The sequence below is a fragment of the Narcine bancroftii genome, chromosome 10 (genome assembly GCF_036971445.1).
Source record: "Narcine bancroftii isolate sNarBan1 chromosome 10, sNarBan1.hap1, whole genome shotgun sequence".
In the NCBI taxonomy this organism is placed as follows: Eukaryota; Metazoa; Chordata; class Chondrichthyes; order Torpediniformes; family Narcinidae; genus Narcine; species Narcine bancroftii.
In genome coordinates this window covers 91,127,992-91,677,310 of record NC_091478.1, presented here as the reverse complement: position 1 = coordinate 91,677,310, position 549,319 = coordinate 91,127,992, and the positions used below count along the sequence as shown (strand labels likewise).

The following is a 549,319-nucleotide window of genomic DNA, read 5'->3' as shown; positions in this document are numbered from 1 at the left end:
GTGCACTCCAAGGAACTTGATACTCTTTTAACAACCTCAAAAGTCAATGGTGAATCTCTTATTAGAAGATCATTGCTAATATTGTTGCCCAATATCTACTCTTTTGTCACTTGATTTGACACAGATCTTCAAGTAGCAAAATGGTGGGGGCTAGAGAAAAGAGGGGCACAACCTGGGCATCAACAACCTGCTGCTTGTCACACTACCTTTTTGTTGCCTCTTTAAATCAGTCCTTCCTGCTGGTTGTACTGAGCCTACTGCTGCTGAGTAACTTGCACGCTGCTGGATTACTCTATGAATTTGTTAAAGATAAATAATTCAAATAGAATTATTTGCAGATTGTATTAATATAAGTATATCATTGGTATACAATTCACATAAAGAATGTACAGATGGGTTTTACCTGGAACTAGGAAGTCAAAGGTGCAGGAAGACCAATGGAGGCAAGCAAAAAAGGACGTGAATATGAATACCACAGAAGACCCAAATCTGCCTTTGCTTAAGGACGGAGATAAGTGAGGATAAAGCGCATATAACACTGATGTGTCAGGAATCATGGATAATGCCAGTCAGAAGAAGTTGGATTTACTGTGCTGGCTGAATCCCCAGGAAACAGGAGGTGTTACAACTCCACTCATTCTTTCCCCAACACAGTACATTATTTTTTTAAAATTTAGACAGAGCACAGTAAAAGGCCCTTTCAGCCTTCAAGCCAGTGCTGCCCAAATACACCCAATTGACCTACAACCCTGGTACATTTGGAAAGGTTGGAGGAAACGGGGGCACCAAAGAAACCCACACAGACACAGGGAGAACATACAAACTCCCTATAGACAGTGCAGGATTTGAACCCCGGTCCCTATTGCTGGCACTGTAATAGCTTTGCACTAACTACTACCGCTAAGTGTGCCATATATTGTTTTCATAAATGGGAAAGAATTGCATTTGAATGCAGCTAGTCTGCAAATATAGATATGACACAATAATCAAGTATCTTCAGTTTTTATGCTTCCTTCATCCTGCAAAAAAAACCTCAAATCTACTTAATTCCCTAAGCAGACAGGATTTCTTGTTTGGGAGTAAAGGCTATCTGATGAGCGTACCACATGACTCCATTGTGGATTTCTGTCAATACATCGTAGTTCAATGGTGTTTATAAACTGTTATAAAGCAAATCACTGCAATGTCAGAAGCACATCTTGAATACCTTGGCCAATCCAGAGCTATATTTAATTATGTACTATATGCTCTTGAGAAGGTTCGATGATATGCAGCTTTCCTGCTCAAAAGATTCCATAATGCTCTCAGAATTATGAACTGGTGATATATTTCCAAATTTGGATAGAATTCACATATAAAGGGAACCATTAGATGGAGAAATTCCCATATAACTTCTCTTGATGATGAAGATTGCAGAGTGCCTTGGACAGATAACCATGTACTTTTTTTTTAAGATCGCCCATCTGACAGTCACTGGACCAGTTGCGGATGAGGTGCTAATCAACCAAGCTGCTTTATCCTGACTGGTATGGACTTCTGAAATTTGTTAGAACACCACACATTCAGGCAAGTGAATGACAGGTATTCCAACATGGTTAATGTAGGCTTTGAGGGATATGTGCCAAATGCAGACAAATGGGAAAAGCTTGATTGACCTGGACATGTTGGGTGAGGTGACATGTTGGGCGAGGTGGCCTGTTTCCCTGCTGTTGAACTCCAAGTTGCTAATTTGTACCTTATTGATGTTGAAGTGGCTTTGGGTGTTGGGAGTTGAGTAACCTGTCATAAAATGTCCAGCTTCTAATCTGCTTTTGTAGCCAGTTTCTGGCCACTAATGGCCTCAAGAATAGTCATGGTGGAGAATCAGTGATAGTAAATGTTGAATATTTAGGATTGGGGGCTAGAGTCACTGTGGTGAGTGATGATCATTAGCTGGTGTTTTTGTGGAATGAATGCTGCCTTGCATACATAGACTGATTAATTTGTTGAGAGAGTGAATGGAACAGCAGTCATCAAGAATTTCCCCTTTTAAGACTTAGAAGGAATGACATTGATGAAGTAGTTGAAAATGGGCCAAGAAACTGCTCTGAAGAACTGGAGTGAAACCCAAGGATGGGATGATTGAACTCCAGTAACTGCAACCATCATGTGTGAAAAATGCTCCAACTATTAGAGTGCTTTCCACTTAATGCCTATTGATTAAGTTTTTATCAGGGCTCCTTAATGCCATACTTGTTCAATTGCTTTCTTAATGTTAAAGACAGTCCACGCATCTCATTTCTGGAAAAATGATCTGTTGAGAAAAAGTTGTGGAAGGTGCGGTTGACCCAGAAAGCTATTTTCAACTGGCACAGACACAAACGCTCATGTGTCATATGTTTCTCATAATTGAAGGAATGTACTGCCACATGGATTTCTATTTTAATGACAAAGTTCAACAACAATAAAGCTGGCTGGGAGGAACTCTGAAATTGGTAAATCCAAAAAATCACGAGTTTCATAGCAAGCAATAAAAATTGTCATTAGCTATATTTAGTAATGCCATCCAGCAGATTGTATTAATAAAAGTATATCATAAAGAATGTACAGATGGATTTTACCTGGATCTAGGAAGTCCAATAGAGGCAACCAAAAAATGACATGAATATGAATACCACAGAAGACCCAAATCTGTCTTTGCTAAAGGATGGAGATAAGTGAAGATAAAGCACATATAACACTGATGTCATACACAACAGAAATCACTGGTGACACCACACACTACACCTCAGGCTGCACAAAAGACTCCCATATTGTTGGAACAGATCTGAGTGGGAAGTATGTCAAACCAAGTTTTTGGAAGACTGCAAAAAAAAATAGAGGGTGGACAGTTTATTTGGCTATTTGTATTTTACCTCTTTTGTTTTTCATCATTATGTAAGAGATATAAAGGGGTCCACATCCATTACATCGTTACTAAGCATAATGTAGCCAGCTCCACATTATTGCAAATGTTTCACGTAGGAATGAGCAAAACTGCTCTGCCAATACAAGGAAAAGTACAATAAAAATGCTATATGTATTCCTCTGTTTATTTAACAAAGTAATATGTTACTGAATTACTAGCTACAATTCAGTTTGTTTAGTCAACGAATAGAGATGATTCAGAAATTAATTGGGGACTAATTATCAGTTAAAATGGAATCTTTAAGTAAGTACACTTTACAATGCTGATTAGTTAGCCATGGTATGAAGTCAAAAACAGCAAAGAAATAGGCCCTTCAGCCTTCCATGTTCAAGCCAGCCATCAATCACCCAACCACACCAATCCTACTCTATCAGCTCTGTAGGTTCTACCATTTGCCCACAAACTAGGGATATTTTGAAGTGGCCAAATAACTATTATCTGTATGTTTAGAAATCACAGTGGCCAGAGGAAGCCCACACAGTCACAAAAGTAAGATAAAAATCCTTGGTACAGTTCTGTAATATTTGCAGGTCATAGAATTACTAGTTGTGGAGACCTTTTATGGGGAGTTTCTAATGTCTTTCAAATGGAAGTGAAGTTCTTGGTGTGTTTTTGTAGGAAAGTCAACAATTCCTAAAAAGGAGTAATATTACTATTTATGTGTGGTCACTTCATCAATTTGTCTTTAGAAATACTCTCATTATAAATGAAAGATTAATTGAATTTCTGAGATTAGACAAACAGCTACTCCATTTTCTGAATAATTGTGATGTGTGTGTATGCTTTGTGAAACAGTGGTGAATATGTTTGCTTTCTATTGGTCTGTGTGACCATCCTTTTGAGGAAAGAACATGGATTTGTGCTATTAGAGCAATTTCCATTTATCATGAAGCAATATTTGTGACTATAGAAATTCATGTTAATGTTACCTCATTTGTAACAGTCAAACGAGAAGAGACTGATAATAAAATACATTGAGTGAAAGACAAAAATTTGCAAGTGCTGTTCTAAGAAGCCATCCTGAAGGCATTTCATAAGTTTCTTCTCCTGGCTGACCTGCAAATTGAAATCCCTCATGACTATTGTAACATTTCCCTTTTTACCTCCCTCTGAAATTTTCACACCACCTCCTGGCTATTGTTTAGAGGCCTATATGCAGCTTTCAACAGGGTATTTTTACTTTATAGTTTCTTAATTCTACCCACAAGGATTTTCTATTTTCTGATCCAATAATTCCTCTCTCTAAAGATTTAATTTCATTTATAACTAACAGATCCACACTACCCTTTCTGTTCATCTTTCTGTCCTTCCGATACACCATGTATCCACGGATATTTAGTTCCTAGCTGAGGTCTTTCAGCCACGAATCAGTAATGGCCAAAATTTCATACCTGCCATTTTCTAGCTGCACTACTAGGTCATCAACCTTGCTTCTGACACTGCAGGCATTTAAATACAAGACCTCCAGTGCTGTATTCATCACCTTTTTCAATTTTGTTTCCAAAGAACCCCAAGGTAAATCTTATGCTTGCAATTTTGCCCCATTGTCTTACTATCCTTCCTGACAATCTTGTTACACAGTGTATATTCTGTCTTCACTGTCCTCTCATTCTGGTTTCCCATCCATGGGTGCCAAACTAGGGGTAGAAAGAGACTGAACAGTTCCTTTTTGCAAATAATTTATTCTGAACAAATTTTACTTTTGGTAAAAGAAAATGTTGGTTATATATCTTTAGCTCCGATGGATGTGTTTCTCCAGCACTTTTGTGGTTTTAGTAAGCCGCATTGAAATCTTGAGGGCTCGCTGTCAGCTACTCATTGTGGTTCTAATGGAGGGCACGCCATGATGATGGATGAATCATCTGGGCTACAACTGATGAGAGGTTCTAACCCAAAACATCGGCCATGATTTTTCTCCACTGGTGCTGTTTGATCAGATGAGTTACTCCATCCGATTCTTTTTGTTCCAGATTCTAATATCTCTAGCTTCTTGTGTGTCTCCAGGCTGCAATTGAGATTCCATTCATAGTGTTTTGCACACGTTAAAGATAATATATTTGTGATTATTGGTATCTGCTCTAATTCCTTGTTGTTTTTTCACAAGAATTGTTTTTGCCTAATTCCTTTGCTTCCTGTTGTATTATTTGATCAAGCAAAGTTTTATTATAACAAATGAACAATTTTTTTGTTATTTTTTTCTCTCCGACTCTCCAGGCACATTTTCTTTGAGACCTCTACCTCTTGCTGTATTTCTTGTTTTTAGCCATTTAAGTAATCCAACACCTTCTGTCCTCTTTTTCTCTTCCATTCTTGGTGTGCTTTTTTTTTGCCTAATGTCTTCCAGATATTTGGATTAACATACTGTCTTCACCCTTTCCTCAGAAAACCAATCCCCTGTGACCACAGGAAATGCTCTCAAAGCTCCTCCCTTACCATCATTTAAATAAAAAATTTAAATTTAGACATGCAGCACTGTACAGGTCATTTTGACCCACGAGCCCGTGTCTCCCAATTTACACCCAATTAACCTACACCCCAGTACATTTTGAACAGTGGGAGGAAACCGGAGCCCCCAGGGAAAACCCAGGCAGACACAAGGAGAATGTACCAGCTCATTACAGACAGCACGGAGTTCGAACCCTGGTCCTGATCACTGGCGCTGCGAAGGCGTGGTGCTAACCGCTATGCCAACCGTGTTTCCCCAAACAATCCTTCCAACTGAAGCACTTGATTTGTCAATCTGCAGGAGTCATCTACTATATCCACTGCTCCCATTGTGGCCTCTGCATTGGAGAGACTGAATGCAGACTGGAAAATCGTTTTGTTGAGCACCTTCACAATCATTTCAGTTCTGCGCCCCATTGTCCTACCACCATCTCTGTCCATGGCTTATCCACTGCCAAACCAAGGCCACCCATAAAATAAAGGAACAACAGATTATATTCTGTATGGGTGCTCTCCAACCGGATGGTATTAACATTGACTTCTGGTTTGTTAGGCCCTTCCCCTGCCTCTCTCTCTTTTTCCCCCATCCCTCTGACTCCACCAGATCCCAACCCTCTTCACCCTTCATTCAGAGTTATTCTCTCCCCATCACTTCCCCGCTTTCTGCCCTCCAACCTATATCAACCTATGACCACTTGCCTGTGGGTGTTCCTTCCCCCTACCATATTTTTTAAAGTGCCTGCCTACTTTTAGCTTGACAAAGGGCTCAGGTCCAAAACGTTGTCATGTATCTTTGCGGCATAAAGAACGCTGTGTAACCTGCTGGTTTATTTTCCCAGCACTTCTTTTGTATTGAACTATCACAGCATCTACGGACTTTATTTAACTCCTTTAAAACACTCTCATTGTCACTGTATAATGTGCTTATCCTTCCCTTATTTAATGTTTAACTCCTTCCAAGTTTCTATCCTTGTTCTGCACTGAAATAAACCTCATCAAGAATTATAGCATCTGTGAGTGTCACCATGATGCAATAAACCTTTCTTTCTTCACCTCCCTGCAGCTTATCCTTCTTTCTTCATGTCTTTTCTTTATAAAATAATGTATTCGCTGTTATGTTGGAGTAAATCATTGATTCTTCGATAATGTTAAATATTTTTGGTTTTTTCTGCTGATGAGGAAATTAATGGTCTAGGTATTAATTAATTACACCATAGGATTCCATTTTAAAGTTGTGAACAGAAATATGCATTCAATTTCAGGTCTTCATCTCTGGAGAACAGACTGAACTACTTTGATCTATTTAATTTATTGGAAGCCAATAGCATAAAGACACAAAATAATTTATAATCAGATAAAGACTTAATTTAAATAATATAAGGGGAATTCTGCGATAAAAGCAGAAAGTACCTAAAATACAAAGCAGGATGATTAATATCTAAAATGAAAAAAGGCAAATATTAATGGTATAAATAATACCTTATATACTTTATATTTTGACATTTTTTATCATTTTATTTTATTAGTCCAGAATAGAATAAATGATTTCCCCACATATATACAGTAGTTCTTTCTACCTTGTGTTCATTCAGCTCCACATATTGGATTCCTACTGTAAGAATTAATTTATAGTGTATTAAGTAACTGATTCTCGGTTTTATTGTATAGCACACAAGCTGAGTCCCTGCTAATTTATTATTTCTCCTCTGTGAGAGTTTATAATGATGCAGACATGTTTGGTTCTTTATCTCTGGGGAAAGCCAGAAGTGAAAATACCAAATGGGTTAGGATTCAAATGAAAGCCACTTCATTTCTTTCCATCACCCACTGCTATGCTTTTATAATATTAAAATTACGTTGCAGTTGCATATATTTTAATAATTTTCTCTATCTCAAGCCAAGTCGCTAATGATCTCAAAACATTAAATATAAAAAGATTTATGTTTTCTGTGTCATCAGTTTTGAATATTTAGAATTATTATAAAAGTTGAAATGTTCAAATGCATTCCTTGATATATTGCCTTCTGGTTCAATTGGTGTGGCTTGCTAATGAACTGGAACATTCTGCTAAGAATAAAATGTAAGCAGTGTAGTCAACATGCTTGGGAGATTTAACAGTATAATCCTATGGGATGAGCAAACTAATAAGGTAGAGATTATGGCCAAGGGTTAGAACTTTCAGAGGAGCTTCATATTTCCCCAGGTCAAGGTTAAATTGCAGGAGAAAAGAACAAGGATTGTGGGAATTCCTGGCATTCAGGAATAACATTTGAAAATCTAAACATAACATAGCCTTCATTATTTCCCATTTAAAAATTAAAGTCCCCTGGTCCTGAGGGAAAGAAATGGTGGAAGTTATGGTCGAGATGTTTGTGATAATTTACCAAACTTCTCTGGACTCTGGGCGGGTACCAGCGGCACCGCTGTTTATAAAGGATGTAGGCAAAAGTCAGATAACTAAATTAGAAGAAAAGATAGGTCTGGTTATTTTCAATTTTGTTCACTTCTTATTTATGACATTTGAAAAAAGTAAAACGAATCAAATCTGTGTGTTACATTTAATGAAATGTATAAAAATTGTGAATTGTGCATCCATGTAGCTAAATTGTTTATTGTCTTCATTCTTCGCATAAAGATAATGTAGACTAAATTGGATAGCACTGAAGAAATATGTCGGGACCACAATTTCTTTAGTTCCAATTCAAAATCGTTACTGAACTTATTATATGCCTCCTCATTTCATGATAGTCTAACAAGATGGCAATTTTAGAAAGGAACTGCATAGGTTCCATTTTGCCCATATTTCTTGAAGCAGGGTGCTTTTAGCAATGTTGCCAGATACTTTGCACCCATCTGTTATCTGTATGACGTTCAAGGATGGTACTTCATATTTTTAATACTGCAGAGAAAACCTTGGTGAAAAATATTGGAAGCAGGAGACTATTCAGATATATTCAGAATACCATTGAGGAGATAGTTGTGGATATTAATGACCCATAGCTGGAGAGATTGAATACAGGGTTGCAAGAAGTTCCACAACTTTGAAGAAGTTCAATAACTATGATTACTAAATGGATCTTCAAATACCATATACAGCAACGATAAAGATACGTAATCTTGAGCCCTTCATCAAGGTGTGGGAAAATGTCGGCAGGTGCCTAAAAAAAAATGGTAGGGTGAGGGGTGGGGAAAGGAGCATGGTCCCAAAGGCAGGAGGCAATTGGTGGATAAGGGAGGGAGGGCACAACAGCAAGCAGAAGGAGGTGGGACATCAGAATTCTGAACCTCAGATGTTGCTCAATGCACCAATACCCAGAACTCAAACTGGAGACTGGCTAGTGAAACATCATTAACTTTCAGTGGAGGAGAGTGTGGATGGCCTGGAGGAAAATAAAATGTGGTAGTTAGTCTGGGTGGTCTAGTGACAGGCTGCACATCCAAATGTGAACTTGTCACTGAAAGGCAACTGGAGAGGACTGGCTAGTGAAACATCCACTCCACTCCACTTAGCATTATGCACTCAACGCACCAGCACAATTAGTATTGGTCTGCGAAAGAAACAGCCATTTTTCACAGCTTTCAGGATATTACTCCAACACAAGTAATGCACCCATTAACACTTTTCTCTCTCCCTTACAATTTAAGGATGAAGTATCACTGGAGGCATCTATAACTTATCCAAGGGTGACAGACATGACTACATCACTTTTGCAATGAGGAGATGATGTTTGTTATCAATGATGTGAACATTTCTGAGTTAATGGCTAGTGGCAGATGTGTCCTGCTGCAGTGGAATTTTTGCCAGTCCTCTCCAGTTGCCTTTCAGTGACTAGTTCACATTTGGATGTGCAGCCTGTCACTCGACCACCCTGACTAACTACCGCATTTTATTTTCCTCCAGGCAATCAAAGGTGCGCATATGGCAGAAACCAAGGGAATGAACACAGACCGTAAGTTGATGTTAGGATAGAATTTAACACTTTTCTGAGTCAAAATTAGATGGTAAAATCAATCTTTTTTTTTTGGTTTTAATTTTGCCACAAACTGGAACTCTGTCACAGAGAAGCTTCACAGAAAAGCTATGTGCTTACTTCACATGCTGTGCTCTGAGAAAAGAGAATAAATGATAGTCAGCTGTCTTCCCATTTTCAACCAATAGTGAAATGTTGTGCATGTCTCCAGATCAAGCCTTACAAGTTCTAGCCTTCATCAATTTTAAAAGCCCGGGCAGTTTGGCACTTGCTCAATAACTATGGCCAGAGCATACATTATTATTTTTCAGTGAGATCATGTTTGGAAAAATTCTAACTTGTTTCCCAGTGATTATTTTCCTCAGAGGTTCAATTCAAAGAAGCACACCTGAAAACTCTGGTTAGATATGGCACCCATTCTCCAGCACTGTTCATCCCTTTTCTAACAGCGAGTCATTCACTCACTGATGTCATCAAGGGGAACTCCTCCAAATGTCAGGCACCAACAGGTTTGTGCAGAAGTTTGAAGTCAAGGCAATGTCTTTAAACACCCTGCACATCATGTCCAGTGGACAGCAATATTAATGAAGTCTAAAAAATATCAAATGATTGTTCAATTGAACTAATAGCCAGGGGAAGATATGAGCAGTATTGGCATCAACTTAATATTCCACACTGCTTGTCAAAATGGCATGCATGTTGAGCACAATTTTTATTCACTTTTTGGGATCTGGTCATCACTGAAAAGGGACACATTTACTGATCATTCTTAATTGCCCTTGAAAAGGTGGTGGGGAACCGCCACTTAAATTTCAGGTGCAATTGGAGTTCAAGGATCAAACCCAGTATTATAATCTAGTTCCAAGTCACAATGGTGTGCAAGGTGGTGGTGGTGTTCCCATGCACCAGAAACCCTTGTTCTTAGTATTACAAATTGGGGGCTTGTTGCCAGAACCATCTGTGTAAATGACTGAGTTTGTAGATTGTACACACTACGGTCATTATTTGTAGATTGTACACACTACGGTCATTATTTGTAGATTGTACACACTACAGTCATTATTTGTAGATTGTACACACTACGGTCATTATTTGTAGATTGTACACACTACGGTCATTATTTGTAGATTGTACACACTACGGTCATTATTTGTAGATTGTACACACTACGGTCATTATTTGTAGATTGTACACACTACGGTCATTATTTGTAGATTGTACACACTACGGTCATTATTTGTAGATTGTACACACTACGGTCATTATTTGTAGATTGTACACACTACGGTCATTATTTGTAGATTGTACACACTACGGTCATTATTTGTAGATTGTACACACTACGGTCATTATTTGTAGATTGTACACACTACGGTCATTATTTGTAGATTGTACACACTACGGTCATTATTTGTAGATTGTACACACTACGGTCATTATTTGTAGATTGTACACACTACGGTCATTATTTGTAGATTGTACACACTACGGTCATTATTTGTAGATTGTACACACTACGGTCATTATTTGTAGATTGTACACACTACGGTCATTATTTGTAGATTGTACACACTACGGTCATTATTTGTAGATTGTACACACTACGGTCATTATGCACCACTATTGGAGGGAATGTTAAATGTCAGATGTAACAGACAAAAAGATTCTAATGTCCTGAACAGTGTCATGTTCTTGACTATTGTTGGATCTGTGCTCAACCAGGCAAGTTAGCATGGCAGTTAGTGCAATAAGCTTGTACATTCTCTCCATGGCATGCAAGGATTTTCCCCGGGTGTTCCAGTTTCCTCCCACCCTCCAAAATGTACAAGGTTGTAGGTTAATTAGATGTAATTGGGCAGCATGGGTTTCAATGGCCAGAATTGGTTTCTACCATGTTATAAATAATCTTTTTTAAAAATTGAGAATATTCCATTACATTCCTAACTTGAGTCTTGTAGATAGTGGAAAGGCTTTGGATGTCATGAACACTGCTACTGTTCACAAATACACAGTCTCTGGCCTGCCTTATTCAAGTGCCTGGTCCATTTGAGCTTTGTGTCAATATCACTGGAGGGGTTACAGCAAAATTAATGTAATGGGTAGATGTAAGACTCAGTGTCAGACACTTACGTGCCACAAATGCTACCTTCCACCTATCAGCTCATGTAAATGCTGCATGCAGACGAGCACTGCTTCATTTACTGGTTTGCCATAAATGGAATAGAATCTTGTACAATCATCAACATATATACCACATCTGATGGCCCCACTGGAGATGGTTGTGCTGTGGACACTGCCTTGAGCAATTCCTGCATGATATCTTGAGACGATTGAACAACTGCAGCTATCGGAATGTTTTCCCTTTGATGTCCAATCTCTTTGTTTTACCATAATCTTTAATAGAGAAATTGGTAAGGCAATCATTCCTCACCTTTCCTCAAGAATTCATTGCCTTAGTCCATGGTTAGGATAAGGCTGTGATGAGATCTGGGCTGAGTGGTCCTGTTGAGTAGATTATTGGTAAAGGTGGTTTGAAAGAATTGTTGCTAATTCCTTTCACTCTGGTGATGCTAATTATCTGAATGTTCTGCTTTCTGTTAACAGATTGCATCAAGGCAATTTTCCACACCTTAAGGAAATATTACCTGTATTCCAACTGCTCTGGAACAGTTTGTCTAGAGCTCTGGCTAGTTCTAGAAACACAAGTCTTCAGTACTGTAGCTGGGATGCTGACTGATCAAATAGACTTTGCTCTAACCTTTGTTCTCACCTAAAGTTGGGATCTCAGGAAGAAATTGAGATGAATCACCCACTTGTGGGTGAATATGGTTGCAAATTTTTCAGCCTTGTTTTTAGCACTCATGTTTTGCATCCCTCCATCACTGAGAAGAGGATGTTGTTGAAGACAGACAGACAGAGAATGGAGGTTATAGGCAAGTATTTTTCACATCTTCTCAAGCTTAATCAAATTTCCAGTTGTGTAGTAACCATTACTGCACACATGAGTCTGTACACCCTAATCACATTTTGTACAACTGTAACTTGATGTGTATGATCATTATTTTGTTTCACGATGCTAAATACAGTTGAAGTTTCTTTTCACAAATTGTATATTTTTGCTTAATTGAATTATGAATCCAAACAAAAATTACATTTATGTCTGTCTCAAGAAATTAGTTAAACTAAGTGTCATCAGTACTCTGGGGTGAATAAAGGAATTTTGATATGATTGCAGGTTTCAAAATATGTGATTCCAAGAGATTATAAAACGTATTGAACAAGAGAATTCAGAAAGCATATTCATTGAAATCAAATAATATAAATATAAGAACAATATTTGCATTATTGCAACAGGTTACTGAAGGGATTTAATTGAGTCACGATGTTTTGGATTCAACGATATGCAACATTTGTAAAGCAAGACAGTCTTAATTATTTTTGAGGGAAAACTGATTGAGGAATAAATATGAAAGCATAGACAAAACTGGTGTGATTTTGAACTATCTCTTTTAAATTAAATAATTAAGAATATAACTTGTAAGTCAACATTCCCTTTTAAAGCATAAAATCTTCACATATTATCAGAGAGTAAACATTTGCTTACATGCAAAAAAACATCTTTTTGAAAAAATCGACAAATTCATACCATTGAACTCTGAGTCACAAAAAGGCAACAACTTTTTTTTATCTTAATAGGCATTTTTGTGCTGTCTGAGGCAACTTGTATATTTGAACACAATTTTAGATTACACGTTATCAACTGCAGGAATTTGTCATGCAATGTTCAACAAAGTTTAAAATAATACAGAAACTGTAGTTGTACATTGGATCTTATTTCCCATTGGAAAGCATACAGAAACAGAATTGTATATTTGGAATTGATAATGTCTTGAAGTCATGATTTTATAACTGAAATATCCAGTGTTTTTCACAGCAAAATTCATAATTTACAAACCTTAGATCTGAATAGGGCTGAATTAGAAATCAGTGATAAAATAATTCTGACAATCAAATTCAAAATATATAAAGGAAGTTTGGAAATAAATATTACTTTAGCTTTTCTAAAAAAAAATACACCCAGCAAAGAAATCTGATATAAGAGTTTTCAATATTTAGGGAACTATTTTATTAGTTATTAAACTTGGGAAAACCTGAACTGTTTTGGACAGGGATGAGAGTTACTGAACCAAATGATTTTGTTCTTTACATTCTTTTGCATATTGATAACAAACCATCACTGCTCTCTGATTGCCAATACAACTCATCAGACAAATAACATTTCTGTACTGTTCAATGATTTACTACAGTTAGCAGTTGAATTCTAACCAAACCAGATGAAAGCAATACCTTCTCATAGGCTGATGTGTACAATGTTTGCTGCATTAGCTTTCCATGCTCTGTGCAGAGCTACAACATGCAGACTGTACATTAATTGACTACATTACAGTCTATGTACTTCATCAAAGCCCCCAGCACAATATTTGTGAAGTAGATCAATGGTGTTTTTCTAGCAGTTTTAAAGCTTGTTGCATTTTAATTTTTGTAGATGACTCATGCAAAAAAATGCACAGGGTCATAACAAGTCAATACTTTTACTAAAAATGAAACATGTTTGTATTATCTATTTTCCAAGTTTTCAAATTTTTTTCTGACACAGTCTTGTTATATTCTTCATTCAAAAAGATCAGGGCCTCCATTATTTCTGGACGTCTATATGACTGCAGTTTGGTCAGTTGAAGGCACACTTGTAGTTGGAATAATTGTATAGATTTAATAAATTGCTTACTTTGCATCAGTGGCTACCATTTCTGGGTCTGAAACAATAACATTGAAAAAGGAGTGCTCGTACTTGGGTAATGCTCTTTACTAACCCACAAATTCAGTTTGTTGCTCCCTGGCTATATGCTTTACCAGGTTGTCATCTGCCAAGTGAAAACACCTACAAAATGCATAGAAGAGTGCAAAGTTGATGGTACAGTCTTCAGGTGGCTCCTGGTTTAAAAGAACAAGTCTGTGGATTGTACATGTACCTGTTAAAAGTTCAGTTTTCAATAAGAAGTTAATTATGCTCCTATGAAGCACCATATTTACTTTTCTATCTTAAAGATGCTATAGAAATGCAAATTATTGTTGTTGAACTGTTTCTGGCCTCAACAACGTCTTTATTCATGATAGTATATTTACAAACAAAATATCTCACTGCCAATTACAACAGAAGTGTTAGGCCTCATCATTATATTGTACTTCTTCAAATCTTTCCATGTAGACTAGATGAAATATCTTTGAATGTCTAGTATCTCTGTCAGAGCAAACTTGATAGCTCCTATATCTTACTGTCTCCAAGAATAAGAATCATCTACTGTATTAAAGAGAAGACACTTCAATATTCATTGGCTTCTCTCGAGCTTTATATGTGATTTATAGGAAGAACAAGATCTTCATTTAGTACCTTTGGAATTCTGAATCTCCGTGTTCAGATATAATTTCTATTGGAATAAAAATGTTACACATTGTGTCCACCCATAGCCCTTTTACTGATAGACTGTGTCTCTGTGCCTGTAATTCCCATTTCATATTTTTCTTAACTTAAATGAAACAGTAATTTGAAGCTGAGGAAGAAAGATGGGAATCATTTCAAGAGCCATTTTCCTGGCACACATCCATCTCCAAAAGCCAGGTAACTATTTATATGTGTCATATTCAGTGGGCTGACAAGGGACAAAAGAAGGAGTAACTAATTCTGAAAACACAACTTTTAAAATAAATTGTAAAATTATATTTTGTGGTGATAATTTTCCAGGCTTTCTCAATTAGTCTTGCAAAGGGATTCTGAATTTTTTTTCAAGTGAGGAAAACTTTTGTATGTTATCACTATGCTCAAATCAGTCTGAGAATCTCCCTTCAAAATTGAGGCACTTATTATAAAGACCAGGGAAGAGGCCTGTTGGCTTTTCTTTCTTTGCTGAGTAAAGACCAGGGAAGAGGCCTGTTAGCTTTTCTTTCTTTGCTGAGTAAAGACCAGGGAAGAGGCCTGTTAGCTTTTCTTTCTTTGCTGAGTAAAGACCAGGGAAGAGGCCTGTTGGCTTTTCTTTCTTTGCTGAGCTTGCAGGAAATAAACTTTCAAATTCCCACAGTAATCTCAGAAAATTTTAACATGTCCAAACACATTTATGACTTTATTTGGTGAAGATTGCTATTACAAGGGAATATAATAATCCAAGAATAACATTACTATCCCAATTAAACAAAGTTCAGAGTTCCTCTTGACTATGATTGACATTGGTTTCAATGAGATTGTCTTGTTTGGATGTAAGTAAAATGTATTGGCTTGTTTACATCCTAATCAAAGTAAATAATCATCTCGGGAGGTTCAAAAATGAACATATTTGGTCTTATGCTTGTTTAAATCTTTTGGGGAAATAGCATCAATGCGCAAGGCATTATTACAATCAGTCACTGAGATATATTTTTCAGAAACACTAACGATATTGTTTTCAAGGAACTTGATTAACACAGAACTTCCTCATCTCAAGTTTTAATATGCTTTGTCCAATAGATCACTACATACCCAACATTATGATCATTAACATTACATGAGAATCCTTCCCTTTATTGAACATACTCTATGTCTTCGATCACTACTGTTGGAAATTAATTGGAAATATATTAATGGGAAGTTACAAGAAATAACTTTTGGTGGATGATGACTTTAGTCTTGGTTACAGGACCAAGGATGCTCACTTCAAAACAGTGCTGGAGGATCCTAGTGATTTTAAGTCTATGTACTTCTCTTTGAACTGTCAAAAGTGGTGTAGAAAATAGGTTTAAATGCAAATAAAAATATTTACATTTGCATTTTTGACTGTGTCCTCAGTGTATGGAGTCTTAAAATGCAGTAATTACTTAAGATGTGTTTTCTAGAGGCATATGTTTTTTGAATAATTTAGCCAAGTTGCACATTTCTCAATGTTTTGTATGCATTCCATCGTCCAGCCTGTAGACTTTTGCTATTTAGTTTGACAGAAATCTCATGGAAAATTGGATGCTTTCAAGTTAATTGGAGTCTTTGCAATAAATTATTTTTTTAAGTTTAAATCTCCAAGCAATGAAATAATAGTGAATTGACCTGAAAAAAATATTTTCTACTATGTAAAAGACAAAGTAGAGAACATTATGAAATATTTTCTCTGTGGCTCACTGAACAAACCCCTGATTTTTGGTTAAAAGATCAATAGGTCGATCAAAAGGGTATTAATAAAGCCTTTATACAGCAGACCTGAGTGCTTTGGGTATATTTCAAATGAATTATGTTATTTAATCACATGTAATCCTTTTGAATTTCCAGGAAACTTAAAATTACACATTCAGTTTAACATTGTTATAATGTAAAGAAAATGTTCAACAGATGCACTTAATAGTTCCTTTTATAGTGACTACTACTGGAAAATACAATTCCTAATTCTAGTCCTTCCTTGAATCAGTTTAGCTGACAGAAAAGGAGGTCAATTGGCAAACTAAAACAAATAGAGGATGAATGTAGATAACAACATGAGGAGGAAGACATAGGACATATTTAAAGGGTTAATAGTTCATGTGGAACATGAATATTGGTATGGATCAATTGATTATTTCTGAACTGTATATTCTATGTAACATGAGAAATTGTCCAATAAAAATCATTTAAAAAAGAAAGAAAGACAAATACTGGGGATCTAAACTCTATGGAGTGAGAAACAGAATTAATGTTTAAGGTCAAAGGATATCCATCAGAAGATAATTATCAAATACGTTTTAAGCAGCAAGACAAAGAAATGTCTATAATTTGGTGATCAAAAAAATACAGGTGGTGAACATTTCCTTTGTTCTGTCCATCCCTCCCCTTGAAATAGGTTTGATCACTTTTCAGTTCTGATGAAGGGTCATCAGCTGAAATATTAAGTCTATTTCTCTCCTCACAGATGTTGCCAGGCCTGCTGTGCATTTACATCCTCCTTGTTTTTTTTTAATTGTAGTTGTTTGTTTTGTTACATACTTGCACGTGCTCGCCAAAGAAATAAATAACTTAAACGAGTTAACATAGAATCTGGAAAAAGATGGTGTTGCTAATTTTAATATATATGAAAATCATAATGCAATGTAAAATATAAAATGTTTGTTTTCTGAGAATCATGGAATCAAATTTTAAAATTAGGGCCCAGGAGGCCGACTGTCCTATTAAATTTCTTTCAAACAGCAATTGAGCTAGTTCTGTTCACACTTTTGTGATTTTTTTTTTCTTGGGATACATATCCAATTTCCTTTGAAGGGCACAAATATATTCACTACTCTATCAAACAGTCTATTCCAACTGGTAATGATTCTGTGTCCATTACGTTTTTCCTCCTGTTATCTCAAGTTCTAGTGCTAACCAACAGCTTTTCTTTATTTACTTTATCTACTTTATCCCAAACCCTTTCAATTTTAAGCACATCCAAGAGATCTCTGGTCTAAGAACAAGCAAGTTTCTCCAGTCCATCCAATTAAACTATAAAAATCAATACAACTGATTCCACAAGGATCAACTTTGGAATGATATATTTTAGGCACAGCAACAAAGAAGATGCAATAAACTTTTCCTGTGCTTCAGTGTCCAAGCTACATTGATTATAAAGGTGTATAAAATTATGAGAGACATGGATAAGTGAATGTCCATCAGTCTTTACCACAGGGTATTTGATTCGAGAACTAGAGGGCATAGGTTTAAGGTGAAGAGAGAGAGAGAGATTAAAGGGGAACCTGATGAGCAAATCAAGAATGAGCAGACAGAAGAAACAATGAAACCTGGTGCATTATCATGTTCAAAAGACTCTTGGATAGATGTCTGGATAGGAAGGGCTTAGCAGGATGTGGACCAAGTGCAGGCAAATGGAACAAACTTGGCTACCACGGATGAATTAGGTCAAAGGGTCTGTTCTGTGACTCATTGTGATGGCCATGTTCAGTGAATTTCATGCTAGATCTCATTGTGTTATACTGTCATAAATTTGTTTTGCCAGAATAAAGTTTAAAGCTTATCAAAGTTAAAGGAAATGTAGGTTACTGGATAAGCAGGTAGAATTCTCATTTTCTGCATTTGTCCACAGCAAAATAAGTAATATTTCCATTGACATTTTGCTTTGGGTGCATCACCTGAAAGTGTTCCATATAATGATGGGGTTTGGGATCACATACCGAAGATTCTTCTCCTTGTTCTATTCCTATCAATTACTCTCTTTCCTCTCTCCCCCATGGTTCAATGTTCTTTTCTCTTGATTATTCAATTTTATTTTCAAAATTCGATACTCCCTTATCTTTCTGGGTCCAGATCACATCATCTTATTATTAATTACTTTAAATCTGCATCCTCTCATTATCTATTCTCCTATTACCTCGATCTTATACTAAAATTTTGAACACCTTTGTCCAATATCTTCATAATTTTCAAACCTGTAGTCTGTATATTTCACATACATTTGGCACACATAGCTTATAATGACCTTTTCAAATCCATCTATTTTGTCCTTCCCTCGACAATAGTGTGATTCACAGAACAATTACTGATTTATATGTGAGATGTGGTGCACTGCTTATAAAATTATATCCGCACAAATTACCCTGTCGCCTCTGTGAACTGGAACCTTATCTAAACTCTAATCCTGGATCATATCCTATTCATTAACTGTTCCATTATTGTTACAGTATGACTTTCTGCCACATAACATTTGTTTCAAAATATTCTTCCTTGTCTTCACGTTCCTCCATGGTCTCACCCACTCCAAATCTCTGGAATCTCCTCCATCTACACCTCTCACCCCACCCCCATCCTTCTTCATTTCCATCTCTAGATCATCCCTGAACTTAATTGCACCACCACTGGATATGTTCTGATGTCGAGACACTGAAATTTAAAATTTAGTCTCTGGAACTCACCAATTCTATTCTTGAAGCCTGCCTTTTTATTTCAAGCTATTGGTCATCCACCCTAATATTTATATATTATAAAATTTGGTTCAATATTCATTATTCTTGGGAGTATTTGAAAATATAAGATACAGAATTCTAGAAATGCCCTACCTCAAAAGAATATGCACCAGTTCTTGTCAAAGGAATCCAGTCAGTCCCTCTCTCCCTTCTTATAGTTCTGTAATTTAATTCTTCAGGTATTTATTGAATTCTCTACTAAAAGACACAATGGAATCTGATCTACTACACATTCAGGCACAGCATGCCAGATCATAACTATTTGCTGTGTAAAAAAGGTTTTCCTTGCCTCACCCTGGATTTTTTTGACAGTAATTTTAGACCTTTATCCTCTTGGCACAGAGATCACCAAAATGTACATTGTGATTTTTGTTATGATATGAAATAACTGATTCCTATTCCTATATTTCCCCCACTTTGCCAATAACATATAGAAAGCACAGCTGAACACTTAAAGATAGGGACAGCAGAATTAGGTCTTTGATATCCATCTTATCATTCAATGGCTTGTCTCTTACCTATGTAAATCTTTCTTTTTCCCATATGCCTGGATACTTCTTGTGCAAATCAATCAAATTCAAATGTAAAATTAAGAATTATCCAGACATCAATTGCCATTTACCCAGCACATGTAGAAATGTATTCTATAAGGAAAGGTTCTAATTCTTAGACTCTGCTCCCTGTCCTCATTTCCCGAACTATCAAAATAGTTTCTATTTATCAAATCTGTTCCCTTTAAATAACTTGAAAACATAAATCACACCAACCAACTTTCACAGAATGCTTTTCTGGTTAGTGTACGCTCTAATTGCTAACCCCTGGAGTCGAAACAAAAAAATTTTGGTAAATAATGATTGTACTTGTTCCAAGGCCAATAGAATTTGCCAGAAATGCTGTTACATAAGATTTTTAAAAATAGCCGTAACATGTCCATCCATGCATGCATAAGGCCTCCAGATAGAAAAGACAGCATTCCATTAGACTTCATAATTATTTCTTGCCATACCATTTTGACAATTTAGGAAAAACGTTTGCTCTATCCTTTTTATATGGTTATTCCACAGTGTAGGAGCTGAAGGTTTCTTCCACTGAAACTATTTGTCATGGTTTTTCCTATTAGCTCAATTTATTAATACCACTCTGGAATGTTATCATCTACTCTGCTTGCACATAATATTTGCATTATTTGGAAACATGGAGATGTGGCATTTTATCAGCTTGATATTTAAAATGAAATGAACACTTGGTCAATACATTCTAAATTACATTAATTGATATTTAATCACATCAATACATTTTGTGTTTTATTTATTGGGGACATCAAGTTTATTTATTTAATGGACATTATACAACTACTGGTGAACAAATGAAAAATTGAAGAAGGGAGCTCACAAGCTGAATTTTCCAAAAAGTGGAGCTATTTATGTTTTGCCAAAATGGTACTTATCAGATAACTTCATAGTGTATCAAAAGGCTTGGTATTTTAAAACAAATTGGCAATCTACATCTATTATTCTTCAAATGAAATAAGTGACTTACTTCATTTTTAAACATTTGTATCTTATTGACAGCAGCTACTCTAGAATTACATGGCATTTCACCAGGATAAATGACTGGGATTTATCTGCACACACAACACTCCCAACAGTATTGTGTATGTAATTGATGAGGTAATTCATAGTTCTTTCTCCTCAACACTTAAGCAACTATAAACAGTTGTAGTTTCCTGATTTAAAAAAAACATTAGAGTGACAATTCCTCCTCAACTGAAGGTGTTTCCTTTGCCAGTGCAATCTACGTCAGTCACCATTGATAACTTTAACTTTTAATTGCAAATTTTATGATACCTAAATTCAATATAAATACTTTAAAAGTCTAATTCTTCCTCAAAACATAGGAACAAAAAACAATCTGCTAAAGGAAATGAGCAGCATCAGTGGGAGAAAAAGAATGGTCGACGTTTTGGGTCAAACTTCTTATCAAGATCTTTCATGAAAGGTTCTGATCCAAAACATTTTATTCTCCAGATTCTAACACCTGCAGTCTCTCAAGTGTCTCCAGTTCTAACAAAGGAATATCTTTTGCTCTCAGATGATAAAAATCATATCGAACTACCAAGCAGCTATCACATGTTTGATTACTTTCATTGAAAACCAGTGTGCTCCAATGAATTTCAAACTGGCAGGGCAAGGTAAGATAAAGCAGTTTTTGTGGGCTACAGAGAAAGTCTATGATGAGACAGTTCTTTGTGATAAATGGGCGAAAATTATTATAGAAATTCTTTATGCCAAGAATAGACTTCAGGGTGAGTTACACGGGAAAGATATAGAAACAAATAATGCAGATTGCTCAATGAAGCATTTCTGGAGGGATTGAAGATTGAGTGAAAAAGAGGGATGAGATTAACAAAAAAGCAGTGAGTTCCAAAAAGGCAAATGATGTTTCCATGTCTCCAAACGTTTGAAGTGTCCAAAATGCCCTGATGTTGTTTGGCTCCAGTAAAATGTATTTCTCAGAAGTGTGAAACATTATAAAGATGTATTTGCAAGATTAAAATTTAACACTTAAACATTAATCCTGCAAGTTGTACCTCCATCCTGATGAATATTGAGGTACAGAAATTTAAAGCTAATTAACAAAGTTAAAATTTTTGAACTGTCATCAGGAATTGGAAAATACAGTAACCTAGAAATTGGAAACAGAAAAAAGCAATTCGTACCTCAAATTTTCATGCACTACTTGGCCATATAAAGCATGCTGTGCGTGGTGTGAAGTATTTGCTGGTAGATATCCAGCCACTGCAAAATTGGATTAGACCATTCATGCAATGAATAAATCGAATGCTCATATCATTTTCCAATCATATTTCTTGTGCACGATGATGTAGTCAATGCAAATAACATGCATTACAACAATAGAAATTGCATTTGCATCAGAAGGTCAAGACCTATGAACTTCTAAGTTCCCTCAAATAGAGCGAGGAAATAGAATGCATCCTGTAGAAAGACAAAAAAATGACTGTTGGTGCACTAGATGCTGCAATCTATGGCAATGATAGGACTCAAGTTTCCTCCATTCCTCCAGGGTCTAACATGGTTTCATTGCCCAACACTGCCATTTAACCCTGTCCCAATTTCTTCTCTTGCCCACCTCTGATTCATTGAGAACCAGTGTGCTCCATTGAATTTCAAACTGGCAGGGCAAGGTAAGATAAAGCAGTTTTTGTGGGCTACAGAGAAAGTCTATGATGAGACTCCTCCTACCTCATTTTGTCCCTTCTCATTCCCACCATTCTCCCCAAGCACCTTATCACTCCATTCCTCTGGAGAGAGGGCTGTAACAATGCTCGCCCACTTTCTACCCGGCTGAGCACAAATGAAATGGCAACTACAGATTTTGGAAACAGCTGCCAATGATGAATGTGCAAATCATTTTGGTACACTTTTAAAGAGAAGTTAGTATATTTCTCGAGGAAGGATGCCCCAATTTCACTTTCTTTTTTACTAACACGCAATTTGACATTAGGGCAAAACGGAGCACCCTTTAAGCACATCATAAATGGGTGAAATCTGTTTTTGAGGCTAATTTTTTGGGGAAATGGGCGATTATACAACAGCACACTCTTCACTCAAAATGATTATTAGCAAGAGAAAGTCAACATGCACTCAAGACTGGATTTACTCAAAAAGCCTAAAAATAATTGCATTTTACAAGTGAGAATCATTTACGTGGCTCAAACAGTTTTACAACTAACTTGTAGGTGGGTCAAAATATTATAAAACATTTACAATAAAAAGGATTTCATCTCAAAGTGGCCACATCATTAATATTTCTCTATCAATTTATGGAGGTAATATGATAGCGTTTTGTTCTGTGTACTGATGTTGATTTGCATTTAGAATCATTTTATTTTGAAAGAAGAAACATTTGTGTGTATGACTGGTGCATAGGCATTTTGCAGATTGAACTACAGATCATTTCTAATGATTTTTGTAGGGATAACAGAAAACGAAATCAAAGAAGGTGCTGAACACAAAGTTGGACTCTCAAAGTAAGGAATAATTACCATGCAAAATAGTTATTTATCACAAAATGATTTTGTGATAAATTTCTAGTTCTGTTATTATTTCATCTCCAAAAGTTGGTTGACTTATGTGCATTACACAGAATTAAAAACAGAATCAATCGCACAATAAAATGTAAGTAGCACGACCACCATATATGACTGCAAAAGATGGGCTCATTTTTAAAAAAAAACTTTTTACCCTTGCAGTCATAGGTTAGTAAACTTTCAGACTCAATTTTGCCATAATATTAAATGCCCACTTCTCCATTTTTTAAAAGCAAAGTAATTTTGTGCTCAGCCTGTTTTCCTGTTAGCCAGTTTGGAGCGTAGGTTCCTTGGACATGGACAACTTGAAATGGCTTTGCCTTTAGTAAGAATACAATTTCAATTAATTGAGCATATTTGGATCAGAAGGTGGACTTAGAAAATATTGTCAAGATGTGTAGGCTTGGCAGAATGTGATTTTTATTAAGATTTATATTAAAAGATTTAATATAAAGTATTTATGCATTTTTATTACATTTTGTGACATAGATAAAGCTTCTTAATGATATACTTTCATTGATAAAATAATTTTCCACATCAGTTTCTCAATATTCTGAAATTTTACATTAATGAACATCAAAATAAATGCCTTAAAGTAAACATTTATTTTATCTCTAAAATATTTTTAAAAAGTCAAATTCTGCCATGCCTAGTTATGTGTCAATAAATGACACTTAATAAAGATAATATTTCCATAAAAATAAAATTCCATTTTTGAAAATGAGTTTAACTGACTTCATTGGCTTATTAGTAATGTCAAAACAGATGGAAAACAGATATGAAATGAGAGCCATACAAAGGCATTTATCTTAAATGAAGTGGCAGTGAAAAATTACATTTTATTTAGTTCCTTGTGAGTATTGGCACTACAAGGAATTCTGAACATGGGTATCTATGTTGTGCCAGCAGTTCAGTGAAGAAGTGCTGTACTATTGGAGATGGTGCTTTTGGATGCCACATTAAGCAGTCATTTGTTGCACTGGTGGGCCTAAGAGATTCCATGAGACCATTTGGAAAAGAGCATAGAATACCTTTGATTTATCTGCCAAATAAATTAAACTAATTTGTCATTTTGCTATTTGCATATAAATCATGTGTTGTGTTTGCTTATTTTACACCAGTCAACACACTTTAAAAGCATCTCAGGATGTCCTGAGGACTTTAAAAGTGGTCTTTAAAGGAAATTCCTTTCTTGCTATGAATGCTTTTTCCCTCGGTGTATTCACAGCTGACATATGAAACCTTGTATAGTAGTCATTTGTGAAAACCTTTGATTTTGATGTTAAATTTCAGGTCATAAAATTTGTTGCAACTGGACAGGCAATTAAGATTGAGTGAAGATGAAGGCATTGAGGTGCAGTTGTATTTCTTTTGAAAAGATAGTTTCATCATCTCTGATGCCTTATCTTATGCTCTTGACGTGATTTAGGGACAATGTTTTAAATGAAATATAAAGATCAGATCTTGCTGAATTATCATGAGGGATCAAGATAATAACTATTTATTAATCATTTATAAATATCTAATATGGGCTGATATCAACATCTGACAACCAGCTGAGAGAACAAGTATGGAGAACTATGTATTAGAATTAGGTAAAGCTCAATTTCAATTAGATTGATATCTGATAAAGACACATATTAATAGCAATTTCCTTTTAGTTGGACTACCAAGATTAAATTTCCTAATTATCAAATCACTATCCCAAAGGCAAAGTCAAATCTTCTCAATCCCATAGCTTGCCTTACATTTACAAGTGTTATTTTTTAAAAAATCATTATTTTAAGATTTCATGTTTGAAAGCAATCTTACATCGAAGGACCATGAAAAACAATTGAGAAAATATATCTGTTATAAATCAGATGCAAAAGGCACAAATTCTTAAACTCAGAATTAACTCCTTAAGTGCTAAATTGTTTTGTGACTTTTAAGATGTGTACATTTTCATGTCAGGATAATTATTTTCATTAAAATTTAAAATATTGATTATTACAAAATAGAATTATAGAAAAGGTTTCATTTGAACCAAGGAACATTTCTTCTTTCGCATCCTTGGAAAGAATTAAACAGCCATTTGCAGGTTCTAATTTTTGTTTTGGTGCAGTTATACTACTGTTAATCAAAAGATTAATATATCCTCTCTCACCTTTCAAGCTACAGCAGTCTTCAGAAGAATATCTTTTCTAAAAAAAATCTGATTAAAATTATTAAATAATTGTATAGGCTTGTAATTGAACCTAATGAGTTGATTTTTATGGTATAATTACTGTCTTCTTCAGCTCATTTTAATTAAAATATTATGAATTTATCAACAACAATAAACAATAGAACATTATCGTTTTGAAAATTGACTTGAGTAGACCAACAAAAAAAATACAATAAACTACAGCATCTTGAGTACATTCAGAGTCATGGATAACCAAAAGGTCTTTTCCTTTCTCGATGCCAGAACTAAGATAATGTTACCTTCTCACTAGTTTGTCTACAGTTCTTTTCTTCAAACAATGCATATTAAATCATTGAAGTGTACTGTAATGGGGAAGCATATTTTACCATTCTGTCATGCCACAGAGCTATTTTATTTAAGCCATTAACTTTGACTAAAATCCAGTATTGTTATCTAGGAAAGGCAAAATGTGAAGAACTTGACCATGTTCTCAGACTTTTTCATATTGAAGTACATCAGTTTTCTTTTACACAGTTCATCTTTTCTCTTATTTAACTTGACAAATAGGCATTCAAATAAAAAAGTGAATAAACAAAATGGCGACACCAATGTTTAGCAAAATCACCATAGCAACCAGAATGGGATTGGAGCCCTATAAGAGAAAAGAAAAAAAGATTTACCATACATTAAAATTAGATGCCCACAGAAAATGTCACCAATAAATTTAACTGACATATTTTCTCTCTTTTCTAAAAGGAAAAGTACATTTTACAGTCATTTAAAACAGCAAATTATTATGTGATTACCTGTTTTCCCACATTAACATTTCCAAAGAGTTGGATTTTTCCTGAATATAATCACAAGAGCTCAAATTTCGGTTCATAAGTCACGATTTAAACAAAAGTATGTGCTTGAAAATAAATCAGAGTTGAAATTGCACAATGCATATCATGTTAATATTCATAATTAATAATCCATTAAGAACACTTCATGTTTCAAGCCTCCTGGCCATGTAATTTGATCCCTGAACCATTCATTGTTTAATACATGTGGCGTACATCTGTCCACTTGCTGGGCGGAACTTTACCTTCCTTCCTTATCCAGAAGCTATCTTGGAAAGCTGGTTGGGTTTTGTCAGTGCCTATCAACATTATTTCACAGAAGGTATTAGGTGTCCATGATATAGGGATTGAAGTCATGGTGTTACCTTTTTTATGAAAAATATTAAGTTCCAATCAATCTCTTAGCCAAAGGCAATGGCCACAATGATTCTGAATTTTATTTAAAACACAAACTAGAATCTAATTTTGGAGCATGGATTATTACAATTTGTCACTTAGTGATTTGTCATTCTAAAATTACAACAGTGAATAATCTTTAACTTTATTAAGATTTCATCTGTGCTCACATACAAGAAGTCAATTTTCAGCTATTAAGGGGTAAGTCATATTTGTGGCTCACAAGTGCTAGGCAATAGGCATCTCAAACAATAGAAGGCTAAACCACATCTTGATATTCAATGATGGCAGGTGAGGAGGCAGCATGGTTGACATAGCAGTTAGTGCCACGCTGTTAAGCACCATAGATCAGGACTGGGGTTTGAATCCTGTGCTGTCTGTCAGTAGTTTGTATGCTCTTCCTGTGTCTGCATGTGTTTTCACTAGGAGCTCTGATTTCCTCCCACCATTCAAAATGGACCGGGGATGTAAGTTAATTGCATGTAAATTGGATGGCACGGATTCATGGACCAAACTGGCCTGTATGCCTAAAATTTAAAATTAACATTTCAAATGTGAATATCTTATGAGTGTCTCCAAGGACTAGAAACATAACTGCATCAGCCTTGCTAAGTCTACAAAATGGGCAGAGATGGATACATTATCCTTCAAGTGCTTCTGATGACAGGATGAGCACAGCTCCTGCAACAATCAAATATCCTGGCACCATCCAGGACAATTGACTGGCCCTTGATAAACACTCCATCCACCACCATAGTCATCACTCCCAGTACCACCAGGACAAGGTATCTTGCAGCAACTCTCCAACGTTTCTTCAACAGCATCTCCTGATCTTGTCCTCTAGCACCTGGTGAAGGCCAACAGCTGTTAGGCACATTGTCAATTGCAAGTTCGACTCCAGTTACCTCATAGTGACTTGAAAATATCACCAATTCACCATCACACCTGAATAAAATTCATGGAAATCCCTACTTCATTGTTTAGAGGGAATAATTCCCACAAACTAATTACGGTGCTTCCAGGTGGTGGCACTCACCACTTTCTCAAGTGCAATTATGATGGACGTAGACATGCATACAGCACAGTAACAGGCCATTTTGACTTATGAGTCCATGCTGCCCAATTTGCACCCAATTAACCTACACCTCCGGTACATTTAGAATGGTGGGAGGAAACCAGAGACCCCGGGGAAAAACCACACCAATGCAGCGATAACATACAAACTATGTAAAGACAGTGTAGGATTCAAACCCCAGTCCCAATCACTGGGGCTGTAAATGCATTGTGCTAACCGCTATGCCAACAGTGGATTTGAGAAAGAAAAAAAAACCCATCACATCTTGGATAATTTCAGACGTACTGAGCTTCTGGGAGCTGTTCTTGAGTACAGAACTTTTTAGCATGAAGCAGATGACACTGAGTATCAAGCACCCATTTAGATTGCAATTCAATTTATTCTCCACAGAATCTCTGTAACTTCTCCAAGATTCTATCACTCACTTCTACACTGGGGCAGTTTACAATGGCTAATGAAACTACCAATCAGCATGTCTTTGGGATATGGGAAAAATACTCAAGGAAAACCATGTGGTCACAGGAAGAAACTGTAAATGGAGTCCAGATATCACTGTAAATTGGGATTAAATGGAGTTATTGGAGCTGTAAATTAATAGCTTGACTAGCTGTGCTACTACATTCTACAATTTCATTGGTAACTACTGTCAGTCATTTCACCTCTCAAACACAAATTATGTTTTACAAATGTATCTTTGATCATTATTAAAGAATAGAAAACTCAGTTTCCATTAGTTTTTGTGTGGATACCCATGTAGGTTCATATACTATGATGTGCAGTTGTATATATCTGGTATGTAAACACATTTGTTTTAAGTTGCCAGCTGAAAATCTCCCTTCTGAAGTAAAAAAAAAGAAATGTTTATTTCTGCAGTTTTTTTCACTATTTAGTGAGGTTTCAAGAACAGTACATGTGAAGGCCTCTAAACATATCACATTTAAAGCTTGCAGTTTGGGAATGGTTGATGGGACAGAAAACATTTAACACTGAAATGATTATGAATATTTCAATGTTCAATTTTTTGGGTGAGGGAATTTTCAATTACATGTTTTACTCCAAGAACTTTTGTTTCTATCCACTGACATGAGAAAGGAGGTCTCAAACCCAAAATGTTGTATCTTTATCTTTGCTACATAAAGTACACATTAGGACCTGCTGAGTTTCTCCTTTATTGTATTTTTACTTCAACCACTGTGTCTGCAGATTTTTGTGTTATACTTGAGAAGGATATGAATTCTTATCTCATTAAATGTGAATTCTGTTCTTATTCATTCCTTGCATTCTACAGTGAGAACATAATACTTGTGCTTTATGCCAAATACTACATCAGGCTGTTTTTCATCAATTATAGCTCAACTTTCCACACCATCATCCCTTCAGTATTGGTTAGCAAGGTTCAAAACCTGCGCATCTGCACCTCCCTCTGCTACAGGATCAGAAGACCATAATCAATGCTGATCTGTAACAACATCTCCTTCTCACTGACAATCCACACAGGCTCACCTCAAGGATGTGTGCATAGCTCACTGCTCTACTCTCTCTACACCCATGACTGTGTAGTCATGGCATCTACAATTTAGCAGTAACACCATTGTTGTTGGCAGAATCCTAGATGGCAATGAGATAGATCAGCGAGTTGAGTAGTGTCACAAATAACCTTGAACTCAACATTAGCAAAATTGATTGTGGAACGTATCTTTATTAAGAGGTCAGCAGTGTAAAGGTTAAGGAACTTCATATTCCTGGGTGTCAACATCTCTGAAAATCAATCCTGGGGCCTTCATGTCGATGCAATCATGAAGAAGGCATGAAGTGGCTATATTTTGTTAGGAGTTTGACGCCAATTAATAAGTCATCGAAAATTCTTGGCAATTTCTACATGTGTACCACGGAGAGCATTCTGAATGGTTGCATCAATGTCTGGTATGGAGGGGCCAATGTACTAGACATGGCCTGCGCCAACATGAACACTAGTTTTCCTCCATTAATGACATTTAAGAGGCAGTGTCTCAAAATAGCAGCCTTTATCATCAAGGACCCTCACCACCCAGACCATGCCCTTTTCTCACTGCTAACATCAGGAAGGAGATACAGGAGCCTGAAGATGCACACTGAATGTTACCAAAAGAGCTTCTTCCCCCTCCTCCATCAGATTTCTGAACGGATAGAACCTCACTATTTCTCTTTTCCGCACTTTAAAAAATTTTACTTTTGCGTAATCATAATTGATAATAATTTTTTCACTTTGTTCTGGAGAATACTACTGCCACAAAATAACAAATTTTGTAACATTCATGATAATAAGCCTGATTCTAATGTTCCATTGTTTTAAAGGGGTTAAAATCTATTTGTCAATCAAAAGATTATTTATTATGTCCTCCAAAACTTAGATTAAGCAGCTAATGCCAAGTATTGAATTTGAGCCTGGATTAATTGGGCCATTTTAGTCAGCCTTTGAGTAGATAATGAAAAAGACATTCGCTTTGTCAAAAAAAAATTATATATATTCCTGAAAGAATTTTATGATGAAAATTTTCTATACAAAGTATCTTATTTAGTTGCAGGGTACCACTGTTAATTTCTAATACTTCCACTTAAATATAGAGAGCCTTTAAAGGTATAAGCTGTTGCTAGGTAACTACCCAGAAAGCTAATGACGTGACAGTATTTAATGGCTCAGCAGAATGCAGGCACTGCAGTTGTCATACTTCCTAAAATCAACTGTGTTGGGGGAAGACAAACAAATCAGTCATATACTAGGGCTGTTGCATGAATTTATTAAAAATTAGACATGTGTCTTTGTTTCTTAGTGCTCAACATATATAAATGATTTACCCATTAATGGATGTGAGCAGTTGATTTCTAGAAATTGATTAGACCTATCAATTTCATTCAACTATTTTCCCAGCAAGTGTTTTATTATGTTTCTCATCAGACACAGTTCATTACTTATCTCTGCACAATATTAGTAGCAGAACATCCTAAGAATTATATTTAGTTCACTGATGCAACTGTGTTATACTTTCTGCATTTTACTTTCATTTTTCTCCCTCACTGCTTCAAGAAAATTAGCAACTTTCTCTGCAGGCGAACATCTGCAAATCTTCTTGCATGGATAAGGAACACCAAACCAACCATTTGTGTTAGCGACAAAGGTACTGTGTTCATTTGTCTGTAATATGGTGGATGATAGAAAATTAAAGACCTTTTTTAAATCCTTCCATTGGCAATGATTTGGGCTTCAGAGTCCCACCAGCCAAAATGTTTAATCTCCTCATGGGAATTACAATCCTTTACTACTGAAAAAAAAAATCTTTAAATGTGATGAAATATATTGGATGTATGCCAAATACAAAGGGTTTTGGCCTGACTCAGTCTTTGCTTGTTTTTCTACTGGAATTAGTAAATTAAATAGCACCATGAAAAATAGTTGTTTTGTAGATAAAGCAAGCAACTTGAACAAAATGTTGTGGTAGCTTAATGAGACAAAATTTGGCAACATAATAAAGTAAGCATGAAGGACTTAAAATGTACTGGACAGCTTGCTGCCAGTCATTTTAATACAAGAAAGTGTTAAGTGATGTGTTTTGAAAGAAGCCTACAGGCATTATAATCAAACTGCTTTTACTTTGAGGGACATCCAGGGTTTAGGGAAGCATATTCCTAAATTTTGGAAACTGCCACGGCAAGTTGATAATGCAACTAAGAATGCAGACTTGGCCTTTGTTAATCGGATCATTGAATAGAGAGATGGGATAATGATGGTAAACCTCTACAAACCACTGGATATGTTTCAGAAGGATTAATTGTGCAAAACCTTTGAGTAGGTTATCAAGAGAGGTCAAAGGAGGTCTTATTGGAAATAAGGAAGTTGAATTTTGAGAAGGGGTGGGAAAATTTTGGAATGTTCTTCTAAAGAGAAAATTTAAAAGAACCCAAGTGAAGGTATTCAAAATCATGAAGGACTTTGATTAAGATTGTTAGGGAATATATTTCATCTGCCGTTGGCTGGTAATGCAAAATCATAGATTTAAATAAATTATTTGGAATATTTCATGAAATAAAAATTATTACTAAATATTAGAGAAGTTAAACAACTGTTATGTATTCAGAAGTTTGTTATAAATCTGGAACTTAATCCCAGACAAGATGACAGAATTGGACGACAAGGGATTTTTCAAAATGCCATTCGGCCAATTTTCACAGAAATAAGAGGCAAGGTGAGAGAGAGAGAGAGAGAGAGAGCAAGAGAAGTTTGGACAGCTGATTAAAAGAGCCAGTATAGGCATGACAGACCCAATGTCCTCATTCGTCATCCTTGTAGTTCTGGGACAGTGATTCTCAACCTTTTTTATCCACTCACATGGCACCTGAAGTAATCCCTAACTAACTACAGAGCACCCATGGCACAGGCTATCATAGGTGCTCTGTGGTTAATAAGGGATTACTTCAGGTCCCATGTGAGTGGATCTTTGGCTTGGCTTCGCGGACGAAGATTTATGGAGGGGGTAAAAAGTCCACGTCAACCACTGATCTAGGACTATGTCTATCTCAAAATTATTTCTTATCTCTGCCCATGGTGCTTTCAAAAAAGCAGAGTAAGATTCAGAGCAAGGGAAAAGTCTTCTTCTCTTCTTTGGCTTGGCTTCACGGACGAAGATTTAGGGAGGGGTAAGGTCCACGTCAGCTGCAGGCTCATTTGTGGCTGACAAGTCCGATGCGGGACAGGCAGACACGGTTGCAGCGGTTGCAAGGGAAAATTGGTTGGTTGGGGTTGGGTGTTGGGTTTTTCCTCCTTTGTCTTTTATCAGTGAGGTGGGCTCTGCGGTCTTCTTCAAAGGAGGTTGCTGCCCGCCTAACTTGTACATAAAACACTTTGGAAATATTAAAATGTAAAATGCCTTTGCAGCAACTTGTCAGGTATGATACAAACTGTGCTACTACTCATTTTCCCACTGTAAAACCTTGTCACTTGTCTACAGGCCCTGCAATGGTCATTTAATTTTTAAAAAAATCTGAGTTACTTGAAAATACTACCTTTGGAGGATTTCACAAAAAATGAAATAGACATTAGTAAACACAGATGAATCGTGATCCAATAACAGCAGAATTGACCAGAGGAGCTGTTTTGCCTATAGCTGTTCCCTTATTTCTCTCTGAAATTAATTGTTTATTTTAAAAGTCCATCCAAACAAATTTTACTTAAGAATTTAAAATGTTTTCCGTTATTACTATCCGGAAAATGTGTGACATTTATTTAGCTGTAATACATTTTCCCTTTAGGTTTCATAAATTAAGAAATAGTGAAATAGTAACAGGAGTGGCCAAACAACCTGTTGAATCCTCTCTGGCCTTCAATCAGATCATGGCTGATCTTGTATCTCAAGTGAGCTTTGCTGGCTGAAACCTCATGTTCCCGGGTTGTTCTTAAATTAGCAAAAAAAATGAAAATTACAAACTTAATATATGGATTAATTGGATGTATTCCCTTATTTTTATCCAGTGTATCACTTTACAACAACTTTGGTGTGAATGTGTGTCAAAACAAAATTCAAAGGTATAATGCATCATTTTATTCAGTCTGTGACTGAATTTTTTTTTTGCAGACTGTGGTTTAGATATTTATTTTTATAATTATTGTGCCTGAAGTAAGTAAGGTAAATGCATTTTCCTATTTACAGTTATCCTGGTATTAAAAGATTACTGTACATGACACAAAGGGATCACTGAACACTTGATGCATACACAAGGCATTTCTCCCAATGTGGGCTATTCTGTTTTCTGGGCACTATTGGTTTTTGTTGTTGATCATGTGCAGTGCGGTGTAAGTAATTTTAAAAATTGACCTCAAAAGAAATCTAAATATGCAGTTTGGACATACCCACTGAATCCTATTCTATGAAAATGACTTGGAGAATTTTATTTTTCATAACTTGGCATAGTTCTGAAGAACTATGAATTGGAGAAAAAGTGCAGTGTGAATTGTAATACTATCTACCTTTTTCTGAGTTTTTTTTAAAGAAAGTGAGGAGGGAAGTGCTGTGAAAACAATAGATAATGAGGCAGACACACTTTGAGATTCAGAGATAAAGTTACACCTTTGGTAGTTACTGAAATAGACAGTAGATGCTCTTGTGCTCTGAGCAGAAAGGTTCAGTGGTAGAAAATAGTTGTTTCAATTTACATTGGTAATTTGGCAAATTACTTACTGAATTAGATTTATTTTGAACCATTGTTTCTTCTTCAGACTGTGATATATTTACTGACTTTGAATTTGGTGACGTACTAATGGCATGCCTTGATCGAGGCTCCGGCTTTACATTCATTCTCAGGTTCTCCAGCCTCTGTACATTGGGCTCAGAGGGTGACAGATGTATGAAGTTCTCTTTATTTTGCATTGTGGGCTTTAGCCTTTGCACTCCATAGCTAAGGAAATCTGGATGATAATCTTCCATCATGTTTCTGGGGCTGAGGTTACTGTAGCGCTGTTCTGAAAATGTGTCTTGCACATAGGAATCCATGCGTTGTAGGGGTTTCATTTCCATTTCATAATTACTAAGCTTTTCTTCATCCTGTTCATGCAGCTGGTTACTTGAATCATGATTATGCAACTGATAAGATGTCCATGAGAATGTTGGAGAGTCTGTCCCTTTTCTGTCAGTGGATCTGTGGTTGTATTTGCATTCATTACTGCATCCCATCATCTCCTCAGCTACCGAAGTTGTATTTGAGCTGCTACTTCCTTTGCTTCCTCCTCTGCGTTTTCCTGATCGCTGCTTATCATTCCGGCTAGTAGATCTCGGATATTCACCCCTTCCTCCTTCCAGCAACATCTGAATGTCTTGCACTTTGTCACATTCCATGTTCATCTGTCTAACAAGCCTTGTATTCTTTTTCCTGTACTTTGGTGGTGAGGTGGATGGTGAGGCAGATGACCGGCTTGGCACAGGGCTATGTTCTGGAGTAAGATCGGGGGGTGTTGTTCCCTTTCTGTAGAGCTCCGGACTCTCTTCTAGTGGGGGACTTTCTGAGGAAATTTGGTCTATCTCATTCTCAGCTGAATTCTGGAGTGTTGGCCTTTGATATTCAATTACTGATGGGAAAACAAAAAAGATAAGTTCTCAATAAATATTTAATACATAATTGCCACACCTCTTAATAACATCTCACTCACTGAATACCTAAGGCCACAGTTCCCTCCTGATCTTATTGTGAAAGATGATCTTTAACACCCTCAAGATGTCATGAGATTTCTCTTAAAACCCATTATTATATACAAGGCTCAATAAACACTATTGATATCAAAGAGGATTACCATCGGCTCTGGTTGAGAATTATCACTGCATTTTGCTGGTAGTTTTACTGCAACTAATTCTCAATGTAATGTTCACTGTTGTGCAACAACATTTCATATGTTAGGAACTCACTTAGCACTGCCAAACTTGCACACTATTATTTTATGACATCTTTCCCTTTCTAAAACAAGTTTATGAAGTTTGCGAAAATAAATTAAAACCTATATCGTTGATCACCTTCATGTGTGGTTAAATGAATACTCAAATTGACATTTATTTTCTGGATGTAGGTATTTCTTTCTTAAAATGAAAAGTTATTAATTGTTGCAATTCACCAGGGTCAATCAAAATGCAGTAGATTTTATATGAAACACGCAGCAATGATTATAGATACTGTTTGAGGCCATCTACCTGACATGCTGCACATGGGAATTTCAGTATTTGCCGTGTCTTCTGAGTCCCAGAATAAAACCATTGTTTTGCTGCTCTGGATACCTTAATTATAGACAATTGATGGCCACTGAAAAAGACCAAGGTTTCATTTTACTTACCTTGTATGAAGCACTCCTTTGGGCTCCATGTCAATATTGCAGGCCATTGCTTTTCCCCCTGCCTTGCCAGCTTGCCCCTGCTTTTCCTTTCCCAGGTTTTAACTGTGCACTGTAGAGCTGCGAGGGTGAATCTGCATTGAAGTTGGTTGCTGTTTTCTAAAGCTAATCAGGCCACTTGCCAATATGTTCAAGAGAGCCAAGGCTCACTATTCATTTTATTTTGAGACACCTGCAATATTTACTTTAGAGTAAAGATTGTAGGTGCCTCAACATTTATTGCAGATTCTTGGCCTGTCAGTTTCCAGTCACTGATTGCACCCATGCCACATTCAGAGTTAATATTAAAGTTTGGGTAGACAACAGAGTAAAATGCTGTAATTGTAATCTCTTTAGAGCATTAAAATGACTTGAAAGGATTGTATAAACAAATCCTCATGCTTCAGAAATGTAACTATGTGAGAGCTTGGTATGCACAAATTTCAGCACTAATTTGTTTGGTTGTGAATCAAGCTGGGGAAAACTAAACATTTAATGTGTTATGAGATTTTTTAAAATTCTCTCTCTTTCCTGATATAAACATTTCTTTCCACTTTCTGTTTGTAGACTGAATTTACTCAAATACATTTACTCAAACATTACAAGAACACACCAGTAATTATGTATGTTATTTTGGGGTAAACAGAGGAGACATTTTTACTTCACATTTCATTAACTTGTGCCCCCCCCCCCCCCCCCAGCCTCTACTGCTTCAAAAGAACACACCAGTAATTATGTATGTTATTTTGGGGTAAACAGAGGAGACATTTTTACTTCACATTTCATTAACTTGTGCCCCCCCCCCCCCCAGCCTCTACTGCTTCAAAAGAACACACCAGTAATTATGTAGGTTATTTTGGGGTAAACAGAGGAGACATTTTTACTTCACATTTCATTAACTTGTGCCCCCCCCCCCCCCCCCCCCCAGCCTCTACTGCTTCAAAAGAACACACTAGTAATTATGTATGTTATTTTGGGGTAAACAGAGGAGACATTTTTACTTCACATTTCATTAACTTGTGCCCCCCCCCCCAGCCTCTACTGCTTCAATAAAATCCCACAGATCGACGAGTTGAAACCATTTCAGTACAATGTGAAGGATCAACTTCATGTCCTGATTGCTCAGCACATCTGATATCTGACACTATTCTTCATAAATAGAAATGGAAAATAGAAGGCATACAGCATGGAAACAGTCCCTGCTGGCCCATGAGGCTGTGCTGCCCAAATTCTCCCAATTTACCTACAGGCCACGTACGTTTTGAAATGTGGGAGGAAACCAGAGCACCCAGAGGAAACCCACGCGGACCCGGGAAGAAGGCACAAACCACTTATACATAGCGCTGGATTACAACCTGGGTCCTTGTTGCTGTTCCTGAGGATTTAGGTAGATTATTATGGCAGGTTTTCCATCTGCTGTTTTACGTTATTCAACCATGTTACTCATGGAAGCCCTTTTAGTTGACAGCCAGTTTTTCTTTTTACTATTTTGTCCACTTTACAATTATATTGGTTATCAGAACAGAAGGACCTGCCTGCTCCCCACAGCAATCAAACAGGTTTCTCCTTCATTGTCAATCCTCAGGAGATCCTTGCTCCATTTATTGTATTTATTCAAAGCCCTCACTTGAACCTGCAAGTTGTAAGTACAGTTGCAGTGAGAACTTCATGCTTGAATACATTCTGCCTTCCAAGAAACTTATTTTTCATGGTGATAAAAGAAGATTTATTTAAATTTATTTAAATTTCTTTAAAATCTTACTTAATGGTTTTTTTTTAATTAATGTGACCTCTGATCCTGAGTGCCCAAAGCCTTTTAAAATCTGATATTTGATCAAAGTTTGACTTTCCTTTTTCTTAGTAAATCAGGAGTCAAGATTTTGCAGTTAGAGGCAAAGCAAATGTTGAAGAAAGATCAAAGATCTAGTGATCTCTGCTGTGTGTTTCACCTTTCTCAATGACCTATTGCTTATCAGTCCTAGATATTGTCTGAAATCCAGCAATAGCATTATCATCAGGAAGGCTGAGCAGTCAATCATTTTGAAGAATTCTCACACACAGCAAACCAAGGAATATAAAGCCTAATTTATTATTCAACCATGTTACAACCTGGGTCCTTGTTGCTGTTCCTGAGAATTTAGGTAGATTATTATGGCAGGTTTTCCATCTGCTGTTTTTCATTATTCAACCATGTTACTCATGGAAGCCTTTTTAGCTGACAGCCAGTTTTTCTTTTTACTATTTTGTCCACTTTACAATTATATTGGTTATCAGAACTTAGTACTCTGTAAAATATGGACATATGATTAAAGAAAGAAGGTAAATTGTCATAAAATACTGTTTATTAATTGTACAATATTTTTAAACCATAATTGGAGCAGTATTAATTAATCCAAGTCACATGCCGAACATATCCCTTCCCTAGAAATTACTAGGCTTACTCCTAGCTCTCTATTTTTCCGAAAGTACCTATCCGAAAGTCTCTTAAAAGTCTCTATTGTATTCGCCTCCACTACTGATGCTGGCAGCCCATTCCATGCACCCACCATTCTCTGCATTTATATATATATAAAAAAACTTACCCCTGACATCTCCTCTGTACCTACACCCCAGCACCTTAAACGTGTGTCCTCTTGTGGCCACCATTTCAGCTCTGGGAAAAAGCCTCTGACAATCCACCCAATCAATGCCTCTCATCATCTTAAACATCTCTATCAGGTTACCCCTCATCCTCCGTCATTCCAAGAAGAAAAAGCTGAATTCACTCAACCTATTTTCATAAGGCATGCTCCCACAATTCTGGGTATTGAGTGAAAATATCACCCTGTCCAAATGGGGTGGCACTAGCAAGGAAATGTCAACAGTTCAGTCCCAAGCTGCCTGCATTTCTCACTTAAAGTCAGAAAACTGCAGATGCAGGAAATCGGAAGCAAAACAGAAACTGTTGGAAGCACAGGCCACACCCATGGAAAGCTAAAACAAGTTAACCTTTCAGGTTGAAGATCCTTTGGTGAAACAAGGAAAGAGAGGAGAATATTCTCCATCTTCAGGTCACCCAGACTTTCTGCCTATATCAGAGCTGACCATTTCTTCTCTCATCCATCGATGATATTGGCTCCATTTTTCCTTACCACTAATACAGTCCAATCTGCTGGGCATGCTCTACTATTTGCAACATGTTATGTTTCATTTTTTTTTAATATTGTATTTAAGTTTTCCATACAGATATTTATGTCAAAATACAAAATATAATAGTCGTATAACCATTTCAAATCCATTATACCTGATGGTTTATATACTCCCACAAAACCCATCCCCCCAAATAATAACCCCATGAAAAGCAGAAAAAGATGAAAGAAGAGGAAAGAAAGAAAAAGGGAAGAAAGAAAAGTAATTAGTAAGGAAAGAAAAGTATCACTACCATACACCCAATTCTAGCCTTTTCAGTTTTATTTATTTATTCCAAGGAATTAATGAGGTTTCACGAGGTTTAGGCAAAACCATTTATAAATTTATACCTACAATATGTAAATATGGGCACCAAAGTTTCAGAAAAGTGTCATATTTATTCCTTAAATTATATGTAATCCTCTCAAGAGGTATACAACCATGTTAATTCTGCATGCCATCTTTCTAAACTTAAATACGAATCCAATTTCCACATCCCTGCTATACATTCTCTCAAGAGGTATACAACCATGTTAATTCTGCATGCCATCTTTCTAAACTTAAATATGAATCCAATTTCCACATCCCTGCTATACATTTTCTTGCAACTGCTAATGCAAGTTTCACAAATTCTTTTTGATATAAATTCAATTTCAGTTTTGGTCTTATGGGTGAAAATACAGGTATTACCTAATTAAAAACAACATCAGGTCTCGTGGAAATTTAACTCCCATTCACTTCAATGGAGAAGAATGGGCTACAGCGATAAAGTTAGATATATGATTATTTTGAATTAAGTTTACTTAAATATTTTAATTGTTTAAATGCATTTTAAGAATTTTAATTTTTGAAATGTCTTAATTTTTTTAAAAATTGGAATGTTTCAGAAATATTCAGAAACATCAACTGGTTTCTCAGCCAGCTGAGTCTGGTGCATGGTTTACCAGGAGTCAATGTTTGTGGTCTATTATTCTTCTGGCTCATCCCTTGAATAGCTATAAGCAAGGCCTGAGAAGGGCCTTGATATTCAGAACCAAGTCAATATCAGGCAAAGAGGATCTGGAGAAATGTTAGTCCACATTTGTCATGTAGAGGTGAGCTTGCTGGTGGAAGACATGTTGCACCATACTAAAAATCAAGAGGTCTATTCAGAATTTTTGGGAGACACCCCATTCAAGGCAGCCAGAAATTATTTTTAACTATAATTCCATAACTCTCCACTTGCTACCTAATTTAAATTTTACTGCTGCTGAATTTGGAGCTTTTAAAAGGATAAATTGCTTTACCAAACTGCAATAGCTTGCCATAATAACAGACTTGAAGGCCAATTCTTAATGATCCATGATCAGGAGCACGTTAACACTTTTAATTTATGATATTTGACTGTCACTCTTCGGATGAAAAGCCCGCTGATGTCGGTTTAGTCAGCACATTTCTTAAGTCTGCAGTCTCCATTTTGAAAGGCTTTCCAAACGAATTAATGCTTGTTCTGGCATATGGTCACGAGGGCGAGGGAACACCCTCGCTTTGGTTTTATAAGATTGGTATTGTGAACTATTAAGAATAATTTTAATATTCAGACTGGAAAAATACATGACAACAACCTCCTAGTTGAACAAATTTGCACACAGTTTGATGGAATCTAGGACATCTATTTTGGGTCAAATTATTTCAGGTGATTTTACTACAGGTCGAGTACCCGGTATCTGAAGTTCTGAAAACTGAAAAAGGTCCAAAAAGCAATTTTTAAAAAATATTTTTTTTTTTTTAGTGCCAACATGATGTCACAAGTTGAAAGAAAATTGACCACCTGTCTTGCCCATGTGGAGGTCTGATGCTCTGTGGCGCCAATTTGGTAACAACTGAACTCTGTGATAGATAATGAAATCCTTGTTTCTGACTGGAATGATGCCAAACTGAGCTGGGTCCAAGTCTTCAGTATCGGCTGCAGCCAGAGTCGGCGATGACGACTCCATACTCAACGTTGGGCTCCTGGGCAGGAGTGGGGACTGTAGTTGGGGATGAGTGGTGGCAGTGGGGAGGTGTCGGAGACCAGCAGTGGCAGCGGGGAGGTGAGAGAGACCAATGGCGGCAAAAGACAAAAACTATTGTTCATGAGTCAGATGACACTGGAGGAAACATTTGAAAAAGTCATTGAGGAAAATGTCTAGTGTTTGGTGCTGCATTTATCTTCTTTTGTAAGTTTTTTTTGGTAAGTACTCAACATTATTTCATGTGAATTTTCCACTTGTGGCATCATGTTGGCACTCAAAAAGCCTGCCGTTGTTTGTTGTGATTGTTTAACCACTGATACAGGAATTTTGCTGATGCTACTGACCTGCTTCGTTCCATTGTTCCAAAATCTGAAAAAGTCCAAAAACCAAAAAAAAACTGGTCCCAAGCATTTTGAATACGGAGTACTGTACCTGTATTAGTAATGAAATATTTTAATATTTGAGTTTAGTATTTGGATGATTCAAATTAAAATTGTTCAGTATTTTCTTCAATTCTTGTTGTATCTTTTTTTATCTTTTGTATTTTTTTTTTAATTGTGCAGAGCAATGCAAATGGCATGATTGTAGATGAAAGGGTTAATCTCAAGAAAAGGATTTTGTAAAGTTGTAACTATATTTTTCAAAGATGGGAAAGGCAGTAGGACAACCTCAGAAGGGCTACTTGATAAGCAGGGATAATGTGGACTGAAGGGCCTGTTTCCCTTCTGTACAGCTGCATGACAATAAAGATGGGTAATTACTTGGAAAAAGGAGGCTATGAATAATTGGAATTCTGAGCTTAAGCATAAGTTGTAATGAAAGTTGAATATGCACCCTCTTCAAAAACTGAAGTTTTTAATTTATGAAATAAACTTTGAGGATTTCTGGCATTTAGAAATATCATTATTTAAATTCCATATGACTCTCCAGGTTGGTTTCAGAGCAGAAAAATAGGTGTTTTATCTTTCTGCTTGGCTCACAAACTGAAAATATTTTTGGCATATTAAGATACATTATATACTTAAATAGTGTTTTACTCTGTAATTCTACCTTTTGGATTTTTAATTTTGCATTAAGAACATGATTAAAATGTATTATTTTATTTTGGGGGGGGGTGGCTTTCATTTAATTCGCAAGAAGACATCCAGAAAAGTTGTGAATAATTTTTGTTGTAATATTCTCTGTGATGCCACAATGAAGTTTATGACATTAGTCTTGAAAATAATGCTGGGGAATTTTGAGAAGACATTTCCCCTTTGAGGGTATCAACGTTATTTTTTATAGGAGCGACAACAAATGGGTAAAAAAAATGGTAGTTGGACATAATTTGTTCCATTTAAATATCAGTGATGTTTTGAGAGTGATCACTTGCTGACAGAGTTGCCAGCAGACCCAGACTTCATCTCGTTAAGATCAATGGTGCTAATATTTAATATGTACATCTAGAAAAAACCTGTAGTAAACCCAGCAGGCCATGACTAATGTTCACTTTAAATATTTGGATGATGCCATTAATAATGAAGGTTAAAGTAAAATGATAATCATCACTCAATTTGATCTATGGATCAATAATAACAGGTTCATCCCAAGCTCTGGGAGATTAATGCCAATACACAAGTGGTATGTTTCAATATTAGGAATAAAAATTAGGATTCTGTTTGTTTGTCCTGGTAGCCTGTAGCGTTAAAGTGGAAACTCCATTTTGATTTAAAAAGTGGTTTATGGATTAGATTATTGAACTTTTGCTTGTAATGATGAAATAAAATACAGAGAGGAATTTACAGCTTTTAGAATTTCTGCTCTGAGGGGAAATGTGTACATAGATGTTGATCTATTGGCATGGATCTTCAAACATCAACTTCTTGAAAGGTGATAGAAAGAGAATGGCATACAATCTCATTGAAACACACAAGGTCCCACGAGAACTTTACAGGACCGATGCTGAGTGGGGACTGGGGATTTCTCTGTCAGCTTGAATCTAGAATTAGGGACATAGCTGTTGCAAAGACATTGCTCATTGAAGATTGGGGTGAGGAATTTCTTCATTTGAAGGGTTGTGAACCTTTGGAATATTCTACCCCTGAGAAATGCAATACTGTGTCATTAAATATATTCAAGATAGTAATCAGTATATTTTAGTATGAGCTGTGATCTTAATTGAATGCTGTGGCAAACTCCAGTAGCCTTATGGTCTATAACTGTTTGTTGCATTTTTATAAAGTTGGTTTGAACCTGACAGCTCATATATAGAAATGCAAGCATTTCTCAAGAAAGTTCAGTTTATCGGTTTGTACATGAGATAATATTTTAAGAATGTGTTTATGTTCAAGAACGTCAAAAATAATATGGTGAAACTTTTAATTGTTTACAGAATGCATAAATATGTGGCTCATCTTAATAAGACCAGAAAAACAGGATGTGAAATATGTGGCACAATAAAAAGTGCCTCAGGGGCAGTAACTCTTGCTCTGAACAGAATGAAGGGGCTTTTCTATATAGTAATTAAAGAGTTCATATTATCAAAATATGCCATTTGCTTTGCTAAATAAAATGAAAGAGGGTAACTGTTTTTGGATATGGATTCTAAATTCTGAAATCAATTATCATGTATTAATTTAGATAATGCCAAAATGTATTATGATTTGGAAGTTGTATGTTATATTTTCAGTTACGTCAATGGTTTTATTCTAACTTCACTGGTAATTAAATAAAAAATAGTAATATTTCAAATCATGACCTGATAAATGCATCTGCAATGGCTCAAAATTCAAACATTGTCTAAACAGCTTCTATCATGGTGTAAAATATGAAAGTCTGCAAACAAAAACATAATGCTGGAGGTATGGGTGGGGGGGGGGGGGGTTTGTTGATGAAGGGCTCATGCCCAAAATGTTGGTTATGTTTCTTTATCTTTGCTATGTAAAGAACACTGTTTGACTGAGTTTCTCTAGCATTGTGTTTTTACAGTTTTACAGCTACTAACATGATTCCTGTTTATAACTGTGATGTAGATGAATATTTCTAGTTCTTTCAGTTTACGCAGGATGCCTCAAGAACCAAACTGGATATCGCATAATGAAAGATACAAAGACCAAGATTTCATCCCAAGCCAACCTGTCCATTCCAGATATTAGCGGAGCCAATCTTCTCTGCAATGTTTCCATATATCTTGCCTTAAATAAAGAGACTAAGACTGTATACAAAAGTCTGTGTGATCTCATCAGTGCTCCATGTAACCTTTATACCTGTATTTTTTATTTGACTCCCCCACCAATAAATGATAAGATTCGAGCAATAACCTATCACTTCTCCAAAGGCTGACTTCATTGCAAACATGTGACAGCAATGTAAAGCATACAAAAAGTAATAACAGACCTAACATCAAATTGCACTTAATTAACATCTTTCACATCCCAAATTTTTTTTTACAGGAAAAAGAAGTGTGTTAAACAGTATAATACAGGAAGTGTACAACCAATGTATCTACTATAAAGTCCTATGAAAAGCAAAGTGATAATGGTCAAATAATTTGGTTTTATGATACTGATTAAGAGATAAATATTGAATAGGACACTGAGGATAACTTTAGTAGTGCTATGGCAACATCTTTGTCCATGTGAGAGTGGGTGAGGCCTTATTTTGGCATTTCATCTGAAAGATGGCATTACTGACAAGGTAGTAGTCCCTCAGTACTGAATTCTTAACTCAACTTTTGGAACTTGAATCTCTGAACGTCCTGACATAGGAAAGAGATTACTATTAAAGAGGCACACTGACACTTTTTTTAAGAGTGTTAAGATTTTATATCATTTTTATTAAAGACATGCAATTTTCAATTTAAGATGAACAAATTAATTCAAATCTTTCAGAGTATAAAGTAGCTTAATTGAAAAGCAAATGCTGCCTCTTCTGGGAAGTGTAATGTTATTACAAAATTTATCTGTCCTTTTGATAAAGTGCTAAACCAGGCCTCTTATTTACTGGAGCAGCAGGCAATGTAATTACTTTGACGCTGTTCATCAAAACCTATCTAAGCACCAAAATTTACTTTGTTTGAAACAGATTGTGACAACCTTCTCATCCACTCTGATTACCCAGGCCAACAGCTACATACTGTTCATAAAACTAAGCATCATTAATATACTGACCATTGCCTGGTTGTTGGGTGGATGGTGAAAACTCTTTGGCAGTGATCCTGGCAAGCTGTGCCTCATCCTGAGCTTTCTGAGCAGCCGTATCAGCCACCTGTGATTTTGACTTGGCATGAGATGTCCTGTAAGCAACATGAAGAATTATAGATTTTTATAGGAATGACAAATACACCCATCAGATGGTAAAATTTACAACATCATTGTTACCATATTCATGTCCTTATTAAACATGAGATCACACTGCTGATAAATTACATTTCTAGTGGTCATTCCCATATTATCTACATTTAACACAAAGGGATCTGGGCTACTCTCCTACCCTTGTAAGAATAAACTCCCTGCAAGTTTGCTTGACGTGATCATTAATGGTTAAATGACAATGTTCTCATCCTTTATTGATAGAACGCCAATAGTGGATCAAATTCCAATGTTCCCGTTTATCTTGATTAACAGAATAAGTTAGTTCTGTGATGTAATTACACATGCAATTGTTGATGAAAGGTTTGATTTTGCTTAATTTTCCTCTCTGTGTATTTTTTTCATTGAAAATTTTTATTTGACAATTACAAGCTTTTTACCATTTAAGTGAAACCATCAAATCATGTTATAAATATAAACTATTAAAAGAAAACACATGCACCCCTGTAGATTCCAAACTCATATCTTACATCAGAACAAATTAACGGCCTGTGCCTCAGTCGGAGAGCAGGGAAAAGAGCCTTTTGGCACTAATTATGAAATGCTCATCAACACGAATCCCGATTTCCCACTTGCATCCCCATCAACTCCTCTCCTGCCACCAATTTAGATATGGAGCAATTAACCCATGTTTTGTACGTGGGTGAAAACCAGAGCACCGAGGAAAGCCCACAAGAATGATGTGAAATCTCACAGTCACAGTCAGTCAAGATGAAATCTGGACTTGGAGCTCAGATGCAACAGCATTATCCACTGCACTACTATATTACCCTTTAAAGATGCTGACTGAACCACTGTGTATTGCAGTGTTGTCTACTTTTATTTCCACATGAGTAGAATAGCTTAACAAAATTCTGTAAAACTCCTTAGTTACTTGTTTTAACCAGTTGAAGAGGAAAGTGACACTTAGCTGTTTGATATCAATCTACTTCAATGAAGGACAGTTCATTTCTTTCTGCTATTGGATTCTTGAATTGACTTCCTGTTAGCATAAGACATTGGAGCAGAAATAGGCTATTCAGCCCATCGAGTCTACTCCACCATTCAATCATCATTTTCCCACTCAGCCCCACATTACCTTTGATGCCCTGGCTAATCAAGGACCTATCAATCTCTGCCTTAAGTACACCCAATGATTTGGCCTCCACAACCACCTGTGGTAACTAATTCCACAGATTCACCACCATTTGGGTAAATAAATTTCTCCGTGTCTCTGTTCAAAGTGGACAACCTTCAATCCTGATGTTGTGCACTCTTGTCCTAGACTCTCCCACCACAGGATGCAACCTTTCTAAATTTACTCTGCATGCCTTTTATCATTCAAAATGTTTCAATCAGATCTCCCTCATTCTCCTAAATTCCAAAAAGTACAGACCAAGAGCCAGCAAACATTCCGCATATGATAACCTTTTTATTCCTGGTATCATCCTTGTTAACCACTTCTGAGCCCTAACGCCAGCACATCCTTTCTAAAATGAGGAGCCCAATACTGTAGTGAGGTCTCTCCAGTGATCTATAAAGCCTCAATATCACAATATTCTATTCCTCTTGAAATGAATGCCAGAATTGCATTTGCTTTCTTTACTACCGACTCAATAAGCAAGTTTACCTTCAAGGTATCCTGCACGAGAACTCCCAGGTCACTTTGCATCTGGGTATTTTCAATTTTTTCCTCATTTAAAAATAGTCTGCCCATTTATTTCTTCTGCCAAAATGCATGACCGTACGCTTTCCAACATTCTATTTCATTTGCCACTTCTCTGTCCATTCTCCTAATCTGTCTAAGACCTACTGCAGCCTCCGTGTTTCCTCAACATTAACTGCTCTTCCGCCCACCTTCGTATCATCTGAAAACTTGGCCACAAAAGCCATTCATTCCATAATCTAATAATTGATATACAACATAAAAAGAAGCGGCCCCAACACTGACCCCTATAGAACAGCACTAGCAACTCAAATATTGTGACTGTCCCTTGTATTGTGACTGTCTGCTTCCTGCCAATCTTAGCAAGTAGCCTTTTGTGTGATACCTTGTCCAAGGCCACCTGAAAATTCAAATGCACAACATCCACTTCATCTCCTTTATCTAGCCTGCTTGTCACTTCTTCAAAGAATTCCAATGGGTTTGTTAAGCAAGATTTTACCCTGAGGAAACCATGTACCTTCAAGTACCATACAGCTCTGATTAACCAAAATCGGATTCTCTGAAATCATCATTTATCAATTTTTTAAAAAATTCCAGATAAATGAGGATATCCAAACAAATCAGAAATCCTCATTTTTTTCGAAGCTGAACTGACCTCACAGGTTGAAAAAAAATTCACTAGATATGTAATTAGAATGATGATTGTCCTTGTTTCAGGTAACTCCCTCCCCTCTCTCTTCCCATTTCTTGTTTACCATCCCCTATTGACATTTCTCACCAACTTTCCCTCTCAAACTGCATGCCACTGTCTCCCAGCTGCAAGTAGTCAGAAGAATCTCTTGCTCCGATGCCATCAAGGAGAGTGGCCTCCTGGGCAGGAGGGGCACCACGGGCTCAGTGCCATTCACTCCTCTCACCTCCATTACCTCTTCCCTCCCTCCTCTCCCCTTCCTTCCCTCTCTCTCTTCCCGTTCCATCCCTCCTTGGCACAGTGGAACTTCCAATGCCGACTCTGAACCGTCCCCTTGGCCTACTACTGCACGCACATACCAGACTCCCCGATGTGTGTATGCGGTAGGCCTAGGGGAGAATTTGTGGAGTTGGGACTCTGGTGTCGGGGTCAGGAGCTCTGGTGACTGGAGAGACAAGGGCCTGGCAAATGAGTGTTGCACCAGCCCAGGATGCCTCCTCAGGGATCAGCGTCAGTGGTGGGTCATGTCGGTGATTAGAAGTTGGGATGTGTCGGGAATCGGCCAAGGCCATAATTTTTTTGGTGAGAATTAAACATGATTTTAATGCTTAAAAGGCCTCACATGTTGTTTGTTGTTGTTTAAACATTGATTCAAGTGATTTGCTGTTGCTACTGGGCTGTTTTTAAAAAATGACCAGTTCTCTGAAAAAAAATCTCTATTTGACCATTTCGGATAATCACAGTTGTACTTACTCCGAAACCACGTCCTTTACAATCGACTCCATCTTCCACACCACTGACATCGGGCTAACCAGTCTATAATTTCCTTTCTCCAGTCCTCCAGGACCATGCCAGAATCTATCGATTCCTGAAAGACGATTACCAATACCTCTGCAATCTCTATAGCTACTTCTTTCAGAATCTGAGAGTGCAATTTACTGGTCCCAGGTGACTTATCTACCCTTAGACCAACCAGCTTTCTGAGCACCTTCTTCCTTGAAATAGTAAATGCCTTTCCCTGATACAGGAAAGCACACTGACAATATCTTCCATAGTGAAGGCTGATTCAAAATACTCATTTACCAGCCTCATTTTCTAGTGGTCATATATCTACTCTCACATCTCTTTTACTCTTTATATACTTGAAGAAATTTTTTGTATCCTCTTTGTTATTGTTTGCTAGCCTACCTTCATACTTCATATTTTTCCTCCTCCTTTTGCTAGTTTTTTAAAACTGCCCAATCCTCCATCTTCCCACTAATTTTTGCTTCCTTGTATGCACTCTCTTTTGAGTTGACGTTGACTTTGACTTCCCTTTTCAGCCACAGTCTGACATTTTTCCATTCTAATATTGTATATCAATGATTTAGATTATGTATTTATCCTGTACCTTCTTAATCACTCACAAAAATTCCATCCATTGGTGCTCTGATGTCCTCCCCACTAGTGCCCCCTTGTAATCTATGTTAGCCAGTTCCTCTCTTATACCACTGTAATTCCTTTCACTCCACCGAAATACTGACGCATCTGATTTTAGTTTCTCCTTGTTAAATCTCAAATTGAAAACAATCATATTGTGATCACTGCCGCCTAAGGGTTCCTTTGCCCTCAGTTCTCTTATCACCTCTGGTACCTTAAACCACACCCAAAACAGTACAGCTAATCCCCTAGAGGGCTCATCAACATGCTGGTCTGAAAGTCATCTCATAGGCATTCTGCAAATTCTCTTTCCTGAGATCCAGACCCAATCTTGTTTTCCCAATCTACTTGCATGTAAAATCCCCCATGACTACTTTAAGACTGCCCTTCTGACTTGACTTTCTGATTTGTTGTTGTAATTTGCTGTTCACATCCTGGCTACTGTTTGGAGGTCTGTATATAACTGCCATTTCTTAACCCAAACCACAATGATTCTCTATCTTCTAATCTCTTTTTCTAATCATTTAATGTTATTCCTTACCAACAGAGCCAGGCCACCCTCTCTGTTTACCTGAATATTCCTTTCGATACTCTGTGTATCCTTGGGCATTCAGCTTCCAATGACATCCATCTTTTAGCCACAACTCCGTAATGGCCACGACATCACATCTGCCAATCTCTAGCTATACTACAAGGTCATTTGCTGCATGCATTTAAATATAACATCTTCAGTCCTGTTTTTGTATCCCTGATGCATTGTATATGTATAAGATAATACATTGCCTGTTTAACTGCACTTTTCTCTTTAACACTATACCTTGCACTTCTATTTTATTGTAACACTATATTTTTATATTTTCGCTAACAACTGTACTATGAGAGTTATACATAGACTATCCAGGATAGCACCCAAAACAAAGCTTTTTCACTTCTTTGTTTGTGTGACAATTAACAATTAAATTCAAGAAAAGCAAGATAGTCTTAGATATAACATCTAACGGGTGTATGCCTGAGATGAAAATCGAACTTTATCTTAACATATACTTGATAAAGTTATCCACGATTAGTGCAGAAAATTTATTCCCTCGTGCTTTAAAGCTAATGAAAACTTCAGCTGCTCTAACTTACAGTATAAATAATGGGTGAGACATATTACTGATCTCCACATTTATTGCTCAAAAGGAAGACAACCAACATTACAAAAGCCTTTCTTAATGAGGAAAGTATTTAGTCTGGCAAGAATCCCTCTCTTTTCCCACACAGAGCAATCTCATTGACTGGTGTCACATTTGTATAATTTGACACCATGCACTTTCTAAAGAAGTCATTGTATTTCCTCCTATTAGGTTGCCCATTTGTCATCAACACAGCTTTCTTTAACTGAAAATCAGATGGTCAGAAGCCATTGCCAGTGTGCAAAACCTGCCCGAAGCCCGTCCTAATGGCCCTGGTTGAAGCAGGATATGAAATCTTGGCAAATTCTTTGGCATCCAACTGACCTTCAAACATCTTCACACCATTGATCTCCAAGACTGCCTGGATATGTTTCCACAATACACATCCTTAACTCGCTGCTACTGAAACCTCTGTTCACAGTTCAAATTTTAGATTTTTTTTTTAAAGAGTACATACATGACGTCACATACAATCCTAAGATTATTTTCCCTATTGGTAGTGCAAAAACTGTACTCAAGAAGATACATACACAAGTAAACAAATAAAGAAATCTAAAATCAAATTGTGGAATACTGAGAGAAAAAACTGTTCCTCCTTGTCAACTCTTTTTATTGTTAAATAAATGCTTTCTATAGGCAGTCCATTTCCAGACACCTATCAGCCCTGTGCTCCATTAATCTATGTTAGCTCATCCTCCACCAACAGACTCAATTAAGTTCCTCAATTACACTTAAAAATGTTCTCATTCCAACCTCTCATGCCAATTTCTCGAGCCTTAAATCTCTCTGTAGTTCTCTGCCTCTATCCTCATAAAACACTGCCTTTTTTCTTTTTGTCCAATTAATGTTGTTGTTGTTTACTTCACCTTATTTTGAAGGATGCTCTCCCATCTCTTCTTCTCAACCTTACCTTCCACCTTTTCGAAATCTACAAGTCCATCTTTCAAAAGGCATTCCTTCCCAAGCTCGGCCTTTTACTTCCTTCATAAAGTACTTCCTTCATAAAGCCTATTAATCTTTGCTACTTTAACAATGAGAGAAACACAGGTTGTTTATATCCCAAATGAAATAAATTGGAATTAAGTTCCTCTGTTTTTAATTAGATCTTTACCTGAAATTATTATTAACTTGTTTATGTTACACATTGTCTTTTAAATGCTACTTACATAAAAGATTGTAGAAAGGAAGAATCTAAATATTTTTCTATACGGTTTGAATTTTCAAATTTATCTATTCCTTTATTTTAAACTGATTAAAGGAGGTGGTGATAGCATCACAAGGTTGTTTTTTTTTAACTTAATGACCAACTTTAATGAAATAGCTAATAAATGCCAGTCTAAGCTTCAGCGCTAATTATTTCACCATAAATCACTGATGCTGCTTTGTAATCAAGAAGAAGCTAAGAGGAAAATAGTGAATCATCGCCTTCGAATTATGACAACTTGCAGAATATTTTGTCCGCTTTACTCCAGTCAGGCAGTAAAACTTGTCTGACTGTTTAAAGCAGAGATTAATAGGTCTCTGAATAGTCAGGATATCAAAGGTTATGAGCAGAAGGCAGGGTAGTGGGGCTGAGTGGGAATATAGATCAGCTCATGATGAACTAGTGGATCAGGATGGGCCAAATAGCCTACTTCTGCTCCTATATCTTACAGCCTTGTATCTTTTAATCACTTTTTTTTAAATTGTACTTTATGAAGGGTAAATGATCAAAATCATTCCCAGCCATGGAATAAAACAAATTCTTTTTGGAGGCTCACTGACAGTGAAAAACTGAAGGATAATTGCAATCATGTTCATTGTTTTTCTGAAACATTAACAGACCTGATTAATCATAAATTATGATTTGAAAGGAAATGAAAAAAACTGCAGATTCAGCAAATCTGAAACAAAGTCAAAAAGTGCTGGAAACATTCAAACAGGTTATGTGAAGATGAAATGGTTTGCAAATCCTTTGTCAGTACTGGGCTATACCTATGATTGGATAAGACAGATAGATAGAGAGTTTATTGCCATACACGTAAGTACAATATACAATTGCAATGAAATTCTTCATTTGCTGCAGTTACAAATATATGTAAAATATGAGAACAAAATAAATTTAAATTTAAATTTAGACATACAGCACGGTTACAGGCCATTTCAGCCCAGAGTCCGTACCGCCCAATTTACACCCAAATAACCTACACCCCAGGTATCTTTCAAATGGTGGGAGGAAACCGGAGAACATATAAACTCCTTATAGATAGTGCTGGATTTGAACCAAAGTCCCAATCACTGGCGCTTTAAAGGCGTTGCACTAACCGCTATGCCAACTGTGCCGCTCAAGTAAATGTTTTATTTACCACACAAAGGGGAAAAGAACAATAATAGATATAAAAGCATAGATAAATAGTCACAGTTGCAGTTAGAGCAAAAAAATGTGTTATTAGAGTAGTGGAGACAAATCTTTGTTCCTGGAGCAGTGTTCTTGTTCTGGTAGCACAAGAAGGTTCAAGAATCTGATAGCAGTTGGAGTAAAAACTATGTTTAAACCTGGAAGTGCTGGGCTGCAGACTTCTGCCTGAAGGATGTGGCGAGAAGAGAATGTGACCTGGGTGATGGGGATCCTTTATGATGTTGGCTGTCTTCTTTTGGGAGCTTCTCACATAGATGTCTTCAATGGACTGGAGGTCAGTGCCCTTAATGGGCCTTGCTTGGCTTGCCACTTTCTGCAGCTTTTTACATTCCTGGATTTTGAGTTTCCAAACCAGACCATGAGGCTACTAGTTAGTATATTTCCCACAGTACACCTGTAGAAGTTCAATAGAGTATTGAATGTCATGCCAAATTTCTTTAGACTCCTTAGAAAGTAGAGACATTGATGTGCCTTCTTCATTGTTGCCTCTGTGCTGGCCCCAGGAAAGATCCTTCAATAAACAATCCTATTCACCCACTCCATCACCACATCAGAGTGGTGCAAGGTCTCTCAGCCTCCCTCTCCCTAAAGTCCACAATAAGTTCCTTGATCTTGCTGATCTTGAGACCAAGATTATTGTTGTGGCACCATACAATCAGATTCCTATGGTTTGATTCATAGTTACCCATTGCTTCATTCAAACATGTTCCAGATTTCATTGTAAAGAAGGGGCGAGACATTCCATAGTAAATGTAGGTGAAGTTGGTGAGTTGGATGAAAACATCTTACTATGGGACTTTGGCAAATGAATACAAAACTTGGGCAATATAAGGGCAGCCTGCATTTTCTCCATTAATACTTGCCAACAGGCACTTACATCATGGATCGGGATCCTCAAGGAAACTGCTGGGCAATGAAATTGACCCTGACAACATTTCCAGAGAGGGCCTCCTATATATCAGTTTTTCCCTCTCCCTTTTATCCATCCTGTTTCCTCCCCTATCTTCCCCTTTCTCTTTCCATCAATCCCCAATTTCCACTTTGACCTCGATTACATCCCCTACACTCCCACCTCTCCAGAGCCACCTTCCCCCCTGCCATCACCATTCCTTCCTTCTACTTGCCACTCCTTCCTCTTCTCTTATCTAAGCATCTTGACCCTCCCACCTCAGGAGCTAAAACTGGATATCGAAGCACATAATCACATCATATTCAGTTTCTATCAAATGATCTTTCTTGAAATCAAAAACTGTATACCTGGAGGAAAATGTCAGATTCAAACAAAAATTGGATGCATGTATAGCTTTAAACTGGAAGATATAGATGGTCTTGTCAGGAAAAGTAGCAGATGAAATTTAATTTGGAAAAGTACAAGGTAACTGATTTGTGGATGTGCAATAAGGCAAGAGAATATGCATTAATTGGGAGCAAGTTAGTGGTGTAGAGGACAAAGGTTCTTGGAGCATGTGTTGACAGATCCTTAAAGAAAATATGACAAGTTAATAAAGGCATGCAGGACATTATCTTTCTTAGCAAAGGTGTAAAATTAAGATGATATCAATTATGCTTGAAACTATATCCAATGTTATTTGCACTACAGCCTGAGTACTGCAGTCTGATAACCACTTTATAGGAAAGATGTGAATACACTGGAGAAAGGGTGTGGGATGGAGATGGTTACAAAGATGTTGTTAGGACTATAGAATTGTAGCCATGAGAAAATAAATTAATATGCTTGAATTTATTTCTATGGAATAGATGAGGCTGGATGCAGTTTTTCAGGGTCAATTTCATTGCCCAGCAGTTCCCTTGAGGACCCCGATCCATGTTGCAAGTGCCAGGTGGAAATTATTAATGGAGGAAAGATCTTGTTCCAAGACTTAAATTCTTTAGTAGCATGATGATGGTAGGTATTAAAGGTAGAAACCCTCGTCACAAATGAGACAAATCTGCATGAAACTGTAGAGAGGATGCAATGGCATCAGATGTACTGTACATGGAGTGATAGAACAGGACTGAACCCAGACATAAGCTGCACTCTTAATATATTAACAAATGGCCAACACACAGTCGCCCGGAGAAAGTGGCAGAAAGCAAAGTTTGAAAAATATTAAACTGGAGACTGCAGATGCAAACACAATCTATCTGAGTAAAACACATTTAAATCAATGTAACCTACTGCTCGATGTGATTACAGTTTCATGTGACATCACATGATTGCAGAATTAGTTGAATCCAGGACAAGGGACTAAAGTACTACTGGTTACTTTCAGTAATCACCTTTTGTAGCTTTTGAATATGCTTCTGGTAATATACAAGTGTTTTATTAGATATTTTTCTGCAAGAAGGTGTAACAAAACAAGGCAGCTGAGTTAAAAGTTTCAATACTATGAAGTACTACATGATAAGAATTAGGAAATGCTAATACAAAGTAATTTCACATCATAAGCACGGATAATAAGTTGAAAAACTTTACAGCATGTGCTCAATTCATGTTGTACAGTCCAACCACAGGATAAATTATTGATTGCACCAATATCTAGATCTTGCTCCAAAAGCGACATACCCTGTGTACAAATTTTGTTTCTTAATCGCATTATCAATATACTTCTACTGAAATACTAATCTGTTTCTATAAGTATGTGGATTAATCCTTCTGTGTATTCTGAAAGGCTGGTGTTCAAGTGAGAGAAATTCTTGATTTTTATTGTATTTTCATCAATATAGGTACAATATAGTATTTCTGAAGTTTAGTATAACTGAAGTCACTGTTGTAACACATAGAGTAGGTTTCCACAAAGGGATATCAACTTGAGATCATCTATGTCTTATTGGGATTAGTTGAGGTAAAAAGACAGGTCAAAACAATAATAATCCATCATTGAGATTTGTTAGTGACAACCATTTAATGTTTTGAGATATCTGATTGGAATGCTCAACATTTAATTGGAAATCCTCAATAATGTATGAGAGTTACATGGGTTCCAGAATGATAAACGAGGGTTGTTGTACCTATCCAAGTGTCGGTTAGAGCCTCCTGTTGTGCCTCAGCGTTAACTAAACATCAAAAGGTTCCAGGTCTGATACTTCCCTCTTCAATGTGAAATGTCGTCCATTGATTGACTAATTTAAGGAACATTCAGACGACAGTTTAATATTGCCACAATACTGATCTGTACTTCAGCATAAGGCACAAAACAAAAAAAATCCTCTCTGCCTACTGTACATCTGCCAACTAGTCATACCCTATCTGGAATCTGTGGTGATACAACCACTGGACTGTCTGTGACTGCCTGCACCTCTCTGCATTCCTACCTGCCTACTGCAGGAGGCAACCCACTATACCTGCAGGGAGGTAACCTGGGAGGCTGGCTCCACCTACTCCCTACCAATCACCGGCCCCATATAAAGGCTCATGCCAGCCCTTGAGTAGGCAATAGAGCAATGGAACCAGAAGGGATACTGAACCTTGTGAACAAGTTTTAAGCTAATTAAAGCCTGTAGTACAGCCTTCATAGTTTGAGCTAGTTTGTTCGCACTGCAGTGCATCACAGTACCACTACTCACTTTCCTTTTTTTCAATCAAATTCCATTATCTACAGCGCTTTGTTGTCTCCAATTCTCACCTCCCAGCCTCTGTTACTTTCTCCACCTTTCCCACCTGGCTCCATCTACCCATCAACCTGAATCCACCTGTCACCTTCCTCTCTCCCCCCTCATCTCTTTGTGCTGGCTAAATCCCCTATACGCTCTTATTTCTGATGCAGGATCTCGACCTGAAACATAAGCTATTTATTTCCGTCCACAGATGTTGCCTGACCTACTGAGTTCCTTCAGCAGTTTGGGTTTTTTTTGGTATCAGATTTGAGCATCTGGCAGTCTTTTGTGTCTGCACTTTCTGTATTAAGTCACGCCCAAAACTGGATTCCAGCTACTGCAAAGCAAAGCTGCTTCACATTGAGGTTACTTTTGTAATTTAAATACATCCTTAGACCAAACAATAAGCCAGGGGGAAAAAAAACGGTAAAATATCAAAGGGAAACAAGCACTGTCTGGTTTTATGCAACTGTTGCTGAAGAGGACACTGCAGTAATATTTCCAGAGCAAAGCTTATTACATGCAAGCTCTGCAGTTTTATAACCACTGCATTAATCAATTGTAAAAAAAAATGATTCTCGGGATTTAAAGGCACAAACAGATGGAGAGATCTCTCCTGGGGATCAGATGGTACCTTATCTCTGCTATCATGTTACTTTGCTCTCCGCACCACTATTATTTAGTGTTGAGTGGAAGACCTAGGCTGCCACACATTGTAGGCCAGACAGGATTGTTGCTTGCAGACATCCAACATCCACTTAACATCTAAATATTGGTGAAATTGTTTTTCATCTTGGACAAGGAATGTTAAAATAATTTGAATAAATGCATAGTCAGTGAGTGTCAGAAGGCCAAGTAATGTTTAATGACTGCTCATATAACAAATAAGGATTCAGTATCAAGATATATTTGCTTTTAATTGATCATTCTGTTGACAGTTAATGTGAGAAACTAACTTAGCAAATGAAAATTTTAAAAACTGCAGATACAGTAAATCTAAAATAAAAACAGAAAATGTAGGAAATACTCAACATCTCATGTTGCATCTGAGGGAAAATAAACAGTTAATATTTAAGAGTCTGAACTGACTCTTCATTGGTTTAGACAAACCATACTCAGGACCACAAATTAGATCATTTTAACTTCCTGATCCAATTTTTGAAAACAAATGTTACTTGATTCCTCAATTCTATTGTCACATTAAGCTACCATTAAAAATTTAAATAATTATTTTGGAACAACAGGAAATCAGAAAAGTCTGATACATATTGAGGTGATTGTCCATAAATGTACAAATCAGCTTTATTTCTCACTTTATAATGTCACCATTTCTAACAATGTCACCACTCGGGCCTTACCAGATAAAGGTCATGCAATTGCCATGGATTTTGTCTCTTAAATCTATTTCTAGTTTCTCATTTTTTTAAAGATGTATATAATCATTTTGGGTGTGGTAGAGCCAATGGGTTATGTGTACTAATGTAATTTGGATCAGATGGTAATTAAATCTTGTATCTATTCCTTTCTTGAATATCCTGTGTTTCACCTCCTGAATCTATATTTGCGATTGATGATTTTAGTCGTGCCATATTGAAATAACTACAGAAAATTCTGATCAAATATGTGATATTTGTTTCTCTTCCTTTGTTTTATACTTTATTATATATTACGGGAGATTTTAAATACTGTAAAAATCCCCATTATCCGGCATTCAATCATCCAGAAACTCAAACAACTGGCAAAAAATTTTTAGGAAATAAATATATAAATAACTTGACTGGATGAGACTGGGCAGATGGATCCTATGAGGAGTGCTGAGACTTCGATGGACATATGCAGGTTTGCCTCGCTGAGTGGGCAATGTCCCTCAATGTCCATGCATTCGTTTCACTGTCACCACTTGTGTGGAGGTGAGTTGAGTCATCAGCACAAGGAAGGTGTGTCGAGGGCCTAACCAGAACACTAGTGTGGAGTTGAGTCAGGTTGCGCTGAGAGCCTGACTGGGACATTAGGATGAAGAGCCAGTCGATGCTGCTTGCCACTGGGGCAACTCTCCCAAAGTGTCTCCCTAATCCCTGCCTAATAAGAGTCTTTATTCTTATTAGTATTATGTATATTAGTAAGGCTTTTTTTGTAAACATGGGTAGGGGGTGGAGGTTAATTATGATGGCAGCATGGTTAGTGTAGCAGCTAGCGCCACACTGTTACAGAGCCAGCGACTGATGTTTGAATTTAAATTTTGTAAGTTATGGGAATTACTTGATTAAAATGAACCTTACAAAATTAAAGGCTACAATACTGATTTTTTTTCTCCAAATTACAATTTTCAATGTCTTTTGTCTTTTAAACAGTGTATTCTTAATGCAGGTGTATTTGTTAGGTATTGTCAGAGGGCGTCTCAGTCAATTGGAAAATTTGCATTTCCAACATCCGCAATCCATGTAGATGCCAGATAATGGGGATTCTACAGTATCAGGTTCAAAGTACTAACTTAATCCCAAATGGGAAAATATCATTATATTTGGTCTATGATCTTTAAATATTTGTACAATATAATCTGATAAAAGTAAGATGAATTATAAGGAGGGCAATCCTGAATGTATATTCAACATTGGAAAAAGTGCCATGAATTTCTTGCTCAGTTTTACTTAGTCTCTCTCTTCCCTGAAGATTGATTCAATTGATAATTTTCTACTTACGCTATCTGAAAATGCTCACTCATAATCTTTCCAGAATAAAAAATACAGCATTTGCTACTAACACTTAGTTACTTATATGAAAATAAAAATGTTCCAATGAGTATTAAGTGTGTTAACTTTTAAATAAAGCTAACACATTTCTTCCCACCTGCAGATTTCCTTAATTTAGTTTCCAAATAATATTCTTTCTCTTGCTATGCTCCAGAGGTTTTTGTTTTCTGAATCTTTAATCTTGGTCTGTAATTACCTGCCTTCATCGTTTCAGCAATTTAACTTGCAAAGTGATTCCTTCACGATGAACCCTGCATTTCCTTTTTAGTCATTATATAAAGCAGTAGTGAGGAATAATCTTGATTCAGAAGATAAAATCATTATTATTTTAACTATAACGGCTTAAAAGATGTGTGTAGATTGAGAAAAGTGAAAATAAGGAGTAAGGAGGGAGCACTTCACAGCCCTGCCAACAAGTAAACCAAAGAGCCTGCATCATAGCAATATTCATAACGGATATTTACCTTCTTGAAAGACTGAACAAATCACTTTGATAAATGTAGTTTGGTGGACAGCCCATGTTAGATTTTTTTTGTATGTCGAGACAAAGTAAATTGCTAAAATTATAGATTCTCTCAGGTAGAGTTATCGAAATATGGAAGAACAGTGAATTTGAAATGTGAACACAGTATTGTTCACATTCTCTTCAACCTTTTTTTGACATTTCCAACCGAAAATTATCCTCTCTTCCAAAGATAGCAAAATGATGGCCTCTCCTTGTGGATAGTCACAATAGAACAGATTTTCCACGAATAATAACCATACATTTCCTTCCACCAAGTTGCCAGACACAGCAAAGCAGCCTTGCGGCTGATCGGAGAAGCCCAGCACACATATGCAGTGGAGATCTTCCCTGATTGTAAGTGGCTGGCTGCTTTCCCAGACTAGATTTGACAGCTGCTAAGGCCCCCACCTCCAGGCTCACCAGCTGTCAAAGCTATTACTGAAATCTAATGTGGGTGAATAATTTTTGACATCTATAAGCATTCTTAAAGATTTAAGAGTTATTAAAAATCAAAATATTTTTAAAAATGAAATGAACTGAAAGCATAGTTAGTGTAGTGGTTAACACACTATTACAGTACCAGAGCTGTCTGTAAGGGGTTTATATGTTCTCCCTCTGTCTGCATGAGTTTCTTTCAGGCGTTCCAGTTTCCTCCCACATTCCAAAGACGTATGGGGTTAGTAGGTTAATTGGTCACATGGGTGTATTTGGGCAGTGCGGTCTCATGGGCCGAAATGACAAGTTATCATGCTGTTTTTCTAAATTAAAAATTAACATTAAACCAATAAAAAGTTAAAATAATGAAATACTTCTAAACATTTTGATGAAATCAAATGCAAAGGTCTGTTCACCCTTCTGTCTGCAGTGGCTTGTCCCACTCCCAGTGGGACCACTCTACTTATGCCAGGTCCAACCTGGCAACCTGGTAGAACTCCCAGCCAAAGAACTGAGGAATTTACACAGGTCTCCTCTCTCCCACTGAACAACAAAAGTCTGATAGCACATCACAGGTATCCCATGGCCATATGCGGATGATCATAAGGCTGCACTTCTCCTACTCTCAGAAATCCCAGGCATCTGCTCATTTGAGTGCTTAAAATGCTGCCGGATTCAAGCTTTTCATCAGGTAGATTAATAATTGGTTTAACAAAAGTACTCTTCAAATGTGTCCCAGTTTAGAGATAACTGATATGGCACCAGTTGGCATTGCTGCAGAGCCTGCTGTCCCCCAACTAGAGAGGTTGTGATGTCACTACTGAGTCACCCATTAAAGATGCCTGCATCCAAGTGCTGGCACAACATTTATCTGTTAATTTTCTGTTAACTATGGGAGATGTCTGAGCAACCTTCAATGTGCCTTGAAGGTGCCCAGTCAGTCCCTCCCATATCAACACAATGTTCTTTGAAGTAATAGTTAAAGCTTCCATTTGGCTTCCAATGTTCAAACAGCACCTGGTAGAATAAAATATCATCTGCTTTCCCCCAGTTTACTGAACATGTGGAGTTCTGAAAGTACTGTGTTTGTGCTGACTGCAAGCTGCCCCAAGAAGTAAAACAAACAGCAGTAACTCAAATTAGGTCATTGTTCTGCACCATCTTATTCTATTGGAAACACGTGTAAGAAGTGGTAAGCCACAGAATGTACTTCTGGAAGAATATGTTACTAGTGCAATGAATAGTCCAGAAAAATTGTAATTACTTCATTGTGGAAAATTATAGCTATGAGAGGATTGAGTACTACAGAATGAAGTTTGACAGAGCTTAAAGCTATTTTCTGACAAGTGTACACAGCATTACTGATATTCAGTAGGACTCCACATGGCCCCAAAAGAAAATGACCACCTGAGGCATTTATCTAGATTTGCCTGTCTGCTTAGTTTCTGCACCCAAAAAATGCACAAAGTTCTTGACCTAGTCCTAATTGGTGAAATAAAATCCTGTTATATGTGCTCGTAAATGGATGTTTCATACATGCCCAGAGCTGATTCATTATGGATATAATCTTCCATTTTCTGGATTCCCATTGCATTGTTACATACATTAATGTGAACCCACTGAACATGTAAAGAATAGTGAACACAATGGAGAGCTCAGTAGGATTTCTTTGAAATCTGGTATTTTCCTGGCATGGTGATTTATGAATGACTGCCAGACAAGTTAGCTGGCTGTTCATGTACCTTAAGAAATAAGGTGTTTGTTATTATAATTACAGATAGCTCACAATGAACTCTCAAATTCACCCTTTGAATGCTTCATTGTTTTTGGTTAAGGATGCAATGAGATGATTAAATAAATCTGCTTTGTTTTCTGAATTACCCTATAGAAAGCAGGCTAAATTATTTTTTTTTGTCTAGAATTGCCTGAAACCTTATAGGGTTATTCAATAATTACAAACATCCAACACAGGAAATATCTTAGAAGTAAAATACAAAGACAGCAGATTGAATTAATTGAAGGAAAAACACAAAGCTAGAGAAACTTGGCAGGTCAAACAGCAAAGATAAAGATACATAACCAACTTTCTGGCCCTGAGCCCTTTGTCAAGGCAAGAAATATCTGGACTTCTTGAAGGCCAATAATAGTCCAGAAACTCAACTGAAGTATCATATAAATGTTGTGATTGCAAGAGCAGGATTAAAGCCTAGTATCTTTCAATGAATAACTCAACTCATGACTCCCCAAAGTCTCCATCAAGCACCATTCCTCCATTTATGTACGCAGTTTGTTGATTATGTTCAAAAGAGAGTTAGATAAGACTCTAGTGGACAAAGGAGTTAAGGGTTATGGGGATAAGGCTGGAAAGGGGTACTGATAGTAGTGATCAGCCATGATCTGTAAAATGGCAGTGCTGGCTTGACGGGCCGAAGGGCCTACTCCAGCTCCTATTGTCTATTGTCTATTGTCTATTCCAGCTGACAAGGTGAACATTTCCTTATCAAGTGGAAATCAACTGGAATTTCTGCCTTTGAGTACTGGTGAGTAATTCGTGCTGGAACATTACTTGATTGGATTTATCAAAATGAATTATGCTCTTCCACCTTGGCTTGAGAGAAAATATTACGAATATTCACAAAGAAGAAGCAAAGGTGAATGATGATCATTTAAAATACTAGCACTCCTGGAGCAGTAACCAAATACGAAGATAATGCCTTTGAATGGGGAAAATACTGTAAATGTGTAGTTAATCATTATGAGATTAGCATAATTTTTTTAAGATACATCTATAAATGTGGTGATGAAGGCACATCCTCCACATCAACCAGGGCAGTAGATTAGGAGGGAGATGTGGAGGAATGGCTTTCCCCAGAGGGTGGTGAACCTATGGAATTCACTGCTCATTGAAGTAGTGGCAGCTAACTCAATAAATATATTTAAGACAAGGTTGGATAGATTTTTACATCGTAGGGAAATTAAGGGATATGGGCAAGGCAGGTAGATGGAGATGAGCCTATCATCAGATCAGCCACAGTCTCATTGAATAATGGAACAGGCTTGATGGGCCACATGGCCTGCTCCTGCTCCTATTTCTTATCTTCTTATGTAACCACACATGCATTTAGCCAAGCTGCCCCTGAAGATTCAGTGTAAACATCCATTGAACAATGGAGAAAATGCCAAGTGCATCTTGTTCACAAAAGGAGGGACAAATCTCATCCAGCCCGTTACTGCCCCATTACCCAACTCTTAGATCATCAGCGAAGTGATGAATTGTGCCATTGACAGCTAAGGTGCACTCTATCATCAATCTCTTGTCTTTAAAGCTCTCTTTGGATTTTGTCAGTGACCATTCAGCTCCAAATCTCAACAAAAGCTTGATCAAAATGTTGGCTAAAATGATGCTGGATTCCAGAGGTGAAGTTAAAAGTAAATGCTCTTGCCATCAAGGCAGCACTGACTGAAGTGACATTAAGAAGCCAATGGAAATGGGAGAGAAATTTACTGAAGATGCATTTAACTCCAAGACACCAACTTTTGTTGGGTGTCTGTCATCTCAACCATTGGATACCATTGGAGCTCTTTTCCCCAAGGTAGTAATCTAAATATAACCATGTTCAAATATTTTACCAGTAAGTTCAGGGATGATAATGTTCATTGATGTTATTTCCATTTCCATCCTAATAGAGAGATACAGCCTGGAAACAAGCCCTTCAGACTACTGATTCCGTACCAACCAAAAGCATCCATTTTAATACTGATCCTACATCAAACTAGTTTATTCTCCCCATATCCCCATCAATGGCCCCTCAACTCCCTTCTACCATTCATATACAAGGGGAAATTTACACTGTCAATTAACCTACCAGCCTGTCATGGTTGGGAAATGAGAGGAAACCAGAGTGCCCAGAGAAAACCCAAACAATCAGATGGAGAATGGACAAACTCTTCACAGACAGCATGAGAAATCTGATCTGAACTCTGGTCACTGGGGCTACTAGTTGTGTCATTATGCTGTTCAAATCGGTTCTAATTTGCTGATTCTGAGATGTTCCCAGTACTCAAGCTTCCTGCTATTTTTGGTACTGTTACAAGCTTTTACTTTGATCCAATTCCAGCTTAATTTTTCTTGAGAGACATGACTGGGCCTTTTTTATATGAAAAGTTAAACTATCTCATTTTTATTCTGATATTGATCCATTAAATGATAAATGTAATGTGGGCCCCGTTCATGGAGTATTACCATAATTTAACAAATTAGGGAGCTTGGATGCTCCTGAGCAATGCTGTCTGGTTTCCGAATGTTGTCTTTAATTTCCTATGTATATTAGATATGCAAGCTAACCTTGTTTAGAGGGAGGGGTTTATTAATAAGAGGGGGGTTCTTCTTTGTTTTCTTTTGAGATATTTTGATAAAATGGGTTTGATCAAGAAGGGCACACATAATTTATACTATGTTTAAGGTATTATTTGAGAAGTACAAATTATCTGTCTTTTCTTATATTTCAGTCCAAGTATTGGATTAGTATGTTTTTTTTTTCTTAAACACAATAAAGATATTTTTAAAAGGACGAATATATAATATTCACCACAGGGCAATGTCCTCAGTCTGATCCTGTTCATGCTACTGACACACAACTGCATCGCCAGATCCAGATCCAACAGAGTCATCAGGTTTGCAGATGACACAACAGTAGTTGGCCTCAGCAGCAACATCGGTAGTCGCACTACCGAGAAGAGGTAGAAAATCTCATGATATGGTGTGAGAATAACAACTTGAGTCTCAATGTGGACAAGACAAAGGAAATTATCATGGGCTTCAGGAGGACCAGGAACAACCACCCTCCACTACACATCAACAACTGTAGCAGAGAGAGTGGAGAACACCAAGTTCTTTGGAGTTCACTTAACTAGTCACTGTGTGGACATTCAACATCAGAAAGGCACCACAGAAACTGTACTACCTGAGAAGTCAGAACCGGGCAAGGCTAATGGCCACCATTATGTCAACCTTCTATAGGAGCTCTATCGAGAGCATCCTGGCTGGCTGCATCATAGTGTGGTGTGTTGCTGCAAAGAAATGAATCAGAGGTCAATCCACAGGACCATAAGAAGGGCAGAAAGGATCACTGAAGCCTCCCTCCCCCCATTGACGTGATCTATTGGGATCGTTATCTGAAGCTGGCACACATTTGTCTGAAGATGGCACACATTTCACCCTGCACACAGCATCTTTCAGCTGCTCCCGTCAGGGAAGAGATTCAGGAGTATTAGAGCTAGTACCACCAGGCTGAGGAACAGCTTCTTCCCTTGGGCAGTGACAATGCTAAACAACCAAAGGAACTGCTCACACTAACCATCCAAGATGCTCATATTAATCAAGCAATATTTATTTATTTATTTGTATTGATGAAATACTTGTTCTGTGCATCTATTGTTTGTCTGTATGTGTGTTAGGTCAGGTTGTATGTCTGCATGTTTTGCACTGAGGACCAGAGAACACTGTTTCGTTGGGTTGTACATACAATAGGATGGCAATAAACTTGACTTGATTGATAATATTTATAAATGAGATATTAACTTTATAAAGAATAACCATTGCTCAGCTTCTGTCAAATAATATGATTGAATGAAGTGAAAGTTTTTTTAAAAGGTGCATTAAGCAAAAAGAACATCAAAATTAAAACCACAAATTATTTATTTTTCAATTTAATAATTCATCAGAATCTTTCCGAAGAGTCATCAATGATACGTTGAGTAGATATTGGAGCTGAATATGAATCTGAGGAAGCTAAACAAATGGAAGACTGCTTTTTTGAGATGGTAAACACGACATGCAAGATCTAATTATGAGTCTGAAACTGAATGATCTTCCATTAGATTCCGGTTAAAATCCCATCGCATCATCTCTATCTATTCCTCATCCATATTTTTGGGTGGTTAAAAAAAAATCAAGATTTGAACAACTCCCACCTATTAAATTTAACTATCAAGACTTCCTTTGAATAAACACACAAAATCTGTGAATCAAAGGGGTATTTCATTACTATTGATAAAATATATTACTTGTTAAAGTTTAAAAAATTATTTTCACTAAAACCGACAATTTAAGAAATTGTAAACGGATAACCGACAGATAATGAAAATCAATACAACATGGCAAATCAAACCCATGCTATTAAAAATATTTTTTTTTAAATATGCAGTTTGTTATGACGTTCTTCAGATTGGATGTAGATAGTTCAAAGTTGCTGTTCAGCTCAGACTCCCGATGAAAACAGTTTGGAATATTTCACTCAAGAAACCATCTGCTGACATTTGGAAAGCTTTTATTTCAATATAACTACTGATATGAGAGCTGTATGAAGGTTTTCACTCACGGTTGGGGTGGGAGGCATTCATGGCCATGGCCCCTCCTTGCAAGGGGCTGTGCCCCCATACGCTCACTGCCCTGTCTCGCTGTCAAACGGCATCACTAGTGACTCCATGCAATAAAAGCCGTGCTCTCAGCTGCTACGTCAGTGGGAGGGAAGTTGTTCATGTCCGCTCGGCAGGTAGGCTATCACCAGCACCCTGGCCCCCACGCTGAGCAAGTTTACGATTGTCGGAGTACGCCACACCCGGGCAGGTAGGCCACTACCAGCACCCCGCCCCGCCTCAACTGAGTGAGTTTATGACTGTCGGACTGTGCCCCACCCAGTTACCCTAATGCCCTCCTCTATCACTCGTTCTGGCATTGATGCTTATTTCACTTGTAATCTGATGACATGATTTACATTTTTGGAGAAATTGGAGGTCAGATGGCTTTAAAGGAAAGCAAAAACTAGAAAAGATTCAGCACTGCCCAGCCAAATATTAGTTGGCAATGGAATTAATATGAGATATTGAATAAAATGCTATCCTGTTATTGTAACTTCAACTGTCCAAAAATTTTCCAACCTCTTACACTAACTTCATTACTTTTATCTCGCCATTGGTGACATTGCTGTTATCAGTAGGCTCAAACATCTGCATTTTCCACCATGACCTCTCCACCATTCTCTCTGAAAATCTATTTTGTTGTTCAAGGCTTTTTGTCATTGCCTCTCATTTTTATCCATTTTCCAGGTTAAATGTATGACATAAAAATATTTGCAGGCTGTGCAAACCATGGATGCACGTATCCTGTAACAATGAGTCACATTTGATGCTCTTTCTCTGATATTCGAACCATTACCCTCATCCTCTCTCTAATTTAGGCCAGCAGCACTTTCCCACACAAACTTGAAGCTTGCCATCTTCCCTGTCTTTTTTGCAGCCAGTACAATGTCTGTTCTGAGAATCTCTCATTTAATTGCATGGAGACATTTAAATACATATGTTATATCTTTGCTCTCCTCCCTTTCCTGAATTTTCTGTCATGTGGGTGTGTTGGTGTTGGGATTCCTTCCATTGTCCCAAGAACTAAATTTTCATTTGCTGATCTGAGCATTTTTTTGAACAAGATGATTTTTAAAAATGAATACAGTAAAATCCCTGTTGTCTGGAATTCAAGCTATTGGCAACCTCAAGCAATTGGCAAAAATAATTGTGGAAAATCAACGGGTAAAAAATATGTAAGTTTAAAATTGACATGCCTCGCCATTAGTTCTCCAATCACACAACATTCAATCTCAAGCAATGGGAAATTCACTTATCTGGCATCAACCATTCCTGTAGGTGACAGACACCAGAGGTTTTATGAATTTCTCATCTGTATTTACTTTGGAAAGACTCATGAAAGCTAAAGAATTAGGGTGAATGATTGGAGATGTCTTGGAACATATCCACATTACAAAAGAGAGGGCGCTTGTGGTCTTAAGCACATTAAGATAGATAAATCTCCAGAGCCTGACCAAATGTATCCTTGCACATTTTGGGAAGCTAGGGAAGAAATCACTTGCTTCAACTTCAGCTGCAGGTGAGGAATCCGAAGACTGGAGGGTGGCCAAATGTTGTGCCTTTAGGAAGGGCTGCATGTAAAGCCAGGGAGCTACAGGTCCCTGAGCCTGATATCAATGGTGGAGAAATTACTGGAGAAGATTCTAATGGATAGGATCTATCAGCATTTAGATAGACAAGGACAGATTAGGAAGAGTTGGCATGGCCTCGTTGGTGGGAAATTGTGTCTTACAAATTTGATTGAGCTTTTTGAAGAGGTGACAAAGAAAATTGCCAAGGGCATGGTTTATTGCAAGGTCCCACGTGGTAGGCAGGATTGAAAGGTGAGATCTCATTGGATCCAGGGTGAACTAGCCAATTAGATTCCAAATTGGATTGGTGGGAAAAGTGAGAGCATAGTGAGAAGAAATAAAGAAAAATAGAGGGTTGTGAAGTTGGGAGTGTTTCATTTTGTAGCAATATATAGGTTGGCACAATGCTGAGGGCTGAAGGGCCTGTACTGTGCTGCAGTGTTCTATGGCAGTGGGGGATATTTTTTCAGACAGGAAGTCTGGTATCAGCAGAGTGTTACAGCGACCGTTACTGGACCTGCTGTTGTTTGTCATCAATATTAACCATATGCATGACAATGAAGTTATCATGCTTTCGAATTTGAGGATGATTACTAAAATTGGTGGAATAGTGAACACTGAAGAAGGTTATTTAGGATTACAGCAAGATCTAGGTTCGAGGTCACGTGTGGAAGCAGGCCGTAAAATGGCAGATGAAATTTAACTTAGACAAGTATGAGGTGTTGCATTTGAATAATTTAAATTGGGGCAAGACATACACGGCAAGTGGCAAAGCCTTGGAGAGAAACCTATGCATATAGTACATAATTTTCTGTAAATGACAACATAAGGTTGATATGACGGTGAAGGCATTTGGCAAGTTTATCTTCATTAGGACACTGAGTGCAGGAGTTGGTACATCATGTTACCTCCAAAGTTTAGTGAGGCCATATTTGGAGTATTGCGGCCAGCTCCAGTCACTCCACAATAAGAAGAATATCATTAAGCTGGAAGGGTGCAGAAAAGATTTCACAAACATGTTATTGCAACTAGAGGACTTTGGTTCTAAGAAACGCCAGAACAGACTGCAGCATTTTCTCCTGAAGCGTTGGAGGCTGAGGGATATAAAATCATGAGGGGCATATACAAGGTGAATGGCTAGTCTTTTTTCCCAGATTGAGGAGTCCAATACTAAGGGTATATGCCCAAAGTGAGAGGGACAAGATTCAAAACATGATCTGAGGAGTAACTTTTCCACAGAGAGGATGGTGACTATACAGAACAAACTGCCAGATAAAGTTGCAGAAGCAGGTACTATGTGGCATTAAAACACATTTAGGCCAGGTATTTGTATAGGGAGGTTTGGGTGATATGGGACCAGTTTGAATAGTCAAGCAGGTTGGCATAGAAAAGTGGGTCTGGTGGGTTTGTTCCAAGCTGTATGACCATGTGAGCATTTCAAATATCAATGAATGTAAACCTCATTCATTCATCTGCCACTATGCTACGGTGCTTTGAGCTTCCAAGTTAGAGCTTTTACATTTTACCATAAGAAACACCTTAATATTAGTGAGGTAGAAATATTTTATTTTCCCAGTAAGAGGTAAAATAGCAAGCTGAATTCTGCATTCTTGATGTGATACGTCTCATGGGCACTACACGTATTTGGACTACAGGTAGAAGTGGATCGAAATAGATGCCATTTCATCACTTGTCAATTTAACATTTAATATCACCTGCAATGGAACTGAATATTACACATGATAGTGGGCAGAGATCTGTACCACCTATCTTGCACCACGAGGTGAAGTTCCACCCTTCAATTTTAGAAATATTACTTGCTTTGTTCTGATGAAAACATAGCAAATATTTACTCAAACACTTCATTGCTAATCTATATTACGGCTGACTAAATAATAATTTAACATTAACAGAATATTTCTTCTGCTACTTACTGATAACTGAGAATTACTTAAAACTTATTTTGTATTGTGAAATATTATACAATCTCCAATCCAAAATTAATCTTTATAACTGAATAAAGTAAAACTGTCTTTGCATGTACGCTCTTTAATTGTGCTTCATTTCAAGCAGCTGGGTGTAGCTTGATTCTGACTCTACAGTCACTTGTCCCATGAGTCCTTTGAATCTAGCACTTCCTGATCTTATCTTGAGCAAAGATTTGCATCACTGATCATTGCAAACTCAGGGAGGTATTATTGAAACAGGTATCATAACTAGCTTTCAGTACATTCTGTTTGGCTGGCAGGAGGTGAAGAAGTTAACCAGTAATTACCTATGATTAACTATCCAATCAGGGTGTTGTCTCAAAACCTTTAATTACATAAACTTGTTCCCACCACCAATCATTTAAATTTAATCTGTCGCTATCTCCAACCACCCATTTGATCCAATCAATAACACTTCAGCCAAGGTTTGGCTGATATTCAAAGCCAATGAATTCAAATTTAATATCTAATTGGAGAATCTCGGTGTGTGAGTGATGAGTATTGATACCTGAATTCAGAACAGAGGTAAATATTAGAGTGCTCTTTACTATGCACTGTTCTCATGAGTTGCAGATTCAACACCAGATAGACGCAATGGATCTCTGCAACGGCAGCAATGCAGTGGCATTTCATGCCTTGGAACTATTTGGTGGACAGCAATGAGACATATGTAAAGGCATGCAGTGCCAGGTAGGGAAAAGAATCTCTATACCACACTGATATTTTCAACCCAGTAAATATTTTGAATGTTGTATATACTTGGTTAATCGTCGATCCTGTGTAATAGTCGATCCTCTTTTCCCCCCACTTTGGCCCCTCAAAAATTGGGTGTTTTTTTTGTATGACCCGTGTAAAAGCTGACCCCTCCCTTCCCCTATTTTTGGTCATGACCGCCACCCCACTGGAGTTCCTGATACCCCGGCTGTCCGCCCACATGAACTCAACGCCTCGGACATGGACTTACCGCCCATCTGAGCTCTTGACGCCTTGAACGACGCAAGCGCTTATGAACTCAAAAGGTTGACCCGCCCCCCCCCCCCCCATGTTTTGGCCTGAAAAAAGTGGTCTAAAAAATTCAACAGTATACGAGTATATATGGTATGTGAGCAAGATTTTGTCCAAATGATTTCACTTCCTGTTTATCTCATTATCACTGATTTTTTTTTAAGTTACTTGGTGTAACATTAATTGTCTGATTAAAAGCTATTCCCATGTATTCAATTTCTGGTGAGATCAAAATTTTCTTCTCGTATCTGCTTTAAAGTTTTCAGAATTTTGTTTTTCCATCTTCTAAGTTTGTGCTTTATAATGCAAGGTGAAATCTTTTGTTCAACAATTTGAGGTTGATACTTGGTTTGGGTTTATTCAATTTTCCCCATATGTAAACAAGTTTATTCTCAGATGACATATCCAAATGGGAACAAATTTCTGCTGTAGTACAGCACAAAATGTTTTAATAATTTCTTTAGAAAGAAATTGAGTTAAAGAGAGCAATTAAAACAAAAAAGTCAAATACTAGAAGTGTAGAACATGAAGTAAATAGAAAATACATCCATCAGAAACAGTAAAGAAATATTGTATCAGGTTATGTTTTAAATGGTAACACTTTATCAGAAAATGAGAGATAGTTCAATAAAGTCATACAAGTAAATTCTCATGGCACATAGACCTGAATTTTCATATGATCAACAGGACTAAAATTTTTAGCAAATTTTCAAGTCCCCCAAGTCTTAAAGATATCGGTCAAGCTTCATCAACCTTTCCCAAAAATATTCCAGTGTTGGACTTTCCACATATTGTGCCCCAAGATAGTCCTAACAGAGGATCCACAAGCCCCATTCAGTTGAATGAGGTTTGTAGAATTTCAAAGAAAGGTGCAGAGCTCTTTGCTAGGTTGACCTCTATGGTTCCACATCTGTAAAGTCCCATTGTCAGTGGGATTGCCTTGAACACAGAATAAAAAGGAGATGAAAAAGCAATAAAATCATGACTTACCTGTCTAAATTTCATTTCCCCCTTTTTACTCCTATCCCCTATTTCCTCCATAGCCTAAAAATCTATCTTGGCTTTGTGAAAACTCAATTATTCCACCTCTACAGTTCTCAGGAGTAAATAATTGTAAATATTCATCACCTGGTGATAGAAGAAATCCCTCCTCATCGCTGAAATTATGTTGCCTGGCACCAAATTCCCCAATGTGGAAAATGTCCTCCCAGCAGCCACCTGCAGAATTTTATGTGCTTTCATACAATCAGAATATGAAAGAATGAGAAGCAACATGCCTAATCTGCTCATTCTTTCCTCAGAGGATAACCCTTTTGTCCTAGCAATAACCCAGTAAGCCTCTAAACTCCAATAATAAAAAATACAGAAAATACTGGTCAGATCGTATCTGTGGGAAGAGAATTTCTGATAAAAGATTGTAAACAGTAACTCTGTTTCTCTTCACACAAAAGGAGCCTGATTTGCTGAATATTTTCAGTATTTTTTTTTTGTTTTTATTTTAGATTTCTTGCATCTTCGAGTTCTTTTTTGTCTCTGAACTGGCTCCCGAGCAAATATATCTCTCCTTAAGGAAGAAGACAAAATTTGTTGGCAATAGTCTAAATGTTTGTTGGACCCTTCTACACTAATGAGAAATTCATAAAAAGCTAAGCTCCCCCAAGCCATCGTTCAAGTTCCACAGCTTCTTTCACACCGGCCAATTTAGTGGGTCCATAGCGAGTAATCTGGTGATGTGAAAGGACCCAACTGGACAGGGCAAGTAAAAATCAACCAGGCTCTGACTCTTGAGGTGGGTAATTGTCAAAGCCTGGCCAAGTTAACTCATTAATCATTCTGTGGTAGTGTGAATGGTCTACTTGACTTGGTACCATTAGTGATGTTAGTGTCAGTCTGGCAGTTACACTTCACAACACGGCGGGCTGTGCAGTGAAATATAACTGTGCAGTCGGTGGCGCTGTCAGAGCACCGTATGTAATACATCACTAACGATGTCACCGCTGTATGTGGATCACCCCCCCCCCCTTTAAAATTCTGGGTTCCCGATGGTGGAGTGCGAAAGACTCCCTAGGTACAGCATGGCCGGTAAGTTTACCAGCTTCCTAGGAGGGTTGGTGGTGACTGATGCATGCAACAGGATGGGCATTGCACTCAATATATGCAAGACAAAGGTCTTCCTTCAAATTGTCCACACTGTATGACTTGAGAAGAATCTATTAACTGTTGACCACTTCCTAAATTTCACAGTTGTACTTACCGGATCAAATCAAATCAGGTCTTGCTGAAATTTCTGACCCGAAGGATCAACAATACTTCTCCCACTAATGCTGCTCAATTCACCCTGTTCCTCTAGTAGATAATTATTTTGCTCCAGACTTCTGGAGTTGTCTGAGCCTCAAATCTTCCCACTTTTACACTGTGAAGTGTGTGTACTAATTTGAGGACAAGGATCAACTCTGACCTAATTTACAACATGGCTTAAATTGGTTCAGAAATTATCATATTACAAAACAGCTAAAAACATTTAAAGGAAAGATGAGTCATTGACTTTTCCTACAATAAAACAGATAAATATCTAATGTATTCATTATGATGTTTTATATTTTCAACAATATAAATAAAATCCTGATAGGTATTTTTTGTCTGTATATTTCAAGGAATATTTAGCTGTAATGTATCTTCTAGAAAATTTACCATCAGACATATCACAAGATTTGTTAACACCAGACATTTATTTTACAATGTGGAATTAGCCTCCTCTTGTAAGTTGTGATACTAATGAATTATTAAGTCATAGGCTAAGCTATTTTGCTGATTCACTTTTTGGCATCATTGCAATCCACATTAGCTTCACTTTGTAAGCAATATAATTCCTATTGTATGCCAAGATCTGCCATCAATTCATATATAAAATCTATGATCCCGGACATCAGATTTACTTCAATTCAGATTGAGTGTTGGAAATAAGATAAACTTTATAATTGTTAATGATAATTTCTTTATGACATTGCATCATTTCAAAATTAATATTCTGTGCATTGGAGCTATTCATTCATACTCTCCAGCTTTTCTCAAGACACTGACTTATTATGCAGCTTAGTAGCAGTGCCCAAGGGCCAAACCTTTATTTTAAGGCTGATAACGCCTCAAACCGTGCATCTTGGCGCCTCACAGTTTGGCGGGCAGCAACCTCCTTTGAAGAAGACCGCAGAGCCCACCTCACTGACAAAAGGCAAAGGAGGAAAAACCTAACACCCAACCCCAACCAACCAATTTTCCCTTGCAACCGCTGCAATCGTGTCTGCCTGTCCCGCATCGGACTTGTCAGCCACAAACGAGCCTGCAGCTGACGTGGACTTTTTACCCCCTCCATAAATCTTCGTCCGCGAAGCCAAGCCAAAGTAGCAGTGCCCAAGGGCCAAACCTTTATTTTTAAGCCATTGAAGTAAACTTTTTTTCAGGATCTTTAACTGCAAGGGGTAAAATAGTCATAACTATTAACACAATGAATTCATGGACACTCACTTTCTCAAGAATCACATCCCAGCAATAAGGCTTTCTCTTCTCTCAAATCCTACAATGCCGACCCTGTCTGCATTACCTTTAAACTAACCCTTGCACGTAATTAGAGATTGCACCCAGCTATTGGATGTTTTGAGAGGGATACACTGCCTATCTCAAAACTCGTAATCTTTAAGGAAGGATTGTTTCTGTTGTATGAAAAATTAGCAACTTTTCACACTGTTGGAAAAAGTTGTGACATTTTTCTTGAAAACAATTTAAAGAACATTTTAGCCAGAATGGTTTCTTAGTATTTCATCAGTATTTACTAATACAGATCATTAACTAAAACTAATCAGAACTAAGGAATTTTAAATGCAAACTTTGCTTACAAAGAACTTCTTAACATCAGTTATTAAAATATATTGTGATAAAGTTAACATATTATTCATTTGACTATCTATCAATCTTTGTTTTTGTTGTTGACATGTACCATCTGCTCATGAAATAAATGCTCAGGCAACTAAAAATAAGGATTTATTAACTTTATAAAAGATTCTCCCAGACACCAGTCTAACTTGAAACAAGATCTCCAAAAGCCTGGATAAAGAGTATAAATGGTATTTGCTCATTTGTTCTATAGATTCCATTTTTAACCAAAATTATAGCAAACAAGTGATCACTGCAGAATTCATCCTTACAAAACACCTATAATTAAGGATGCAACTTCTGTGGAAATTCTCCAAACATAAGTTCAAGTAATAATGGCAAAAACCCCAGAAAATTAGCATGAACATTCATTCTGATTTAAGTTTTACATGGGAACTCAAATTACTGATAGTTTCTTGAAGTTCATGAGATTATTATTTTGACAGGTTCTTTCACTTTTGTTTTATAATTTAGGATTACTGCATTGAGGTAATCAAAAAATTTAATCTTATTCTACTGTTGAAAAGAAGGAACTGAAATAGATGATGCTTTCGTGTCTAGCTCCAAATTTTCACTAGTATGAGCAAAAAAATGAAGAGCAATGAGAGGATAGTTATCAGCTGTAAGTTATTTATGAACTTTTTCATGTAACGACAAGTTCCAGGGAAATGCAGAGTCGTTCCAGATGCGGGGGGATTATGGGTAAGGAAGACAAAGATGGCCATTTTGCCCATTCATCCTGCATTGAATATGCGGCCCCGAAATGGCCCTATGAGATGTAGCCCAGAGCAGCACTCTGGGGCACTCAAGAGAGCCCTGGCAGTGCAGCACTGCATCCCTGGGATGGTCATTTATTATTTGGCTAGGGACTCAGATATTGGGCAGGTAAGGCAAGGACAGTGGTGCCTCAGTTCTGTGTCCCATTCCCTAGATACACCTAGGATTTTCTAATTGATGGACAAAATCAACTTTTTGATGTCTGCAAAAAAAAAAAAAATTCATTTGTTACCCAGGGACAGCTTTTGAAATTTCAATCCAGAGAAATGAAGACAATTGGTCCCATTAGCACTTGTACAACTTGTGAATCAAATGGTTATATTTTTTAAAATAATTTTCAAATTTTCCTCACAGAAATGAAAAAAGGTTAAATTGTTTATTTTTTGTTAATGGCCAAAAGCAAAATCAAATTGGGAGTATTTTGGTTAAGTGTCCTGGAGAAAATTTAAAATGGAAGTAGAGGATTGAAAATTTCAAGCAGAATACTTCCAATTTTTAGTGAAATGAGTCTTAGAGTTGGAATGGTCTTATAATTTAGTTGCTTAACTTCAATGAATCTCAATTAAGAAATGAGTGAGTGCTCAGCATTTGTTCGCATTGCTGAGTGGAGAAAGTTTGGTCCTTTTTTCACCATTAGTGTAACAACTGGTTTTTGAGAAGAGTTTGAAGTTCACGGTTCGAGCCTCGTCAGGTTAATATGTTGTGGTCCTGTTGAATCTCCACTCGTGACCTGCACCAGACACACTGATTTCTCTTTGTTCATGGTTAGTGTGTGGTGGGTTTTTTTGGGGGCAGTTTTTTTTTAACCAGAGGGGCCACCAATGTCAGTGGCAGCTTTATCTGCTTTATCTAGATACACCACTGCAGAAAATAAACAAAAATCATTCTCTATGGTAACCATACTTCCACATTATGAAGAATGTTATATGAATGATAAGAAAGAACAATTGAAGTGAGAGAGAGAGAGAGAGAGAGAGAGAGAGAGAGAGAGAGAGAGAGAGAGAGAGAGAGAGAGAGAGAGAGAGAGAGAGAGAGAGAGAGAGAGAGAGAGAGAGAGAGAGAGAGAGAGAGAGAGAGAGAGAGAGAGAGAGAGAGAGAGAGAGAGAGAGAGAGAGAGAGAGAGAGAGAGAGAGAGAGAGAGAGAGAGAGAGAGAGAGAGAGAGAGAGAGAGAGAGAGAGAGAGAGAGAGAGAGAGAGAGAGAGAGAGAGAGAGAGAGAGATGGCCTGCTAACCATCCCGCATTCCAGCTTTTAATAATTTAATCAAGTGAGAGATGGAATGAAGAAGACGCTCTTTATCGACTACAGCTCCACATTAATCAGCAAACTCTAAGGCCTGGGACTCGACACTCCACTATGTAATTGGATCCTAGATTTGCTCACCTCCAGACTACAATCAGTGAGGATTGATAAGAACATCTTCTCCACAACCTCCATTAGTACCAGGGCACCACAGGGCTGCATTCTTGATCCCTCTCTACTTGCAACACACCTCTGTCTGTGTGGTTTGGTATGACAACAAAACCTTTACTCCCCGATTCCTATTCATAATCTTGGCTAGAAATGCTTATTCATTGGATTCAGATGAAGATTGTTCCTTCAAATGAGGTCATCAGGCTGTGTTCTGCAGAAGGTTGAATGATTTTCCATTTACTTCAAACACACCTAAACTCCAAACCTGGGATTTTATTCCACCACATGAAAGTTCAATTATGGCATGAGACAGAGATCCCAGTCACAGTATTTCTCCACTCAGAAATGTGCCACCTCATTCCCACTCTCCAAAAGCTAGACTTAAGAGGCTGAACCATATAACCGTTTACAGCATGGAAACAGGCCATGTTGGCCCTTCAAGTCCGTACCGGTTCACTTGATCAACTCCACTAGCTCCTCCGCAAACTCCTGAGGAAGTAGAGGCTTTCTTCATGATGCCATTGGTGTGTTGGTTCCAGGAAAGATCTTCCGAGATAGTGATTCCCAAGAACCTACATTTGCTCATCCTCTCAGACAATTAAATTTTGACTTTAACAGTGGACGTTGAATGACCTCTTGACTCAAATCAGGATAAAAAAAAAGACTCTGCTATTCTGAATCAATAATCGGGTTTGTTGTTGTCTCGCATTTTGTACTTAATGGATCAATGGCCAGATTGGGCCTGTGCTAGTGTAGGTGAGGCTTTTTTCAATGAATTACCAATGTTAATGGCAGTTTAGCAGTTGGTAGTTTCCTGTGTGACTGGGTGAGAGGTTTGGTGGGGGGGGGGGGGGGGAGGGAGGTGGGGGCAGGTAGAGGAACTCAACACAATACTTGTGAAGGGGCAATAGGTGCGGTGCAAAAGAGAAATGTTCTTTGAAAGGGATGTCATGCTCAGGGTCAACAGTGGAAAGGATTAGGGGGTTTGTGACTTTACCGATATTTGATTCTTTATATTTGTTTGTATAATATTTTCTTTGTTGTATTAGGGTATGGGAGGGAGGGTAAGGGGAAAATAGACTATGTTATATACTATGATTGAAAAAGATTGTGTTGTTTGTTTGGATTTGTATGGAGTCTTTGAAAATCAAATATAAAATTATTTTAAAAAACTGTGAAGGAGATCAGAGACAGTTTTTAATGTAAAGGTATTGTTGAGAACTAGGTGTAAAATGGATCCAAACAAATCATGATTTTGTGGGAATAAACCATGAGGACATCTCCAGGACTACATGTTTTGAGGCCCTCTATGGTATTCTTAAATGAGTAGGGCACGGTAATACATCCTGACATGAAAACTGCCTTGCAAAAGGATACTCATGGCAGGAAGCACCCAATTGATTTTTCAAAATGAAATGACCTGGACGTAATTGTTGTCATGCTTCAGAGATGAGAAAAAAAAATCAATTTTCAATTTTACAATGCTGAATATAACAGTGTAATATTAAACCAGTGATTTTCAGCCAGGTTTTTTTTTTCTATTTCACACATTCAATTGTTATTTTAGTTTATGGTGGATGAACCTGCTGTGATTTACAAGGATTTCCCATTATGACAACTCGGCACTATCTTTCAGTGAGGAGTGTAAATATTTCAATCCATTCCTCCAAGTAAAATCGTGTTTCACTTTTGATACTGCATTATTATTGAAGATGTACTTTTTTAATTTTCTCCACCATAACATTAAAAAAAACAGTTGTGTTATAAACAAGATGCTGGAAAACTTGAGTAACACACAAAACGCTGGAGGAACTCAGTGGCAGGCAGCCATCCATGATTGCCTTCCACTCTCTCTGTACCAATCTCGACCTCCCCTTATTAGCCCGCATACAAGGGTGATGCTGTTGCAGTCTGGCACACTGGCCTCCATTTTGCTCTGGCCAGATGTCAGTTCTTGGACACCTCCTCTCACTCATCCCTTGAGCAGAATCCCACCAAAAAGCATCAGGCCACCATCTCCCACACTATCACTGACCTCATCACCTTCAGAGATCTCCCTTCCACAGCCTCCAATCTCACTGTTTCCTAACCCCATAATTCCCATTTCTACCTCTTATTCAAGATCCCCAACTGCCCCATGTACTCCTGCCCCACCAAACTCGTTTCATCATAACAGAACTCTATTTTGTTTCTATTAGTTCAGTCCCTTCCCACCTACATCCCCATCACCTCGCTTGCTCTCCACCACTTTAACAACTTTCACTTTCCTGGCTTTGACTCCCTTACTTTCACCATGGACATTCAATTCCTGTACACTTCTATTCCCCATAATGAAATGTCAAAGCTCTTCATTTTTTCCTGGCTAATACAGTCGACCAGTTCCCCTCCATTGTCACCCTCCTCCTGACAGAACTGCTACTCACCCCCATTAACGTTTTCTTCAACTTCTCCATATCAAGGGTGTAGCTATGGGCAGTGATGGGTCCCAGCTATGCCTGACACTTCATTGACGACATGGAACAATCCTTGTTGCAGATCTACACAGGCAATGCTCCTCAACTCTTTTTTTTTCCACTACATTGGTGCTGCATCCTGCGTCCATAATGAGTTTGTTAATTTTACTAACTTTGCCACCAACTCCCCTGCCCTCAGATTCACTTGGTCCATTTCAAGTGCCTCTCTTCTCTTTCTTGATTATATTAATTTTTTAAAGTTTAGACATACAGCACTGTAACAGGCCAATTCGGCCTGACGAGTCCATGCCGCCCAATTTACACCCCATTAACCTACACGCCAGTGTGTTTTTGAAGGATGGGAGTAAACTAGAGTCCCCGGAGAAAACCCACGCAGATACGAAGAGAACATACAGACAGCGCGGGGATTCGGAACCCAGCCAGTCCACGACTGCTGGTGCGGTAAAAGATGTGGCGCTAACTCGATCTTAGCCAGTACATTTTATTTTAACTCAAAACACAAATAAAAACATTAAACATACTGGATAAATTGGCCCAGGAATTGGCTCAGACTCAATGGAGAAAAGAATAAGCTCTGCACCTAATAACCATTTTCTTGTCAATAGAATTAGAACGACACAGAAGTCCAGACAATCAGGCCAGTGATTTGAAATGCACGTCCATTTACTCCCACCTTACTATCTCATTCATTTTGCCCATTTTTTTTTTCCAAAATATATCACAATTTTACATTTATAAGATACTAATGAATCTTGCTTCCACTTCCCTCTTCATACAGCACATACCAAATCATAATAATTTGCTTTTTTACAAATAAATCCTCATCTCCACTCTGGTACATCACGTCCTCTAGTTGATTTTTGTGTACATTATCAAAAACCTTTTTATCGTTTTTTAATCCTCTCTAACCCACACTGCTTATAGAAAAATACTAGGTCCTCTATAATCTTATTTCATTATGTGGGCAAAGAAATAAACCTCTTCGTATCTCTTCCACTTGTGTTCCCTTAAAATTTACTCTCATTGAAAAAATCTGCCTGAAGCTTCCTCACTCAGCTCTAATGGCATATTAAATAATGATTGTATGTGCTGCCAAATTGAATGTTGTTTGATTGCAGACAGGCTACTTGGAATTCAATTGTGCCAAAACTCGAGGTGTTAGACACTGCTAAACTAGGCTTCGTGAGCCTTTCCTTCAAGCACTGTGTAAGTGCAAAGTGCAAAGAAAATTACACAAATCCAGAGCATGCTTAAGGTTAGGGATATGAGTCCAGGACAGGAAATTATCATAGGTTGGAAAGTTGGGGATAGTTGGCAACAGGCGTTCTCTGGTGGTGTCATCTGTAATGGCTGTTCATGTGTTGAAGGGCTGCAATTGGTGATCAGGGATGGGGGTGACATTGAAAGTGGTTGGTGAGTTTCATGCCTTGGGAGCAAGTACTTGTGGAGTAATAGAAGTTGTGGGAATTTTAAAAAAAAGATGAATAGGTACGCTGGCTGAATATAAGCTCCCATCTTCACCAGGAGGTTATGTGTAGCTTCAGAGAACATTTATTTTTTGCAATTTTAATTTTTATTTAAACCTTTTATTCAAAATTGTATTTATTTTAAATTGTATCTATTTATTTATGTATCTGTCCTATTCATTGTTTTGCCATTATTTTTGTGTTTCTGATTGATTGAATTCTGGGAAAAAAATGGATTTTACTGTATTTAAAATCTCCCAGCAATGCATGAGAAATAATCGGGTTCCATACGTATCCAACTTTGAAAACAGATGCTTGACAGGATGTACCCAATAAAATGTCTGAAGTACATTTCGTTTCCAATTAAATGAAAACCAATCAACTGAAATTCTGAATATCCAAAAGTTTTATCAGGTGAGACATGATGTCACAATTTAAAAAATTTTGAAAAAGATTTACTCACCGTGCTCAAGTGGGGCTACAGGAATCAGTTTTACAAAGGAGATATTTGTCCACAGGTTACACATTGAAGGAAAGAATAGTACCAATTACTTATTTATAAATTGTCACTTTTTTACCATGAGTTGCTGCAACTTTGTGATAAATTGCATTGTAGCATTCTCAGAATTTGAAATGAATACCATGCTCTCTCCTTCCTCACCCGCCTGAGCCGCACTCTGTCCCCGCTCACCTGCTCAAGCCTCACTCTCTCCCTGCTTCCCCACCTGAGTCACACTCTCTCTCTGCTCACCTGCCCAAGCTGCACTCTCTCCTCACTCTCTCCCTGCTCATCCGCCTGAGCTGCGCTCTCTCCCCGCTTGCCTGTCTGAACCGCAGTGGCACTCTCTCCCCATCGCTCACCCGAACCGTGCACTCTATCAAAAACCCTTTCAGCATTGTTGCTGAAATTCTGCTGGAGGACAATCCCTGTGTAATCTCCTACCACTTACAGGTGAAGTGAGACTCCGGGTTCCCAGGCAGGATTGCCAGTGGGTGATGGTTAGGAGTCGGTGATCGGCAACAGCCAATAGAAGTAATCTCCTGATGCTACTGGGCTGCTTTAGACAAAATTTCCAAGTGTCCGAAAATCCACTTAACTGACATAGGTCTGATCTCAAGCATTTTGGATAATGGGAAATGTACTGTATCACAATTCCATCTGAAAAACCATGTGCCTTGGGAATCATTAATTTTCAGATACATTGTGCAGGAAAAGGCAATGTCACCCTGTCATATTCCCAGGCAATTGCATTTCTACTTATCTAAAGAACTCCAAACCTTTTTGGCTGTTTTAGATTTAAAAAAAACTTTTTAAAAAAATTGTGGCTTTGCCCTATGCTGTATTTATTGCGTAATAAAGGCCCAGATGTTTATCTAGCCTAGGCACTATTTAGTTATGCTAAATAATTGATAAAAGTTGTTAAATATCAATGAGGATATACCTCTGGGAGACTGTTAAAAGAAGCTGGAAAAACATAAAGATAGGTAAAGATAAAGGATCTTATATACCTTATTTACTTTGTAACTTCCACTGATAATAAACGTAATTTCATCTTAAGGAAGCTGGTTTACAGATTGAGAAAGCTGGTTAGCCAGCAAAGAGAGTTGGAGGCCCAGAACAATTTTAGGCCAGAGCCTCATTAACATTCTACTTGTGAGATGCATACTCCAAAAAGACCTCCCTGGTTCAGAGCTGCACGAAAGAACCAAAGAGTAGAATGATAGTTCCGAAATGAAAGGAGAATTGTGCAACGGACATTGCTTGGGGAGGTGTTCCACTGATCTGGAATTGGCAGAAATGGAACTAAACAGAATATATAAAATTGAGGCATGTTTGTCATTCAGTCCCTCATGCCTGTCCGAGAAGTCATAGAGTTTTGCAGCATGAAAACAACCCCTTTGGTCCAACTTATCCAGGCTGATCAGGTTGCCAGCATTTGGTCCAAACGCCTCCCACTTACATACCCATTCAAATGTCTTTCAAATGTTACAACTGTACTCATCTTTACCACCACTTCTGGCAGCCTGCTCTGCAAGCCTACCATAATGATTGCTGTTTCCATGAGGATCCCTGACTATGAGATTATTAATTTTACCTGCCTGCTCCATCATTCAATTAGATTATGGCTGATCTTTTGGCTTAGCAGCTCCTTCTGGTACTAATCCAATATCCCATTATCTCTGTGACTCCTTCTCCCTCCTCATATTCATTGATTCCTCTAATTTCTGAAAAAAATACAGTCTACATTGAATATTCTTGGTGTCTGAATCTTAACAATCCACTTGGGGACTGAACTCAAAATATTCAGCACCTCTGGGTAAATAACTTTCTTCTCATCTCAGTCCTGAATAGTTGACTTTTTTAGGTTGAGACTCTGATCCCAGCTCTAGAAATCCAACATTGTTTCAATGAAATCACACCTCTTTCTTCCAAAGGCAAGAGAGTATAGGACCACTCTGCTTAATCTTAACCTAGCAAGCCATGTTGTATTCTGGAAGTCAGAGGTAGTACTAGAGAAAAATTGTGAATAGTAGAACCAGAGGTGTGAGTTCCTGGCAGTTGGAGAAATTCAACCTACATTTATTAAAGGAATCTAAAAATATTTACATTAGCTATGAAACTACTATAAAATCCCATCTGATTCACAAATCTCCTTCAGGAAAGGAAATTTGTTTCTCTAACCTGGTCCGGCCTATTTGTGACTCCAGATTCACCCATGTGACTGAGACATAGCTGCCTCCTCAGTTCAGAGGCAATGAGAGATCAATAATACATTTTGCTGTTACTGATGAGTGAGTGAATAAATTAAATTGGATATTGTTGGTGACTTTGCTTGGGGTGGATTTAATGAAATGTAATGATGGATGATAAAACAATGACATATTAAAGGAAATGGGAATTAAATGGAGGGAACAAAGAGGTGACATTTTGAGAAAGTAGTTGATCTCAAATGTTTTAAAAACTGGATGAAATCTGTTTATGTTTAATAGATTTGAACAATTCCACATTTCTGATCATTTGCTTCTGTCTCCTGTCAATTTCCCTCCCCCCTTCCCTCTACTATCTCCTTTAAATCTGAAGAAATTTAACCTTGTTGGAGTCAGGAGAGAGTAATATCTGAAATTAAAATCCTTTGTGGATGAGAGTGAGGCCAGTTCATGTGATTCTGAAGCATGGTTTTGAAAATGCAACTTCCATCTGTTTCTGCCATTCTATCCTGTGTGGCAGTTATTAAAATTCTTTCACATTAGAATTTAGCAGTAGAAGAAAATGTGATCAGCTGACAAAAACCTAATTCAAATTCAGCAGCATGGACATGAAAGTCAAGGTGGACCAAGTAGTTTCTATATCAGGATACACAGAGTGGTTTGAGAATCAACAGGTGATCCAGGAACTAAATAGACTCAAATAAAAGGATGGAAATCACTGCCATGCCTCGAGCAACTAATATTGCAGCTGAAAATTGAGATCCAACAGACCTAAAGAACAGAGGAAAATGGTTAGCAGGTCCAGAAACTCACTGTAGAGCTCGTCGAAAGAATCAAAGACTTGTTGATCCAAGGCTTTTATTAGCAAAAGAGAGGAGCTCTTCACAGGTGGTCGACCAGTCCGGAATGATCCGACCTGGCTAGGGACACAACTCTTTAAGGCCCAGACAGTAGGCGTGGCTTGGCTCTCAGCCAATCGCTGTAAGCACAGTCTAGACATTGGTGATAGATCTGTACTATCACACTCACTGATAATGATGACATGCATGGATCTGAGAGCACAGCCACAGCTATCTGTAGCCCAAAATCCAAGGAACCATCCTACCCAAGAACAGAGATGACCATGTCAAAGACAGAGTCAGCACCTGCTGAGATGAGTACTTTGCAGAATTTCTCAACCACAACTCTATCCGTGATGCCTGTGCCTTTGATTCCACCCCGAGCAATCTATCCAGTCCAATCTTAGTACTGCCCTGTCTGACATGGTTTAAAAGCCCAAATGCCAACTGAAGCACAGCAAAATAGATTATATCTTTGCTAAGGTTCTAAAACTTGGCAGAAAGGAACCACATTCATATTTTCTCACTGCATCTTCCACGTATAGGAAGAGAAGGACTTTAGTGGGGGAGGGGGTGGAGATGGGGAGTTTAGATATTCCATAATTGTATCATTCTCATGGATGGAGACAAATATGATTATAGTAACCACCTTCTGCCACAAGAAAAATTGTTGTCATGTCCACTTGAACTACTTCCTTCTATAACTGAGATGTTTCTCTCCTTTACTCCACGACCTTACAGAGGCACAATGGATATGACCATCATTACACAACAAACCCAAGAAAAATATAGGGAGACACAAAGACCACTATACGTGGCCTTCAATGACCCTGCAAAGAGATTACATTATGTCAATCAAGGAAGACAGTGGACTCCTACAACTGGATCTTTCCCATCCAAGCCTTTCACCACTGTAAATGTCTCTATCTATTTCCTTAATTAAAATTATTCCTGTATTTTCTTCACTCTTCAAAATTGAATGCTGCTCTCCCACCTCCACCACTATCCCCACATCCACATACCCATTCTCCCTGTAATTTCTGTATATCATCTGCTCAGGCAATAAGATTTTTGTATCTGTTGGAGAAGTTCAAGAATCCTCCCAAAGATTCACTCGTAGTCACAATCACTTGCCTAACTAATTGTGATATGTGTTTTCTTCATGTATTATCAAAACGTTGGACTCCAGTTCATCAACTAAGTTGTAATTCCTTGAAATGCAGATTGTTTAATTACCATGGTCCTTATTAGTTAGAAAAAACAGTTTCAAATGAATGAGACAATCTTACCTGCATTATTCTGTGCTAAGCCTACAATAAACATGTTCTTCTGTGGCAAAGAACAGAGATTCAGTGCACATGAAGTAAACCTTCAAATGTTCTAATATGGAGCCTGATTAGATACCGAATATTTCCTGTTCCCCCCCCCCCCCCCCACCCAGTAGAATTTTATCAGTCTTATTGAGATGTGAATTTAATCATTTAACTTTGATATTGTTTTAGGATCTTTTCACCAGTTGTTAAAACCTAATGCTCGCTTTGGCAAAAATTAGTGACTGAGGTAAAAAAAATTAATGCTTGAGACGTATACTTAAGACATCGTGTCAAAAAAATATCATATTCAAGCTGAATACAAATCTCATTAAGTGCAATTTAGTGTTACTTTCAAAATAGATCAGGTGCTCAAGTTAAAGGCATGAAGATAACTTGTTTTTGATTTTTGTCCCCCGATTTGGTTAATTACAACTGAATGAAAATCATACTAAATTTATTTAAGTCAGAGAGGTAGCATTAACCTCTAAAAATCTGAGTCCAAACTTTCATAGGAGAGGTAATGTTAACCTCCCTTTCACTTTAATCCTCCTGTTAGTTTATGTCCCTCTTTGTTTAAATACCAGAATTCTCTTTCCTGTTCACTCAACACCTTGCACATTTTGTACAAAAATTAGAAAGGGTAATTCCATTCTAAAGTTTTACTGTTGCCTTCTTGCATTTTCCAAATTGGTCAGTCTTCTCCATTCCAAATCTCAAAGTCTCTGACAAAATCCTTTGGCATTTTTCCTCCTGAACCCATCCAGGGGTAACAAAGTGCCCCGATGCCCGATGTGATCAATTTCACATTAACTGTAGGTTCAAGAGCCATCTTGCCCTTCACCCATCTCCACCCCCACTGCTTCTGCCAGTGTTTAGAATCCATAATCTTCAAATCTATAATTTATGCTTGGGTCTTCTTCAGTCTTGGTACATTTATTGTGTGCATAATGCCATCAACTTTATTATTGTTTGCTTAAAAGTTTATTTATTATAGATTATTATAAATCACATCATTTGAAATGAATGAACAGCCATCTTCCTACCTGGATGCAGAAATTTCAGCTTTCTGTTTAGCAATAGCTGCAGCCCGCTCAGCTGCTTCCACTGCCCGATCCACTTTGTCTCGAATCTTACTTGTCCGCAGAGGAATCAGGTTCTTCCTCTTCCCACTCACCAACACATTCTGTTTATATTTGCCTTCTTCTTTTGTTCCATCTGGAAATGTTGTACATCCATAACCATGCCTTTTGTTGCTGAGCCACTCTCCTTCGAATTTCAGGCCATCAGATCGATGGCTTAATCCAAAACCAGAGCGTTTGTCATTCTTCCATTCTCCTACATACATTTCTGTTGTCGTTGCATCTATGTCATCTTCAATGACCGACAAATCTGTTTCACCCTCACCAAAACTAATTGTGGAGTTTATATCACTGGCTGTAGAACTGACGGTACTCATTCCAGCTTCACTTCGAAATGAGCTCTGCTTGCTTCTTTGGCTAGCCAATGAACTTTTTGATTCGGACTTCCGGAGTTTCAGCCCACTCAAAAGAGACCTGCGAAAGATTCCTTTTTTTTTATTTTTGGCTGAAAGAAGATCATTCTCACTATGCATAGTGAGAACAAAGCCCCCTCTTGATCCTGCAGGACTTCCAGCTGGAGTGTCTGGGTACATGGCTGTTCCATTACTGTGTTCACTTCTTAAAGAGTTAATCGAAGTTCTAAGAGGAGACCTGATAACAGCAGCCATCCCATAGGGAACACTTTGACGTACACCATACCCATGTCGCATTCCTCCAACCCATTGACCTTGGTAGGTACCTTTAACAGAGAAAACAAAGTATAACTGTTCAATGAATAACTTTTAAAGTTGAACACATCCAGGTGGATAGTTATAACCTGATTATGCTTAGACCAGTATTTCTCAACCTTTCCCATAGGTACTTTGTGGTTAGCAAGGAATTACTTAAAGTGAGTGGAAAAAAAAAGTTGAGATCTACTGTATCATCTGAAGTTTGAAGGGAATATTTTTTCCTTTCCAAGGTAATGACTGTGTTATCAACTCCATACTTACACAAGTAATTGGAAGCAATTCAAAGGTGACGAAAGTGGATAACTGTCCTATTCGGAAAGAGGATGGGTTACACATTGTTCAGAAGAGCAGGTGGGCAATTGGTTGGAAAGTGTAAACTTCTGAGAGGACATGACATGGTGAATATGACAAAGATGTTGCCATTAGTGGAAGGATCTAAAACAGCTACTTTTTAAAAATAAAGAGCCACCCATTTAAGCCAGAGTACAGATTTTTTTTTTCTCACAGACAGTTATGGTCTATGCCATAGAATATTTTAAGTAGAGATGGATGCAATCTTGATAAGAATGGGAGTAAAAGTTAATTGGTAGGTGAAATGCAAAATTGAGGTTACAAACATTAAATCATAACATTATTGAGAGACCTACACCTACTGCTATGTTAATATATTTGCATGCAAAAGAGTGAATGCGAAATAATAGAGATCTTAAACAAAACAGAGAATTGTGAAATAAGAAATAATGCTGCAATTACTGAGCAAGTCAAAAGTATCTGTAAAGGTAAAATAGTTAATGTTTCATTTCAATTATATTCATCAAAATTTCCATAAAATAATTCTAAAACTTGCTGCAGGTTAATCAGGGAACAATTAAGTCAACAATTTATTTATTTTAACTTCATATATATTTCTTGTAATTTTACAATAAGATTTAAAAATGGCCAAGTTGAACGTGAGATTTTTTTTGCTGGAATCATTCAACCAATCAGTACAGAAGAAAAAAGGCTGAGTTTTAGGTGAATGATCTTTAGAAATACTTTAAGAACTTTATGACAACTTGGTTAATCGATGGGAAAAATTCTATACTGTCCAACCTATTGGAGACACACAGATGACTGTAGATAGTGAAATCTGAAGGTAAACACAATTTGCTGGAGAAACTTCCACAATGCAGTGGAAGAAAAAGATTGATTGATGTTTCGACCTGGAACTTTCTCTTTCTCTGGTTAAATGTAGTAGAGAGGCCAGTGTAAAGAGGATGGGAAGGATGGGTCAGGGGCCCCATATGGATTGGTGAACAAGCTCGAGGTGAATCATGACAGAGGCAGAGGACTGCAGATGCCAGACAAAAGGGGAGAGAGACAAGAAAAATAAAAGAGTCAGGTGGTGAAAGATGAGTTGTACAGGGTGGAATGGCCGAGTAGGCTGCCAGTGCTGGACTCTCACAAGGTGAGAACTGTGGTATGAAGAGAGATCAGATAGAACTTGAGGGGAGAGGAGAGAGCAGACAGGTCCAGTGGGGAGATGGGGATGGAGAGAAATGGAAAGGAAATGAGAATGGGTGGGAGTCTATGTGGGGATGGATGGGAAAGGGGACAGAAAAGAAGAGGAAGAGTCAAAAGGGTACAGAAGAAGAGAGAGAGAGAGAGAAAGTACGTGATCTGAAGTTAGAAAATTCTATTTTCATAGGGTGGCATGTTTAGTGTTGCGGATAGCACCAGAAACCTGGGTTCGAATCTGATGTTATCTATAAGGAGTTCATACATTCTCCCCATGTCTTTGTGGGTTTCTTCCGAGTGCTCCGGTTTCCTCACACCCTTCAAAATGTACCAGTGTCCTAGGTTAATTGGGGTATTTAAGTGGCATGGGTTCGTGGGCCGGAAAGGCCTGTTATCGTGCTGTTTACATAAAATTTTAAAAATACCATTGAGCTATCCCATCCCTCCCATCCTGTCCTCTTCACACTGGCTTTTCTAATACTTTTAACCAGTCTCAATCAAGGGTTTTGGCTCAAAACGTCAACTATTCCTTTTCTCCTAGTGATGTTGCTCCAGCAGATTGTGTTCAGCTGTCCGTCTTATTATATTTTTTCAGGCATCTTTGTTCCCGTATTTGTGACAAATTTCACTGCCCCATTTCCCAGAAGAATGTTCAGAATGTTGCACACATTTTAAAGCCCTTCATTGGTTACTGTTGATCAGTAATCCAACCGTGGTAAATTTTCACAATGCAGTAGTAAGTTTTGTAAATGAGCCAACTCCAGATTACAACACAGAGTCTGTTTTTCTGCTTTGAAGGAATGTAGCTCTAAATTTCTGACTGCAACATGCAAAAGGCAGGTTGGGCACTAAGCAGGTTGTTTTCAAGGTCAACTTGGAAGTCAGAGAAGAATATTTCTGATTAGTTTTGACTTGTATTGAACAAGGATGTTCTGTTGGCTTTTAGCTGTCCAAGGAAGCCCAAGTAAGTGCTACAAATTAGGGACAATAGATGTTGTGATGCTTACTCTTTCCACAATGCCTTCGAAAAGACTTGATGGACCAGATAAAGTGTTCAATAACAATTTTATGGACCAGTTGACTTTTCATGCTTTCAATACTTCCCATTTACTCTGGGTTTTTTTTTTACATCATTGTATCTTTTCTCCTGTTACTTCCATAAATTATTTGCATAAGTTATTATGATGTGAAATGTTCCTCACTTGAATGTTATAAAAAAAAAAAGCTACGAGAACGGGGGTGCAAGCTGGAAACATTCAATAGGCCAGGCAGCATCCGTCGGAAGAGAAGAGTTGATGGTTCAAGTCTGTGATATTTCAACAGAACTGGGAAAGAGAAATCTTTAGTTTCTAGTAGCTCCAATGGATGGAAGATATGGAGAGAACAAGGGGAATATCTCTGATGAACCAAATGAGTAAAGATGGCAAATTATGTCTATGAAAAGATTATATTTCTGGTGGTATGTGTTACTAACCTTACTGGTAAGACTGTAAGACTGTATGAATGGAAAGAGAAGTGGGCAGCACGTTGGCGTAGCAGTTAGCGCAATGCATTTACAGCGCCAGCAATTGGGACCAGGGTTCGAATCCCGCACTCTCTGTAGTGAGTTTGTACATTTTCCCGGTGACTGCATGGATTTTCCACAGGGGCTCTGGTTTCCTCCCACCATTCAAAATGTACCAGGAATGTAGGTTTATTGGATGTAAATTAGACAGCACGGACTCTTGGGCTGAAATGGCCTGTTACCATGCTGTATGTCAAAATTTAAATTTTAAATCACATATGTTTGCTAGGTCAAAATCCCTAGATCTGATACATACAGATGGAAAGAGTTAGCTATTTAATGTTGCAGAATTCAATATTGAGTCCTGCAGGCTATAACGTGTTCAGGTTCAATATGAGACATTATCCCTCAAGATTGTATTGTAACAAAACAACAGGGTATAGACATAAACTCAAAAGTGGGGGATGGGTATGAGATTAAAATACTCCACAGCCTAGCTATTACTGACACATAACACAGACAAAGAAGCATAATCTGATTTTTAAATGCAACATTAGCTCATTTGGTCTCACCTTATGAAAATATTCCTATCCCTTTCCTACTTTTCTTTCTTTCCCAGCTTTGAATCCGAAATATTAACTCTGTTCCTATTTATACAGACGCTGCCCGATTGTACTGAATATTTCCAGCAAATTTTGTTTTTACTTCTTCCTCACCTTTTGAGTATTGTTGACTTTTAAAAATTTATGGTGCTAGGGCAGAATTTGTTGTTCATTACAAACTGCTCTTCAGAAAGTGGTGGTGAATTGCTGCTTTTGACTTACAGCAATTTTCTGGTGAAGGTACTCCGTCGGTGCTGTTTGGTAATCAAGTTCAGGAATTGGACACAATGACCTTGGACCAGAAATTTATTTTCAAGTCAGAATAGTGTAACTTGATGACAGAAGTCCCAGGTTTGAGAAATTCTGTTCATGTTGCCCTGGCGCATTTTAGAGATGGCAGTGGCAGAGGCTGGTGGATATGGTGTCAATAAAGCAGGATGCTTTTACCTGCATGATATCAAACGTCTTAATGGAGCTGCACTCATTCAGGGAAGTGCAGAACAATCTATCAATTGTCATGTTGTAATGCTGACCGACTGACTTAATGTAAGTCACAGAGATTATAAACTCTCTAAGCCTTGCTCTATCACTGCTCCAAAAATCCTCAGCCAGACTCCACCAAGAGATTGAAATCTCCACTCTGACCCCTCTGAATGTTTAATGTTAATATTGAACCATAGAACATGACAGCACAGAAATCAGGCCCTTCTGTGCTGAACTATTATTCTGCCCAGTCCCACTGACTTGCACCCAGTTCACATCCCTCAATACCCCTCCCATCCATGTACTTGCCCAAATTTTTCTTAAATGTTAAAATTAAGCCCCCATTCTCCACTTCAGATGGCAGCTCATTCCATACTCCCTCCTTCTGTGTTTGAAGAAATCCTCCCTAATGTTCTCCCTTAAACTTCTCCCCTTTCTCCCTTAACCCATGTCCTCTGGTTTTTTATCTTACCTAATCTCAGTGGAAAAAGCCTACTTCCATTAATTTTCAGAACAAGGAAATGTTACCCAATTATTTCAACTTCGTCTTCTCCGGCAGCAGCGCAGTGATGTGGCTCTTTTTCTACTTTGATTATACTTCTTTGATTATATTTGTGTTCTTCAATTAAATTTATGAGGGATTATGTGGGTACATATCACACTCCAGCAATCATCCATAAGGACATAATTAAATAAGGCATACCGGCACATATTTATAAAGGGAAAATCAGGCTTAACCAATTTGACAGAAAATTTGACGAAGTAACATCGAGTTGATGAGAGAAATGTTGTGTACGTAGTCTTCCAAGGGGATTTTGATAAGTTTATTAGGAAATTTGAAGCTTGTGGCATTGAAGAAACATTGATTGCATGAACATAAAGTTGTCTAAGTAACAGAGAATGGTTGTTTTTCATATAACCATATAACAATTTACAGTACAAAAACAGGTCATATCGGCCCTTCTAGTCCGCACCGACTTACGTGAAACTCCACTAGTTCTACCTACCCACTCCCATGTCCATAACTCTCCAACCCCCTATCATCCATGTTCTCATCCAGCCTCCTCTTAAATGACAGAATTGACCCTGCCACAACTACTACTTCTGGTAGATCATTCCACTCAGCCACCTCTTATATTACTCCTAATGTATTGCCCCCTAACCCTTAACTTATGACCTCTTGTACCAATCTCCCCTACCCTCAGGAGAAAGAGCCTATTCACATTTACTTTATCTATTCCCTTCATAATTTTAAATACCTCTATCAAATCCCCTTTCAACCTTCATCGCTCCAACGAATAAAGTCCCAGTCTACTCAATCTTTCTCTCTATTCAAGATACTGCAATCCAGGCAACATTTTTGTAAGCCTGCTTTGTACCCTCTCTACCTTATTTATATCCTTCCTATAATTTGGAGACCAGAACTGCACACAATACTCCAAACTTGGCCTCACCAAAGCCTTAAACAGTCTCCACATCACCTCCCAGCTCCTATATTTATAAAGGCCAGCATACCAAGAGCCTTCTTCACCACCCTATCTACATGGGTATCTGCCTTTAAGGAATGCTGAACCATTATTCCAAGATCCCTCTGTTCCTCAGCATTCCTCAATGCCCTCCCCTTCAATACTCCTAATACATCCTATTTTGGTTATTTTTCCCAAAATGAAGCAGCTCACACTTGTCTACATTAAACTCTATCTGCCACCTTTCAGCCCACTCTTCCAAACAGTCCAAATCCTTCTGTAGTCCATGAAAACCCTCTTCACTATCCACAACTCCCCCTATTTTTGTATTGTCCACATATTTATTCACCTAATTTACCACCCCATCATCCAAATCATTAATATAAATGATGAACAACAAAGGACCCAACACCGATCCCTGAGGCACACCACTCGTCACCAGCCTCCATCCTGACAGACAGTTGTCCACCATGACTCTCTGATGCCTATCTTCCAACCACTACTGAACCCATCTGACTATCTCTATATTAATCCCTAGAGATCGAACCTTCTTCACTAACCTTCCATACGGAACCTTATCAAAAGCCTTACTAAAATCCAAATAGACCACATCAACTGCTCTTCCTTCATCAACCTTTCTGGTCACCTCTTCAAAAAATTCAACAAGATTTGTCAAGCACGACTTTCCCCTCACAAACCTATGTTGGGTGTCCCTGATCAACCCCTGCCTCTCCAGATATTTATACATATTATCCCTTAAGAATTCCTTCCATTAGTTTCCCCACCACTGATGTCAAACTTACTGGCCTATAGTTGCTCGGCCTACACCTTGTGCCCTTTTTAAACAGCAGAACCACGTTTGCAACCCTCCAATCCTGTGGCATCACACCCTCCTCCAGTGACTATTGAAAAATCACTGTCAGAGCCTCCGCTATTTCCTCCTTGACCTCCCTAAAGATCCTGGAAAAAATCCCATCAGGGCCAGGAGATTTATCTACCTTTATACCCCCCCAGAAGTTCTAAAATCCCCTGTTTACTAATCCCCATAACTAACCCTTTTCCCTCACACAATTCAATATCTCTTTCCTTCATGAACACCGACGAGAAGAATGTATTCAATATCTCCCCCATCTCATATGGTTCCTCACACATACCTCCGCTCTGACTTTCCAGTGGACCTATTCTATCCTTAACTTTCCTTTTACTATTCACATATTTGTAAAAACCCTTCGGATTTGCCTTCGCCCTATTTGCTATAGCCCCTTCATACCTTCTTTTTGCCTTTCTAATTTCTCTCTTAAGGAGGGAGGTGGATAGTAATGTGTCCCAGGGATCAGTGGTAGGGCCATTGTTTCTTCTGATCTTGTTAATGACCTAGATTTGAGGGCACAAACCATAATTTCTAAATTTGTGGATGACACAAAACTTCTATGTATTTTGATAGAAAGCTGTTCGAACTAAATAGATTGGTGAAATGGACAGACATGTGGCAGATGAAGTTTAATGCAAAGAAATGTTAAGTAATGTATTTTAGTGTGAAGAATGATGTGAGGCGATGTAAAATAAAGCATACTGATTGAAAAAGTGTGTAGGAACAGAGGGGCCTGGAAGTATGTGTGCAATCATTGGTAATGACAAGGCAGGGTGAGAAAGTGGTTACTAAGGCCACTTCAATTCAAGGAGTATAGAAGCAGGGATTTCATGTTGAACCTTTATAAAGCATTGGTCCAGCCTCAGCTTGTATTCAAATCTGGTCATCACATTATCAGAAGTTTGTTATGCTAATAGAAGATCCAGAAAAAAATTATGAATAAGGAACAGACTATAGTTACAAGAAAACATTAGAGAGGTTAGAACTGTTATATTTCGAGAAGAGGAGGGGAGTATTGATAGAAGTGGGTATGGATGTCTTAGATAGTTGGAGGCCATACCTTTTGCTTGAGAGGTCATAGATAAAATATAAAGGCATAGAGAATTAAAAGTAGCATAAGGAAAACCTTTTACGTGTATTGTGTGATTGAAATGTAGAATGCAGACATGATGGAGACAGACTACATTGTGGTATTCTAGAGAGGTTTAGATAAATATATGGTGACAAAAAAATGTTCAGAGCTGTAATGAAAGGACGAGCTGCTGATTTGATAGGTCTTATGGTCTCATGTGTTGCAATCGTTCATGATTCTGCATTACCAAATAGGAACAGGAGTAGGCCACATAGCCACTTGAGTCTAATGTTGTGGCTGTGCTGACCTCGGCATTTGCTTCACTTTCCTGTCTATTCAAATAAAAAGGAACCTTTGATACCCATGTAGATTAGAAATATCTCTCAGTCTTGAATATATTCAATGACTCAGCACCCACAGCTCTCTGAAGTTTTCCCATGATTTTTGATCTTCTAAGAGAAGAAATTCTTCCTCTTCTGCTTTATGTGAGTACCATTTTCTTCTGTAATTGTGCCCCTTCGTCTGACTTTCCCCACTGGGGAAACATTCTCTCTGCATTTATCTCATCAAGTTGCCTCCGAATTTTACATGTTTCGAATAGATCACATCTCAGTGAGGTTAGGACCAACCTGCTCAAAGTTTCCATCTAAGACAACATTTTCATTACAGTAATTAATCTTTATGAATGCTCTCTGAATGGTCTCAAGCGCAAGTATATCTTTCCTTGAACAAGGAAAAAATGTACACACTATTCCAGATGTGGTCTCGCCAATGCCTAGACATAAATGCTGCACTTTTATATTTCTGGCCTTAAGCATTGGAGAATAAAAATGTCATGATAATTGCCTGAGAATCTTATAGAAACTTACACTACCTGAATTCTGCAGCAGGGGATTAAATGAAGATGAACTGAACTGCAGCATTTCCTGTACACAAAAGCTGGTGATTGTTCCTTTGGCACTGTGAGGGCTGCAAGTATGTGTTCAATCATGGCTTGAATGCAACGGAAGTCAGCCACTGCTGCAAATCCCAGTGGTTTCTCCTCTTGGTGTCAGCAGGCAAGTTCAGCACTAATTGGCTTTGGCAAACAGGGCATTAATAACCCGCTTAATATAACTGTACACTTCATCCTTCATTCATTTACCATGTAGCAGCCTGGAATAAGCAAAGACATTAAGGAATTTTACAGGCTCTGGCAATGAAACACCCTCTCATCAACAGGTTGCAGGAGATTGGAATTCTGCTCCAGCCATCTTAGGGAAACATGGCTTCCTGATGCACTATTCTGCTATAGATTCATCTATGCGAGTATTGGCTTTAGCTTCTATGGGCAGGGTATAATCTCTGACAAAAGGCTACACCCAGAGATTTATCTGTAGATTACTGAGGCTTTTATTTAAATTGAAGTCACTGCTACTTTTTTCCACCTTCTCTCCCTTCAAATCTCATCTATGACAAGAGATGAAAGTTGAATCATGATCCACAGCGTTAAAAAAAATCTCAAAAAATCAATCTTGAAACAGGACTCTCTTGTAACAAGTCCAAACATCACATGCAATAAGCTTTATTTTAATAAAAGTAGGGAGATCCGTTGAAACTACCTTGGCCGTTTAAAAACTTCAGAGTTAAAATATATGATAAAATAAAATATGCAGATGCTGAAAATCTCAACTGATCATTCACTTTCTGTGAAAAGAGAAATGGAGTTAACATTTCAGATTCGAGACACTTCCTTAGAACTGTGTTGCTAATAGCAGGACTGTGAGACATCCCCAGTAGTCCAGATTATACCAATAGAAATGTAAAACAGCCAAAATCATAATGAAATGGCTAGTCTTAATACAGACAGAAAGAAAGAGAAAGTTGCCTAAAGCTCGAGAATTCAATATTGAATCTGGAAGGCTGCAATGTACCCAAACTGAGGATGAGACACTGATCTTCAAGCTTGTATTGTAACAGGCAGAAAAGTTGGAAAGGTGAACTAAAATGAGAGGCAGTCAGGAGCTCAGGTTGAATCTTGCAAACTGAACAGATCTGCTCTGCAAAATGATCATCCAATCTGAATTTGGTTTCCACAATGTAGGGGACGCCACGTTGTGAACACTTGATGCAGTTAATGAGATTGGAAGAAATGCAAGTGGGTCAAAGGAATTGCTGTTGAGGTGAACACTGTTTCGGCCTCTGGATTGTGGGAAGAAGTGAAAGAATTGGTCTTGTATCTCCTGCAGTTGTATTTGAAAGCACCATGGTTGGTGAGGATGAACAAGAAGAGCAGGGAGTCACAAAAGGAATGTTCAAATATATATCTAATGATGGAATTTTGCTGGAAGAAAAATTAGAGAAACCAAGTGCAAATTAGTTGATTGCTTTGTGGACCCATCTAAAGGCATTTCAAGAAGCAATTTTTCACTTAGAGGAGATTGAAATCTGGAATTCACTGCCTGGAAAAGGCAAAAGGCTGAGTGCTAGAAAAATAAATTCAGTATAGATTTGAAGTACAGCACAGTACAGACTAGAATTGTAAACATGGAGATGGAAGGGCCTGTTTTTATGCTCTATAATTTAATGACACCATAAACATAAATTATTGACAAAAGATATTAGATTAGTTCCTGAAGGAAAAGATTGGCTGAAATCATTCTCACAAAATTACTGGTTATGTGTTGGAACCAACTATCACTAAGATGTCAAATAAAAAATTTTGTGTTGGGCTGAAATACATCTTACTATTTCGGTAAATATAATAAAAGTTGTGTTATTAATTTGCTGTTATTATTAATTTATGATTTGGCAAAGAAATATGACTTGTGAAACCTACAGGACGACTCATACAGTTATAGAGTATTTAGTTTCTCAGCCAGATGACTATCAAACTACATCATATTTACACTCGCAATTTCTGTTCAATTGTTAAGAATATGATTTGTCCCAGGGTCTAGTTGAGTGACTCTTGTGAGTAGAAAAGAGCAACCATTGTGGACTTAATTCTGTGGGAACATGTATTGGTGTTCCCTTACCAGACCGTGATGCAACCTAAAAAGAGAGGTACTGGAGAGGTCAGGATGGCTAGAAGGCGGTCACAGGAGGCTGAAGAACAGTTACAGGACTTCCTTGAGTCAGTGGATTGGGCAGTATTCAAGGACTCTGTTGAGAATCTGAACAAGTACACCGAGGCTATACACACTTTACCAAAACAGCTGTAGATGACCGTATCCCTACCAAATCATTCAGAATTTTCCCTAACCAGAAGTCCTGGATGAACAATGAAATCCAAAACCTGCTGAGAGCCAGACCGGAGGCATTTAAGTCCGGAGATCCAGATCAATACGGCTGGACCAGGTATGACCTGCGAAAGCTATCTCCCAGGTGAGGTGGAGATTCCAGATGAAAATGGAAACAATAAGGGACACCTGACTGCTGTGGTAGGGCCTAAATAGCATAACCTGTTACAAAACCAAATCTGGTAAAGTAGCAGACAGCAAAGCTTCTCTCCCCGAGAAACTCAATGCCTTCTATGCCAAATTTGATGACAGTAACAGTGAAGTACTACCCCTCCACTCTCCACATCCCCTGATGATCCCATCCTGTCCGAATCTGAGGATAACGTGTGTGTTGCCCTCAAGAGATTGAATCTGAGAAAAGCATACAGCCTGGATGGAGTACCTGGCTGAGTATTAAAAATCTGTGCTGACCAACTTACCAAGGTATTCATGGATATCTTCAATATCTCACTCCAGCAGGGCGTGTACCCACCTGTTTCAAACAGGTGTCAATCATACCAGTCCCCAAGAGGAGTGCAGTAACTTGATTCAATGGCTATCGACCAGTAGCACTTACGTCAACAGATATGAAGTGTTTTGAAAGGCTGGTGATGAGGCATACCAGCTCCTGTCTGAGTGGTGTCATGGATCCGTTCCAGTCTATGGCAGATGACATCTAACTGGCTCTACACAAAGCCCTTGAACACCTGGACGGCGAAGATGCGCTCATCAGGATGCTCTTTATCGACATTCGCATTTAACACCATCATCCCCTCAAAACTGATCACCAAACTCCAAGACCTGGGAATTAACACCCCATTATGTAATTGGATGATGGATTTACTCACCTCCAGACTGCAAACAGTGAAGATTGGTAAGAACTTCTCCTCTGCAATTTTCATCAGTACTGTAGCATGTACGACTGTGTAGCTCTGTGCAACAAATTTGCCAACGATAACGCGGTAGTTGGTTATATAAAGGAAGACATGAGTCAGCACACAGGGTGGAGATTGAAACTTGACTGAATGGTGCACCAACAACAACCTTGCATTCAATGTCATTAAAACTAAGGAGCTGATTGTTGACTTTAGGAAAGGAAAGCCAGAGGCATACAATCCAGTGATCATTGGGGAAATCAGAGGTAGAGAAGGTGAGCAAATTTAAGTTCTTGGGAGTTACTATCTTGGAGGCTCTTTTCTGGACCCAACACACAAAAGGCATCATGAAGAAAGCACATCAGTACCTCTACTTCCTTAGGAGTTTGCAGAGGTTTGATATGACACCAGAAACCCTAGAAAATTTCTACAGAGGTGTGGTGGAAAGTGTGCTGACCAGTTTCAACACGGTCTGGTAAGGGAACACCAATACCCCTGAGCATAAAGCCCTCCAAAAGGTAGTGGACACAATCCAGAACATCACAAGCAAAACCCTTCACACTATTGAGTAGATCTACAGGGAATGCTGCTGTAGGAGGGCAACAGCAATCATCAAAGACCCACATCACCCTGCACATGCTCATTTCACACTGGTGCCATCAGGAAAGAGGTAGAGGTGCCACAAGATTCACACCACCAGATTCTGGAACAGCTGCTACCCCTCCACACTCCACCATCAGACTCCACAATGGCAAACTCAATCAGAGACTCATTGAAGGACTCTTAGTTGTGCACTTTATTGATTTTCTTTTGTTCTCTGTATTGCACAGTCAATTTGTTTACATTTGTTGTCTGTTTACAGTTCTTTTATTTATTTGCATGTATTCTCAGTGTACAGTTTATTTTTTGCACAACCAATTAGTGGTAATTCTGCTGGTCCCGCAGGAAAAGAAATCTCAGGGTTGTATGTGCTGTCGTGTTTATACTCTGACAATAAATCTGAAATCTGAATCTGAACCAGCCATACAGCCATGAAAAATCTTCAGCTTTGAGTGGTCTGGCATTACTGAATTATCAAAATGAGCCAGACAAGGCTATTTAGCTTTACCAAAGTACAGCTAATTTGGTTACGATCTCTGTCATAAGGTTTGGTTCTTTAATTATTCATCCAGGTATTCTTTAAATATGATGATGGCCTCTGCATCCACCATGCTTTTTTTTGGAGATTTCCAAACTTTGTTTCTTCAATTCCCCTCCAATCCTTCCACTAATTATATTCCCCACTTCTCAATGTCTCTACTAGGGAAATTAGATCCTTCCTAAACACTGTCTGGGCCCCTCATAATTTCATACACCTCAATTAAGTGGTTAAAAAGGGTGGAGTTTCTCTAATGGTATGAAATAAGAGCCAAGACTAATTCCCTCCATTTGTTCTAATTGATTCGGATCCAGCAGCATTCTTCCACCATTATGCTTGTATGATGCTAACCACTTTTTAATCTAAATTAATCTAAGGCTAATGTTTTAGACTCTAATTCTCAGTAATAAGATTTGACAATTAACGTGGATGGTGAAGATTCAATAACAAATGGATCTGTCATTGAAGTGATGACTAATTGTTGGAATAGACCCTAAAAAGCCCAAAGCCTCCTGAATAGTGTAATATGTTATATTTTATAGACAACTTGGGGAATTTTTGGTTGAGCAGTCCGAAGAAATTGAGTGACATTTTTAATTATTTAGATGCAATTGGTCTTTCTGAATAAACAAGAATGCAATTGCTCAGCCGTTTAATTTAGACTTTTTTTCTCTAGATGTGGTTTAATTTAAATAACAATATATGTCGTTAAACCTGCCTTTGAGGATCGGTTCACAATTTTTGTTCCCCCGTTCCCCAAGTGCATAAAAAATAGTTTTGTACCATTTGAAAAAGAAAATCACTGAGGTCCAACTGAAAGATTAATTTGTCCAAAAAGATGGATTATTTTCCTTATATTCGTCATAATCTCATTGTGTCACAGGGAAAAATTGGCTTATACGTTGCAGTAAGATTAGGGAATTGCAATGCAGCGTTTGGGAAAGGAAAATTGATTATAAATGTTCTTTTTGACTTACGTTGAAATTGTTTTGGAATTATTTTACATGTTTATGTTGCATATAATTTTTCAAACAAATTATGGGTTTCACAAAATATGGTCAATACAATATTCATGTACTTTAAAAATTCAATACAGAGAGATGGCTACATATTTAGATTACAGCCTGCCATATGATGGTCTTAAATTATAATGTTAAAGCAACATGTTTTGAGGCAATTCAGGAGTATTCAAAAATCGGACAACTTCAGATAATCTTTATTAAATTACTCCTCAATGGGTCTCTGAAGAATATCATCAACCATGCATAACAAAAAAAATGTAAATAGGCCTTAGATTTGATTTCTAGCAGTAGGTTTCTGCCTTTACTGCCAAACAGTAAACATCATTTCAATTGTCCAATTGAGTACAGAGAAGAAACTTTGGCTTAAAATATTATATGCTTCAATGGAACCAAGGTAATTGTTGTACTGGTTGTTCTAATTGAAAGAATATTAGTCAGTTCTTAGAAATGTGTTACCAGTTACATTATATATTATATTATACATAAATATGTTTTTAAAAGGGATAGATTGTGGGGGTTTAGTGTAGGTCATTTCACAAACAGATACTTACACTTCACATCTCATTTTAAATGAAAGAGCTTTGGCTGAAGCAAGACATTCAGGCACCAGCGGCATTGTAAGAGACAATGGAACTGCTTTGGAAGGAACTTCAAAAACAGGAGCAAATCGAGAAATTCGGGCTCAAGTGCTGATGAAGATCTTCAAGGATTGGATTTGGAGCCTTGGGAAGGGTTGTGGTTTTTACAAGTAGAGAGAGAGGGGAAAGAAAACAGGATTTCTCTTAGAGGGAGAGAGAACTGAGTTCTAAAGTGGCTTTTGAGACTGCAACATGGCAAGTTGGCAGGCTTGTTGAAAACCCCATTTTGAAGATGGGTCACAAGTTCTGAATTCAGCCTGGTGAAAAACCTTGTAGTCCTTGCAAGAGGAAATGGGTGGCTAGAGTGTTTCTCCTGAAATAAGGGAAACAAGAGGAACTCTGTGGTGCCCTGGAAGAAGAGGTTATCATTTGGAAAACCCACGATGGGGCAAGTTTCTTCAGCAAGATATTGTTTGTGTTCAATGAGCAACAAATATCTCTCTGAAACCAACAAGAACCTTCCTGAGTGGTAACCATTTACCTGTAAGCATCGCAGCCTGGGCAAAATTCCATAAATGTTAAATTCTGTGCACTGTATAAGAATTGCCTGATACCGGTGAACTTGGAGAAGTGTGAAGTGAATGACTGGATCATTAAAGCAAAGGACTTTACTGAACATATACACATTTCATACACGTGAGCTTAGAATTAGAAGGGGGTTAAATTAGGTTAAGGTAATAGTAATAAATTAAAGTTTGATCCTGTTTTTATGTTAAAAGAAAATTAAAAGCAACTTTTGTTTAAGTAACCATTTGTCTTGATGAATTTCTATTGCTGCTGGGTTTTGGGGTCCTCTGGGTTCGTAACAAAAGCCTTTAGAAAATCTTCCAATTTAGTTCTGCCTGTGTTCTTTGGACAATGCTGAGTGGTCAGACAGTAAGTACAAAGATCGTGCTCATCTCTTGGACAGTTAGAGTGTTACAATGTGCTTCAACATCTTTAGTTTTGGAAAAGTCAACCAGAGTTGCAGATTGCTTTTCCTGCAATTTGGCTTTTTGGATGAGAATAACTTTGAGCTGCTCTCCAAAACCCTTTACTTCAAATATCCTCTGAAAATCATTGTTTAACTACAGACTTTCAAAAATACTTTAATGAAACAATATTAAATTTAAGAAGATTTTCATACTGAAGGAGTTTTAAAATGAAGGCTGATGGGGATTGAAATGATATTGAATAAACCAAAGGGTAGTTTTTGTAAGTTAATTGATCATATGGGTGTAATTGGGTGTTGGGGACTCATGGGCCGGTTAATGTGCTGTACCCCTAAATTTTATAAACTATGTTACATAAAAACAATATCTTGTTTGTAATGAGATCTGCTCAGATATTATGATTTTGAAAAAGTTGGTGCCATAACCCTATCCTTAAATTATATGAAGGTAGGTTATATAAAAATAATATCTTGATTGCAATGAGATTTGCCCAGATATTGTGATTTTTGAAAATGCTTGTGTTTTACCTGAATTACTACTTAATGAATAAATGGCTATTAATTATCACTCTAATTACATGTTTCATGTTCATATTATTGAAGACTTTGGAGGTTACTGCTAAATGTTTATAATTTTAAACTTCTAGACTCTTTGTTTTATATTTCTTATTTATAGTTTTATCTCAGTCCAGTTGCTACATAATTGTTATCCTCCAGTGAAACAACAAAGAAAAAAATGTTTCAAGTAATTGCTAAGTAGCAGATTTGAAAAAAAAATCCAGTATTATGATTGTTTAGTTGCTTCAAGCCAAGGTATTTCAGTTTTACATAAGGCATTTGTTCCACTTCATTGTACGGAATGCTTAAAACATAATAGCAGTTTCTTGATGAAATGAAGAAAGTGCTAAATTTTTATAATCAATAGCAAAACAATTTTAATATTCCTGCCATTTTTTTCAGCATGGTTTAATTCTTCTCATGGTTTACTGTCGTGATCAGCATATTTCCTTCACTGCTCCATATAAGGGGGCAGTTAGTGCTCTGATTCACATTGAAAGGGTTGTTCCATCCTGTGAAATACATTTTTTTTTTCTATTCCCAGTTATGTAAACTTTTGATCATTGAGGTTTAAAATCTTAAGTGGAGTAGCACAAACCTTGAGATCACTTGCAAGTTCACTTTTGTGGTTATGAGAGATTTCTATCTTTGTAAATGCTTCTAAATGAAATTCCCATTCAGCGGAAACGGACATCGTATGATTGCATGCTCTTATTAACAACTTTTGATAATCAGTGAAGAATATAAGACATTTTTGTAATATATAATATTTTCCTAATCTTCATCTCCCTTTAAGGATTTTTTTAAGTTTAGACATACAGCACAGTAACAGGCCTTTAGGCCCACAGCTGGCGCCACCCAAATCCCTAATTGACTTCCAGCCCCTGTATGTTTTGAAGGGTGGGAGGAAACTGGAACACAGGAAGAACATACAAACTCCTTACAGACAACGCCAGATTCGAACTGTGGTTGCGGAAACTCTAACAGCCTTGTACCGGGTCGCCAGTGATGAACAAGGGTAGCATGATTGCCGCTGCAAACTCTCTGAATTCAGAGTTTGCAGTGGATGTATGGTCTGAATCCTCTCTCTGTGAATTCAGATTTCCCATGTGAGGGGTTTTCTCCCACATCCTGAAGACATGTCAGTAGGCTAAATGACTACTGTAAATTTCCACCAGTGTAGGTTGAATGCCAGGAAATTCAGAGGAGTTGAGAGCAATATAAAAGAGAACAGGTTACAGGGAAATAAGACTGAAGATGGGTCGGATGGAGTTGCCCTGCTGGGAGCAGCATTGAATCGATGGGCCGAATGGCTTTTTAAGTCACTCAGATCACACAATAAAAATATAAACCTCACTTATACTCCGCTTCTACAATTCACAATAACGTGGCAAGTCGATGAAGAGTTCCAGAGATGGTGGAAAACAACTGCATTAACGTGTTGACAGGGTTCGCGAGCAGAACGTCAAAAAACATGAGTGTGTGAAAACATGCACAGCCTTTTCATTTGGGATGAAGCCTTTTCGCAGTTCCTTTAAAGGTGACATGATTTAAATGCTGACTTTCTTATTCATAGTGTGTTGCAAGAATGCATGAAATCGACATCCTTCTAGTTTTGGTCCGATTCAACTTCCACTTCCATCCGACTTCAGGCAATTAAAAAAAATATAAGGTCACGTAATCGGAGTAATGTTAAGAGATTGTTTCCGGGAGATTTTATAAATTAATCATAGACTATGTCTGAAGAAACTGCTGCTATTAGCGCCCTGACATCATTTTCTTGCTCCTACCCAAAGACCCTTGATCTCTGCAATTCCGCGCTTTGTTACTCGGTATTATTTGTCGCGACCACTTTTAATCTCGTCGTTTCCTACCTCTTCCCGTTATTCACAGAAATATTTGGTTGTATTGTGACCACCACTGAAGTCACGAATTAGTTCCAGGCAGAGCTGAAACAGACGCGATTGCTTCGCTCTAACATTTGGTGCATGGTGTTCTTCGATTGCAGTTGAACACAAGCTCTACAATATTTAAAAACCGCATTTTATTCCATAATGCGGAAAAGTTTTGTACGATGGCCAAGACCACACAAGCGAGTTTATCTGAACAACATGAACCTTTCCATGTCACAATTGCCTGATTTCTGCTAAGTCGGCAGACTTGGGTATTAACTTGCAAACATTGCCTTGTCATCTCTGTCAAATCATAATATCTTCGCAGTTACCTTCGGCCTCCCTGATTTCTTCCTATGGACTGGTTGCTAGATTCATGATTGATTTGCATTTCAAGGGTTTTTGGCCTATCTCTGTGCACATTTTTCTTTCGAATAGGGAGTATTCTGCTTCGTCGAAAATCAATCACTCATTCAAACCTGGCATTGCAGTTAAATATATTTTTTTAAAATATATCCGTGCGGGATTCCTTGTTGCTGGCAATTTATTCTGTTGACAAGAAACTATTCTTTATTTCATATAATGACACGGAAGTTTTACCTAGTTATCGCCAAGATTTTCTTTTTACAATAAACTTTGAAAAGGATCAATTCGTCAGTGTATCTTTGGCTGCACTTTTTAAAAATCTGTAATGTCCTATTTGATCTTCGCTTTTAATTGTCCTTGCACTGATTTTTGTTCCCGCCATGGTATATTTGTGGCTTTCCTTTTGGATTAGAAATTGAATCAAGTTCTTCAGTTCCACAAGTTATTGACGCTCACTGGTCTAGAAACCTCTCGTGTTCTCATTTTGCAATTTAGGATATAGAAGGAGAGATGAATAGCAATTTATTATTAATTTACAGATTCTAGCCAACATTTTTGTCCTTGAATTTCCTCCAGATAGCTGACTTCAATGATTAACTTTGTGACAGTTTTACTATTAACATGCCTCTCCCGAACCCTTTGTTTCGCGAAATAAGTCATCGTTTGAATAAGCAGTTTTATGTTTTCTTGTCCTACCTCCATCTCTATAGGTCTCTGTTCCGTATCCATCTTGCAGCCCATTGTTCCAGGTCCCCTCGTACTTGGCTCCGCTGCCAATGCTCTCCCGGACCCCATATCGTCCTTTGAATCCATGGCACCATTCTCCTTTGTAGACCCACTTTCCCTTGCTTTCCACTCCAATGCCATGTCTCTTTCCTTGTGCCCATGTCCCCTGGTAAGTATTACCACTTGGCCAGGTGTATACACCCACCACCTCGAAACCATGGCTCCAAGAGCCGGCGTACTGTCCTTGCCCCTTTGGGCCGGTGCAGATGCCATGTCCGTGAGCCTTGCCATCTTCCCAACCTCCACAATACGACCCTCCATCATCAAAATCGAACCTGCCACCCCTGGACATGCATGAAATGAAGATCACAATTCAGAGCAAGAAGGCGTTTGGACTATTAAATCGGACAAAACAAAAACAAACAGGAAGGGGGGGGGGGTGGTGGAGAGCAAGCAACGCCTTCAACAAACGTGATGGGTCCACTAAAAATTAACCAACGGTTGGTTACTAGCAAGATCCAGTCATCTGGGATTCGATCGTCTTCGATAATTATTCAGAAATGTCGGCATATTTATCAGGAAATCTTCTAAAGCAACGACGAGATTCGGTTGATTACGATTCCGCCTTTTGGCACAGCAATGCGTCTCTACACCTCAAGAGAAAAACAACAGACCTGGTGTTTTTTTCCAACCTTGCACCATTGCTCTAATGCTGGAGGGAGGATGCTTGTGTTTTCGGAGCAGCCTGGCTGGAGTGGATGTTGCTGAATCAAGGGATCTGCGGAGATGCTCTCTCTCTCTCTCTCTCTCTCTCTCGGTTCTGAGTCCTGTTGGCTCTGTTTATAAAAACCTGTTAAAGGGAACAGGTTCCTCTCAACCCTTCTCGGTAAAATGAAGACGCAGGAACTTGCGTAACGTTCATTCACATTTAGAGAATCCCATTGCTCGGATCGGTTACTGCTGTAGAGATCAGGCTAATCTCTCAACGCTTGGGTATTTCAAAGCCTGCTTCTGTGCATTCAGAACATGATCAGCGGGCAGCCCAGCTCTGTTGGAAATGGGGCACTGTGATCCATTTACATCGGAAAATGGGTATTATGCTTGCATGTTATATGAGTGATTTCGTTGTACTATTTTAACGTGAAACCGTAATCCTAATAAGACATTCAATCTTTATGTTTAATATTTTGCTACCGAATTGATTCCCGTCTTGTGATTCTGGAATTGAATACTCACGGTTCAACTGGAAGGAGGGTCCAATAAACGCCAAGGTGTTATTGATTGAAATACTGCAATCACCAGGTGTTGAAAACGGCAGGTTGCATTGTTGGTCATAGTTCTGAGCTTAGTTCCTTGAATGATTGATCCATTCGTCGGTTGCACAAACAAGTTCTAAATGCATTGGATGGAGCTAAAAAAGATGCATGAATCGATAAGGACAAAACAGCCTTGAGGCAGAATGAGATTATTCTAGCTGGCCAGCTGTTGGTGGTTACATTGCCTACAAAATAATTATATTTTGTCTGCTGGTGCAATGCCTTCTTTTGGAAACTGGGGGGGAATTATGTGAGTGTAACGGCGTTAGTCATCAGAACGTGTCCGAGGTGTGTCGCCTGAAACTCACTGTCTCATGAGCTTCACATTTTCCCTTCCAGCCTATTGTCAACCATTGGTACTGGCTAAAAATAACAACTTTTCACTAGAAATATTCCTCGGACTCGGGTGTCGGTCTCTTTTGTATTTTTAGTGATGTACATTTTCAAAACGTGTTGCATTGGATGTGATCTGTGCTGGCAATCGTCCGAACTGATAAATAGTTTGTTTTGAACAGAGATATAAGGGTGAGAGAGACGTCTCGATTACGACTGTCAAAACAGTGGGAGAACTCCGCAAAAGGTTTAAAACAAAACAGAATGTTGTAAATACTCCACAGGTCGGGCAGCAGCTGTGGAAAGAGAAACAAACCAAAGCCACGTATCATTAGCCAGAACTGAAATGAAGAGCTGCAGGAAGGATGGGTGACCATGTGAATAAGCTGGAAAAGGGTTATCTGATCAATGAGTAAAGGACAACGAGAACATCTGCAAAAGACCAGACACAAAAAGAAATAAAACCGGACAATCTGCAGACTCCATGATTGAAGTAAAAACACAATAGTGGAGAAACTCAGCAGGTCAAACTTTATATTGCAAAGATGAAGATACACAAGAAATGTTCAAGCCCGAAACGTTGGTTCTGTATCTTTATCATAGTCTGGTTTGGGGACACCAAATCCCCTGAGCATAAAGCTCTGAAAAAGGTTGTGGACAAACCCAAAATGTCACAGGCAAAACTCTCCCCACCATCTACCAGGAACGCTGCCGTCAGTGAGCAGCGAGCATCCACATCACCCAGCACATGCTCTGTTCTCGCTGCTGTCATCGGGAAAGAGGCCTAGGTGCCACAAGACTCGAACAGCTGCTCTCCCTCCAGCGTCAGACTCCTCAACAATAAATTCAAACAGGGGCTCATTGAAAGGCTCTTACTTTTGCACTTTATTGATTTTTTTCCCCTCTCTGTATTGCAGTTTGTGTACATTTATTTGTTTACATGAGTACTATTACAAATCTTCCAGCTTGATCAGTTAAAGTCTCTTCTATTGTTATTGGTATATTTTTATTAATTAAAATCTCTATACCTCATGCTTTTGATCCAAATTAAGATGATAGGACTTTCCCCACCCATCCTCCTTTTAATTTTGCATGTTCCAATTTGGTAAGATGTGTTTCTTGTAAAAAGACTTTATCTGCCTTTAATTTTTTTTAAGGTATGCCAAGACCCATTTTCTCTTCAGCGTCCTGTTAATTTCAACAACATTATTGCTAATAAATGTTAATGTTCTATCCATATTCTTCTTTAAAACAATATTTTTAACAGTAAAATCTGACTCTTTAAATAATAGCAGTCCTTCCCCTTTAAGAAAAACACACAATGTCCCTGCCCTGATGGTGACATATATGTAGAGCCCCAAAGCCTGCAGAATCTTGATGAAACAACCCCTTCCTTTGGCGCCACCTTTTATTGCTACTCCTTTCCACACGCCATTCTCCCGCTTGGGCCGAGTTTCCACCCTGCTGCTAATTTTTGCAGATTTTTTTCCCTTTTTCTGAGCTCTCTGTGAGGATTTCTATACATTTTGCTTTTAATGTTTTGTTAATTTTTTCCTGTAATGATACAAACAATTAAATAATTTTTAAAAAACTAATCTCAATACTCGTTTAATAATGATATTTTTGTCAATGTGGGTTTTTTTTAAACAGATTTCCATTTTATGTTTACTCAATAGGTAATTCTTTACCCAAATCATTTTCAAACTTGTAATAATTATCACATTCTACCGATGTAACATACATTTAATTGTATATACTTTCTAGCCAGATTAGTACTTGTGCAATATTTTGATTTTGTATCGGGAGTGGAATACAGTTTTTTTTTAAAATGGTGTTCCAATAATGTAGGAAACATGTATATTAATATTTTGAGGTTCCAAATTTGGTAAAACATTTTAGCTAAGGTACAAATTTTCAAAATCAAATAGATGACTCAAAGGATGTTGATGCTGACTTACGAAGGTACTTATTAGTGTATGGATCAGTGCTAAAGTCACTGAATATACATGTACAACAGAGACCTACTCTATTTCATTGAACATAAAATCCACAGGATTATCTTTTAAGTTTCATTTACTTTGTATTTATAGACATAATCAATGATTGATTAGTGCTGTCATCATATTATCTAAAGAAAATAGCTCATTTCTTTTGAAATAGAATCAGATTGAATAACATTCACACGAATGTTATTATCTGGGGCTTTGCTTAACAAAACTTACTTCTGTACTATTGGTCAAGTCCGCAAAATATGTCCAAACTTGCAAAAGAATTTTAAACAATTTTTAGTAAAGGAAAAACAAATCAATGCAATGTAGTAACTAGTGATTTTTGTGTAGACATTCAAGATCTTATCTACACGGTTTTGACAATAATTTGCATGTTTTCCAGATACCAAGTGATTAAATCATTTTTTTATTACAATGGGAAGAGAATAACTGGACAGGAAGACCTGCCTAATTTTCTATCCATTAAAATTAATAATGTTTTCTTCCCAATTTTTCTGTCTTTGCTGCAGACCTTAAATTTATAGCAAGACTTCTGGTAACTGTGTAGCACAAATTAAGTGAGTAGTAATCAATTTTAAAGAGTCATGGATTTACCTTTTTCCATGTATCATGGCTTACTATCTTGAAGTTAAATCTTTTATAATTGCACAGGTCTTGCTTTCTTATTTCTTTGTTTGCCTCATAAAGATCTTTCACTACAGGTGGTAAAGGATCAGTTTTGGCTAAATAGGTTAACTCATCATTATAATTCCACTGAAGACTATCCAATTTATGAAAATGTCGGTGAGAAATTCCATTTTCCAAACAGAACTGATAATCATGTTCTGTGGCTGCATCCATGTTAACTTTCGATGGCAGTTTATATGTACCATCTAGAGTTGCTAAAGCAAACAAAACCTGACAATGGAACAAAGGAAAAGGGCAGACCGTTTTGCATAGACCAATAAAAAAGAGAGTTGGAAAGGTGGTGTGTACAATGTGCTTGTAAAGTGGGGTAACTCTATGATCTTGGACATTTAAGCCCACCTCATTTGCAAGAAAAGGAAAAGAGTAGTTATAACCAGTGCAAAAGATGAATACATCAGCAGGGTGCTCCGTTCCATCGTTACAAATCACACCGGTCTGTGAAAATCTGTTTATACCTTTGACAAACTGGCAATTTGGAGGCAAGGCTGAGGAGATAAATGAATTTTTATATATCAAGACAACTTGATTTGCAACCAAGCATAATTCCAGTGCAATGTCAATCCCAGATGGACCAGCACCAAGCAGCACCATGTTCTTCCCTCGGAAAGGCTCAGCAACCCTGTACTCGTGACTGTGCATTGTCTGTCCTTTGAAATTTTCAATTTCAGGAATGTGCGGGATAAAAGGATCAGAGTAGTGGCTAAAAATACAAAATGAAAACACACCAAGTTTACAAGCTATTAATTTCAAACAAATAGATTTTAAAGTTCATTTACAAAATCTTGTTAACTAGAACTTTGATATTTGTCTTTAGATATTTGGGTTGCTTTCCATTAGCAAATGTTGTCGCAAATGGATTGGAATTTTCAGTTACCAGTGATAAATAAAGGTACATACTTACAAATGAAATTTTGTACAGATATGAATGACATTTTAAATTGGTAAATCTTCCCAGCAAAACACCCTCTAAAGAGGACAAATAGCATGCATAGCCCAGATCAGCAACTTCATGTATTTTTTTATATTTTTCAACCTCTAATAATTAAATTCTGGAAGAATAAAACTCTACAGTTGTAAAATTAAATATTACATGTCAGAGATATTGTTTGACATTAATCAAGTCCTGATGACATTTTTTTTTAAATCACTTACTGGTGAGTCCATCATTATCTGCCATATTTGGTGTTGATTATTGGTTCAGACCATACATTTGGTCCATTTATAGATTTTAAAGATCAAGGTTCCACTATTGTCATGTAATAGCACATTTAGAATGTAACATACGTGAAATTCTTTGACTTTTGTCTACCATAAAGCAGACAGAGGGTCGCCACTTTGTCCAGCGCCCCAGATGGAGATTTTAATGCTAAATCTCCAACAAAACTTATGGATAGCAACGTGCAGGCATTATGTTCTATTGCATTTGAGAATGGTGTGAAAAATACATATCAAAAGTTATGGAACAGGAAAATCAAGGTCATTATGGATGATATTACCAAATAGCTGTTTTACTAATACTCAAGCTTCACATTTACTCAGTGATAGCAATCAATGATTTTCAGCTATGCTTCTTTCAACTACGGTAAATTATTCAATATTATTAATAGGCCGCAGCCACAATGCAGCATATCAAAGCTTTTCAGTTCATCCCTTTCGAACAGTGGCTATGAAGATGTGGGCCTTCAAAATTTTGCAAACAAAAATGGGTGAGGGAAATGTTAAAAGTTAACTGAGAAATCAGTAAATTTGTCTTTAGGCATGCAAGTCCAATGTACAACCTTGAACTGGTTAAGAGTATGTCAAGCACAAAGTGAAGAAATGTTAACTAATTTAAGAATCAAATCCCAATTTTTGTCTGAGTTTGAAAACTGTAAATCATGCTCCCATGTTCTTTTAATCTTATGGAGGGAAACCTGACTCAAGTGTGAAAGCATATCATATATAAAGGTTATTAAATCCTTTCTTGGAAGGTTGTAATTTAAAAATTACATCCAGCATGTTAGATTCACAAGCCATGGGAAAATTTGGAAATTGAACCTGTAAAATATTTCTGATCTGTAGCTAAAAAAAATGTGAATTTGTTAAATTAAACTTCGCTGATAGCTGTTCCAAAGTCATGAGACAACAAACAAGTCTCGAAAACACTGAATATCTTTATCATACCAAATGGCAAACATTGATCATGAAAAGGAGGAAATACATAATTAGATGATATAAAACTTGATAAGGAAAAACCTTTTTAATCAAAAAAATTTCTGAATTGAAACTAGATACGAAAGGAATGTTTTACTACAGGGCAGTTTATCATTCTGTTAACTTTAGCTAAAGAAAAAGGAAGTGCTACTCCAAAAAAAAAGATAAAATGGAAAACTTTTCAGCTGACCTCAATCCAAAGAGATCCAAACTGGGCCGTCCAATCTATTAAAGTATTGAATCCAAAACAAGATAAAATATATATTAATTGCCCAGTAATAGAATCTAAAATTTGGCAATGCCAAGCCTCAGTTCCTTTTAGATCTCTGCAAATGAAACTTATTCAACCGAGGTCACTTGTTTTGCAAAATGTTGGAAGATATAATAAAGATGAGGGAATCAAAAAATGACTTGGGATGAAGACTGGAATTGCATAAAAAGTTATAAAATTTTGGGTAAAATAATCATTTTACTAGAATTAATAAGAGGTTGTACGTTGGACTCGCATGCCTAAAGACAAATTATCCCTTATATTTCTTGATCTAAATCCCTGATGTGACAGATGTAACGACAGGGAAGCATCCTTGATACATATATTCTGCTCTTGAACCTCATTGAAGGGAAGTTTTTCGTGTTTTGCCAATAATATTGCGTGTTAATTTTGAATGTAATACTTTATTGGCTTTGTTTGGAGTGTTAGACAATATTAACGAGCTATCTTCTTCATCTCATCATCAAGTCATACTACTTGCAACTCATGGCACTAAGCTATCCTACTTAGATGGAAAGATCCTGTTCCACCCACTAATACTCAGTGGTTATGTTATGTCACGTCTTGCTTTAATTTAGAAAAAGATCAGGTGTTCTGCGTTGAAAGCTAACACTCATTTTTATCAAATTTGGAGTCCTTTTATGGACTATTTTCGTGTGCATTAAATCTGTTTGTCTTGATCATTTAATGTATTTATTTATGTAAATGATTTTTCCTTCAGTTATATGTTTTATAGATTCAGCAGAACTACACGACCTTTAATTTTATGTCAAAACATCCCAGGTTTTTTCGGTAGTGGGTAAAAGTTCTTTGTTTTTTTTTTCTTTTTTGTCATTCTGATAACATTGTATTTTATGGGGAAGGGGTATACTATTGTTTATTTTGGAAATGTACTTATATTCTTCAAATTGGTAAACTTATATTCTCCATACAATGTGTGCTTGTTCTATAAAACAATAAAAATATTGAAAGAAGAGAGAAATTATTAAATTTTAAAAATAACTTAAAACTGCTAAAAGTTACCATGGACTCACCCATTGCAAACAATAATAGAATCAAACCTATCCAGGTTACGGCTATGACTCTTCAGATTCAAAGATGTTACTTCCCATGAAACTGGAGCATCTCCAGTAGGTCCAGATACAGGTCTCAGTAGTTCAACATGTGTGAGAAACTGAAAAGATTTACCATATTAATTCACGTATCTTTTGTAAATACTAATACTGTGTTTTTATTTTTTTTAAAATAACTGCCCAGTAGATTTTATCTCTTCAAACCTTTTAATTAGAACAAAAGTGAGAGTTGGCCATTTGGCATTGCATGCCACAAATCTGTTGAATTTGATCAGGCATCACTAGAGCAACAAGTTCTCTTTACTCCTGGTGCGAGACCAACACATGGATTGTTACTCAGACAGGCTTCCTGTGTAATAAACTTTGCACAAGGAATATGGAAAAAATTATAGCAGAATTGGTAATGACTGCCAAAAATGAAAGAGATGGCATCATTTTCTAGTTGTGTGTGTTGTCTTTGCTAAAGAAAAGTTCTGTTGGTCATTTTCAGGAATTTTTTGGGTCACTCCTCAGCAATTTGCAGTATTTTGTAACAATATAGAGACATCGAATAATACAGCATTATTTAATGAAGCAAGCGCTGTTTATGTTGTCCAGTGACTAGTTCCGTAGCTAGAAAAATCTTGCATATGAAATGGGTACAGTATAAGCATTTTAGCTCCAAAGCAGAAAGGTTCCAAAGTGAAAACCAAAGATAAATTACAATCAGAAATTACTTTCTGCCTGGGCCAGTTGAATACTTAATCCCAGGTGGTAGAAGAAATCAAAGTAACCTTTTCTTAAGTGGTTCGAGATCATTGGAAACAAATACATGGAATAGGTTCCTTGCTATGAAAACAATGGAAAAAAAAAAGATAAGGAAAAGCACAAGGGATAAGAACAGGCTATCCAGTCCCATGACTCAAGGCTGATTTGTAAGTCAACGCTACTCTCTGGGCTTCAGAATCCGGAATATCCCTGTCAAACAAAATTTAGCTATGGTTATATTGACTTCAAAACTAATTGGGCCATCATTGTTAAGATGACAGTTACCACTGAACTCTGGAGTTAAAATAATCCAATCTTTTGTCTTCCTTCCTGTGGGAACTTGATACAAATGCTAGGATAATTCTTCCTAGTCAACCCTTTAGAATCATAAGGACCTGTCAGCATACAAGGATAATGTGGGCTGCCAAAATTATTCCTATCCAAGAAAACAAGAATAAAATAAAGGTCAGGTATGCCATACCCTTATACTTGACAAAAACCAAGTCAGACAATTAAATTTTATTAAAAACATACTGTGTCTGAAATTCAAAACATTAAACTTTTTGAAGTGTAAAAAAAATATGGAAACCAGAAACTTAACTGTTTAAATTTTTTAAAAACAATTTAATTTTTTTGAGATACAACACAGAAACAGGCCCTTTTGGCCATGATCCCATGCCGTCCAAATTCAGCCAATTAACCTACCAACCCTGTACATTGTTACAAGATGGGAGGAAACTAAAATACCCGGGGAAAACCTACACAGACACAGGGAGAAGGTACAAACTCCTTACAGACAGCGCTGGATTCCAACTGGTGTTGTAACAGCTTTGTGCTAACTGCTAATGCTAACCATATTTCTATTTTTGTAAATATTCAAAACATAAAATCTAAAACTCTGAATTAGAAAGTCATTATAAATGCTAAATGTTTGGAAAATGTAAGAATATTTTTAAGATAATAGCCAGTGAGAAGGTTTTTGTGAGTACCTGTATTGAATTCTCAAACCAAAGCTGAATTTTAAAAAATCAGCAGGTGCATGCCCTCTCAACGTCCTCAGACTTTATTTTCTGCTTGGGCATTTAAGTCATCTTTCTGCCCCCCTAACAAATGATGTATTGGGCTGTAGTGCAAGAGCTCAAATTGCTAGCTAGCTTTCAACAAATTGTTGACCAAATTTCCATGTTAGTGCATGGAAGCATAAAAATCCAGAAGTTGCTGTAAATTTGCAGAACAATGAATCAGAATCTCCACGATACACCTGTAGAAATTTTCAAGAGTCTTTGGTGACCTACAGAATCTCCTCAAGCACGTCACAAAGTATAATTGCTGACGAGCCTTCTTTGTGATTGCATCAACATGGAGGCTCCAGAACAGATACTTGGAGATGTTGACACCTAGGAATTTGAAGTTCTTAATCTTCTCCATAAATGAGCCCTCTATGAGGACTGGGTCACGTTCCCCTGACTTTATTCTGAAGTCCACAAAACATCTCCTTGGTTTTGCTAACGTTGAGCATGAGGTTGTTGTCATTACACCATTCAACGAGCTGATCTACCTCCCTCCTGGACGCTTCCTCAGTGCTGTTTGTGATTCTGCCAACAACTATGGTGTCATCGGCAAACTTGTAGATAGTATTGGAATTGTGCCTGGCCATGCAGTCATGGGTATATACTGAGTAGAGCAGTGGGGCTAAGCATGTATCCTTTGGGTGTGCTTGTGTTGATAATCAGTGAGGAGGAGACGCTGTTTCCAATTCATACTGACTGTGGTCTTCTGATGAAAAAGTCAAGGATCCAGTTGCATGGGGGGTTCAGAGGCCAAGAGTTTGTAGCTTATTGACCAGCACTGAGGGAATAGTGGTATTGAAGGCCAAACTATAGTCATTGAAGAGCAGCTGTATGTATGAATTGCTTTTTTCAAGGTGATCGAGAGCGGAGTGAAAAGCCAGCGATATTGCATCTGCTGTGGAGCGATTGTTATAATAGACGAATTGCAGTGGTTCCAGATCTTTGCTAAGGTACGGGTTAATTCTGGCCATGACTATCCTCTCAAAGCATTTCATCACAGTAGAAGTTAGTGCTACTGGACGGTAGTTGTTGCAGTTCACAGTACTCTTCTTGGGTACCAGGATGATTGATACCCTTTTGAAGCAGGTGGGAACCTCTGACTGCAGCAATGAGAGGTTGAAAATGTCTGAACACTCCGGCTAGTTGGTTGGCACAGATTTTTAGTACCCTGCCAGGAACACCGTCAGGGCCTGACTCCTGGCGAGGGTTCACCCTCTTGGTTGATGTTCTGACGTCACCCTCTGTAGAGCTTGTCGAAAGAACCAAAGACTTGTTGATCCAAACCAAGGCTTTTATTAGCAAAAGACAGGAGCTCTTCACAGGTGGCCGACCAGTCCGGAATGATCCGACCTGGCTAGGGACATAACCCTTTAAGGCCCAGACAGTAGGCGTAGCTTAGCTCTTAGCCAATCGCTGTAAGCACAGTCTAGATACAATAACTATATACACTATGTACATTGGTGATAGATCTGTACTATCACACCCTCAGAGACAGATGTCATAGGGTCTTCAGCAATTTGAACAATTTTACAATCATTGCAGTATTCTGCAAAATCCAGTTAATTTAATCTACTCAATTATAGGCTCTCCTTGGCTTCATGAACAATGCTACATATGGAACCGTTCCATTGATGATGCTATAGCTTGTCCCTCCACTGCACCCTGACCCACCTAGAAAATGATGCTTCATATGCCAGGTGGTTGTTCATTGACCAGCTTGGTATTTAATAAAATCATTTCCCAGAGGCTTGTGGAAAAGCTATCCTTATTGGGACTAAACACCCCTCTCTGCAACTGGATTCTGGACTTACTAATGAAAAGACCACAGCCTATCCGGGTCGGCAGCAGAATGTTGAGCATTATCAAGCTGACCGGCGTTGCACCTTAGGGCTATGTACTCAGTCTGCTCCTGCTCAAGCTACTGACCCACGACTGTAACGTCAGATCCAGCACCAACAGTCATCACGTTTGCAGATGACACAAACTCTTGATATGGTGCAAGAATAACAAACTGTATCTCAATGTAGACAAAACAAAAGAAATGATTGTGGATTTCAGAAGGAATCAAGAACAACCAACCCTCCATTTTACACATTAATAGCTCGGTAGAGGAGAAAGTGGAATAAATCAAGTTCCTAAGAATTCACCCAAGAAGTGACCTATCCTGGTCACACAACATCTCTTCACTGGTCATGGAGGTGTAACAGCAACTGCACTTCCTGAGAAGACTGAGGTGGGCAAAGCCACCATCTTGTCATTTTTCTAAATGAGCTTTATCGAGAGTGTCCCGGCCAACTGCAGAGAAATGGATTGGAGACCAATCCACAGGACCAGAAGAGCAACAGAGGGGATCAATGGGGTCTCCCTCTGTGCCCCGCACCACCCCCCCCCCCCCACCTTTGATGTGATCTACCAGGATCAGTGTTTGAAGAGGGCTGTCAAAATCAATGAGGACCACTACCACCCCAGATATGAACATCTTCAGTTACTCCTGTTGGGAAAGGGATACAGGAGTATCAGTGCCAGAACCACCAGGCTGAGAAACAACTTTTTCCCACAGGCAGTGAAACTGCTGAATGAATTAAATGAACTGCTCATACAAGCCCTCCAAGACTCTTATTTATTCAATAATTTTTTTGTATATGTACTGCATTTATATCATTTGTCTGTATGTTATTTATGTCTGAATGTGTGTTTGTTCATTTTTGTACCAATGACCAGAGAACATTGTTTAGTCAGGTTGTACTTGTACAATCATGTGATAAATTTGAACTATTATCTCTGTTGAAAGTGAACTTCCAATTCAAAATAGAAAATTAATAACAGTGCAATTTTTTTTACACCTCACATTTACCTTTATGTGTGGCTGAATTTCAAAGTGATCAGTGTATTTTTCCAAATATGATCTGACATCAGTGTGATGAATGAAAGAGGGGAGGTGAGCTTCAAATGGAAAATCTGGGAAGCCCATGACCTCTTTTGGAATATTTGTCCTAAAGGAGAGAGAAAGAGAGAAAAAAAACTAATTTGGAAATCAAACATATTGAGTCAACTAATGAAATTTGGCAATGAAACAAGCTGGTATCATGGGGGTTGATTTCAAACTTTATGCATCTGGTGTAAACAATACAGATTAAATTTGTCAATAATTTGGCTACATACTGCATATGATTTTCCAATTTTTTAATTGCCAGTAAATTAAAAAATCATAATTAAATCTTGACGAATCTCTGATTATAAAATACTACAATAATAAACTGATTCCAGTAGTAGACAATTGAACCTATTGGTTGGTAAAGAAACATAAATAAGTGGTGGGGGAAGTAATAATGAAGACTACCTGTAAAAGATTCTCACTTCTCTTATGTTTGACTCTCGTCTTCTATAAAAGATCAGAACTGAAAGCAGGTTACAGGTAAGCAGGGCTCCAGAAACGGGGATAACATCTCCCATTGAGAATAAGCATGAGAGAAGACCGTACAGGAAAGGTCACCACAGCAGTGGACCAGCAAAGACCTCAGTGGCTGAACGATCCAACAGGTTGTGGATTGCGGTTGAAGAACTCACGCAGACTGCGGGCGACTGGTGGTTGAAGGTTACACACAGGCTTTGGGCTTCTGGAGACTGGTTCATGTGAACCAGGAACTGAAATTCAAGAGGGTGCTGAGGATAAGAATGGCGCTGAAGGCTTCCTGATCGTATTGGCGGTTTGGACATGGAGCTTGGGCTGCCAATGGTTTGGTCTGTAAGGCTGCAGGTGCGCTTGAGGCAAATCCATGGACTTTTGTCTCTGAACATACTCTCTTTTGATTCTCCTCTTATTGTTGGGGGCACCAGGCAATGCTCATGGTGACTCTATGTTTGCTTTACAGCAGAGAAAAAATGAAGTCAATCAAATATATTACATTTTTATGTATTATTAAGTGAAAATAAAAGGAACCTTGAAGTTGTTGAATGCTCATTCCCTTAATAATCCATATCTTTAGAAAGGAGGGATTCACTAAGAAAACCAGGTTTCCAGCTCTTCTTGCAGGTGATGGTTTTTAATTTAAACTCGACTTCCTATTTATAACTAGGTATTGTTATCCTATCAATTACTTTGCTTTGATTTAGCTCTTGATTTCAGGATCTACAATGCTGCTTACATTTTTAATATAATTTTACAAATTCTGAATTTGTCCCCATATTTTAGATGTTGAAGTGTGATGTTAAGGGGACAATGTGAGATAAGGACCTAGATATAATTGCTATCACTAAGTCATGAGTGTAGTTTTGAGGTGCCTGTGGAAGCACTCCACCAACCCATTGGATTATGGGTGGTAAGCTGTTGTGTGATGCAGCTAGGCACCCCACAGGCTGGCAAGGTTGGACCACAGAATGGAGGTGAACTGGGCCACTCTGACAGATGTGATGTGGGATGGTAACCTGAACCATGCCACCCAAGATGAGGGCCCTGGCGCACGAGGTTGTGGACGTGTCTGCCAGTGGGACTGCTTCTGGCCACCTGGTGAAGCGGTCGAATATCATGAACAGATAGTGGAAACCCTGGGATATCGGCAAGGGTCCTGCTATGTCCACGTGGATATGGTCAAACCTTCATTCTGCAGGCTTGAAGCGCTGAGGTGGTGTTTGATATGCTGCTGTACCTTGGTTGTTTGGCACTGCGTGCATGCCTTCACCCTCCCGCTGACCTGTTTCCACAATTCATGCCACACTTATTTGCTGGCTACCAGCCGGACTGTGGTCCTGATAGTTGAGTGAGCCAGTCCATGGATAGAGTCTCCAAGCCACCAGGATGATGGGTCTGACTTGACCAGTGGCCACGTTGCAAAGGAGGGTGGTGTTTCCTGTGCTGACTGGATGTCCAGGAGCTGCAGTCCCGATATGGCATCCTGTATTGGGGCATCTCCTCATCTTTCTGCTGCGCCTCTGCCAGTGCCACGAAGTCCACTCTTCTTGATAGCGCGTGGATATTTTGCCAGGACATTGCAGCGGGCACCACGTTGTCCTTGCCAGAGATATGCCTCACATCTGTGGTATACTCCAAGATGCAAGACAGTTGTCATTGCTGGTGGGCCGACCAGAGATTGGAGATCTTAGGCAAGGTGAAAGTCAGGGGCTTGTGATCTGTGAAAGCCGTGAAGGACCTGCCATCTAGGAAGTACCTGAAGTGGCGGATGGCTAAGTACAACACCAGTAGCTCTCAGTCGAAAGCACTGTACTTCAGTTTCGCAGATGTTTGCTGAAGAAAGCCAATGATCACCAACTTACTTTGATCTCCTGCTCCAGATCTCTGCCGATCGCCATTCCTGAGGCATCCACCATCAGGGCCATTGGAGCATCTGACTGGGATGAGCCAGGAGAGTGATGACCACCAGGGTTTCCTTGGCCTTCACGACGGCTTCCGCCGACTCCTCATCCCAGGTGATGACCTTCGCCTTGCCTGCCGTCCGGGTGAACAAGGGCCGTATGATCCAGGCAGCTGAGGGGATGAACCGGTGATAGAAATTAATCATCCTCACGAATTCCTGTAGTCCCTTGGTTGTGTTGGATCTGGGGAACTTCCAGATGTTCTCCACTTTACTGGGTAGCAGTGTGGCTGGTTATCCTGTGGCCCAGGAAACGATGCCCTCCACTCTGAAATGGCATTTGGCTGGGTTGATCTTCAGGCTGAATTCGCTCAGTCAGGTGAAGAGGTTGTGGATGTGCGCCATATGCTCCTGTTGGTTCCTGCTCACCACCAGGATGTCGTCCAGGTACATGAAGGTGCCGTCCAGGTCTCGGCCCACAGTGTCCATTAGTCGCTGGAAGGTCTGTGTGGCATTCAAAGGAATTAAAAGAGGCTGAACAGGGTGATGATGGCAGTCTTGGGGATATTATAATGATATCGCTGCATAGGTCCACCTTGGAGAAGATCCTTGCCCTGCGAAGCCCTGGATGTGCGATCCAGTGTGGTAGCTTAGTTGAGCCGGCGGTAGTCACCGCATGGTCTCCAGCCCCCAGTTGCTTCGGGTACCAATGTGCTGGGGAGAAGCCCATGGGTTATCCAACCGCCGTATGATGCCGAGCTCCTCCAGCTTCCTGAATTCCTCCTTCATCAGCTGGAGATTCTCGGGAGGAAGGCGTCTTGCCCTTGCGTGCAGTGGCAGGCCCTGGATCAGGATGTGGTGCTGTACTCCATGTCGGGACCCTGGCATACTCATTGTCCAATCTCTGTTTGGAGTCCAGGAGGAGCGCTGGGAGCCTGGTGTCTTTGAGGGGGAAGGTTTGAAAAGTCCTTCCCTTGAGATCCACTAGCAGGCTGGGGGGTGCACAGAAGTCTGCCCCAAGAAGCAGCTGTTCCACTGCAGCCAGCGTGAACACCCATGAGAAGATGCTGCCTCCCAACTGCAGTTGGGCTTGCGGGTGTCATAGGTCCGAATCGTGCTGTTGTTAACAGCCCTCAGGAATTGCCTGTTCCTGGTGTCCTGTCCCGATGGGGGCAGGATGCTGACCTCTCCTCCTGAGTCCATGAGAAAGTGTTGTCCAGACTGGCAGTCCCAAATGTACAGGAAGCTGCCATTGCGGCCATTAGCAAGGGTTGGCCCTGGCATTTCCCTGAAATGTGCACAGCGGTCCGTACTGGTGGGCTCCAGTGCCCCATCTCTGGTAGTAGAAACACTACTGGTCGTCTGGATATGGGGTGCTGCTGTTCTCTCAACAGGTCTGGCTGTGGGGTTCAGTGACGAGCCTCACAGATGCTGAGCACTCTCTCTTCTGTTTCCACAGAACGTCCGCTCATGTTGCGACTTTCCGGGATCGCTGAAATCCACGTCAGCCAGGAGAAGTTGGATGTCCTCGGGCAGTTTTTCCAGGAATGCCTGCTCAAATATGATCCAGGGCTCATGTTTGCCCAGGAGGGCCAGCATCTTGTTTATGAGGGCTGACAGGGGCCTGTTCCCTTGCCCGTCCAGATGGAGCACACATGCCCTTCTCTCATGCCGTGAGAGCCCGAAGGTCTCAATCAGCAAGTCCTTGAAGGTGGTGTACGCGCCTTCTGATGGGGGCTCCTGGATGAAGTTGGCCACCCGGCCTGCTGTGTTCTGGTCTAGAGTGCTCACCACGTGGTAATACCAGGTGGATTCTGCTGTAATCTGCCAGATCTGGAACTGTGGCTCAGCATGGTCAAACCACATGTGTGGTTGATTCGTCCAGAAAGTTAGCAGCTTGAGAATGACTGCATTGACTTCTTCCTGTTCGCTCATCACTGGGTTTAGATGCCATCTAAACCATCTGGGTCACCAAATGTACCAGCGCACTATTCGAAAGACACACATACGTAGCGTAGTCAGGTTAAGCTCAGAGTTTTGTTAGGGCTCAGGCCTGACTTTTATACTTGCACTGTTCCCACCGTGGTCCCCCCTTGGCTGGCGTCACAATAAGATAACAAAAGAGGGGTTCCTGCGTGCTGTCCCTGTCTATTGGCTGCACAGCAAGGTCAGCGCCATTTTGGGGTTGCTGGCCTTTAAGCTGCCCTTGCCGTTCACTTGCCGGTTTGCTTTTGGAGCCATTGCTGCTGTGCGGGCTGCTGGTCTTTGGTTGCACTCACCGCCCAGAGTACCGGCTCGATCACCACTGCGGCAGGCCGCGTCAAGTGCACAAAAAGTAGTGTCTTTGATTAGTTTAGGGATGATTGGCTGATGAAGAGATAGTGAGACTCTGGTAAAGAAAAATAAGAAAGACTATATTTAAGAGTGAAATCAGAAGGTCAAAAAGAAGATGTGAGATGGATCTGGCAGGCAGAGTATAAAAAATCCCAAGAGATTTGACAGGTATTTTACATTTAGAATAAAAGGGTGGCTAGAGAGGAAATTGGTCCAGTTAAAGATCAGCATGGCTCTCTTTGTGTGGAACCATAGGAAATGGGTGAGTTTTAAATGAATATTTCTCATCAGTCTTTATCACGGAGAAGCTGAATTGAACCAAACGAGCTGTGATATTCTGAACCTTATAAAAAGTACCACACAGGAGTTATTGATGGATTTGTAGCACGTTTAAGTGTTCAAATTCTCAGGCCCTGACCAAGCGTATCCTCAGACCTTGAGGGAAGCCCTCGCAGAGACATTTACATAATTGGCTTTGGGTGAAGGACCAGAAAACTGGAGGGTGGCTATCTTAAGGTAATTTAAAAAGTGCAGCAAGGATATGCCAGGGGATCACAAGCCAGTGAGTCTCATTTGGTCAGTGTGAAAGTTGCTGGAGGGGATTCTGAGGGACCACGGTAGAACTTTCACAGTAAATGGTACCACGCAGGAGTTATTGATGGATTTGTAGCACGTTTAAGTGTTCAAATTCCCAGGCCCTGACCAAGCGTATCCTCAGACCACGGTAGAACTTTCACAGTAAATGGTAGAGCCTTGGAGAGTGTTGTAGAAGAGAGACCCAAGAATACAGTTCTCTAAACAAGGTGACATCATGTGAACAGGATGGTGAAACCCACATAGGACATGCTTGCCTTTCATTGGACAGAGTTCAGAGCATAAAAGTTGGGACCTCATGATACAGATCTGCAAAACATTGGTCAGACTACCCTTAGTGAATTATGCGTAGTTCTCATTGCCCAGCAATACTAAGGATATCTAGGAGTTGGAAGGGGAGATTGGAGAGGAGATTCACCATATTGCTGAAACTAGAGGACATTAGTTCTAGGGAGATGCTGAATTCATTGGTTCTCAACTTTTTTTTTCCCACTCACATACCACCTTAAATACTCTATGCTACGCCATAGGAGTTCTGTGGTTAGTCAGAGATTACTTAAGATGGTATAGGATTGGAAAAAAAATATAGATTAAGAACCATTGGTATAGTATGATGAGGGTGACCTTGTAGAGCTAATTAAATTCATGAGGTGCACCAATAAAGTCTTTTATGCCAGGGTCAACATTTCGAGGGGTGAGGTTTAAGGCAAGAGGTTTAAAAAGGTACCCGAGAAACCATTTTTTCACCCAGTCTGTATCTGGAAAGAGCTGCAAGATGAAGCTTTAGAGGAGGGAACAAATATGACATTTAAAACACATTTGAACAGGTTAAGAGGGATATGGACCAAATCCAGTAAAATGGGACCAGTCCAGCCCAGAAAGCCAACTTGGACGTGTTGGGCCGAAGGAACTGTTTCAAACTGCAGGACGCTCTATCCAGGCAAGTGTTAGGCAATAGAAAACAAATGATGACTTATTGAATTGGAGTTAGAGATTCCAGAATAGTACTGCGTATTATGTGCATCTAGAAAGCATGAGTACCTGAGGTCTCTGTACATACTGGAATGTATCGGCAGACCATGGTCATCGTTTCCCGTTCTCTCCGTATAAACCCAAGTGCCTCCAACGCGATCAGACTGCTCATACACCACTGGCGGGGCGAAGACGTGCGGCTTCGCCAGAAGGTGACGAGCAGCGCAGAGTCCGCCCGCCCCTGCGCCGATTATACCGACTTGCAACAAATGGCTCGTCATTTTACACAAAACGAACGAGTCTCGGCCGTTCTTTCCTCATCGCGTGGACGTGTTTGTCCGGAGACGCTGCCTGCTCTTCAATTCCCTGGGACGGAACGCTCTTCCGCCTCCACTCAGTATTAGGGCTCACGCTGCAGAAATAATGTCACAGACTGAGAACACTCTCTCTCTCTTGATCGTCGCGCCAATCGGCTGCTACTTAATTGTAACCTTTTCCCCGTCAATCATTATCGACAATGGTCGGAATTCAGCCGGAAACGACAAACATTCTCTTCGTCCTTGACGAATTCTATTTATTTGATTTGAGCGTTTTCTGGAGTTCGTTTTGAAGTTCTAGGCGCTCTTTAATGGGTTGGTTCCTGTTTGCAATCGTAACTTGACACGATAGTCTCGTCGGCAGATCACTGACTCGACTGGGTATGATTTCAATCGCGAGATGTGGCCCTTTTAACCAGGATCGCAGGTTGGCAACAAGGGTAGAAATAATGGTTCCTTCCGAGTTAGTTGAGGCTCTATAATTAACTCATTACCTATTGAGTGGAGATGAAGCTTAGTCTGGGAAGATAATACATGCAATATATGGCACGATTATTCAGTCATTATTAAAAAGAGGTCTCCCTGTATAGTTTCATTAAAGCTGGAGAATGCTGAACATACATCTGCTTTAACTGTCTTTTGGCTCTGCAACACTCCACGCTGCCATCTTGTTGGTGACTCCATATCCTTTAATAAACCAAAAGTGTGGTCAGTAGCATGCAGGCCATCAGCCGGACCTTTGGCATTTTACCCAAGGCCAAATAGTTCAGCAAGGCCCTCCAGTGGCGTCACTAGGGTTGGGTCAGTCACTCCCCACCCCTCTCCATGAACCTCCTCCTGTAAGAGACCACACAGAATCCTTAGTCATTTTTTTTATACTCCTGTTACGTGTAAATCATGATTCCTGTATATCACTCTATTTGTAAATTGCTTAAATGTAATATTGATTGGATTATATGAATTCTAAACAAAATAGTTTCGTAAAATCTTTCTACATTGAATTACAACATTATTAGTTGCAACATTTTTAGGAACTGAGTGGAAGCCTTTTTTTTTATTTTTCTCTTTTTCCTTTAATTACTACTTCATTCTCAAAAAAGTTATCGATATAGGTTCACATATACTTATTACCGCAATATTGTAGCTAAGACACTAGAAAATTGGACAAAAGCAGCGATTATAAAAACACCAGCAGCAACAAAAACAACAGCGTATGCTTGTAGCGCGTGCAGACAAAACCACGTGATTCAAAGCACCATTGTCATTGGGAAATAATGGCAGCTCTGACTGGAGCGCATTAGAAGGTTCAAAAAGTAAATTAGCATCGAATTTTAGCCTTGTAGGTATATTGATACATGTAAACTGGCCTTACACAAATGCTTTTGTTATATCTAACGACAGGGCTATTTTTTTAAAACAATAATAAATTTCTGCTGAAACACTGAACAAAAAAATTTTATAGACAAGTCATTTTGGTGTCACCCCAGTGCTGTCTGTATCCCCACCCAAACCCCCTTAGTGACGCCAGTGTGGCCTTACACAATTTCATAGCTTTAATTTTTTTTTAATCCAGATTTTATTTAATTACTTTTCTTGAACTTAAATGCTAAAGTGTTATTTGGGATTGAATCTTGTGTCTTTGGATTTAACAGTTCAGGCTTCTGGCAGCTGGTCCAATGATTTAACCATTCTGTTACGACACCCTTTTGTCTGCTGGTTTCTCACTACTTTCTTTGCTAAGTACATGTTCAAAACTGCCATTACATTTGTCAGTCAATATTTTATCTTCATTATACAATTCTAACTTTCTATTCATATTCACAGACTGAACATCTATGCACAGTTTGATAAGAAGAACAGGATGATGCCAAAGTTCCGTGTGCCCCTGCATCGCCATGGCCAAGGTGAGGAGAAACCTATTTAAGGTGAACCCACACAAGGCGGCGGAGCCAGACAACGTACTTGGTTGGGAACTGAAGGACTGCGTGGACCAATTGAAGGGGAGTCTACATGGACATCTTTAACACCTCACTGCAGCAGTTCATCGTTCTTGCAGGATTCAAGTCAGGCACCATCATCCCAGTAACCAAGAGGGTGACAACAACAGGCCTCAATGACTGTGGCACTGACCTCCACCATTATGAAATGCTTCAAGCATCTGGTGATGGAATGCACAAAGCTTGTCTCAATTAGCCTATAGAAAAACCATTCCACAGATGATGCTATAGCCTTGTCGCTTCATTCCATCCTAGTCCACCAGGAGAATGGTGCCAGTTCATTGATTTCAGCTCGACGTTTAATATGATCATACCCCAGAGGCTGGTGGAGAAGCTGTCTTTGCTGAGACTCAACACCTTGCTCTGTAATTGGATCCTGGACTTGGTAATGGAAAGACCACAGTCTGTCTGGGTTGGTAGTAGAATACCGAGCACTGTCATGCTGAGCTCTAGCACACCTCAGGGCTGTGTGCTCAGCCCACTCCTGTTCACACTGACCTATGACTGCATCAGCAGATCTAGCTCCAACAGTGTCATCAAGTTTGCAGATGACACAACGGTAGTTGGCCCCATCAGCAACAATGATGAGTCGCACCACAGAGAAGAGGTATAAAATATCAGGAAATGGTGTGAGAATAACCTGAGCTTCAATGTGGACAAGACGAAGGAGATGATCGAGGACTTCAGGAGGACCAAGAATGACCACCCTCCACTACACATCAACAATTCTGTAGTAGAGAGAGTGGAGACCACCAAGTTCCTCGGAGTTCACTCAACTAGTGACCTATTGTGGACACTCAACATCTCACTTATCAGGAAGGGGCAACAGTGACTGTACTTCCTGAGAAGACTGAAGTGCAGTCACTGGTGCGGCTACTGGCCACCATTATGTCAACCTTCCATAGGTGCTCTATCGAGCATCCTGGCCGCCTGTATCACAGTGTGGTATGGTTGCTGGAGAAAAATGGTTTGGAGGTCAATCCACAGGACCATAAGAGTGGCAGAGAGGATTACTGGAGTCTCCCTTCTCCCTCCCCCCACCCCCATTCAACATGATCTACCAGGATCATTGTCTGAAGAAGCAGTGTAAAATCATTGAGGACCCCTTCCACCCTACATGCAACATTTTTCAGCCGTTTCTGTCAGTGAAGAGATACAGGAGTATCAGAGCCAACACCACCTGGCTGAGGAACAGCTTTTTCCCACAAGCAGTGAGAATACCAAACCAAAGAACTACTCACACTAACCGTCCATGTCTCTCATTTGTATAAAACTACATTTATTTATTTTTATAGATAAAATAGTTGTCCTGCATCTGCATTACTTGTCTGTATGTGTGTTATGTCTGGTTGCGTGTCTGCATGTTTTGCACCGAGGACCAGAGAATGGTGTTTCGTCGGGTTGTATTTGTACATTGTAAACTTGACATTTCTCTCATGTCTGCCTGCTTTTGTTTCCAAGGAACTCATTATTATTTTTGCCACTCTTTTCTCTTTTTACATAGCTTTGGAAACTCCTACAATTATTTTTTAAATTTCTAGTAATTTATTTGTTATTGTATCTTCTTTTCTTTTTTTTAAATTTTTTTTAACTTTTCACACTGTAAACCATATCAACCAAAATATATACAAACGTTTCTCATTAAATATACACAGTGGCATTTTCTCCCTCCCCCCCCACCCTCCAAAACTAATAAATATTCAACATATACAATACAATAAAACCATTAAACAATGTCTTCACACAATGAAAAATAAACAAGAAAAATGTGTCATCTACTTTTACACACTGGATCACATCGTTATGTCTTCTTATCATTTTAGGGGGTGGAGGTCCGAGGCAAGCCCTCTCTGTTAGGTTCCATGTATGGTTCCCAAATTTGTTCAAATAATGTGACTTTATTTTTTTAATTAAATGTTATTTTTTCCAATGGAATACATTTATTCATTTGCATGTACCATTGCTATATTCTCAGGCTCTCCTCCATTTTCAAAGTTGACATTTTTTTGCAACTGCTAAGGCTATCATAATAATTTTTTTTTGCGCTTTATCCAATTTGAGGCCTAATTCCTTACTTCTTATATTACTTAGAAGAAAGATCTCTGGATCTTTTGGTATGTTATTTTTTGTGATTTTATTTAATATCTGATTTAGATCTTCCCAAAACATTTCACTTTCTGACATGCCCTAATTGCATGTATTGTTGTTCCCATTTCCTTACACCGAAAACATCTCTCTGATAATGTTGGATCCCATTCTTTTAACTTTTGAGGCATGATATATAACCTGTGTAACCAATTATACTGTATCATGTGTAACCTTGTATTTATTATATTCTTCATAGTTCCAGAACATAACTTTTTTCATGCTTCATTTTTTATCTTTATGTTTAAATCCTTTTCCCACTTTTGTTTAGGTTTATAGCTTATTTCATCCTTTTCCTTATCTTGCAGCTGAATGTACATGTTCGTTATAAATCTTTTAATTAGCATTGTGTCTGTAATCACATATTCAAAGCTGCTTCCTTCTGGTAATCTCAGTCTGTTTCCCAATTTATCCTTTAAATAACCTTTCAGTTGATGATATGCAAACATTGTACCATGAGTTATTCCATATTTGTGCTTCAACTGTTCAAATGTTAATAAATTATTTCCCAAAAAACAATTTTCTATTTTTTTAATTCCTTTTCTCTCCCATTCTCTAAAGGAAAGGTTATCTATTGTAAAAGGGATTAGTGGGTTTTGTGTCAATAAAAATTTTGGTGTTTGATAATTCGTTTTTTTCCTTTCTAAGTGGATCTTCTTCCATATATTAAGTAAATGATGCAATACTGGTGAGCTTTTATATTGCACCAGCTTTTCATCCCATTTATAAAGTATATGTTCCGGTACCTTCTCCCCTATTTTATCTAGTTTTATCTTAGTCCAGTCTGGTTTTTCCTTTGTCTGGTAAAAATATGATAAATACCTTAATTGTGTGGCTCTATGTATCTTCTTCTTTTCCATGTTTTGATCATTGCTCCTTCTTTTAATGTTGAAAGTATATAGGCTATTACTCTTTTGTAAAATTATCTTTTTTAAGGGAGATAATTAGAATGTGGAATTTTCTGCCTGAAACAATTATTGTATCAGCATTTATATATATGAGCAGGGAACTACAGTTGATTTTATAGAGTTTGTAATGGAATATATATTTGGGAGATAACTGGTAAAATTAGAGTAGGTTACATACATACACACATTTTAAAATAGATCTTATTTGAAATACTGAAGAATTCATATTCAATGGACTTTATAGAAACTATGGAGAATGCTATGCACATTTCACAAGTAGCTGCTAAATGAAATGATGTCATCAAATGAATCGACTGAAGACAGGTTGTCTGTGTTGAACATTTTTACAAGGCTTCTGACCTTTTTGCAAAGTGCACAGAAAGGTCAATACTGAGGAGTTTTGTTTACCTAAGACAACAGATGGGAGCAAAAGACTAACTTCTATTGTTTGCTGGATAAGGTGGAAGGGTTTTGCAAGTGAGAGAGTCACATGGACTTTCTAGCAGTTGGAAGATGAAGAGAGAGAGAGAGAGAGAGAGAGAGAGAGAGTCACAGCTGAAGCAAGCAGGAAGCTTGTTGGAATTGAAACAGAAAGCTCCAGAGCTTTCTCTTGGAATACGAGGAATAGAAAGGAACTCTGTTAAAGCCTGAAAGAAAGAAGTTATCATCTGGAGAACCCTGATGGGACAAGTTTCATCAGCAAGACATTGAGATGACTAATGGTGGTACCTCAGTTGGGAAATCCTGGAACAACAAATCTCTCTCTCTGCAAACCTCCAAAGAACCTTCCTGAGCAGTAAACATTTACCTTTCAAGCACGCTAGCCTGGTGAACTTTAAACATGTTAAATTCTGTGCACAGTATAAGAATTGCTTGCAACCAGTGAACTTGTAAGAATGAGAAGTGAGATTGAAATGTGAACAAAAGAACTTTTCTTAAATTAACACACACATCATACATGTGCGCTTAGAATTAGAAGGGGGTTAATTTGGATTAGTTAAGTAATAGAGATAAGTTAAAGTTTGATTCTATTTCATGTTTAAAGATAATTAAAAACAACTTTTGTTTAAGTAACCATTTGTCGTGGTGAATATCTATTGCTGCTGGGTTTTGGGGTCCTTTGGGCTCGTATCAAGTTAAATTGCCTGGAAACAGGTCCTTCAATTCAATTCATTCATACCAAGATGGGGTGAAACAAGAAAATCTTAAGACATTGTGATTATATTTACACAGAAATGCTGGAGAAATCAAAGTCACCCAGCATCGTGTAGCAAAGACAACCAATGTTTCGGGTCAACCCTTCATCAAGGTGTGAGCAAACTCTTGGGGGAGGGGCAGGTGAGAAGTATAGGGTCACTGGCAATAGGACATAGGTGGATATGGGTGGAAGGGCACGTGAAAAAAAGCTGAGAAGTGATAGAGGAGGGGATTGGTCTTTGAATGGAATGGGAAGAAGATGGAGAGTAGGAGGAATAGACTGAGAGATGGGAAAAAAATGGAGACAGGGAGTGCCCCAATGGATACTGGAGAACTCAATGTCACTGCCATCCATTTGAGAATGCCCAGATGAGGTGTTGCAACTCCAAATTACGGGTGGCCTTGGTTTGGCAGTGCATGAGGCCATGGACAGACATATCCATGTGGGAGTGTGGAGCAGAATTGAAATGGTTGACCACTTGGATATCCCTGTCATTGTTGTGGACAGAGCAAGATATTTAGCGAAATGATCTCCCAGACTGTGTCCAGTCTCCGATGCAGTGAAGGCCACAAGGGAGCACCAGATGCAGCAAATGACCCCTGCAGATTCACAAATGAAGTGTTGCTTAAAAGGAAAATTTTGAACCTCAAATGGTGGCGCGGAAGGTGTGGGCAAATGCTGCCCTTCCTGTGGTCACAGGGGTAAGTACCAAGGGGGCGATATGTGGGAAGGGATGAATGGACGAGGGAGTCACAGAGGGAGCCATTCGTAAGGAAGGTGGAGAGTGGAGGAAAAGGGAAGATGTGCCTGATGGTGGAATCATCTTGTTAAGTGATGGAAATTGTGAAGGATAATATGTTGGATGCAGAGGCTAGTTGGGTCAAGGGGAATCGTGTCTTTGTTGCCTATCTGTTGATCCCATTTCGCTACATTTTTCCCATATCCCTGTATTCATTTTCCATCCATATACCTATCAAAATGCTTTTTTTGGTTAAGCTGCCTCTATCTTGTTCAATATTTTCATGAGCCTCTGAAAATCCTTGCCCCAAAGATCTCCTTTAAATATTTCCCCTTAAACCTGTGCCCTCTGGTTTTGGACACACTACCTTTTGATAGAAACTGAATATCCATTCTGTGTTTTGTAATTTTATGACCCTAACCCCTTAGTTTCCTCACTGCCAGTGACAGCAATCCCAGACTTTCCAATGTTGCCTTTTAACGAAAGCTCCATCCTATCACAAGGGTAATTGTAGTTTGCAAAATACTTTGAACCTCAACGATTTGGACAGCCTGCCACGCAGGACCTTATCAAACACCTTGCTAAAATTCATGCCTACTGCTTTGCCTTCATCAAATGGATCAGTAACCCACTCGAAAAGCTCAAATCAAATTTGTGAAGCAGAATTTTCCATGCACAGAACCATATTCACTCCTCTTTATAAGTCCCTGCATATCCAAGTGATCCCAAATCCCAACCTCATTTTATAGTTTCACTATAACTGTTGAAAGGCTCACCAGTATGCAGTTTCCTGGCTTAACCCTACCACAATTCTTTAGTCTAGGAACAACATTAGTGACTCTCCAGTCTTTGGTACCTCGCCCATGGGTAATGTTGAGCCCATTCATCTCCTTTGCTTACCATAACCTCTGGAATAGATTTTTATTAGGCCTTGGGGATTTGTCATGTCTGCCTGTCCCGCATCGGACTTGTCAGCCACAAACGAGCCTGCAGCTGACGTGGACATTTACCCCTCCATAAATCTTTGTCCGCGAAGCCAAGCCAAAGAATATCTCTGATACTTTCTTTTTCCTGATACACATGTTCCAAATTATCAGCATACACCTCCCCTAATTCATCCTTCTCCCCCATGAGGACTAATACAAAATATTTACTCAGGTCACCACTCTGGCTTTAACCAAAGACTTTTGGTCTTTCTCTCACCTATTGCTTCTCATAGAAGATTTTGTCATTAAAAAAAAATTCTGCGGCCAGTGTCATTTCCTATTCCCTTTCTGGCTTTCTAATTGCTTTCTTAAGATCTCTCTTATACCATCTATAAACCTTGACCGACCCACTTGATAACTTCCCACAACTGGCATATATTTCCTTTTTTTCTGATCAACTTTCAATTTCTTTTGTTAACCAAGGTTCCCTAATCCTATTATCTTTGCTTCTTACATGGAAATGTTGACTCTGAACTCTTACTCTTCTCTTTGGCTTGGCTTCGCAGACGAAGATTTATGGAGGGGTAAATGTCCACGTCAGCGGCAGGCTCGTTTGTGGCTGACAAGTCCGATGCGGGACAGGCAGACACGGTTGCAGGGGAAAATTGGTTGGTTGGGGTTGTCACTGACAAGTATCATCTCTCACAGATGGAAGGTATTTTCCCTTCAGGCAACAGCTCTCAATCTACTTTCAATAGGTCCTGTCTCATGCTAATAAAGTCAGCCCTCCCTCAATTTAAGATCTTAACTCGAGATCGAACCTTACCATTTTCCACGAGTTCCTTGAAACTTTCCAAAATATGGTCACTGTTTGCAAAAGGTTCCTCTGTAAATACTTCCACCACTTGCCCATCCTCAATCCTTGAAATAAGGTTGAGTACAACTCCTGCTATAACTTGAAGAAAAATTGCCGTCATGTAACATCTTTCAGCACCTCACAACCTGTTCGGAACTCGTGAAACAACCTGCATTTATGATTCATTTTCATGAAGATTGCACAAATGTTAGAGTCTAAGCTATTAGTGTTTTTGAGAAACTTAGATAATTCAAAATGCGCTGGAGTCAAAATACTTTTGAAGTACTTTCATTATTGTATTGCAGGAAACAAAGCAAATAATTGGCGTATCGTGGGGTTTCATGCACACAGCAATGAAATAAATGGCCTGGTGCTGGCTTGAAAATAAAAATTGGCTACTATACTGATGGGTTTCTTCAAACTGCAATGCAATATTTTATTCTCAATTGAGAATCCAGTGGAGAATGTTTCATTCAAAGAGCAGCATGTCCAAAAGAAAAAACAAGCCCTTTCTCATTATTCCAAGCCTCAGGGCATGGGTGGGCAGAATTCAAAACGCCACCATCAGCCAAAGCTGATGCAAGTCGATGTAATGTAGCCGAAGATAAACGAGCCGTGTTGCAGTATTCTATTTTTCTTCCGATCGTTGAGAGAAACCCCTACAAAACTGCATATGGCGTATTTTCTGTCCACTCCCGAGAGAATAAAGAGGCACTTTTTGAACCCGCACCCAGCGAAGAGGGATGTGACATAAGAAACCACCAACGTCCTGTCGATTTCCAAGTGAAAGAGCACATCTGTTGGAATAAACTTTGAGGAAGTTCTGAAAGAGCGTATCTGTTGGAATAAACTTTGAGCAAGTTCTGAAAGAACGTATCTGTTGGAATAAACTTTGAGGAAGTTCTGAAAGAGCATATTTGCTGGAATAAACTTTGAGGAAGTTCTGGAATCGTCTGGTTTTTTTTTGTTCAGCGACCACCAATATTGACAATAAATGATTTCCCATGTAATTTCAATGCTGGTGTTGTTTATTCCCCCCCCCCCCCCCCCCCCCACACACACACAGTGAATATGGCACAGGGTCCTGGAATCGGGTTGGTAAAGTCCCAACGCCCTTCGCCAAAACAGGAGTATTATTTCAAAGACGAGAAGAATCGGGTTATTTCACTTTTCCCTACTTTTTAAATATCAAGATCATATTTCAGTTTGTGATAGACTTGGCCAGCCTGCCGACATTCTTCATGAGTTAGCCTCTATTTGCGAAGCATTACGTAAAGAGCTTCCCCGAATGTAAATGGAGCCGCACAAACTTCAAGGAACTTCGGCCTGGTCAATGCGTTCTCCGGCGGCCGATCCCAGCCCAAAGTCTTTGCAAAGTTTTTTTTTGGGGGGGGGGGGAGGGGGTGTCATTGACAGCGCTGTTCAGCAATAAAGCGACCGGAGAGGCTGAAGGCAGGACTTCTGTCGGCCGGGCTTGGTGGAAGAACTCGAGGGCGAAAAGCCGCACGGACTTGGCGTTGACTTTTTAAATCGGGAAGGAGCGAAAAAAAAGATTTAAAAGAAAACACAAAAGTCGCCGCTGGGAAGCGAGGGCTGGATGACGTCGCTGAGCCGCGGATGATGGACAGTTCGAGCCGGGCCAATGGGTGGGCGCGTTTGGAGGGAGGGCGGGGACGACGTCAGAGGAGGAGGGAGGGGCGGGGCGAGGCGGAGACGACGTCAGAGGAGGAGGGGGGGGGGGATGAATTTTTTTTTAACGGCCGGAGCCGAGCCAACAGCCAGCCAGCCAGCGCGCGTGACCGCCAGGCGGGCCGCCGGAGCGCGCGGGTGGCGCGAGCCGCTCCCGGCCAGGAGACAAGAAGCCCGCTGTCAGAAACCGTGCGCGTCACGGCTGGAGGTCGCCAGCGATTCATCTCAGCGAAGGGAGGCAGAGGAAAGGGGAGGGAGGGGGGGAAGGAAAGGAGAGCACGAATGGTCTTCAGCGGAACCGGGTGGCCGTGAACCGAGCCAATAAACGGCTCCTCAGCTGAAGGAAAAGTACATCTTCCTCCTCTCCCAAATCCAAGCGGAAACCCCCCCCCCGAACAAGATCGACAAAGAAACAAAATGCGGCGGAGCTGAAAGTTGGCCTCGTCCTTTAATATTCCTGAGGGAGAGGAGGGGGGGGGGTGTGGGGGAGAGACCCGGCCCGGCCCTGCCCGGCCCGGTGAGTGAAGATGATGCAGAAGCAGCTCCAGCGGGATGAGGTCTACCGTTGGTTCGGCGAGCTGAATTCCTCGCAGAGAGTGGACTTCATCTGCGGACTGCTCGACCTCTGTATCCCCCTGGAGCTCCGCTTTCTGGGCTCCTGCCTGGAGGACTTGGCCAAGAAGGACTACCATTCTCTCAGGGACTCCGAGATCAAGGCCAACAACGTGGCTGACCTCGCCAGTTTGACCAACATGACGGACGAAGTCGTCCGCAGCAAACTCATCGTCTCCCTGGCCTTGCTCTGCTCCGACAACAGGGAGGCATCTGGGGTCTTGTACCGCACCCTGACCCACATCGATTCCCTCATCAACAACTACGGCCTTCAGCTCCACGACAGCACTGGGGACGAATTCCTGCTCTTGTTCACCATGGCTTCCAACCACCCTTCCTTCACCTTCCACCAGAAGCAGGTCCTGAGGCAGGAATTGCTCGAGATCCAGAGAATCATGGACAGGAGTTCGAACGCAGCCACCGGCTCGGTCGCGGCCGCCTCGACGACGATGGCAGCCAACTGGGACAGGAGTTCAGCAGTCTGCAAGGTGGGATGCTAACTCACTCACACAGACACACGCCCTCCATCATTTATGGGCCAAATTATTATTTCTCTCCATAAAACCCTTCTTTCAATTGACTAATTTGTTCTGCAAATTGCACAGTTGGGGTAATATTGACTGTTCCTACAATGTGAAGAATTGAGAGGCTAGCTTCTGATTCTTTACTGCTATTTTTCTTTTCAAGCTTGCATCTGAAAATTGGATATTTGTTTTTCAGGCTATTGTTTTTTTGCTCAGTCATTTGAAGTGTGACTTCCCAATAACAGTTTATGGCATGGAAACAGGCCATTTCGGCCTTTCAAGTCCACGCCGGTTGAGGTGACTGATTCTTAAAACTATGATACGCAGGTGATGCACCAAGATCTAGTTGGTGCCTTCGTTTCTTTTCATGTACTCCGCTTCAAGGACCTCGTGTATCCATTTCTGCCTCATCACCTTAGTGTTTCTGATCTTGTTTGACTGCTTGGAGAAACCTGTACTTCTCTAAATCAAAATTTCCCCAAGTTAAGCCAGGTCATTGTCTTTGATTCCCTGATCACTGTGTCTGCAATTTGTGCTTCTAATTTGACTGTGATCTGAGATCCTGACAATAACTGCCTCCATAGTATCATCTCTTTCTACCTCCTACCTTTGCTCTTCAATGTGGTCAATGCTCATTCACAACAGTGTTATGTTCTAACTTGACTATTCCAAAGCTCTCTTCTGGCCTACATGAATTTCAATCATCCAAAACATTGGTGCCTGCAGCTGAATTCAAGCCGAATCTTGTTCACCTTATATTTGACTCCTGATGCTTCATTTTTAAGATTCTCATTTTCATATTTAGATAACTGACGTCACCCTTTTGCAATTCTGTGACTTTCTCCAGAAGAACGCAAAAAATAGGAACATGAGTCGGTCATCCACACCATCAAGCCTGTTCTGCCATTCAATATGGTTGAATGAGCTGGGGACTCGGCTTCACTTTCCTCCCTTTACCTTGTATCCTTTAATTCCCCTACTATGCAGAGATCAATCTGTCTTAATATGTTTAACAAGAGAAGACTCTTCTGCTTCCTTAGATAGAGAATTGCACAGATTCACAACATTTTGAGGAAGCAATTCCTCCTCCATTCTCTCCCAAAACTGGTGGCACAGCCTGGTGGTCATTCTTAGTGGTCAAGCGCCAGCATTTGGGGCTGGAGTTCAAATCCCCCGGTGTCTGAAAGGAGTTTGTTCGTTCTCCCCATGTCTGCATGGGTTTCTTCCAGGTGCTGTGGTTTCCTCCCACTGTCAAAGCATATTGGGGGTGTAGGTTAATTGGGTGTAAAGGACCTGATACTGTGCTGTATTTAAAAAAAAATTAATTCAAGGCTGTATCTTCTCGACTCAGCCAGCCCATGGAATCCACTTTCCTCCCACTATGTTATCTGCTTTTTTTCATGATTTTGTATGTTTCTGAAAGATCCCCTCTCATTCTTCTAAACTGTAGACTGAAACTCCTTCATCTCTAGAATTAACATTGTGAACTTCCTCTGCACCACCTCAAAAGGCCAGTTATATCCTTTCTCAAGTGAGACCAGAACTGCAGATAGAACTGTACAGTTGCAGCAGAACCTCCTTACTTTTAAATTCAATTCCTCTAGCAATGAAGGCTCAACATCCCATTTGCTTTTTTGATGACCCTTTGCACAGCAGATTGCACCCTTTCAAATTTAAACAATAATCTAATTTATTTTTTCCAATGTATTTGACCTCACATTTACCAACATTGTATTACTTGCTTAGCCCATCTCTCTGCAGAATTTCTGTGTCCTTTGACACATTTGCTATTCCACTCAATTTTGTGACAACTCATTCTTCCAACTTGGGGTTCTCTTCCTTCTCCCCATAATTAATGATTATGCCCCTTCATGGTCTTAGCCCAATGTACTGAATTTTTCTTCCCAAATTTCTTTTTTTAAAATTTTTGAACATTCATTTTCCTTTCACTCTTTAATCTTAATACCTAATATAACATGTCCCTCTTTCCTTTGCTATCAGTTTATGACTAATTATATTACTACAACAAGCCTTGCGATGTTTTGCTGTGTTAAAAGTACTGTTAAATTATTGTTTACTTTCTTTCAGAATCCTGTAGATAATTTTATTTCAGGTGTGAGTTTTTGTCATCTGGTGGATATAAAAGAATCTTGATTTTTTTTTTTCCTATGCTCTTCATGGTTATACCATTTCATGATGAGAGAGAGATCTTTAATGTGCATTCATGTAAAATTTAAGTTAACATAAAGACTAATGTAAATCCATAACTGGCATATGTTTAGCATGCTTAAAAATGTTTTTGTATGGGCTACGTGTTTGGGTATTGTAATACTAAAATATTAGCATTGCACTTTCAGAAAAGGTTTTGAATATTGTTTGGTAAGTAGAATAATGGGCAAAATTGCATTGTTTGTAGAATTTTTGTAGCCTAATTTAAATTTTAGCTGACTTAAAATACTTTTATATTTATTTTAAAATCTTCATTTTAAGAAAGAAAATGTCTAATTTTGTAAATGAATGTATTCAAATATCATACAAATATAGTATTAATTGTTTTAACTTAGATTTTGTAATTAATTTGTGATTGTGGATTTGGCATTGGCGGATTGGAAAAAAAATTATTTCCTTGATCTGTTGGGTAATTATTTCCAACAGGCTGTCACTTAAAATTAATGTTCTGTTTCTTACTAACAGATCTGGAAAAAATTAGAAAAAAGGGAATTTTCAAGATAACAGGTTAAATGAACTGCTATAGCTTGACACGTGCTTACATGTTGAATCTGAATGATGTCCCTATTTTTTTCATTGCTTTTACCTTTAAATTGGCGACATGAATACTGAATTTCAAATGCAAATTGCAATCTGTGGAAGTTGGAATTCTTACCTTTTGTAGCAATTTAAACAGATTCACAATATAATCAGCCACTCAAAGTAATCACCATAGTGAGTTTTTGTTAATTATTTACATAAGTTGGCACAGAAAGGCCATTTGGACCTCTCCAGATTTTTCCTGTTGCCCTGCAACTCGTTCTGTCTTGCATGCCATCAGTTTCCACCTCTCCACTTTGTACTGTTTATGTCTTTCAGGAGACTAAAATGTGGAGGAAGGATATCAAAAGGTTCATTTGAAAAGCTTTGAAAGAAATTTAAAAAAATAAAAATGCTAAGAAATCCGTTACTCTGCACAATGCGATGAATAAATACTATCACATATTAATTTTAAAATGATATGTTTAATTATTTAAAATTAGATGATTCACAGATATTGCATGAGATGATCTTGCATTTTGTCAAGAACAAATCGATTTATAATTTAAATTACAATATGGCAGAATTTAAACAATTAATAATGTTGGAATACTTGGCAAATTTGTGTTACTTGATAGCAAATTTTATGTTTGGTGTTAGGCAGAAGAGTTTGGGCAGAAACTTAGGATCAGGGTAATAAAATATATTTCAAAACTATTGTGAATTTATTTGCAACCAGCAGTCCAGGCATTATGCTCAAAGGTGTGAGGTAAGGTTGTCACTAAATTAAGTGGAAAAGTGGAAACTCACTCCTTTGTCAAAATTTTATCTATCTGAATCAACAGCCTTAAAAATTGGCTTGGATATTTTGGATTAAAAAAAAATTAAACATTAATACAAATGCTAAATGATTTTCACTAAGAGCTATGATAACATGAAGCTATTTTTTAATGGAAAATTAGGTACCTGGATTTGCAAATTTATATTAACATTTAAGATGTCAATATGTAGCAATTATTGAGATATTAAGAAAATGGAGTATTTTTCCATCATTACTTTTTTTTTAAAACAAGAGGATTTGTTTTAATCACATCCTAAATCCTAATTTTTGAAGAGTGCTAGGTGGATTACATTTAGCAGTTCCTAAAATCTGGAAAATTGGAGCACCATAAGATATTTAAAACAATCTGCAACCAAATATGGAGGATTATGAAAGTATGTGGGCTATTTGCAATAAATTACTGTTGTATTTTGTTATAACCAATAATTTTGTTTCCATTCCAATTGAAGTTTGCAATGATAACTCATTACAGTTGTCTTATAATTAAAAAAAAATAGGTTGCTTCTTTACAATTTTACTCAATGTACAGGATAAATCTGGAGCTGAAGCCCTGCATTGCTCTGGGAAAATAGTATGAGGTGTTCTAAAGTACAAAAAAAGCCTACTTAAACCACCTGCAGTTGATGTTCCAAGATACTACTATCAACATCTCTTGCTCTCTCTAAAAGACAATTGGGCAGGTATATTCATAGGAAATGCTGAGAAGGATATTGGCCAAGCACAAGAAAACTCCACTAGTTGAGGAGAGAACCATGGACAAATTGAACTGAAGAACACATTTCTGTGTTATTTCCAAAAATACCTATCAAATTTGTGAGACACTGTTTCTCATGGACAAGGTCATAATGCCTAATCCTAATCAGAAGTAAAGTAAAACGTAAATCTGTGGTTGAAGTAAAAACACACAATGCTGAAGAAATTCAGCAGGTGAAACAGTGTCCTTTATCTTTGGCTTGGCTTCGCGGACGAAGATTTATGGAGGGGGTAAAAGTCCACGTCAGCTGCAGGCTCGTTTGTGGCTGACAAGTCCGATGCGGGACAGGCAGACACGGTTGCAGCGGCTGATGGGGAAAATTGGTGGGTTGGGTTTGGGTGTTGGATTTTTCCTCCTTTGCCTTTTGTCAGTGAGGTGGGCTCTGCGGTCTTCTTCAAAGGAGGTTGCTGCACGCCGAACTGTGAGGTGCCAAGATGCACGGTTTGAGGCGATATCAGCCCACTGGCGGTGGTCAATGTGGCAGGCACCAAGAGATTTCTTTAGGCAGTCCTTGTACCTTTTCTTTGGTGCACCTCTGTCACGGTGGCCAGTGGAGAGCTCGCCATATAACACGATCTTGGGAAGGCGATGGTCCTCCATTCTGGAGACGTGACCCACCCAGCGCAGCTGGATCTTCAGAAGCGTGGACTCGATGCTGTCGACCTCTGCCATCTCGAGTACTTCGACGTTAGGGATGAAAGCGCTCCAATGGATGTTGAGGATGGAGCGGAGACAATGCTGGTGGAAATATAGCAAAGGTAAAAATACATAACCAACGGCCCTTCATCAGCGAATAGAAAAATGTAAGCAGGTGTGTGAGCAAAAGAATAAGGGGGGGGAGTAGGTGTGGTTGCAAAGGCAGGAGATGATGGGTGGAGAAGAGAGGGAGGGGACAACTGCGATCAAGGGGAGGAGGGATGGCTAAGGGAAGGGAGAGAGGAGAACTTGAAGGGGGAAGGAGAGAAAGGGAAGAGGAGAAACCATAAAAGTCAAAATGTTAATGCCATCTGATTGGAGAATGCCTTGACAGAAAATCAAATGTTCCTCCAATTTGCAGGTGGTCTTGGTGGGATAGTACATAAGGCCATGGATGGACATGTGAGTATGGGAGTGTGATGCAGAACTGAAATGGCTGGCTACTGGGAGGTCTCTGTAACTGTAGTGGACGGAGTGGAGGAGGTCACGTGATGGAGTAGTGGCTGGTCGGGGAAACCGGCCCTTCACAGAGAAAGGCAGAGAGGAAAAGTGTAAAAAATTTTCAAGATTTTAAAAAGTACAAGAAGAACTTGAAGATGGCTCCAAAGAAGGAAAAGTCGACAATGTCAAGCAAAGAAGAGATAAATCGCAGGAGAAAAAAGGAGGAAGACCTTACTGGTGTCCGGGAGCAGGGAGCCCCCCCCCCCCAGAGGATGGCCCGATCAATGAAGCCGGTGAGCGGGCAGCTGGGTGGTGACATCCTCCAGAACGGTCTCGAACTTCGGCTTACAGAGCCCAAAAAGGAAATGCCAGCACGCATTATAGCAAAGACCCTGATGGGACCCTGACAGTGGGATACTGAATCAGCAATTGGAGAGGCCATAGAGGAGACATTGGTAGAAGAAGGAGCAACATGGAGCCAAGAAATGGAGCAAGAGAAAGATGAAGGGGAAGATAAAGGCATACAAGAAAAAATACAAGGCAAAAAACAGAAGCAGATGATTGATGAAGGGATATTTTGACAGTCAAATAAAGATACTAATGGACATAATGACTGAGCTCAGTAATATAAAAAATACTATGTAAGAGACAGATTTAAAAATGCAAAGAATGGAGAAGGCTATGACAGACATGAGAAAATGAACTGATGAAGTGGAAGACAGAGGGATAGTTGTGGGAATGGAGGTGAATGAGTTAAGAAAAAAACTGGAAGATAGAGATAAGAAGATTAAGAAGACACAAGATTTATTAGCCCAAAAAATTGACATTTGAGAGAATTTCAGCATACATAATAATATAAAAATAATGGGCATGAAAGAAGGTGAAGAAGGAGCAGATAAAAAGGGATTTATACAAAGATGATCCCACGGATCTTGGGAGTGGAACAACTCCAAGAAGAAATAGAAATTGAAAGAGCCCACAAAGCACTGGTGCCAAAGCTGCAGCCACATCAGAAATTGCGCTCCATACTAATAAAACTAATAAATTACTGGAAAAATTATTAATTGGATTAGAGCACTGTTTAATGGTCCTTTGGCAAAAGTAGTAACAAATGGGTATGTTTCAGACCACTTTAAATTGAGTAGGTCAACTAGGCAGAGATGTCCATTATCACCTTCCCTGTTTGCTTTGGCTATAGAACCATTTGCAGAGCTGATAAGAATGGAACCCATGATAAAGGGAATAAAAGTAAAAGAGGAAGAATATAAAATTATTTTATTTGCGGACAATATTATAATATATTTAACAGATCCAGATAAATCAATAAAAAAAGGTTATATATAAAATTGAAAGAATATGGGGAGATATCAAGGTACAAGGTTAATATTGATAAAAATGAAGTGATGCCAATGAACAAAGTCAATTATACAAAATGTTAAAAGGAATCCCCTTTTAAATGGCTATCACAGGCTATAAGTTACGTTGGTATCAGGATAGATAATAATTTAAATCATTTGTATAAATTAAACTACCAACTGTTAAAAAATACAGGAAGATTTGGAGAAATGGAAAGATTTACCATTAACTTTAATAGGGAGAGTAAACGGCAACAAGATGAATATATTTCCACAGATACAATATTCATTCCAAACACTACCGATTCCCTTGACGGGAATTTTTTATGAAACAAAATAAATTAAATTTTTATGGAAGGATAGAAAATCAAGAGTGGCTTTTGAAAAATTAACATAGAGGATTGCAGTTACCAAATTTCAAAAACTATTACAGGGCAGCACAGTTAAGATATCTGTCAGAATTTTATCAGACATGAGAAAAACTGGATTGGCTCAAGATAGAATTATATAAATTAGGAGAAAAAGTCCATGAACATTTACTCTATAAATGCAATGAGAAACTGGTGCAACACAACAATTTACCAATTCTACATCATATTACTAAAAAAATGGAAGAGAATACACCTGGAGTGAAAGATGATAAATTATCAAATTCCAAAAATGCTACTAAGGGAAAACCCATTAATACCTTTTACAATGGACAATTTATTTTTTAAGGAATGAGCTAGAAAAGGAATTAAAAGAATTAAAGATTGCTTTTTGGGAATTTATTAACATTTGAACAGTTAAATACGGATTATCACATGGTGCAATATATTCATACTATTAGTTGAAAACTTATTTAAAAGAAAAATTGGGAACTAGCCTAAGATTACCTGAGGGTATCTGCTATGAATACTTAATCACAGATACTGCGATAGTAAAATAAATTTATCACAAACATGTACAGCAAATTGCAATACAAGAAAAATGATGAAGCAATGTACAAACCCAAGAAAGTTGGGAAAAAGATTTAAATATACGAATAAAGAACGAAACATGGGAGGAACTATTCACAGGGACCATGAGTAATACAATAAATACTCTGTTTCATATGATACAATACAATTAGCTACATAGACTATATGTTACACCTCAAAAGTTATAAGAGTGGAACCCAACAATATTGGACAGATGCTTCTGTTGTAAACAAGAAATTGGAACAACATTACACGCAATTTGGACAAGTACAAAAGTGAAGACTTTTTGGGAGGATTTAAACTTAATATTAAATAGAATTACAAAAAATAAGAATCCAAAAGATCCAGAAATCTTCCTGTTAAACAACCTAAAAGTCAAAGAATTAGGCCTAAAATTAGGCTCAAGAAAGATTTACTCTGATTGTGCTTGCAGCAGCAAAAAAAAGTGCATCATGATAACGTGGAAAACAGAGGCAATAATGGTCCATAGAAATGAACAAGTGTATTCCATTCGGAAAAATACCAACAATCTAACAGACAAACATACTTTATTTCAACAAATTTGGGAACCATCCATAGAGTATTACAAACTGCCGATTTCAGACCTCTATCTCTTAAAGATACAAGTATGACAATACTTAAATATCGAATTTTGGATGACACAATTTCTTTTCTTTCTTTTGTATTCTTTTATTGTTTATTCATTTTTCTTTCTTTTTATTTCTTGCTATACATTATAGGGGTGGGGAGGCTGGAAGGAAGGGGGGAAAATGAAAATGTCACTGCATATTTTAATGATGAATATCTGTATATATTATTAACATGGTTCACGGTGAAGTATTAAATAAAAAATTATAAATAAACAAAAACTCTAGTGGATGGAGCGAAGGTGCTCAGTCTAAGTGATCTCCCAATCTGTGCCTAAGTCTCTCCGATGTAGAGAAGGCCACAAAGGGAGCATCAGATGTAGTAAACAAGTTCTGTGGATACACAATTGAAGTATTGCTTCATTTGAAAGACCTTTTTGGGGCCCCGGACTGTGATGATGAGGGAGGTGTGGGTGCAAATTTTGCACTTCCTGCAGCCACGGGAAGATGCTGGGGATTGGTGGGGGAGGGATGAGTGCACAAGGGAGTCACGGAGGGAGCAGTCCCTAAGGAAGGCGGAGAGTGGAAGATGTGTCTGGTAGAGGGATCCTGTTGCGTCACAAATTCCAGAGGGTAATGTGTTGAATGCAAAGGCTGGTGGGGTGGTAGATGAGGATAAGGGAGAATTTATGTTTGTGGCATCTGGGGATGGGGGCAGGGCAGATGGTGGGAAATGGAGGAGATGTGGGCAAGGGCTGAGTTGGTGGTGGTGGAAGAAGCCAGACATTTCGGAAGATTTGGACTGGAAGACCTCATCTTGGGTACAGATGTGGTGGAGATAGAGAAATTGAGAGAAGGGGATAGAATTCTTGCAGGGGCAGGGTGTGAAGAAGTGTAGTTAAGGTAGTTGTGGGAGTTGATAGGTTTGTAATGTATGTCAGTGGAAAGCTTGTCTCCTGAGATGGAGACAGAGATCTCGGAAGTGTAAAGTGTTGTCGGGGATGGACCAGGTGAGTTTGACATCAGGATAGAAGTTGGCTGCAAAGTGGATGAAGTTGGCAAGCTCATCACTGGTGCATGAGGCAGCTCCGATGTTGTCATCGATATACTGGAGGAAGAGTTCAGGGTCTTACCTTTGTGGATTGCTTCAGAAAGCCCACAAACACGCAGGTCTAGCTGGGTCCCATGGCTACTCCTTTGATTTGGAGGAAGTGAAACAAATCAAATTCCAAATCAAAGGAGTGGCCATGGGTCCCAGTTATGCCTGGCAGTTTGTGGACTTTGTGGAGCAATCCATGCTGCAAGCCTAAACAAGATGTAAGTATTCATTTCTCTTGAACACAAATGTAAAATATTCATTGAAGCCCTCTGCCATCTCCTGTGTCTACATATGTTTATGAGCAAAATAATCCTTATAAAGACTTGTTCTCTCCCTAGTTGGCTTTTGTTTTTAATATCTTTGCAGAATCACTTGGGATTCCTCTGTACTTTTATCTGCCAAAGCCATCTCGTGTCCTATTTTTGCCCTACTGATTTTCCAGTGAGGAAAATTCCTGCATCTCTTTCCTCCTTGAGGGATTCTCTTTGAGCCCAGCTGCCTATTGTATGCTGGCATATTCTTTTTCCTAATTAGATCCTCTCATCCACCAGGATTCCCCAATCATGCCAAGCTTGCTGTTCATTCTAACAGGAACATGCTGAGCCTGAGCTCTTTCTATTTTGTGTTTTATAGACCCCCCCCCCCCACTTGCTAGATTTCTCTTTATCTACAAATTTCCTCTCCCAATCAAATTTTGAGTGTTCATGTCTGATTCTATCAAAATTAATCTTGCCCCAATTTAGGATGTTAACTTGAAGGCCAGTCTCTTTACCTGTAACTATTTTAAAACTAATAGAATTATTGTTTTCTTTGAACCAAAGGATGACCAATATAATAGAATTGTGGTCACTTGTCCCAAAGTGTTCTTCCTCTGACACTTCAGTCAGTTATCCTTATCCGCCAATAAGAGACTAAAATTGCTACAGTTTAAAATCTTGTTTTAAACTCTCAACATTGGAGTAGAATTAAGCCATTCTGCCCAGTCCAATCTGCTCTATCATTTAAATCATAGTTGATGTATTTTTCCTCTCAATCCCAGTCTTCTTCCCAAAACCAAAAATGCCCTTGCCAATCAAGAGCCTATCAACCTTTGCTTTATATATACCTAATGACTCGACCTCCAAAGGCATCTGTGGCAATGAATTCCTCTGTCTGAAGAAATGTATCCTAAGATAGCTGAGATTTTAGAAAGTGCTTGCAAATTCAATTGACATTAAATAAATCTGTTATTTCAAATGTTTTGGATAATGCCCTAATTATTTAATTTTATATTAGCCAACAAATAACTCCCTCCGAATGTAACCAAAACTTACTCTTGGCAGGAGAAATAATTCTGGTAAAGCATTGCAAGTCCTGTGCTGCCTGGATGACACCACTTGTCTGAAGTTTCAACTTTGCATTTACAGGAATTGACAGAGGTACAGCAAATCTATCCCGATATACTGCACAATAAAACTGTACAGAGAAGAGTAAGGGCAGCATTATTTTATGTGAGTTTATTCAGTTTTCTGAGAGTAACAGGAGAAATTGTCCTTGAATCTGGTGGTGCATGATTTCACACTCTTGAATGTGCCTTCTACTTGGAGAAGGAGGAAGAGAGTGGTCAGGTTGGGATAAGTCCTTCAGAATGTTGGCTGTTTTTCTGAGGCATAAGGAGGTGTACATGGACTCAATGGATGAAATGATGGTCCTGCATTCACAGTTCTTCGCAGTTTCTGTGTGTGGAGGTGTTCTCACATCATGGAGTAATGATCCTGCCAGAATACTCTTGGTGGTGCATCTTCAGAAGTTGTTGAGGGACACTGGGACTGTGCCATATTTCCTCAGGTTCCTGAGGAAGGAGAAGCTTTGCTCCACCCTCTTGGCCATCTCATCAGCGTGGTTGGTCTAAGGCAGGTCACTGGAGATATTTACTCCAAGGAACTTAAGGCTGTCCATGATCTCCACCTGAGCGTCATTGATGTGGACTGGGAAGTGAGCTGTACTCCTCTAGTTGAAGTCTATGACTAGCTCCTTTGTCTTACTGACATTGAGGAAGAGGATAATACTAAGCACTAGATTTGTTAACTCCTTTCAATATTCCCTCATTAATGTTTGAAGTGCTTGCTGCAACAGTGCGATATTACATGATGAAATAATCACTCGTGCATTCCTCAAATTCCTTTTTCCAAAGTATCCTTGCCAGTTTGATTTGTCCAATCAATATGTAGATGATCAAGTTAATTATTATCATCACTATTAATTATATGCTATTAAAGAAGGGAACTGTAATGATCTTAATTATTTATGCCTTTGATATTTCACTTTATGCTTTGCCCTTCCGGGAGACAATACTTTGGAAGAGATAGACTATTCCCACCCATGGCTTCTATCCCCTGCTATCATTTGAACAAATTCCATATCACTACCCACTCTGTCCATATCTGAGTACTGCATTGATACCTTGCTTTATCAACAACATAACTCTGCTTCTTTTCTTATTTTTGCCTGATCTTTTGGAACAATGAATAACCTGGAATATGAGTTCACAGTCATAGTTTATCGGCAATAATTTCTCTGTATTAAATCAAACTTGTTTGTCTCTATTAATGCAGTCAACTCGTTTATTTTGTTACAAATACTGCGTGCTTTCATATAAAGAGTTATAAGATTTGGCTTACTTGCTCCAAATTCAATTTCTGCTGCACATTTTTGCTAATATTTTCTTCCTCTTTGTCATACTGCTGCTCACAATCTTGTACCACTGCTGTCTCCTTTTGATTTAGTAAACTTCTCATCCCTTGAATTTCCCCACCTCTGCCCCTTCCTGTTTATAATTCTATTTATGCCATTTACAGGACACTGTTCCCAGTATGATTCAAATAAAACTCATCCCAGTGAAACTTACTCTCTTTCCCCTGTATTGGTGCCATTGCCCCATGCATCAGAACCCCTTTCTTCTGCACAACCTTTGAATTGCAGTCATGCCTACTGTATGTCATCATTGCTTACTGAGATCGCAATAAATGAATCCTCGCCCTCCTGATCCAAGTTCTTTATTAGGCCAGAAGAAACACCTTTCATCCTGCCACTGGCCAGGCAACACGGCCTTAGGCATTCAGGACTTGAGTGACTTGGGAGCCTGGAATTAATGGGATTGCTCAGGAAATTGGCTTAGATTCAATGGTCTGTATGTCTCTTTCTATGTTGTGAGAATATCATTTTTTTACATCCTTATAAATCTACTACAGTATTTTCAATAAACTGCTATTAATTCAAACTTAGCTGCTCATTTCCCAGCCTATTTGAAGTGTCATTGCGGATTCACTCAACTATAACCTTTCCCAACAAATTTAGTTCTCCTGGCCTTTGGGAATACAGGAAATAAATAGGGTTGTTAGTTTCTCAGCCTATGGCAATACTGTGTCGGAAAGAAATAGAGCTGTGGTTCATGTCTCCTTGGGATGATGGACTGGTTCACAAGATAAAGGAACAGAAGTAGACCTTTTGACCCTTTGTGCCTGCTCCGCAACTCCACCATGAGCTAAAATGTTCTCACATCTGGTTCCAAATTCCAGCCTTTTCCCCCATATCCCTTGATACTTTGACTAATTAGATACGTATTAATTTCCTCCTTAAAATCCCCCAGTGAGTGGGCCTCCACAGCTGTGTGTGGCAACAAATTCCACAAATCTACGACCCTCTGGCTAAAGAAATTTCTCCTCATCTTGGTTTTAAATGGGTGCCTTCTAATTCTAAGACTGTGCCCTCTTGTCCTGGATTCACCCACCAATGGAAACATCTTATTCGCATCTACGCTGTCCAATCCTTTCAGCATTTGAAAATTTTCGATGAGATCCCCTCTCATTCTTCTATACACCAATGAATTCAGTCCAAGAGCTGGTAATGTACCTCATATGTTAGCCCTTGCATTCCAGGAATCATCCTGGTAAATCTTCTCTGTGCTCTCTCCAAAATTATTACATCCCTTCTCAGGGGCCAAAAACTGCACACAGTACTCCAAATGAGGTTGGATAGCTTTGAAGATGAAATAGCAAAAGTAAAACTGAGGCAGAATTTTGTTACAATATTTGAATAGGGGATCTACCATCTTGGAATGTTGTGGATCACATTTCTCTCTCAATCTTGTCTCTTAAATCAAAACTAAGTGAGGCAGTTTATCATATGTAACTTTTTTCTCTCATTCCTAACCTACCTGTTTTTAGAGGTTAAATTGTTATCCCACCTTGCTACCCCGTCCATTCATAACCCTCCCCTTTTCTCTGTCTAGAATTTAAAGCAGTACAAGAGGAGACCATTTCTAGTGTTTCTTGAAATCAGTGCCAATTTTATTCTTGATTTACTACTTGCAGGCAAAGTTATACTGATTTATTCTGGCATATCATTTTGGTATTTCAGTTTGCAGAATGGGTATAAATGCTACCTCAGTTGTTTTCTTTTACACTTGTGTAGTATGGTTTTCTGTATCAGTCGCTATAACTATTTAAATATAATTTATAAAGGATTTTGGTTAGAATTACCCTCTACTATATTTGACCCAGTGCAGTTTGCTAAATGTATAAATTAAGGTATAATTATCTATGTTTAGCACTGTTTTTTAATAGCTATAGCTGTGATGTTCCTGATTCTAGGCATTGTTTTTACTAACACAATCTATTACATTGGTTTACATATTTAGGTGGGGGGGGGGGGGGGAGGAGAGGTGCAGGGAGGGAACGAAATTCATGAAACATTGCCAGAATCACTACTGAAAAATGATTATAACTAAAGTAGAAAGATTCTTTAGAAACGAGTATAGAAAAATTGAGTTTAAAAAAAAAATATTTATATATATTTTACAAAAGAATGCAGTTCTGGGGTTCATTATTAATCTCTGATAATGTTGGATTACTCTCTGGCCATGAAGGTGTCTGCATGCAAGAATGCATACACCTTACAAAGGGTATTGAGCTGCTAAGATCAACAAACTCTGCATTAAACCTGTAAATACCTTTTTTAAACATGACAACATATTTCACGTTCATTGACACAGTGACAGTTTGTTTTGTGAGCAATTCAGGTTGACATCTCACTGACAGTACAAGTAAGACACAATTTCAAAGTGCAGTTACAGAGAGAGATCAGTTGGTACAGAGCAACGGCGACATTATTTTTGCAATAAATCAATGAGGGAATTTTAACTGTGGAAGATGGCAACATCTAAATAATATTAGATAAGTAAATGCATGTCTCAAAGCTTAGTGTGAGAGAAATAGTTTCTGATTCATGGTATGCTGGCAACAGCACTGGAGGAGAGATCTGATCTATTGGGATGGGTTTTCCTGAACTATACTGACACCAGTATCATGACGAATTGTATATCTAGATTTGTAGATTGGGCTTTAAACAAATTAGATGGGGAAGGGCTCCAAGAATGTAGGTTTTAATAAATTGGGAGAAAATGAAAGAACAGTGCCACAGGATAGTAAGCTGACATTCATGAAAATATGCAAAACATCCAAAGTTGTAAATAACTGCAAAAAAAAGCAATGTTTTTAAAGTTTAGAAGCATATAGCATTTGCCACAAGATGGTCAATAACAAAGGTAGCAACTTGTGAATCTGATAGAATAGCCAGTACAAAAATCTGGTTGTAGAGTGACCAGGACTGAGTATTTAATATTCCAGGTTATACACTGTTCAAAAAAAAGCCCAAAGAGGAAAGGCGATGGGGTGACATTGTGAATCAAGGAAGGTACAAGAATAGTGATAGATAATGATATGGGCTTGGCTTGAGTTAAAATCGTGAATAGCAGGGGAAGAAAAATATGTGACCTGTCAATAAATTGGACCATAAATGAGGAGATATAAAGAGCATGTTTGAAGGGAACTACAATTAGTACAGGAAATATTAATATAAATGTTAATTGGATGAACTAAACCAGCAAGGGCATCATAGAAGATGAATTTGTGGAATGCATCAGTGGTTGATTTTCAGAGCAAGACATTGCTGAGCATACTCGGGAATGAGGTGCTTTAGATTTGGTTTTCTGCAATAAGGAAGGATTAATAAGAAAGCTTGAGGTTAAAGATAAAAGATAAAATAGTAACCACTGTATGATTGAACAAAAATACAGTTTGAGGATGAAAAACATGGATCCATAACCATGTCTTCAACTTAAGGGCAATTATAATAGTATGAAGGAGGAGTTGACTAAGGTGGACTGGGTAAATAAGTTAAGAGACAGTAGCATATATATTCAATCATTATAATGCTCAGGAAGTGTTACTCCTAATTAAAAAGAGGGAAAAAGTCAGAATCTATGGCTAATGTTAAGGATAATGTTAAATTGAAAATTTGGATATACAAAGTGGCAAGGGCTGGTAGTAAATCAGTGGTCTGGGAATTTTTTTTTAAGGATTCAACAACAGAAGAAAAAATCTCATAAGAAAAGAGAAAATGATTTTTGGGAGAAAACTTGCATGTAGTGTATAAAAACAAACTAATTGTTTCCACGAATATACAAATAGGAAACTGGCAGTCAAATTAAATATGGGTCCTCTAAAGAAAGAAGCAAATTAATAAATAACTGCAAATAAAGAAATGGCAGATATATTGAACACATTTGCACCAATCTTCACTGTGGAAGAGATTGATAATATCTCTAAGGTAACCTGGTTGAATGTAAGAAAATTCCAAATGGAAGGGATAAATTAATGAAGAAACTTGGGGGTGGTGGAGGCAGAATGGTAGACAAGCCATTAGGACCTGTTAGATTGGACACTAGGGTCTTAATGGAAGTGACTGTAGAGATAGTGGATGCATTGTTTAAAATTTGTCCTAACTCACTGAATTTCAGGTAGTTATGAGAAGGTTGAAGAAAGTGATTCCTTTGTTCAAAAAAGGAACAAAGGAACTACAGGCTAACATTATTGGCAAGATTCTACAATCAAAGAGGAAATAACTTTTAGGAAACATGCATGTAATTAAAACTCTTCGACATGATTTTATTGAAGGTAAATCATGTTTGACAAACTTACTCAAATCCTTTGAAGATGTAAGCAAGTGAGTTGATCTTGTGCAACCATATCACCATCTAGTTTGGAAGCTGTACCACCTCGGATTGCAAGTGAGGATAGTGAAATCAGCGGAAAAGACCATTGAGGAACCTCTTCCTAGTATGAAAGACATCTACTGTACTAGATGCAGGTGGAAAGCAATGACATTATGAAAGACTCCAAACATCCTGCATTTGAACTGTACTCCCTTTTGCCATCTGGCACTCAGGCCCTTGCATCCAGAGTGGGAAACAGCTTTTTCCCTCAAGCCATCAGGCTCCTGAACTCCTAGTACAGATGTGGATAGTGTACTGTGGACTTTCAATGTATACATCTTAGTACCTTAATATTTTAATGTGTTAACTGCTTTCCTAACTTGCATATATGTAAGTATGCTCTGTGGACCTGGAAAAACGCTATCTTGTCCTTCTGTGCAAGCATGGTATGAACAATAAATAAAATTGACTTGACTTGATACAGAAGGTGGGAAACCTGTAGTTATAGTGTATTTAGATTTCAAAATGTCATTTGACAAGTTGCTGATGGAAGTGAGTTGGAATGGATTAAAAATTGAGTCCCTCATAGGAGACAGTTGGAATAAATGGGTGCTTTTCGGACTGAATGAAGTTGAGTACTGCAGGGATCAGCTCTTGGCTAGCAAATGTTCACTCTTTATATTAATGACTTGGAGGAAGGGGCAGTGTGCAAGTTTTTCCATTTTTCTGGTGATGCGAGAATAGGTGGAAGGACATTTTTTGATAAAGACACTAATTTTACAAAGGGATAGAGATAGATTAAGTGAGTCGGCAAAAGACTGGCAAACGGAGTTCAATGTGGGGAAGTATGTGGTCATGTACTTTGGTTAGAGGAATTTAAAGGTAGATTGCAAACTAAATGGTGAGCGACTTCAAGTGAGTGAATTACAGAGAGGTCCATATTCCCATGAATCATAAAAAGCTAGCAAGCAGGTTCAACTCGTATTGAAGAAGAAGAGAGTAGAGAGCACAAAGCTCCTTAGTGTGCATATAATGTATGATCTATCCTGGACCTGCAACCCACAATAAATTTTAAACAAATACAGCAGTGCCCACACTTCCTAAGGAGGTTGAGAGGGGCAAGTCTAGTGGTCCCCATTTTGACAACATTTGACAGAAGCACAACTAAGAGCGTTCTGCCTGGCTGCATCATTGAGTGGTATGGTTGCTCCAAAGCACAACATCATAAGTCAATACAGAGGATCATTAAAATGGCCGAGAAGATCACTGTGTTCTCCCTTTCCTCTATTGACTACTTAAATAGGGCTCAAAGAATTAGCGAGGATCTCTACCATTCATCAAACAAGATCTTTGACTTCCTACCATCTGAAGGGAAGTACAGGAGCATCAAAATCAGGACTGCCAGACTGGGAAATAGCTTTTCCCACAGATTGTTGAATGGTGTCCTTGGGTCTCTTCTAAATTAAATTAGTAAATTATTCTGAAATGTGTATGCTTTATATTTTATGTACATGCAGTATGTGATTATTATGTGCTGCACTGTGTGTGCACTGTGGTCCAGAGAAACATTGCTGCATCTGGTTGCATATGTACAGTCAGATGATAGTAAACCTGAATGTACATTCTGAACTTCATTGCCAAGAGAGTCAAACTTTAAAAATAGATAAATGGTTTTTTTTTGCAATTGTATAGAATGTGAGTGAGGCCTCACCTAGAATACTACATCCAGTTTTGGAGGGGTATGGAGAAATAATAGATGAGCAGTTGATGCCAGCATAGATCAGCTGTGATCATATGGTGGTACGGGCTTGAAGATCTGATGGCCTATTCCTATTTTCTTGTGTTCTTATAAAATCTTAATTATGTAGTTTTATTGACCTATTTATGTTAAGCATCATGACGTGATGTTGATTTTTGTGGCGAAGATTGAATTTGCTTTATGAACTGTAATTGTGATTGGATGGGTGATCATAAAATGTTTCTTCCACATTGAAGGAAACATAATTTTCTTTCTTTTTAAAGATAGTACACAGAGCTGAAAGTGGTGTGCATTGTTTGCAAAATGCATTACAGACATCAGCACATTCCTGTGACGATTCGTCCCAAAAACGGTCTTCAGGCAAACATTCAAAATGTAAGTTTCAACATGCTTAAATCTTACCTGTGTCTATTGGAGTCCCAGATTAATCTTGTTTGATAATATATTGCAATTATGTGAATTAAACATATTTGACAGGTTATCAGAATTAAGAAATCAAAGAAAGAAAATAATAAAATGCATTCTCTTAATCTCCTCAGTGGATTGTGATGTAACTGTTGAATTTTGAATTGTTCGAAGTGGATGTTACGAGTTGAGAGGAATTCATTTACTCATCTTCAACATCCAAATAGTAAATTTATTATCCATACAATTAGCAATATATGATGTGAAGGAAAAGGAAATATGAGAATCAAATTGCTTCATTAGTTTGGTGCCACAAAAATCATGATTCGCAATCGGGTGGCATATTCATGAATCTAGGATGTTCTTATTGTCCCATCATTGCCAAGAGTTTCAGGAACATTTTTATTCCTCTCATTGTCAGAAGTTTCAGGAACATATTTTTAATGGTATGTTGAAGGCACGTTTGCATTTTTAAATTATCTTTCTAAATTATTTTTGGGAGAAAATGTCTTTGTTCAATGAAATCCAATCTTTCAAAATATTTGCCTTTCTCATCAGCCTGTACATGAATCCTATGCCAATGCAATTATAAGAATTGGTTTTAACCAAAGTTTATTGGTCTCTTTGCAGAAATTCTGAGTTTAGTAAAAATAATAACTGAAAAGTTGGAGTTACTTGTGAAGCTCTTTCGTCATTTGAATTTTTATGAAATATATTAGAATAGGAGGAGTCACGTGATGGAGTAGTGGCCGGTAGGGGAACCCCAGCCCGCTCCAGAAAAGTTTAAAAAAAAGATAGAGAAAAAGCAAAGGCACAAACTTAAAAACTAAAACAAAGTGAAAGTAAATATATTAGAATAAAGCCCTATCCAGCGAAACGCCAGATGATTATGTAATTGTGAGAAAGTCTGAAAACGATAGGATCAGACAGTTACTCCTTTCCAAAGCACATTGATCTTTTGTTTACTGGAAAACTAAACAAAGAAGCCTTTATACATGGGCTCAGTTGACTTTGTTTCTCCTTAACCCTTTCTTGAAATAGTGCAAAGCTGCTGTGGTACTGAAATTGAGCAGCTTTAGTCTTGCTGCTTTTCGTGACTTGTTTATACTGGCTGTTTATTGTTACGTGTGGGAGTGGTTGTGAGGGTCCTTCGAAAGTAAACTCTGCTTCATATTATAAATACTCTTTGAGAATTGGAAATAATTGATTTCTTTGCGTATAAGTTGCCATTTTAATATGTAAAAGTATGAGAACTTTCCTTTTATTAGTTTTGAAAAAAGTATCAAAAAAGCCAAAGGTAAAACAAGTAACTATCTCTTTTTATAATCTCTGAATTTGCCTTGAGCTTTCCAAGTGCCTTACCACGGGCAGGCTTTCTAAAGGAAGAGTTACAAAATATGTAGAATTTAGTGTAATGGGAAATAATGGGCAAGTGGCCTGAACAGGATAAAAAGAAATCTGCTGGGGGAACTCTGAGGTTAGAGCTCTATCAGTGTGCGAAAAAGAACTGTCAATGTTTTCATGATGGTCAGCATGGATATGGTCGGCCAAAGAACCTATTTCTCTGCTATTTGTATGTAGGGTAATCTACTTAGTGCTGTGATGAAGGTACCAAATCATTAAATTTATTCAAGATAGTTCTGACCAAAGTGATTAATAGAAGTTTTTGAATTTCTAAGCCTGCAGTTCAGTACAGTCTACATATAGCCCATATATGGTACTCAATAAAAAAAATCGATTCATGTTCAATTCTCTTCTGTCTTCTGAAGGTAGAATGTAGTTAATTGGATGAAATCAAACATTAGTAACTAATTATAGTTTGAAAAGGTTAGCTTCAGGATTTCTAAAATGATTCTCTCTAAGAAATTCAAATATCATGATACTATTTATTTTAGAATTATACAATTGAAAGAAGTTTTTTATGGAATCATTGATAATTTATTGTCGTTTCGCATCACTCTGGAAATTTGCCTGGTCACTTTCATGTGTGTTATGCTTATTGTGCCTGAGCCAATCAAGGGCAGACAAGATTTAATGCCCTGTGCAATTTTCCTTCTGGAGTATTACCAGGGAAATTAGTCCACTGTATCCTGAGAGCATGTGATAATTGGTACACCCAGAACAACTTATTTTTATTTTCCTTGCTTTCGACTGGATTGCCACCAAGTCCCAGACCCAATACACATTTTCTATCATTTGAACACATTCCCATATCCCACCACTGCATTGATTACATATCACGATCTCAACTTCCATGTCCCTTCCCCCACCTTGCTCTGTACTTTCCTTCATAACGCACTATGCAACTTGAAAGAAAATATGTAACACTGATGGTGTGGCATTTAAGTTCTGGGATTTCATTGATTTCTGAGCCTTTGTTCTTTGCTTTCGTCAAATGGAATTCTTTTCTCATGTTTGATGCATGGTAGTCAATGCAGTTTTTTTACTGCACTGTAGTTTTGTACAGAAAGTGATACACAGATAGATAGGATGGTCAAAAGGGCTTGTGGCACTCCCCCATTGGCCTCATCAGTCAGAATACTGAGCACAGAAGTTGGGAGGTCATTTTACTGTTGCGTAAGACCCCATTTGGAGCATTGTGTTCAGTTTTGTTCACCGCACTACAGGAAAGATATTGTCAAGCTGGAGTGACATTTTCCAAACTTGGCCAACAATTGTTACTCACTAGCAAGCCATGTTTTTTCACTGTTGTTTGCAGACTGCTGCAAAGTACACCAGAGGCAATTAGGTTATTGGGACATAGTGCATATAGGAACAGGCCCTTTAGCCATGATGTTTGTGCCAAATTAAATTAGTTCTGTGCAGCTTGCAAATGATAAAGATCCCTCTATTCCCTGCACTTTCATGTCCATCTAGAAACCTCTTTAATTGCTTCCATCACGACTCTTGCGAGCCTCTACCATGCACCCACCACAAAAAACAAAAAAAACCTATCTCCCTTGTAGTTTCTCTCTTTCATCTTAAATGCATTTTCACTTTGGAGGAAAAAAGCTTTTGTCTACCCTATCTCTGTCTATTAGGTTTTCCTTTCGCATCTGATGATCCAGAGAAAACAACCCATGTTTGTCCAACCTCTCTTATCACTCATTTCCTTTAAACCAGGCCACAACCTGACAAATCTCTTCTGTACCCTTTCCAAAGCTTCCAAGTTCTTCCTGTAATGGGGCAAACAAAATTGCACACAATATTCCAACTGTGGTTAAATCAAAGTTATTCTGCAGCATGTTCCTCATCATTAATGAGGCCACTGTTATTTTCGGACAGAAACTCTTTGCGCAGATTATATACCTGATGCTCCCACTGGTTTTCACTGGAAATGGAAGGTTAGGGATGGGTTTTTAGAAGGAATGTGGATCCTGAGGCAAATGGATATTTGTATATCCAGTTCTCACATAGAAATGCTTAGAATTTCTGCAGGGATTGTTTAACATGATATTGGTTGAATTCATTACACGTATAGTAAAAACAAATCCTGGTTCTCAATAAAATTATCTTTGGAAACTGAGTACTTTTGTTTTTGTGGGATATATTTTGTTATTTAACCTCTAATTTCTTGCTTCTCCTTCCATGCCTTGCGGTTTTAACCATCTCTGTAACGGGGGGACAAAAGTTTCACATTGTCTGCCCAATCACTATTTTGTGCCTTTCTATTGGCTTCTCCCTTTCTAAGGAAAATAAACCCAACCTATCCAATTTCTCCTTATAATTGAGGTGATCCAGCCCTGGAAACATCCGGGCAATTTTTCTATCCACCTCCTCCAATGCAGTCTTGCACTTCTATGGCACGCTGAGCAGAATGGTACACAATAGTTCAGCGATGGTCCAACCAAAATTTTATAAAATCATGCTATGACCTCTCTGTCCTTGTATTCTAAGCCATAGTTAATGAACACTCATATATTATATACCTTTTTCACCACCTTATTTATTTGTGCTGTTACTTTGAGTGATCTGTGGACTTGTACACCAAGTCCTCAATATTCCCAAGAGCCCTACCATTTATGGTTATGACCTACCTTCCAAACTTACATTGCACAATAATGTAATAATACTGTTATATGCAACAAAAAATATTTCTGAAGTATATTTTTCTTTTTCAGTGAACATTGAGAGGATAGATCTGAAAGGATTACAGCATAAAAAGAATGAGAAAACTACTGAATATTCCTTTGAGGTAAAAATTTCTTTCTTTCATGATGAAGATCTGTTCAGTTCCATTCTACCAACACCTTTCTCCACCTGACGAAACTTGTTCTTTCCCTCAACAGAGTGAAACACGAAAGTCTTCAGAGGCTAAGGTTGTGATTAAAAACACAAAAGTGCTGGAGGAACTCAGCAGGAACCTTGAAGGGCTCAAGCCCAAAACGTTGGTTATATATCTCTATCTCCTATGGATGCTGCATGACCTGCTGAGTTCCTCCAGCATTTTTGTGTTTATTTTCCCACAATATCATCTCATGACTCTTTAATTTGCTCCAAATCCATTGGGTAGCCATGATCATAGGGTTTAGTTATACCTACTTTTTTTTAGCAGTTATGCAGAACAGTCCTCATTTCAACTTTACCCTGGATATCTCTCCCCAACTCTTCCTTCATGACATCAACAATTGGATTTCTGCTGCCTCTTGTGCCTGCATAGAACTTAACAGTATCATCAACTTCTACCCCACCCCCCACCCTCAAATTTACTTGAACCATTTCCAACATCTCTCCTCTTTGTGGACTTCCATGACTACATCTCAGGAGATAAATTATTCACAGACATTTATTACAAAACCATGGACTCCCATAACTACCTGGACTACATCCCTGTAAGGATGCTTTTTCTTTCTCTTAGTTTCTCTACCCATCTACCCAGGATGAGGCTTCCCACTCCAGAATGTCTTCTTTGAGAAACGTGGCTTTCCACCTGTTGTCATTTATCTGAGTACCCTCAGCTCCTCCATTTCACACACTTACACACTAACCCTGCCTGCTTACGCCCTTCCCCCCCACCACAGAAAAAGGATAATCCCTTTAGTCCATACTATTTTTCACCCCCCCCCCCCCCCAAACTTCCACATGTACCTTCTGCCAATTTCAATGAGATCCCACTCTTCCCCTCCCCTATCTACCTTTTGGAGGGATTGTCCTATTTGTGACTCCTTGGTCTTCTCTTGTGTTCCTGCAGCACTTCCTGCTGCAACCTCAGAACACACACACACACACACACACACACACACACACACACACACACACACACACACTTGTAAATTGGAGTGTGAATCAAAGAACTTTTCTGAACTTGCACACACATTACATACATGTGCGCTTAGAATTAGAAGGGGTTAAGTTAGGTTCATTAAGTCAATAGTGATAAATTAAAGTTTGATTCTATTTTCTTGCTTAAAGATAATTAAAAGGAACTTTTGTTTAAGTAACCATTTGTCTTGGTGAATATCTATTGTTGCTGGGTTTTGGGTCCTCTGGGCACTTAACAATATCAGTAAGGCTGTATCTGTAAACTTGGGGAAGGGTGAGGGTGTTAATTATGATGATGACACAGTTCGCGCAATGCTGTTACAGTGCCAGCAACCGGGGTTCGAATTTAAATTTTGTACGTTACCGGAATTGCCTGATTAAAGTGAACTTTCCATAATTGTGGACTACAATACAGATTTCCTTCAAATAACTTTAGATTTTGCACTGTAGTTTGTCTTTTAAATTGTTTATTCTAAATGGTGGTGTACTAGTTAGGCATTGTAAGAATGTGTTTCAGGCAACCAGAAAATTTGCATATCCAGCATCTTCAATCTCTGCAGGTGCCAGGTGCTGAGGATTTTACTGTATATTTTTTTACCTATTTTATTCTTATTCATTTTATTTTCCTCTTTTGCCAGTTGCTTTTCGCTGCTGGTTGTTTAATTCCGGATATCAGGGGTATTACTGTATTATATTTCTCCTGGGTAGCCTTGAACTGAATGCCATGAATGTTTGGTTTTCTAAGATTAGGGAAGTCCCAATCCAGGACATTTGTTTCCATCTGTCCTCTATCTCCTCCCATTCTACTTCACTTAAATTCCACCTGCTTCCCCAACCCCCACAGTGTTTCTTCTCCTACCTGTCTCTCAATCTCTCCTACCTTTATTTGTCCAATGTCCTATCCCTTCTTTGGACCTGAGAATTTGAAATGATTGGGGGCAACACAGGTGTCATGTTGTAAAGTGAGACTAGACGAGACAAAACTTTTAGCCTCACCATGACAATGTATGAAGCTATGTAGGAATGGTGCTGTGAAGGAAAATGGCTAGCAAACTGGAGTTCTAGCTCAGATCTCCATATACAGCACAAGTGTTCAGCAAACCAATCGCCCAATCTACATTCGATTTAATTGATATATATGAGCTACACTGACTGCACTGAATACAATAGATTAGGTTGGAGGAGGTGCATGCAGAATTCTGCCTCATCTGGAGTGTCTGTTAATGGCCTTGGATGCTTTTGAAGGGGAAGATGTAGATATATTATACTTCCTGCAATTACAGTGGGTCGTGGAAGAATGAGTTGGGAGGGAAGAGCAGATCAGGGTGTCCTGGAGAGACTGATCATTGTGAAAAATTGATGGGGTGGGGTAGGGGAAAATTTAGATGGTGATGGCAACTGATAGAAGTTGGCAGAAGTGTTGGAGGGTGATGTGGCAGCTGTTCGGATGGAAATGAGGACTAAGAGATCCTGTCCTTGTTCTATCTGGGAGAGATGGGGTGAGAATGGAAGTGCAAGAAATGAAGGAGCAGGGGAGAGCTACTTTTTAGTTTAGTCTTGAGCAGCACCTATCAAAAAGATCAGATAATACAGCAATAGCCTCCAGATCTCTCTCCATGTGTCCCACCTTGGACTAACCAGAGATCTAGTTGTTAGCCAAAAAAAGTTCTCAAAAGGTAGTAATAACTTTATCCAATTCCAAACTTGTACATTTTTTATGAATGTTAATTAAATTTCTATGATAAGTAGATTCCTGATGGGACAGCCATCATTAGGAGGAAATTAGCCATTGATTTCTGATTTCCAAATTATTATCAAAGTACATCATTGACATCACATACAACCTTGAGATTCATTTTCAATTTTCAGTTACCACTATTGATAGTGCAAAAAAATCTACTCAACATACACATGTAAACAAATAAGAAATTTAAATAAACTGTATGCAATACAAAGATGAAAAAATCAATAAAGCATAAAAGTAAGATTTCTTAAATGAGTCCCAGATTGAGTTTGTTGTGGAGGCGTCTGATGATGGATGGGTAGTAGCTTTTTCTGAACTTGGTGGTGTGCTTCTTGTGGCTTTCCTAATGGTAGCAGTGTGAACAATGTGTGTGCTGGGCGATGAGGATCCTTGATGATGGATGCTGCTCTCTGATGGCAGCATTCCCTGTAGGTGTTCTCAATGGTGGGGAGGGTTTTGCCTGTGATGTCCTGGACTGTGTCCACTACCTTTTGCAGGGCTCTGCACTCTGGAATACTGCTGTTCCCCATACCAGACCATGATACAGCTGGTCAACAAACTTTCCAACAATCTGAACATTTTCTAGGGTTTCCAATGTCATTTCAAACCTCCGCAAACTCCTGAGAAAGTAGAGGCGCTGATGTGTTCTCCTCGTGATGCCATTGGTGTGCTGGGTTCAGGATAGGTCTTCTGAGATGGTGACTCCCAAGAATTTAAATTTTCTCATGCAATGATCACTGGATTGCACACCTCTGCTTTTCACATCCTGAAGTTAACAATCAGCTCCGGAGTTTTGGTGACATTGAGTGTGAGGTTGTTGTTAGTGCACCATTCATTCTCCCTCATGTTTGCTGACTCATTGCATCTTTTTATACAACCCACTACTGAGGTATTGTCAGTGAATTTGTAGATGATGCTGTTGTCGTACTGAGCCACACAGTCATAGGTGTATAGCGAGTAGAGAGGGGGTATGAATGCCCCTCTGTGGTACTCTGGTGTTGATGGAGGATGTAGAGAAGATTTCTTGCAGTTAGATTTTACCTGTTTATACAATAACAATGGAATATAAGCAATATAACTTTAAGGAGTCTTGAAGGCACAAAGAAGCCATGAAGAAGCAGAACTTTGACAAAATTTACTCAACAAAACCAAGTAATTTGAAGCTCATTTGGAGGAAGAGAACTGATGGAGAGGTGCAGTAGGAGTTGGAGAGGAAATTTAAACTCAAACAAGATATGGACAATCTCTGCCTGACTTTCTACCCATTCATTTCACACTTCTTAGCATGAAGTTCAGATTTTGTTTTTTTTAATCTTTTTGTTTCAAATTCTGGCTATTTCAAAGTAGTTTCTTATAGTTGGTTAAATATTGTTTCTAATAATATAACAACCATGCTAATGTTATTGTCTTCTTTATTTAATCAAGTACATAATTTTCAATTTTGAAAGTGTCAATCTGATCTAAAAATTCACATTAGCTTTATGCATCTTGTGTTAATCTAGATGCATGCTATTGAAATTATTGTAATTTGATGGGTTGCTAAAATAGTAACATGGAAGACTAATAATGATAAAATAAAATTTGATGTACTTCCTTGCTGTGGCATTCTGGTGAAATAGAATTCCATGAATCTTTTATAATTGTCTTTGTTAAACATGTTCCAGTGTTTTTTTTTAAATATTTTTTATTGAGTTTAACAGATAAGCATACATACATACAAATAAGCACACACAACAAAGTAGATATAACTACATCAATAATTGCCTTTATCTCAAAAATATTTAATTGAAATGATCTATGCAACCATGTTAAACCCATTTATTGAAATAACAAATAAAATAAAATTTAAAAAAACTAAAAACTGAAACTACATCTAATCAAGGTTACCTTATATAATTAATTTTTTTAAAAACCATTGTTGTTCCACAAAAAAATGTGGAACCATTGATGACCCCGAAGAACAGGCAATGAGTCATAGAAACGTGCAGTAATTGTTAATTCTGCCAATTGTAAAAATTTTTAAGAATGGGCCCCACAATTTCATAAATTGGAACTTTCTTTTATATTCTATCTAATTTTCTCTAAACTTAAATAGGGCATTAATGTATGATTAGAGGATAAATCATCTTTCCAGTTCACTAAAATTTCTCGTCTTGCTATCAATGTGATTAAAAAGCCAAAACTTTTTCCTGAGATGCCGATATAGGATTATCTGGCTCACGAGAAAAACCAAACAAAGCAATTAAGGGACAAGGTTCAAAATTTATCTTAAAATGATTTTTCACTGGGAAGCCTTATTATAGATAATCACCTTTTTCAACCGTCCTTGTTGGATGTAGGTTTAAAGCAATGGCATAGAATAGGTATTCAAAGTTTGAATAATCTCTTTTTGCCTTTTGAACAATTATCAGCTATATTTGATCTTTCGAACAGACACGTTTTTAGATATTTACAAATTAGACATTTTGTTCAGTTTAAGCTTTTGGATCTTTTTTTAATTTACAGTTTTATTTTCATTGTGGATTAAAATCATGTATTTCTAATAATTTACTGGATTTTAAATCAGTGTTTATGGCTGAGATTAAGAATGATTGTGAACGAGATTTGAATGTAACATTTACAGAAAAAGATTGGTCCTCCACCCTCAGCTTGATTAATGACTCTTTGTTTTGTGCAAGGCATTGTTTATGATAATTTAAGGTAGTGCACAGAACACACATGTCCAAACTTAAATTGTATTGCTTTTATGCTGACGTTGATCCACGATGTGTGAAATGTAAAATTTTTAAAATTTGGGAATGCCCAAATTTAGAGAGATTCTAGAAAGACATTTTCCAAACGTTATCAACAATTCGGTGTTCTTTCAAATTAGTGCAACTGATAACTTAAATACTTTGAGGTTTGTCAATATAAAATGTACCATTTTTATTTTTATATCCAGGTTCTATGGTCAGATTCATCAGTGACTGTTGTAACCAAGTCTTATCGGGAATTGAAAGAATTTCTTGCAAAGGTAAAATGGTAGATAAATTAAGGTGATTAGAACACTAACTTTTGATGATTGAAAGGTGAAAAATTATTTTATATTTATCCTGTATTGCAAGATTGTTACTGCCAATTTCTATTATCAAAATATCTTTCACTTTTTATCAAAGCCAATAACTTACCAACAAAAGAAGAGGAAATACAAGTGTTGTGTAAAGAAAAAATAACTTCATCAGATTAAATTCTGTCTGAAGATACAAGTTGGGATAAAATTCTGATGGAAGATGTGAACTAGTTTTTGATTTTGTATGCTTCACATTGAAAAAGTGTATTTTAATTTTATCATGATATTGAAGGAAGAAAAAATTTGTTCCCAACTTGCAAAAATTTAAAATTTCTAATAATCAGCTATTAGTGCAAAAAAAACCCCTTTTCCCTGAATACTTCAGCTGATATGAATCCATATAATGGTTCACCATCTTGAGATTCCAATAAATGCAGTAAAAAAACAAAATTGTTTAAAACTGATTAAGCACAGAGGCAGGTAACATGAACTTGTAACTCCAGTTTGCAAATTTGGCCTGATCTTCAAAGAAACTCCAAAAAATAACTTTTGTGTGATTAATTTTAGCATATAGATTCTGTAAGTAGTAACTGAAGCAATCTAATAGTGCCAAAATAACTGTTGGAATGGATCTCAGTTTCTTAAAAATGTCCTGTTTAATCTTTTATTGAAATATAAACAATTTTACTTCTTGGTCACACTACTAATCTTTTGGACTGGTTACATAAGAACATGGGATACAGAGGTAGGCCATTTGGCCTATTGAGCCTGCTTCATCATTTACTATCATGACTGATCAGGTTGCAGACTCAGCTCCACCTACCTACCTTTGCCACAAAATCATTAACTCCCCAGTATGCAACAACCTATTGATCTTCATTTCAATAAGCTTGCCACCTCTGATCTTGGGCAAAGAATTCCATAGATTCACCATTCTGTAAAAAGCAGTTTTTCCTTGTCTCCATCCTAAACCTACTCTCTCAAATCTTGAGGGGTTGTTCCCTATTTCTAGTCTCACCTCCTAGTGGATACCACTTTACTGCCTCCATCTTATCCACCCTTTTCATATGTTTCTATAAAATACCCTCTTATTCTCTGAATTCCAGCAAGGACAGTCCCAAGTGACTCAATCTTTCACCCTCATCTCTGGAATCCACCTGGTCTGCACCACCTCCAAAACCAACATTTTCTCAAATAAAGAGAGAAGATAGGAATCAGTACTCCAGGTGCAGCACCATTTGCAGCAGAAATTCAATCTCTTTCACAATAAAGGCTAACATCCTATTTGCCTTTTTGATAACCTGCGGCATCTGGAAACCAATGTTTTGTGATTCATGCACAAGCACTCTCACATCCCTCCACACAACAGCATGCTGTGATCTTTCACCATTCAATTAATAACCTCATCTTCTATTTTTCATACCAAAGTAGATAACCTCGCATTTACCAAAGTTGTACTGCGTCTGCCAGACCCGCACCCACTCTCTATCTATATATCTCTGTAGACTCTCCACACACTCACTTTAGTGTCAACAACCAACTTAGATATGCTACATTCTATGACCTCTTCTAAATCATCAATGTATATCATGAACAGATTTGTCCAAAATGCTTCATTGATTCTTTATTTTAGGAGTGGATATTAACCAAAATTGTAGTACTTGTATTCAACTAAAACCTGTAAGTATAATGCAATCCTATTAACTGAATAGTTAAAGACCATCTGAAAGAAAATACTTAATATTTGTGATGGGAACGAAGTGCAGTGAGAGCTTTGTAATTTGATTTGGTTAAATTTAAAGTATGTTGCTATTGAAACATTTCTATCTCTATATAAATATATGCACAAAACCATGTTTTCTTTTAAATTTTGGAGTTGGCATCACCTTTACAGCACCAGCATCAGGACCGGGGTTCAAATCCTGCCCTGTCTAAGGAGTTTGAATGTTCTCCCTATGTCTGCCTTGGTTTACCCCAGGGGTTCCAGTTTCCTTCCATCATTCAAAACATAACAGGGTGCCAGTCAATTGGGTGGCACGGACTCATGGACCTATATGGTCTGTTACCATGCTGTATGTCTAAATTTAACTTTTTAAAAAAACATCGGAGATACCTGAAAAGAAATATAATTAAAAATGGGGAAACCGATGGAAAGATCTACTTCTAAGGCCAAATGGTAGAAAATCTATCAAATGGAGTAAAATGGTGTATAAGACTGCCCTTGAAGCACACAAAAAACACGGGGTCATCTTCTAGGCCAGCTACAAAAATGTGACCTTAAAATTCTACTCAAAATACCACTTGATTGGTTCCATAACCCACTAAGACCCCACCTTGCCACACATTTTTAAGATGCCAGTATATTAGGAAGAAATTTTTATTGTTTAAAAAAAAACCATCTAAAATACTTCAAAATCACTATCATCGTCTGAGGCAAAGAACTTGGCAAGCACATTCAGAGTCTCACTGCTTACACTGTCATCAAAAGAAATCATTCCTCTTTTCATTGAACATTGTTTCTTTGGTTTCTTTCTTGAAACATTTTCATTCTTTCTCTGCTCTTAACATCTCTGTTATGTCAAATGTCCTTGCAGCAGCATAGTTGGTAGATTCCTTGACTATTTCAATTACTTTTAACTTAAAACTTGCTTCATACTTCCTTCGTTTTGCTGGAGGCTTCATGATAACACCCACCTTCCAGCCATGCCCAACAGCTCAGTCAATGTGGCACCAGCTCAGTTAATATGTATTTTTGGGGGTGATATTATGCATTTGATATATGATAAAACTATGAAATTCATGCTAAAATTGGGGACCCATCTTATCTGAAGGTCGTCTTGTATGCCAAAATATCTAGTAATTATATTCTATAGTACATTAAACAAACTGACAAAGTGTGCCCGTATGTTGAGACTTGCACGGGAATGTTACAAGGTCTGTACTTTACAAAATTAGTCAGTATCCATAAAGCGATGAGATCAGTTGATATTTTAGGAGAAACTTGTTAAAATAAATGTAATTTATTATAATTTTGAGTTTTACAAAATGGACAATGATTGTCTCAAAGATAACTCCTTTCTCCCTGGTGAATTATAATAGTGTAATATAATACAAAAATATAATTGGCATTCAGCTGTAATTTATTTAGAAATATCATTGCAGCTTTGGACAATAGTTGGAATTAAACTCTTAACAGTAGACCTAAATTTGCAATGCATTGTTAGTCGCACGACAATATGCTTGAAACAGTAAGCTGAGTAGGAGCAATATAAAAAGCTTTGACTATATAGAATGACTCTTGATTTTATTTTGAAATTTTGACCAACAACATGGTCAAATTACTTATGTTTTCAATTACTATTTTCTTCTTTCAATTATGCCAAAAAAGTATAATTGCTTAATATAAATATATATTCTACAACCTAAACAAAAATGGAAGGAGTAGAGGTGGCGAAAGAATGGTGAATCAGACAAGAAAGGGAATTCATTAATTGGAAATGGAAAATTTAATGTTCATACCTGCCCATTTTTGTCCTCTTTTCCCACCAGTCTCATCTCCCTCTTTCTGACTCCATCCTCCTCTACCCATATCTCACTAACAGGAGGATCTTCTCCCCTTTTGTTTCTACATGATCCAATCTGTCTTTTTCTTTACCTGAGATACCAGATCTGGAGGCCCTCATTTTCCCCACCTCCACCCCCCCCCCCCCCCCGCCCCCCATAGCTTTCATTCTATCACTATTATAACTTTTTTTGAGATTGTAGTTCTGATAGCCATTATTTCTACCTATCACCCTCCATCAACTATTTTCAGCTTCACCCTGTTTGACTCAACTTCCTCCAACTGACCCCCTTTTTTTCTACTTCTCTCTCCCTTCTAATCAACTGCTTATGTCTATATTATATAAAGGACAGCATGGTTGATGTAGTGATTAGCGGAATGCCTTTATAGCACCAGCGATGGGGGATGGGGTTCAAATCCTATGCTGTCTGTAAGTTTGTACCTTCTCCCTGTGTCTTTCTGGGTTTACCCCGGGGATTCCGGTTTCCTCCCACTGTTAGAAACGTTCCAGAGGTGTAGGTTAATTGGGTGGCACAGACTCGTGGGTTGAAATGGGCTGTTGTAAAAGATAAAAATCTGTAGACACTGTGGTTGAAGTAAAAACACAAAACTGGAGGAACTCAGCAAGTCAAACAGTGTCTTTTGTATAGCAACGGTTAAAGTATATACCTGATGTTTCGGGCTTGTGCCCTTCTTCAAGAAATGACCTGTTTCCTTTGTCGCCATCTTCATATAGACCGATATCCTTATTAAATATTGATTACAAACTAATTGCAAAATTATTAGCAAACGAATTGTCTACTGCAGTTGGTGAAGCTAGACCAGGTGGGATTTGTTAAAAATAGGTCAGTAGATAATGTGTGTAAATTTATTAATCTAATTCATGACACAAACAAGGAAAGAACCAACAGCTGCAGTAGCTCTAGTTGTGGAGAAACCCTTTGATGGGCTTGAATGGAGTTCCCTCTTGAAACTATTACAGAAATTTAAATGACCGGAAAAATTTATCAACTGGATCAAGGCTCTAATATCATGGTCCAAAGGCAAAAGTATTAACTAATGGATATATTGCAGATTCTTTTGTATTAAATAGGTCAACTTGACAGAGATGTCCACTTTCACCTTCCCGTTTTGCTTTAGCTACAGAACCATTGGCAGAATTGATAAGATCAGATAAAATGATAAAAGGAATAAAAATAAATGATGAAGAATTTAAAATTAGTTTATTTGGGTACAATATCATTGTATATTTAATGCAACCTGAAAAATCAATAAAGATGTTGCATACCAAATTGAAAGAATATGGGACAATATCAGGATATAAAGTCAATACTGATAAAAGTTAAGTGATGCCAATGAACACTGTTGAGTATACACAATGTAAAAAGGAATCTCCTTTTAAATGGCAGTTACAGACAATACGTTATTTAGGTATCAGAATAGATATTAACTTAAATAATTTGTTTAACTTAAACTATCAACCATTATTGAAAAAGAAACAAGATGATTTAGAGAAATGGAATGGTTTACCTCTAACTTTAATAGGGAGGGTAAACTGTATTAAAATGAACATATTTCTGCGATTACAATATTTATTTCAAACGTTACCTATTCCCTTACTGGGGAAATTTTTCAAAAATTGAATAAATTAATAAGAAAGTTCATGTGGAAAGGTAAAGAAACCAAGAGTGGCTTTGGATAAGCTAACATGGACATAAAACAAGGTGGATTGCAGTTACCAAATTTTAAAAAATTATTTCAGTGCATCCCAATTAAGATTTTTGTCAAATTTTTATCAGGTAGGCTTAAGATAGAACTTTATAAACTGGAGGAAAGTGTTTCAGAACATTTACTCAATATGTGGAATTAAAAATTAGTAAAGAATAAGAATTTACCAATATTACATATATTAAAAATAAGAAGTAATATACACTTAGAATGAAAGATGATAAATGACCAATTGCCAAAAATGTTGCTAAAACATAAACAATTAATGCACTTTACAATGAACCATAATTTTTTAAGGAATGGACAAGAAAAGGAATTAAAAGAGTAAAAGACTGTTTTCTGGGCAATAATTTATTGACATTTGAATAATTAAAAGATAAATATGGACCAGCGAGTCAGAGGAGGCGGTCACCAGAGCTTGGGCAGTGTTTCGGAGGAGGAGGAGCGAGGTGAGAGTGAGGGGGGAGGCAAGGTCATAAATTCGGTTCCTTACCGGGGCTCGGGCCCAGTCAGTTCGAGCAGCGAGTCAGAGGAGGCGGCGACCAGAGCTTGGGCAGTTTTTTTGATGGAGGAGGAGCGAGGTGAAAGTGAGGAGGAAGGTAAGGTCATAAATTCAGTTCCTTATCGGGGCTCGGGCCTAGTCAGTTTGAGCAGCGAGTCGGAGGAGGCAGCGACCAGAGTTCGAGCAGTATTTCAGAGGAGGAGGAGTGAGATGAGAGCAACGGGGTTAATTGGTCAAGGGTCAATAAAAGGAGGGTAATGCAAAGGAGCGGCCAGTGAGTGAGTGGACTAGTGAAGGAGTGGCCAGTGAGTGAGTGGACTAGTGAAGGAGTGGCCAGTGAGTGAGTGGACTAGTGAAGGAGTGGGGCTTTGAGCCTTTGGCTCGAGAGGCTTCGGCGAGCTGAGGTTAACCATATCTGGATTAAGGCAAGACTGTATATTTGTCACATGTATTTTTTCTTGTAAGGTGAGGGGGAGAGAGAAGGGATGTGTATGAGAGCAGTTTGCTGTTCTCAGTGTCAGATGTGGAAGGTCCTGGAGTCTTCTAGTCTCCCGGACATCCATGTCTGCATAAGGTGTGCTGAACTGCAGCGTCTCAGATACTGTGGTAGGGAACTGGAGCGGCAGCTCAATGACCTCTCTCTGGTCAGGGAAAGTGAGGCTGTCATAGATAGGAGTTATAGCCAGGTGGTCGTCTCACCAGGGCCTTGGGAGGAGGATCAGTGGGTTTCATTTAGGAGAGGGAAAAGGAAGAGACAGGTACAAGAGAGGGCCCCTATGTCTGTAGCCCTCAACAATCGGTACTCCTCCTTGAGTACTGGTGGGGGGGACAGTCAGGCTGGGGAAGGCATAAGTGGCTGTATCTCTTGCTCTACCTCAGCTTCTGTAGTCCAGAAAGATAGGGAAAGGAAGAGGAGGGCAATAGTTATAGGGGATTCAATGGTCAGGAGGACAGATAGGGGATTCTGTGGATACGATAAGAAAACTGGATTGTGGTTTGCCTCCCTGGTGCCAGGGACTGGGATGTAACCTCATGTCCATGACATCCTAAGGGGAGAGGGTAATGAGTCAGAGGTCATGGGACATGTTGGTACCAATAACATAGGGAGGAAGAGTGAAGTGGTCCTAAAAAATGAATATAGGGAGTTAGGTAGTGGGCTAAAAAGAAGGACCGTAAAGGGGGTAATGTCTCGATTACTTCCTGTGCAATGCGATAGTGAGGGCAATAATAGTATCAGGTGAAAGATAAATATGTGGCTAAAGGGGTGGAGTAAGAGGCAGGGATTCGTTCTTTTTTGGGGGAGGTGGGACCTATACCAAATGGACGGCTTGCATCTGAATCCCAGGGGGACCAGGATTCTGGCGGGGGCATTTGCTAAAGCTACTAAGGGGGCTTTAAACTAGCATGGTTGGGGGAAGGGGTCCATATAAAGGAGAACAGCAAAAAGAAGGTTTGTTCACAAATAGAGAAGACAAAGTTTGGGGGTGGAAAGACAGGTGATGGAGAAGGAAAAGGATCCGTGCCATGATGGGGGGGGTGATGGTAATAAATAATAGTTGTCTGTAAAAGTGGGGGCAAGCAGATGTGGGAAATCTCTGAAATGCATTTACTTTAATTCTAGGAGAATTGTAAGGAAGTTGAACGAGCTGAAGGTGTGGATAGACACTTGGCAGTATATGATTAGTGAGTTGTGGTTGCAGGAGGGATGTGACTGGCAGCTAAATATTCTCGGATTTCACTTCTTTAGGTGATAGAATTTGGAGGGGTAAGAATGTGGCATTGCTTGTCAGGGAAAATATCACAGCAGTGCTGATGCGAGATAGATTGGAGGGCTTGTCAAAGGAGGAGGTATGGGTGGAATTAAAAAATGGAAAAGGAGAGGTTACAATTATAAGGGTGTATTATAGACCACCTAGTGGGGAGCAAGAAATAGAGGAACAAATGTGTAAGGAAATAGCTGAGATTTGTAATAACCACAGGGTTGTAGCAATACGTTGAGGTACTCACTAGAGAAAGGGCAGAGTTGGATCTACTGTTGGGGAATTAGATAGGGCAGGTGACTGAGGAGTGTGTCGGGGAGCACTTTGGATCTAGTGATCATGGTACCATTAGTTTCAACATAATTAAGGAAAGGGATATGTCTGGTCCAAAGATTAAGGTTTTTGAGTGGGGGAAAGCCATATTTGATGAAATGAGAAGGGATTTGCAAGGAGTGGTTTGGACTGATTTGTTTTTTATGGGAAGGGGTTAGAGGAGAATTGGAGGTAATTTAAAGGTAAGATTTTGAGGGTGCAGAATCTTTATGTTCCTGTTAGGATAAAAGGCAGGGCCAAATGTTTGAGAGCCGAGGTTTTCAAGGGAGATTAGAAAGTTGGTTCAAAATTAAAGGGAGGCCTACGTTAAATACAAGAAGAAAGGTATGAATGAGATGCAAAATACATGGATTGTAAAAAGAAGCTTAAAAAATAAATTAGGATAGTGAAAAGAAGGTACGAGGTAGCTATAGTGAACAGGATGAAAGTAAATTCCAAAGGGTTTTAACAAATATGTGAATAGCAAAAGGAGAGTGAAGGATAAAATTAGTCCATTAGAGAATTAGAGGGGACAAATGTGCACAGAGCCGAATGAGATGGGGGAGATATTGAATAAGTTCTTCTCTTCGGTATTCACTAGGGAAAAGGATATGGAATCGTGTAGCATAAGAGAAGCAAAAGGGGTGATTATGGAAAATAAAGGGATTAGAAAAGAGGATTGGAACTTCTGAAGCATATAAAGGTGGATAAGTCTCCAGGTCCCAACGTGATTTTCACCAGGACCTTGAGGGAAGTCAGGAAGGAAATAGCAAAGGCTCCGACAGTGATTTTTTTCAATAGTCACTGGGTGGGGGGGGGGAGAGAGAGAGAAACGGTGCCGCTGGATTGGCATGTTGCAAACGTAGTTCCTCTGTTTAAAACGGGCTCCAGATGTAGGCCCAGCAATTATAGACCAGTAAGTTTGACGTCAGTGGTTGGTAAACTAATGGAAAGTATTCTTAGAGATATTATGTATAAGTATCTGGAGGGGATGGGACTGATCAGGGACACCCAACATGGATTTGTGCAGGGAAGGTCATGTTTGACAAATCTTGTTGAATTTTTTGGGGAGGTGACTGGGAAGGTTGATGAGGCAAGAGCAGTTGATGGAGTCTATATGGATTTCAGTAAGACCTTCCACATGGAAGGTTGGTAAGTAAGGTTCAGGCACTAGGTATTAATGTTGAGATAGTCAGATAGTGGCTAGAAGGTAGATGCCAGAGAGTCATGGTGGATAACTGTCAGGATGGATGCCAGTGATGAGCGGTGTGCCTCAGGGATCAGTGTTGGGTCCCTTGTTGTTTGTCATTTACATTAATGATTTGGATGATGGAGTGGTAAATTAGGTTAATAAATATGCAGGTGATACAAATATAGGGGGAGCTGTAGATAGTGAAGGTGGTTTTCAGGGACTGCAGAAGGATTTGGACGGCTTAGAAGAGTGGGCTGAAAGATGGCAGATGGTGTTTAATATCGATAAGTGTGAAGTGTTTCATTTTGGGATGAATAATCAAAACGACATATGCAGTGAAGGAGAAGGCATTAAGGAATGCAGAGGAACAGGGAGATCTTGGAATAACGGTTCATCGTTTTTTGAAAGTGGATTCTCATGTAGATAGAGTGGTAAAGAAGGCTTTTGGTATGCTAGCCTTTATAAATTAAAGCATAGAATATAGGAGCTGGGAGACTGTTCAAGGCATTGGTGAGGCCAAATTTGGAATACTGTGTGCAGTTCTGGTTCCCAAATTATAGGAAGGATATCAATGAGGTAGAGAAGATTTACTAAAATGTTGCCTAGATTAGAATATCTTGAATGCAAAGAAAGATTGAGTAGACTGGGCCTTTATTCATTGGAGCGTAGAAGGTTGAGGGGGGTATTTAAATTGATAGAGATATTTAAAATTACGAGGGGGATAAATAGTAGATGTGAATAGGCTCTTCCCCTCAAGGGTAGGTGAGATTGGAATGAGGGGCCATAAGTTAAGGGTTAGGGGGCAAAAGTTTAGAAGTAATATGAGAGGGGTCTTCGGTCAGAGTGGTGGCTGAGTGGAATGATCTTCTGGAAGAGGTGGTTGCCGCTGGGTCAATTTTGTCATTTAAGAGAAGGTTGGATAGGTGCATGGATGTGAGGGGATTGGAGGGTTATGGACAGGGAGCAGGTAGGTAGGACTAGAGGAGATCACTTAAATCGGTATGGACTAGAGGGGCTGATATGGGCTGTTTCCATTCTGTAATTGTTATCTTTGGCTTGGCTTCGCGGACGAAGATTTATGGAGGGGGTAAAAAGTCCACGTCAGCTGCAGGCTCGTTTGTGGCTGACCAGTCCGATGCGGGACAGGCAGACACGATTGCAGCGGTTGCAAGGGAAAATTGGTTGGTTGGGGTTGGGTGTTGGGTTTTTCCTCCTTTGCCTTTTGTCAGTGAGGTGGGCTCTGCGGTCTTCTTCAAAGGAGGCTGCTGCCCGCCAAACTGTGAGGCGCCAAGATGCACGGTTTGAGGCGTTATCAGCCCACTGGCGGTGGTCAATGTGGCAGGCACCAAGAGATTTCTTTAGGCAGTCCTTGTACCTTTTCTTTGGTGCACCTCTGTCACGGTGGCCAGTGGAGAGCTCGCCATATAATACGATCTTGGGAAGGCGATGGTCCTCCATTCTGGAGACGTGACCCATCCAGCGCAGCTGGATCTTCAGCAGCGTGGACTCGATGCTGTCGACCTCTGCCATCTCGAGTACCTCGACGTTAGGGGTGTGAGCGCTCCAATGGATGTTGAGGATGGAGCGGAGACAACGCTGGTGGAAGCGTTCTAGGAGCCGTAGGTGGTGCCGGTAGTTATATGTTATATTGTTATATCAAAGGACTTGATATTTTCTTATCAATTAAAAGTTGGGAACTAATTTGCCTGAAGTTAGTTGTGTTACAAGCCCAGAGGACCCCAAAACCCAGTAGCAATAGATATTCACCAAGACAAAAGTTGCTTTTAATTATCTTTAAACATGAAAACAGGATCAAACTTTAACTTATTACTAGTAACTTAACTAACCTAACAACCCCCTTCTAATTCTAAGCGCATATGTATGTAATGTGTGTGTAAGTTTAGAAAAGTTCTTTAATTTTAAAAAAAAACTCTATGAAAAGTTCTTTAATTCACAGTCCAATCTCACTTCTCCACTCATCCAAGTTCACTGGTTGCAGGGAATTCTTATACTGTGCACAGAATTTAACATTTATAAAGTTCACCAGGCTTTGGTTCTTGAAAGGTTATCACTCAGGAAGGTTCTTGTCAGTTTTCAGAGAGAGATTTGTTGTTCACTGGACACCCACAAAACTGATCCCTTTTAATCAGCCACATTAGTGTCTTGCAGAAGAAACTTGCCCCATCAGGGGCAACCTCTTTCTTTCAGGTCACCACAGAGTTCCTTTTTGTTTTCTTTATTTCATGTGAAACATTAGGGAGCTAGTCCTCTCCTCTTGTATGGACCACAAGGGCTTTGACCAGGCTGAACTAAGCACTCACAATCTGTCTTCAAAATGTTTTTTTCCCCACAAGCTTGCCAGCTTATCCTGTTCCAGTCTCAGCTGCTGTCGCTGAAATATAAAATTGCAGAACTGAATTCTCTCTCTCTCACAGAAAAAAACCCTGTTTTACTCTCTCTGCTTGCAAAACCACATGACCCTCTTAGAACAGCAACCTCCACTCGGACATACTGCGGCTCTGAACCTAATCCTCATGAGTTCTTCCATCTGTTGCTTTTCAAAACAACAATCCATTAGTGAAGTCCCTTGGACACTCCCCAAAGCTTTTGCAAAGGAATTTGGAACCAGTCTGTCTAGCTTGGGCAGAGCTCCAGTATTTTAAATGAGATCTGTTTTGAAGTGTTTGTATGTGACCTATACTAAAAAAAAAAGCTTGCCACATTTTATCTCCCAAAATTGTATCTAGATACAATATACAACACATGTCCTGTCACAGTTGCTTTGAATATTTAATTACAGATACTTTGATAGTTAAAAAATTTATTTCAAATATGTATATTAAATTACAAAACAATGGAAAAGATGTGGCAATGTACACATACAAACAACATTGGGGGAAAAAGACTTAAATATACAAATAAAAAATGAAACATGGATGGAAATATGTGCGGGGACTATGACAAATACAATAAATGCTCGGTATCATATGATACAATATAATTGGCTACATAGACTGTATATTACACTTCAAAAATTAAAAGAATGGAATCCCACATTATCTGATGAGTGTTTCTGCTGTAAACAAGTAGTTGGTACAATATTAGATTCAATTTGGACATGTGCAAAAGTAAAACTGTTTGGGGAGGAATTAAATTCAATACTAAATCGAATTACTAAAAACAAAATACCAAAAGACCCAAAAATATTTGTTAAGCAATATAAAGGATAAAGATTTACATTTAAAATTATTTATCATGATTGCCTGAGCAGCAGCAAAAAAATGTATAATGACAACTTAGAAAATGGAAACTCCTTTGAAAATACAGAGTTAGTACATAGAAATGAATAATTGTATTCTATTGGAGAAAATTACCTATAATTTAAGAGACAATTATGGTCAATTTAAACAAAACTGGGACCCACATAAAATTTATTAGTGACTGCTAGATTTAAACCACCAACTCTTAATGAGATGTGTTATACTTACTGAAATAGTAAAATTAAAGAATATCTAGATGACACTTCTTTTTCCTTCTTCCTGTTCTTTCTCCTTTCTTTTTATAGTTATTTGAGGGGTGGAGAGGAGGGGAGTGGAAAATGTCACTATATTTATCTTATATAAAACACCTTACTGGGTTGGTATGTATTAAATAAAAAATTTAAAAAAACAAAATGTGCAAAAAGAAATGGCCTGTTACCGTGCAGTATGTCTAAATTTTTTTTTAAAAAGCATTCACCTGTCAAGTAAACTTGATATTGATGTGCCACTAAAGGTATTTGAATCTCATTGCACCTTTCCCATTGGTGGGGGGCGGGGGGGGAAAAAGCATGTGGGAAAATATTATTTCCTTGCATACACTGCTGTACCAGATTTTGGAAACCTTGAAATCCCATAACTATAGCAGCACTGATCTCTGTGCCTTTTTCATCTTGTTTATTATTTGGGGAACAATATTTTTTAGGATACTAATATCAGAAAGATCTATCCTATTATTTTTGAACATGACTATATATAGTAAAAAAAAATGTTAATTTTACAGCTTCCTCAAATGTTCCCAGAAGAGAATTTGGAAAGTCCAATTCCAGAAATCAGCAACCATGACTTTTGCACAGCAGATCTGGAACCCTATCTCAGGTAAAGATCTTAATTACATGTTCAATTCGGTATTTAAAACAACACACGATATCTTCCTCCAAAGTTCTATAGATTCAGAAATTTAAAAAAAAATGTTTAAAACAGACAACTCGTCAGGCAGAATCTGGAAAGAAAAGCAAAGTTCTTATAAAGGGCCTTCAAATTGAAATATGAACTCTGTTTCTCTTTGCACTGATCTTGCCTGACCTGATGAATGTTTCCAAAATTGTCTAACTCAATTTTGGATTTCCAACATCTGTTATTTTTATTCTCTATGGCTTCTGAAATTGTTCCTGGGGATTGGAAAGTATCAAATGTGACCTTGTACGAAGCAAGGAGAAAGTTAACAGGGAACTACTGACCTAATTCCATATGGAAGGGAAAATGAGTTATGGAATAACAGAATGTGAAAAGAAAAATACGATTTACATGCATTTATGTAAGAAAAATTATGTTTTACTAAACTGCTGGATTTTTTTGAGGATGTGATCAGTATAATAGATGTGACCAACAGAATCAGTTCACCTAATGTACTTGAATTTACAGGAGTCTTTTGATTAGGTCCTGCACAGCAGGTTAGTGCAATGACATAAACTAAGAATTAGTAACTGAAGGAAAATGTAGTGATAAACCATCCTCTTGTTGACAATGCTATGGGACTTGACAAGAATCAGTACTCGGTCCCCAGCTTTTTTCACCATCTGTATCAATTTAGCTGAGGACAAAATGTTATTTCCAAATTTCCTCACTATGCTAAACGTTGAGATTATAGGTTCAAACAAAAATGTAATGAGCCATCATTGGAATATGAACAAGCTCTGTGAGTGGTCTCGAGCAGTGGTTTACAAACTTTTTCTTTCCACTCACATACTACCTTAAGTAATCCCTATGCCATTGGTGCTCTATGATGAGTGTGATAGTACAGATTCTATCACCAATGTGTATATGTACAGATTGTAGTGTAGGATGATTGTGATTGGCTGAGAACATAGCCACACCTACTGGCAGGTCTTAAAGGATTGCTCCTAGCCAGACCAGGTCATTCTGGACTGGTCGACTTACATCTGATACGCTCCAGTCTATAGTTAATAAAATTGTGGAGCGCGTCGAAAGAATCAAAAGCCTTGGTTTGGATCAACAAGCCTTTGATTCTTTTGACGCGTTCTACAATGAGTAAGGGATTACTTAAAGTGGTATGTGAATGGAAAGAAAAAGTTTGAAAACTACTGTTTTAATCGTACCTAATTGACTCGTTATGTGCATGGTTTCATAACTCCAAAGGAATTGGGCCAATGATAATATTTCTCAAGCAAAATATTTCAGTAACAATTGGGCCTAGAGCACTGCTTCTCAACCTTTTTCCCCCTCACTCACATACTAGAATGCATTTTGCAGGAGGCAACAAAGTATTGACAACAGCTTGCCTGGGAGAGCATGTGATCTTTGCAGGCAGAGAACTGTTTTGCTCTCAGAGAGGGAGAGTGTGAAACAGAGAGAGAGGAGACAGAAATCAGTTCCTGAAGGACAAGCTGGCAAACTCTGGAAGGCTGCCTGATCAACGGAGAAGACTGGCGGTCTGATAGGTGACCTGAAAGAAAGGGGATCATCTGGAGAACCCTGAAGGGGGCAAGTTTCGTTGGCAAGACTGATTGAGAAGGAATCAGTTGTGGATATCCTGGAAAAGGAATCTCTCTCTGAAAACCAGCAAGAACCCTCCTGAGTGGTAACCATTTGCCTGTTAAGCACCAAAGACTGGTGAACTTTGTTAATGCTAACTTCTGTGCACAGTTCAAGAATTGCCTGCAGCCAGTGAGATTGGACTGTGATCCAAAGAACTTATCTAATTTTAAATATACATTACACACACCTGCGCTTAGTATTAGAGGGGGGATTAAGTAGTTAGGTTAAGTAAGTAGGTTAAGTAATAAGTTAAAGTTTAATTCTGTTTTCTTGTTCAAATATAATTAAAAACTACTTTTGTTTAAGTGACCCTGTGTTGTTGTGCATATCCATTGCTGCTGGTTTTTGGGGTCCTCTGGACTCCATAACAATGAAGAGCAAATCATTGATATGTTGTGAACAGTTGGGCCTTTGCGCCAATTCCTGCAGCATCCCACTAGTCGTAGGCTTCCAAAAATTACCAGTTTATAGTTATTGCAAAAAATAATTTGCCAAAGGAACTCTGTGTCAAGCAGCATCTATGGGATGAAGGCATTGTTGAAGCTTCACATCAAGCTCCAGCATCAGGATTGAGAGTGGAACAGGAAGATAGCCAGTCAAAAGAGGAGGTAGTAATGGTTGAGACTATAAGAGCAGAATTAAGCCTTTCACCCCTTTGAGTTTGCTTTGTGACTTTTTTTTTAAACAACCCCATTCCCGTACTTCTCCCATAACCTTTGACACCCTTACTCATCAAGAATCTATTAATCTCTGTTTTAAATATACCCATTGACAGCCTCGCAATATCCGTGGCAATGAATTCCACAGATTCAGCACCCTCTGGCTGAAGAAATGTCTCCTCTGTTTTAAAGGACTGTCCTTTTATTCTTAGGGTGTTCACTCTGGTCCTAAACTCTTTGACTACTGGAAATCTCTTCACTCCCACTACTGGAAGCATCTTTTTCAAATCTACACTATTCAGATATTTCAATATTCAGTATGTTTCAATGAGATTACCCATTGTCCTTCTAAACTGAGTACACCCCAGATATCCTTTCTTTTACATTCTAGTCCCCTTGAAATTAATGCTAACATTGCATTTGCCTTCCTTACCATTGACTCAACCTATAAATTAACCGTCAGGGAATCATGCACTGGACTCCCAAGTCCCTTCGGACCTCTGCTTTCTTAATCCTCTCCTAATTTAGAAAATAGTCTTCATCTTTATTCATTCCACTAAAGAGGATAGCCCTTCACTTCCATGTGCTGCATTCCATCTGTCACTTCTTTGCCCATTTTCCAACCTAAGTCCCTCTCCAGATGCCCTCCTTCCTCAATTCTGTCCGCCCCACCTCATATCTTTGTATCATCTGCAAACCTGACCACAAAGCCAACAAATTTATCATTCAAGTTATTACCATAAAATGTGAAAAATGAATACCACTAGTCACTGGCAACTAGCCAGAAAAGGCCCCCTTTATTCCCATGCTCTGCCTTCTTCCTGTTGACCAATCTTCTATCCCTGGTGTTCTCAAAGATGATTGTTTTAAAACCACAGAGATTTGTATTCAGAAGGACAAACAAAGCAACAAATCTAGTGTGAGTACAAGATGTGCTTTACAGTTTTTCATATTCCTAACATTGGTCCATCTGGGTTACTGCATTTTTGGGAACATTCAAAGGGATGTCCAGAATCTTGGCTAATACAGAAGGAGCTGACAAAACCAATGAGATTCCAAATGAGGTAATTCTCAGATCAGAAATCTTGAAATGAGTTAGAGAATGTCAAAATGATACTGTGAACACAATATATAAATTTAATTGAAGGTGCAAAACATATGGGATTGCCAGTTAATTGGGTGTGATTGGGCACCAAGGACTAAGGGCCTGTTACTATGATGTACATTTTTTAAAAATTCTACATTAATGTCAGTGTATAACAAGTCAACCAATATTTAACACTCTAAAATAGTTTTTTCATTATTTCTTTGAGGGAAACTTCATATTCATGGTTATACTTAATACAAGTTTTTGTGTTGTAATCTATGTGGCATTTTTTTTAATTGAATTGAGTTGTATTGCAGCAAAAAGTCTAATATATTAATGTTATGAGTGTGAAGGAACTTTTCTCTTCAATGGTTGTTTAGAAATGACATTACTACCACCAAATGCAACGCCTGATACTGTGGAAAACAAAGACTAATTTGTCTATTCAATGTTCTGACGTACTTTAAATTGGAATGTATATTACTCTCAATTTTATACCCTTGGAAATCAGTGGCCACTGTATTGTTAAGTAACTTGCATTTGAATTTAATAAGACTTGTAAATCAATACTTTGAATGCCTAGATGCTAATAATTAAAATTTTCATCCAAACAATTTTTTTTTTAACTTCTTGACAAACTCTGCCAATTGTTATGTAGGACTAAATTATGATTCCATACATTTAGTTGCTCTGAACCCTTTTAATGTTACCGTTAATACTTCAAGTTATCAAATTCAAGTTTATTATCATCTGATTGCACAAGTACAACCCGATGAAACAATGTTCTCCGATCCTTGGTGAAAAACATGCAGGCACACAATGAAACATAATAGAAAAACAACATACGCAGGAAAAAATGTATATATTTTTGTAGATATTGTTTCATAAATGAGAGTCTCAGATGGTTAGTGTGAGCAGTTCCTTTGGTCATTCACCATTCTCACTGTCCACGGGAAGAGGCTGTTTCTCAGCCTAGTCTCCTAATCATTGGAGACTACAATTAAATTTCTGATCCTCCTGTATCTCTTTCCCAATGGGAGCAGTTAAAAGATGCTGTGAGTAGGGTGGTGGCGGTCCTCAACAATTTTGTGCACTCTATTAAGATAATGATTCCAGTAGATCATGTCAAGGGGGGGGGGGGGGGGGGGAGGGGAGGAAGGTGGGGAAGACCCCATTGATCCTCTTTGCCTCTCTTGTGATCCTGTGGATTGACCTCCAATCCAATTCTCTACAATAACCATACCACATTGATGCAGCTAGCCAGAATACTCTCAGTAATGCTCCCGTAGGTTAACGTGATGGTGGCTGGTAGCCTTGCCCGCTTCAGTCTTTTCAGGAAATGTCTTCACTGTTGCACTTTCCTGACAAGTGAGGAGATATTAAGTGTCCATGATAGGTGACTTGTTAAGTGGACTCCAAGGAGCATGGTGTTTTTTATTCTTTCCAATTTCGAGTTATTGATAAGCTTAGTGTGACTGTGCTTGATGTTCTGCTGCCGACCCAGATAGACTGTTGACTTTTTGTTGGGAAGTCCAGAATCCATTTACAGAGAGGTATTAAGTCCCGGTGAGGACAGCTTCTCTACCAGCCTCTGGGAATGATTGTATTAAACTGCAAGCTGAACTTGATGAGGCATATTTCTCCAGGTGGGTCAGGATGGAGTGGCTATAGTATCATCAATGGAGTGGCTTCTTCTATAGGTGAATTGAAATGGGTCCAGTATCTCTGGGAGGTGTGCTTTGATGCATGCCATAACCAGGCACTTGAAGCATTTGATAATGGTGGAGGTCAGTGCCATAGTCATTGAGGACTGTTACTGTCGCCCTCTTCGGTACTGATATGTTGGTGGTTGTCTTGAAACCAGTGGGGACAATGGACTGCTGCATTGAGGTGTCGAAGATGTCCATAAAAGTCTCTGTCAATTGGTCTGCACAGTCCTTCGGTATCGGGCTATCTGGTCCTGCTGCCTTGTGTGGGTTTACCTTGGATAGGGTTCTGACCTCGGCTGCGGCTATGCACCGGACACGTTCTTCAGGAGGACACGGGGCTTTCTTCAGTATCATCCTGTTCTTCTCATCGAGCCATGCATAGAAGATGTTCATTTCTTTCAGAAGGAAGATTTGTAATCATTGGAGACTACAGTGAAATTTGTACTCCTCACATTTTACACCTTCCATTTTTTGTGGCTTTGACAATGAAATTTACTACACTCCAAAATTAAGTTGGATGATCATTGCCAATCGTTAGTCTTCATTGTCAAAAAAGACCAGTGTCTAATTTTAAAGATTCTGCTGTCATTCAGTCTCATAAGTTGGTAACAGAACCCTGTTTGAACTGAATTTACAATTATATTTTGCCCTCAGTATTACAAATAAAACCATTGTAGTATAAATTGTACATACTGTATACCTGTATTTACTGAATTTTTATTTTTGTCAGATATCTGCTATACTTGCCTTCTCATATGATCAAACTTGACCACATTCAGAAATTTTTCAGCACTGCTGCAGTTGATCAGAATAGTCAGTATTTGAGTAAGTAAATTGATTCCGTGTTGTACTATTTTTCTATCCTATACAATTAAATTTTACCAAAATTCATTTGCATTTATCAGTGAAGCATTTATTGTTCTAGTTCCAAAAGTTTTTGAAATTAGTTCCTGATTCTTTGTATGTAGCTGAGACTCTGCCATATATGCTCAGTAACTTCAAATGACACAGAATGCTTGCTTTTTAACACGTGTTGATAATATGTCCACAAATCATTCAAATTGCATAGTCAGGAAGTGATTCATGATACATGCACATACTGGGCTACATCGCTAGAAATGTTATTTTGCATAACATTTCTAATCCAGCTGAATGGCATGGGAGCTTATTCCTGAAATGTTAGGCAGTATAAGGGATAGAAATGGTTTCATTCTGTAATATTTTTCAAAATCACGAGTTCCAAGATTAAAAGTTGAGTAATACCGAAGGGGAAGGAGATGTAGTAACCACAGAAAGTGGTCAGATAAATTTAGGTTTTGAGAAGATATCAGTACTCAGAGTGGAAGCTGGATGAACAAGGGGGTCAGGAAATGACTCAATGGGAAAGAGAGGGGATTTGTTTGAAGAATGGGAAGTTCAGGAGTTGGAAGCAATAGCAATGGTGCAGCAGTGAAAATCATCAAACATAGAAGAACATACAACAGTACAGCACAGGAACAAGCCTTTTGCCATCTTGATGCCGAATTAAACTAAGTCTCTGCCTGCACATGATCCATATACTTCAATTTCCATTAATATTTATGTGTCTATTTAAAAGCCTCTTAAATGCTTCTACAGTATCTGATTTGATTCTATCACTACCCCTGGCAACCCATTCCAGACACCTACCATTCTCTCTTTTAGAAAAATACCTACACATCCCTTTAATCTCTCCCTCCCCCCCCCCCCCCCCCTTTAAATACACATGCTTTAGAATTTGACATCTTGGCTATCTACCCTATCTGTTGCCTCTCAAAATGTTGTATACTTCTATTAGGCCTCCCCTCAGCCTCTGACACTCCAGTGAAGTGGATCCAAGTTTGTCCAACCTTTCTTTATTGTTCACCACCACTAATCCAGGAAAAATTCTAGGAAATTACTTATTTACCCTTTCCAAAGCTTCCCCATCCATCTTGTAGTGTGGTGACTAAAATTGCACACATTACACCAAGTTCAGCAATGTCCAATGTCCATAGCTGTAACATGGCTTCCTTCCTCCTGTACTGGATGTCCTGACCAATGAAGGCAAGAATGTCATTTCCCTTCTTTACCACCCTATCTACCTTTGAGGTGACTTTCAATAGCTCAGGAACTTGGACTCCCAGATTACTCTTTGCGTCAAATCAAAGTGTAAAACCTCACACCTGCTTGGACTAAACTCCATTTGCCATTTTTTGCCTGTATCTGTAACTGATGATCCTGCTGTGTCCACAGCTCCACTAATCTTTATGCCATCTGTAAACTGACTAACCCATCAATCTACATTTTCATCCAAATCATTATCAATACTATTTGAACAACAGGATAATAGCCAGAATACCATCTTTTCAATATTAATCTCTTGTCTTCTGTGAATAAGCCAATCCTGAATCTAAACTATTAATTCACCATGAATCTCATGAACCTTTAGCTTCTGGATCTGCCTGTTATGAGGGACCTTGTTAAATGCATTTTAAAATCCATGTAGACAATATCAACTGCCCTGCCCTAAATCAGTCACCTTCATTATGTATTCAAAAAGCTCAATTCAGTAAAATCCCCATTATCTGGAATTCAGGCAACTGTCAGCCTCAAGCAATTGGCCAAAAAATTGCGAAAAATAATGGGTATGGTTAAAATATACTAAGATTGGCATCCCCTTGCCAGTCCACGCAACACACAATCTTAAACAACCGGCAAATTCACTTATCCAGCATCTACCAATCCCCATATATTCCAGGTACCAGTGTACATTGGACATGACCTGAGCTGCAAAAGCCATGGTGTCTATCCCTAATGAGGCCAAATGGTCACATCTTCTTGATGCCCTTCAATCTGTAGCAGGAAACTGTTTAATCAGTGGTAGGGAGTATAGTTTAGGAAAATAGTTGAAGGAACAATGCCTTATTTTCTGTCTGGGCACTCTCTAGCCAGATGGCAATAACATCGACTTTCCTGTTTCTGCTAACATGCTTTCTTCTTCCCCCTTCCCTTTCTAGTTTTCCTCCCTCCATTTCCCCTTCCTTCTCCTAGCCATCCCTCCTCCCCTTGATTTCTGCTGTCACCTCCCTCCCTTCTCCATCTATCACCTCCTGCCTTGGGACCATTCCCCAACTCTTGTTTGGATGTCTTCTGACATCTTCCCATACCTTGATGAAGGCCTCAAGCCCAAAATGTCGGTTATGCTTTTTTAACCTTTGCTCTCTAAAGGACACTGACTGACATGCTGAGTTTATCCAGCTTTGTATGTTTTTAAACTTAGGAAAATGGTTCCCTGCTGCAGATTGAAGAGCATTAAGAAGACTTTCCAACTTTAATGCTCTTCAAAAGACCAACAACATTTCCTTCTTGATTTCAAAATGCCCTAGCACAATGTCGTTCCCCATATTGCTGTCACTATGGTCATGGCCTTCTCCATGGTGAATACATATGCAAAGTATTTATTTAGTACTTTGCCAATTTCCTCTTACTCGAAGTACACATTTTCCTTTCTCCTCGTGCTCCTAACCTCTCCCTAGTTATCCTCTTGTTTTTAAATGGATGTTTAAAATGTTTTAGGATTCTCTTTAATCCGACTCATAAAGGATATTTCATGGCCCCTTTTGGATTTCTTAATTCACATGCTTGAGCTCTTTCCTTCCATATTTATTTGATTTTAGCTTCCTAAACCTTAAATATGCTTCCTTTTTTTCCTTTTTTTAAATTAAATTCACATCCTTTCTTGTCATTGAAGGTTCTTTTAACTTTCCATCTTTCTTTTCCTCACTGGAGCATACCAGTCTTGAACTCTGATCAGCTGGTCCTTAAATGAATCCCAAATGTCAGGTGTAGACTTGTCCAATAATAGCCTGCTCCCAATTCCCCTCTGGTTCTGGCCTGAAATGTTGACCACTGATGCTGCTTCAGCAGATTGTCTGTTGTTCCAAATATCTACATCTGATGTCTCCTGTGTCTCCAAACCCCCCCCCCCCCCCCCCCTAGATCTTGTCTACTAATGTTTTAATTTGTCCTCACCCAGTTTAGTACTTTGCCATTTGGTCCAGAACTATTCTTGTTCACAACTCTCTTAAAATTTAAGGAGCTGTGATCACCGTACCCAAAATGCTATCCTACTGAAAGACTAGTGATGTGGCCAGACTCATTTCCCTCGAGATGGATTATCCATGTTCCATTTCAAGAAACCCTGAAAAAAATTATTTCCCATTTATGTGTTTTGCCTGAAAGAAGTCCTAGTCAATACTGGGGAAGTTGAAATCACCCAACATGTCAACCCATTGCTTTTACATCTGCAACACTATTGTGTTCATATTACAATAACTTAATTGCCTATTCTTGTCAACGTGGTGTTGGGTTCTGCTTTCAACAGCCTTTGAGGCAATGAGTTCCAGATCCTTGCCACCCCTTGGGTGAAAAATATTTCTTTAATTTTCTCTAATATTTCTACCAATTGTCATAAACCTGTTGACAGATTTTTGAAAACAACTCAAACCAAATTGATCTCTCTTCATAACTAGGATTCTCTTGCATTGCCAACATTCTTGCACTCTCTCCTGTGTGACCACATTCTTTCTATAGTGTGTGGCCTAAATAATGTTTTATACAATTCTATCACAATCTCACTGATATTGTATTCCATACATTGACAAAAGCAAGCACCCTGTATTGCCTTATTTAACTCGTCTAGCTGTTCCATTGCATTCATGGATTTGTAGACATGTACTCAACATATCCCTGCTTCTTTATCCTCCTTTGTATTGTACCTCTGTATTGTATTCTCTTGTGAAAGTCATCCCTAAATGGATTACTTCACACTTGTTCAGATTGAATTCCATTTGCAAATATAGCCCATCTCATCAGATATTTGATATCATTCTTATCACCCAAAAACCTTAAACTATCTTGTTTTTTTGACATTTCTTTTGGCTTCTATTTAGTAAAGAACATTAGGTTAGGTAGTGCCTATGGTAATGATCATTATGAGAATAAAGTGATTTTATGTGAAATATTCAGTATTAAAAACCACCCTTTTGTATGGGAAATAGCATTTTAAATGTGTTATGTTGGAGGTGGTACTGTGATTAATATTTGCATTGTTGAGTACTTGTTATGTTAATTTTGTGACAGATCTACTTGGGTGTTTTATTGTTAGATTTCACATTTAATTCCAGTTAACAAAAGAAAATACCAAATCAGCAATTATTCTTCTATCGTTGTCCAGCAATTGCTTCAAATTGTCACTCTTATGGTTTGGAACAGGGTAATTGCTATTATAGTATTTTCCTCCAATAACTTAACCATGACACTTGACAAGATTATCATGGTGGAGACAACTTCTCCATTTCTTGCAGATTTGCTCTCATGCCCTCTGCTCAGACAAAACAGAGATAGTCTTTTGGTCATTGCATTTCACTCCAGTAGCCTCTACAATCAGAAAATAGTCCTTCACAATGTCCGTCAGCTCCAATGGTATCCCATCACATCTTCTTCCCTTCTGGCTTACTGCCTGACCCATTTCGGTCTTCTATCTGTTCTCTCCAGATTCCAATCTGTTGTATCTCAACAATAGTTCTTTCTCTTTGGCAGCTGAGCTGGTGGATGGGTTTAATATTTCATGCCAAATGACCATCCAACTTTAAGAGTTGTATGAATTAAGATCTGAATTGTTCTGAAGTCTCTCTACAATTTGATTGGTTAACGTAGATCCTCACCAAATAAAGCTACAAATTTTTTTCATTACACTGAATAAACCCATCTATACAATCATACAAAAAAAATTTTGTCATGCGTCAATTTAACAATTACCACATCCATAATGTAGCAACTCTTACCACATGTCGATTAAAGGATGAATTTTAAAAAAAATCTGTCCCTAACAGAATTGGCTGTATGTTTGCTTAAGTCACCCTATCCATTAGAACCTTCTGGCCATGACCCTAACCTCCATGAACAAATAAGTCAAGACACACAAAGGTGTTTGTACAATTATTCATTTCTATGTACTAATCCTGTTTGGGTTGGTGCTTTTAAATAACCTGGGAGTGTCAGCTTTGGCAAGATCAGTGTTTTATAATAAATAAGAATTATTTTTCAGATTTGTCATTAAATTTCACTGTAGATTAAAATTTACATGTTGCACAGTCGACATGAAATTTTATTTTGGAAGTGCAAAGAAAAATCAAGATCATGCCGAAAAATAAGTAGATTATTTCCTGTTGTGTTTTAAGATACCCAGAAATGCAGGCAAATTTGTTCTGATTGGGATTAAGCTTTTCTTTGGAGTTGTGCGAATACATTTTCATCCTCCTGACTGCAAGAAGTCATTGTGAATCCATGTACCTCATTAATTTTACATATTTAAAAGAAAGAGTAACTGCATTACATGGGTGTAACAAATTTCACACAAGTATTATGACATATGGAAACGTGAACAGAAAAATCTCAAAAGTAATATTTTGTACTTTTATGAATGATACATTAATGATTATTGTGATTGTTAAGCTTTGAATTCTATCTGTAGAATTTAAAAATGCATGAACTACATCTTTATCATGTCATGTAATATGTACTCCTATTTAGATACCAATTCCATACCAGTGATGTTACACAAAGGAAACACGAGCAATGGTGCAGCTGTAAGGTAAGCATAGATTTGTTCACGGTAGCAGCATATCAAATAATTGTAAATAGCTGACTGATGAGCCCCTGATAATTTGTGTAAAAACACAAAAAAAATGCTGGAGGAATTCAGGAAGTCTCCCGGTGTCCACAGGAGGTAAAGATGTATAATCAGTGTTTCAGGCCTGAGCACTTCTTCAAGGTAATAACTGATAATTTAGTATCAGTTTAAGTTGATTTAAGAATACTATTTCCATACTTGTATAGCCCATTAAAATATTAATGCTGCCTTTGCAATCAAATTGTCTTTTTTATTAGCTTTAAAATATCATTTTTGGTCGGTGCACTTACTAATAGATACTCATGTCTATAGGAAACAATCACATTGATTCCATAAGCAAATTCTACTTGCCAATTTGACTAGGAATTTTTAAACTCTGAATATAATCCATTAATTTAGTGATTATAGAGTAAAATCATCCCTAAATATAAAACATGCAGTTCTGTTGAAAGGAGGTCTTAAAATGTTTTGAATATTGGGTGTGATTTTTTTTTTTAACCCACCTTTAAAACTATCCATTATATACATTGAAAAATACGTTTAAAACTTTGAAAATAGTTTTAGAATGTTCTGAAGTTTATTTTTGGTTGGGAAAAATTGTAGCACCTATAAAATAATAGACTGGAAAGAACTGGTGTCATTTTATAAAGTGGCAATGTACATTTCCTCACAAATGTAGCAGAAATGTTAACTACCCAAAATAGTTGTTGATTATATTGCAGTCCTAGTGAAATTTTACAGTAAATTTCTTGCATGTTCAATCAGGCACAACATATTAATATGCTGTGGGGATGTAATTTGAGCTCTTTGTACAAAAAATATTATTAAGTGGATTATCATTAGCTGAGAAATTGGATTACATATCTATAATAGATATTACTTAAAGGAAAAAATACACTCCACTCATTAAATGGAATATATGATAGTTGTGGTTCAAATTCCAATTATGGGAAACAGAAATATGAAGTAAATCAGATTATTTTAGTGTTGCAACTTCAATGATTTCTTCTTTCACTCTCCTACTTGTCCTGCCGACCATGCTCCCAGTCTCATCCAGCCATCCGACCTCCCATCATTGCATTTTGTGCAAATTTTAACCATAAAAGCTTGCAAATTCAACAGAACTGAACTAAAGTGTGGTTTCTTTACTGTGCAGTTTGACAGGACTCTTCAGTCTAATTAATAACAACCATAAGACTATTATTGCAGGTGAATTTTAGATTTTCCTTGTGCATTATTCAAAAGGGTCTTGCAACACAATGCATATGATTAAATTTCTCAAATGGTATTATTTAGCCACAAAGTGAAAAAATAATTTTCAAATACATAGAGCAGAAAAAAAAATGCTTATGTAATTCAACTTCTATTCAAAATTGGCAAACATGCGCATTTTTATTCTGAGGCTCAAGATCCTTGTTGCCAGGCATGTCACTTCAAAGCAAAAGATGCCTAAATTCTCTCTTCCTTTCCCTTCCCAGGTCGATATTTGACATGTGTGCTTTAAAGCACTGAAAATCACAGGTCTGAAATGTTGCTCTGTTAACAGCAGATGTTGGGGACAGCACCGGAACTATTTAGTAATCAATTTGAGGCATCTAAAATGTGTTGTTGCCATCATTCATCTCACCCTAGCATAGACTCACACACCAAAGCCTGTTGGTAAAGTAAAACTTCAGCAGCTACAGTACTGATTTGCTACATACAGCTTTTCCATAAAAATGTGTTTGCTTACCCAAAATGTGACAAGAAATTTGATGGCATAAGCACCTTTTCTTTTGTATGTGATTGAAAATAATTGTCCATTTCCTAGTTGAAACACACCAATTGAGAAATTAGATGTGGCCTCATGTTGTAAGATCCTTTTTGAATAATTGTAGAGAAACCTGGAGTTTTTCTTCTGAATACCCATCATGAGGTACTTTAAGGACAACTATTTCTTAACCCACAGCCCTCATTTGGATGCCTAATCATTTCCTTCTAATAAACTTATCCTGAAAACTGTCCATTGTCATGACACCACATGCACTGCCTCCACATAAACCTGGATGATCAAGAACCTATCAATTTTTACCTTAAATACACCCAAAGACTTGGCTCAGCTGCCATGACAGAAAATTCCAGAGGTTCTCCTCTCTCTGGCTAAAGACATTTTCTCACATCTCTGTTTTAAATGGGTGCCCTCAAACCTAATGAGTCATATAACATAACGAGTCAATTAGGTAGAATTAAAACAGTGGTTTTCAAACTTTTTCTTTTCACTCACATTCCACCTTAAGTGATCCCTTACTAATCAGGGCATAGGGATTGCTTAAGGTGAAATGTGAGTTTAGGGGGTAGTTTGAAAATCACTGCAACAGATGATATTAGTCCCGTTGGAGCAATCCTTTTGGAGTACATTGGAGCACATAGGCCTGAGATTCTAGTCATAGGAAACCTGGGGCAACATGGTTTTCACTCCTCAGTGTCAAAATGAGAGACTTGAAAAGGACGTGAAGTGCTCATTAGATCTTGAAGACCTCACTTCAGCTTTCCTCTGCTTCTATGATTTCAACTCACCCCATTTCCACTGGCTGTGATTTTTAAGACCTGCTCCAACTTCTAGTTGTCTTGATCTCTCCCTTTGCACTATGACCTGCTTCCCCAATCCAGCAGCAACCTGATTTTTATCCCTCATTTCCATTCCCCCAGCAGTCTGCTGGTCATGGTTAATTTCCCTAAAACTGTAGTTCCTACTGCTGATTCAAACCCACCCTGATGACCGGTCCAAAGGGGCCTGAAGCTGACAAGCTCTCAAGCCTGGCTTCTTTTAAAGGTAAATTGGGCTGCACCGTTTTGGGTATGAGTAAGTGAAGATTTAATGTACCTAGTTATTTAATTTTAGTCAAAATATACAAAGTATTTTCAGTAAATCTGGATTTTATGTTTAAATTATTGTCAAGGCTAGAACATGCATGGTTGTCATAGAAGATATCAGCCAGACTTCTGTAGTATGCTTCATTCATTGCAAAAACCTGGAAGCTGCTGCCTTTCTTTTCACATTCTTTTATTTCATTCCTTGCTTTTCAAAGTGCTAGTATATACATGACATCACATATAACCCTGAGATTATTTTTCTTGCAGGCCAGGCAGAATTTCTATTTATTGTTGGTATAATCTCTGCTCAAGAAAAAGATGCATGTCTAAAAGAGAGAAATGTAAAGAAACTGTGATTCAGAAAAAATAATGACAAAGTAAGAGTCCTTAAATAGTTGCCATGTCTGTTGTTCAGGATTCTGATGGTGATGGGGAACCACTGTTCATGAAGCAGGTGGTATGAGTTCTATATTCTTTCCTGATGGGTGGTATGGATTAGTGCTGCTTTTCGACAGCAGCATTACATATAGATTTTCTGAATGATATGGAGAGTTTTATCTGTGATGTACTGGGCTGTGTTCCCTACCTTTTGCAGGGCTTTCTGCTCCGAGGAATTGGTGCACTCATACTATGCCGTGATGCAGCCCATCAGCCAACTCTCCATTACCCATCTGTAGAAGTTTGCCAAAGTTTCCAATCTCATGCTGAACTTGCGCAAACTCCTGAGAAAGTAAAGGCACTGATGTGGTTTCTTCATTTTCCGTTCCTAAAATATACAATCAGCTCCTTGGTTTTGGTGACAGTTAGAGGTTGTTGTTAGTATAACATCCAGCCAAGTTTTCAATCTCCCTCCTGTATGCTGACACATCACCCCTGTGTATACAACCCACTACTGTGATATCGTCAGAAAAATTGTAAATGGTGTTGTTACAAGCTACACAGTGTTGGACTCCATTGAATTCTAATTGTTTAAATGGTTTTATATTTTTTGTTTATTGCCTGCCATAATGACTGTTTTTAAGTTTGTTCAAAGAACAGGGCTATTGGATGTTGTCTATGCAAATACCACAAATCCACTCCAGAGGGTGTAGCTCAGGATTAAATGTCTGATGACAGCAAACTTGTGCAATCCACAACAGTGCTGGAGAAACTTGGCGTGTCATGCAGCATCTATAGGAAGTAAAGGGTGACAAAAGCTTCAGGCCTCAGCCCTTCATTAAGGTATGAGCAAAAACCAGACAGGCACATGAATAAAAAGGTGAGCAGAAGAGGGAGCAATGGAATAGAGCTGGAGAGATTGCAGAGGGGGAGTAGTGATGGAGACTCTCAAAATTCCCTTCAAAGAGAGGAGGAGAACTTCAGGGTAAGCATCCCTTGAAGAGACTGCAGTGGAACAGGTGAAATGGAGTTAAATAGGAAAGTCAACAGATGCTGACAATCACCTTCATAGTTGTATTCAGAAGTAAATAAGGAAAGCAATTTTAATTGTAATACAATGCATAAAAGTACTGGAGAAACTTGGCGTGTCATGCAGCATCTATATGAAATAAAGGATAACCAATATTTATGGCCTGTGCAGTTTTTCAAGGTATGAGCAAAAAGCAGCCAGATGCCTGAATAAAAAGGTGGGGGGAGGAGATGAGGAACAAAAGAAGAAAATCATGTGTACATTCTGCACCCTAAATGAGCATAATGAAGAGCAAACCATATTTCTTTGCCAGTAATTGACTACAAAATTCAGGCCAAATTTTACTTTTTAGTGATTTGTGACCAAAAAAAATTATATTTTGAAATTGCATAAGGATAATTGCCAACAGCCATGTAAACACATTGATTTGTGTATCAATTTATGATTATATTTTAAAAGTTTTTTTTTACTTGATGAGGAATTTAGGGTGAACATGAAGGTGTGCTGTGGGCCTTCTGCATGAATCATTTGTGTTATTACAGGGGCATGCTACCATGTGATTCTGTAATAACAGTATGAGGATGTGGTTTATCAAACAAAAGCTTGCTAAATCCATTTTTGTTTTTGCAGGCCAATATGTGGTGTGGCTAGCATTCAGTGTTCCCATAATACACTACAGCCTTCTGTTTCTGTTCCCTCTTGCCCACACTCGATCAGTGGAAGCTCAGCATCAGTCACTTGGCCACAAGCTGAGAGCTTGAGTCCACAAAATCCAGAACAAATTGGAATTCTTGACTGGCTTAAAAAGTTACGACTGCACAAGTATTATCCTGTTTTTAAGCAACTCACTATGGATAAGGTAAGTTTCCTCTTTGGTAAAGTTAAAATTGTTAATTATTTTGAGAGAAAAATATTTTTCATTGCATTAAACAGATCTCTAAAAATATTACTTTAGTATAGGGGAAACATTACTTCTAAAGAATGTAGTATGGTATTACGTGGACCAAAATTCACTGACATAAAATTTATTATTTGCTCATGAATGCAAGATCGCAAAAATGAATGCATAGTGAAAGATTGAGAGTTAATTTTTTAAAATTTTAATGATTTCGCATGGTAGAAGACCCATCAATCCCATGAAACACATGCAGCCCAATTAACCTCCCATACCCATACAGTTTAAATGATGGTAGGATACCAGAAGTATACCCAGAGTAAACATACAGAGGTCATGGGAGAACGTACAAATTCCTTGTAAACAATGCTGCATTGGTTCGTGGGTTGCTGGTAACTGCTACCACTAACTGTGAGGAATCTAATTGGTCATTTTGTACATTTCTTACTGGCACACATTGTGCTATACTTTTCTTGTCTGGTTCAACCATAGTTTCTGAGTCAGTATATAGTGCTTTGAGTACATTTTTTCCCCCAAAAAAACCTTGTATGGAAAGGTTTTCTTACTCTTCCATTTCTTTGAGAGCTTTTGGAAGCTCCCTGCTTTCCCAATTCTGGCCTCTTGCAGGTCACTAACTTTTTAAATTGCTGGCAGTGCCTTTATTTGCTTGGCCTTACAATTCTGTAGTTTCTTCTCTCTGTCTGTTCTCCTTTTAAGATATTCTTTCAAACATATCTTTTTGATTTGTCATTTTGTCACTTTGAATGCTCATGCCAACGATATAACTAATGATCATGCCATTCTAAAACATTAAATGGATATCATTACGTTAAAGATGCTTTATTGATGACATTTTTTGCTGTCAGGATCTAAGGCTCATTGAATTTTTATCTATCTTGACTATTAACTACAACATCCTTAATTCAATGCTAGGAGCAGAATCTGTTTGATGCTGATGTCAACACATGGAAATTGAAAATTATCAATGTTGTATCTGTTGCTAAAACCAACAACTTAATCACCCTCATAGTTGAATTCAGCAATAAATAAGGAAAGTTATTTTGATTACTTTTGAGGAAATTAACATTCGTGACAGCCAAATTTCCCAAAAGTAAAAATTGAGGATGAAGAGGGAAGTCCACCCCCATAATTTTTGTTAATATTTCCCCCAAATTTATCCAAAATGGTCTTAATTTCATGCATAACCAGATAGAATATACAAAAGTACCAATATCTATGCCACACCTAAAATATATATTTGAGATTTCTGATTTACTAGTATGGAACTTTTGATGTGTGAGATGTTTAAAAAAAAAAATTGAAATGTATCATTTATATATCTTGACTTAATAAGAGCAGTCATACTATCTAAGTATAAATTTAACCAATATTGTTGATCAATTACAATGCCCATCTTTCCCAAGATCTATGTAACCAATTTTTGGGCTTTGGTCTTGGAGCAGGAAATACATAGTAGAAATAAATTCAGTTACATTCCCCTTTCAAAGTAGAACCTCCATGACCATGCACATTGGTAGGGTCAATGATGGCCCCAACTTATCCCTTCAAAAAGATCATAATTGGAGAGAGCAGAAGAATGTTCTATTTGTCAAATTATATTTATTTTTTAGTTTCTCAAAAGACGTGAATTGCATCTGTTGATTGTAGCAATCTTCAATACACCTGATATCATTTTGGTACCAGACGTTTAAAAAATTTATTTCCCAAAGTCATTATTTTGAAATAAAGGCATCTTTGAGGATAAGCCCTCTTTTAGTGTCATAAATTGTTTGATCTTGTCCCAGACATAAATAATTTGATAAAGAAATGAGTCCATTAGAAAAAGATTGCTAAACTGTATCCTCACAAGAAAACAATAGAAAATTAATCAATTTTTTAAAATTGGTACAACACTAAACAAACTTATAAAATTGAAAAACTGATAATGAGATCTAAACAACAATATGATGAAATTGGAGAAAGAACCCATAAAGTACTATAATGGTAGTTGATGATGGAGGAAACATCTGGAATAATAACTGCAATCCAAATGAGAAAAGATTTCATATAATCCTAAAGTAATAAATGATGCATTTAAACAGTTCTATAAATCAGAATCCTTGGGTGATTCATTTAAAATAGATGAATTCTTGTCTAATTTGCAGTTACCAAAATTGGATCAACAAGAGCAAAAAGATTAAAATGCCCCTTTTTCTCAGGGCAAAATTGAAAAAGCTCTAAATTCCCCCAGAATTTTTAAAGAATTTAAAGATAAATTATTACCTCTTTTTATGAGGGTACTGATTCAGGCTGAGGAGACCCATAACCTCCTGGATTCTTTCTCAATGGCAATTATAACATTGATACTTAAAAAGAATAAAGACCCACTTGAACTAATGTCTTACATTATCATTATTGAATGCGGATTACAAAATAATTGCTAAGGCATTGGGTAATAGATTATATCCATGTTTACTAAAATTGATTAAATTTGATTAAACTGGATTAATCAAAAATAGACAACCATCGGACTATATTTGCAGATTGTTAACCACATTATATCTAGCTAAGACAAAGGTGGACTTGAGTGTGCCGGTAGCTTTAGATGCTGAAAAAGCTTCTGATTGACTTGAATGAGATTTCCTATTCAAGACCATGGAGAAAAGTGGATTATGCCAATCACTCAATAAATTGGATAAGAGCTTAAGAGCTCTTTATCATCAAGCTAAAGCTAAAATAATAACTAATAGACAGATTTCATCAACTTTCTTTATTACTTAGATCCACTAGACAAAGTTGCCCATTGTCTCCAGCTCTATTTGTTTTGGCAATAGAGTCATTAGCTGAGCTTATCAGATTGGATCCAGACATAAATGAGTTAAAATGGACCAGGAAGAATATAAAATTCATTTATTTGTAGATGACGTTTTAATATATTTGGCTGACCCAATCAGTTCCTTGTTTTGCTCAAGACAGTATTGGATAATTATAGTATAGTCTCTGGTTATAAAATAAATTGGGACAAAAATGAAATTTTACCTTTAGCTAATGCAGACTATACTCAATATCAACATTGCAGTCACTTTATTTGGGTTAAAACAGAAATGAAATATTTTGGGATCAAATTTAATAGCAAGTTAATATAAACCTTAATTATCTCCGCTTGCTGCAGAAAATTGAAGAGGACCTACATAAATGGATGAATTTGCCTATCACATTGTTGGGCAGAGTCATGAAATTGAAATAATGCTAAGATTTCAATATCTTTCAATTGTTACCTATCCCATTACCTTCTCATTAAAAAAAATTAAATGGAGATATTCGTTTATTTTTATGATCAGGCAAGATATCTAGAATCTCCATGGAATAATTGACCTGGGATTATAAATTGGGAGGGTTAAAATTACCTGATTTTTAGTAAATATTTTTTAGATGCACAGAGTGGTCAATCAGATGGCCATTTCTTCCTAGGTTACAATTGGTTTGCGCAAGGTAGAAGAGATGGCAGAAGAATTTGTATGTAAATAGGACTCTAAATTAGGAAAAGAAAACAAATAATCCTCTGTTGAGGCATGTATTTTATGTCTGGGGCAAGATCAAACCATTTATGGCTCTATTTATTATTTTTTTTGTATATATTCGTATATACATTCAATGAATCATAAATAAGGAAAGCACCAAAGCAATGTGGAATTAAAATTTTCTTTGAGAAGAGTCTTAGACTAATTGTTTCAAAATTGTAAAGTGGATAGTAAAGATTCTTGAAGTATGAGGTCATGACAAGGCTGTTGTTTCTAACAGGAAGGAGGTTGTTGAGACCCTAACAGATATTTTTGCATAATTATTAGGTTCTGTTAAAGTACCAGTGACTAGAGAAGAGTAAATATTGTTCCTTTATTCAAGAAGGAACATCAGAAATAAATCCAGTAACTATAGGCCTGATAGAATGTATCTGTCTGAAATGTATTTGTATTTTTTGAAAAATAATATTTATCTGAAAAATAATAATAAATAAAGGGAATCTCTGATGCTACTTTATTTAATGGGCCAACACAAATTACATTCTTTGCCATGCTTCTCCACAGCACTCTCCAATTCTACCAATGACTAAAACTTGAGATGCTTCCATATCAAAGCCTGCTTCTGTTGTAACCTAACACTTCTCTTTCTGAATGACATGGAAATAGACCATAGGTTTCAGATGCATCACAGGAAGTGAAAAGGACCATGTGGAAGTTCATGACACCAGACCCATCACCCAGAATTCTCTGAGGAGCAATTCTGTGCTGCCTGCTCTTCACCAAGACATCCATATCTTCGTCTTCCTGCAAACTCAGATAAAAGACTTGATTTATGTTTGGATTGTTGTCACATTTAAAGTCAGTATAATACCACTCTCCATTTCTTGTGCTCAGGATTGTTGAGTTGCTCATATATTGCCATGTCTCACAGTTTGTTACTCAGTGTTGCATTCTCAAGAGTTTATTAAAGATCCATGAAGAGCAAAGATTTGATCTAGTTTAAATAACATGGAACATCTCAATTGGTGGCAATGTTCTGCATCAGCCTGTGCAGGTCTCCCTTCTAGGTCCTGGGGAAATTCTTCCTGTCTCCCATTATTGCAACTGTTATTCTTGACAGGCAACACTCACCAATAATGCATATTGCCTATATTGTACATGTGTAACTTTGAGAACTGTCTCCCAAGGTAAGAGTTCAATGCCTATGCTCTAAAATCTGCACGTTCCTGCAATTAGTGATCGGAATATTCTGCTGAAACTGACACAGTACCACTAAGAAACCGAATCGTGCAACTTTGTAAACTTCACAAGATAAAATGGTGATCTTAATTCCATTTTTAAAACCAGATTAGTGCAATGAAAATAAAAAGTAGAAAATTAATTCTTTGGCTGATGTTTTGTAATTTCACCTTTAATAAGTAATGCAAAGCTATGCAAAAAAATATTTCTTTCAACACTTTTAGAAGCAAAAAAAATAGATTTTCTTCATGGACTTTATAGAACTGCAGTCTCCCTGCAAACATTGACCAAATGTAGAGTGAGAACAACCAAAAATATTTCTCATAAATACTGGAAAAATTCAGAAGACCAGGTAGTATCTGTGGAAAGAAACAATGTTTTGGGCCTCCAACTCTTTATAATTGGGGAAGAGAGAACCACAAGTTAGTTTTCAGTAAGAATAGAACAATATTGCATTGGTACAGTCCCTTTGAACAAACATGTCTGACCCAACACGATACTGTGACAGATTGTTGTGTTTGTATTGTATATAGATATGTTTTTGGGAGATAAATGTGGGCAGGCTTTTTAGTGTAGGTCACATACAAACACTTTAAAATAGATATTATTTAAAATACTGGAGCTCTGCTCATGCTAGACATGTCGACCCCAAAGCCTTTGCAAAAGCTTTGGAGAGTGCTCAAGATACTTGACTAATGGATTGTTGTTTACAAAAAGGCAAAAGATGAAAGAACTTGTCGGATCCGCAGACTGTCTGTGGTGGAACTTGCTGTTCTAGGAGGGTCATGTGGTTTTGCAAGCAGAGAGAGTCAAACAGGCTTTCTCTCCGAGAGAGAGAAAGAGACAGAAAATAGTTCTGCAGTTTTACAGTCAGCAGCAGCAGATGGGACTGGATCAGGACAAGCTGGCAAGCTTGTGAAAAACCCCATTTGGGTTGTGAGTGTTTGGTTCAGTCTGGTCAAAGCCCTTGTGGTTCATGCAAGAGGAGAGGACTGGCTGTCTAATGTTTCATTTGAAATAAGAGAAACAAAAAGGAACTCTGTGGTGACCTGAAAGAGGTTATCATCTCTGAGAAGTGGCTGATTAAAAAAGGAATCAGTTGTGGGTGTCCAGCGAACAACAAATCTCTCTCTGAAAACTGACAAGAACCTTCCTGAGTGGTAACCATTTACCTTTCAAGCACCAAAGCCTGGTGAACTTTATAAATGTTAAATTCTGTGCACAGTCTAAGAATTGCCTGCAACCAGTGAACTTGGAGGAATGAGAATTAAAATTGGACTGTGAATCAAAGAATTTTTCTGAATTTATACACACATTAATACACGTGTGCTTAGAATTAGAAGGGGGTTAAGTTAATAGTAATAAGTTAAAGTGTGATTCTGTTTTCATGTTTAAAGATAATTAAGAGCAACGTTTGGTTAAGTAACCATTTGTCCTGCTGAATATCTATTGCTGCTGGGTTTTGGGGTCCTCTGGGCTCTTAACATTTTTGAGGGCTTATCTTTTCGGATTGAAAATGAGAGTTTTTGTGATTTATTAGTTAATTGGTTTTTTCAAGCTAATTTTTAAAGCTTGTTCATGGAAAAACAGCAGCAATGGATGTTGATACATTTTTGTCACAACCTTTACCTGCAGAGCAAGAGAAAAGAGGAACTGATGGTTATTTCTAAGGCATTAAAGCTGACAAAAGTCAAGCATTAGATGAGGAAAATACAAATACAGAGGATTATAGTGAAATATTATATAGGTGAGGGAAAATTTGTTGAGAAAGACTTAGAATATTTTCCGGAGGATAGATCTGTTGAATTGCAATTGGAGTTGGAGAAAGAGGGTGAAAGAGGAAAGAAAGAAACGGAGAGTGTTGGAAGCTGAAAAAAAAGGCTGAGAAACAGACAATATAAGGCAGACCAAGCTGAAAAACAAAGGATATATGAAGCAGAGGAAACTGAAACATGGAGGAAATATGTTAGAGGTAGCTGAAAAATAGAATGAGGAAATTGAAAGGGACAGAAGGTTTCAATTAGAGAAGTTAAAAATTGAGATGGAGTCCATAAATGGGAAAGAAATTTTGAGCTGCATTTACTACCTTCTGATCTTCTTCCAATCTTGAGCAGAGCAGTTCCCAGTCCACGCAGTGATGCACCTAGCAATTATGTTATCAATGGTGCCATGTGCAAATGCCTTTCTGCGTTCCTTTGCTATCTCACCATTTCTGTAAATGAAATTTACATGAAACAGATGTTTGAAACATTCTGATGAGTAATTTTGTTGTAATATTTTAATTTGCTCCCTTAACTTTGATCCATTGGTCAGTTAAAAATCTAACTTTAATTTATTGTGTTTGCCAAGGTTAATAGATAACTTTTTTTTAGTTTCTTAGTCTTACCGAAGAAGATCTGAACAAATTTGAAACACTCACATTGGGAGCAAAGAAAAAGTTGAAAATGCAATTGGAACTTGAAAAGTAAGTTTGTTTTAATTAATGGCCTTTTACAGATTTGAAATAAACCTTTGCAACCATTTAAGAAAATTTGACATTTTAATTTAATGGAAGTAACTCATGAATGTGAGGTGATATTCTGTGTATTCTGTATAAAACTGATTATTTGTTATTTTTCTTGTTGAGGAGTTTTTGTTTGGTTGGAAGTTATTTCAGTGTGGCCTTTCTAAGAGTTTCTTACTTATTCACATGGTCCTTGGAGAGTTCTGCAATACTTTCCTTAGATAAATCCGTACCATTATATACAGTATTATTAGCCTGAAATATATCAACTCCTACCCTTTCCATTACCCTTTCTATAAACCCCCGATAAATCAGTGACTTGTCATACTGAAGTAGCAAAAGATCATCATAAGTAATCCTGATTAGAATGAATACAACTTTATTGGATACAGTTTATATTGTATTCATACTTGCGTTAATCTAAAAGTACAAAAAAATGTAAATGCTGGAGATCTGAAATAACAGAAAATGTTACAGGTTATGTTGCACATTTGAGAGAGAAGCAGAATTAACATCTCAGGTCAATGATATTTCATAATGTTATTTATGAAAATTAATTTAACTCCAACCCTCTTCTCATTTACATCATTGATGTCCTCCACCTCTTAAAGAGTTCCCAGCTTTCTGGCCCCAAAAATGCAGAACAGTAGTTATACCAAGTTGAACTGCTGCCTCACAGCTCCAGTAACCTATGCTCATTCCTGACCTCTGCTGCTGTCGATGTGAAGTTTGTGTATTCTTTCTGATGCAGGGTGAACTGGCCAATTGAATTCTGAATTGGCTTGATGATAAGACATTGAAGGCCATTGATATGCCACAGAGATTGGTGCTGGGTTCACTGTTGTTTGTCATCTGTATTCATGATTTAGATCAAAATGTAGTTAGCATGTTTCAGAAGTTTGTTAACTTGAATTTGACGTTACCAATATTGGTGGTATAATGGACAGCAAAGAAGATTATCTAAGATAAAACAGGATCTCGAGGAATAGCAAACGGAATTTAACTCTGACAAGTGTGAGGATTTGCACTTCTGTAGGTTAAACCAAGGCAAGTAAGACCCTGAGGCGTGTTGTACAACAAAGAGACTTGTATCCAAGCACGTACTTCCAGGAAAGTGGCAACATGGGTAAACAGAGTGGTGAAGCAGATGTTTGGCAAGTTACCTTTGTCGGTCAGAACATTGGCCGTATTTCTACTGAGCGGTGAAAATTCGGGGCAATGCAAGGTGATGCGAGATAACACCTCGACTTTTTCCTTAGTAGAAACACAGTGGCCGATGCGCGGTGATGCGAGGTGCTCCGTCGTCCACCTTTTGAGGTGGTCGATGTGCGGTGATGCGAAGGACGATTTTTCAGTAGAAACACAGCGAGTAACGAATTCGCGGTGTACCAGAAGTCTCGATTTTTCGCCCGCACTTTTCAATTGATCATCCCATGCACGCACCGGCACAGCGCATTATCCTATTGCGTATGTATACTGCACAAGCTATCTACTAGCTAGCTATACTGCGTTCATATCACCTCCGCTGTTCCTTTGTGTATCGTTAAATTGGAGGAATTATCCTGGACAAATATCAAGCTTGTCTGTTGTTCTAATAACTTTTTCATTTCTTCGTTGGAATATGTCGGACAGTATAAACTGGACATTTCATCTTCAGCGATTCTTGATCACAAAATGGCAGGAAATTATGGTGAAGGGAATTTTGGATGGGAAAACAAAACGACCTGATATGTGACCTTAAAATAGACGACTTCCTGGTCACCTTGCATCGCCCCGCATCACCGCGTATTTATCGTTCAGTAGAAACAGTTCGGGTAGTCGTAAAATACGAGGTGATGCGGGGTGATATGAGGTGTCCCAGTAGAAACACGCACATTGAGTACAAGAGCAGGGACATCATGTTACAACTGCAATATAATGATGAGTCTGCACTTGGGGTATTGTGTGCAGTTTTGGTCACCCAGCTATAAGAAAGACATCCTTAAGCTAGAAAGGGTGCAGAAAAGATGAGAATGTTGCTGGGAATAGTATGCAAAATATAAGGAGAGCTTGGATCAGCTTGGACTTTTCTCCCTGGAGCATATGACGAAGCCATTGTAGCGGCAGTGCTGCTGGTGGTGTAGACCTGCAGGGAGCAGAGATGTAGCGCTCCTGCAGGGTCCAGCCGACCAGTCAATTCCCTTCGGCTCAGCACAAGCTTTGAATGGCCTGTTGAGGGAGCTGACAAGAGCTTTTATTTGAAATCCCACAACCACGGGTCTGTGTCCAAGATGGCGGTGCCTATTAATCGGCAGCAGCCATGAGGGGTTACATACTCCTGGGAAGTAGAGAACTATTGCAGGGCACCAGAGGACGGGAAGATCATACCCTGTCTGAGAAGGAGAAGCGGAGGAGTCAACCCGCAGGGACAGTGACCACAGGGGCAGACCAGTGCTTGCGTTGAGCTGCTGGAGACTCAAGACAAGGAACGAGTGGAGGCATTAGGCTGCTAGAGACTTGTGCCGGGATGCAGATTGCTGGAGACTGACTCAAACTGGCTGGAGACTGACTCAAACTGGCTGGAGTGTTACCAGGTATCTGAACCGGGATATGAGGAGGTGTCGAAGGCGCCGAAGGGTTCCTGACCATGTCAGAGGTTTGGATCTAGAGCTCGGGATGCCTGTGGTTTGGACTGGACTTTGTGTGGTTGTGGAAGCGCTGGAGGCGAATCTATGGACATGGTGACTCTGGGGACTCTTGCTTTCCTCTCTCTCTCTATCTGATCGTAAGTCTGACTGTAAGAGGCATTTAGGCAATTCCGGTCAGTGATGAATCTGACTGCCTTGCAGCAAGCAAAAAGAAATTTCATGTAATAAAACAGTTTTATTACTATGATAATAAATTGAATATTGAATCTTGAATGGGAAACCTTGTGGAAGTTTATAAAATCATGAGATTCATAGGTAAATAGTCATAGGCTTCTTTTTCTAGATTAGGGGAATCTAAATGGAGAGGGCACAGGTGAAAGGAAAAAGATTTAAAAGGGACTTAAGGGGTATCTTTTTCATTCAGAGGTTGGTGGGTATATGGAAAGAACTGCCAGGGGAAGTGGTGGAAGCAGGGACAATCATCCCATTCAAAAGACATTTAAACAGATATATATCCATGCAAGTGGCGACAGCAAAAAGATTGCCCATGCATTGAGGGGCATTGCTAGTTCACCGGGCAAACTTCTGTGTGTGCAACAAAATTTCATGCAGGGTCCATCTGCCCAGTCTTTATTTGAATTTTTTAAAATTTCCTTTATTTTGCCAGTTGCTTTAGTTTCCAGTTGATTGAATTTCAGATAATGGGGAAATTTTACTGTATTCAATTCTGCAACATAACATTGGTAAAAGAGCGACACCAAATTTTGTACAAATTTTTCTTAACAGATGCAAATAAATTGCCTAATTTGAAACTGGGAATTTAAAATTTTCTGGTCATATTCTTTCATTAAAAATTTAAATTTATTATGATTCACAGAGAGAAGTCTGAGAGAAGAAATATTAACAGTTTGGGTCAGTCACCAATTTCTAGTGCTGGAATTGCAAGGGTGACCCCAACAAGTCACTTTGGACCTATTCATTCCATCCGCTGCAATCCTACCACAGGTAATTACCAATGAAATTATTATGAAATATTCAAAATCTGCATTTAAGTAATAAAACAAGAACAGTGAAGAGTTTAAGTCTGATATTATGTTGGAAGTCAAATGTAAACTTAAAGCACAGCATTTCAAATTCCGCCTGGGTGACCCAAAACTCAATAGCATAAACAATGACTTTACCAATTTCAGGTAGTTCCGTCCCCATCCAATTCCACTAATACCATCTGTCCTTTATCTGTTCCCATGCCCCCATTTATCTCCTCCCCAGATGTCTCTCCACTCTACTCTCTCACTTTAATTTGTCCATATTCCATTACCTCTTGGCCCATCCTCACTCTTTGTCCCCCTCCTTTTATTTTTGCAATCCCTTCTTCCCACCTTGCTCTCAAGAAGGGGTCTCAAATGTCTGCTGACCATTTCTCCCCAAGGATGGTGTCTGACTTGCAGAATCCCTCCAGCTTTCCTTTGTTTACCTTCAAAACTGGACAATATGGACTATATTGTCAACTTGTGATGTTTCAAAGAAGAGTTAACTATGATGGAATAGTATTTTGTGGTAGCAATTATATACATAGATATTGTAGTGATATAGCCTGCACTCAATCTGGCTTTTGAAGTCTCCATTCCCTACTGTCTAACTTTGTTCCACTGTCATGGATACCTCACTCCTAATATTCACTTGAGATTAACTGATTATTTTGAGTCATTTTAAAATCATAGTTATTCCTCAAGCACAATTAAATAAGCATATTTATCATGATTTGTTTAAAAAAAATACACAAGCCCCATACAAGAGAAACTATTCTGGCTACATTTGTGGAAAATGTTAATTGAACCAGACCTTGTTTCTTAGCTACATAATCTTTTATGCCAGCATTTAACCTTGTTTTACTAATTATGATAATATCAAAAAAGTTTGTTACTTGAGGTTTGTTGTTCGGGTTCATGTGGGTCCCACAGGTTAAGAACCAGACCAAAGTTGAGGTACAAAGCACACATTTATTTCAGGGATGGAAATGGGACAACAGGGTCGATATGTTAAGGCAATCTCAATATCTCTCTCTCTCTCTCTCTCTCTCTCTCTATCACACACACAATACGTGGGGGGGGGGGGTAAATATACACCTCAGATAACGAGGGAGAAAGCAACAGAGACTGGGGGAAATTACATGAACATACACATTCAACAATCAAGATCAAGGTGATACTACGTGCCCTGACCCTTTCACCAGTACGGACATGGTTCTTGCTGCCTGGCCTTGAGACTCACCCCAATCCAGTGTGAAAGGTGCTATTTGCATGCCACGAAGAGTCCAAAGAGGCAGAATAAAGGAGCACATGATCCTTTATTGTTCTGCAGGCAGTACGAGGGGGTCAATCACTTGGGGCAGTCTGAGCCCAGTTGGCTGCTGTGGGCAATGGCTTGAAATCAAGTGCAGGGGCTCATCGGGGGTCAGGTGACATGATTCACCTGGGTCAATTGGGTGAAGGTCAGGGCAGCAGGGGTCAGGTGAGGTGATTCACTTGGGCCAATTGGGTGAAAGTCAGGGCTGAGTCTCGGTGGGCTGTCTGGACTGCAGCACCTGGTGTTTTAGGTGTGCCAATCGCAACGGTCACCTTGATGGCTTGGGATGAGTCTTTGACCTTGATTGGCAGGCAGTGTGTCCTCCGAACAGGAGCGCAGCGGCGCCACCACGTGGTGGACGCTGCCTCTCCATTTCAAGGTTACAAATGGTTTTACATTTGACAGCAATTGATTGAATTAGATTGTTAAATTGTTTTTTCTGTTGTCCTTAACTCACCAAAATGTATATCACTACTTGCCCATGTGTTTTTTTATGATTCAGTACAGATGTTGAATATTTCAAAGGAGCAATATTAAATTGGTGCTCTTATCATTAACTTGTTTCTGATATTTCTCTAATTTTACATTTTAAAATGTACTTGTTTCCTTGCAGAACTTCGAGTGGAGGTAGAACAGCACAGTCGTACAGCAACAAAAGATAGCGGATCTTCTTCTGAATATTCAAGTTCACCTTCAAGTCCAATCCAAGGAAGGGAGGAGAGTTCTGATAGTGCAGATGAAAATGACAGAAGTGAGTCAATTGAATTTAATGTGGGTAAAGAATAACAGTAGAAAGAATTGTTTTAATTAAATATTTAAATTATTGATGTATAATGAGCCTCTACCCAGACTCGTCACCTGTTGTCTCATGACTTCCTGAGGCATGAATGGTTAATAGCTAACTGTTCCCTTTTGCTTCAGGTAAGTCATGCTGGATATTTTGAGGGAAATTTTTGAATTGCTAATTATAATTTTATCTGATTTTCAACTGCTTGGCACCTAGCTTCTAGAATAGTTTAAACTAATTTTTAAGCTCATGTGTTTTACTGTACTTGTATTGCTTTAAGTGCGCTAAATTCTTGCTAATAATATTCCACAACATTTCAGGAGAGCATTATCAAACAAAACTTGATTATAGAGCCACAAAAAAGTATAAAGACAGGAACTTGGTGTGAGAAGTAGGTTTTGAGGATCATCTTAAAGGAGGGATGTAGACCAGTCGCTCAGCATCCGCTGCAATCACGTTACAGCCACCGTACTTGCGGTAGCAGTCTGTGCATGCGCAAGCTCTGGATTGGCGGGATGGAGTACAACGGAGTCCAGGCGCGGTACAGCCACTATGTACAGAGCTCTCACTTACCTCTAAATAGCAGTAAATAGTTATTGTTATAACCCCCTCCTCTCAAGTCGTGTGTTACTACCACATCAACAAACATGGTCTCAGAAGTGGGATGGTGAGTACCCTGAGCTTGAGGTTTCCTGGTCGACTTACAAGTGAGGAACCAGCACCATGTTGCAGCAGTTGCCATGGGGGATGGATTCAGACGACCTGACTCACTCATCTTTGAAGGGGGTCAAGTTGCCGAGAGTATAATATATTTATCACAGCGACGCATAGTGACAAGCCTGTCTGCACCAGAGCATACATTTTATTAAATTTGGCAGGTCAGAAGCCATAGAAAGAGAGAAATCATTTATTTGTTTATGCAAGTGAAGTGCTTGAAGGAGAGCTGATTCTCAGTCCAGCAGAATCAAGAGAGGACCCTGAGTGCTTGAAAAATAAATTTAGAGAAATATACAATCTACAGATGAATATCACGATGGCAAGGCACAAATTTCATACAAGAGATCAAAAGCCTGGCAAATCGATCAATTCATACGTCAGTGATTTAAAGATAAGAGCAAAGACCTGTAACTTTGGAATGCTCTGCGAGGAACTAATCAGAGACAGGCTGGTCTGTGACATTTATAATGACAGCATGAGGAATGTACTTCTGCACGACAATAATAACTTAACACTAGCAAAGGCCACCTCTACCTGTCTGATTTATGAAATAACTGAGGAGAAGGAGATTAGCAAGAAGTTAGCCTCTCCACGAGCATTGATGCAGCCCAGGGTGGGATCTGCAAAGAAACAATAGCTGGAGACCAGCCAGACCAAACCACATCATCGTCCATTACAAAGTGCAACAATTGTAGAGGTGACTACGCAGCAAGAAAGGAAATGTGTCCAGCTTTCGGTCACCAATGTTGAGCCTGCTGAAAGTGGACCCATTTCAAAAGATGCTGCCGATCCAGACAGCAGGTCAATACTAGTCCCAGGCCTAGAAGGACGATTGATCAACTAGAGCCTGAATAAGATGAAAGCAACACACAAGAAACTTATTTCGTTGATGGGTTGATATTGTGGATGGCAGTGGACTCAAAGAAGACACTGATTAGGGGAAACAATGAAATTTTCATAACCATAAAGATCAATGGCAAGACGGTGGAAATGAAGGTTGACACAGGAGTGATGCAACATCATGCCGGAGAAGGGTACTACGAAAAGGAGAACAGATCAAGCCATGCGTCAAGTCATCATCTTGTGGCATACGGGGACAGCAAGATCAAAACCATTGGCATGGTGAAGCTGCTGTGCTACCTAATAGGGCACAAACATTTACAGATGTTCTTTTTTGTCTCCAAGAATGTTCTACCTCTGCTTGACCGAAGTGCACTTACGGACATGGGGCTCATCTCGTTTAGGGAAGACTTTCACCAAGTATGCCCCTCTGAAGGCAATTTTTTGCAGAAAATTTTCTCAGAATAGTGATCTCTTCTCAAAAGAGCTTGGGAGACTTCCAGTAACGTATTCCATGAGGCTTGACTCAGAAGTATGACCAGTGGTTCGTCCGGCACATTGTATACCTGTAGCCATGAAGGACATAGTTGAGGCCGAGCTGGACAGCAGCAGGAGTTGGGTGTAATTACTCCGGTTTCAGAGTCGACCAAATGGTAGCCAACAACAAGGACAGGCAAGAAATCTGGATATGCATTAATCCGCAGGACATCATCACAGCCCTGAAGAGACCACACCATCTGATGCCCACCATGGAAGAGATTACTGCTCAAATGGCTGGCGCAACTGTATTCTCAGTCCTAGATGTCAAGAGCTCCTTTTGGCAGATCACGCTCGACCAAAAATCATCATTATTGACCACATTCAGCACTTGTTTTGGTCAGCCAGTTTTCCATGGAACAGATTTTTAACCAAATACCCCTGTGCTATCATAGTCAATGACATATTCGTAGAGGAACATGATACCAATTTAAAGAAAGTGCTCGACCATGCCAGAAAGGTGAACCTGAGACTCAACCCCCTCAAGTGCAGGTTTAAGCTGACCCAGGTCAGCTACGTTGGCCACATTCTTACCAGTGAACACCTGAAAGCGGGCTCCTCGAAAATGAAGGCAAACAGCAAGATGCTGGCACAGGGGGACGTTGCAGCCATACAGAGGTTTCTTGGTATGGTTAACTACCTGGGCAAGTTCATCCCAAACTCGTGAACTCACGGCTCCAATAAGACACCTTGTGCATAAAGATGTGGAATGGACTTGGCACACACAGCAACAGAATGCTTTTGACACTTTAAAGAAGCACATCATGCCCACCAATTTTGTTGTATTATGACATCCAAAAGCCAATAATGCTGGCCTGTGATGCCTTGCAGCATGGGCTCAGTGCAGCATGCAAAGTCAATGGCCCATGCTTCAAGGTCACTCATCGATACAGAAATCAGGTACGTACAAATTGAAAAAGTATTGTTGACTGTGGTTTTTGCCTGTTCCAAGTTTAATGACTACATCTATAGTAAGCCTGTGACCATAGGGACCGATCACCAACCACTGGTCACAATATTGAAGAAGCCCATACACACAGTTACAGAGGATGATGCTCAGGCTTCAGAAATACAATATCACCCTGGTATACAAGTGCGGAAAAGAGATGCACCTAGCCACTGTGCTGTCTTGTGCCCCCAACTGGAGCTACTGTCCAACTGGAGGAGCTCAAGAGATACACAGCAGAGGATATTACTTTAAAGACCCTTGGCACTTTAATCAAGGGTGATTAGCCAAACAAGCAGTACAGTCTGCCACCAGCAGTGCGCCCCTACTTCCTGTTCTGTGACAAGCTGCTCATCGATTGTAATGAAAGGCCAGAGAGCTGTGATTCCTAACTTGTTGCAGAAGACGTATGTCAATATCCTGCACAGAGGGTATCTGGGTGCAGAGGAAACAAAATGGAGGGCACAGGACAGAGTTTTTTGGCCTGGGATGACCGAGAACATCGATCAAGAGGTGTAAGGTTGCTTGGTGTACAACAGTACTAAGCCACACCAACAGAAGGAACCATTACAGCTTCATCCAGTTCCAGACTTGCCTTGGTCAACTATGGCAACTGACATTTTCGAGTGATAATGTCAGCAATACTTAGTGTTGGTTGATTCATATTCAGGGTGGTACGAAATAGACCTGTTATGTGATGGTACTTCCACAACAGTCATCACCAAGTTGAAAAGGCACTTCTCAGAGCATGGAGTACCACACACCCTGTTATCAGATAACAGCAGACAGTTTACGAGCTAAAAATGTAAGGACTTCACTTATGTCACCAGCAGCCTGGAATATCCACAGTCTAATGGGTTGGCTGAGAGAGCTGTAAGGAGTGTGAGACAGCTCATGGAAAAATCCTACAATGATCTGTTGAGGAATGAGGAACATCCCGCATGACACCACGCTTGGGTCTCTGGCACAGGGACTGATGTCGAAACAGATGCGCGCAATCTTAACTGTGGCAAGGAAGCTTCTGGAGTCCCAAATGAGAAATCCACAGGAGATCAAGACCCAGCTGTTGAGCAAAAGACTTGCAGGAGGAGTGCTATGACAAGGCAAGCCAACCGCTTGAGCCTTTGTCAGAGGAACAAGTTGTCAAGATGCAAACTCTGCAGAGCTATGATCGGATTGGCATGGTTGAAGAAAGTTGCCAGGAGCCAAGGTCATAGCTGGTCCGATCAGAAGGGAAGTGTATAGGAGAAATCAATGACACAGCCTTCCTGGTTCCAGTTCAGAGCAATCCTGATGAGACTGTATACCAGAACACTGGACTTGAGCCAAAAGACAGTGATACTCCCTCAGTGCTATTACAGGACACACTCTGGGTATATTTGTAAACCGAATCCCAAGTACAAAGACTGATTCATGTCGATTGTATTCGTGTATAATGTTAACTTGCGAACTGTATTATGTAGGGGGTTACTAAAGAAAGGGGATGGAGACCAGTTGCTCGGCACCTCCTGCAATCGCTTTGCAGCCACCATACTTGGTGTAGCGGTCTGTGCAAGCACGAGCTCTGGATTGCCGGACTGGACTTCAATGGAGTGTGGTATGGCCACCATGTACAGAGCTCTCACTTAGCTATGAAAAGTAGTAAATAGTTATTGTTACAACCTCTCCTCTCAAGTCATGTCATTATTACCACATCGACAAACAAGGGAGAAACAATTTGAGATGTGTCGGTAGCTGAAAGTACATTTGCAATTGGAAAGGTGATTGAATTCTCAAATAATCATGAAATGAAAATGGGAGGACTCCTATTATCTTGAGTTGTAGTGTTGGAGGAGATTAGACTTTGGAGGGTTAAACTTGTGAAGAATGAGAATTTAACATGTTGAAAGTGCTGCCTTGTCATGAGTGAGTAAATCAACATGTAGATGAATAAAATAATACAAATTAAGACTTGGGTAGCAGTGTTTTTGATGACTGAGTTTATTGTGGGTAAATGAGAGAAGCTGGATAGGAGTTTGTGGATTTTGTGTATATACAAATAACAATGTGTGGATGACAATTTCAGTACTATAAACATAAAACTTAGTTGTGTATTGGGATATTATGGAGTTGGAAATTAACCATGTTATTTGATGGTATGAATTAAGTTTGAAACAGTCCTGTTTAGAAAAATGGGAGGAAGAAGGTTGGAATTATTGTTTGACAGTAGCTTTAATCTTCTTATTAGCTAGAGAAATTTGATTATCATTGAGACATAAAGCATGACAACAGGGATAATTGTCTACCAAGTCACTCTGACCATCAAACACCCATTTGCAGCAATTCAACATTAATCCCATTTTTAATTCCCCCCAAATTCTTATCTATTCTCCAGATTGTACTACACCCCCGACACACGAAGAACAATTTATAGTACCCAGTTACCATACCAACCAATATCTTTGAGATGGGGAAAGACCACAGCACCAATGGTCAGGATTTAAGAGTATTTTTGTTTAACCAGGAAGTTTGTAGACACAGTACATAGAGACGAGCTGTCTCTATAAGGGTTGAGAACCAGGAGACTTAGAATGAATGCAGTTGCAAAATAACAAAAACTGACAAGAAACATTTTCTCTGTAGAGTGAGGAAGGAATGCATAATCTTGGGTATAGTGAGGTGGATTCACAAATACAGTTTAAAAAAAATTGTACAAGAATTTGAAATAAATACATTGGGAAGAGGATGAGGAATGGAACTATCTTTTATACAGCCCCCATGCACTTGACAGGCTAATTGGTTTCCTTCTGTAAAATATAGCTCCTACCTTGCATATAAGAATGTCCCAATGAACATACATTGTGAGGTAATTTTTAATAGAGTACATGAGACTTCTGCTCTTCACCATTTAATACAATAAAATCTTTTCATTCCATGCAAGGCATACTGGACCATAGAACACTACAGCACAGAAATCAGGCCAATTGGCCCTTCTAGTCTGTGCCAAAAAAATCATAACTCTAGCCTCACTGACCTACACCCATTCCATAACCCTCCAGACCTCTCCTATGCATGTATCTATCCAATTTATTTTTATTAAATATGAGCCCACATTTACCACGTCAGATGGCAACTCATTCCATACTCCCACCACACTGAGTGAAAATGTTCCCCCTAAATCTTCCCCTTTTCACCCTAAAGCCATGTCCTCTTGTATTTATCTTTCCTTATCTAAGTGGAAAGAGCCTACTTGCATTGACTCTGTCTATACCTGTAAACATCAAAATGCTGCAAAGCCAGTACAAGTGACAATAATTCTTTCTCTATACTAGAATAATTCCTTTGATGTTCATTGAATTTCTTGGATAAGTGAGCAACTGGACAGTCAAGATCATCACCACCAATCTTTTGAAATAAAACTGCTCAAGCAGGTTCATCACTAGCATCTACTGTTAAAGAAAATGGCTTCTCAATGTCAGGGTGGTGACATAAAATGGCATTTTTTATCAAATGCTTCCTAGCAAAGTTCTGTCCAAACAAACTTTTCACCCTTCTTCAGAGGGTTAGTCAAATGAAGGATGATATCAGCAAAATTTTTACAGAATTTTCGATTATACCCTACCATTCTTTAAAAAAAAATCTCCTGATCCATGGAAATGGGAAACTCGGAAATTGAACTTTCACCTGAACAGTTGCCAACTTGCCTTGACATACAACATAACGGAGTTAAGTCACAGTCGCATGGCCAATTTCACTTTTAGCGAAATTAGCAGTAATTAAATTGCTTTTTAAAGTTTATCAAACAATTTCTCTAACTCAGCGGTGCCTCCCTGTAACCAAATCCATATGCTCTAAACCTTGAATCACAGAATTAATCATTCTTTGGAATGTCCCTGGAGCATTTTTCATTCCTAGTGGTAAAAATTGTATTCTTATAACCCTGATGAGGTCGCAAATGTAGACACTTCCCTACCTCTGTATCATATTTTATTTTATTTTCACCTACTTGACTATTGTAGAATATTGAAGCCAGAAATCTAAAAACTGGTTTTATATAGGTGATAGATGAAATGTTTTAATCATTACCAAATGAATTGGTCTCTAATTCATGTAACTCTTCCTACAGGTGCAGAGACTCTTTTGGACACTCAAATAAGGGAGAAACCAGCAACTTTATCAAGTCAGCTGATCAACCTAAACACGGGGTCATGGAGGCCTACAGCACAAGTCTCTCCAGTACAAAATGAGACTGTATTGGCTCATCCCAGCCATGTATCTTCAGCCATTTCCACCATGCAAATCATGCCAGTTATCTCTTCAAACATTGCCCCAAGCCGATTGCTGAGTTCAGTACGCAAGTCAGAAAGAAGCGGTTTTGATACAAAGCCAATGACAGGCATATCTTCTCCAATCCATACAGGTCCATCTGTTGAACTTGGAAGCAAATTTCATGAAGGGCCTGCCAATAGCATTAAAGTAGAAAAAAAATTTGGCTCTCTTGGAGCCATGGTTGTAGATGTAATGCCAACTTCTCCAATTCAGGCTTCCCAAATATCTACAATTGTATCAGAAAATAATGGAATCTCATCTAATGTTGTCAATTTTGGAATTAGGACTAAAGTTGGACCTCCTTCCTCTGTGGATAATGCACCCAAAACTACTCCATTATCAATGCTGAGAATGGATACCAGTTCTTCCACAACTGCAACATGTAACTCTGCATATAATATTTCTCAGTCCCCAATGAAACTTCTGGTCTCTTCCCCCATCCCTACAGAATCATTGCTGGTGGGACAGACTGCCTATAATAGTGTTATACAAGTGAAAAGTGTCTCACCTGCTGTAATAAGCTCAAGAACGGTTCCTTATTCAGCAAACACCAAAGTTGCCTTTTCAACAAATCAGTGTTCACCTGTAACTTCCATTTCTGGCACTTTCTGCACGAATAACAACAATGCACCCACCAACAGTCACTCTTCAGTGTCTTTCACAAACCTAGCAAGTGTGCCAAATCGTCCTATTCCTAGTTCTAGTCCATCCCTCTCCTCTGTGGCTGAAAACAGTTATATTAACAGCAATAATGGTAATGGAGGCTCAGGGATGAACATCCCAATGCAACAGCAGCAGCAAACTGGATGTAATGTGTGCAGTTCATGTGGCTGCAGTGGAAACTGTGGTTCCAATCCGGTGACAATTAATTATGCCAATTATTTCCAAAGCCCATTTTCTGGACATTCAGTGTTAACTTTTCCAGTTTTTCCATTCAATCCTTTATGTAACAGTGGTTACATCAGCACCCAATATAATAACAGTACTGCCTTTCCCTATCCAATTGTTCCATCCCCTGCCTACAACAGTGCAGTAAATCCTGATTCCATCTTAAGTGGACCATCAAACTTTGTCATGCCACCGATGCAGAATTTCCTGGGTGGCACAACAGCAGTATATCAGACACCTCACATATTAGGAAGCACAAATGGATCAGGACATAAAAAGAATGGACATATTTCATGCTACAACTGTGGGGCTAATGGGCATCGAGCTCAGGACTGCAAACAGCCAGCAATGGATTCCAATCAGCAAGGTAATTTGTGCTAAAATTTATATAAGCACAGTAAATTGGTAAACTTTCTTGTCAAAATGAATTAATTTTGAAATAAATGTTTGTAGTTAGAAAAAGGTTGAAAGAATTGGAATAATTTTTTTTATTAGTTAAAAGCATTAGTAAAAAGTTATTTGTTCTGCCTGCTGTAATAACAGGGAGTGAGGACCTCCCAGTGTCCAACCATTTCAATTCCACACCTAATTCCCACACTGTTATATCTGTTCATGGCTTCATGCGCTGCCAAGCCAAAGCCACATGCGAATTAGAGGAACTGCACCTAGTATTCCGTCTGGACTCTCCAACCAGATGCAATTAACATCAACTGTTCCTGTTTCCATTAGGCCCCTTCTCTCTTTCCCCTATCCCTCTCTCTCCTTTTCTCCAGATCCCTACCCTTTCCCTTTCAATTCATAGAGCTGCACTGCCACCCCATTACTTCTTGGCTCCCATCCTTATCCAACTATGACCTCTTCTGTTGGCCTGTGCTCCTCCTGCTGCCCTTTTCCTCCTCCCCCCACCTTTTTTTGAGCATCTGCCTGCTTTCTGCTCATACCTTAACGAAGGGCTCAGGCCCAACATGTTAATTAATATCCCATTGTTTTCTATAGATGATGTGTAACCTGCTAAGGTTCTCCAGTACTTTTGTGTATGGCATTCGATCACTGCATCTGCAGACTTTTCTGTTCAATTCTACCCATGTTGGTCTGTAGCTCTCTATGCCTTGCTGATTCAAGGGCCTCTCTAAATGTTTCTTAAATGCATTGATTGCACCAAATTTCACCAGGTCCTCTAGCAGTGAGTTCCAGATGTCAACCACTCTCTCTATTAATAACAACTTGCTCCTCAAACCACCTTTAAAATTCTTTGCCTCAATTCCCCTATCGGGAAAAAGATTCTGACTATTTATTAATGAATGTATCTTGATAAAGGAATCTTTACCTGAAACATTGATCATTTCTACCCAATAGTGCTGTATGACCCACTGAGTTTGTTCAGCAGTTCACTGTTTGCTCAAGATTCCAGCATCTGCAACTTCTGTGTTTCTCTATCTACCATATCTATGTCTCTTAAAATGTTGCGTATCCTTATCAAATCACCCATCAACCCCCTTTACTAAAGGGAATACAAGCCCAGTCTATCAAATCTCTCCCCAAGGTTATTACAATCCTGCAAAATACCTTCTGCTCTTGCTAGTGCATCCACAACCTTCCTATAAAGTACTGACCAGAACTGAATGCATTACTCCAATCTAACCTGTGTTTTGCAAAATTGCAACATAATATTCCAACTTTTATATTAATTATGTATTCAGCATTCATATCCAAGATATTAATCACAAACAACAAAGATCCTGAAGTCCCTGAAGAACACCAGTGGACACAGATTTTCAAGGAACCATCCAAACTGCATTGCCAGATTCAGCTCCAACAGTGTGATGTTTGCAGATGACACAACAGTAGTTGGCCTCATCAGCAACAATGATGAGTTGAACTATAGGGAAGAGGTGGAAAATCTCATTAAATAGTGCAAGTGTAACAACCTGAGTTTCAACGTGGACAAGACAAAGGAGATGATCATGGACCTCAGGAAAACCAGGAACGTCCACTCTCCACTACGCATCAACAACTCTGTAGAAGAGAGAGTGGAGAGCACCAAGTTCCTTCGCGTTCACTAACTAGAGACCAATCATGGACACTCAGCATCTCCTCACTTATCAGGAAAGTGCAACAACGACTGCACTTTCTGTGAAGACTGAAGTGGGCAAGGTTACCGGCCACCATTATGTCAACCTTCTATAGGAGCTCCTTAGAGAGTGTTTTGGCCGGTTGCATCTCAGTGTGGTACGTTGCTGCAGAGAAATGGATTGGAGGCCAATCCATAAGACCATAAGTGTGGCAGAGAGGATCACTGGAGTCTCCCTCTCCCCCCAGTGACATGATCTACTAGGATCGTTGTCTGAAGAGGGTGTGCAAAATCATTGAGAATCCTTTCCACCCTGCACACAGCATCTTTCAGCGGCTCCTGTTAGGGAAGCGATACAGGAGGATCAGAGCCAGCACCTTCAGGCTGAGGAACAGCTTCTTCCCACGGGCAGTGAGAATGCTGAAGGACCAAAGGAATTACTCACATTTACCATCCAAGACTCATATTCATGAAACAATATTTATTTATTTTTATAGATAATAATACTTGTCCTGCATATGCATTATTTGTCTGTGTATGTTATGTCTGGTTGTTTTGCACCGAGGACCAGATATCACTCTTATCATTGAGTTGAATCTGTAGAATCAGATGACAATAAACTTGACTTATGGAAGAAATATTAAACTGAGGTCCTTACTGTCTACTTTAATGTGAAAAATCACATTGCATAATTTATTCCACAACCAGCATAACTCAAATTAATTGTTTTTTTTCCTACATTGCTGGTTGTGGAATAGGCATATTGGCTGCCTCATTTCAAACAGATGCTTTGTTGTTATGGATAGAAGTAGGGATCCAATAGAATTGTTTTCATGGAGACAAAATTTATAACTTTCCAGACAGGTCAAGGTTGAATAACTTTACAGCGAAACTTGAAGAATGATAGTATTTTCATCTCTCAAAGAATGAAGATTACATGACTTCATTTACATTTAATTTTCAAACTGACTTGTGTATTCATAATTATGATGTATGTGCGTAAAGAAGAAATCAAATAAATAGTGCATTGACTAGTATAATTGATATGGACAGACACACACAAAATCCAAATACAGTAAAACCCCTGGTATCCAGTACTTATGGGGATTGGTAGACGCCAGATAAGCACATTTTTCGGTTGCTTGAGACTGCCTTGCAATGCTCAACTAATTAAACAGTTTAAAAGGCAAAAATACTATACTGTACTTACACTGAACAAACTTCACTTGCATGAATATATGAACCTTAAAGTGTTTAACTTTATTTTCAGTCATAATCTTTGAAAACATTTAACCGTTGCTGCATCTGCAGATTCCTCCCCCTCCATGAGCCACCCGAAAGATGAATAATATCATAATTACCCCCCCTCAAGTTTACAGATAAAGCCTTATTAATAAACTTAATAATGTACTAATAAAGATGAAGACTCTTACTAAGCAGGATAAGGAGACACCAAGAGAGTCACCCCAATGGCAAGCAGCATCAACCAGCTCTTCAACCTGGGTGATGCTATTTATTGAAACACAACTTTATCCAAAATTTATTCACACAGCTGATACGAGCAAAGCAAGACCAAGGCACTCTTATAAATATTTTTAGATATTCATTTATTTACTTATTTTCCTCTTGTTTTCTTTTTTGTCAGTTGCTGGAATTCCAGATACAGGGGTTTTACTGTATTTTGTTTGTAGAAGATGTTTACAAAAGATACATAATGTGCTTTAATTTGTTTATTATATTATTTTTCAGGTACTTTTAGACTGAAGTATGCGCCTCCATCTGAAAATATGGATTCAGCAGACTAATAGCTGAAAATGCACATTGATAGGAATCACAGTGTGCCATGGAGTAAAATAATAGCAGGTACAAAGAAAGACACAAAAACTTTCAATGGATATCTTGTCCTGCTCAATTAATTTCCTGCTTTTTTTTAATCCAAAGGTGCTTTTTATAAAAAAAAAAATCTTATACGGGATATAAACTACACTGTGCATGCACTAGCTGTAAATATAAGGATGATGGAGTTGTATTGGCTCAAACCAGAATCAGTGTATTCAGCAAAATTGTGCATTGACATTGCACAAGGAAAGTGAAATTTATCCTGAACTGTTACATAACTATGGCTGTTTCAAGGAACTAAAATACAACAGCAGAAATCTTCCAGAATAACAATTTTCCTTTTGATAACCCATCTGTACAGTTTTACAAGAATAGGAAAAAAAATGTTACATTGGTTTCAAATAATTCATCGTATTATTTACAATGCAATATTGGCGGAATTCAATAAAGTACTCTCACCTGTCCACCAAGAGAGGGAAGATATTTAGAAAAACAATGTTGAAAGTACAGAAGAACTCTAAGTCTCTGTGAAGATGCCAAGCATAAATGTGACAGGGTGGGAAAACTTGTACCTGTTTTTGTAAGGTTCTTCAACTTGTATATTTTTAATAGAGAGACCTTTACATGTAAAGTGATACAAAAAATTATTTTTTGTAAAGTTAGTTCTGTTTTGTAGAAATATGCTGTCAAGTTCTTCTGAATCAATTTGTCATGTTTACAAGTGTTTGTATGCGTGTGTGTGCGCGCGTGCGTGTGAGCGTGTGTGCATGTATGTGTCAGTCACAGCTGATGTAGAAGAATCTTTACATGTGAGCATTTATAAGAATACTGAATCGGTTTTGCAATTTATGGTTTCATTGAATTTGCATAACATACTAAATCAGCAAAGTCACTCAGTTCTTTAGTGTGAAAATGTAGCCTGTTACTTTGTCATCATTTGGAACATAAGAATTGATATTTTGCTTTCAACCATAAGAAGGAAATCTTGATCCATTAAGATAAAGAATTTTGTTTTGGTCACAAAGAAAATAAGTGTTTTATGCTTTTCCATCCCAGATTTGTAAATACAGATCTGTACGAGTTGGAAGTGGAAGCTATTACTTACAGTTGCTCATCCTCTTGTCTATGCAAAGTGGAAGTTCTCCACAGAACTGAACATACACTACAGTACTGCATGTGATAAAATACATTTTGAAAATACAGTATGTTAAAATGTTTGCAAATAGTATTTTTACTTCACAGGGCAAACTTGAAGATTTAACATTTGAAGTTATGCTTGTTGTGTCATTGCATTGCCCAACTCATAAGATAACAGTGTAGGAATAAAGTCAGAATGATTGGTATGCACCATTATTACTTGCCTTACTTAGCTTGAAATCAAGAATTAGTTTTCCAAATAAATTTGACTGCATTATCATATGTTTGCATTCTACATTATAATGTTTATGATCAAATGCTTCCACCTAAGTTTATTGGTGTACATTTTTACTAGAGATTGCAAACACATTATTTGAAACCTAATGCAAATTAAGTAATTTTTAATTAAAAACCCTGCCACTTTATATTAATCCAAGTGTTTGGTTAATAAAATGTTTTTATTTTTTTTATAATTTCTATGCTTGCAAGACATGGTAAACCTATTTTAGCTATTCTACAAAAGACCCATGTAAATTTTGCAATATGAGGTGATGCCAGTATACCTCCCAAGTTCTAAAATGTTTTCTGGTAAATTGGATACTTTAATCAGGATGTTAAAATCTTAAATGCAACATCTGAACAGAATTCCATAAAATTTTAGTTTTAACAATATGTGATTCAATATTCCTTTTATTACCATCTGTAATCAAATCCATTTTTTGGGGATGGACCCAAGTTGTGTATCTCTCAAAAGCTTTGGATATTCCTTACTGCAAACCAAATGATTTTAAAAGTCTCTATTGCATCAACACCTTGAAACTTGATACTTGGAAACCATTTGATGATTGAAAATATTTTATGCCACCCATCTTTATATTGAAATAAACCATTGGAAGATATATGATTGTGACATCAAAATATTGTGCTTGAGTGATGCTAGGTACAGCTTTTGATGTTGAAACGGAAAATTTACCATGATATATTTGTATTAGGCCACCTGTGATAAACCAATATTAATGCAACTGGAAAATGTCTAAGATCTGTATATCCATGAAAGATTTTTTGTGATTTATAGGATAATTATGAAAATTGTGTGAATAATATCCGCTTTCAAGATTGAAACCAAGAACCCACCTGATTTAAAAAATGTTGGGTATTGGCCTTTAACAAGACAATCTAAGTTGATGTGAATTTGATACATTTTTCATAAAGTGAACAATGAGCATTTATGTGGATAATTTATAAACACTACGGAACTTATTAATGGTTGAGATAATTAAAATAGACACAAAATAATTAAGCAGCACAAAATGTTTGGGCTAATCGTGACTATGAAAACACAAGATGCGAGATTTTTTTCCTCACTAAATTATTTTATTTTTGTTAGGGATTATTTAATGTGAAAATATTGTTTATTCAATTCTGACAGATTGTGCAACACAAATTAGAAATGTTATTAGTACAGTATATATTAATTCAGGCTAGCATTAGAGAAAGAAAATTATTGCATGACTAAACCCATTTGAGAAACAGATTTGTGCCACTTTGAGACATTTTTACACATAATGAGAACTCCATCAAATAGGCAAAGTAGCAAATGCCATTGGAATATCTTCAAGATTTGTAAATACATTTTAAAAATGTATATTTAATACGATTGTGTAATCAGGCATTTGTGAGTTCATCAAATGCCATCTGTGATGAAAAAGCATGGTACAAACTTGATTGTATTTCAGTTTATTTAAAACATAATAGAATATAGTGATGAACAATAGTTTTTTTATAAGCTTAAAAGGGAGAGCAATATTTCCTTTCATTCAGTGCTAAATATATTTCTCTCCTTTATTTCTCTATTCCCCTCTCCATTTCAGAGAAAGATAAATCTTCAAGTTCCAGTGGCCTAATAATTAAAACCCAGCATTGATGGAAGATATAATGATTAAAGAAGACAGTTTTATTCCCAATCTCTGCTGAATTAACAATTTCAGCCATTAATTTCAGGCTGTGTTTAGGAGTGAATGGGGAATCTGAAACAGGCTTGGTGATAACGGCTGTTTGGAATTTGGTTACATGAGAATGGTATTATGTGTTTTGTAGCTGAATAGTTTCCAATTTATGCCTAAATATGAGGATTGATTACTTGAGTCAGTGTCAACCACTGAAAACACTGTCTATTCTTGCAAGATTTGCATCCATCAATTCGTCCTCCCATTGAAGTCAATGAAGCAGAATTTTTTTTAAAAATACAGAATACAAATGTAATCTTAACAAGGATGAATTTTTCCTTCTTGATGCTTCCAGAGAAACTGGAGAAAGCAGGATAAAATTGGGAAGATGTAATGAGAGTTTATTTTCATATGCACGTACAATATACAGATGCACCAAAATTCTTGTGAGCTACAGCCAAACAGGTAAGCAAAATACACCAACTACAATAGTATACATTAAATTATCACAGTATGTAAGCCAGAAAAAGAGATAATAAACATAAAAGGATAGATAAATAAGAGACATTTCATTAGTGCAAACAGATGTTATGGTGGTCCCAGACAAGTTTATGGTTAGTGATAGGGTAGTATGGGAAATTCAAGAGCCTGATTGCTGCTGGATTAAAAACTTCTTGAACCAAGAAGTGCTGGACCTCTGGGATCTGTACCTCCTGTCTTGAAGGTAGTAAAAAAGAGGTTTTGATCATGCACAAAAATAAAAAATTACCACGTGCATTGGACATTTGCAAAATCATCAAATTTGGGGCAGAGTATCAAAGTACAGTATTTGTCTTTTTCTTGCAATCTTTGATGTCATCCTTACAATGTGTGATCACTCCTTTTGCCCTGCTGATTAGATCCCCATCTTTTTCCAAATTGTATTTAATTTTTTTTGCAGAACTTCATGAACTTGATTTATGGTGATATACTGAATACATGTGTAAAAGTTGACCCCAAATGCCTTGATTGCAGACCTTTCCCTCAGCCACCTGCGCACAGGTACTCTTGACACCCTTACTGTGAATCCTAGCCTTGGCTGCCCACCCACCGGAGCTCCTCAAGCCCTAACTGCAGATCCTCATCTCAGCCATGCACCCATCTGAGCTCCCAAAACCCTGAACGCAGACTTACCACCTTGTCCCAGCCATGTGAGCTCCTGACGCCTTGAACAACGCAGGTACTTACCATGGTCAAAAGTAGTATGTGCTTAATAGTCGACCCCCTAAATTTTACTCTAAAGAATGGTCCCCAAAACTCGACTATTACACAAGTATATATGGTAGATACTGTACCAGAGAGTGATTTGGATATCTGACAATGGGTTTGAAGGCATCATTCTTTCTGAAGGTTTCAAATGAACACGAGAGACACCCTGAACATTCAGATGAAGTCATTACATTCAAATAACTAACTGGGATTGCAGCAATATTTTTCCTTCAGGTTTACTTTTGCCAGTTGGTAATCCAATATGCCAGACATTTAATGTGTAATAACATGAGTAATACATTCATGTTTGTGACCATATAGAATCATAGAACTCTACAGCACAGAAAACAGGCCATTTGGTCCCTCTAGTCTGTGCTGACCATTCTCTCTAGTCTCACTGACCTGCTCCCATTCCATAATCTTCCAGACCTTTCCCATCCATGTATTTATCCAATTCTTGAAACACAAGATCAAGCCTGCATTCACCACATCAGATGGCAGCTCATTCCACACTCCCACCACTCTGAGTGAAGAACTTCCCCTAATGTTCCCCTAAGATGAAAGGGGAAAGGTTTTAAAGTATGACCTCTTGTATTTATCTCCCCCAATCTAAGAGGAAAAAGCCTACTCGCGTCCACTCTGTCTATTCCTCTCATAATCTTGTAAACCTCTATCAAATCTCCCCTCATTCTTCTTTGCTCCAAGGAAGTCCTAATCTGTTTAATCTTTCCCTATAACTCAACTCCTGTAGACCTGGCAACATTCCAGTAAATCTTCTCTGCACTCTCTCAAATTTATTGATAACCTTTCTGCAGTTAATCGCCCAGAACTGCACACAATATTCCAAGTTTGGCCTCACAAATGTATTAAATAGCTTCAACATAACGTACTAACTCATACTCAATACTTTGATTTATAAAGGCTAAGATGCCAAAAACTTTCTTTGCAATCCTGTCCACTTACAACACCACCTTCAAGGAATAATGTATCTGTATTCCTAGATCTCTCTGTTCCTCCGCAGCCCTCAGTCATTTACTGTGTATGTCCTACCTTGGTTTGCATTCCAAAATACATCACTTCACTCTTGTCTGCATTAAACTTCATCTGCCATTTTTTTTTGGCCCATTTGTCCAGTTCATCCAGATTCCTATGCAAGCTTTGAAAATCTTCCTCACTGTCCACAGCGCCTCCTATATTTGTGTCATCAGCAAACTGGCTGATCCAATTTACCACACTATCATTGATATAGACAACAAACAACAATGGTCCCAATATGGATCCCTGAGGTACACCATTAGTCACAGGCCTCCAGTCTGAGAAACAAACATCCACTACCACTCTGTTTTCTTCCACATGCCCAATTTTGAATGCAGTTTACAACCTCTCCATGGATAACTAGTGTAACCTTCTGAACTAACCTCCCATGTGGGACCTTGTCAAAGGCTTTACTAAAGTCAATGTGGACAACATCCACAGCCTTTCCTTCATCTACCTTCTTGGTAACCTCAAAAAACTCTTCAATATTTGTTAAACACAACCTGCCATGCACAAAGCCATGCTGACTGTCCTTAATCATCCCACAGCTGTCCAAATACCTATATATCCTGCCTCTCAGAACTCCTAATAAGTTTATTTATTACTGACAGCAGGCTCACAGGCCTATAATTAACTAGCTTATTTTTGGAGCCTTTTTTAAACAATGGGACAACATGAGCTACCCTCCAATTCTCTGGCACCTCACCTGTGGCAAAAGGTAGATAAATTACCCAGGCCAGATATGATATTCCTTTGGATCTTGAGGGAGACTAGTGTAGAAATTTCAGGGGCCCTGGCTGATGTATTCAAAATGTCGTTAGCCATCTAAGTTTATCATGGGATACTATTTGATTACCAAATCAAGAACATAATGCGCTGAGAAGGAAATAACGTTATTGTCTTTTCCATTCTCAAATAAATGATGGGAATTGTTAAATTGAAGTACTCAAATTTTCTGTTTACCATGGCTTTTTGCCTATTTTGAAGGACTAGTGTTGACATAAAACTCACAAAACTCACAATAAAAATTGTGTCCACCACGGGAGGGGGGGGGGGGCATGATGGCATAGGAGAGAGACATCTCTCACGACGGATTTTTGAAATGCCCTTTTAAATATATAACTTTTAATGGAGTACTATTGGAACAAACTGAAATAACTGAAAAAAAAACTAGGGCTGAAACAATGAAAAAAAATTTTTTAAAGCATTTATTGAGCTTGGAAGAAGTAAGGCCTACCTTAGAGCTGGATCCAGGGAACTCGGGTAATATTCCTCCTCGCTCCCAGCAATGACAGGCGGCTTATCCAAGGATAAAGCAGGCCCCTGTGCCGCAGAGTCCCAGACAAGATGGCGCCAACACAAAACTACTTTCTTCCACAGAAGCTGGAGAGTCTTTGTGAATGTGCACTATTCCTAGTATTTTTCTCCCGGGGTGGAGGGTGGGGGGGAAAGAGCTGGTGCTCGCCAGACCAGCAAGTCAGAATTGGTCTAAGGCCCGGGGTGGGGGGGGGGGTGTAAACAAAAGTCATGGTGATAGAAGCAGAAGAACTGGGAGCAGGGGCAATGGAAGAATTCGAAGAGCCAAGTTTAGAAGAAAAATTTCAATTTAGTGAACAAGAAGAAATGCAAGAAAAACCTGTTGCAGCTCAGGGTAGTCATTTACCAAAACAACTATTTTGAGCAACAATTTCAAGCAATGTCTCAGCAGATTTCTTTGGGTTTTACATCTGTTAATAAATAAGCTTTCAAATGTTATGGAGGACATTGCAACTGTTAAAGCTGATGTTGCAAAATATGCAAAGGTTGTGGATAAAGTACAAGAGAAGGTTAAGAAGATGGAAGATAAGATGGGAGGATTGTGTGATATTGATCAGTGTCAACAAATGTTGAATACTTTTGATTATTCATTTACTGGATGGAGGATAGATAAGTGATTTATTGAAGAAAATTGACTCATTGGAGAATCAGAGCCAGAGGAATGATGTGAAGATTGTGGGTTTGCCATTAGATTTTGAAGGTTTTGAATCAGTAAAATTCTTTCATAAATGGATACCTGATGTCTTGGGTTTAGATTTGTTTCTGAATGGATTGGAATTGGATAGGGCCCATAGAGCACTCAGAAGGAAACCACTGCCTGGTCAATCATCTTGATCTGTTTTGCTCAGGTGTTTATGATATCAGGATAGAGAACTGATTTTAAGATTGGCAGTTCAAAATGCACGATAACATGGAGGCCCATTGATGGTTCAGAACAGAAGTTTTTTTTAATGTGGATCTTAGTCAAAATATTATTGAAAGACGTAAAGAATTTAACTTGGCGAAAGCAATCCTCTGGCAGAAGGGTTACAAATTTGCTTTTAGATTTCCTTGTGTTTTAAAAGTTTTTAATGGGGAATATGAATGTCAATTTTTTGAAGATAATGGTAATTCATTGATTTTTGCTAGTTCTGTGCCCGATCTTTAAAAAAGTCAGTCTTCATCCTCTCAAGTGCAAAAACCTGAATGGAGTTGTTCAAAAGAATGGTAATGGTGTTCAGAAGGAGAAAAAGAAGAAAATACAGACAGGTTGATTGGTGGAGATGCAAAAAAAAAAAGGAATCTAGTGATTCTGAAGAGATCTTGATTGATGATGAACAAGTGGAAGAAGCTTATCATATCTGAACTTTTTGTTTATATAATTCTTGTTATCTCTGTTCAGGAGAGATGCAAAATCTCATTGTAGCTCAATCGACACCGTCACTCACTTAGTGGCTTAGGCTGCTACCCATGTTGTAAAGGGGAATAGTACTTAAGGGGGAGAAGTTTTTTTTATATATTGTTTCAGGTTTTTTTTTCTTTTATTCTTTTGAGGAGATTTGGATTAATTTTATAATTTTTTTGTGGATGGAGACCCTGCTGCACAGACAGATCTTTAGATGGCTAATTTAAAATTTGCTACATTTAATGTGAATGGGCTCAATAATCCGATTAAAGGTAAGAGAATGTTAACTTGTATTAAGAAATTAAAAGTTGATTTTGTATTTTTGAAAGAAACTCATTTAACTGAAATTGAACATCAAAAGTTAAAAAGAGACTTGGTGGATCAAATTTTCTATTTTAATATTAAAGCTAGAGGTGTGGCAATTTTAGTTCATTAAAAAATTGCCATTTATTTTGGAATCATGAGTCAATAGTGAGAGTTTTGTTAGTAAATTGTAAAATTTATTCTGAATCTTAGACTTTGGCGAATATTTATGCACGAAATGTGGATGACGAGATGTTTTTTCAAGATTTTTTACTTAATTCATCATATTCTCATGATCAAATTATTATAGGGGTGATTTTAATTGTTGTTTGGATCCTTTAGTGGATAAACCTGGTAAGGAGATGCCTAGAACAAAGATGGCTAAAAAAAACTATTTTTGATGAAGGAACTGATATATGTAGGAAATTAAACCCAAAAGAGAGGGACTATTTTCATTCAGCTCAGTATTGATTTTTTAATTATCAGCTCAGTTATTGGTTAATATAGTATTGACTGAATATGAGTCTAAAATTTTGTCGGATCATTCACTTGTATTATTGACATATGCAGAGACAGAAAAAATGGTTTCTACATATTGTTGGAGGTTTAATTCTTTATTATTAAAAGTGAAGAATTTTGTAAATATATTAATGAACAAATACAACAGTTTTTAGATATAAATAGAAATTCTGTGAATAGTAAATTTGTATTATGGGATGCTTTAAAAACATATTTAAGAGGTCATATTAGTTTCACAGTTAAAAGCAATATTTAATTGAGGTTGATATGTCAGAGAAATATATGTTTTGGAAAAAAAGTTACAGAGGAATCCATTTGATAAAGAGAAAAAAGTACAATTAGGTTCTAAGAAATTGAAACATAATACATTACAAACTTGAACATTTATTGCAAAGATCTAAACAAAAATATGAGTTCGGGGAAAAGGCACATAAAGTTTTGGCATGGCAATTGAAATCTGAGCAAGTATCTGGGACAATAAAGGCGGTTAGAAAAAATTCAAAAATTTCTTGTATATCTTTTTCATAAGCTATTATAACAGTAATTCTTAAAAACGAAAAGGACCCTTTGAATCCTAGGACTTGTAGGCCAATTTCATTATTAAATGTTGATTATAAGCTTTTGACTAAGATTTTGGCTAATAGATTAGTACAATTTTTTACCAAAATTTATTCATACTGATTGTAAGAAAATTTTAAAAAAGATTGCAAGTACAGGTATTATACACAAGTTCTTAATTTTTTCAAAAACACTTTTTCATGACTCCAATTTTTTTCACGTTCTAATTTTTTTTGGACCTGAACTATTGTGTTATACATTGCTGGTCTCTGTTGCCCCATCAGCACGATGCATAGATCCTTTGGAATGGAGAAGGAAAGACCTTCCTGCCTGTTGTCAAAAGAAGACATGCTTTTCCTGTTGCTGAGAAAACCTTGGTACCATTTCCAGGGCTGAACTGTAGTGTTGGACTCTCAAATTATGTATCACATTTGGATAAAGCAGCAGACTGCACGTTTGCCAATGCCAGAAATTGTCTATTCAGAATGAGCAGGTGACATCAGCTTCATGCGTGTAGCAATACGAGTAACCCAAATGTCCTCAGTGCAATAAGGATAACCAACATTTTAAACACCAAATTAAGAAGCATTATCTCAAAGGTACTAATCTCTGGATTGTTGCCTATAAATTGGCAAAGGACAAATAAAATTAGGGAAATATAAAAATGGTTTAAAGTTTGGTCTGCTGGAAGTGTGTTTCATTTCCTGGGAAAGTGGTGATCGAGTTGTACCATTAGGGTGGTGTATACCTGACCAATGTTCCAGCAAATTACATCACCAAAGAAATGGAGAAGGATGTTAACTGAATAATGGGTGTATCAAATGGAGAGAAGGATATTAATATATAAAATGATGAACCAAAAGGAAGTAATCAAGATTTGGTGTTGTGCAGAGATAAGAGGGTAGATATAAAATTTAATTTTACACTTTTAGAATATGGAACATAATAGTACATGCTTAGGAAGCAACAATGATAACATGAAAGAGAACTAGTTAAAAAGAACTGCAGAAATCAAGTTTAGGAATCGGTCAGTCAAAATGCATTTAAGGAGATTTTTCAGAATGCATAGAATCAAAACATTCCAATGAGAAAGAAAATTCCCAAGGCGGGGAGGGGGGAAGGTGAACTAAAAAATGTTAAATATCGCATAAAACCTGAAAAACCATGTCATTGCAAGTCAGAAGATTAGGCAGAGTATTAAAAGTGTAAAAGACAACCAGGGAAGGAAACAGTAAAGTATGCAATAAACACAGAAAATTAAATTTAAAACAGTAAGGGTTTCCAGAGAAGTTTAAAATTTGGTCCTGTTGAGAGTCTGGGAAATTAATAAAGGCCAGTGACACAATTAACATCTGAGAAATGAAAATATGTGAGGAAAATTATAACCATCGGAGCATGCCCTGATCCAAAAGGCTTCCATCGAGAGTGGGGGAAGAGTAGCTCCCCTCCTGTAGTACTCTCTCAATCGTGATTCAAGGTCCCAACCTCTGTCATTCCTAAATTGAATTGTATTTACAGGTCAATCTGGCTTTCAAGATGACCTCAAGCGATGGATGTCAAGTGGGGACTGTTACTGAAGGAGACTGACTGCCGATTCTGACTCGTCTCACCTGCCCGTCAAGACGGACAGAAGGATGGTTTAGGGCGGCCCCCATTTGTTTTGTCTGTGCCAGTGGGACCACGTTAGTGCAGGGGCTTCCCCAAGTTTGACAAGCAGGAGAGCTGGACGGGTTCGTTTCGTACCCCCCAACATTGACCCCGTTCTCGTCGACTGTCCCAGTAAATAACAACGACGTCAATGACCGCAATCAGGTGGAGGAAGAAACCGGAAACCCGAGCAACCTTTCGACCTTCAGTCGCCCCACGTGACCGGCCCCGCGACTCGCCCGTGGTGACGTCATCAGTGATTGCCACGAGTAACTCCGCAGCACCCCCTCCGGTCACGTCCACCCCCTCCCCCACCCCCCCACCCCCAAAAAAAGCCCCCGCGCAAGTCCTTCCTCGGACCCGTGGCCAGAATAAATCATCCGACGCCGCGGTTGTGTTTCTCCCCCTGACGACAGAGGAAGAAGAGACGGGAGCCTTTGCCGTGAGAGCTTTTTTTTCTGAAACCGGAAAAAAGGGGTCAGCGTAACTCTCCGCATCCGGTGGCGAGTGATGAGGCTGGAGCGCCGCCATTTTGAATGTGAGCTGGAGGAGCCGGTGCCCTGGTTGAGGAGCAGCCGTCAGGACGATCGCTTCGGCTGGTAGGTGGCCGAACTTTCACCTGTGGATTCGGTGTCGTTCAGGAGGTTCCTGAGACGATCCCATCTCGTCCACGTCGCTGTATCCCCTCCCCCCCCCCCATGTTTTGGTGTTGAAGTTTTTTCCCTCACCGAGAGGCTGGGAAGTGAGGCCCTGTTGCGACTCGATTCGTTTCCTTCTGCAGCTCGATCTCTTCTTGTCCCAGTCCCAGTGAAGCTCTCAGCCAGATTCCGAAAACCACGATCACTTCACTTCGTGCTGCGATGTTTGCTCCTCCTTCATAATTGTAGGAGTCGTTTTACACGGACACTTTTAATGCTGCCCGTGTCCCACAGGGTTCGCAGGCGTCGTTCAGGAAACCTGTCGAGATGCAGCCGTGAAATATCTGATCGTACCGAGTGATTAGTTTGGAACTTTGTGTCTTCAGTTTCACAGAGACGAAAGTTTGCTCAGTTTAGTCAGGTTGGGGTACTTGGGGCTGAAGCAAATCACCCAATGGTTATTGCATTATGATTTCGACAGTGGTTTTCAAACTGCCCCCCGAAACTCACATTCCACCATTAGTATTCCCTCATGCCATAAGTGCCCATAAGGGATTGCTTCAGGTGGTATGAGAGTGGAGAGAAAAAGGTTTGAAAACCACTGTTTTAATCGTACCTCATTGAGTCGTTATGTGTGAGGTTTCATAACTCCAAAGGAAATGGGCCAATGACAATTTTTCTCAAGCAAAATATTTCAGTAACAATTGGGTCTAGAGCAGTAGCTCTCAACCTTCCCTTCCCACTCACATACCACCGTAAGCCATCACTTATCAATCACAGAACACTTGCCTGCACAGATATTGCTTAAGGTGGAATGAGAGTTTGTGATGGGGCAGGAGGAGAGAGTTTGAAATCCACTGATTTAACTGAATGAAATGCTGGTGGATGTATTCGTCACACAAGGAGCAATAACTTGTACTGTGATAAGTCAAACCGAAGCGTTGAGTTGGCTATGATGTAACAATTGTGATAATTCTATAGAGAACTACTCTAACTCTACAGTCTACACTAAAACAATAGTTTAAGGCTGTGAAATTCTCAAGTGCCTCAAATTCAATGATGATATCACAACCTTAAACGACTTGGTCGATTATGTATCTTTACCATTGCTACATAAAGGACACTTTGACCTGCTGAGCTTCTCCAGCATTTTGTGTTTTTACTTTAACCATGGTGTTTACAGATTTGTGTGATTAACTTCACAGTTATCCTAGTGCAAAAAAGTGGCATTGCAAAAGTACAGATGGGCCTTTAGTGGCATCGGAGCAGTCGATTAGTGTACCAAGGGGAAGTTCAAGAGCCTGATAAATATTGGGGAGAAATAAAACTGTTCTTGAACCAAGAGGTGCTGATTTTCAGCCTTCTGTACTTGAAAATATCTGTAAGAAGTGATTGTGATGTCCTTTATGATGCTAGCTGCTTTCTTTTTTTCCTGAATATATTTGATTTTTATAGACAGAATTCAACGAACAGTACAATCCTTCCAATATCCATATAGATGTACACACACACACACACATGTCATTGACGTCGTTATTATTTATCCCCACCCCTGCCCATCACTACAAATACACTTGAAAAATGTATCTCTTTATGGGGTCTACGACCCCTACCAAAACCCGAAAAAGAACTAACAACGAATAAGCCTCCAAAATAGAACCAAAAACCTGAAAGGGAAAAAAAAGCATGCTGTCTGAGTATGGTCTCTTTTCTGTATTCATGCTCCCCGCCTTATCGTGACGGGATGTTACTGTATTCCTTTTTTTAAGGGGGGGGATTAATCTATTCCATTACCTCAGGGTTTTCCCAATATCCTTACCACCCCCCCCCCCCCCATGTCCTTTAATAGGGGTCATGTCAATTTTCCTCAGTCTGCTTTCTTCACATTTGCCTTGATGTGCTGTCTCCAGGAGAGATCTTCTGAAATATTGATTTCAAGAAACTTGTTATCCTTCTCCACCTCCATCTTATCAATTCAGTCAAGTGCTTGGTTCCTCAACCTCCAACTTCTTCAAGTCAACAGTAAGCTCCTTGGATTTGTTGACTTTGAGAGCAAGATTGTTTTTTCTGAACCCACCCAACCAGATTCTTGATCTCCATTCTGTATTCTGACTCATGATTCTCAGTTATTTGACATTGGTGCCGTCCACAGATTTGTAGATTGAGTTGGAGCCAAACCCAGAGATACAGTCAAGATTCTACAGGGAATAGAGCAGGGGACTAGCATGCACCATCTCAAAAAATCAATGCTGCTCTTTCAGGGTCTTATTAATAGGTTATTGGGTGTATTTAAGGCAGAGATCGATAAGGGTTCATGATTAGCCAGGGCATCAAAGCTTATAGGGAGAAGGCCAGGCAGTGGATCTGAGTGGGAACATGGATCAGCTCATGATTAAGTAGGGGGCAGACTCAATGGGCTGAATGGCCTACTTCTGCTCTTGTGTCTTATGGTAACTGCAGTTCAGTTTTTAGATGGTATGCAGTTCAGCCACAGTTTGCTGATGGAGAAATTGAATGTTTTGAATGGTAAATAGAGAGCTAATCAATTTAGCAATGTTGTTTGGTATACCATTGAGCTTTGTGTTAGAGTTGTACTCAAAGTTTAGATTTATTGTCAGTGTATATACTTACCCATCAAAGCAAAGATTGATTTTTATTAAGAGGATATTAGACCTAGCTGGATATGATTTTGGCTGGAACTATGTGGCATGAATGTTGCATGCCATTTATCAAACCAAGCTACAAAGGTCTTTTGAGTTGTGTACAGGTACACGATCCTTTATCTGGACATCTAAAATCCGGAAAGCTCCAAAATCTGGCAAGTGGGGAGAGAGGTGGCAGCGTGAGTCGGGCAGGCGAGGGGGGAGAAAGACTGGCCGCGCGAGTCGGGCGGATGGGGGTGACAGCAGGGCAACTTGAAGGGGGTGGGGGTGGTTATGGCAGCACAATTTGGGTGGGCTTAAATCTGGCTTTCTGAAATCCAGAATACACTGTCCCCCAAGGGTTCTGGATACCTGTACTGCCTTGTTAATTTCTAAGTGCTGTTATTTTTGTGTAATATATGATGAGTCCGAGGAAGAGTTATCCCAGATTTTCAGTTTTTTTAACTAGTACTTCTTGATAACAGCCCTTGTGAACACCTGTATTTCTCATTTTTCATGAAATTCAGTACTTCTGCTGAGTGAGATTTGGGGCAGAGTAGTTTGAATAGAACCAGAGATAATCATCAATAGGATAGTTATTGTATAAGCAAGTAGATGATTCTTACCGAATAGGCTCAACAGCTGTTAATGGTCAACATTATCTAGTACCTTTCAGAAGAGTATAAGCTGAAGTCTTATCACTGAACATTTTTGACCTGCCACTGAAAGAATATTTTCAGTTTTCAACATCTATTGTTTTTAGATTTAATCTTCAAATGATGTGCATTTTTCAATTCTCCTTCCATAACTTAAATTTTAGATTTTTAACTCATTAGGACCTTGTGTAGTCATTTATGTCTAACTCCTTACTCTGGTTTGCTTGTGAAGATGCAAAGATGCCCTGTAATGCCCAAACAAGAAACCGAGGAGGAGATGGTGTGTCGTGTCCTACTAATGGATGGGAATTCAGGTTGATTTTTCCAGGTTGATGGGAATCCCTGGGTGCTCAGGGAACCAGTTGCATATTTCCAATAATCTCCTTCTTTTGTTATCAGTAATACCAGACATTCCAGAAAAATTGATGTGCATGTATGCAGTTTACTACTCGTGTTATTGTTACCTTTTTCAATTTAATTTAGTGTATACTATATGAAGAACCTGTTTGGCTACAGCAAGCAAGAATTTCAGTGCATATGTACATTGTACAATGTTTATGAAAATAAAATCATTATTGTCATTATCTATAAAATTTCCTTGAAGATACTTTATCATAACCAAAAGCTTATTTAGTGCTTTTGCAGCTTGATATTTGGTATCAATTTATATGCAGTGTGGTGTCTTCTAATTTTAATGAATGGATGCCATTGCTTGTTTTCCTTACTCCCTTAAGCTTTCAGAGAAAAGTTGGCTGTCTTTTGAGCAGTAGAGTTTGCAGTTTTTGCTTTGCATTGGTAGGCACATACTGCTCTATTTTACTCATCATCTTGAAGGAACTCTTTCATTGCATTTCTTGTGGCATTTGTGCTGCAAGAATTGTTAAAGTTGATATTGAATTGGTATTTCAAATTTTTGAAGTTAATGTCCCAGGCGCTTTTTCTCCCTTGTACAGTATGTCCTGCACTTGTGATAGCACAGTGGTATAGAGTTGGGAGGGAATTAACTGGGTCCCACAACAATTCATGCCATCAGGTTAAACAGGAAAGGAAACCTTGTGCTCAATACTGCCTACTCTATCTGCACCCCCTCCCCAACCTTTTCTGGATAATTAATTGATTCTACCCTATACAGAATTCCCTGAGGAAGCATTGAAGTGGCAAATTTACTCTGAGTGGGGACTCCCAACGTCCATCATCAAAGATGGCTCAGAAGCACTACTGCTGAGTGAGCTGGCTAAGAGACATTGATGCTAAAACATTTTCTGTATCAGGTGCTGAGAAAGCCAACAAAAGGCGAAAACCAACTTGATTTTGTCTTTTTGCATATGCATCTGTCTACAGCAGAATCAGTAGAAGAGAATACTGCACAGTTCCCGAGGAGACTAAATCATGTCTTCACGGTGATGATACACTTAATTTTTTATGTGGCACTAGCACCATGCTAAGTGGGGTAGACTGAAAACAGATCTTGCAACTCAGGACAGAGCATCCATGATGTGATGTAGCCAGTTAGCAACAACAGAATTGGATTCAACTAGAATCTGCAAAAACAATGGATCTGATCGAAGCTCTCTAGTCCTGCCACTTCTAATCATGAATGGATAATTAAATAACTCATTGGAGGAAACTCCACAAACTTCCCCATTCTTAATGACAGGAGAACTCAGCGCATCAATACAAAAGAGAAAGCTGCTGCTTTTGCAAGAACCTACAGCCTGAAATGGCAAATGGATAATCTACCTTCATTGGTCCCCAGCACACCAATCTTCAGAGAATTTCATTCAGGGTTCAAAATTCCTTTATTGTCATGTAATAGTACAGAACATGTTACATGAAATTCCCTCTGCCTGCAGACAAAGCCAGCGCCCCTGACAGTATGAGAGAAAGAAGTGAAAGAAAATCCCTTCAAAGTCACTGAGTATCTGTGAATTCGCATCCAGTGCTTCCAAATCTAAAGCTCCGACTCTTTCAGGAAGCCTTCACCGCCTGAGGCCCTTAGGGAGCCTTTCTTGCCCTCAGCATCCTCTTGAATCCCAGCTCTAATACCTGGTTTGCATGAGCCACTCTCCAGCAGCTCATAGCTCACATGTTTCCCCCAACCGCAGGTTGCCCACAACCTTTGTGGGTCCTTTCAGCCCCCGCACCCCTTACCGGTCCACAGCTGTGGTCAGCGTTCAGTTGGGTTATCACCTTTGTTTCTCCTCTTCATCATGGGGGAGGGGCAGATGTTCTCCCCATTTCTGTTGCTCTGTGCCGATCCGCTGCTCCTTGATGTCTGCAACCCCTCATTTTCTGCTGCCGAGCACCAGCGCTACCACCTTGGGCACAGGCTCATCATGGCACGATTTTGGGTTTAAAAACATCGTAGACTCCTGTACCTTTGGAGCAGCACTGTGACACCTCTCTCAATCCATGTGATTTAAAGAAACAGCCAAAGGTATTCTCTATGGGTGCTGGCAATATTTCAGCAACAATATGAGCCAAAATTTTCCACACTCTTGGCCTGGAATTTCCATTATAGTTGTAACATTGGCATCAACCCAACAAGGTGAAAAATTTGTCCATAAAAATCAGGACGAATCCCAGAGCAATAGAAGAGATGATCAATAATGTGACAAGTGACTACCAGTGCTATTTTTATAAAGGAGACTTGATATTTGGTCAATTTGTCGCTTATTTCTGTGAAATTACCTAATTAGATATAGCTCTGAGTCGCCCGTGAAGGCCACTCCTGTTATCCTGGTTAATTTTTCTGGAATTTCTTGCCAAAATGGCCTCACTTTCAAGCATGACCACATGGTATGTAGAAAAGTTCCAGTCTCCATCCCACATCTGAAACACATCTCTGAATTTTGGCTTATGATCTGTGTAACTTTTGTGGAGTAAGATATAATTGGTATGTAAAAACATTATACTGAACCAATCCATAATCTTGCATTTATAATTGATGTCATGCTGTCCTTCAATCAATCTGACCAACTTCTTTCTGAAATCACCACACCCAAGTCCAACTCCCATCTTTTCCTTGACCTCGACAATGCTGGTTTTGCACTTGCTCAGGAGAGCATAGTACATTTTTGTTAAGAATTTGGATGTATTCCCCATCCAAACCATTCGTTCACTTTCACTGATTTCAGGTGGGGTCAGCATTGGTCCCAGTATTTCTCTTAAGAACAATTTAAGCTGGAGAAAACAGAAGGTAGTCCTATTTTCCACTCTATTTGTGTTTTAATTGTTCAAAGAGTTTGCCACGGAGTGGAATTTGCATTAGTGACCATTTGATGATGGCTTTCCATATAACCATTTACGGAGCGGAAACAGGCCATGTTGGCCTTTCGAGTCCGCACCGGTTCACGCCCCCACATCAATTAAAAAAAAAAAAATTTTGTTTGTGAAGTCGGTAGAAATGCGAAAGAACTTTACTGCTTCACAGGGAAGGGAGCCCGTAAACTCATTTACCAATATTAGGTTGCAAGTTTTACACATATCCTTACTGATTTTCAGTCAAAAACATACTGATTTATATAATGGATGGGTCAAATACTGCTGATAAGGTACACTTGGGCGTCATTAATTTGCAAGTGAAGCTGACATTGCTTTCGTATGATATTGATGAGGGGCTGAATGTTAGTGAGAAATGGGTTTGATCAAATGGTAAAGCACTGGGGCATACTAGTGATAGCAATTCAAGAGTGAAAACAAAAACCACTACCCAGATGGATGATGAAGAGTCTCTGGAAGAGATTGGTGAATTCAGTCTAGGAACTTGGCAAAGGCAGTAGCCTTTGAGATTGGTGAAAGCATTGGAGAGAAGTTTGATTCATTTTGCAGAATAGAAACCAAGGGTACCTTTGCATTCCAGGATTATGATGGCATAATGAGTAATTTTAATAGATTGAGAACAGAGCCTGGTGTTGATTTATGTAGTACAATCAGATATCACAGTAAATAAATAAATCATCTCACTGCCATAACATTTTCATGTTCATCTTTCTTGGGCAAGAAGGAGAGGAGATCTGAAAAAATAGACAAAGCTGCAGTATTTACTTTTGCCTTCAGCCAGAATCACACAACTACAACTTTGGTTGAAATAAATTTTAATGAAGAGAGAGAAGTGGAAAGTTCCAAAGAGCATAAGTATCAAAATAAATAATGATTGGCATCGATGGAGTGGGTGATGGGAATGAACTGTAAAGTGCCGTCTGATATCAAACAGCAGCATAGAGAATCTTAACTATTATTAAAAGTTCATGTGAAGTTTGTTTACCACACAGTTGAAGGGAAATGCTTATGCTGAAGATATTAATGATACATTTGAAAAGTAATTAAGTGGTGAGCGCTGTGGCATTGAGGACAGATTTCAAAACTTTCAAGAGCTTGATACCTATTGGGATTTTTAAAACTGCTCTTGAACCGAGAGATGCTAGACTTCGGGTCTCTGAATCTTCTGCTTGAAGGTAGCAGAGAGAAGAGGTTGTAACAAGGGTGATGTGGGTCCTTTATGATGGCTGCCTCCTTGAGACAGTGTGTCACATAAATATTTTCAATGGGCGGGAGGTCAGTGACCATGATGGACCTGGCTAGGTTTGCACTTTCTGTAGACTTCTGTATTCTTGAGAACTTGACTGACCAAACAAGGCCATGAATAAATTATGAAAATCTGAAGACACTGTGGTTGAAGTAAAAACACAAAAAGCTGGAAAAACTCAGCAGTGACCTTTATGTAGTAACGGTAAAAATAGAATACCGATGTTTTGGGCTTGAATCATTCATTAAGGTATGAGAGAATGTTGGAAGGCATCTGAACAAAAAGATGAGGGGAAGGGGGGTGGCAAAGGCAAGAAATGATAGGTGCTGGAGGATGGGGAGAGCAGCGATTGGCTGATGCAGCAGGGTTGGCTGGATGGGTAGAGGGGGAAGGGAGGACTGAAGCCTGCAGCCTGATGACCTGCATCCCAAAGCTTTGAAAGTTCAGGGAGTGAAGATAGTGGATACACTGGTGCCATCTCACAAAGTTCCATAGATTCCTGAACAGGACTTGCAGATTGCAAGGTAACAAATGCCATCCTAATTCTATTTCTTTGTTTTACCTGTAAAATTTGTAGAAATGGAACCACTCAATCTTGCAAAAAGTCCTCTTCTCAAAAGTCTGGGTACTGGTGTCCCACCAACTAGTTAAGTCATGGCCTGACACTACCGTACTAACAGAATTGTCATAATGGAGAAACTAATGAACTTCTCCATCACAATTCCTGGTTATGTCTTATTCCTGGGAAAGGCCTTCCAAGAGAGTTGGGACCATGGTCCATGGTTGGAAAGTGGGTAGCCCCAGGAGCCCTTGATGTTGACTCTAGATCCCTTGGCATAGGTCAGGAAATCTGATTACCATTTGCCATCCTCGGCCACTCAATTATATCCTTGGACATTGCACCCAGGGAGACAATATATCTACAACTATACAACTGGGTCATTTGCTTAGCTCAAAAAATTCTGCTTTTCTAACTTCAGAATTTTCTATTCCATTTGCTCTTCTGACATGACAGCATTGAAACCTTTTGGTTTGAATTGTCCACCCAACCTCGTCTCACTTCCAAATGTTTGGACCAGATTCCTTTAAACCCTTCCTCTCCAAGTCAAGTTTATTGTCATCTGATTGCACAAGTACAGCCCGGCGAAGTTGCGTTCTCTGGTCCCCTGTGCAAGGCACGCAGACACGCAGCCAGGCATAACACACATACAGACAAACAGTAATGCAGGACGGGTATTCATATATACAAATAAATAAAATAAATATTGTTCATGAAAAAGGAGGGGAGGGGAAAGAAAAGGCGAGCAAGTTTAGCAGAAAGCAGAGAAGTTGATGTTAATGTCATCTGACTGGAGAGTGCCCAGACGAAAAATAAGGTGTTGTTCCTCCAATCTGCGCGTGGTCAGGGTGGGATAGTACACAAGGCCATGGATAGACGTGAATGTGGGAGTGTGACTTAGAATTGAAATGATTGGCTACTGGGATGTGTATGGCAGATGCTGAGCTAAGTGATCTCCCAATCTATGACTAGTCTCACTGATGTAGAGAAGGTCACAAAGGGAGCACCATATGCAGTAAATCAGTCCTGTGGATATGCAAGTGAGTGTTGTTTCACTTGAAAGGCCTGTTTCGGGCCCTGGACTGTGGTGAGGGAGGAGGTGTGGGTGCAAGTGTTGCACCTCCTCCAGCCACAGGGGAAGGTTTTGGGGTGGGGGGGGAAGGAAGGTGGGGAGGGATGTGCATGAGAGAATTATGGAGGGAATGGACCATATGGAAGGCCGAGAGTGGAGGAGAATGAAAAATGTGTCTGCTGGTGGGATCCTGTAGTAAGTGTGAGAAATTCTGGCAAATAATGTGTTCAATGTGGAACCTGGTCGGGTGGTAGATGAAGATGAGGGGAATTCTATGTTTGTTGTGTCTGGGGACAGAGAGGGCCAGGGCAGATGAGCAGGAAATGGAGGAGATGTGGGTGATGGCTGAAAGTTGATAGAGCTGGAGGGGAAGGCATGTTTATGGAAGAAGGCAGACATTTCAGAAGATCTGGACTGGAAGACCTCATCTTGGGAACAGATGCGGTAGACAGAGAAATTGAGAGAAAGGGATGGAATCCTTGTAGGGGACTGGGTGTGAGGTAGTTGTGGGAGTTAAAGGGTTTGTAGTTTATGTCGGTGGAAAGCATGTCTCCAGCCCCATTCTCCCCCGCCAGCCACTCTAGCCCTGCAGTCCCCACGCTGACAGCCCAGCCCCCTTCTCCCCCGCCAGCTGCTCTAGCCCCGCAGTCCCCGCGCTGACAGCCCAGCCAGCTGCCCCTGCCCTGACGTCCTGAAGAAGAGTGTATCCCTGCTCTGACTGCCATTCTCACTGTCTATAGGCACTTTCAGATGGCCAATTGCCCCGCTTGTAAAGCTGCATACTTTGGCAGTATGCCTCTGTTGGGAGGTCACGTGAATGTGCAGGAGGTGCTTGCAAGGCGAACTTTGTAACCCTCCTCCGAGAGGGATAATCACCGCAGCACAGTGGCCTCCCCAGCCATCTGAATGCAGCCGCCTAAAATCAGAAATTCTCAGTTATCCAAAATTGTTTTGGTGCCGAACTGATGTCACAGGATGAAAATTATTGGGAACTTTGGCAAAACCTCTTAGTAGAATTTCAAGTTTTTGGTGTTGGATTAATCTTATTTTTGTTCAGGATTATTTTTTGGTCAGAATTAAACATTATTTCATGCTTAAAACACCTTCCCTTGTTGTTTGTGGTTGTTTAAACATTGATACATGATTTGCTGTTGCTACTGGGCTGTTTTTAAAAAATGACCAGATTTCTGAAAATATCATTTCAGAATGTCGATAATAAAGGAAGGCAGACGTATCACTGATGACTTCATCTGTGAGGAAGTGCATCCAACTGCAGCTTGTTACAAACTGTATTAAGGAATTGGAGCTGGAGTTAGACGCACTCTGGATCATTTAGGAGGCTGATGGAGTGATAGACAGTAGTTACAGAGACATAATCACAACAAGGAGGCAGGTCGCTGGCAGTCAGGTGAGGAAAAAGGAGCAGGCAGAAAATGCAGGGTACTCCTGACAAAATATCATTTATCCAATATAGGCCCAGTTCTGAACATTTTGGTTAATGGGAGTTGTACTATGAATTGTTTGCTGAGGCTTTTTTTTTCAATCCCTAGAGGATGCCAGCCCCCATCAGATTGAGGGAGCTAATCCGGACTATCCGGACAGCCAGAACTCAGGCTGAGGAACGAGAGATGATACAGAAGGAGTGCGCTTCAATTCGTTCTTCATTCAGAGAAGAGGATAACACCTACCGATGTCGAAATGTGGCAAAACTATTGTATATGCATATGCTAGGATATCCTGCACACTTTGGACAGGTAATCCAAAATTACTTAAAAAGGAATAAAGTGAAGGAGAATTAAAGAATTTATCATTTTTTAAAAACAATTTTGATTAGCAAGCAATAAATATTAGAGTAAATTTTGTTTTTGTATATCTGAATTGCTCTTAAAGATTTAGAAAATATTGGTGTGTATTAATCAATGTTACCCAAGTTAAGATAGTTACAGAAATATACATGGTATATATTATTAGCTCAATGTTAATTAAATACCTGATTTTTTTTTTGAGGGTAGGGATGACTTTTGTGACCATTGAAAAGATTCCAATTCTTTGAATTGGTGAAGGTGAATAAATATCCATTTATATATCTTATATTTAGTGTAAATTCTCTATTGAAGGCACAGGTTGAGAGTCGATGGATTTTGAATATAGAACATGAGGAAGGCGCCTGCTTCACCTTTCAAAATAAAATCATGGTTGATTTGGCCATGGACTCAGCTTCCCGTACCCACCTGTCCCCAAAAATCTATCTGTCTGTGTCTTCGATGCACTTCATGAGGGATCCTCTGCTGCTTCACAGATTCACTTCTCGAGGAGAAGCTACTCCTCCTCATCATTCTGCTCCCCCACTCACCCTAGTGTCACCCACCAGTGGCAACTATCTCCCTGTTTCTATCATAACTGTTCTTTTTTTTTGTCTATCTAAGATTTTCCCCCTTCATCACTGAGTGAAGTTTGAGGTTATCCCATCTTTCCTCGTAAGCTAACCCTCTCATTTCCAGAATCAACTTGGTGAATTTAATTTGCATCACCTCCAAGGCCAGCCTTTTTAAGTTAGGAGACCTGAAATGTGCACAGTGCTCGAGATGTGGCCTCACTCGTACTCTGCACAGTAGCAGCAAAAACTCCCTGTTCTTAAATTCATTCACTGCAGGCTAATATCAATTTTTAACATCAATTTGCTGCTTTGGTGCTTAAGAAATACCATTCAATGTTTGTTAACTAGTGAAATATAGCTGTTGGATTCTGAGAAGGGGAAAAATTCAAGAATTTTAAGTAGTCCTCTCTTTTTAGAATTTTGCATGGTGTTTCCTCAAATTTTAACATGTTTTCCTCTTTCATTACCGAAGTGTATTAAATGTCATGCTTGCCTTGGTTAGGTAGATTTTGGCCTTGGTTCTCTTTTAGTGTTGGAATTATTTACTGAAATGCTTATCGTGCTTTAGTGTTTTATGATGCACCACAAATTTGACTTTAAACAAATAACAAAATGTTTGAACTTGGTTCACGAGGAATACGTTTCAGGTTTCTGCAATTATTTTCAAAATAAAAGTTCACTTTGTAATAAGGCTTTCAGTTGTCGGACTGTAGAGCCAGAGCCTATAGTTTGTTCTTGAAATTTGATAAAAAAGCTTAAACAGTTCTGTTTTTTTTTAATGTTCAAGCATTGATAATTGGTGATGCGTAAATATTTAGAGTAACGTTTTATTTATTGCAGTTGGAGTGCCTCAAACTGATAGCCTCACAGAAGTTTACAGACAAGCGAATTGGTTACTTAGGTGCAATGTTATTGCTTGATGAACGTCAAGATGTCCACTTACTCATGACAAATTGTATTAAAAAGTAAGTACTGATTAATGCAGGTCCCAGATTCTGAATAGGATGTCAGACAAATTATATATTTTTGAGGTTACTTCGAGATCAATAATGACCATTGCATGCAAGTTTTCCTGCTTTTCTTGAAATGCCAGGCATGAGCAGGACAGGTACGTGGATGGGAGGGATATGGAATGGGTGCAGGTCAGTGGGACGAGGCAGAATAATAATTTGGCACAGACTAGGAAGCCAAAGGGCTTGTTTTCTCTGCTGTAATGTTCTATGAACTCAACAGTGGTGGCAATGTTAATAAGTAAAAACACAATACTAGGTAATAGGTAAGAATATGCTCAACGCAGTGCTTTTCTCAGTCATTCCATGTGCACTCCCCATGACTGTATTAATTTATTAAATCAGATAAACTTGAAAAAAACAAGTGATTTCAGTTTTTAGCACATTGAATACATTTATTTAAAAATATTTAAATGTTCTGAATTTCATTTGTGATTAAAGAAGAAATCATTAATGCTATGTTTTTTAAAAAAGCAATTACAAGCTGCTTAACTTTTCAATCCAGTCCATTTGGGTGAATGGAGCTCAGCTGCTTAAGCCAGTCACTCAGCACTGTATAGCTGAGCCTTGTTCCTGAACTCTGTGCTGATTCGAGAAGAGCATGAAGTCAATCAGGCTACGAGAGGAGCCTTGAAGTTAACTCCAAACTTCCAACATGCAACTCCGTCAAGGGATACAAAACGTGTATTCCAGGGCAATTGGTGTACAGATCTTCTGCGGTTCTGATACTGTATTGTTGGGGTTACATTTATGCAGATCAAACCATATGAATGTATTTGATTTACCATCAGAAGTATAATGGGTAATTAGTTGTAAGGATTCAGATTTCATAAAACAAACATGAATATTAGAACAATACAGTATAGGAAGAGACTCTTCACCCCACATGTCTAGACTGAACATGCTGCTTAATTTAAACTAAAACTTTGCTTGCTCGTGATTCTTAGCCATCTATTTCCAGCATATTCATGCATCTATCAAGAAACATCTTCAACACTACTATTGTATCTGCTTCCACCACGACTGATGACCTATTTCTGCCACTGTGAAATAAAGCATGTTTACCGGGGGGTAGATAGAATCTTTTCTCTATCAATGCTTATCATAATTAAATAAACTGCGATCAGGTCACCCCTCAGCCTTCACACCAGAGAAAACAACTTTCTGAAAGGCCATCAGTGGTCCTTTGGGAACTACCACCCTAGGTTCAATCACTGTTCACAAAAATTGTACTTAAAACGTCAAGAAATACTTTCACAATCAAGCAAATGTGGATTTTGCTTGATTAATGATTGATGGGAATTTGATTAATTGTGATTTTTTTTTCAATTGCTGAGTGCTGGGGTTCCATTTGAAATGTTTCTTTTCAGGGGAAGGAAAAGGTTAGCCAGGAACTTGGAGAAAATGAAATGAAGTTAGCATCCATTCTATATTAACCCTTGATGAGAGAATTATCATTATTCTGTAATATTCCTGTTCACTTGCAAAGGTTTATTTGTTTTATAAACTTAAACCAGGATGAATTAATTGAATATTATTCAGAACCACCTTCATGATTGATGCTTAGTTGAGGGAAAAGTCAAGATTGGTGTTACTTATTACTTCTACACCCTTTGATCAAATAAAAAGAATAACCACAGTATTAAACTTGATTGTGAAATTGCATCATAATTCTACATTAGACCTATTTTGTTTTGCAGTGATTTGAATCATAGTACTCAATATGTTCAAGGTCTGGCACTCTGCACACTTGGCTGCATGGGATCTTCAGAGATGTGCAGAGATCTTGCAGGAGAAGTAGAAAAACTACTAAAGACATCTAACTCCTACCTAAGAAAAAAGGTAAACTTTGGATCATGCTTCATTGTTACAAGGCAGTTTTTTTTAAATTCCTTCAAAAAATTATGAATTTAGTTAGACATGATCTTCCTTTCACAAAGACATGTTTGCTTTTTTTAAATTGATCCCCACATGTCCAAGTACAGGTGATGCAAACATTCGTATTTGGTTAACAATGAGGATGGAAGTCACAAATTGCCAGAAGATATTGGTAGGTAGAAAAGGTACAGTGAGGAAGTGCAGGGCAATGAATTTGCAGAGAACTAGCAAAGCAAGGTAATGCATTATAAATAATACAGTAAAATCCCATAATCGGGCACCTATGGGAATTGCAGATACTGAAAATGTGAATTTCTTGTTGACTGAAACTCACTTTTACAAGACTAAATAAAAGAAATGGAATTAAGAATACATTGTTTAAAAGACAAAAGACAGTCCAAAACTTAATTTTTTTAAAAAAATCAGTATTTTAGTCTTTAATGATGTAAAATTTAATCAAGTAATTCCCGTAACTTACAAAATTTAAATTAAAATTCGATCCCTGGTCACTGGTGCTGTAACGGTGTTGTGCTAGCCACAGCGCCAACTGTGCTGCTGTCTTAATTAACCTTTCTCCCCCCCCCCCCCCCCCCCAACCAAAAGTTTACAGTTTACTAATATGGACTTTTACTAGGCAGAGACAATTTGGGAGAGTCACCCCTAGTGGCGAGGCTCTTCATCCTAGGTGCTGCCATTTTATTCAAACACAACTTTTTCAACCAGCTGCTGCGGGTGGGGCATAACCAGGACTCTCCACTGTCTAAATGTTTGCTCCCTTCTTCACCAAGAGGTTGTGTATTGCTTTGGATAACATTTATTTTTACAATTGTAAACTTATTTAAATCTTTATTCTTATTTATTTTGAAAAGTTTTTTTTTCTCAGTTATTTGAATGCTGGATAATGGGGATTTTACTGCATTGAGAAGGATAAGGAGTTGGGAGTAAGTGCTGCACAGATCTCTGAAGGACATGAACTAGTAGATGAGGGGTTATAGATTGTGACATGCTAACAGGATTTGTTGGTGAGAGAATCTGTCTGACGGATTTGTTTAAAGGGCAATTAAATTGATGAGGCCTATACGATTAATTTGGTTGAAATAGCCCTTGACCAGTTCCCGCATGGAAGACTGAACATGAAGAATTTTTAAAAAATCTTTCAGTCTACTTTGGCCTGGCAAATTTCTGCACCCTCTTCTGTCAGATATTTAATTTCTGGACTGTTCCCCAAAAGAAGATCCCATTAAAAGCCCCCTCTCTGCCAACTTTTTTCATATTGCCTCATTGATGCTGGTGTCAGCAACAATTGCTTGATCTGATATGGCAGAGATGCTGCTAATAGATGAGAAGCACAACGAGATCACCGAGGATCGGATATGCAAAACAATGATGAGCCTTGGCACTGGGACAAATCTCTTTCTATTGCGTCTTGTATGATTTAGGTCTCTTTCTTTGGCTTGGCTTCGTGGATGAAGATTTATGGAGGGGTATGTCCACGTCTGCTGCAGGCTCATTGGTGACTGACAAGTCCGATGCGGGACAGGCAGGCACGGTTGCAGCAGTTGCAAGGGAAAATTGGTGGGTTGGGGTTGGGTGTTGGGTTTTTCCTCCTTTGTCTTTTGTCAGTGAGGTGGGCTCTGCGGTCTTCTTCAAAGGAGGTTGCTGGCCGCCGAACTGTGAGGCGCCAAGATGCACGGTTGGAGGCGAGATCAGCCCACTGGTGGTGGTCAATGTGGCAGGCACCAAGAGATTTCTTTAAGCAGTCCTTGTACACACCTCTGTCTCAGTGGCCAGTGGAGACTCGCCATAGAACACGATCTTGGGAAGGTGATGGTCCTCCATTCTGGAGACGTGACCCACCCAGCGCAGTTGGGTCTTCAGCAGCGTGGATTCGATGCTTGCGGACTCTGCCAGCTCGAGTACTTCGATGTTGGTGATGAAGTCATTCCAATGAATGTTGAGGATGGAGCGGAGACAGCGCTGATGGAAGCGTTCTAGGAGCCGTAGGTGATGCCGGTAGAGGACCCATGATTTGGAGCCGAACAGGAGCGTGGGTATGACAATGGCTCTGTACACGCTGATCTTTGTGTGTTTCTTCAGGTGGTTGTTTTTCCAGACTCTTTTGTGTAGTCTTCCAAAGGCGCTATTTGCCTTGGCGAGTCTGTTGTCTATCTCGTTGTCGATCCTTGCATCAGATGAAATGGTGCAGCCGAGGTAGGTAAACCTACCTAGGAGCAGGCTAGCCACCCGGCTCCTCAGAATGCTTGCTATTTTATGAAATGATTGATCTGATTGCAATTTCATCTTTGCACTCTTGTCTGCATGGTAACCTATCCCCTTTTTGCTTAACAAACATTTGTCTACCTTTGCCATTAAAAAGAAAATTAAAAAACCATGCTTCCAGTCTTTTTCAGGGGCAATTCCAAAGAGCTGCAACCCTCAGAATGTTGCCTCATTGATCCATTTATTTTTAGGGTGGCCATGCCTCCTCCAAATTTTAGATTCCACCACAGGAGGAAATAGGCTCTCCACATCCAAGTTGTTGAGACAGCTTAGGATCTTGTACATTTTGAGTGTCCCTACTCGTTCTTCTAAACTTCAGTAAATATAAGACTAGTTTGTCGAATCTTTATTCCACAAAACAATCCACCCATTCAGAGATTAGTTGAGTAAGACACCTTTGAACACCTTCCAACACATGATTGGTCTCATTTGTGGAAGGACATCACTGTAAACTGTTCTGCAGATCAGTGATCTCACCTTATGATAATTGGAGCTGAACCTTTACTTTGATAATTAATCAAAAACTTTTTTTAAAACCTTAAATACATACTATTTCTTTCTGCCTTTGGTGATTTTCTGGGATACACAAATCTCTCTACGTCTTGAGCTCCGCCATCTAAATAGATAATGCTTTTTTTATTTTACTGGCCAAAATTTTCCAGGTCATTTTCCAAGTTACTGCTGTTTAATCTATCTATATCCATTTGCAACTTTCTTCACCATATGAATTCCAAACTACCTTTGTATCACAAGTAAAGTTTCAGCAACTATAGCTTCACTGTCCTGCAGAATGTGTGCTGAGTCTCCAGCACCCCATTCTTGTGCCATATCATTGTTTAATTGTGCAACCAGTAAAAGCAAATTTATGCTGATTCCCTTTTACCTTTCAGCTTGCCGATTTTCTGTTTGTGTGCCACAGTGCTGCTTCCACTTGCTGCTGCCTCCTCGATCCAAAACATTCCTTCCATGTTCCTGTCCATAGATGTCAGGCTGCCCATGGTGTTCTCACATTTACACCCACATTTTTAGGGATTAATTGCTCAGGTGAAAAAAAAATTTAGCTCAGTTGGGGGGAGAAAAGTTTAGTTCAGTTGGGAAAAAAAACGTTTAGCTCATTTGGGGAAAAAAACGTTTAGCTCAGTTGGGGGGAAAAAACCATTTAGCTCAGTTGGGGAAAAAAAGTTTAGCTCAGTTGGGGAAAAAAACAGTTTAGCTCAGTTGGGAAAAAAAACGTTTAGCTCATTTGGGGAAAAAACGTTTAGCTCAGTTGGGGGAAAAAAACGTTTAGCTCAGTTGGGGGAAAAAACCATTTAGCTCAGTTGGGGAAAAAACCATTTAGCTCAGTTGGGGAAAAAAAGTTTAGCTCAGTTGGGGGAAAAAACCGTTAAGCTCAATTGGGAAAAAAAATGTTTAGCTCGGTTGAAAAAAAGTTGACATCAGTTGGGGGGGAAAAAAAGAGTAGTTGACCTCAGTTGATTAAACATGGCGGGACAGAAAATTGCAAGGGAGTGCTAAAAATTTGAGACACGGTGGGGAAATGAATAGGGAACATGTTTTTGTTTGATTTGAATTAATCTATATACTTTAATGCCCTGTCTACAGATTTACACATTTTATCATAATCATTTAAGGTGACACTTGGGCCATGAACTGGATTCACTGAGTTATGTAGGAATGTTGGAGACTGCCTTGTTCCTTTCTTGACCATTTCTCCTGTTCTTATTTTGCACCCAGCATTTTATTTTGCACTGCTTTTTCTTTTTCAAACTTTTTATTGGTTTTAACATATGCAAATCACATAGGTACATAGGATTATAATAATAAAGTAAATTAATATTTTGCACTGCTTTTTGAATGAGAGTTTGAGTTTTATTCTATTCATTTAAAAGCAGCAGATACAGAAATGCCTACTGTAATATGTGAGCACATCAGTAAACTACTATAATGCCAACAGTTAAACTGTTCAGTAGTGTCTTATAGTTATTTTGACAGAAAATGAATTTTCGATGGCATAGGGGTTTTCTGGTCCAAAAACACTATTTTTCTTAGAGTATATTGTTTGGCCCCTGACTCCTTGTATTTTTATGTGGTTTACAACCAAAAGGTTTGGCCAACTCTGATCTACTGCATCTGATGCTCCATTTGTGGGCTCCTCCACATTGGAGAGACTGGACGCAGACTATGAAGTCGCTTTGTTGAGCATCTTTGTCCTGGCGCTGTAATAGTGGGGATCTTCCAGTGAAAACCAATTTCATTTCCCTGCCCCATTCCAATGTTCATGGTTTCATGCACTGCCAAACTGAGACCACCTACAAATTGGAGGAACAATTTCTTGTATTCCATCTGGGCAACCTTCAACCAGATGGCATTAACGTCGACTTTACTGGTTTCCGTTAGGCCCCTCCCCCATCTGTGTGTGTGTGTATGTGTGTATCTCTCTCTCTTTCTCTCTCTTTTTACCCCCCTCCCTCCCCATCTTTTTCTTCTGCCCTCCTAATCCCATGTCCACCTATGGCCTCTTGGGTGTTGGACTGTGCTCCTTCTTGCCCCTTCTCTCTCCCCCTGCCTTTTTGGGTGCCTGTCTGCTTTTTGATCATAACTACAAAGGGCTTAGGCTTCATCGTTGGTTATATATCCTTGTGTCCCAAGGATACTGCGGGACTTCTGAGTTTTTACAGCACTTTTGTGTATAAAAGATAGATATTAGATATTCACTATTATCTAAATTTATGGGGTCCTTTCCTTAATTATTTTCGGAATTTATAAGATTATTGGATCCCATTTTTACGGTTTGGTTGTCCTTTCTTTCATGGATTAATGAAACACGTATGCTTAATCATAAACTTCACAAGAGAAAGGTTAGAATTTTAGTATAGTTTTTGTTTCATATACATTTTGTTTTTTGTCTCAAAGGTTGTTTACAGCTATTTGTTAGTATATGTTTTCTTTGGATATATATTCTTGTTGCCACATATGTACGAGCATAGATACAGTAGATATAATATAACTCCCTAAAAATAATGGAAAATAAAATTCACTATTATAAGTAGTGCAAGAAAAAATGGTGTTTCAATTTATGGTACTTTGGCCCATTTTAACTATTCCAAAGAAGGTACTATTGCCGATTATTTCTGTGCTTTCAATCAAGTGATTGAACTAAAGAACAGACACTTGATGTAATATTGTTTCTGTGTATACAAAAGGTTTTTTTTGGGGGTGGAAACAGCTAATAGTTTTCTTGGTATAATTAAATTAAAATGAAACAATTATGTAGCTCTGTATCTAAATTTTAACATCAAATTATGTGAGGATCAGTGCAGGTTTATATTTAAAATGTTTGCTTGCCAAGTTTTCGCATAATCTTTGATTCTTGACAAGTATTTTGTTTTCCCCAGGCAGCCTTGTGTGCAGTGCATGTCATTAGGAAAGTGCCTGAACTCATGGAAATGTTTCTACCAGCTACAAAAAATCTGCTGAATGAAAAAAATCATGGTAATATTTTTCACATTACATATGTCATTATGCTAAATTGTATGAGAGATGTTTGAAAGCTTTTTTTTTGTAATGGTAAATTTGTGTAATTATGATGCTGTTAACAAAGTTGTCTCTAATGTACACCATTAAAGCAGACACACCATTGAATATAAACTATCTTGATTTATTAATTGCATGCTATGAGAAAATTGAGTTTTCAAAAAATTTTACTCCAATGTAACTTTGGGCCATATTTGGCCTGAAACTGCCATAACAAGGGCAGCATGGTTAGCGCAACACTTACAGCACCAGTGATCGGGACCAGGGTTGGAATCCCACACTCTCTGTAAGGAGTTTGTGTGTTCTCCCTGTTTCTTCTATGTCAGTTGGATGTAATTGGGTGGCACGGGCTCTTGGGCCAAAAAGGGTCTGTTACTGTGCTGTATGTCTGCATGTATCTAAATTTGAACTTGTATGTCTAAATTTAATAAATTTAAAAGTTATGTATAAGATGTTGGGAAAACAGAAACATGCCCTTTAGCCCAACTCGTGGATGACCACCATTATTCCTATCTACACTAATCCCTCTTGCCTGCATTTCCCTCTCCTCCTTTCCAATCCGTGGATCTGTTCAAATGCCTTTCAAACAATGTATCTATCTCTACTGCTTCGTCTGGTCATTGCCACCCTGATAATACCTGAACGCTACCCAGTCTGCTAATCCCTCTTGTCCACCCCTTCCTTCTCATTGTTACATTTCAGATTAATCTCCACACCTTAATCCCGTTTCTATGTGATCTTTTGGACTCCAAAGTTACAGGTAATGACGGATTCCTGCCACCCTTCAATCTCAGTAGCATTAAAAGAGAGAGGGGGGATTTATTAAGATTCTTGTGATTTGACAATAATTCCTTTCATTATTTGTTAAGACTACATCCAATCTCATTATAGACTCAGAATGCAACTTTTATTTTCTCTTCAAATGTATATTTTCCAGATATACAGACAATTATAAATTAAATGCACTAAATCTCTACTGAGATGTGTGAGATATCATAGATTTTTTTTAACACAACCACACTCTGGCATTTAATTGTTATTTTACCCACATTTCAACAACACTTACTTTATGTGGTATTTAAAAGCATCATAGACTAAATGAAAAAAGAAATTAAACTGAACCATTTTTTTTAAACAAATGAAAATTTCAGTCATGCAGTAATACTTAATCCAGAATATATTCTCACATATTCATGAATTTAAATTAGTGTTTCTGTGGTATAATGTTTTTTTCTTTCCTATCCTAGGTGTACTTCACACATCTGTCGTTCTTCTCACTGAAATGTGTGAACGAAGCCCTGACATGTTGGCGCACTTCAGGAAAGTAAGTAACCATACTTTTATGTTCCTCACACTGATTGCAATTTTAGTAATGGCTAAACATTTCTGTATTTGAAGGTAAAGATTAAACCAATTCTATGTTTGTAAATAATTATTCTGTTGTATTTCTACACAAACTAAAATGGCAAATTCCCTGGAAGTTTAATTCATGGATTAGTTATAGAAAGCAATAAGTTGGATGTAAAATGTACGTTTAGCATCTGATTTTTAAGAGTTATCTTAAATAGTTTTATTACAGTAAATGTTATGTTAGTATTATGAGAGTTGAATTTGAATTCCCCTTAGAATTATTTGTAAGAGCATTTTAAGAGTTAGTTATTTTGGGGTGTTTGAGAACTTTCAATATAATCATACCGTCAAAATAATTATACTTGAACAAAGTAATATATTTGATTGGCACCTACCTCATCCACCACCCTAAACACTGGTTGGCTACAATATTGGCATTTTATGACTGTAGAATGTTTCATCTGCCAAATATTCTGCTATTATTTGCCCAGGCCACTCCAGCGGCTCCTTCCAAACCTGTGGCCTCATCCATCAAGTATGGCAAGAGTAGCAGGTACTTGGTGATACTTCCACCTGCATAACCTCCTCCAAGGCACACACCACCCTGAGTCGGAAATATATCAGCCTTCCTTTGTTGTTGCTGGGTCTAAATCCTACACTCATCCACCCAAAGCACTGTAGATTATTCTCACAAGAAGAACTTAAACAGTATAAGTAGGTGACTCCCATCACCACCTGAGGTTAATTTAGGCTTGGGCAGTGGCTGTTTCTGATGCACATTTGCCCAAAAATTAATAAATGATCCCTCATTAATCAAGACCAGATCCTTAAATATACTTGTGGTGAATCTCTGCTGAGCTGTCTGTCTTCCCTTCGGCGAGCCTTGCTGTACTAACATTGGCTGTGCATTATCTGTACTCCCCTTGGGTAGAACTGTGTCTGCACCCATTGTCTTTCATTATTGTACTGTTAGTTTCTGCTAATAAAAGCCATGATTATTGTTTGACCACATTGTCTTTGTCTACTTCATCAACTGGCACTTCAATACCAAAGATAAAGTTTCTGGAATTGAGGTTATGGGGAAACTGGAACCAAATAGCAATGGCAGTGTAGATCAGCCATGGAAAAAGATGCATGCTACTTTGATTCTTGAATATGAAATAAGGTATTTGGAAAAACATGCTCTATGTGGATGGGAAGGTCTTTAATTGAAAGCCTGGCATTTGGTTTCTCATCGCTAACATTCACAAAAACCGTGTTGGCTTGGCAGAATTAATTATTTTTTAACATGTTTCCCAATGTTCTCTCATCAGTGTATAATTTTTTTTATTAATTTTTCATTGCAAATCCAACATGATTCTAGAATGAAAAGGTAAGACTATATTCTGAAAATGAAAACAATAATTTGCTTGATGATTGAAAAAAGTTAATTTTTTGGTCAGGCAGATATAATGCACAGAATCACAAATATTTAATTTTTTCAAATAATAGTGGGCTCAGAAGTTGTATGCAGAAAAGAATAATTTGGTTCTTACACAATTGAAAATGTATACACTAACCTATGCACTGCAATTCCATGTTGAGTTTTTCATTACTAATACGGCCTCCTTATGTCAACATGATTTGATTGTTGCAAAGACTTTAATTTTAATATATTTGTTTCCAATATGTTTATTTGAATTCTTAGATCAAATTTTTTGCTTTTTTTTTGCAGTTGGTTCCTCAGCTTGTTCGAATCTTGAAAAACCTCATCATGTCTGGTTATTCTCCAGAACATGATGTCTCTGGCATTAGTGATCCTTTTCTTCAGGTTAGTCTGTGCTCCTGTAATCATTTCTCAAGATTTGAATATTTGTCGAGAAGTAACATAATTCAAGGCTATCTAGTGTCCTCCTGATTTTTAGCTTGTAATGATTGTTATCTTTTAGAGACCGTGTACACCCATCTGCTTTGATTGGACTTAAAAGAGCAATTCAGCATGGTTTAAAAACGTAGCGGAGCTTTCCAGTTGCAGTCCATATATTCACTGAAAGAAATCACCCTATGAAGGCTAAGCTTTGAGTTATTTGACTATCCCAGCTGTCTTCTTGTAGTATTGCCGTATCTTGCCAGCATAGTCTTGTATCTATATTGGTACCATTAGATTTCATTTCTCCCTTAATATTGTAAATTGTTGAATTTAAATAAGGGTAGTTTGGATTGTAGAATGCTGTGAGTGAATTTTTAAAACCAGTTCATCTTAGAGAAGGATACCAATTTTAATCCTGAAATTATATATGCTTTGTCATGTCTGCCCTAAAGACACATGCACATTCCTTGCTGAATACAGTGATTAATTTTTGTGTCTACTGTGCAGTTTCTGCATCTTTTTAGGGTGAGAAATGAAATTGAGTGTTATACCTGCACTGAATGAGCTGAACAATATTGTCATCAAAAACAGAAAATTGTAGAAACAGCAGGACAATCTACATAAGTGGAAAGAGAAACTGTTAATGTTTCAGGCCTGTGTTTTTCAAATTCTGATAAAAGAGCTTGGACTTGAAACAGTAACTTTCTTTTCCTGCAGGTTTTACCTGACCTGTATTTTTTTCTAACATTTTGTCTTTATTTCAGATTTTAGCCTTGTTGCTTTTTATTTTATTTTTCAATATACTGACTGGGTTAAAATTTTAAAATTTACCATATATTTTGGCATATGTCGAGTCATGAAACCCTCACTCAAAAATGGGGGTCGGTGTTTGACACTGTATCAACGTACAAGTCGACCCTGGAAGCACCTCCCCACTGCCGTTCCCCAACACCTCCCCACTGCCGTTCCCCAACACCTCCCCACTGTCGGGCGTCGCCATAACCCACCCAGACATTCTACAATTGTTGAGCCCAAGATCTTCGCTCCTACCTGGGTGCCTAAGGTCACTGCTCCTGCCACGTAGGTCCGAGCTTCCCGCTGTGCCAAGAGAACGAGATTACCACTCCTGCCCGGTATACTGAGGTTTTTTTTAACTTGCTTAATTTACAGCATTGTTACTTGGCATTTGGGGTGTTGGAAAAAATTTTTTGGGTTGTTTTTGGGAGCCCTGGACAGCCTGAAAATGGGGGGGGTCACCTTGTATGCCTGATATACCATAAAACCATTAAAATGAGGCTAAAAAGGGGGGTGGTCAACCTATCTGTTGGTCGACTTATACGCCAAAATATATGGTAGATCATTTTAGTATCTGCTTTATGATGAATGGCTGAAATATCAGCCTTGTTTTATATGCATGTGCTTTGATTTAACTAAATTTACGAGAAGAGTTTAGTTTAATATGGAGATGTTTATAAAGAATGGACAGTTCAGTTTTTTTGCTTGAGGATCGTGGAAACAACTTGCTTGTAAGCAAGTAGTAGCCACCATCAATGTCCTTAAGAGGAAATGCAAGGTTTTGTGGTGTGCTGAATTATAGGGTAATGAGAAGCAATATTGTCTTCTGAAGAATGTGTATGTTCGATTGCCAATCTCAGTTCTGTGCTTCTGTAGTCTCATGGGTAGGGAAATAACATGGTAAATGTAAAAGATTTTGAAATGAAAGTCATTGATCCCAGCGTTGAGTCTCCTACTTAAACCATGGAAGAGAAGTGAAGAATTCCTTCATGGTGTTATGGACAAACAGTCCTTGTTATGTGACAAGATGAACTTTTCATCTGAACAGTTAAATTATGGTGACATTTAGATTTCAAATTTGTTGTCAGTACAGACATGACATCATATACTTCCTTGAGATTCTTTTCCCTGCGGGCAAGGCAGAATTTTTGGTAGTGCAAAAAGAACTGTACACAATGTACACGTAAACAAATAAAGAAATGTAAAGAAACTCTGCAAGTCAGCGAAAAACAAGTAAAATAAAGTGCAAAAGTAAGAGTCCTTAAATAAGTCCCTGATTGAGTTTGTTGATGGAGTCTCTTGATGGTTGGGGGTAGGGGGAGGGGGGTAGCAGCTGTTCCTGAACCTGGTGGTGCAAGAAGTCTTCCTGAAAGAAGCAGCCAGAACAGAACCTGTGATGTGGATCCTTGATGATTGCTCTCTTCTCCGACGGCAGCATTCCTTGATGGTGGGAGGGGGTTTCCTGTGATGTCCTGGGCTGGGTCCGCCTCCAAATTTAAAGGGCTTTACGCTCAGGGGTATTGGTGTCCCTATACCAGACCGTGATGTAGGTAGTCAGCACACTTACCAACACATCTGAATGAGGATTTTGGAGGTGAAATGGGGTTGGTTATCTACACTGATCTGAATCAAATGTATTGTTTTGCATGTGGCTTGGTGGGATATGATGTGCTTTACTAGCCACTGTGTTTTTTTTAAAAAATTTTTATTTTTCACACCATAAACCACACTGACCAAGATGCATACATTTTCTTTTTCAAATATATACAGTGTCATTTTCTCCCCCCCTCCCTCCTCCCATCCCACCCTCCCTACCTCCCCCCCCATTCATTTAAAGTACAAAATCTAAGACGCATTAAACCAGTCAAACAATGTTGTCATTCAATATAGATAAACAAGAAATTCCACTGAGTCAATTCTTTTAATTTCCTTATCCTTTCGTTAATTTAGGTGATAGATGTCCCCGGTAGGTTTTCTCTATTGTGTTTCATGTATGGCTCCCATATTTGTTCAAATATTTCAATATTATTTCTTAAATTATATGTTATTTTTTCTAATGGAATACATTTATTCATTTCTACATACCATTGTTGTATTCTCAAATTATCTTCCAATTTCCAGGTTGACATAAAACATTTTTTTGCTACGGCTAGAGCTATCTTAACAAATCTTTTTTGTGCACCATCCAAATCAAGTCCAAATTCTTTATTTTTTATGTTACTTAGGAGGAAGATCTCTGGGTTTTTTGGTATATTGTTTTCTGTAATTTTATTTAATATCTGGTTTAGATCTTTCCAAAATTTTTCTACTTTCTCACATGTCCAGATTGCATGAATTGTTCCCATTTCTTTTTTACAACGAAAACATCTGTCAGATACTGTTGGGTCCCATTTATTTAACTTTTGAGGTGTAATGTATAGCCTGTGTATCCAGTTATATTGTATCATACATAACCTCGTATTTATTGTATTTCTCATCGTTCCAGAGCATAACTTCTCCCATGTTTCCTTCTTTATCTTTATGTTTAAATCTTGTTCCCATTTTTGTTTAGTTTTACCATTTGTTTCCTCGTTCTCCTTTTCTTGCAATTTAATATACATATTTGTTATAAATATTTTGATTGTCATTGTATCTGTAATCACAAGCCACTGTGTTTAAGGTTATTGATTTTGATTTGATAAAATCAATTAGATAAAATAGATAAATAATTGAGGTAAAAACATTTTATAGACAATAAAAAATTCAGAAAGCTGGAATCTGAAATTTTTAAAAATGAACAAAATCTTTGGGTTAGGCTCCTTCTGAGGAGTAAGGAATTGATTTAAATTTCAGGGCAATGACCTCTGTTCATAAAAGATGCCTCATCACTCAGAGAGAGGTGGCTGAGTGGAATTGACTTCCGGAAGAGGTGGTTGCAGCAGGGTCAATTTTGTCATTTAAGAGAAGGTTGGATGAGTGCATGGATGTGAGGTGTTTGGAGGGTTATGGACAGGGAGCAGGTACATGGGACTAGTGTAGTTCACTTAAATCGGTGCGGACTAGAGGGGCCGAGATGGCCTGTTTCGGTACTGTAATTGTTGTTGTATGGTTGTATCTGATTATCTAAATTTTGTTTTAAAATTTTAAAGGCTTTGAATAAGTGAAAAAGGATATAAAGATATAAACAATAATTTTGAAACTGATGTAAAATTCTGCAATGAAATCAAAAACTTAAGCCTAGAATTTATTTTTGGAATTGCTAAGTATATTAGTAAACCGAAGATTTTCAGTGATATTGACAGCAAGGTAAAGCATAATGCTAAGTGCTGCAGTATAAATTTTGTTCTGAACACTTGCAAAAATTTCAGACCAGTTGAACAAAGTTTACTTACTATGCTACGCTTTGAATACCGGTAAATTAAAAAAACCTCACCTTTTTGCATTTTCTATTCTAGGTTCGAATATTGCGGTTATTACGAATGTTAGGTAGAAACGATGATGACTCTAGTGAAGCTATGAATGACATTCTTGCACAGGTGAACATAAAGCAGCAACGTTACTGATGGTTTGTGTAAGAACTGGAAATCGGTTTTCAGAATTTGAGGTTACGACTCGTCCTGGCCTCATTCCTACATGTTTTTATGTGTACAGATAAATGTGCAATTTTATTCTGACCGATTCTACTATTTGTATAATGTTGATCTTTTTAAGGTAGAGAAATGGGAAAATCCTGACTAACTACCTACAGCTAGTAGATTTTTGTGGTTCATAATAGTTGTCAATTAATGTCATCTCAGACTTTGCTGTTTCAAATTACCTGCATTAAATGCTCATGAAACGAGAGAAATTTATGTTGACAACTTGCGTATATTTAACTATTTTTGGACTTGGATAAGTCGCAAGTTTTGGTTTCTTGCCTTCAGTGTAATGGTTTTCTAAATTTGCCATCTCATGCTTGCATGTATTGCAGATACTACCTACCAAATAATGAAAGAAATTAATGAAATTCTTGAAAAAGTTGCTTATAAGAGACTATTACACTTGAAAAAGAATCTGAAAAAACTTGAAGGGATCAATCTGTATTTTTTAATTGTGCTGCGTTAACTGTGTGTGGATTTTTTTAAAAGATGGTTTGAAGAAGCAAATTAATTTTTTTGGTGTATTTTCTTTCTTAGGTTGCAACAAACACAGAAACCAGCAAAAATGTGGGTAATGCAATTTTATATGAAACTGTTTTGACTATAATGGACATCAAGTCAGAGAGCGGACTGAGGGTATGTTACATAAATTTTAGCTTTTGGACAATCTTAATTAAAAATCAAATCAATGTGGTTCAAAATTTGGCTGGGGGAGATAAGAAAAATACCACTAGGCTCCCAAAGAAAGTTTTTAAAGTATTTGGGAAGGTTACTGAAGAAAAGAATGCTGCTCTGTTTTGCTGTTTGAAAAGAAAATGACCATCCCAATTTCTATTTGGAAAGAGGAGCTGGTGCTGGGGATCTTAAAAACATATCAAGGTCGATAAATCTCCAAAGCCTGATCAAATGCATCCCAGTACATCATGGGAAGACATTAGAATTGGTGTGGCAGTGACATTTGGGATAACATCATTGAGCATGTGTGAGGTGCCAGATGATTGAAGTGTGGCTGATATTCTTTTATTTTAGAAAGAGTATAATGATAAGCCAGGGAGCAACAGGCCAATGAACTTCATGTCAATTGTGGGTAAATTACTGGAAAGGATCATGAGTTGCAATATCTACTTGCATTTAATAAGGCAAGGATTGATTAGGGATAATTGGCATGGCCAAACTTGAGTTTTCCCTTTGAAGAGATAACCAAGATTGCATGGGATCCAGGGCAATTGGATGTAGAAATGGCTTGATGGTTGGAGTGTGATGATGTTAGTGGAGGGTTGTTACTCGGATTAGAGCCTGTGCTGCAGGAATCCACCTTTAATCTTCTGTTGTCATCTATATTAACAACTTGGATAACAAAGTAGTTTGTGGATGACATAAAAATTGTTAGTATTGTGCACAGTGAAGGTTTTCTAAGATTACAGCAATATCTTGATGAACTGAAAGTATGCCAAGATGGAACTTAATCGAATAAGTGTGAGATGTTGGACTTTGGTAGGTTAAACCAGGGCAGGACATACAAGGTGAATGGTAGCATTCTGGGTGTGTTGCAGAACCAGGGAACTTGCGTTTACTGGTACAATGTTCCATAGAAGTAGTGGCATAGACAGTTGGCAAAGAAAGCATTTAGCATGCTTGCCATCATTGGTCAGGGCATGGAATTCAGGAGCAGGGGTGCGTTGTTATAATTATACAGCGTATTTCTGAGACACATTTGAAGTATTGTGTGTAATTTTGCTCGTTGAAAGAAATTGATAAACTGGAGAGGGTGCAGAAAAGATTCCCAAGAATGTTGCCAGGGCTGGGAGAATTGAATGAGGAGAGGATGTATAGGCTGTGACATCTCTCCCTGTACTGTGGGAGGATAAAGGGGACATTGGAGAGTTATAAAATCATGAGGGACATGGTGAAGGTAAATAGTAATATTCTTGTTGGTGAACCTAAAATGAGAGGGCATAGATTTTAGGTGATAATAGAGAGATTTAAAAGGTTATTGCCAGTAGAAGTGGGAACAATTGTAACATTTAAAGGGCATGTATAAGCGATAGAAATAAGACAGTAATTGTTTCAAGGGATTTAGGCCAAATGCAGGCAAGTGGAAATAGTTTGGTCTTTATGAACAAGTTGGGTGGAAGGATGCTTGGAAATTATTTGACTTCTTAAATTGGAGCTATTCTTTCTGGTGTTGTCAAATGATGAAACTGTTGAGTGATCCACTGGCAGAGTTTTCTGTAACCATGTTGATCAACAACTATCTGAGACAATACATAACCAGAAAAAGGACTGTTTGGGTAACTATTCCGAAATGCTAAAATTCTACACATTTGTCTGCCATTTTTCTTTAGATCGAGTGGGACAGATCATGAAACTAGAAATTGGAGTGTATATATAGCATACAAATTGTTTGGTTTATTTAAAGACAGTTGACCCCTATCAGATTAACTGCCACATAATTTCTGCTTTGGTGGCCTCTCTGACCATTTTATTTTTACTGAGAGGTTAGTCGCCCTCCTTGAAAATGGTACTTCAAGAGTTGTTTTGTATCTCACAATTTATTGCACCCACATAAAAATTCAGTAGGAATTCAAATGTTAATAGTTTTACTGGATGTTTGGAGTGTGAAATTCACTCTACCAAAGCCAACTTGCTTTAATTCCTGCAATGTGATGGTTAGTTTCATGAATCATTTAGGTCACATTTGAAATGTTTTACAATGGGATTTCAGTACGAAACAGAATTTTGATACTGTTGAACTAATTAACTGATCCATTGATAGGTGAACATCTATTTTGATTGAGAGAGCACCTTATCCTGTAATCCTGTATTATATTGCAATATTGTTTTCATAGAACATTTCCAATTTGTGTGTTGATAAGAGTACCAACAATTCAGGATGCCAATGTATATTGTTTTCATTAGGTGCAATCTTACAAGTAGGCTGCTCTTTCTACACAGACTATGAAAATTACAAGAATTTTGGCTTTAGCATATCATGATGGCTGGCTATCAATTAGCAGCCTAGTACTTGATCTGAAGAAAATCCCATTGTGATGATTGAACAATTTAAAATAATTAAATCTTAAATTTGAAGTTAGTATCAGGAACATTTTTCACAAACCTTCTGGATTGTTGTGATATAATATTTGCTTTGTGAATATCCTTTCATGAAGCAAGTCTGTTATCCTTGTTTGATGTGACAAGTGCAACTGCAAATATAGGAATATGATGGACTCTGAATCACCCTGTCCAATGGTCCAGCCAACCAGTCAATTCAGGAGGCAGTGAAGAATGGCAATGAATATTAATCTTGTCAGTATGCCATTGTTCCATAAATAAAGGAGTGACCAGTGGAATGGGAACCACTGAGGATTAATTAGTATCACGTGAAATATCAGAGAAATTAAATGGATTAAAATCAGAGAACCCTATAATGGCCAGTATCCAAGGTGTTCAAGAGTTAATGAAGTGCATTCATAAATATCTTTTAAATGTTCTTTGGATTCTGGAAGACCAGTAAATGAAAGGTAGTAAATGTAAATTTCCATGCATGCATTAATGTCCAAATACAGAAAAATATCCATCATACATCTCAAATCAATAATACATGCTATTATTATAACCCCCCCCCGAATCCCTCCCGCCCCATCCCCCATAACCCTAAAGGCCAGAAAGAAAAAAAGATGGAAAAAAGTAAGAAAAAAGGGAAAAAGAAACACATCTGATTACTAAAATTTCAATACATTCAGTCATCTATTGATTCCAAGGAATTGACAAGGTTCTCGTGTGTTTGTTTCCCCTATTTTACTACATTCTATTTTTACCCCAACTGGTATTTTATCAAAGTCGTACATTACATTAATAAAATGCATCTGGGCTGCTTTACAATAGTTATTTATAAATGGAATTTAAGATTGTTAACAGCGAATAGAGAAACTTTTATATGGAAACATTTAATTGAGCTTTGGAATAAGGTTGACAAAGATATTGGAGGAGGGTTTTAATGTCAAGAAGAACACCCTTATTTCAAAATACATTCCATTTTTTATGGGAAATCAATTTCTTAAGATCTGGCAATGTCGTGATATTAATAAGGTTGAGGATTGTTTTGAAGCAGGGAAATGTATTGCTTTTAGTAGAATGAAGGAGAAGTTTAAGTCTCTGAGAACACTAGACACAGGTTATGAGATTCTTGTATGAAAAATTTGGTCAATATTTGTTATTGCTTGAAGGGACAGAAGTGGAGTCATTGTTGTGTAACAGTGATATAAAGAAATTTATTTCAGTAATGTATAGGTTATTAAAAAAAAGCACAAAGTAGGGGTTCATAATTCAAGACACAGATGGAAAGTAGATTTGAATAAGCAAATAGATGACTGCAATTGGATTGAATTGTGTAGAGAAAGTATGAAAATTACGATAATGTGAGGTATAGGTTGGTACGGTATAATTTTATTCATCAGTTATATTTGGCACCACAAAAGTTAAATAAATTGAATCGGACTTTCTCGGATTTATGCTTTGGATGTGGACAGGAAGTTGGTACATTTTTGCATTCTACTTAGTAGTGTCCTAAGGTTAAACCTTTTTGATTGGAAATAGATAATTTATTAGAATGAATAATGGGGGTTAAATACCAATAGGATCCAGTGTAATTTGTGATATTAGAGGGGTTAAACCTAAATTAAAATTGAATATCCATCAAGTGAAGTTTGTTCAAATTGCTTTAATGACAGCTAGAAAACGTATTGCTATAATTTGAAAGTCTGTTCATGGATTTGGGAATGGAAAGGTGTCATGTGGAAGTTCGGAGTTTTATACCACTTGAGAAAATTGCTGTATGCAATTTAAATTAATCCAGAATAAATTACCATTAAAAGGACCGGGTGTTAGGAATTTCAGATGTCTTAAAGATGGATAAATCACCACTGCTTTAGTAAGTATATCCCAAAGTACATGAGAGGAAATTGCTGAAACCCTTGACGGATTTTCTAAATCCTAACCACACATGAGATGCTGAACGACTGGGGGGTGGTGAATGTAATACCTTTTATATTCAAGAAGGCCAATAGGGATAAGCGAGATCAGTGAGTCTAATGTCAGTGTTAGGGAAGAAATTGGAAAAATTCTGAGGCACGGGATTAATCAAAGATAGCATGGAGGAGATCCTGCTTGGCCAATTTGTTTTCGTGAGGTAATGGTGTATTGATGAGAGTTTTGTTTGAGGGTAAGGGCATAGCTACAGGACTGAGATGAGAAGAAATTTCTTCTTGGAGGATTATGCATTTTTGTAATTCTGTAACCTGAGGTATGAGGATGTCGATGTTAGTAAATTCATAGCCAAAAGATTTTTGGACTACAAGATAAACAAATGTTATGGATTGGGTAGGAAAGTAGAATTTGCAGCCATAGATCAATTCTTCATAAATGGCAGAGCAGCTATTTTATGGCTTTTTATTTTTTATGCTTTTGGAATCAAGATTATGTACAATCACTGGACTGAATACTGCAATCAAGATTGAAGCTGATTAACAATATAGATGGCAAAGGGATTTTCATCAAGCTAGATAGTTTTGCAGTGAAAGGTAGAGGCTAAGGCGGTGGGTTCTGTGGTTTGACAGCATACAAGACTCAGGCATATAAGACCTCCCCCCATTTTAGCAGGGAATATTAAGAATTAAAAAAAAACTTATTTATGGGTAAGCAGAATGTTCTTAATTCAGTTCTTACTCACTTTGCGGCTTTTTGACAGGCCGCCCAGCCCCATGGCTCAGGGTCACCACTGGCAATCCGCAGATGATGGCGAATGGGTTCCTCCTGCACCTCTTATGCTGCTGGTGGGGGTCTCTGTAGTCGGCCTCTCACTAGAGGAAGTGAGCAGCGGTGGCTTCGGAAAACACGGGCCATCTAAGGGAAGGGCACCCACAGCATCGCTGCGGGCTTCTTGAAGCTGGGTGTGTAGCTGGCGACTGCTCGGCGGCCATTGTAGCAATGCTGAATGGACAGTGGGCGATCGCTCTCTCCCTGAGACTGGGGCCACGCAACGATGATTATCACTGTCGGTGTTACTCACTAATATCGCCCTAATTTCAACTTTGTATACAAGGGGATCATTTTGAACCAATTTTTAGGGGAAAAGGCACATCTAAAATGTCGTTAAATACAATATTTCATCATGTAGAGGGTTGTAAACTCTTCAGTTCAGATTTGTGGATGCTCAATTGCAATATACAGGTATACACCGCTGAACATCCATGATATGTTTTGTGAAATTGGGCATTATGCAATGTGGAGCAAACACCATATATACTTAACAAAGCTATATGGGGTACAGTAGTGTACCTGTAAACTTTTTATTTGCAAGTAGGGATCAGTTTGGGGACTGACACAGGGGTGTGGGGAGAGAGTGGGATCAGTGTGGATATACAGTATACAATTTCCTAGAGCTAGCGATCACTTTTTCTAAATTGCTGCAGACTTGCTTGCGGTAACTAAATAATTATAGGACCACAGACGTATATGCAGCCAGACATTGCCTGGACGTCAAACAATTGTTAAGCGGCACATACCTGTATATCAATACTAACTTGGACATCATATCCTTTGAGTTCTTTGATGTTTAAGCAGTAAAGTAGCGCAGGATTGGTCGTGTACATGCTATTTAATGGAACAAGCTCAAGGGGCAGTTTGGCCAATTTATTTATTTTCATTTGTTAGCTTTATATTGATGGGAAAGTAGCACATTTGAGTCCTTTGGAATATTGTATTGTAAATTTAAATATGTCAATTGCAAACCTCGAATTATTTAACATCAAAATAAATTGATATATTATAATGCACTTGTTCTGAGTGTTCCTTCATCTCCCAGAGAAGGCAAGCACTGGAAACTTAGCATGGTGACAAAAATTGAAATGACAAAAATATGGAAATATCCAATAATTTAGCCATTTTGACTGTGCAAAATTTAAAATTGTTTTAATTTGATTGTGTTTAATTGACTTAATATAAATATCATACTATTTTATTCATTTCAGGTTTTAGCCATCAATATCTTGGGACGATTCTTACTAAATAATGACAAAAATATTAGGTATGTTTTAAAGCAGTTTGTTGAAATAAATATTGACAAGAAGGAAAGCAAATATTTTGCTTGGTTTATATACAAAATACTGTGAAGAGAGTTGTGAGTAGGACAGAATTGGATCACTTGCTCTACAACCAATCTTTTCAATTTGTAGTGAAGCCACTTTAGCTAAAGGGGTTGAAATCTGCTAGCTGCATTCTATGTCATCTTGCTTTGAATTTTGGATCCTTCGCAGTATGCCAAAAATTTCCTTATGGCTAGTAACAGTTAAAAAATTGGATACATGGTTGGGAATCTCTAGACCAACTGCCTTGTTATCAGGATGCTCTGGCATAAATATGGCATTTAATTTAGGTTATTATGATGAGTAAAATAATTTGGTGTCAGTCTTGTATTTTTCTTTGGGATTATCTTGCTTTTTGATGGTGTTAAGAAGGTGTTTGGCGTGCTTGCCTGCATTAGGCAGGGGATGTAGTATAAAATTAAGTAAGTCTTTGGTTAGGCTGTGCTTGGAATATTCCGTGCAATTCTTCTCGTGGTGCCTTTGGAAAGGATATAGATGAGATTTACTTGAATATTGCTTGGATACAACAAGGAGAGGTTGGACAAACTTGGGTTGTTTTCTCTGGAGCATCAGGATGAGTGATGATCTGATTGTTCATGAAATTATGAGAGGGGTAGACAGAATCTTTCTTTTTGGGTAAAAATGTCACATACTTAGAAGATATGCCTTTAAGATGAAGGGGCAAAAGAGATGAGCAGGGCATGTTTTCTTGCACAGCAGTCGGTGCTTGGAATGGGTTGCCAGGAATAGTAGAAGAAGAATATACAACAGTAGCATTTAAGAGCCTTCCAGATACACACACAAATATGCAGGAAGTGAGGGATTAGGTGAAAGTAGCAAAGTACAGTAAAGCCTCTGGTATCTGGAATTCAAGTAATTGGCAGCTTCGTAAATGGCAAAAATAGAGGAAAATAAATAAACATTTAAATAATAGATTAAAAAATGTGCAAGTTTAAAATTGGCGCACCTCGCCATATGTTCGCCAATCCACCACTTGTGCACCAGGCAACAATTCAATGAGTTCCCACCTTGTGATCATCAAAAACAAACATTCTGTTTCGCATGACATTACTTTGGACAAATTTCCCCCATGCTGAAAGAAAAACAATCAGGGTGGCTTAAATATGTAGTACTTAACCCTTAAACATAAGATGGAGACTGGAAAAAGGTGAAAGTTGTACAGTGCTTCTGGAGGAACTTAATATTAATATTAACATCTAAGATGTTGACGTCCAGATTCAGAAAATTAAGCAGTTTTACACGAAGTCCGACATTGATAAAAGTGTTGAGCGATGTCACACTCTTCATAACTCCAAGATGGACTTGCTCGACCAAGCTCTTTTTGAATGGTTTACAGTAAAACCCCTGGTATCTGACATTTATAAGGTATGGTAGATGCTGGATAGTGTATTTTCCGGTTGCTTGAGACTTGCACTTAGAATACTTAATTAATACACCTGCATTAAGAATAAAGAGTTTAAAAGACAAAACTACTGTACTTAGACTGAACAAGCTTAACTTGCATGAATATACAGTGCCTTCTGTAATGTTTTGGACAGACACATTTTTCTTTTATTTGCCCCTGTGCTCCACTGTTTTACATGTCTAATCAAACAATTCACGTGTAATTGAAGTGCACATTCCAGATTTTATTCAAGATTATTTGCATACATTTTGGTTTGACCATGTAGAAATTACAACACTTTTTATACAGAGTCCCCTTATTTCAGGACACCGTAATGTTTGGGACATTTGGCTTCACAAGTGTTTGTGAGTATTCATGTATGTTTAATTGCTTCATTGGTGCAGGTATAAGAGAGCTTGGCTTGCTTTGAAACTTTTGATCACCTTTGGAGCCTGTCGTTGCCATTTTTCTACATGAGGACCAGAGTTGTGCCAATGAAAGTCAAAGAAGCCATTATGAGGCTGAAAAACAAGAATAAAACAGTGAGAAATAAGGAGAACCAAAATCAACAATTTGGAACATCACTGAGGAAAAAGCTTACTAGTGAGCTCAATAATCACAAAGGGACCTGTATTCCAAGGAAGACCGCCACTACTAATGACAGACGAATTCATATCACAATGAAGAAAAATCCCCAAACATATGTCCAACAGATCAGAAAGACTCTTCACAAGGCAGGTGTGGATGTGTCAATGACTGCTGTCCTCAGAAGACTTCATGAACAGAAAGACAGAGGAGATGGCCAGATTACAGTTTGCCAAGAAGTATTTAAATGAGCCTGCAGAATTCTGAAAAAGGGTCTTGTGGGCAGATCAGATCAAGATTAAACTGTATCAGACTATTGGCAAGAGTATTTCTATTCATTAAGTCTTCTGTGGACAGTAGTCATTGACGTATTCACACCTGCCTGCTGGAGTGTTTCTGATCTGCCGGACATACATTTTGACGATTTTTCTTCATTATGATGAGAATTCTTCTGTCTTCTGCAGTGGGGGTCTTCCTTGGAATATCAGTCCCTTTGCATTTACTGAGCTTACCAGTACGCTCTTTCTTAATAATGTTCCAAACTGTGATTTTGGTAATCCTAAGGTTTGGGTGATTTCTCTTACTGTTTTATTCTTGATTTTCAGCCTCATACTAACTTCTTTGACTTTCACTGACACAACTCTGGTCCTCATGTTGAAATATGGCAACTCATACTCAAGGTGATCAAAAGCTTAGAAGCAAGCCTAGCTCTCTTATACGTCCGCCAGTGAAGCAATTCAACATATCCGAGTTCTCACAAACACCTGTGAAGCTAAATGTCCTGAAAATTATGGTGCCCTGAAATGAAGGGACTATGTATAAAAAGTGCTGTAATTTCTATTTGGTCAAACCAAAATGTATCACAAATAACCTTGAATAAAATCTGGAATTTGCACTTTAAATACATTTGAATTGTTTGATAATAAATGTAAAAATCTATTTATTTATTTATTTGTTTGTTTGTTTGCCGGTTGCTTGAGACTGCTTGTTGCTTGAATTCTAGATACCAGGTATTTTACTGTAGTTTGCAAAGGTCAGAAGGTGGTTGCACATCAAGACCCAGGTTACTAAAAACAGGAAAGGAGTTCCTCAAGAAGATGGATATTGAGGCACAGTTTTCATTTTCAAATGGCTGGCTCACAGATTCCATATACTAGTCTTGTGAGAAGAAATCAGTGGATCGGTTTTAATTAAAGCATTATAAGAATAAGTCTCGGGCAACTAGAAAATACACAGCCAGCATGAGATGCTGGATACCATCACTGTGTTCATTTAAATTAGACACCTTGTTTGGTGCAGATATTTGGGCTGAAAGGCTTGTCCCTGTGCTGCACTGTTCTACGTTCATACAATTGTACAATTGGTGGCAGTACCTTCAATTGCCTAAACTGTAATCACTGGAAATTCTCCTTGTCTGTCTCTTCTCTCAACCATTTGAAATGTTTTTAAAATCACATTGCTTTGATAGAGATTGATCACTTCTTCAAATCTTGTATGATTCAGAGTGAGACTCCGCTAAATTACTCTTTAAATATAGGGTGTGCAGAGCATTGCAGGTGATGGAGCTCTCTTGTCCTCTTGCTTTCTTGATCACCTTGATATATGCCTGGTGGTAGGAAGTGAGAAACCAGGGATGTATAATAGGGCAGAGTTATGGGATTAGTGAATCTTGCAGAGATTAGGGCCTTCTTACAGAGAATCTGAACTTAATTTTAAATTGTATTATTGGAGGTTAAGACAAACCATATTATATTGCACCATTCATAATTAAGCAATTGTATTTGGAACATTCACAAAATGTGATGATTAGATATTTGTTACTGCAGTTAGATCTTTTGTTTAATGTTGTGGTTTAGCATTATAATTTTATTCACTCAACATTATACTCTTTAACTTTGACTTGCTTATTTTGAATTGGGGGTTGTGTTCAAAATATTGTCTGGCCTCATGAAAGGTGTGTGGTAATGACAAAAGATTTTTAAACTTTTGTAACTTTTCTTTTTCATTATCATAAGGTATGTGGCACTAACATCGCTGCTCAAAACTGTCCAAACAGATCATAATGCAGTCCAAAGACATAGAAGTACAATAGTGGATTGTTTGAAGGACTTGGATGTATCCATTAAAAGGTAAAAATAACATGGATGTTTGCAGTTTGAATACTTTAATTTTCCATGTAAAAATTATTAAATTTGTGTATCCAGTAGCTCTTGATGGGCAATGAACTTGGTTATCAAATATTTTATACTTAGTTCATTGCAAACAGTTAATACTGTGATGGGTATTTAATCGACTAACATCTTGCAGAATTAACTGCCCAATTCCCATTGCCCCACTTTTTCAAATGTGTTTACTAAGTTTAAAAAAGAGTATGGTAGTGTGTTAATATTCCTGATTATCAGTAAAGTGGGAAAATTTGTGAATGGAGGACCATCGCCTTCCGAAGGTCATGTTATATGGCGAGCTCTCCACTGGCCATCGTGTCAGAGGTGCACCAAAGAAGAGGTACAAGGACTGCCCAAAGAAATCTCTTGGTGCCTGCCCCATTGACCACCGCCAGTGGGCTGATATTGCCTCAAACCGTGCATCTTGGCGCCTCACAGATCGGCGGGCAGCAACCTCCTTTGAAGAAGACCGCAGAGCACACCTCACTGACAAAAAGACAAAGGAGGAAAAACCCAACACCCAACCCCAACCAACCAATTTTCCCCTGCAACCGCTGCATCCGTGTCAGCCTGTCCCGCATCGGACTTGTCAGCCACAAACGAGCCTGCAGCTGACGTGGACATTTACCCCCTCCATAAATCTTCGTCCGCGAAGCCAAGCCAAAGAAGAAAACATATGTGGTCTGTGAATGGGGCTAACTTATCAGTGTATAACTTGAACAAGACCAATGATACAAACTTGCCTTTCTGTTTATTCAACTGGTATATAAATCTCGTTTCTTTTTTTAAATCTGTTTATTTAGGCGCGCAATGGAGCTTAGCTTTTCTCTTGTCAATGGAAACAACATTAGAGGAATGATGAAGGAATTGCTCTATTTCCTGGATTTATGTGATCCTGAATTCAAAGCAGATTGTGCATCTGGTGTCTTTCTTGCAGCAGAAAAGTAAGGTTTGAAATTCTGCTCTGTACAAATGTATTGTTAGTTTGTTAGTGGTTCAGTACAAATATTGGATATCCATGAGCATTCTGAAGCAGAAAAGTTGCGCACTTGTATAATTTGTGTACGAATATTACATTTTAGTGATTTTTAAATAATTTGCTATCAGTGAATGGTCTAGGATGGCAGACATTTGTGTAATGGTTAATCTGAAAGTTTGACAAACGTGAAAAAATTTTTTTAAAATGAATCACGCTTTCGAAGGCCATTTGAGGATTAGTGTTGTGTTAGCTCTCTGAAGGGTGATCTGGTTGGGTCTTTCTTATTTCCTTCTTAAAGTAATTATCCAATGATCTTTTGAAGGCTTATTCAGTCAGGGGCCACAATCTTTTAAAATCAATAAATTTCAAATCCTAACTACTCACCACAATAAATGTTCTTCGTATTCCTTCCAAATCATATTTTACCCTAATCCCTGCATTATTTTTTTTGAAAATTTTATTTTTCATTTGCGTCAAAATATGTAGTATTTATCCATAATATAAAATTGAATAAAATTATGACACAAAAATAATACAATTTTTATATATTTTCTCCCCCCTCCCAACCCCCCTCCTTCCCCAAAAAAGTAGGAAAAAAGAAAAGAAAAGGCCTGTCTAATAAACCTCTATCTTTAAATAAATTAATTGCAATTTACATAACAACCTTAAACCATAACTAATTAGAGTGGGTTGGATGGGGGCCTGATGGATGCTGCAGGTAAAATCGTAGCAATAAAATCCATGTAGGGTTTCCAAATCTTATCAAATTTTTCTGGTTGATTTCATAAATTATACATTATTCTTTGGCACACTACCTCCAGGACAAAAGTTCAGCAGTTCATTACCCTTAATCATGCACGCTGTTTCACGTCAGGGGTCGCTTCTGTGTTCATGCATGCTGCAGGACTGACCACCTTGCCTTACTTATTCCAACATTATTATTTGATTTGGTTGTTTTTTTTTCACTTTATTGATGAGGTCTTATGCACATTTAGAAACTTATTTTGCATATGCTATTAGATTCTTGCAATGTGTATTTTAAATAGAAATTAGCATTTTTTTTGGCAAATTCTGCACAGGTTTGTTCTGCAATTAATAAGAAATTGTACAAATATAACTAGTATTTCCATAAATTAGTTTTATTTAGATTACTTTAATTGAATTGCTATGCTTTCCAGTGCTTCAGAGGACCATTGTCATCTGAAAGGCCTACTTAAATTGCAAGATGATCTTCAAAATACAATTTGGCTAAGTGGTAGAGAAGCAGATAAAACTGCAATAAAGTTAATACTTAATAGCAGTAAATGGTTAAACAATGGCATATTTGTTTATGTGGGGAATTACAGTTTCAACAACAAAGACTTTATATCACAAAATATTACAAGGTCAGCAGGATGTAGATGATGTCTTGAGGTCTTTTCACCCCACTGGACCCCATGTCATTTCCACCAGCTCCAATCACCAATCATGTTTTTTTCCCTCTTTCCTCTTCCCTCACTCTCTTCCATCTGCTTTCTGCAGGGTCTACTCTGACTCCCTGGCCCACTCATACCTTTCATCTAATCTTCTCTGTCCTTTAGCGCTATCTTCTGCAACCATAGTAGGTCCAACATTTGTCCCTTCACCACCATCCACCAACCTAAACAGTTCTTCCAAGTGAGGCAGGGATCTTTTTGTATTTCATACTCACAGTGGCATTCCTCTGGACGAAGCACAGATGAGGCATTTGCTTTTACAAGGCTGTGTCTGTCTTGAGATTCCCGTTGCATGTTATTTCAACTCCTTTTCCCATTTTCCCACTGAACTGTCATCAACCATCTCCACTGTCGTAGCGAGGCAAAATGCAAACTGGAGGAACAGCACCTGATATTCCACTTGAGTGGCTTGCAGCTTAATGCTATGAACATTGAATTTTAACTATTTCAGTTGAGCCCTGCCCTCCTCTTGCCACTGCCATGTTCTTTTCCCACTCTCAGGTTCACCTTTTCTACTTCCTCCTTCCCCACCAAGCTTCATCTGCCCATTATCTAGTTCTTCTTATTATCTACCAGTTCTTGCCCCAACCCTTCATCGTGTTGTTTTATACTATTATCTTTCCCCTATTTTCTCCCCTCCCCCACCTGTTCCTAATGCAGAATCTTGTTCTGAAATGCTGTCAAATCTGTTTTGCTTCGAATACTGCTTGACCTACTGACTTCTTCCAGCAGTTTATTCTTTGCTCAAGATTCTAACATGTTAATGCTTTATGAACATCCACTCTGGGATTAGTGATTATCCATTATATGTGAAGGTATTGATCTCTGCTTTAAATAGGCACTGAAGCAGTCCCCCGCAGTTCTAAATTATCACCTGAGGGATTTGTGTGCCTTGTCCCTTCAGGAAGGAAGTTGTATGTTTCATTTCATGAATACACAGGAAAATTTGCAATGTTTTTATCGTCAAATTAAATACTAATACAATAACATTGTTATTTCAGGTTTGAATATTGATGTTTCTTGAACTCTAGATTTTTTGATCAAGTTTCTTTAGCACTCTGGTTGAAGTTTTTGCATTGAAACTAATAAGATTTTTATTTTGATTTAAGAATTCTCATTCAATGAAACTTCTCTCTAGAATGTAATTCATTTGTAAATGATAAATGCCTATATTAATGAATAATTCTCTTAAAAATACAAGTATTTGCCAAATAATTATTTAACATGAATATTCTTAATCAATTCAAAGAATTGTATTGATCCAATTGGCAAGGAAAATTCATATCACTTTTTTTCTTAATTAGATATGCACCGTCCAAGAGATGGCATATAGACACAATAATGAAAGTCTTAACAACGGTAAGTATGTTCTTGGTTGAAACAGCAGAGTTTATTTTGTGACAATCTCTGTGTATTGGATTTATAACTCCTTGGTTTTGATTCCAGATTCTGGGTTCTCGGCTCCAGTATTGTAGATTGAATTTGCCCTTTAACTACATTGTATAAATAGTTGCATGGCATAGCTAAGGTGACAGTCTCAGTGTTGGTCTTTGGACAAGTGAAGTTTGTAGTAGAGGAAAAGTACAACAAGAGCGAGAGTTCAGGCAAGAACAGGAACAGCAGCAAGGAGCCGGACTCAGTGAGGCGAGGTCTGGTGGAAGCAGTGGCGAGGAGCTGGACTTGGTGAGGCCCAACGGGGGAGCGGCAAGGAGCCAGACACAGTGAGACCCAGCAGGAGCACCGATGAGGAACCTGATCCGGATCAGACATAGCGAGGCCCGACAGGAGCAGTGGCGAAGGGGAGGTCAATTTTTGATCTTTTAGAATTAGAACGTCTTGCTGGTAATGTACACAAATTTCAGTGATGTCCTGGAGCTCTTCTTGAATGCCATGAGGGAGTTGGGACAATGACAAGTCCTTACTTTCAGGTTTACCACCAATACTCTGTACAGGCTAAATATGTGTACGAGTCTGTCTTTGTTTCCTCAGTGACTGGTTTGGCAGTCATATCCACTGCAGGGATAACCTTACCCCCTGCAAGATCATTCCCTAGCAATAATGAGACCCCTCCCTCTGCTATAAACTTGATCAGACCCTTATAACAACAGATCCATTCACTAATTCGGACTTCAATCTGATCTGTGCAGAGGTCTCAACTCTGGATCACCCCCCAAACCTCGAATGAAATAAATGTCACCTGTGAGAGTCTCATCACCAAAACTCAAAACACTATTCTGTGGGCATTCTCCTGCATAACATGCATACCATTTTGGATATTGTTGAGGGAGATGACCTACCAGACACAAGCCACGGAGATCAGGTCTCTGACATGGAGTCTGGTCCTGTGGCTAAGAAGGGAAGGGAGGAAAATAGGCAAGTTGTAGTGATAGGGGATTCCATAGTTAGAGGGACAGAAAATAGGCTCTGTCGAGGAGATCAAGAATCCTGGATGGTATGTTGCCTCCCTGGTGCCAGGGTCTGAGATATCTCAGATTGAGTTCATGACATTCTCAAGTGGGAGGGCAAGCAGCTAGATGTCGTGGTCCATGTAGGTAGGGACCAATGGTGTGGGTAGGAAAGATGAAGAGGTCCTTCAAGGAGAGTTCAGGGAGTGAGACACGAAGATGAAGGAAAAGACCTCCAGGGTAGTGATCTCATGATTGCTACCCATGCCATGTGCTGGTGAGGTTAGAAATAGGAGAATAATGCAGCTTAACATGTGACATTGTGTGGGAGGAAGGGGTTCAGGTTTCTAAATCATTGGGCTCTCTTCCAGGGAAGGTGGGACCTGTTCTGATGGGATGGTTTGCATCTGAACTGGAGGGGGATAAATATCCTTGTGGGAAGGTTTACTAGTGCTGCTCCAATGGGTTTAAACTAGATTTGCAGAGAGAGGGGAACCAGCGCACAAGAACAGATTGAGGGGTGGAGGAGAGAAAAGATTATGTTCAAATTGCATGCACCTTTAGAGGTCAACGGGTTGAATGTGGTGGCAATGTTCTCAGTTTCATCTATTTCAATGCAAGGAGTATAGTAGGAAAGGTAAATAAACTTAGAGCATGGGTTTGGGATGAGGAATTATGGCATTGTGGCCATTAGTGAAACTTGGTTGCAGGAGGGGAATGGCTAGCAGCTCAATGTTCATGGCTTCCATTGCTTTAGACCCGATAGAACCGGGGGAGGGGGGGGGTGTGGCGAATGAAAGGGGAGGTGTGGCATTGATTGTTAGGAAAAATATCTCAGCGGTGCTCAGGCAGGACAGACCTGAGGGCTCGTCTACTGAGGTTATATGGAATAGGAAAGGTACGACAATACTCATGGGTTGTATTATAGACCACCCAATAGACAGCAAGAATTGGAGGAACAAATTTGTAGAGAGATAGCAGAAAACATAAAAGTTATGATAGTAGGGCATTTTAAATTTCCACATATTGCCTGGGACTCCCATACTGTAAAAGGGCTGCATGGCCTGGAGTTTGTCAAATGTGTTCAGGAAAGTTTTCTAAACCAATATATAGAGGTACCAACTAGAGAGGATGCAATACTGGATCTCTTATTAGGGAACAAGACAGGAAAGATGGCTGATGTGTGTGTAGGGGAACATTTTGGGTCCAGTGATCATAATGCCATTAATTTCAAATTAATTATGGAAAAGGATAAGTCTCAGCCTCAAGTTGAAATTCTAAATTGGAGCAAGGCTAAATTTGAGAATATGAGAAATGATCTAGAATGAGTGGATTGGGGTACGTTGTTTTCTGGCAGGGACGTGCAAGGTAAGTAGAGGAGCTTCAAAGGTAAAATTTTGAGTGGAATATGGATGTTCCTGTCAGGATCAAAGGCAAGGTTCGAAGGTATAGGAAACCTTGGTTTTCAAGGTATATTTGGGATCTTGTTCAAAAAAAAAAGAGAGAGGGTTATAGTGGGTCCAGGTGCCTAACATTTTATCCAGGATTATCGGGGCTGCACTCCTGCCATTATTGGGAATCTTCCGGATTTGGGAATCATTTTAAAATGGTGATCCCTTTAAGCAAATCCGATGTTTCAAAACAGGGGCCACAGGGTGTTAAATTAATTTAGATAAATAAAGACCATAATATCACTTGCATGTTTTTTTTTTATTTTAAAGTAAATCTTCAAAATAAAACTTGTCCAAATCATCATCCCTGCCATCTCTTAACTTAGGTGGAAAGATGACCAAGCTCCTGGTGGGAGAAAAGCCGGTGACGGCTGGCTCAATGCAGGTGCAATGGCCATCTTCCTTACCCATAATCCCCCATGCAGCTGGAACCGCTCTGCCCACCAGATCAGTTCTAGCTGCATGGGAGATTATGGGTAAGGAAGATGACCATTAATCCCACATTGTGCTGGTAAAGTGGGCTGAAAAATGGCAGATGGAATTTAATGCAGACAAGTGTAAGGTGTTGCATTTTGGAAGGACAAACCAAGGAAGGACATACATGGTAAATGGTAGAGCACTGAGGAGTGGCGTATAACATAATTCCCTGAAAGTGGCGTCACATGTAGAAAGGGTTGTAAAGGAGGCTTTTGGTATATTTGCCTTCATAAATCAAAGTATTGAGTATAGGAGTTGGGATGTTATGTTAAAGTTGTATAAGACATTGGTGAGGCATATTTGAAGTATTGTGTGCAGTTTTTGGTCACCTAACTGCAGGAAGGTTATCAATAAGATAGAGAGAGTGTAGAGAAGATTTATTAGGATGTTGCCTGGACTTCAGGAACTGAGTTACAGGTTAGGTAGGTTGGGATATTATTCCCTGGAGAAGAATGAGGGAAAATTTGATAGAGGTGTTTAAAATTAAGAGGAGGATGGACAGTAAATGTAGATATGCCTTTTCCATTGAGGGTGGGAGAGATTCAAAAAAGAGGACATGGGTGAAGGGGGAACGAAGTATGGTGGGAGTATGGAACGAGCTTCCAGCTGAAGTGGTAGATGCAGGTTCGATTTTCACATTTAAGGGAAATTTGGACAGGTATATGGAAGGGAGAGGTATGGAGGGCCATAGACTGAGAGCAGGTCAGTGGGACTAGGCAAGAAAAAGTGGTTTGACACAGACTAGAGGGGACAAAGTGGCCTGTGTCTCTGCTGAGCAGTTTAAGGTTTTTTCTAACCTTCCTTGTTGCCATAATCTGCCTCCATAATCAACTATCGGTAGTTTAATTTCTGTGAAAGTTCTGAAATAACTAACATGACCAAGAACAGGTTGTTTTCTGTAATATTGGTTTCCATTTCTTAGATCTTGCTGACATAAGATGGTAGCTCATTGCAAGGCTTTCCTACTATACTCCTTGCATTGAACTCCAGGCAATTCCTGCATTAGGGGAAGGGATTTGCTATTTTCCATAGTATGAAGTCTTGTCAAGCTTAAAATTTTGTTTATTACTCTATTTGATTTTTAATTATTTTAATTTTATGGTCAAACGTATCAAAGATTAACCATTACCTAAATACATAAATTGAAATGAAAAAAATCATATTTCAAAACACCCCCATCCTCCCTCCCCAAATTAAACCCCAAGATTGAAAAGGAAAGAAGGAGAAAATAGATAAGAAGAAAATAAACAGAAAAGTAGAAGAAAAGAAATAGGAACTGTCGGGATCTGGGATCCACTTCAGAGGATCTCATTCCTTTTCTTGCCTAGATCTCAAATAAGGGAAAGGACAAGGATGTAGAACTCAGGAACAGAATAAGTATCCCTAAATATTCTACCCTGCATTCTGCAAGTATGGCAGCCATACCTGCAAAAATATGTTATTCTTCTTCATTAGATTATAAGTAATTTTCTCCAGGGGAACACGACTGTGCATTTCCACATTCCATCGGGCTATATCCAGAAAGGAATCAGACTTGCAAGCAATCGCAATACATTTCCTGGCCACTGTCAATGCAATTTTAAGAAATTCTAATTGTTATTTGGACAGCCTCATTTTGGCTCTTATGTCCACAATATTTCTGAGGAGAAACAATTCTGGACTTTGTGGCAATTGTTCCTCAAGAATCAGGTCTAATACAATTAATAATTTTTCAAAAAGGTTTCACCTTGGAGCATGACCAGGTGGAATGTAAAACGGTTCCCATTTCTTCACCAAGTTTAAAACATATATCCGATGTATTAGAAATGAATTTTTGTAATTTCTACAGGGTAAATATAGCTGATGCAAAAAGTTATATTACATCAATCTATTAACTTACATTTATTGTATTGGTCATGCTGTCCTGAGTAAATCGGACCATTTCTTATCACCAATACTCATTCAAGTCTTATTCAAGTCTAATTCTCATCTTTGTTTTGATTTATATCACTTCTGCTTGGGAGTTCCCGTCTGAAGTAAGGAATACCTTACAGATGTAAGCTTCCTTGTGTTCCCCTTTAGAATCAGAATCTCCATTCCACTGCACTCTGATAACGTCGTAGCCAATCCTAATTCATCTCAGGATAAAGCTCTTAATTGAAAGTAGCAAAAGATTGTGTTGTTAAGAACATCTATTTTTTTAACTATTAAAATGACATTAATTGTCCTTGCACATAAACCTTTACGGGACCATGTATGTAGAATCTTATTATCCATTTTTAAAAGAAATAATTTATTTTGAGTCAAGGGCATTTTTGGAGCTATTTTTCTTTTTGTTCCAATTAAATTATTCAATTTATAATAAATATTCAAAATATTTTAAAGGTGCTTGCTTTCTACCAGATATAGATTTAGTGTCTCATTTACATACAAGATTTTCTGCTATTCTTTCTGACTTTGTGCAGTTCAATTTCCACCAATGAAGGCTTGGCTCTTCCTTAAAGAGGGAAGTAACAAATTTCATCTGGGCCACCCAATAGTAATATTTGAAATTTGTGGGTTGCAAACCCCCTCCCATATATTTCCAAGTTAATTTTTCCATTGGTTTTATTTGTTATTGAAGCGCATGTTTGGCCATGTATAATTTGGGGAAGTGTTGCAACAACAAAGAAACATATGGTGGCACTGTCACTAGTGTAAATGTGAGAGAACAAAGGGTTTAACCACCCAATCCTAATGTTGGCAGCTCTGAAGAGGCTTTAAACGGCCTGCAAAAGAAGCTGACAGTAAGTAAACTCTGGCAGTCACGGGGGTTTGTGCCCAAGATGGTGGCATCTATGTTACCCACAACCTCATGGGGTTGTGATCTCTGGGGAGCAGTGGGCTGGAGCAGAAATGGGGAGAACACCCTCCTGTTGAGAAGGAGAAGCAGAGAAGACGACTCCACAGAATGGTGAACACGACAGCCAACCAGCAAGGGTATCAGCGGCTGAGGGGCTTGCTCAGGCTGCAGGCGACTTACAGTTGCGGTATCGCCACATGCTGCTGGAGAATAGCTCGTGGGAACCAGTATCGGTGCCAGGATTCAACAGGGTGTCAAGAGCAAGAAGGGCTCCCAAAGGGACTCTGGCACTGAAGGCTTCCTGATCATGTCAGAGGTTTGGATCTGGGGCTCGGATTGCCAATGGATTAAACAGGAGTCTATGCACCTGCAGAGGCTGCGGGTGGACTGGAGGTGAATCTACGGACTCTTTTTGTGTCTTTTGCTTCTTTCTCTTATACTGTAAGGGGAGCCAGCTGATGCCAATGGCAAATCCTTGCCTTTTGGCAGGCAGAAGGCAATTTTGTGTAAATATTACATTTTTTGTACTATAACATGTCAATAAAAGAATCTGAAATTGTATTACAATTATTTTATTCAATCAAAATTGAATTGCATATCATTGAAAATCAAAAACCTGAATTGCCAGAAATCTGAAATAAAAAAAAAGTACTGGAAATACTGAGCATGACTGGCAACATTCCATAGTAGGATAAACATGACATTTTGGGTTAGTTATATTTCGTGAGTACTGGAGAAGTGAGAAAGTAACTTTTGAATTGCTAAAAGAGTGGAGGGAACAAGGAGGTGCCTGTGGTAGACCTGAATTGTTCAGGTGCTTTCAGCTGACAGATGAACTGACAGACAAAATATAAGAAACCATTCTTGCACTGTGAAAGGGCTGAACACATTTTTGTTTAAATGGCAGAATGATCAATGGGCCAAGCAGCCTCTGGAGAGAGAAATTGAAGTAATGTAGATGAAGTGATTTTGCTTTGGCTTCGCTGAAAAATGTGGGAGGCAAGGGAAGGAATTCGGAGAGGAATGGAGAATTCAAGTGACAAGCCACTGGAAGTTTAATGTCATGAGTTAATACGAGAACTGAGTAAAAGAAGAGAGCACTGAAGAACAAGATAGAGAAGTGTAGGGGAAGAATTCCTACAGTTAGAATCTAATCAGTTGAAGGCTTGTGAGTTAGGCAGATTATTCCAGTGCTTGATGAGCTCAAGTTCTCAAATGATCAGACTGGAGATTTTCAAAAATATCAAAAAAGTTCAATGTGTGTTACTAAGTGACCATGAATCTTGAGTTATATTCACAAGCATGGTTTCCTTTACGTTAGTATATTGCCTCAATGTCTGAAGCTTAATTTCCTGTATGTTATATCAAAATGTTTAAAATACAGTTTGTATTTGGGGTGGTGGGGGACTTTGACGTAGTGATAATCAGGATTGTAAAAAGCCTTGATATTTTTTCTTTAATTTTAGGCTGGAAGTTATGTAAGAGATGACGCAGTGCCTAACTTGATCCAGTTGATAACAAACAGTGTTGAAATGCATGCCTATACTGTGCAGAAACTTTACAAAGCTGTCCTGGAAGATATCTCTCAGGTACATATAAACAAAAGTAAAAGATTTGATCTTTTATGCATTTCCAATCAGATGCCAAAAACTAAATTAATTTACTGATTGAAGGTGAATGCCACTGTTTTAGTTTTACATCAATTGTAACGAAAAATAGTTGTATTTTCAAATTCTGTTGCTGTCACTTTAACACTGAGTTATTAATAATTGATAGGCAAAATATATTGCAGATTAAGCTGATGCTTGACATTTTTGGCACTGGAATGGAAAACCTTACACTGCTTTGTCTTTGAATTTTAAATTTTATGACCTGGTGCGTGTAGAACAGAAACTTGGGGCTGTGGGTACATAGTTCCATGAAAATGGTCACATGACATGGTAGTGAAGAAGGCTTTTTAGAATGTTTGATTTCATCAGTCAAGGCATTTGGTATAAGAGCAGGGATGTTATGTTACAAGTACACAAGACATGAGTGACACTTAGAGTATTATGTGTGGTTCTCTCAGCAAGCTATAAGAAAGATATTCAGGAGATGAAAAGGGTGCAGAAAAGATTCACTATAATGTTACCAGATTAGCAGACTTAAATCAAAAGGATAGGGTGAGACATTTCCTCCTTGGAGGGTGGGGGCTTAAAGAGATTTGTGAAGTTGAGAAACGGATACAAGGTGAGTGGTCTTTTCCCATGATAGATCAACTAAAATTGGAGGCCACTAATTTAAAAGGGACTTGAGGGGCACCCTTTTCACTCAGAGTTCAAGGATCCTTTTATTATCATGTAATAATACATTAAAAATGTAACATGCATGATATACAATGCCCTCCATAATGTTTGGGACAAAGACACATTTTTCCTTTGTTTCCCTCTGTGCTCCACAGTTTTACATTTATAATCAAACAATTCACATGTAATTAAAGTGCACATTCCAGATTTTATTCAAGAATATTTGTATACATTTTGGTTTGACCATGTAGAAATTGCAGCACTTTTTATACCTAGCGTCCTCATTTCAGGGCACCATAATGTTTGGGACGTTTGGCTTTGTAGGTGTTTGTGAGTACTTGGGTATGTCTAATTGCTTCATTGGTGCACGTATAAGAGAGCTTTGAAGCTTTTGATTACCTTTGGAGTCTGTAGTTGCCATTTTTCAACATGAGGACTAGATTTGTGCCAATGAAAGTCAAATAAGTTATTATGAGGCTGAAAAACAAGAATAAAACAGCAAGAGACATCACCCAAACTTTAGGATTACCAAAATCAACTGTTTGGAACATCATTAAGAAGAAAGAGAGTACTGGTGAGCTCCGTAATTGCAAAAGGACTGTATTCCACTGCTGGACAGAAAAATTCTCATCCTAATGAAGAAAAATCCCGAAATGTATGTCCGACAGATCAGAAACACTCTTCAGTAAGCAAGTGTGGATATGTCAATGACTACTGTCCACAGAAAACCTCGTGAACAGAAATACAGAGGCTGCACTGCAAGATGCAAACCACTAGTTAGCCATAGAAAGGATGGCCAGATGCTAAGAAGTATTTAAAAGAGCCTGCAAAATTCTGGAAAAAGGTCTTGTGGACAGATGAGACCAAGATTAATCTGCATGACAAGAATAAAAGAGTGGAGGCGCAAAGGAACCTCCCAAGATCCAAAGCATACATGGTTTGCATCTTGCAGTGTAGCCTCTATTTCTGTTCATGAAGTCTTCTGTGGACAGTAGTCACTGACATATCCACATTGGTCTTCTGAAAAGTGTTGTTTGATCTGTCAGGCATGCATTTGGGGATTTTTCTTTATTATGATGAGAATTATTCACTCATCAGCAGTGGTGGTCTTCCTTGGAATTCCAGTCCCTTTGTGATTACTGAAGCTCACCTGTACATTCTTTCTTCATAAAGATGATCTAAACTCCTGATGTTGGTGATCCTCAGGTTTCAGCGCTGTGTGTCTCTGGGTAGCTCTCTAATTCTTGTTTATTAGCCTCATAATGGCTTATCTGACTTTCATTGCACATCTCTGGTCCTGAAAAATGGCAACTACAAACTCCACAGGTGATCAAAAACTTAGAAGCAAGCCAAGCTCTCTTATACCTGCGCCAATGAAGCAATTACTCACTCACAAACACCTGTGAAGCCAAATTTCCCAACCACTATGGTCCCCTGAGATGAGAGCACTCATTTTTTATATAGTAAAAAGTGCTGCAATTTCTACATTGTCAAACCAAAGTGCACACAAATGGCCTTGAACATAATCTGGAACATGCACTCTAATTACATGTGTATTGTTTGATCACAAATTTAAAACTGGAGCACAGGGGCAAATAAAGGAAAAAAGAATTTTTGTTCTAAACATTATGGAAGGCACTGTATTTTAACCTCTGCCTGCCATTAGGGTAGAGTTGTCATTAGCATTGCTGGTGCCCCTTCCAGTATGAGACAAGGAGAAGCAAGAGAGAGAGCCTTCAGAGCCACTGAGTGACTGTATATATGTGGAATGAGCTGCCAGAGGAAGTGCTGGAGGTGCTTGCAATTGTAATGTGTATTTCATTTGGACAAGCATGTAGATAAGAAAGAGGGAGAGGCAGATGGGACTAGCTTGGAGGACAACTTGGTCGGCATGGACAAGTTGGGCAGGAGGGCCTGTTTCCATGTTGTATGTTAGAAAGGGTGCTGAGCTGTTTCAAGCTGTGATGAGAAATTATTTTGATTTCAATTTCTAAGTGTATTCCAGGCTTATTAACTGATCACCTTTCAACAGCAACCTCTTGTACAAGTGGGTTCTTGGTGTATGGGAGAGTATGGTGACCTTTTAATTTCTGGCCAATGTGAAGAAGAGGAGCCCATTCAGGTAATACTGCTCATTTCAAAACAGCCCCTACAAATTATTTGAGCTTAAAAGTTTGTCAGCAAAGAAACCTCAATAAAACTTGAACTGTTGTGCAGCAGGTTACAGTGTCAAATTAAAAATTGAAGCGTTAACAAATTCAACATGTACTGCAAGTTGAAAATTGCTTGAATATGTTTCTGAAATATAGGAAATAGAGTGTTGTATTTTGGTTCTGGAAAAACTTCAGGTTTTGTTGTGATATTATGTAATTTATTTTAGTACATGCTTCCAAATTGCATAAATTACTTTGACCCCACCTCCCAATCCTTTGTTCTCCACCACCAAGAAAAAAAAGTCTGCATATATGTGGACATACTACCAGATGCACTCTCCCTTCTCAGTTCAGCCCACTTGGAAATGTATTACATTTCATCATCACTTGGTTCAAGTGCTAGAGTTCCCAACCTAATAATTTTTTGTGTGTACCATCAACAGAAGGGAACCCAGCATGACAGCCTGTGCTAACTCTGTAATACATTCATTTTGATTGGATGGCAGAATAAAGATGACAGCCTAATGCATGATTCAAACTTGTAGAGTTTGTTCAGAAAGAATATCTGGTTCTATTTTTCTTCAATAGGTGACAGAAGATGAAGTTATGGATGTATTAGAAAATGTGCTACAGTCTAATATGTCAACATCTGTTACAAGGGGCTATTCTCTCACTGCAATTATGAAACTAAGCACAAGATTTACTGTAAATGTGAAGTAAGTAAATGTTCCTCGTAAAGAGAATATGAGTGGTGAGTAAAGCTATAAAACCAACATTTTTGGAAAATAGTGTAAATATTTAGAGAACCTGTATTGTTTACAAGCATTTGTGAGTCTAATATATCAAATCATATTTTTCAGTCGAATCAAAAAGGTAATATCTATCTATGGAAGCAGCATGGATGTGGAACTTCAGCAAAGAGCTGTGGAATATAATGCACTTTTCAAAAAATTTGATCATATGAGGTACAGTATGTGTACACAACGAGTAAGTAGACAAAGCTGGACAAAGCTTCTGATTTTTTGTTAAAAATTGCAGAATTTGTTAGCCATCTAAGCAGTTGGTGGCATGTTGTTGATTCAATAATAAATTATTAAACTGCCTATAATTAATGTCTAAATCATCTTGGGTAACTAGAACAACTGAGTTAATACTTTTTTGTTCTTTTCTCTTAACTCTGTAGATGCTTTCCTTTTAATTTGATGTATAGTTGTAACAGCATTCCATATTATCCTTGAAACACCAACTCTGCACAACCTCATCAGAGAGATTATAATTTTTTTTTCTAAATGTAATGTTTTGCTGTCTAAATATAGTGTAGACTTTTGATTGAAAGTAAGAAATTGTTTCTAAATGAGACTGATATTCTATATATTGGCAAATGATTTAATGCCATTTTAATTTTTCAGTTAGGCCAAACATTTGCTCTCAAATTCAGAACCGATGATAAATGGGGGAATTTGAATATATGCAATGATTTATAATAAACTGAAAATATTTTGCACACAATAGGTCTGCACTGCTAGAGAGAATGCCTATAATGGAAAAGATAACTAATGGTCCCACAGAAATTGCACAGACGAATGGAGAGGCAGAACCCATTGTAGTGGATACTAAATTAACATCTGGTACCACTCAGCCTTCCAGCCAGGTAAAGAAAGCAGGCCAATATGTTGTACCTAAGCAGTATATAATAGCAGTATTTGTTAGAATCTAATTTATTTCCATTTCACTAATGCCTTTCATATTGGTAATTTCAAGAACCAAAATAGAGTGAATAGCGTCAGAGTGACATCAAATAAACTGACTAAATTCAATAAATCTGTGATTTGGATGTGACAAACTTAAGGTATGTTGTATATTATTTTTATGCATGAGTATATTTGAGATCATTTGATCTATTTAAGGTGAGAAAGACATGTCATTTAAACAGCTCAATCAATTTCTGTGACCATAAAGAGGGTTGGTTTCAATAAATAACTAGAAAAGGATGATCTGAAAATTTTTAATGCATTTGAAACTTTAAGATTTAACATTTGGAATGTTTTGAATGGCCAGAAAGGTGCAATTATTCAAGAAAATGAGATGAACAATCTTTATCATTGGGTAAAGATCAAGATGATAATGAGTTTATTGTCATCCACTTTCTGCACTATTCATTTGCCTGAAATTCTTTCTTGCTGCAGCCGAACAGGTACCTATAAAGGAAAACTAAAATTAGAAATAAATTCTATTGCATTGAAAGAGACAATAAATAAAATAATATTCACTTTTCCTTGTGCAAAAAAACTGACTTGCAATGATGCAAACAGATATTTTGTACTGTCTATGATTAGTGCACCAAGGAGAACTGTTTTTTGACCCTAGTGATGCTGGTTTCTGTACCTTCTACATAAAGGTAGCAGTGAGAAGAGGTTGTGATCAGGATGATGAGGGTCCTTTATGATGCCTGCCTTCTAAGGCAGCACCTCAAGTGGATGTCTACAATAGATGGAGGATAGATACACCTGGCTATGTTTAGTTCTTTCTGTAATCTTCTGGGTTCCTGACCACTTGTAAAACAAGGCTGTCATGTAATTAGTCTTTATACTTTCCATAGTGCACCTGTAGAAATTTGATGGGCATGCCAAAGCTCCTCTAACTCCTTATAAAGTGGAGGCTGGTTGATTTCTGGTTGTTACGATGTGCTGGCTCCAGATGACCCTTCCATCAACACAGATGCCTTATCCCTCAGCCTCTTTCTAAAATCAACCAAATTCCTTGATCTTGGTGACATTGAGAGCAAGATTGTTGTTCTGGCCTCTATTAAGCCAACATCATATTATGTGTCTGCATTATTACAAAAGTTCAAATGTGTTTTCAGATAGTGGCCACATTGCAGTCAGCCATAACAAAATATCGACAGTAGCTGAGAATAATTGCCCATACTTTAGTAATGCAACTTCTAAACTTTTTTTTCTTGGAGAGCATTTTTCCTAACATTGAGTGGGCACCTGAGTTGGATATTTAGTTCTATGTGATATGACTTAGAATTAGGCCATTTGGCCCATCAAGTCTACTCAGCAATTCAAATTATGGCTCTCAAACCTATTTTCCTGCCTTCTCCCTGATCCTTTGACACCCATACTAATTTTTTTTTTAAACTACTAACTTTCGCTTTAAATTCACCCAATGACTTGATCTCCATAACCATCAGTGACAACAATTTCTGTGGATTCAAATATGAAATATGTAGTGGCAGAAATGGAGACTATTTGAAAGGTGTCTGGTGACATCGCAGCCAATAAAAGAAAGCGAAGCTCAAGTGGCAAAGCCACTGTGGGAGTGTCCCTCTGTAAGAAGCTCTCTCTCAAGAGGGGAGATCATGTCTGAAGTTTCATTGGGATCATTTGCACTTTGACAACCAACTTGCAAATATTTGAATTATGTATATTTTAAAAATACCATAATTTAGTGCTGTGTTCATGTGTTCATTTGAAATGTTATGAAAATTTTCACAGCTAACGAAAGAACTCGGTTGAGAAAAAAATATAGACACATATGATTTTTTGTATTAGACGACGACAGAATCAGCCAAGGCATTGATAAACCTAACTTAATATTTGATTGAAATTAATAAACATAGTTTCTATTCAAAAATGCAATTAGTTCCTCAAGCTTCCTTTTGGTTCTGACCAGAATTTTAATAGAAAAATCCCTTTGACGTGCATGTTTTCATACCAGTTAGAAGCAGATCCAGGCTAATGGAGAAAGTTTATGAAGTCACCATTTAATTTGGGGTGATGTCAGGACCAAGATAATGAGGAACAATAACTGGATGTATGTGCATATGAGAATGGTATCTGGTTTGGACATGGTACCCATGTTTTTCTCAACTCCAAATATGAAATGTTTGTTGTCAATTAATTTGTAGGAAGCTAGCTACTTAAGCAAAAATGCCATTGTTTTTTGATCAGTAGCCAACTTTCAGTCAGTGAAGTTGGAGAGAATGTATGCAGAAAAGTGAACAAAAATATTTAGAATTTACTTTTGATTCCTATTCCTTACTGAGAATTTTCATGTACTGTTCTCATTACCAATTTGAAATAATTGACATTTTGCATTCTGAGTTCTAAGCCATTTTTAAAGCTGCACCATCACTTTTTATTTGACTAATAATACTGCCACTTCAGTTGACTTATGGTATGATTTGTTCAGTTATTTTTAGGTAATATTTTGATCTAGCATGGATATTTTGATCTAGCATGGATATTTTGATCTCAACTGGGTGCTGAAGGAAATGAAGGCACCCATATTCATTTAGGTACATAGTAGTTGAATTTGTGTAATAGCTTAACGAGCTACCATTTCATTGATGACAGTGAACAGTTAGGAAGCATTATAATCAAATCAGTAATCTAATTTATGAACATATTGATCTTTTGACTCATTATGAAAATGTACACAATTCAATTTCATTTTCAGGCGAATGACTTGTTGGATTTACTTGGGGGTAGTGATGTGACACCAGTGATTCAAACTCTCCCACCCAGTAAACCAAACTCTGTCGGTGGAGAACTTCTAGATCTTCTAGGAGGGCTGGATTTATCAGGTTAGTTTTGTGAGAATTTTTTCAAGTGTAAAACGCAAAGAGTTTTACTTTTCACAAGACACCACAAATAGTTTAAAAAGCCACCACAAAATAATTAAACATGAAGAAGGAATAGGCCATTTGAATCCTGCATGGTTTAGGCTTAAGAAGCAAACTGAATAAGGTTTATGATGAACAGGACATAGTGGTTTATTAGGAGAGAAAAGATGTGGGAAGTGCTGTTAGATGTAGGAAATAAGTGACCATAAGGTCCTTGTCAAAATTAATCAAAATCACCTTGAGTGAATGCTTGACTGTATGTTTCATTTGAAAGTGGGCATCGAATGAAATGCCAGTGTAATGGGTATCCTGGAATATTGCCCAAGAAAAATACGACATTTAACGTGGCAAGAAGGTGCTCAGTAAATTGGAGAAAAAAATACATAATTTTATTCTGGATTCTTCCTAGGAATAATCCTAGGCCATTCCTCAAGACTGGGAACAACTTACTTTCCCTCTGGCTTTCTTGGTTCTTAAGTGACTGACGAGGTCAACATGGGAATTGCAGATTCTTCCACAAATGGGGCAGGACATGCCTGACTTTGTAGTTTCCAAAGTGATATATTCCCCTTTTGTTGTTTGCACTTTTTTATGGCCTCCAAGTTCTCACTATCATCCTGGATGCTCCTTCTCCACCTGGATTTTTTATGAACCAGAAATTCCTTGAGCCCACGGTAATTCTTTCAATGAATTTGGAGGATTTTGTGGGGTAGGGTAGTTTTCTAGTCTTGCTGGATAGCTTGAAGAATATCAGATCATTGCTGTCCAATAGACTGAGGTTTGTCATCTTAAGATCTTGATCTTGATTCATATTCCTCAAACAATTGAAGATTCTGCTTGTACATTGAAAGTTGTGGTGAATTTCATCATCAATGAGGTCCACGTTTGCTTAGAGTCTCGTAATGGGCCTTTATTGTTAGAGGTGATGTGGTGCATCCGAGGTAGGTTGGTAGTGGATGTTGAGAGCCCATCATCCCATATCCTCCTGTGATTGAGTTGACAATGCAGCTACTGTACCGAATTGCATTGGTGGTAGTAAAAAGTTTGTGGTGGAGGGTTAGTCATCAGACTGGAGGCCTGTGACAAGTAGGACTGGAGTCCTGCTGGGTTCACCATTTTATTTTTTATAGACATACAGAACGGTTACAGGTCATTTCGGCCCACAAGCCTGTGCTTCCCAATTACACTCAATTGACCTACAACTCCTGGTATATTTCAAATGTTGGGAGGAAACCAGAGCCCCCCCCCCTCCCCCGGAGGAAACCCACGCGGACACAGGGACAACTTACAAACTCCTTACAGACAGTGCAGGATTCGAACTCAAGTCCCAATCGCTGGCACTGTAACCCTAACTCTATGCTAATCATGCCAGTTTATAGTAATAATCTGCTTGAGAATAAAAGTAGAATGGTTTGTAAGTTTGTGGATGAAACCAAATATGGTGGTGTAGTGGACATTGAGTAAGTTAATCTGATAGGACCTAAATCCAACCTAATCTAAATTAATCCATTGGGACTTTAACTGAGCTAGAATGTAAAGAAATGGCAGATAGATTTTGATTTGGATATTGTTCAAAAAAGTGATTTTTTTTCACTGAGATAGTATTATGCCATTGTGAAATAAACGAAATGTGGAACTGAAATTTAAATTATTAAAAATTTATTCATTCAACATTGTAACAGGCCCTTCCAGCCAAAGAGCCTGTGCTGCCAAATTACCCCAATTAACCTCCAAACATTTTAAAAGATGGGAGGAAACCGGAGCTCTGAGGAAATCCATGAAGACACGGAGAATGTACAAACTCGTTCTAGACAGTGCCAGATTCGAACTCGTGATGCTGGTGCTGTAATAGCATTGTGCTAACCATTATTCTATCCATGCTGTCCACCATATTTACAAGCTAAGTTTGAGGGTATTGCCTTTCAGTGGAGTCAAGGTTTAGCGAGGTTGAAGGTGGCCATGTATGAAAGCTTGTGATGCTCCATTTTTAGTGGAGTTGTTGCATTCTGGAGATCATTGCTCAGAATATGCAGCATCTGCTCCCAAGTAATTGTTGAAAAGGTCATCAGAGTGTTCCTTCTCGCAGATGTTGACTGCCTCTCTGATTGGTGAACTTACTCCTGTTCTTGGCTTTCAGTGGGGTGGATCATTGTGTGTTTGGGCTAAAAGATTAATTTTATAACAGTGAAGGACCCATGTAGATCTTGGTTTTGACAAGTTGCTGATCCTCTTCTGCTTGTGTGTTCTTTAGATCTAATCTAGGAATATATTACGTTTACAGTTGACTAGCTTCTTGGTCTCCTTGTCATTCTCGTTCGATACCACTTTTGGGCATTCTTGACAGAAAAGCCAAATTTCTTCACAGGCACTAATTATTAGCGCATTTGAGGGCAGTCCAAAATCTGTGGATATTTTGCAGCTTCAGAGGGCAAATCTACAGTGCCAGTGATCATGGTTCAAACTAGGCAATGTTGGGAGATGTACATGGGTCTCCTTCGGGTGCTCTGGTTTCCTTCCATATTCCAAAGACGTGGGTGAAATTGGACAGCATGGGACCCATGAAAACATAGAACATTACAGAACAGAAATGGGCCCTACCGCCCTTCAAGTCTGTGCCAGTCTATTATTCTGCCTAGTTCCATTGACCTGAACTGTCCATCTTGCTCCATACCCTTCCCATCCATGTTCCTGTCTAAATTTTTCTTGAATGTTAAAATTGAGTCTGCATTCATCATTTCAGCTCGCCGCTCATTCCACACTTCCTCTACTCTCTGTTTGTGGACTGGAAGTGCCTTTTACCATGCTCTATCTCTAAATTTAAATAGTTCTCATTGCATCATTTCTGTTAAAGCTTTTACTTTATGGCCAGGTTGATGATAAAAATAGAATGGGAATGGTCAATCACCTGTCATCACTATCAGGACATAGGTTGTTCAAACATTTTTTGTTCAATATTCTTGCTTGGATGATTATATTCAAATAGTTTGCCCTGGGGTGTTCCTGAGATCTTGTGCTGTCTCTTTGATATGGCAATCCCAAAGAATTTTGCCCTGAGAGTGGCCTTGTGGGAGTTGGTCTTCCACATTCCTTTCTTGACAATCACATCTTACCAGAGGATTTCCATTCCCACATTAAAGTCATTCAGGAGGTTAAATTTATCTCCCCTCTGGATGAAGAACAGGTTTCCCACCCCCCCCCAGGTCAGAATGGAAGTCCTCATTGGCCTCATTTGAAGCTTTTGCAATTTGGGTGTGTTCACTGATGACTGGCATATTGGTTCAATGTTAACTTGGAGAGCATAAGACATTTGCTAATTGCACAGGGCAAGACAAGATGGATCACTGAGATCTAGGAGTAGCTCATTATTGAAAGTAAAACTGTTCCTCTTTCGGTTTGCTCCTCCAAAGAAGTGGGCTTACCATCTTTTTTAAACTGGCCATCTCCTACTATGACTGTTGTATGATGAGTTTCCAAGCTGAGACAGCAGAGTGGGTACCAAGTCTGTCTCTTTTGGGAATGTCCATGATATTCCAGGTCCTGATATTCCTGTTTTGATGTAGTAGTTGTTTCTGTGAGGTATCTTTTTTTTAAAAAAAGCAAAGCCTTGGCAGACAAGCTACCACAATGACTTCACAGAGTAAGATCTTGATTCAAAGGCAAGTGGGACCAAAATGGGTTGAAACCAGGCTCTGTTGCAAGCTATTAATGCTCTGTCTCCTTCCTTTCCTCCAGTTCACAAGTTCAGTAATGTAGCAAACCATGTTCGAGTTCCCCATTTCCAGCTGCAACTCAGCCAAATTGAACAACAGAGTTAATTCTCCAGATTATTGTGGATTGGGTATAAGGTCCTTTACGTGGGCAACAAATTTTGTTAGCACAGTATTTCGCTTTGTTCGAATGCCTAGTCACCCTTGCCAGCTCAGAGAGAGCAGATTTTGTCATTTAAACAAAATATTGAGGTATGTAATTTAATTTATTTATTTTCTATGTGAAAAATGGAGGCTGTTTAGACTATTGAGTTTAGTACACTGGTTCTCCAATCATTACCATCCTATTTTCCCCATTCCCCATTCTTTGGTGCCCATCAACTCTTCCTGGTTCTCCTGTCATCATATTATGGCTTCAAAAATAATCTGGCTTGTATAGATCAATGAAATTGTTTTTATTTGCAGGTGGCACCATGCCATTAAATGTCCAAGCTCCACAATTTTCACAGACACCATTTCTGTTGGATGGTTTAGCATCTCAACCAGTCTTCAATGATCTAAATTCAGGTAATTATTTTTGGAATTAAAATGAATGGTCAAATCCTCGGAACTTTGTAAACATGACAGAATATTGTTTTCTGCTCATTGGTCATTGGTCATTGTGCATATTTTGTTCTGATGTCAAGAATATTAGATATTGACTAATTTCTCTCAAGCCCCATCCTGTTAAATGCACAAACAAATGTTATTAAAATGGCAGTAAAAATTAATTGTATAAATTCCAGAAAGTTTTATTTCTATTACATGAAAAACTATTTGCTTTATGTTGAGATGAGTTATTTTATAGTAAGATTGGCTTGGCTACTTGTAGAGCCTTAAGAAGGACTTAATTTTATATATTGAGGGAAAGTATATTGTTACAAGCCCAGAGGACCCCAAAACCCAGCAGCAATAGATATTCACCAAGACAAATGCTTACTTAAACAAAAGTTGTTTTTAATTATCTTTAAACATGAAAACAAGATCAAACTTTATCTTATCATTATTAACTTACTTAAACAAAATTAACCTCCTTCTAATTCTAAGCGCGTGTAAGTTCAGAAAAGTTCTTTGATTCACAGTCCAATCTAATTTTTCACTTCTCCAAGCTCACTGGTTGCAGGCAATTCTTATACTGTACACAGAGTTTAACCAGGCTTTGGTGCTTGAAAGGTAAATGCTATAGTTACAACTCAGGAAGGTTCTTGTCGGTTTTCAGAGAGAGATTTGATGTTTGCTGGACACCCACAAAACTGATCCCTTTTAATCAGCCACATTAAAGTCTTGCTGGAGAAACTTGCCCCATCAGAGTTTTCCCAGATGATAACCTCTTTCTTTCAGGTCACCACAGAGTTCCTTTTTGTTTCCCTTATTTCAAATGTAACATTAGGCAGCCAGTCCTTCTCTTGTATGGACCACAAGAGCTTTGACTAGGCTGAACTAAGCACTCACTACCCATCTTCAAAATGGGGTTTTTCTTAAGCTTGCCAGCTTGTCCTGTTCCAGTCCCAGCTTCTGCTGAACTGTAAAACTGTAGAACTGAATTTATTCATATTCTTTCTCTCTCTCTCTCTCTCTCTCTCTTTCTCTCTCTCTCTCTCTCTCTCTCTCTCTCTCTCCCCCTCCCTCCCTCCAAACCTAGCCCTCCGAGTTCTTTCATCTGTTGCTTTTCAAAACAACAATTAGTGAAGACCTTTGGGCACTCTTCAAAGCTTTTGCAAAGGCTCTCAGAGCCGGCCTGTCTAGTTTGAGCAGAGCTACAGTATTTTAAATGAGATCTGTTTTGAAGTGTTTGTCTGTGACCTACACTTTAAAAAAAACCCTGCCACACTTTATCTCCCAAAATCTTATCTATATACAGTATAAAACACAACATATTCTGTCACAGTATCCACTTCTTTTTGAAATATTTTATTTTTTTTCCATATATGTAATTAATATATAACAATAGAAATTTTTTTAAAGTTGCAATCACTACGTGATCCTTCCCTCTAAACTCACCACCCCCAAAGAAATTATAAGAAAGTGTATCCACTTCTTGAGGTATAATCGGGTTTTTTAATTTTGATTCACAGCAATGAATAAAGTGTAAAAATCCACCAATAACATGTTAAGTTTTGAGTGCATTAGAATTCATCGAAATTATTATTTTTTCTTCCTTGCAAAAGTTGCATATTGATTCATTCTCTGGTCTGTTTAGTGTTATTCTAATAATTCTCTGTGCTAGAATTTGTCTAGATTCTTTTAGGGTGAATTGTGGTCACCCAGCTAAGTCAATATCATTAAGTTAAAGCATTTATAAATTTGTCTCCTTTTATGAATAGACATTTTAGATGTTCTTGGCGCATTGATATTCTGCAGATTTAATTAAGGAAGATACAACCTGACATGTCATAAATACAGCTGATTACTGAGTTTTATTTCCCTATTCCTACTATCTTCCAGAAATGTGTCTTCTTTAGCAGTATAAACACCTTGCTCTGGCTTGATACACTTATGAATTCATGCTAGGGGTATGAATTGCTTTGAAGCAATAGATTATTTTCTTCTGAGTGCCTTTGTATTGTGACTTTTGATATTGGACAGTGTGTAACTATTTTATATTGACTTTTTTTTACATTTAAATATAATTTCACTAGTTTGAATTTATCCAACCGGAATCTAAGTAATGCAAGTCAAAATTACAGTAAAGAGTTGAGGCTCGAGTTTGAGTGGGAATCAAGAATGATAAAGTTCAAGAAAAAAATGCAAAGGAAAAGGAAGTAATGTTAAAACTGGCATAGAAATAAAATGTGGATCTAGAACACGTACAGCACAGGAACAGGCTAAATATGATGCCATTAACTAAATCTCTGCTGCTTGCATGTTACTTGTATCCCTCTATAGCCTGAATATTCATGAATCTCTTAAATGATGCTAACACATCTGTTTCCACCTCTACCTCTGGCACTTTGTTCCAAGCATCTGCCACTCTATGCTTTAAAAAAAACACTCCACATCTCTCAAACTCTCCACATCCTCACCTCACTTTAAATGCATTCCTTCTTGCATGTGGCAAATGGTGCCTGGGAAAAGGATTCTGACTGCCTACCCTATTATGTACAGTAGGCCTCATTATTTTATGAACTGGTATCCACTCACTCTGCTCCAGAGAAAGCACCCCAACCAAGTATTTACAACTTCTCACCATAGCTCATTACTTTCTATCCAGGTAAATCTCTTCTGTACACTTTCCAAAGCCTCCATGTCCTTCCAGTAATGAAGCAACCAGAAAGGCACACAATACTCTAAAGTGCAGTCCAAACAAAATTTTGTATATCTGCAACATCCTTACTGTGGTACTCAATGCTCCAACCCATGAAGGCAAACATGCCATGTGTCACTTTCAATGAGCAATGTGGTGATTGGAAATCGGTGATCCTCCTGACCATTAAAGGGAATTAGAGACAGAATGTCCCACCTCAGGATAGAAGCACAAACCACGAGGTCGTGAGTTGGTAATAAAACATAAGTAATGCAAAAGAATCCAAATTTCTTCATCACAATAGAAGAGGCATTACACAATGGATCCTTAATTTCTCTTCACATCAATTTACTGTATACTTTCTCTTTAGATTTGACCTCCCAAAATGCAGAATCTTACTGGATTAATCTCCATCTGCCATTCCTCTGCCCATATTTGTAACGGTACTATATCCTTTTGCATTCTTTGATGGTCCTGTACACTGTCCACAACTTTGCCAATCTTTGTTATCAGCAAACTTACTAGCTGACCAACCTGTTTTTTTGAAGAGGCAGATGAATATTTAGAATTATGGGTAGGTGGGTATTGAAAGTTGATCTTTTCTAGTGGTGAGGGTCTTTGAGGATAGAGGCTGCTTTTTTAAGACACCGTCTCACGTAGATGGTCTCAATGGAGTGAAGTCTGGTGCCTGTGATGTTGCAAGCTGAATTAACAACCTTCTGGAGTTTATTCTTGTCCTGAAAGTTGGCACCTCCATTCCAGGCATAAAGGTGCAGAGACTTAAATTGTTCACTGTGCAATTAATGAATTATTTTATTTTATTTCACAGGCATTCCTCCTGTAACAGCGTACAGCAAAGGTGGTTTAAAAATTGATTTTAACTTTGAACGTTCCAATACAAATCCTAACGTAACTGTTGTTACCATAAATGCAACCAACTCCACGGAAGGGGATATGACAGACTTTGTATTTCAAGCTGCAGTTCCAAAGGTATTTGTCCAGTTTAACTAACTCTTAGGCCGAGTTCCTTGATGTTTAATAAAATTAATTTTTTCTTATTTCAGTGCCTCCGATTTGGGTAACAGTTGATAGGTGGAAGAGTGATTTCAGAAAATCACAGCTTGAGCTAAACAAAAACGTTAAAATCACAATATGAAGGATTTACAGTATCAAAGTCCAAGGTTCCTTTTATTGACACATAATACAGTAAAATACCTGGTATCGGCACCTATGAAGATCAGTTAATGCTGGGTAAATGTATTTTCCAGTGCTTGAGACTTATTCCTACACTGCCTCACACACCTGCATTAAGAATAAACAGTTTAAAAAAAACAAAAGTACTATACTGTACTTGCACTGAACAATCTTCACTTGCATGAATATATAAACCTTAAAGCATTTTATTTTCAGTTCACATTCTTTGAAAACATTTAACCGTCGCTGCATCTGCAGGTTCCTCCCCTTCCATGGAACTGCCCAAAAGACAAGCAACAACATTATAGAGAATTATCCCCCTCTTCCCCCAAGCTGACAGATAAAGCCTCTGACTGTTAAGGAGTCACTTTAAGAGTCACCTCAATGACTAGTGGCATCAACCAGCTCTTCATCCTAGGCCACACCATTGCTGTTTCACGTAACTTTATTCAAACAGCTGCGATGAGCAAAACAAGATCAAGGGACTTCGCTGGCTGAATATTTGCTCCCATCTTCACCAAAGAACATAAAAAATAAGAGCAGAAAGCCATCTGGCCCCTCGAGCCCGCTCCGCCATTCAATAAAATCATGGCTGATCTGATCATTGACTTATCTGCACCTACCTCCCTTTTTCCCATATCCCTTAATTCCTTTTTTTATTAAAAAACCTATTTAACTGAACCTTAGGTGTGTTTAATTAAGTAGTCTCAACTGCTTCCCTGGGCAGAGGATTCCACAGATTCTCTACTCTTGGCAAAACAATTTTTCCTCATCTCTGTCTTAAATCTACTCCCCCAAATCTTGAGCCTGTGAACCCTAGTTCTGGACTCACCTACCAGTGAAAACAATTTTCCTGCCTCTATCTTTTTTCATAATTTTATATGCTTCTATAAGATCTCCCTTCATTCTTCTGAATTCAAGAGCATATGATCCCAGACTATTTAGTCTCTCCTCGTAGGTCAGCCCCCTCATCTCCAGGATCAACCTGGTGAACCTCTTCTGGACTGCCTCCAAGGTCATTATAACCTTCCTCAAGTATGGAGACCAGAACTGCACACAGTGCTTCAGGTGCGGCCTCACCAGTACCTTGTATAGTTGCAGCATGACATCCAAGCTCTTGAATTCAATTCCTCTAGTGATGAAGGCCAACATTCCATTTGTCGTCTTCTTCAAGAGATGAGTCTAGGTGAAAGGGTTTGCAATCAAACATTACTTTTATTAATACACAACAATTGATAGAAGAGTATGGGAAAGTCGTAGTAAGAATAAAACTCACACAATTTATAAAGGAGAGTGGAAAAATACACGCACAATTTAATAAAACATACGCACACTTGGAAAATCTACTGCAAGGATTGATTGAAAGTGATTTTCAAACTTTATCCTTCTACTCTCATACCACCTTAAGTAATCCCTATGCCATAGGTGCTCTGTGATTAGTAAGGGATTACTTAAGGTGGTATGTGAATTGGGGGGAAAAAGAGATTGAGAACCACTGCTCTCGATCCAAATGTAACTGAAATATTTTGCTTGAGAAAAATTGTCATTGGTCTATTTGCTTTGGAGTTATGAAACCGTGCACATAACGAGTCAATTAGGTAAGATTAGAACAGTGATTTTCAAACTTTTACTTTCCACTCGCATACCATTAAGTAATCCCTTACTAATCACCACTATATATAGTTGGGGGCTGGTGACAGATAATAAAAGATAATGTTGGGGGCTTCAGACTGTTCAAACTGAAGACTTGCTCTCAGCACAAGGTGACTAGAGACACCTGGGGACAGCTGAGAGCAGGGTGGTGAGATCAGTGTGGAGGTGGTCTTTTATCACTCCTTAACACTAATCTCCTCTTCCTTAATATCTGAAGGTCTGTCAGTGATTGTCTTGAATATATTCAGTAACTGAGCATTCACACCCTCCTTCTGTAGAGTTCCACATTCAGTACCCTTTGATGCATACTTTTTATTCATGAATAATCATCCCTATTTTGAAAGATCAACAACCTTCCAACCTCTGTCCTGTCAAAACCAGCAACACATCAGTGCTTCACCCACCAATGAAATGGTGAGCCTAGTCGAGGATGTATCACTATTTTACCACCAGCTCATTTCATCGCCAGCTCCAGCAATTTTATCTGCAGCTCATTTCAGACTCCTGCATTTATGGAAGCAGGCACAGACAACCGAGATGGGTTAAACCCCAAATGCCTGCCAGTCAAGCATTCCCTAGTGAATTACTCATTGTCAGCCAGATCAACTCTGCCTCTTGTCTTTGCTATATAATTGCAGCTCAATCTAGCAGACCTACTGCCAAGTCAGTGATGTACTGGGAATGATGCCTTGTCGAGTTAGTGTTGGACTCAGCCATACTTTCTGATTACCCTCGCTCCTCTCTATGAGCAGCCCATAGCAACAGAGAGCAGGCAGTAGGCCATTGGGAGAGAGCAGGACAGTGGTGTTATTAATAAAAAGTTTTTTCTTTTGTCCTATTTGCATGTTTTGTCTAAGTTTTAAATGCTTACCAGCAAATACACTAAAAAAAATGGTACACAAATACATCCTTTCCTGTCATGGTGCCGGAATGCCGGATTATCCTTTTACACAGACCGCATTCTGGTGCTGTTACTACCTCTGCAGTCGGAAAACAAGCCAGGAATGGAATGACCCCCCCCACCTTTACATGTTGGTACCTTTTTACACAGAAGACATAGCGTTAAAAAAAAATGCCACAAATATACTGGAATGAAGTAGCTGTGTAAAAGGCACCTTAGTTTTCACAGAACATGTTTTAAGCATTTCATCAGGGCAATGTCTCTGAAGTTAATTTTCCCTTTTCCATTTTAATCTTGCATTAAAGTTGCCAAGGAGAATTGGCTTGAATCCTCTTTGGATCTGGGGACAGGAATTTCATGTATCTAGTATAGTTTTTCTCTAATCTCACCTGTTCCTTTTGAGTTTGGTGGCATGAACAAAGATGACTGGGATGGAAACGATAAGCGAAAAAATTGTGCAAACTTCACTCATCTCACCTTAGTTCATTGTTAATGCTGAAACCAATCCCATGTTTCCCTTGTTACTTGGCCTTTCAGAAAGCACGTCTGCCACCTGTTGAATGAGCAAGCCATTTACTTATTATTTTTTACATGTGGTTGCAATATCATTGTTGAAGCATTTGAATTCCTGAAGATATTGGAGGTGTTTCAAGCGTGCTACCTTGTATCTTGGGGATCCCCATCAGCCAGAATTTAATCTAAACTGAAATTGTATGGCTTTGAGTTATGTTCGAAACTAGCTAACTTCTGAGTGACTTGCTTCTTTTCACTGTCTATAGGGCATGTTAATAGTATGATGGAATGCTGTGCCATCAATTCTCAACAAGCCTGGCAGCTTACTTGAGTGGTACTTCATCAATCACCCGAAACATCCATTTCCTCCACCAGTAGCGCAGAGTGTTGGCAGATTATATGATCTATAAAAATGCATGGCAATCACCCCTCAATCTTGCAGTCTTTCACCAAGAGAAGGCAGCGGGTGAATGGGAAACCCACTTTCATCTTCTGTTGCACACCATCAAACTCAGAAATATTTGTTCCCTGATGGAACTGTAGATGTACTTTCAACTTGAGGAGTACCGTTGATCAAGACAGCCCATGACTCCCTTCTCACAGGCATTTGGTATTGGACCTTGGCCACAAAGCCTAGTTCCTGAAAAAAAATATTTTTTTTAAATTCAAAGTTCATTTTCAGTAAAAATTTATCTTTGTATAATTTTTCATGTTGGATGGCTTTTGCAAACCATCTACAAAACCAGTAAAAGTCCTGATACAATTGAAGTGGGTTCCAAGAAATTGAAGACCATATTCTGCTTCACATACTTTATACATACAATTGTGGACATAGCAAGGTGCCCACAACTGGTCCTGACCCCATTCACACTCATTAGCCCCTTTTACACTTGCGGCCCACTAAATCAGCCGTTCACTGTCCCGAGATAGGAATGGTGTTTTTGCTGTTCACACTTGACCACTCTTTACTGCGACTCTGCACGCATTCACACTTGCAAGGAGCCATCCCCAGGGTTAGGATTGTTCTACCTTCTACCGGTGACATCATGATGCATTGAGTGATGGTGGACATGCCCTAAATCCTGACCAATATATAATGATCTTGTATTTGAAAAAAATTAATCATGCCTAAGTATAACATAATTAAGGTTTATGTACAGCACAGTATGGCTCTTCAGCTTGTTGTAGTTCCGACTTGTATAAACTTTTATAAGGGACCATGGGAAAGTGCTAGCAATAAATAGCAATAATGGACTTTTTAAACAGCATGGGAAAGTTGGTGGCGCTATCATGCACAATTTATACAGCGTGGGACTGTTGGTAGCACTATTATGCACAATTTATAAATATTATGGGGGATAAAAGTGATGGCAGACCTGCCTTCCCAGAATTTCATGTGACAGAGAAGGGGCTGTATGCACAGAGCACTCATGGAGGGGTTTCTGTGCCACATGGCATTCTGGGAAGTCAGGTGCATCATCACTTTTTCCCACACTCTTTATAAATTGTGCATTTTTGTGCTGCCAACTTTCCCATGCTGTTTAAAAATTGTCCAATATTGCTATTTATTACTATTTATTTCCTCTCTCTCTCCTGCTGTGACTTTCCTACGGCAAAGTTTATATCTTCATTTTAATTTTCTTCCTTCACTCATGCAAAAACTTAGGTTGTTTCTGTCCTAGAATGCAATTGCCCATTCAATGCTTGCCTAATTGCAACGCCAGCGGTCTGCAGATGCTATGGATTGCACTAGGGGTCGAGGCAGTCTTTCCACAGCGTGAGATGACTTCATTTCACGCTGATGTTGAGCTGATTGGCCGATAATTCCTGTGACCACTTGCAAGTGTGAAAGGGGTATTGTCTCTTATCCACACTGAAAAATTCCCAGACAAGAAATATGTAAAAATAAATTATGCATTTTTCACTCCTCAGTCTCCCACCCTCCAGATCCACTTATTCCCCTCTGCCTTCCCTTCCACTTAATCCTGCCATCTCATTCTGCATCTTGCATCTACCATTTGATTCATCCCAAATTTGTGGGTTGGTTGTGAGAGTTACACGGGTTAGAGAGCAGCAAACCAACCATAGTCCATTCATTTTAATCCATTCGTTAATGGACACTTTTGAACAAAACACCAATAACATCAGTCTCAATAAATGACTATTTTTCTCCATGGGTGCTGCCTGACTGACTGAGTCCCTCTAGCTTCTCATTTACACGATAACACCACTTTTTCTGCCTCACCGAACACCCATTTCATCAAAATTTTGATCCCTTCTCTTTTGGAAGTACAGTTTCATGCATGTGCAATTGGAAACCACAAAGCATGTGCTGGATTTCGATCCAATGATAAAGTTGAAATAGCTATGTATTTCCAAGTGTTATTCTCATCCTTCTGCTACCCAAAGCTTCTTGATATAGGATTGATGGTACTAGTCACTGAGTGAATTGGGAATGAATTTTATGGTGTATGAGGGAAAATGTTTTGGTAGTATATTTCAAGGGTGCACTCTATTGATAAAGCCATAGCTCCTTTCAGTACAGAATACTTATTAACATTATATTTTCTTTATTTATGCAGACATTTCAACTGCAGCTTCTTTCTCCAAGTAGCAACATAATTCCAGCACGAAATGCAGGAGCTGTCACACAGGTCATTAAAGTGCTTAATCCACAGAAGGTTCGTTGGAAATTTCTCATAGAATTGCAATTGGCATGCAAATTTTTTTAAAAACATCCTTTGGGCAAAGTTTGTGTACTGTCTTCCAAGGGTAATTTGAGTTGATAATATTCAGGAACTGCCTTTAATGTCAGATAAATGCAGAAAATACAGGTTAGGCAGAATCTGAAGAAAGAAATGAGAACAGGAAAGACTTAGAAAATACGTGTGTTGAAATCACAGAGTGGGTGAAGAGAACAAAATGCTTGTGATAGGATAGAAACCAAGATAAAATTAGTGGCATAAATTGCTGTTGCCAGAGAGAATGGTAAAATTTTATTTGTTTGCTGATCAGTCTGGAAAAGATGCAAATGGAAGGAGAGCAGAGGAAAGAAGCAACAATGATGTGGCAGGATTATGGAATCAGAATATATGTCACTTGCTGGTGAAAGCCCAGCAGGTCAGACAAGTGGAGCGACACTGACTTATATCAAAAGTGCTCAGGGATTTAAAAGCAAACTATTGCAGGTCCTGGAAATATGAAACAAACATAGAAAATGCAGGTATATGATGCTTCATGTCTGTTTGGGCAATGTCTGATGGCATATACGTCCATTACCACAAGCAAGGCCACGGCAATTTAGAAAAAGCAATCACTAGCTATAGGAAATTGTATACTGTATACCCAAACTAGTCTGACTGCTGCATTCTCCCTAGAGCCCTCTGTCAGTTCCCATACTGATCCCACTACCCCGCTTTCTGCCCACAACCCATGTCTGTCCCCACACTCATCCCACTGCCCCACTCTCTCTCCACAGCCCTATATCAGTCCTAACTAATCCCACAGCCACACGCTCTCCCCACAGCTCTGTATCGGTCCCTACACTAATCCCACTGGCCCACTCTCTCCCCACAGCCATATGTCGTGCCCACACTGATCCCTACTTACAAATAAAAATTTTGCAAGTACACTACGGTATCCCATATGGTGTTTGCTCAATGTCCACATAGCATAACACTCAATTTCAAAGAACTTATCGTGGACATTAAGCTATAAGAGTGGGATTGGAAAGAGATCTCACACACTAGTCAATGATTCCTCTGCTCTGAGACCTCTCTGTCAAATATCAGTGACCAAAAATACAAACCCAACCTACCAAATGCCCCCAAAGGTTTGTGATCTTTTATTGGAACTGACTTACAATCTGGAAATGGCAATACTGTAGCACAGTTAGTGGTACTGCTGGGCCTCATGGCATTAGAGGCCCAGATTCATGGCCACTTTAGCCCTCTAGTCTGTGCCAAACCACTTTTTCTTGCCTAGTCCCACTGACCTGCACTCAGTCCATTGCCATCCACACCTTTCTCATCCATAACCTGTCTAAATTTCCCCAAAATGTTAAAATTGAGCCCACATCTACCACTTCAGCTGGAAGCTTGTTCCACACTCCTCCACTCTGAGTGAAGAAGTTCCCCTAAACTTTCCCCTTTCACCCTTAATCTATGTCCTCTTATTTGAATCACACCCACCCTCAATGGAAAAAGCCTATATACATTTATTCTGTCTCTCCCCCTCATAATTTTAAATTTACTCTATCAAATCACCCCTCACTCTTCCACTCTCCAGGGTATAAAGTCCTAACCTGTTAACCTTTCCCTGTAACTCAGTTCCTGAAGTCCTGGCAACATTCTAGTAAATCTTCTCTGCATTCTTTTTTTTAACCTTATTGATATCCTTCCTGTAGTTAGGTGACCAAGACTGCACACAATACTCCAAATTTGGCCTCACCAATGCCTTATGTGACTTTATCATAGCATTACAACCTCTGTACTGAGTACTTCAATTTATGAAGGCCAATATGCCAAAAGCTTTCTTTACAAGCCTATCCACATGTGATGCCACTTTCAGGGAATTATGTATCTGTATTTCCAGATGCTTCTGTTCTATCTTATTCCTCAGTGCCCTACCATTTACCGTGTATGTCTTTTCTTGGTTTGTCCTTTCAAAATGCAACATTTTACGCTTGTCTGCCATTTTTCAGCCCATTTTACCAGCTGGTCCAGATCCCTCTGCAAGTTTTGAAAACCTTTGTTGTCCACAACACCTCCAATCTTAGTGTCATCTGCAAGCTTACTAATCCAATTTGCCACATTATCATCCATTTCATTGATATAGATGACAAACAACAGTCCCACTTGGGAATCACTATCTTGGAGGATCTTTCCTAGACCCAACACATTAATGGCATCGTAAAGAAAGCATGTCAGCGCCCCTACTTCCTTGGGTATTTGTGGAGGTTTGGAATGACACCAGACCTTTGTCAAATTTCTACAGAGATATGGCTGACTGGCTGGTTCACGGTCTGGTATAGGCACACCAATACCCATGAGCGTAAAGCCCTGCAAAAGCTAGTGGACACAGCCCAGGACAACACAGGAAAAACCCTCCCCACTCTCGAGAACATCTTCAGGGAACGCTGCCGTCAGAGAGCAACAGCAATCATTAAGGATCCACACAACCCAGCATACACTCTGTTCTCGCTGCTGCCATCAGGAAAGAGGTATAGATGCCATAAGACTCGCACCACCATATGACTCTTCAATAACAAACTCAATCAGGGACTCATTTAAGGACTCTTGTGCACTTTATTGATTTTTTAAAATTCTCTCTGTATTGCACAGTTTCATTAATTGTTTACAGTTCTTTATTTGTTTACATGTATACGCTGTGTATAGTTTTTTTGCACGACCAGTAAAGTGGTAATTCTGCGTTGCCTGCAGAAACAAAGATGTCCGGGTTGTATATATATTATGTATATCTGAATCTAGTTGTCGCAAGTTCCCAGTTGGTATTTTCTGAAGATAACTACGATGTCTGGGGTAATTTATTCTCCTTGTTTGAAAGTTGCCAAATCTTTTATTTAATTGTGCACATTCCAGTGGTGGCAATCATTTGCCACTCCTAGGTTTTCTGATCTCGTGCCAGTCATTGCTGCTTTACTTCACATTTATGTGGTAATGCTGGTCAATTTTATCTTTCTTTCTAGCACCAACTTCGTATGAGGATCAAGGTCACATATAATCTTGATGGATCACCGGTGCAAGATTTAGCAGAAGTAAATAACTTCCCTCCACAATCATGGCAATGATTTTTTTTGGATGGCAACACCACTCTTTTCCACCAGTGAATTTTGGTAAATTATTCGGAAGATCATATCCTCAGTGTGCTGTACGCACGTCTTAATGACTCCTAAATGCAGGATACAAAAGTAATGAACAACTCTGAAGACTATCATGCCTACAATTGCTATTCATTTTTTCAAAACCTATGCATATAAGTCTCTATCAACATCGTACTCATTGGATTATCAGCTCGTGCTGTGCACTACACACATTCCTGCTTTACCCGACTTGCAAAACTTGGACCATTTCAACAGAAGCTGTGATCCAGCTAGTGCTACACTAGAGTCAGTAAAGTTCAGTGGCTTTGCAAGATTTCAGTCAAGATAACAAGAAGCCATTGTTTATCTCTTGTCGCTCTTGCTTTTATGGGAACCTGGAGTAGAGATTATAAATTTATTGGTGGGTCCTGTACTGTGATTTTTCCATTCATTCCAGATTGCATATTTCATAAAAAAGTGTCCAGTGGTTTTCAGAGCGTTTTTACCCTCTTAGCATTTACCTGTGAATTGTACACAATATTAATTGGATAATGAGACTCAAACAAAAATTGACTTAATGGTAGGGGATTGCTGATGCCTCACTCAGTTAGTTCATTTGTTGAATTTTAATGATGAGTGTCTTGTGTTCTGATTCAGAAGCAAAGGACCTGATGTGAATTATTATTCACCTGATATGAAAAACGTTTTCAAAAATAGTTTTAAAAGCCTATAGTCAGCATAAATTAGGTTATCTGCACTGAGAAGATATTAGCAAACTTTTTCACTCTGCTGAACTTGAATTTATAATTGGCATTACTTTTGTTCTTTGAAGTTGATCTCTGATGTAATATGCTTGCAAGACAAAAGCAAACATTTCAGCCTCCTCTCAAAGCCTGATTTATTTAAAATCAAGTAACAAAGTTTTGCACCTCTTGGATAACTTGACAGTAAAAGTCCAGAAATCCGGATCACTCGCGAATCCTGACTTCTCAAACTTGGCTTTTGTGTGCATTATGCAAGCACCACAGATGTACTGCCTGAGTATCCGGACTGATCCAATCCCTGAGCAGTCCAGATTTTAGGACTTTTACTGTATGTTCATCATGAAATGCCATTGTGCGACTATTATGTAACTTTATTTTGGAATATTTGACTTTAAAAATAGCCCAAAAAACCCAGAATTTCTGCTGGATATATTCCAATCATTATTTGTTCATTGGTATCTAATAAATCTTAATCCATGAATCCTTTCATTAAAAACAAGATCATAGGTTTTTCAATCTCATGGACTTAATTGTAGAATTATTCTTAAATATTTGCAAATGATGCACTGACTTCAATGTATTAAGACAATTCTGATCAAGTGACAGTAATTCAGACCATGTTGCAAAGGCTGTATAAATGAAGTTATTGCAAGTTAAGGCTTTACCCAGCAAATAACAAATACTGAAGCAAAATGCCTAACAAACATGATTTTGCTTCTGGTGTGGAATTTAAACTGGCTTAAATTCTTAACTGTCCAAAAACAACAGATTACCTTTGAAATCTTTCTTCTACCTGCCATTTTGTTTTATCATTTAATTGGTAGGATAAGGGTAGGCTAAAAAGGTTGCATTTATTTTTTTATCAGATAGAAGTATTGGATAATTTTGACAAGACTTGAATGTACTTGAGCAGTTGATGGTATGTCTACTTGATGCTCTTGCCCTTCACACATGAATCGTTAAAAATTTAACTGTTTCAGAGAATGTTACAGCAAGAGTAGGTGGAATTTTTAAATTTGGGCTGCAGCATTTTTTTTTAAAAAGACAATTATTCCTGCCCTTAAAACGATTGATATGTAACTATTTAACATAAGTTTGTATGCAGAGTATATAAGCTACAGTGTGTTTTTGTAAACCTGATGTGAAATGATCATTCAACAAATTGGTTAATGGGATATCATGACTTTTGTTTGCTTCCTTCATATGTCTAGCAGTTAATCAAATAGGTGAAGAGATTATTTGCTGTTATCCCTGTTTTGAAAATAATATTTAGTTGGAAGTTGTGTTCCTTGATTTTAATATGAAATGACAAGGTTATGCTTTACTTTGGTTCATTCTGATCTCAAAGTCAAGCAAATGTGGATGTTGCTGGGATACCTTGTTAACACAAACCTGTTTGTGTGTGTGTTTTGGGGGGTGGGGGGGAAGATTGGGTGGAAACAATGACCACAAGGTAATATTTACCAATTTGTTAGTATCATTTCAGTGTCTGTTAATTGATGGTTTTAGTTGCCATAGTTCAGTAGTTTAATTAGATGGCTGTGCATGAGAATCTACATTTTAAAAATTCTATTTTCTAAAAGATTAAATCATTTTTTTAAACAGGCCATTTGTAAATTCATAGCATTTATTATTCATTACAGTGGAAATTTGCATTTATAAAAATGCATTGAATACAGTTTCCCAGTTATTGTTTAATTTTGTATGGTTAACTGTTCATTGTCCATTTAAAGATGTATGTTATTTTGTGGGGGAAGTGTTAGTAATTAATCGTTTGTGTGGTGTGTATATATAAAACAGGCAAAGAAATATGTACTCCCCGCTCCCCTTGCTGAGTATGTTGATTAATTGCTGGGTTATTGCCTTTTTAAAAAGTTGGACCTTTTGGATATGGTTGAAGAGGTTTCCATGAAGATATCACGATTATCTAGGTACAAATACAGCATGGTGGCAGTGATGTTAAATGCTGATGACAAATACTTTAGCAACATTTATCAATTCTTTTATTGAAAACTAATGCATCTTTAAGGTGGGGCTTCATTTCAAAGTAAAACTAAAACTTATATCTGAAATTAAAAAAGTGAAAAACTCAGCTGGTTGGACAGCATCTGTAAGGAGTGAAACAGTTAACATTTTAGAACTGTAATCTTTCTAGAGTTATGATGAAGGTCCTTGACCTGAAGCATTAATATTATTTTGTTACACTGTTATTTAATGGGTTCATTTTTGACAGGGATCTAAATGCTACCTTAGTCCATACCAAGGATCATGTTTTCATTTGTTGTGTGGTTTAAGTATTCCATATTTTTCTACCATTAATGCAGTCTATGTTTTCTCATCAATTGGTGATATGCTGGAACCTCAGCTAACATAAAGGTTAATGAGCATCTGAGGGCAAAAGTTGTAGCCTTGTTTGTTCATTGTGATCTTATCTATGTGATTGCTTTTCTCGTTTAACTACTATTTCCATGGTTAACTGAACATGGTCCAGAAGTTGAACACATTTGCTTGAGATTGTGTCCACTCCATAAAAAATATACACAATTTGTCTGTAATTAATGGTTATTCATTCTCTTTTAAACAGGAAACCGTATCTAAATTGGAATATCTTAAGAATGCTGTCTGGGTATTATTTAAATATTCCAGTTTTGATTTTTAGGTGGGCCAACAAGATGTGTGTTCATTGAAAAAATTTTAAGTATTCCCATGAAGCAATGCCACCAACCTGTTTATCTTTCCAAATGGCAAGATCACACATTTATTATGCCGTTATTCAAATTCATCATGTTATGGTGATTTGAGTTGCAAGCACTGGCAGGTGTAAATATTGAAAGTTGTGAAAAGGAAATGCAAGCGCTCCCATGCTGGTGTTTAGAGACGATTATATGAATATATTAGAGAAATGTGTAGTGTCTAATTATAGTTGAAGGGAGGGCAGTTTAATTAAATATTTGTGTTATTGAAGTCTGAAGACTTAAAATTAAGTGGGTGGATAACATTGAGAAATAAAGCAGACAATTTGACTACTGATTAAATTCTTTTCATTGTGCAATAAGGATGAAAAATGGGTAAGCATGTTTAAGATTTTGTTCTACTAACATCTGTTTTTATTGCTTTGAATCTTTGTGCTGAGAGCAAAAGAATAGCTGTGTCTGCACTTGCACCTTTCTAAAGCTGTACAGCCTTCATTATTTAAACCATGGACTTTATCACTAAACTTCAAAGCTCTGTATAATTACAGCGTCCATTTTGTTGTTGGGTCATTGACAGCAGTGTTTTGAGTACTGAAGAGATTTCTTTTAAATCATGGCTAATTCATACCTGGTGTAAATGTTCACTTTTATTGTGGGACTGCTTTGTTAAATTTTATTGATGGATCTAAGGATTTTTGAGTTTGGTTATACATGAAATAAGAGTTGTTGAAGTCTTGCATTATCTGCCAGCACCTTAATTACTGCCGGATTAGTTCATTTACTTATATTGATAAAGACTCAATTGGTGCAGAAAATTTCTTTCATAAAGATGATTCCTCATAGAGATTCTTCATGCAATAGATATTGCTGGTATGCTACAGATTTTTAATTGCCAAGCAACTTAGCTTTGGCAAGGAGTTATGCTAAAATATATAGCAGCCTAATCTAGCATTTGTGCAAACTGATAATACTTTCGGTGAATTAATCTATCCATATTAAATAAAATATGATTGTCAGATTTATGGAGGTGTGCAGCTCCAATTGTTATCCTTTCCCAGAGAAGAAAAATTCAGAAGCATTATGAAAATGGAGGGGTAAATGCTTAGAGTTTGGGGAGAGAAGTTGTCTTGATTGGAAACAAAATGTGTATAGTGAAGGTAAGAGTTGTTTAACTTTGGGTATTTGAGTTTATCCAGATCTAAATATGGGTTAGAATTCTGTCAGGGTGCATGATGTAAAATGTAAATAGCCTTAATTATATTTGATTTATATTATCTGATGCATTTAAAACAAATTTAGTGAAACTGAGCCTGCAATTTTGAAAGCTGGCATTCCATTGTTATACTTTAAGATTGCATTGTTATTGCACCACAAGGTACTAAGAGAGGGAATTAAATCTTCAATTGCATCAAATTTTTCCACTTTTTCCATTTCATAAGATGTGCCTCTCCTTTGATTCTTTATCCTTAACTATATTGTAAGTTTTATGAAATACGTCTATCATTGGGAAAATAATTACTACAAGCTTATTTTTGAGATATTGTACAAAATGTCCATTGATCTTGAAGTGATTGGGACAAAAGTTATAAACACTTAACTGGGTCATTTTAGATTTGTATGTTTTGTCTTTTGGGTTGGAAAAATTGATCATTGACTAATAAAATAAATGAAAAAGTTTTCAGTGTTTTATTACTATGATATTTAAGTCTCAATAGCATTGCTACAGTACATCAATGTTGCACTTGTTAAGACCCTAGGATGTCCAGAACTACAGCATGAAATGGAAATAGAAAGGGCACATAGAGTATTGGCCTCTAAACCACAACCACAACAAAAACCAAGATCTATTGTAGTAAAATTCCTAAGATATACTACAAGAGAAAAGGTACTGGAGAAGACAATGGAAAAAGTAAGAGAGGGCAACAAACCACTGGAGTATAAAGGGCAAAAAATCTTCATTTATCCAGATATAAGTTTTGAACTCCTAAAGAAGAGAAAAGAGTTCAATACAGCAAAGGCGATTTTATGGAAGAAAGGGTATAAATTTATACTAAAGCATCCAGCGGTATTGAAAATATTTATTCCAGGACAGCAAAACAGACTATTCTCGGATCCAGAAGAAGCACGAAAATAGACTGAGGGAGGAAGACGGGTAATGAGAGTTAAAATGATCACGACTGATATGTATGTGGGTAAAGACAAAAATAGACTGAGGGATGAAGACGGGTAATGAGAGTTAAAATGATCACGACTGATATGTATGTGGGTAAAGACAAAAATAGACTGAGGGATGAAGACGGGTAATGAGAGTAAAAATGATCACGATTGCTATGTATGCAGGTAAAGAGGTATAAGAGTGAATAGAGACAATGAGCATACATGAATGTATCTGTACTTAGAGGAAAATATAGATAGTATAGACAAGAATTAATAAGGGAAGGTAATGGAATAGAGAGAATAAGGAGGGAATTAAAAGAGGGACCTTTGTGACATATGAAAAGTGAAATCTTTTCTGGGGGAGGCGGGGTGGGGGGAAATAGCGGTCACTGCACAATCAGTTGACGCTTGCGAGTGGATTCGCAAATCCAAATGGAGAGGGGAGATGTGGTTGTCCGACAAGGGATAAAGGACAACTCAGGAGGTGAAGGGGAGATTGGGGATAAATAAGATAGAAATAGGAGAATAAGGAAAATGTTAGATGTTGTAGGAATGTTGTCTTATAAAGAGTTGAAAATAAGAAAACAGAAATGGAAAAGGAGGAAAGGTAATGATGGAAAAACGGAAAGAGAAGATAAACAAAATATAAAAGGGCTACGCTGAACTATATGTCTTTAAATATTAATGGAATACATAACCAAATTAAAAGGAAGAAACTACCAAATTTAAATGAATAAATGTATTCCATTAGAAAAAATAACATATTGGTTAAGAAATAATATTGAAATATTCGAACAGGTATAGGAGCCTTACATTAAATACAATAGCGAAAACCTACCGGGGACAAACATTACCTAAGTTGATGGAAGGAGAAGGAAAGAAAAGAATGGACTCAGTAGAATTTCTGGTGTAATTTTGTTGAATGACAACATTGTCTGACTGGCTTAATGCAACCTAGATTGTATACCTAAAATGGATGAGAGGGGGGGTGGGGGGGTGGTTTGGGAGGAAAGGGGGGGGGAGAAAAAGTCACTGTATATGTGTGAAAAGAAATAGTGTATATCATGGCTAATGTGATTTATGGTGTGAAAAATAAAAAAATTAAAAAAAAAAAAAAATGTTGCACTTGTTGGTTAGGTGGCGAACTTTAGAACAAATTTAAGAAATGATGCCTTTCTCCAGTATATTCTTTTGTAATTGAACAATACTATCTAAATGTTTACTTCTTTCAGTCCTCTATTTACTAGACACATTTCATTTAAGGGAGTAAATCTGTGGGAGCAGATCTAAGTAACACTTGTTAACTACACAAAAATGATTCTGGAAACTCTCAGCAAATCAAACAACATTAATGGGAAAGGAACAGGATGGATATTTCAAGTCAACAGCCCTTCATAGTGAAATGGAAAATTGAAGATTGGTTTTAAATTCTCGAGAGTGGGAGGAAAACTGGGAGTGTTTGTACATGGGTGAAGGCAATAGACTACATTGCAAGAGTTAACAATTACTCTAAAATCCAATTGTTAAAAGCAGTTGAGAAAAAGAAAGTGAAATTGAAAGGTAAAGTCACACTCATAGAAAAGGGAGGGAATGAACATGAAGTTATTAAATTCAATAAATGACTTGTTACCCAGACAAAATGTACTGTTGCTTGCATTGCACATTCTTGGAGCAAGATGAGACACGAGACTGAGGATGAAACTGAAATGATAGACTTGAAAGTTCAGGGTTGCTCTTATGGACTGGTTAGAAATGTCCTTTGATACATTCACCCACTTTGCATTTGTTTTTTTCCTAATGTAGATGCCACGACATTGTAAGCACTAAATTGAAAGGAGTGCCAATAAATTGCAAGTACCACACAGAACCATGGATGGTGAGAAGAGGTAAAAGGGTAGTGCTTTAATCTCCTGTTGCATGGTATTGTCATGAGGAGCAGAAGATCAGAGCAAACCAGAAACTTAGAAATTAGGGACAGGAATCCCTAATCTTGGTGCTGCAAAGTTGTAGGATTGGCAAAAGGAATGATGGTCTATTGAGTGTGGAGGTTGATAGTGTAGTAAGTGAAAATGAGGGAAATCCTATCCTCCACTGTGGGAGTCACGTGATGGAGTAGTGGCCTGTAGGGTAAAACCAGCCCTCCAGAAAAAAAGTCAAGGTTTAACAAATATAAAGTATAAGAAATAGAAGATAAATTTGCAGAGAATGGAAAGAAGATGGCACCCAAGAAGGAAAATGTAAAAACAACGGAAAAAAGAAGAAAATTCACCGGAAAAGAAAGAAGAAGACCTTACCTGCACGAAGGAACAGGGAGCCATGGTGGCGAAGAGTGTTGGTGCCGGCCTCGCGGAGTCGCGACTCTCTGACCAGTGGACTGCAAAAATGGCTCTCTGAGCCAAACAAGTGCGCAATCAAAGGTAAAAGGAAACGCCGATGGGAGGGGGCTCAGCCAAGGAGCGGGCAACCATGGTGCGACCAGCTGAGGGACGCCCGACATCAGGGCTCTCAGCTGGAAGATGAGGAAGGTGGCAGGAGAGGGAGTGAGGAACCAGGAGAGGAAGAAAGTCAATGGTGTGAATGGGAAGAGGAGCAGCAGCAGGAGGCGAGGATCACCAACAAGAAACCTGACAAAGTGATACAAGCAACTCATCAGGAGAATCAGAAGAGACACTTACAAAGAAGAGAAGAAGACAAACACAGGTACAGACACAGAAGAAGAAGAAAACCAAGATCTTCACAGAGAAATAGAAGGTAAAACAGATGGACAGAATATAGATAAAGCTTTTTTTGAAGAACAAATGAGAGCATTAAAAGAATGGTTGTCATTAGAATTTAGTGCAATTAAAAGAAAAATGAAAAGAACAGAAGATAAAATGGAAAGTTTAGAGCTGGTCATGACAAATTGGGAAAAGAGTAGAAAACGTGGAAGAACGAGAAACGGCTGTAGAAATGGAAGTGAAAGACTTTTAAGAGAAAAATTGGAAGAAAGTGACAAAACAATTAAAGAGACACAAGAGTTGTTATTTCAGAAAATTGATATGTTGGAAAATTATAGTAGGCGAAACAACATAAAAATAGTGGGCCTGAAGGAGGGTGAAGAAGGCACAGACATGAAGGAATTTATAAAAGGATGGATCCCGAAGGTCCTGGGAACGACAGAAATGCAGAAAGAAATGGAAATAGAAAGGGCACTCAGAGCATTAGCTCCGAAACCACAGGCACATCAAAAACCAAGATCCATCTTGGTAAAATTTTTGAGATATATGACAAGAGAAAATATATTGGAGAGGAATAAAGTTACAGAAGATAATAAACCATTGGAATACAAGGGTTAAAAAATGTTTTTTTTTACCCAGACATAAGTTTTGAACTCTTAAAGAAGGGGAAAGAGTTTAATACAGCAAAATCGATTCTATGGAAAAAAGGTTATAAATTCATGTTAAGACATCCAGCTGTGCTTAAAATATTTATACCTCGGGTGCAAAACAGACTGTCCTCGGATCCGGAGAAAGCACAAGAATTCGCAGAGCGTTTGCAGGATAGAAGGAGAGATGAAGAGATGTAACAAGAATTAAGAAAGGTGATAAAGTATATATATATATATATATATATATATATGTCTTTGGCTTGGCTTCGCGGACGAAGATTTATGGAGGGGGTAAAAAGTTCACGTCAGCTGCAGGCTCGTTTGTGGCTGACCAGTCCGATGCGGGACAGGCAGACACGATTGCAGCGGTTGCAAGGGAAAATTGGTTGGTTGGGGTTGGGTGTTGGGTTTTTCCTCCTTTGCCTTATGTATATGTAAAGAACTAAAGAGGGGAAGGGGGGAAAGGAGAGCTTTGTTATATGTGTAAAAAAAGTTTCTGGTGGGGGTGGGGGAGTGAATAACTCACTGCGAAATCAGTTGACGCTTGCAAGCAAGATCGCAACTCAAATGGAAAGGGAAGTTGTGGTTGCCCGGCAAGGGATAAGGGGCAACTCAGAGAAGAGGCAGAGGCATTTGGGGTTAAGGTAATATTGGGTGTGGGAATAGTTGGAGTATTTTATGTTTTAAATGGGTTGTCATACATTGAGTTTAAAAGGGAAAAACAGATGAAAATGGGAAAAAGGGGGATGGAGGTGTGAGGAAGCAGAAAAGAGGTGTAAACAAGATATAACATGGCCATGTTGAACTATATGACATAAACATTAATGGAGTACATAACCAAATTAAAAGGAAGAGGCTATTAAATTTACTGAAAAAAAAATAGATATAGCATTTGTGCAGGAAACGCATCTAACTGATGTGGAACATAACAAATTAAAGAGAGACTGGGTAGGATGCGTAGCGGCAGCATCATATAATTCAAAAGCTAGAGGTGTAGCCGTATTAACAATAAACATAAGGTTACTCATGATACAGTATAATTGGTTACACAAGTTATATATCACTCCTCAAAAATTAAAAGATTGGGATCTAACATTATCAATAGATGTTTTTGCTGTAAGAAGGAAATGGGGTCAACAATACATACAATTTGGGCATGTATGAAAGTGAATACGTTTTGGAAAGATCTAAATCAGATATTAAATAAAATCACACAAAATAACATACCAAAAAATCCAGAGATTTTTAAAAGTAACATAAGAAGTAATGAATTAGGCCTCAAATTGGATAAAGCGCAAAAAAGATTTATTATGATAGCCTTAGCAGTAGCAAAAAAGTGTAGAATGTTAACTTGGAAAATGGAAGAGACCCTGAGAATACAGCAATGTTACATGGAAATGAATAAATGTATTCCATTGGAAAAAATAACATATAATTTAAAAAATAAAGTCACATTATTTGAACAAATTTGGGAACCATACATGGAACATAACAGAGAGGGCTTGCTTCAGACCTTCACGCCCTAAAATTTTAAGAAGACAAAACGATTTGATTCAGTATGTAAAAACGGATGATGCATTTTTCTTTTTTTATTTTTCATTGTGTGAAGACATTGTTTTATGGTTTTACTGTATGTTGAATATTGGTTTTGGAGGGGGGAGGGAGGGTAGAGGGAAAAAAAGGGAGAAAATGCCACTGTGTATATTTTGGTTTATATGGTTCACAGTGTGAAAAATTAAAAAAAATTATTTAAAAAATCCTATCCTCCACTGTGAGAGCAAAAGTATTTTGGGATTTTGAGGTGCAAGTTCATAGCTCCCTGAAAGTAATAAGGAAGATGTATTGCATGCTTGAATTCATTAATGGGGACACAGTATAAATGTGGTGAACTCAGGTGGCAGCTGTGTAAAACTGATTAGGACATATTTGGAGTATAGTTTGCAGTACTGGTTGCTTTAAAGATGTAGAAGAGATTCACCAAGATGTTGCCTGGGTTCTAGAGCAGTATCTATAAGAGGTTGAGCAAATTTTATTACTTTCACTGGATTGCCTGAGGAAAGAGGCGACCTGATAGCTAGTAAAATAATGGATGGATTAATAGGGATGGCTCGTGTTGCGTGCCAGATTCTAAAGCGTATTGGTTTTAGGTGGAGGGGGAAGGTTAGAAAAGTATCCATTTATGCTAGGTAACTTCTGAACCCTGCTGAGATTAAATATTTTGAACTACAGTGTGCATTTAAATGACTAGCAACAGTTAAATCAAATGGAATTGTGCAGTCAAAATCTATGGAGGATTTTACTTGAACTTATTGGATAGTACCTCAAAAAGAGTCAAGAATATGATTAAAATATTAACAAATCGAAATGATCTTCTTAGAATTCTGCACTCATTAAGTGGCAAAATCAATGGCATATAATTGGGAATCAATTTGTACTGCATTGTTAAGTAATTACAACTTGCAGCTCAAAACTTTTAGAAGCCGCCTAATGATATTGCCCATGTGTAGATTAACAAAAACCCTGGAGTATTGCTTTGGCATTCAACGAACTACAATAATTCTTGATTTTAGACTGTTGAGATGAGTCACGAGGAGATTTGTGATCTGGAACCAAATTGTAAAGGCACTTGAAGTAGTTTCTAAACAATTCAAATGTATTAACAACATCAAAATCAGTTTGATTATACTTTTCTGACCCAATTTCCTTCATTTTCACCCTCCATCACATATGAATATCTATTTCTTCTAAAAGGTTTCTACACTGCATATTTATCTTCTGGCTTGATATCTTCCACACTATCCATTAACTGATTTATCAGGACCATATTCTGCCTCTATATCCCAACTACAATTAGTCCATATTACCCCTTGATTTGAAGTTTGCAGATTCATACATGTTGCATTTGGTTCACCTTTTGTTCTTTCACTTATCTGAACGCTACTAATTTATGAAGATTGTTGTCATAGTTTAAATTTCTGAATTTTAAAACCCCCTTAAACAGTGTCATCTCCCATTGTTTTGTATTCCATTCCGTTGCACTTTGATCAAGTTTAATTGATGAAGTACTTTTGTGGTGATAGATATAGCTTATTTTCTTCATGCTCTGATCCATCTAGATACGACTTGAGCAAAGCTTTACTGACATTGATCACTTAAATCTATTGTACTAATCCATTTTTGTATCCGGTATGTTTAGCTGCCCTGCCATGTCCAAATTTGTGGGCATGGGTTTACTTTTTGTATTTTAATTTTTTTAAAATTTCTGCAACATCAATGTGTACTCTGACAACTCAATTGATACTGTCTTAGATGTGTATAATCTTAATATATACAATGCAAAAGTATTCATCTTTTTTGGTAAGATCATGCTCTCGATCATCTGCTTTCCAACATTTCAACACATTTCATTCAAAATTCTTCCTCTCCCCTCCTTTGGCGCACTAGCCACGGTATTGCAATTCCCCATATCCCAGCCAGTCATCATGAATTGTGAAGCCACGGTTGAAATTTTCTCCACAGTCTATTCCTTACCTCTTGTAGAATTCTTGCCTTACTTTAGCCTGTGATTTCTTTTTAATACCCAGTCACAACATAAATCTCCTATCCCTATATCATATTTGCTTTCTGCCTCCAAAGTGCCTCATTTTGAGTATGTAGTTTGTCGCTGTCGTTCCAATGCTGGGAGGGGCAATGAGGTGTCAGACAATTTTTTTTTTAACTTCTTCAGCTTCAGAAATACTGTATTAGACCTGTGGCCTTCACTGGATTCCAGTCAGTGTTACCTGTTAATTATTGAATTCCATTATCATTTTGATCTGGTCCATCAAATAATATTAATTTATTGCCATTATAAAAGTTTATGTAAATTTATTCATTTATTTAATTCCTGGGATAATTGTCATGTGTTACATCCCTTACAAGAGGAAATGTTAAACAAATCTCAAAGGTTTAAACAAATTTTTTGAACAAGTGAAGATGAACCATCTTTCTACACAGAGATGGAGAATGATAATTTGCTGAGGTGTAAATTATATACTTGCCTTATCTAAACCTGTATGAGGTAAATTGACAGAAATATTCAAGAATGTACTCAAGGTTTCCTTGAAGTGCTCTTAAGTGGAAAGGGGAATGCATGATGGTATTGAAATACAACATCATTTATCAAGAGCACACAATTTCAAATTACCAACTCTATCAGCCTCTCCTTGATCATCATCTATGGAAGAGACTGTAATTCCCATCATTAATCTTATTAGTTATCTCAGAAGCCTCTAAACTGGAATGGAAGCAAGTATCCTTCCTCCCAAGGAGCTCCCTGAGGGGGGAGGATGTGAACGTGGAGTTGCTTCAATGTGCCAACATATTGTTAAAAGCAAGGAATGTCTTTGTAAAATTGCAAAAACCATTCCCACCCAGCACAGGGAGGTTAAATAAAATGATTTCTGAAACAACAGGATAAAAGAACACATATATATTTCTGCAAAATCAACAGAACTGGAAATTTAAGGCCGTTGACCTAGAAAACTTTTGTGACATAAACTTGATTCTGAAGATTGTGCATTAACAGGTAATATTTCTGTGAGATAAAAATTAAAGCATCAGAATTGGTGTAATTTTTATCTCACAGAAATATTACCTGTTAAAATGCACAATCTTCAGAATCAAGTTTATGTCACAAAATTTGTTGTTTTGCAACAGCAGTATTGTGCAGTATAATATACAAAATTGCTATAAATTACAATTCAATAAATACAAAATTTTTTAAAATTAGTTCAAAACCAGGAAAGGTGAGGTAGTGTCCATATGTTCATTGTCTATTCAGAAATCTGATGGTGGAGGGGAAGAAGCTGCTTTTGTAACATTGAGTGTGTGTCTTCAGGCTCCTACACCTTCTTCCTGATTGTGGCAGTGAGCAAAGGGCAAGGTCTCGGTACCAGATAGTGAAGCAACCAGTCAGAATGCTCTCCACGGTACACCTGCAGAAATTTGCAAGTCTTTAGTGACTTACCAAATCTCCTCAAACGCCGAATGAAATATAGTCACTGGTGTGCCTTCTTCATATTGCACCATTAATCTTGAATTAATTCAATCCTTTTATGAAAATGTTTCAACATTAGTTCTGGGTGGAAATTTGTTGCTGTTGTACAATCTTAGCATCCAAATAATTTCAGTAATTATGGAGCTGAAAATAAAAAATGCAGAAGCTGATGTGATTTTAAAAACAATGCTCGAACATTAAGCAGCTCAGGTAGTAACTAAAGAAACAAATGGTTAGCATTTCAGGATGAAAGTGCTTTGTCAGAACTATAAAATTTTGTACATTGAACTTTGTCATCGGTTATGCATGGAACAATTGTTAAATTGAAATGCTTAATAGAAAGGGTTATTTGTAGCAATGATACTATCTGCTTTGGTTAATCAGTTGATAAAATGAAAACATGCTTCTTAGCATGTTTAATGCAAGTACGTTAACAATTCCGCTTTGAACCTCGCACTTTAATAACTGAGTTTGTCAAAAACATCTATTTGGGCAATCTTGAGCCTGAGAACAGAGTATAACAGTGAAATATACTGAACCAACATGTTGACTTGATATGAGATTTAGGACATTTTCATATTTGGGCAATGTTGTGTCATCTCTGAGGTAAGGGGCGGCACAGTTGGGTAGTGGTTAGTGCAACGCCTGTACAACGCCCGGGACCAGGGTTTGAATCCTGCGCTGTAGGATTTCTTATGTAGTATCTGAATTTGGAGTCCATGTGTTCTGTACATAATGGTTGAGGGATGTAGTAAAAATGTGATGTAATTAATTTTAAAATGTATTAAAATAGTACACAAGTTCATACTGCCATTGATTTGCACCCTGATTTGGGTGTGTACCACAATGCACCAAAATGGCTTGCTAAAATATGTTTCTCTATGCATAATCTTTTAAAAACAGGATTTTGGAGAGATATGGACCTGATGCTGCTAGATGAGATTAGTTGGCAAAAACGTGGGCTTAGGAGACTGTTCCTATGCTGTCTTCTTCTATAGCCGAAATGTTGCATAAAAATATGGGACCACTCATTTAAGTCAGAGGTGAGGCAAAAATTTCTCTGAGAATCGTGAGTCCTCAGAATTTTCTTGTCAATGTTAAATTTGATTTTCCTTTATGCAAAGAGATTGCCTGAACAGGCAGGGATTTCCAGCATTCCTCAGATTTGCAACATCCTCAGTTCTGATTTCATAGCCTTTTGTGTCGCTTTCCATTGTTCTCAGTCATATTCCATTTGCATCTCTGGGCAGATTATCTATAATTAACTAGCTTTCATTACCATTTTAAAATCTTGTTTCCCATCCCATCAAACACTCCTATTGTCTCTGCTGTGCAATTTAAGATATGCATGTTTTTAGACAGATTGATGGGTGCTTGGAATGCAATGCCCTGGGTGGTGGTGGAGACATGTACAATAGAATACATTCAGAAGACTTTGAGATAGGCACATTGATGTAAGAAAAATAAAGGGTTATGTGAGGTTGGGAAAAATGAGATTGTGGAGTAGGTTTACATAGATAGGTGCTGAAGGGCCTGTTCTGTGCTGTAATTATTTCCAGAAATTTTTGCATTGACAAATTCAATATTTATGTCAGGTTTGCTGATAACAAAACTGCCAGAGAACAGTGCAACTTCAATATCAAAGCAATTCATGTTATTCCTTTCATTTTGCATTTGAATTATTAGGAAACTCTTCCCAAACAACAAAGCTAGTTCATAAACCTAGCATTTTTGTGCTGTGGATTCACCTCCATAAACTCTATAGACTTTGCTGTACTTGTTCTTGACAGTAAGATTCTTGTTCTAACTCTAAACAACTAGACCAGTCTCTATCCTATATTCTGATTTGGCCTTATTCAGCCAACAGTAGTGTTGTCAGTGAATTTATAGATGCATTTGTGTTCTATGATCAACCTTTTTTAATTCTTACTTTCTCCATAGATGTTGCCTGACCTGGTTCTAATATTTTCTTATCTGAGATGCCTAGTTGCAATACTTTGTTTTGTGATTTACATATCCAATAAAATGATAGCCTTCAAAACTACAGAATTCTGTAAAATCTTAAATGAACACTTGTATGGTTTTAGACCAGTAACTCAACACTTTGACTTTAAATCTCATTTGAATTTCTTTTGTCATTGAACCTCTGTACAATCAATATATTTTTCAGTATCCTTTGAAAATCTATACTTACTAAATTTTAAGCAAAAAAAATCCTAGAAATCTGAAATAAAGACAAGCAAGCTTTTTACACTGAGGTTGGATGAGACAAGAACAAGGGTACATGGCTTAAGTGTGAAAAATGAACATTTAAAATTTTTTTTATTTAAATGCATCATTACAGGGGAAAAAAATGAAATTAATCAGGTATCCATATCCAATGATACAAAAGTGAAATGTTTAAGGGGAAAATTAGGGTGAACTTCAGAGTGTGGAAGGTGCTGCCACCCGAAGAATTGGATGCAGTTTCAATGCTTAAGAGAAATTTGGATTGGTGCAGGATGAGGTGACTCAATGACTATCGTCCGGTATTGATTGTGATGAACTGCTTTGAGAGGTTGTTCATGGGCAGAATTAACATACCTCAATAAAGATCATGACTCTCTGAAATTCGCCTACCATCACAATCACTCCCTGCAGATGCAATCTCACCAGCTCTCTGCTTGGCTCTGCATCAGTCTTAACAACAGCCACATGTACATCAGTCTACTTCAATGACTACAGCTGGGGTTTCAACATTAATGTATCTTCAGTACTGATCAACAAGTTCCAAAACCTGGGCCTCTGCAACTGGAACCTTGGCTTCCTCATTGAAAGACTGCAGTCGGTATGAATCAGAAATGTCTTCTCCTCACTGACAATCAATGCAGGCGCATCTCAACAATATGTGCGTAGCCCACTGCTCTACTCGCTCTACACTTGTGTCTGTGTGGCTAGGCACAAATCAAATGCCGTCTACAAATATGGCGATGTCACCATGGTCATCGGAAGGATCACAGGCAGCAATGAGATAAAGTACAGGAGTGATATAATTGCACTCAAGATAAGCAAAACCCAGGAGAACATGAACCAGTTCTCATTGAGGGGTCAGCAATGGAAGGGTTAAGAATTTAATTTGTGGTGTCAATCTCTCTGAAGATCTGTCCTGTGGCCTCTATGTCAATGCAATCATGAAGAAGACTTGCCAGTGGCTATAATTCATGAGGAGTTTTAATTTGGTAGGTCACCAAACACTTGCAAATTTCTGCAGGTGTACAGTGGAGAGCATTCTGACTGGTTGCATCACTGTCTTGTCTGGACAGTGATGCACAGGACAGAAAAAGACATGAACTCAGCCAGCACCATCATGGGCATTAGTTTTCGTTCCAATGAAGATATCTACAGGATGTGGTATCTTTAGAAAGCAGCCTCAATCATCAAGGATCCTCACCACCCAGGCCATGCCCTTGTCACACTGATACCATCAGGAAAAAGTTACAAGAGCCTGAAAACAAACACTCAGTGGCACAAAAACAGCTTCTTCCTCTCTGCCATTGGATTTCTGAAAAGACAGTGACCCATAGACACTACCTCATGTTCTTTTTGCACAAATTTATTATATTTAAAAATGGAATTTATAGCAATATTTGCACCTGTAAAGCTTCTGCAAAACAATGAATTTCGTGACCTGTTAATGACAATAAATTCTGATTTGGATATATGCATGGGAATAGTATGGAGAGTTTTGGTCCAGGTGCATATTGATAAAACTAGGCAGAAAAATAGTTTTGACATGGTCAAGACTTGCAGTAGGGCCTATTTCTGTGTTGTTGTTCTATGGTTCAAAAAGCAACTAAGGGATGCTGACCTAAATCAGTAACTCCACTCTCCACAGAACACTGCCTGAAGTATTGAGAATTTTCAGTGTTTCCTGCTTTTATTAGTTGTAATTTTCTAGGGCATTAAGAGGACTCGATGGATGCTATATCAAGATGTATTTTAAAGTTATTAGCTTAAGCTGTACTTTAGGTGAACCATTTAAAGAAGATGATGGAGGATGTAACTAACTTATTCTTTCTGACGGTTAATTATTCAGCTCTGTGATAACCTGGTTGCTTCCACATTGTGACATCTGCATGGTCTTACTATAATCTTCCATGAATTTTTTTACAGATTATTCTGTTGACATTTTAGATATTCTGGAGAAATAGAAAATAATTGAAAAAAAAATTATTAAACAAAAACATGATAAAGATTTTTACCTTGCCAAGTTTAAAAGCTTCTCACAGAGGCACAAGACATACAAAGTTGCAGATTCTTTTAGAGAATGGCAAACTGTGTGCTTCTCATGTCTCCATGTTTAAAATCAAACAAGAAAGCTAGCATGTCAGGGAAGTTATCAACTATGTTCCCATTTAATTCTGCAGTTTTCCTACATTGCATTTTTATAACATTCTAGATTTAGCTACCAGAAAGTTTACCTTTAATCTTGTTACTGAGCTACATCATTTTCCATTTCCCATGTTGGTAAATTGTCTCCAATAATGACGACCCTTCTATTTTCCTTTTGTCCTCATTTTAGCTGAAAATGACTTGTAAAGTTTGGGTGAGGGGTGGGTATTAGTTGGGGTTTATATGGGTTTTTAAAAATTTTTTCCTTTATTTTTTGTATATAAGTCAGCATGTTTTTGTAAGTTCTGTAACAGAGTGATTTATGATTTTATTAATTGTCATAATTGTCATGTGTTGATTTTAAATAAAATATTTTTTAAAAAGTGACAATCACTTCAGGGTTATCTTCTGTTCCCTGATTCCTAACTTAATTGGGAAGAATGAGGTTAAATTCTTACTCTTTCTTAAACTTTCTGTCCATTTTTTTATTCTGCAGACTTCAATAACTTCTATGCTTTCCTTCACTTTAGCTTTATTCATACTTTTTCAAACTGTTGAAACCACCCTCCTACCATTTAGTTTAAAGTTAATACACAAAAATGCAGGTCTGCAGTGTCCACTGGAGGCAAAGACCTATAACCAATGTTTTGGGTCTGAGCCCTTCGTGAAAGTACCTTGAGTAAAGAGCAATACACAAATGTACTGGAGTAACTCAGCAGGTCAGACAGCATCCACAGAAAGTAAAGGGTAACCAATGAGCAACAAAGCTTTAATCCTGCTCAAATGAATGAAATGGGATCTCATTTAGACATGTATGATTCTGAGATGAATTGTTCATTTGCAGGGGACACTAGAGCATTTGGGAGACTAGAGCATTTGGGACAGCCAGGCATGGTTTCAGGTTAATGAGTCGGGTACTCTTGACATGTGAAACCTTTTCTTATTTTAAGCTGTGAATCTTAGGAATTCTATCATTGATGACTGGAAGCCTAATCAAGGAGTAGATTTTTGGACCCTGAGAAAGTAGAGATCCAGTAAGTGGGTGGGCTGGTCATGTTCAAGGGTAAAATAGACCACCTACGTTTATATCTATACATATATATATACACATACACACACACACATATATATATATATATCTATATCTCTATAGATATATATCTTCTTTGGCTTGGCTTCGCGGATGAAGATTTATGGAGGGGGTAAAAGTCCACGTCAGCTGCAGGCTCGTTTGTGGCTGACAAGTCCGATGCGGGACAGGCAGACACGGTTGCAGCGGCTGCAGGGGAAAATTGGTTGGTTGGGGTTGGGTGTTGGGTTTTTCCTCCTTTGCCTTTTGTCAGTGAGGTGGGCTCTGCGGTCTTCTTCAAAGGAGGTTGCTGCCCGCCAAACTGTGAGGCGCCAAGATATATCTATATGATATATCCATCATTCAATAAAAATATGGCTGATTCCGTATCCATATCCTGCATGAAAGGACATTGGGTTCTGTCTGGAAACCATGATTCTCTGTCTTGAACGTTCTTTGCAACTGACCCTCCCTCCACTGCATTCTTGCATTAAGAATTTTTAAAGATTCGTTGCCTCCTGGTTGAAGAATTGTCTTCCCATTTCCCACCTTTCATTTCGAGATTCTGGCACAAACGGGAGGACAAGCCATTCCTGCTGAGGCTAAGCCCAGTAAGAACCATGAGACAGACCCTCTCCCATTTTTCTAAACGTGAGAGTATACGTTTGTCTGCAAAGGCTCTCCTTTTGTGACCGACACGCCATCCTAGAAATTAATCGGGCAAACCTGTGCTCCACTCCCTCTATTACCACTCTTTCCTGGAGATGAACGCCCCCCCCCCCTCCTCCCCACCCCACGTTCTAGATTCCAGATGCGGTCTCAGCACTTCCTCGAATTTCTACTGTTTTAATAAAGGCAGGAAACGTAACATTTCAGGATGTCATTCCAGACCTTCAGCAGAAAATGGGCATCTCTCCTGCGCGATGACTTCAGTTGTCAGGCACGAAAGAGAGAGACTGCAATTAGTAACGAATGTAACTATTTCTCAAACCCTCCCTCTCCTTGGGCAGCCTTGCTGGGATGGAGGGCGACTGACTCACACGGGTCGATTGCCCCTTTGTCTATTGTCTGTCCATTATTGCTGGAGCACCGCAGTAAAAATAGAATAGGCTGGGACGAGCTGGAATGACAGGATCGTCCACAGATAAGGCAGGATCTGTGGACGATCTTGTCATTCCGACTCTTCCCAGCGTGTTCCAGTAATAATGGACCCTTTCTCTATTGTGGGTCAGTCGCCCCCCCGCCCCCCCCCCCCCCGCCCCCCCCCCCCCCCGCCCCCCCCCCCCCCCGCCCCCCCCCCCCCCGCCCCCCCCCCCCCCCGCCCCCCCCCCCCCGCCCCCCCCCCCCCCGCCCCCCCCCCCCCGCCCCAGCCAAGCTGCCGAAGGAAAGGTCGGGTTCGAGTAACTAGTTGCATTGGTTACTAATTTACTCACTGTCATTTGCGGTCTCTCTTTGCAGTCATCGCGCAGGAGGGTCCAGCCCGCCCACTAACTCGACCAGACCACGAGTTTTATTCAGTGGAATGTTTTCTTCTTCGTGCGGCCTCGATCATACAGTCCAGCCCGTGTCATCTCCGGGGGGGGCGGGGGGGGGGGGCAAATACCCGGAACCTGGGGCGAGCTGCAGGGCCAAGTCGTCCGTCCGTGGTCCCCAAATGACGCACTGCCCAGCGAGAGCCCGGGCCATTCAAGCGACGGTGCAAAGGACGCCTTGAACGAGACGTGAGGCGTATGCAAAGGACGCCCGGGGTCTTGAATGAGACGTGAGGCGTATGCAAAGGACGCCCGGGGTCTTGAACGGGACGTGAGGCGTATGCAAAGGACGCACGGGGTCTTGAACGGAACGTGAGGCGTATGCAAAGGACGCACGGGGTCTTGAACGAGACGTGAGGCGTATGCAAAGGACGCACGGGGTCTTGAACGAGACGTGAGGCGTATGCAAAGGACGCCCGGGGTCTTGAACAGGACGTGAGGCGTATGCAAAGGACGCACGGGGTCTTGAACGAGACGTGAGGCGTATGCAAATGAAGTCGGGTCGCTGCTCAGTCGACGCGCCCCCGCCTCTCCCCGGCACAACGCTGTCATCATGGCGACGGGCGCCCGCTGAAGAGCCCCTTGGAACCCGCATCCCTCCAGTCACGGCCGCTTTTCCCGCATCCGTCGACGTCCCCGGCTCTTCTCGGATTTATTCTTATTTTGTCCTTGCTTCGTTTGGTTGCTGCTCCGGATGCGGCTCTGACTGCCGATGGCTGAGGTCTCCCCGCCGGCGGCGGAGGGCGGAGGGCGGGCTGCCCGTTCGACGGGGCCGCCGCTCGGCGACGGGGAGCCGCCACCACCGCGTGTGGCCAACGCTCCGGCTGGCGGCGCCGCAGTGAGGGGGGAGCCCGGACCCGGATGCCGCTCCGGCTCGGCGGCGGGGAGGGGTGTGCGCGTCTTAAAGGTACCGTGTGGCGGCGATTCCGTCCGAGCCCTTCTCCAACGAGCCGCTTTTAAATGTTCCGATTAAACTTAATCGTGGGGCCAGAGTTTCCAGATACGACGATTGCAGGGGAACAGAAAACGCCGCGAAGATGCACGGTCGCTCCCCCTTTGATTATTAGAAACTCCTGACTAAATTAAACCCTTTCCCCTGTGTTATTGCATTGAGAATCAACGTCAATTTAATGTGCCCCCCATCCTCTCACTTTTCTGCCTGTCTCCTACCTCGCTTAACCGGCAACCGGCCGAAGGTGCCCGGGAACGGGTTTGTCTGATAGGTGATTTAGACATTGGGGCGGGGCGGGGCGTCTTCAGCATTTTCTGCTGTGTTTCGGATTTTCGCCATCTGCGGGATTTTACCTTTTGCCCTGACTGGAATAATAGCTGGAGGTTGAAAGCTCTCCATTCATGGAATCCGTAAAAGAACAATGGGCTTGTGGGCACTGGTGATTTCAAAGGTTTCTGGGGGCACTATGATGGAATCAGACTATTAATGCTTGGGTTATTGCATTAAAACCAAACAGGTATTTTTTTGGAGTACTTTGAAGATTTATAATACTGTTACTAGTGAATATTCTTTCGATTGAAAGCTTAATTCCTCTCCCCCCCCCACCCCATTGTAATGTTTCCTTGGAAATGAACAAACTTTTAAGTGATCTATATGATCTCTCATGTGGTTGTTACCAAAAAAATTATAGTAGGAGCACTAATGATATAAAGTTAGCTGAAAGTTTCGATATCTGCAGCTTTCCCTGCGCAATGACAGTAGATAGCATTGCTGACCGGCAGCTAGAGTGATCTGGATTGGATCCTCACCTTGGGTGCAGTCTTGTGTGGAGATTACAAGGGGACTTAATGGCATGTAAAAGATAATCAAACTCGTGGGACAACTGGAAGATTAAGAGGGGAAGAGGACTGTTGAGATTATTTATTGACAGTTGCCTTGAAATGTCCAGTTATTGCTTGGATCTAATCTATTGTGTCACAACTGCAGAAAAGAAATGCTGAGCACTCTGAAATGCACCTTTACTGTCCTTGTAAAAAGTAAGGTGCTTTGCATTTATTTCAATATAGGTCAATTACTTTTAACCTGAACGAATGCTGTCACATGTTTCTCGAATTTTGGGGATTTAAGTTCAGTAGAATGATCTGAATTGTTAAATAATATGCTGTAATAAAATTTCTCCGCGTGTAACATTAACACTTCAATTTTGCTAGAGTGGTTAGATTTATTGTAGCGGTTATAGTTGATAAATTGATGTATTTGAAGAATACATGGCATTTAGTTTTTGAGCCTTAAAGAGAACGATGTAGGATATTTTGCCTGGATAATTTTTCCCTTTCTAAAATGATGGTTTTAACCCAATTTAGGGTTAAAGCAATTTTCTCTGAATTGAAAGTACTTTGAGATTCTTAAAAACTAATTTGATTCTGCTGATGAGCCTTTGTTGTTGTTAATGAATTTTTGGAGTCCATATTATTTTTTGATTCCTCGCAAGATTTTACCTTTCCCCCAGTAAGCTTTCTTTTAAAGAAATCAGTTTTTCTGAAAAAACTTTCTGAGAAAAGGTTCCTTTTAATGTTACGGAATGACACATTAAAAATATAATATACATGGTGTACTTCAACTTTTATCTGCTACGAGACCAACCAAGAGTTGCCATGAGCATTGCCTGGTGCCCCAAACAATAGGAGAAAAAGAAGCAAAAAAGTCTCTTCAGGGACACTGAGTGTTTGTAGATTCCCCCCCCCCCCCCCCCCCCCACTCCTGCAGCCCCTATAGCTGCATAGATTCCAATTCAAACCGTTGACAACCTGAGCTCCAGATCCAAATCTCCAAGACAATCAGGAAGCTTTCAGCGCATGAGGCCCTTCAGGAGCCCTTCTTCCCCTCAGCATCTTCTTAAATCCTGATTTTGGTATCTGGTTCCTGTGAGCCAGTGTTCTACAGCCTGGTGTGAGTCCTTTGACCTGCAGCCTGTGTTTGTCCTTCAGCTGCTGATCCTCTTGCTGGCCAACTGCCAAGGTCACCGTCCTGTAAGGTAATCTCAGATGTTTCTTCTCAGCGTTGATGGTGGTCGGGGGGGGGGGGTGGATATTTTCCCCGTTTCTGGTCCTCTCCCCTCATGTTACACTCTCTAGCGTAGATTGGGCACAAACCCAATGGTTGCAGTATTTTTTTAAAAAATGATCTCTTTTAACAGGCCATTTGAAGCCTGTATGGAGCTGTCAGCATTAAAGCTGGGTGGTAAGATCTGCGGAGCAGTACTCTGCTCCCTGTTCTCCCTGGTCTGTGGCAGTGCTGTGATTAGAGCAGCACCATGTTTGTACTACAGTATATTGTTCAGTAAGTATTTTAAAGTTCAGCTTGGCTTTCATACCTTTTATTACACATGTATAATCTAGTTATCTGTCTACATACTGAAAGCTTCATGAATTTTCCATGTCAATCTGAACTTTCAGTTCTTCAAAAAAGTGTCTCTTGAAACATTGACTGGTCATTTTTCTCCATGGATCCTGCCTGACCCACTGAGTTCCTCTGAGTCCTTATTGTTTTGAATGCAAGTAACCTGTTTACTCATTTACACCGATGTTATGATAAAATTTATCCATTTTTCTTTTTGTAGAGAAACATGAAGCGCAATGCCAGTAGGAGTTGCCTTGGAAAGAAGAGTACTTTGGGTTTACGAGAGAGAGAGTGGCTCAAAGGTGACATTAGAAGAGGTTGCTTATATGTTCATGGAAAGGAGATGGTACTGGCCAATTCTTCCTCTGCATCTTCAGGTACATCACTCTTATCCAGTTCTTCATCTGGCTCAGATCTTCAGCTGGTACTCTGCAGCACTGAAACGACAACAGCTGAGCTGTGTACTCAGGATGGTGATGATTTGTACCTGCAGCTCCATGGAGACTTCATCAGGTAGGAAAAAAAAATAGTATTGTGTGTTTGCAATTATCTTACTAAATTTTATCATGTATATTTTCATAGCCTTAAATGGCAGCTGTTTATTTGGAGGAATCCATGATAACATTTGGGCAGCGAATCATTTTGTGGAGTTCAGAGTTTTTTGACAAGGAAAGTGAAATTGGTGGAAGAGAAGTTCATCTAACCATTTTTAAAATAACCATTTTCAATTGCTTCATCGATAATCCTTTTGTAATTCTTCAGGAAATGAAATAGACCATACCTGCAATAAGCAGGACAGCCAATGAGAGCCAGCTCTCATTGAACCAATAATGATAAGAGCCATAGAACACAGAAACAAGCCAGTCATCGCAACTTATCCATCTGACCAAGTTGCCTATCCAGTTTGATTTCATTTGCCTGTGTTTGTCCTCTATCTCGTGAAACATTCACTGTTCACGTATTTGTCAGTTAGGTGTTGCAATTGCATCTTGCTTCTGCAGCTTCCCTGCCAGCTCATTTCCATATATGACCCCCGCACCCCTCCGATGTGTGGGGGGGAGGGTAGGGGGGTGGGGAAAACCCTTTCAGGTCTCTTTGAAATCTTTCCCCTTTTATCTTAAATGTGTGCCCTCTAGTTTTAGACTTTCCTATCTTGTGGCAAAGATTATGACTATTCACCTTAACTCTGCTCCTCAAGATCTTCCATGTATCTACAAGGTCACCCCTCTGCCTCCTACACTCCAGGAGTAAACCCCCAGTCTATCCAGTCTTGTAACTCATGCCCTCCAATCCTGGTAACATCTGTGTGAATTTATTTGCACTTTTTCAAGCAGAGTGACCAAAGCTGCACAAAAAAAGCCAAATGTTATCTTACTGAGCAGTATCTCCAAATGTGGCCATTCAAACATCTTGTACAGCTAAGGGTTTCTACAATGCAGTACATACAATAATGTTCATTGTATTCTAGCTGCTTAACTATGTTTCCTGCAGAGATATCTTTAGGTTTATTTTTAATGTTTCTTCCCTAATATTTTTTGCCTTCACTATTGCTTCTTGAATATTGATTGCATTAAATCAGGTGATTTTTTTTTCTCTCTGCTTTCTTTATTACTGAAATATATCAAAATCAATTGAGCTTGGACTGAAGTCCTGCTCTGAAATATAAATTATATGGATATTGAACTGTTTAATCTCAGTGAAATGATATCCATGTTGGTTTATAGGGTTCATGATTGTCCAAATTGCATACTGGTATCTGTTAGTCTGTTTTGGTCTCTGTGACTCAGAGTTGGGAATAAGGCATTGCTTTAAATTCTATTCTTGGTTTGTTTATTTTTTTTACAACATCAAAATATTGTTTTCTGATTCTGCTCTTCTAAACATAAAGTCATATTGCCAAATAATAGCTTTGTTTTGAAACACCTGATCTTGGTTGTCCATTCAACCATCTTGATGATGTTAGCTCACTGCAGAGTTCCCATCCCCTCAACTAGTTTACTTGACATGTTCAGATTTTAATCATCTCCTTGTTTATCATCAGTTTTCCCTCCTTAACTTGGCTATTTTTCAAATCATTTTGTTTACTGTTGCTTTTCTTATCTTGTCCTATCCATGCTCAAGGTACTTTAGTCTTGTTCCAAAGTTCTATTTGCATGTTATTGCACATAAGAAAAAGTCCTTTTGTTATGAGAGATTGTTTGAATTCTGTTTTCATTCAGTCTATTTGTTCATAATTGGTGTTCAATTATACAATTATTTAAGGCTAATACAGAATGCAAATTAAATCATGATGAACTGTATAACAGGAGATACAAAACATAGTTATACATAATGTGTATGTCATTGTTTTTAGAAATGTGACTAATTTAATTTTTTTTAAATTTAAACATACAGCACAGTAACTGGCCCTTAAGGCCCACGAGCCCCTGCCACCCAGTTACACCCAATTAACTTGCACCCACCCCCCCCCCCCCCAGTATGTTTTTATGAACTGTGGGAGCAAACCGGAGCACGCGGAGGAAACCCACACAGACACAGGGATAACGTACAAACTCCTTACAGGTGGTGTGGGATTTGAACCATGGCCCTGGTCACTGGCACTGTAACATTGTAGTGCTAACTGCTAAACTAACTGAATTAGTGCTCCCCTTAATTAACGAAAACCTTTGAGTGGAAAATGCAATCTTATCACGAAATGGAGTGTGATATCTAAGAAGAAAATAAATGTTATAAATGCTAGATATTTTCAAAGGTATTATTTAAAGTATAGAATCAAATTCTCCATGGTGGTAAAGGATATAATTTTGTAACACAGATCAAATGAGTCATAATGCAGTCAGATTCAGGAAAAATGTACATCTTTCTTCTTTACTTTTGGTCTTACTCCAATGTTTACCAGGGAGTGTACTCCCTCCTTGTGTGCCTCCTCTCCCCCCACCCAATTCCTTTTCTAAAATAATGTAACCATTGACTTGCTTGAATTTTTTTTTAGGCTCTTAAATAACAGTTTCACAGCATTTCTTTTAAATGTTCAAGAGTACCTATGCATTGTTTTGTTTGTGAATCTGACATTTTTAATTTGTAACTAGATGTTCATTTGGACCTTCTTTAGTATGCATGATATCAAACAATAATCAAAGCTTTCCTGTTGTGAAATGATTTATTTTGAAACATGTAGCTGTTGAATCAGTGCAAAGAAATTGTAAATATAGGATTAAACTTCAAGAAAGTACATTAAATTGTGGGTCACTGAAGGAAGAAACTTAAAACTTGTTCATGTGAAATTATAAAGTGATTATCTGATACAATGACATTGAAGTCCAGTCAAAATGTACAATATCTGCAGATGTGCATTTTTAAAAATGGATTTCAGGAACACTGCCTTCGGTGTCATTAATCCATTTGGTGTGTTTATTGCTTGTAATATCTAGTTTTGCAGGATAAATGTTAACTGGCAGTTGGTAATCTGTAGCAATGAGCATAGGAACAGAAGAATTTGGACCAGGGATCAGTCTTCAAACTTCTGGCTGATCTTCTGCCTTGGCTTCCCACAGTTTCGCCACATAGATTCTCTTAATATCCAAAAATGAACAATGTCTATGCCTCCATACTCTTCCAAAGAAGAGAATTCGAAAAATCTACTACCCTTTGAGTAAAGAGATTTATTCCTGTTTTCATTCTAAATGACTTGGCCCTTATTCTGTGACCCTCGTCCTGATTCCCCAGTTCAAGTTAATGTCACTTGTACCAAGAAGCAGTGATGGAGGTTGTTTTGTGAGTCATTCAGTTGAACATCTCATACACAGTACAATAAGTAAGGCACAGTACAAAAGTTCAGTTACAGAGTAAGATGGTATGGGCCAAAGGCAATATATCTTTACCCTCATGAAATTCATTCAAGAGCCTGATAACAGTGGGGGAAAAAAATCTGTCCTTGAACCTGGTGTGCAGGTAATCATACTAGTAAATCATCCCCCTGACTGGTGGGGATTGAAGAGAGTATAGCCAGGATCGGATGTTGGCTAGTTTTCCAAGGCAGCAGGAATTGTAGATGGAGGAGAGGGTGGCATGTGTGTTAGCCTGAGCTACATTCACAATCTTCTGCAGTCCAAGCTTTCTTACCATACCATTTAGTAATGCATCCTGATGTTTTTAATGGTGCCCTTGTAGAAATTGTTATGGGATGCAGGCAATAAACCATATTTCCTCAGGCTTCTGAGGAGGATGAGGCACTGATGTGCTTTCTTGTTCATTGCATTGACAAAGGTGGACCAAATCAAGGAACTTAAAGGTGTCCCCTATCTTCACCTCAGTGCCATTGAAACAGACCAAGGAGTGAGAAATCTATAACCAGCTCCTTAGTTTTGCTGACATTGGGGAAGAGGTTGTTGTCCTGGCACTGAGCCACTGGTCACTCTCTCTCCTTTCTGTACTCTGACCTGTTATTAGAGATTGTGGCAAAAATGGCCATTTCAACTACAAATTTTTAGATGGAGTTGGAGCTGTGTTTGGCCATGGAGTTATGGGTATACAGGGAGTATAGCAGGAGGATGATGACACAGCTTTGTTGGAGCCCTATGGTGTTGAGGATAATCATGGAGGAGTTGCTGTCACCAGTCCACACTGATTGTGGCCTGCAGGATAGGTCATGGATCCAATTGTAGGGGGGGTGCTGAGTCTAAGGTCACAAAGTTTAGGAATATGTTTGTTTGATACTATTGTGTTGAAGGGTAATCTATAGTCAATAAATTGTCAAGATGTTCCAAGTCTGAGATAGCGCCTCCAGGTGAGATCTATTGAAAGCTGGTTATAATTGCAGTGAGATGTCTTTATTCTTGTACTTAAATTCTTTTTAGTATAGGCCAACACTACTTTGCTAATTGCTCAAGCAATAATTATTCAGCTACATGTTAAGTGATGTATTTATCTGAGAGGTATTGATGAAATTTTAATGGTGAAGGTCCGAATTTGTGGAGTTTTGTTGATTTATCATTAATTGATACATCTAACCAGATAACTTTAAATGGAATATTTTTCAAAGCCATTATTTAGGTTGTCTTTTAGATAGACTTTTCAAAGTCCTAACTTTACTGACCTATATTTCTGACTGAGAGGAACCAGGATTTGTATTTGGTTGTCAGAATATTGACAGGTTTTGAGACTGTCCTTCAGAATCTTCTGTCCTCTATAAGGCTCTTGAGGCATGGCATGTCTTTTGTTAAATAATTCAAGAAGTCTGGCTGAGTAATTGCTGTTCCAGCAAAATAAAACCTGATTGAGGGTATTTGAAAGAGGAGAAATACAACATGTTTTTTAATAATAGCGAGGGTGCTAGCTGATTCCAGTATCCATTTTGCTCCTTCACTAAATGGCCATATTTCAGTGGAGTCAATATAACAGGGTATTTATGCATAGACTTTGAGGGACAAAGTGGCTTAGCTTTCTCCTGCCTTCAACCTATGCGCACATGATAACCCACAAAGGCTAGAAATACTGAAATCACATTTTCATTATTGCAAATATGCAGGGAAGAACCTACCAAAGGAGATCTGAAATACTAATTTACAGTGTCTATTGGGGAGCAGTTTATCAGCAATTGATGAGGCTAGCTAGACATTCTCTTTTTGTTTGTTCATCCTTGTGTTTTGTACACCTTTCTGTCTAATAAGTACTCTGATAATTCACCTCGAAGACAAACAACATTAAAATCATTAAATTCAGTAATTTCATTAATCTTGACACAATGACTAGAAGAGTAAAATTTATCCCTCCATCTCTTGCCTGTTCATGTGCTTGTCTAAATGCCTCTCAAGTGTATCCTGTCATTTTCTCTGGCAACATAATCTAGGCACCTCCGTTTACGTTTTAAAAAAAAAGTCTTACAAATCTTCTTTCAACCTTCTCACTCTCATCCTAAAAATCTATGGCGTTGGCATTCAAACTTTCCACCCTGGGAAATAGAGTCTATCTACCCCATTTATGTCTCTTCAGCTTCTGAATTTCCAGAGTAAACAATCTAAGTTTGTCCAACCTCTTTTTATAACTCATGCTCTCCAATGCAAGCAACATCCTGGTGAACTTTTTTTTGCACCCTATTCAAAGGCTAGGCATCCTTCCTGTAATGCAGCAACCAGAACTACACACTGTAATCCAGCGGTGGCTGAACCAAAGTTTTATGCAGCTGTCACACGAGTTCCCATCTTTGATGCTGAACACCTAACCAGTAAAAGCAAGTATTCTGTCTTTACCACCTTATCAACTTGTATTAGTACTTTGAGTGAGCTATGGGCTTGCACCCCAAGATCACTTGATACATTAATGCTCCTGCCATTTATTATATAGTTTGCTCTACAATCTTGCGTTTTGTATTTTGACAAAGGGCTCTGGCTCGAAACATCAGCCATATCTTTTCTCCCAATGATGCTACTCAACCTGGTGAGTTCCTCCAGCAGATTGTGTTTAGCTTACCATTCTAGTATCTAGTTTCTCCAGTAGCCTCCATATTGTTCATCCATGACTTTTGATATGTACGCAGAGGCACGTACTATTCCACTCTGTGTCTGATGAAGTTGGCAACAACTTTGTCACATTCGTTCAAATCTGAAGATGAATCCTTGAACGTGGTCCAATCCACCAATTTAAAGCAGTCCTGCAGGTGTTCCTCCACCTCCCTTGACTATACTTTCACCGTCAAAATGGTGCTGCCAGAGCTGCTGTAATGGCAGTGCTGTCACTAGTGAGGACTTGCAGAGGGTGATAAGAGGAGACACAACGCTACCAACGGCCATAGCCTATTAAAGGAGCCAAGTGTAGCTTGTTTTAAAATCTTCCAGCCGAGAGGTCTGGGTCCAAGATGGACACGCCTGTATTTTGCAGCAGCCTTGAGAGATTGCAAACTTCAGAGAAACAAACGACTAGTGTAGGGCACTAGAAAACAGGGAGAACAATGCTGCTTAAGAAGGAGAGGAGATGACCCTACAGGATGGTGACCACAGTGGTGGACCAGTGAGGAGCTCTGCAGCTAAAGAACACACAGGTGGCAAGCTGCTGGTGACTCAAGGCGAGTGACTCGCGCAGGTTGCTGATGACTGGGGTCAAAGGACTTGCACCAGGCTGTGTAATGGCTGAAGGGGGTATTGGAACGAAGATGCAAGAGGGTGCTGAGGGAACTGAAGGCTTCCTGATCGTGTCAGAGGTTTGTTTCATGAGCTTGGGTTGCTGATGTTTGTGTGGCTGCAGAGGCTGTGGGAGCACTGGAGGCGAATGCAATGACACTCAGCGACTCTCTTTTGTTTCTTTCTCTGACAGTAAGAAAAGTCCAGCAATTTCTGCTGATGGAAAATCTACCTGCTTTATCACTATTACCAGTGGGTAGTTTTCTTTTGAGTTTTCCTGTCTTTGGGAGTGGATGTCCCCAGGAATTGTTCAGGGGAATTGAATTGTTTATTGTTACTTCCAGTGAAAAATATCCTTTGTTTTCCTTCCAGTCAACAGTGAGTTCAAGAATAAAACAAAGGTTTAGGGATGTGTTAAAGAGAAAAAAGTAGAGTGAAACAGTACAATACATCATCATTTACTAATGAGTGATCCATTCAAAATTTTGATAAAAGCAGGAAAGAAATTGTCCTTGAACCTGTGGTGGATGTTCTCAAACTTGTATCTTCTCCCTGAAGGGAGGGAAGAGAGTGTGACCAGGGTGGGATGTATCCATTAATGTGTTGGCTGTTTACCCAAGGGAGTCGGTGATGAAGATGGAGTCAATGAGCAGGAGATTGGCCTGAGCTATGTTCACATCTCTGTATGGGGTTTTGTGGTCTTGAGCAAAGCAGTTCCCACACCAAGCTGTGATAAATGAAGACAGATTCTTTCTGTGGTGCATCTCCATAAAAGTTAGTGAGGGACAAGGGGAAAATGCTGAGTTTTCTTCAGCTTCTGAGCAAATAGATGGTGTACTTTCTTGGCCATAGTATCAAAGTGGTTAGTCCAATATAGGCTGTTGGGGATTTTTACACCAAATAGCTTAAAGCTCTCCACCATCTCCACTTCAGCACCATTGAAACCGAGGGGCACGTGCTCCACCCTGCTTTAGTCAATAAACCTAAATTATCCAGATGTTGTTGGGGTGAGTGTCGAGCCAGGGAGAGAGAGAGCACCTGCCATGGACCTGCTGTGATAGCTGGCAAATTGTAGTGGCTTGAAGTTGATGTGAGCCATGACCAGCTTCTTGAAGCATTTCCTGATGATAGATGTCAGGGCCTCTGGCTGATAATTATTAAAACTTGGCAGAGGAAATATGTGGTCCTCTTGAACACCTCTGTGAATACTCTTGCAAACTTGACTGTGGGGGGGTTCTCATATATGTGGTCCTCTTGAATACTTCTGTGAATACTCTTGCAAACTTGACTGTGGGGGGTTCTCAGGATATAGTCACTTTCCAGGTGGACTGAAGCTCATTGTCTGTAGGCATGATTCTGTAATAGCAAAACCAAAAGATTTGTGAGGAGGACTTTGCTCAATTCATTGGGTTTAGTGACTTTCCATATCTAAACTGATTATATTCCTTGTGTGTTTAAATGTGGTGGTTATAGTAATAATGAAGTGGCTTGTTAAGTAATTTCAGAGGCCATTTAAGAGTCAAACCAGGTAAAGATGGCAGATTTCCTTCCCTGAAGACTGGGGTGCCATGGTTAGCGTAGCAATTAGTGCAATACTTTCTTCTTCTTTGGCTTGGCTTCGCGGACGAAGATTTATGGAGGGGGTAAATGTCCACGTCAGCTGCAGCCTCGTTTGTGGCTGACAGGTCCGATGCGGGACAGGCAGACACGGTTGCAGGGGAAAATTGGTGGGTTGGGGTTGGGTGTTGGGTTTTTCCTCCTTTGTCTTTTGTCAGTGAGGTGGGCTCTGTGGTCTTCTTCAAAGGAGGTTGCTGCCCGCCGAACTGTGAGGCGCCAAGATGCACGTTTTGAGGTTTGAATCTGGCGCTGTCTGTAAGGAGTTTGTACATTCTCCACGTGTCTGCGTGGGTTTCCTCCAGGTGTTCTTGTTTTCTCTCACCATTCAAATCGTACAGGGGTTGTAGATTAATTGGGGTATTTGGGTGGCACAGGCTTACGGACTGGAAGGGCCTGTACCATGCTGCAAGTCTAAAATGTAAAATAAAATAAGGACTGTTTGTGAATCAAACAAGTTTTTGTATCCATATGACACATAAAAACATAAGAAATAAGCAGGCTTTCTGGCCCAACAAGCCAGATCGTGGCTGATCTGGCTTTGGACTCAGCTCCCCAACATCCCTTAATTTCCTACTATACAAAAACCTGTCTAACTGTGTCATGAATATAATTAATGAGGTAGTGTAGTCGAGGTGCTGTTCAGCGAACGAAAGAAAAAACCATACAAAAGCTGTGAGTGAGTTGAACCAACCAACTGACTTTACTGGAACTCTTCAAGAGCTTATTAGCACCACTCCCATGATCCTTTTGGCCCCTCCCACCGGGACCATTGTGCTGACAGCCCAGTGCGAGCTTGCACCTCTGTGACCTGGTTTGCTTGTAGATCAGTGCAGCTCGCTACAGTAGCCTTGCTTCCTTGGGCAGAAAAGTTCACACATACACTATGGGGTGGGAAAAGCAGTTCCTCTTCATCCCTGTCTATCTACTACCTGAATTTTGTAGTTTACTGTTAGTGGTTTGTTTTTTAAATTCCAAATTATTAATTAAATGGAAAATTAACAATTGCCATGATGGGATTTAAACTATTATCTCTGCATTATTCTTGATTCTGATGTTTATCACTTCATCTTTTGCAGGAGAATGAATCCTGATGAGAGGCCTCTGCAAATCCTTTATGATTATCTATCTGGATTAGGTTTCCAGGACCCACTTCGGATACAAGAGGAAGGTGCCATAGCTGATTTGAGCTGCATGATTAGATACTTTCATGGTAAGGATCCCTCTGCTAAGGAAAAAAAAATGACTCGCACTTCTGTTTCAAAACTTAAAAAAAAATATATACACACACACACACACACACACACACACACACACACACACACACACACACACACACACACACACACACACACACACAACAAATTAGCCAGTGGTTGTGCACAAAGTATTATTATAATTTGGTGATTCATTTGTAGAAAAGGAACCACTGAAGGAACACAGCAGGTGGAGCAGCATCAGTGGGAGAAAATGAATGGTTGATGTTTTGGGCCAGAACTCTTCATCAGTTCTTAATGAAGGGCTTCGGCCTGAAAGGTGAACAATTTTTTTTCTCATGCTGATGCTGCTTGACCCACTGAGTTCCTCTAGCAGATTGTGTTTAGCTTCAGATTCTAGCATCTGCAGTCTCCTGAATGTTTCATATTGCTGGTCACAAAGATTGCTTGCCTTCTGCAGATTTGTTATTTCTTTGTCAAACCACTAAGGAGACTACAGCTATAGCCACTTTGTGTTGTTTGCGACATGGACATTACTGGTGAGACCATCCTAAAATGTCTTTTGAGCTTTTTAGACCATTTGTGAGAGATAACTATTATTCCTAATCTTGTCATTCAGTGGGCAGATTGAGAAGGATGGCAGATATCTTTCCCTGCAGAACATTAGTAAACAATTATTTTTTAACTACAACCTCACAGTTGTGTGGCCACTGGCTTTTTAGTTCTGTAATTGCTGAGGTGGACTAAAATCTAGTTCTGAATCCCAAGAAAAGACCTCTCTATTCTACTCCTGTAATTTTACTGCTGTGCTTTCCCCTCTCAGAAAGGGGAAAATGACTACTTGTCTTTACTCACTTGAAGTGAAGATTTGATTGAGGAACAACATTTAATAGAAGAGTTCACACCTGGCTTTTGCAGCTAAATGGAGACCAAGGTGAACAATTCCAGTTTTCTGATTGTTTTAATAACTTAAGATGCATTGAAATAAAACAGTAGAATGAGTACTGTAGTAGCTGTAAGTCAGAAACAAAAATAGAAAGCTTTAAATGTAATCAGCTGATCTAGCAGCATCTTTCAAAGGGGTTAGTCCTTTTCTTAGACCTTGGTGGTTAAAGGAGAATATGATGTGAAGAATAAACATTGTACTTTTCAGAATCACTGATCATCTGAAAAATGCATCACAGCCATTTAAGTGGATCCCAAGGTTGATGATTGGGTAAAAAAGAAGTCTGCAGTAATGGACCTACTTTGTAAATGAGCCAAGAGTACTTTGTGCACCACTCTTGTAATGTATTAAGAAAAATTGACCAATGTCATTACCTTCACTTTCCAGGTTAAATACAGTGCCATTCCTTTAGGGTGCAATATTTCATCAATATCACTCTTTGCACCAACAGTTTTATGGTTAAAAAAAAAATGTCTGAAACAAATGTACAAAAAGCCCCAAAATGCATTTCAGTCAGGATCTGGGGGGAAAAAAGGAACCTATTTCCAATGGTCATAAATGCACTTGTGGTCTTTGAATGTTGTCATTGTTTGCAATTTGTTTAATGAGTTTTAGATAAAAGCTTAAGTTTACTAAACTAATTTGATGTCAGATTTGTAAATCTGTTAAGAAGTTACATACTAAAATATACTAATTACCCTGCCAAACAGACTTGTTATTTTTTTCATTGCTTCTATGTAATTGATTTCATTAATGCACTGGTCATAGGATAATACAATCCACAGTTTTATAAATATTGTTCATGGTTTTGACTTTACTGTGGTATGCAATTAATTTCATCTGCACAAAAATCATCATGTTGGGAATCAACCTGGTTAATTCATCTCTTATAAACAGCAATATCCCTCCTTGGATAAGGAGTCCAAAGTTGACAAGCAGTTCTCCAGATGTGGTCTCACCAATTATTTTTAGCAACTGTCGCAAGACTACTATTTATGTGCATCGACCTTTCGCAATAAAACTCAACAACCACTCTGCCTTGCTCATTGCTGTTGTACCTCCATGCTTCATTTCTGCTCATACTGTCCAGACCCCTTATAGCAGCATTTCGTATTCTCACCATTTAAAGAATACTTTTTAATACCTAATTGTGTAATTGCATATCCAGCATCTGCCAAATTCATCATCCTCTTTCATGATTCTTGTGCAACACTTCACATGCGCTTTTGTTTCCTGAGAAGGTTATTCAAAGTTCAGATGTATTGTCCAAGTACATACATGACATCACATACAACCCTGAGATTCTTTTTCCCTGCAGGATTTTCAACTTATTGGTAGTGCAAACTGTACTCAAGAAATAGTCGTCGACAAAATAAAGAAATGTAAACAAGCTATGCAATACAGAAAAAAGTTAATTATAAATAACATGAAGTATATATTCTTAAACGAGTTTCTGAGTTTGTTGGTTAGGAGTCTGATGGTGGAGGGGTAGCAACTGTTCCTGAACCTGGTGGTATGACTTGTGGCACCTAGACCTCTTTCCAGATGGCAGTAGTGAGAACAGACCATGTCCTGCGTTGTTTAGATCCTTAATGGTTGCTGCTGCTCTCTACCAGCAGCATTCCATGTAGATTTTCTTGATCGTAGGGAGAATTTTGCCTGTGATATATTAGGCTGTCTCTTTTCAGGGCTTTCCACTCAGAGGTATTGACATCCCCTATACCAGGAAGTGATGCAGCTAGTCAGCACACTTTCAACTACATATCTGTAGATGGTTGCCAGGTTTCCTATGTCATACCGAACCTCTGCAAACTCCTGAGGAATAGAGGCGCTGATGTTCTTTCTTCACAATGACATTGCTATGTTTGGTCCAGGAAAGGTCCTCGAGATGGTGACTCCCAGAAATTTGTTCACTCCCTCCACCATCAATTCCCCCCCCCCCCGCCCCACCCCCACCTAATGATCACTGAATCGTACCTGATCTAGTTTTCCCTTCCTTAAGTCCACAATCAGCTCCTTAGTTTTGGTGACATTGAGTATGAGGTTGTTGTTAGTACACCATTCAGCCAAGTTTACAATCTCCCTATATACTGATTCATTGCCCCTTTTGATATCGCCTACTACCATGGTATTGTTAGCAAATTTGTAGATGGTATTGTTATATTGAGCCATGCAGTCATAGATGTAAAGCAAATAAGGAACTAAGTATGCAGCCCTGTGGTGCCATGGTGCTGGCGAGAACAGGAGGAAATTAGCATTTCTAACACCAGGGTGTGCTTTTGACGGACTCACTGGAATGAAGCTCCTGTCCCATCATTGAAAAAGGATGTTAAAGAAAGGAAAACAAAAAGAGAAGAATTTAGAAAGTAGAAATCTTGGATGAAAACTGTCACAAATGAAGTTAAAATAATTGAAATAGAAAATTGCCTTTGTTTTCCTTTCTTTAACATCCTTTTTCAATGATGGGACAGGAGCTTCATTCCAGTGAGTCCGTCAAAAGCACACCCTGGTGTTAGAAATGCAAATTTCCTCCTGTTCTCTGCCAGCAACATGGCACCACAGGGCTCCTTACTTGCTTTATATCTATTTTAAAATGCAAGGTTGAGTTCATTTCTCCATGTCATTCAGGTTCAATTGGCTGGTAAAATCAAATATTATGATGGTAATATCCTTGGTGACCAATTCTCTAGCAACTAATTAGTACAAATATCTACAGAAATTTTACTGTTTTACTTTACTGTTTTACAGAGAAATTTCCATTATGGTTTCAGCTTTATTGATAAATTTGATAATTTTGGAAGAGTAGATAAGGGTTGAGCATGTGGAGTGATTTCATAGAAAGCCATGTGCCATTGTAGATTTCCTGTGGCTTTTTTTTTTGTTATTCTGTTGATAATGTGGTGGATGTTCAACACATTGATTTATTCTACAATTTTGTAAGGTACAGTATTCACAGACTTTTTCTCCCTTCAGGAAAGCCAAGTAGCACAGATCAACTGGATCAGATCATTATCTCTGGTGTGTTCAGTGTTCGAAAAGGGAAAACTCAGTTACACAAGTGGTCCGAACGCCAAGTCATTCTCTGTGGTACGTGTCTGATTGTGTCTTCAGTAAAGGAATGCCAGATGGGAAAAATGCACGTACTTCCTCTCACAGGAGGCAAGGTAAGCAATTGCATCTTTTCTGAAGTATTTTGAAGTCTGTACGTCTTGAGGGCAGTTTAGTCTACCATGGTGTTAACATTATTTGAGGTATAGTATTCAAGGTTACATGAAAGATGCCAATAACTGTTATGGATGGTATTTCAGCAAAATGGTGATTGGTAAATACCACAGAATTTATAATTTCTTAAAATTGAATTACTTATCCAACACTTGCCTAAACTCTTTTTCGAATCACAGATTTTTTTCTTAACTACCTGTCACTGTTGCCAATCACAGCTCCAAGGCTGCAAACTGGCACAAAGTTCTATTCTTGCTGTTTCACTTGTTGTTCAGTTGTGCTCTTATTTTGTCCAGTACAACATACATGATCTTTGAAGTGCTCAGTTTTGTTCCTCATCCTTCATTGCATTAAACAATTCTTATTATGTGTATATTCTTTTATAATTTGGCTCCATTTCCATTTTATTTGTACTATAAACCCTAGCCCAGTGCTAGCTTCTGAACTGTCAGTTCCACAGGTTTTGAATCATTGTGCTTCCATTTTCCTTTCACATCAACTTTGGGATTGTCTTTGGCTTTCTAAAATGCTCACTCAGCTATTCAACTCAGAATCCCTGTTCTTATTGCTTTGTATTTTAAAATAAAATACAAAAATGATGTCCATCTCCAATTACTTGATTAAAATTTTTGGTTATCCGTGCTAATTTTCTCCTATTAGCTTGGCATTCATCTTCTGTGAAACAAACTGAGATTTATCTGATTTCCCCTCTTCCCCCCCACCTCCTCCAAATTTAAAACAACCATAGAAGTACAAGCTGATGTTGGATGTGGTTGAGGGTTGATTTTTCTGTCCATTCATAATTATTAAAGACTCATTTCAGAACATCACAGACTTGGAATTATTTTATGTAGTTTTTAAACTTAAATTACTCTCTGTATTTTTTTTTTAAATGGTTGCTAATGCCAATAAATGCTAGTTTGGTTCCAAAGATGACCTGGAAACAATCAACACCATTTTTACCTTGAAAATTACAAAGAAAAACTGCAGATACTGTAAATTTGAAATAAAAATAAAATAACAAAAATTCTGCAACATTCGAGCATCAATAACTTTAATGCCCTTGATGGTGTTAGACGAGTTCACAACCCTCTGTGGCCTACTCCTGTCCTGTGCATTAGCACCTCCATACTAGACAAAGATTCAACCAGACAAAATGCTCTCCACTGTAGAAATTTACGTCTTTGGTGACATACCGAATCTCCTCAAACTTCTAACGAACTATAGTTGCTAGCGTTGCCTTCTTAATGATTGCGTCAACAATTTTACTAAATATTGTATGATTTAAACCAAAAGGAATCAAATTCCAGCTGTTAATTTACAGTGATATAGAGAAATTCATTTCTGATAATTAACAGTTGTTATAAGATTCTCTGACCCAATTCAATAAACAGAATTCTAAATGGTTTTGAAACCAACTCTGCATAATTTTAGCAAATTTATTTGCGTTTAGTTTGTATTTCTCAGCAATTACATGCCACTCAATCCATTTCAGCAATGTTTTTTTTTTGACAGTGGTTTTCAGATTTTAACATTTATTCTTACTCTTAGACTTGTCTGAAATAATCATAAAAAGACAGTCCTTACATTTGGCTTAATTGTTAATTCAATAAATACAGTAATTATTAAACAATGTATTTTGAAAATGTTATAATGGGCATTAAATAACTCTAGTGAGGAGAGGTTTGAAATGAATGTGAGATCATGAATTTTTCTGTTCAGGATCCTTGTCAAAGGAAGTGATTCATGCAACTTTGAGAATCCTCTCTTTATTGAGTTCTGAGATCAATCATGTCTGCAGCTCTCTTGGAGTGGACTGGGGGTGGGATGGGGGGGGGGGGAAGAGATCTTAAGGATCAGTGAGCTGGATCATCAATTTTTTTTCTAATATTCCGTACAGGTGGAAGAAGTAAAAAGACGACAATTTTGCCTCATGTTTAGCTCCGCTGGGCAACAAGGACAAACTTACTATGTGACCTTTGATTCATATCCAGAATACCTACGATGGCTCAGACAAGCATCCAAGGTGAATTGTGTTGTGTTATGACAACATCATGTTGGGGTATTATAAACAAACATAGAACTGGAATTCATGCTATTACGAAATCAAATGCAGAAGAAAAGGTGCTAAATATTGGAAGTGATGACGTTTAGTTATGTTGAAATTTTTCTTGCTGTAAACTGGTTCTAGCATGAGCAAGTGTGACAATTCTCTAGTTTTAAGTACTGAATGTTAATATAAATGTCAGAATTTTCAAATCTGAAGGTTGTGTGAATAGAAAGCCGCTCAACTGATAGTTATAACATTTAACCATTGTTTTTGAACTTTTATGTCTTTTTTTAACGAGACAGCAATTTCCATTATTTATGTGTTTGATTTTGGGCATAATTTTGTCACTTGGGGCTCTCTGAACAGTTGCCGACTTTCTTAAACTCATGCCGGTTCTAGTTTATCTTGTCAGATAATTCTATCTGTTTACATTTATTTTGAATCACAGCATTCATTTTTTTGAGCTTGCCTTTCATTTTACATTGAACCCTGTTATTAGTACTTCAGGCAATTCATTTGGTGATGGAAAGTCAATAAACTTCTTGGTGAACAGTGTATGATCAAGTTAATAGTGGTTCATATCTTGTATATTTTTTAAATTATTTCATCTAGTCTAACTGAAACATGGTGAAGGATCATTATTAATCATTTATAAGTTTGCCAATTACTCTCTTGAACCTTCCATTCCTTTATTGTCAGAATGTTTGTTCATTTTTTTTTAAACTTTATTTTCTATTATCCTTCAAGCACTAACTAAGTAATGGGTGGTCTACTTGCAGGTTGTCTCACAACGAATTGGTACAGTTGATTTGTCATGTTACAGCCTTGAGGAACTTCCTGAGTATCTTTACTTCAGTCAAGATATCATGCATCTTAACTTGCGGCATAATTTTATGCATGCTGATGCTGGACTCTGCAATCTCAACAGGTATCTAAATATTTCAACGGACTTTTTAAATTATCTCATTGTAATATTCTATTCAGTACTTCCTGATTATCTCTGCCACTCATATTATGTTTTGGTGAGAAGTAGTAAAGAACTACTTGTCTGTTTAACTGTTAAATTTGAATTAAGTCATTGTACTGTATTAACTTGTGCTTGGGAATTAAAATAAGAACTGACCATTTTTTTTTTGTTTGGTTATAAAGACATTGTGGCTTACTTTGTTAAATGTTAACTTATTTTTTTAAAAAATGATTTTTTTATGGAGTGACAAAATGGTCAACACTTTCTATATTTAGCTAAAAATTTGAACCTACATGCTTAAAGCCTACACAATTCAAGATGTAATTTCTGAACTCTGTTTATGACTGATAATGCCTCCAAATGAATATCCTTAAAAAAAACCCAAAAATCAAGATAGAAAGCTTGTGCTTGGGTGAATAGAAAACCAGCTGTGTTTTTGGGAGCTTCAAGTATCAAGTCTGGTGTTAAAAAAACGTCAACGTATTTGGCAATGTTAATGAAATGCATTTTTGTTGATGACCTGAAGCAGTTTGATATCATGTAAAGTTTGGATGAAGTTTAAGTTTACATTTAGTTGTATATTTACTGAAAATGAAAGCTATGTACTTGCTGGAAATGGAAGGAAAACACAAAGTCTGAGAAGGAATCAAGTCCAATAGTATGTGCAGAGATACTGGATTAAGGTTTCTTGAGAAGTTTATGAATTCAGATATTAAAATAGATTATGTTTGGTCAATAACATTAGTCCAAATATTTGAAAAGCCTTTTAAAAATGATTTTGTATGCTCTTTGTTTTCCACATTAAGTGAACATTTAAGAATAGAACTGTAATGGAGATGTAAACATGCTTATTAAAATCATGAGGATTGCTTCAATTTGCAAGATATTTGAAGAGCTAGAAAGTGTTTTCAGTTGAGGCCTTTGAAAGTCTGCTGAGCATCAAATGTAGTAAACTCCCACCCCTCCACAATTCTGGGAATTCAGCAAATTAGCTTCTAAGATTGAGTAGAATTTGTTGGATAAATATCAAAATAAAGAATTCATTTTTTTGTAATCAAAATTAAAGATGTGCACGTAACCCACTGTCCCACTACTGCAGTTAGGAAGATGGCTGAATATTGTTGGAGTTGATACATTTATCTTTAGAGTTCCGAGGTATTTGTATTCTATAATGTATTCTGTAATATATTCATGAAATAAAAAGCTTTAAAATCTAAATAAGCAGCAGTTCTAAAAATGTTTCAGAAAACCTAAATTGAATTGTAAACATTTTGTAACTTACCGTTGAAATAACACACTCTTACAAAACTTTGCAAAAATATATGTTAGTGCCATCTCAATTGTTCTTCTTTTTTTAACATCATTGCAAAACTCATCCTAAACAGACAGCTATTCAAGTAGTAGCACAAAAAAAAGATATCTGTAGCAGGTATGGCAGGCCTGCACCTCCATTCAGTGTGATGACAGCTGATCAACTTATTTTCAGTGCCAATTCCACATATCACTCAATTCAATTAAATATATCTACTTTCTCTTCAAATATCTCCAGTGATCACTGCCATCTTCAACAAGCCCTCCAGTCCCAGCAATGTGTTTGTGATTCTTGTGGCACTCCACTGGTCACGGACCACTAATCTGAAAAATAACTTTCAACGATACTTCATGGCTTCCACTATCACGTCAGTGCTATATCCAATTGGGTAGCTCACCCTGGATCCCTGATTAGCCTACCATGTCTTCTTCTTCTTCTTTGGCTTGGCTTTGCGGACGAAGATTTATGGAGGGGTAATGTCCACGTCAGCTGCAGGCTCGTTTGTGGCTAACAAGTCCGATGCGGGACAGGCAGACCATGTAGAACCTTGTCAAAGGCCTTGTCCTCATTAATCCTGTTCATCATGTCTTCAAAAAAACATAGCTGAGTCAAGTTTATGAACATGATTTCCCATGCACAAAGCCATGTTAACTCTTTAATCAGTCCTTGCCTTTTCAAAATCTGATACATCCTGTCTCTCAGAATTTCCTTGTTACGAACAGCATGTAACGAGTAGCAATAGACAATAAACCAGGCGGTGTTTAATTTTAAAACACTAATTTTATTTCTTATTCTTAAACTATAGTCATTACTTTTAAATTATCCATAACACCAAATCTATCCCAACTATGTGCAAGTGTATATGATATTCCCAAACCATTACAGTCCAGGGCAAAATCTAGAAAGTTACTTCAAAGTTCAGTCTTTCAAATTCAGTGTTGAAGCGTAGGCCTTTGAAATTTGATGCTCAGAATTAACGATGGGAAGACTGCAGTTGTGACTGCTACAGACTCATGATGCCTTTGAAGAAGTGTCCATCCACACGAGCTGTGGTCATAACACTCCTGGCTCTTATATAGGCGAGACTCCATGAAGCTTCCATAACCCACTCCAAGTGATCTTCACTATTAGTTACAATCAAAAAGGCCAAGCCATTCACAGAGCATGCTCTGAATTCCACAAAAATGGATGGCCGAAGAGCTGCTTCAAAGAAAGAAGAGAGAAATCTCATTTGCACCACTTTACAATAGTTCTTAAAATTTGGAAGTTATAACCCTCCCATTCAAATTTCTATGTTAATTTTTCTAAAGAAACCCTCACCAGTTTACCCTTCGAAAGAAAATTTCTTATATTTTTATTCAATACTTGGAAAAATATCTGTGGAACAAATATAGGCAATGATTGAAAAAGATATTATAACCTTAGGTATAAAGATGAATATTTTTCTAATAAAGTTATGGGTAAATCCATCCACTTTTTAAAATCTTCACTAATTTCCTTAAGTAAAGGATTATAATTTAAATTGAATATATTATTTAAATGATCTATTCTGATCCCTAAACTTATCTATCTTATTATCATCTTTTAAAGATTCTGACTTACACAATTTAGTATAAAATTGTTTAAAATTTTCATTAATTTCTTGCAGTTTATAATAAGTTACATTAGAATAATTTTAGTTGCAATAATCGTTCTCAATACTTGCTGTCTTTATTTGCCAAGCAAGAACTTTATGTGCCCTTTCACCCAATTCATAATATCTTTGCTTTGTTCTCATCATTGCTTTCTCTGTTCTATGTTTGTAAAGAATTATATCAAAGTTTTTTTTATTAATAAGAGATCTTTGTTTTTCCTCAGTAACTTGCCTCTGTAAATCTTTTCCAAACCTGCCGTATCCATTTCCAATTGTTCCACTTCCCTCATATAATCCTTCTTAATTTTTGAAGTATAACTTATTATTTAGCCACATAGATATGCCTTCATCGCATCCCATAATATAAATTTATTCGTGACTAAATTAGAATTAGTCTCAAAGAAAATCCTTATCTGTCTTCTAATAAATTTGCAAAAATCTTTCCTTTGTAATAACATAGAATTAAATTTCCTTCTATAAACTGATTCTTCTCTAGCTACCATTGTTATTGCCATCAATAAAGGAGAATACTCAGATAAAATTCTTGCTTTATATTCTGTTTGCTGAATTCTGATTTGGAGCTGTCCTGATACCAAAAATAAATCTATCCTGGAATAAGAATCATGCCTATGAATCTTGGATGAAATCTTCTCCAAGCAGCTATTAAATTTAAATATTTCATCAATGATAATATTGCTTTTGCTGCTTTAGACTTCACTATGACTCTAGTACGCCTATCTAAAACTTGATTTAAACAAGAATTGAAGTCTCCACCAATTAAGATATTCTCGTATGCGTTTGCCAAATTCAAAAATGTTTCTTGTATAAACCTTTCATCATCCACATTAGGTGCATATATATTCATAAGTGTCCAATGTTCTGGAAAAAAAAAAGGCACTGAATCATAATATATCTTCCTGCTGCATCTGAAAGTACATTTTGGATTTTAATTGGAAGTTTCTTATCAATCATAATGGCTATGCCTTTAGCTTTTGAATTAAATAAGGCTTCAACATGTCCTACCCAATCTCATTTCAACTTCTGATGTTCTTTTTCAGTTCAATGGGTCTTCTGTAAAAAGGCTATATCTACTTTAATTTTTTTTACCCTTTTTCTCTTCACAGGCTATTAAGCCCATTAATTTTATAACAAATTCTTTAACAATTTACTCATTGGTACATTTTTAATCATTCATTAAGAAACTTCTCCCCCTTACCTCCCCCTCAACTACTTGGCTCTTCATCTCTAGTCTAAAACTTGTTACAAGGCATTTACCTCTAACCAGTCCTGGTAATAAAACAGAGAAAAGAAAAAAAGAATAAGAACCCCCCCCCCCACCAAATAATGTTGTTAAAATAATACTCAACAATATTACTCTCCTCAACTTTACGGGTAGTGGCCAAAGCCATAAATACATACGTTTCAGTAGAGGTCAGTTCACTGTCCTCCGGCTCCTCTGAAAGATCATTAATACCCCGAAAAAAATTTCAAACTCCTGCTTGCTGTATTGCTCTTTTCTTTGTTCGACCTTGCATGGAATTTTTGGCAAGGCATCTACAAACTCCTGGGTGCTTTTAGGATCAGTGAAGAATCTATTCGGCCCTCCTTGAATGAAGGTCTTCAGATTAGCAGGATGTTGCAGAATAAAACTGTAATCTTTCTTCCAAAGAATGTTCTTCACTGGATTGAATTCCTTTTCAACAACTCAAAACTGATCAGGATAGAAGAAAATTTTGTTTCCATTATACTCCAATGGACCCTTCTTTCTTTCTTGCTTTGCTGCAAGTTCCAACAGCTTCTCACAAACTTGATAACAAAGAAACTTCACCAATATAGCCTATGGGTTTTGATCAGATGATGGCCTGGGTCTCAAAATCTATGTGCCCTTTCTATTTCAATATCTCCTTGAAATTGGTCTTGACCAAAAATTCCCAGGATCCAACGTTGGAGAAAAACTATCATATTGAATCCTTCATCACCTTTAAGTCCAACTGTCTTTTTGTTCCTTCTACTAAAGTTCTTGAGTAAGTCCACTTTCTCATTCAGTCATTTATTTTCTAGAGCCAGTGCATCTGTGGTATTTTCCATTTTCTGTATTCTATCTTGCAATATTTCAACACCAAATTCCACATTTTAACTCTGTCTTCTATATCTTCAAATGTTTTTTGTATTCTATTAATTATAGTTTTCTCCTTTTTTTATTTGCTTAAGCTCTCCCAACATAAGAAATGTCTCAGGGCTTACCTTTTGAGCATCCAGTCTAATTTGAAATTTAGTATCTACTCTGATAGCAACTTGCTCCTCTTCTACTTCTTCCTGTTGAATTTGTTCTGGTCCATCACTGCATAGAAATCCAGTGATAAATTCAGTTCCAGAAGGTAGCATTTGCTAGAAACTGCCTTCTTTAGTGATGTCCTCAATATCTTTGGTTCTGCGCAAGTGCAACTTTTCGCGTATGTGCAGTTGTGCATCGTCGTCTCCTTCATTGATCCCCTGGAGCTGCAGCAACAGTGGTGCTGTAGATTGCTGTGTGGCTACTTTTGGAACCCTTGTTGATCTGGTAGGAACCTTTACTACAGTGCCAGGATCCATTTGCAAGGTAGGCCTTTCTTCTTGATCCTGTCATTTTTTTTCTGTACTGTTCCTAATGTTCCTGCAACATTCTTGCCTTCAGTGGCATTAATATCTGTCTTCTGTCACTTCTTGTGTTCTTTCTTACACTTTAATTCCTGTCTCTACTTTGTTATCTCTTAACTGATTTTCATGATCTGACTCTGCCATCACATGATGCATTTTCCCAGCCCTGGTCTCTCTAGAGTGAAGACTTGTCCTTTCTCTCATTTGGCAACCAGAACTGCACACATTATTTCTGCTATTCCAAAGTTTTAGAAAGTTTGAGCTTTTCTGTGCTCTGAGTAATGAAACCATTATTCCATCTGGTGCCTTCACCACTAGCTGTCTGTACATCCAATTTCAGGGGTCCTTAGGCTTGTGCACCAAGATTCTTCCAAAGTGCATCACCTCCAATTATCAGGATTAAATTACATCTGCCATTGCCCTGCCCGTTTACCAGCACTTGCTCCATATCTTTTTATTCCATGGGATGTCTAGATACTTAAATGTTGTGAGTTTCTGATCCTCCGTGTTCTGGATTGGGGAAAAATAACATTTCTTCCTCGTATCTTCTCCAAATTTCCTATTCCCTTACCATAATCCTGTCTCCTAGTTTTAGATATGTCTGCTCTGAAGATATTTTTTTGGTGACTCTTTATAACTGAAACATTCAATCCCAGGCGATAGCTTGATGAACTTTGTACCCTCTCCAGTCCAGTTGTGTGTCGAATTGCATATGGTACTCCAATCCTGGCCTAACCAATGTTTTATCAAATTGTACCATCACTTTCTTGGCCTCATATACTGTTCTAGCTCATGAGCGATTCAAGCTACCTGTAAAGCCATCTTCAGAAATCCACAGATTTGCATGCCAAGATCATTATTTTTCAATTCTCCAATAGGACCTGCCACTCACTGTTATGTCGTACTGTTGGTCTTCCCAAAGTTTATCACCTCACATTTTAGGATTAAGTTCCATCTGTTCATTTTACCAATTTATTGGTGTCATCCTGTAATTTGAGATTATCCTTCACACTATCAGTAACAACCTTAATCTTTGCATCTGCAATCTTATTAATTCTACTTCCTACAACAAAGTGAACCAGCATCAATTTCTGTGGTACTCCACAGATCACAGGCTTCTCATCACAAAAAAAACTCTTCCTAAAGGACTTTTATGCTTTCTACTTCCTCTTCTCACTTTGGTCTCCACTCAAAATATTGATCATTTCATTTCATCATTTCATTGGTAGAGCAAAAAAAACCTGTTTACATGTTTGTGCTGTGTACAGTTTTATTTTGCACTACCAATAAGTGGTAATTCTACCTCGCCCGCAGGACAAAAGAATCTCAGTGTTGTGCATGATGTGATGCATGTACTCTGACAATAAATCTGTATCTGACTGATCATTTCATTAGATGCTTCCTGACCTCTTAAGTCTCTCCAGTCTTTCATTGTTAGTACAAATGTTAATTTTGTGGCCCAATTAATTAATTTGAATTTTTAAAAAATTTAGACATACAGCTTGGTAAAAGGCCATTTTGGCCCACTAGTCTGTGCCACCCAATTTATACCCCATTAACCTACACCCTCGGTATGTTTCAAATGGTGGGAGGAAACCAGAGCCCCTGGGGGAAAACCCATGCAGACACTGGGAGGACATACAATCTCCTTACAGACAGCATGGGTCTCGAACCCTGATCTGGTTCTAATCACAGGCATTGTACTAAGCAATATGCCAATCGTGGCATCCTGTGTGTGGTGAAAGATTGTTAATTTCATTTTGCAATACCCTGCAATAAAAAGACAGCTGTGTAGAATGTATTTTAGCACCTCAAATTGATGTCTACTGATTGTATGTACTTATTTCTTGCTTTGTTTTCCAAACATATTTGTGCCTTGTACTTTATTTATGGTGAGTTGCAGCCATAAATACAATGAATTATTTTGGGTTTTGAGATTCTGCAGAGTAAAATGGGTAATTTATCTTTGAAATGCAATGTCCATAGAATGATTATTATGGAACCAGTGATGAGTAATACTTTCAATGAAAAATATTTTAAATTTTTGAACAGCATTAACTCACTGCCAAGGATATTTGCAGGTAATGGTGTGGCTTCATTCTTTACAAGAGTTGTAGAGTTCTACTTCCTCAGGAGTTTGCGGAGGAGCTAGTGGAGTTGTTCAAGTGAACTCGTACGGACTTGAAGGGCCGACATGGCCTGTTTCCGTGCTGTAAACGGTTATATGGTTAATGTTGTATTCTGATTAGAGGACATCTTATCTAAATCTACCACATTGTACCTGGTTCAATCTAGTCTTTATGGACAATAGGTATTCCTTTTTCCTTGTCCATGGTTTCTTCTCCACAATACTTCAGAAGTCTTTCAATTTGTCAGTTTCATTTTATGCATTTCGCTTCTCATGGAATTCTGGCATAGGAGAAAATAGCTGCTTGTATCTGCACCAGTTGAAAAAGAGCCATGGAGTCTAATCCCATCTTCCAACACTCAAACTGCAACACCTGCAAATATACATCCAGACACTATTGAAATGTTTCAGCTGCTACCAACCTTTCGGGGGGGCGGGGGGGCGGGGGCGGTGGGGGGGTGCAGGAAATCTCTAATCTTTTCTACCAATTACTTTAAATCTATGCCTCATGGTTTTGTCCTCTATACTAATGGAACTAGGTCCTTCCTTTTTATTCTCTTTGACCCTCATAATTTGGTATACTTCATTATTTAAGTTTTCCCTCTGGCTTCTCTGTTCCAAAGGTAAGAATCCTTCCTAATCCATTCGTTGTCCATAGTCAAATTTGTGGTCCAACAACGTCTATTTAAAATATGCATTCTAGTGTACTGTGTTGACTGAAACAGCCCACAGTATTTGAGATATGGACCAAATAGTGTTGGATACAGTTCTAGCATAATTTCCCTGCATTTGTTCCTTTTATATCCATCTTTTTGACTTGTCTTACTAACGACATAGATCTGTGGATCCATATTTAAAGTGGAAGTTGTTAGGTTCTTGATTAGTTAGGGTTTAAAAGATTATGGGGAGAAAGCAGAAGAATGGAATTGAGAAGAAGAATACATCAATCATGATTTGAATGGTGGAGCAGACTTGATGGGCTGAATGGCCTAAATATGCTCCTGCATCTTATGGTCACAGGGACAAACATTCCAACCTTCTTCATTTCTCCACAGTACTCAATATAATGCCATTTATTTTGTATTCCTCATTTGCCCATCCCCAGTTGTATTACCTTGCATTTTTCATCTTGGATGATATGTAAATTTGTTGGAAACAATTCAGAGATAGCTTATGTAACTGCTACTGGGATGGGTTATAAGAAAAGAAGGATAAGCTGTACTTGATCCACTGAAGTTTCAAAGAAAGAGCGGGTGTATGATTGAAGCATTTAAGACCCCGAAAGGTCTTGATAGAATGGATATAGAGAAGATATTTTCTCTTGTGGAAGAATAAAAAGTTAACAATTTAAGATCAAAATGAGAAGATTTTTTTCTGAGAGCCATGGTCTTTGGAATGCTCTTCCTGAAAGGGAAGTGGCTACTTTGCAAAATAATTGGAGTAAGCAAAAATGGAAAGTAAAATTTGCAATAAGATCATCAGCGATCTTATTGGATCCAGAGCAGATTTGAGGAACCCAGTGGCCTTCTTCCTTGTGGATATGTTCCTGCTTTTTGGCTTTTATATCTCTACCTGGTTTTGTACTCTTGAGGGGGTGAAACACGAAAGTCTGAAGATCCTGTGATTGTAGTAAAAAATTCTGGAGGAACTCATCAGGTCTTGCACTGTCTATAGGAGATAAAGTTATTTCACTAATGTTTTGGGCTGGAGCCACTCTTCAAGATAAGAATTCAGGCTCGAAACGTCAGTGAAATGTCTTTACCTCCTATGGATGCTGTGAGTCCTGCTGAGGTCCTCCAGTATTTGTTTGTATCATCTCAAACTCTTAATTATTCTCTCCAATAATCCTTTTGTTATTCTGTCTTGTCAATTATATGGTTTTTCTTCATGTCTGATACCACCTTAACATTTTTGTTCAATAACTCTAGATAGTGATTCCTCCTTGTGGCATTATTCTTTCTTGTTAGAATGTGTCCAGTGCATTCTGAAAGATATCCTTTTGTGATTTACTACTTAATTTCAGTTAACTGATCCCTTAATTTCCCAGTTCACCGAGATGGCTGCCCTAATTCATTTTATTAAACTGATCTTAGACCCTTTTCCTTTCTTAAAACTGAATGTAAAATTTCATCACATTAACATCACTGCTCCTTTAAGGAGCCATAAGATAGCATAGTCTGCTTGTTTTTTTAAACGTTGATATGTCATATATGGGTTTAAAGTCTATTCAAAAAATAATTTGCACAACTCTGGGGAAAACTTGCCACGAAAGCAAATGTGGCCCAGTCTTCTGATTGAATTAAATAAAGTCCAGTATTTGTAGTTCACAAGGAAGTAATGGTGCTTTCCATTATCTTCAGTAATAATTATCGCAGTGAGAGTTTCTGCTTTTCCAGTAGCTCCTATTAAGGGATGCTCCGGCACTTTGCAACAGATATCAAATTGGATGATTGGTTCATGTAATTTCAGTCACAGTATAAAATTAAAAATAAATATCTTTGAAATGCTACCTTGTTGAGCCAGTATTGCACAAGACATAGAACACTGCAGCACAGGAAAAGGCCTTTGGCCCACGATGACTGCACCAAACATGATGCCAATTAAACTAAATCTCTTCTGATGCATGATTGATATCCATCTCATTCCTCCATATTCATGTGCTTATCTAAAAGCCTCTTAAATGTTTTGTGATATCCAACAGAGTTGATGTATCTTAACACACAATTTATACCCCATTAACCTACACCATACAGATAATGAAACCCTGGGTATCATTCAGCCACTATCCCATTATACTTCTAGGTGAGACAAATAACCAGAATCAAATTTAACTTTGACTCCCCAAAAAATTAAGCCAGCTGTAGGAGATCATAGCTGTCAGTAATTTTCCTCAGTGTATGGGAGGGATAACAATCCTCCATATTAATTTTAAAGTTTTGCACCCACATCACAAAGCTATCAAAAATAAGTGATTAAAATGATAAACAGCATGATAAAGAGGGAAATTATAGGGACTAAGTTCTTTAAATTTTTTCTTTTAATGTAGATTTACTCAACTGAAATGCCTGAATCTGTCGAATAATAAACTGGCAAAATTTCCAGCATCCTTGTGTGAAATCACAACTCTTACAGAAGTCAACCTCTCCTGCAACAGGATACACAATATTCCCAAGGAGATTGGAAACTTACAGAAGTAAGTATTATATCGCAATTTACAAAATTAATCGGACATCTGTTTTGCATCTTGGTTCAACATGTAGTGAAAACAACAATTTTTAAATTCACTAATTTATGATTACCTAAACTTTCAAGCATATGAAGTGTTTGCACAAGTTACATTTGAATATACATTCAAAACCAGCCTAAAAATACAAATTTTCTTAATCAATTCATTATTTAATATCATAATACCTTGACATTCATTTAACCTAAAACAAATGAATTAACAGTATCTAGCAGTTCTCTGTTGTTGAATTTTCTCCATAATTGTGTAAAAACCATGATTTTTCTGTTATGAAAAAGTGTCAATTTTCCTCATTATTGATTTTCATTTTTTTAATTGCACAATTACTACAATAAAATGCCATTCAACCCGACTTGTCTATCCTGGTAGTTTGACTCCACATGAATGTCTTAACACACTTCATCTAACCCTTTTCAAAAATCTTTAATTTGCATTCATTTTTTAAAATTAATCTCCCTTTTGTTAGTTACTTCAGCACATTCTATACATTTACCACACATTATGGAAACATCTTCTCAATTCTCTGTTGGAAGTACTAAGGATTTTAAGCTTTTACATTGGCCTAGATCCATTCTTCTTCAGCCAGTGATTCTGGAGGGAACCTCTGACTAGCAATGTTATATGTTGTACCATGAATATAGGGAACATCTTGCAGGTCAGACGCTGATGGATCTGATCTTCTGCACCACTTTTGTACTCACACTAAATCTAAAGATGGGGTTCAGTTGTTCAGCACAGGTCTGATTGTTTGACCTGGATGCAAGCAAAAGTGACATTTTTCTTTCTTTTAAATAATATCTCTATTTTGAATTAATTTTTATCCATTATGTCGGTTTTTAAATAAAATATATTTTTGATATAATTTTAAGAAGTAAATAAGTATATCCAGTAGAAACACATGTAACTGCTTTGGGACCATGAAGGATTATTACCAGTATGTCCATAGAAATCACATGGACTGCTCAAATATAATCCACCCTAGTTCCTGGCTTTAGAAGTCGAAATATTTTCCTGGTAAAATCCTTTCTGGAAGGTATTTGTTGGTTTTCTTTTAGTTTATTTTAATTTAAAATATGCCATTGCTTTTATATACCATCTAAGTCAACCCTTTTTTTGCATTATTTTAATGGTTTTATGGTATATCCGGTGTACAAGATGACCCCCATTTTCTGGTTGTCTGGGTCTCCCAGCAACAACCCATATTTTTTTTTTAAACGTCCCAATTTCCAAGTAATAAAGCTGTAAATTACTGTGAGCAAGAAAAAGAAATAGTTTAAAAAAAAACACAACCTCGGCCTAGCAGGCATGAGCAGGAACCTCTGCCTACATGGCAGGAGTGGCAGCCTCAGGCTCCTGGATAGGAGTGGGGATCTCAGGCTCTATAATTGTAGAATGTCTGGTTCCTCACAGTGGGGAGGTGTTGGTGAATGGTGGCGCCGGTGGTGGGGAGGTGCTTCCAGGGTCGACTAATACATCAAATTGGCGCTTCCAGGGTCGACTTGTATGCCAAATCGGCGTCAAACAGCTTTTGACCTGAATTTGTCTCAAAAATATATCTGGTGTATAAGTAGACCCCCATTTTTTTGAGGGTATTATGATTATATAGTATATCTTTTCTGTCTTTCACGCTGTTCTCTATTTAAAGAACTGTATCCTGTTACCAACTCTTTTTTATATATTAACTAGCACATTTTCCTAACAGTCTGGACATTTGCACATAAACAAATGAAGGTTTTATTTTTTTGAAATTTGTGGAGAAACTATATTATACTTTCTCTCTATTCCAAGTCTACAGACTTTTATTCTGGATGGGAATTGTCTTCAGAGCTTGCCTACAGAATTGGGAAATGTGCAACAGCTGATCCATCTTGGCTTGTCTTTCAATGACTTCAAAGTAATTCCAGCAGTGTGTATGATTTTGACAGCCATGGATAAACTTAGCATGGCTGGAAACCATTTAGAGGCATTGGCTTTGGAAACACTGGGCCAGATGACTCACATTAAGCACCTAGACCTTAGGTAAGGATATGTTAAATATGAATTCACTAACTTATGCATAGTCTCTCCAATTTAGAGAGATGGATCACTAACAGGCATTCAGTCTGTTAAGATTATTAAGAATTAACAGCAAAATACTATAAAACTAAAAGTCCCCTGTTTATATTCATTTATTCAATTTGCAGTTACAAATAATTAAATTGCAGTTCATTAATTTTTTAATTATTTTCTCAAGTTTCTGAAAACAGCCTTTGGATTATTACATGTTTCTTCTGTAAGTTTTGAGGTAATAAAATATTTGTACAGATTGATGTGAAGTTGAAGTTACAGGTTCAGAAAATTGCATATTTAGTTAATTTCACATTTACCTGATACTCCCATATCTCACCATTTTAACAGTGTATTTTAACGCCTAAAATACCTTATCATTTGAAAAGCTGACAGTTACCTGCCTTTTCCACCCAAACCATCTGCCTGCCCTTTCCCTAGTTTTTGGATGAGGTGAGTTATACATTTAAGGTTTGCTTTCATCCTCAACTAAAACCTTTGTAAAATGTTTTCTATAAATATGGCCATGCACAAGAGCACAATCTTTGCATTTGATGTGAATTTCAACATTCCCACCACTGCCAACTTGTGTACAGTAACACCCTAAAATTCCAGATGATTAAATATTTCTTTTTTTGCAGACCAAATCATATGGAAATATTTCAGTGCTATTAGCATATTTTAAAATAAATTCTACAGTGATTTGATATTCGTCAAGTTTGTTACCACAGACATCTTTTGAGCTTACCACTTGTATTATTTCAATTTTCACATGTTCAAGTTTTGCTGTAGATTTTATTTTTCAAAGAGAACACGAAACACAAACACAGTTTAAACATACAAGCTTCTACCATAGCTGGTGAGCAGAGAGTTACTATTTCCAATAGAAGCCATGGACAATTGTGCGGCACCAGTGAAAACATCTTTCTTCGTATCTTCCACAATAAGTTTTCATTACTTGAAATAAGATAACATGTCTTTCATTAGTTGCCTTTGTCACCCTTGCAGTCTGCAAGTCACCTGCCCACAGTGAATACATTTCAAAGATAATACATTGGTTTCCAAGAGTTTTAGGATGACTGTGGTTATATCTGTATATATAATGTACATTTTTTTTCTTGTCCATATTCTTCTTGATCTTTGTCTTGTTGTCTTGATTTGTTGATCTCCAAGTGCAACCAGATCAAAAATTTATAAGAAAGTTTATAAATCTTTTCAGCTGAATCTTATTGGTTTCACATTTAGCCATCTATCAACTCTAAGATGTTTGAAAGTGTTTCTTTTTTCCCCTTGTCTAAGTTAATAGCAAAATTGAAAGTATAAATTTATGCAGAGATTAATTAAAAAAAAATCCACATAGCAAATTTCCAGCAGGAAAATTTTTTATTAATATCTCTGCTTCTTGCTTATTCAGATTGTTGGTTCTCTTTAATAATACAGATTTTTTTGGGATTTTAATTTGTAAAAGTCATAAATTAACTTTTATTGAATTAATTGCCTTGGTTATATTCTTGAGAAATGGGCATAATCCACTCCTTAAATTTTAATATAGCGTTGTAGAAGATCCTTCTGGACTATAAAACCTGAGCTCCCCAATTATATCCAAGTAACTAATCAAGCCCATACATTTTAGAAGGTGGCAGAAAACCCATGCGCAGGTCACGGGGAGAAGGTACAAAGTGCTTGCAGACAGTGCCAGATTTGAACCTTGTAGTTTAATTATTTTTAATGGTTATACTTGTTGTGGCCAACAGACAGAGAATTTAAATTTCACGTCTCTAGTTTTACCAATGCTTTAAGTGTGCTATTTGTTGGTTTCTTTGCATTTGTTAGGTTGAATTCAATAGCGTCTGTGGTGATGGACAGCCTAGAAGCTATTAACCACGTAACTTACCTGGATTTGCGTGACAATTTCTTGACTGAACTTGACTTGAGTGTGTTTGCAAGTATTGAACATCTGCACTGTGAATGTAACAATCTGTCCAACCTTACATTAAGTGGTTTCTCTCTGAGGACATTGTATGCTGCCTCCAACCGTGAGTAAACCGATTTTTGGTCATTTACGGTAAATTGCCATTTTCTTCTATAGTCTGAGCAAGTGATTATATTTTGAATGGTATGCAAATCAATTTGATATTTACCAATCTGAGTTAATTCAAGAAAAACAACATTCAATTCATGTTTTTTAAAAAAAGTATATGATGGCTTCTTGAATGACGTTCAACTTTCAGGAATAGTACCAAGGTGTAATATTTCTGAAGGGATGGTAAAATATGACATTTCTAAGAATGAAGAAGCATCACACAGATGAGAAAATGGGTACTTTTATTGTGAACAAAATTTATTTTAAGGAGAAATAATTGACTTAATTCCAGTGTGAATGTCGGTGAATCTGGTTGTATAAAATATTAATTTTTTTTTAAAAAAGGAAGACATACAGCATGGTAACAGGCCCTTTTGGGCCATGAGACTGTGTTGCCCAATTACACCCAATTAACCTACAACCCCTGGTGCATTTTGAAGGTTGGGAAGAAACTGGAGCACCCAGAGGAAACCCATAGTGAGAACTCCTTACATACAGTGCCAGATTCCAACCCTAGTTGCTTGTGCTTTAACAACATTACACTAACCGTGCAGCCCATTTAAATCTGTAAAGAGTCAGATATTAGAAAGATAGATGAGTGGCAGAGTGGCAGTGGCTATAAGCCTCTGTGTACCCTTTTTAATCGATTGTTTTAGCTGAAGAAAAAAAATTCAGGATACTTTTAAATTCACATTCACCTTGGAGATTTATTGGAATTAATTTTTAAGCTGTATCCTGTTCTAATCATTTATTTTGAATGTCTCTTTAGAGTTGACAACATTGAGCATTTATCCATATCCTGGTCAACTGGTTCATGTTGATCTTTCAAGGTAGGCATGTATCTAATTGTACGTCGATAAACAGAGAATACTCCATGTACTATGCCAGTAAAATTAAAACACAGTTCGTATATACTGTACCCATAAATGTAAAATACAACAGAAGCGTATGGTGTTTGTTTTTAATTATTCTACAAAATATTTTTGCAAGTAACTTTGTATGATAACCAAACTGTTTTACTTTATCAGGAACAAATTAGAAGCTGTGCCTGACTGGGTCTGTGATGCCAAGAAACTTGAGCTGCTGGATGTTAGTCATAACCTGATTACAGAATTACCTATGAGGTAGGAAAGGCCAGGAGATTTCACATCTTATTGCTTCTGGATAGTTTGAGGGATAGATGTGTTATCTGCGTCTGAGATGTCACTGCATTATTTTAGCTTAGTAGACAGCAGCCTTGTGTGGGCCCTTCATCAGTGAGCCCTTGCTGGTCTGTTACCATGGTCACCTATGATTCTTTTCCAGGGGGGTATTCTTACTGTTTCTGATGCCCTGCACCTGTCCTCTGCTGCCCCAGAGTCTTCAATCCCTCATGGTATGCTGTGCAGCACATCTTGGAAACAGATCCCAAGGTTGCAGGATTTTTAAAAAAATTGTTGGGTCCTTTAACAGCATTAGGGCCGGGCAGTGGAGCAGTGCTGCGTCTCTGCTTCCCCCCCCCCAAAGTTCACACCATTGGCAGCGCTGCCATTGCAATTGCTTTTTGCTCACACCCAATACCCTCAAAGGTTGTAATAATCTATCCTCTTAAACCACTGCACTCTTTCTGATGAAGGCATTCTCATAATACTGTTGGGTAGGTAGGAATATAGTGTTGAAAGAACACACACTTCCAAATCAAGATGGTTTGTTTCAGAGAGGACTTCTGTGGAAAGTACAATTGTTTTTGAAGTGGAGCCATGATCTAATTTCCATAGGCTTTATGGCTTACCGCTCCTATTTCTTGAGATATTATGTTCTTAAAAAATGTTTCAAACTTCAATAAAGTGATACCAGAAGATGAGGCAGATTTTGTCTCCTTATACTACCTATTGCAGAGATCTATGGTTATTAATAACTGGAACTTTGGAATCATAGTTTTGAGTTGGTTGTTCTTGTGCATAGACCATCTAGCAAGTCGCAGGGCAATACCGACCATAAAATTTGTGGCTCAGTTACCAAATTTTCTGCTGACTTAGTTTATCTCAACTGGGAGAGCAAATAGGATACTGCAATTGTAACAGTGCAATGAAGGGAAAAATCACTCAGAGCAAAGTTCTTGCTCCTATTTTCTAGCCAGCCAAATCTTCTGATTAAATTAATTGAAGGCAAGATAAACTTGCTGATAGTTGGGGCATGGCCATGCAATGAGACTGAGCAGACGTACTTTGGTAGAGCTCTCCATGAAGAGTTTTTAAAAGACAACTCAAAAATACTTTTTTGACTTTTTCTTTTATGAGTTTCAACTTCAACTTTCAACTTTGGCTTGGCTTCGCGGACGAAGATTTATGGAGGGGGTAAAAGTCCACGTCAGCTGCAGGCTCGTTTGTGGCTGACAAGTCCGATGCGGGACAGGCAGACACGGTTGCAGCGGCTGCAGGGGAAAATTGGTTGGTTGGGGTTGGGTGTTGGGTTTTTCCTCCTTTGCTTTTTGTCAGTGAGGTGGGCTCTGCGGTCTTCTTCAAAGGAGGTTGCTGCCCGCCAAACTGTGAGGCGCCAAGATGCACGGTTTGAGGCGTTATCAGCCCACTGGCGGTGGTCAATGTGGCAGGCACCAAGAGATTTCTTTAGGCAGTCCTTGTACCTTTTCTTTGGTGCACCTCTGTACTTATTTGGATAACTAACGGAGATAACTGGAAAAATATCGAAACCAAAGTCTGAAGAAGCTTCAAGTTCTCAGCAACATTGACTAATAGCCCAAAGAGAGCTGCCTCAACTTCAGGAACTTCTGCTCGAGAATTACAGGCAATCCTATCAGGGATGGAAGCCTTAGGAACGCAGTTTTCAGAAGTTGTAGGAGTGATGAAAGATTTAACAGACTTGATCAAAAAAATGGGTGAGTCAATCACCGATTTAATGGAATGAATGAGCAGCGCTGAAAGAGACTTAGGAAAACATTATAAGAAATTGGAAGAACTGCATGACAAGCAAAACTAGGCGATTGAAAAACAAATGCTCCATGATAAGATTGATTATATGGAGAACTTTAGCAGATGAAATAATGTACAAAAAATTGGTTTAAAAGAAGGTGCGGCAGGAAGAGATGCGGTTAAATTCTTTGAATCCTGGATTCCTGATGTACTTCGTGCTGACTAACTTGACTGATGAGTACGGATTAAGAGAGCCATCAAACCTAGAATAAATGAGGCATCCTTGACTGGTCCTTGTGAGGCTGTTGAACTTCAGGGATCAGTTAGTGATCTTGAGAGCAGCATTTGAGTACTCTAAAATGAATAATGCCCCGCTGAAATGGGATGGACAAGAGGTTATATTTATCCAAGATTTCAGTCCAGTGGTTGTACAGTAAAGAAAAGAATTCGATGAGGTCACGTGGCAACTCTGGGCAAAGAATCTCAGGTACACCGTGATTTACCCGACAATTTTATGGGTAGTGTCGGAAGGCAATCGATGGCTTTTCAAGTCAAAGCAAGAGACAGAAGAGTTTGTTTGTGGACTTTAAAAAGAAAAATGACTTTGGAAGAGAATTTTATGAAGATTGTATTTTTGTGGACTAAGTAGATATTTTTCTTGAGTTGTCTGATATTTATTAGGTAATATTAACCTTTCTTATTGATACTTTTAGTCTAAAGGTGGGGGGGGGTGTCAGGAAGGAATTTTATTTTAAAGATGGCATTTTAGGGTGGGGTTCTTTTCATCCCTGGAGGATTCCGCGGACTTTGATCGCAGGCTTCCAGGGTTTCTTGTTTGCATCACCGTCAGAGCAGAATATATCAAAAGACCTAGTGGGTAGATGTGTGATGGTAAATTTTCAGTCTTATTCAGAATCATGGACACTTACGAACATTTATGTGCCAAACTAGGATGACAGAGCCTTTATGAAGGATATATTTTTGAAAGCTGATGAGGGGAGACAAAATATTTTGATAGGAGCAAATTTTAATATCTGTCTGGATCAGATATTGGATAAATCTGCAAGAACAGTAACTCAGGCGAAGGCTGCTAAAATAATGTTATCTTATATGAAGGATCTAAATTTGATTTGTATTTAGAGGCACCTTAACCCAATGGAGAGAGAATATTCTTTCTACTCAAGGGTACACGATTTTTACCATTGGCTAGTCTAAAAGATAGGGTGATGAAGTCAGAATATTTATCGAGGTTACTTTCTGATCAAAGGAAAGGTGGGAGTCCTACTTGGGTGCTGCAATACCAGAACAATCCTGGTCTGAATGGTGTGTGGATAGTGTAACTTCAGCTATTAATACGAGATTTGGGTTGGTTCAATATTTTTTACATCAGTTATATCTCACTCCACAGAAGTTGCACAAATCTAAGCCAGAAATACCAGAATTCTGTTTTAGGTGTGAAATAGAGGAAGGAACATTCTTTCATTCAACTGTGAAGGAACGTTCTTTCATTCATGTGTGAAGGTTAGACCTTTTTGGCTAGAAATTTCTGAAGTATTAACAAGAATTACAAGGGTGACCTTCTCAGGTGATCCAGGACATTTGTTAGGCAATTTTATAGACATAAGTAACAATCTGACAGAGTTTTGAATTGCATTTGTTAAAATTGCACTAGCAGTGACCTAAAAGTGTGTAGCAATCACGTGGAAGTCAGACTCTCCAGTTACCTTGGCGAGGTGGATAGTTGTATACCAATGGGGAAAAAAACCATATAATTTAAGGAATAAGTATGATACATTTCTTAAAGTATGGTGACCGTAATTGAACTATGTTGGTGCCCAACTCTATTAAATGCTGTTAAATTCAAAAGTGATCTCTCCCTGAATATTGAGGTTAATCTAATCCATGAACTCTGATAGTGTATGAAAAAGAATTTAATAAAGAGGGGGAAAGTTAAGGTTTTTGTATGTGTTTTTCTTTTGCATTATACAAAATTTAATATATTTTTATTGAAATTTTAAAATTGTTAATTTTCTTACGAAAAATAAAAAATAAAGTAAAAACTTCTGATAGTTAAGAATTAATACTGTGCACGCTGCAGCTTGTGGAATGTCTCTGGCAAAATAATATTGGATAGGGTGCATAAATCCTTCTGGTCCCTTTGTAACCAGCCTGCCATGTGATTCCAACATCTTTTGCCGAAAAGGATGAAAAATTGGATGTGATAAAAACTAACTCAGGAACAATACGGTTGTATGCATCTTATCTACAACTTAAAATATTTTTTTTCTCTTGTATACTGCAGATTATTATGCAGCTTAAGCCTGCAGAAACTGTTGGTTGGACATAACTATCTTCAGAGTCTGCCAAATCAATTGGAGCACATACCTCTGGAGGTTTTGGATGTACAACATAATCAGCTAAATGAGCTTCCAGGAAGTCTTTTCTTTAAGGCTTTAAAGTAAGTAAGATTTGAATAATGGCAAGTTATTGTACTCTCATGTGATAATGAAGATGATTGGAAACCATATTGAAATAGTACTGTCAATTATTTATTTGACACTAATTTAATGGCTTTGTTTAGCAATTATATGAAGAAAGTGTAGGTAAATAGAAGCATTGGGCTTTTTAAAATTCTTGCAAGTTATTTTCTTCTCCTTGGACTATTTCTTTTAAGTTGAAATATTACATCAATTCAGGTCTTCTATTTTAAGTATTATCAATGTAACTTTTAGCTCATTTCTGTTCTGATAGTGCAATGCTGTCTGTAGTGGTTGCATGAATGCACTAACAAGTAAAGTATTTGCTTATTCATCTGAGTTCTTTAATCTTGGAAATTTTAATCACAGATGAATAACATTCACTTATGGTGGTATGTGGGTGGAAAGAAAAAAGTTTGAAAACCATTATTTTAATCGTACCTAATTGACTCGTTATGTGCATGGTTTCATAACTCAAAAGGAATTGGGCCAATGACAATTTTACTCAAGCAAAATATTTCTGTAACAATATAGTCTCGAGCAGTGATTCTCAACCTTCCCTTCCCACTCACAAACCACCTGAAGCAATCCTTTCTAATCACAGAGCACCAATGGCATGGGGATTACTTAAAATTGTATGTGAGTGGAAAGAAAAAGGTTGAGAACCACTGCTTTAATCGGTCCACAGGTTACTTGAAGGACAGATTGGGAAGCAGGCTGAGGTTACCAGAAGGAAGCGGCTTTGAATATGTGATTACAGACACAATGATAATTAAAAGATTAATAACAAACATGTACATCAAACTGCACGAGAAAGAGAACGCTGAAATAAGCTGTAAACCCAAACAAAGGTGGGAACAAGATTTAAACATAAAGATGAAAAATAAAAAATGGGAAAAGCTATGCTCCGAAATTATGAGAAATACAATAAACACGAGGTTACGCATGATACAATATAATTGGTTACACAGGCTATACACCATGCCCCAAAAGTTAAATAAATGGGACCCAACAGTATCAGTTAGATGTTTTCGCTGTAAGAAGGAAACGGGAACAACAGTACATGCAACTTGGGCATGTAAGAAAGTGGAAAAGTTTTGGGAAGATCTAAATCAGGTATTAAATAAAATCATACCAAAAAATCCAGAGATCTTTCTTCTAAGAAGTAAAGAACTAGGCCTCGATTTGGATGAAGCGCAAAAAAGATTTATTATGATAGCCTTAGCTGTAGCAAAAAAATGTATAATGTCAACCTGGAAATCAGAAGAGAAGCTGAGAGTACAGCAATGGTACATAGAAATGAATAAATGTATTCCATTGGAAAAAATAACATATAATTTAAGAAATAACGTCACAGTATTCGAACAAATTTGGGAACCGTACATGGAACACAACAGAGAGGTCCTACCCCCTAAAATGACAGAATGAGAAGAAGACCCAGTGTGTGAAAGTAGATGACACAATTTTCTTTTTTATTTTCATTGTGTGATGACATTGTTTAATGGGTTCAATGTATTGTATATGTTGAACGTTTAGTGGGTGGGAAGAAGGGAGGGAGGAAAAAGGGGATATAATGACACTGTGTATATTCAAAAGGGAAATGTTTGTGTGTATTTTGGTTAATGTGGTTCATAGTGTAAAAAATAAAAAACCAGTCCACAGGTCATAATCTCATCCTGATCCTGATTTATTTACCCAGAGTCTTGATCTCCAAATTAATAGCCCAGTTTCATACACCATTCCAGTCACCCCTATACATTTTTCTGTACATTTTCCAGTCTGCAGTATTTTTTACTTGCAAGATGCACTGCAGAAACTTGGTGGAACTGGAAAGAGCAATCAATAGAATTCCCAATACTTTGCATCTCAGATGCAACTGATATTTATTGCAGTATCTGTGAAATAAACAGTTGGTGCACTGCACAGACACCATTAATAAAATAGTTCATTAAAGGTATAAATATGTAATTTTTGTCTGTAATAATGTATTCACTGCAATAAAAGGATATCCTGTGGCTAGAGGCTTACTTTGACTCCCCCATAGTTTTTCCATCAACTACATGTCACAAAACAGGAATCTGGAGGAATACTTTGCCTCAATGAGTGTGGCGGCAGACTCATAAACTGCAGCTATACTCATTGAGTAATATCACCCAGAACAATATAGTTGACTTCATTTTTATTTAATGCTAACCTTAGCACCTACTTTCACCACTGACATACTGAGGATGTGTTATATCTTGTTTGCAAGATGCACCACAGAAATACTAGATTTTTTTTAACCCTGCATTTTTTAGAACTTGCATCTTCTCCAAAGGAGAAAGCCATGGGCAAAAGCTGCATGGAAACCCTATACTTTCTAGCTTTTTTTTAAACAGGTTGTACTCAAAACTGTCTTGGAGTTAAGTAGGCATTCCTTTCTTTGTACAGTATATGCCTAGATCTCCTTAACCAACAGAATTATTGAAATTTTTTTTAATAGAATACAGCATCTCAGGAAGGCAGCACACTATCACTTTTTCAAAGGTTTGGATATCAACGTCCAAGAATAATTAAAAAAAAACTTTAGAATATCCTTTATTATTCAATTAAAATATATATTTTTTATCTCTTTTAGCTTGAAATGTCTCAATGTGTCTGCAAACAATCTGGAATCACTGCCAGTTAGCACTGATATTGAAGAGAGCCTTGGTGTGCTGCAAGAACTTTATTTAACAGGAAACAACTTGACTGATAAGTGTGTATCAATGCTGACGGGACATGCATGCCTTCGAGTCCTCCATTTGGCTTACAACCAACTTCAGACATTCCCAGCCAGGTAAAGCACTATTTCTTGGGCATCCAAAGAGGTCGCTGTTGAGCCCCCCCTCCCCCCCCCGTGGGCAGTGAAAAGATCCAAAGGGGTGGTGAGAAAATAGGGGGCATTTCAAACCTTCAATCTTGTTATTATTCAATTTGTTGAAAAGTTCACCGAAGAAGCCAGTGCAGTTAATTTTCTGGCTAGACTCAAGATGGCAGTAGTGAGCAAAATAAACAACAGCAAGACGTTCTTGTGAGAGCTGGTCTCGGTTGTCGCCATGTTGTACTCACATCACTCCCCCCCCCCCATCTCAGCGCTACAACTGTTGTATGGTTGGGGGGGGTGCTCGGGATGTGGCATGGAGGTCAAGGGGGCAGCAGACCGAAAAGTTTAGGAACCACTGGATTAATCCATATTTTACAGAATCCTCAATTTTTCACTAAGTTTTGAAATTTATCCAGTCATTAAAGAAAAGAATATTGATCAATCAAGAGGAGTGGATATGTAGTTCCCAAAAAAAATTGTGTTGGGTTGATAACCTTTTCATTCAGACCTAATTGTTTTCAACAAGCTAACTGAAAGAAGTACAATTTTGAACATGGCCACTGTCCAGTAATTATCTTTTTTTAAAAAAAATCTGTATGGATAATATTGTGCAAGTAAGTACATGAGGGGAGATGGAATAGAACAATGTGCTGAAGGGTTTAAATAAAGAATGCAGTTTGGGTGGAGCATAACATTTGTGTTTGGGCCAAAACATCTTCAACTGATTGTACATTCCATGTAATTTTTGATATCCAAATAACTTTGGTAGGCTTGTAGGATTATTTAACATTTTCTAAATGTAAATCTTCGTAGTTGAATTCATAAGGAGAGGAAAAAAAAGGGCAAGGAATATTAAACAGTGTGCTCAACTTCAATATGCCAGCTTAACTGAATACAAAGTTGAACAAATTATCAGGATGTTGTTAGGTCATAACTCAGTCTATTGAACTGAAAGCATTCCAGTACCTTGAATGTTACTGAGTCAAGGAAACTGGATAGTATCTGCTTGAATTGCTGACTTTGACCCATGTTAATTGTCATTACCAAGTGAGGGAAAGCATTTAATGATTCGTGCAACAACAACGCTATCATACTGCCTTCAGTGACCTACATGATCCTGTTAAATAGATTGAGCCGTGTTCTGGAAGGAGTGATGGGTAGGTTTACACAAGCACACCCTGTTGCTGACCTCTCAGCATACAAATGCTGTGTGTATTAACTTATCCTTTGCCTATGATATACATGTTGTCAGGTCCCATTAAACAGCAAAGATGCTGATCACACACTAAAATAATTTACTGTGTGAAAATCCAACAACTGACAGATTTTATGATCAGTAACTGACAATTCGGTGTTTAAATCAGCTCTGCACATAAGCAATAATGGGGTTCCACAAAAATCAGCCTCTTCAGATCAGATACCAGATGCTATTTACTGTCAGGTAATAAAACAGAAATGTAATATTACTGTACAGGAAATTGCCTTTCACCTTCCCTTTACAATCAGAGAAAGGGAAGCAAAAGAGAGTCCCCTCAGAGTGATTGGGTCCGTGAATTCGCCTCCAGCTCTCCCGCAGTCTCTGCACCTACACAAGACTCCAGTTCAGTTCAAACCAAGGGCAATGCGAGCCCAGATCCAAATCTCTGACAAGACGAAGAAGCCATTGGGAGTCATTCTTCCTCTCAGCACTCTCGAATCCAGGTTCTGATACCTGGTTCCCATGGGGAAGTCTCCAACAGCCTGCAGTATGATGCAAGTCCTTTGACCTCAAGTCGCCAGCATCCACAGTCTGGTGTGAGTCCTTTGGCCTCATCAGCAGCATGTGTGGGTCTGTCAGCTGCTGTGTCCCTTACTGGTCCACTGCTGTGGTCACCATCCTGTAGGGTCGTCTGTGATCCTTCTCCATGGGTGTTGGTGTCCACATTATTGGTGCCCTGTGCTAGTCCGCTGCTTCTTCCCCCCCCCCCCCCCCCCCCCCCCCCCCCAGTCTGCAACCTCTTATAGTTGCTACCGTACACAAGCGCTGCCATCTTGGGTCCAACCCCACAGTTCCAGGATTTTAAATAAAGCATCTTCTGTTCCTTTAACAAACCATTTAGAGCCTGTGCAGAACCTTTGGCAGGGGAGTGCAGTGTCTCTGCTCCCTGCCCTCCCTGGGTCCATTTCTCCTTTCAGCATGAAAATTAGTGATTGATCTCTTGCAAAGTCACAGAAATGTGCAAATGCTGGTGGTTTGGCCTGAAGGGCAAAGTCTTCAGCATATTGAGAATATGCTTTCAGGATATCTTTGAAAATCTACTTCAGAAATGATAACTTCCACCAACTACTGTCAAGCCTGCAATTTAACAACCTAAAAAATAGAAGAGAACTTGAACGGTTCATTATCCAAAATGCTCTGGCATAGCTTTTGATCAGACACTTATTTATTGGCAAAACCTCCAGAATGTCATAATTAAGATCAAGAGCTAATCTCATTGTAATCTGAACATGGTAATCTTGACCAGTCTTGGTTTTTTTCAAAAGCCTATTTCTTCTGTTCATCCTCCTTTTGGAACTGGCACGCAAAAGTTGTAGACATTCACCTACAAAAAACCACGATGATCCTCTCTGGACCAATGAGATTAATACCATCTGTTTGCTTCCATTTAACTTTCTGATATCTGCAAGGAAACAGCATCTTTAAAGAATACTTCAGGCCAATGGCTAACAAAGCATTCCCATTGACAAAGGACCTTCAAATAAAACTTGATGCACTCATCTAAAATCCAAAGCCCCTGCTTGGAATTTTCTTCATATGCTACAAGCTCATGACAGCCCCACCTCTCAATGGCAGACTTAACATTGGAACCTAAGCAACTCTCATCTGTTTAAGTAAAGACCAGGGGAATTGCAACCACCACTTCTACAAATAGAACATGGGGGGGAAAAGCTTGAAATGTCACTGAAAATGAAATCAGACCATGATTTGCTTTGAGCTATCCATGTTTGGTGATCTCACGAGCTTTGAGACTATCTTAATAAACCATTGAACGAGTTAGCCAGCTTCAACAGCTCTACAAATACAACAGCTGCATGTGCACTTGATAATTGGCACATTTATTGCTCATTTGAACTCTTTAAATGGAAGAATAAAGATACAGAGATTGTGACTAAAAATTAAACCAGTTAATTTCATCATATTTTGAAATGATAATATAGCAATTAAAATATTTAACTACATCAATCAATATTACCTAGTTATGAATCATAATTGTGTAGTTATAATTATATTTATCATAATTGTGTAATTATATTTATCATAATTGTGTAATTATAATTATATTTATTATAATTATAATAACTGTCATAATTTACTATAGTCCAGAAATAGAAAAGTCCTTTGGCAAGTAAAAATCCCCCTTCTGCCTCGTTAATCTGACAAAGTTCAAAAATTTAAAATGATTTGCAACTGCATTTATGATGCTTGTTAATATAAATACTTTATTACCTACTTAGTAATGTGATATATGCGGTTGATGTAGGATGCAATTCGTATTCATCTTTTGGATTTTGGAAATGATACACCTTTTGTAATCAGGACATCTCAGATTAAAAGTAAAATGCTCATCAAACAAGTTACAGCCCCTTAAATGTCTCGTATCCACAGCCAATTCATTGTGATTTCCTTTGTTGAAGCCACAATAATTCAGCACAATTTTATGTAAAAGAGTTATTAACCAATTGAATTCCAAATTATGACATGCACGTGCTTTGCCTGTGTGTTTTCTCGGAGAGAAGAATTTGGCCTTGATTTTCTTGAGGGGTGTCAATGGTACATGTTGAACAAGTGGAATTTTTATCTCTAATGATCAGATATATTGAGACTCAGTAATGTGGTGACACAGCAGTTAATACAGCTGTCCCACGGCTCCATGGACTAGTTAGATCCTGACCTTGGGTACTGTTATGTAGAGTGTGCTTTCAGTGGGTTTGCATTGGTTCCTCTGGCTTCCTTTCACATCCCTTGGTGTAGCATGCAAGAGAAAAATAAGTTGTAAGTGTTCAGCATATGGAGAGGTGGAGGTGGGACTGACGTATCATGCGATCCATGTCCCTTTTTTTGCCATGGGCTTCAGATTTGCTAAAAAGTCAGTCGAGTGGCACATTAACAAAAGTGTTCCATCAGTTTGTGGAACAGCATTATCCTCTTTAAAAAAAAATAATTAGTTAAATATGATGTCTTTTCAAATCTGTATTGGTTTGCTTTAATTAATATATTGTAATGAATAATCATGTTGTTAGATCAATGTTTCTAAGTGCATTTCTACTATCGTGGCTGAACTGATAAATCTATGGGAGTAATTTTCTTTCCCTTTTTAGAGCAAGGTAGTAACATTTCCCACTTTCTAATTCACCTACACCACTTCTTTTATTCAAATATGATCAATGTTCATACATTTTCCTCCAATACTTCTCTCAAATTCCAAAGTTGCGTCCCACCCAATGCCACACCATTTACTGCCCAATGGTTCAGCATTACAAAGGGTTTCACTGATGAGATGGAACTATTTAATTGATCAAACCACTGCAGAAAGATCCTGTACAAGATCAATTCAAAAACCCACCAAGTCTTCCGATGATTTCTAGCTGATCCCCCTCCTGTTGTATGGGTTGGATTTGAAATCTTGCATGGATACGTCCTGAAACTTGCCCCTGCAACTTGCAAAGAAGTTCTGACCATGGAGGGCTTGACTGTTGTCTTCCATTATGGCCTTAATGTTGTTGTCATCAGCCTCTGATGTATTCATTTTAGTTTTGCTGTTGACAAGAATTCTGTGAATTTCTCTAAGGCTACTGAGTGTAATGATTAGTGGAGTAATGAGTTCAGACAGTTCAACAAACCCGAGAAATTTGGGCCAATGTTTGGGGTGGATTCAAAGTGAGGTCTCAAATATGAGCAACAGCTGGGAAGTAATTGTGTAGTTTATAATGATTTGATAATTTAATAATGTAATGTTCACATCTAATCAATTTTACTTTTTTTTCCTTCAGTAAGCTGTCAAAGTTAGAGCTACTGGAAGAACTGAACCTAAGTGGAAACAAATTGAAAGCTATCCCTACCACCGTCACCAATTGCAAGCGATTACATACACTCGTTGTTCATTCCAACAACATTGCAGTCTTTCCTGAGATCTTTCACTTACCTGAGATAAAGGTGCAAACTGAATTGTTCTCATAATAGTGTTTTTAATGTACTATATTCAACCCATGGTGTGCTATATTTTTATATTCTCTTTTTTTTTCATCTCCTTTTATTTAGTTTGTTCAATCTGCACTCTTAGTTTAGTTTCTTCACACAGACACTGTTTGGCTTTCTTTTATGGTCACTCTTGCTTTCCAACCATGGATTAGTTGGGGAAATGACTATAAGCAAATGTGTAATTAACTACAACTAATATGTCCCAAAAACTTTCCAATTTGCCTATTGCAAATCAAAGCGCTTCTGGCATATATATATATATATATATATATATAAAAAATATATATATATATATATATATATATATATATATATAAAAAATATATATATATCCTGAATTTCATTTATAAGCTAGAAAATGCAATCTTAGTCAATCATTTTATAGATGTTGTTTTGGTTGGGGTACTCTGAAATTTGGCCATAAACAAAAAAATGAAGTGGTGGCTGAGGCAACACTTCAAAACTCTTGTGTATTGTAAGTTGGTAAATAGTATTTAGTTTTTAGCTAGACAAATAAGACTAAAAGTTTTCCCTCATACTTTAGAAAACTGAATCCTTCTCTGGTTTCTGATTTTCAGCAAGATTATTAATACTTTATGGCTTTTCTCAGTCAGATATAATCAGCCTGTATTCTTGTATAGTTTGAATCAGCATTGTTATCCAGTTTAATATTTAGAGACTTCCATCTGTCTCTGCAGGATTTTGAAATGGTAAAGCAGCTTCCATAGTAATCATGACTGCTTAAAATAATGTGCGATACAAGTCAATGTTCCTGAATTGTTCAATATTTTTTATTTCGTTGGTGATTAGTTTGTGGTTAACTCTTGAATGTCTACTAAGCTCATCTGTTGGCCATTCATATTTCTGCTTATCAATAGCAGGTTAGGCAAACATTATCATTTATTTAAATCCAGTATCAATGTACTGTATTTTTGTGTAATTCCATGTTTTTTTTTTCCACTATTTTAGCTGGTTGACCTCAGTTGCAATGAACTTGCAGAGATAATGATTCCTGAGACCCTTCCAGCCACGTTGCAGGAATTGGACTTGGCTGGAAACCCAAATCTTGTTCTTGACCACAAGACCTTGGAAATATTCAGGTAGGAACCATCATTTTCAGTCCCATGTTTGGTTTCAAATATCAATAAAAGTAGAAACCATTTAAAGAAAAAAATTCAGCCATTCTGGTTCATCAACGTTTCAGCTTTATGAACTTTCAATAAAACAGAAAAACATGAGATTTTTTTATAAACTAGGTATAAAGAAAGATTTAAGCCTGAATATAAAGAATGAAAATAGCAAAAATGAGCGGTCCGTTCTATGGTAAAAGACAGGATCGTACAGATAATCAAAGTAATGTTCGTGAGTCTGGGGATGTATAAATGGTTACATATTAGCAGGGAGAAGGAGGGATCTCTCTGAAAGGAAGAAGATCATGAGTTGAGGATATAGAACTCCACTTTAACTCAATAGAAGTTTATGGAATTTTATTAAAAAGGAATACAATACACATGCTAAGTGACACTAAATAAAAATTTCAGACTTCTGTTATATACTTGGAGTCCACACGGAATGGCCCTGATGAATCTTTTAATGATGAATCTAGACAGTCCAATTGAAGAAATTGACCACTATTGAGCTATTTGTTTATTATCTTTGCCAGTGTCATTTAATCGCTGTGAGTTTACTATTGTTGACTTCAACCAAGTTTGATACACATTCTTGATCTTTTGAGATTTATTTTCCTTAAATCTGTTTTTTTTTTTCAAAGTTTACTTTTGTCTAATTTGTCTCTGGAGTAAGTCAGAAACTGCAATAATTATAGGATTAAACTTGTAATATTGTTGCTGTAAAAAAAAAATGTAAAATACAAACTATATGCTTTTTTAAATTGTAGTCATATCACCACCCTGAAAATTGATCAGAAACTTCCTGCACCATGTAGTGATTCAGTTGGAATTCCAACTCTCTGGAATCATGGCTATTCTGAAATGGCCGGGCACAGAAATAAGTAAGTACAATAACAATAAGAATGAATTACTGTTTGCTCTCTTTGGATGAAGAATTGTTGGTTCATCTGGGGTTACTTTCTCATTGTTTATCCATTTTGAATCTTTGTTTATCTCTAACTTCTCCTTAAACATTTTCGACGTGTTGTTTTCTTCCTGGTCTTTCCAACTCTCTTGAAAATTTTGACTGCCAATGCATTTAATAGGCTTTATTACCTTAACCCACTAACATTTCATTCTGCAAATGAAGCAGTAGAAATAAAAATATCCCATCTTTGGAAAAGGGATATGTGCAAAAACTTAAATGCAAGAGAAATTTAAACTTAAAAGTCAAGCTATTTAAATAAATTAAGAACACAAGAAAGAGAGGCAGAAGTCGGCTTTTTAGTTCCTTGTGCGTGTTCCACCATTTAATAAGATCATGAAGATCATGGTCAATCTTTAATTTCAGCATAACTTTAATGCAGTAAAGCGTGTCTCTTGGTTTCCTTAATAAAAATGTTGCAGTCTCTGTTTTGAATACACTCAAAGACCGAGTCTTCCTCAAATCAATTTGGATCGAGAATTTCAAGGATACACTATTTGTCTGAAAAGAGAATGATTATTTTTGAGACCATTGTCTTGAATTCTTGATATTTCCAGCAATGGGAATACTCTCATTCATCAAGTCTTCTCAGAATTGTCAATATTTCAAAAGCAACTCTTCTCACTCTCTCCTAAACACTAAAGAGTATCTTCTTAATTTCCCCTCATAGGAGATGCTCCCCATCTCGTTTCCTTAGAAGCAATTTGGTGAACTTTAATAGCACTCTGTCTGTCCTGGGGGGAGGTGGGGAGATAGACCAGTTTATTCTTTTTCCAAGATGTAGGAATTGCTGGTATGGCCAACATTTATTGTTCATCTTCAAAAACCTTAGTTGTCTTGCACTGCTACTGTCCAACTGGTGGAATTAATGTGTGCTGTTGTGCAGGGGGTTCCAGGATTTTGACAGGCTGATGAAGGACAATGTGCAACTTGGAGGGAACTTCCAGGTGGTTTTTTTCCCATCTGCTAATGCCCTTGTACTTGATAGTGGAAATTGTAAGCATGGGAGATTTTCTCACAGGAGCCTGGGCAAATAATTGCAGAGGACCCAACAGCCATAGAGTGTCAGTGGTGCAGGGAATGACTAATAGGATACTGGATACTGGACACCTGTCAAGTGGACTGCATTATCTTGAATATAGTGTTAAGCTTCTTGAGAGCTGTGAGAGCCCCATTCGCCCAGGAAGGTGGAAGGTATTTTATCAAGCTCCTAACTTGTGTCTTGTAGATAGTGGGAAGGTCATGGAATGTCAGGAGTTGAGTCACTCCCAACAGGATACCTATCTGACCTGCTTTTGTAGCCACAGTAACTATTATTTGGCTAGTTATACTTGCTAACTAAATTTTGAATAGTTCACAATCTTGTTTCAAGATAGTTGTAGTAAATGTTCAAATGAGTTGTGATTTAGGGCAGTGGTTCTCAACATTTTTCTTTCCACTCGTGTACCACTTTAAGTAATCCCTATATCATAAGTGCTCTGTGATTAGTAAGGGATTGCTTAAGGTGGTATGTGACTGGGAAGGGAAGGTTGAGAATCACTGCTCTTGGCCCAATTATTACTGAAATATTTTGCCTGGAGAAAAATTGTTATTGGCCCATTTCCTTTGGAGTTATGAAACTGTGCACATAACGAGTCAGTTTGGTATAATTAAAACAGTGGTTTTCAAACCTTTTCTTTCCACCCACATACCACCTTAAGCAATCCCTCACTAATCACAGAGCACCTATGGCATAGGAAATACTTAGTGGTATGTGAGTGGAAAGAAAAAGATTGAGAACCACTGATTTAGGGTGAATGCCTTTAAAAATGAAACAAACAAAAAATAGTCTCAGCTGAACAAGAAGGTCTGCTGTAATTGTAGTTTAATTCCAAAAGTACTGGAGGAACTCAGCAGATCATGCAGTGTTCTTTTTTTTTTTTTTTATTTTTTAAATTTTTTTTTTTTTTCACACCATAAATCACATTAGCCATGATATACACAATTTCTTTTTCACACATATACAGTGACTTTTTCTCCCCCCCCCCTTTCCTCCCAAACCACCCCCCCACCCCCCCTCTCATCCATTTTAGGTATACAATCTAGGTTGCATTAATCCAGTCAGACAATGTTGTCATTCAACAAAATTACACCAGAAATTCTACTGAGTCCATTCTTTTCTTTCCTTCTCCTTCCATCAACTTAGGTAATGTTTGTCCCCGGTAGGTTTTCGCTATTGTATTTAATGTAAGGCTCCTATACTTGTTCGAATATTTCAATATTATTTCTTAACCAATATGTTATTTTTTCTAATGGAATACATTTATTCATTTAAATTTGGTAGTTTATTCCTTTTAATTTGGTTATGTATTCCATTAATATTTAAAGACATATAGTTCAGCGTAGCCCTTTTATATTTTGTTTATCTTCTCTTTCCGTTTTTCCATCATTACCTTTCCTCCTTTTCCATTTCTGTTTTCTTATTTTCAACTCTTTATAAGACAACATTCCTACAACATCCAACATTTTCCTTATTCTCCTATTTCTATCTTATTTATTCCCAATCTCCCATTCACCTCCTGAGTTGTCCTTTATCCCTTATCGGACAACCACATCTCCCCTCTCCATTTGGATTTGCGAATCCACTCGCAAGCGTCAACTGATTTTGCAGTGACCGCTATTTCCCCCCACCCCGCCTCCCCCAGAAAAGATTTCACTTTTCATATGTCACAAAGGTCACTCTTTTAATTCCCTCCTTATTCTCTCTATTCCATTACCTTCCCTTATTAATTCTTGTCTATACTATCTATATTTTCCTCTAAGTACAGATACATTCACGTAAGCTCCTTGTCTCTATTCACTCTTATACCTCTTTACCCGCATACATATCAATCGTGATCATTTTTACTCTCATTACCCGTCTTCATCCCTCAGTCTATTTTTGTCTTTACCCACATACATATCAATTGTGATCATCTTAACTCTCATTACCCGTCTTCCTCCCTCAGTCTATTTTTGTAATTGTTCTGCAAATTTTCGTGCTTCTTCTGGATCCGAGAATAGTCTGTTTTGTTGTCCTGGAATAAATATTTTCAATACCGCTGGATGCTTTAGTATAAATTTATACCCTTTCTTCCATAAAATCGCCTTTGCTGTATTGAACTCTTTTCTCTTCTTTAGGAGTTCAAAACTTATATCTGGATAAATGAAGATTTTTTGCCCTTTATACTCCAGTGGTTTGTTGCCCTCTCTTACTTTTTCCATTGTCTTCTCCAGTACCTTTTCTCTTGTAGTATATCTTAGGAATTTTACTACAATAGATCTTGGTTTTTGTTGTGGTTGTGGTTTAGAGGCCAATACTCTATGTGCCCTTTTCATTTCCAATTCTTGCTGTAGTTCTGGACATCCTAGGGTCTTAGGGATCCACTCTTTTATAAACTCCCTCATATTCTTGCCTTCTTCATCTTCCTTAAGGCCCACTATCTTTATGTTATTTCTTCTGTTATGGTTTTCCATTGTATCTATTTTTTGAGCTAGTAGTTCTTGTGTCTCTTTAGTTTTTTTATTAGATTTCTCCAATTTCTTTTTTAAGTCTTCTACCTCCATTTCTGCTGCTACTGCCCGCTCTTCCATCTTGTCCATTTTCTTTCCCATTTCTGTTAAGGTCATCTCCATTTTATTTATTTTCTCTTCTGTGTTGTTTATTCTTTTTCTTAAATCCTTAAATTCCTGTGTTTGCCATTCTTTAAATGATTCCATGTATCCTCTAATAAGAGCAAGTATATCCTTTACCTTGCCTCTCTTTTCTTCTTCTATTTCACCATACTCTTCCTCTTCTTCTTCCTCTGGGTTGGCCATCTGTTGTTTCTTTGTTGCCCTTTCCTCCTCTTCTTTCTTGTTTCTGTTGTCTTCTGTGGTCTCTTCTTGCTGCAGGTGTTCTGCAGCTGTCGTTGCCGGCTGTGGAGATCGACTCCCCAGCTGGTCCCCCCTCCCGTCGGTGTGTTTTTTTTCATTCGCATCGCGCATGCGCGAAACTTCGCGCATGCGCGGTTGCGCACTTTTACTCGGCTCTGCGAGCCATTTTTGTAGTCCATTATTTACCGACCTGAGGGAGCGGGTTTCTCTCTCCGCAGCGGGCCTCTTCGGACAGGTAAGGCCTTCACCTTTTTCCTCCTTTGTCTTCTCTTCCTCTCTTCTTACCGTTGCTTTCGACTTTTCTTTTTTTGTCGCCATCTTCTTTCCACCTTTATACTCACTTTTCTGTAACTTTTATTTCTGTGCCTTTGTGTTTTCTCTTGTTTTTCCCGACTTTTCTGGAGAGGGCTGGAGTTCACCGTCCGGCCACTACTCCATCGCGTGACTCCTCCCCGATCATGCAGTGTTCTTTATGGAAAAGATATATAACCAATAATTCAGGCCTGAGCCCTTCATCAAGGTATGATCAAAAAGCAGACAGGCATTTGAAGAAAAAAGGGTAGAGTTAGGGGTGGAGCAGGAGGAAAAGTACAGGCCCACAGGCAAGAGGCCATTGGTGGATTATGGGTGGGAAGACAGAGGACTAAAAAGATGGGGTGATAGAGGGAGAGGACAGCTCTCTGAATGGAGAGCACCCAGCGGAATAACGTGTTGCTCCTCCAATTTGCTGGTTGCCTCTTACACTCTCCAACAAGTTGGCATTAACATTGACATCTCCAGTTACTGTTAGGCCCCCTCCCCTGTCCACCCCCACCCCCCATCTCCTTTCCTCCAGCTCACCTTCTCTTTCCGTCTCCATGGCTCAGACTGAAACGTTGGTTATGCATTTTTGCCACAAAGGACACAGCAAAACTACTGAATTTTTCCTGCACTTTTGTGTATTAAACAAGACTCAGCTTCTTGATTATTTCAGACTCAGATTAATTCACTGGATAAAAAAATAAGCAAGTTATTTTCAATTAATTCATTTACTTTAACACCCCATGTTTGCCCTTGCTTCATCAAAGTCCTTTACTTTCCAAAGACAATTCTCCAGAGACTTCAACATTCAGTGGATACTCAATGTTGTGGTTCTACAGAACCCATAGATTTATATTTTTAGGTTTCACAAATTCTAAGTCAATTTTCTGTAACTTCTTTTACCCAGTTCTAACTGATGAACTGGGGGATTGGCAAGTTACTTAATTACCCTTACCACTGCAAGTGAAAAGCACCCAGGAATGCAGATGCTGCAAACCTAACCAAGTCCATCAGAGGTTCTGACCTTTAATTTATTGAAGACGTCGATGAGAGGTGCTACATCAAGCATTATAAAAGGCCCTCCATCCCCTAAAGACTATCAGGCTCTTGAGCCCATCTTTATTACCCTAATCATAAACTACTCTTGACACCACAAAAAAACCTGTCTTCACAATTGAAATGCCATTTTGTTGCACTCCTTTAAGAGCAAATATTTGTATCTCTGTTTTTTATTTATCTCTTTCTGTATGGTAATTTATTTTAAATTTTAAATTTAGACCTATACAGCCTTATAACAGGCCCTTTTGGCCTTCAAATCCATGCCGCCCAATTACACCCATCTGACCTATATCTTCAGTACATTTTGAACGGTGGGAGGAAACTCCAGCACCCGAAGGAGAACGTAGAAACTCCTTGCATATATCATGGGACTCAAACTCCTGTCCTAGTCGCTAGCGCTGTAATAGTGTTGCACTAGCCCTTATACTAATCATGTCACCCTATACTGTGGGAGTTTTTCCACAAAGTACCTATTTGACTGCGGCAAGTAAGAACTTAAGTGCATGACAATAAACTCATTACTATTAGTAAAACTAAATGAAACAATTATTTGAATGAAATCACCCTGATTAACCAAAGCCCACACTTACTAGGTACTGAAGTCTGCCCTAAAATGTGTGCTTTATCAAAGTGCACAGATTTTCATATGTAAAAGGCCAATTAGTCCAAGATGGAAAAACTCTGAAACCATTGTTCTAAAATTAATTCTCACTTGTTTTGAAGGAAATTCTTAGTAGTAAATCTAAATTATTTTTAACATTAAAACGTTGATTAAAGGTAGCACAGTGAAGAGAAAACTGATATTAAACAAGCTGTGTGATGAGGGGTAGGGTGTCATGTGGAAGGAAAGCAAGCAAAGGGGACCCCAAAGGTGACATGATTGATAAATAAATAGCCTGGACTTGGGTAAGTAGATACCTTTTCAAAGTTTCCAGGAAATGGAGAATAGCTCAGTAGCAGATATCAGAAGAAAATAAACTGGTGAAGTGGGCAGAAAGATGATAGATGCAGTTGAATAATAAGTATTTTTGGGCAAATTTTAGGGAAACAATATGTAGAGACAAGTAACTTCAATATAATTCTTTGAGAAAGAGCAAGAACAGAGGGAGCTGTAGATCCTTCTTTACAAATGATGGAAAAATGACAGTGCACTTTGTAAAAATATTTTATAAACTTTAGCCTGTAAATAGGAGTGATGACTTGATAAACAAGGATGCCTTGATATGTCTTTGGCAAGGATATCAGCTTGGATAATTCTGAGACCATATAATTCTGACCACCACAATGATAAGAAGGTCAAAGCCTTGGAGAGGTTACAGAGGAATTCTACTGGAATTGTGTCAATAAGCCAGGAATTCAGTTACATGAAGACTTTGGAGATCAGAATCAAGTCTATTGTCATGAACATGTGCTACAAAATTTGATGTTTGGCAGCAGCAGTAATGTGCAGAACAAGGTCCAAAATTACTATAAACTAAAATGTCATAAATATAAGATTTAAAAAGAAATGAGTGCAAACAAAAAGAAAACTATAGAGTCCATAGGTACATTATCCATTCAGAAAACTAATGGTAGAGGGGAAGAAGTTGATTTTGTAACATTGCATGTGTGTTTTTTGGCTCCTGTTCTTCCTTCTTGATGGTAGCAGTGAGAAAAGGGCATGGCCTGGGTGATGAGGGCCCATAATGATAGAGGCTGCTTTCTTGAGGCACTGTCTAGTAAAGATGTCTTTAATGGAGTGAAGGCTAATCCCCACGATGGTGCTGGTCAAGTTTACAACCCTCTGTATCCTGTTCCTGTGCTGTGCATTGACACCTCTGAACCAGACTGTGATGCAATCAGTCAGAATGCTTTCCACAGCACACCTGTAGATATTTGCAAGAGTCTTTGGTGACGTACCAAATCTCTTCAAACTCCTAATGATGTATAGCCATTGGCATACCACCTTTATGATTGTATTGACATAATGACCCCTTGATGGGTCTTCAGAAATTTTGTCACCCAGGAATTTGAAGTTCCTTACCCTCTCTACTGTTGACCCCTCAATGAGGACTGGTTTGTGTTCCCATTGTTTTTCCTTCCTGAAGGCCACAATCAGTTCCTTAGACTAGCTGACGTTGAGTGCCATTGTTTTTCCTTCCTGAAGGCCACAATCAGTTCCTTAGTCTAGCTGATGTTGAGTGAAAGGTGGTTGTTGTGACACCACTCAACTAGCTGATATGTCTCATTCCTGTACGTGTATTATTTTTAAAGCAGGAGCATTCACTGTATTTTTACGCATATAAATTGCACATTATATATATATTTTACAAGCTAGTTTTTATCTGATTAGTTTACTTTGAATTTGTGTTAAGATGAATACTTTGTTCAGAAAGTGATGATGATCTGAAAAGTCTCAAAAGCAATGATCTAAGAGGATCAAAACCATTATTATCCATTAATGAAAGTAACTCACCATAGACCATGATCTAGATGGTTGAACTGTCTTTCTCTGCACAGTATATTCAATGTAATTCCTTACAAATATGTCTTGTTACTATAATGGAGTATACATTAGTTCAATAAAATAAGCATTAAAGTTTGAATAATCTTTGGGAGAAATGAGAATTCAAGTTATCTAAGTATTTATGTTCCAATATGCAGTAAAGTTTGATAATCTGCCATCCAATTGTTCTGGCAGTTTGGTATCTAGTTCACTCATTAGTTGTGAGCATGAGCTGGGGATCCAAAGGGCAAGTGGGATGAGCAGCAAAAGGGAGGGTTGGGATCTGGAACACCGATGATCATAGGTAATTTCATGGCCAAAGCTAGGATTCAGAGTGTTTGTATATTTCCCACTTTTTTTACATTTGTCTGGCTCACTGGAAAACTGCTGTATGATATGTTGGGGGGGGGGGTTAGTGAAATAGAATTGTGTTTGAAAATTAATAGGGGCTGAAATAATAGTCTGGAAAATGTGCTGATCCAGTATTACCAAAGACCAAGGGTACTGGATTAAGGTAGTTTTACTATGACACATTTAGAGAAGTGTTAACATTTCATTGTCATCTCATATATTAGACAATAAGATATTGGAATGGAATAAGGCCATTTGGCCCATTAAACACTCCATCATTTGATCATGGCTGATTTACTATCCTTTTCAACCCCATTCTCGTTGCTTTTGCCCTGTTACCCTTGATTTCCTTCATCTTAAATAACCCAATGACTTTGCCTCCACAGATATCTGCAGCAGTGAATTCCATGAGAAAAGAAATTTCTCCTCAACTCTGTTCTAAAGGGACTTGCTTGTATTCTGACGTTGCGTTTTATGACCCTAGACTCCTCCACCATGGGAAATGTCCTCTCCATGTTCATCCTATCCAGTTCTTTCAATAGTCAATAGATTGCAATGATGTTTTCACTAAAATGTATATTTTGACTTTTCCAGACTCTGTCTTTCAGTTCTTGCCCTGGATAGCTTTGGAGATAACCCAGAAGCATTGTACGGTCTATTTGACGGAGACAAGAACATGGAAATCCCTCGTTTGTTGCAGTGCACAGTGGGAGATGTATTGACAGAAGAATTGCAGCAGTCCTGCGTGGACTCTCTTTACATGACCCACACATTCCTTGTCTCACACAGGTGAAAATCTGCATTTCTATCAAACAGTATTCAATTTCTAATCTTCTGAAATCAATCTGATGCATTTTATAATGTGCTCAAGGTACGAGTTGGCTACCACTAACTATTTTAGAAATTGACACAGATTTGTAGCAGGGTAGTAAACAAAGCAGCTTGTATTATGAAATAGGATGGGAGAACATCCTGTTGTAGAACATACTTACAACATATATCAATAAGATACCATATCTAGTTTTTTTTTGTGCGTAAAAAATCTGTGATGAAAAACCAGTGACCACTGACAAAAAGAACAGTTACTGGTTTTCTTAACCAGATTTAAGGTGCCAAATGAGTCAATTGAGAATTCACAAATTAATTTAGGGCAACACGATTGGAGTAGTGCCTTTGTGGGTTAATTGGGGGTAAATTGGTCGGCACGGACTCGTGGGCTGGAAGTGGCCTGTTACCATGCTGTATATCGAAACTAATTTTAAAAAGTCACTTTTAACTTCAAAAATATATTTGGACTTGAAAGAGTATGCTAAGTGAAATTGACCTTGAGAATGGCTTACAATATTTAGGGATCTTGATTCACCAATAAATTATTGATTGAAAACTCTTGTGATCATAATGTGGTATTTACTGAAGCACTCTGCTCGTGATCATTTTAACGGGTCAGAAAAGATGGGCTCTAATTATTCTGTTGTGAAATTTGTCATTCAGAGGCTAAACCCAGCAAAGAACTAATTTCCCTGTGAAGATGTTAAAGTGAAATCGACCCTACAATTGGGGATTGAACCATTTTTCAAGTGAAATATAGCACTAGTGGATGATTCTATCACTCTTTTGATATTCCAGTGTTCTTGAACATTTATTAACACTAACCTAATTTATTGTTTGGCTTTGAGATAAAGCAACATTCATTTAATCAGTCTTTCAGAGATCATCTCTCATAATTTCTGTATTGATTTCATTTTGACTCTTTTATTTCTTCATATATGTACCTAACTAGTACATTATTTAATCCCAAAACTTAATAACTGATATATCACTGAATCCCAAGCTATAGTCAGTTTTCTGTCTAATATAGGAAATGTAATGGAAAGATTCATACAGTTCTCCTGTGATGCTTTATTTCTTCATATATGTACCTAACTAGTACATTATTTAATCCCAAAACTTAATAACTGATATATCACTGAATCCCAAGCTATAGCCAATTTTCTGTCTAATATAGGAAATGTAATGGAAAGATTCATACAGTTCTCCTGTGATGGTTTATTTTGTAGAAAATTGGGAACGGTGGGACAGAAGTTGGGTTCTTCATCTGTCTTGTGTCACATTCGCCGTGACCCCAGTGACTACAGCAGCTACTTCACACTTACCGTGGCTAATGTGGGTAATAGCCAAGTCGTGTTATGCAGAGATGGGAAGCCACTGCTACTATCAAAGTTGTTCAGTCTTGGACAGTGTGCTGAGGAACTAGAAAGAGTAAAACAACAAAAAGCCATTATAACTGAGGTAAGTTTCAGTGTTGTACTAATTTTTAACCTGAAACCGGTAAGTTTTCGATGCAGCCGATATTTCAATGTGTATTTCAAAAATAGATACGGAAAATGCTGGTAACACTTAGAGTTAGGCAACATCTATGGAAGGAGAAACAAAACTGATTTTTTGGAATCATCCTTTCATTGGAACTTGGAAAGAGAGAAAATAGTTCCAGCATTTGAGTTTCATTTACATCTACAATGTATTATGCATCCTATTGTACACGCTTTGTTATCCCTATAAATTGTGTTAGATAGTTTTTGATCTATCAACTGAAGGTGCTAAAAATCTTTTTGCCTTTGGCTACATAATTGCATTCTCTTTCTATAAAAAAAATCTGATGTGACTAATAAGTCTGCTCATGTGATACATTTGCCTGGAGTTTTGATTGCCCATCACCCCTGTGCTCATTGACTTACACTGGCGTCAATTTAAGCAAATGTCTCAATTTTAAAATTAGTGTCCTTACTTTGAAATCTTTTGTCTTGTCCCGCTGTCTTTGCAATTTATGCCTGTCTTATTTTCTAGTCGAAGAATCTTGGACTCTGAATTTTGACTTTTTGAGAATTCCTGAATTTATTTACAGCTTCATTGTTGCTTTATCTTTAGCTGCCTGTAATGTCGGGAACGCTGTGCCTTAATCTACCCGCCCTTCTACCTTCTACTTTCCCGTCTTCATTTTAAATGCCTCCTGAAAACGTACCTCTTCAAAATTCCTGTATTGATAATTCTTTGTTTCATTGTCAATTTTAGTTTAGAAATGCCTTGGTGAGGAACTTTTTAAAGATGTATTGCCACTTTGAAGCTGCTATACAAATGAAAGAAGATTATGTTGAATTGTTTGAATAGCAGTTGTGTGTATTTTTTTTCCTCAGGACAACAAAGTGAATGGTGTTACTTCTTGTACACGTCTTTTGGGTTGTACCTACCTCTTCCCATGGGTTCTTCCCAGACCTCACGTCCAAACAATTTCACTTACTGCTCAGGATGAATTCCTTATACTGGGTAACAAGACACTCTGGGAAAATTTATCCTATGCTGAGGCAATAGAAGCTGTTAGGACTGTGCCTGATACTTTAGCTGCAGCCAAAAAACTTTGCACCCTTGCTCAGAGCTATGGCTGCCATGACAATGTTGGGGCTGCAGTGGTGTACTTGAATATGGGAGATGACAACTGTACCTGTGAATTACATGGAGTTCCATTAGCGAGTCCAACTGCTTTTGCTCCTATTAACTTGTCAGTAAAAGATGGTGGACACTTTTCTGGCACTCCATCATCCAGTAGTGGGATAGCGTCCGAATTCAATAGCGAAATGTCTGCTTCTGAAGTGAGCAGCGAAGTGGGATCTACAGCATCGGATGAGCAGCCAGCCACAAGCCTGGAAACTACTACAGTCCCTCGTGCTGAGCGTCGCTGCAGCCTCCATCCAAGTTCTTCCACCAGTGTTTTCCAACGACAGCTATCTAGTGCAACGTTCTCCAGCAACCATTCAGATAATGGCCTTGACAGTGATGATGACCAACCAGTACAGGGAGTATTCTCTAATGGCAGTAAACTAGAAGTGGAGGTAGATATCCATTGTGTCCATTTCCAAGTTCCAGGAAACTCCAATATTGCACAAGATCATGAGGAGGGATTATTTGTCAGCCTGCATGGGGATGACGGGCCACAATCTTATTTAAAAGTACAGAGACAAAATGGTATAAATGGTGGATCCTTGTTCACAATTAACAAGGAAGGAAGTGATTTGAAGAAGTCTTTGTCTGCATCAAACCTTCAGGGTAAGAAATTTTCAAATGGATCTGTAGTCCCTCTTGAGAAAAGCCACAATGTGATTGAGGTGGCTACAGAGGCACCAAAGAAAAAATGTGGATACTTCGCAGCCCCTGCACAACCAGACCCAGAGGACCAGTTAATTGTGCCACCAGACCTAGAAGAGGAAGTAAAAGAGCAGATGAAACCGCACCAAGATCCTATTCCAGAAGCTGGATCTGAAAGAGACTCTCGGTTTAGTCAGCAGGAGGTCTATGACACAGCATTGTAATCCAATGTTCTTTCAATGCAATGTAATTAACATTGTCAAAATGAGAAGTAGGATAGTACTGTATTAGATACTTCTGGACAAAATATAATCACACCATCCCTAAATATAATTTAAATTGTACATAAAATAGATTTTAAGATGCTTCAGCATTTGTCAAAACAACAATCTATTGTGGGGTATTGGCTTTGACCTATTGAGATTGTCATCTTGCGATGGTTTTAGGTTTTAATTTTCAATTAAAGCTGCATTATCCTTTTCATAGTATGAGCAAGTGTTTTAAAAAAATACTGTAGTTTCCAAAAACTGGCATCCAATGTTGCCTGTGTAAAATGTTTACAAAGTTTTCTCGGTTAAATCCTTTTTTAAAATGTAAAAAAAAAGTAACAGCATTTCTCACTAGGTAAAGACATTTTCAGTGGTTTCAAGTTTTTTTTTTGCACCTTTGTGAGAAGGCTTGGTTCCTTTCACCTTGAGCAGACGATTTGGCTTTAACCTAAAAATCAGCCAGTCTAAAACCTGCAGATTTTAAAATCACTAATCCAAGAAGCAAAGTGACCGTAGCATGTCCTAGATCTGCATGGGTCTCTCTGCTCTATTTATAATTTTGCTGCTAAGTATTCCAAAGAACTGGGCATCCTCCCAGTTTCAATAAAAGCAACCTTTTTAAGTCACCCTTGTTGAAGAATGATGCACTTAATATTTGTAAATTTAGAATGTAAAACAGTGATACTGCAGCTTTAAAATTAAAATACAAACCTTCTCCAGGAGTGGAGAACGTCTGAGTAAAATTTGGCTTTTGTTATTGAAGCAGATCTGCCAAAATTTTACTTGTGCTCTCACATTTCCTGGGGAGGAGACTGTCCTCTGTTTAATTTGTATGTCACTTTTTTTCCCCATATTTATTTGCCAGGGAGTCTGTCGGCCTTCTCCGAGAATTAGACACGTGCTTCATACTTTTAACTATTTATTTAATTTGTGGCGTATATCTTGTTTTTTTTTATATATGGTTGTCAGAGACAGAAAATTAGATGAATAATATTTGCCAAAAATTCCTGAGTCACTTTTTTTTTGTTAAAATCATTGTAAGAAAATCCATAAATTTAAAATATTTAAGGTTGGAGGGACAAAGATATTTTGATTATAGTCTTTACAATTTTTCAAATGCACCTAAATCTTGTATAAAAAATCAATTGAACTTTTGGGTGATATCTTCTGATGTTCTCATGTAATGTGATCAATCTGAAAAATTAACTTTCTTTCACTGACCTATTGAATATTTTCAGCATTTTCTAATTTTATTTCTGATCTCAATCTCAACAGCATTTGCTTTTCAAGATCACAAGATATAGAAGCAGAAGTAGACCAATCAGTCCTTCGAGTCTGCTCTGTTGTTCTATCGCTTCCTGACCTTCTCCTCGTAACCCTTGATGCCCTGACTAATCAAATACCTGTTAATCTCGGCCTTGAATGCACCCAGTGACCTCACTTCAACAGTCGTCTGTGGCAAAAAGTTCCACAGACTCATGAATGTCTGGCTAAAGAAATTTTTCTGCATCTCTGTTTTAAACTGATGCCCTTTTATCCTGAAGTTGTGCTCTCTTGTCCCAGGCTCCCCTATTGGGTAAAAAATCTTGGTCGCATCGGCTCTGTCCGGGCCTTGCAGCATTCAAATGTCCCTGAGGTCCCCCACCCCCCCCATCCTTCTGTATTCCAATGAAGACAGTCAAGAAACCAACAAGCGCTCCTCTTATGCTAACCCTTTAATTCCTGTATCATCCCAGTGAAGCTTCTCTGAATTCTCTCCAATGCCAGCACATCCTTTCTCAAATAAGTCACCTAAAACTGTACTCCAAGTGAGGTCTCACCAATCCCTTTAGAGTCTCAAATTATATCCCTGTTCTTGTATGCTGTTCCTCTAGAAATGAATGGCAGCATTGCATTCACCTTCTTCACAACCAAAGCAACCTGGAGGTTAACTTTTAGGGTATTCTGCCCGAGGACTCCAAAGCCCCTTTGCACCTCCAAATTTTGAATTTCCTTCTCGTCATAGATAGCAAAACTACTAGGTTCAATCCAGACCTCCTATGTAGTTTGAACATTTTTTCCTGGGATTCCAGTGTCCCTGATCATCAAATCCAGACAGTATTTCATTACTTTAAAAAAAATGTAAACAAGAAAGCGCAGGAGCTTATTTTATTTTTGGATGATATACTTTTACATAGCTTCAGCCCAACTTCATGTCAACCAAGTTGTCCACTGAAGTTAGTCCTATCACCTAAAAAGGCTGCTTGTGGTCAAACAATGGATCCTTTGACTTGAAAGAATTGTATGTCAGTACAAAAAAGAAACCCCTTGCTGCTGATATTAGATATAGCCTTGAAAAAAAGGAACACGATGAGACCAGTCCATCTGCACAAAATAGCAATTGAAGGAGGTTTGTGTGCATCAAAGTTCCATCCTGCAAATAGATCAGAAAGGCTGACGAACGATAGTTTACTCTACTCGCAGTCACATTTCATTTATAAATCTGTTAAGTGCCAATTTGGAGGCTTTGCAATGGAAGCAAACTGAGATGTCATTGCATTGAAGATGCACCATTTTATCTAAGAACTGGAGAGAGGAAAATAAGTAAACTGTAGTGCATTAAATTTCAAGTGGGGTGGGAGATTGATGCCACAAGGCCATGCACACCTGTTGTAATGTGATCATAATGACTGATGTTGGCTTCAAATCTTCTGTACTTATTCCCCATAACTCTTGACTCCTCTACTTCTCAAATACTTATCAAGGTCTACCTTGTATGTAAGTAATGCCTTGGCCTCCTCCATACTCAGAGCCAGAGAATTTCAACAATTCTTTATCCTCAGAAATTTCTATGCACCTCAGCTTTAAAAGAAGCCATTAAGATTGTTTTCATCTGAGATGACGGCAATGCCAGCAGGTTTCAACTGTGGGGTTGTGAAGCACTGCAAAAGTTGATGATCAATTTCAAGATCTGTAAGAAGTTGGATAGAATTTTGAAGGGATTATGGTTGTTGACACAAGATTAAAATCCTCTTCTTAGAATAAAATAGAAGGGGCCATCTGCTAGCTCACAGTGGAAGAATCTATTGGTCCCATTTCCCCTCTATTTTCAATAAAATAGATTCAATAAAACCATTTTATAACTACATAAATGTGCCTTCACAAAATTTAGATCACTTAAGTCTTCACATTTCTAGGTATTTTTAAATCAATTACAATTGGTCTACCCTAAATTGATTTCAAATTTCTGATGAACATTCAACCATAGACTCCAAGTGATTGTAGTACCACGTGGTTGCATGACATCATAATCTACATATAGTTATTCTACTTTTGAGTATCCATTTCTGTTTTAAATTTGCACAATGTGTCTAATTCCACGAGTCTATCTATGCCAAATAAAAGGCAGTTGGACCAAATCAAATGGATGTATTTTACTTCTTAAAAAAATTGGCACCCTTCCTGACAAAATTGAACAAAGCAATAATATGATTTAGAGATGAATATTGTCTGGCATTGACATAATATTAGAGACAAAAGAGTAAATATTCATGATGTAAAAGCCATCCACTTGGTTTTTAATCAATTTTTTTGGACAATTAAGCTCTTATTTATTTTTATTATGGATTGTGAGCACTGAGATTTTTAAGTATATGTACTGTACAGTACTGTATGTGACTGCCAACCCAGATTGATGCATTTCTCAAGAACCGTAGTCTGAAGTTTAGGACTCGAGTGACAGGTTTGGAACTTGTATGAAGATGAAGTATTTACTTAATGGATGGGCATTATTTAAAATGCAAATATTGTAAAGTTCTGCAGGAAAAACACTAACAGTTCAACTGAGTTTTATATACACACACACACACACACACACACACACACACACAGACACAGACACACACACACACTTTGTGCACTTACAATCAATTTCACTGGCATGTTGAGGTAAACTTGGTATATGCAATGGGTCTCAAGTGTACACAAAGCGAGAGGTTCTTTTGACAACTGAGAATCTGCAGTCTGAAGTACTTTACATCACCATGGACACTGATAGCATCAAGGAGTCAAGTTTTCCCATTTTAATATGCCAATAGAAGCAAAACATTTAGAACTGGGTTATAAAACAAAGTGAATAGTTGTCAATCTTACTAGAGTCTAATGCGACAGCATATTCCAAAACTCATTGTAAATACAAAGTGCAAAGAATGTAATGAAATTTCTAATTTTTTATGCAGCAAATCTTATTCTATCTAAAACTGATTTGTACATATTGTAGCATATTCAGTTGTCTCTGAATATGCCCATATAAATTATATATTGAGTATTGATTTATAACGTTCAGTATTTAGTAGCATATCATTCAAGCAAACTTTCTGCTGAACTAAGCAGGATGATGGTATGCGTTAAGTTTGACATTCACGATTTTGAAATTATTCCTTGTACTGATTTGCAAAATGGTACAACACTGGAATTTAAGTAATGTAAAATACATTTTAATTTTAAAATGTATTATTTTGTCCTTCAAACACCTCTTGGATCTGAAGAAAGTCTCATCATTTTGAGTTTTTGAAGTTTTGGCTCCAAAGGCAATTGTTTTAACATTTATTACGTCATTTTCATTAGAATTTGTTTGGTTTCTCCAATCCATTTCATATAAAATTTAAATTGTTTCTCTTATTTATCAGGTTTTTTTTCCATTCTTCCCTGGGTACAAAACTGAAAATGCCTTCAGAATATTATACATATATAATTTGGATAAAATATGCAAAATATAAAGTTTGGCTTCACAGGAAAGAATCAATGTTTGAAAACAATGTTTGTCCTGCCCATAATTTCACTATGTGTAATAAAATTTACACCATTTTTCTTGGTACAATGAAAGGAAAACACAACTCCCAGGAGTGGTGAAATTTATTGTGACTTTGTCACACTAATTTACTAATCTTCTCTGAGAGAATGTAGCCAATTCGAAAGAATTTTACTGTGAATAAGATAGTACCTTACTCAGTCCAAACAAGTGTTAAAATATTTTCATTTCAAAAAGTGCTTCATTGCTCATTTTGAAAGTAAAATTAAACAAAATTTCGCAGTACTTTGGAGAATGTTTCCAGTTAAGACAATCAGAATGGGTAAGAATTTGTTTTACTTTTACAAGAAAGATTTATGATGAGATTACATTGTTCTTTAGATAATATTTTATAGCTATCTTAAAGTGAAATAATCTTTTAATAATTATCTACAAATGGTATTGTTGGTTATGATATTTCAGAATTATTTTACAAACATGAAATTTGCTAACTATATTTAGTTTGAGTCGTGTTATGTTGCAAAAGAGAGAGTGGAAGTGTTTCTAGCTCTAAAGTGAATATGAGAGAGACTGCGTTTTGAAGATGTAAACAATTGTACCGCTAATAGCTAATGCAGAAGTAGGTGGACCAAAAGTTGGAGGAGTCGGTTCCATCCTGTAGCATATCAACAATCAAGACTATTTAGCATTCTCAAAATTTTTAAAATTTAACTGTTTAACCAACTCATTGAAAAATATTAAGTTTAATAAGTTTTCAAGTAATTAATTTAGTATTCTCAAGATGAGATATTGTCATATCACCAGTACATATAAAATGGAACAGAAGCTTGCAATTTGCATTTCTGACCAAGTTTCTGTTGGCAATGCCTAGAATGTTCATAGAGCAAGAAAAGTATTTGAGGAAATCAATAAAAAGAGATAAATCTTAAATTTTGCTAATTCTGAAAATTGGTTCTCTTCTGAATTTTTAGACTTTCCATGTATTTCAAAGCAGTTTGAATTGCAATTTTTAAAATTTCAGCTAAATGAGAAACTTAAGACTGCTTGTGTTTAAACAAATATTGATGAACAAGTATATTGAAGCAAATGTTGTGAATTAACATTTTGCAGTTATATTAGAGATACTGCAGTAGCGGTAATCAGATGTTAATTTAGATTTTTTTTTAATGATTTCCCTTTACCATGTGTCTCAAGCCTACCCTCCGATTTTGCAGCACGTATACTATAAAGGAGAAGTATTATTAGTTGGTGTACCTCACTGTGTAAAGGGTTGATATCACTGCAAGCTATTGTGGTAGAAAATCATTAGTAGTATACACTAAACATATGTTGTAATCACCATATCATTTCACTTGGTAAACATGATTCTCTTGTGAATTTTTAAGTTGCCAGTTCAATTTACCTGGCCTGAGTGCCTTTGGATTATGTCAATTATATTAAGTATTAAAGGCTAACTTTCTTTTAAACTAGATAATTTCTTTATAAAAAAACAATGGGAACATGTGTACAATGCATTAATTGCTCTTGGAAGGGTGTTATGTCATCATGTTTCTTGTAAGTGGTTTGCACTATGATGAGGATGATCTCAAAATTCACTGGTTTATGACAATATTAGATTGTTGGAACTATAGATTATTTTGAAGGTTCTGAATATAGGTTTCACTTTTTTTTGGATTAGAGATTTATAAAATGACTTTCCAGTCCATCATTTCTTTATCAATAAAATAATGAACCATGTTACTCATTCAAGTTTCAAAACAACCTATGATGTGCAAAAAATTATTTGATTAATTGATATAATTTGTACCAACTTCCCAATTTTCTCTTTCAATATTTTAAAGTACATGTTTTCGATAGTGTCATATGCTTTATTGTTATACTTCCCATCACCAACTCCATATGGGTCAGAGAATTCTCTACCATCCAACTCATTGTAGACATGTTTTTTTTTCAAATTAGTAAATAATATAAATATTTGTACAACATTCCAAAATCATAACATTCTTTTGCAAATAACTTTATATTGGGACCGTGCCAATTTGTTTACTTTTTCTCAGTTTAAAGATACCAACTTTTATCACTAATGTGCCTTACATATGGCTGCTGTAGACATTGCAGTAAAAGGTTTGTGTTCTGTTATTAAATTAGTGGTTAATCATGATAGATTTTAAAAAATAATTGAAAATTCAAATTTTACTGCCATTTGTATAATGCTTTAAGCATAGAAAATTCTCTGTTGTCTTATAAAGATATAACTTAAGGATGACCAAAATACCCAAAAGATTTAGGAGTAGAAGCTAAAAGTTTTGCCATTAAGATGAATTTTAAGGAGGTCTTAAATGTAGGAGATGTGGTTCCAGAAGATAATTCAGAGTGCAGTTAAGATTATTTAAGATTTAGCTGCTAATTTGGGTTAAGGGAGTTATACTAGGCCAGAAATGGGGAGCTAGAGAGCTCGGAGAGGATAAAAAATATATATAAAATTGCACCATAATTGCATCAGTGAGTTTGGGCAAAAATGAACAAAGATTTGGGGGTTAATAGCATGAAAATTTCCAAGGAAAGAAGGTTTGAGGGATTTTTTTAATGAAAAGATTATTACAGAATGGTTTTAAAAGATTGGAATAATAGAGAGAAAAATATTGTACACATGAGAATGAAATTCAAGAAGGGAATTTCAATTCTCATTTAGGGAATGGAGAGAAAGTTGCCAGAGATGCCAGTTGTCAAAATGTTTGTGGAAAGGTTTGAAGAAAGATAGGAAAGAATTAAAGATGGATATGGATTCGACTCTGGGCAGGGCCAAAACCAACTAAGGCAGCTGAACTTTGATTTCAATCCGAATTCCCCCACCCCGCCCAAAAAAATCTGTTATCTTTTGTGCAGTGAAGAAAGCAAGACAGCAGTTTAAAGGAAACAGTAACAGAAGAGAGAACTTATCTTTCATTTTCTGATCAATGTGAACTCACCTGAAAGAAGAAACAATAAGTCAATTTATCCACAACTATAGAAATGTTCATGGTGCAACTTTTGAAATTGTGGTACTCTTTGATAATGTTTGCTCAAGGGAAAACAATGACTAAACTGCAAAAAATGTAAAAACACCAACTATACATAATGCAGGAAGCAAAATATGGTTTCCATAATATTTAAGTATATATAGAAATAACACTTTCTTATCATTACAATCAACACAGAATTGATAAACTTTCATTTCCGTGAATAACTTTCTATTTAAAAATTGTAATGTTCTTGTTTTGCAAATAATGTCATATATACTTAAATATTAGTGAATGTAATTAAATATGTAATTGATGCTGCTTTAGGCAAATGCTTATTGATGTCCTGACTGAGCAGTACTTGTTGACCACCAGCTCATTTAATCTCCATTTTTGGAAGAAAAATTCATATATTTAAGACTCTAAATAAAATATATCAATTATCGTTCATTTATTCTTCACAATACAGGGAAAGGTTTTATTTTTCACATTATTTATTTGTGTACTGCTCAATGTAACAGAAGTTTTTAGTATTTTTTATGGGAGATTTCTTAAAAACCTATTATTTGTCTTCAGTATTTTTTTTTGCCTTGATGTGGGTATGATCCTGGAAATTTACACAAGTGGGGCATGCATTTAATGCTACTGTGACTTGCAATTTATGTACTTTTAATTCATGCAGTGGTCATTTTGCACATGGTTCAATCAGGACTGAAAACATTAAACTATTTTATATTTCAGCATGCAGAATTGTGCACAAGATATAATAATGAAATCCTGCTATTAGTGTACTTGTTTCTCTGTGCACATCATTGTACAGGTCTGAAGCACTTTGGAGAACTGAAGATGGGGTTTATGTGGATCATTGGTTCCCTTAGATTTCAGAAGATGTTTCTTAAAGATGCTGCTATAAATTCTGGAGGATCCATCTGTATTTTTGATTATTTGTTCAGCCAAAGTAGCAATAAAGATTTATAAAATATATGAATGTGAATTTTTATTCATCATTAAATTGATCATGTGTTTTAAAAGTTGTACTGATTTTCCCGTGAGACCATCTGGAATTAAATCTTGATAATTTCTTGAAATCAGCAAAAAGACTGCTGCATGCTGCAGGGCATGGAATAAAATCTGTATTGGGGAATGCCCATAACTATCAGGGAAAAATAGCATGGCATTATCACAACTGACGTAGCTGGGGAGACACGAAGGACAGAGTTGCCAGACTGAGTCTTTGGCACGTAGTGTGAGATTCAACACGACACCGAAACAATGCAGCGGCGTATCAGTTACTGGTTAATTGGATCTTCATAGGGAGAAAAGTTGAGTTGCTTTCTGACAAATGAAGTGTGAAGCTGCAACTCAGGACAAAATCAGTTTTCTACAGAGCCATAGTGTATCAAATCATTCAGTCACAATGGTTGGTGGGCAATTAAAGGTAAAGGCTACATTATTGCGACATAGTATTACATTTAGAATGTAACAGATGAAGTTATTTAATTTTTGTCTACCATCAGGCAGACACAGAGAGTCACCACTTTGTCCAGTGCCCCTTCCAGAAACCTACAGCACTTGGTGTTCCCTAGCTGGTCTCCCCTCCCAGTACTGACCAGTCCTGTGCCTGCTTCACTTCCCAGATCAGACAACCTCCAGGGTTTTCAGTCCATTAGGTGCTGTAGTTCATGTGCGAAAGCAGCTCCAGAAACATTCTCATCATTAACAACAACTTTCATCACCGTGTTAATGAATGAGTCGTAATAATCCAGTTTGGATTTGTCCCACATTTTGTGAAATTTTCACATTGCCATGTAGCTGTCAGATTTGCAACTCTCTTGAAACATTGGTCAGAAGTTCTGCTCATTTTAGATTCTAGGTCTTAGAACTACAACCCAGATGTTGATAGATCCCAGCCAGTTGTTGATATCTCACATAGTGCATTGAGTGGGGTAAGAACTGGCTTCTGCAATGATGGGGATAGGAGGAAACTTATGGATCATCCACATGACACTTCAGGGTGAATGTAGTTGTATATGCTACTTTATGTCTTTGGCTTGGCTTCGCGGACGAAGATTTATGGAGGGGGTAAAAGTCCACGTCAGCTGCAGGCTCGTTTGTGGCTGACAAGTCCGATGCGGGACAGGCAGACACGGTTGCAGCGGCTGCAGGGGAAAATTGGTGGGTTGGGGTTGGGTGTTGGGTTTTTCCTCCTTTGCCTTTTGTCAGTGAGGTGGGCTCTGCGGTCTTCTTCAAAGGAGGTTGCTGCCTGGCGAACTGTGAGGCACCAAGATGCACGGTTTGAGGCGATATCAGCCCACTGGCGGTGGTCAATGTGGCAGGCACCAAGAGATTTCTTTAGGCAGTCCTTGTACCTCTTCTTTGGTGCACCTCTGTCACGGTGGCCAGTGGAGAGCTCGCCATAGAACACGATAATTGGAGTACTTTATGTACTCCAATGCTAGACTCCCCCGAAATGTGACAGGAATACAGAGCTTTGATATGATGCACTAGTTGGATAACTTGGCCTGTCGTCCTGTGTCGTTGCTTCACATAATGGACAAAGCACCTCTGCGCCATCAGCAGCAGGAATAGAAATGGACATGACCTTAGAGCCTGGCATATTGTCCATTATATCAGGGTCTATCAAACTATCATGGGTTGAAAGAAAAACAATGCTGGAGAAATTCAGCAAGTTAAATAGTGTCCTTTATATTGCAAAGATAAATACATAATTGACATTTTGGGCTCGAGCCCTTCATTGAGGTATGGAAAAATGTCAGCAGGTATCCAAATAAAAAGATAAGGGAAAGGAGCATGGTAGTAAAGGTCATGGGTGGAAAAGGGAAGGAGGGCACCTCTGTAAGCAGGGGGAGGATGAATGGCTTGGTGAAGAGAGAGAAGGGGTGGAGTTGAAATCTGTTTCAATGAGTGCAGCAGGGCATGTCCGGTTTTCTTGAGAATGAAAGAACTGAGGTAAAAGATTCATGATCTCAGTAAATTTTATAGCAGGTTAGAGGCTGCTTGTTTATTCCTTTTTAACATTTACTCTAACTTCCAAAGATTTCTGTTAAAAATGTTACTTAATTCTTTGTGCTACTTTGGTTAAATTTTAGTGTGTTCACAAATGTCTAATCAATATGCTTGATAGATAGACATTTGTGCATGTCTTAGTTAAGAACTTAGATTGAGCAACATTTATTCTGTAAAAGGTTAAATATTTCTCCTTTCTGGGACATAATGACAGTGAGCATATTGTCATATACATTGTACATGTGCATCAAAATTCTTGCTCACTGCAGCTGAACAGGTATTTTATAAAAGGAAAACCACAATAGGATTCATTGCAGCAATGGTTAGTGTAGCAGTTGGTTGAACGCTATTACAGTGACCAGGACCAAGGTTTGGATTCAGCAATGTCTAAAAGGAGTTTGTATGTTCTCCCTGTATCTGTGAGTTTCACCTGTTTTCTCCCACTGTTCAAAACATGCCAGAGGCTGTAGGTCAATTGAGTGTAATTGGGCGGCGTGGGCCAAAAGGGCCTGTTACTGTGCAGTACATCTAAATTAAAATTAAAATGAGATGGGGGAAATGAAGCATCATGGGAACTACCAAACTTATAAATATGCTTTTTATAATTACAATCAGCGACTTCTGATAACATTTTCAAATAATTTATTATACATTTTATTATACAGTTGATTGCAATTTCACACAACATTCCATAACGCAACACATTTTGTCATTATACTTTATTGGTATCAGCAAACATTGTTATTTATATATCTAAAAGCCAACCAATAAAAAGAATTAAATATTGCCTTTTAAACTTATAAATTACAATGTGTTTTTTCTACAATAAACCTTGAATATACTTAATGTCTTTTATTGTAAAACATTTTGGGGTTTTTTGAGATGATGGAAGGGGCTGTTAAAGAAAATGGTCTTAGCAATACTAAATAATGCTTGCCATTTTTGTTGTAGTTCATATTTTGTTCTGTTGTGTGTTCAGAATAGATAACATTGGAATAATATTGATTCCATGATCCTTCAGCAATGAGATCTCGTATTTAGCTTCTGAGCATACGTGGTGAGTATTAGCTGCTATTGAACTTGGGATGGAGAACTATTAGTGAGTATCAAAGATGGTTTTTTATCCAAAAATGAGAATTGTATTTTTTTAGTGCTTTTTATGACCATGGAATATATCAACACTTTATAAAGCTGTTCAGGATAGCGATAATGTTGGAAAATTCATAATTGAGAAGGGATCAGTAAACACCTGGATTCTGAAAAGTGAATGGGTTCCGACAGTGCATTAGGGATAGCTGATGGCTTTGCCATTTATCGTAGTGCAGAGGAAACCATGTAATAGGAATCAAACACAGAGGATTTTAAATTATATTTGCACAATTTAGAGATGACAAAAGTTCTTCATGATTTTAGCAATGTTCAATGTTTTTATTAATGGAGGCACTACTAATTACATAAGTTGAAATTGTTTTGGCAGTGGATAAAATGAAAGCTTTGATTAGAAACAAAGGTTTCAAAATGATTTTAACATTGAAACATCACTCTAGTTGCATTTTGATGGATTTTTATTCAGCCACAAAATGTCATGCAAGATAACCAATCTGACAAAAGAACTGATCTTTGTGTTGAAAGAATATGCTATTCGAATACCAATGGAAACCTAAAGCCCTGGCAGATAAAAATAGTTGTACTGTAAATAGGCTTTGAACTATTACAGAAACCTAACAAAAAGAATCAAGATGAGGGGAAATGACCAATTAAAGAATGTAATGAGGTAATGAAGTGTTGAGGTTGACAGAATGTGAATCGACTATGTACAAAACTTTTAAGCCATTTAAATGAATTAGCAATCCTACCAGTACATATTGAAATCGATGCTCTTGACCTACAAGGTCATAAAATGTAATACCTGGAAGTACCACGGAGGCCTCCATTGTGTCTGAAAATGTGTTTTTGTGGTGGATTCCAAGGCATATTGAAACTCAGGGCTCCCTCCCCACCTCCCCCCAGCATTCTTTTAGCCAATGTAGTCACTAGAGAATAAAATTGAGAACCCAAGGGCAAGATTGCTGCTCTAGAGTAACATGAGGAATTGCTGTGCAGAGACTTGGCATACCCAGGACTCTCTAGACTCAACCAGAAGATCTATCCCATGCATTGCCTGGATCAAATGACATCCTTAGTGGTGGTGTCTGCTTCATGGTTAACTATTCGTGGTACTCAGATATGCTAATTCTGTCCCACAGTTGCTCCTCTCATTTGGAATATCGACTGAGTGCCAACCCTTGCACTCCCAAAAGAATTCACTTCCATTTTCCTGATTATAGTATACATCCCTCCACAAGCAGGCATTAAGTTTGCTATAGAGGAGCTATACGCCTTGATCAACAAGCATCATTCAGCATATTTTTATGTTTTCTCAGTCATTGGGGACTTCAATCAGGCCATCTTAAAGAAAGTTTTCCCAGGGGATCAAACACTACACCACTGCCATTCAGAAAGCCAACCATTTCATTCCACACCCACACTTTGGAAAGTAGGACCATGTGGCTATGCTCATTCCTGCATGCAAGCAGAAACTGAAAAGCACTTTAATGGTAGAGAAGACTATAGAGAGCTGGTCTGGGGAAGAAGAGCAACTTCCTGACTGAAGTCAGTAGATTGGGCCATGTTCGAGGAGTTGGTTGCAGACCTAAATGAATGTGCCACGGATTTTAATGACTATCAGGAAAGGTGTGGATACTAAGAGCTAACCATAGGCCAAGGATTGAACCAAGAGATCCACAACTTGTTGAAGACCAGATCTGTGGCTTTCAAATCAGGTGATTCAGAAATATGCAGGTTTAACCTCCACAACTCCATTACCAATGCAAAAAGGTAATTCCAGATTGAGCTGGAGTCTCAGATGGACATTTGGCAGCTGTGATGGACTTGCAAGGCATTGCATCCTGTAAGGCCAAACAAGGTGATATAATTAACTAAAACATCTCTTCCAGATGAGCCAATTGCCTTCTGTCCTCACCTCAAAAGGGAAAAAGCATAGTGCATTTCATGAACTTCCATGTCCCTTGTGACTCTTCCCAGTTTCTGAGGCTGATGTGAAAAGAACCTGCAGGAGCATGAATCTTTGGAATGTCTTCAGCCCAGATGATGTCCTTAAGATCCATAGGCCAACTGGCTGGAGTTTTGCAGCTACTTTAAAACTCACTGCTATGGTCTAAGGTCCCCAACTGCTTCAAAAGTTCATCCATCATACCAAGAAGAGCAAGGTGACCTGCCTCAATGATAATCGATCAGTGGTACTTGTGTCTACCATGATGAAATGCTTTGATAAGTTGTTAAGGGAGCAAATCAAGTTTTCTTCCTCTCACTGAAGGGAGGTCTGTGAAGCTCTCTCACACTGCTCGCCTACTGATACTTGGAATTTCACCTTTTTTAAAAAAAAAACATCTTGGTTTTGATAAAAGGCACCAAACCAAAACATTCACTGTCCATTTCTACACTTGCTTGCTGTCTGACCTGCTGTATCCCTCCAGCATTTCTGTTTACTCAGGACCTGGACCCACTTCATTTCATACATTGTTGCAATAGGCGAATAGTGAATGCCATCTCACTGACCCGCCACTCTGCATTAGATCATCTGGACCACAAAAAGACATACATCATTGATGTCAGTTCAGCATTCAACACCATCATACCAGCAAATCTTTACTCCAACTGAGGAATCTGGTCATTGCTCTGCAAATGGAACTTCGACGTCGCTAGAAAAAAGTTCTGAGGGTAAAAATATAATGATCACTGGGAAGACAGGGACTAATTAGAGACAATCAATATGGCTTTGTCAAAGGCAGAACCTGCCTAATGTGACAGATTGAATTCTTTAAAGTCACAAAGTATCAATGAGAGCAGGGAGGTAAGTGTAGTCTGCATGAACTTTAGAAAAGCTTTTGATAAAGTTTCACATGGAGTTGTTTCAAAAGTTCAGGGCAAGTTGGCAAACTGGATCCAAATCTGGCTTGGCAATAGGAGACAGGGTGATGGATGAGCATTGTTTTTGCAATTGATATTCCAAAAGGATCAGTGAATGTGGGAGCCAAGATCAGTCAATTGCGGATGTGGGTCTAAAGCTGCAGAGAGATACCAATAGGTTGGTGAAATAGTCTGAGAAATAGCAGAAGTGTAATCAAGACATATGGGATGCATTTTGAGGGGATGAATGAGGTAAGGATGAATAACAGGATCTTTGGAGGTATTTTTTTTAAAAAAAAAAGGATTTTAGAGTACAAATCCATAGATTACTGAAGATGGTAGATAAGGAAGTTAGGAAGACGTATGGGAATTTGACTTTCATTGGTTGAGGCATTGAATACAGAAGTAAGGGTTCAGCTCCAACTTCGTAAATGCCCCGTTCCTTCCCATCTTGAACAATTTCAGAGAGACAGCATTTACTATTCACAGCAAAGAGGTGTATAACTCTTAATAAGTTGTGGGCCACAAGAAGATCCTCTTGTGGAGGGGACCGTGAATGGCAAATTTTTATCAATCTTAGTCGCGTATTGATTATTTGATTAAAATATATTATGCATTGAGGATCATCATTACAGTGTTGATGAGGCCAAAAATCAGATTAAGCATGATCTTAATAGCAGAATAGTTTAGAGGCTTTGTTAAATATTCTATCTTTTGTGCTCTTGTATTTTAACATACCTATATTACCATAACTAAATGATACACTCCCCAACCCCCCAATATGCCCAGACTTTCTTTCAGGTAACTACTGCTCCTTCAAAAGTCATAATTTTTCATTTTTCCCATTATCTTCCATATTGTCAACTCTTCTAGAATGTAGTGATTCAAATTAATACATAGCTTTGTTCAACTTGATAATTCTATTTAAACATTTCTATTGAATTTTGCTAGACTATTTTAATAATTGCAACATTTGATTTTTTTTAAACAAATCTGATTTCCTTCATATGCAACAAATCTTATTGACTAATTAAATGTTAAATCAGGTTCAATTTTTCCTCTGAGATTAGCTACTGTGCCTCATCTTACAATTCCACATTGACTTGGGATCAAACTTCTTTATTTCATATGCCATAGCACATTATTGCTGTTCCTTTTTCAACGACACTATATAAAAAGAGTTACAATGGGATTAAGACATAAATTGTCTTAAGGATGTGGTCATTTTGTTTAGTTGCCTCACCTTTCGGTAGAATACTACAGCCAGTATTGCACTGACACAATAAAATATAACGAGGAGTAAACCAAAGCAGGCTGCTGCAGCATCAGATCCAGCCAAATCACAATTCATCCAGTTCAGACCATACCTTGCATAAAGAAGTTCCCTCCTTTTGCAAATATCAGTCCCATTAATCTGGAGGATAAAATACAAGTAAAGGCCAACTGCAGCTGCATAACCCAGAGATGCCAGTATATTGAATGTTACCTCAAAAATCAACCACTTCAGGGACATATTATGCAAAAATTGAGCACTCTTAATCATAATACCCAGGGTGATGGCAAACATGGCGATGGAAACACCAATGCCAGTGTAGAGTTCAGGTGCTCGCATTAGAATAAATTCTTGATCAAGTTTCTGTACTTCCTTTAGTTGGTCCCCTTCAAGTGGAGAATAATCACTGTTGATGCTGAAGAAGCTTGTTGCCAGTCCACCATTACTGCTGTATCCTGAGAGAACAATGTATGATGCTACCACACACACCAATACCAGCATATTTAACATGACCTCCAGCATCTGAACTATACCTGACAAGAAAGGAATAATGGGTGAGTGATGAATTCAGGTATATTGCAACTTTTCAAGTCCTATCTTCCTTCATCACATTTGATTTATGGGTGACTACTGAGAGAATAAATGTCTTTTTTTAAATACTTTTAGCTCAATGACTTGACTGAGGACTAGTCTTTTGAGAAAGATTGGTAAATAAACTAAAACAATAAATAGACATTAAAAACATACCTATCCTTTTTATCCCGAAGAGCAACTTGAGTGAATGGCATCTGCATAAACACATGTCCCTCTCCTCTTGTCAAATAATCTTTCCAAAATATTTGTATTTGTGCAACACCCTAATGATTTGTCATATAGTAATTTTTGTAATGCAAAGGCAAAAGACCTGAAAAACCAGTGTATATTTTTGTCTGGGTCAATTAATCTTGCAATACTCACAATATTCATTCAAGTTGTTTGTTCAATGCTAATTGATTTAGGTAACGTTTGGAAAAAAAAAACAAACCGTTAAAATGTTGGACCACAAAATAGTAATGTAAAATTACATAAGCAATCATGGTCATCTGACCAACATCAAAATGCTAACCAAACAAAAAATTAGATACCACAGGTGTTCAGGTATCTTGCTATGTGAAACCAGTTAGCATAAACTTGGTGAATGTATGTGAATGATCATGTTTTATCCAATAGATGAAATAACATTAACTTGCTATGGATGTGAAACTTCATTACATAGCTTAAGACCAATTTTGTGTAATTGTTCTCAAGTCTTTGTGCTTTTTCACACACGCATCCCAAGCGACATGGCATCTCAATCCAAAAAATGTGAAGAGGAACAGAAACTCAAATAACACTTCCTATAAATGACAGCAAATTCAATGATCATCAAAATCAAAAGAGTTGTGAGGTCCACTTTCTTTTCTTTCTTTGGCTTGGCTTCGCAGACGAAGATTTATGGAGGGGGTAAATGTCCACGTCAGCTGCAGGCTCGTTTGTGGCTGTCAAGTCCGATGTGGGACAGGCAGACACGGTTGCAGCGGTTGCAGGGGAAAATTGGTGGGTTGGGGTTGGGTGTTGGGTTTTTCCTCCTTTGTCTTTTGTCAGTGAGGTGGGCTCTGCGGTCTTCTTCAAAGGAGGTTGCTGCCCGCCGAACTGTGAGGCGCCAAGATGCATGGTTTGAGGCGATATCAGCCCACTGGCGGTGGTCAATGTGGCAGGCACCAAGAGATTTCTTTAGGCAGTCCTTGTACCTCTTCTTTGGTGCACCTCTGTCACGGTGGCCAGTGGAGAGCTTGCCATATAACACGATCTTGGGAAGACGATGGTCCTCCATTCTGGAGACGTGACCCATCCAGCACAGCTGGATCTTCAGCAGCGTGGACTCGATGCTGTCGGCCTCTGCCATCTCAAGTACTTCGATGTTAGGGATGAAGTCGCTCCAATGAATGTTGAGGATGGAGCAGAGACAACACTGACTACACATATTCTAAAACCATTTTCTACTCAGTATCAAATGGAAGGAGCAATGTAACTGAACATTGAAATTAAATAGCAAAATAATTAATTTTTCTGGGACAAAATTTTGTTCATCCAGAAAATTAGCTTTATTTTTAGCCTTCCCAAGCTTCAGATCATGAGAAGATAAATACAACCTGTTTACTTTTAACCTGCCTCTAACACAGTTTGAAAATGATTCTCCAATGAAAGAACTGAAAGAAGCTGAATTTCAGAAACACACAGTCCCATGATTATCCCAAACTCTTTAACAGATAATTTTCGCAGTCCAACATGGGAATAGGAAGTTTGAAGATCTCTTCACACCAATAACACTGAGCAGGCCATGTTATTCTGCACCAGACCTCTGAAACAGGTACTTTACTCTTGGTTCTATGGCAAGGGGTTACAGGGAGGCAGAGGAATGATTCAAGGGCTTTCCAAGCCTCTTGGGGGGAAAAAAATGTAACATCCTCAAAATATGGGAGCATACATGATGACAGAGAAAATCAAGCTTCCTTGGGAATACGGAGAGCCAATTCAAACAGAAGGAGCAAAACCACCTCTCAAATTACCCATTCACCCACCCTCCTAAACATTTCCTTTATGAATCTGTAGGAGCTACATTAGGTACCTCAGACCCCACAGTTTCTGGATTCTTGAATCCCAACAAGCCATTCTTGAGGCTGAGAAACTGCCTTGGAAAACGAAGCAGCTAAAGGCAGGGAGAGAACAAATAGGTACATTCTCCATTCAGGAATAGTAAAATAATAATCAGTAAAAAAGGCTATTCCAAGTTGTTCATTCCTATTTGTATATAATTCAATTCCTGTGTTCAGGTGCTTGCTCTAACAGCAAAAGTTTTTTGCAAGGTATGTGGAACTGTGGGATTTGAGGAATTTACTAAAGCGAAAGTTGAGGCTTTAAATAAACATGTTACTGGTAACTTTCATCAATAACTGAAATTCATCTATTTTTAAAAATTAATATAATTTGCTTCCATTCAACTGATGAACAAAAACAAAGACAGCTAAGACATTAATATGTACTTTAATAATATTAAAAACAATGTATTTAGTCACCCATATTAATATAAAGAAAATACTTTTCAGAAATACATGATTATGAAATAATAAAAAAGAAAAATGCTGTTAAATAAAAAAACCTAAAAGGTTAAAAATATAAAAGCCAAATTTACTCCATAGATTCAAAATGTAATGAATCACTGGACAGAAATTCAGTAAATAAACTGCTAGAAATAAGTGCAATGAAGTCTAACAATTCTTGACTCTGTATTGGTTTACAATTGTAATCATGATGTATAATTACTTAACACTTGGGATATATGTATAAATTCTTCTGAGGGAAAAAGAGAATGAAGCATTGCATTTGTGAGATGAGCTTTATGTAATTTCATATAAGGTAAAGCAATTTTGATTTTCTTCCCACAATAATTTCAATTTCCGAACAGATAAGAAATATTTCCATTTCTATAATCAATTATCTTTTCATGTAATGGTTTAAATGCTAAATTATAATTTATGGACTGGCACTTGTATTATATGTCCAATATCATCTAAATCACCACTTACATATACTGTTCAGGAACATATTAAGTTCAAACTCTGGATTCTGGTTGGAGATGAACAAAAAAAATGGACCACGCTCATTGACGCATCACAACACCTTTGCTTTTTATGTAAAAAAAAAGATCCACCTTGCATTTTGACCAGTTAAGCAAACATATGGAACAGATAAATAGATCCAACCTGAGATGAAAAATTATTCCATATCTTTCACTCATCTAACTACATAGCACATGGAATTATTTAAAGGTTACCAATGAAGAGATCTATCTGATATTTGATTTGTTCATCTCTCCCTTTGAATGTTAGCTTTCAAAACAATATTTGAAGTCCACTCAATTGTTGAATAATTATCTATGTAAAGTTGGGATGGTGGGATTAATACTTCAATCTGTATTAATGTCTACATATGCTATCTCTTGAGATAGAGGAGGAAGACTCGTATCGTATTCCTTTGCTACTGGAAATGGTCTTAGGATATCAAGTAAGTCATTTTACTGGTTCCATTCAGCTTCATTATCTTATTCTTATAACACAGTGGGAAAAAGCACGTGGATACAGAGATGATCTGAACCTTTACACATTAATCCCTTCCACATAATCACTTTCTCTTGACCCCTTTAATCTTCGAACTTTTTTAAATGCCAAGATTGCAGCTACAGCATTTAGCAAATATACTATGACAGCCAGGCAGCCGCACAGACCGCCAACAATGTCAGCACCATGCAGACTGCAATTAAACCCTTCATAACCTTTACTTTTGTACATGCGTTCCCTGTCTTGACATATTTGTGAATTATAACCCTCAATCAGGTGTTGAAAATAAAAATAAACAGAGGGTATGTAGCCAAGTGCTATTGCTATATCCAGAACACATTCAATAATCAATAAGAAAGGAAATTTCCAGGGTATCCGAGTTAAGCCTAAAAGCAGTAAAAGGCATGCTAAAGACATCAAAGCCCCACTGTATGCCATTGTGGCAATGACTGCAGGCAGCTTTAGCTGATAAAATGCAACATCCAATTCTTTTACTTTTTCAGCCTCTGCTCCTTGAAATCCACTATAGGCTGATCCAAATGTGTAGTAGTAGAGACTTCCTAGGCTGGAGAGATCTGTGTAGCCCCCAGTGCCACTGTAGGAGATTCCCCCACACACCAGAATTAACAGATTCAGCAACACCTCCACCAACTGACAGAGACCTGCAACAAAACAACCAAAACACAGGCAACTATTATCTAATTACCAAGATGTGAACTTTTTCTTACTTGAATTGTGTGAAAAACAACTTTAGAAAAAAAGTTTGAAAATGAAACACAATTTGTTAAGAATATTTATATAATTTGTTTCAAGTCCAAACATTCCTCTTCAAAATAAAATATAATCCTTCACCTATGGGATTTATGTTTCAGGTTGACTCTATTAGAATCATAAAACTATAGAAACGGAAACAGATTCTTTGGCCATTGTCTGTTCTGAACTATTATTCTCCCCAGTCCCATTGACCAACACCCATACCACTCCAATCCATGTACCTATCCAAATCCTTCTTAAAAATTAAAATTGATCCCGCATTCACCACTTCAGCTGGCAGCTTGTTCCACACTCCCACCACTCTATATGAAGAAGTTCCCCTATTGTTCCCCCTAAACCTTTCCCCTTTCACCCTTAATCCATGTCCCCTGGTTTGTATCTCACCTTCCCTAAGTGGAAAAAGCATACCTACATTTACTCTGTCTATCCCCCTCATAATTTTAAATACGACCATCAAATCTCCCCTTTTCTACACTCCAGGAAATAAAGTCCTAACCTGTTTAACCTGTAACTCAGTTCTTGGTCCAGGCAACATCCTTGTAAATCTTTTCTGCACTCTTTCAATCTTATTACTATCTTTCCTGCAGTTAGGTGGCCAAAACTGCACACAATACTCCAAATTTGGCCTTACCAATGTCTTATACAACTTTCCAATAACATCCCAACATCCTTTGATTTATGAAGGCCAACATGCCAAAAGCAATCTTTATAACCCTATCCACCTGTGACACCACTTTCAGGGTTGGGGAAACCTGGGTAGAACAGAGAAAGGACCACGTGTTTTTAAAAATAATAAAATTCAACGTGCATACTGTTACGGGTTATATTTTATATATATAAAGTCTTTAAAAGAGATAGATTGTGGAGGGGTTTAGTGTAGATCTCTCAACAATAACATGTCACTGGCTGGCGATTAAATTGTTGTGGAGGTAGATGAAGCAAAATGCAGATCCCGGCTCGGCTTACTGGAACCACACCCATGGTTGCAATGTCCAGAAGCCGGGCAGCTTCAACACTATGGCATTGATCGCAGGTTGCACTTCCATCTTCGGGTCCAAAGCACAATTTGGACCAGTCGGGGTCACCACTATAGCGAGGTCGCTACAGCTACAGCTAGGTTATAGCTCTCGGTTATAGCCCGAAGGCTGTAGCTCGAATCCTCAAGTGGAGAATGACACAAACACACACCAGTAGAGTGAACTCGACACTGTTTATTCAGTAGCAGCTCTGCCTTTTATAGTCAGCTCGGGACGTGGCTCGAGCGGATTGGCTGCCGATTGGTTACCTTGGATGCCTAGGCCCCACTTGAGCCCCCTGTGATTGATTGGCCAGTTTCACTGCTCTGCCGGAGGCCTATGGAGATGGGTGTTTCAGCCTGCACGGTGTTTTGGTCACTGTGTTCGACGGCCATTTCCTGTGTTGGGCCGAGGTGTGGGCCTTGGGCTGCTACAAGAGGTTAATTATCTGGTGCATGTAACCAGTTAAACCAGAAATATTGCTTTCTTCCTGCTCACGATAAGTTTCTGACTCAATGCAACAACTAAAATAAACAATGAATTTCACAATTTCATTTTCAGTTCAAAACAAATGCAATAATTATTCCATCTCCAATTTGACTGCTATTTTGTAAATTGGTTCATTTGTCTCAAATAAAATGCTGCAATTATTGAGAAACCTGAAAAGGCACTAAGAAAATACAAGGTTTCATTTATATTAAACCTGCTTAAAAGGATTAATGCTGATTTAACGTCAAAGCTATAGCTCATTCACATTTCTCTCACTGTGAATTAGCTACTAGATACTTATAGGAGCATTACATGAAAAACAATTTCAAATCAAGAAGAAAAAACTGATACACACCATTTTACCCTAACAAACATTGTTCCATGAATGTTAAACTTTTGTCATTATGGGCACAAAGAATATAGTTAACAAATCCTTCAGTGGGTGGCTCCTGAGGTATATCAAAATGGGGATGAAAACAGGGACAAGAATGAATGATTCAGCCAATTTTCCCAGCTACAGTAAAACATATTCTCAGCACTTGAGAACTATTGCTGAGGACCAAAAACAGCTACTGTGGTGAATAGTTTAGGATTAATCTTGTGTCATGAGTGTTTCTGTTATAAAAGGAATGTACAGAAGTTTTACAAAGAATTGTGTCTTGTGCCATACCATAACCAAATAGATTGTGGAAGCTATTTTATACTGACCACACAAATATTAATCCCCAATGCACAATTTTAGAAATAGCCAGCAGTGTGTAATGAGCAAATAATGAGAAGCTGAAGGGATTCACTAGGTCAAGCAGCATTCATAAAAAGACATGGACGGGTAACGTTTCAGACTGTCCCTCCTTTTTCAAATATTGAGTCTCCATTTCTCTTCATAGATGCTGCCTGCCTTGCTGAGTTCCTCTTGCTTCTCATTGTTGAAATGACAGCATATGCAGCTTCTTGTGTTTCCGGCAAAAAAAAAATTTTGTTGCTGTGCAGACCATCTATAGTTGGAAATAACTTGATTTTTTTAAAAAATAGTTTTAATTGTTTAATACATTTGAAGCAGATTTATTCACTTTCAAGGAAGAAAATGCAAAATTATAGCAATTAAAATCTGGTCCCAAGATTTAATTTGTTAAATCATCACTCACTGTTGACCTAAACAGACTTCTTGTTCAGTCCCTGCCATGCATTACCATTCCCTATCTTAATCTTTTCTAACTCTACAACTCTCTGAAGTGTTCGTAGTCATCCGGTACAGTGTCTTAATTATTCCCAAATTTACATTTTCCATCACCAAAAACTGCTTTTTAAAAGAAAATACATTCTCTTCCCCACCACTTTCTTATTTTTTTCTAAGCACCTCCTGAAATCCATCTTTTTAAAGATGTCATAATATGTCTTTGTGTAGCTCTGTCAAATTCTATTTCCTAATTAAATTCAAATTCTGTTTCATAACATAGGGTGGCACAGTTCATGTAGCGGTTAGCACAACACAGTTACAGCACCAGCGTTCTAATACAGTGCTGTTTGTCAGGAATTTGTACATTCTCCTCGTGTGTGTGTCTTTCCTCTAGGTGCTCCAGTTTCCTCCCACCATTCAAAATGTACTGGGGATGTAGGTCATTGGGTCGAGTGCCGTAAGGGCCAGTTACTGTGCTATATGTCTAAATTTTAAAAAACATACTTGTGAAATGCCATTTTAGAGGCAATATATAAATTTTGGTTGTTGTTATGTGCAGACCTTCGCTCTTTACCATCTTAAATTTTCTCTTGATATCTTACCTCGATTTGTACAAAGGTAATGACACCTGTAGCAATTTAGAATTTCTCCTGAATCTTCATTTTTGTAGTAATGCATCTCCAGTCCCTTATCTTCATATTCGGGAGACAGAGTTTCAGAATAGCTATTAAGAAGAATGAAATGTTTGTTCTATTATGCCATGAAAAATCTCTCACACGTAAATTGTCTCATCAAACTGTAAGATTTGATTATCTCTAAATAGTGTATAAATTGGCTTAAAAATGGAATTTAGTTTTCTCTATATGATGTCATGGTGTCAGTAACATTCCAGCTATTTGATTGTTAGTATGTAGAGATTAATTGATTGAATTGAGGATTTAATGTCAAGAATCATTTTTGGTATTCTTAACTTATTAATTTGCTAATTAATGTTATTTTGCATGTGGCCCCAATATAGGATCAAACCAAAAATTCAACAGAACTCGTATGCCTTTGAGATTAATTGAGAGGAAAATCTAAATTAATGCCATTATACACATGGATGTGCATTTTAATTAACTTCAAACTGATGCCATTGTATTTTCTATACTCTGATAATGTCCTTTAGCCCTCTGTAACTTTCATCATAACCAGGGAATATTACGGAATCGGCCTTTTAGCCCATCTTGTCCATGTCGGACAAGCTAGATCCATCTGCCTGCATTTGGCCCATATTCCTCAAAGCCTTTTCAAGCATGTCCAAATGCTCTTGGAATGTAACAATGATCTCCTCTGCTTCTACTTTCTTAGGGAGCTTACACACCACCCTCTGTGGGAAAAAAAAATGCCCCTTTTAAATCTTTTCCCTCTTACTTTAAGCTTTAGATTCACCCACTCCCGGATTGAGACTATGACTACCTTATATGTGCCCCTCATAATTTTATTCACCTCTATTAGATCCTATGTTCCAGAGACAAAAGTCCCAGCCTTCTCCTAAAAATTCAAGTGCCTCAGTCCTGGCAACATTCTCTACAAATGTAGGGATCGGAGAAAAAGTCAGATAGCAAAACATTTCTGAAAAGATCACATTTTGGTTCTTGGACTTACTAACTTCTCATGTACATTGGCCCCATAATGTTTGGGACATAGGCACTTTTTTCCTTGGAGTACCAGTCTCTTTGAGATTACTGAACTCATTAATATACTTCCTTCTTAATGATTCCTAAACTGTTGATTTTAGTAATCCTAAGGTTTAGGTAATGTCTCACATGGTTTTATTCTTGTTCCTCAGCCTTGTAAAAGCTTTCATTGGCACAACTCTAGTCCTCATGTTGAAAGATGACAACTTCAGGCACCAAAGGTGATCAAAAGCTGTCTTTATACCTGCAGCACCAATGAAGCAATTAAACATAATTGAGTAATCACAAATAGCCGTGAAGCCAAATGTCCCAAACATTATGGCACCCTGAAATGCAGGAACTATGTATGTATAGAAAGTGCTCTAATTTCTACGGGGTCAAATCAAAATGTATACAAATAATCTTGAATAAAATTTGGAATGTGCACTTTAATTACATGCAAATTGTTTGATTATAAATTTAAAACTGTGAAGCACAGGGACAAATAAAGGAAAAAAAAATTTGTCCCAAATATTCTGGACAAGACTGTATTTGCTTCGCAAAGATCACTTTCTTTCATTTATGAAATGTACATTTCACTAAACACAAATTGAAGAATATTTTGACTATCTGTTACTCTAGAATGTATGTCAGCATCTTACTTGTTATGTTTATAGACAGCTTGCCCATGATCTGGGAAATGAATTTCTTTTTCATTTCTGTAATTTGCCTGAGGATTACGATGTGAGATGTTTTCAGATGTCTGTGAATGGAGTTCTCTATCATTTTTGTAGCGATGCTCTCGATCCTCCCTTTTATGATGGTCCCTCTTCATTCTGTGTTCGTTTTCTCTTGCATGACGTCCATGATTATGGGCATCTCTAGCTCGAGATCTTTTCTCTTCTGCTACTTCCCTCCTTGCATCTCTTTCTTTATCTCTATTCCTTTTAGAGTAATCCCTTTCTCTGGTGTTTCTGCTGTCATCGTCCTGATTTTTGCGATGGTGGGAACGATGATGCTCCTTCTTCGGATTATCTTGTTCACTTAATTTTTTTTCAGCCCTGTTTTCTCGGTAGTTTACTGAGTGGGCCATCTGTTGAAATAATTTTTAAAAACACAACAAAATACTCTATTTATTAAGCCACAAGCACACTGAGGAAATTGCAGTTCAGAGAGTTCCGCACACAAGGCAACTTTCAGTACTTGAAGTCATTCACGTCACCTCAAAAGCCGGTACGGTAAAACTTTGATGAGTTAAAAATCCCAATGGTTTCCTGTGCTTATTTAAGACTCACTAGGGATCATTCTCATGTTCAGTGCCCCATTCTGATGCCGGTTTTAAACTGCCTGAGATTCAATTGCCATATTCTGTTTGAACTCACCAAGGTCCTGTTCCCACTTTAAAAAAAAATATTCCAGGGCCCTATTCTTGCGATCTTTTAAAAACATCAGAGCCCTGTTTCTCCATCTGCACAATTTTAAAAGAGGTGAAAAAATTGCTTGCAGTCCCATTACTTCCAGACATTGTTAAGTGATTTAATGAAATGTAATTCTCTATTGACAAGAATATAATGATTGAAAACTTCATTAAGAAGTGAAACCATCAGAACATAAGAACAGAAAAAGTGGGAACAGGAGTAGGCCTTCTGGCCTATCAAGCCTGCTACGTCATTCAAGAAGATCATTGCTGACCTGCTTGCCTTTGTACATTTATTTTAACAGTTAAACAAGCAATGCAGTTGGAGGCAAATCGGAAAACCAAACTTGCTGTTAAAGATTAGTGAAACAAGAATAAAATTGACAATAGGTTCTTCCGACATCCAGCTGTCTCAATGATAGTTTTATCAATTGCTGGTTTTTAAAAAAAAACATGAAAGGAATAACTAAGAGAGAGATGGGAAAGTTAGTTCCATTAGTAGATGGACTATGGGACACTGCCTCAAGATTTGGGAAAAAGGTGAGGAGAAACTGCTTTTCCAAGAGAGTAGTGAATCAGTAGAATTCTCTGCCCAAGGAAACAGTTGAGATGACGTCATTACATATATTTAAGACACAGTTAGATTTTTGCATAGTTGATGGATTAAGCATCAACTATGCAATGAACTTCTTGAATGACGTAGCAGGCTTGATAGGCCAGAAGGCCTACTCCTGTTCCCACTTTTTCTGTTCTTATGTTCTGATGCTTTCACTCCTTAATTAAGCTTTCAATCATTATATTTTTGTCAATAGAGAATTAGAATTACATTTCATTAAATCACTTAACAATGTCTGGAAGTAATGGGACTGCAAGCAATTTTTTCACCTCTTTTAAAATTGTGCAGGTGGAGAATCTGCATCAAGGGAGATGTTCCACGTATTAGCCTTAAAATTGGATCATGTGGTGCTCCAGTGGAATTGCCATAAAGCATTATCAAGATGGATGAAGTGTAGATTCACCCACTTCATGTGAACTTCCTGCAACAGGGATTAACTGCTTCAGCTAAACTGGCTCAGCGACTAATTTTTAAAATTGGCTAAAGTAAAAGTAATTGCTCAGAATGCTGAATTTTTTTTTAAAAAGGTGTATATCCTGGACATCTAAAATAAAAACACAACAATACAGTAGGAACTCAACAGGTCACAAAGCATCCATGGAAAGCAATAGGCAGTTGATGTTTTGGACCTTAGCCTTTCATCAGGAATGCAAAAAAAAACCAAGCAGATGCCCCAAATTCTTATTTCTTCTTAGGTGCGGGTGGGAAAGGGAGGAGGGCACAGGTTTGCTCGGTAGGTGACAGGTCTATGCAGGTGGGAGGGGAAAAAGAGAAAGGAGTTGAAGATGATTGGGAAGCTGGGGAAAAAAGGATGAGAAAGGTGCTCTCTGGTTGGAGAAAAGAGGTGGGCGGCTGGAGAAAGGCAGGTATGGGAGACAGCCAGGGGAGAGAGGAGCCGGAGGGGGGACGGGGAAAAGAGAAAATCAATTCTCCAGCATCTTCAGACGAAATGTTTAGCTCCATTTTGGTGCACCACTGAAGCCTCTTCCAGGGCCACCCCCCTTGAAGAAGTGTGCTCCTTTCTTAGGGGGCTGCGTGACCTGCTGAGAGCCTCGAGCACTTTTGTGTATTGTTCTAGTTCTCCAGCATCTGCAGACTCCTTGTTTACCTTCAAATGCTGGAAACACAGGCGTCTGTGGAAAGAAAATCCAAGTTAACTTCCCGATTCTGAGGAAGACTCGTTTCCCCCCTTCTACTGGTGCTGAGTGTGTCTCTGCTTCTACTCGGTTAAAAGTGTTTAATCTGTTTTTGATATTTGTCCTGTTCTGAAATGTAAGGATTTGTAGTACATTTCACCCCCCCCCCCCCCCCCCCATGGACGAAGTTCTTTGCTGTACCGACGAGTTGGTGTGGTCCTCTTTAGCCACACTGACCAAATAGAAAGCCCCCTTACCAGCTGAGAGGTGTTTGTTTCGCGATCCGAGGTAATGTTGATCGCAGATGATCTGTATAAAATTGTGAGCCACACCAAAGAGTTGGAAATTCGACACCCCGGCACCTGACCGAAACTCGCTCGGGAGAAACTCGAATGCTGACATTCCTCAATTACAATGAGATGCCGTCTCGGTAACAATTTACAGCCCCATGAGACGCTCTCTCTCTGAGTGGGGAAACTTTCTTCGTTTGTCGAGAGCCAGAAAGGTCCACCTGAAATCAAACAACGCAATAGAGGCAAAACATTAGAAAAGCACCAGCCCAATACGGTACTGATCATACCGGTAACTTTCGTTTTGATGACAATCGGAGCCGCATCCACTGAAACTTTGTTGGGGGCTGAGCTCGCTGGAAAAGCTCAACACCTTTGATGTTCATTTGGATGGGAGAGCGGCTGGTGGTAAGAATCAGCATGCCACATCCTACCAATGCTGAATTAAAAAATAAATAAAATTGCAGCCTTCCACTTGGAATAAATAGAGTTTAATTTAAAAAAAAACATTTCTGTTCATTCTAAGCAAACAGCAGCACCGAGAAAAAAGGTTGGAGTAAAATGAGCTTTCACTTTGATGACAAGTGGGGAATTGAAATATCCTTAAAATACATGTAGAACTTTTTATTAAAAGTTTATCTGATTGTTTATAAAGGAAACTTGGCATTAATGGAAATTCTGTGTTTATGTATTATTAATTATGATTTTTTGTATAACAGATATGTGGTTGATATATGATTTTAATATTTGAAGTTAGTTTTAAAGTGGATTTCATTTGTTAAATACATGTATTATGTTTGATTTAAATTATATGTTTAAGGGTATTATTTTAGTTTTAATTTTTTTGTTAAGTTTTTTTTTGTAAGTGGGTTTTTGTCTATTTTATTTACAACACTTAATTAATTCTTCACTCTTTATTTTGGGGGGGAGGGTTGAACTAATTTTAAATTAGATGATTAATGTTGTGTTATAATTATTGGGGGGGTTAATTTGTGTAGTTTAATGATGTAGTATTCTAATTTTTGGAGGGGGTACCCCCTCCATAAATCTTCGTCCACGAAGCCAAGCCAAAGATTCTAATTTTTATTATTGTATTTTTTTATTATTTCTTTAAATGTAATTTTTATTTTATTCATGTCATCAAATTTTAAATAAAGTTTAAAAAAAATACATGTAGAAAATTTACTTGAAATCTAACAGTCAGAAATAAAAGTAACAAAACAGATTATGAGAGTCATTTTCAAATGATCAACAAATGGAATGCACTTCGTGAAGGAGGCAAAAGGTTAAAATGATTTGAGGGACCATTAACTTTTTTAAATAGTGCATTTTAAGACCGGTCAAAGATCCATCATTGGTCCAGTTGCCATGATCTAAACATTCGCTTTGGACATGTAATATCTTGAGATTTTAATTTTTAATTTCTACCAAGATTTTATGTTCATAATTTATTAGATTCACTGGCAATTATACAATTATGCCTGTTTTTATTGCTAAGAGTTGATTCTTTAGTCATATTTGATTTTGAAATTCTTTGAATTTTCTGGATGTCAAGACTGTATTTCTCCCTTTGACCAGACAATAAGATTACATTTAAACTACGGCACAGTAACTGGCCCATGAGCCTGTTCTGCCCAAATCCACCAATTAACCAGCAAACCCTTTTTATGGAAGACGAGAGGAATCTGGAGCACCCAGAGATAACTCATGCAGACACAGGGAGAAGGTACAAACTCCTTATGGACAGTGCTAGATTCAAACCAGGTCTCTTGTGCCATAATAGCCTTGTCGCTACACTAACCATGCCTCTCCAAAAAGCTGCTGCGTTTCTGTTCCATCATTTAATTGCTAAGTTTATCTAGCCTCCAATAGTCTCTCCTCACTCCATCAACACTAAAGTTTTTGTTCACAGAGCATTTGAAAGTTCTACTGGTCTTTTCACATTTAACCATAGCAATAGTTCTGACCATAAATTCACTCTTACATTATCTAGATCATCTCTGGATCAAATGGTGACCTTAATCCTTGTTTTAATTTTCCACAATAGCAACTAATTCTATAAATCACCTTGCACGGTTGGCATAGCGGTTAGCACAATGCACTTGAATATGGTAAGTTTGGACATTCTCTGTGTCTGCAGGGGTTTCCTACAGGTGCTCTGGTCTCCCACCCTTTAAAAACATACCGGGGTTGTAGGTTCAATTGGGTGTAATTGAGCTCGTTTAAATGTCTATGCCTTGCTTTGCCCTATAGAAATGCCTCCAGCAGTACATTTTTTTCATCCTCTACCCTTCAAATAGTTTTTGCATTCAGTTGGCTTCCGATTTCTATATCAGTTTATTAATTTTCCAAGCCATGCTTGCTCTACCTCTGATAAGTTTATTCTTGGGTTATCTCTTATTATGACCTTTTCCGTAGCCCATTTATTATTAAAATTTTGAATCCTGATTTTTGATATGTCGCCACACCCACGTGCTTGTGAACTATGTTCATTTATGTGATTGCTATTCCAGACCCAAACCAATCACTACTATTTCCTTACTTATCCAATCCTAGATCCTTCTGCTGCTTTGCATACTTTTGTTTCTCTTGCTTAGCCCCATTAAAACCTTATCCCAAGCCTTTTACCCTTCTCCATTTTCCCATTCTCTGCTCGTGCCCCTTAAACTGTGTAAGGCGAGTTTACCTCTTTATTTCTTATCTTCAAAAAACCAATGGAAACAACCCAAATGTTCCTAATGTTCCTCACTGACCTTCCTGCCCAAAATCATTGCTATAGTGCTTCCTTTCTTCTCCTTATCACATCTCCTCAACTGTCAACGTCTTCTCCAGCAGTAATCAGCTATCATTAATCATTCACTTCATTTTTTTTCAACACAGTAGCAAAGCCAATTCTGGCCATTTAAATCCCTGCCACCCACTCTTTCAGCTGCTCCCATCAGGGAAGAGATATAGGAGTATCAGAGCCAACACCACCAGGCTGAGGAATAGCTTCTTCCCACGGGCAGTGAGAATGCTGAACCACAAAAGGAACTACTCACACTAACTATCCGAGACTTTTATATCATGAAACGATATTTATTTATATAAATTAAATAGTTGTCCTGTGTTTGTGTGGTTTGTCTGTATGTTGTATGTTTGTGTGTTTTTGCACTGCTGAGCTGCCAGCTTCCCAGCTCGGGCCATCCTCTTTGGGAGAGCTCCCTGTTCACCGACTCCGGTAAGGCCTTCCACTTTTTTTTCCAACAATTTCTTCATCTCTTCTTTGCTTGCTGTTGTAGTCTTTTCCTTCTTTGGAGCCATCCTCAGGTTCTTATACCTTTTATCTTTGTAACTTTTTAATGTTTTAATTCTCTGCCTTGTTTTTCTACTTTTTTTTCAACTTTCTCTGTGGAGGGCTGGTTTCCCTAACCAGCCACTACTCTATCACGTGACCACCTCCTTATGCTCTTCATTCTTAAGTGGTAAGATCACATTTGCCAACCTCAAGTTGCAGAATCTTGGAAGAATGATAACCAGATCATACATTCATAGCTCTTTCAAATTTCTGGGATGCAGATCAGCCATTCTCAACCTTTTTTTGGCTACGAGAACTCTGCTCAAAGTTTATGGGCCCCTTCCCCATGAAGCAGTCCATACTTCTCTCCTACTGATGACTTAAAAAAATAAAGAATATTATTATTTCAGTCCATGGCCCCCCTTAAATGGCCCCGTTGAGAATGCATGTAGATCATTGGGTCCTTGAAATTCATACGTTTTCATGTTTATTACTTTCTATAGAATTGTTAATGAATATTTATGTCCTCTTTACACAGGACTCTTAGCTCTCCATTATTTTGGTTTTCTTATTTTCTTTTGCAAAGACAGATATAATATAATTATTTCCTCTGCTGTTTCTTTATTTCTCATTCTAAATCCTACTATCTGGCTGTAAGACTCACATTTGCCTGACTAGTCATACCACCTGATCGAGTTCCTCACTCGATTACTTAATATACTAACTGCTCAGCACCTTTCTCCATTATTGGCTTAACAGAAACGATATGTATTCCATACAGCACACGATAAAGATTCTAAAAAATTAACTCGAGTGTAATTAGACAACAACTAATAAAGCACCAAATGTCAGAAATAAAACTTCTCACACATGAGTCTCTTTAAAACTGATGACACGACAAGCTTTATTTACAAGTCTGCAGAGTTGGACTCAACTGGCTTCTCACCAGTTAAGCCCCGATACATACAGTGCATTGATTTTTATACCCTTGTTGTTTGCCCTTCCCCTTCTTATTAATACTGTTTTAATTGGTTAGTATTGCAAAAGCATTCTAAGTACAACTGCATTTTTAATTATCACGTTCGTTACGTACGCTGCGAACTCTACATACACTAAATTCTGTTTCTCACCCTTCTTATCAATCTTTTGTCTCCTGCATGTCTCTCACTATGACCATGAAAAGATATGTTTAAAAAAAACATATCCAGCTGAACTTTTTGTCCTTGGCTGCTAGTAAACTCCCTGTCCGTTCTGGCTTCCCTTTTTATGATTAATCATCACATTTTAACCTAAATTCTCTATCTCTAACACCAAAGAGGTATAGAATGTGGATGGTCAGGGATTCGTTTCAAGAAAATGGAGTTGAAATTTTAGAAATTGCAGTTCCGAGAAAACAGAAAACCATTCGTCAAGTTTATTGTCATCTGATTGTACAAGAACAACCTGACAAAATGGTGTTCTCAGAGCAAAACATGTCAACACACAACCAGACAAACAATGCACATGCAGAGTCGCATGAACAAGAAGCAGGCTGAACACACAGCCCTGAGGTGCGCCAGAGCCCAGGGTGACGGCACACAGATTGTGGTCTTTCCATGAGGAAGTCCAGGTTCCAGTTATGTTAGAAATTAAAGTACCTTTAAAGAAATTGCTCGAGACAAAAATTGAGAACAAAGAACATTTATTACTACAACAATGCAAAGTTGGGTGCTTCCCCTTACCCTGGGAATACACACACATACTGGGGCTCACCCAACTTTTATACAGTCAATTTCAGTATCAGAGTGCCCTCCCCCTTACATTCTTCTGCCCCCTGGATGGGTTTGGCATAGGCAATCCTTCCTGCCTATGTGCAGTTTCAGTACACTTGGAGGACCAGGGGGTATCCTGTGGGTGTCCCATCATGTCATTGTCCTTATTCACACCTTCCTGATTCTCAGGGCTACAATCTCTTGGTATGCGGAGTTGACTCATTCTATCTAGGGTTGGCTAATTTCATATGTATAAATCTGTGTATGGTTAGCTAATTAGATATGTAGGACTTGGTACTTCTGTCCAGGGCTAGGAGACCTTTATCTGATCCAGACTACCTCAACTTCCTACATTCTATTGTACCTTACCATTCCTTATCTTAGTCTTATGGTCTTGTCACAAAGACTAGAAGATTCTTATGTTAATCGTGCTGACTCTGCTTTCCTGCATCCTAACCCCCAAGCTTATCCTGTTTGTACTGGTTACAGCCATTTACTGATGAACTTTAGTTTCTTCCATGTTCATAATTTTAGATCGATTTTCCCATCTCTCACAGTTACAAAGAGGTGTGTGGAGACCCAGCGAGGACAGCTTCTCCACCAGCCTCTGGGAACTATTAGCATTGAATGCCGAGCTGAAGTCAATAAGCTGTGTCGTGTTCCAGGTGGGCTAGGACGGAGCGAAGCGACAAGGCGATAGCATCATCTGTGGGACGGTTTCTTCTTGAGATGAAATTGGAACATGGCCAGCATGTCTGGGAGGTGTACTTTAATGTGTTCCATCACCAGACTGGAAGCATTTCATGATGGTGGCGGTCAGGGCCACGGGGTGTTTTGCAGCCTGTTGTTATCTGTTATTGTATATTGTTGGCATTGCTTCACAATGACAACAATTCAGAGTGACAGCGGGAAAGCCATCCGAATCTACCCAGTTCATTCACGGGCAGCAGCAGACACAAAGGTTTCCCTGTGGCAGTGAATCAGGGCGTCTCTCCAACCCCCCTGGCCACAGGCCTGGATTTGGAGTCGCGCCGGTTGCTAGGATGATCAACGCGGTCTCCCATTGGATGAGCTGCCCCAGCCTAACCAATGGGATCACGCCTTACTGGCAAGCTGGGCTGGTGGCCGTGGAAGCGTGTTCTTGTTTGAACGGTCCTGATTTCAGCTCCAAGTCGAGATGCCGTTTACATTCAGAAGGAAGGACAGAGCATCTTTTGTAAGTGGAAAAACACGTCTGGAACTCGCGTGCTCCCGTGTCACTGGGCGTTGAAGATCAGGGTTTCCCTTTGATGAAGCCCCCCCCAGGCCCCTCCCCTCCCCAGCCAGCCCCCTCCCCTCCCCAGCCCCCTCCCCTCCCCAGGCCCCCCCCTCCCCAGGCCCCCCCCCCCTCAGGCCCCCCCCCCTCAGGCCCCCCCCCCCAGGCCCCCCCTCCCCAGGCCCCCCCCCCCTCAGGCCCCCCCCCCCCAGGCCCCCCCCCCCCCCTCCCCAGCCAGGTCACCATGTTGCTGATGGGAGAAGTTCCATGGTGCAGGTTTAAAAGACCAGACGGGCGCAGCGAGAGGGCACATGGCCACGTCCTCGGGAGGGAGAGGCTGCAAACAGCCTCGGCTGGAGGAACTCGGGCCAAGCAGCACGTGAACGATGTTTTGAGCCGAAACACTTCTTGGGGAATGTTACCTTTAATCGTTCAGAAGGGTGCTCAATTTCAAGATGAGACTCGAATTTAATGGTGGCTTGGAAGTCTTTAACGTCGGCGTCGAGTTGGTGAAGATGACGAGATCATTGGGATAAATCCATGGGTAAAACGTTGGAAGATGAGCATGCAAACGCACCAAATATCGATTCACCCCCCTCAAGGGAACGCAGCAGACTTTGAAAACGAGCTGACTTGAGGAAACGCGTTGACTTTCAGTGAGAGAGAGAAAGATGGGTGCTTCCCCCTCCACTCCACCTTGACTGCACCTTTGACTCCACAAATCACCTCCAGTAACCAATTGAGGAGTTGACTTCTACAATATACAGTCAGGTCGGATTTGTACAATAAACTTGACGAATGGTTTTCTGTTCTCAACTCTCGGAACTGCAATTTCTAAAATTTCAACTCCATTTTCTTGAAACCAATCCCTGACCATCCACCTTTTTGGTGCTTTATTAGTTGTTCTCTAATTACACTCGAGTCAATTTTTTTAGGATCTTAAGTGTCATACCGCTCATCAAGAGCCCTTCAACCCACCACATCTCTGCTAAAGATTAAATTTAATAAGTTGGGTATGATGCTGCATTTTTTTTTCTGAATAGATGTTTCCAATATCTACCTGTCTCATGCTTACCTTGGCAGAGTTTGAATTAGTGTTGTCTGTTTTGGCCATGCAAAATGCGAGCCATAAGATCTGCCAGTTGGAGCTCACAGAGCAAGTTTTGTCTTGGTGGTGGAAAATGAATGTTATATCCACAAGGAGAATTTAGTTGGTTTGCTATATTGCTAATAGATTTGGAGGAATCCATCATCCTATTGTACAAGTTCAACTTGAAAAAAATGCATTCTCTGGTCCTCAATGCAAAAACATGCGGACACACAACCGGATATAATGCACATACAGAAAAACAATACATATTCAGTACGTATATAGAATATAAAAATAAATTCTGTTTAATAAATAGTAGAGTAATTTCAGTCATTCAGCAGTCTCACTGCTCATGGGAAGAAGCTGTTTCTCAGCTTGATGGTTTGTGGGGGAGGAAGAATCCAGTGAGTAGATGTTGTGAGACCAGGATAGATTTCTTCTTGTGTGATCTCTGAGGAATTTGGTGTACTCTCCTCTACTACTAAGCTATTAATGTGTAGTGGAGGTGATCATTCCTGGTCCTCTTGAAGTCCACAATAGCCTCTTGTCTCGTACTTGTTAAGACTCAGGTTGTTATTCTTGCACCATATCACAAGATTTTCCGCCTCTTAAATGCAACTCATCATTGTTGTTGATGAGGCTTACTGCTGTTATGCCATCTGCAAACTTGATGACTTTTGGAGCTGGATCTGGCATTGCAGTCATCGATCAGTAGCGTGAATAGGATTGGGCTGAACACACAGCTTTGAGGTGCACCAGTGCTCAGTGTGACAGTGCTCAACTTCAGCTGACCTGGACAGATTCTGCTAGGAAGTCCAGCATCCATTTACAGAGAGGTGTGTTGAATCCCAGCGAAGATCGTTGGTGTTGGTACCCTTTTAGAAGTTTATAGTAGGCCGAGAATTACTCTACTATTCATTTGCACTGGTTGGTAGAGGGGTTTTGTTTTGCAAATGTTGATTGTGCAGCTCATTCTCTCTTCTTCACTGGAGTGAAACATGAAAATCTGCAGATGCTCTAATTGTAGAGAAAAGAAGGCCTTGAAGAGGGGCTCAGTTCCAAAATGTTGGTAATATATCTTTACCTTCTATGGATGCTGCGAGACTTACTGAGTTCCTCGAGCTTTTCTCTGTGCCAAGCAATGACTTGGAGCTCTGCTGCTGAATGCATGCCAGTGCATGTGGAAAATGAAGCAGCTATCAGTGTACTTTCATGCTGCAATTTTTAAGGAGTTGTAACCTTAATTTTAATTTTGAGCAGCTTCCATGTTTTATTATTTCTTGTTTCTAATAACCATATTTTTGACTATTTATCTAGAAGCACATAGCTCATGGCTTGGTTCCTGCAGCCACAATTGCTCCAAGAGCTGCTGTTCCCCGCACACCACCACCTCGTAGTCCCGCCTCTTCTCCAGAGAGACCAAGGTAAGTTATTTTCATTGGACTCTTCATTCTTGATGAGGAAAAGTCATAAAATAGTTTTTGGTTTGTAAAGGAGTTTAATTGAATAACAATGAACAATCTGTGAGGTCTATGAGGAGAGACTGGAAAGGCAAAGTGTTTTACCTGGAGTGGTGGAAGTTAAGTGGGGACATGATTGAAGCATCTAAAATTGAGATGTGGCGGCGCACATCCTCATGGTGAACCGGCCCTGCTTGTATCGCCACGTGGCGGGGCAGCCATGGGGAAAGGGCATCATCAGAGGTTTCTCTCTGACTCCAGCGCCCACCCTGGGCTGCGATTATGATGTCACAATGCACCAGGTGACTGAGCTCCTGCTGCCCTTATAGGGATGTGCTGAATTTGAATAAAAACAGTCGTTAACGACCCTCAACGTGGTGGTTGGGTTTCTTCCACTGCTCACACCCCCACAGTGGTGACCCCAACGAGCCCAGACGTTTTTCTGGACTCAAAACACCATGGATTCAGCAGAGGTTAATGCTGTCTCCATCAAGCTTCGCCCCCTTTTGGACCCACCGACCGAGAACGTGGTTCGGGCAGGCGGAAGCACAATTTCAACTCCACAACATCTCCTCAGACGCCATGATGTTCTATCATGTCGTGAGCGCTCTGGACCAAGATACGGCAGTGAGGGTGGATGACATCATCCACCATCCCCCCCCCCCGGCTACGGGCAAGTATACCGCCCTCAAAGACCTGCTGCTTGGATCCTTTGGGCTAACTCCCCAGCAATGGGCTTCCAGACTCCTTCACCTAGATGGGGTTGGGGACCATAGTCTGTCGGTGCTGATGGACGAAATGCTGGCCTGGCGGAAGACCACAAGCCTTGATTTCTCTTCTGCCAGATATTCCTGGAATAGATGCTGGAGGACATCCAGCTGCTCCTCACAGATGAAGACTTCTCGAACCCAAGGAGAGCAGCAGCCCTTGCGGATGCCCTCTGGCACATGAAGAGAAGAACGAGGCAGCCCTCAACCAGGAGGCACGGCCAGGAGCCAGCCAACCGCAGGCCACTCCCAAGACCAAGCCAGAGGAGGGCCATTCAACCTGGTGTTTCTACCACCAGCGCTGGGGAGTGCAAGCCCATAAGTGCCGCCAGCTCTGTGGGTTTCAGGGAAACGACCAGGCCAGCCACCGTTGATGGCTGCGACGGCTGGCCAAACAAACCGCCTCCTTCATGTGACAGACAGATCCACCGGCCGCCGATTTCTGGTGGACACGGGCTGAGCTCAGCATCCTTCCCCCACAGCATTAGAGACTCGCATCCGATCTCGAGGTCCAACCCTGCAGGCGGCCAAGGGCTCCACCATCAGGGCCTACGGCACCCACAGGGCACAGATCCAGATCAGGAAGGAGAAGTTCCACTGGAGGTTCATCCTACCCTCCGTGGGTACCGCGCTGTTAGGGGCCGACTTCCTCAGAACTCACGGCCTACTGGTTAACATGAAGGTCAAAAGGCTGGTCAACGCCCAAATGTTCCAGTCCACCCGACTGGACACAGCAGAAGCCCACAGGCCCGAAATCGCCACTGTAGCCGCCGCCGGGGATGAGCTCGACGAGATCCTCCACGAATTCCCCGCCATCTTAGAGCCACATTTGAACGCCGCCCTGCCCCATCATGGGGTCTTCCACCACATCGCTGCACAGGGCCCTGCTGCACGCTAGACCCAGACGGCTGCAGTCCGAGAGGCTCCAGCAGGCAAAGGAGGAGTTCTCCAGGAACTGGGAATCTTTCGGCGCTCAGACAGCGCCTGGGCATCGCCGCTCCATATGGTCCCAAAATTGTCTGGGGGCTGGAGACTGTGCGGGGACAACCGTTGATTGAACGACACAACCACCACCTGACAGGTACCCAGTGCCCCCACATACAGAACTTCTCCGCCAACCTCCACGGCACACTGGTCTTCTCCAAAGTTGACCTTGTGCGGGGATACCATCAGATCCTGGTGCATACAGACGACATGGGTAAGACGGCCATTATCACCCCTCTCGGCCTCTTTGTGTTCCTGCGTATGCCCTTTGATCAAAAGAACACTGCCCAAACGTTCCAGCACCTCATGGACATGATTGGAAAAGACCTGGACTTTGTGTTCCTTTACCTGGACGATATTCTCATTGCCAGTCGCAACCGCGACGAACACAAAGCCCATGTCCGCACACTCTTTGCCTGACTGGCGGACTTCGGCCTCATGACCAAATGCTAGTTCGGCAAGGAGTCCCTCCAGTTCCTGGGGCACACCATTTCGGTGGCTGGGGCCGCGCCGGAACCGGAGAAGGTAGCGGCTATTCAACGATTCTCCAAACCCTCCACCCTGAAAGGCCTCCAAGAGTTCACGGGGATGGTGAACTTTTACCATCGTTTCATCCCATTGTTCGCACCCATCGCCACAAAGAAAAGGCTTTATCGTGGTCAGAGGAGGCGGACTGGGCTTTTTTTGCAAAAAAGGAGGCTCTAGCCAGCGCCACACTGACGCCACGTCCTCTCCGTGGACGCCTCAGCTACGGCACTGGGGGAGGTTCTGGAACAGTGGCTCAATGGACAATGGCGCCCGCTGGCCTTTTTCATCAAGCAGCTGCGCCCTCCGGAGCTCAAATACAGCGCCTTTGACTGGGAACTCCTGGCGCTGTATTTGGCCATCCGGCATTTCCACTACTTCCTCGAGGGCAGGCCGTTTACAGCTTTCATGGATCACAAGCCCTCACTCAAACACTGACGATGGCCAAGGATCCGTGGTCCACCAGACAGCAGCGCCACCTCTCATACGTGTCTTGAGTTCACGACCGACATCTGACACAGGGCTGGCAAGGACAATGTAGTGGCTGATGCGTTCTCCCGTCCAGCCATCAACACTCTCGTGTCCAGCCTGGATTACAAGCAACTGGCTCAGGCACAGAAGAACGATGCGGAGACGCAGGCCTTGCGGAATGCCATCTCGGGCCTCAAACTCCAGGATGCCCGGGTGCCCAGCAGCCCAGACACATTTCTCTGCAACGTCTCAACAGACATGTGACGCACGGTGGTCCCGCTGCACTGGAGGGCAAAGGTCTTCAGTCTGATTCACGACCTCGCTCACCCAGTGGTAAAGACAACCGTGCGGATGGTCGCAGAGTGGTTTGTGTCGCACGGGCTGAAGAAGGAGGTTTCTCTCTGACTCTAGTACGCCCCCTGGGCAGCGATTATGACATCACAATGCACCAGGTGACTGAGCTTATGCTGCCCTTAAAGGGGCGCGCTGAATTTGAATAAAAGCAGTCGTTAATGACCCTCAACGTGGTGGCTGTGTTTCTCCCACTGCTCACATGGCCACAGTAGAGAAACAAGCAAGATACGCCTTTCCCCAAATCAGAAGCAGCTAAAACAAGAGGATGTAGATTTAGGGTGAGGAGCAAATGAGGGATCTTTCTCGCCCAGAGAATGGTGAGTATCTGGAATACACTACATGAGAGAGTGGTGAAAACAGTAATTGATAACATGAAGGGAGTATCTAGATGAGTGTTTGACTTGCTGAGGCATATATGGCTATGGGCCAAGTGTTGGAAGATGCAGTTAATGTGGATGGTTGCCCACTGGTTGGCATGGGCGTGGTAGTCTGAATGCATTACATAAAAGTGCTGGTGAAACTCAGGAGGTGTTGAACAGAAATTAGAGAAGTTGTCTGGTTGGAGAGTTCCAAAATGGAATACAAGGTGTTGCTCCTCCAATATACGGTTACTTTCGTCTGGCAGTGCATGAGGCCATGGATATTCTGTCGATTTAGTAATGTGTAGAATTAAAATGGTTGGCCATTGGGAGGTCCCTGATATTGCAATGGACAGAGCAAAGGTGCTCAGAGAAGCGATCTTCCAGTCTGTGTCCAATCTTTGATATAGGGGAGGCTACTGGGTTCAGTAAATGATCCCTGCAGAATCACAAGCAAAGTGTTGCTTCAATTGGAAGGACTGTTTGAGGCTCCAAATGGTGGTGAAGAAGGAGGGGAGTGGGTGCGTAAAGCATTTCTAAATGCTATATCTGATCATTTCCGCAACAAAATATTTTAATTGTCTGTTAATATGCTAGTTCACATTAAGTAATAAATTTGATTGATACAATTATTGGAATATACAGTACACTTGCTAGTTTAACTGTAATTAAATCTTGTTGGGGATGGAGATGGTGTCAGTGTGGGAAAATGGAACTATGACTTTTTCCTGTGAAATTATGTGGTTGGAAATATTTTTTAAAAGGTGAAAGTCTGAGAATAAAATATATTTTAAGAGCTTTGCCATTTTTAAGAAAAGTAATTGTTATTCATGTTTAAATTACCATTTTGTTTGTTCAGGTGCCTTGCTGTTCAGCGTGGGGAATCATGTCTCTCCATCTATCGTGGTCTCTGACCCTCAGAATTCTCCTTTCAGCTTTCCAGTTATAGCTAAATGTCCTAATGTATCTCTTTGCATGGTGTGTCTAAAGAATTTTGATTACTGTTTTCTGATTCTTTTAAATAATGTATGTTTTATTTTTGTTCTTTGTAGAACTTCGTGTCCGTGTATGATATGCATAGCATTCTTCTGAGAAACCATTTAGGAAGCAAATTGTATTCCTCAATTCTGAAAACGTTTTTTAAAATCATTTTAGATCAGCAATTGCAGCAGTGATTTTGACTTCGTGTCTGACTGGTCGGACTGTTGCCATTCCACAACCACATTTGGCACTGCCCCGTCAAAGGTCATATTCTGAAAGTGACAGCACACGTTCGGAAAACAGAAGCTTTCTTGAACCTTATGCCAGTATCGATAACCTTGGATTTAGGTATTTGCATGCCTGTTTTTTTAAATTAATAGTTTTGAATTTGGAAGTGAAAAATACTGCTGGAAATATAAACAAGGAGAAAATGCTGGAAATACTCAAAGTGGAGCTACATATGTGGGAAAAGAAACAGACCTAATATTTAATGTTGAAGAGCCTTTGTCGGAACTCCACCGTTTGTTCTGATCAACCTGAATCATTAACTCTATTTCTCTTCCCACATAAGTGACGGGGTGTACTGACTATCTCCAGTTTTTTGTGTCAGAATACATTAGAACTGACCTGCTGCCCAAACTGGCGTGATATGGTTCTGTACTCTATGCTTGGGCTGGGCTGCCATGAACTACAGAGTGATGATGCTCAGAAAGTTGGCCAGGATTTTGGTGTACTCATTCTCCCAGAGGGTCACAGAGTTGAGGTGTGGCACGAGTAATGTGGCTGGTTGTAAAGCGAGTAACTCAAATGTCTTGTAATTAACCAGATGGCAGACCTTTTAGTTCCACTAGGAGCCAGTGTGCTCGAGGAAAGCCGGTGCTCAGCAGTGGCTGAGGCACATTGGCTATGGTAAAGGACCATCTGAATTGAGTGGCATTGTCATTACCCTGTTATGTTCTGATGCTGCAGTTGTTGGCGGCTGTCAGGGAACACGTATCCAGGCAAGATGGGGGCAATACATTAACCTCTGCTCTTGTGTCAATGAGAAATCTACGATCTGAATGCCAGTCCCACAAGTAGAGGAGGCTGTCCTTGTGGCCAGCCGTAACTGCTACTATCGACGACTGGCCTTGACGTTTCATGGGTTTGTACAGGGGCATCAGCACTGGCGGGTCGCAGCTCCTCACCTTTGGTGATAATAGCACCACTGCTCTCTCTTGGTGCCTTTTGCCACCAAGACTGACCCCGCACCTCCATCAGGGGTAGGAATAGCTTGCGCCCTTTGGCGTTATGGTGCCACACGAACAACAGTTGCTTCCATGTAATGTTTGCCGTGCCACAGTTCATCCGCGCGGACAGCCAGTTGACGAGAATCATTGAAATCATCGTCTGAAGGAGCAGATGGATATCCTCTGATGTCTGTTCCCAGAAAATATGCTCGACAAACAAACAGGGCCTGTGCCCGTCCATGAGCGCCAGCATCTCATTATTCAGTGCAGAAGGCATGTGGTTGCCTAGGCCTTCCATATGAAGGAGCTTTGCCGCTCTGTTGCTGCAGGAAAGTCCAAAAGTACGAGGAAGAAGAGCTTTGATAGCTTTAACTTATCGTTTGCTGGACGCTGGTGTAAGAAGTCAAGGATGCATACTGGGGTATCCTGTTCAAGAGATACGACAACATGGCAATATTTAGTAGCATCAGTGGCAATCTGACGAAGGTGAAACTGGACCTCAGGCTGCTCGAACCAAGCCTGTGGTTGTGAAGTCCAAAAAACTGGTAGCTTGAGCACAACAGTGTTCTGTGTATCCATAGCTAGGCCCAAAAAATGATTTTTAACCATTGGGGTCACCGCTGCGGCTGTCAGCTGAACCAACAGAATTGTTTAATGGAACCTTTGCAGCAGTTTAAATAAATACAGTTGGTGTGCTTTCACCATCTCCTGAACCTCCCAGCCACCAGGAACCCCTTTGGGGACCCACAACTACGGATGCTGGTTTAATAATGGACGGATATGCAAAGTCTGAAATCTGCTTTTGCAGGCAGAATACCGATGACACAATAGTGATTGCAGATGTTCATGATGGTGATAATTGCCCAATGAAGTGCCAAAGACAAGTGTCTTTAGGCTCTTTTGTCAGAATTGATCATCACTGGAATGAGGTGAAATGGATGTTATTTGCCACTTGTTAGCTTGAACTTGGATGTTATTTAGATCTCTGTGCCTGATCGGGTAGACTTCTTCTTTATCAGAGGACTTGTGAATGGAACCACAGGTAAAGTTTCTTGACATTATGATGGAGAAAAGAATATTGGTGAAATACTTGAAAGTGGCCTCTGGAACTCCAGGGATTTCCTAGGTGAGAAGTTTGCCCTATAATAATTCCAGTTCTCTTCGTGTGTGCTTGTTGCCTTTGACAATTTCCCCATCTGAAACCCATTAACAGTCGAATGTTACATTAATATCGACCTTTCCTGTGGAATTTAGTATTTACAATCTTGGTACAATAATGAACATTGAGGTCTGGATCCAAATGGTCCTGCAAGGGCCAAATTGAACATGTGAGGAAATCATTGCAGATTTACTGTCGCTTGTAAGCACTTGGGTCTGGACCCAAGATGGCAGTGCCTTTGCACGGCAGTAACCATGGGGAGGTTGCAGACTCTGGGGAAGCAGAAAATGGGAAGACAATTCCTATTTGAGAGGAAGAAGCAAAGAAGACGATCCATGGGGCAGGTCCACGGTGGTGGATCAGTGAGGGGCTTTGAGGCTGAAGAACGCACAGAGCTGTTGATAACTTGAGATGAGTGACCCACGCAGGCTGTGAGCTGTTGGCGACTGTGGTCAAAGGACTTGCACCAGGCTGTGGACTACTGGAGACTAGGTAGAGTCTGGGTGAAGGAGTACCAGATATCAGAACTGGAGAGGATTCCAAGGGCACTTAGGGCTTCCTGATTGTGTCAGAGATTTGGATCTGGAGCTCAGATTGCCGATGGTTTGGACTGGCGTCTGTGTAGCTGCAGAGGCTGCGGCAGTGCTGGAAACTCAATGACTCTGAGGGGGACTTTCTTTTACTTATCTTTCTCTGACTGCAAGGGGTGCCAGGCAATTTGTGCTGATGGTGAATCTTTTGTCTGCCTTTTGGTAGACAAAAGGAAATTTTGTGTAATATCACATTTTCTGTTTTATTACATGACAATAAAAAGAATCTTGATGAGCATTATTGGATTCAGTCGGCCAATGGGTTGGGATTTGCTTAGACTGGATTTGTGATTGCAACATATTGGGCAGCATTCTAGTTTGTTAGTTAGATGTCAGCTTTGTAGCTTGGCTAAAACTATGATTAGTTTTGGAGCATGTCTGCCATTTTAACACGGAAAGCTTTTGCTGGACGCATCTAGCTCTTGATAGGGATCCATACTTGGTTGGGTTATTTTTCCTATACTTTCATTATGTGGATTTTAGACAAATGTGACAATAATTTCTGGTTCTTTCAAAAAAGGAATGAATGGCAAAGCCCAATAAGAGGGAGACCTCCATTACCACTGCCTTCCAAATCTGATGAAGAATATCATGAAGAGGAGGAGGAGGAAGAAGATGACAGCCTGGATTTAGAACAGCTGTCAAATAAATCAGACCAGCCACATTACTATGTTCTGGAAAAAGAAGGGGAGATACACAATAAGGAACTGATGTATGCTGTTCCACGCAAAGAGAAGCAGGTGACTATTTTACATTTGACATATTATTAGATTTAAATAACAAGGTTGTGAAAGGAATTGTTTTGAATCTGAGAATGCTCTAAGACTCCAGGTAGAATATACTTTATGTATACTCAAAAATAGGTGCTGCCAGTGTTGTTGTAATGGCCGCGCTGCCAGTGGTATGGACTGCGGAGAGCAGAGAGTGGAATCCCAGAGATCCCCCAGGGTCCAACAGCCCAGTCCAACTGTCGTCAGCTCTGTACCAGCTTTAAATGGCCTGTAAATGAGGATGATGGTGGTTTTGTTTAAATATTCTGGGCTCTGTGCCCAAGAGGGCTGTGCATATGATCAACATTAGCCATAAAGGGTTACAGACTTTGGGGAAGTAGAGGACTGGTGCAGGGCACCAGAAAACAAGGAGGACACCACCCATTTGAGAAGGAGAAGCAGAGGAGATGACCCCTGGATGCTGACCAAGGTAGAGGACCAGTGAGGGGCTCTGAGGCTGAAGAACACATTGACAGCAGGCTGTTGGTGACTCAAAGTGAACCTAGCCAGGCTATGGGCTGCTGGCCACTGCATTATGGAAAGTTTTATGCAGATTTATTTTGTACTGCAGGGTATGAAAGAGTACAAAGAAACTGACTTTGGAAACAATTGGTATCTTTACCATTACAGAATGAAAAGTAAATGTTAAAATATTGAAGCAACGAGACCGAATAAATAAAAGTGGATTTTCAGAATTTGGGAGTTAACAAATTATGATAAAAATCATTGCAATTTGGAAAAGTTGAGGGGAAAAACAGTTAATTTAAGCTGTGGGGTTCACTTCTGTCACTGGAGAGGCTTGAATACTTGGATTCAGTTTTTAATTAAAGGAATGGCATTGACGAATTATGCTGAAAGTTGGGAGAAATGGAATTAAGGCTGTTTGCTTGTAAGAAAGAAAACCCTCATGAAATTTTGAGGGACCCAGGAGGGAAATTTCTATTTCTGCCCAGAACTCCATGGGAACTCTGTGCAGGAACACAGTATGATCAGCAAGCACAAGTGCCACATTCTGCGATTTCCTCATGGATTTGCAGGTGTGGTCATGGAAGATCTATCCAGTATTTTGATGTTTAATTTTCTGAGAAATTAATAATTGAACTCAGTGGTTTGAATTTTTCCTTTCTTTCCACGAAGGACGAAATCCCAATATCGATGAGCAGTGAAATGACTGATATTTCTTCTGATGATGTTACATCTGTTACTCAGATACATGAATCAAAATCTGAGCAAGTTCAAGGTAAGTAGTTATTGAATGAACATCACGGACTTTCTGTATAGAAATGGGAACTCTGCTAATGTTCCTGATGATATAAATATACAATGTTCTAATATGCTGGAGCAACAACCTGCCAGAGGAACTCAGTGCTTGAGTAGCATCAGTGGGAGAAAAACAAAATTTCAGCATTTTGGGCCAAAACCCTTCTTCATTTAACCTTTGAGTTAACATTTTGGTCTTTGAAAGGTTTTGTTGGACTTGTGCAAGTATTTCCTACTCAGGAAATAACTTAAAATATATTTTCCTTTCATTAGGATTTGGAAAGGAGATTGGATTATAGCTGGTTAATAATTTTAGGATGGCTGTAAGACTGCTCTTTAAAGCTCTAAGTAGAGTTGTTTATGTAAATAACCTATTGCTACTTGACATGATCCATGTTCAGAATTTTGTGCCAGCATTCACTGTTATAGTTGTATTGTCAATACCCTCACTCAGTTGTTCTAGTTTTACAGTCCCTGGACATTACATAGGGTTGTAGGATAAATTTATGAATGTTCTAATGAACCCCTTTGTAATTTACAAGTAACATTACTGTTTATTAGATCATTATTTATTTCATCCATTTCTAGAATATTCACCAGTTCATGAATCCAAGGTAAGAAAAACATTGTCCATCTTTATTTTCTGCGAAGGAAGTAAAGGTAAGAAGCATAAAACCTCTCAATTTTAACTGCATTCAACATTGACTCATTTGCTATTAGTTTTATTACACTCAAACTAGTATTTTAGTGAAAAATGGGGACCAATGTTGACCCCCACCTGAAATTAGCGAAACTGAATGAGTGGTCTGGATGGAGAATACATGCAAATTTATAACAAAAATGTACTATGCTCTCCAGAGCGAAAGTGCAAAACCAGGGTTGCAGAGGCCAAGGGAAAGATGGGAGCTGGACTCTTTAGTGATTTCTGAAAGAAGCTGGTCAGATTGGTGTAAGGACAGCATGACATCAATTATAAATGCAAGATATGGATTGGTTCAGTATAATTTTTTACACCAATTATTATCTTACCCCACAAAAGTTACACAGATCAAAAGCTGAAATTTCAGAAATATGTTTCAGATAATGGGACTGAGACAGGAACCTTTCTATATGGCACGTGGTCGTGTGTGAAGGTGAGGCCATTTTGTCAAGAAATTGCAGAAAAATTAACCAGGATAACTGGAGTGGCCTTCACGGGCGACCCAGAGCTATATTTATTAGGTAATTTTATGGAAATAAGCAACAAACTGACCAAATATCAAATCTCATTTTTAAAAATGGTGCTAGTGAAAAAATGTATCGCGATCACTTGGAAGTCTGACTCCCCTCTACTTATATTATGATGGACTGCGTAAATGAACAGCTGTATACCTATGAGAAAAAAAAGTCACATATAACTTAAAGAACAAATATTACACTTTTGTCAATGTCTGCAGCCATACCTGGATCACATAGGGGCCCAGATACTGTAATAAAAAGTGGAAAAAAAGTTATAAAAGTAACTGTTCTCTGTACAAAAATGTTGTTTCCCCAACTGTTCTTTATATACTTAAAATATATGTAAACTCTGATGGTGAATGAATCTGTACGTATGGGGAGGTAGGGGAAGGGTTTTTGTTTGTTGTGTTTGTGAGAAAAAGTTTTAACATATTGTATATTTACTTACTATGTATATTTTTGAAAAAAAATTAAAAACTAGTATTTTAGTAAAACTTTATATGAAAGATTTAAGCATTTGAATGACAATATTGTCACAGAATCAATAATGGTGTTCAAGGAATAGTTCTCTGAAGTTCCCAAAGAAGAATTGTATTTTGGGTTCAGAGTTATGAGCAATCTATTGCCATATGAGATACATTGCAGAGGAAAGCAAATTGAAATAAAGCTGGAAATGGTTAAAACGGGTGAAACCTGGTTTATGAAACATTTAAAAAAAATAATACTCATTTTGTTTCCAGGGTCAACAATTAATTGAAAATCAACACATGGTTCCAGAGTTCAGCCAAATCACAGGTATCCTCACAATCTTGTACTGTTACATTTTTAGAGTTGGAAAATATTTTGCTAACAGGGCACATGTAAAGTTTTGAAGCTTGAGATAACACTTTGTATATTATCATGTATATGTCACTGAGGGAAGGAGGCAAGTTATAAGGCCCTGGAGTAAGTCCAAAGAATACATATGCTGGAATACTTGTCCTGCTTAGGTATTATTTGTCTGTATATGTGTTATGTCTGGTTGTGTGTCTGTGTGTTTTGCACAGAAGACTGGAGAACACTGTTTTGTCGGGTTGTACTTGTAAAATCAGATGACAATAAGCTGGACTTGAATGAATTTGGCAGGTAGAAACTTTTATAGGAGGAAGAATTAAGTTGTGCTAACTGAAATTTAAAACCAGTTGAAAACTTATCTGGGAGTGAGATAAAGATTAGAAAAAAAATTAGAAATTGGTACCTTGAAAGAGACAGAAAATATATTGCAGAAGGAGCCAGAAACTAAAATTGGATTATTTTGAACATTTAAAATAAAATATCACCATATTGCATAAGGGAAGAAAATAGTGATAGAAGATTGAAGTTATCGGAACTGATACCATTTGAAGGGGTTTTTGAAAAAGATGTGACTGGAATGATTTGAGATGAACACTCGAGTACAGGTTTGTGATCACTGATAGGTCTGAAGTAGAAATCATGGGGGGTGGTGTATGTAAATAGTCAAAAGTGCAGGAAAAAAATAATGAATTCACCCTGGCACACAATTACACAGTGATGCAAAGAAAATTAAGGCTTTAAGCTAAACCAAAATTTAATAAAACTTAATATATTCTTCCAGGAAGTTGTTTCTGCCTCATTGTTCTTGTGATTTCTCATGGATGTTTCTGTCATGGCACTGTTAAAGCTATGACTTGTGATTGATTGCAACTTGCTGTGGGTCATAAATTGCTTTTGTTAATTCTGGTCGAAGAAAAATTATCTGAAAAGTGTTTTCATTATGAACTTCATAGGTACTATTGCTATTTTTATAATTTCACTCTGTTCTTAAGGTTCAAAAAGCAGCCACAGTGTAGAAGATCTCAGAACATCATCTCAAATTAAGAAAAAATCAAAAAATGTTTCAGAGATGTCCAAATCAGGTGGGAGAATGATTTGCACAATAAAATGTGGTTGTTAGACTAAATTACTTTTTATTATGCTCCTGGATTAATATTCATCCACATTGTGTCCTGGTCCAAGGAAAGGCAGCAGGATGCTAATGAAGGCCATTATTTTCCTTCCTCTCTTGTGAACATGGAGGGAAAATGAAATGTGCCTACTGTTACTAATTTGTGTTTATGTAAGTTACATTTGATTTTGGACTAGCTTGGAAAAGACTGATGGAATGTGTGTATACATTCAATGGATTTAACACATATTTCTGATCTTAGCAATTGAATTAAGTAGGGCTAATAATTAGGTATGGCCATTAATATATATTTATAATGATTGTTGATGTTTCCATTAGGGCTGTCCCTATTTTCTATTTAGATTGTTATGTTATTACATTTGAATGCCAAGGGTTATCCAAAATTTTCATTGAATTTCTTCCACAAATTTTTGTCACTTTATTTTGTTCTGTTGTGAAATGCTGTGTTTGTACTGCACTACAGATTTAACAGATGGGGGCAGTGGAGAGCTGTTGGATGTCAGGATGAAGCTATTCAAAGAAGTAACAGAAAGAAACCAGATATTAGTGTCTGAAAATCGGGTTATAACCCAACAAGCTCATAACCTGACTCAACAGCTGCAGGCGATGCAACTTAAAGTGGAGCAACTGGAAAAAGAAAATCAAAAGCAACAGGAAAGTGAGAATAACCAACCAAAGAAAGGTTGTAAATCTCGACTCTACTAAATGATCTTGTTTAACTTTGAGTGAAACATTTATTGGCTGATTAATACTTCAAAAATGATAGAAAATCATTTTCATAATTGAGGAAAGTTTTTCAACTAATTTATTTGTGAGATTTGAGGAAGTACCAAACTGATTTTCAATACATTTTCCAGATGAAAAACCAGAATTGCTTTCACTCAGGCAACATGCTCAGGAGTTAGTGGATGAAAATCATGCCTTGAAAATGACAATACATCGCTTAAGTATAGAGCTAAGCCATTATCAGAATAAATACAGATCTGTGGATAAAAAGGTGGATATAAAGGTAAATAAAGCTCTGTTTACTTTCTCTCATTCCCTTTCTATGTATAATCAAAGTTCAGCACTTAAGTTTACTCATCCAATGAGCCTATTCTTTTTGTCCAAAAATATTATGTTGATGCTGACAATTGCACACTAGATTTGAGACTTCATAATGTGTAAAACAGACTTTACATTTTAACATTGAGGCATATTCTGTGGTCAAGCAATAATGATTATTTGACTATTGCATTACAAAAGCAAGTAGTTAGCCGTTATCTTGTTTGAAATGGTTATCGCCTGGCATTTGTATTGCAGGAATGTTGCCAGTAATTAATCCACATCTAGATGATACCTTTTTGCTTGCATTTTTTAAATTTACATTATGATTCTTGGTAAATTAGTGTCGAGCAAGCACCTTCTTGAGCCAATTGATATTCCCACAGTAGTTTTATGTCCAGAATTTAAATTCTGGTAGTGAAGGAATGGCAATACATTTCAAAATCAGGATCATGTTGGGTTTGGATCCTGGCCTTGTTAGCAAACTAACAAAAAATAATTGTCTAATCATACTGAACAAGAATATACAGCAGAGAACTAATATTGTGGAGTTGCCAAAATGTGTCAGGCAGGTAGGTGATGAACTATTGATATTTTTCAACTCTTTATTGATTTTTGAGTTGGATTTCTTATCTTCTTTAAGCTTACCAGCATGGTTGACCACCATAAACTTGGATCTGTTTAAAACAACTCTCTTCTACTTCCTGCCTATGAAAGCCAAAGCCTGATTGATATACATTACTTTATTAGTTGACTCGACTATACAGGGACTATTAGATTTTTGTGAATTATCCACTGCCATTTCTATCAAATGGTCGTCAGCAGCCAAAATGTTTGTTTCAGTTACTTCATCATTTCTTCTTTTGTGCTAGTTTTACAAAACAGGCGTGTGCTGAAATAAACACAAAATGTTGGAGATTCTTTGTAGGCCAGGCGTCATCAATGGAAAGAGTAAGATTCAGCTGAAAGAAGAGTCATGAGAGCTTATTATTTCTCCACAGATGCTGTCTGGCCTGATGAGCATCCCTGGTGTTTTCTATTTTTGAGTCAAATTTTTAGCATCTGCATTTAGTTGCTTTTTAACAAATTGCAGCTTTAATTTTACATTTTAAAGATTTTCATTTGAATCAATGGTTAAGCAAGCATGTAAGTTACAAGCAAGCATGTAAGCACACAAAGATCAGCGTGTACAGAGTCGTTGTCATACCCATGCTCCTGTTTGGCTCCGAATCATGGATCCTCTACCGGCATCACCTACGGCTCCTAGAACGCTTCCATCAGTGCTGTCTCCGCTCCATCCTCAACATTCATTGGAATGACTTCATCACCAACATCGAAGTACTCGAGCTGGCAGAGTCTGCAAGCATCGAAGTCACGCTGCTGAAGACCCAACTGCGCTGGGTGGGTCACGTCTCCAGAATGGAGGACCATCGCCTTCCCAAGATCGTGTTCTATGGCAAGCTCTCCACTGGCCACCGAGACAGAGGTGCACCAAAGAAGAGGTACAAGGACTGCTTAAAGAAATCTCTTGGTGCCTGCCACATTGACCACCGCCAGTGGGCAGATATCGCCTCCAACCGTGCATCTTGGCGCCTTACAGTTCAGCGGCCAGCAACCTCCTTTGAAGAAGACTGCAGAGCCCACCTCACTGACAAAAGACAAAGGAGGAAAAACCCAACCCCAACCCACCAATTTTCCCTTGCAACCGCTGCAACCGTGCCTGCCTGTCCCGCATCGGACTTGTCAGTCACCAACGAGCCTGCAGCAGACGTGGACATACCCCTCCATAAATCTTCGTCCGCGAAGCCAAGCCAAAGAATCATAGTACATCTTTTAAGAGTCTGAGAGTATGAATACATTCTCTTTTCCAAAGCTTGTAAATGACCAACGGACAAAGGGGAGTTGCTTGCTGCTGGGTACCAGTTTCTGATCTCATCTTAGTTCAGATAAACCTTTGGCCATAGGTGATATTAGGGTTTTGAACATCTTGTCAAGATAATGGTAATATAATTGAATGATGAAATTTGACAGTTAACCAATCTCTCATTGGAGATGGTTACTGCCTGGTATTTGTATGGCAATAATGTTATTTGCTACTAACCACTCCACACCTAAATGTTGTCTTGCTGCCTGCTGACATGAGTTGATTCATTAAGGTTTATCTCCAAAAACTGTAACCTATCTTCCTTTATATTGAATATCACTGGAGAAATATCCCCGTGATTTCTAATGACAAATATTGCCAGTAATTCTTAACGACAACCTGCTGGGGAAGCTCTGCAAGCAGCGGAAGAAAATAATAGTGTGACTTGTCTTCCTCTACGTGACTCCTTTTTCTCCTCTCGTCTTTCACTTCCTTTGTCTGGCACTTACCAATCAACTGCCTCTACCTCCTGTTTATCAATCATCCCTCACCCCTCCTTGTTCACAAAAATTTGGCTGCTCCCATCTTATCCTCATTATTCTGGTTTATATTGTCTAACTCCACTCTGCACTCTCAGTTGATGGAGGATTCTGATCTGATGCATCTCATTCTTTTTTCCTGCTGATTCTCCTTGACTTGATCAATTTTTCCAGCAGATTTTTTTCTCAAGATTGTTTAAATGGTTACTTAAACAAAAAGTTGATTTTAATTATCTTTAAACATAAAAACAGAATTACACTTTAACTTATCATTATTAACTTACTTTACCTAATGTAACCCCCTTCTAATTCTAAGCGCATGTGTATGTAATGTGTGTGTGTAAGTTCAGAAAAGTTCTTTGGTTCACAATCCAATCTCACTTCTCATTCCTCCAAGTTCTCTGGCTGCAGGCAATCCTTATACTGTGCACAGAATTTAATGTATAAAGTTCATCAGGCTTTGGTGCTCGAAAGGTAAATGGTTACCTCTCAGGAAGGTTCTTGTTGGTTTTCAGAGAGAGATGTGTTGTTCCATGACATCCACAACTGATGTACTTCCATCAGTCACCTCAAACTTGCCCCATCAGGGTTTTCCAGGTGATAACCTCTTTCTTTCAGGTCACCACAGAGTTCCTTTCTGTTTCTCATTCCAAGTGAAACATTAGACAGCCAGCCCTCTCCTCTTGCATGAACTACAAGGGCTTCAACCAGGTTGTCTTCCAAAAGCTTGCCAGCTTGTCCTGTTCCAGTTCCAGCAACTTCTGCTGGCTGACACTGTCAAGTCATCTCTGCTTTTCTCTCCCTCTCACTCACTGAGACTGAGAGAAAGCCTGTTTGATTCTCTCTGCTTGCAAAACCAAGTGATCCTCTTACAACAGCAAAACTCTCCTGTAGACAATAGTAGCTCCAGCCTGCTCTTTCATCTGTTGCCTTGATAAACAATAATCCATTAATGACGTCTCTGGAGCATTCTTCAAAGCTCTTGCAAAAAGGTGTGAGAAGCCACTATGTCTCCAGTATTTCGATTAAGATCTGTTTTAAAGTGTTTGCATGTGATCTACTCTAACAAACCTTTCTCAATTTATCTCTCAAAAACATTTCTATATGCTCTGTCACAAGATCCTATTATAATCTGAGGTGATCTTCTTCACTGTCCACTATACCACCAACTTTGATATCCTACACAAACTTACTAACCATGCTAATTACATTGATGTCCAAGTTGTTAATGTAGATGACAAACAACAGTGGATTTGACACTGATCCCTGCAGCACATAATTGGACATACAACTACAATCTCATTACCAATACACTACTATCACCCTTTGTCTCCTACCATCAAGCAGATTCTATATCCAGTTGGCCACTCATCATGGATCTTATGTGAAGTAAAACATGAAAGTCTGCAGACACTGGTTGAAGAAAAATATGCAATGCTGGAGAAACTTAGTAGGTCCTTGTATAGCAAAGATAAAGGTACATAACTGATATTTCTGGCTTGAGCCCTTCATCAAGGTCCTATGTTATCTGACTTGCAAGACCAGCCTACTGGACTTTAGCAAGGTCTTTGATGATATCCATGTAAACAATGTCTTCCACCCTGTCCTCATCAATCTTCTTGGTCACCTCTTCAAAAATTTATTGCGGTCAAATTCTTCTCTAATTCCATCTACAAATTTGTAGATGATACTGCTATTGTAGGCTAGATCTCAATCATTGATGAGATTGAGTATAGAGTCTGGTGGCATGGTGTCAGGATAACATCCATTCTCTCAATATCAGAAGGAGACTGGGTGCTGTATGTCTAAGATGAACTGGTCATTAACTTCAGCAAATGGAAGGGAGTACACAATAATATTGAGGTGGAGAACTTCAAATATCACCTGTCCTGTCCTGCTCCAACTTAGTTGACACTATGATCAAGAAGTTTCAGAATTGTTTCTAGTTTTTCAGAAACCGTTTGGAAATTCTGTGTGTTTTTGAGATCTCTTCCTAATTTTTACAGATGCACCAGAGGGTGCATTGTTGCTTGGCATGGAAACTGCTTTGCCCAATATAGCAAGAAACTTCAGAGGTTGTGAATACAGCATAGGCCATCACACAAACCAACCTATACTCCATTGACTCCATCCATGCTTTCTGCTGTCTCTGGAAAGCTGGCAACATATTCAAGAACCCATCCCAACCTAGTCAGCCTCTCTTCTCCCACCCCTTCCATTTGCAGAAGATGCAGGAGCTTGAAAATTTAAATTTAAACCTCTAGATTCGAGGACTGTTTCCATCCTGTTGTAATTACACTTTTGAATGAATCTCTCATGAGTTTAAAAAAAATGATGCCCTTAACTGTACCTCGCTCAATACCCTGCACTCTGACTAAGTGTAACTTTGCACAGTACACTTGTTTGAAAAATTATCACACTGCCTGCTGCACTTGAGTACAAGTTGACTTGCCTGGATGGGATGCAAAACAACACTTTTAAAAATATTTTTATTGATTTTAATACAGAACATATAAAGAATAAAATTCAATAAAATGATATGGATAATTATATAAAATTGATAAAACATTCAGTATAACAAAAACATGCATAAGTTGTAAATCATATCCATAAAAAAGAAAATAAGTTTGTGAAAAGGAGAAAAACTCAAGCCCCTGCCTTGCCAGATGCTGTATGTGATTAATATTAAAAGAAAAACAAATGTAGAAAAAAAATGTGAAAAGATATGAGACACAATTTAATTACATTAAGATGGAATTATAAAGTAAGAAAGTGAATCATGAATGACCCCATAACGTCTGAAATTTTGTATCTGAATTATTAATTGAATAACGAATATTTTCCATATTGAAACAGGACATGATGTCACGCAATCACTGATCATGAGTAGGTGGGGCAGTATCCTTCCATTTAAGTAAAATCGCACACCTCACCAAAAGAGAGGCAAAAGAGATAGCACGACTCTGAACCAGAGAAGAATCATTCCTTCCCTTTGTGCTAAAGAGTCCCACCAAAGGATTCGGTATTAAATCTATGTTAACATCTTTTAACAAAATATGGAAAACCTCACTCCAATATTTTTCTAGATTAGGACAAGTCCAGATCAGATGAATTAATGACGCTGTTCCACTCTTAAATCTGTCACAACAAGAGCTCATATCTGAATAGAAACAGGATAATTTACCTTTAGATATGTGTGCTCTAGGTACCACTTTAAATTGTAATAAAACAGTGACAAGCAGTGACAAGTGAAGAGCTATTAACCATCTTAAGAATTGTATCCCAATCCACATCCAATATAGTCAAATATAAATCCAAAGATTTTTAATTCTCACTAACTAAGACTGATTTAAACGTAACAATTTCTCATAAATAATAGCTATTAAACCTTTATGAGAAGGCGTTAAACTAAAAAAAATTCATCTACAAAATTTGATTCAAATACTCTTGGAAAATCAGACTGTTGTGATTCAATAAAATGCCAGACTTTTAAATATCTTTAAAAAAAAATTGCAGGTTAAATTTATTAGAAAGCCGCTCACATGATGCAAAACATCCATCAATGAACAGATCCTTAAAATTTTGAATACCCTCTCTGTACCACCTTTGAAAAGTAATGTAAAAAAGGTTGAAAAAAGTGATTGGATATGATAGGGCTTGAAAGGGAGAAATTATGAAATGCGATATGTTTTCTAAACTGTCAAATTCTCAGAATATTTAATTATTGGATTATCTAATAAATTAGTTGAAAATAGATGTGAAGAGCCAAGAAGTACTAAATTAGACAAAAATAAAACACTTGTCATATATGACTAATTTCTCCATTTCCTTACAGCATGGAGTTTATGGTGACTTGTAGATAATATATGCCAATAATATGCCCTGAAATCACACTATTTGGTTTCCATCACAGCTATAATTAAATTATTGGATGGCATGGTTATTGTAGCAGTTAGTGCAGTGCTATTACACCGCCAGCGATGGAGTCCGGGGTTCGAATCCCACGCTCTTTGTATGGAGTTTGTATGCTCTCCTCATGTCTCCTCCAGTTTCCTCCCACCGTTCAAAAACTTACCAGGGATTGTTGGTCAATTAGGTGTAATCGGTGGCACAGGCTTGGGGGCTGAAAGGGCCTCTATTACAGTGCTGTTTGTCTAAAATAAAAACAATTTATTGCATTGCAAAAACGATTTACAATCTGTCCTGTAATACATATAATCTCTCTAGATTATTTAATTACTCCTATAGCCTATTAAAATCCATAGAAAGTAAATAATCCATTTCTGCAGTCACATTGTCTCACCATTTTGCAGGTGGACCACAAAAAAAACTGTGAAGCTCTCTGAACTGTTCAACTCTGTTGAAGATTTGATCATGCATAATGAATATGATGAAGAAAACTTTATTTTGTATTTATTTCAGGGATCTCATCGTACTAGTCTTCCAATATTAGGGCCACCTCCACCTTGGCTTGTAAGTAAATTTCAAGTTTAAGAAACATATTTTGGATAATGCATGTATTTTAAATTTGCTTAGGCTAGAAGAGCAAAATTGCAATGGATCGGTAGCTCAGGTAACATTACAATGCAGGATCAGGCCTCCTGCCCACAATGTTAGTATTGATTATAATACCAATTTGAATGATCCTATCTGTTGTATATGGTCTGAATACCTCCATCCCCTGCGTGTTCATTGTCTAACATAATATCAACATGTAAAGTATAATGTTACGTACCAGACAGCAGCGATTATATAAAAAAAAATTGAATCAGATGGGGTTATATTTAAAATAATACTTTTAATCATTAATAAATAATAATATTTCACTTTATCTAATTGAATTAACTTATCTAACTTAACCCACAATTGTGTGTGTGTGTGTGAGAAAAATACCACAAGCTACTACAGCTAAAAACACAATTTTCTAAAGACAGTTCCAAGTTCAGTTTCAGAAAATACCAATGTTGACACCTAGGCTTCAAATTGATGCAATTCGCATGCCTTAGATGGATGAGACATACAGGCCTCAGATGAAATTAGCCGCTCATGAAGTGGGTGAAAGAGACCTGGGGTGGGGGGTGACAGAATGTTGATAACTCTTGAAACCCTTGTTGAGATACTTCCAATGAAATGTCCTTTTTGGACAAGTGCAAACCTCAACTTCCCTCTTCTTTGGCGATGTGGTGGTGGTGGGGGGGGGGGGGTGCAAGACTCAAAGCAAGTGGTGCTCATGAAGCTTTCAAAACCCTTTTTGTGGGTCAGCCAAACTCAAATTACTCTCACTCTGGTCACTGTTCAATGGCAGTATTTATTTTGCGAGTAGAACCCTTTTCATGGGTCAGTCAAACATAAAGTGATCATCACACTTTTTGGTCACTAAGTGGTCTTCCCATTCCTCTATAATTACAAGAGGAAATCAGACAGGTTACCAACATGCTCATCCCTCTATAACTGCAGGAGAAAATCTGACCCCAAGTGGGGTTTTCATTCCCTCAAGGGGGTCAAAGAGTTCTTCACTCTTGTGCTGCCTTCTTAAAATGGCCTCCTGAGCAAATTGTGCACTGTCTATTCACTAAGCTGGTCACATGGTTTTTGGAACATGCTGTTTTTGAAGCCTGCTGCTGGTTCACAGTCATTTTCCAAAACCTGCAAGTTTGTTAAATCTCTTCTAAAGGGACAGTCCCACACAAATAAAATGAACTGAAAAATTGGAGAATGTCACAATAATTTGTGTAAAGTATACCTTTTCATCTTATCTGGTACACTCTGAATACTTTTTGGCATGTTTGTAAATTCATGCATTCCTCTGTCTCCCTACATTGTATTTATATTCATCCATGTGTTGATCAATATTTACTACTTAATTCCTGTGAAAAGAAAGCAATGTTGAAATGCTATAAACCGACCATCATGCATGTTATAGCCAATATCTTTTAAAAGTTGACCCCCTATTTGGCCCAAAATCTGATATTTTCCATATATCGCCAATAAAAGTTCACCACTAAACTCCCCCCACAATTTTGGTGGCAGCCACCCCCCCCCATCTTTGCTTCCGGTGCTGACCGTGGACCCTCGTCTGAGGTCCCTACCACAGACCATTACCTTGGCCACCCACCTATCCAAGCTCCTGATGCCTCGGCTGCCCATCTCCTGATGCCTCGGCTGCCCATCCATCCAAGCTTCCAATGCTATAAATGTAGACCCTCACCTTGGCCACCTGACCATCTGAGGCCTCTACCATGGACCATTGCCTCAGCTTTCTGCCCACCCTAGCTCCCGACACCCCAACATCAGATCATTGCCGTGGCCGGCAACCCACCAGAGCTCCTGGCGCCATGACCGTGGACCCTTGCTTCAGCCGCTGACCCTGGCTGTTTGCCCATCCATTCGAACTCCTAATGCCTCAAGAGATGCAGGCACTTAGAATGTGCATGTAATAGTCGACCCCCTAAAATTTGTTCCATAAAATTTGACTTCTAGGAATTAAATCTTGCTGAAGTTACTCAATAGTTTCACTATTTGCTTGCCACCTGCATCCAACACTATGGCCAAATCACACATGGAAACTGGATGGCATTCTGAAATTGAGTTGTGCATCTTAGTGGATGGAAATTGGGACCACAGTAAAATTTTATGCCTAGAATTAAAGCTCACTATTACTTACTCTTGAAAGTTGTAATTGATACATAAAACAACTAAGTTTTGCATTCTCAAGCCATCAAAAAGAAGAAAGGGGTATATGCCAGCTAGCTTAGCATTATTGGTGGGCAACTTGTTGGGAATATTTAGAGGAACAGCATAAATCTAGGATTTAGAGAGATACGTATAAACTAAGAATATGGTATTTTGTAGGAAGGTTATGCTGATTTTTTTTTTGTTGTAAAATGTGCCTTGTGTGGAATGGAAGCTTCCATTTCGTTAGACTCAGAGAGAAACGATGGAATCCAGTGTTTCTCAAATCCAAAGAACAAACCCTTTTATTTACATTTAAAGAACTATTTATTAGTATTTACGATGCCCTTGGTCCCGAGGGTGAGCCCTCTCACATGTGACTGGATTAATTGATTGATGGCTCAAGTCCCGGTAACACCCACTCCTGGTGATGGTGGAGTTGCTCTGTTAAGCGCATCCTAGTACAGTGTAATTTATGGTGGAAGTAACAAGAACATTTTTGAGGATAAGTGCACATGATGTTGTTCCTATGGACTTTACTGGGTATGTGATGAAATTCTGTAGGGCAGATTGATCAGAAAAATAAAAGCCCAAGGAGAAGTGGAATTTTGAATGAAAAACTGACTTGAAGCTTTAATGCAGTATGTTTGCACAGGGCTCCATATTGAGTTTATTGCTATGATACAAATATCTTGAAATTAATGACATGATAAATCACCTTGCTAAATGTGATTAATTGTTTCAAGAAAGTTCTAGATTTCTGGAAGCTAACAGCAGAGTGGTAAAGTAGGCACAAAATAGGATAAATTTCAACCTCATGAAATATTTGTCAATGTGCTTAGAAAGGGCATAACATGGGATATTTAGAATAGAAAGATAATGGATTATATTCCAGAGATCTCTGAAGATAGCAATAAAGGTTAATAAGTTGATTGACTGAGGCATGACCTATAGGAGCAGGACATTTGTGTAAGAAGTGAACAGAATATTAGGGTACCCCTCGAGCAGTGTACAGTTCCAGTTGCCAATTATGGTAAAGATTTGATAGCCCAGGAGATTGGGCAAAATAATTTGCAGAAGAATGTTGTGCAGTCTGGAAAATTAGTTATGGCATTTTTTTGAACAAGACTGATTGGAAGGTGATTTCTTTGATATGCACAAGATTGGGTGGGCTGGATGGTGAACAGGCTGTATTCTCCTTGGCTGTGTGATCAATAAATAGGGGATGTACAATTAAGATAATTTGTTGGAAATACTTAAGGGGAAAAAATAATCACTGAAAGAGCAGGATGGATTTAGAATTTACAGACTGAAAGACTGGAGAAGTCACTGTTTTATTGTGTTTTTAAAAAAAAAAATGTCGGCATGGCTTCTTGAGATGAAACCCGCAAGGTTACATGTCAAAGTTTGGGAAATGGGGGTAACTATGTGAGGCAGGCATGGTCATAAATAATCAAATAGCCTACCTTTTTTTTATAAAATTCTTTGATTTCATGATACTCTTCATAGAGATTGAAACAACCAGATTACAAATGTGAGAATTTGCTGTTCCTACATTCATAATCTATTCAAATTGAAAGGAGCAGGTACAAGGAGCAGAATGGTCTGCTGCTTCAATTTTTTTCTAGTTTATTATTTTTGTTTGGTACCTTTTCAGTGTTTGCAAATACATGATATTCAGAAGTGCAAAATAGGACCTGGGAAAGGCCACCATTCAATCAAATCTTGCACTAGGATAGTTGGATTATCACATAAAAACACTTTATACTTTACGGTAGCAACTCTCCTCCCCTACACCAGCTCAAAGCCATTTATTTAAGATGTTACTTAATTGAAATGCTTTTTCCATGTGATTCAATACTGCAGGATGAAATAATGCATAGCCTAAAGGTTCAAAGCTCTTTTTTTCTGATGGATCACTAAATGACTAATTTAAATACAATGCCTTGCAGGTGGATATGAAGTACTTGTCACCCCTTATGTTGGCCTATGAAGACAGACTAAGGGAAAAGGATGCTATTTTGCAAGTACATGAGGTACGGTGCTGATGTATACAAGATATAAAAAAAAATAAGGTTTTCATTCAGTTTATTTCCTCTTAAACCACTTTTGAAAACCTCTATGTGCCTGGCACATAATCTGCACATGGTTACTTGCAGGTGATTTTGAATCTTGCTTCGAATGATGTATACTTTGTTGTTTCTCTTATTCTGGTGGAAAATATCTATTATTTCAACGCTGCTTTTATAAAAAGACATCCAGAAGCAATTTGATAACAATTGTTATCAGAACAATTTCACTCCATGTCTTGTGACATCCTTTTGTTTGAAAAATTTATTAAAAAAATTTTCTATACATATAATCATAGCCAAATGTAAAACACAATGATCAAATATTAATATCCAGTCCATAATAGTATAAAACCCAACCCCCCCTTACAAAATCCCCAAAAAAGAAAGAATTAAGAAAAAGCATAGAAAATAATCACTTATTATACAAATAATCACCTATACAATTATACAAGTATAGATACTTGAATAATTTATACAATTAATCATTTAGGTTTTAATTGTTCCCTGACAGTTTTTAATAATTTAAATATATCACTATAAGCTATGAAAAGTCCTTGTTTGCTGGGGGAGCGGTTTCCTGTGGGGAGGGAATTTCTGCAGCGTAAGGGGTTCAGGCAGTGGGATGGGTGGGCCAAAATGTCTGGTGCCAAACTGAGGGCCAAATAGTCTGGCGCCAAAATGTCCTAATCTCATCACCCTTCTGTTCTTCAAGTACATGTAGAACACCATGGTTTTCTTTAATCCTGCTGGACAAGGTCTTCTAATGCCCCTCTTGCTTAAACTCTCCTCAGTCCTTTCTTGGGTTCCTCCGTAGCTACCATATTCTCATAAGCCTTTCTTGACCTTTACTTGCTAAACCTTGTATGTTTATGCATGTTTCCTTCTTCCTCTTGACTAGATGGACTACTTCTCTTGTCAACCATGGTTTCTTTACCCTGCCATCTCTTCTCTACGTTAGTAGAACAACCCCATTCAAGTGGTCCCCAAACACTTGTATCACCTTGGGCTTGACATGTCCAAAAAGCATGCTGTGGATCATTTGTGGCAATGAGAGTTCAACCCCTGTTCTTGCAAAGTTTTTCACTTGCAAGGCATGTTAAGGCTGTCAGAGAAATTCTTCATGAGAGGATGTCAGAGGGCATGAGTCTTTCTACCAACTACCATGTGCAATTCCAAAGAAGAATGCTACTTGCTTGCCTTTAATGACGGCAGCTCCAAAGATGGTCAAGATACTTTAACATTCAGTACAAATTGCCTCTTTGAAGTACTTCCACAGCCCTTGAAAACACAACTTTTCTCTTTGGGTTTACTCATTTTTTTACCTGGAGTATAAAATTAATGTCTGCGAAATAGGCAGACAACTCCAGTGTCTGTCAAAATAGCATGTCTTAATCTGCCCAATGGCTTCCAGTATTGACTGTAATCAGTAACTGTTCTCCCTTTTTCAAGGGTGCAGCTACAACACATATATGTTTAGTTAAGGCTCTTTCAGGTGGCCAGAATACCCCAATGTAAAGTCGCATATGCTACCCCTATGCGGCTAATGAGGCACCCATCTGAATGTGCTGAATGTGCCTCTGAGGTGCCTACACCAACTCTCCTCCAGGAGGGATAATCGGCAGATTGCCGGGCTCCGCTGAGGCACCTGAATGTACAGCCGCTGTAAACGGCTGCCTGGGGGTGGGCTGATAATTCTATCAGCCTGCGACCCAACTCCCTGCTGCCTGACAGCCCCCTGTCACACATCCTGACAGCCTTCTTCCCCCCCTGCACTGATGTCCCCTGCCGGCCGCCCCTGTCCTGACGTCCCCCGTTGGCCACCCCTCCGCAGTAGGGCAGGGTGTTTCGGGGAGGGGGGCTGTTGGGCAGCAGGGCGGGGGCAGCCAGCAGGGGACATTGGGGCAGGGGCGGCCAGTGGGGAAACGCCAGGGCCGGGGCGGCCAGGTGGGAAACGTCGGGGCAGGGGCGACTGGCAGGGGACGTCAAGGAGCAGCCGGACCAGGCTGTCACAACCCGGCTGGCTTCTTCTGCACTGGGGCCACTCTCTGCTACTCAAAATGCAGCATAGTAAAAAAAAATTAAACCCCAACGCAGCTGGAACTGTATGGGAAACACAGAGCGGTTCCACGTGCGTGGGGGATTATGGGTGGGGAAGACTGCCATTGCTATGCTGCATATTTATGACAGATGGTGCTGTGGCACCAGTCGCCCCATGTCCATCACATGTGGCTACAAGGCGCCTCTGCATATCAATAGGCCCTTTCAGGTGGGCTGAAGCAACCTTTTAGGGCTGCCACCTGAAAGGTGAGTCTTTAGGCTGGGATCCGCTCCTGCAGCTGCCCTGAAGCCGGAGGATGCACCTGAAAGCGGCTTTAGATTCACCTGGAACAAAAAACTGAAACTCCATGCAGTGCTAAAATGGTCATGTACGATTGAATTTCTATTTTTTTGATTCAGAAGTTATTGCAGTTATTTATTTGAAGGAAATGTTTTTTTTTCAGTTTAGTTGTTCTGATAGATCACAATTAATCAGTAAACCATCTTAATGTCTTAATATTCACAGAAGGAGATGAAGAATTTCAGAGCCCGAGTCGAAGAAGTGGTGAAGGAGAATAAACAGCTTCATCAGCAATGTGAGAAGAGTGGCACTGTGAGCAACACAGAGTGGTAGGCAAAATAAAGTTCAACTTAATAAATTTTGAATTTATGTCAAGAAACCAGTTTAAAAAAAAATAGACCATTACTAGTGATATGCCAATTAGCAGATGACAACCCAATAGGTCTCAGATCCAGCAGCTCAAGTACAATCCTGACACACGATTGCTGAATGTGGATTTCTTCCAGATGATCTGATATCCTGCCGCATCCCAATGTGCGTGGGTAGTTGATTGATCACTATAATTAATGGTTAGTTTCTCGGTGCCAGTTGATTAGAATGGGGTCGGGTTCACATGATCTTGGTGGTCCAAAGGGACCGTTTCTGTACTGATTCTGATACTTAAATGTTTTTTTTTGAGGGAGTTCAAAAGGTACCTTTGGATGAATTCCACACAATCGGCAGTGCTATTTCACCTGCTGCACTCACAATATTTTATAAGGCAGGTCCCCATCAATATTTATGTTCTTGGGTCTTTTAAGCACATGTTTGTGATTTTATAGATCAGTTTCTGGTTGAATATGTACAGTCAGACAATAATAATGAACAAAAGTACCAATACTGTTCAGCTGTTTAATCTGGACAATTAATAATTTTGCATAGAAAAGTATTGCACAGGAACAGGCTCTTTGACCCACCATTCCTGTTCCAATTATGATGAACTGTCGGGAGGGGGGCTGTTGGGCAGCAGGGCGGGGGCAGCCAGCGGGGGACATTGGGGCAGGGGCGGCCAGTGGGGGAACGCCGGGGCCGGGGCGGCCAGTTGGGAAACGTCGGGGCAGGGGCGGCTGGCAGGGGACGTCAAGGAGCAGCCGGACCAGGCTGTCACAACCCGGCTGGCTGCTTCTGCACTGGGGCCACTCTCTGCCTGTTCATATTTTTGTCTATGCGCCTCTTAAATGTTGCTATTTTACTGCTTCCAACATTTCCCCTGGCAGCAAGTTCCATGGCCTTACTATTCTCTCCGGATTTGAGAAAAAAAATGGCCTCAAATTCCTTTAACTATTTCAGCGTCTCTTTAAATCTATGCCCTCTTGTATTTGACGTTTTCTCCTCAGGAAATATAATCTGTCCATCTAATCTATCTATCCTCTTGTGTACGTATGTTAGGTAATCTCTCTGCCTTTCTCCACCAAGAACAATGCAAGTTTGTCCAACGTCCATCCCCCTGTATCTAATACATTCTAATTCCAACAGCATTCTGAGGACCCTCTTCTGCACCCTCTTTACATCCTTCTTATTAGTGTGGCAACCAGTACTCTAAATGTGGCCTCATCAATTTTATACAACCACAACACATTCTGACTTTTATTCTCGATGCCCCCACCAATGAAGTCAACTGTATTGTACACTTATCACAGACTTCAATTTTGTGTTACACATTTGAAGATGCATTTTTGTTAGTGAGATATAAAACAAGATCTTGTGTTTTAAGTGGGTGTAAAAGTCACAAGGCAATGTTTTGAAGATGACATTTTGCGGGTGCCATGGTTGGTATTTTTCTCTCAAGAAATAGCACTGAAATGTATTGTAATACTATAGCCACAGCAGACTGGACTTGCACAGATTGTAAATGAAAATTAAAAAAAAACCACAGGTGTTGGAAAGCACAAAGTGCTGGAAACATTTAGCACATTCTGATGAAGAATGTCAGACCTGAAAATGCTTTTTTCTTCCCACAAATGTTACTTGATCTACTGAATACTTCCAGCATTTTCTGAGTTTACAAATAATATATTTAAATTCATAGCAAATCTTAATCCCAATTTAAGAAAGAGAGAGTGCATAATATATCCATTACCTGAAATCTCTTGACAGATAAATGCCCCTTGATGTCAAGGATACGATAAAGGTTAATCTCCAGGTTAAGTCAATGGTGAAGAAGGCAGATGCAGTGTTGGCATTCATTTCTAGAGGAGTAGCATTCAAGAGCAGAGATGTAATGTTGATACTCTATAGAACACTGGCGAGACCTCATTTGGATAATGGGATACAGTTTTGTGAAACTTGTTTGAGAAAATATCAGCTGGCTTTGGAGAGAGTTCAGAGAAAATTTACTAGAATGATACCAAGAATGAAAGGGTTAGTATACGAGGAACCATTGTTGGCTCTTGTTGGAGTGCAGAAGGATGGGGGTGGGGGGGGGGAACACCTCATAGAGGCATTTTGAATGCTGAAAGGCCTAGATGGCATTGCTATGGCAAGGATGTTTCCCATGGTAGGGGACAAGAGGGAATAATTTCAGGATAAAACGGCATCAATTTAAAATAGAGATGCAGAAAAATTTCATCAGTTAGAGGGTCATGAGTCTCTGCAACTTGTTGCCACAGGCGGCTGTGGAAGTGAGGTCAATGGGTGTATTTAAAGCAGAGATTGACAGGTATTTGATGAGTCAGGGCATCAAGAATTATGGGGGTAAAGCCAGAGTGGGGTGATGGGTGGATGGATCAGCTCATGATTAGAATGATAGAGCAGACTCGATGGGTCAATGGACCTCCTTCTGCCCCTATATCTTGTGATCTGGTGGACTCAACACCCCACTCTGTAATTGGATTCTGGCTTCCTAATGGAAAGACCACAGTCTGTCTGGGTCAGTGGCAGAACATTGAGCACCATCACGCTGAGCACTGTCGCACCTATTCATGGTACTGACCCACAACTGCATTGCCAGATCCAGCTCCAATAGTGTCATCGTTTGCAGGTAGCACAACAGTAGTTGGCCTCATCAGCAACAACAATGATTCGCACAACAGAAAATCTTGTGGAATGGTGCGAGAATAACAACCTGAGTCTCAAGGTGAACAAAACAAAGGAGTTGATCATGGACTTTAGGACTACACATCTGTAGTAGAGAGAGTGGAGAGTACAACACTTTCCAAGTTCTAATATTTCCCAATTTCAAAACATGTCATCTTCAAAGAAACATAAGTGGCGATATTCTGAATTACTAACTTATGAATCCAATAAATCAAACTTCATAGTGCAACTGTAAGTGGCTTTAATTCGTTGATAAAAGAAGAAACATTTTACATGCATTGAGATTTTCATAACGAGGAAAAAAAACAAAGCATACTGTATAATAATATAACGATATTCATTTTTAAACAAATTAAGACAAATTTAAGACGAATTAAGATGAATTAAAAGAAAAGTATCTTGAGCTTACATCTCCTCCATAATTCTTCGAAGAATGAGATACAAACTCTCTAAGTCCGGATATTACGGTATATGATGTCATTAACACTACAAACAATACTTTCTTAAAGGGATAGGCACAAAATAAACAAAAGATTCAAAACCCAAGGTTTTAACCTTTACATTCCGGCCCCTAATGGACATTAATGACTAATATATAATAATTACTATTACAGATACAAAAGTAAATATGGTAAGTATAAGATTTGAAATCAAAACTTTCTGCTTCTTGTAAAAGACAAATTTTAGTAATAGGTCAATTTAAGTAACCAGTCTTGGTTTTAATCTGCACTTGCCAAACAAAACCATTTTTGTCTGGAACTGTTTCCATGATTTTCCCCAGCAATCAAGAATTTCTTGGTGCAGAATCATCCATTATAATTACAATGTCTCCGCAATAAAATTGCATTTAGATTTAGACCATTTTTGCCTTTCTTGTATTAATGAAAGATATTCTTTAACCTATCTTTTCCAAAATAAATCTGCAATAAACTGTACTCGTCTCCATCTGCGTCTTGCATAAATATCTTCTTTCTGAAATTGACTCTGAGGCATTAAAGGTTTATATTTAAGAAGTAAGAGATGATTCAGTGTAAGTGCCTTGATATCATTTGAATCAACGGAAATTTTCGTTATTGGACAACTATTTAAAATAGCTTCGATTTCGCACAATATGAAGATTGTCATAATTCAGTATTTGACTTCAAAATGAAATTGAGATTCTTCTTGATTGATCTAATCATTCTTTCCCACATACCTCCATGATGTGATCCTGTGGGTGGGCTAAATATCCAATTTTTTTTTTAAATAGTGGTGCATCATGAATTTGATGTTGATTCCAATTTTGAATTGCTTTTTGTAACTCTAGTTGAGCACCTGTAAAGTTAGGTCCATTATCAGAACGTAATTCCTTTACTTGACCATGTCTGATGATAAAACAGTGAAGAACATTGATAAGAGTCTGTATCAAGCGATGACACTACTTCAATATGAATTGCTCTCGCAGTTAAACTAGTAAAAATAGCTCAGTATTGTTTTTCAACACTTCTTCCTCGTTTTACTTGTAAAGGACCAAAATAATCAACTCCCATGTATGTAAATAGGGGTTCATTAGGTGAAACTCTGTCTTGTGGTAAATCCACCATTTGTTCTTGTCTGGGTTTAGCATTTGCTTGTTGACAATGAACTATTTTGATATAATTCTTCTGATCAATGTTGAAGCACCAAGTATTCATTTCTGGCGTAATTCTGATAACGTGATTACAACCACCATGACCTGTGTTTTCATGTATATGTCGAACAATCAATTCAGAAATATGAAACTCCTTCGCTAATATAATTGGATGTTTCATTTCTTCTGGCATTATTGCTTTCTCCAATCTTCCTCCTACTCTCAATACGTTATTTATCAGAATAAATAGCTTGTAAGTGCGACTTGCTTGTGTAACATTCAGATTCTTTAATTTTGATATCTCATTGTCAAATGCCTTTTTCTGACAACAAATTATCTCCAATTCAGCATTCGCCAACTCATCAACTGTTAGGTAACAGCTCTTTCGAGACTTCAGATTCTCTTGATACGATGTAAAAACATAGTTTTTAATCTAAGAATCCATGCTACTGCGCTTTTCAAATGAAAACATGAATAGCAAATTAATTGAATAATTGCATCATTCTCTTTAGATATTTGAATAGTATTCAAATTAGTGTTTTGGATTTCTGGATCCTCCATTGAAAATTCTTTTAACTCCTCTTGATTTTGAGGCTAATCTTCTTGAGATTGCAAAATTAATTGAGGACTGAACACCTAAGTGTTGGCTTTTTTCAGAAACGATTGAACTTTTGATCTTTGTGAAGCCATATCAGCTGGATTATCCACTGTTTTAACATATCTCCATTGATTAGCATGCAAAAGCTCAATTTTATTAATTCTGTTAGTCACAAAGGTACGAAACCTTATGGTTTTGTTATTAATGTTTTTAAATACTGATGTACTATCAGACCAAAACATAGAATCTGCTAACTCCATCTGTAATTCTCTTCTTAATACAGTTTCCATTTTGCTTGCCATAGTAGCAGCAGTTAATTCCATATGAGGTATGGTGACTGGCTTTAATGGAGCCACTCTGGCTTTTCCCATAACAAATCCACAATTTACTCGCCCTTGGTTATTTCGCAGTACTAAATAACTGACAGTACCATAACCACCTCGCTTGTGTCAGCAAAATGGTGTAACTGAGCAAATGTGACAATTCCAAAGTCTCTAGGTTTAAAACATCTGTTGACTTCAAAACTTTCTAACATTTTAAGACTCTCAATCCAATCCATCCAATCTTGTGCAATGGAATCTGGTATAGTTTCATCCCATCTAAATTTTCTTCTGCACAATTCTTGCAGAATTTTCTTGGCTATTAATACTAGTTGTGCCAATATTCCAAAAGGATCATATATTGAGCTTATGATCAAAAAAGGTCATTCTTTCAAAATAGTTTTGAATTTGAAAAGTAGAATGTTACAATCCAAGTCAAAATGTTTTATCTCCTTTGCTCTTTCTGCCTCAGGTATAACAGTCAACGCATCTCGACTGTTGCTAATTCATTTCGTAAGGAAGAAGCCTCCTTTATTACAGATCTCTTTTAACTCGTGATAAAGATTTATTGCTTTTTTTTCTGAAACCACTGAAGTGAGACAATTATCAACATAGAAATTATTTTTGATGATGTTTATAGGTTGAGAACTAAATTGCTCTTCATTATTTTCAGCACATTTCCTGAGAGCAAAATTTGCACAACTTGGTGATGAAGTTGCTCCAAATAAATGAACTGTCATTTTGTATTCAATCATAATCGCCATTAGGCCACCATAACAATTGTAGAAAGTCATGATCTTCTGATGGTACTTTCACTTGATGAAACATTGCTTCAATATCTGCAGCAATCACAACAGGTTCTTTACAAAATCTTATCAGAACGCCTCTTAAAGTACTGGTTAAATATGGACCTTGTAAAAATTGAGAATTCAATGAAACTTTGAAATGCTCTCCTTTCGGGAAAATTCATAAATTGCACTCTCGGACGAGATTGAACGTCGCTAGCTCTTTCCACAGAGTTGATAATTGGCATTCAAGCACTAATAGCGCCACCTGTGGCTCCTTGCATGAGTATACTAATTTCTTGTGGCTGCGGTACCCATTGATCTGCTGGAATCTGAGGAGATAGCCTTGGATATTTCACTTTGAGTGATATATCTTGCCTGAGATAATGCTTTTACTTTGGCCATCTTTATAACATATTGTACCTCAAGATCTAGTTTTTTCTTTTTTCTCATCAGTATTTTTTGTTCTTCTTGCTGGAATTATTGTTTTGTAGCAGCGGTTACACTGCTCCCGCAATAACACACACAACCAGACGGGTTGAGCTCAGTGACCAGACTAGTTTATTGCAGGCTGCTGGGCTGCACTTATATTCCCATCCTGGACCTGGCTGAGAACCGCACTGGAGGGTGCTGACGTCACCTGGGTGTCATGTGGTCCCCCAGTGCGGGTTTCTGAGCCACGAGCTGGAAGGAAGGGAAACCCCCGACGGCGCCATTTTGGCCGGCTGCCCCGCCGAGTGGCTTACAAGCGGGGTCGGTTCGCCTGCCTTGTGGTGAGCCACCACAGTTTCTTAATTTCAGCTTCCATATCTTGTAGAGCATGACTTTTCTCCAACCACTCACGTTGTGCATTGATATTAGCCAAGTCTGCTGTGCCTTAGCATGCATAGCAGATCATGCTTGAAGCATGCGAAGCTGTACTTGCTCTAGATGCCTTTGAAGATCTTCCTATGCTCATAATCTTGGAAATACTATCATCAGGGTTCACATCTGAACTTTCAGATACTGCTGATTGAGTCTCTATCTTCTGTATTTTACTTAGTACTGCACCAGTGGGGTTTTGCAACATACATTCATCTGTTTCAGTTCCACAAACCTTTAAGTCAAGTTAGTGCCTTATCGGAGTCTTCTTCTTGCTTGGTAGTTGAAGCCGCTTCTTCAATGGTGGCTGGCTCCAATCTCCTACCAAGCGTTATTGGTCTGCCTTGATGGGTCAACTCACTATCAAATAGTTATTTGAGATGAGCTGTTTGCTCGAGGTCTTTAGCCCAATGAGACATCTTCTTCTCCATCTTGGATTTTTCACACTGCAGCCTATCTTCTCCTCATCTCCTGGATTCTTGGAACTGTAAACAAATTTGTATCTTGTGTAGTCCCTTTAAGAGGATTTCTCTGACTGGCTTACCTCTGTGTTCTGCACACATTCTGGCATATCAGTTGTTTTTACAACTTTCCAAAGATTCTTCTAGGCTTCCTGCCAGATTCTGGCTGGTTCCTCTCTATCTTATCTCCAAGGTTACAGGTGTCTGCAGTCAGAGAGACATGTTCTCATAGAGACTTCTGGAATATTCTAACAGATTCTCACAGAAAACTAGACTTCTTTAAAGCTTAAATGCTTTTAACAAATTGTGTTCTTTCGGACAAATTTTACAAGCCTTTCCTCCAAACAAAGTTAACAATTATACTTTTCTTTGAATCTAAATATAGATGACACTTTACAAGTTCTAATATTTCCCAATTTCAAAGCGTGTCATCTTCAAAGAAACATAAGCGATTCCAAATTATTATTTTATGAATCCAATAAATTAAACATCATAGTGCAGCTGTAAGTGGCTTTAATTCATTTATAAAATGAATAAACATTTTGCATAACTTTGTATTGAGATTTTCATAATGATGAATAAACAAAACATACTGTAAAATAATATAATGATATTCCACTTTAAACAAATTAAGCCATGATTAAGATGAATTAAAAGAAAAGTATCTTGAGCTTGCATCTCCTCCATAATTCTTTGAAGAATGAGATACACACTCTCTGTCAGTCTGGATATTATGACATATGATGTCATAGTCATTATGGTAACACTAAAAAAATACTTTTTCTTAAAGGGATAGGCACAAATTAACAAAAGAATCAAAAGCACAACGGCTCTGTATACGCTTATCTTTGTGAGGTTTTTCAGTTGGTTGTTTTTCCAGACTCTTTTGTGTAGTCTTCCAAAGGCGCTATTTGCCTTGGCGAGTCTGTTGTCTATCTCATTGTCGATCCTTGCATCTGATGAAATGGTGCAGCCGAGATAGGTAAACTGGTTGACCGTTTTGAGTTTTGTGTGCCCGATGGAGATGTGGGGGGGCTGGTAGTCATGGTGGGGAGCTGGCTGATGGAGGACCTCAGTTTTCTTCAGGCTGACTTCCAGGCCAAACATTTTGGCAGTTTCCGCAAAGCAGGACGTCAAGCGCTGAAGAGCTGGCTCTGAATGGGCAACTAAAGCGGCATCGTCTGCAAAGAGTAGTTCACGGACAAGTTTCTCTTGTGTCTTGGTGTGAGCTTGCAGGCGCCTCAGATTGAAGAGACTGCCATCCGTGCGGTACCGGATGTAAACAGCGTCTTCATTGTTGGGGTCTTTCATGGCTTGGTTCAGCATCATGCTGAAGAAGATTGAAAAGAGGGTTGGTGCGAGAACACAGCCTTGCTTCACGCCATTGTTAATGGAGAAGGGTTCGGAGAGCTCATTGCTGTATCTGACCCGACCTTGTTGGTTTTCGTGCAGTTGGATAACCATGTTGAGGAACTTTGGGGGGCATCCGATGCGCTCTAGTATTTGCCAAAGCCCTTTCCTGCTCACGATGTCGAAGGCTTTGGTGAGGTCAACAAAGGTGATGTAGAGTCCTTTGTTTTGTTCTCTGCACTTTTCTTGGAGCTGTCTGAGGGCAAAACCATGTCAGTGGTTCCTCTGTTTGCGCGAAAGCCGCACTGTGATTCTGGGAGAATATTCTCGGCGACACTAGGTATTATTCTATTTAGTAGAATCCTAGCGAAGATTTTGCCTGCAATGGAGAGCAACGTGATTCCCCTGTAGTTTGAGCAGTCTGATTTCTCGCCTTTGTTTTTGTACAGGGTGATGATGGTGGCATCAAGAAGATCCTGAGGCAGTTTACCTTGGTCCCAACATTGGGTTGTACTAATGTGAGAACTGGAGACTTCCATAGTTTAGCCAGTTGGCAGGAAAGAAAATGGTCTGTGTGTTCCTGATGCTCATGGTTTTAAGATTCTCAGTACAGTAAGTTTTCCTATATCCGAAAAGCTTGGGACCAGGATGTTTTTAAGTTATTGGATTTTTTTTTTTGGTTAACTGAACAAAACCAAAAAAAAACCCCACAAACAGCACAGTAGCATCAGCTGCCACCGATCCCCAACACCTCCCCACCAAGATCCCCACTCCTGCCCGGGTGCCCGAGGTCCCTGCTCTTGCCCTAGAACCTGAGGCCACCACTCCTACCCGGGAGACTGCTCTCCTTGATGACGCCGGGACAGCTGAGAACCAAGTACAGTGGAGAGTAAAGAAGAAATGGAAAGAAAGAGGGGAGGGAGTTACCTCAAACAAGGGTAAATGTCGTTCTAATCTCTCCTAATTTTTCCTCATGCGCTACTTGACCTGCCGACTTCCTTAAATCACTCACTGATGGCTTGAGATTCCAGCCTGATTCTCTAAGCTGACATCTAGCCATTTAGCATCTGTCTTATTGGTTGGTTCTGAGCTCTGTTGTTACGAAACTGATGACAACAGAGTGTCAGAGCCCCACATGGGCAAGTTGGGTGATAAATGTTTTCAACTTGTGACACATTGGTGCTGAAAAAAGTTCAGTTAATAGAACTTTTTGGTTAATGGAATTTTGGATCTGGGGAAATGTACTGCATTTGTACGCTAATAAGATTTTTAAAGTACTTATTTGCATAATTATTTTAAGATTTTTGATGGGAGACTAGTGGAATGAAATTAAAATATTAGAACATGCAAATATAATATGCTTATCATGTACTTTAAACAAGCTGATGAATAAATAATTAAAATTCTGTTTAAATAAATGCTTGTTGTTTCCAAATGATTGTTGTAAATAACACAGTTGATGTGAGTTAATTTTTCTTATTTTCACAGGCGTCAATTGCAGGATCAGGCAAAGTTGGTTTTGGAGGAAAACCAAATTTTAATGGAACAGCTGGAGGTCCAGCAAGCCAAAGGAAAAGGCAGTCACAACAGACACATGCAGGAAGGTTTCTGACTTTATAATTATCTCTTGTTTTAAAGCAAGACCCAACTGTTCACTGGGATTTCTTTCTTTCCATCACTATAATGAAACTTAATTTTATTTTTTAACTTTGCTTTGTAAGAGATGATTGTCAGTGACAGAATAAAATTCATGAAGACTAAAGCTGTAGTCTTAAATAGGAACTGAAAAATAAAACTAGTTTTCTAAGTAATTCATTGAGAAATTAGATTAAATATATGATGATTGATGATAAATGGCAATAATTTAAAGAAATGTAATATTAATTTAAATAAGTATTCTTTTAAAAAAAACACAAATGAAGTGTTGTTCAACTGTGATGTAAAAGAGAAGTTTAAAACTGTATTACAACAAAAGGAGAGGCGTAGAATTTTACCAAATATAGTAAAAAATATAGGTGGCACAGTTGCACTAGCGATTAACGAAACACCTTTGCAGTACCAGCATTTGGGATCAGGGTTTGAATCTTGTGTTGTCTGTAAGGAGTTTGTATGTTCTTCCTGTGTCTGGGTGGGTTTTTCCCTGGGGGCTCTGATTTCCTCCCACCCTTCAAAATGTATTGAAGGTTGTAGATCAATTGGGTGTAATTGGACTGCATGGGCTCGTGGAACGAAATGGCCTGTTGCCATGCTCTGTGTCTAAAATTAAATTTTAAAAAAAGCTTCAGGATTGCACAGGATCAAAGATCAATGAATAGGGTCCAAAATATTGGATTCTGGAAATGAAATGAGAGTCACTGCTTTTGACCACAAGGCAGTATTTCACTGAATGTGGCATCCTGGATTTCTGATGAAACCAAAGTCAGACCACCAAGGAGAAAACCCAAATAATAAGAGTGGTACGTTGCACAAGGGAGATTACTGTGGTTGTTGCGGAGATCATCAACGACAATTCCTTTGAACATCAAAAGCAGATGGTTAGACTCTCTTGTGCCTTTTCCCTCTCATTGCCTGGCACTTTTGTGGCAGAAATGTTGCTTTCCACTTGTCAGCCCATGCCTCTATTCAATTGCTGAGGAAATGTAAATAGAATTGAACCTTGTGCAATCATTGATAAATCTTCCTTTTTCTGAGGGACTGCAGCACCCCAATCATTTGTGCAAGGCATAAATTGGCGATGGTTAAAGAAAGGAAGATGTAAAGGGATATAGATAGCTTACACAAATGTACAATGTATCAGATGGAGCATTAAGTGGAGAAAATTGATATGATCCACTTTGATAAGAAAAGGAAAATATTTTTTAAATATTTGGGAAATTAGGGTATATTGTTGCTCATCAGGACTTGTGCATCCAGTACAATTATATCAGCATGTACGTTCAGAAAAATAACTAAGAATGCAAAGAGTACATTAGTCTTCATTACAAAAAGATTGAAGAATGAGTGTTTAAACAAAAACTTAGCTACAATTCTTATCCCCTTGATGAGACTACAATTGAAGTTTTTAGTATATTTTTGAATTATGAGTGGTGATTTAATTAGATCTGCCAAGATGTTTGCACTAGCTGGTGAGTCTTGAATTAAAGCTTTTTACATTCAAATTTACTCACACCAAGAGCAGAAATTTTGTGAAATTCTTTTTCTCAAATGTGTGTAGATGATTACTTATTGGTTGATTATAGACTTGGAAAAAATCTGGTGATTCAAAATCAGACATGCAAGACCATCAGATTCGACAGAATTGTACAACCCCACAATCTGTAACCACAAGGAGTGGCACACAACAATATCACTATAATAACATCAGAAAATCAATCTGATTCAATAAAAAGTGAACAAGGATCTACCAGGAACTCATACCTAAAAATAACATCCTTACCCAATGTAGCAGTAATATGGGACTACAAACAAAAATAGCAAAGACAAAATCTAAGTCAAAGATTACCATCCCACAATAAATAAATATATCTGCAATCCTGCTGCATCTAGTCATGAATGCAGTGATTAGTTAAAGCAGCTAGCAAGATCTCCCCACTCTCAACAATAACCACTCCCAAAATAGAGTCCTATAGAAAAGGCTGAAACTTGTGTATCCATCTTCAGCTATAAGAGCCGATGTGGGTGATTTATCTGCATTCCAAAAGTTTCTGAGCTCTCGACAAATGTTTTCTCGTGCAGTTACAATGCTGGCAGCTACTTGACAAAATGGGATTGTCTTGGGCAAAAAATTGGACAAGTACAATCCAATTAAATATCACCCAGTCAGCAAAATGATGGAACGTGTTGTCAATTTATAACAATATGATCACCAATGCTCACATCTTGTCTCAGCCTTGGTCCAAACATGGGTCATGAGAGTTGAATTTCATAGGTGAGGTAAGAATGTTTGACCTTGACAGCAAGTTTACATTGACTGATTGTGACATCAAGGAGTACACCTGAAAGTGAAGTCAATAGTCATCAAGGGACTGAGTCAGAAGTGTATGTTGCAGAAAGAAAATTGATTGTGGTTGATGGAGGTTAATCATCCCAGCCAAAGGATATTTCAGATGGTGTTTCTTCACGTGCAATGTCCTTGGACCAACCATCTTCAACTACCTTATCGATGTTTTTTTCTCACATCAGGTGGCAAGAAGTAGGGAGATGATTGCACAGCATTCAAATTTATTTGTAATTCCTCAGCAAACCTGAATTAAATATGTGTGGGATGATAAGTGGTAGGCAAAATTTATGGCCTACATGACCATATTCTCACAGGAGAGAGTTACTGTTACCTTTCACCTCTAACCTGAAAGTAATCTGGACTAGTCTCACAAATACTGTGCCTACAAATGCAAGTCAGAAACCAACATCTGACATGCCTCCTGACAATCCAAAGTCTTCCCACACGTCAGAGGTGTGATGGAATCGATCCACTTGTCTGGATAAGTGCAACTCCAACATCACTTCAAGGCAATCCACCCAAAACCGTCATTTCCACAAATACCATCACATTGCTTTGCTGTACTCGCCTTAGAAACTTTGTTAGCTCCCAAATGTGTTCCTACTACCTCTAAGAAGAACAAGAGCAGTAGGTGCATGGGATCACCACCAATTGCAGTTTCCCTTTAAATTTGTACACCATCCTGGTTTGGAACTGCATCCTCATTCCTTAATCATTGCTAGATTGAAATCTAAAATGTCATTCCCTGCAAGATAGTGACAGTGCCTTAACCAGAAGAATTAGAACAGTTTAAACAGTTGGTGCAGAACCTGATTCTTGGGGGCAATTTAAGATGGGCAATAAATGTTGGCGTTACCAATGATGCCAGGATCTGAAAAATTAAAATGAAACATTATTAACAAGATGGAGGTGAATTTAAAAAAAAAACTAAGTAGTTTTGATTTATTTGTATTAACCGTTTATCATACAAGAATTTTCAAGTGTTTTCTTAGCTGCTTCCCTTGGAATTCCATAATTTTTTAATCCCTCCACATTCAATCCCTCCTGCTAACTTGATGGTCCATTCGAGTTTGGACATGTAGTTTCAATGCATATTTGAATGTTGTGTTTTTAAAAAAAAATCACTCTTCCTCCGTTGTAATATCAGTGTCATTACTTGCTCTCATTTGGGGTTAGTTTTTGGGGTTCATCATGTTGCCATTGGTTAGAACTTTGTCGCATTTTATTAAGCACAAATAACCTTATTTTTAAAAAATGGTCTTAATCTATTTTGATTGTAGTGTCAAAATTAACTAAACAAATAATACTGCTGGAAGCAGAGAAACAAAACCAACAGAAGGAGTTACAAGAAGCTCATCATCAGCTAAACGACCTTTCCTCAAAGTATGGTCAAGTTAAAAGAAGTCTTCATAACAAAATGGAGGTGGATGAACATACCACAATGTTGAATGATCTCAAAAGGTACACAGTTTTGTCTAAATTACTTCAAATGGAAACTAGAATCCTAATATTTGCAGATGGAATTGTCAGGGGTGTATGAAATAACTACCCTTTTATTTCAATGGGAATTAAAATTGGCAATTACCAGTATGGATAGATGATGTGCAATACCCATTTTACAGCAAATTTAAAAATTTCTAATCAAATTCTTTTCAAGGACGACAGAACAAGTTTTTCACAGATTATGTCTGTCATTACAAACATATTGAACAGAGAAAGTAATAATAAGAACTAAGCATAGATATTATGAGTTAGGTGAGAGGGCCCATAAGGTCCTTGCTTGGCAATTGAAAGCAGAACAAGTTTCAAGAATGATTAATGCAATTAGGATGGAGTTGAACATGACTACTTGTAAACCTCAAGACATTAACGGAGCTTTTAAGCAATTTTATTCTTTTATATCAATTGGAATCGCAACGAGATAAAAAGAGTTTTGTCACAGGCATTGAGCTCATTACAAAGCAATGCATGGAGAAGATGGTTTCCTGCCTAAATTTTATAAAGAATTTAAGGATTTGTTGATTCCTCCCTTTATGGAGATATTAGACTAGATGGCAGTAACACACATTCTCCCAGAATCTTTTTCTACTGCGATAATAACGATAATGCCAAAAAAAGGCAAAGATCCTTTAAAACCTTCATCATATTGACCTCTTTCATTGTTAAATGCAGATTATAAGATACTTGCAAAAAATTTAGCTAATAGATTGATGAAATGTTTACTAAAGTTGATAAATATGGATCAGACAGGGTTTGTAAAAAAGAGACAGTCTTCGGATAATGTAACTAGACTATTTAGTTTAATACATTTGGCACAAAAGAGGGGAGATTTAAGTGTGGCAGTGGCTTTAGATGCGGAAAAAGCCTTTGATAGATTAGAATGGGACTTTTTGTTTAAGGTGTTCGAAATATTTGGGTTGGGTCAGATATTTGCAAATTGGATTAGAACCTTATATAATGAACATGAAGCTAAAGTTGTAACAAATGAGCAGGTTTCAGCACCATTTCAGTTAACTAGATCTAATAGACAAGGATGTCCACTATTGCCAGCTTTATTTATTCTAGCAATAGAACGATTTGTAGAACTGATTTGATCTAATCCTGATGTTAAGGGATCAAAAGTTAATCAAGAGGAATATAAAATTAATTTATTTATTGATGATGTTTTGATTTATTTTACAGAACCATAAGGTTCAATCTGTAAAGTATGTTTAAGATTGGAGGAATATGGGAAAGTATCGGGCTATAAAATAAATTGGGTTGAAAGTGAAATTACAGGAGATTATATTTAGTGCCAAAGAGACAGCCAATTTAAATGACCGATGAATGGAATAAAATATTTAGGGATATGGTAGATAATAAATTAAATCATTTATATAAATTGAATTGTTTACCTTTACTTAAGAAAATTGGAGAAGATTTGAATAAGTGGATGACGTTGGGTAGAGATAACCATTAAAATGAATAAATTTCCTAGAGTACAATACCTATTTCAAACATTGTCAATAATGTTGCCACAAAAGCTTTTTCAAGAGTTAAATAAATATATAAGAGCGTTTCTCTGGAAGGGTAAGATGTCGTGGATTTCTTTAGATAACATGGAAGTTTGAGTTAGGAGGCTTACAGCTTCCAAATTTTAAAAATTATTATAAGGTAGCTCAAATGAGGTTTCTTGCTTCATTTTTTTTAAGAGGGAGAGAAGTCAGCTTGGATTAAAGTAGAAATCGATAAAACAGGAGAGAGAATATTAGACCTGAAATATAAATAGGAACCAAAATTAATATCTGGGGAGAGCGAAGGATCTTTGTTGAAACATTTAATTAATATCCAGATAAGCAATGAAATTGTAATGAAGGGAGTTGTGCTACCCAAAATGCCTCTGATCCAAAATTGACCTATTCCATTTTCAACAGATAATCAATTTTTAAACATTTGGTCTCGAAAAGGAATTAGATACATAGAAGATTGCTATAAAGGAGGAAATTTAATGTCATTTGAATAATTAAAAAATAAATACTGAATACAAAATAGTGCACTGTTTTGTAATTATCAATAAAGGGCTTTTTAAGAGATAAATTTGGTCCATCAATGATATAACCAAAATGTGGTGATGTGGAAATGCTGATATGCAATAGACCTGTAAAGAAATTTATTCCAGCTATATTTCAGAAGGGGACTCCAAACAAGGGATATATGGGACAGCAATGAGAGATGGATTTAAATATTAATATTAATGAACAAAATTGATCCGAGAGTTATGTCAAGATAGTATGACAATTAGTTCAATATAATTTTTTACATCAATTATATCTCACACCACAGAAGTTAAATAGATTGAAATCATAGTTCTCAGATCAATGTTTTAGATGTGGCCAGGAGAAAGGTACTTTTTTACATTCTACTTGCTTCTATCCTAAAGTGAGACATTTTTGGATAAGTTTGGCCATTTTTTAAGAGCAGGTTGCGGGAATTAAATTTCCACCAAACCCAATGTTATTTTTACCAGGTAATATTGTCGAGATAAGACCAAAATTGAAATGATCCATACATCAAAAAGAATTTATAAAGATTGTGTTGACAGTAGCAAGTTGTACAGCAGTAACGTGAAAATCGGACTCTCATTTAGGAATGAAATGCAGAAATGCATAGCTGTATTCCTCTCAAAGAGATTACTTATAATCTGAAAAATAAATAAAAATATAAATTTTTGAAAATTTGGCTCCCGTATTTACAAATTGCAGCAAGTAATTTATCGAGATTGAGATTGTATAAGACGTTGGTGCGGCCTAATTTGGAGTTCTGTGTGCAGTTCTGGTTGCCTAATTATAGGAAGGATATAAACAGAGTGGAGAGAGTGCAGAGAAGGTTTACCAGAATGTTACCTGGGTTTAAGCATCTAGAGTAGATTAGACAGATTAGACAAGTTAGGTCTTTATTCTTTGGAGCGTAGAAGGTTGAGAGGGGATTTGATAGAAGTATTTAAGATTATGAAAGGGATAAACAGAGTGGATGTGGATAGACTATTTCCGTTAAGAGGAGGAAAGATTAAAATAAGAGGACATGAGTTAAGAATTAAGGGGCAGAGGTTTAGAGGTAACATGAGGGGGAACTTCTTTACTCAGAGAGTGGTAGCCGTGTGGAATGAGCTTCCGGGAGAAATAGTGGCGGCGGAGTCAATTGTATTATTTAAGAAAAGGTTGGACAGGTATATGGATGAGAAGAAGATGGAGGGTTATGGGCATTGTGCAGGGAGGTGGGACTAGAAAGGGGTGTTTGGTTCGGTGCAGACTAGAAGGGCCTAATGGCCTGTTTCCGTGCTGTAATTGTTATGTTATGTTTATGTTATGTTAGATGTTTTCCCTAATCTTTGAGAACCTCATTAACCTCCTTGGAAGAATTAAAAGATGTAAATGGTCAGAGCTGTGAGGTGAGGGTTGTCTTGTGGCAATTGGGTTTCTTTTCTTGCTTTTCTTTACTTTTCTCTTATTCTTTTCTATTGTTTTTCATTCCTTTCTTTATCTTGGAGATTTGTGGAGGGGGTTTGGAGGTTTATACCATCATGAATAATGGACACGACACTAATATTTGATTATTGTATTTTATATTTGGCTATTATTACATAAATGAATAAAAATCTTTAAATAAAATGTTCAAAATAAAAAATGTAATCAGATGTAAAACTGCACCTCTAATAGGATGACATTCCCATAGTGTTCTCTGTGGAAGTGTTCAGCTAAATTACCTGCTGAAGTCCACAGTGGTTGGTGGATTTCCTTACTGAATGTCAATTTTGAACTACATTTTCCACAGAATAGATTAAAAGTGAGGAAGGATAAGGAATGAGTTGGCACAAAACAGTAACAGTTGTTGGAGTGAACAGTAAAAGCATATTGGGTGATGCAATAAAGTGAACAGAATTGGTAAGCTGGGAGTAGGAACTTGAGTTAAATGAATAAAAATATAAGCATGTGTTGTTTATGTGGTGAGCTGAAAGCAAAAGATTGACACACAAATGTGCTGAAGAAACTCAGCAGGTCACGCAGTATCCATTAGGAAGTAAAAGTAACCAAGATTTCGGGCATGAGCCCTTTGTTTATTCCTGCCCTGTGGAGTTTTTTCAGCACATTTGTGTATTGCACTCCACCCCAGCTTCTACAGATTTTCTTAACATCATAGCCCTAGTTAAAAATTGTGCCTTTTACTTCCTAGTATATTGGGGATCACTGTTGCCGAACAGTAAAAATCTGTGGAACTGATGCTTGGAAGCATGAATATTGAGAAGGGAAATAAACTATGGCACAGAGATTGATGAATTTTGGTGGGAAGCTTTCTTTGGGTTTAATATTTAGCAATATTCTTTTGCTGTTGACTGCAAAATCTTGGCCATTACCCAAGTCCTCAAACAAACATGAGTGTGCTTTTTTTTATACTTTCAATAGCAAACTCCATTTGGAACAAGAGAAACAGCAGGTGGAAGTGGAGGAATTGATGGGAAAAATTGGATGTCTCCAAACCGAAAAAAAGCGTATGCTTGTTGAAAGGACAGAATTAATTGCTGACAATAAAACTTTAGAAGCAGAACTACATACTGCACAGAAATCAAATAGGTATAATGGCAACATTTATTTCTGTAGTACAGTTCAATTTATGTCTATTTTAAAGTTTTATTTCATGTCTAGAAAATATTTTGAAAGAAAATGATTAGAATGCACATTGCCTGATTGTTATTTTCCTTTCCATGTTTCCTTTATGGCCCAACGAGTCTTTGCCAGTTCTATTATTAATCCCATACAGCTACTTATTTCAGAGAAACAAAAACTGCAGATACTGGAATCTAGAGATGCTGGAGGAACTCAGCGAGTGATGCAGCATCCACTCGATAAAGAGTTCTGACCCAAACAAAACATTGACTGACCATTTCTACCCATGGATATTGCATGACCTGGTGAGTTCCATCAGCATCTTACTGTTTGCTCATCACCCATTTGCTCATCACCCATTTCACTTTGTGTCCCCTACTATTCTAAAGATGGTGTCTCCATCTGGATTATCGTTCATTAATGCAGACTACTTTTATAATGACTTGGCATTCATATGAATAATGTGTTCAAATATGATAGTTTCCAGGATCTTCTTCACTTGATGAGTACTTAGTATTGGTCCAACCTGGTCAACTGTTGGTCATATTTTGTCAGATTGAAAGATTTTTTAGAAAACTAGGAATGGGAATGGGCGATTTAACCCCTCAAATCAGTTTTTATCAATCGGTGAGATCTTGTCTAATCTGTAATCTAATACAGGTTGAGTACCCTTATCTGAAATGCATGGGACCAGAAATGTTTCAGATTTTGGCTTTTTTCGGATTTTGGAATAATGTGTTTAAGCGGCACAGTAGCATCAGCTGTTAAACAACAAATAATGGTAGGATTTCAGTGTCCACCTATGATGCTGTGTTTTAATCAAAAGGTTACAGAACACTCTATTTTTTCAATGCGATAATGTTGCTGTTCATGTTACACTTAAACATGGCATTTTAGGTGGAGATGAACTTCAGAACCATTTCGGCTATTTCACCATCGGTCATTTTCAACAATAATTTGTACCACAGAGCAGAGAATAAGCAAAAACTACAGTGAGTAATGCATGTTGGTCTGGCGGTGACGATGGTTGGTAATAAATGGGCGCCATCAGAGTGTCAGAGCCCCATGTGGGCAAGTGAGGTCAGGTGTGGAATTTTCTACTTGTGGATCATGTCGGCACTCAAAAAGTTTCAGATTTTGGAGCATTTCGGATTTTTGGATAAGGGATACTCAATCTGTATTTGTTATCATGTTTGGTACATAACAAACTGTCAAATTCATATTGACCTAACACAAACTGTTGTTGGAGGATTAAAATTACAACCTGAAAGCTATGGAGAACAATTTACAGAATATATTTAAGAAGGAGATGGATTTCTGGACACAAATGCCATGAAGGTGAGAGGAAGAGAATGGGAATATAATATGAGGTGGAGGATCAGCCATGATTATACGAAATAGCAGAACAATCCTGAAGTGCTGAGTGATCTACTTTTTTTAACCTCAATTTTCATTCAGTGGATATAAACAAGCCTTCATTACTCTCAGCTGGCTCCACTGCCTCTGCCATATTACAAGGGTTCTCATTTTTCCCTTCTCTGCAACTCGTGTTGTCTCAGTTTTTAACAAAATATTTGCTTGAACTATTGGCAATTTCTCTCTTGCTAGATGCTACTTGATCTGAGAATTCCCATTACTTTCTATTAGTATTTTACTGCAGCGTTGCCCTATGAATCTCTTAAAAGGTCTTCAGTGAGAAATTTAAAAATATACGATGGAAAATTGTACTATAATTGAATTTTCACAAAATTTGAACAGTTTCCACATGAAATGGTGGAAAAAAAGTTACTATTTCGCTATGTAATCAATTAATTTTGAATGACTATTTTAAATAACAATATGGTTCACAGGATGGCACAGAAGAAGATTGGCCTTCTAAAACAGCAGTTAGAAGAAGCTATAGAGAAAGAAGTGGCAGCTCACCAATATCTGGCAAACTTGATCAGTCTTGCTGAAAAAACAGCTCATGAACGTGATCAGCTTGTACACATGGTAAACAATTTTTAAGATGTTTTACCTGGAGAATATAAACCTTTCAAAAGCTTTGATGAGGGGAAAACAGCAGAATGTTAACTTTTTATTCCCACCTTTTACAAACATGGAGGTGATGAGATTATCTACCCTGAGTGGATGTAGATTATCGCATAAGACAACCTGGGTTTTTTCATGCTGTTTATATGAATAAAAAATCTTTAACCTACTTCATAATATAGACTTAACGAAGAATCAGAGGAACACGTGGCACGATTTCTACAATAGTCCAAAAAGGAGGTGCAAGCTCTGACTGGTTCAGTCTATCATTAACTAAATGGCTACTGCACTCAATACAGTGGGGTTCATTGGCAACATTAATAATATAACAGGTCCAGTAGAATTTAAACTACAGTGAAACCTCGCTAGAATGCGATTTGTTAACCTGTGGAATCGCTTATAGCGCGGGTGTCTGTGGACCCCAACATTGAATTTACGAGGCCAGGCTAACAGTGGCTAACAGCCACAAACTAAAAATGGACACTTATGACTCATTTACAAGATGTGTTTGTTAATATGTGGAGTTTAAAGGTCTTATTATAGGGTTTCAGTCACAGTATTCTGTTTTCCTGCTTCCTGAATCATGATGTATATGCATCTGTTCCGCGACTCGGCTGTAACACGGTATGAAATCTTGGACCCCAACTACTGCATTCTATCGAGGTTTTACTGTACTTTCACCCATGGATCTATGATCATCTGCTTTTTAGCAATTATAAAATGCTTGGAGGAGCCAGATTGCTTCAATCCTTGATCCCTATCTGATACTGACCCTATTATTTCTGTCATCCCACTGCCTCTTCCAATATTGATAGTGAATTTTTATTCTGAACACAACTCCTCAAGCTTTCTACCTCTCCAACAGTTGCCAGGATTTTTTTTTTTCCTGTGCTCCAGACTAAAGTCTTTCAGGTGATGTTTTTCTCAGGTTGATAGGCCACCTGGAGGCAGGGTGTCAAATGGCCTCATCATCATCCAAATGACTTCCTCCCATTAATCCTCCTCATTACATGCTTTCGTGCTCAAGCATACCCCTGATTTTCATTCTTTATTAAAAAATAATAATTTAGAGATGCAGCACAGCAACAGGTCCTTCCGGCCCACCAGCTTGCATTGCCAAAAGACATTCATATGACCAATTAATCTACTAACCTTTCTGCACCCAAAGGAAATCCAGACAAACACCGGGAGAACATACAAACTCCTTACCGATAGCACCGGATTCGAACCCCTGCCACTGGCACTATAATAGCATTGTGCTAACCAATATACTAACCATGCTGCCTGGTTTTAGTTAGTATCCATTTGAACGTATCTAATCCCAATCCAGGATTCCATTTATCAAGGAACAATTCTGCACCATCTGATTCCTTATTCAGTATTTGGGAATTCCTGACACAATGCCAACAAAACTGAAGCTATTTTCACCTACAGTATATTGTCATGGATCCTAAATTTAATAATTCCATTTGCATCAAGATCAGGAAGGACCTTGTACTATACAAACTGTTTCTGTTTTCCTGTTGTATCTGATTCATCATCCCGATTGCCCTTGATCTTTCTGTAACATTATGTTATTATGTTACCACAAAATTTCTTGCAAGATCTTGTGCATAAAATTAATATTAACCACCCATGCAGATTTAAAGTTTTGCAAAAGATCCCCATATATTCAAATATTGTCATTAAAATTATATTTTTTATTGCCGCTTACCTTCTGCACACCCCTCCCCCACCCAGAAGGAAATAGATTTCTTGCTGTGTAGCTCCAAAGTCGGTTATCATCCATAATAGACAATATTGGAAAGTCCCTGAGGAATTAGTGGAAGATTTGGTGGATAGTGAATTGGAACATTTTTCTTGGCGCTCCTTCCTTGAGGTCAAATATTTTTCCTCTTAGAACATAGAACAGGACAATACAGACTCTTCAACCCATATTGTTTTGCTGAGCTCTCTTACCTACATGACTGCAATCTAATCTTTCCCTAACTCACACCCATAAGCATCTATTTTCCATCTGTAATGGATCTGTGTTAATTTTAATCCTTGGTTTAATGTTAAAATTATATTTTATCTAGATATTGTTTAGTAATTTAGTTTTGGGTGGACAGGGCTTATTTACATTCTACAGACACACATGGTTCTTTGCATCTGGTGGCTGGCTTCAGCATCAACAAACGCATTTGGATTTTAAACACTTTTGACCACAGAAGCCAGTTTGAAACATGAAAAGTGTGATGCAAGGAGAAGAGATGAAAGATTTTTATGATAGTTCTTGAGAAAAGTGGGACACTTTTGCTGGAGTATACAAGAAGCCATTTTGTTAGTAAATTTCAGACAGCCCAGAATCAGGAGAGAACCATCCAACAAAGTTAATTATTTTGATTCTGTAAATAAGTGGACTTGGATGCTTTTAGCACATCAGGCTGAAAGGACATTATGAACTTCAAAGACAGAAATGATGTTGCATGAGAGATTTGCCAGAAGTATATTATTAAATTCGGATATTTTTGGATCAGTTCAGAAGTCAAGACCTTGTGACACACACAGGAGTTGGAACCTTATGAAAGACGGGGTTGAATTACAGTAATAGGTGCTGTTATGTGTTTCTCCTAATAAAAGGGGAATACAGAAAATAAGTGGATTTCAAAAGGGAAACAATTTTCTGACTGCTCTTTTGAAAACAAAGAGTACAGCCTCATTGTGAAAGGAAATTCCGTGACTCAAAGAAAACTGAAGAAGACAGAAAAATTGACCTGGAAAGACAGGAATTGTATTATCCTATTCAGAGGAGATGCATCATAATTGGGCTTCTAAATATGTAAGACCACTTTTTATTTTCGCCCAGAAAATGGTAATTCCTGTTTGAAGAATATCTCTGTGAAAGACAGCTCATCAAAAGAATCATGAGTTGAAAGAGATCTGGAAGATATGATGTTTAAAAGCACTTAATAATTATTCTGAACTGAAAATCTGAGACCTTCATGCAAAATCATAATGATGCTGAAGTTTTAAAATGGACTTTTCAGAACTTGGGACTTTAAAACACACAGTGTTTTGAGAGGGTTGTTAGTTTGTAACACCATCCATGTGCCTATTTAAGAGTCTTTTAAATGTTCCTATTGTACCAGCAAAACATATCGAGTATCCACCACTCTCTGTGTAAAAGAGAAAAAAATAGCTCTTGCATCTCCCCTGAACCTTCCTCCACCCATCTTAAACCAATGTCCTCTGGTATTTGCTGTAGTCACCCCAAGAAAAGGGTGCTCCCTGTCCACATCTCTGCATCTCTTAATCTTGTGTTCCTCTATTAAGTCACTTCACATCATTCTTGCTCCTAAAATTGCACAGGTTTTATAGCTTAAAATCTTAGGCAGTTCAGATTTTGTTTTAAATACTTTTCTTGCTTTAATCATTTGCTTGTAACTTTGTTCCTTATACCCATTTTTGTCCCAGAATTTTAGTACTTGAATCTTAAATTTACTTTGTCTTTTTTGCAATAGACCAAAAGCTTAACAAATGAGAAGAATGGAGTTTTAAACAAGATCCTGGCAGGCAATGTGCATTTGGGCAAGATGGAGGAGCAAATAAAGGTTTGAAAGTCTTCTGTTTTCAATCCAGTTTTAAGTTTGTGATGCAATAACCATATGGTTTTTTTTCTACTCGATTCATCACTAAACGTGCAATACACAACAATGTTAGAGAAACTCAGCAGGCCAAGTAAAGGGTAATCATCGTTTTGGGCTGGGCCCTTCCCATGGATGCTGCACATTTATCCAGCACATTTGTGTATTTTGTACTGTACTTGACTCACTTGTTTATTTCTCATCACTAAATGTGTTTTATTGTGTAAATTATTAGTAAAGTTGAGCAACAGATAAATGATGTGACCATTCAATGAGAAACTGTAGTACTTACAATCACTTTATTTTGATTTAGGATTAAGAATGAATTAAAAGTATAACATTTAGTTTTTGCAATTCTATCAATCTTTGGTAATGAAGATCTTTAAATTTAGCAACTTGGAGTGATTAAAAAATCAAGATTCAGTTTATCATCACAGTGGTAAAACAATGTCATATTACATGAAATTCTTTTTTGCCTGCTGCAAGGCAGACAGATTCACCACTGGCAGGAATTGCTTAAGTGCCTCTTACAGTCAGAGAGAAGCAAAAGAGAGTCCCCCCAGAGTCACTGAGTATCCGTAGATTCACTTCCAGCGCTTCTGCAGCCCCAGTAACCACACAGAGTCCTGTCCAAACCCACTGGCAACCCGAGCTCCAGATTTGAACCTCTGATACAGTCAGGAACCCTTCAGTGGCCTTGGCACCTCCTCACATCCCAGTTCTGATACTTGTTACCCTTCCAGCCAGTTCGAGCCGGTCTCCAGCAGCCCACAACTTCCGCAGGTTCTTCACCTTGAGTCACCAGCAGCCTGTCGCATGCACTGGTCCCTCAGCTTCAGAGCCCTCCTCACTGGTCCGCCACCATGGTCACCGTCCCTGTGGATTATCTGCCCCAATTTTAAGGCAGGTGGGTGATTTTTTTTTATCCTCTGGTGCCCTGCTCCAATCCTCCGCTGCTGCCGATCATTAGGCGTTGCCATCTTGGGCACAGTCCTGCGATCGCAGGATTTCAAATAAAACCACCGTCGGCTCCCCCAATAGGTTTTTGAAAGCCCTTGCGGAGCTGATGGGTGTCGACTGGGCTTCACCTCTGATCCCTCACTCCCCACAGGTCTGCACCAGTGGCAGCGCTGCCGCTGCAGCGTTTATGACCAGAGCAAAATGCTGGAAGCATAAACTCGAAACAGTGGAAATATTTGTTAGATCTGGTAGCATTGATGCAGAGAGAGAGAGTTGGCATTTCAGGTTCATGATTCATCAGATAATTCACTGATCTTAAAAAGTGATAATATATAAAGCTTAAGGACAGCATAGCATTAAAAGTAATCTAAAAATAATATGCAATAAAAGTATTTGGTTAGTCAGGGACTGATTAGGGATAGTCAACATGCCTTTGTGCAGGATGTTTAACAAATCTTATATAGAGGAGAAAAGTGCAGAGAACAAAACAAAGGACTCTACATCACCTTTGTTGACCTCACCAAAGCCTTCGACATCGTGAGCAGGAAAGGGCTTTGGCAAATACTAGAGCGCATCGGATGCCCCCCAAAGTTCCTCAACATGGTTATCCAACTGCACGAAAACCAACAAGGTCGGGTCAGATACAGCAATGAGCTCTCTGAACCCTTCTCCATTAACAATGGCGTGAAGCAAGGCTGTGTTCTCGCACCAACCCTCTTTTCAGTCTTCAGCATGATGCTGAACCAAGCCATGAAAGACCTCAACAATGAAGACGCTGTTTACATCCGGTACCGCACAGATAGCAGTCTCTTCAATCTGAGGCGCCTGCAAGCTCACACCAAGACACAAGAGCAACTTATCCGTGAACTACTCTTTGCAGACGATGCCGCTTTAGTTGCCCATTCAGAGCCAGCTCTTCAGCGCTTGACGTCCTGTTTTGCGGAAACTGCCAAAATGTTTGGCCTGGAAGTCAGCCTGAAGAAAACTGAGGTCCTCCATCAGCCAGCTCCCCACCATGACTACCAGCCCCCCCACATCTCCATCGGGCACACAAAACTCAAAATGGTCAACCAGTTTACCTATCTCGGCTGCACCATTTCATCAGATGCAAGGATCGACAACAAGATAGACAACAGATTCGCCAAGGCAAATAGCACCTTTGGAAGACTACACAAAAGAGTCTGGAAAAACAACCAACTGAAAAACCTCACAAAGATAAGCGTATACAGAGCCGTTGTCATACCCACACTCCTGTTCGGCTCCGAATCATGGGTCCTCTACCTGCATCACCTACGGCTCCTAGAATGCTTCCACCAGCGTTGTCTCCGCTCCATCCTCAACATTCATTGGAGCGCCTTCATCCCTAACATCGAAGTACTTGAGATGGCAGAGGCCGACAGCATCGAGTCCACGCTGCTGAAGATCCAGCTGCGCTGGGTGGGTCACGTCTCCAGAATGGAAGACCATCGCCTTCCCAAGATCGTGTTATATGACATTTACCCCCTCCATAAATCTTCGTTCGCGAAGCCAAGCCAAAGAAGAAGACCAGGAAAGTTGATGAAGGAAAGACTGTGGATATTGTCCACATGGGCTTTAATAAGGCCTTTGACAAAGTCCCACATGTGAAGTTAGTCAGGAAGGCTTGATATTCATAGTGAGATAATAAACTGAATTCAATATTGGGTTTGTGGGAGAGGCCAGAGGTTAGTGGTAATGGATGTTTGCCGTTCAGACTGGAGGCTTATGACTAGTGCTATGCCTCGGGGATCAGTGGCGGGTCCATTGTTGATTATCATCTACAAATAGTCCTTGATTTCCGACCTATGTGAGTTATGTCCACCTGCACATAAAACCAATATTTAAAAAAAATGGTCATTAAGATGGCAGAGGCTGACAGCATCGAATCCACGTTGCTGAAGATCCAACTGCGCTGGGTAGGTCACGTCTCCAGAATGGAGGACCATCGCCTTCTGAAGATCGTGTTATATGGCGAGCTCTCCACTGGCCACCGAGACAGAGGTTCACTAAAGAAGAGGTACAAGGACTGCCTAAAGAAATCTCTTGGTGCCTGCCACATTGACTACCGCCAGTGGGCTGATGTCGCCTCAAACCGTGCATCTTGGCTCTCACAGTTCGGCGGGCAGCAACCTCCTTTGAAGAAGACCGCAGAGCCCACCTCACTGACAAAAGACAAAGAAAGAAAAACCCAACACCCAACCCCAACCAACCAATTTTCCCTTGCAACCGCTGCAACCGTGTCTGCCTGTCCCGCATCGGACTTGTCAGCCACAAACGAGCCTGCAGCTGACATGGACATTACCCCTCCATAAATCTTCGTCCACGAAGTCAAGCCAAAGAAAGAAAAACATATATTAAATGTACTGTATATAGTAGTCCCCGCTCATTATGGCAGCCCGAGATACCCGCTCCCCACGGCACCCCGAGGTCCCCGTTCCCTGCGAAAGCCCCGCCCGAGTCCAATTACTTTATTATTTACTAGAAGTTCATATGTTGAGTATCTTTATTAAAGGTTCTGTACATATATTGACATTCTTCATTATAGGTTCATTTGTCAAAAATAGTTTTAAAAATTGCTTTAAGATCTCATTGAGTGGGGCAAATCTCACTTGCATCCAATCTGAGTTATGCTCAATCCTTCAGTCCAATTATGGTCGTAAATCGGGGACTACATGTACATCAATGATCTACAGTAGATGATTAATTTGGTAAATTAAATCATCAGGTTTTCAGATGACACTAAGATTGGAGGTGTAGTGGACTTTGAGGAAGGCTTTCAAGGCTTGCAGAGAGAGATTTGGACCAGCTGGAACAATGGGCTGCAAAATGGCAGATGGAATTTAAGGTAGACAAGTATGAGGTATTGCATTTTTGAAGGTCAAACCAAGGTTCACGATAAATAGTGAAGTTTGGTAGAACGGGGGATCTGAGAATACAGATATATAATTCCTTGAAAGTGCTGTCACAAGTAGATAGGATTGCAGAGAATCAAAGTATTGAGTTTAGGTGTTAGGATATTGTGGTAAAGTTCTACAAGACATTGGTTAGGCCAAATTTGAAGTGTTGTGTGCAGTTTTTGTCAGGATAGGAAAGATATCAATAAGTTTGAAAGAGTGTAGAGAAGATTGACTAGGATGCTGGTGGTACTTGAGGAATTAAGTTACAGAGAAAGTTTAAACAGGTTATGATTTTGTCCCTGTAGAAGAATGAGATTTGACAGAGGTGTACAAAATAATGAGAGGGGTAGATAGAGTTATTAACTCAAGTAGTCTTTTTCCACTAATGTTAGGTGAAATGCATACCAGAGGACATGGGTTAAGGATGAAAGGGGAATGTTGAAGGGAATATTAGGGGGAACTTTATACAGAGTATGGAATGAACTGCCAGGTGAATTGGTGAATGCGGGCTCAATTTTAACGTTTAACAAAATTTTAGACAGGTACATGGATGAAAAGGATATGGAGGGATGTAGACTGGGTGCAGGTCAGTGGGACTAGGCAGAATAATATCTCGGTACCAAATACAAAGGCCGAAGGGCTTGTTCTCTGTGCTATAATATCTTAGTAACTTAAAAGTGGATGGGAATAACCAATGGACATGATGTATTTGGGCATTTCTGGACATTGCAAAAAAAAAATATAATTTAAACTTTTACTCTTGGATATTGCTGACTGTACTTGTTTGGCTGCAGCAAGTAAGAATTTTGATGCATCCATACTAGGTACATGTGTAGACAGCAGTAAATTCCCATTGAACACTGAAGGTGAGCTCTGAGAAGAATGTAGAGAGGCTCCAATGTGATTTGGATAGGTTGAATAAATGTAAAGCATGGCAAACACAGTATAATATTTAAAATGTTAGGTTTTCCACTTTAGTGGCAGATTATTATTCAATGGTGTTTGATTATAAAAGTGAGAGGTGCAATGAAACCTTGATGTCTTTTTACAGAAGCCATTGAAAACAAGCAGTCAGGAATTGCATATGGGAACAGTGCTGTTTTACCACAGCTGGTCAGGACCTTGTTGAGATTGTATCTTGAGTGTTATTGCAATTTTGGTTTATCTGAGGAGATTTATTTTATGACAAAAAGTGATAGCTACCAGGGGAGGTGGCAGAAGCAAATGCAATAGCAATGATTAGAAAACACTTGGCATGTGATTAGGCAGGGGATGGAGGAATGTGGACCATGTGCAGGTAGATTGGCATCCTGGTTGGTGCAGACATTATGGGCTGAAGGACCTGCACCTGTTCACTTTCTCCTGCCACATTTGTATTTTTTGAAAGGAATCATTGTTGAATTGTGGCATTCAGAGCTACACCCTGACTAGCTCAATGAATGTAGGCATTGCTTGGGACCATAAGCGGCAGCTCCTCATCATGAGAGAACTCTTGAATCCTGCATTGTTGCTAATTGGTTCCCCTCTCTAGGCTTCATTGTTCTCCCAGCCCAAAGACAAGCTTACTGGCCAGTGATCCAAATGTCTTTAAATGGTGACTAATTCCATTATTATGTTTATAACAATTTTATGAAGAAATATATTTACAAATCTTGGTGCAAGGTTCCTATTACCCATTTCAAAAGCATTGAAGGTATAGCCCCAAGGATCCTCTGTAACTGAATTAAACTGAAGAGCCATACCATTTGTAGACTGCTTTGTTTGATTCTTTCTTAGAGCTATGCTTCTCTGGAGCAATGCAAATAAACATGTAGTCTTACATATCACTGCCACAATATTTACTTGATGAGGTCATGCATCCCTTTACTGTATTATTAAACCCAGATTGCTGCATGGAATGTGATAGAAGGGACCATTGTGTTGAAACAAAGCTTGTGCTGCCTGGACTGTCTTAGAGGAACTGTCAGTACTTGGCAGGATGGTAACAATTTTTTTTGCATGTTGTGTGGCTCACAACCATATTATTCTGAAGCTATTGCTATTGGTTATAAAGTAACCAGGAGGAGGAGGTGGAGGAAAAAAATGTAGGAGGCAACCAAAACAGTTGTTTAAAAAATCTGGAGTAACTCCCCCAATTGTGAATGGGTGAGTTGCTCACCATTCCCATTTTCCCTTTCCTTTTTTGGTCTTCTAAGCATTTAGTGAACAACAAAATAAAAACTCAAAAAGTAAATAAACATTGCATCCAAATCTGTATTTCGAAGTGTGTATCACATCTTATAGGAAAGGCCAACAAGTAATCTCTGATGAAGGATTCAGGCCTGAAACATTGACTACCTATTGCTTTCCATGGATGCTGCATGACCTGTTAAGTTTTTCCTGTTAAGTACCTCCAGTGTTTTTGTGTGTTATCTTTTGCCCAAGGAGGGACAGGTTACAGAGAGTGGTCTTTTTGGGCTGATGACAGATGATATTTCCATTTCTCATGGACCGCTGCCTTTTTTAATGACTTGAGAGTTTTGTATACGGGGCATAATTTCAAAATTTTCCAAATGACGCACAACTTGGAAGTCTGATAATGTTAGTAATAGGTTCCAAATGGATAGTCAGATTTCTGGAATGCACAGACACACCAGATGAAAATTAATGTGGAGATACAAGTGTTACATTTGATTCAAAGAAATGTTCATGATGTAAATGGTGCAGTTTTAAAGTGAGTGCAGGAACAAAACTAGAGACATTTATGCCTCCATTTTAGAGAAATATACTGTAGTGTTATCTTCAACCACTAATAGAGACCCTAAAAATTTTTTTTAAAAGAGTGCAAGAAACAGAGACCCCATAATTTTAATGATGGTGTATGTGGATTGCAGGATGAAAATCACTGATCTCATAATGTGCGTCTGAAGATTATGGTGTGGAATACAATTTCAGGAGGCATGTCCCTGTCACAATCTGCCTGTTTACCCAAATTGCACAAATGTTATTTAGCACTGACATTTTAAACTTTCCCTCACTTGAACTAAACACCACTTCACCCCCCACAAAGCAAAACTTAATTTATATAATCACCTCCACCTCAGGCATATGGTTCAGTTGGAGTGGATTCAAATTAAATATTTTTCTTCTTTCCAATTACTAGGACGGCTATCTAATGAAGCAAACTCAACATTTTCCATGGTGTATTGACCCATTTATTCAACTCTATGATAATTGCAATTGGCGCTTTTGTTATTTGCTGCATTTTAATTTCATCCCTAACTCTCAAAATCTAAGCAAAAGCATTTTCTAGTCAATTCACATCATGATCTACTTGTGTATTATGTAAATAACAGCAGTTATGGGGGCATGACTATGCTGGGTGACTGAGCAGACATGCTTCTCCAAGCTCTCCCAAGAAAAATTACCAATAGACGACCAAAAAGTGGTTTTGACAGAATTATTTTGACTGGAAAAAGTGTGGATATATCTTCTGAAGAAAACTGTCAAAGGATGACTGGAAGATTGCAGGGAAGAAAAAAAACAAAGTCAACAATGGAATAAGCTCTGGCTTTGCCAGCCGCTCCAATGGACAGTGTGGGTGGAGATGCCTCTTCTTCCCAACGAATGCTAGATCTGGAAACTCTGTTGCAAGAACTCAAGAGGTCTGGGACATGTTTCACAAATGTGGAGATTGCTATTAAAGAGTTTACCACTTCAGTGAAAAAGATGGGTGAATTTATTAGTGATGTAATTGAAAGAATGGATAGTGCTGAGAGAGATCTCAGCAAACATGACAAACAAATTAAAGAATTGAAAAAGCAAGCCGAAAAATGGGTGACGGATAAGCAACTTCTTCTGGACAAACTGAATTACATGGAGAACTTCAGTTAGAGGAACAATATGAGAATAGTCAGCCTGAGAGAAGGTGCAAAAGGCAGAGATGCTGTGAAATTCTTTGAGACTTGGATTCATCAAGTCCTTCGCACCAAAGAACTCAGCGAACGAGTCCATATTGAACGTGCTCACTGAACGCTTGGATCGAGGAGTATGGGTGAAGCTCGACCTTGACTTGTTTTGGTGAGATTGTTGAGCTTCAAGGATAGGGAGATGATCCTGAGAGTTGTTTATGAAAATACACGGAATTCTTGTTCCCCAATAAAGTGGGGCAATGCAGAGATCAAGATTTTTCGGGACTTCAGCAATGTGGTAATTCAGAAAAGAAGAGAGTTCGACGTGGTCAAGGGGCAGCTCTGTGAAAAGAACTTTTAAGTACGCGATGTTGTACTCTGCGATGTTGAGAGTGGAAATCTCTGAAGGTAACAGAAGATACTTCAAATCAAAAGAGGAGGTGGAAGAGTTTATTCGACAATTATAAAGAGGAGCAAGAAAAGGAAGATAGTCACGAGAAAGGTTGACTGTGAAAAGACTGGTGTAAATAAGATATTTTATGGACATAAAGTTTTTTTGTGAAGGTCGTCTTAATTTTATTAAGAAATGTCAATGTTTTATCCTATTTACGCTTCTCAGGGAGCTCGGAGAGTGGAAAGAAAGTACTGAAAACAACAATATGGTGCAACTTTGGTTTAAGGGTGGTAATGGCATCAGTAAAGGAGTTTAGTTTTCAAGATGGCGCTTTAGGGTGGGGTTCTTCTTCCTCATCCCTGGAGGCTTTTGCGGGCCTCAAGGACTTCCTGTCTTCGTTACTGTTGGAGCGGAGGTTGCATAATTTTTAGGGTGAGGGTACAGATTATGAAACTACATATTTATTTGCACAGAATTTATGATATGCTGCTATGGATAAGACATTGAAGTTTATAAGTTTTAGTGTTAATGGCTTGAATGGAATGGTCAAAAGGAAAATAATACTTAAAAAAGATAAAAGCCCATGAGGTATTTCTCCAAGGAACACATCTTATTAAAGCAGAACACGACAAACTGAAGCAGTTATGGGGGGAGGGGGGTGCAGGTCTTCATCATTTAATTCAAAAGCAGTGGGAGTGGCAATCCTAATTAATAAAATGTTCTGATTACCATATAAAATATTTCTGTGGACCAAGTGGGTAGATATGTAATGATAAAACAGCAAACTTTATTCAGAATCTTGGACGTTGATGAATATCTATGCCCAAAATTATGACGACAAGGCATGAAGGATGTGTTTCTAAAAGCAGTAGAGAGAAGGCGAAATATATTGATTGGTGGAGACTTTAATTTTTGATTGGATCCAATTCTTGATAAATCAGCAAAAACAGTAACAAGAGCTAAGGCAGCTAAGTTAACTCTCTCAAATATGAAAGACTTAAATTTGATGGATGTGTAGAGGCAGTCCAATCGTAGGGAAAGAGATTACTCATTTTATTCAAATAATATGATTCACATGCTAGAATAGATTTGTTTTTATTACCGTTGAGTTTGAACGACAGTAATAAAAACGGAATACTTAACCAGATTACATTCGGTCATTCACCACTAACTTTAGTAGTATAACTATCAGAGAAACAAGAAAGCAAATATAGGTGGCAATTGAATATAATGTTGCTAAAAAGGGAGGATTTTAGACAGTTTATAAGAGGGATGAAAGAATTTTTTTGTGAAATATATTTGGGATTGAGAGATAATAGTTTTTTAATATGGAATGCATTAAAGGCATTTACAAAAAAAGATTAAAAGAAAATTTAATGTAGAAATAAATAAGCTGGAAAAAGAAATAGGGGAATTAGAAAAAGAATATAAGAGAACTGAGAACAGGATAAATATAGAATAATGGAAAATAAGAAAATTCAATACAATATTTTGCAAACATATAGCGTAGAGAAGACAATATTAAACACAACAGAAATACGAATTAGGAGAACGGGCACATTAAGTACTGGCATGGCAAGTGAAGGCTGAAGAATCAGTAGGAGCTATAAATGCTATACAGAAGGAAAATGATATAGTTACATATAATCAAAAATAGATAAATGAAAAATTTAAACAATATTATAAAAATTTATTCAAATCTGGCTCCCAGGGAAATAGAAAAATTCCTGCATGGCATGGAACTCCCAAGTTGAATGATGAGTGCACACAAGAATTAGATTTACTTTTTTACTAGGGGTGAAATTGAAAGAGCATTAGGAACTCTTCAGGCTAACAAAGCTCTGGGTGAGGATGGATTGCTGGCTGAGTTTTATAAAGAATTTGAAGATTTGCTAATGCCTTTCTTCGCAGATGTGATAGAGCGAGCAATAGAAACTCAGACACTACAAGAAAGAATAGAGACTCTCACTGACTGATACTACAAAATAATAGCAAAAGCTCTGGCGTACAGGCTGGGACAGTATTTACCAAAATTAATACATGCAGATCAAGTGGGATTTGTTAAGGGTAGATAATTGTCAAATAACGTGGCGCAATTATTTAACATAATACATTTAGCTCAATCAAGGAAGGATCCCAACATAGTGGTGCCACGAGATGCAGAAAAAGCATTTGATAGACTTGAATGGCTTTGTTTTTGTTTAAAACATTGGAAAAGTTAGGTATAGGATGAGGATTTATTCACTGGATTAGGCCATTATTTCAAAAACCACAAGCAAAAATAATAACCAGTAATCAAATATCAGGAATGTACCTGTGGAGTCGATCAAGTAGGCAAGGCTGCCCCGTCTCTCTGGCATTATTTGTTATGACGATAGAACCTCTAGCAGAAATGATTAGGGGCGATCCTGAAATTAAAGGCTTTGAGGTCGGGCGAGTCCAACACAAAATTAGTTTGTTTGCCGATGATATACTGTTATATATGTGTGAACCTGAAAGGTCAATGGAAAAACTACAGGAAATTTTAATAAAATATGGATGAGTATCAGGATATAAGATACGAATGTTTTAAATGAATATTATGCTTAAATGAAAAAGTGAAGAGATTAAATACTCGGGAATTATGCTAGGTAATAACTTGTATAAGTTGAATTACTCCCCTCTGCTGGTGAAAATAGAAAAAGATTTACAGAAATGGAAGGACCCGCCCCTAATGTTAATAGGGAAATTTAATTGTATTAAAATGAAGATTTTGCCAAAGATTCAATATTTATTCCAGTCATTACCAATATATTTACCAAATAAGTTTTTAAAATAATAAATGGTTTGGTAAGGCAATTTTTATGGAATAATAAACTACCTAAAATAACTTTAGAAAAATTGATGTGGGATCATAAATTAGGGGGATTGAGGCTCCCAGATTTAAAAAAGTATTATCTGGCTTCACAAACCGACAAGAACCTTCCTGAGTGGTAACCATTTACCTTTCAAGAACCAAAGCCTGATGAACTTTATAAATGTTAAATTCTGTGCACAGTATAAGAATTGCCTGCAACCAGTGAACTTGGAGGAGTGAGAAATGAGATTTGTCTGAACCAAAAAACCTTTCTAAACTTGCACACATATTACATACATGTGCACTTAGAATTAGAAGGGAGTTAGGTTAGTTAAGTTAAAGTGTGATTCGGTTTTCATGTTTAAAGATAATTAAAAGTAACTTTTGTTTAAGTAACCATTTGTCTTGGTGAATATCTATTGTTGCTGTGTTTATGGGTCCTCTGGGCTCGTCACACAATATAAGAAGGAAAACTGGAATATCTTTTAAGATCTCTACTATGTATTTTGTACTATGCCTGTGATAATGGGAAATAAGATTTTAAATATATGGTCACAGAAAGGGATTTGCTACATTGCTGACTGCTATAAAGATAGAGTTTTAATGTCATTTGAACAAATGAAACAAACTTATGATGTTCCAAATGGCACTTTTCTTTGTTATTTACAACAAAGGGCTTTTCTTGGAGAAACTTGGGGAAATGATATGACTCCTCCAGGAGTGAGTCAATTGGAGTGTACATTTATGGATGGGGAGAATATCTAAATTTATAACTCAAATGTATTATGCCCTGCAAATGGACGGGAATAAGTCTGGAATACATTGGTTGAGGGAAAGATGGGAGGCAGATCTGGCAGTGAACATATCGGAACAATCTTGGGCTGAATGGTGTCAAGATGGGGTAACTTCAAGTATCAATGCGAGGTTTGGTTTGGTGCAATATAATTTTTTGCATCAATTATATTTGACTCTGCAAAGATTGCACAAATCAAAACCAGAAATATCAGATAGATGTTTTTGATGTGAAATAGAGGAAGGAACAATTCTTCATTCAGTGTGGTCATGTACCAAGGTCAACTCTTTTTGGCAAGAAGTTTTGAAAGTCTTAACAAAGATAACTGGAGTTAATTTTCCTGGTAACCTGGAATTATATTTATTGGGAAACTTTATAGATATTAGTAATCATCTTACTGAGTATCAAATATTGTTTACTAAGGTTGCACTGGCAATAGCCAAGAAATGTGTGCCAATCATATGATTGTATAATTTTATATTGAGTTACAGATACCAACCATGTTGTGTTTTTTTTTAAACTCTCCTCTCAGATCCACTTTTAAACCTCCTTCCTCTTGCCTTAAACCAGTGGTTCTCAATGGGCCAATGACAATTTTTCTCAAGCAAAATATTTCAAAAACAATTAGGTCCAGAGCATTGATTCTCAACCTTCCCTTCCATTGGCCCATTTCCTTTGGAGTTATGAAACCATGCACATAACGAGTCATTTAGGTACAATTAAAACAGTGGTTTTCAATCACATGGAAGTCAAATACACAGATCTCTTTGGCAAGATGGAGATCAGAAATGGCCAGTTGTATCCCTATGGAAACAATATGGAATATAATTTGTGAAACAAACATGATACATTCCTCAAGGCCTGGCAACTGTATTTGATTTATATTGGTGCACAAGCATAATATTGCTGTTGTAAAGTTATGATCTTCCCTCTATTTTATACTATTTTTATTTAGACTGTAAGCTCCAGTGGTGGACAGTAAGACCCTGTATCCGTTTATCTTGTTTAAGTTAAGGAGAAAGCGGAAGGGGGTAGCGGTTGTGTGTGGTGGGGGGTGCTTGAATGCTTATTGCTTTGGAAATTTTATTTTTTTGGTTGATTTTTGTTCCAAATATTTATTAAAATTTGTATTTTTTAAGTATTTTTATTTTGTATGTAACTGGCATATAGAGTATTTTACTATATTTATGTAAAAGATGTAATTTGATATATATTTGAAGACCAAAATAAACTATTCAAAACAAAAGCAGCTATTACCTCCCCTTCGACTCCATTCACAAGACGATGCCTTAGTACAAAGTCTCTAGCTTACTGAATATAGTTATGGAGATTCATGATGATCAGAAATGGAAGCTCAATTTCTTGAAAACCATCTTTAATACCCATCCACTCACAATCATCTCTCTTTCCCTCCATCCATGATCTGCCCTCATTTCCTTTTGCAACTTTAAATCCTCTCTTTTCACTTTAAATCTCTATAGGTTTGTGAGCAATCCTGTGAAGCATCAGATGAGATGTAGTAGGCTAGTGTATGCTTTTTGTTCATCAGCAAGATGTTGATTAGATATATATTGAAATAGTATGGTTTTTATATTATGGGTAATATTTGGGAAGGGTGAAGTCAAGGGTGACAAAATTAGTTGCCAGCATGAAGCACCTTTGCTGTTGAGAGAACTTAGAAAACAAAGACTTCAGGATAATTTCATAGAAGAGATTTTACACCTCTATCAACTAGTCCTGAGGAATTGTATTTATGCAGTGAACTTCAGCCATACAGGATGGAGACTATATAGGGGTCACAATTTTAAGTATAAGAACTAGGTGATCTTAGAGTAATTCTTCTTTTAAGGAAGAGTAAACCTGTGGAACAGGGTACAGCAGATATTGACTTTTCTAAAATTTTCAAAGGAAAAGCTGAATTTTTCTGGGTATTGATCATCTATAAAAGGTAGAGTATTGTATTGGCATTAGTTAAGAACATAGAACATTACATCACGGAACAGGCCCTTCAGTCCACAGTGTTCTGCCAACCTTTCTAAACCTACTCAACAATTTAAACTTACCCTACCTCACACCTATAATTTTCTATTTTTCTTGCATCCATTGCCTGTCTAAATGTCTTTAAAATGTCCATATTGCACCAACTTCTACCAGGCACCCACTACTCTCTGTGTCGGGGGAAGGGGAAAAGTTTTGACTTCACCCCTAAACTTTTCTCCCCTCACCACATACAGATGCCTTCTGGCATTTGCTACTATCACCTAGGCAAAAATGTGCTGACTGTCCACCCTTTCTATGCCTCTCATAACTCTATTGAGTCACTTCTCATTCTTCTTTGCTCCAAAGAGAAAAGTCCTAGATCCATTAACTGCGCCTCATAAGACACATTCACCATTCACGCAACATCCTGGTAAATCTTGTTTGCATTCTCTCAAAACATCCACATTCTTCCTGTAATGAGGAGACAAAAACTGAACGCTATATACCAAGTGTGGTCTAACCAGAGCTGCAACATTATCTCATGGCTCTTGAACTCAATTCCCCCAACTAATAAAGGCCAGCATGTCATAAGCCTTCTTAACTACCCTATCAATCAGCATGGTAACCTTTAGAGATCTGTCCCTCTGTTCTTCCACACTGCTAAGAATCCTGCTATTAATCATGTACTCCACCTTCTCGTTCAACTTTCCAAAATGCATCACTTCATACTTATCTGGAATGAACTCTATCTGGCATTTCTTTGCCCAACTGTGCATCCTGTCTCTATCCTGTTGTAATGTGTGATAATCTTCTACTCTACTCACACCACCAATTTTTGTGTTATCTACTGATCCATCCTTCTACTTCTTCATCTAAAGGCCCTAACCATGGTTATCATAGCAGATAGCGCAACAATGTTACAGTGATTGGGACCTGAGTTAGAATCCCGCGCTGTCTGTAAGGAGTTGGAACGTTTTCCCTGTGTTCCTCGGGGACTCCAATTTCCTTTCACCATTTGAAACGTAAGGGGGGGGGGGATGGGGGGTTGTAGGTTAATTTGGTGGCACGGGCTCATGTGCCAAAAAGGGACTGTTATAGAGTTGTATGTCTAAATTTTTAAAATTTAAAATTTAATTTTAAACAGCTGACGAATTTTGGATGTGATGGGGTGCCAATCAAGTGGCTTTTTTATTCGGGTGAAGCTGACTGATACTCAACATTCACCCTATCATGTGATCTTTTTGCTCATCCAAACATATCTCATTTGCCTGTTCCTCTGTGCCTTGCCTATTCAACTATGTGTATCAATGATTCTTGATCATAATGATTGTATATTTTCACATTGAGTTACAGATACCAACCATGTTGTTTTTTTTAAACTCTCCTCTTAGATCCACTTTTAAACCTCCTTCCTCTTGCCTTAAACCAGTGATTCTCAATGGGCCAATGACAATTTTTCTCAAGCAAAATATTTCAAAAACAATTCGGTCTAGAGCAGTGATTCTCAACCTTCCCTTCCCATTGGCCCATTTCCTTTGGAGTAATGAAACCATGCACATAACGAGTCATTTAGGTACAATTAAAACAGTGGTTTTCAAACTTTTTATACCATCTTAAGCAATAGGGAATACTTAAAGTGGTATGTGAGTGGAAAAGGTTGAGAACCACTGGTGTAGTCAGTTTGCAGCAGAAGTGGAAGCCACACCCTCAAGGTCTTCCACTGCTGGATTTCCCATGGTAACTAGAATAGAGCTCAATCTTCCTGAAAACTTACCTGATTGGGGAATTTAACACATTAGTTTTGATGTAGATCCATGGCCCTATTTATTTTAATGAGGATTGTGAAGCTGTGGAAAAAAGTGGAAGATAATTTCCCTTTTGATTAATCTAGTTTTATATATTTTTATGTATTCCTGTGTTGATAAGATAATATTGTATTTTTTTTTAAATTTAAATTAATTACTTCACTTTTAACAGCTTTGAAATATTTCTGAATGCCTTCCATTTTTATAGGCATCAAACTAGGGACAGAGTGTGAATCCAGAACATTTCAGGCTAGCAAGATACCTTGGCTGGATGTTGAGGATCTAAATTCTGAAGAGGGGTGATCAGGATCTGTGAGTTTAGGCAGCAAGAACTGACCCTTAATTATATAATCAACCCGACATATTTTGGTGGACAATATGAAAATGGTTATTTAATATGTTATGGACTCAAAAAGTCTATAAAGGGAAAATCAAAATGTCAGTCATTTAAATGAGCAAAATAAATCTGAACTGGGATTGTGGCACATCTTAAAATTTAATCGTTTGGCTAACAGAGATGTAAACATTGCATACATATGATGAAGTAACTTATTTTTCAGGTTTGCATATGTGTACAAAAATTTGAATGGTGTAAATAGTTTAAACATCCACCTGAACATTGAAAATACTGTATCATAATAATGAGTAATAAAATAATCAGCTTCTTCTAGCTCTAATTCATGGAGAAAAAATGATGCTCTGGAACGTCATTGCCTACCAAATTTACAAAAATTGTTTATAATAATACGGTTCAATATGAGAAATGGCTATTTTTTTCATATAAATATTAGATGAAGGTAATCCTTTTTGGATTAATGAAAAATGCAAGACAAGCAAATGATTAGGGAAGTAAAAGGTAAAATTTTAAAGCAATTCATGGCTTTAGATTGGCTGGAGATAAATAAAAAGGCTGGTTTAAATATTTGGACTTTAAGTCTGATCCAAATCTGGATTTCTCTAATATTAGATCGTTGCTGTTTTTCAAAGATATAATGCTGGCCCACTAAAAGCAAGTGAGACTATAATGGAAGTACAGTCATTGAAATGTATATTTTGTATTCATTTCAGTTCAGAGTCCGTGATATCCATGTTTTCTTTGGATCCAGAGAGCAACATATTAAATAACTTTTTATTTGAGAACTGTGGAGGAACAAAGAGACTTCATAGACCATGTGTGAATATATATAATTTAAAAAATGTACTCCAAGAGTACAAAATTATAGCTTTTACCTCCAGGCATGAAAAAGCAGGAACCATTTGTTTTGCCACTGTGTTTGGTGCCATATCTTGGGAAGGATATGTTGTCTTTCAAAGAATGATTGGAGGGGAAGAGTTTAATTGTGAGTTTTTAGTCATTTGAGTATGAATGATTGAGAAATGTATTTAATTTAAGTGCTGAAAACAGTAATGGATTATAGAGGGGTTATGGGATTCTGCATTGTGTAAGTTGGTTGTGATATTATCTACTCTGTAACAGTAATTAAACCAAATTTCTTTGTTGGTTATAAAGAATTTGTGATTCTTGAGCTGTGAAAGGCTTTAAATAAAAGCAGTTCTTTAAAATTGCAGCCAAGATATTTGGGAGTGCAATCTCACAACACAGCAGACATTTGAAATTGTCTTCCCTACAACTGTATGCATGGTTCCAAGACAAGCTGTGGTTTCAATCACATTTAATTAGGATGCCAATGAAATCCATATTTTGTTGTTGTGGTAAGTAGTTGCTTTTAGTTTCTCGATGAGCAATCACATATACCATGACAAAGGCACTGACAAAAACCATAGATCAAGCAAACAGTCAAACTGGAAGGAACAAGACTGACACAAACAATACCGAGAGCCACTTTTTGGATTACCAAAAGATAAATTCCAAGTGGCAACGAGCTGAAATAGAAGAAACCAAGAAACCACACTAGTATTCTCGGCACACGGTTACAAATTTTAGAGAACACATCTTGATCAATTCTACTTTGGGACGTAATAGATATGGTTTCAAGACTGTGATCAGTATGGTAATCAGAGGTGTTATGCCTTCTTGGAGTCATTGGAGAATTTCTTTGAATCTCCCTTATGGTAATAACTAAGCAGTTGGAAGAATCAAGTGTTGAATTAGATGAAGTGAAATTCTTTGGTGTTAAAACAATCTCTTTGCAACCAGAATTCCATGTTGCCCTGTCCTGTGCTGTAAGTTTGCACATGATGTTTCTATCATCAGGAAGAGTTTCAACATCACCCTCATCAACTTCTGTGTCTTGACGACAGAAGGGACAGCTCATGGTGTGGGAGCGGTCATTGGTATCTAGGATTTTGTGTAGACATCTTGCACATACTCTGTGTAAACATTCCAATATCTTCGGCTTTCGGCTATGGCTATTGTACCTTTGGTAACAAATTGTACATTCCAGTTCAGTACTTTCATCTCCTGCTGTGTCAGTGCAATTCATCTTTAATTCAGGCACTCTGAGGAAAGAAGAAACCCATGTAACATAAACGTGCAATTATATTCTCTCGGCAAGACATTATATTCATTGGTAAATCAATGAAGTTAAACATTTAATTAAGAAATGTATTTTGTTTCTATACTAAGATGAAATCCACGATCAACTGAAGAAATAACTAATTTTCAATTTCAATTTTTGCTATAGTAGATGATTAATAATGGGGCATAACCTATTTGAATTTTTCTGGGTAGTTTGAAGATATTCATAAGTTTTCCTTGAATAACTGGATCTTGGGATGATGGCAAGAAAGGAGGTAAAAGGGGAGATGCTGCATCTGGTGCTGTGGTATGAGGAAACTGCTGTGATGAGAAGAGTGATAGGTGGAGATAGAAATGTGGATCAGAAAGTTGTATTTTCTGATGGAACCTCATTGATGATGGCGTGCATCATGTAGGTTAAACCATTGAACCTGGAAGCTGGTGAGGCATTCTATTCTTGTCCTAGCTGTGATACAAAGGCATGAGAGAAAAATTATGGGGATGGGAAAGAAGAAATGTGGTTCAGAGCCCTGTCAACTATGGTAGAGAGAAATGCAGGGTTAAAGAATCAAAGGCATTTTAAAGTTGTTGGTATGAAAAGTTGTCATCAGAGTAGATGTAATCAAGATTGAGAAACTAGAATCACAGAAAATTATGTAGAGAAGAAGTGCACTTGAAATTGATGGAGCGGGTGAGCTTATGACAGATGTTGTTTGTTGGAGGTAGATGTGTCAAAAAGAAGAGTGGAGTCAGATATGGACCAAGTGAAACGAAGAAGGTAATTAATTGGTAGTTTTGGTTTCATCCTTTATCAACCCATCCAGAACAAGGAATGTTCCCTTCCACTCCACCATTCCCCACACTCAGCATCTCAACCGACCCATAAATTCTACCATTTTCAAAACACTAGAGGTGCCTTTCCCTCCCTCCCTCCCTTCCCAGTGCACTTTCATTTGCATTTTGAACTGCCAGTTTTTGAAAAGTTGCTTTGACAACTTTCACCTTCACACCCTCCTTTCCCCCATAACCTTAAATGTACTTGTTTCTCTCTTTTCCAGTTCTGCTAAAAAAAACAGGAATATCAGTTTTAGTTTCATTCTCCATTGACGACTTGTGTTTTTTTAAATTTTTTTTCAATTGTCTTGAAATATTTTTGTTAATATTCTCATATAAGATAGCAAACTGTAGATTTTGCAACCACAAATCATTTTTTCCTATCATGCCGGATCAATAAGTGGACTTTCTTTTCAAACCATATTCAATTAATTGGTTTATCACAGTCCATTAATAGAGAATTGAAACCTGCTTTCAAATATTGCTGCTCATATTATACTGTGCAGTTTTGCTGCTTTGATTATATGGAATGCTTCAAGCAATGTTCCTGTAGTTACTCTGGGAATCTGGTAATTTTAGTTGCTTACATAGGTTTTAACAAAATTATTTCCAATAAATTATGGCATCTGGTCCAGCTGAGCACACACGTTACTCTGTAATAACCTTGGTTGGGCCTCAGTCCAAGCTGGGTTCTGCATTCCAGAGAGAGTGACTGTTCTTGACATCTGGTCATAACATCAGGGTGCTCCGGAACTAGGCAGTAGAGAGAAGAAAATCTAAAGTCTCCGGACTTGCACCTGGATTTATATCTGCACCAACCATCTTGTCCCCATGTCATTGCAGAAGTTTCTCAGGATAAAGCTCCAGTTATTTACAGCAACTTTATCAAAGACTCTTGTAAGGTAAAAATTGAAGATGTTCATTGAAAATTGTAATGTTTTGTTTCATTCACTTTTCTTCACACGATGAAACGCTTATTCAAAACCTAGAAAACATCTGTATTGAGTAACAAATACTATTTGCATTGGCTAGCTGTCAGTAGGCTGCCAGGTTCAATGTATCTAATTATTTTTCTTTGGCTTTTTAATAGTATTATTTTTAATCAAGTACATAGAAGTTTGATAAAAACATACGATATAAAGACTATAATAAGAGATGATTAAGACGAAATAAGATGAATTCAAAAAGTATTTCTATGCTTACACCTCCTCCATGGTTCTTCGAAGAATGAAAGCAAGCTCCCCTTACGCCCAGATATTACGACATTTGATGTCACAGTAACTATGGTAACACTACAAACAACAATTTTTCTTAAAGGGTTAGTCATAAAATTAACTAAAAGGTAAAAAAAAACACAAGGTTTTAACCTTTACAGCCCAGTCAACTGATCAAAGCATTTCCATAGGAAACCATCGATTTCCTCAGACCAGAGTCAGATCCACACACTTCATCTTCCACTTTCAAAAATGTGAGAGGAGAACAACCTGATTGCAGGTAAGGGATGGAGTGCTAAGTGCCTTTGGTTATGCACCATAGATTGCTTGTATATGAGCCTCGTGCAGGACAGTATTTGCATTTATATATTTTTTGGAGCACATTTTTAGTTAGAATGGTTGAAGTCCTGACTATGATGAGCAAGGTCTCAGAATACTCCACTTAAAGGTACTGGTTATGGTGCATAATACAGTGAAGTTTCTGCAATGGATAGTGTAGAAATTAGAGCTGGACTTTTCAAGAGTATTGTTAAGAAATATCAGGAAATGAGCTCTGTGATTTTTCTACAAGGCAAGACCTGACATCAGACAGCCAATCATAGGGAGTGACATGGTTAGTGTAATGGTCATCACATTACTATTACAGCTCCAGGGACTGGGATTCAAATCTGGCTCTTACTGTAAGGAGTTTGTACATTCTACCTGTGTATGTTTCCCCTGGGTGCTCTGGTTTCCTCCCATCTTTCTAAAATGTACAAGGGGTTGTAGGTTAATTGGGGTATTTGGGCAGCATGGGCTTGTGGACCAGAAGGGCCTTTTATTGTGCTGCATATCTAAATTAAATTACATTTAAAGATGTTCCCTCCATAATTTCCACCCTCATAGTTTCTGATCTCAGCACACCCCTTTTCAATTTTAATGTAAGTAGGATGTCTGGGCAGATCTGTTGCTTCAGCCTACTCTTGCCACACTGAACCTGTTTATTCTTGACCTAACTTCATCCTTTATCCTCATCCAATTCCTTTCCACATGCATCTATGACACTTCTGATGCACCCAGATACTTTAACAGTTTCGAATTCCTAAGTCCCAAAAGGCTCTTTTTCATGAACGTACAATCCCTTTGTAGTGTTCACTCTACACAGGCATGGAGAACAATGACAGGCACACCAAAACCTTGAAGTCGAGACTGGCTTATTGCGCTGGCCGTCGCATTTATATGGGGCACAGGCGCCAGGGCCCTGCATCATTTGAGTGCTGGCCTGGGGATGGCCAGCGTTCCCACCACAGTTCACTGTCTTAATGCCATGTGGTAGGTCACCTGGGATGATGGCCGGTGTCACACCCAGGCCCGCTTGGTTGCCGCATTCATCGGCCATTTTGTGGGCCAGTCCAAGTCGCCATCCACAAGCCGCTACAAGACACCCCCCCCCCCCCGCCCCCAGCCCAAGAACTGTTATCTGTTGACTTGAGCGGTCTGTCCTTGTGTCACGGGGGAGAAGTAGAGACCGTCTGGTCACAATCCAGATATGCCGGTTTCAGGTGGTTGATGGTAAGGGACTTCTCCTTACTGCTGATGTCAAGTGGAGCTGTTATCCCTGGTGACCCTGTAGGGTCATTGTAGGGTTATCCAGTGTGTACCCCTTTGCATAAACACAAACTGATAAGTCTTTAAATCCCTGGAGATGTTATGTTTGGGTTGGCCATGTGCTGGGGTTTGTTGTGGGACTACGGATTCCAGTTTTCGCTGCAAGTTCTCAAGGGTGGTCGGAGGCTCTTCTGGGCATTTGTCAGGGCCCATAAACTCCCCTGAAATGATTAAGGGTGTGCCGTAGACTATCTCCGCCACTGAGGCACTGAAGTCTTCCTTTGGCATGATGCGAATCCCTAGCAGAACCCAAGGCAGCTTGTCCACTCAGTTGGGACCCTTGAACCGGGCCATCAAGGCTGCCTTCAGAAGCCTGTGAAACTGCTCTACCAACCCATTGGTTTGAGGGTGGTGGAGCTGTGTCGCCAGGAAGTTAGTGCTGCCCAGAGCCCAGAAGTAAATTGTGCCCTCCTGTCCGAGATTAGGTGCTCTGGGACCCCAAATTTGTACACCCATGTGTCAATGAGTGTCCTGGTGCAGGTTTATGTGGTGGTATCAGCCAGCGGGACCGCCTCAGGCCACCTCATGGAGTGGTCGTCTTTGGAAAGCAGGTATCCCGCCCCATGGGAAACTGGTAGTGGCCCCACTATATTGATGTGTATGTGGCTGAACCTATGCTGCACTGGTTCAAAAGTCAGTGTGGGCGCCTTTGTGTGAGTCTGCACTTTTGAAGACTGGTAGTTTGTGTGCAGGTCTTGGCCCACTGGCTGACCTGGTTACAGAGACCATGCCAGATAAACCTGCTAGCCACCATCTTAACAGTAACTCAGATTGCAGGATGGGCCAGGTGTGTATGGCGTTGAAAACCTGGTGCCACCATGCAGTCGGGACGATGGAGTGGAGGCTGTCGTTGGAGACGTCGCACAGTAGTGTCAGGTTACCTTGGGTTGATGGGAATGTCTTCTACCCTGAGACTGGAGATGGGTGTCCTATACATGGGGATCTCAGGGTCCTGCTGCTGCATTTTGGCGAGGGCCACATAGTCGACCCCCCCCCCGGGACAGGGCATGCACTGACTCAATCGCTGGGTGTGACAGAGCATTGGCTACCACATTGGTTTTCCCCACATGATGTGCTATATCTCTGTGGTAAATTTGGACACATAGGACAAATGTCTCCGTTGTTGGGCCGACCGTGGGTCCGATACTTTATGGAAGCCGAAGGTCAGTGGCTTGTGATCAGTGAAGACCTTGAATTGCCAACTCTCCAAAAAGTACAGATACAGAACCAGTAGCTCTCTGTCAAAAGCGAGGTATATGAACTCCGGGGGATGGAGGTGCCTGCTGATAAAGGCCAGGGTTTGCCACTGGCCTTCAATGTGCTGATCCAGTATGCCTCCTACTGCTGAGCTGGAGGCGTCGACTGTCGGAGCAGAATTGTCACAGGATATTAACTTGCCTCTCCACTAGTCTTGGTCTCACAGTCAGCTGTTCGTGGGGCTTGCAGATGTGGTCTACGATGATGCTGATGTCCTCCTTTACTCTCTAGAGAATGTCCACCCAGGCCGCAATCCTCCGAGGGACACTGATGTTCTTGTCCGTAAGCAAGAGTTGGATATTCTTGGGCAGCTGCTCCTCAAAGATCTGCTCGAAGAGCAGGCAAGGCTTGTGGCCCTCAGTTAAAATGAGCATCTCGCTCATTAGAGCGACGGGGCCCCTATCCCCCAACCTGTCCATATGCAGCAATCTGGTAGCGTGCTCGTACCAGGAGAGCCCGAAAGTGCAGGCTAACAGTTCTTTGAGGGCCACATATTTGCCTTGCTCTGGAGGCTGCCGTAAGAAGTCTACAACCCTTGCCGCTGTGTCTTGATCGAGTGAGCTCACAATGTAGAAGTAGCGGGTGTTGTCGGTGGTGGCATGCCAAAGCTGGAGCTGAGCCTCAGCCTGCTCAAACCACACGAGGTTGTGACACCCAAAATGTTGGGAACCTGAGTGAGACCACGTGGTTGATCGCTAGTTCTGCCTGGTCCGTAATCTTTGGATCAAACTGCTGGTTGGACCTGTCAGGGTCACCAATGTAGCATTCGTGCTATGCAGATGTGGAGACGAACAATGTGCACACCAAAGCCTGAGGTCAAAGACTTGTTTATTGCACTGGCTATCGCGTTTATATGGGACCCAAGCGCTGACTTCAGGTCCCCACATCATTGGAGCGCCAGCCTGGGGTTGGCCAGTGTTCCCGCTACAGTTCCCCGTCTTCCCACCCCGTGGGAGGTCACCCGGGACGACGGCTGGTGTCAACCCCAGGTCTGCGCGGTCACCATGTTCATCAGCCATTTTGTTGGCTGGTCCACGTCTCCGTGCACCTCTAACCATCATTAGGAGAGTCTGATGGTCCTCTACATCTTTGAAAACAGAGGCCTGACTAGTCTACACCTTCCCCTAGCTAGAGCCATTGTTCAGCATATTACTGATCATAAAAGCTTTTAATTTGCTGCTCTGGAGAGTAGAGGATGATATATTACAACCAACTTGAAAATTGTATTAAGCTTATCATCTGCTGGAATAGGCTACATGAAAACTGGCAGCTTCTACTCCATTGAATCATTGATGTTCTCAAGCATTTGTCCACTTTTTATAACAGCTGTTTCTCAAAACAGTTGTTTTTTTTCCCCCCTCTAAATTACAAGGTTAATTGTTGCCCTTTCTCATCACAGAAAAAGAGCATAATTATATATAAAGGGCATGATCTAATAATCTGGTAATTGGAAAATGGCCACAGTTAGTATTAATTATTAAAAGGGCATAGCTGTACTTAAATATACATTTTAAATGACTTTCTATCACTTAATTCTGATGTTGATCATTATTCCCAATTGATGCCAGCACATAAAACATTCATTTAATTCCCATGGCCAATAAAAGCAACTTATAATGTTTAGTATTAGATTTTTTAAAAAGTAATATTTTGATTCTTATTTAGTTGCTTTGTTTTTTTCATACACACAAAATTATCAGCATAATATTATGTGCCTCTGTTGGCTAATTCGATCAAGCATTTGCCTAAATTCTGGGGAGAAATGTATTTTATTTATGTTTTGATGGTTTTAATGATCAGATCAAGGAGAATCCTTTTTATTACAAAAGTTTCAGATGTGATGGGTTTAAATAGGTGGGCATAATATCATGGGCTGAAGGGCTTGTACTGAGGTGTAATATTCTACGTACAAGCTCGATGCATACTGTAGGTTTGCTTGGGGTCACCACACATCATGAAGTATAAAGAAAATACTGAAGGTGCTTTCTGTGCAATTGCTTGGCTCCTTCTAAAATGGTGCATTAAAGATTGTTAATTTTGATGTAGTGATGATCATGAATGAATTTGTTTATATAGGTCATTGTTACATGTTTCATTTTCCAGTTCGTATCAGAAATTTATGCCAAAATGGTTGTTGATTTGTTATTAAGATTCTCAGTCATAAAGATCTAGACACTAGGTTAACTTGGATTTCTTTCCATGTTTGGAATGTGTAAGTAGAATTTATTCAATCTCTTTAATATGAAGCATTTATACTTCAAGTTTCCTTGACGGACTTGATTACAACTTCCCCCTCCTTTGCATTTAATCTGTCTTCTAGACTTTTAAAGTTTATTATAATTATTTTATGAAGTTGGATATCAAGGATGTTATTTGCAAGCCGGTTGCATAAAAAATGATAGAATTGTTTGCATCAAGCTTCATCAGAGTGTAGCCAAGTTACCAGTGAGGAACTGCAAGGATCACTAATGGGATTGTCATGTAAAACAGGCACCAGTGTTCCCATTAGTGATCCTTGCAGTTCCTCACTGGTAACTTGGCTACATTCTGATGAATTTGAAGCCAAGCACAATGTACAAGAGAAATTCAGTGGGTCAAGCAGCACCAGTGAGAGAAAAATAATGGTTGACATTTTTGGTCTGCAAGCCTATGTCACCCATGTGACTAATTAACCTTCTTACCCTGTATGTCTTTGGCATGTGGGAGGAAACCCATGCGACATGGCGAGAACATACAGACTCCTTATAATAGCCTTGTGCAAGCACTGCACTAAACCCTGCTGAAGAGTTTCAGCTTGAAACGTTGACAATTTTTTCTTCCACTAATGCTGCTAACTAAACTCAGACTTCAGCAGGAGGATCAGAAGAGGACATTAGTTGAGAAATGACGTAAAATTTAGTGCTGGCACCTGTTAACTGGAGACAGGAGGAAATAAACTTTGGAACTGTCAATTTACTATTAAGAAGATGCACACAAGAAAGGATATTAAAGAGTTCAATGGATTGTAGCATTGACTAAAGTGAATGGGATGCTCAATTGTATGATATATTGATGGAATCCGATTTGCAAATTTTGATGATAAGGTCTCTTGAGGCACTGGTTTCTATGTACCCAAGGTACTCTATGTATTTAAGATAATCTTTTTAGGGGGGTGTTTATCGTGGCATTAGAATAAGTGTAGCAAGCTATCAGTCACCTGATACCAAAGTATAAACAGATGCCATTGCAGATTATTTTACTTGCTTTAGACGAGAGGATTGCAGAGATTTTTACTAACTGAAGATCCTGAAGGGATCGACAAATTTAGGCTCAAGAATCTGATCACTTTGGTGCCAAACATGAGGTCTTGGAGTAACTTCAGGAATAATTAGTTAAGATATATTGCAGCCTCTTTGCTTCCAAATCCATTTGAGTGGTTTCCAGTTTGTGGTGATAATTGCAACTCCACTAGATAGCAAATAGTGTAGGATCGGTCCCATATCCCTGAAAGTTACATTTAACAATCTCAAGTGGTTGTAGTGACCTGACACACTTATCAAAATGATGAAGTATGAATTTACGTTGTTTTTTTTTACAGAAGTGTTAAATATTCTTAAAAATTATATTTTCAATCCTGCTGAGAGAGAGAGGGATTCTGTAATACACAGTAACCCAATGATTCTACCAACATTCTGAAATTAATATTTTGCCTTTAATCCTGGCCCAAATGTTTTTTTAAAAATTCAGATCGATTTAATTTGTTTCAGTGATGGTTTCAAACAAAAATTTAGATCAAAAATAAGGATTCTTCAGAATCAATATAGAAAAGTCATTATGAGCATTCTAGAGGCAGTAAGAACAGAAATGCTTCCAACGGTTCATTTGAAACTGGACTAATTAAACATAACAGTTAAAGAAAACAAACTTAAAGCAGGATTGTGGATTTAGTTTCATGGTGAAACCTTTGCCCGTTGGCTACATATTCCCAAGTGAATATCAGAATCAAAATCTTGTAAAAAAAAAAAGCTGGCATGCAGATGATAAAATAAATACCTGATCGTGCCTTGCATTTTCAGACAAGAGTATGATTTTCCTTGGGTAATCCACAGACTCGTTGTTTGTTGTGATATTAGTAAGCAACTTTTTCACGGCAGGGAAACAATAACTGATTCGATTAATTCACAAAGGCATATCAAACAAAAGCTGCAGTGAAGCTAAGAGACATCAACAACCGTATGAAGGAGCAGGAGGAGGATTTTGCCAGAAGGACTGCACAGCACCAACGGGAAATACGACATCTTCAGCAGCTACTGAAGGATAAGCAGGAAACCCTTGATGGAGTGCTTGAACAGAAAAGGTAAAGCTGTCAGTGGTAAAACAAGCCAATTAAAACATATCGATAAATGGGAAATTGTACAGCTCCAGGTTCCTGCATTCCACTATTTCCATCTGTTGCTTTGTTGGATTGCTTAGCTAATGCACATAATGTTTCTCATAAATGTGCATGAACAAATGGCAGAAGTCAAAATTCTATTTCTCTGAATTTTATGTTCTTTTATCTCGATGTCAGAAACCACTGCTGATCTTATTTAAAGATTTATTGCTACCGGTTTCTCTTTTCTTCCTGTTGTTGCCAAATAAATTGATCGTTGGAAACATGATTGCCATCCAGGAGTAAAATCATCCAACAAATGAGCTCCAGTTTTATACCTTTGTGTATCGTGTTGAATTTTCCTTTTCATGTGATAATCTTCTGATTCAGTACAAGTATTCGTTTTGCTTAAAGTTGTGAGATCTGTATTGTTGATAGAAGCAGTGTGAAATGAAGATTTTTATTCAATCCTGCTTTCCCCGGTAGGGTGTGGAGGATAGAGACAAATACTAAACGTCATTAATACAGTACATCTGGACAGTGGCTTGGATGCAGAAGGGAAATCTGAGTACAACAGCTAAAGTTGTCCTTGCATAACAGAGGTTATAATTGTCAGAAAATGCAATCTTGTTTCAAGCGATACATGTCAACTATGATTTGCATCTTGTTGGCAGCTGTCATGCAAGTCCCATAATGTTCAGGGAGTGGGAAATGACATAGACCAACTACTTCTACAGCTCCTTATGGATTTTCTGAGGTAATAGGTTAAAATATTTCCAGAACTCAATCCAAGCTGCTCGGTTGTTATAGTTACTGAATGATATAGTCTTTAAAGCAACAGTCACTGCCTTCAGAGCAATTTGCATGAATTAAATGAACTTAATTCTCCTATTAGTGAAGCAAAACATGAATAGTTAATAATAACGCAGTAAATATTAGCCATGTTTTTTTAGAATTGACACTTTGCCAGGAGATGTTGTCTTTTGTTATCGTCATTTACATAGTTTAAATCAGTATAAATTAATCATTTTTTTTTAAATATGAAAAAATATAAATGAATAGGATACATATGCTATATAGAGTACATGAAACAGCACAGGAACAGGCTCTTCACCCCACAGAATTTTGAGCTGCTAACTGAGGCCAATGTATTCATTTCCAGATCTATGAATTCAGATGGAATAATAGAATTTTACAAAATAGAACACAACAGCTCAGTAGAAGCCCTTCGGCCCTCGATGTTGTGCCATCCTATATGTACCAAAGTAAACCCTCCTCATCTCATAACCCTCTATTTTTCTTTCATCTGTGTGCCATTCCAAGAGTCTTAAATGCCCCTAATGTTCCAGGCTCCACAACCATCCCTGGCAAGACGTTCCAGGTACCCATAACTCCGTGTGTTTATATAAAAAAAAAAGAAAACTACCCTTGATGTCTCCCCAAAACTCTCCTTCCTTCTCTTTGTACAGATGTCCTCTGGTGCTTGCTACTTCTGCACTGGGGAAAAGATGCTGGCTGTCTACCTTATCTATGCCTCTCATCATCTTGTAGACCTCTATTAAGTCTCCTCTCATCCTTCTTCGCTCCAAAGAGAAAAATTCTAGCTCTGCTAACCTTCCCTCATAAGACATATTTTCCAATCCAGGCTACATCCTTGGAAATCTCTACACCCTCTCCAAAGTTTTCACATCCTTCCTGTAATGAGGTGAATACAATATTCTAACTGTGTTCTCACTTGAGATTTAGAGAGCTGCAATATCTCCTCACGACTCCTAAACTGAATCCCCTGACTAATGAAGCCCAGTATATCTAGCCTTCTTAACTATGCTATCAACCTGTGCAGCAGCCTTGAGAGATCTATGGATTTGGACCCCAAGGGTCCCTCTGTTCTTCCTCATCTTAAATATCCTACCATTAACCATATAGAACATAGAATGCTACAGCACAGTACAGACCCTTTGACCCTCGATGTTATGCCAAACCACATATTCCTTTTTAAAAAAAAAAGTACTAAATTCTCCCTACCCCGGAACCCTCTATTTTTCTTCTATCCACGTGCCTGTTTCTCTAAATGCCCTGACTGTTTCAGCAACACTACCATTCCTGGCAAGACATTCCAGGTACCCAAAACTCTCTGCGTATATACATATGTGTGTGTGTATATATATGTGTGTGTGTGAGTGTGTGTGTGTGTGTGTGTGTGTGTGTGTATATATATATATATTAAAAAAAATATATATATATATAAAATATATATATATATATAAAAAAAAATATATATATATATATATATTATATATATATATATATAAAATATATATATATATAAAAAAAAATATATATATATATATATATATATATATAAAAAAAACTAGCCCTGATGTCTCCCCTAAGCTTCCATCCCTTGACTTTGTACATGTGTCCTCTGGTGTTTGCTATTCCTGCCCTGGGAAACAGGCACTGGCTATCCACCTTACCTGTTCCTCTCACAATCTTGTAGACAACTAAGAAGTTTCCTTTCCTATTTCTACAATCTAAAGAGAAAAGTCATAACTCTGCTAACCTTGCCTAAAAAGATTTATTTTCCAATCCTGGCAACATCTTGGTAAATCTCCTCTGCACCCTCTCCATAGCTTCCACATCCTTCCTAAAATGATGTGACCAGAACTGAACACAATACTCCAATGTGGTTTCAACAGAGATTTATAGAGTTTCAACATGACTGTATGCTCTTGAACTTAATCTCCCTATTAGTGAAGCAAAGCAACCCAAAGGCCTTAAGTATCCTGTCATCCTGTGTGGCAACCTTTAGGGAAATATGAATTTGGTCCCTCTATTCATTCATATGTTCCCTCTAAGATTCTTAAGTAACTGACTATTAACTGTACTCAGCCTTCTGGTTTATCCTTACAAAATGCATCACCTCACACCTATCCAGATTGAACTCCATCTGTCACTTACCTGCCCAACTCTGCAACCTTTCTATATCCTCTTGTAACCTTCGACAACCTTCAGCTCCATCTACAACTCGTCCAACCTTCGTATCATGCGTAAACTTACTGACCTATCTTTCTGCCTCTTCATCCAGGTGATTTATAAAAATCCCAAAGACCAGGGATCTCAGAATAGATCCCTGCGGCACTCCACGAGTCACCAATATCCAGGCAGAATACTTTTCTTCCACTACTACTATCTGCTTTCTACCTGCAAGCCATTGCTATCCACACAAATATGAGGGGGATAGACAGAGTAAATGTAGATAAGCTTTTTTCCAATAAGTGAGATGCACACTAGAAGAAATGGGTTAAAATACTCTGCCATAGAACCATTCGTAGAAAACTACAGCACATAAACAGGCCCTTCAGCCCTTCTAATCTGTGAAGAACCAATTTTTTGCCTAGTCCCACTAACCTGTACCCAGTCCATAACCCTCCATACCTCTCCCATCCATGTCAAAATTCTTCTTAAATGTTAAAATTGAGCCTGCATTCACCACCTTAGCAGATAGCTCATTCCATACTCCCACCATTCTCTGTGTGAAGAAGTTCCCCCTAAACTTTTCCCCTTCCACTCTTAAAATATGTCCTCTGGTTTATATCTCACCTGCCTCAATGGAAAAAAAACACCTATCTGCATTTACTTTGTTTTTCCCCCTCATAATTTTAAATATCTCTTTCAAATCTCCCCTCATTCTTCAACTCTCCAGGGAATAAAGTCCTAACCTTGTTAACCTTCCCTGTCACTCAGTTCCTGAAGTCCTAGTAAATCTTCTCTGCACCCTTTCTCTCCTATTGATATCATTCCAGTAGTTAGATGACCAAAATGCCACTTAATACTCCAAATTTGGTCACACCAATGTCTTATACAACTTTTCCATAAAATCCCAACTCCTATACTCAATACTTTGATTCACGAAGGCTGATATGCCAAAAGCTCTCTTTACAAACCTATCCACATGTGATGCCATTTTCAGGGAATTATGTATCTGTATTAACAGATCCCTCTGTTCTACTGGACTCCTCTGTGCCCTACCATTTACCCTGCTTGTCCTTCCTTGGTTTGTCCTTCCAAAATGCAGCACCTCACACTTGTCTGCATGAAATTCTATCTGCCATTTTTCAGCCCATTTTTCCAGCTGGTCCAGATCCCTCTGCATGCTTTGAAAACCGTCTTAACCGTCCACAACGCCTCCAATCTTTGTGTCATATGCAAACTTGCTGATCCAATTTACCACATCATCATCCAGATAATTGATATAGACAACAAACAACAATGGTTCCAGCACTGATTCCTGAGGCACACCTCTAGTCACAGGCCTCCAGTCTAAGAAGCAATCATCCATTACTACTCTCTGGCTTCTCCCATCCAGCCATTGTTGAATCCACTTCACCACTTTACCATGCATACTGAGCATCTGAACCTTCCTGACTAACCTCCTATGTAGACAACATCCACAACCTTTCCTTTGTCAACTTCCCCAGTAATCTCGAAAAACTACAACAGATTAGTTAACCACGATCTACCTCGCTCAAAGCCATGTTGAGTATAATTAATTTGTTTCTGGCTATATAAATAATTATATATCCGATCTCTTAGAACACCTTCCAATAATCTATCTACTACTGACATCAGGCCCACAGGCCTATAATTTCCAGGGTTACTTTTGGAGCCTTTTTTAAACAATTGAAATATGTGAGCTACTCTCCAAACCTCCACCACACCTGTGGCTAAGGTTCCATGGATTTCATGATTTTTTGGATTGAATATCTCATGGGGGACTTCAGATGCCTTATTGAAATCCATATACACCATACATATCATATCATATCAGTTTAGGGTACTGCCCAACCTTCATCAATTTCTTTTGTTACCTTCTCAAAAAATATAATTAGGCTTGTGAGGCATGACCTCCTCCTCACAAAGCCATGCTGACTATACCTGAGAAGACTTTACTCTCTAATGGGTCATAAATTCTGATCTTAAGAATCCTCTCCAAAAGTTTGCCAACCACTGATGTAAGATTCACTTGTCTATAATTCCCAGGATTCTCCCTGTTACTCTTTTTTAAACAAGGGGATGGCATTTACCATTTTCCAATCCTCCAGCACCTCATTTGTAGCCAAGGAGGTTGCAAAGATCATTGCCAGAGCCCCAGCAATTTTTTTTAACTTCCCTGACCATAGCAACCTGGGATTTATCTTGTCTGGTCCTGGGGACATATCAATCAAAGTGTTTTTTTTAAAAAATCCACCACTTCTTCTTTCTTAATCTCAGTACTATCCAGCATATAAAATTGTTCTAATTGTGACCTCATCTTGATCAAGGTCCTTTTTTTCTAGTGAATACTGAAGCAAAGTATTCATTTAGGATCTCCCCAATCTCCTCCAACTCCAGGCATGTTGCCTCCGTTATCCCTAAGCAGACCTGCTTTCTCTCTTGATATCCTTCTGTTCTCATGTATGCGTAGAATATATTTTCCTTAAACTTATTTGCCAAGTCCTTCTTGTATCCCCTTCTAGCTCTCCTAAGTCCTTTCTTAAGTTCCTTCATGGCTACCATATAATTCTCATGAGCCCTTCTTGTGTTTTACTTCCTTAATCTAATGTATGCTTCCTTCTTCCTCTTAACTTGCTGCCTCACCTGTTTTGACAACTACATTTCCCTTTTACTACCATCTTTTTCCCTGCCTCAGTGGGACAAACCTATCCAGAACCTGGCGCAACTGTTCTTGTTACATCCTCCATATTACTTCTGTGCTTTCTCCTGAGAGCATCTTTCCCCAATTTCCTGTCCTTAATTCCTGTCCATTTTTTTGTAATTAGCCTTTCCCAATTAAACGCTACCAGAGTGGGACATGTTTGGCTCATTGTGTCAGGGACAATATTTCTAAAGAGCTATCGAACTAGTCGTTTTAATACCTTTTTCTTTCTCTGGATTTATTCTTTACCAAATGTGCACCTAATTCAGTAATCACCATAGAATCTACTTAGTCTTTTCTTGCTATGCAATTAAGTCAACATGGCTCACAATGTAAAAGAATGCTTTCTGGTTCTTTTTGAGAGTTACCTAAAATCTGTCCTTTGGTTATTAAGCCTCCTGTAGATGCTGAAAGCTTCTCCTCATTTATTTTTTTCAAAATACTTGATTTATTCAGACACTTCTTTTTTTTGCCATTCCAAAATTATCCATGACTGCTTGCCTGCTTTTTTTTTCTCTCCTGCTGCCTGTCTTTTAAGAGCCCTCAGCTCCCATAACAAGTGCAAAGAGCCCAAAGCCATTTTACCAATTAAGAAGTGGTTTTCCTCTGCTGTTTTCATTTCTTTCTTCTAGATCTGCAACCACACTTCTCCCTAGCTCCAATCTCAAACTTTTAATAATACTCACTTCTTTCCTATCTCCCTTAAAGCTTCTGGAAACTAATTTTGTTGAAGATGCCCATCTGCTTCTTCACACAATCCCCACTTCTGTGTTGCCCTTTCACCTTCTCTTCTAGCCTCAACAGTTGATATCGTTGAGTATTCTCTGTCTTGTACTGTAGTCTTTTTAAAATCAAATGATATCATTTCTCTCATAAGGAGAAGAAACCTTTTAGCCTTTTTCATTCTTGTAAACTTCTATCTCAAACCATATTACTTCCTCCAAAGTCATTTAATGTAATTACAATCTCCCAAATATGTAAGTATTTTGCCTGAAATTAATTGTTTTTAATTATTCCATTCAAGTTTCTGCCTCAATCCCAGGAATACAATGGCTCTGATTACAATCACTAATGACATGCAATGAGATTCTACAAAAGTAATCCATCCTCCTTTTAGATCTTCCTGCAGACTTTGATACCTGCATCACTCCATCAATATCTTTCTATTGATTTCCATGGGTTTGGATTATATTTGCCAGATTCCACTTTTGACTTCAGTTATACCCAGACAATTACCAGTAATAGCTTTTATTCCTACACATGCAGCATTATCTCTAGTGTTCCCTAAGGATTTATTCCTTGCTGTCTCCTTTTGTTCATCTGTACTTTTATCTTTGGCAAATTCATCAAAAAACACATTTCTTTCATGTGTGCTAATATCAGCAATGTCACCATTTTCTCCTGCTATGTCTTGTCACAAACTCCGATCTTAAGCCACACACTTTACCCCTTTTCCATACAGCGTCTTTAAGTAGAGCAGTTTAATTCAAGTTTATTATATTTTTATGAATCATTGAGTTTAAGATTTCAATTCTATGCTATTGTAAGACTGCCTAATTTTATCTCTATAATTCATTTGCATCATGCTGCAAATTTCTCTTCTACTTGAGAAATTTTCAGCTGTTCCTTTGTCATCTCTAGACTTGAACAGTTCCAAACTGCTTCTGCCTGCTCTCCTTTCTCCGCGTTTGCAAACTTGGGATTATCAATAACCTGTTCCAGAGCTCAGCAGCCTGTATTCACACAGCTTGCTGACCTACATCCTCTTCCAGTTAAAATATGTCTCAAATTTAAAATTCCGATTCTAGTTTTGAAATATCTTCTCTTCGCATGTCTGCCAGCTCCTCCAGATTTCTATACATTTATGGCATTTGTATCATCTAGTTCTGATCTATGAATATCCCAATATTGAAAAGTTTCAACATTGATAGCTGTGCTTTTAGTTTGTTTATTGTCAAGTATATCAAAAATCTTATAGATAGTACTGAAGTTCAGAGATGCAGAGAATGATCTCTTGTCACAGAGCAAAGGCAACAATAATTTTACAATTTTGGGGTTCATTCAGGAGTCTGATAACAGTGGGAAAGAAACTTCCCATATATCTCATGTTATATGATCTCACACCTGGTTGGGTGTCTTTTTTTTTGTTAGATAATGTCACTGTAAAACAAATTTAACATTTATCTTCATTATGGTGCATTTTTAATTTGTTATAATCTTGCCACTATCTTAACTGATCTAAGGAAAATTAATCCAACTCTAATCTCACACAAATAAGGAACTTCCTCCATAACATCATTCAAGTATTTTCTGGACCACATCCAAGTTCTTTATGCCTTTCCTACTTCTTTACGAAAAACTTGGCTCATTATTCCAGTTGAGGCATAACCAGTGATTTATAGTTTTACTATAGCATTTTGCTTTTCCATTCTGCTCCTAGAAAGTCATTAATTCTTTCAGATAAATTTTCAAAAGCCAAAGGGTTTTTGAGTTCAATAAATGCAGATATAGAAAATAAAAAGACAGAAATAACAAATTGTAGCAGAGCGCGACCCGGTACACAAAATGGCTGATGAACGTGGCAACCATGCAGACCCTGCGGGGGCCAACATCCTTTGTACCAGGTACCTTTGTACCTGCATGGTGGGAAACAGTGAGTAATGGCGGGAACCCTGCCTTTCTTTCTTTTTCAATCTTTTTATTATTATTATAATTTATAAACACATACAGTTCAAAGAGATATAAAAAAAATACATAGTAAGTAATGAATTAATACAGAGATATTAAACAATAATATTACAGAATAAAAATATATCATAAAAAAAATTTTTTTGATCAGTTTAGGGTGTGAACTATCTCTTAAAAAAAGATATAATTAATAACAATATATGAAAAAAAGAGGAAAAAAAAACCCAAAAAAGAAGAAAAAACAAATCTGAATTAAAAAAAACTTTAAAAAAAACTTTTTAAAAAAAACCTACAGATATAGCTAAACCACGCCGATCACTCCGATCTCATCTTACAGCCCAATTATCATACATAATCATAGAAAGAAAACAGAGCCAGATCAACTCACCACAAATGAAAATATTGAATAAATGGTCGCCAGGTTAACTCAAACTTAGAAGGGGATTCATAGACAGAGTTTCTAATTTTCTCTAAATTTAAACATAGTATAGTTTGGGTAAACCATTGGAAAACAGTGGAAGGATTTACCTCTTTCCAATTTAATAGTATAGATCTTCTAGCCATTAGTGTAAGAAAAGCAATCATACGATCCGCAGGAAGAGATAAATAAGTCAAATCTATCATAGGTAATCCAAAAATTGCAGTAATGGGATGTGGTTGTAAATCAATATTCAAAACAGTAGATATAATGGAAAAAATTTCCTTCCAATAATTCTGTAAAGAGGGACAGGACCAAAACATATGTGTAAGGGAAGCTATTTCCAATTGACATTTATCACATATAGGATCGATATGAGAATAAAAGCGATGGAGTTTATCTTTAGACATATGAGCTCTATGAACAACTTTAAACTGTATTAGTGAATGTTTTGCGCATAGAGAAGAAGAGTTTACCAGTCGCAGAATTTTATTCCAATTTTCATTAGAAATATGAAGGTTGAGTTCTCTTTCCCAATCATTTTTAAACTTTTCAAAAGTCCCAGAATTTATTTTTGTAATTATATTATATAATTTAGATATCACACCTTTTGGAGGGAATTTTGAATATAGTATATCCTCTAAAACAGTCGTAGTCTCCCGATTGGGAAAAGAGGGTAAAGTCGAAACTAAGAAACTCCTAATCTGCAAGTATCGAAAGAAATGAGATCAAGGTAAATCATATTTCATGGATAATTGTTCAAATGACATGAAAGAGTTATCCAAGAATAAATCCGAAAAGCATGTTATACCTTTAACTTTCCAGAGTAAATAAGCTTGATCAATTAGAGAGGGATGAAAAAGGAAATTTAGTACAATAGGAGTTTCCAAGATAAAATGACTTAGGCCAAAAAATCTCCGGAATTGAAACCATATACGTAGTGTATGTTTAGCCATTGGATTATCAATTTGTTTATATAATTTGGAGAGCAGCTCCCAAAATAGAGCTAATTGAAAAATTTTGTATCGGTTTAATTTCTAAATTTACCCATTGGGGATTTAGAGATAATTCTGAATAATTCAACCAATACCTTAAGTAACTAATATTAATTGCCCAGTAATAAATTCTAAAGTTGGGTAATGCCAACCCTCCCTCTAGTTTAGATTTCTGTAAATATTTTTTCCCCAATCTAGGATTCTTGTTTTGCCAGATATACGAGGACAATTTAGAATCGACCTTATCAAAAAAAGATTTAGGAACAAAAATAGGTATAGCTTGGAATATATATAAAAATTTAGGTAAGATCATCATCTTAATAGCATTAATTCGGCCTATCATGGATAGGGATAATGGTGACCAATTGGTAAGTAAACTGCCGATCAGGTCCAATAGAGGGAAAAAATTAGTCCTAAACAAATCTTTATGTTTTTTAGTAATCTTAATCCCTAAATATATAAAATGGTCTCTAGCTATTTTAAAAGGTAAACTATCATAAATAGGGACCCATCCATTAAAAGGGAATAATTCACTTTTATTTAAATTCAGTTTATATCCCGAAAAATTACTAAATTGGGCTAATAAAGATAAAACTGCAGGAATAGAATTTTCAGGATTGGAAATATATAACAATAAATCATCTGCATATAGTGATACTTTATGAATATCCCTGCAACGAATAATACCAGTAATATTGGGTGCTTCTCTGATAGCAATTGCCAAAGGTTCTAAAGCTAAGTTAAATAATAAAGGGCTAAGGGGGCACCCTTGCCCGGTGCCCCGAAATAATCGAAAATATGGCGATCTTTGGGTATTAGTAAAAACCGAGGCAACTGGGGAATTATAAAGAAGTTTAATCCAAGATATAAATATCGGACTAAAATTAAATTTTTCAAGAACTGTAAATAAATAAGGCCATTCTACTCTATCGAAGGCCTTCTCAGCATCTAGTGAAATAACACATTCTGAAGACTTATGTGAAGGAGTGTAAATAATAATCATCAATCTTCTAATATTAAAGGAGGAATAACGATTTTTAATGAATCCAGTCTGGTCTTCAGAGATAATGTATGGTAATATCTTCTCTAGCCTTGTCGCTAGAATTTTAGAGAAGATCTTAGAATGAACCCTGCCTAATCAGAGATTGGCACTACTGTGATGTCACTCCCAATGTCAGCAGCGAGGAGAGAATATAAGCAGAGAGGCCAGTGCAATAAATCAGTCTTCGACTTCGACTCCAAGACTTTCAAGCCAGAGTGACGTCGATTCAGCCACGTCCGTACTGACATTGTAGGGCCACTGCCGGTCTCCCATGGGGCGAGATATTTCCTCACCATGATTGACCACTCCACAGAGTGGGCGGAGGTAGTTCTGCTGGCTGATAAAATCACCGAGACCTCCGCCAGGGCTCTAATTAACTCCTGGGTGTTGAGGTTCAGAGTCCTGGAGCATATAACCACCTATAGAGGTACACCAGTGGTTTTCAAACTGCCCCTAAACTCACATTCCACCTTAAGTAATCCCTACGCCATAAGTGCTCTGTGATTGGTAAGGGATTGCTTAAGGTGGTATATGAGTGGAAGAAAAAGGTTTGAAAACCACTGTTTTGATCGTACATAATTGACTCGTTATATCCACGATTCATAACTCCAAAGGAAATGGGCCAATGACAATTTTTCTCAGCAAAATATTTCAGTTACAATTGGGTATAGAGCAGTGTTTCTTAACCTTCCCTTCCCATTCATATACCACATTAAGCAATTCCTTATTAATCACAGAGTGCTTATGGCATAGGGATTGCTTAAGATGGAATGTGAGTTTAGTGGGGCAGTTTGAAAACAGTGAGGTACACAGTTAGCTTCGGGACTCTGGGCAACTCTGGCCAATTTGCTGGAAACCCAGCTCCACCAAACCACTGCTTACCACCCTCAGGCCAACGGATTGGTGGAGCGGTTCCACAGGCACCTAAAGGTGGCTTTGATGGCTCGACTCAAGAGGCTGAACTGGGCAGATGAGTTACTTTGTGTCCTCCTGGGGATTCACACGGTGCCAAAAGAGGACTTCAACGCCTCAGCAGCCAAGATGGTATGCTGCGCACCGGTGGTGATACTGGGGGAGTTCTTGGCCGCTACCGAGGACCCAGAGGACTAATTGACTAAGCTTAGGAAAAAACTGGGCATTCTAGCTCCTCTGTAGCCTCCGCTGCACAGCCAGGCCAAAACCTACGTCCTCAAAGACTTAGAGACCTGTGAGTAAGTTTTTGTTCATAGAAGGGCACACCGAACACCTCTGCAAATGGCCATATGAGTGGCCATATAAAGTAATCAAGATATCAGTGGTAAGGAAGAGACTTTCACTATTGACTGTCTCAAGCCAGTACACCTGAGCATTAGCCAACCGATCTCTCGCAGTCCCTGCAACGTAAAGCTAGGCCATTGAAAGCAGCGAACAGCACTCCAATTTCCAGTTTGGGGGCGGGGGTATAGTCATGTAGCGCCCACTAACCGGGATGCGAGCTGGTAAACAAAATGGCCGACAAATGCGGCGATCCAGTAGACCCTGTGGGGGCTAATGACCTTGGTCCTAGGTGACCACCCACACAGCGGGAAACAGTGAGCAAAGGCGGGAATGCCGCCCAATCGGAGATCGGCGCTGTCGTGATGTCACAGCAGCGAGGAGAGAATGTAAGCAGAGCTGCCAGAGCAATAAATCAGCCTTTGAATTTGACTCCTCGTGTGTGTGTCTTCTTTCCATACTTCACGGAAGCACACACTACAAAATGTGAATAAAAACATTAATCGGGTCATATTTGAGTACTATTAGTGTTTTGTGGTGAGTTGGGGCATAGGACTAGATTAACTATTGATTTACTTAAAGTGGGATGGAATTAGTACTGGCAGATGAATAATAAGAGATGGGAACCAGTATATTGCCAGTTTAAATGAGGATCAGAAATTTAGAAGAGCATAAAACATTATAGCACAGAAAATAGGCACTTTGACCTTCCAAAGTGTGCCAAACTATTTTTCTGCCTAGTCACACTGACCTGCACCCATTCCTTAGTCCTCCATACCCCTCACATCCATGAACCTGTCTAAATTTTACTCTGTGTGAAGAAATTCCCCTAATGTTCCTCCTGAACATTTTCCCTTTCATCCTTAACTCACGTCCTTTGGTTTTTATCTCTCATAATCTCAGTGGAAAAAGCTTACTTGTATTTACTCTATCTATATCCCTCATATTTTTGTTGACCTCTATCAAATCTCCCCTCATTCTTTTACGCTCCAAGAAATAAAGTCCTAACTTGTTTAACCTTTCCCTATAACTCAGTTCCTGAAGTCCCTGCAATATCCTAGTAACTCTTGTCTGCCCTCTTTCAATCTTATTGTCCCAAATAATTGTCTCTAATCCTGTAGTTAGGTGACCAAAATTGCACACAATACTCCAAATTTGGCCACACCAATGTCTTATACAACTTGGCTATAACATCCCAACTCCTATACTCAATACATATGAAGGCCAATTTGCCTAAAGCTCTCTTCACAACCCAATGATGCCACTTTCAGGGAATTATGTATCTATTCCTAGGTCAGGGATTTTTACTTTTGGAGTAGAGGATTGCAGTCTTGAGAAAGAAAACTGGAGATCAGGAGGATGATCCTTCAGAGTAGGGTGCAGATTTGGTGCCTTGCCAGGTGGATGTCCAAGGATAGAGTTCTGTAACTTAGTTACCTGGCAAGTGTCCTGGCACAGTTGTCCTAGAAGTACCTAATGATAGGCACTTTGTCCAAGACCTCTCAAAGACTTCTCATTACACAATGAATAATGTTGTCACAAGTGGCTCTACTTCAGAACTTTCATTTTGGTCACAGATGAGTTGCTGATGTGATGTCAAACATTCCAGAAGTGAAGGCAAGGATGGGAAATTATAATTAAGAGGAAATATTTCTCGTATGAAGGATATCTGGTAGAGTTCTTTGCAATGATGTTGGCAGTAGAGCCTCAGGAGCAATGGCCATTCAAAGCCTTTCTGTTTCTTCCTCCTGACCCTGTAATTCTTTTTTTAAAATTTATTTTTTAATAATTTTTTTTATTTTTCACACTGTGAACCATATCAACCAAAATATGTACAAATGTTTCTCATTAAATTTACACAGTGGCATTTTCTCCTTTTTTTCCCCCTTTTCCCTCCCTCCCCTCTTCGCACCCCCCTCCAAAACCATAAAACAATAGCAAAGGAAAATAAACAAGAAAAATGCTATTTGTTACACACTGAATCTAGTCGTTTTGTCTTATCATTTTCATTTTAGGTGATGGAGGTCCTAGGCAAGCTATCTCTGTTATGTTCCATGTATTTGTTCAAACAATGTGACTTTATTTTTTAAATTATATGTTTTTTTTTCCATTGGAATACATTTATTCATTTCCATGAACCATTGCTGTATTCTCAGGCTCTCTTCCATTTTCCAAGTTGACATTATACAATTTTTTGCTACTGCTAGAACGATCGTAATGAAATTTTTTTTGCGCTTTATCCAATTTGAGGCCTAATTCTTGACTTCTTATGTTACTTAAAAGAAAGATCTCTGGATTTTTTGGTATGTTATTGTTTGTAATTTTATTTAATATCTGATTTAGTTCTTCTCAAAACGTTTTCACTTTCGTACATGCCCAAATTGCATTTCCTCCTTACAGTGAAAACACCTATCTGATAATGTTGAATCCCATTCTTTTAATTTTTGAGGAGTGATATATACCCTGTGTAACCAATTCTACTGTATCATGTGTAACCTTGTGTTTATTGTATTCTTCATAGTTCCAGAACATAACTTTTCCCATACTTCATTTTTTATCTTTATGTTTAAATCCTTTTCCTACTTCTGTTTAGGTTTATAGTTTATTTCATCATTTTCCTTATCTTGCAGCTTAATGTACATATTTGTTATAAATCTTTTAATTATCATTGTGTCTGTAATCACATATTCAAAGCTGCTTCCTTCTGGTAATCTCAATCTGTTTCCCAATTTATCCTTTAAATAAGCTTTCAATTGATGATATGCAAAATTGTACCATGAGTTATTCCATATTTGTAGTTCAGCTGTTCAAATGTTAATAAATTATTTCCCAAAAAACAATTTTCTATTCTTTTGATTCCTTTTCTCTCCCATTCTCTAGAGCAGTGGTTCCCAACCTTTTTCTTTCCACTCACATCCCACTTTAAGTATTCCCTATGCCATAAGTGTTCTGTGATTAATAAGTGATTGCTTAAGGTGGGATGTGGGTGGAAAGAAAAAGTTTGAAAACCACTGTTTTAATCATTCCAAATCGATTTGTTATGTGCACGGTTTCATAACTCCAAAGGAAATGGGCCAATGACAATTTTTCTCAACCAAAATACTTCAGTAATAATTGGGTCTAGAGCAGTGATTTTCAACCTTCTCTTCCTACTCACATCCCACCTTAAGCAATCCCTTACTAATCACAGAACACTTATGGCATAAGGAATACTTAAAGTGGTATGTGAGTGGAAAGTAAAAGGTTGAGAACCACTGGCCTAAAGGAAAGGTTATTGTAAAAGGGATTAGTGGATTTTGTGTCAATAATAATTTTGGTATTTGGTAATTTGTTTTTTCCTTTCTAAGTTGATCTTCTTCCATGTATTAAGTAAATGATGCAGTACTGATGAGTTTTTATATTGCACCAGCTTTTCATCCTACTTATAAAGTATATGTTCCGGTACCTTCTCCCCTATTTTATCTAGTTCTATCTTAGTCCAGTCTGGTTTTTCCCTTGTCTGTTAAAAATCTGATAAATACCTTAATTATGCTGCTCGATAATAATTTCTAAAGTTTGATAACTGCAAACCACCTTGGTTATACCTCTCTGTTAATTTATCTAACACTACCCTCGGTTTCCTCCCTTTCCACAAGAATTTCCTTATTATTCTCTTTAGTTCATTAAAAAAAAATTCTGTTAAGGGAATTGGTAATGTTTGAAATAAGTATTGTATCCTCGGGAACACGTTAATTTTAATGCAATTTACCCTCACTAACAACTTTTGTGGTAATTCTTTCCAATGTTCTAAGTCTTCCTGCAATTTCTTTATTAGTGGCTGATAATTTAGTTTGTACAAGTGCTTTAAGTTATTATCTAACCTGATCCCTAGATATCGGATTGATGTGCTTGCCATTTAAATGGTGATTCTTTTTTAAATTCTGTATAATCTGCATTACACATTGGCGTCACTTCACTTTTATTTGCGTTGACCTTGTACCCTGATATTTCTCCATATTTCTTATGTAATTCTTTTATTGATATCTCTGGCTCTGTTAGGTATACTATGATGTCATCTGCAAATAAGCTGATTTTATACTCCTTCTCCTTTATTTTTATCCCTTTTATTTTATTTTCTATTCTTATCAGTTCTGCCAAAGGTTCTATTGCTAAGGCGAACAATGAGGGGGGGATCCCTGTCTAGTTGACCTACTTAATTTAAATTGATTCGATACATATCCATTTACTGCTACCTTCGCCAATGGTCCATTATACAGTAATTGCTTTAAACCAATTTATATATTTTTCTGGTAGATTGAACTTCTGTAATACTTTAAATAAGTAGTTCCACTCTACTCTGTCAAAGGCTTTTTCTGCGTCTAAAGAAACAGTTCCTTGAACTGCATGAATTAGATTAATAAGTTTACAGACATTATCCACTGTTCGTCTTTTCTTAATAAATCCAGTTTGATCTTGTTTTACTATTTTTGGAACACAATCGGCTAATCTTATAATCTGGTCTATATGATGCTGGTGTTAATGCATCCTTCCCCATCTTTGGTATTACTGTAATTATTGCTATCTTACATGAATCTGGCAAGTTTTGTGTTTCTTCTACCTGGTTCATTGTTTCCAGGAGAGGGGGAATTAGTAACTCTTTAAATGTTTTATAAAATTCTATTGGAATCCATCCTCTCCTAGTGTTTTATTGTTTGGCAGCTTTTTTAATATATGCTGTACTTCCTCTATTTCAAATGGTTTTATTAGTTTGTTTTGTTCCTCTTCTTGCAATTTTGGCAGTTCAGTTTTAGCTAAAGACTCTTCTATTTTATCATCTTTCCCCTCGTTCTCAGTTTGGTATAATTGTTCATAAAATTCCTTAAAGATTTCATTAATCTCTGTTGGGTTATATGTAATTTGTTTGTCCTTTTTCCTTGATGCCAATACAGTTCTTTTAGCTTGTTCTGTTTTAAGTTGCCAGGCTAATATTTTATGTGTTTTTTCTCCTAATTCGTAATACCTTTGCTTTGTTTTCATTATGTTCTTCTCCACCTTGTACGTTTGTAATGTTTCGTTTTTTTTTTGTTCGCCATTTCTCTCCTTTTTGTTATATCATCCCTTTTTACTAGTTCCTTTTCTGTACTTACTATCTCCCTTTCCAACTGTTCTATTTCCCGATTGTAGTCCTTTTTCATCTTAGTTACATAACTTATTATCTGCCCTCTAATGAAGGCTTTCATTGCGTCCCATAATATAAATTTGTCTTTCACTGATTCCATATTTATTACAGAATATGTTTTAATTTGGCGTTCAATAAACTCTCTAAATTCCTGCCTTTTAAGTAGCATGGAGTTTAACCTCCATCTATATGCTCTTGGTGGGATGTCCTCCAGTTCTATTGTTAATAACAGGGGTGAATGAACTGATAGTAGTCTAGCTTCATACTCAGTTTTCCTAACTCTTCCTTGAATGGACTAACAACAAAAACATCAATCCTTGAGTATGTTTTGTGCCTACTCGAATAATATGAGTATTCCTTCTCTCTTGGGTGTTGCCTCCTCCATGTATCTATAAGTTTCATTTCCTGCATTGATTTAACCATAAATTTGGCTACTTTATTCTTTTTGTTTGTCTTTTGTCCAGTTTTATCCAACATTGGATCCAAATTGATGTTAAAATCCCCTCCTATCAATATATTTCATTGTGTGTCTGCAATCTTCAAAAAAAATCCTGCTTAAACTTTTGATCCTCCTCATTAGGCGCATGTAGAGCAAATTCCAAAATTCTGAGTATATCTGACATTTTATCATTACATATCTCCCTGCTGGATCTATTATTTCCTCCTCTATTTTGATTGGTACATTTTTGTTAATTAATATGGCTACACCTCTAGCTTTTGAATTGTAGGATGCTGCTGCTACGTGTCCTACCCAATCTCTCTTTAATTTGTTATGTTCCACTTCAGTTAGAAGCGTTTTCTGCACAAATGCTATATCTATTTTTTCCTTCTTCAATAAATTTAGTAGCCTCTTCCTTTTAATTTGGTTATGTATTCCATTAATGTTTATAGTCATATAATTCAACGTGGCCATCTTGTATCTTGCTTATACCTCTTTTCCACCTCCTTGCCACCTCCATCCCCCTTTTTCCCATTTTCATCTGTTAGTTTTCCCTTATTGAACTCAATGTACGACAACACATTTAAAACATAAAATACCCCAACAGTTCCCACACCCAATAATACAATAACCCCAAATCCCCCCCCCCCCCCCCCCCCCCACCACTTCTCCAAATGCTCCATTATGCCTTGCTGGGCAACCACAACTCCCCTTTCTGTTTGGATTGCAATCTTGCTCGCTAGCGTTAACTGATTTTGCAGTGACGGTTATTCCCACTCCCCCAGCCCTCCCCAGTAAACACTTTTTTTTTTACACATATGACAAAGCTCTCTTTTTTCCCCCCATATTTCCTTCCTTCCCTTTTCTTTTCCCTCTTTAGTTCTTTACATATACATTGTTTTTATATCTTTATATATACTTCATCGCCATTCTTCATTCTTGTTACATTTCTTCTGTCATGCATACGTTCTGCAAATTCTTATGCTTCCTCCGGATCCGAGAACAGTCTCTTTTGCTCCCTGGATATAAATATTTAAGCATGGCTGGGTTTCTTAACATGAATTTGAAACCTTTTTTCCATAAAATCGTTTTTGCTGTATTAAACTCCTTCCTCTTCTTTAAGAGTTCAAAACTAATGTCTGGGTAAAAAAATATTTTTTGACCCTTGTATTCCAATGGTTTATTATCTTCTCTAACTTTATTCCTTGGCCGCTCCAAGGAATTGCCATATATCTCAAAAATTTTACTAAGATGGCTCTTGGTTTTTGATGTGTCTCCAGTTTCGGAGCTAGTGTTCTGTGTGCCCTTTCTAATTCCATTTCTTCCTGCATTTCTGTCGTTCCCATGTCCTTCGAGATCCATCCTTTTATAAATTCCTTCATGTCTGTGCCTTCTTCACCCTCCTTCAGGCCCACTATTTTTATGTTGTTTCGCCTACTATAATTTTCCAACATATCAATTTTCTGAAATAATAACTCTTGTGTCTCTTTAATTGTCTTTTCACTTTCTTCCAATTTTTGTCTTAAGTAATTTACTGCCATTTCTACAGCTGTTTCCTGCTCTTCCACATTCTCTACTCTTTTCCCTATTTCAGTCATGACTAGCTCTAAATTTTGCATTTTATCTTCTGCTCTTTTCATTTTCCTTTTAATTGCACTCAATTCTAATGATAACCATTCTTTTAATGATCTCATTTGTTCTTCAAAAAAAAGCTTTATCTATATTCTGTCCATCAGTTTTACCTTCTATTTCTCTGTGATGATCTTGGTCTTCTTCTTCCTCATCTTCTGTGTCAGTACCTGTGTTTGTTTCTTCTTCGTGTCTGTGTCTTTTCTGTTTTTCCTGATGAGCTACTTGTATCTCTTTGTCGGGCCTCCTCTTGCTGGGCCTCTTGCTGTTGCTCCTCCTGGGCTGCTCGTCTATTGGGCCTCCTGTTGTTGATCCTCTTGTTGGTCACCCCTCCATCTTTCTCCCTCGTCTATCTCCTCGCACCCTCCTCTGCCACCTTTCTCATCCTCCAGCTGAGTACCCTGGTGTCGAGCATCCCTCAGCTGTTTGTGCTTGGCTCCAAGATCCATTTTTGAAGTCTACCAATCGGGAGGTTGCGACTCTTTAGCGCAGGCACTAACCTCGGGGATCGGGCGCTCCTCGCCACCACAGCTCCCTGTTCTTTCAGGTAAGGCATTCTTCTTTCTTCGGTGACTTTTCTACTTTTTATTTCGGTTGTTTTTACTTTCTCCTTCTTGGGTGCCATCTTCTTTCTCTCTGTAACTTTATCTTCTATTTCTTATATTTTATTTTTGTTGTTCTTTGTCTTTTCCTAACTTTTTTCCTATTTTTCTGGAGAGGGCTGGTTTTCCCGACCGGCAACTACTCCATCACGTGACTCCCCCCGACCCCGTACTTCTTCATGCGATTTCTCGCCTGCCTGGTGTTTCCCCTCCACTCTCATTTATTGGTCTTCTATGCACTTCATTTTCCAGTTTTGTTCATGTTATAGTATTGGTTCTATGAATATTTGTAGCAGGCTCGAGTGCTAGCAATGATCTTGGCCACGTGCTAATCAAGATAATGAATTTTGGTGGGCTGTTAAGTTTTATTGTGCATTCGTGCCAAATATTACCCTATTAACACTGGAGTTAGGGTTCCACTTGTCAAACAGGGTCTGCTTGTTTGATGCTTGAATTATAAATATTCCTTTCCCTGATTCCTTAAAATGAAAGCATCTTGGGTTGATTCTTGATTCAACTTTAATTTTTTTAAAAAATTCCAGAAGTAATCCAAATTTTTCTCTTTGCTCCTCAGTAACTTTAACAAACATTTTAGATGCCTCAAATGCAATAATCACTAATTATTTTTCCCATTTTAAAAATCTGTAAAATATGATGAAGAAATGCAATGATTAAAATAAAAACATCGAAAAGAATTATTTCCTTTGTTAGAATTTTGAACAACTTTCATTTCACCATCTTTGCCAGCATGTTATTTTTCACGGGTTCTTTACAGTGGCTTTACATTTCATTTCAGCATTTTCATTGAAATAATCTGATGCTATGGACAAGACATTGCAACTTTCCCTTCTTCCATTCAGACTTGAAAGAACATCTTTCTAACTGGGATTTGTTCAGAATATTTTTGATGCATTTATTTGCAGGACATTCCTGTTGCTTCTGAGTAGGCAACTGGATCTTTGTATATTAAAGCAATCTATCGGACATTTTCATTCCCTGAGGGAATGAATCTATAAATAACATAAACCTAAACTCAAAAATAATGAATGTGTTGTAATGTTGATAAATTTAATTTATTCTTTCATTTAGGCAAGTAGAAACTGAGCTTGAGACAGTCTGGCAATCAACTACAAGGGAAAATCAGCGGATAAAAGATGTTTTGCATCGCACTTTACACAGTACGAATCTCTGGGATACAGTCAACTTTAATCAATTTGACATAGGAGAAAACCCTTGCAGGTATTTAGACAGTCATTCAGATTTAAGAGTATCAAAGTACCATGATGTGTTGTTCTCCTCTACCAGAAGGGTAGAAGATAGAAGGGCACATGAGAATAACTTGCAGCCAAATAATAACAAAAGTCATTTGCCTGAAAGTGGAGATTGTGCGATCACTCAACAAAAACTCAAGGAAGAAACTGTCAAGAGCCCAATGTTTGACTCTGATTCTGATCAACATCAAAGTTCTTCCGGTGATGAAAGTGAAAAAAATGAGCATGAATTTTATTCTTAATGAAATAATAATCAGCACTTCCAAATGTATCCTTTTGTACTTCTTCTAATTGACTTACTACAATAGACATGTTTTAATTGCCTTGTAATGTTTTACTAGTTGATTCACGTTAAGGTTAATGTAAGGGTTAAAATGTATTTCATGCTTGCAAGCAAATTCTGTTTGTGGCTTTCAAGATGTTGTTTACATATTTTTGCTGTCTCCTAGCGACAACTTTACTTCAAGGATAGCTAGCTTTTCTTTCTTTGCTAAAGAGATAAAGATGCTTAGTTTAGTTCCTTGTTCTATGAAATGGAAGGAATTAAAATTATTAGACATTTTTTTATTGGCCATCTAACAAAGTTTTAGCACCGCCTAACAATATTTAACAGCTTGTATAGCAACTGATAATGTTAATAATGTTTAATATCGTTTAATAAACTTTGGAAAACTCAGTTTAGTATCGATTTGTTTGTCGAGCCATAGACAACAATAACATTCTTTGATCTTCCAAGGGAAGTAGTTGCTGCAATTTAGCCAATAAAAATTGAATTTAAGGCCATAGAAATTAGATTTGGAATTTGGACTGGATCAATTGGGTCTGTTTAGAGCATTTCAAACTCAAGGAGACACTATTGTCGACATCTTCATCAAGGCCATTGAAGAAGCGGTAAGCCTTATTTAAGCATTCTTTCTATGTGTTTATTGCAAGTTAGAACACAGTTTGGAGAAACTGCCACTTGTCCTTTATGGGATGTTTTGGTTTTTGAGTTATTGTTGTGCATGTTTGATGCCTGAGTGCAAAGATCAGGTAGATGGAGTAAGATAGTATACCACCCGTCACTGAAGCTGCTGACCCTGAGGGGATACATGTCAAGAAGATGAAGGTCTGAATTTAGAGAAGAATTGGAACGGTGGCACTTAGATACAAGAAGAGCCAAGCCATTCTCTTTGTGAGACTGAATGAGGTAATAGAAAAGGAGGTTACAGCTGCAGGGAATACAAATCCCACAGAAGTACTGTGGAATGGCATAGAATAGGTATTCACAGTTTTAATTATCTCTTTTTTTGAGATAATTTTGCCTCTTTCGAACAATTATTAGCTAAATTTAATCTTTCAAACAGACACTTTTTTAGATATTTACAAATTAGACATTTTGTTCAGTCTATGCTTTCGGATTTTCAGCAAATTTCCAACACTAATATTCTTGATCTGCTTTTTTAATTTACAGTTTTATTTTCATAGTGGATTAATATGCATTTATAATAATTTATTGGATTTAAAATCAGTATCTCTGGTTGAGATTAAGTGATTGGGAATGAAATTAGAACGTAGCATTTTCAGATGAAGATTGATACTCCATTCTCTGCTTGATTAATAACTTCATTTTGTGCAAGGCATTGTTTATTACAATTTAAGGTGATACACAGGACACATATGTCCAAACTTAAATTATCTCGCTTTTATGCTGATGTTGATCCACTATTTGTGAAATGTAAAATTTTTGAAGCTTCTTTGATTCATATGTTTTGGGAATGCCCAAATTTAGAGAGATTCTGGAAAGAGATTTTCCAAACTTTATCAATGATATTTAAGATCAACTTTGAACCTTGTCCCTTAATTGCTTTGTTTGTTTTTTCTCGTGATCCAGATAAACCTATATTGGCATCTCAGGAAAATGTTTTAGCTTTTATCATATTGATAGTCAGACGAGCAATTTTATTGAAATGGAGAGATAATTCATCCCCTACTCATACACAATGGTTATATGATGTAATGTCCTATTTAAATTCAGAGAAAATTAGGTATAATAAAGATAGAAAGTTTCAGTTTTAGAATTTTTTTTTATAATTGGAAGAATTACCAATTACTGCTTGTTCCGGTGATTCATTGCCTGTTCTCCGTGGTGTGCCAATAGTTCTTCATTATTGTGTTTTTTTTAAATTAATGATATAAGATAACCTTGATTAGAAGGAAGGGATAGATTAGGTGCAGTTTTAGTTTTTTTTTCTTATTTCATACAAGTAATTTCAATAAATAGGTTTAACATGGTCGCAAAGATCATTTCAATTAAATGTTTTTGAGGTATTATAAGCAATTATTGATGTAGTTTTATCTACTTTGCTTTTATTGTGGTGCTTATTTATATACAAATGAATTATTATGCAATTTTCAATTCTGTATGTATGCTTATATTTTAAACTCAATAAAAATATTTTAAAAAGTACTGCAAAAAAAATTATCAATAAAAACTAAGAGCAGCCAGTTGGTATTGCCAGAAGGTGTGCCAGAAGATGGTGATGTGGAGGATGGGAAATCCAGAATGGATGCAAAGTCAGATATTAAGGTGATATTTGAAATGGAGGATGATATATGACCAGAAGATGGTGCATCAAATATTGGTAGCAGGAGAAGCAAGAGGAGTTCTAGAACAAGCTCCAGTGTTTCAAGTACTGCACCTACACTTCTAAAAGTTCAGGCTGAAGTGGCTGCTCTTGAAGCAGAACAAGAGTGGCTTAAGGATAAATATGCCTTAGAAGAATTAGAGGAAGAGCAGCTATGAAGAGAGTAGCAACTAAAAAGACAAAAGGAACAATTGGAACTGAGAAAAAAATAGCTTTTAATAAGGCCAAGTCGAGGATATAGAAGGCTCAGCGTCATTCCGGCCACAGCCTTCGAGTCCCGGAACCAGCCTCGAGGACCTCCCCTCCATGCAGCCAATTCAATGGAGATCCGAACATATGGAGACAAGACCGTCCACTTCTAGATCGGCCAGCGGAAGTTCTTCTGGAGGTTCACCGTTTCGTCCCACCCAACTGCCATCCTGGGTGTTGACTTCCTCCTCCACCATGGACTCCTGGTCGACATTCAAGGTAGGTGACTGATAGATGCCCGTACCTTCCAATCCGTTCGCCACAACGCCTCCCACACAGAGCAGCTACAGATGGCCACTGTCAGCCTGCCCAAGGATGAGCAAACTTTTGGAGTCGTGTTTGGAGGAAGGACAACAGGAAAATAAAATATTTAATACCAAAGAGCCAGTGTTACAATTACGAGATGTGTATGGACCCAAACAAGCCAGATTAAGGCATGGTGGTGCCAAATCTCATAACCCAATAATGACCCCAGTGGACGGAGATGTGTGCCAAATGCCATCTTACAATGCAGAATACTTGCTGCTCCCGACAGGTAACAGAAATCTTCGTGAGAAGGCAGAGAAGGGTGAAGTGGCTGCATTGTTAATTCAGTTATAATCTCTCTCTTATCTGCCCAAGAGAAAGATTCCAGTTTTAGATGGCAATCCATTTCAATACCATGTTTTTGAAAAACTGTAAATGCAGAATTGAAATGAAGAGCCAAAACTCGGTGGATTGTCTATATTATTTGGAACAGTTCACGAGTGGACAACCACAAGAACTTGAAAGGAGTTGCCATCATATGGCCCCATACAAAGGATTCGAAAGGGCTAAGTCTTTACTAAAGAAGCATTTTGGCAACAAAATATACTTGCAACAGATTATGTACAGAAGGCTCTTTTATGGTCGTCAATAAAAATGGATGACGTGAAAGCTTTACAAGCTTACACCCTATTTCTAAGAGGTTGTTGCAATGTCATGGTGGAGGTCAGCCATTACAAGAGCTTGACATGTTTACTAATATGTTAATCATTTTAAATAAATTACCCTACTGGATGAATGAATATGGAGAAGTTCAGTTGTTTAAAACCAGAAAAGATGCAATAAAATTGCTATTTTTATGGATTTGGTGGAGAGTTCATTGAAAGGCAAGTGGACATTGTCACAGATCTAGCGTATGGAAATATCAAAGGCACTCAAACAGTAAGTAAAGAAGTTGAGAGGTCCAAATCATATCCTCAACCAAAATTGAAAAAAAGTACATTTGCCACCTCCCAGGCAGTTGCAGATAAAGAAATTAAGGAAGAGGAAAGTTTGCCTGCTGTGAAGAACTGTTTGTTCTGTTATGATAAGCATGCTTTGGAAAAGTGGGAAAAATGGAAAAGAAAACAGTGAGAAAAATTGCTTTTTTGAAGGAAAATGGAGTATATTTTGGCTGTCTGTGTAAAGGACACATCAGCAAACACTGCAAAAAGTGACAGCTGTGACATATGCAGTCAAAAGCATCCCAAAATGCTACCTATCTTCCAGGAAAAGAAGAATACGGAACAGGAACAAACAGTAAGAAAAGAAGCAGGTGAAAACAATGTTGAAGCCTTGGTATTGATAAATGGTCTTACTGCGGCTGGAGAGAACAACTGCAAACTTTTAATAGTACCCGTGCAAGTCAAGGCCCAGAAAGGAAATGCAAAAGTGCTTACATATGCATTTCTTGACCCAGGCAGTACTGTGTCATTTTGCACCATGGAGCTAAGGAAGAAGGTTAATCTTAAAGGAAGAAGGTTAAAAATTCTATTGAGAACTATTGAAACATTGTTTTGAGCCTAGAGATTGCTGGACTGGATAGTAACAATTTTTGTGAACTCCCAGGCATATACACTCACAAAACTATGGCTGTGCAGAAAGAAAACGTCCCACATCAAAACTATATTAAACCATGGACGTATTTGTGTGAAATCAACTCGGAGATAGAGTTGTTGATTGGTTTAGATGTCCCAAAAACTGTGGAACCACTAGATATTGATAAAGAGTGTGGGTAACAAACCTTATGGTGTCAAAACTATCCTTGGTTGGGCGATCAATAGACTATTAGGAGGAAGAGGTTTAAAAACCGGTCAGCGATAAGTGTCAATCAGTTGTTAAGCTTGATAGGTTGTAGGAGTAGCAGTTCAAGAATGACTTTCCTGAGTGCCTCAGGGATGACCAAGAACCTTAAAAAGAAAACTAGCAGTTCTTGGAATTGGTGATAAAAACTGCCAAGCTAGGTAATGATTATTATTGCATTGGATTACCTTTAAAGAAGAGGGAAATATGCATGCCTGATAATAGAAGCATTGTCAAACATCGTACACTGAATTTAAAGAGAAGATTCAAGAAAGGTTCTTCCTTTCATTCAGAATACACCAAATACTATTTACAGGTTATGCAGAGAAAGTACCAGATAATATCTTGAAACATAGTGATGACAAAAAATGCTATTTATCACACCATGGGGGGGGGTTCATCCACAGAAGAAAAATCTTTGAGTGGTGTTTGCTTGTGGAGCAACCTTTTGGGGAGTTTCACTAAATTCTCAACTCTTACAAGGTACTGATTTGACTAGTATGTTGATAGGAGTTTTAACTAGATTTCATAAAGAACTTGTCATCATCAGTGCAGACATTGAAGGAATGTTTCATCAGCTGAAAGTACCGAAATGAAGACCGTGACTTATTACGATTCCCTTGGTGGCCTGATGGAGACTATGGTCAGAACATGGTAAAATACAGAATGACAAGGCATTTATTTGGGCTGACTTCATCACTAAGTTGTGCATATTTTGCCCTTAGGTGTGTTGAAGATGATATGGAACAATTTAGCTCTCAAGCTATAAGCACCATCAGAATAACTTCTATGTGGATGACTGTCTCACTTCTGTAGCTACAGTAAAAGAAGCAATAGCTCTTTATCATGAGTTGAGAGCGACCTGTTTCAAAGGAGGCTTTCTACTTACCAAATGGATAAGTTGTGGCGATGCACATGTTTGCAGTAGCAAACCGGCCCCGCTTGTCACGCGCGGTCAGCAGGGCAGCCGCGGCAAGGATGGCATTGCGGGACCATCTCTTCCAGTCCAGTCCGGATGGGGACGTGCACGCTTGCGTCATCGCGACGCAAGTGTCGGGACGTTGGGGGTAGGACCAGAACAGGTTTAAAGGCTGTAGCGCAGAACTCAAAATAAAGCAGTTGTGATACTTAAGCTCCCAGCCTGTTGTCTCAGTCTCTTTGCTGTGCTCGTTCACGACCCACTACAAAGTAACAGTTGCCAGTTATTGGCTGCCATACCTGAAAGAGAAAGGGAAAAAGAAATTAATAATTTGGACTTAGACCATGACAACCTTTCTGTGGAGAGGGCATTAGGTGTACAAAAGTGTGTTCAGTGTGACGTTTTTTAAGTTCAAAATCATTTTCAAGGACCGACCTCTTACAAGAAGAGGGATTCTATCAACAGTCAGTTCAATATGTGATCCTCTAGGAATATTAGCACCAGTTGCCCTGACTAACAAGAAGATCCTGCAAGATTTGTTTAGGAAGTGGATTGCTTGGGATAATGAAATACCAGAATCCATTGTACAGGATTGGACATATTGGATACAGGATCTTCATAAGCTGGAAGACTTCAAGATTGACAGATGCTTCAAACCCACAAATTTTGAAAATGTAACATTTGCTCAATTGCATCATTTTGCTGATGAATGTGAAGACGGTTAGTTACCTATTGAAGTTAGTTACCTATGTGAAGACGGTTAGTTACCTATTGCTGCATGACAGCAAGGATCAGGTACATTGTGGATTTGTATTGGAAAAGTCCAGAGTGGAATGGAGCTAGCAGCTGCTACCCTGGCAAGCAGAATGCACGCAATGTTGAAAATAGAGTTGCAGATGAAACTAACAAATTCCATATTTTGGACATAGCACCTCTGTGCTCAAATATATCAACAATAAAACCACAAGGTTTTGAACTTTGGTGGCTAACAGAATCACTGAAATTGATAAAATCTCACGTCCAATACAGTGCAGATATGTTAACGCAGTTAATAATTCTGCTAATCTGGCTATCTGAGGTTTGAAAGTTAAGTCTTTTCTGAAGAATAAAATGTGGATATTTGGACTTCGATTTCTTCCTCAGCCTCAAAAAGAGTGGCCTCAAAATGCTGATAAACTAAAAGAAATTTTTGGCGTTTTATTGCCAGGCGCAGTCAGATAAAAGAAGTCCGATCTGACAGTGGTATTAACTTTGTGGGGGCTCAACACAAATTAAAGAAAGTGCTTATAGGCTGGAATTAGGACCATATTCATGATGTATTACTCCAGAAAGAAATTATTGGATCTTTCATTCCCGTTCTGGCTCACACCATGGAGGTGTATGGGAAAGATTGATTAGATCTGTACGAAAGGTTCTCAATTGCATCCTCGATGGACAAAATTTTAATGAGGAGTGTCTTTGGACAGTTCTTTGTGAAGTTGAAGCTATCCTCAGTAGTGGTCCAATTACTAAGACATACAGATCCAAATGATCTTGATGCACTTGCCCTGAATCACCTTTTGCTTCTTAAGACTAAGTCTGTTGCCACCGGGGCAGTTTCAGAAGGAAAACATATATGCATGTTGCAGGTGGAAGCAGGTGCAATTTATATTGGATTTGTTCTGGAAAAAATGGGTGTAAGAATTTTTGTTGCAGGAGCGACAGAAATAATCTTAAGTTCAGGTGCAATTTCACAGCTGGGAATGTCGTGATAATCATGGACCATTCATCGCCTCAAAATTCCTGATTGATGGGGAAGTTTGTTGATACCATCCATCCAAAAGAGGGCTTATATGTCGTTCGGATCAAGATTAAAACTGGCTTTCTGAACGGACCAGTTACCAAAATCTGTCTTTTACAAGAGGCAGAAAGCTTTGATAATTGACTTTCATTTTCTTTTGAAATTTAACCAATGTATACTTCTATATATGTACTGTTTGATTTTATTTTCTTTGTGATGGTAATTATTTTTTAAACATAATAATTAAGGGCTGATATTATAAGGGTTTAAATGTATTTCATGCTTGCAAGAAAATTCTGTTTATGGCTTTCAAGATGTTGTTTACATATTTTTTGCTGTTTCCTAGCAACATCTTTGCTCAAGGTAGTTAGCTTTTCTTTGTTTGCTAAAGAGATAAAGATCCTAAGCTTAGTTCCTTTTTTCTACGAAATGGAAGGAATCAAAATGTTTTGACAATTTCAATTGACCGTCTAACACAGTTTTAGCACCATCTAACAATGTTTAATGGCTTGTAACAATTTATAGCAACTGATAATGATGTTAACGATGTTTTATATCATTTAATAAACTTTGGAAAACTCAACTCAATTTTAGTATGGATTAGTTTGAATGAGTCTTAGAAAACAATAACATTCTTTGATCTTCCAAGCGACCATGAAGGAAAGTAGTCGCTACAATTTAAATTTAACTTGTCTTTTAAAGATTTATGTTCTCAGTATTTGTATTATAGTATTCTAGCATCTCTAAAATTAGTTATCCAGATTGTCATTTGGCTATTGCATATCCACACCTCGTCAGTTTAATTGAACTAATTTTTATTGGGTTTATCCTGTCATAATATCAAAATACATTTGGTGAAGCAAATTTTTGTTAAATACTCAGTGCACTAGTGATTGATGAGTAGGATGGCAGCTGTCAGTGCATTGCAGAATGTATCTCCACACATTTAATATGGCTTTCAAATAACATACCTTTTGATCACCTAAGAAACAGAGAATTTTATATTGTGCATGGTTAGTTTATAACAGAAATAATACATTGATATTTGATACATTTTAGATGAAATGTTAACAATAGATAATATATAATTATTCTTTTTAAATGGGCCATCAAGTTTATTCCATATTGATAATGTGAAACCAAAGCAATTGTGAAAAGTATGTATCAAGCATTATTTTATGGTAAAATAGCCCTATAGTTTACAAAACATTTTGCAAATCTTAATTCTGTTCTGTTAAGTTTTAATATATGTTGCATTATTTCTGTAATCACTTCCATTAATACCATTTTCCTCAGTATTTTTGTGATATTTTTAGTTCATCTTTCTTTTATATGATTCAAAATAAATAATCCTATTTTACTCCAGGCGGGCAGGAATTTCAAATGAATAATGATCTTGCAATAATTTTAGCAGATACAGCACCATTAAATGAAGTCCCTTCACATAAATGAATAAACTTGATATCTTGCAGAACTCTCTAAAGTTGCATTCTCACCATGATTTCCATCTGTCTCAGCTCCTTGGTTGTCTCCCACACTGCGTATAGAATTAATTTACCCATATCTAGCACTGAATGGTGGATCTGACCAGTGCAACTACATGCCTATAGGAAGAACTTTGGAGGACCTGAGTTAAGGATGAAAGGGGAGAAGTATAAGGAGAACACTGGGGGGCATTTCGTCACACAGAGAGTGTGGGATTGTCAAATGAGCTGCCATCTGAAGTAGTGAATGCAGGCTCAATTTTAACTTTAATAAAAATTTGGACAGGTACATGGACAGGTACATATGAGGGATATTGACTGGGTACAGGTCAATGAGTTGAGGCAGAATAATAGTTTGGGATAGACTAGAAGGATCGTAGGGCATGTTTCTGTGATGGTTCCAACTTAAGAACTTCTTCAGCATATCAAGACCTGAAAATTTTTAAGGCACATTTTTTGGTTTGAGTTATTTGAATTTTATTTCAGACAGTTTGACTTCTTTTGGTGATGGTACTTCACAGGAGACTTGGTGGGAGATCCGACGAAGAAACATAAACCCAATAAGGTTGTTTGTGAGGTTACAAAGATCTTCGTCAAGGCCTCAGCAGTCTCCACCCTTGCCTCTTGCAGTAACTAGGGATAAATCAAATCAGGCAAGGACAATCCCATCTCTTACCTGATCTCAAAATACCCTAACACACTACAATTCTCCATTGTCCTCCGTGTGAATATCGATGCAAAGTACTCAGTACCTCACCCCCTTTCTTTGACTCCAAGCACAAATTGCTTCCTTTGTCCTTTAGCAGTCCCAATCTCTCCATATTTATCCTTTTGTTTTTAATCATGTGCTTTTGGATTTGCTTTAATGCTATTCACCAGTGACATTTCGCGATCAATTTTGAATGGCTTAATGCCCTGTTTCAGTTGTTTCCTGCTATTTTTATATTTTTCAAGGGCCCTGTCTGATTTTAACTTGATTAACTGTGGACATGCTTCCTTTTTTGATCAATATAAATCATGAAACTTGTGTTTTGTATCAATGATGTTTAATGTATTTTGGCCACACTGGGGTAGAAATTGGTGTGTCGTTTCATTCTGATGGCTCAAGAAGACTTAATATTTTCCAGTTTCTTCAGAATGCATTATTGTATACCAAATCCAATTAAATCTCTTTTGGCCAAAAGCATATTGGTGCTCACATCTGTTTGAAATCAGGGTATTATCAATGTAAGTACGCATTTTGTTTAAGTACCTTGTCAATTCTTTTAGTTCCACAGCTACATAGTTTGAGAAATGGTGAACGAATGGAAGGTGAGTTTTGTTTTCACTTCTCGTTACTGTGGAGATTTAAAAAATGTTTCCATTTTTAGCTGGTGTAAAATTGGTTTGTGGAAACCCCCGTCTGCTTTTTTTTTTCCAATTCCCTACCAGTGGAGCTTTTAGTTCCTACATAGTTTGAGAAATGGTGAACGAATGTAAGGTGAGTTTTGTTTTCACTTCCCATTTCTGTGGAGATTTTTAAAATGTTTCCATTTTTAGCTGGTGTAAAATTGGTTTGTGGAAACCACCGTCTGCTTTTTTTTTCAATTCCCTACCAGTGGAGATATTCTTTTACAACTTGTTTACTGGTAAGTTCCAGGTTTCCTTTGAAGATACAAGTGCCTTTGAATCTTTGGTCTCTAAACTTCTCTGCTGCTGAGTTGCGTGGGACTTTTCTGCATATGTTGCAGATTAAATTGTTAGATGTCACATCTGTAATTGTACCAAGCAACCAATGAAATGATAGTTGAACAAAATTAATTATCTGATGTTGTATTGTAATTTCATTATTTCATTTTTAATTTTTTTAAAATGTAATCTTATATCTTATTCATGTTATAAAATCTTAAATAAAGTTTAAAAAAAAGAACAAAATTAATTATATTAATCCAATGATTACTATGCTTTTTGTTTCCTATTTTCAGTTGGCCGTTCCTATACATTGAAAAACATTCAAACTTCTTTGAAATCTTCCAATTCTTGCATAATGGCCTATTCTCTATTCTTTGATTATTCTTTTTAAAATATTTTATCTTCACTCCTCGTACAGTATCTTAAGGTATTTGCAATGTTATCTGCATTAAGAGCTAATATTTATGGATCTTCACATTGAGGAAGAAGGCAAACCAATTCCTTTAATTAGAAGTTTGAGGAAATTGGGCATGCCATCAAATTATCACATTTCTGCAGGTGTACTATGGAAAGTATAACTGACTGGTTGCATCATGGTTTCATTTGGTAACTTGAGTATATGAGAACACAGAAGGCTTCAGAAAATGACAAACCTAGCCATGTCTATCAATGGCACCGACTGAGCATCCATTGAAGACATCTACATGAGACGCAGTCTCAAGAAGGTAAACAACAGCACAAAGGATCTCCATCACCCTGATCACAACCTCTCTCACTGCTACCTACAGGCAGAAGGCACACAAATCCGAAGTCAGTTCATGATCAGTTTTCAATCCAACACCCATCAGGCTCCTGAACCACTGTGTACTACCATGGTCCTAAACATAAGCTAATCTAGGACCACCAAAAGATTGTTTACACTATTGAAATGTCACTTCTTTTTCTTGCAGTAACTACAACAGTGAATATTTATTTCTCTTTAATATTTATTATCTCTTGCTTTGGCATATTGGTACCTCTGCTTGTTGTACAAGTATACAGTATAACAATAAACTAATTTATTTTTCTTTCTCTATCTCTCACTCTTTCACTCTTTTTCTCTCTCTTTCCTTTCTCCTGTCTTCTGACTGCAAATGTGAATCATTAATTCTTTTATCAAGTGATGACTTTATTACTCAACTATCTTTGCTATCTTTCCACTAGACTGTGTTATCAGGGATGTTTAAATTTACACTGTCAGCAAATCACACTTGTAATCTAATTACATTGATGAGTAGAAAGATTTCTTCATAATATGAAATCAAAATCTCCGTTGCAATAAAATAAAATGGGGATTCAGGAACCTCAATGTATAAAATATATTTTTTTATGATTAATCCTTTCTTCATTTTCAGACCCTTATTTTACAGGTTGATTATTTGAGGAATCTAGTTCACCGTAACAAACTTTATGATTTGTTTATTATGGTAATAAAATAAGATTGGGATACAGGAATCTTTACACGTTTTGTATTTCTAAAATTACAAGAGGCATTGACAAGATAGAGAGTCAGAATCTTTCTCACAGGATAAAAATATCAAATACTAGAGGACATGCATTTAAGGCGAGGGCCTGAAATTTTAAAGATGTACAAGGCAATTTTTTGACATAGAGAATGGAAGATCCCTGGACCGGGCTGCCAGTGGTAGTAGTGGAGGCAGATACAATAGTAGCATTTATGAGACTTTGAGATAGACATGTGAACATGTAGGGAATAGAGGGATGTGAATCTTGTGCAAGGACCAGTGTTTTAGTTTAATTTAGGCCCTTGATCAGCAGACAGCTGTGTTCTGATCTAGTTTTGTCACGTGTTCTGAGATACAGTAAAAATCTTTCTTTTACATGCCACTCTAATTTTTTTAATATATTTTTAAAAATTTAGACATGGAGCATAGTAACAGACCCTTTGGGTGCTGCCCAATTATACCAGGTTGACCTTCTATTCCCAGTATGTTTTGAATGGTAGGAAGAAACCAGAGCCCCCGGAGAAAGCCCACGCAGACATGGGGAAGAAGTACAAATTCCTTCCAGACAGCGCGAGATTCGAACCCAACTGTCTGTTACAGCATTGTGCCCGAAAAGATGCTTTGGTACCATCTTGAAAATAAAAGGAAGCCTCTTCAGAGATAGTGAGTTGTTGAGGATCATTCTGTAGCCATCCTGTAACCAGTAGGCCTGCTCTGCATTATGCCTCCTTGAACGCTGATCTTGATTCTTGGAACCTGATGATGCCTGCTGACTGGTAGGAGGCCTTAAACCACCGACTGAGCATATGGGGGGCCCCCATCTTCCGCAGTTACCTTTGCTCTGATGGATTCAGGTCCCTGCACTCTCTGTAATTGGATGAAACTGATGGAAGTTACACCAGTAGCAGCATTTGTTCCACCTGGCCATAGTTGACCTGTTAGATTACAACTCCCTGATACTATACCCCTTTGTTTGAGATTATAGCACCTTATTGCCACATCATTGTCTTTTGAAATTCAAAATACTGTAACTACATCAGGTTCCTGTTGTCCATAAAGCAAAGATCATGCAATCTGTCAATCATTAGTGACTATCCCCACTTCTAACCATATATAACCACTCACAGCACAGAACAGGCCAGTTCGGCCCTACTAGTCCATGCCGTAGCAAATCCCCACCCTCCTAGTCCCACTGACCAGCACCCGGTCCATACCCCTCTAGTCCCCTCCTATCCATGTAACGGTCCAGTCTTTCCTTAAATGTAACCAATGATCCCGCCTCGACCACGTCTGCCGGAAGCTCATTCCACATCCCCACCACCCTCTGCGTAAAGAAATTTCCCCTCATGTTCCCTTTATAATTTTCCCCCTTCAATCTTAAACCATGTCCTCTAGTTTGAATCTCCCCCTTTCTTAATTGAAAAAGCGTATCCACGTTTACTCTGTCCCTTTTAAAATCTTAAACACCTCTATCAAGTCCCCTCTCAATCTTCTACGCTCCAGAGAAAAAAGCCCCAGTCTGCACAACCTTTCCCTGTAACTCAGACCCTGAAATCCTGTCAACATTCTCGTGAACCTTCTCTGCACTCTCTCATCACCTTGTGATGTCAGGTTAATAAAAAATAACAGTTGCCTATGATTGCCAAGCACCAAGGAACCCCTGCAGTGATATTTTGAGGCATTGATATTGACCTCCATCATTCACAACTTTGTGGAAATTGTGTTAACAACCAGTGAAATGGGGGGGGGGGGGGTGCATGGCAAGATGGTGTAGAGGGAAGAGTTCCACCTTCCCCCAGTTAGACTTCTAAATACCCAACTTTAAAATTTGTAGAAGTGGTTAAAAATAGTATCTACAGATTTTTGGAATAGTGAAGGATTGAAATGGCTGCAAACGTGAAAAAATCAAAAGCTCAATTGCAAAAAAAAACTACCTTACAAAAGTGTTGAAGAATTGAAGCCTACCTATCAAGTTGAGGCTACGGAGTCATCGACTGGAGCCCCCAAGCCTCAGAGGACTCCTGCTTAGTTAAGTATTAAGCTGGCACCGATTGCACATCCGCAAGATGGCGCCGGTTCTGCGATGAGCTCGGCCGGTTCTGACTTGCGCACCCGTGATTCTGGGCACACAGGCGGATCGGCCGAGTGAGGACAGACCCACGAACCTGCAACATTGCCTGGTGGTCCGGGGGCGTGCAGCGTAGCATCAGAAGGCGGTCGGTGGTTCTGCCGGGCATGCGTGGTGCATCACCGGCCCGTGAATTACTGGATAATGTGTGGGATGTGGGGGAGCCTGAGCGACGGTGGGCTGACGAGGTTGGCACGCTGTCATCGGGTGTCCAAACTCGCAGCTGCACTGGAAGAGAACCTACTGCGTTTGAGGAAGAAGAGAGCTAAACTTTATTGGAATTTACACAGGAAGAAATGGGGACTGACTTCAGAGAAGGTAGGCCTAAAAAGCAGGTGATGGAACCTGGACTGGATTCTGTGTTTTCAATCTTGGAAGGGATTGCTCATCAAATGGAAAAAATGTCAATGCAGATGTCTACTCGGATGACTCAAGGATTTATGGAAGTGAAAACTAAAATTTACGTTATGTGTGAAGAAATGACTTATGAAGCAAGGTATTACTTCAGTTAAAAGTGATGTTAGTAGATGCATAAAATCAGTGGATGCTGCACAAGATAATTTTAAAAAAGATTGAAGAAGCTTTTTTTGAATGTAAGAATCAAGTGGAGTGTAATAGAGAAAAAATGGAAAAAGTGGAGGCTTCTTTTGTGGATTGGGGGATTCAGAAGAAGGAATTATTGAAGAAGATTGATTCATTAGAAAATCAAAGTTGAAGAAATAATGTAAAAATAGTAGGTCTTCCAGAAGATATAGAAGGTTCTGACCCGGTAAAGTTTATTAAGAAATGGATTCCTGAGGTCTTGGGCAAGGAATTCTTTCCGGATGGTCTGGAGTTAGATCGGGCACACAGAGCATTGAAGGAAGAAACTGTTTCCAGGCCAATCACGACGAGCGGTTCTGATTCGCTGTTTGAAATATCAGGATAGAGAAATGATATTGTGAATGGCGGTGCAGAAGGCACGATAAAACCAGGCTCCAATGATGGTTCAAAATAACAGGGTGTTTTTTTATGCAGATCTGAGTCAAGAAATAATTAGAAGGCGCCGAGAATTTAATTCAGCTAAAGAAGTATTGTGGCGAAAGGAATATAAATTTGCCTTTCGTTATCCGGCAGTATTGAAAGTTTTTTATGGGAATTTTCAATCTCAATTTTTTGGAAATGATCATGATACATTAATCTTTGCTAATTCATTACCAGATTTGTGAGGAAATGGACGGTCGCCACTAACGTCACCTCTTTCTTTGGCTTGGCTTCGCGGACGAAGATTTATGGAGGGGTAAATGGCCACGTCAGCTGCAGGCTCGTTTGTGGCTGACAAGTCCGATGCGGGACAGGCTGACACGTTTGCAGTGGTTGCAGGGCAAAATTTGTTGGTTGGGGTTGGGTGTTGGGTTTTTCATCCTTTGTCTTTTGTCATTGAGGTGGGCTCTGCGGTCTTCTTCAAAGGAGGTTGCTGCCCGCTGAACTGTGAAGATCCAAGATGCATGGTTTGAGGGGATATCAGCCCACTGGCGGTGGTCAATGTGGCAGGCACCAAGAGATTTCTTTAGGCAGTCCTTGTACCTCTTCTTTGGTGCACCTCTGTCTCGGTGGCCAGTGGAGAGCTCGCCATATAACACGATCTTGGGAAGGCGATGGTCCTCCATTCTGGAGACGTAACCTACTCAGCGCAGTTGGATCTTCAACAGCGTGGATTCGATGCTGTCGGCCTCTGCCATCTCGAGTACTTCGATGTTAGGGATGAAGTCACTCCAATGAATGTTGAGGATGGAGCGGAGACAACGCTGGTGGAAGCGTTCTAGGAGCCGTAGGTGATGCCGGTAGAGGACCCATGATTTGGAGCCGAACAGGAGTGTGGGTATGACAACGGCTCTGTATACGCTTATCTTTGTGAGGTTTTTCAGTTGGTTGTTTTTCCAGACTCTGTGTAGTCTTCCAAAGGCACTATTTGCCTTGGCGAGTCTGTTGTCTATCTCGTTGTCGATCCTTGCATCTGATGAAATGGTGCAGCCGAGATAGGTGAACTGGTTGACCGTTTTGAGTTTTGTGTGCCCGATGGAGATGTGGGGGGGGGGGGGGCTGATGGAGGACCTCAGTTTTCTTCAGGCTGACTTCCAGACCAAACATTTTGGCAGTTTCCGCAAAACAGGACGTCAAGCACTGAAGAGCTGGCTCTGAATGGGCAACTAAAGCAGTGTAGTTCACCTAAAAGGAGGGTAAATGGCAATGGTAATGGGAAGAATGGAAAACATGGGAAGAATGGGAAAAAAGTTGAATTGACGCAAAGTCTTCTTGATATTGAGGACCCAGAACAATCACTGGGACAGGAATCACTGGGTTGACTGTTTTTGTATAAGTGAAAGTCTGACTGGGGGGGGGGGGGGGGCGGAGGGAGGTGGATGACACTGAAACCTTTCGTCTCCTGCCACTAGTGGGTTTTACCACACTCAAATTTTTAGGGGATTACTACTTTTTAGTAGTTTGTTTTGGTATTGTTTTTTTTCTTTTCTATTTTTTGGAGTTTTTATATTGGGGATTGGAATATTAAGGGAATTAGAAGGGGAGTATTATTTTATAGTAGTGGAATATATTATTAGATTAAGAAATGTCTAATTTGAATTTTGTAACTTTTACTGTCCAGGGTTTGAATAACCCAATTTAGTGCAAATGAGTTTTGGCTTATATAAGAAAAATGAAAGTTGATATTGCTTTCTTGCAAGAAACACACTTGACTGAAAAAGAGCATTTGAAATTGAAGAGAGAGTGGGTTGGTCATGTGTTTTCTTCTTTTAATTCTAAGGTGAGGGGTGTTGCGATTTTAATTCATAAGAAATTACCGTTTGAATTGGAATCGTTTGTGGGAAATGCTGGGAGGGTTTTGATGGTTAACTGTAAAATTTTTGATGAATTATAAACTTTGTTAAATGTTTATGCACCGAATGTAGATGATGTACTCTTCACGTCGGAGGCTTTTTTATTGTTATATCAGGCCAATAATAATACCCTGGTTGGGGGAAATTTTAACTGTTTTGGATCCTTTATTGGATAGATCTCCGAAAAGTCTGAGGAAATCAAAGGTGGCAGTACAAATAGGAGCTTTGATGTAAGATCTGAATTTGGTTGATGTTTGGAGGAGAGTGAACCCTACAAATTCATCTAGACAAGATTCATTTTCTAGAATAGACGTTTTCTTGGTTTTGGCGCATTTACAGGGTAGAACACTACAGGCTGAATATAAAAGTCGCGTTATATCGGACCATTCCATGTTATTTTTCTCCTGTATAAGTCCAGAAGTAGTGCAATTGTCTTATAGATGGAGGTTCAATACAATGTTATTGAAGAAACCAGAGTTTATTACTTTTATTAAGGACCAGATCACTCTGTTTCTGGCTGTGAATGTCAATTCAGAACGTAGTAATTTTATACTGTGGGATGCTTTGAAAGCATATTTACGAGGGCAAATTATTAGCTATACTATGAAAGTTAAAAAGCAATATGTGGCGGAAAATTTAACATTGGAGAAACAGATTACTGAGTTGGAAAAGGAATTTCAGAAAGAAGATAAAAAAGCTCCTTTAATGAAGTTGAAATGATGTTATAATACATTACAAACTTATCAGTATGAGCATTTAATTTATCAATCTAAGCAACGTTATTATGAATTGGGTGAGAGAGCTCATAAGGAACTC

General features: G+C 38.4%; 8 protein-coding genes, 3 long non-coding RNA genes and 1 other non-coding gene across 34 annotated transcripts; 6 read left to right on the top strand and 6 right to left on the bottom strand.

The window, feature by feature from the left end:
• Positions 1 to 25,990: 25,990 nt before the first annotated feature.
• jph3b (junctophilin 3b) lies at positions 25,991 to 106,925 on the bottom strand. Its single transcript, XM_069899529.1, has 5 exons — positions 106,544 to 106,925; positions 86,906 to 87,680; positions 45,146 to 45,270; positions 34,163 to 35,046; positions 25,991 to 26,292 (listed from the first exon to the last, which is right to left on the bottom strand). The coding sequence occupies exons 1-5, from the start codon at positions 106,923 to 106,925 to the stop codon at positions 26,212 to 26,214; spliced, it is 2,247 nt and encodes a 748-aa protein (XP_069755630.1). The 3' UTR covers positions 25,991 to 26,211.
• A 2,158-nt stretch (positions 106,926 to 109,083) lies between these two features.
• LOC138744937 (uncharacterized) lies at positions 109,084 to 136,210 on the bottom strand. 3 transcript variants are annotated; one of them, XM_069901823.1, is made up of 5 exons: positions 134,538 to 136,210; positions 125,551 to 126,635; positions 119,127 to 119,265; positions 114,417 to 114,556; positions 109,084 to 111,618 (listed from the first exon to the last, which is right to left on the bottom strand). In XM_069901823.1, the coding sequence occupies exons 2-5, from the start codon at positions 125,760 to 125,762 to the stop codon at positions 110,814 to 110,816; spliced, it is 1,296 nt and encodes a 431-aa protein (XP_069757924.1). In that variant the 5' UTR covers positions 125,763 to 126,635; positions 134,538 to 136,210; the 3' UTR covers positions 109,084 to 110,813. The 3 variants fall into 3 exon arrangements, with proteins under 3 accessions (XP_069757924.1, XP_069757925.1, XP_069757926.1); XM_069901824.1 differs by having other exon boundaries at positions 125,551 to 126,485; XM_069901825.1 differs by lacking the exon at positions 134,538 to 136,210 and having other exon boundaries at positions 125,570 to 125,650.
• Positions 136,211 to 136,318: 108 nt separating this feature from the next.
• Positions 136,319 to 223,792, top strand: zcchc14 (zinc finger, CCHC domain containing 14). 2 transcript variants are annotated; one of them, XR_011345880.1, is made up of 14 exons: positions 136,319 to 137,356; positions 155,928 to 156,039; positions 160,191 to 160,264; positions 166,017 to 166,088; positions 179,222 to 179,316; positions 185,182 to 185,276; positions 191,046 to 191,106; positions 196,037 to 196,265; positions 203,434 to 203,525; positions 207,069 to 207,196; positions 209,151 to 209,288; positions 216,470 to 217,927; positions 221,381 to 221,494; positions 221,573 to 223,792. XR_011345880.1 is itself a non-coding variant. In XM_069901822.1 (13 exons), exons 1-13 carry the CDS (start codon positions 136,784 to 136,786, stop codon positions 221,434 to 221,436), a joined length of 3,183 nt encoding a protein of 1,060 aa, XP_069757923.1. In that variant the 5' UTR covers positions 136,319 to 136,783; the 3' UTR covers positions 221,437 to 223,792. The 2 variants fall into 2 exon arrangements, 1 of the variants encoding a protein (XP_069757923.1); XM_069901822.1 differs by having other exon boundaries at positions 221,381 to 223,792.
• A 9,094-nt stretch (positions 223,793 to 232,886) lies between these two features.
• On the top strand, positions 232,887 to 313,531 carry ap1g1 (adaptor related protein complex 1 subunit gamma 1). 3 transcript variants are annotated; one of them, XM_069901819.1, is made up of 24 exons: positions 232,887 to 233,163; positions 243,865 to 244,067; positions 244,210 to 244,413; positions 245,877 to 246,001; positions 247,747 to 247,888; positions 253,600 to 253,696; positions 254,986 to 255,062; positions 256,803 to 256,898; positions 261,167 to 261,247; positions 261,887 to 261,985; positions 268,381 to 268,436; positions 272,500 to 272,613; positions 273,453 to 273,593; positions 276,408 to 276,462; positions 283,724 to 283,846; positions 286,575 to 286,664; positions 287,284 to 287,411; positions 287,556 to 287,660; positions 288,208 to 288,346; positions 291,160 to 291,286; positions 295,498 to 295,599; positions 299,145 to 299,305; positions 305,159 to 305,257; positions 308,284 to 313,531. In XM_069901819.1, the coding sequence occupies exons 3-24, from the start codon at positions 244,213 to 244,215 to the stop codon at positions 308,383 to 308,385; spliced, it is 2,460 nt and encodes an 819-aa protein (XP_069757920.1). In that variant the 5' UTR covers positions 232,887 to 233,163; positions 243,865 to 244,067; positions 244,210 to 244,212; the 3' UTR covers positions 308,386 to 313,531. The 3 variants fall into 3 exon arrangements, with proteins under 3 accessions (XP_069757920.1, XP_069757919.1, XP_069757921.1); XM_069901820.1 differs by lacking the exon at positions 232,887 to 233,163 and adding an exon at positions 242,780 to 242,854; XM_069901818.1 differs by lacking the exon at positions 243,865 to 244,067.
• Positions 261,994 to 268,185, top strand: LOC138744935 (uncharacterized). Its single transcript, XR_011345879.1, has 2 exons — positions 261,994 to 263,640; positions 267,099 to 268,185. It is a non-coding gene; the product is annotated as an uncharacterized lncRNA (long non-coding RNA).
• On the top strand, positions 263,531 to 263,617 carry LOC138745151 (small nucleolar RNA SNORD71). Its single transcript, XR_011346072.1, has one exon. It is a non-coding gene; the product is annotated as a small nucleolar RNA SNORD71 (small nucleolar RNA).
• LOC138744934 (uncharacterized) lies at positions 288,714 to 302,700 on the bottom strand. Its single transcript, XR_011345878.1, has 3 exons — positions 302,541 to 302,700; positions 300,596 to 300,691; positions 288,714 to 288,893 (listed from the first exon to the last, which is right to left on the bottom strand). It is a non-coding gene; the product is annotated as an uncharacterized lncRNA (long non-coding RNA).
• A 5,453-nt stretch (positions 313,532 to 318,984) lies between the features above and the next one.
• On the bottom strand, positions 318,985 to 330,249 carry LOC138744932 (uncharacterized). Its single transcript, XR_011345877.1, has 2 exons — positions 329,290 to 330,249; positions 318,985 to 322,560 (listed from the first exon to the last, which is right to left on the bottom strand). It is a non-coding gene; the product is annotated as an uncharacterized lncRNA (long non-coding RNA).
• On the top strand, positions 329,860 to 418,901 carry phlpp2 (PH domain and leucine rich repeat protein phosphatase 2). 4 transcript variants are annotated; one of them, XR_011345875.1, is made up of 21 exons: positions 329,860 to 330,295; positions 332,961 to 333,253; positions 342,549 to 342,682; positions 346,606 to 346,796; positions 348,755 to 348,880; positions 349,684 to 349,832; positions 360,628 to 360,774; positions 362,614 to 362,844; positions 364,705 to 364,907; positions 365,724 to 365,784; positions 365,983 to 366,078; positions 370,166 to 370,321; positions 372,958 to 373,158; positions 378,217 to 378,379; positions 379,394 to 379,524; positions 380,322 to 380,435; positions 389,202 to 389,396; positions 390,665 to 390,896; positions 409,449 to 409,624; positions 413,098 to 413,153; positions 418,494 to 418,901. XR_011345875.1 is itself a non-coding variant. In XM_069901800.1 (19 exons), exons 1-19 carry the CDS (start codon positions 330,101 to 330,103, stop codon positions 401,625 to 401,627), a joined length of 3,024 nt encoding a protein of 1,007 aa, XP_069757901.1. In that variant the 5' UTR covers positions 329,860 to 330,100; the 3' UTR covers positions 401,628 to 401,783. The 4 variants fall into 4 exon arrangements, 3 of the variants coding, with proteins under 3 accessions (XP_069757901.1, XP_069757898.1, XP_069757899.1); XM_069901800.1 differs by lacking the exons at positions 409,449 to 409,624; positions 413,098 to 413,153; positions 418,494 to 418,901 and adding an exon at positions 401,622 to 401,783; XM_069901797.1 differs by lacking the exons at positions 409,449 to 409,624; positions 413,098 to 413,153; positions 418,494 to 418,901 and adding an exon at positions 391,799 to 401,783.
• On the bottom strand, positions 412,259 to 430,918 carry marveld3 (MARVEL domain containing 3). Of its 2 annotated transcripts, XM_069901816.1 has the most exons (5): positions 430,718 to 430,918; positions 421,747 to 422,000; positions 418,983 to 419,413; positions 417,265 to 417,386; positions 412,259 to 413,868 (listed from the first exon to the last, which is right to left on the bottom strand). In XM_069901816.1, the coding sequence occupies exons 1-5, from the start codon at positions 430,755 to 430,757 to the stop codon at positions 413,246 to 413,248; spliced, it is 1,470 nt and encodes a 489-aa protein (XP_069757917.1). In that variant the 5' UTR covers positions 430,758 to 430,918; the 3' UTR covers positions 412,259 to 413,245. The 2 variants fall into 2 exon arrangements, with proteins under 2 accessions (XP_069757917.1, XP_069757916.1); XM_069901815.1 differs by lacking the exon at positions 430,718 to 430,918 and having other exon boundaries at positions 421,747 to 422,169.
• cep89 (centrosomal protein 89) lies at positions 427,862 to 533,542 on the top strand. Of its 14 annotated transcripts, none has more exons than XR_011345876.1 (21): positions 427,862 to 428,023; positions 430,470 to 430,576; positions 435,228 to 435,401; positions 438,552 to 438,771; positions 439,939 to 440,041; positions 440,650 to 440,675; positions 442,020 to 442,074; positions 443,106 to 443,195; positions 443,709 to 443,927; positions 444,103 to 444,254; positions 451,115 to 451,165; positions 455,317 to 455,400; positions 458,000 to 458,103; positions 468,322 to 468,437; positions 472,114 to 472,294; positions 476,773 to 476,940; positions 478,824 to 478,965; positions 482,508 to 482,597; positions 502,922 to 503,010; positions 507,738 to 507,846; positions 509,801 to 509,872. XR_011345876.1 is itself a non-coding variant. In XM_069901803.1 (21 exons), the coding sequence occupies exons 1-20, from the start codon at positions 427,985 to 427,987 to the stop codon at positions 510,703 to 510,705; spliced, it is 2,337 nt and encodes a 778-aa protein (XP_069757904.1). In that variant the 5' UTR covers positions 427,863 to 427,984; the 3' UTR covers positions 510,706 to 510,742; positions 530,998 to 531,073. The 14 variants fall into 14 exon arrangements, 13 of the variants coding, with proteins under 13 accessions (XP_069757904.1, XP_069757907.1, XP_069757905.1 ...); XM_069901803.1 differs by lacking the exons at positions 502,922 to 503,010; positions 507,738 to 507,846 and adding exons at positions 510,660 to 510,742; positions 530,998 to 531,073 and having other exon boundaries at positions 427,863 to 428,023; positions 509,801 to 509,970; XM_069901806.1 differs by lacking the exon at positions 509,801 to 509,872 and adding an exon at positions 502,360 to 502,418 and having other exon boundaries at positions 427,863 to 428,023; positions 507,738 to 507,806.
• Positions 499,055 to 510,451, bottom strand: LOC138744931 (E3 ubiquitin-protein ligase RNF182). The gene is made up of 2 exons (XM_069901817.1): positions 509,667 to 510,451; positions 499,055 to 500,663 (listed from the first exon to the last, which is right to left on the bottom strand). The coding sequence occupies exons 1-2, from the start codon at positions 509,681 to 509,683 to the stop codon at positions 499,931 to 499,933; spliced, it is 750 nt and encodes a 249-aa protein (XP_069757918.1). The 5' UTR covers positions 509,684 to 510,451; the 3' UTR covers positions 499,055 to 499,930.
• Positions 533,543 to 549,319: the final 15,777 nt, after the last annotated feature.

What these genes read in the sequence shown, in the direction of transcription:
- jph3b (XM_069899529.1), bottom strand. Translation starts at nt 106,925, where the DNA reads ATGTCCAGGGGTGGCAGGTTCGATTTTGATGATGGAGGGTCGTATTGT. An exon ending in GCTGAAATTTCTGCATCCAG is followed by an intron (nt 45,271 to 86,905) that starts GTAGGAAGATGG and finishes TGTTGCTTACAG; the next exon opens with GACATCTCATGCCAAGTCAA. An exon ending in TTCAAAATAAATCTAATTCA is followed by an intron (nt 26,293 to 34,162) that starts GTAAGTAATTTG and finishes TTTCTCTTATAG; the next exon opens with GGCTCCAATCCCATTCTGGT.
- LOC138744937 (XM_069901823.1), bottom strand. Translation starts at nt 125,762, where the DNA reads ATGACGAGCCATTTGTTGCAAGTCGGTATAATCGGCGCAGGGGCGGGC. An exon ending in AGTATGTACAGAGACCTCAG is followed by an intron (nt 119,266 to 125,550) that starts GTACTCATGCTT and finishes TCTCTCCTTTAG; the next exon opens with GACAAATATTCCAAAAGAGG. An exon ending in AAATTCAGCCACACATAAAG is followed by an intron (nt 114,557 to 119,126) that starts GTAAATGTGAGG and finishes AAATCTTTTCAG; the next exon opens with TTTCTCACACATGTTGAACT.
- zcchc14 (XM_069901822.1), top strand. Translation starts at nt 136,784, where the DNA reads ATGATGCAGAAGCAGCTCCAGCGGGATGAGGTCTACCGTTGGTTCGGC. An exon ending in GGAGTTCAGCAGTCTGCAAG is followed by an intron (nt 137,357 to 155,927) that starts GTGGGATGCTAA and finishes TTCTTTTTAAAG; the next exon opens with ATAGTACACAGAGCTGAAAG. An exon ending in AATGGATTCCAATCAGCAAG is followed by an intron (nt 217,928 to 221,380) that starts GTAATTTGTGCT and finishes ATTATTTTTCAG; the next exon opens with GTACTTTTAGACTGAAGTAT.
- ap1g1 (XM_069901818.1), top strand. Translation starts at nt 244,213, where the DNA reads ATGCCAGCCCCCATCAGATTGAGGGAGCTAATCCGGACTATCCGGACA. An exon ending in GTCTTTCTTGCAGCAGAAAA is followed by an intron (nt 273,594 to 276,407) that starts GTAAGGTTTGAA and finishes TTTCTTAATTAG; the next exon opens with ATATGCACCGTCCAAGAGAT. An exon ending in AAGTGCTTAATCCACAGAAG is followed by an intron (nt 305,258 to 308,283) that starts GTTCGTTGGAAA and finishes CTTTCTTTCTAG; the next exon opens with CACCAACTTCGTATGAGGAT.
- phlpp2 (XM_069901797.1), top strand. Translation starts at nt 330,101, where the DNA reads ATGGCTGAGGTCTCCCCGCCGGCGGCGGAGGGCGGAGGGCGGGCTGCC. An exon ending in CTTCAGACATTCCCAGCCAG is followed by an intron (nt 373,159 to 378,216) that starts GTAAAGCACTAT and finishes TTTTTCCTTCAG; the next exon opens with TAAGCTGTCAAAGTTAGAGC. An exon ending in ACATTCCTTGTCTCACACAG is followed by an intron (nt 389,397 to 390,664) that starts GTGAAAATCTGC and finishes TTTATTTTGTAG; the next exon opens with AAAATTGGGAACGGTGGGAC.
- marveld3 (XM_069901815.1), bottom strand. Translation starts at nt 422,067, where the DNA reads ATGATCAGTACCGTATTGGGCTGGTGCTTTTCTAATGTTTTGCCTCTA. An exon ending in GCTGTCTATAAACATAACAA is followed by an intron (nt 417,387 to 418,982) that starts GTAAGATGCTGA and finishes TCTTCTTAATAG; the next exon opens with CTATTCTGAAACTCTGTCTC. An exon ending in TTACCTTTGTACAAATCGAG is followed by an intron (nt 413,869 to 417,264) that starts GTAAGATATCAA and finishes GTTTTGTTGCAG; the next exon opens with GTCTCTGTCAGTTGGTGGAG.
- cep89 (XM_069901801.1), top strand. Translation starts at nt 427,985, where the DNA reads ATGCCGTTTACATTCAGAAGGAAGGACAGAGCATCTTTT. An exon ending in GGAAGGACAGAGCATCTTTT is followed by an intron (nt 428,024 to 430,469) that starts GTAAGTGGAAAA and finishes CTATTTATCTAG; the next exon opens with AAGCACATAGCTCATGGCTT. An exon ending in TTCCACGCAAAGAGAAGCAG is followed by an intron (nt 438,772 to 439,938) that starts GTGACTATTTTA and finishes CTTTCCACGAAG; the next exon opens with GACGAAATCCCAATATCGAT.